Here is a 488,107-nt window from a genome sequence, read left to right as displayed (position 1 = left end):
GATTAAAAAAAAAAAAAAAGAAGAAAGAAAAAAAAAAAAAACCAAAACCTGTTTCATATTTGGTATAATACAGGAAGTCGGAGAAAAGCTATTGTACAGCAAATTTTAACCACCAACACACATTAATATCTAGTGTAGCATTATGGGAAACTAAATGTATGTCTGGACTTATTTTTAATGCTTCCAAAAATCTTTACTATTGGAACATAGATGTGGGGTGGAAGGTATGCTCATACTCTCACTGTGGTAAGGATGCCATCGAGTATGACCCATAATTACTGTAAAAAATGCCAACTAAAGAGTGCAGCTGCAAAGTTCTATTGCATAAGGAAGCTTTCTTGTTTAAACTTTAAATAAGCAAGTTTATTAAAATATTCTAAGACACTTACCTTACCCTAGTTACTGCCAAGCTCTAGTAAAAGCCACAGTCTGTCACTAGTATACTTTTTGTGTTAATTTTATAAAAATTTGGTGTGAGCTTTGATGGATCATTTACAGTTTATTAACAAGATGATCATCTTCATACAGTTAGAAGGATTCTTTTTTTTTTGTTGTTGTTTTTTGACCTTACATGCTCACAGAATAAAAAAGGATCCATATTCATAGAGAACAAACACCCTTTTTTCCCCTGTCTGCAAACAGGTGTGCTAAGTTTACACACACAAAGAAATGCTCTCGTTACTCTTAACTGGAAACTGTGTGTACATGTGTATGTATGTATATATATATCCAAAAGGATGGATTGGTGTGGCTGTGAGGGTATTTATGGAACAGGGCCCCTGTGCTGCTGCTGGCCCCGAGGCTGAGGCAGAGATCAGGGCTCTGGCAAGCTCTGAGCATTGGGCTCAGCTTCTCACCTGCAGAGCTGATAAAAACGTTTTGTCACCTGCCCCAGCCAACATTTCAGCCCTTTGGCCTCTCAAATCAGGCAGAGCTGCTCACACCTGGCTGCTCCTCCTGCATGCCCAGCTCCCTCTGGGGCAGGGGAGCAGTCCAGAGCAGGAACAAGCCCTGGGGATTTGCATTTCTCCTTTGCTGACCCTGAGGTACGAGAAGGGCCGCAGGCTCTCTGCTGCTCTGGACAGCAAACACAGCAGGTTTAGCCATGCTGGGACAGCTCCCATTCATCTGTGGCTGTGGTGGTGTTGTTCTTCTGCTCCCTCCCTTCTCTCACCCTCCAGATGAACGTTTTATAAAAGCTAAACCTGTGGTATAACTCTTCTCTCTATATAAATATATATATATACATACACTCATACATATACAAATACTAACCCACAGACAAAATATTTTCTGAACAGTTGAATAGCAACAAGTCAACAGATAGAAAAAAAATTGAGTCAATCTGGTTTCGTGGTGTTTTTTTTGTTTGTTTTTTTTTTTTTTTTTTTCTTTTTTTTCTGCTCACCCCAAGGTGGGTGGGGGTTTGGATGTCATGGTCTGTTAACATTCAGAGTAAATTTTGAGTAAACCTTGTGTCCTGCAGGAGGAATCCAGGGCCAAAGGGCAGAGGGGTGGAGGCTGTCGAACACCAAGGTACAGTTGGACAGATTGAGTGAGGTTGCAAACTAAACTGGAGCAACTGAGGCCGAGGAGTGAAGAACAGTCCTTGTAAACTGCAATCTTCAGGGCTGATGGGTTTTTTTCCTTTCTTCTCGTTGCCATGGCAACTCGGTAGGACAGCTTCAAATGGCAGAATTCTTACAGACCTAAAGGAGGAGATGGGGGTGAGTATTGCCATGCAAATCACAGGATCTTTATGTGTTTGGGGTTTTTTTTTTTTCCCCCCAGTCAAATCACTGGTTGGGTGCATGAACATTGCCAGTAGCTAAATATTGATTATTTGGGTCTAGGAACAATTAAAGTGAGTGCAGAAATCTCCAATTTCCAAGAGGAAAGCCCAAAATGTCATGGGGGGCAGTCAGAGACCTTTGTGGTGCAATTCTGGAAGATGTGGTGAGAGGATAAATCCTGAGCCAGGGCCTGATTCCCCACCTTGGGCACCTCCATCAGTTCCATTTGTGCCCAAGGAAATGCCAGCCCCTCCCTCCCTGCACACCCTGACAAGCAAAGAGCAAACAAACAAAATTCTTTTAAAAATTAACACTCTAATAGAGCTTTAGAGTTTGTGAATAAAGGGAATAAAAGGCCTGGTGCATCATATTAATGTTGCTACAGAAATAGAAGAGTTTTATGTGGCATTTCTATTAAATAAAGTGAATGTGGGGCTTGAATTCTGTTTTAGATGGACACCCTGATAATACCAAGGCAGTAAAGGAATTCAGAAAGGAGAGTTCAGGAGCAAATCTAACATCAGCTATAGCTCACACTCAGCCTATAAAACCAAGGGAAAGACTCAGTCAGCAAATGTTTTTCTAATGTTTATTGCATCTGTACACTTCAAAGATTGTAATATTGCAATATTGATAGTTTTGTCACCACCACAGAAATGTAATGGTCAATGTTAGATGCTGGTTTGCGCCCTTTAAAAAATTTTAATGATCTGTTTGCCTTTTAGGGCAAATCAAATTTAATTTAATTATTGATAAGGCTGTTTTGTTTTATCTGTTTCTTTCTTGTTATCCTTTGAACTGATGTCAATATTGAATTCTGCAGCAAGCAGGCACCTGGATGCCAACAGCTGCCTGGCCCCTTCCCTGCAGTGCTTCACTTCTGGTAAACAAAGGTAAATAAAGCAAATTAAGCGTAAGAAATCCATAGAGGTGCTGATGGATGGGGCTCACTGAAAGGAGAAGTTTAACTGAGATTTCCAAATAGGACAAAATCTGGAATTGCTTGGGCACATGGATTTTTATCCTGCTGCTGAAAGAAAAGGTCTGGCCACAAAATGAGGATCCAGACTCACATATAGGAGATTTATGGTCATGACTGCCAAAGTCTGGATATATTTGGATTAGGGATGCCAGCTAGAACTAAATTCTCATAAACAACCTGATCTCCTGGGTGGTGAAAAGAAAGAATTTGAGACTCTGGTCTCACAGACAACCTGAAAAATAGCATTTCCAGATCCCAATGAAGCTCAGTGTCATTAAAGGGGATTTGTTTAATCCTGGCTCAAAGGAGCTGACACTGGTCTGGGACTGATGAAACTGCTCTGAATCCTTGGGAGATCCTTGGGGGTCTTCCTGCTCAGGACAGGCACTTGGACATGATGAATGAGCAGCAGCTGTGGTGCTGAGTTTCTGTGCAATGCACTGGCTGAGACGTCACCAGAGAAATCTGTCAGCACAAAATTTATAAATTCCCCACCAACTGGAGCAGCCACTGAGCTGCTCCACCAACAGCCTGTAAACAAAGGGCAGGGTTTGGTGATTTATGTGCACACCTGAAGAAAAGCTTGTATATTTTACATTATATTGACAGGCATAATGAATGTGTGTGAGCCTTTCATACACATTGTGGGATGTACAGAAACCAGTTAATCTTTAATTATGACTCTTTCTCCGTTGCTGTTTTTGTATCTATTGAAGGCCAGTTTGTCTCTCACAAGGAATTTTGGACCCTCCCTGTTACCCCAGCTGCCTCTGCAGGCACCACCCCATTCCTGGCTCCTTTCACCTCAAAGCTCTACAAGCTCTGCTCAGATTTTCTTTCACTGAAATTTCTTCTCAACTCCATCCTTTCTTGCCTTTGATCCATTCAATCACATGCCTGAAAATGAAGTTCCCTTGGCTCCTGGGACTATCTCCTCCTGTAATTTTACCATGATTTCTCTAATCACTTTCCCAGCCTCTCCTTTGGTCTCGTTCCTCCAGTTTATTCCTTTAGGAAACCTTTTTCCCCCCCACTTTGGTTTCTTCCCCTTCTCAGTGCCACCATCCTTTCCTGCTCAGCAATGACATTGTTGCTGACAGTTCAGAGCTCTTACTCTCTTCTCCCACTTTTCCATTTAGTCTAAAATGTCAGCCTCTAGCTCTGATAACTTTTGGATGTTTTCCTGGCAGCTCTGCACAGCTACAACTCAGCTCTTAAACCTTCCCCCTGAAGCACTCCCTCCTTTGATTGCTCAGGACAACACCATCATCCTGCCTCTTGTTCAGGCCTGAAAGCACAAACAAACCAGAGGAGGTTTTTGTCATGGAATCTCCTTTCTAGCTCTGTATATTTAGGTTATGTCAATCTAGAGGATTCTCTCTCACAGGTTGTCCCAAAGGGCTTTTTGTAGCCATTCAAAGAGCCAAATCCCCTACCCAGGCTCTCACTTAGCAGGTTTGCAGCATCTTTTGTGAGCCCGTGACAAATTGAGCTGCTGTGTGCTCATCCCCTGCCAGCCTTGTGCTCTACCGAGCGTTTTCCTGCTCTGCCACTTTGACAAAACCTCTGTGGCTGTGCCTCCTTCACTGCCCCTTTCCCCCTGCGCATCCCTGGATTTTCCCTGCAGGAATTCCCTGGTTTTCCCCTCATCCACAGCCTGTGGTGACAACTTCCCCTGAGGTGTGTTCAGAGAAACCTGGGCCCCTTCCACAGGAAGCTGTGTCCCAACATCTCCTGACACTTCCACAAACTCTTGGCACTGGCAGAGGGTACCAAGACTACTCTGAATTCAGCTGAGCCTCGTGTTAAAAGAATTATCCCAAACACAGCCCTTAATGGTGATTGAGTAGAAAGAAGGGCTTTTTCCATCTCATTTTCTATGTCATGAACTGTGCACTTAGACCTACACCCCCACAAAGTATAATAATTTTTATTGAATAATAATTATTTGTTATTGAGTAGAAAAGTAGAAAATTTTGCACAGGTGGATTATTTAAAGGAATAGTTTTTTGCCTCTGGAAATCAGATTCAACACTCAAAATCATGGTCTGTAAAATTTCAGTAGACAACTTTTGGTAAGTAAGAATATGCAAGATCAAATCTATCTTGGGTCTTTCTGTTGCACACAAAATTGATTGGAAATTGTTCTGTCCTAGAGAGCATCAGTCTTTTATTTTCTGTGGTTAATAACAAGTGTCAGTTACAAATTTAATTTCTACAAAGAGTCTGATAAGGTCATGTAAGGTGTTAATTGGCCAAACATCCTGGCCAGTAACTCCCTTAACACAAAATCTACAGGAATCAAGGATAACCAAAGTATTGCCTGGAAAATTTAATGTTTATCCTCAACCAAGGATAACCAAAGTATTGCCTGGAAAACTCAATGTTTATCCTCAACCAAGGAAAACCAAACTATTGCCTGGAAAACTCAATGTTTATTCCCAATCAAGGAAAACCAAACTATTGCCTGGAAAACTCAATGTTTATTCCCAATCAAGGAAAACCAAACTATTGCCTGGAAAACTCAACCTGAAAGTGAGGAAATCCACTGAAACCAACACAACTGCTCTGTTATAAACTCACTGGGGAGATCTGAGCCTCTGGTCCATGTTTAAAATCTCTCTGTTCTCCCAGTTGGATTTCCAGTGTTCATTGTTGTTTCCTGTGTAGGAATTGTAGTTTTCTTGTTGGCTTTTCTTTTTATTTATTGTCCCCGTAAAGAAGGAACAAATGAAAGTTCCATAAATGCTCACACAGAGCCAAATTTTAGAGTCTACTTCATATTTGAGCCCCAGCTCACCTGGTGACTTTTCCACTCACTTTGATGGGATTGCATTGGTTTTTAGGTTTTTTTTTTTGAACCCATTATTATGTATTTTATAGCACAGACAATTTATAGTTTGCAGCTGGCAATAGCTCATAAAATATATTAGTATTTAAGGAATACTGTGAGCATAAAATGTGCAAATAATGCGTGCAGGGAGCACATTTGCTGATCAATGAGAACTATTTCTTTTAAGAACTTAATTCCCTGGTAAGCCTGTGCCTGGCAGGTTTAGATCTGCACACTAATGATAATTAGGCCTAGTAATTATTTTATTTTCTTTCTATCAGCTCTGCCTCCATATCTGGCCTCAGCACTCAGGAATTATTGCCCACCCTGTGTTGTTTCAGATGTGATTTGACAGAAATTACCTACAATGAGTGATTTACTGCCAAAGCACTCAAGCCACAAAGGTGAGGATGGAAATTTTTTCTCTTATTTTGTCCCTTCCACCTTTTCCTGTGGGTATCCAGGGATTCACAGCAGCACTAAGTGAGCACAGCTGTAGGGAATGTATTCCTCCAGAAATCTCTCTCATTTCAGTCTCTAATGTGATCTTCACCAATTTTATCTCACAGTTCTCCTCTGCTCTTCTACCTCTGATACTTGAGAGACATTCAGCCTTGTTCCTTCTGAGATAACAGTGAGATAGCAGAGAATTCACAGAATGACTAGGCTGGGAGAGACCTTAAAAAGATCCATAGCAGTGAGAAAGGCAGGGTTACTGCCATGTGTTTCTGAATTATTGCGTTTCTGTCAATGGGCTCAGATAGGAAAGCACAGCACCTTCTCAGCAGCAGCTGGTGGCTGTTGGCATCAGGAAGAAGAGGAGGTCTGGAAGTGAAGATTTTCTTCTGCTGGACAAATCCTGTGAGAGTCTGTCTGGAGCTAATGTACTAATAGCATCAATAAAAATAATTTTACTTTGGGGATATAGGTCTAAGTGCACAGTTCAGGGTAGGGAGACTCATGGCATAGAAAATTAGATGGAAAAACCCTTATTTCTCCTCAGCCAAGGTCTGCTGGCTGTATTTGAAGTTGATGATGGTGGTCAACTCCACAGGAAAGCCCTGCATTAGAGTTTCAAAAGCTGGTTTGGTTTGAAAAGGTGCAATTTACCTAATTTAGCCCAAGTTCCTAATGCTGGCTTCTTCAAAGGCTGCAGAGACATCTCCCTGCCTCTGTCACACTGGGCTAACTCAGGGTTTACTCCTCATGTTCAGCCACACAACAGAGGAAAATGGAGGGAAAAAAAAAATACCCAGAATTTAAGACAAAGATTTAATGATCTGCATTCCAGGGAAGAAGCAACTGGTGGGATGTAAATTCATTCCCTGAGGTTCCGGCTGCCAAGAGCTCACATTCCAGCAGAACCCTTCCCTCCAGCCAGCAGTGGGGTCTGCAGAACTTCTGATCTCAGAAATGCTCTGGTGCCCCCCGGCTTTCCCTGCTGCAGCCAGAGCTCTCTCTGAACATATTTACATTCCATTAGTGACTGAATCCCTTGCTTCTTTTAAAGACACAGGTCTAAACAGAGTAATTAACAGCCTTTGAAAGATGTGCTCTTTATGAGACCAAGCTCACCCTCTATTTCACAGACTCTGCTTCTACACTGCAGTTAAAACCTCATAAAAATTAAAGGCGTTTAAGTTTCTTGCTGACCCTCTGTACAGGAATGAGCTTTACCCAAAATGCATTCATCCTTTAATTCCCATTAAAGTAGGAGAGTTAACACAGCTGGAGTTTGGAGTTCAGCTCATGCATGCTCCATTTCTTTCAATTACCCTTTCATCAGAAATATTACATTAATCTGGCATAATTAAAAGTCTACATTACATCATGGACTTTATTGAAACCTCAGTAATGCTAAAGAGGTAACAAAAATGATAGAAGAGATCAGCACTGTGCTTCTGATTAGGCAGCTAATCAACATCCAGGTACTTCTTTCCTGGATTTACCATCTAGGAAAGGTCATTAATTAGAGGCACAGTTATTAGTTTAGCCTGGATGTAGAATTTTGAAAAATATAAATTATTTTCATGTGCATCACTGGTTGATCTGTCACTGGGAAGTTTCAACTGCAGAAGTTTCACAGTGTGCCTATAAATTATTATAAATTTCCCCCAAAATCTCATTGAATTTGAAGGACTGTTCCCAAACAGATACCCTGTGTTTTCATTCCTGCAATTAAGAAATTTGGGGTTAATATCAGCCAGAACAAACTGCTGATCTCACTGGCCACAACACCCTGGGGAAAAGTTCATAAAGACTCCAAAAGCAAATTAGTTTATCCTGAAAATCTGCAGCTCATAGCATCACACACAATTGGTTTCTCATTTAAGTGAGAAATTATTTGACATTATCCTGTTAAGGATGGGAGAAGCACTGTGTGAAATGAGAGGCTCATAATTGCCCTCAGAGCTTTGGGGGGCTCTCCTAAATCAGTGCCAGGGTTGGACTGCAGGAGCTGAAACTCTGCCAGGGGCTCTGCAATCAGCCCAGCGTGGCAGGGAGGGGCAAATGTGCCAGCCCCAGCTCCCAGCGGGCACAGGGGACACATTCCCCCTGCTGAGGTCCTTGCACCTGTGGGACACCAGCATTAGCAGCTCCCACACTGCTAATTTATTGTATTCATTATGATAGATTCATTCTTATTATATTAATTTATATAATCTATATCTATAAATATATATTTATATATACATAGATAGTAATATTAATATATAATATAACTATATTATAACTGTATATAATATAACTGTATATAATATAATATAATATAATATAATATAATATAATATAATATAATATATAATAATATATAATATATAATGATATATAATGGACTAGAATATATAATTAATATATAATGTATATTAATTATATAATATATAATTATATAAATATATATAAATAAATAAATATATATATATATATATATATATATAGATAGATAGATATAGATATAGATATAGATTTTTTTTTTTTTTTTTTTTTTTTTTTTATTAGGAGACTGCAGTGGCAGACCCAAAGCAGGGCTGGAGGAAGCCAAAGTGCTCTTTCTTCTGACCCTGGCAAGGGCACTGCTGAATTCTTGTCTGTGCCTGCCCTCCTCCCCATCAGGTACTCACACACACTCCCTGTGTAATGAGCTGCTCCTAAGTGAATAAAAGAAACATTTTCTGAAAGAAATGTTGGTCAGATGAAGCAAAATTCCAACTTTCCTTGCTTAGAAATTCAGAGCCATGTGCTTCCCTAGGTTTATCAAATAAAAACCATCTTCTAATACAATTCCTGTTCTCCAGGGAGGTGAAGAATCTCACTGGGAGATGGGGAGTTTTAAGGTAGAAAAGCCAAGATGTACTCCATTATTATTTTTTTAAAAATTGATGTGAATTTCAGTTGGATACTTTGTCAAAGCAGTGTTGCCTTCATTGGAGCAATAGGGAATAAATGCTTCCTTCATTTTTCAGTTCTGTCAAAACTAAACAATTGCAGAGGTGGCTGCCTGCAGCCTGCAAGGATATTTCCCCATGCTCTAATCTGATAAATGGAATGGAATGGTTGAAACTATTCAACAAGTGAAATGAATAAGTACAGTTTGGAAATAGCAGCACTGAACAAGTCTGCTGATATTTTTTTTTCATAGGGATGCTGAAAATGAAATGCATCAGCTGTAGCAGGGAGCCAACCCTTTAAAGGGCTGGAAGCTGCTCAGGCACTCAGATCTCATCTCCCACAGCAGCACAGCACAGGTTGCCAGCAGTTTTAAATAAGCAGAACATGAACAATCCAGGCACATTCAGATCTGTAGGTACAAACTCAACCCAGCTTGAAATCCTAAATTAATCATCTGAAGAAATTCTTGTTGAGTAAGAATAAAAACTAGAGTGAAGGATTATGCTTAGAAGCCACAGAAAAGGAAAAAAAACCAAACTAGAAAATCAGCCAGGTGTTGGTATCAACCTGCTCATTTCAAATCTTTTGAAGAACTGCTCCTAAAAGAGGTGCTTACCTAACCACCAACTAATGACCTATCCCAATTAATTATATTGATAAAGTGAGGTTTTAAGTCCTCATCTAAAATACTCCAAACATTAATTGTCGTTAAAGGGCTTTGAAAGGGTCCACTGGGTATTGCAGAAGCAAAGGCAGCAGCATCAAACCTTCAGGCACCACAAATCTCCTCCTAATCTTTAATATCCTGCCCAAATCTGAACACAAAGCTGTTTACATTGAGTTATTTGGATGCTATAAAGGGAAAAAATAGGAAAGGAATAGGAAAAACAGTTATGGGGAAAATAGCCAAGGACAGACATGGTGAAAAGAAACAAACATCTCACAATGTGTAGTGACCATCAATGGCAGAAAAAAATACTGCAGCTGGTCATGTATTCGGTGCCAGTTTTTAATCATAGGCCACTCCAGAGCAATCCTGACCATAACCATCTGAAATTCAATATTTATGTGGCTTTAAGAAGCTGTTCAGAGAAGAAATACAAAATATTATGTACCAACAATTACTGCGAAGTACGGCTGAGAAAATGAAAACATAAAAAGGTTCCCTTGAATTCCCAGCACTAAATGGGCTCTCAAACCAATCTCTCTGAATGTCCATGCCCTGCCTCAGAGTGACCAGCAGCAATAACACTGCAGCTCTTGGGGAAGGAGCTGCATTTGCTCCCTTCTGCATTCCAAACACACATCTCCTAAACGGCCCCCTCTGCTCACCCCTGCGCTCCTGCAACGCCTGCGGATGGCTCCAAATGTGTGGAAAATGCCATTTCCCACCTAACTGACTCCATCAAATGCAGTGTTATTAAGCACATTTCAATATGCTGATGGGTAATTTGGGGGCATTTCTATTTGTCTTGTCTGGTGTACAAACATCCTGTCCCCAATTATGGACATCCATATGGATTTCTGGGCCATTTCAAGCCCCATTAATTTTAGGTGGGCTCCCAAACTGCACAATATGCTGCAGGACTGGAAAAAACCTGCAGTGAAATCAGAAGAATGGGCACAGCTCTGTGTTAAAACTGAGATACAAATCAAGGCTGGCTCAAATTGAAGCAACCCCTTAACCCCAAACCATCCTTTCCTTTGAAATCAAACCAGATCTTTAAGGGCACAAATAAAAATGGTGTTTTTCTCATACAGGCACTTGAGAGAGCATCTATTTCAGTGATATTTAGCTGCAAAAATAATAACATTAATGTGGACCAAAGCATCTGTCAAAAAGGCAGTGAGTGATAGTGGATATTGCTGCTGTTGTTTGGTTTAGGATGTGAGATTTACATCACTGGAACTCACTAAATATCAGCAATTTCCAATTACTTGGAGGGCAAATTTTAAGTGATATTTTAGGTACCTACATGGCTGTGCTCTAGCACAAGAATGCAACTCAAATTAGAGCAGTGCAAAAAAAAAAAAAACCCCAAATAACCACCTCAATAAAGCACCTTTCACAGCAAAACTCTCCAATTTTAATAGTTTTTGCAATTTTAGCCAAAATAGGGATATTTGATTTCTCAGAAATGGGAAAATGTATCTTGGAAACTTCCTTAGTATTTTTCATTAAACTGATCTTTTTTTTTAACTTATTTAAAAATAAACTGCTCTGAAAAGAAGAAAATTGCTGTAGAAGATTAAAAGGTGCTAAGACAACCTAAAATATAAAAAGAAAACAACCAAACCCAACCAACCAAACAAAGAAACAAACAAGAAGTGTTGGTTTTAGCAAATTCACCTACTGGGAACCCTTCCTCTGGAACTGGATGGAACAGGGATGAACGTCTTCCTTTTTTTCTTGGGAAAACCCAAAAATTCTACAGGGAAAACCCAATTGTTGAGCCCTGAAGGAAAAAAAAAGCAACCTGGCTGTTTAAAACTCAGCCAAGAAATTCAAAATAAAGGCAGAAAAGTGGGAATGTGCAGGTAACAAATCTGCAGAGGGAAGGGAAAGAGCAGTGACCTTAAAGGTCTGTTCCATTTGAAACCTGCTCTGATTTGTCTTATTCTGGTGCCTTTCAGGAATGCTCTGTTTCCCTTTTCAGCCATTTGATGTTGCTGCACAAATAACACGGGGTAAACAAGAGATACAGGGGCTGCTGTGGCTTTGAAAAATGAGCTGGGTGAGAGATAACACTGCAGGATTAACTCTGCCTGTCCAGCTGCATGGAAATTCAAACTCACCAGTTCCATATAATTGAAATTTTTACTTTTTTGGGTTTTTTTTTTTGTTTGTTTGGTTTTTTTTTTGCAGTGGTTTAATAATAAACACATCATTTTCAAGGGATAAAAAAAAAAACCACCTGTATTTTCTCTATTGGCCCTGCATGTTTATTTGTCAAATCAGAAAAAAGCCAATATAGTGAGGGACAGCCAACACCAAATAGGAAAAGTTTGTGGAAATTACTAGGCAATTAAATTCAGGGGTATCTCTAAGGCTTTTTTGTAACATCTGTGCCAGTCTCTGTTTTTCAAACACACCTGAGGCCTTTCACCCTGACTTTAACAAATTAATTGCAATGTAGACACCTCTAGTTTATTTAATTTCTTTAAGGCAGCGTTTCCCCCCTTGTCTGGCACGTCACTTTCTGTTCAGAATAATGGAGCTCTTCACTTATTTCAGCTCAAGTCAACTTGCAGCTTTGTAATCCACTGGCCAGGTGAACAAAATAAAAGCTTCTCATTCATGGTTGATAGTCAAAAAAGATAAAACATTGGGTTTTTTCAACATGAGGTTCAAATCCCAGTCTTTTTATAACAAGGAAATCTAAGTAAAATATTAGTGACACAACTATTGTGCCTTTTATTCCCTTCATTCCACACATTTGAATCTAACGTGGCCTTTTATGTTGGTAGAATATAAAAGAAGATATGAAATGCAATTACCATTCTATGATTATGCAATTAAGTGAAATAGTTATTATAAAATCAAAAGCCCAGAATTCAAATACCCCTTTAAATACTAATAATAATATAAATAGTTTGTAATAGATCTGAAGCTTAGTTCTGCCAGCCAGAGTGGTTCTTCCTCAGTGTCCCACAGGGCCTGGGCAGATTTTGTGCACAAATATGCACAAATTTGCTTCTGGCTTGTTTTGCTGTGCCATCCCTCACCCTTGTGGGATGTTGTAGCTGCTCTCTCCCTGAGGACATTGAGGAGCCTTCCAGGGGGAGCCTGTTTGCAGTTCTGGTGGTGGTGAGGATCCCTTTTAGCTGAGTTCTGAGCAGGGCTGGGTTGGCTGTGTCCCCTGGAAGCACTGCAGCACTCAGGGACGATCTCAGAGCAGCCCCACTCATGCTCAGACAGATTTCCTCTTTCCCCACTCCCTCCCTCCCTCCCTCCCTCCAGGACCTGATTGCTGCAGCTCCCTCCCTGACCAGGAACCCAGGATGGTTTTTTCATGGTTTTTTTCCCCCCTCAATCTGAACTACTAAAAATCTGAATTTTGGCTGAACATTTGGTCCTGTCTTGTCTCCAGCAGTGGCAAGGAAAAGCTGACAGAGGACAAAATGCCACCACATGAAGTCTCACCTTAAACACAGAGTCTGCTTTAATGACAAGTGACAATATTCTTTCCAATATTTGTCACCATTATCTGTTGTAACTTTGGAAACTCCTCTGCCTGTCCACTCTCCACCATTCCAGCTTGACCTCAGTAAAATTAGGTTAAATACAAAGCATGCAGAGATGCTCCTTTTCCCAATCAACTTTGTTTTCATCATCTTTTAATCCCACCACATTGTTTTGTTGTGCAAATCTGCCCACATATTTTGGCATCTCATATTTTCTATTTCTGGCTGCCAGGAACTCCTAATTTTTTCTTGTTGCAGCTCTATCTACCTTCCCAGGGGCTTCTGGGCAAGTGTGCAGTCTGTATCCCATTATCCCTCAATATAGTGAGCACAGTAGGATGTCTCCAGAATGGGAGGAACTGCTGGGTTTTGCATCCATTTCAGTTTTAATCAGGCTCTTCACTTGTGTGCTCAGACACTTCAGAAATCTGCCACATCTGACTTCTTTCATGATTTACTGAGGAGGCACATATTCTAAGTATAGCTAATAATTGCACCATTTAAATGATAATACCAAGATGTTTTCTACAGGAGAGAAATTCATGCAGGGCTCTTTCACCAGGAGCAGCTCTTTCAGGGGGCTATCTATCCTCACACCAGATGTCAAATACAAAAAGAAATACTTTGGCATGAGTTACAAAGTTCATTTGACTGAAGGATTTACCTCCCAGGAACAAGAGCCTCATAAAATACAAACACTGGGAGCAAAGTCAGCCACGTAAGGGCTTTTGCTAAAATTAAACCCATAACTTGCCACTAGAAATGGGACGTTTCATCTGTTCAATAAGCACTAAAGTTCTCTTTGTTTTTATGGCATCATAATCTTTGATTACTCTGATAAATATTTGGACTATACAAAACATTGCAATGGAGCTAATCACAGTTATAAAAAATCTGTGTGTGGAAATGAGTTGGGAACGGGGCGATAGCAGCACATTTCAGAGGAGTTCAAACACAGAACCACATTATTTTAACTGGCTCCCAGCCCCATTCCTTTCTGTCTCTGTGCAGTGCACACCTGAGGAAAATGCTCAGGGGGGTTGTGGTGTTTGCTGGCTTTGCACAGACAGGGTTGGGAACAGTTCCAGAGGTGGAATGACAGCCATGGAATAGCCTTGGGATGCCCTTGGGGTGTATTCCACCCACAGCTGAGCTGGACAAGACCTGCAGCCAAGAAGAGCAACTCAAAAAGTGCTTTCCAAAACTTAAAACTGGCTTTATAATTCAACCTAAGGAAAATGATTGGGCTTCTTCGTGGGGGCTGTAAAGAATCAACATGAACGTGGCAACTTCCCAAAGTACAAAGCTTTTCTCTACCCCTTTGTATTCTGAGCAGATGAATTAATGTAAATAAAGTTCAAGTGCAAATCACATCAGATAAGAAAGTAATTCCAGTGGTGAAAGTCACGCCTAGTGTAGCAGCAGCAACATTTATGAAGTGGCAACAAGAATATATTTGAATCAATGGGCTGCACATTTATATCCCTGCTGCAATGGTGTCACACCCTGTCAAATATTTTTAACATATTGCCCCTAACAGCTGAAGTTTGCATTTGGTTCCAGGAGACTGAGCCCAGCCCAGCTGAACCAGAGCCAAAACAGATCCTTTAGATGCCACTGATGGAGACTAAGAACAGGAATTTGCACTTAGCATTTATATAGTCCTTTTCATCTTCAAAGAGCACCACAAACATCAGCTGGTAGCAGCTCACAACGACCTTCACGCCAAGCTTTTGGGATAAAAGGAGAAGAAACCAGGGCAGGATGTGTGTTCAGGCACACACCAAGCCTCAGGTGTGGAGGGGATCTCTGCCTCGACCTCCCCCCTGCCCCAGGGCACATTTTATCTCATGGGGAATCCCAGGCCTTTCACCATGGCTCAGGTTTTAAGTCACTTTACAATGTATTCTGTTAACAGAAGATGAAGGTAACAGTCCTTAAATAACAGATTTACTGTCATAGTTGTAGGACACAGCTATTCCTTTGAAACAGATAGGAATTCAGAACTAACACTGCCCCAAAAAGTTTGCTGGCAGCTGTCACAGGACTACCCAGGGACATGTCCTGTTTAAATTCTGGATTCCATGGCTTTGAATTCCTACTTTTGGGTCATTCCGGGATTTTTTTTCCCAGAGTTCCAATTCAAGTTAGGAATTTTGTAAATCTCATTTGGAAAGCTTTCTCAGAAACAGCAGAAATTCCTTTTAGCTGTCAGTTTTCTCTGCCCTCCAAGCCAGCCTGGCCATTTGATTACCAGCTCTGGGTGGTTCTAAGCCCAGAATCTCAAATAAGTTCCTCGTGTTCCAGTCACTTGCACATTTTATGTGGAGGAACAGATTGAAGCAGACAGGCCTCGTTTTCCTGGTGACCCAGAACAGCCATTGTTACAGGAACACCTTTAATCTCCTCTTTCTGGGCTTGAATTGAATTCAAATGGGGAGACATGAAAGCAAGCATTGCACAAATCTGCTACTACAGCTGGTACTTCTCACTTTATCATATGTTAGCTCTGATTCCCTTTGATTCCTCTTAAAATTATTGCTTCTATTTCTTAATTTGACAATCAGACATCCATTTATATGTTTTTTTGACTATGAAAAAGCCCCACACCCCCCACCTTTCTCACAGCTAATCCCTCATGGGAAAAGAACCCAAAAATTCCAGCATTATGATATCAATGTGTGAACTTCACTCCTCCCTTGGAGGGTTTTCTGATGCAGAGCGTCAATGAGCAGGAAAACAACACTTCATGACTTAGAGCTCAGCAAAAGACTTACAAAATAAACTGAGGAGTGAAAGGAGGATTAGGGTCAGGCTGATGTGGAGAGCATCACTTGCACTGCAGTCCATTTTGGATTTCTTGCAGGTACACACTTGTAACCTCAGTTCTGTGGTGTTGGTCAGAGGAGGTTTCCCAGAATCTGTCACTGAGATGGGGATGTTGTAATTGGCCTTTTTCAGGTTCTGCAGCAGGATGACCTGGGCATGGGTATCTGCAAAGATAAGGGGACAATTAACCAAATGTTGGTGAAGGAGTCTGCAAGCAACATCAGACATGGCAGTTAGTCATGGAAATCAGGAAGAAAATGAGAATACTCTAAGAAAAATAACAAAATAATTGAATTGGAGGGAAGAGGCAGTACGGAAATTCTTTCATGGGCTGAAATCTAATTACAAACTTATTCCAAACCCCACCAAAAGAACAACTTGTAAGAACCCCTTTTATTTAAACACATGATTTGGTCTGTAAATTATTGGCAGAAGTTGCCTGTGCAAGCTAATATACTATTGAAATGCATTTGGGGGCAAGTCACCCCAAAAATGACAAGAAGAGATAAAAAATTTACTTGCCAAAGGAAAAAAATCACCCTTCTTACTGGGAAGTACAGGGAAAACTGCTGAAGCACTTCCTCAATTTCCCAGGGAAGGGAAGGGAAGGGAAGGGAAGGGAAGGGAAGGGAAGGGAAGGGAAGGGAAGGGAAGGGAAGGGAAGGGAAGGGAAGGGAAGGGAAGGGAAGGGAAGGGAAGGGAAGGGAAGGGAAGGGATCTGCTCCACCTGGGGAACTGAGGCCACAGCAGCTCTTGGCACCAGTGAGGGTGATAATTCTGTCAGGGTGTGACACTGGGGTGGTTTGATGTTTGGAGAATAGCCAAAAAACCAGCTCTTCCCCTTTGTCCTGCAGCCAGTACAGCCATCACATCCATCCCTAGATGTTTCTAAGGCTGTGACATGAACTAAAAGACTGGAGAGTGGCAGAAAAGAAAACATTCCAGGAAAGAAACAGGAATAACCTACATTAAGAAGAAATATTGTACTTTGTGCCCACAATTTGACACACAAACCTTCTGCAATCTCATGATCCTCTTACCAATTGTGCGAGGTCCCAGTGCATTGGGAGATTTTATTTGTGAAGGGTTTAAATACTTAAAATTAGGAAGTTTTTCAATTACATTGCTAAAGCCCATGCAAAACTTCCATGCTGTCCTACAGCAAAGCCTTGTACAAAACAATTGTGTGCCATGAGATGCAGTAATCTTCACAAAATTATCCGTTATTAATAGCCCCTGATTGATGCAAAATAGAGACAAGAAAATTCAGCCAATACAAGAGATTAATGAAAAACCGAGAGAGCAAAGTTCAGCCAACACAAGAAGAAGTTTCAGGTTTCAGAACTGGTGTCCCACAGGTCCAGCAGCCCCAGCACAGGGTAAAGCAGCAGCTTCTTTAGGTAGATCCATCCTGCACAACTTTCATGCAAAACCCCTCCTAAATTCCCCCAGTGCCTCAGGGGGAGTGCCCTGGGAGGAGTGGGAAGAATAAATACACAAAAAACCAATACAAACAAATACAATAAATACACAAAAATCCAAGTTCCAGCCTTACTGTTAAGCCTGTTGATTCTCCACAACTTTTCTGGGCCGGATTGCTTGCTGAGCTCAAATTTGAATGGATCTGTGTTGGGATGAAGGTCTTTGTCTGATGCTCCTAGAACCACTACCCTGAGATCTTTTGCATCATCACAAACTTTTGCCAGCGTTGGATAAAGGGATGGGACATTGTCATTGACATCCTCCAGGGTGATGTGCAAAGTTCCTGTGCCCGTAGCAGGAGGGTTACCTAGAGGAAAAAAAACAAACATCTGTTTATTAAATCACATTTCCATAAACTCTTGCTCCTATTTGCACCTGCAGGCTTGCAAAGGGAAATAATTTTTTATTGTTCTTACCTCTTTTATATGGAAATTATTGCTTAAAAAACCTGATGAGTCACCCTTGTAAATTCATTGCTGATTTTCAGAATGAAGCCTGTCTGATTCTCTACAGTATGGAAATTTATTCTAAGGAAACCTCTGGGAGAGGAATATTTTGAAGTTAAAATGAGAGTAGGACATGAATAGATATCTGGAACAGAATCTGTTCATCAGCACATACTGAGAGAAACATACTGGGAACCATCTCCCAGACAGCACAGTGTTCAAAGAATGAAGAATAAGACGAGTGAGAGGAAAAGGAGGCAGGAATCAGGTTCTGAGCTGGGCGCCCAGAAGCAGAGCAGGACCAGATCATCCCTGCCAGCCCTGAGGGCCCCGTGCAGCTCTGTCAGCAGCACTGAAACCTGCCAGAGGCAGCTCTGGGAAACGAGGTGGGTTATTTACCCTGGGCCAGCAGTGCTCTCAAACCTCCCAGAGCGGTTTGCCAGCCTGACCCGAGAGCCAGCTGCAGGGGCGAGCCTGGTGTTCACTCAGCACTGCAGGGCTCAGCGCCAGGGCTGTGGGTGACAAACCAGCCCTGGTGGCACTGGGGGAGCTGGGGAGGCAGGGTTGGCCTGCTGGGAGCAGCAGCTCAGTCCTAGGGCTGAGCCAGGAGCTGACAGGTGGCAATAACCTGCAGAGGAGAGCCTGGCTGAGCCACTCACACGCTGCCTGCGGCTCCTTTGGCACCCCATGAAAATCACCTCCGAGAGTTCTGAGGGCACATTTTGTCCTTTACTGTGACTGGCACTGAAATGTTGCACTCATGGGTTGTTTATTCCTTTTTTTTATTTCTGGTTTAGCACAGGGGGATGTGATCCCTGCACTTCCCTGAGCAGAACAGTCTTACAAGTTGTGAGTTCTACAGAACTCTACTCACAAGGTAAAAATGCAGCTGTATCTCCTTCTTTATAAGGATTTATTAGGATAAACTGTTAAATTAAGAAATTACTCCTATATAATTTATATTTTTAACCTAATAACTAACTACTTGTGACTCATAATGTGGACTTTTTAATTTAAACTATTTAAACCTATGAGGAAGAAGGTGAAGAAGAAGGTAAAGAAAAGGATGTCTCTACTTTAAAACTTCTATTTTGTTTTATAACTATTATTATATTCTAAAGCTTTAAACTCAAAGTTTTCTACTATGGGATATTACACACTTCCATTCAAACTACACACTCATAACAGTTCTATTATTTAATTGTGGAATTTCTTTATGGTTTCAGGTCGAATGCAGTGGTGGGGTCAGTGTCCATCAGTACAGAAACTCTGAAATTCTCAGTGACCGGGGTTCCCACATAAACCCTTGCCAGATGGGCTCAGGGGGCTGCAGCTCACCTGCCAGAGCATTTCCAGCTCAGCCCTGCAAGAGGGGCCCTTCAGCACCACCCACAGCAGCCCAATAACCCAGGCTTCCAAAAGGAAACTTATCTACAACATAATGAAATAAACTGAATTACTGCTGTGCTGGGAGAGCATCCCAGGGCAGAAGCAAGTACCCCGTGGTGTGGATCTGATGAACTGCTGCCTGCAGCAGAATGCAATTAGTCCTTTCAATAACAAATGTTACTAATGGTGACACTTCATCTGTTTCCTGCGAGCAGAAATGCATCACAAAGGCTGAACGTTCATCCTTCTCCAGCCCTGCCCTCCCTTCCCATCTCACACTTTGTCATCAGAAGGGTTAGGCTTGAGTTCTTTTTAATGAAAAAGAAACTATTTTTCACTTTTTATTGGACTAATTGAATTTACAGAAAGACTCCCATCCGTTTTTTGTTCTTGATATATTATTAAGTAAAGTCATATGGCAGAATGGATGAAAAGACATTCTGGTATTTGAAATATGATCATAAAAGCCAGCCTTTCATGCACTTAATTAAACTGCTGTCTTTAATTTTGAATGCATTATTTCCACACTGAACTGATAATGTCTTATGCACTGCCCTTCTTATCTTTCTCTGAAGTCAGTGATATTAAAATCTGCCTTTTGAAATGAAGAAGCCAACAGCTTTATGGATGTCCTGCTATTTTGTCACACACAGATATGGCTGTGTTCTCCCTGCTGTTCAAATGTTTCACTCTTTGTATGGTTCAGGGGCTGGGCAAATATTACACACAAAAAAAATGGAGTGAAAGGAAATTGCTTCTGTCCATTTCAATGACTTATTCTCTGCTTGGTTTATTTATAATGATTTAAACAAAAAATCTTTCATTGATTTATGAAGACCTCCAAAAGAAAAGCAAGCAAATGTCAGGGTCATAAACTGGAGCTTGTTAACACATGTCATAAAAATGTAACACGAAATGAATCAAACAAAAATGGCCACAACTCATCCATTGGGAATATGTGACTTTCATAAATTTGATGGCATTATGCTGTTGAAATAATTCAAAATCCCATGATCCCCAGACGCCTTTGATTTTGAAAGGAAAGTTACCCATAGAATATTTTAATTCTGAAGTAAAACTGTTAATTTGCATTGTCAAACCTTGTGGCTGAGAGCAGAATTAATGAGCAGAGCAAGACCTAAAGGGTCCAACAGTCCTGGGGAGAAGCTTTTTCAGTGAGCTGTGATCCCAATTGCCACTGAGCAGAACTGGCCATCCCTCCTGAGGATGAACATTTAAATATTCGGGTGCCCTTAGAGCCCTTAGGGACAGAGAGAATTCCAAACTCCCAGAAGTGGCACATCTGGGATGTACCCTGGTCATCACAGGAGTGAAACAGCATCGCTTCTTTGGGTAAAAGCTGCTAAACAGAGGCTGAAGGATGGAGAATTTCACAGTAAAACAAAGTGGAAACTTGGTGGTGAACTGAGTCTCCAATGCAAGGGGCTGTTACCAGGAAATGTGGATTTTAAACTGGATTTTAGTGCTGCCAGCATAAATGACCATGTTGCTACCACCAGTTGAAAAAATTAGTTTGAAAATAAATGCTATAGAAAAAGATACTTTGTGTCCTCTTAATGCTTGACTCTCAATGAAAAGCTGCACAGAATAATATCAGAACAAATAAAGTCCCACAAATGACATGCTGCTTCTCATGCTTTCTAGGGATGCTGCTCTGAGGATCTAAACACAAATCTCTGTCTCATCCCTCACACTGGGGTTTTCTTCCCCTCCATATGCTGTTTTTCTGCTCAGAGAATCTGTGTGTGCTCGGAGCTTTGGCAGGGACCCCGTGCAGGGAGCCCCGTGCTCAGCGTGAGCTCCACTCATGGCTCAGCCACAGCAAACGGAACCAGGAGAGGGGAGGACACCAAAACCTGGGAGTGCTGCTCACACAACTCCTCTCCTCAAAGCCAGGTGCTGACTTTTTGTCCCTAATTCCCCATGAATTCAAATTTCCTACGCATTTTTTCCATCTATATTAACATACAGATGCTTTGTGAAAGATATAAAAGAAATATATAAAATAAATATATAATTAAAAATATATAATAAATATATTATTAAATATTTTATAAAATATATAAAGTGAAATATAAAATATATAAAATGCAAATTGTATATTATACATTTCTATATAATACATAAAAATATATTGTATATAGTAAATATATAAAATATATATAATATATAATTACATAATAACATAATTATATAATTGTATAATTATATAATATAATTATATAATATATAATATATAATATATAATATATAATATAGTATAATATATATAAGTAAAATAATTGAAAATAAATATAATTATAGAATGAATATATAAGTAAATATGCATATATTTATATATAATATATAAAATATATAAAGATATATATAATTATAATATGTAATACATATAAAATATATAAAATATATATAATTTATATAGTAAATATAGAATATATTTATAGAAAATAAAATATAAAATATATATAAAATATATATATATAATGTATAGAAAAAATATACAATATGTTGTGTGTATATATATATAATATATTCATAAAATATATATAAAATAAAAAAATATCTGTGTGTGACACAACAGCAGGACATCCATAAATGCTGTTGGCTTCTTCCAAAGTTCCAACCCTTCATTCATCCCCTCAAATAAAACATGCAGCTCCTGTTTTTGAGTAATTACATTGCAGAAGAGCCCAGCTCTTTCAGCATATCCAATTGCTACTGACATATGCCATCCATCTTAAATACTTTTTTCAACATTCTCATTTCTTTTTCCAATCATGAGTCCATGATGACAAATTAAAACAATATTTTGTGTGCAATTCATATTTTACTGAAATGTAAAATGGCAAGAAAAGGATGAGTCTTCAATTTATTTTCTCTTCTCAATTAATACAGCAATTAAGATAAGGGGTATAAAACTGGCTTAATTGGGTTGCCATGGTAACTAATTGCCTGATTTCTTCAAAAATAGCGTGGTTTAGGTGGAATCAATCTATGGTAATTTAATTATGTGCATCATGGAGAGAGGAGACAGGTCAGATACCTGTCAGGAAAAGTTCTAATTGCACAGGGCCTCACATCTCTTTGTTACTCAGCTTTTCCTGGTGCTGTGTGTTCCTGCTCGTCACACAGAGCACAGCATAAAAAGTTTTCTTTCCAGTGATTAGCAGTGCCAAGACCTGCACAATAAATGGGATTCAGGTTTGCTTGGGAACACTGGAAACCCAGGAAAAAGTGGGAACTAGACCCTGATTCAGCATTCCTTCATTTTGCTCAGAAGGAGCGAGGCAGCGCCACAGCTCACGAGTGCAGCTGCCCACAGCCACAGAAGCAAGGTGCAAGTTGATTTTTGCTTAAACTGCCAGTGTAGCTCAAGGCAAACCCTGAACTCACAACTAAAATGACTTTTAATGATATTTATTTCTTTGTTTAATGCAGCTGAAGTTCTATTCCCAGATTTTGCCGCAGGAGCTCCGTGCTGATAGGAATGGCAAGGAAGGAAGGTGGAATGCTCACACTGGATCAGACTCACTGGGAGAATATTTCTCTTTAGGTGGGATCCCGCTGGGGTGGCATCCAAGCACCCCCAAAAAAGTGGAATCCAACTTCACTTTGCATTCAACCCAACCAGCAAAATTAGTGGGTCATTATTTGTCACCAGGTGACAGCCTTGGACAACACAGGTGGGTTTTCTATGGGTCAAGCAACCAAAAATACCCAAAGATTTTGTTTTTTAGAGAGATAGCAAAGGGCTACACAATGGGATATTAATTGCACAAAAAAAGAGTGATTCTTGCATGAATAAGGTAAATCTGGTGATAAATTTTTCATACCTCTAAAAGGAAATGGTGTTTTATCTTTTAAAGATTTCACACATTTTTCAGGTATTTTTTCAGGTATTTTTTCAGGTATTTTTTCAGGTATTTTTTAGCTTCAACTCCAGCCATGGTTTCCTCCTCCCTTATTTTTTCCAGATTGTGACTCAAACTCTCAGAATACAGGAGAAAAAAATGACCTTTCCTGCAGAGTTTCTAGCATGGCTGAATGAGAAAAACATGCTGGTGCAGGTCTGTTCCACACAGGTTTCTCAAATCCAAATGGTTTCTCCTCTCATGGAATGAGCAAAATCCCTTTTGGCAGAAAAGCTCCCAACAACGCTGTGATGCTGCATTGGGTTCAGGGATTAGAGGCCAAATGAAATGATCACCGTTGTTGGCACTTTTGTTAATGTTTCCCAAGTTTGCATAAACCCGACTTTGCCCCATTATCAGCTCATTCTCAGAGATTAAACACAGTTCATGACACTTTAATGTGTTCACTCTGCTGCATGGTATTTCCTACCAGTGTTTAATTTCTTCTTTAATAGGCCAGAGACTCTGTGGTCACACAGGTCTTTAATAAAAAGTTTTCAAATTCTAAAGACACTAAGTTGACCTTTTACTGAAATCAAATGTACAGAGAAAATTAGGATATTTCTTCCAAAAAGTCCTTTTTTAAGTGTAATGCATCCCCATAAAAGGTCAAAATTTATTACCTATAAATTAACACTATTTCCATCAAATTTGCTGCTACACATTGTTTCAAGTGTGTTTGGGAAGATACAGGAACTGTTTGGATCAGGAATAACATGATTCATACTTTACCACCTTTGGCTGCAGTTAATTTGATAATGCTGAGAAATAATATCTAAAGGTATTAAAGGTCAAAAAGAATCTCATAAAGATCTAACTTATTCCCTGCAGTGGAGTGACTGCATTTTCTATGCCCCTTGCATTGCTCCTGTCCTACTGGTAAAGTGACATCCCAAAAAAAGATAAAGATGTAACAAGTTTATATAAAGAAACACCAAGCACAAAGCCCCAGGTTTTACTTGCGACAGAAATATCCAACACTTTACAGATTAAAAAAATGCCCTGGCACTTGGTCCCTGCACTGAAGTGCAATAACCAGGAGTAAGATGGAACTGGTGACAGAATCTCCACTGGCACCAGGAAAAGGGGATGGGAAAAGGAAAAAGGATCACTGTGGGGTTTGTTTGCAGCTCTCTGCACTCCTCCCCCAGGACAGCACTCAAATGTAAGGTTATTTTATAAAGGGGCGAGCATGGAACACAATGGGACAGCAGAACCTTTTCTGTGAGCATGTAAATGCTATGAACTCCAATTAATATTTGTATTTATGTCTTAGAATATGGCTTGTGCACTTGAGCAATGGCTAAGGCACAAGGTTTTGTATGATTTTAGAGTTATTCACTATAAATTCTGGTAAAGATGATCCCAGATCTTGCAGTGCCTGCTCTGCTGGGAGCTGCTCTGGGTGCCAGTTCCCAGCGCTGGGCAGTGCCCTGGGCATTACCTGAGCTCTCTGTATTTCCAGGACAGGGTAGGAAAGCCTGTGGCAGCTCAGACTTCCTCAGTGCCTGTGCCATCTCAGATTTGACTCAGAGATGAGCTGAGAGGCCAAAGGAAATAAAAACTTCCACTGAATGCTTTGGAAAAAAGAATTCCTGCTAAAGTATTTCTTTTATTCCTCTCCTTCCTTTTCACCACAAATCAGTTAGCCCAAGCAAATGACTTGCTCTATTGGAAATGCCTCTAAATTTTGACTTTATTACCCTATTTCATTTGGCAGTTCTTAATCCTGCTTTTGGCTGCCCTCTCACTGAGAAGTCCCAGGCATTTTCACTGGCATTAGACAGGTTCCACTTATTAACCTGAAGAGAGAGGTCTGCAGTCTGTGGACAATGCTGCTCTAAAGAGGTGCAGATAGTTCTGTTCAATCTGATTTTTTCCCCCTTTTCAGTTAACAGAACCTTCTTTTAGAGTCCTGAAGTAATTCTGTATGCATTTCATATCATTTTCCCACAATTTGGTTTCTCATCTAATGCAATATTTCAAGTTGGACGTTAGCTCTGATGGCTGCAGAGATAAAGTGGGTCTCCCAGCAGTGCTAGATCACAGTGTCAGCCTGGAAACAAATTTGGGAACACTTCCCAGGGATGCTGTCAGTCCCAGCTGTCCCTGCAGGGACAGGGCAGAGCCCCAGCCTGTTGAGATCAACTCCAAAACCTCCTTGGCTGCTTTGGCCAGAGTTATTCATCCAGGCCAGCAGGAAATTTTCCCACTTCCCAGCCCATCTCTAAGTTGAATTTGCTCCCCAAGCTGCCTGGAAATTAATGCAGAGGTGATGCAGGCCACAAGGTTAATATCAGCTAATTAAGTTCTGCTGTTTATTCCCATTCCCACGTGTGGCAGGGCTGCTGATGGCAGGAAAAGATCATTATTAACCCTTAGCATGACAGTCCTGGGTGCACACGTGTGGTTTGTAATCATTGCATTCACAGGAGTCAATAATGCTGCAGAAGATGAACTCCTGCACTGCCAGAGTCACAAATAAACACAATTACAGGGGCTGCAATCAGGTGCTGCCTCAGAATCCCAAGTGAACAGGTTTCCTTCGCTCTGCTGTCCAGCACAGCTTCCCCTGCTCTCATTTTTCCAGAATGGAAAAAAAAAAAAAATCTGAGAATTAAAAGCAGTGAAGCTCTGGGTTTAGAATAAACGAGCAAGGCCTAAGTTGCAGCATAAAGGTGACCCCAAAATCCACATTACTCAGGCTGGTTCCCACAGCCAAGAACACTCATCTCCTTTCTCCATCTATTCTCTGTGACAATATCTGACTTCACCTTTAAAACACAACTTTGTCCTTTGGGTAACCTCTCAGTGATATCCCAAATTTTTACTTTCATTGTGAGATGACATTTCCCAGAGCACCTGATTTTGAGATGCATTAAAAAAGAAAAAAAAATCCAATAGCAAGCAAAAGACAGAAATATGTTTAGTGCTACATTTTCCCCCAGAAATTTCCTAAGGAAAATATGTATATTAATATAGAAGTAAATCATCTCCTCAGCAGATTTTTTTTCTGGTATACTTAAGGCGATATTTTCTTTCTCCTGTCAGGCCCTGCAAATGTTCCCTGAGTCATGTGCTTGCAAAAATGTAGAATTACTCTCTTAAAAAGAGCATTTTACAATTCATCACCAGGGCTAAACCAGCTGCAGCTGTGAAAAAGTGTTAGCATATTAGCTGTTATATTACAGGCAAATCTTTTATTTATTTTGTGCCTTTAGCTCAGGAGATTTGGAATGTTCAGGATTTTCCTTTTATTTCTCTGCTCCAGACTCACTCTCTGAATTTTCCTTAGATAGCTTAATTTGGATTCTATTTGACAGGAGGAACTTTAGTACACACCATATGCAAAAATTGTTGCTTTTTAACAAGGAGTTTAGTTGTGTTTTTATCGTCACTGTCATTGTATTGAATAGATTATAATCCAGCATATCAAGGATGAGTTGTTATTGGTATTTAAGTGCCTCAGGCACGCTGACTGCTCAAATATTGTGAAGAAATTAACTCTGATTAGGATGATTTATTACATTTCCAAGAACGTTTCTAGACTAATTACACCTAGCATTAAGACATCAGTGTAGGAATAAATCTGTAAGGTACAAAGCTAAATTAAAGCTGTTATAAATTTGTAGATTTCAAGTTAATTCATCTTTGCAAGTTTCAAGTTAATTCCTCTTTCTTCTGGTTTCCAAAATGGTCTCTAATAAATTTAGGTGGCCATGCAGAGAAGTGCTGCAGCATTGGTAATTTTACACCTGTGATGCCTTGGGAAGGCTGAGCTGGAACAGAGGCTGGGCAGAGCTAAAGAATAAAGCAGGGATTTATTAAAAGGATCTCCTCAATGGATCCACCTTGGGCAGCACAAGAGCCCAGCCAGGGCTGCACCCAAGGTGAACCAAAATGGTCCCAAAATGAACCCAAGATGAACCAAAATGGTCCCAAAATGAACCCAAGGTGAACCAAAATGGTCCCAAAATGAACCCAAGATGAACCCAAATGGTCCCAAAATGCCCGAGCGCTCCTGGGGTCTCTCCCTGGGATCAGTTCTGCTCCATTTGCATCTTGCAGTTCATTGTCCCATTCCAGCTTTAGCCCCTGCAGTCCCATCCTTGTTTTTCTCTCTCAGCCCACGGTGTTTGTGCTCCTGGGGCTGAGATTTGGATCATTTGTCCTTGGTGCCCAGCTGGAGCAGGAATTGTTTTGTCTCCCTGCTCTGTGCACAGAGCTCAGCATCCCCTGATGTGAACCCAGACCCACACACTGAAGCAGCACAGAATGTGGAAAATAGAAAAGCCAAACCTGAGGCATCATGTGCAGCTTTCAGAACAGAGCATCTCAAGCAGGGAATTCAGGGTTTTGCCCCAGGGGTCACTCACCACTGTCGATGGCCAGGAACAGAGCAGTGTAGACGTTGTTGTGCACGAAGGGAGATTCCCTGTCCAGCACTGCCGTGGTGCCAACGGTGCCGTTGGTGGGGTTGATTTCCAGCCACCCTGCTGGGTCCTTGTACACTGAATACCTGAACAAAAGGGCAGAGTTGTTAGCAAATTATGGATCTGAACATCAAACAAATGCAAAGGAATCTGTCGGGGCACTCAGTGGCTTTCACGGGGGATCTCTTCATGTTGCAAAAACACAATTTAAGCTTGTGCCTTGCCTTAGAGACAGTTCAGTGCTGTTAGAGGTTTGAGTCATTCCTTTGGATATATATATATATATATGTGTGTGTGTCCCAAAGTTTAGCAGAGAAATCAATATTTAGGATATGATATAGGACCTTTTTCCTACTGCTGTGTTGTACAGCCAGAACCCTTCCAACAGCCTCTGCACCCACACTGACCTCATGAATCTTGTCACACACCTCCTTTTTCCAGACTCCAAATTCCAGTTGGACTAGAAGCTGTATTTTCAATTTACATTTGAGTGGTTTTAATTTTTTTTTCTTACCATTAGTTATTTTGGGTGAGCTGGAATTGTTCTAAATTGCGGGGAATAGTGGCAAAAGGAGTCAGACAATGAATTCACCAGGTCTGGGGGAGGTAGTGACACCCAGCCCTGTTTGCACACTCTTGTTCTGCACTGTGGGATCTGGAGCTTCCTCCTCCTGCTGATTAAATTCAGCCACATCCACGGTGCCTCAGTCAGAGTTTGGGAATGCTGTCTTCAAGATGCCTCGATATGAAATTCCTTGGTGTGCTTTTCCCCCTTTCATCAGCACAAATATTCACCCCCCAAAACTGGAGATGTTTAGAGAGATTGTGGATTTTACACACCAGGAACTTCCCTGAGATTGACTGAAGCAATAAATAAAAGAATGTTCATGATTAGGGCCTAATTCTATACAAAGTTAAATATATTAAGTAAAGAACAACCCAGAGCTGAATTAACTGACACCAATTCCCCCTCCAATTAAAAGTGTTTATAGTTTAAACCAAAACTCCAATCATATAATCAATACCTGGGATAATAACCTGTTTATCTTTTTTGTAGTGAATTGTTATAGGTCATAAACCACCATACAACCTTTTATAGGCATTTTAAATTACCAGTAATTGACATGGAACCTGTTATTATTTAATGGGTCTGTGCCAAGGCAGTACCTCACTGTGGCATTCACCTGAAAGTGAATTCACCTGAAATTCCTGTGTGATAATGTTGCAAAAAAAAATTAAAAATTATCATTACAAATACGAGGGAATAAGCAAAAACAAGACATTATTGAGGGGGTAAAAAAAAAGGTAAAATGAAATAAAGTTACAGCCTCTAACAAAGTGCTGACAGACAGCCCTGCCAATGCTGCTGCTTTTTACCACAACTTTGCTTCAGGCTTGAAAAATGAAATTTCTTGGGGGCTGCTGAGCCTGACTGTGGTGCACAGGAATATTCAGGCAGAGCGAGCATCAAAACTTCAGCATATGCAGCCAGGAAAAATTACACATCTTTATGAGCTCTTATGATGTCAAAATAAGTTAAAGAGCAGATCTGGCAACCAGAAACTTTTGGAATTTATGCAGAAAAAGAGATAAATAGAGAAAATAGTTGGGTTATTAATGCTGGCAAAAAGGTAACTCAGAGTTTCAGCAGTGGCTTCCCCAGGAGCAGAAATTATCCCCTAGGGAATATGTGGGAAAGAATCAAAGGAAAGCATTAGTGCACAGTGAGATGTTCCATCAGCCCAACACGTCCTTCCTCCTAATAGCCATTTAAACATTAATCAATACCTCAGCTTTATCTCCCACAAAAATCAGTGCCTGGAAGAGAAACAATGCAGATCATTTCATTTCACTTCTTTGTTTCTTCTTTTATTGTTGTTTTTATAACTTTGCCACAAAGGTATGCGCAAAAATATGGAACAAGGGCAGCCTAAACAATCCCTAGTCTATTGTAAAACTGCAAATTCTCAATTAACCCCGAAACCATTTCAGAAGATTCAACACTTCTAAAGTAATGAGAATGTAAAATGGATTGTATTATCTTCCCTGATTGCTCTACAAAGCACTGTTGGCTGTGCAAATAAAAACCTGGATTGTATAACCTGTGATTTGGCACAGGATATTGTAAAAGTAGCACTTTGTCTTTCCCACCACATTTTTACTTATTGTAAGAGCATATTGCAGTACATTTGATTGGTTTTTGTTCCATTTGTTGAGGGCTCTGCTAGCAAAGGTTTAGAATGGACCCATCATAAAAACCATGATAAAAATAGAAGTTTCCAATGCAAAGATTCACTTCCCACTTTTGACTTTGGTGGGATCTGATTGCACAGCAGCTTTTATAATCAGACCATTTTTTAGGTGGTTAAACATGAACTTTTCTGGATGTACCTGCTGCATCTTCACTCCTGAGCACAGGGATGTATCAGATATGCAGAGAGTTGTGCTCTCTGCTGTGCCAATTACTCTTTAGTTTGGTTTTATTCTGCTTTGCAGCACTGCAATTTAGTGCTGCTCGTGGAGTTTATTTCATTGTGTTTTTTTAAAAAAAATTTAAACTGTGCCAACAGCTCCCAGCTCCCAAGGGCTTGTGTGACAAGAGGGAAGGGAAGGTGGGTGTAGCATGTGCTGACTGTGATCTCCTGGTTGGGTTCATGTCCTGGTGCTGTCTCAGGCAGGTATTGCAAAGGGAGCAGCAAAAGCAGCTCCCTCAGACTGGAAATTGTCTGTCCCAATGTTCCAGTGCACACCTGAAACACAGAGCTCCAAAGAGACACAGAGAGGCTATGGATGCACAGCAGAGCACAAATCAGAATTTGCAGTTGGTGCAAAACTAAAATAGAGAAGCAGATATATGGAAATTATTTAAAATTTATGAACAGCTTTGCATCAAGGCTGGTTGAAAAATCATGAGGCACTAACCCTGGGAAAAGTTCAGAGTTTTTTGGGAGAGACTGATGCAGCAATTACAGCACAAATACCCACACCCAGGGAAGCACTGGTGCTTCTCAGAGAAAGATAAAAAACCATCCCAAAATATAAGTGCAACATTAAAAACCTGGATGAAAACTCTATTGTGCTCTATATAGGGATGACATAATGCAGAGTTTTAGAGATCAGCCTGCTTCCCATGGAGCTCCCTCTTCTCTACTGTGCTCTCATTACCTTTTGCCTGCACTAATTAGGGCAGCATATGGCACCAGGAGGAGCAGAAAGGGAACCTTATTGCAGCACAGCAATTCTCCAGCTGAACCACACTCCACACTCATTACTGGGGACACACTGCAATTTTTCTGCTTTTTTGGCCATGAGATAACAAAGGTGTTCCTCCTCCCAGGCTGGGTTAAAAGCTTTGGGGAGGGCAAAACCCATATATATATGTGTGTATATATATATATATATATATATATATATATATGCTGGGAATGTACATCTATATATGTGTATATATTTTTTATATAAATTAATATATAATATATTTTTATATATTATACACATATATATATGCTGGGAATGTACATCTATATATGTGTATATATTTTTATATAAATTAATATATGATATGTTTTTATATATTATACATATATATATGCTGGGAATGTACATCTATATATGTGTATATATTTTTATATAAATTAATATATGATATATTTTTATATATTATACATATATATATGTATATTCCCAGCCTTGCACAGCTGGGTCTCGAATCCCTATCCTATGTGAAATGAACAATAAAAGCAATTCTCTAATGTATATTAGAGTAATGTCACTATACTGACATTTGATTTTGTAAAGATCATTTTGATACAGCTTCCAGGATTGTGTTGTTTTGGGTTTGTTTGTTTTTTTTTTTTTTGTTGTTGTTTGGGTTTTTTGTTGTTTTATTTTTGTTTGGTTTTTTGTTTTGTTTTTTTTCTTTTTTTTGTTTGTTTTTGTTTGGTTTTTTTTTTTAATTTTAAAACATTTGTGGCATTAAAGCCATTGGAACAATGCTGTTGGAGCAGTTGTGGGCTTTCATTTTCCAAGGCCAGGCTGGATGGGGTCTGGAGCATCCTGGTCCAGTGGTGACATCCCTGCCAGCGGCAGGGGGCTGGAATGAGATGATCTTTATGAGATGATCTTTAAGGGCTCTTCCAACCCAAACCTTTCTGTTATTCTGTGATTCACTTTTTAAATTTTTTTTTTTCCAGATACTGATAAACAATGTGGATTGATCAGATGCATTAATTCCGAGGTGTAGGTGAATACAGGGGTTTGGATTCCATTTTGTACTCAGATATAAAACCACTGCCTGAGAGATTCTGGCCCTGGAGGAGGTTCCTGAGGGAAGGGTTTGCAGGCTGTGCCTCTCTGCAGGCAGGGTTTGCTCCTGTCTGCATCTGCAGAAAACCAAGCACCCATCTCCCCCATCTCAGCTAAAAGATTCCTCATCTCAGCTTTGTTTTGTTTGTCACATCAGGGGTTTAACAGGCTGGCTTTCATCACACCCTCAATCTCCAATGATACCATCAAAACAGGATGAAAAATCAGATGAAATTCAGTTTGTAGTCCCCCGCCACTGAGAAATGTCAAATGAGAAAATGGTTGACTAATTAGCTATTTGTGTGGAGAAATAATGGTGTAAACCCCTTGGTAAACGTGAAGAAAGGAACAGGAGAGTCATTGCAACTCGAATAATAAAATAAATCCAATCTCAAAACCTACAACAATTAATCAAATCAAAATAATAAAACTGTATGAATGAGGTGGTTAAATAAAATATTCTGGAAATGAAAATATTTTTCATTATTATTGTACAGTCTTTCAAACTTTGTGCTGAAACCTAATTTTCTCTTTTTCTTTCCTTTGGGGCAAAAAACCCTCTAGAAGCTGAGGTGTGGAAAAAAAAAAGAGTAAAAAATCCACAAACTCATTTATGTGTGTTTTAATCAGAAGTGATTAGGGCTATGGTTAAATGAAGCCAGAGGCCATAACTATCAGAATTATTCCTAAAGCTAGGGAATAATACACCATATCTGGGACTAACACACTGGTATAATCAGGTTGCTACTGTTAGAATAATTGTCAACACATGCAAATCAGTAAAAGTTTTCTCATTGTAGCAATTGTGCCTCAAAAGCTAATCAGCATCAGATGAGCTTCAGGGCCTTTTACAAACTACCCAGAGAAGGATTTTGGCAGCAAAACTCTATCAAAGTTTCTGCACACGCCTGCTCTTTGTGCCTGTGCTCCCACTGCAAATCCATTGGATGCTCAAGAACTGCCCTGGTAGCTCTTGAAAAACTGGGAAATTTTTGAAAGAGCCCAGCAGACCCAGCAGTGAAATGGCAGTATTGAACACAGCTGGGAAACAGCACATTTTCCAGCTTCTCCAGTTCTCTTTTTCCCTAAGGGAGGGGCAGAAAGGAGGTTGGAAGTGGCTCAGGAGGGGAAGTTTTAATCTGTCAGGATCAATAGAGCTCTGCTGGACTGTGGCTGCTCCCAGGCAAGGATTGCTCTGGCAGCTTCCAGGGAGCCCCAGCTGTGCCCTGGCTGATACCAAAGTCCCACAGGAACCCCTGGCCTAGAAACAGCTCCCAAAACAGCTCCCAAAAGGGCAGGGCAGGGCAGAGCAGCACTGTTCACATCCTCATCCTGCAGCCAAATATGATCCAAACCCACCCAAATATGCACCCAAACAGCTCCCAGCCCTGGCCACCATTGACCCTGGGGCTCATCTCTTCAAGAATATGGATCCAAATATGGATCCAAATATGGATCCAAACACACCCAAATATGCACCCAAACAGCTCCCAGCCCTGGCCACCATTGACCCTGGGGCTCATCTCTTCAAGAATATGGATCCAAATATGGATCCAAATATGGATCCAAACACACCCAAATATGCACCCAAACAGCTCCCAGCCCTGGCCACCATTGACCCTGGGGCTCATCTCTTCAAGAATATGGATCCAAATATGGATCCAAATATGGATCCAAACACACCCAAATATGCACCCAAACAGCTCCCAGCCCTGGCCACCATTGACCCTGGGGCTCATCTCTTCAAGAATATGGATCCAAATATGGATCCAAATATGGATCCAAACCCACCCAAATGTGCACCCAAACAGCTCCCAGCCCTGGCCACCATTGACTCTGGGGCTCATCTCTTCAAGAATATGGATCCAAATATGGATCCAAACCCACCCAAATGTGCACCCAAACAGCTCCCAGCCCCATTACACCCATGAAGTACATACAAGCTAGGAAAAAACCCCAAAATCTCAATTTAAAACTTATTATTAGTCAGGACTAAATGTGCTTTTTCTTCACATTATCAGGTGGGAATATAATTTTTCCTTGGATATTATGTACTCACATTATTAACCATGGTACTGAACCTCTCACCTCCCCTTTCCTTTTCTTGTTATTGATGTTACAAGGCTGGAAAGTGTTTTTTTATTGATGGGTATTAATTTTATTTTCTGCTTGATATCCACTGCATTCAGTGCACACAAATACAGTGCCCTGGGAATTGAATGTATTTAATCTCATAAGATTCTGCTATGTCCAAGTGACTTCATGCTGTTTGACCCTGGTTGGACACCCAGGAGTTAAACTTCTCTCACCCTTTTCCCTTGTCTTTTGGGATCTGAATGTTTTGCCAGCTTCAATGCAGGCCCAGAGCATCATTGTGAGGTGAATTCTAACATTTCAATTTGACAGACAAAAAACTGGAAGCCTCAAAACCTGCAAAACTAAAAGAATCTGGGGTTTTTTCCCCCTCTGAAATGACAGAAGCTTTCATGAAAAGGCTCACCTGGCTGCACAAAGAAGGACTTGTTCAAAAGCACAGTTATACAAAGATTAAAGCCATTAGGGGCTTTTCCTTCTTTTTCTTTTTCCTTGCACTTCAAAACCAAAATTCTGCAGCAGTTTCCATGAGTTTGCTGACTTAACACCCCTGACATGGACATGTGCAAAACTGAGACAGTGCTGTTTTCTTTCTGGGCTAAAATGTTTTTTAAACACCGGTTAATAGCTTAGAAGCTTCCAGGGCCAGAATCTGCATACCTCGCTCCCCTACTATAGAAAATTTTGTTATTTTAGTCCTGAAACATTATCAGATGAAAGCTGGGGCTGCATTTGTGTAAAATCCTACCAAGGAGCCAGGGCTGAATCTCCAGAGAGGCTGGGCCTTAGGAAATGAGAATTCTTGTGGAAATTTCCCATGGGCAAGAGGAAACATTTCTCTGCCAGACCCATTAAAACAGGGAATTTGTGTAAAAATTCAGGGTTTGGAGAACACAGTGAAATCTGGGTGAGGAGGGTTGGTATCTCCAAGGTGATGTGGAGCTGAGCACGACCCAGAGGAGCTGCCCAAGGGATGCCATGGATGACAATTATCTGGCTCTGTGTAAAGCAGGCCTGCATGTCTCTGTAGGCATATTTACCTAGAGTATAATGGTCAGAAAATCAGGAAGAAGTCAGTCCCTAATGCAGTAATTCACATTTGAACCAAGACTGAATCTGCAGGCTTACTGCTGCTTAACAAAGTGCATAATTTCACTCTTACTCAGAAACTATTTTGCAGAAATTGGCATCCTTATTACAAAGTTAATAGAAAAAAATTCCAATTGAACTCTACAAGGCGTTTTTCCTATTACAGTAACATTGCAGAGCTCCATTTAGTAAAAATGAGTGCTTAACCCTTCTGACAATTTCTTCACTGAACTTCAATTCCACTCCAAGAATAACCAGCAGTGAGCCTGAAAGGAGATGGGGCCTTTGTACCTTGAAATGCACAGGCTGGGGCTGCCTTGCCACTGGGCAAGGCTGTGAACACAGGACAGGAGTTCTGTGTGTTGGGAAAGCTCCTACTCCCACATGGAAAACAACTCCCAGATCCAGCAGGAATAGGAATACAACAGGAATTCTGTGTATTTGGGAAAGCTCCTGCTCCCACATGGAAAACAACTCCCAGATTCAGCAGGAATAGGAATACAACAGGGATTCTGTGTATTGGGAAAGATCCTGCTCCCACATGGAAAACAACTCCCAGATTCAGCAGGAATAGGAATACAACAGGGATTCTGTGTATTGGGAAAGATCCTACTTCCACATGGAAAACAACTCCCAGATTCAATAGGAATACAACACGAATTCTGTGTATTGTGAAGGATCCTGCTTCCACATGGAAAACAAGTCCCAGATTCAGCAGGAATAGGAATACAACAGGAATTCTGTGTATTTGGGAAAGCTTCTGTTCCCACATGGAAACCTATTCCCAGATTCAGTAGGAATACCACAGAAATTCTGTGTATTGTGAAGGATCCTGCTCCCACATGGAAACCTATTCCCAGATTCAGTAGGAATACAACAGGAATTCTGTGTATTTGGGAAAGCTCCTGCTCCCACATGGAAAACAACTCTGAGATTCAGTAGGAATACCACAGTAATTCTGTGTATTGTGAAGGATCCTGCTCCCACATGGAAAACAACTCCCAGATTCAGCAGGAATAGGAATAAAACAGAAATTCTGTGTATTTGGGAAAGCTTCTGTTCCCACGTGGAAACCTATTCCCAGATTCAGCAGGAATAGGAATACAACAGGAATTCTGTGTATTTGGGAAAGGTCCTGCTCCCACATGGAAACCTATTCCCAGATTCAGGAGGAATACAACAGGAATTCTGTGTATTTGGGAAAGATCCTACTCCCAGATGGAAAACAACTCCCAGATTCAGCAGGAATAGGAATACAACAGGAATTCTGTGCATTTGGGAAAGCTTCTGCTCCCACATGGAAAACAACTCCCAGATTCAGTAGGAATACAACAGGAATTCTGTGCATTTGGGAAAGCTTCTGCTCCCACATGGAAAACAACTGCCAGATTCAGTGGGAGTTTTGCCACTGAATTGGAAGTGCCCATGATTTATCCTATCCTTAGTCTGGAGATGGTAAATTAATAAAACATGGCCAGAATGTGCCAGACAACATCTGCTCAGTGCCATCCAAGATCTGTACTTGCTTTAAAGACACAAGAGCTGAATTGCTTAATTAGACACTTTCCCTCCATGGCACCAATCTTCCCAGAAATCTTTGATTTCAGTGCTTGGTTTTGCAGCTTTTGCCATCATGTAAAACACCACTGGTCCCTGGAGCTCCAATCCCACTTCTAAGCAGCCCAAATAAATTTCTATCAAAGCACCACTGAAAGCTGTAACTACACACAGATGATCAAACCCAGCTGAGTGAGACTCCAGAATTCAATAGCTTTAAAATATTAAGAGAAATTCATACCACCCTTTTCCCCATCAACACAACTCAAACTCACACTGTCCTCAAACTTGATAGCTAACTTATTATAATCAAGATACTCTTTACTTCTTCCAGAGACAAAATCCTGCCTTTTCTGAGGCTAGAAGAGAGCAGTAATGACAAAGTGAGTTATTGTCTGGATCTGCCTTCCACTGCAAGCATAACTTGTGACTGATAGATCCTATTGTTACATTTCTCAAGAAGATCTGCAATATTGTTTAGGCAGTGACATGAAAAATGTGCCCTATAATTTCACAGTTCACAGCCATTCATTCTGAGTGCTGACACGGTTGAAATCATAATGTGGCATAATATTGTTATGCAGGATAAAGACAGAGGGTCTAATTAAACTCCCCTTAAATGCTACATTCATCCTTATTAATCAAGAATTCAGGATTCTAAAGGTAATATCAAGGCAAGTTGAAATAGGTGACTGGGGCTTATTTGACTTCATGGAAACACAGATTTTTCAATGCTATCATCCACAGCTTTAATATCAACATATTAAGTATGATTTATGCCAACAGAGTGGAGCAGTGGAAAATTTTAAGAACAGGATCTTTTGACAAGTATTGTCAGGAGTGATGAAGTTTAGCTTCAGGTAGCTGGGTTCTGGGCAAAACTATGAATCATGGATTGAGAATTCCTGGGCCCCCTGCTTTAGATAGCCTTTAATAATTTAATTCAGACACTTTTGCTATTTCAGAGACCAATAAAGGAGAGAGAGGCTGGTTTTTTTTTTTCCTCCCCTCAGGAAAGAGACACAGTTTTTCAGAACTCAGTCTCACTCAGTCTGGGTGAAAATTTTCCCCCTGCTCTGGAGAGGACAAGGAAATAATGCTATGCCAACCTGTTTATGTACATTAACCTTTCCCCAGACCTTGGGAACTGCTAGGAAGAGCCAAGAGTCCAGAGAAGATAAGACATGAGCATAGACAAGGCAAGCAGGGAGGCTCCCTCCCCTCCCAGCAAGGCAAAAACCGCTGGAACAAAGCTCAGCCCCAGCTGGGGAGCTGGGACTGGCCTCAAGCACTGAAATTTAATATCCACAACAGCAGAAAGAACAGGTCAAACATCTGCCCCAACAGAGAATATCAGTGAAAAGAGGGCAAAAAGAAGCACCAGGGGAGCCTTGGGGGTGTCCCTGAGCATGAGAGGCTCTGGAAGCAGTGGGGGATCAGTGGTGCCAGGGACCCTGCCCTGCCTGCTTGGTGCTGAATTAAAGCAGCCAGGGAACGCCTGTGAGCAGCACAGGGACTGCCAGGGCTGGGGAGGCAGCTGTCAACATCTGCTCACAGCTGGGGAAAGCACTCTGCACTCTGTTATGGGAGCTGGCAGAGGGGCACTGGCTCTCCTGGATGGGCAGCATCAGGTGCTGTGCACAGATTTTAGAGTCAGCTTTGGCAGATGTTTCAATTCTCTCAGCACTGGAGTTTAATTCCAGCCATTTGTTCTCTTCTGTCCCACCTCTGTAGCTCCCACCTGAGATTTTTTTTTTAATTTTCTTTGTTTTTATTTGTTTTTTTTAATCAGCTGCTTCCTGCACATTAGCTCAGTGTTGGTGATAAATCCAGGTACAAACCACCTTCTGCACAGGGAAAATGGGGCTGATTTGGCTCCGTTTTCCCCCTTCCAGAGTTACATCAGTGTGGTTCTGGGTGTGAGAGGAGAATAAAGGAGGCACAGTACAGCTCCAGAAACAATTTTGCTGCTTTCCCTAATGCTGAAGGCCTAAAGAGTTTGCTGTATGGGGAAAGAGGAGTCATTTACTTTGCTCAATAAACAAAAAGTGGAAGTCAGTTTGGTCGAACTGCCAAAAAACAAAAATCAAAATGCAAGTTTTACTATTTTTTTCCTTCAGATATCAATTCTATGATGGTAAAATACAAACATCACAATAATGACCCACTCAGATAGTATGAACACCTTCAAGGAGCAGTGTCAGTAAAAAGTGTGCTGTGCAAAATGCTCTTGAGCCAGTGGCCACTGAGGACCTGCAGTTACAGCAGAGGGTGAGGGAAGTGCCCAAGTCCATCCTTCCAGAGCTGATTAAATCTCCTCTTTCCTGGCATTGTTTGCTGGACACCTCAATACCCACAGCTCCCCAGAGCTGGTGTTTCTGTGTTTCAGAGTTCACAAAGACAGAAGTGAAAAAACCTTTCATTGCTTCAAGCAGATTCTGTCTCTCCCTGCCTTTCCATCTAACTTAAAAAAGAGAAAGGAAGAGAAAAAACCCAGCGTACACTGCTCAATACACAGCAACTTCAGATCCAGAGATGCACTACAAATTCCCAGTGGCTGGGTTCAGGCAGGCCATCAATAAAACTGCAGAGCCAACTTGAGATGCTCCTGGGTATAACTTACAGTGAAAAACTCTGCTGCTGCATGCTGAGAGCATGGCTCAGCCATTCATTTGTAACAATGGAGCTATTCTCCTGTCTGCACAAGGAAAACAAATCTCCTGTTGTTAGGAATCAAAGACAAGTCCTTCAGACTCTAGGAGACATATTTAACCATGACTAAGTGTGCTGCTTCCTAAGCATTCACTCTTTAAGTCTTCCTATCCCTCTCTCATTATGTAGTACTTCTGGAAGTGATTGGAGTGTATCCCAAAAAAGCGAATTTATTGACCTTCACCAGCAACAAAAGTGCTTTAAAAAGGCTTGATGTGCAACAAAGTATGCAAAATTGATCCCTTAAGTGGTTGTGAGCAATGTGATGTGAAGCCTCATCCTTGTTCACAGGGGGTTCAGGATTTCTGGAAAAATCCTGGCAAGAGACATGAAAAAGGCTTTTTGAATTGTCTTTGTGATTCATGGCTTATGCATTCTCTGTGTGGAAGGGTGGGGATAGGCAGGCAAGGAAAGGAACAGAATAAACCTCACTTTTTCCAGAGAATTCTCCTTCGTTTTCTCAACCATTTGAGATTTGGGAGAAATTTACTGAGCTATGAATTCATTTCAGTGTAGTTTCAGCACTATTTCATAGCATTTCAGGCAGCCATTTTATTTTATTTATACATTTTTTGGCCAAAGATCATGGCTACCATCACTTAGGGGTTGCAACATTTCCACTGATTTCCACCACAGACACCAAAGTCAGGATGATCTTATCTAAAACAAAACAGCAGAAACTCCTGTTCAAAGGCGTTGGCCAGCCCATCACCCAGAGGCTCTTGGTGAGGGGACAAACCATGCACAGAATCATCCAGGCTGCAAGAGACCCTTGAGATCCAACTCAGAAACTGCATCCAGACACTCTTGGACACTTCCAGACCGGCCTCCACCACCTCCCTGAGCAGATTGTTCTGGTACCTGACCACTCTTGCAGGGAATTTTTTCATTTTTCAGTGTCTAATCTGAAAAACTCCGGGAAAATGAATGCTCTCTCTCTCCTCTCATCCTTTCACTGGAGACTTTACAAAAGAGACTCACTACAACCTCCTTCAAGGCAGCAAAACCCACAACCACTCTTAATTCAGCTGGGTTCAGCCTCCTCCTTCCCCTGCTCTGATGCTCCAGCATGAAACCTCATTAATGCTTCGTTTGCAGCACAGAAAAATGCAATTTCTATCAAGAAAAACAGAGTCTGTCCCCTCCCAGACAGAGCAGTAGCTGTTATTTGGAAATGCTGACAATAATAAATGACTTTGCTCCTATTTCCAGACGTGGAAACAATGTCCCTGTGCTTCCAGGAGCCACCTGTACCATGTGGGGTAGCTTGCTATAAACATTATACATAAATATTACACATAAATCTGTACCTTATTTGCATACAGAGCTTCAGATATCCCTGCAGTCTTTCATGTGCCCATGAAACTCAGATCAGTTTGGGTTCTAAGTTCTCCAGCTTCAAATGCTGCATTTTAATTCTACTTAATGAATTAGATATGCTTTAGAGCTGTAATAAACTTTTCTTATGAAGATATTTCTGAAGCATTGAGTCACATTGCTCACTGAGAATAAACAATATGTTTACATAAATAATTTAAAATCCAAGAGCACAGTAGGTAATAAAAATATATTGCCATGATAAGCCACGAAACCAGAAAACAATACTGCTCTAATTAAAAATTACAAATACACTGCAGTAAACAACTTATTTGCACGTAGTTAAAAGTTTAACTGTTGAATATTCTGCACTTGTTGAATCCTAAAAAGGGAAAAAATACTGAAACCAATCTCTTCACACAGTCAAATATTGAGAACCATAACTGTGTTTAATTAAGATCTACTGTTAATAACGGGTTTCAGAGTGAGGTTCTTCTTTTAATTTCCCAAGGTAGAAAATGTTATTAAATTTGGCCTTTAACTTCTCATTGACATGTACACTTAAAACTTCTGATTAAAATTTCAGAGGTTGGGAAGAAGTACCCAAAATTAAACTCTCAAATCTGGCACAAAAATAACAATGGTCCCTGATTAAGAAATCAAATTTCAGAAACTTCATTACTGTTCTATTAATAAATTGTTGGGTTATAATTAAAATGGGGCCTGCTGGATTTCTTTCATTTTTTTAATAGAAAAGATGGAAACTGGAGAGAGATTTAAATGCTTAAAAAAAGAAGGGAAAAAAAGGGAAAAAGAAAGGTCAATGGATGTGAGAAATGTGACCCAGCTTGAACAGGTTCTTTTTCTTTCTGGCAGCAAGGAGAGTGGAACAAACACAGGTTTCCACCTCTTAATTGCAGGATGAAGCTCCCACCTCTGCCTGGAGTTCCTCTGGAATTTTAGTGCCAATGGAAAGGGAATTTTAGTGCCAATGCACTTTCTGCCACTGGTGTGCAGACCAATGGCCACAGCCCCAGCTCTGGCTTTTGGAGTCTTATTTTTCTCACTGAAACACATTTTTTGCCAGCTTGTTTCAGCTTTGTAATGAAATTCTTCCTCAGCCTGCAAAAACACTTGAAGCTGAAGAATAAGAAGGAAAATTGCTTCAAAAGTACAGCTGTCTTCAGGAAATTTTACAAAGTGAGCCACATTTTTCAGAGATAAGTAATTCGATTCTGATTCAGATCTGCATTGTTCAAAGAATAAATTCAATCTAGTTGCAGACAATGGCAAAAATGCTTTCTCTACTCTTTTTTGTTGGTCTTGAAATGCATTTATCATGTTATATCTAGTAGAGTAACTAAATTTCCTGATTACAAATAATCAGCAGCTCCTTTCTACAAGTCCTATACAGAAAATTAACTAAAAATATCCCTGCAATTGGATATATTTCAGTTGTAACAGGCTGAAAAAAAGAGCCCAAAGCCCACCAACATCACTAATTCCCTGCTGGTCTGCCCATTTTGAAGAGATTTATGCTTTGTTGGGGGTGATGTACACGGTTCACACAGCACAAATCTGACATTCATTGCTTCTTGCAGACAGAACATTGCTCACTCATGATTATTAATGATCAATTAGTCCACAGACTCATTTAGGAGCCTGTGCTGACCCTGCTTGGCTTTTATTTTACCATAGCAAGGACTGATGGCACCATTATTGGAATTGGATTCCACAAATTATTGGAATTATTATTATTATATTATTATCCATTATTATTGGATTCCACAAATTTGGAATCAGGGCTCTATAAAAGTCCTGCATATTGTCCCAGACTCTAAACACACACCTGTCTGTGGGAATGGGAGATAAACATTTCAGCCAGATCCCAAGCAGTGAGTGGTTCTGGCTTTTATACATGGAATTTCACCTTGTCCTTAATTGCAGATGCTGTTCTCATCCCACAGTCTGCCTTTTTCACTGCTGGCACCCAGGTGTTTCAACACCTGTCAGCATTAAAACATCTTTTAAAAATGCTGTTTTATGCTTTCCTGTTATTTTAGCAGTAGGACTGACAGGTATTCAAATTAGCCTTTCCCTGATCCATTCTGCCATTTCCCAGATTTCCATTACATTTGCATCATTTTCCTCTAACTTATACAACCATTTCCCTTTCCATAGTTCCTTTATATGATCATTCCTCATTCCCAGCCCAGACTAGCTTAATTCTGCTCTTCTTTTCTGCACATAACAGGAAAAAAAATCTTGCTTTTGGTTGTAAGCCTTCCATGTTCGCTATGCAGATATAGTAAAACTTCTGGGAAGTTTTACTTCTCTTTATCTTATGATAAAGAGAAGTAAAATTCTCTTTATCTCATGAGTTGGTCAAGATTTGGGGGTTCCTTGGCACCAGGTGTAGTGCACTGTAAAATATGTTTATGTTTCTTAACTGTTTACACCACCCTTAAAGCAAATTGAAGAGTATTCACTGACTCACTGGGTGCCCTTTAAATTCAGGGTCAATGAAGTTTGGAGAAATTCAGCAAAATCAGGAGGTCAAGGGGAAAATTTTGGGTAATAGCTCCTGGATTGTTGCCTTTGCTAATGAAATCCTTACATTTTCATGGCTTTTCTCTCTTAGCATCACACAGTCAGGTGTTCTGTTAATGAATGTTACGTATGAAAATACATAAATTATGGAGAGCATCAATAAATTCATTTCTTAAACTCAGTGCAAAACACAAAGGAAATAAATACTTGCACAAGCCAGGTCCTGAGCAAAGCTGCTGAGGGTCTGACAAACAACAGAAATTCCATCCATAGACAGAAATTTTTGTGTGTGAAATAAGGGGTCTTTGGAACAAAAGCTAAACTTAAGATTAAGAAATTAATCTATAAAGAAATCTATTTATAAAACAAGGGAAATGATGTGCTAAGAATCATCCTGCAGATAAACTGATATTTCTGTGGTAGAAGTTGAAGGAAAAAAAACTGAACTATTAATGTTATTAACAACATTATCTTTGATGCAGAGAACTGAAACTTTTAATTATCTGCCTTGCCTTAAATTCACCTCCTCATCATTCAAATCCGAGTCCTTTGCAGTGACATTTTCACCAAGACTTGCTGCTGACAGAGAACATCTCCAAGATCAGCAGCTTCCCTTATTGTGGGACAGTACACGTGTCAAACCTTCTTTAAGGATTGCACAATCACTGCTAAATAACCCTGTGACAGCAGAGAGAGCTCTGCCTATGGTCTGGATTGACAGAGCCATTGTTCAGCTGCAGCTTTGAAGTCGTTCTCACAAGGAGTTTATCCCCTTTTATATACACTGAGACCTGGGGGAAATGATACTTACAAGGAGAAATGAAAAATTAAACACAGCTGTAGGTTTTAGTGGTAGTGCCTAACCTGTAATTCTCAAATGCTGACAAAAGCTGTCTGGAAAGCCAATTTAGTTTTAGAGAACAAAGTGCTTGTTTTTTTTCATTTTTCAGAGAATCTGAAGCCAAAGGAACAAACCAGGTGGATCAAAATGTAAGATGATGATACCATCGAACACCCAGGTTTGCCCCTTGTGACATGGCACAAGTGTGGGATTATAATATTACAGCACAGAAATAATAATTTATTTTCATTTATCTGGGCAGGGCCAAGTCTTGGTTTCCTTTAGCTTCAGTCTTTCACTGAAATATTTTCTCAGCTCTTGAAAGTACATGGACAGTCATTATTTTACTGAGGGACTTTATAAATGATCATAAACTGATTTAAATCCTGTGTAAAACAGATGCATCACTTCTATAGATATTTAAACTTTCATATATCTTCCCTGGCTCTCATGAAGGAAGAGGAATAAACAAGCAGGTTAAAAGTAATTTTGAAAGTATGTTAAGCCAAGTCTATTCCTTGTGGCACTTGATTGTTCTACTGTAGGAACTTCATGGTGTGGAAAATTATTGTTTCAATAATTTGTGTTTTCAACAAACTGAATCTCTAATTGCAGGACGAAATATAAATTGTAACGTCTTACTAAGTTAAACAGAATTCTGCACTGGCAGGCAAATTCTTGGGCACATTCCCAGTTAGTTGAGGACGAAAATGAGGGGGCACTGTGGTATTCACATTTTCTAGAAGAATCCCTTCACTCAGGATTTTGCTCCTGGGAAGCTGAGAAGCCTCAGAGACAAAGGAAAACAATAATTATCTCATTTGCTTCTCCTGTGTTTTGCTGCTTTGGAATGTGTTTGGAGACTGTTTACCCACAGGTGATTGTTCCATTGGGTTCTGCTGTGAGTTGTTTTCACTCTTTGACCAATCAGGGCCAAGCTGTGCCAGGACTCTGGAGAGAATCGCGTGTTTTCATTATTGTCTTTTTAGCCTTCTGTAAGTATCCTTCCTGTATTCTTTAGCATGGCATTCTTTAACATAATATAGCATCATAAAATAATAAATTAGCCTTCTGGGCACATAGGGTCAGGTTGATCATTCCTTGCTGCCCACCAAATACAAGAGGGCGCTGCTCTCACCTGATGGTCTGGTGCTGCAGCGTGTCGGGGTCGGTGGCGTTCACCGTGAGCACCACGCTGCCCACGGGGATGTTCTCCTGCTTGGTCACTGCCATGGGGTTGGGGTGGAACACGGGGCCCTCGTTGACGTCCTCCACGGTGATCTGCACCGTGGCTGTGGAGCTGGGCCCGTAGGTGATGTCTGGGATCAGCGGGTCTTCGTTCTCCACTTTGATCAGCAGCGTGTGGAAGGCTGAAATCTCATAGTCTAGAGGCTGCAAAGAAGAAGAAGATCAGAGGGCAGAGGTCAAAGATAATGCTTAATGCTTTTTCCTTTAGCCCACAGCAAAACTGCAGGCAGCAGAATTAGCCAGAAAGGGACAAGGACACTCCCTGCACCTGGAGCTTGGTGGGAGTTCAGGATCAGACACACTCAGTTCTGAAGGGCATTGAAGATGATAAACATAATGGGCTTCAAAACCCATGGAGACATCCCCCTGTCCAAGAGCTCACATTTTGCTGCATCCCTCATAGACACAGCTCAGTGCTCATGTATACGTGTTTATTTAGATGCAGCATGTATTTAACAAGCAAATGAGTCACACTCATGACAATAACACAAGCTGCTTTCTCAACTCTTGTCTTGAAATCAAAGGCAAATACATGCACTTGCCTTAAGAGTTGACAATGCCTCTTCTGAAGCCAAAAAGAGGGCATTCTGGCACAGGCAGCAAACAGGGCTATTTTCTTCTTCTTTTTTTTTATTTGTTACATTTGAAACATAGGATTGTTTCATACTAAGACAGGCAATAAATTTTCCTATGAGATATTAGAAACTTGGGACTAATCCACTTCAGAACTGTGGATTCAGTCTGAATCCATGTCCCTTTCTTCCCTGCTACTTGCATGTGTTCTCTGAGTGAGAGCAAAACGGGGGTCTTGAATTCTAATTGTACCTCTAGCAACAAATTTTTGTTGTCAAATCTCACCATTAATTGTGATGCTTACTGCAACCCTGGCTGTTATGTGAGCACAACAGTTAGGGACAGGCAGTCCTTGTGACTAAAAACAAGGTTACTGTGACAGAAGAAGGGGTTACACACACATGGTTTGGACAAGGGCTGGCAGCCAACTTTATATCTTCCAATAACCCATCCCTGCTGTGCCTTGCTTTATGCAGTGAACCCAGGGGATGCACCTGACAGCAAAAATACAGGGCAGGAGGGGATTGCTCTTACCTTGACAACAGAGAGCATTCCCTCATTAGTCTGGGGGTTGGTGTGGATCTCAAAGCTCTGCCCTGGGTTCCCATTGATGATGGAGTAGACAGCTCTCCATGCCCCCGTGGCGGGGTCGTCCCGGTCACCCACAGTTAAATTCACTATTACACCTGTGACCCCCTCCTTCACTGTGGCCTGGAACTGGGAAAAAAACCACACAGGAAATCGTTACTATTTCCACTTAATGACCACACAAAATATCCAAGGCAGCATTAATTATTCACCCCAGCAGGAGGAAGATGGAATCCTCGACCGAAACTTTAAATAATGCATTCTCACTTATGAAATATGAGGTGGCACATTTCAGCTGCTCTCCAGTAATAGATGGCAGATAAGCAGAGATGTGATGGGAATGGAGCTTGGAAAGGTTCTGATCAAAAGAAGACAGTTCAGCTGATATCACTGGAAAGTGAAGCATGAAGAGACCTGCAGTGCTGCACAGCTGCATGTATTCCCAGAAAGGGAACTGAGGGAAGAGGAACCTGCCTTGTTCAGACCACTTCTGCCTCCAAATCCACTTTTATTCACAAATAAATCCAGTTTTGCATTTCGTACTCTTTTTTTCATGAATTATCCCACACCCATTCATTTTTCACTGCACTGTTATCAAGACACAAAACAGGTCTCACAAAAACCATTCCCAGAGCATTTTTTTGAGGCCTTGCTCTAAGACACTCAGAAATAATTGGACCTCATGCTACCACTTTGTCTGCATAACTAAAAGTCAGTGCTGCTCTCTTCTGTGCAGTGGAAGGATTTTTTTATGACCTTGTGAAATGCGTTGCTGGACGATTCAACCCTGTAAGAAAATTCTAGTTTATTCTCCATCATTCTTATTTATGCAGGAAAAAAAGCATTAAGCAAACCGTTGGAAAAGCTTGCAAGGGTCAGACTTAATAACACTCCTCACCTTTCAAGTGCTTGAGGCTGACGTGCTAAAAGCACTGCATGTAAGAGTGATAAGATAATACCTGCTTTGGAGGTGGATAAACCAGGCTGATAACAGACCTAATCCTGAGAAGTGCTGAACATCAGCACTGCCATTACAGATCATTAGGAAATCTTAGCATTTCTAGGGATTAAGCCTTCAAAAGTCCAAAATTACAAACTTTAATGACACAAATAGGTTTGGCTGTACGTGTGCTCCTTAAAAGCTGCATCGTTGGTGACAATGCATCACTCAAGGGCAAGAGTCACCCAAGTAGCTTCAAGACCTGAATAAACTAAATGTCTTTTCCTCTGTCTTACAGAACACCAGAAGTCACAACATTGCAGAAGAGTTTGGGAAAATACTGAATACAGAAAATGGTGTTTTATTAATATATAGATTTCCCAATCTGGACAAATAGTAGTTAAAGTGGATTTCCTCATATGAAAATAAAGAAAAGATGACTATGTCTTCCCCTGTGTTGTTATCTTTTTTCTTCTTCTTTTTCCAATAGATTTGATTTGTCTTCCCAAACCCTTTTTCAATTTTTCTGTATAACTTGAGTGCATGCATTCAGTTCAAGCTTTCCAACCTGCTTTCATAAAAGGATGACATTATTAACTGGCTATTTCTATCTTCCTTGGTGTATCTAACAAAGCATTTAAAGATTCTTTTGATTTTGATGGTTAATATGTAACAGGTTGTGATTGAGCTTTGTTTCAGACAGTTCATTAAGCTCATTTTCAGTTTAATTAATTCTAAATGATAATACAACAATATTTTCACTTGCTTTGAAATGAATTAAAAGGAAAACTCTATTAAGAATCTTGGAAATAACAGAAGAATGATTACCAAGATTGTGTTCCTTCCAGCTCAGCAAAACGTTTTCACTGTCAAGCAGACTTGGGTACCTCTTACTCTGATTGAAAATAGCCAATTAGCCTGATTGATATTTTTATATTATTTCATATTTTCCCAACTTGACTATGCATAATATGAGACATCAGAACCATAAGGGTCATGATTTTTCCCCGCAAGTGTTCGGCACCCAACAATTTCCCTTCAGCTGCATAAAAAGGTGACCAGGCTTCAAGGAGCCTAATACTAAAGAATCTAACCCTTAGATTTGACCAGGCATCTGCTCCTAATTCATATTGATCCTTGGGAAAAATCTTTTCCTTAATCCTCCAGTCTGATTCAATTAAGAGTTCAGTACTACCTAGCTCACCTTGGGAACTGTTAGGGTAAAATACTGAAAGATATGGCTGTTTGATTCAGATACAATATTGTGAAACCTGTGCAAGAAATTGATTATTTTTACCCCACCAGTGCCAGACTGTGATGGAAAAGGTTGGCATGGTCTGCCAGCTGGTTTAAAACTTATGGAATTTCAGGCTAAGGATGTCTCAATCAAGGATATCTCAACTGGGATTGGCTTTCTTCTGCATCCCCATTTTCCCCTTGTTTAGGAAGAGCTCTCAGGAACTTCAGCTGCAGAGGGAAAGGGCACAAGGACCTGCTGGGGCACAGCACTGCTGAGTTCTGACTCCTGCAGGTCAGGAAATGCCAAATTCCACAGGGAAAGGCTGGGCCAACCAAACAATTCCAGCTGCAGTGGTGCCCTCACCCCCAGTGTCCTTCACATTTGGGAAACAACCACATAAACACAGATATTTGGAGCTGTCTGGAACATTAGACTAAAATCTGTCCAAGATGGATGGAAAAGCAGAATGATCAGACCACAGAAGTTGTCACAGAGGTCTACTCTAAATTTATAATGTGAAAAGTGTAATAAATCACAGATTTGTGATTGCAAAAGACACATATCTACTGTGAAATCCCGTGGCCTAGAAAAATACAGTGTATTTTATCTAGAAGGTGAACTCTTTTGTCTGTTCAGTCACCTTTATTTAAGGAATAAACCTCCCAACATTTAGAAAAATCTGTTATACCGTATCCCTTTCAAAAATAAAAGTAAAAAAGGGAATTTAAAAACTAAGAAAGGGCAAAAATAGGAATTACATTTGGAAACAGAAAAAATAACCACAGGTTTCTCATATTTCACAGTGAAAGGTTTATATTCTCAAAGCTTAACTGGGAAAGTCTGAACAAGTGCTCTGAAATAAAACCCCACAGTGGCTAACACAAATAATTGGATCACAAGTTAATTGATTTTACTCATTTTAAATATCTGCACATCCCCTAAGCACCACTATAAATTAAGAATAAAGGAGATGAGTTCAGTACTTTATTTAAACTGCTATCATTTGGACCCATTTGAACACTAATAACTTGGAAGGAGAATACCCTGGGCCAGAGTGGGTTTGCTGGAAGGAGCTGTGTGAATTTGCTGCTTCTGAGTGTCTGAAATGTGAGGTTAACCTGCTCTGTGATGCGCCATGCTGCCATTTATTGTGCTTATCATCCATACAGCCCAGAGATTTTAGCAATTCTGTCATTTTTAAAGTTTTAGAAATAAAAGGGAGAAAAAAAGATGCAGCTCTTCTATTTCTGTATCCAAAATCTTGTGGCAAAATACACAGAAAATGGACTGATAGAAACTTAGAAGGAAACACTGAGTGAACAGCAGTTAATGGGGAACTGGAAGATTTTGAGGAAATAAAGTGATGGATGTAGAGGAAGAGAGCGAGGCCTGTGAGGGTGCATAAATAGACTGGAAAATGTAACAAATCAGCAACATTTGCCACCACGATGGACTGATGGGGAGCAGATAAGGACACTGGGGTTCTTGTGAGGGGTCACCAGCCTGGCTCCACAGGTCCTGGAGGGTGACAAGGAGCAGCTTTTATTTCTGACAGCACAGGATCAGTGCAGGGATGGCAGGGAGAGCAGGAATGTTCAAACCAGCTGTGCCTGAGCAGAGGAGCCTCAGTCCTCACACTGCTCCTCCCTTGCCCAGACCTTGCAAGCTGAATTTAGTGGTTGTTTCCTGATGGGGCCAGGAGGTGACGCTGAGCCAAATCCCCCTCCCCAGTGAGCTGGTGGGACAGGGCACTGGCAGCTCTTAGGGACAGAAAACTCCTCTGGATGGTCCCGAGACAAAGCAGCCTTGTCAGGGTCTCACCCCAGGCAAAGATCACTTTGCAAAATGTGGATTCTCACCTGAGAATGCAGGCACTGACCCCAGCCCAGCCCCAGCCACTGCTGGAAGTGGTACCCAGCCCATGTGAAAATCGGATTCTTATCAGACAGCCTCGTTTAAAGCTTCTGTAGTGAATGAGATTCTGTTTACTGACTTAGAGCAGATGAAGAGATGAACTGCAGTGCATCAGAGTCACCTGAATGTCTCCTGTCCAGCAGCATCCTGAGCACAAACAGCACCTTTAAAAGCCACCTCAGAGCAGGGCACTGGCACCCAAATGAAAGAGCTGCCACAAGCAGCAAACACAAACAAGAGAAACGTGCCTGGGGTCGGTGATCAGCACCCAATGGCTCATTTAGATTCTGCACGCTGTGATTCCCAATCAGGAATAAACAAATTAAAACTCTGTGTCAGTTTGCATTTATCAGGGTGATATTCCAGTGGAAGGTGTTCTGTGCTGCTATCACGTGTTTGTTTCCTCTCCTATCTATCATAAAAGATGGGAAATAATGGGATGCATTCATTCATATGTCTGTGTTAGAAATTCCACAGAGAAATTGTATTCTTGCAATTATCTCCCTCCACTGAAGCCCACTGCCTTTGTGATCATATTTTGTCTGTCTAATTTCTTGAGAATGTGATGACAAGTTACAGAATCTCTTGCAACCTGCTTGCTCTTTTTGCCTTTTCCTTTGCATGCTGCCATTCAGTACAAATGCACCTGAGCTCCCAGGATTTATTTGCCAAGGAAACAAAGCATTTTCCATAACTCTGTACCTGGAACACCTCCAAGTACAAATGAATTTTCAGAGTGGTCACAAAGGTCTTCATTCTGGATTAATCAGGAATGAGAGTCCCATAAATGTCAGAAATGAGCATTTCAGGTGGAATTCAGTGGGACACAAAGCCCAGCTTGCCAGAGAAGGACAACCCAAGTCACTGGCACTGGAGGTAAGGGTAGTACAAGGAGGAAATTGTATTTTTGCAGTGACCAAAGTGGAGCTGCTGATCCTGCACCCACCTTCCTCCCATCCTTAGGCCTCAGGGTGCTGCCCTGCTGAGCTGGGCCCCTCAAGGGCTCCAAAACTGCACCTGAGCAAAATCAATTTATGCCAAACCCTCCACTGCAGTGACGGAGTGGAAAATGGTGTGGTCAAAGCAAACCTGGTGTTACATCTCCCTAATCTCTTCTGCAGATTTTAAAGGTATTTTACTCCTAAGACCGTGCACAGCCTTTGCTATGAGGACACAGACAGAAGCTCTATTTCACTACAAAAATATCTGCATTGAAGTAATGGATTAGGTTGATGTAAGCTGCACACCAAGCAACAGATGACACACTTGGAAAGCCATTTAGATGAAAGACACCATATAAATATAAAGCATTATCATGGTATGACAAGGATTTGATGGTGTAAACGAGATGCAAAGCAGAAATTATAGCTGTGAGTCACCTAAACAGGCTTTATTATTGCCATTGTCTTACTGCCATAATGCTGGCTCGTAGGCACTGCATTATTTCTTGACTGAAAGTGTTTCTTTCAGCTTATTCTATATTTTTTCTGAGTACATAATATTCTTCCACCTCCCCGGTAAAAGTACAAAAAGAATTCAATCGTACTTTAGAAAAAGAAAACCAAAAAAAAAAAAAACAAAAAACCCTTTCAAATATGTGAAATTGACCATAATAATTTTGGACACATTTTCAGTTTTTACTTTTGGATCATTTTTCACAGCCTCTGCATTTTAAATGCTTTGTGATCTTTCAAGGCACACACCAGTTGCTTTAAAAAGTAAAAGCAGGACTCAGTAATGAAGGGCTGGATGAATATTTTTGTCTGCAAAATCTTTGTCTGCAAGTCTGCAACAAGAGCAACCAAACTGAGAGATCAATTAGGTAAAGGGAAGGCTGAGGATTCAATTCTGCTCTCTGGAACATGGCTACAACATCTGCAAGCTCTGAACTTGGGCCTTTTTATAGAAAAACACAAAGATGCTCAAAAACACTGATATTCATCATGAATGAGAAAAAGAAAGAAAAAAAAAAAAAGGAAGTTTCAGCATGGCTCCATTTTGTTTTGCTGCTCACCAGTCTGCTTGGAAAGGCACTCAAAGAAACTAAGAAAAAAGAACTTCTTAATTAGGCTCCAGGAAAAAGTCCCTCTGGAGCAGTTTTCCACCAGGTTAAAGCCAAATTATTTCTGGGACTGAGACCACTTCAGGTGTTAGAATGAAAAAAAAATGGGGTAAAATGGATGGAGGGAAGGGAAAGGGGAAAAAGGGGAAAAAGGGGAAAAAGGGGAAAAAGGGGAAAAAGGGGAAAAAGGGAAAGGGGAAAAAGGGAAAGGGGAAAAAGGGGAAAAAGGGGAAAAAGGGGAAAAAGGGGAAAAAGGGAAAGGGGAAAAAGGGAAAGGGGAAAAAGGGAAAAGGAACTGCTGGGTTTTGCAGGAGCTGCCTGTAAGGTTGCCAGTGTGAAGGGTCCTCCTGTCCCTCTTGCAGACACAACAAATCTTTGAAAACTTTAGAAGATCTACAGACCAAGATCCTCATAAGAGCCACCAATTAATTTCCAGAACTTTCTCCCTACTTCTTCCCCACAGCAGCACTGAAAGCCCACCCCGAGCTGGTGCTGATTTCAATCCTCTCATTTATGTGCTTGCACAGGACTAAAAAGCCATTTGGGGGCTGTAAGTAAGTGATGGTGAAGGTTACTTGAAAACAGGTGCTTTTTGGAGTTATTTTGAGGATTTTGTTTACACAAGATTACACTCTTCCTCAGCCCAGCTCGCGGCCTCACTGAGCAAAGGCAAAAAGATAATTCTAACATGTATTAATCATATGGTGAATGCCTGCTTCAAAGCCTGCTACCTCCAGGTGTACATCAAATATCTGAGGATGCAGAAGGAAGACAAAGATGCTCTCTATTTTTTTTTTTCCCCGAATATATAAATAATTTAGAAATTATTCATTCTTTTTCACTTTTCCACCTATAAACGCAAGGCTCACTCAGTGGTTTCTGGAATAAATCAAGTACCCACCCATAACTGGACACCTCTAGAATGATGGTTGTATCAGAGAAAAACAAAAACTCCTTCTCCAGGTGGACAGAGCCCAGTGAAAGGCCACTGTACTTATTACATTTAAGGAACTTTTGAGAAAAACCTCAAATAATGATGTTATTCTCGGAGCTATAAAAAATTCCTTCACCACAGGCAGAACAAACCTTATGTTTAAAACAACAGCATGAGAGAAAATGATGCTGTGAGCAGGGCTGGAGGAGCAGCCACTCCTATTCACCTGCCCAGGGAGCAGGCAGAGCTCTGCCTTTCACATTCATGAGGCTCCTTGTGCTGAATGCAGCTCCTCTCGTTTCCTCCTCTGTGCACTTCCCATCCAGGCCAGAGCTCTGCATTCTCTCCAAGATGCTGGATGTCTCCTTTGGTTGGAATGAACTTTAAACAGAATACACCTCTCTGGATTTTTCTTTCTTTTTTTCACCCACCTGATTGGAGGAGCATGAAGATTTTACAGGATTTTTCCCCCCACTTATCCCAGTGATGGTGACAAGGGAAGGAGCTCTTGTTCAATGGTCCTTTTTCATATTTAGCAGAGATTTTTCATACCCAAACCAACTTTGCTGCTGCTGCTGAAGATGAACATCTGAGCATAAATGATGGAACTCACTGATCCTGCCCTACTAAGAGGAAAATCTGGAAGCCGCCTGTGACTCATTTCCTGCCACTCCCAGTTAGAGGTGGGATTCATTTGCTCCAAGGACCTTTAAGGAACAAATTCCTTCCGGTGCTTCCCTGAATGTCACATTTCTGGGGCCTGGACACAGGATGTGTTCAGAAAACACATCTTCTTTCACATGTCACATTTCTGGGGCCTGGACACAGAATGTGTTCAGAAAACACATCTTCTTTCACTGTCCTTTGTGGTTACCTATGCCACAAAGGACCCTGAGCAGCAGGAGAGGTGAATTCACTCCTCTCTGAGTATTAAACTGGTAGAAAAAAAGGAGAATTTTATGACAATACATGGTTTTTTGCTTAAAATTAGCATTAATGTATGGAGAGACCAGTTGATTTGCTAGAAATTTTGGGAAATTGAGGGAAGTGAAGGAGAAATCTCTCTAAGGGCTTTAGTCTGCTCCCAGGTATAAATAAATGCAATGGGCAGAGAGCTGGGCAGTGACAAGACCTTCAGCAGGTGAAACCTATTGATGATTTTTAAATTATTATCATATTTACCTCTAGGAAGCAGACAAGGTATAAAAACTGTATTTTAGTGCTAAAAAGCACTAAACAAATAGAAATTTAAAAAACCCAAACAACAACATAAAAAGAAAGGAATGCTTCATTCTAAACAGGTGAAAGAGCAAAAAATATTCCAGATAAAATTCTAGAGGCACCTTGTTCATCTACTTTGGTACCTTGATAAAGGTAACAGAGCCATATTCTCATTAGTTTAAGACTCCTGGTTTTGCAGAGAGGCAGAAGTTGCAATGAAAATGAGATTTTCTCTGTGTCAGAATCCTTGGCCTGGTTGAGAACAAGCAGCATATGCAGCCAGATGAGAAATCCTGCCTCTTCTGCCCCAGGAGGGCCCTGATTCCAGAGGATGGAATCTTTCCTTGTGCCAGTTCACAGCTGATCGAGGCCCAGGCTGCCAAGAGCAGATGTTCTGACCGTGGTTCAAGCTCTCCATGGGGCCTTGGGTGGGCAGTGCTGAGCAGCCCCAGTCCAAGCATTCAAAGCAACTTGTGTCTCCAGAATATTTCAGCTACAAATCTCAGCAATTCCCCAAACTTCTGGCATTTTAGGTTGTGCCAGCTGATGGGGATGAGATGCCCTAGATTTACAAGCCCCTCCAGCTGAGAGCTGTCTGAAGTTATCCCAGTTTGAAAACTCTATTTTGGAAGCAGATAAGAACTCTGCAAGGTTTCCCACTGTTCCAGTGGAAGCAGGAGGTACAGATGGAAGTTTACAGGCAGCATAATCTGCAGTGATACAGAATCTGCCTGAATTTTAAAAATGAAATCTCGAGCCAGCATTTTGTTTTCTGTGAAAAGCTGAGTGGGGAAAGGAGAATTTGGGCTGAATGCTCCATATTTCAATCCATCTGAACACAATAAGTCTTCCAAGTCTGCTGACAAAGTGATGAATGAACTCTACTGCACATAGTTTCTTCTACTGGATATACAAGATTTTTTTTTTTCCTCAAATTATCCAGTCTACATCCAGTTGGCTCAACATTCATTGAGCAAAACATTACTGCTCTATCAAAAAGCTGTGATACAAGAATAATCATTTAGAGATCAGAGACAGAAGTGAACTTTCATGATTAATGATCCCTTTCCTTTTCTGTTTCCCTCTCATAGCAGAAAAATCTTTATTATACCCTGAACATCCAGGTGAGCACTGAACTCTCATTACCCAGGACGGGAAAGACAAAGACCTGGGGCCTCTAACCCTGTTAGCACAGAAAAATTCTGTTTCCAAGGTCAATAATAAAGACAAATAGCTCTAAATGCAGCGTATTTGACTAATGGCCACGGGTGATGGGAGCCTGCCCATCCAGCACTGGGAGAGGAGCATCCCAAAGGCAGGGGCAGGGCCCTTCTCTGGCAGCTGGGGTGAACCTGCTTTGGAAACTCTGAGCTTTAAACATATATTGCAGCAACAGATGCATGGCTTGGCACTGCACAGCTGTGAAAAGGTCAGGAAAACTCAGCCATGCTAAGTGGATTTATTGCTTTCTGCTTTAAGGCTTCTGATGGCCTCCCTCTCCCACCACCCAGCTCCTTTTGCCAGCGCTCATTTCATCCTTCCTTGAAAGAAAAATATTTGTGCTAAAGGAAAATGAAACATTCCTCTTGCAAGGGCCCGTTGTGTGCTTATTTCTTATCTAGAATGTCACAGAGGGAACATTCAGGGCCCTTTCATTTTCTCACCGGTAATTTATGTTTTCCTACCCAAACACTCTCTGTACACACATCCTTCTGGAGCACAAACACCACTGCAGCCTCAGCTGGATGTGCTTTGTGCCAATGGTTAAGCATTTGCTCCTTTCTGTTAATAAGGAAGATCAAAATGAGCTAAAGGTATTTTTTTCTGTCCTGATACTGAATTTTCTCTGAGCTGCTTAGGGATTGGGGATGAGTGGCAGGACTGCCCAGCTGATGTGTCTGAGCACGGAGAATGAGCAGGGAGGTGAAAACAGCCCGAGGTTGGGCCAGAGAGCAGTGGTGCACACCCAAACTCACAAACACAACACAAACACAGGGAACAGCCTGTCACAACTGCCCTGTGAGGGCTCCAGGGCCCCCCAGTACCTAAAGGGGATTTTTGTGTAGGGATGAAGTGATAGGACAAGGGGGAATGGCTTTAAGAGTTGGATGGGATATTGGGAAGGGATTGTTCCCTGGCACAGGGTGCCCAGGGCAGCTGTGGATCCCTGGAATGTCCAAGGCCAGGTTGGACACTGGGGCTGGGAGCAGCCTGGGACAGTGAAGGTGTCCCTGCCATGGCAGGGGTGGGATGAGGTGAGTTTAAGGTCCCTTCCTGTTGCAGGAAGGTAGAAAAATTATAAAGAAAGGCCTCATAAAATCAGGCCTGCTCTGCTAAATCAGTGCTGGCCTTGTCAAGCTGGCTCTTTGCAAGTTCCCATGTGAAAGCAATGCTGGTGTGAGCAGTTCATCAACATAACAATCTATTCCTGGGTAAAAAACTGCTTCCACCTGTATAAACATTAAATCTATCCCATGAGAACCAGTGCAAAAAAATATGTAAACAGATGAAGAGTAGAGAGATTTGAGGGACAAGTAAAATATCTTTTACTAACCAATAAAGCAATTGGCAAGAAAGCTCCTGACCAACTGGAGTCCCACAAGAGGTCTGTAAAACTGCATAAAAGGAGTTTTGTGAATAAAGAAGGGGCTTTTTCCACCATGAGGAAAATGGAGTCTGTGTGATTTATTCCAATACCCTCCCACCCAAACCATGCTGTGATCCTATGAGCAGCAAAGGGGCTGTCCCAGGGGCACATGCTGGTTCTGGTTCCTGTGAGAGCCATCCCTGGAAGGAGAAGCATCACCCTGAGCGCAGCTGTGCCCCGTGGTGGGGCTGGGGGACAGCACCAGGCACCTCCACAGCCCCTGGCCACCAGAGCTGACACTGCTGGGACGCCCAGATTTTGTGCAATTCCCTTGTGCTGATCCCAGCTGACACTCTGAGATACCTGGAAATCCTTCAGAGGCAGCTTAGGAACCCTCTGATTCCAAGCACACCAAATGTCTCATGCAAATAAAGGCAATTCCCAGGAAACACGGGTGGCACCAGTGAGATAAATAAGAATTTGGTATCACCTTCAGTTTCTATCAAAAAGCTTTTCCACAGGGTTGAATGTTTACTAAATCAGGATTTGTATGAAGAGCATGAGTTCATTAAGAGCCTGTGCTGTTCCTCATTTAGGACTGGATCTCCTCCTGTAGAATCCTCCATGGGATGTGCTCCTGCATCTGCATTGCCATTGCCACACTGGGCTCTTCCCAAGGACAGCCAGAGCAGGAGGAATTAATTGGATCCTGACACACATTTCTAGATACAGATTTTTCACCTGAGCTTGCCAGTTCTAGGGGAAATCATTTTAAGGGACAATAAATACCACTTTATTTCTGTACACAGCAGTGTGATATACTGTAAGCAGCCACCCTTCCTCCCCTTGGAAGGCAGGAAAATGCTGTGCTTGCAGGTGCCTCAGAAACATCTCCTATTTCTTGCCTCTGAGTAAGCTCATAATTAGAGTAGAAACACGAGGAGCAATTTCAATGGAGCTGTAAAACTCCAACAGAAGGAAAAAAAAATCTATTTGAGGTTAGAACAAAATCTTTTTTTAATCTGGCTAATGCTGCTTTTGTGCTGATGCTAATCATTATATTTATGACTAACTGTGGGACATTCCAAAGCATTGACACCTGACTTCACTTACCAGAAAAGCAATCACTTGCAGATATTCAACTTGGTGATTAATGTGTAGATACCTAATTTTTAGTGGATTAAACCATGTTGTATCAATTTGGTGGTCTTTAGGATTTATAATCAAACCCTGGTGACATCTGATTAATGCCAGCTCAGGCTCCCTGAACCTTACAATATTCTTGCTCCTTTGGAGCTCAGATCACAGCAGGCTGATTACCCCCTGATTATCCTGAGTAACTGGGGTCAGAGGTTCCCTGGCACCACAGAGCACATTTAATTCAATCAATTCAGTGAGTGAAGCAGTTGGGGAAAAAAAAAATAAAAATTCCAATTGCTGTAATACAGCATTAGAAAAATTGCCCAGGACTTCTGTGCTCCAAATGAAGAGCATTTTTGCTTAATTTCTAATTTAGTATTCTGCTGGGGTTTGCACCTTCGATTACTTGTGATATTTTCACTCAAAGTCAGGGGCACTGAGCTTGGAGGGAGGAAGGAAAACCAGAGGGAGAAAAGTTGCCTGTGTTAAGCTGGATAATGACCTCTGTGCCAGGCTCCCACAGGCTGGCACAGCTCAGCTCTGCCTTTCCTGGTCAGCCCTCTCCACAGGTCACTCACAAACTCCTCCTGGTTCTCACTGCCTGGCCCTTTTGCCACTGCCAGATTTTGGTCTTTCCCTTCTGGTGGATTTTCACTGTTGAGCTGAGAATCACTTCATTTTCCTGGCAAGCAGGGAGACTTTGATCAGCTGTGGCAGAGCACAGGGGTGATTTCAGACAGCCCAGTGCCCTCCTGGCTGCTCACAGGACTTGGGGAGCTCATTAAAGACTCCACTCTGGACCTCAGCCTCCTTCAGCACCAGGGGCTGTGGCTGGCATGAAACACAAAAATCTCCTCTTGTTCACCCCGAAACCTCGAGGCATTCACACACCGGTGTCCAGCACTCAGTCTGGCTCCTGAGAGGGAGCTTTGCATCCTGCATGAGGCTCCTGAGCCTGCTGCCACACAAAGATTCCTTAGTGTGCATCCTGAGTCTGCCTCTGCCCTGGGGCGGGTGACGGTCACAGCTCCAGGCACCGCTCAGAGGGGCAGGGAAGGATCTAACAAGGGTGAGGGACATCACAGACAGGACATTTGGACCTACTGTGGAGCTTCAGGCCAAGCAACACACAAAAATGTGTTCTCAAAGACATAAACATGACCCCAAATGATCCCAAGGGCAAATGGTCAGCGTGGGCATCCCCTTTGTCCTGGCAAAACACCCCAGGAGTTACAGTTCCCCACAGCAGCCTGGCCACAAACTCTGGGATGGAACCAAACCGAACCAAACCAAACCAAACCAAACCATTCCATGGCCCACAGGAGCCAGGAAATGGTGAGAGAAACAGCAGGAAAAGGGGTAGGAGCTGAGAAAGGTGAGTACAACACTTTTACATCTGCCCTATTATCACTATTGAAAATTTTTCTATTGAATTTTTTTCTAAGTTGAAGAATGTTTGTTCATTTGTTTCAGTAATTCAGTGAGGATTAATAATGATTCTTGGATTTGGATGAACTTAGATTAGTTTTCAATTTTATGAACATTGAATTCTTGGCTTTATGTATAAGGTGGGCTTCCCTTTGCCCACCAACAAGGTTTGAATGTAAAAATACAACATCAGGGTTAGCCATTACCTGCAATGCTTCATCAGAGATTAAAGCAACTTTCTGGAGTAGAATTCTTTAATAAAGGAAATGAAGTCTTAGACCTCTGTTTTCTCTGCAAGCAGGAGAAAGTTGCAATTTAATTTTCCTCTTGCCCACAGAGAAGATCCATTTTCTGTGTGTTTCTTTGGGGTTCCTTGGAATGAAGAATGCTATATGGTTATAAAACATTCTCTTAATGAAGTTCACTCTCAACTATGCCTGGAATTGATGAATTTCCTCCTGAACCCCTGGGCACGTTTGCCCACAGGACAAGCCCTGGCACAGCTGTCAGCATTCCTTACCTTAAGAGAAGCCCAGAACAGGAGCTGCAGGACAGAAGTTTGGTGTTTTAGAGAGGATCACAGTGTCCCTAAATGGGACATAAAGCTGGAACCTTTAGACAGTGCCTATAGAGCCCTACACAGTGCCTGCAGGCTCTCCTTTGGGTGTGAAATATTCCCAGCCTGTCCTACAACAAAATCCAAAACAAATAAAAAGACAACACCCAGATGACTTAATCAATTCTCCACATCAAACACAAGACCACAGGTAGAGAGGAAGAAACACAGCAGCAAAACCCCATCACATCAAAGCCCTCAAAAATCCATACACCATTCTCCTCCTGTGCTGAGGATGAAAGAAGACGACACCACAGACAGCAGATGTTGGTTTTATCACTTATTCTGTGCTGGAAGAAGAATTGTGGACAATAAAAGGGATTTGATGTTGTGCAAACAGCAAAACTCAGTGGAGAAGTGCAGGGAGTTGCTGCTCATGCAGGGCAGAGGCAGGAACTGTTCACTGGGTCACAGCCCCTGGTTCCTGCCCACAGCAGGAAGGAAAGCAGCCCTGGGACACACAGAGGTCTGAAGCACATGGCCTGGGATAATTCTGGGTGCCAAAGGGGCTGCTGTGCATAAAAGGATTGTCTGGGTGTCACCTGCACAGGGACAAGGCCAAGAACTGCTGGGCTTCACTGGGAAATCCTCAGATTTCATATCCCTCAGATATGAAGAAAAACCTGCAGGGAAGCTCAAGGGCTGTGGAGGATTGCTGGCACATCACAGGCACTGTAACCTCAAAGCTCTTAAAGGAAAAATAAGAGAAAATTGGAAATTACATAAATAGGAGGGAGGAATTTGAAGATATCTTGAGAACCCTTCCCTGAAACTTCCATGAGAAACCCAAATCCAAGAATCTCTGCAGAACAAAACACATATCCCTGATTTTCTAACATTTTAAGGCTCATGATGCTCATGAACACCCAGGAAGTTCATTGGATTGCCATGATTTGGGTTTTTTTTCTGTGCCAAAACCAAGTGACAAGAAAGAATTTCCTGACTGAGATTCCAGTCTGAAACTCCCCTTCATCCAAGACTTCCCCATCATCCAAGACTCTTCCCTATGCTGGGTTTGGTGCTGGCAGCTGGAGATACAGGGTGGAACAGCAAAATAACACTTGCCCTCCTTCCTGCAGATAAAAATTTTGCCTGTGGCTTTCCTAGCTGGTCGTGTCCTCTTTTGGCAACAAAATGTAAGGAAAAGGGAGAGGAAAATAACTCTGATCTCAGCCTGGGGAAGGATCCAAAGGAGACAAGAGTGGCAAAACTAGATATCAAAATTTAGTTGTTTTGAGGCTGCAGTGTGGCCACTGTAGCACAATTGCTGCTCAAATTAGAACTCCTCCATTTTATTAGTGAATTAAAACCCTTCCCTTGCAGACCTGCAGGAGCAAACTGCTCCTGCCATGCAGACGAGATTTCTGAAGGAAATCATGCTTTTAACGAATCTCAGCCATTACTTCATCATTTTCCTGAATTGTCTGGCAAAAAGGAATTTAAAGGCCTGCGTTTAAATTCTGGAGCAGCTATGAAATGAAGAAAACAGATTGATTTGCATTCTGTTCCACTCCTCTCTTTGCCAAAGTGATTTTTATTAAAAAAAACCCCTAAAAATTAAAAAGACTTAAACCCCACAATCTGAGCCTGAGAATTCAGTTTTCACTGTTTTTTTTTTTTAATTTCCTTACAATATAAAGCTTTAGAAATAGGGTTTACAGAAGAAATGCTGCCAGAACCCCTAGAATGTGTCATCCACTCATTCCTCACATGGAATTAAAGCAAAATGCCAGCCTTGCATTGCCCACAAACCCTGCCAACAAATAAGGATTGTGACAGGCTGAGAGCACTGTCTGGGGTTTTTATGCTCATTTTTTTCCATGGCAACATCTCTGTTTCACATGCATGGTTTCATTCCCTCCAATCTCTGCATTGTCTTGTTTGGTTTATGCCTTCCAGGAGCACCTGCCACGTCTCCACTCTGCTGCAAGGCACAGAAATCACGTTTGAAGTGGCTGGGGCCAGTTGACACTTGTTCCTCAGCCATAAATTTCACTCCAATCACACCCAACCTTCTCACCTCTCCCACTTCCTATTATTTGTCCCTTCCTTGGTTTCCTCCAACATCCAGCTGAGTGTCCTGGATTGCCAAGAAAATTGTGTTCTGCTTGCCACTGTCTTCTGTTCAGTGAGTGGTTTTCCTTATCTCTTCCACACCCAATCCTCTCTCAGGGGAGCCATCTGCTGATAACAGCTACTGAATGTCCCTGCATGGCTGATAAGAACTACAGCATCCCACTGGGAGATGTGAGCCCAGAGGGAGGAGCCAAGCATTCCTACCTGGTTATAATCTGGGGATTCTGGAACACCAGCACAGCTCTGCCCAGAGGGAGGAGCCAAGCATTCCTGCCTGGATATAATCTGAGATTCTGGAACACCAGCACAGCTCTGCCCAGAGGGAGGAGCCAAGCATTCCTGCCTGGATAGAATCTGGAGATTCTGGAACACCAGCACGGCTTCTGCACTGGATTGCCCAGAGGAACAGCAGCTGCCTCTTGCCCTGGATGTTCAGAGGCAGAGACTGCACCTTTCTCCAGGATCCCTGCTCCAGCAGAACCACCCCTGACACTGCAGGAGGGCTGAGCCACATTTCCAATGGTTCTGCTGCCCACACCCTGACCCACAGGGTGTCAGGTTGGGTTCTGACTCTGTCAGTGTTGTTTTGGTTCACTGCATTGTTTATTTTATCTTCTTATTTTCTTCCCTAATAAAGAACTGTTCTTCCTGCTCCCATTTTCTTAAATGAGAGCCTCCCCCCCATAATTTCAAATTTATAACAATTTGGAGGAAGGGGGTTTACATTTTCCATTTCAGGGGAGGCTCCTGCCTTCCTTAGCAGACACCCGTCTGTCCAAACCAAGACTCTGAGAAATTGCATCTCCTCCACTGGCACTGCAAGTGCCAGCCCAAAAGAACAAACACAGCCGCCCTGTGCCACCTTGTCCTGTTGGGGACAGTGTCCTTGGAGGCCACCTGCACAGACAGCAAGGGACTTTTCCACTCAGATCCAGGGTGCCCCAGGGCCTGGGTTTTGAGAACAGCCTTGAAGAGATGGGATTTAAATTGTATTGAGGGCATTAGCCTAAAGTGAATGAAGAGGAGAGTATGCTTCTCGTTTCTCTCCCCAGAGTGATAAATGTGAGAGTCGAATATTTCTTTTTCTTTTTTTTTTTTTTCTAAGGCGAAGAAAATGGGAAACCAACATGGATTTCAGGCACATGAGAAATAGCTTATGAATTTAGATGATAGTTCAGCAGAAATAAATTGTACATCTGTTCATTCATTTTAATAAAGCAGGGAAATGACACGCTGCTGGAGCCTTTGGAGAATGCTGAGATTTTTAAATGATGATCCTATAATAATAGCATTAACATTTGTAATGCTGTCCATACTTTAGGAATTTAAGAAAAATACATTGATGGGATAAGTGAGCTTCAACCTATAGTCTGGACTCCAGGCATTAAAAAGTGAATAAGGTGCTTCCTGAATACTCCCAAATTAGTTCAGCAAAGGCTCTACAATGGCCTTCCCATGTAACACAGAAAATCATCTCAGTGTGTGTTGATAAAGCTTATTATTTCTGAATAAATAATTTAAATGGGCAACAAGTAGCTGAATTTCTGCTGACTAGAACCCCAGTCTTCATTTATAGGCAGCTCAAGTGGAGTGTTTATTTGAAAGTAATCCATGGAAGAAGCCAATAGGATGTTTTTCCTGGCTGTATGGATGCATGTGAAGATGTCCCTTCTTCTGCTGAATTCAGGCAGGAATAGAACCTTTCCCTTGCGTCTCCCATAGCACAGAAGTTAGAAATGAAAAAAGCTTCATTGCTTCCTTGTTTCTATGCTGCCATTATTTACAAAGCCAATGAGAAAATTTAAGAGATAAACCAGTGAGACTGCAGGGGATGGTGCATTTTAAAAGCTATGTTTTGATTTTCCAAACTGATCTCCATGGGAAATAATAAATTAGGAGTTCAATAATAACTGCCGTGTTCCCTTTAAAAGCTCAATTATTAAGATCATTAAAATTTTCTTTTAATTGATTGCATTAGAGCAATTGCTGCTGGAGTAAGGAGATTCTAAAACTGATTAGTCCTCACATATTGCTCTTTGATCAGCTGGGATAACCCTCACCCAAGGCAAGGGAAACAGGCAAGTCTGAAATCCTTGAGAAGTGGAGAAATTCACCTAAAATTACATCTGAGAACCCAAGATCTTTTAATAATATCCTGACACTGTTCCCTACTGGCACCAAAGGAGCTCAGGCTGAACTCTTGGATCTTTGCAAAGCAGAGATTTCCCAGAGGTGCTGCTGGGAGCCAGCAGAGCTGGCAGAAACCCCTCAGTGCTGCCATCCCTGATTGATCCAGCAGCACCTGAGAGTGGCCCTGTGCTCCCTGTGCTCCCCGCAGCTCCAGCAGGCAGCCAAAAACAACCGCAGCAGGCAGCCCAGGTAAACAAGGCTCTTTGTGATTTGGTTCTCTCCTGAGTACAGGGGGATTGAAGGAAAGAAATACCCCTGGGACACAGAGGACCTCTGGGTGAACACTGCCCAGCCACAGAACCCTCACAGATTTATTGACTGGAACTGCATTTTAAGCATTTGCCTGGAGGAAAGGAAACAGCTCCCAGGCATGTCAGGCAGCCCTGGTACAGGGCAGGGCAAAGCTGTTTGTGCCAGGAATATCAGGCAGTGCCTGTGTCACAGGAAAAGGACATTAAAGAGTTCAACATCTGCAGGCAAAGTTGAATTTATTTACTTATGGCTTCAATTATTATTTAAGAAGGAAAATTTGAAAAGGTCAGAACTGCTAAATCAGAAAGCCTGCCCTTCATTTGTCTCCAAACATACACAGGTTTCTTAGCTTGCTTCAGCACTGGATCAATTAATCAGAAACAATGTTCTTTGTTTTCAAATGCCAGTTGTGTTATTTCTAAATATGGAAATATTTTGTGTTATTTCCAAATTCACCTGTTGATCTTAGAGCTCTTTCCCAACCTGAATGATTCTGTGGCTCTGTGAAACAGAGAAATAAATCCAAGTTTCATTTTTGTTTTAACCCATGTTAGAAAATGCAGCTTTAGAAAAACAAAATATCAGGTCTTCAGTGTAGGTAGGCAGACACCTGTGGCCTGTGTTCTATTCATATATATGCACAGAAATCCAGATTTACTTCCCAGTCTAAAACTGCACTCCCATCTCCATCTGGATGGGAGCCACAGCTTGGATGCAGGCAGTTAAGAATATCAATACTACAGATAAATCTTCTTCCCTGATATTATTTCAGACAACTGTTGGTTTAGATTTAAGCTTATTTAGCAGGATTGATCTTCCTTATGTTTCTTTCAAAACTTCCTCACATAATTAGTTTGATTTTTTAAACTTTATATATTTTTTTTCAGCTGAGAGATTGCTTTCAACCCTTTAAACTTCTTGAGGACAGCAGTGCTCTGCTCACCATCAGTCTTCTAAATGAAACAAAATCATTGATCTAAGAACCTCTGACAGTACCAGTTAATGTATGGGCACTGCCAGCCTCGGTGGCTGGAGATGGGCAGAACAAATGAGCTGGGGAGGAGGAAATAAAGCTTCAAAGGAACAAACGAGGGGATGTGTGCAAGCCAACAGCCACGGGGCTGGATTTATAGAAGGCAGGCAAAGGGTGTGCACAGACTGGGCAAATATTCAGCTTAAGGCACTGAAAACAAAGAGGTGGCTCCCAGGGGAAGCAGGGGATGAGGGCATGAGGAAGAGTTCACTGGGGGGTGGGATCAAGGGATGGGAAAAGGAAGGTCTTCCAGAAGTGAGAAAAAAAGGGGAAAATCATGGGGACAGGATGGGGATCATGAGAGGACAAAGGTCGGAACCCGGTTTTGGTGGTATAGTACAAAAAAAAGTTTTCTATGCAGAAAGAGAGGGGAGAAGTGGTGAAAATAAGAGCAGAGAGAAAGGGGAGTCACCGAGCAAAAAGCAGTCAGGGATCCATCTCTGGAGAGTCTGGGAGCTCTGAGGCAGCAGCTGGAAACAGGAGCAGAGGGGCTGAAGGAATGTCAGGTGATCAGGCTTGAGCACTTTGGGAGAAAGGGAAATTTAAAGCTAATTATTAAAATTCAAAGAAGGCTCCTGGCAGAATTCTAACTAAAGAATAGGCTCAGAAGGGAGAAAATCCAAGAGTTTGCTCTTTTGTTAGTTGGAATGGGGAAGTTTGTTTTGTCTTAAAAAAAGGGAATGATGCAACAGGCAGAAGGAACATTGAAGGATAAATTTTAGCACTGGGCAAATTAAATATCAAGGAGAGGACACAAGTGATTAGCACAGGGAAGTGAAAAAAAAATCTCTCTATAAAAGCTGCATCAAGAGGAGAACAGGAGTTAGAATAAAAACTCCAAAGGACTGGCTGTAGAGCATTAGTGTTGGAGGGAAAGATAGGGTGAGGAAAACAACTGCGATGAATGGACTTTTCCTAATTTGGTCAAAGTCTAGGATGGGAAAGGGAAGAAAACATCAATTCTCTGTGTAGAGCTGGGCTTACACTTTTTTGTGACATATGGACTGAGAACACAGGGGAACACATTTGTAAAAACAAATAAATATTAAGTGACTGTTGGACAGACGGCTGGAGAAAGGGCTCCCCTTTCAGCAAATAAGCATCTGGAACTCTAAGGCAAACAAGTCCTGGAAACAAGCCAAAGTGGGAACTAAAGGATATGAATAAATTCCACTTCTGAACCATTTTCCTCAAAAGAGACCATAACTGCAAGGAGTCCTGTAAGAACCCCTTAATCTGTTTTTCGTTACATGTAACTACACCATTTTCATTCCACTAAGTTCAAGACACAACCAGGCCTGTATAATTTTATTTCTTCCCAAATGAATATCTTTCACAGGCATTTGCTAAAAATTTTATTTGAATAAACCTACAACTCCTTTTAGCATGGTGACTTTACCCATTGTCTATTTTAATGCTTCAGGGCAGAAAGCAAAAAGATATTTTGTCTAAATAATCCTGACACTTTGATTCGTGTGCACAGATGGTTGGCAAATTTCGGAGTAGCCAAATCAGTTTTAGTGTTGCTGAGAAAAATCTTAAAATCTCACTTGTCAGTGAAGGAATTGATAAACTGATCACAAAACTCATTTCACTCTAGTGGAATGACCCAAGCAGCCACATAAACTATTATTTTTGAATGAATAGACTTCAGCTTTACAAATTCCCTCTGCTCAAATAAACTGCAGCTATGATACCAGCTCACACATATTCTGTAATTGGTATTAAATAGGGTTTTGTCTGCTGCAAATTGAATATGTTAAGATCTATAGTGTGTTATCATGTTTAATCCTGCTTTAAAACAGAACTCCCACAGATGCTGCAGGCATATTAACAGTGTGGGTTTCTGAACTCGTGGGATTACAGTGATATTTGCAACACATCTAACAATTCCTCTATTTGTTACTTCTCCAATCAGCTGCACTGTGTCAGACAAAGAGGTTTAGAATTCTTGGTATTTCTGTTGAGATTCTGCATTCCTCAGGTGAGGAACTGAAATAATTTATACATGGAGTAAAAAGTCCTTCAAGGCCAAAAAGGTAATACCTGGTCATCTGTTCCTCACTGCCTGACCCACAATTTACATTCTGAATTACTTTAGACAGAAAGAGGGAAGATTAGATTGGATATTAGGGAGAAATTGTTCCCTATGAGGGTGGGGAGGCCCTGGCACAAGCTGAGGGTGCCCCTGGATCCCTGGAAGTGTCCGAGGCCAGGTTGGACAGGGCTTGGAGCAGCCTGGGATGGTGGAAGGGGTCCCTGCCACAGTGATACCTTGGGAAGGCTGAGCTGGAGCAGAGGCTGGGCAGAGCTAAAGAGTAAAGCAGGGATTTATTAAAAGGATCTCCTCAATGGATGCACCTTGGGCAGTACAAGAGCCTAGCCAGGGCTGCACCCAAGGTGAACCAAAATGGTCCCAAAACGAACCCAAGATGGACCAAAATGGTCCCAAAGTGAACCCAAGATGAACCAAAATGGTCCCAAAATGAACCCAGGATGAACCAAAATGGTCCCAAAGTGAACCCAAGATGAACCAAATGGTCCCAAAATGAACCCAAGATGAACCAAAATGGTCCCAAAATGCCCGAGCGCTCCCGGGGTCTCTCCCTGGGATCAGTTCTGCTCCATTTGCATCTTGCAGTTCATTGTCCCATTCCAGCTTTAGCCCCTGCAGTCCCATCCTTGTTTTTCTCTCTCCAGCCCACGGGGTTTGTGCTCCTGGGCTGAGATTTGGATCATTTGTCCTTGGTGCCCAGCTGGAGCAGGAATTGTTTTGTGTCCCTGCTCTGTGCACAGAGCTCAGCATCCCCTGATGTGAACCCAGACCCACACACTGAAGCAGCACAGAATGTGGAAAATAGAAAAGCCAAAACCTGAGGCATCAATGGCAAAAGGAATGAGATGATTTTAAGGTCCCTTGCAACCCAAATCATTCTGGGATTCTATGAACAAGACAATGATGATTTAGGAGCCACTCTGCAATGAGCACCACATGTAGAAATCACTGTTTCCACACCAAGGTTTTTTTCAGCTGGATGTCACACAGTCAAACGAGGTCTCCCAAAAGAGACTCCCAAAGTTAATTTCAGAAAGGAGATTGATGCATCATTTTATATCTTGATCTGAAGGAAACTGTGTGAATCTTCTTGGAAGTCTCTGTGTCACCTGCCAGCACTCAGTGTTGGAGCTGGAATTCCTTGGACAGTTTGTGAAGTTCAATATGCCATGAATGCTCTGGGAGAAGAGTGAAATCAAAGGGCATTCCCATGGACTGCTTCACCAGTACATTTAGAGCAGTTATATTATATATCATAATATTATATATTACAATATTATATTTATATAATAATATTATGCATTACAGGGAAAATACTCAAAATTTAAAATGTCCAATTGAAATCTGTAGAAAACAGTCCTAATTTGATTTGAAGACAACTGCAAAATTCCAGCTGGAGGGGTTTCTTTGGGATTTTTTTTTTTGTTTTTTTTTTTTTTTTTGTTTGTTTTTTGTTTAATTGGAAAAGCACATACCCACTCCTGGCAATGATTGCTAATAATTATTTTTATACAGCTTCCCTGAATAAGTGATCCAAAACTAGACCTGGAGACATTACATTATCTTTGTTTAGCTTGTGCTTCCCTCAAGAGCCTTTGTCTGAGCCTTCCTTCCTTTTTAATTTCTAATTTCTACTCTCCAGCTCCTCACCCAAATGTGTTTGTGCTACAGGTACTCCAAACTCTCACTGCTACTGCTTACTTTGTAATCCTGACCTTAAAATCTGTTGTAAAGTTCACACTTCATGGACCACGTTGAGGAAGCACATTAACCTTCATTTCTTGGGGAAGAGAGCAGTAAATTGTGGGGTTTTATGGCTTTTCTGCTGCTTGCAGGGTTTGGGTATTTGCTGCTTGCAGAAGCAGATGGAAGAAGCCTTTGGAGGATAAGGCAGCAGAGGATTTTTGGGTTTGTGGTGAGAATTTGCCAGCTGCAGAGAGAATTGCTGTTACTGCCATGGAGCTGCTGCTGACTTCCCAAGCACAACCCCAGGCTTGCAGAAGGCAAAGGAGTTGGCATCAGGGTGGCTCAGATCAGCTGAGGACAGCAAATCAGGGCAGCTAAACAAAGGGCAGGGAAGGAACAGTGACAAAAAGGGGGGACAAAAAGGGAAAAGGACTGGCAAAAATGCAAGTTTGCTGTGTGAGCCTACTTGGAGAGCAGGAGTGCTGGGAGGAAAATCAGATGTGGAGGAGCAGCACAGTGCCTTTGTGTTCCTCCCCAAATTCCCACTGTTTGAATGACCATTTCTATTCACGGACCCTTTCCTGCATTGTACAAGTGTTTCTCAGCTGCTCCCAGGTTATAAAGCAGGCACTCTGTTGTTTTATGCACCACTAAAATGTGTTTATCTGGAGATTAAATAGACAACTTCATGTATTTCCTGACCTTGGTGGAGAGAAACAAAGCAATGAGCTCGCCCCTCACGAGCAGAGATAAATGTGGGAATCTGCTGCCTCCTGCCAGGCAGCACATCCAGCCCTAATTATGTGATAAGTGCATGGACTCCGTGTTAAACATATTTTGCAAAAGTTCTTGAACAAAGTGCTTACACTGGTTATGCAGATAGCTTGCTGAAAGCCACATGAATACAGATTATTATGCACACAGTGTGAATCTGGATGAGTCCAGGAACCACTGGTCTTCCAAACAATGTTATTTCATTTGGTTTGGTTTCTTGCTGAAGAGGTCTCTGTCTCACTCAATGCACAGAATAATCGTGTTTGTTTTCCTTTCTCTGAAATTATTCTACTCTTGAAAGCGCTACAGCAGAGTATTTGTTGTTAAGGTTGTTGGTAATTCAATCCTGAGTGGTGCTGAGCATTTCTGATCACATGAGAATCCTCAAGCCAGCTAATTCTGATAAAAACTGACACACAATATTCAAGAAGAAGTAAAAAAAAAACAAACAAAAAGCGTAATTTCATTATCCAGATAGCCAGACTGTTTAAATAAGTCTTCCAGATGTCCTTGGTTTGGGAGCACCACAACACAACTGAGAAATATTAATAAACCTTCTTCTTGATCATGGGCATTTTTCCAGGTTATTTGAAAGTTTTTAGAAGAGAGACAGATATTTGGAATCCTAATTCCACTGCGAGTCCAAGCAATCTCTGCTCCTAAACCCAGATTTTTGAACTCCTGTGGGCACCAGATGTCTTCACAGCTACTTTATTAAGTCCAGTAATATTTTTAAAATTATTTTTGACATCTAAAATTATTTAAGGGAAAAAAAAAAGAAGGGGTGTCTACATGACTGTTATTTAGATTTTAGATTCCTAAACTGCTTATGTGATTTTGAAACCTCTTCTATAAGTCATGACAGCTCAGAAAACTCTGGATGCCATGAACTGTACCATGGGTGAGACCATTTATTAACCATGAAGCAATGGTATAGTCACTGAAAATTAAATTTCATTTTGAAATTAAATTTCATTTTGCAGTGACAACAGAATGCTCACAGTCTTCATTTAGAAAACAAAACATTTGCTGCTATTTAGATGTTTGCTTCCTTTCATAAATTCTGCCTCTCACACATAAAAAATATGCCAGGTAAAATCTTTCATTTGCTTTCAAGGAGACTTTTGGGCACTTGGAGCTATGTCAAGTGTGTTAGTGAACTGCTGCAAGAGGATGAAGTGGAAATAAAGCTGAGTGAAAAGGTCAGTGCAAATATTTATCCAATGCAGAGGCTTCTGAAGGTTAAGATATGCTCCAGGAGCCTTTCCAGCTGTATCTACAACTCTACAAAAAGCAAGGGTGGCCCAAGAGCTCCTCTCTGGTGATCCCCAGCCATCCTGAAGCTGCTCTTTGTGCCAAAGTTTACTGACAGCTGGAGAGGCTTTGCCCTGCTCTGTTGAGTTCCTGCATGAATTCTGATTTCTCTGCATGTAAATTGTCTCACAGCCCAAAAAATGGGAGCCAAATGGAAATTCCAATATGCATTCTGCTCATGTGATTTTGCTGCAATGGTTTTATCCAGGCCACAAAACTCTTCCTGCTGACAAATCAGCGCTGGGGGAGTTTGATCCAATTTGAGCAGGCTGCTGGAATTTCAGATTGGTTCAGGCTATAATGAAACTCTGATTCTTAACTCTCAGCCTGGCAGGGGTTTGTCATCTGCTCAGATCTGGTGCTGCTGCTCCAGCCCCTCAGCCCTGCCAAAATGCAGCAGGTGAGAGCAGTTTGTGGGGTGGGAAGAACCCAACGTGGTTTTATTGTCCCCAGCTCCCTGAGCCTCCCTGGCAGCTCCTGCTGCTTTTCTCTCTGTTCTGCCTGGTTTGCTCTGTGATTTCCACCCCAGCAGGGACGGGGAGAGGGCTGCAGCCCTGGCCTCGCTGCCCAGCTGGGTTTTAGCACCTCTCTGGCTCTGTTTTCCACACACTTGTGGCTCTCTGTCACGGACATATTTTATGAAAAATTATTTTGCTGGGATCTTTCCTCCTGAGAAGCTGAGAGGCCTCAGAAATGAAATGCAAACAATGGTTATCTGCTGCTGTGGAATGCAACAGGTGCATCTGGGATTGGTCTCATGTGGTTGTTTCTAATTAATGGCCAATCACAGCCCAGCTGTCTCAGACTCTCTGGTCAGCCACAAGATTTTATGATCATTCCATTCCTTTCTATTCCTTTCAAGCCTTCTGATGAAATCCTTTCTTCTATTCTTTTAGTATAGTTCTAATATACCATTTTCTGTTAATAAAATATAATATATCATAAAATAATAAATCAGCCTTCTGAAACATGGAGTCAAGATTCTCATCTATTCCCTCATCCTGGGACCCCTGCAAACACCACCACAGTTCTCACTCAATAGCTCTCCCAGTCAGATGTAAAGAAAAATAAAGAAAAAACCCTGTGGAAGGGGGTTGGAAGAGGAATCATCTACCATTAACATGATTGTGTCTAAAGGTGTGGTCCAGCTCAGTGCACAGAAAGGAAAAAAATCCATTAAGAGTCCCAAAGGGCAAAATTTTCCCTGCAAGACAAGGTAAGAAGGAGTCAGTCCACAGGAGAGTAGAGGTGAGATTGGTTGGCTTCAAACATGCAAAGTCAATGGGCAGATCTGCTCTGGGTTGCTAAGGTCTCTGTTTACCACAGGAAAAAAAAAAAGTATCATGTCCAAGAGAGACATTTTTGTAAAAGAATGGAGAGGTGATCCAGGAGGAACCTTCCAATTGCTTTAACTCCCTATTTGTTCCTCAGCACAGTTTAACCAATACCAAGAGCTAAAGCAGGGACTCAGCAGCCTGAGCTGCACGAGCAGTCTCTCCAGATGGAGCTGTGCACGTCTCAGATCCTCTGAGAGCCACGAGCAGAGGGAGGTGCAGATTCTCCTCCAGGGCTGCCTTCCCCAGTGGGTGCCACAGCTGAGCCAGGAGACAGCGCTGCAGGCCACCATCCGTCATGGGCACGAGGTCCTACCACTCACAGCCCTCCACAGGAACTGATGAATCATTTATTAGAGCTCCCATTAGTCATTTATTACTCTTTTATAAACCATTTATCAGCTGCTATTCAAAATGGGAGCAAATCATATTTCTCACTCAAGACTCCCAGCACTGGTGTATCTCAGGTCTCACCATGATGGGGTTTTGTCAAATTACACAAATTTTATTCTGTTCGCAGGAGGCAAGATCTTTATTTTACTGGAAAATTATTTTCTAAGAACAGGTATATTTAAAAAAATTATACCAGGCAAAATATTTTCCCTAATCTTGCTCTCCCTGGTGTGACAGAATTATTTCTGTGTTACATTTCTTTGTCCCAGAAATGGGTGGAATTGAAGGCGATGCTGGAAGTGGCAGAAAGAGGAATTGTGTGAGGAATGCCTGTTCCCTGGCCAAATGAATTCTCTGTTTGTTATGTGCCAGTGGGATCACTGTGACAAATCCCACTTTTCCAGGTTTGGCTAGGGATGGGCTGCAGCCCCAAATCTGTGGAGGAGGAGAAATGTGGGAACTGGGGGCACTGCAGGAAAATCATCCCCTTCAGCCACAGCACTGCACTCCCCTATCCAGTGCCTGGCAGGATTTACCAAGGAAGGACAATATATCTGATATATTGGGAAAACAACACATGAAAGAGCAGCAATGGAAGTTTTAAAAATTCAGGTCAGAGATAAAGGCAAACAGAGTCAGAGGAATCTCATTTTTGAGCACATGCTCTGCAGGCAGGAATGGAGTAAATAGGATTTGTTGGGCTATTCTTTTGGAGAAGGAAGAAAGACAGAAAGGGGTCAAGTCCATATCTTTCTTGTGTTAGAACTCATTTTTTCCCTCTCCAGGTCTTAGGCAGAGCCAGGCCTCCAGGAACAGACACAAGAGGAGAATTTGCCAGCTTGTGTCTTTCAGCAGATGCCACATTGTTAATTTTTCATCACAACCACAGTGGCTTCAACTCTGGACCAAAATCCCCCTTTTTTGCAGGACACAACACTGCAGTGATCTGTCAGCCACTCTTACAGTTACACAAGAAAAGAATTCTCATTTTTGTTAATGTTCTAGGTATAAAGACTCAGCACCCTCAGTGCTCACTCAGTCCAGCTCATTTCCACCCACTGGGAATATCCTGCAGGATGCAAGCCAGGTGTCAGATTTTCCAGAACAATCTGTGCCTGCTCCTTGCTTTGCTTCATTCCTTATTTTCTCATAAGCAATCCCTTACAGCTGAACAAAATTTGATCTTAAGGCCTTTCCCTGCCTGAAAGGAAACTCCAAAATCCTTTGTGACACAAAATAATAATTCATAAAATTAATTTTAAAACTTTTTCCCATAATAGAATTAAGGTTGTAAATTTTACAAAGCAGCCACTAACTTTACAAGTATATCTATTTTCAATCTCTGTAATTTAAATCTGGCACAATATCCCAGCCACTGTGACCTTTTAAAAGGCAGACATTGCTGCCTCACCTGGGATTTTTGGAGGAACTCTTAAAATATTGCTCTATTTGGCATTGAAGATGAAATTATTAAAACCCCTGGAGGGAGCAGGGTACTGTTTGCACACCTGAATGGATTTTTACCCTGCTCAGAGCCCATCATTAGCAGAAGTGCGGATGTGAGACAGAACAAGGCAGAGATTTTGGAATTGTGTGGAGTGACAGGGCAATAAGCAAATAATGAAGTGGGCTGAAGCAAAGTCTTATTTATTGAGCCATCAAAGCTCCTGACACACACCTGTGAGAGTCTGTCCGAAATATCCCTCATCTGCCTCACAATCGTCATTGGGGACCACTGAAGAGAAGACCCCCCTGTCTAGAATCTCTGCTCTGTCACATCCCACAAGGCCCTGAGGCCTGAGAGCGTTGCCAAGCCATTGTTTTCACAGGTGTTGTTTGCTGTACACTGAGCCCAATGAGAAGAAGAAGGGGGCACCGTGCCCTTTGTGCAACAACAGCCCTGGGAGCTGTCCCAGCTCTCGGCCTGGCTGGGCTTCTCCTGAGTGTCAGGTGGTCCCCACAGCAGACCCTCACCTGCTTTACAACCACTGTGACAGACAGACTGAGATGTGAGGAGCCTCTCCATCAAGGACTGGGACTGAAACCCCCATGTGAAAAGGCCCCTCTGCTCCTTCCAAGGAGTGAGACATGGAACCCCCATGTGAAAAGGCCCCTCTGCTCCTTCCAAGGAGTGAGACATGGAGCCCCCATGTGAAAAGACCCCTCTGCTCCCCCCAAGGACTGGGACTGAAACCTCTGTGTGAAAAGGCCCCTCTGCTCCTTCCAAGGAGTGAGACATGGAACCCCCACGTGAAAAGGCCCCTCTGCTCCCCCCAAGGACTGAGACATGGAACCCCCATGTGAAAAGGCCCCTCTGCTCCTCCCAAGGACTGAGACATGAAACCCGCATGTGAAAAGGCCCCTCTGCTCCTTCCAAGGAGTGAGACATGGAACCCCCATGTGAAAAGGCCCCTCTGCTCCCCCAAGGACTGGGACTGAACCCCAGCCCGGGGCAGGTGTGTGGGGGAGGCAAAGCTGACCAAAGCGAGATGTTTGCCTGCAGGGTGTGACCGCTGGACCAAGAACACAATGGCTCTCGTTTACTGCTGAGAGCATGGACTACCTGTTACATCTATTCCTTACTGTATCTGTTTCCCCCCTCACAATTTCCAATAGAGTTATCATAATAAAAACCTCTGAGTTAGCCAGAGACTTTGAGATCTCCCCAATGTAACAGGCGGATCCTCGACTGGACTGGACCAAAGGACTTTGTCTCTACGTTTGGTAGCTCTATCCCCCTCTTTCTCTCTCCCTCTTTTCTCTCTCTTTGTCTATCTTTTCCTCTCCCTTAATCCCTCTATCACATTTTGCTGTGGTCATTCAATAAAGGTGCATTTGTTTTGATTATTACTGCAAACCCCCTTGTACCATGTCAGGTTTTTTTGCACCCTGAGATCAAATCCACGACCCATCACGAAGCCCGTTCATAAGGGTGGATCATGACAGCACCCCAAGCCTCCAGGGCTTCAGCTCTGCAGGCAGAGGAATTGCTGTGCTGGACCCCAGCCAGGATGCTCAGCTGCTCCTGGGGTACCTGGCACACCTTGGGTGAATTTTCCTGGCCTGGGAGGGGGATGCAGGGAGGGGAAAAGAGAGAACAGGGAGAGCAGAGTCACTGGGCAAGCGCTGCCTCTGCCAGGAGAGAGACTCTGCACAAGAGCAGGTAGGATAGGACAAGTGGGAATGGGCTTTAGCTAAAAAAATGTGGATTTAAATTGGATATTTGAAAGAAATTCATCCCTGTGAGGGTGATAAGGAACAGGTTGCTCAGAGAAGCTGTGGCTGCCCCATCCCCGGAAGTGTCTAAGGCCAGAAATAATTTAATTTATTATTTACAATTCAATTTATTTATTTAATAAAATAAATAAAAGAAGCTACACTTTGTAATCAAAGCTTCAGATTTACTGAATTTGAGCTTTCTCCTTCAGAAGTTACCTTGAAAAATATTGTCTTTTTCTTTCAGCTCTAATTCCAATCAATAGTATTGCAACCTGTGGTATGCAACTGGTATTAAATTGCAATAACTAAGCACTTCCAGCAGAAAATCAAATAAAGTGGCATTAAATCAACTGATAGACACCTCCCTGCTCTTATTTTAACAGAGAATCTGCTCCTGCAGGGGGCTGGCACCATACATGAAAGGCTGATTTTTCCTGCCTTCTTCGTGGAATATGAGCATCACTTAGCAAGGCAGAGGGAAGATTTCTGAGGTCATTAGCATCTCTAAATAGTGAAAGGTTCAAACTCACAGCAAACCATAAAAAAGGAAGAGAGGTGTCACTATGGAAAAGAGAAAAAAATGCAAGAAAAATATCTAAGAGCAGACTTTTCAAAGAAAACAAGACAATGCTGTCTCTTCACACCTATTTCCATGCTAAAACCCACAAACTTTCCAGGGTACAAAGTAACTTTTACTATCACTGACAGAACTGAATTTATGAGCATTTCTGAATTTCCACAGAAATTGAGACTAACAATACATTTATGGCTAAGCAGGCACATGAATTTTTGTGTCCAAATTACCAAATTTAGTCAAACAGGACTATAATTATAGAAACACTTCAAAGGAATTCAATCTAGAAATATTTCTTCCAGAGAAGAATTCTCCAACTTTGGAAATTCAAGTAGGTAGGACTCTGACTGACATGACTTGCAATCAATACTGATTGATCCAATAAATTCTTATTTCTAAATGCACCAAGCTGTCCTTGTACATTGTTATTTTCCAGAGGGTTAAAAAAAATACAGCATTTCAAGGATATTTTAAGTATTGGTTGTCAGGAAATGGCTTTCAGAGCATTAAAAGCCTGATCTAAAAGGTAATTCTAAAGGAATGAATAGTTTGATCATTGTCACTTAATTGTCACCCATGTACTTGAAGGGTTTGGAGCAGTCTGTCCATGATAATTTTCAGGTGACTGAAACAATACTGCCAAAGCGTTTTACTGATGTAGTTATAGAGATATTCCCTTGGCACAATTGTCATTGTTTCTACTTTCTTCTTATTTTTCCCTTTTTTTAAAACCCTTCTCTGTCATGTTTGAATAATTTCATTTACTTTGCGTTTATAAAAGAAATAATTCTTCAAATCAAATAACAGTAATTTGTTTCAGTATAATCCATTGGCAAATCACTAATATTAGGCTAGGAAACAAATTTTAAAAAGGTAAAAATATAATTCAGGTTAAATAAAAAAAAACTCTACAGCAATAGGTTTCCATTTCCTTCTCCACAATTATCTTAAAATCAGGTTTACTTCTCATATTTTGGGAATTTCTCCTTAAAAGTTTGCAGAGCCCCAGGAAACTCTAGCAGCAAAATCCAACCTGGCTGTAATTAGGTAAAATTTTTAAAACTCTCTCATTCTCTCCAGATACCAAAATAAATCAGACTCAGAGTAAATGTAGGGGGTGGAAGAGAACAGCGTGAGCAGGGCAGGAAGTCTGGTGGATTCAGGCAGGGAATTCCCTCCCCTTGGTTTTGGGGTTTATCAGAACTTCCAGCTGAATTCAATTTACAGAGCAGAAACCTTTCCTTGCAAATTCCACCCGTAGGCTAAATTTGAAGCATTTAGGGCTGGAGCTTTAATTCCAGACCCCCAAACTCTGGCTGGCTCACAGGGGAAGTGCTGTAGACAGGAAGAAAATGTTGTTTTCACCCACGGTCCTGACCATCCAAAGCCTTAAGCTAGTTTTGCTATTTCCCCCCACAGGAGCAAAAGGAGAAAGGTACCACCAGAAAATTGATTTTACAGGTTTGTACCCTGCCTAGCCAATCTCTACATGACATCATTTTTTTTTTTAACATTATGGTTGCACTGTGGTTTGGAGCTGGTGCACACACGTTCATTAACGTGAAAAAAAAAAGAAAAGAGCAGCTCCAGTAAAGTCTGTCAGACTGAGCAAAAAACATTCTGTACTGTCTTCTTTCCTCCAAGAACATCTTTATATTTAGAAATGAGCTGATCAGGATTGCTTGCACCATTTTGGAGAGAACAGATGGCCAGTTCTTACCTCCTTCTTGGTGAATTCTGGCGCGTGGTCATTTTTGTCGTCAATGAGAATGGTGGCAGTGGCTGTGCCTGTCAGTCCCACATCCATCCCACCCATGTCCTTGGCTTCTATCACCAGCTCATACTTTGGGCTTTCCATGGTCTGAAAAAAAAAATAAAATAGAAAAGGAAAGGTTAAGGGAAAAAAAAAAAACATAGAGACAACATACTATTTTTAATTAATATTAAAATAATAATTTTTTTAAATCACAAGACTTTATTTGGCCTAATAAAACATAGCAGAGAAACAGGTCTGTTATCACAGTTTTACTGAAACACAAGCACAGCTTTCTATGAGATCAGCTGCTACTCTGGAAGCCTCATTTGCAATCCAGCATGAAGGTGAGTATTGGTAAACAGTACATAATTTATCCTGTTATTTAGGAAGATTAGGAAAGAGGTAAGAAATTAAAATATACTTGCTCTTTAAGAGTAAGCTCTACCTTCAGTGCACCAATATTTAGCAGCTTTCTTCATCAGTGTTATGATGGGTACATAATTAAATACTAATGTCACAATCTACATATAAATTCACTTTATTAAATCCCATTCATTCTGGGTATTAGCATTTAGACTGGTAATCTAAGTTTGCTCCACTGCAAGAAACAAAAAAACAGTTTCCAAAACAGGCAGAGACTTCCAGTTATTGCCCAAAGCCAATGCTCAGGGTGATATTAATGGTTTATATTGCTGATATCTGATTGCCACAGGTGCTTATGCCATGGCTACTTCTCTGGCTGCCCACCTCTGCAGAACCAGACAGCACAGGCCCACAGCAAAATCCAAATTAATTTTCTCTCATAAAAGACAGCCTTAATGTGGGAAAAAACCCCCCATTTGTGGTCAGTTCTGGAATGGGAATGTGGCAGCCTTTGGAATTCCCATCTGTCCCATCAGGGATGGGAGCTGGAGCAGGGCTCAGCAGGAGCTGTCAAAGCTGATGTTCTGATGTTCCCAGCACCAGGCCCTGCTCCCCTGGCACTCCTAGGGAATTCTGACATGGGTTTCAGTGACTCTTCACTAAAATGAGTTTTCTGGGGCTGCCTCAGGTGGAAGCACCTGCCCAAAGCCCACGCGAGCACAGAGGCCACAGCTGGGCAAGGGCTGCAGGAACCTCTGGAGCCACACAGTGAGAGCCTCACATTGCCCAGGAATGTTTGTCCAAACCCTCCTGGACAATAAACCTGCATCCCATGGGGAAAACTGCAACAAAGCCGCTGCTTTTGGAACCTCTTGGAGCCGTGTCTGCAAGAGCCCAGGGTTCCCAGCTTTGACATTCCCTCATCCATGTCCTTTGTCCAGAATTTTTCCAGGGAATTGGACACAGCCCAGCAAAGCAACCTCAGCCTCTTGGGTCACCCAGGCTCCTTTACATCCAAGGGATTTGGAAGATTTTCCCAAATTGTGAATTTTGCACCTCTTGGAGTTGTGTCTGCAAGAGCCCAGGGCTCCCAGATTTGACATTCCCTCATCCATGTCCTTTATCCAACAGTTTTTCAGGGAATTATCAGGAATTGGACACATCCCAGCAAAGCAACCTCAGCCTCCTGGGTCACCCAGGCTGGTCTGTAGCCAAGGGATTTGGAGCTTTCCCCAAACTGTGAATTTTGAATTTTATGTTTTTCTGGGCACATCCCATCATTTTTATTTTGGAGCACATGTGAGAAGGAGATCCCAGCTCCTCAGTAGGCAGATTTTGAAGCATTTTTAGGCCAACAGAGAAGCAACCACCTCTGTTGCTCTTCAGATCAGCTATTATGAAACAATAAATTTACATGTTAAATCAACAAGTCGAACCAGAAGATAAATTTTGTTCTAAAAACATAGATGGTGCTAGGAAATCAGGTGCCACTGCCACACAGGGTATCCTAAGAAATGTATTTCCTGTGGTCTAACAACATTATTCCATGAAATTCATCTCAGAAGGTGGCAAAGCAAGACCAGGAGTTTGATTTATAACATCATAAAAACAAATGCAAAGAAGTATTACTGACATGTCTGCAACACAAACTCACACCATAGAGGGGAACTGAATTTATAGTTTTCATATATTTGTTTCCTAAAGTGCATTAAAACCTGAATGAGACTTCTCTCCCCTCTCCTGGCTGTGACTTTTTCATTATTTTGATTAGAAAGTCATTATTATTGTATGGAAGACATGCAAAGCCATTTATCACTTCATGTTTATAAGCCTCTTTGCTAAGAAAGCCCATTTTAAGTCACAAATTGGCCTTTTTTCCTTTGAAAACCATCCCATTTTCTAGTGAAACAAGCCCATTTATGCTAGAAATTGCATCTACTGCAGCAGGAAATGTCTGTGACAGGAGTCCGATGTTTAAGCTCACGCAAAACGTGAAAAACATTGAATTTTGAGTAGTATTTCATATAATTAGGAATACTTCACACTTCCCTGCTATGCAGCACTTCCTACAACTCGTTCTGACACCAAATATTTGCCTTGTTAGAGGAAGCAGCTGCTAACAGATGCAAACCCTGAGCAGAGCTTGTTCCCATCACGGGCTCTCTTTGCACTCTCTTGTAAAGGACCTTGCAGAATCCTCCTGCCTCCAGCCCAGAGGGGCCAGGCAGCAGCAGGGACTGTTTGGAGCAGTGGGATTCACCAAAATCCTGGATTTCTGCAGGCAGACAGGGATCCCTGTGCTGCCAGCAGCCCCGTTCTGCAGGGATGCTGCTGCAGGGATGTGCTGGGGGGTCAGGGCTGCTCTGGAAGATCTCAGGGCACCTCCTCAGCATCTCCCTCTTCTCAGGGCTCAGAGCTTTGACCCCAGTGTGTTCCCCCTCCTTTTCCTCCTATCTTGTGAGGAATTAGTGCTGCTGGAAGGAGGAAGTAGGGGATTGTGACCGTGCTCACAGGGGTCTGAGGGTGAGGGCAGAGACGAGGATCTGGCTCCATGTTTCAGAAGGATTGATTTATCATTTTATGATATATATTATATTAAAACTACATTAAAAGAATAGAAGAAAGGATTTCATCAGAAGGCTGGCTAAGAATAGAAAAAGAAAGAATAATAACAAAGGCTTGTGTGTCAGACAGAGAGTCTGAGCCAGCTGGGCTGTGATTGGCCATTAATTAGAAACAACCACATGACACCAATCCCAGCTGCACCTGTTGCATTCCACAGCAGCAGATAACCATTGGTTATATTTTGTTCATGAGGCCTCTCAGCTTCTCAAGAGGAAAAATCCTAAAGAAAGGATTTTTCATAAAGATGTCTGTGACAGGGGAGAACATCCTTCCTTCCCCATCTCCATCCCTGCCCAGCTGAAGGGATGCAGCACCCAAAATTTGATCATTTTGGGACCCCATAGAGACTCAGACACGTCCCACCAAGTCATTGATTGTCACTAAACCCAATCCTGCTCCTCAGTGACCTAAGCACAGCCTTGCAGAAGCAATGCAGTCAGTGGACAGTGAGATGTCAGGAACAGAAATAAGCCCAGCTCCCACCAAGTGGGATCTCCAAAGGAGAATGGATTATTGTAATAAATGACCATCAAGACACTGCTGGTGTGGTTTGTTATTTATCAGCTGTGACTCTGTGGGGTGTGACACTGTTGAGAGCTTTTGTACAATTACAGCAGGAGAGCCATTCCTTTCCCCATCAATTTTCCCTGCAGCCATTCAGCCGGGGCAGGGGTGGCGCTGCCAGCTTGTGGAGCTGAGCTGTGTCCTGAGTGCTTCCCTCCAAAGGTGCCCTCCCTGCCATCCCCATCAGATCCCACAGACACAGCTGGCTCAGCAGCACAGGGCAGGCAGAGCCCAGCAAAGGCATTTTCTGAGTTCAGCTTCCTGACAAAAGCAGCAGGAGCTGCCCCCAGCACAGGGAAATGAGCAGCGCAGTGCAGGCACTCACAGGTGGAATGATCCAGGGAGAGCTGCTGGGTGATGCTGAATGAAAGCACATGCTGACAGGTTTCTGCTGGGTTTTAATCTCTCAATATTACAGATACAATGAAAAGGGAGTGAAGAGAAGCAAGCCCTGGCTGGGAGTATTTCACACCAGCAGCAGGAACGGTGCAAGCCTTGGTCTGGGCTGTAGGGCATCCAAATTCAGCTGGCACTGGCAGCACCACCAGTGCAGCAGGACTCAAAATGTAAGGTGGGAAGCAGTGGAAGCCCTTGGGTGGCTACAGGGAAGGTTTAGGGCCCCTGAGGCTGCGATTCCCTGCAGGGGCAGCCAGCAGCAGGACTGCAAGCGCTTTCCCCAGGAAGCCCCTGTTCAATGTTCCTCCAGTGCCCCCTGCAAGGCACCCTTGGATTGCATATTTTGGGCAGTGCCCAGCACCAAGCCTTCCTTTAGTGCTTCAGTCCTCCTCAAAATAAAAAAAAAATATTAGAGAGAATAGAAATCCCCAAATTCCCAGAAATTGCTGAAATCAAAACAAATTCTGTTTGTGAAGCAAACAACACACAGAACATTCAAAATGCTTAAAAGTGTTTTAAGGATCCTTTCAATGCTAATTATCAGAAGAGAGTTTTCTGACTATTCCATGGATATTTGTATTTCTGTAATGATGGAACAGTGCCTCAACTCTTCTATTTATAATTCTGTTTATAAACTATGTATTCATGCATAATTCTGTATCAGGAGTGTGCTGTAATATCATATTTGGTACTAATGACTTTATAATATAATGCTAACCAGAAAGAAAAAATTTTCGGATTGAAATAATTTCAGTTGGTGCTAAATAAATGCTTGTGTTCATTTAAGATGATAATTGCATATAATACATACTGAATATGTCCTATTAAGACATAATCAATGTTCTTGTTGAGTAACAATATCAACATTGAATCTAACATTATCCCAGAGTATGCTTGTCAGGATTTTGACAAATGTAAAATTAAAAAAAAATGAAGCAAAGTGACTATTAGCAGCTCTAACAGACATAATGCTTTGATAATTATAATATCAGCATTTATTTTAAATGCCAGTTGCTGCTGCTTAAAAAGGGTGATATACACAGAGGCTTTGCATTTAGAGCTTGAATTACAGTTTGATGAATAGAAAAACCCAAACTCTTTTGTAACATTAATCCTCTTTAGCTCACCAATTTCCAATTTTTTCATATCATAAAGGAAAGTCTACAGTTTAATCACTGTAATAATGTACTTCTGTTATGAACAAAATCAATATCTATTTACTACCTGTGGGAGATGTGGAGTCCATGGGTATATCTGGAAGCAAAAGGAAGACTAAATTTTCTCCTTCAGCAGTAACCATTAAAAAGGGAAAGAAGTTGCTCCAAAGTGTTGGAACCACATTGGTTTCCTGGCCAGAGTCATTTGTTATTCATCATGATGAAATCTGTGACTATTTAATATATAGGATCAAGACTTTAATTCCTCATAACTTACAAATTTATTTTAAATTACACATAAATTTACACATTTAATTCTTCATAATTCTGGCCTAAGCACAGGGCTTGTGTACATGGATGAGTTTGTTACATTTTACATGAAAATACAGGAATTTTATGGGCATACTTTCAACAGCTGGGTAAAATGATAAGTTTTGACTGATGTACAAATTCAGATTTGGACACTGAACTAATAGCACCTTGTAGGAGGCTGTACACACGTGCATCTTGGCTGTTATATATATATTAAAATAAATATTAATATAAATATTAACACTACTTAAGGGAGTTTCCTGACATGGATGATGGTATTTATAAGAATTTCTCCTCAGGCAGAGATCACCAACCTTTAGGACAAGCTTAGGCTGAAGCTCAGATTTAGTCTGAGATATTTCCCCTTAAATCATTCTTGTTAGTTAGACTACTGCTAAAAGTAAGGTCAGGGAAGAGACCAAATATTCTAAATAAAAATAAGAGACCCAACACCACTGAGGTTGGTGCCTCTGCACTGGCACAGACATTTCCCTTCATCACAGAGGGATGTGGATCTGCAGCAGCTGCTCACTGGATGCTCATGCTTTGGGAAGAAGGTCATTTTCCATGGCAGCTGTTCTGGAAATATAAAATACTGTAATAATTTCTAATAGCTTTGCAGAATAAGAATCACAGTGTTCCAAGGAAAATACTTGCTGTCAAATATACTGAAATCACTCTTTTCTTTTTAAAACACAAGCTATATTTCTGCTTTCCTCTTGGACCAATGTGTGTAATTTCTCTTTTTTTTTCTTTTTTTTTTCTTTTTCAGGCAAAAATTTCAGCTGTTCCTCATAATTAAACAGTGCTGCAGAAATCTTTCACTCCAGAGTGAAAGCATCAATTATTATGTAACTTCTTGAGCTGATTTTAGACCATTTAATCACCCTTATTATTGCATGCTCAGAGGTGCCAGGAATACAGAGACAGCGCTCACTCACCCAAACCCTCTGTCAGCAGCAGGAGGGGCTGGAGAGAGGCTCTGCTCCCCAGGAATGGGCTTGGTTTGAGAAAACACAGTTCCATGATGGTTTGTAAGCAATTACAGACAATCACAGACCTGCTGTGTGCAAACATTCCCTAACCTGGGTGGTGTCACTGCCTGTGCCCCTCCGGGGGCTGTGAGGAGCACACTGAGCCATCCTTGCTGGGACAGGGCTCCTCTGGGCTCTGGATCAGGACATTCCAGAGCTCAGGGTCCAGGACATTCCAGAGCTCAGATTCAGGACAATTCCAGAGCTCAGGGTCCAGGACAATCCAGAGCTCAGAGTCCAGGACAATTCCAGAGCTCAGAATTCAGCACAATCCAGAGCTCAGGGTCCAGGACATTCCAGAGCTCAGGGTCCAGGACATTCCAGAGCTCAGAATTCAGGACAATTCCAGAGCTCAGAATTCAGCACAATCCAGAGCTCAGGGTCCAGGGCAATTCCAGAGCTCAGGGTCCAGGACAATTCCAGAGCTCAGGGTCCAGGACAATCCAGAGCTCAGGGTCCAGGACAATCCAGAGCTCAGAGTCCAGGGCAATTCCAGAGCTCAGAAATCAGGACAATTCCAGAGCTCAGGGTCCAGCACAATCCAGAGCTCAGAGTCCAGGACAATTCCAGAGCTCAGAGTTCAGCACAATCCAGAGTTCAGAGTCCAGGATAATCCAGAGCTCAGAAATCAGGACAATTCCAGAGTTCAGAGTCCAGCACAATCCAGAGCTCAGAGTCCAGGGCAATCCAGAGCTCAGGGTCCAGGACAATCCAGAGCTCAGGGTCCAGGACAATCCAGAGCTCAGAGTCCAGGACAATTCCAGAGCTCAGAATTCAGCACATTCCAGAGCTCAGGGTCCAGGACATTCCAGAGCTCAGGGTCCAGGACATTCCAGAGCTCAGAATTCAGGACAATTCCAGAGCTCAGAGTTCAGCACAATCCAGAGTTCAGAGTCCAGGATAATCCAGAGCTCAGAAATCAGGACAATTCCAGAGTTCAGAGTCCAGCACAATCCAGAGCTCAGAGTCCAGGACAATTCCAGAGCTCAGAATTCAGGACAATCCAGAGCTCACCATACCTGACCATTCCAGAGCTCAAAATTAATGGCAATTCCAGAACTCAGAATTCAGGACAATTCCAGAGCTCAGAATTCATGGAAATTTCAGAGCCCAGACTTCATGTCAGTTCCAGAGTTCAGAATCCATGGCAATCCAGAGCTCAGAATTCATGACAATCCAGACCTCACAATTTATGGAAATCCAGAGCTTGGAATGCATGACGGCTCCAGAGCTCATCATTCAGGACAATCCCAGAGCTCAGAGTTCAGGACAATCCAGAGCTCACAATTCATGGAAATTTCAGAGCCCAGACTTCATATCAGTTCCAGAGTTCAGAATCCATGGCAATCCAGAGCTCAGGATTCACAACCCACCTTGCAGGAGCTCCTCTGCCCTCCCTGCAGCCAGAGGATTCTTTTGGGAGAGGAACCATGGAAATCATGGCACAGCTTCCCATGTGCTCCATCAGAATCCCCCTTTCACAGAGCCTCCAACCCTCCCTGTCCATGCAGCACTGAATATTCTGGTGCTTTCAATGGCCCCTGGCGCTGCTCCTACTCCTTACAGACTCCAAACCTACCACTGTTTATACTCCAATTTTTGGTGCTGGGTAGAAAACACTGTATGCCATCCCCATTAATGAACTGTACCCAAAAAACCCCAAGGATGGACTTGGTTACATCATTTCCCTGGTGCTTAATTATATATATAATATATAATTATATTTTATATTAATTATATTTGGAAAATAGAAAAATATTTTCCAAATCTTCATACTGAACAATGCAACAATGCTAGAAAGTAAAAAAAAAATTTCCAAGGGTTTCTCCATTAAAATCAGAATATATGGTTGGAGACATTAAGAGTCTGACTGCCAGGTGTAAGAGGCACCATTCTCTCCTGTCCTCATTATTATACTTCTAAAAAATGTTACAACTACTACACAATCTGCAAAGTTAGGCCTAATTATATTTACAATGGTAACAACTGGGACAGAGCATATGAAAAGAGCTCAGAATAAATAAATAAATGTCTGCAGCAGGGCACCTGCCTGGATGAGGGAAGGTAAGAAGCAATTCAGCTTTTTCTACAGGATTTTCAATCTGGTTGTCTCCACCAGCAAAATCTCAAGTGAGCTGTCAGGAGCACTCAAGATAAGAATTCCCTTCTGTATTACAAATATTTACTTCAACAAAGGTTTTTTCTTCCTCCAAATCACTGTGTTGCTGTAGTAGATGTTCATTGTGAAAAAACAATGTATTTCCACAAAAAGTGGTCTCCTGCAATACCCAATCAGCTCTATTTGCAGTGTTAATTATATATTTCATTTTAACACTTGCAATTTGCAATTCAAATAATCCACAGGCCAAAAGGTATTTGCTGAAAAAAAAATGGTCAAATAATTTTCAGCTATTAACATATTAGAGTTGAACAATCTGTTTGCAGACAATTTGTGAGGAGAAAGGAGGGCAAAGTTGTTCTAATAAATTATTAGTTGCAAATTATTGAATCATTCCTAGTCCCTACTGTAGGTAGGAATGAGTCTATTTAAATCCAAAACCATGAAAGGAGAGACAAGTTTCTCCTACACAGTAACCTCAAATGGCTTTTAGTAGAGACAGCTTTTCAAATCTCTCTGTTTAAAAATCCCAGTGCCAAGAGAATTCCCTGAGTGTGTGGAGGGTGTAAAGGTCAGGTCAAATGGATCAGGACAGAGATGAGCAGCAGAGTTCTGCTGCAGCTCAGAGAGAGGAGAAATCAGGAGCAGCCTCAAAAGCATTCAAGCCTGAAAAGATTCTCGGGCTGGAATGAATCAGCACAGCTCCACTGACTTCAAATGGACTTCCCAGGTTTATTTGCACTTTTATTAAGCTTTAACTTGCCCAGTTTGTGAATGAAAAACTGGCAGGTTCCCATTCAAACCAAACCAGAGCTCAGGGTTAGAGGCTGCTTCCAAAGCATCTTGGCACCAAAACCATGAGAACCACAGGTCCCAGAACACACACCCTGGAAAAAAAGCCCCCAGATTCCCCAAAACAGGAGGATGAAGGTAACCCTTCCTGCCTTGTTGCAGGTGTAATCACATAAAAATTAGGGCAATTTGTATTTTTAATTTTCCTGATAAAGAACTGCTGTTCCTACTCCCCTATCTTTGCCTGAGGGTGCCCTAATTTCAAAATTAGGATAATTCAGAGGGAGGGGGTTCACATTTTCCATTGCAGGGGAGGCTCCTGCCTTCCTTAGCAGACACCTGCCTGTCCAAACCAAAACACACCCACACAACCAGGATGAACCATCTGAAAGGACCTTTTGCAGAGGTCCCCCAAGGAGGTTCTCCCTCCTCAGCCCCAACCAGCGCCTCTCCATCCACCACAGCTCAGCATCATTCCTGGAGGATGTGGACCAGGCTGTTTGTTTGCTGAAACAAACAATCCTGTGGCAGGATCTTTGCACAGCAGCTGAAGATAAAAGTTTTCCACGGGTTTCAATTTATAATCATCCAACTCAGTATTTTCTGCCTAGGCAATAAAAGATAATAAGTTTTGTGGTACCTGACTAATGCCAAATTTTTAGATGATGTGTTATCAGATGAATCAAAATGCAGCTTGCTGGGTTAACATCAGAAATCACATTCTCTCACAAATTAGGCCCACTTAGATTATATTTCCCTCCCTAAACATTCCAATTCCCCCAACAGAAAGCAACGTGATAAAGGTCAGGATGGAAATTGTGTTTCTGCTGTGTAATCTGCTTTGCAAATTTCTATCAGTGGTCAAAATGCCCAGAAAACTCAATTACTGACTTGCTACGACAACCACACATCAGCAGGCCCTGGGAGACAGAGGTTATTTCTAAAATTAGTACCCAAATGCAAGAAACATGGTCTATGATTCCAGATGTACAGCCTTTGCTTGATGTTTATATTGTTAAATATTAATGGAAGCACTGTCTATTTTTTCAGGCAAATTATCAGGGACATAATAGTTTAGTTAAATAGGTGCATTGTCAGTTGGAGCTGGAGGGGAAAAAAAGCCTCTGTGTCTGTTTGAATACCACATTTCAACGTGGTGTTCTAATCAAAATAGTCATCAAGTGTTACTTTTAATCACTATTATCATTTTTCCTTGAACTTTCATTTTTTATGTAAATCTTATTTTAGAGTTTAGTGTTCTATTGCCAGCAATAATTCCAGGTAGCTTTTGAAAGAGAGGACCCTGCTGAGAGTGTAATGAATCAGTAAATGGTACCAGCTTTGCTCGTGGACAAAAACAATTCTGGTGGCTGCATTTACACTCTCATTGGGTTGTACCTGCGGAATATAAATTGGCCTAATTCTAAATCATCCAAGGGAAAATGATGCAAAATGGATTTCAATTACACTATTTCTGTTTTACCAAAAAGCTTATCACACTATGGGGTGAAAAATCAACCCCTCCGTAGGATTTATGTTCTGATGAAAGATATAACAATGGAATTTTACATTTAAAATTTCTCCAGTCAATTTCATTCTTTTCTTTCTTACTCCTACGTATCTTATCACTTCCTTTCATGATAAAAAAATTAAATGCCTTTTTTGCAAGTCTTGCATTTTCTGCTTCAGTTAAAAAGTTCTCATTTTGCAAGACTTTTACAAACCCTACTTTTATTTTCTAAGAGCATCTGCCAACCAAACATCTCCCCACCATCATCCTTAAGTCAGGCTTTGTCTTCTTGCTACCAAACCAACATTTGTAGGTTATTCTCACTTTCAGACTGAGCCTGTCACTGCCTCATGCAGATTTTGCACTGCAGTACAGCTGCTTTTGTGAAACAATAATTTACGTGACAGAAAATATAGGATGGGTTGCTCAAATAAGAAGAAATAATGCTTCAGCACAAACTCTGCTTCCCTGCTGCGCTCATGCTACTCAATGTCAGAAATTTCTGGAGGCCTGGTGCTCTATAAAGTAGTTTTACATACAACTTTCCTTTAGGAGAACTCCCAAGGCACACTGGGAAGGAAAACAAACTCTTGGTAATGTGCAGAATTAAGGAAGAAATAAAGATAAGAGTAAATGACTGAGAGAAATCTACTGGTTTTGTATTAAAGGAGGACAAACTGCAATTAAGTGAAAAACATGTGGCACCATGAGGCAGGAATGCAGGAGGTGGGATGCAGGAGGATGTGGGGGTGAGCAGAGGTCAGGGAACTACAATGGACAGAGCTCAGAAAGAGTTGTGCAAACTCCAGAATTTCCAGGCAGCTCTTGCAGACTAAAAGCAGCAAAGCCAACAAAGGGGAGAATGGGATGGGAGGCACTGGGAGCAGGAGGAGAAGGCAGGAAAGAATACCTGAGTCCTTTGAAGAGAGACAGAGGATGGCAGAGACATCCCAACGGTACTGAAAGAGCTTTTCAAAGGCAGGAAGAGCTGGGCTGTGGATCTGAGCAGCATTTCCATCCCCAGCCCAGCCCTGTGCCCAGGGGCAGCTCTCAGAGCCTCGGCCCTGGTGCGTTCCCCTTGCTCTGAAGGGATCTGACTCTGAAGGTGAAGGGTTTGGATTTTGCTGCTTGTCCAGGCTGTGCTCCCTGGGGATGTGGGATGCTCTGAAATGGCACAGTTTGGGTGCCTCAGCTCTGCCAAACCCACGTCCAGCTGCTCTGGAGAGAGAACTGTGCAGTCACAGAATGACCAGGTTGGAAGAGACCTTCAGGATCATCGACAACCCCTCAACCAAACCCTGGCACCCAGAGCCGCATCCAGGCTTTGTTAAACACACCCAGGGATGGGGACTCCACCACCTCCCTGGGCAGCCATTCCAGAGCTTTATCACCCTTTGTGTAAAAAAATTTTTCCTGCTATCCAACCTGTATTTCCCTTGGTGCAGCTCGAGGCTGTGTGCTCTGGTTGTGTCAGTGCTGCTGGAGACAGAGCCCAGCCCCAGCTGAGCACAGGCCCCTTTCAGGAGCTGTGCAGAGTGATGGGGGCAGCCCTGAGTCTCCTTTTCTCCAGGCTGAGCACCCCCAGCTCCCTCAGGGGTTCCCCACAGGGTTTGTGTTCCCAGCCCCTCTGGATGTGCTCAGTGTCCCCAGGTCCTTCCCAAGCTGAGGGGCCCGAGCTGGGCACAGCTCTCCAGGTGTGACCCCAGCAGGGCCAGGTACAGGGGCAGAGTGACCTCCCTGCCCCTCTGGCCGCACCATTCCTGACCAGGCCAGGAGCCCTGGGCCTCCTTGGCCCCCAGGGCACTCTGCTGGCCATCAGCACCCCCAGGTCCCTTTCTGCCTGGGCACTGTCCAGCCACTCTGCCCCCAGCCTGCAGGGGGTTGTTGTGGCCAAAGTGCAGGACGCAGAACTTGGACTTATTAAACTTCACCTTGTTGGACTCTGCTCATCTAACTCAGTCCCTGAGTGGCCGGAGGGATCCACACACCCCCGACTTCCCAGTGTGGCATGAGTGTGGCTTACTTGGCACACACAGAACTGCAGCACGGGCAAGTTCTGCCCACACTCAGAATGGATTGGTGAGCCAGCTTGGCCACAAGCAGGGCAAGAGCTCTTAAGCCATGAAGGACCTGGGTCAAACACACACAGACAAATGTGATTTTGTATTGCTGCTAAAGATCTGCAATTAAAGCAAATAAATGACTGAGGCACCTTTTCAATTCTTTGCAGGTTGGCATTTCCTGTGTCTGGAATGTGCACTGTGCAACCTGAAATTTGTGTTTCAGGGCACCCTCCAACACCCGTTGGTCCAACAGGACATTTGGTGCTGACCTCAAGCAGCTCAGGATCTAATTCCTGACATTTCTGCAGTGTGTGACATTCTGCAATGCCCTGCAACCTTTACTGAGCCCAAAAAACTTTTATTGACATAATTAATTTATATGCACAAATCTCTTGCTGAAACCAGCACTGAGCTGCAGGATCAGGTTCATGTGCTGGAACTGCTCCAAAACATTTCTGTAAAAAAGGGAATCAGAGCAGGCCCAGCAACCACAGATCTAATGGGATTTAAATATAATTAATATTGAATACCAAAAATTATGGTGTGTAATCATAATGACAATTCAAGCTTAACAAGTGCAGCACAGTAATGAATGAATTAAAAGCAATACACTTTCTCACTCTCAATGGAAGTGTTTGAAACTATGTTTTAATACAAATCCACTGTTTGAACTGAGATTAACAAATATTAGTCCCATTATAAATTTTAATATTAGTTGCATAAACTTTATTGAGAGTGAAAGAAAAGGAAGAAAGAAATTTCAATTTCACAAGAAAACTGGAAAATTGAATTTTCTTTAAAGCCTATCTTAAAAGTCACTTTAAGTTAAAGAGATTTCCAGAGGCAGGAAATGCTGAGTTAACACTACAACAAATTGGAAGGGAGGCTACAAGTGAAGCAATTAGCTTAATAAATAAATGGAGAAGATGCTTCTAAAATTACTGCCTTTGTCAAATGTTCAGCATCTTAAGCCTGGTAAGATGCTGTTTATCAAAGCAGGAATGCAATAGCTGGTGAAAATGTGAAATAAAATTGATATTATTAGCTAGACAATGTTTCAGAGCAGCAATGTGGTACATAACTGAAAATAAAACAGAATAAATAGAAATCAGCCCTAGGTTTCTTCTCTGGGATTCAAAGGCTGGCCACAGATAACCGAGGAGGAATTCAGTTACCTTCCAGTGCTCTCCCTCTCCCCAAGCTTGGCCTTCTCCTTACCTACCCTTGTTTCAAAAATATTATTTGCCTAAAAATGTGGGTTTTTCTTGTGAAGGAGGACCTACAAAAGAATGTCAAAACCTGATGAGTTTGGACTCCACAGATTTCCCTGGACCTGAGGTTTTGACTTGGTTCTAGGCCAGGGTAGGTAAAATGGATTTATAATATCCATGGAATTTATCAGACTTTTTTTTTTTCCCAAGTGATTCCAATTCCAGGTGGTGAAGAACAGCATCAAACAGCACCCATTTGAGAGGTCATTCAGATCATTCATCATCTTGAGTATTCCACTGAACCTTCCCTGCACAGAGGTAACCAACACCTCCTTATTTGGGCCATTATGGAAATTTTCCCTTACAACACACTTAGGAGAGGAGCACTTGAAAGGAAAATGTCACAGCACCAGGAAAGGAAAATATGCAGCTTTTAAAGTGCCTCCAAACAGTGGCAAATTACAAAGCATTTTTTGATGATTCCTGGCAGATTGAAGGATCACGTTGAATTTAATCAATATTTTTGAGTCATGGTTCCACAGAAGCCAAGCCTTTTCACCAGAATTTTACACAACTGAGACATTCCTCCATCAATATTGAGACCAGACAATTGATCCCTCTGTTGGACAGAATATAACATCTCCAAAACAAGCCCTACATTAAAAAAGCATCACATCCTACCCTTAAAGTTTATTTACAGATGCTCTGTTTACCAAAGGTCAAAATGCTTGTTCCTGACAGCACCAGAACCTCTCTCTGCAGGGATCAACGGAAATATTATGGGGTCTTTGACTGGCATGGAATCAGTCCCAAAACCTGCTGATAACGAAGGCATCTCTGATTATAATTCTGTGTTCAAAAGGCCCTGTTGGGATGTGCAGTGGGCACTGGGCCAGGAGGGCTCAGCTCCACTTGGATAAATCCATCACTTTGTATGTGCTGTTGGTACCCAGTGACTTGGGAATTCCCATGCTGCCCTTCCAGTCACTCCTTTCCCCACACAGACAAGAACCAGGAAATCAATCTGGTTATAGAACGAGGTCTCTTGGTTACAGGTGGAAAAGGGAGAAAAGGCACCCAGAAATCCACACTTACAGAGAAGGGTACTGAACAACCCCCATGGCAGCATTCATGTCAATGAACATGTTTAGGAAATAACACTTTTAGTTAATTGACTTTAAAAAACCAAAGCTTTCATCCTCTCAAGTGCCTTTTTTAGCAGGACCTCTTCCCCCCAGCCCTGCACAGCAGCAAGGACCCAGCTAAGGGACACACTCTTTAAACCTGACAGTGCCACTCTTGCTGTGCCAGCCAGCAGTTCAGTGTGCAGCAGGACAGCCAGAAGTAATGAAATGTGTCCTTACATGCAGATCCCGATGTCTTCCACAAACACCCATTAGCTGGATGCAGCAGCACCCCGGGGGCGGGTTAATTGATGCAGTGATCAATGGCATGGCTGGAGGTCCTGCTGAAAATCACTTCATCTACACTTTGAGAGTGCTCCTGTTCCTAATCTGGGGCTCTAAGCACTTCCTCCCTTTTAGTGATGAATGAAAAGATCAAGGCTCCCTTCCTGTCTTGATTTTATTTCCTGTTTTTATAACAACCTGCACAATTCCCTTGATGGCTGAGGATGTGTCTGTCCCTCGTGTCCCTCTCTCAGTCTCCACTTTGCCAGGCTGGCTCCAAACCTGGGGTTTTTTTTGTGTTCCCCACAAAACCAACATCACAGGCACAGAAAACAGCCCGTGTCCTGCTTGTTTCTGCTGGCCTGGCTTCTGTGTCTCCGTGGTTTTCTTGCTGCAATATTTTCATCTCCACTGAGTGTTCCAGTGAAATCAAGAGTTTAATTACCTCGGGAGGCAGCAGGGCTGTCAGGGTTGTGGATGAGGTCAGCTGCTGACTGCTTGTCACTGAGGGACTCTAATTGGAGCATTTGCCTGACAATTTTCAAGGCAATAAGCTTTGTAATAAGATATTTGCATTTCTAGTTTGGGTTAGGTGTATCTTTGCTTATTAGGGCTTCTGAGGAAACAGCATTCACATGCTGATTTTCCTGAGATTGACTTTAAGCCCTCTAAGCCTCCAGAAATTTTTTTTTCTATCACTTAATTGCTATTTTGTGTTTGGTTCAACAGGGCTCTCTGGTGCTCACACAAAGTTTGAGGCACAACTGTTCAGATGCAGTTTTTACAGCTGAGCCTCACTTGGGAAAACAATAAAAAAAATAAGATCAAAGTTCTTAAGCCCCTTGCCCTAAATTTCTCAATGGCCAAGAGACACACAGCTATTCCCTGGAGAGGCAATAAAAATATTCTAATATTAAAGAGATCACCACACACACTTAGAAAATATTCTGTGTGTGTCAACCCCTGAAGGCCTGAGGGAAGACCTCTGTTATTCATGCTATTGCAAGCTCTGTGTACCTTCCAATTCTTTATATAGAAAGCTTAATGGCCATGGATTATTTGCCTCATTGGTTATGGTGCTTGGAAATAAAACAATGGGAAATATTCATTATTATGCTCCCTTGTATTGAACTTCCACTTGGCTGAAGTATTAAAACAAGCTGCAAGGAAAATTAAACCTCAGGGAAAAAATGGCAGGTTTATTTATGAACATGAGAGACAAACTAACAGCTCTATTCCTCTTGGTTTGCAGGGGTTACTCTGGAAGAGCTCTCTGCTCTGGGCTTGCTCTGCCTGTCCAACAGGGTTTTGTTCACTGCTATTACTAGGTGGCAGCCTAAGAACAGGAACTGGGGGCATATGGGAGGAGAAATTACAAAAAAACCCCAAAACCTAGCAACAACAAAGCCACCAAATGACTACAAAGAATAATAAAAAAAGGAACTCATTGTCATATTCATTACTTCAAGAACAATCATTTGTGTTGTCAAATTTGAAAGTCTTAATAACTAGAAAATCCAAAACAGACTGGCTAAAGAGAAATCTCAGAAAAATATATTAATGGAGCAAAGGTTTTGGCTGAGGCCGACTGAAGTGAAAATTTATCTATAATTTCTTCATCAGTTATTATAGATTATGGCAGATAATTTTTGAGAAACATCTGCAATATATTTCAGCAAGGCCAATATCAAAATGTCATCTCAAATGGTACAGAAATATTCATTTATATCACTTAATTGTGACTAAAGATCAGAGATTTATCAGTTGATTATAGTTTGCTGTGTGGAATCAATAGCACCAAACTGGCAGAATGATCCCTAAAAGCTTTAAATTATGCTTAGCTGAGAAGTTAAATACAGGCTTTAAATGAATGTATGTGAAAAGTGTACATTGGATATCTCTGAATATTGACAATTTATTAGCTGAATATTCACTAATTACCTTTTTTGACATCCTAATGGCCAGTGCTTTCTGCTGTCAATAAACTGGGGCTGTAATCCCAAAATGCTGCTGTAGGATTTCGTTCAACACCGAACTAAATCCACATCACTCAGTAAAAGTGGTGAATTATCCCCTGAAGCTGGGATTCCTCAAGCCCTGCTTGGTGCATTTGGTGACTGTCTCATTAATAACAGGGCAAAAAACACTTCAGGGATTTCTGGTGGCAAGAACTGATGATCAAATCATTCTTTTAGACTGAAGGGTGGCATGGAAGTGCCATCTGAGGTCCAGGAAGAGCAAGAGGGATTTTGTCTTGCTTGCTTCTTCCTGAAGATAAGGTGACTTTTTTCCCAGCACTTTTTACATTTCATCTCTAAAGTGAATTAATATTTTTAAAGGCCAAGCTTGTGGTTTCATTTTTCACTTTGACAGGTTCTGAAATGCAGATAGATTTGATATCATATGGAATAGTTCTCTTGTTTTAGTCTAGTCATCTTTTGTTCTAATGCCACAGAACAAACCAGTGACTTTTCAAATGACCCTGTAAAAACACAAGATCAGAAAACAAAGCTGTTCCTGTCCAGCTGGGAAATCACCTTCTCATCTTGAGGAAGCTGCTTTTTTGTTCTTATTTTTTTTTCCCCTTTTCCAGCAGTTTCTTTTTAATCTATCCTAGCAAGGGGTTTAACAACAAAGGATCTCTTTGAAAAATCCTGTTGAGATTTATAATGGTGAAAATTCCTGACACCGAGGTTCAAAGGTGACACGACAACAAACTGCTTGTCTCACCTGTGCCCTTTCATTTTCCTACTTGGAAATTATTTTGGTGGGGGGTTGCAATGCTGAAAGGAAGCACCACAGAGATTTAAATAGTTACAATATGTAAATGATGTAGATAAAGCTACAATATAAGTGAAGAGAGGGAACCATGGACTGTAGGAATAACCGATGTCCTTATCCACATCAGGTCACAGGAGATGGAAAACATTTTCTAGAGAATACATTTGCCATTTGGGGAGAGTATTGTTTTATTTGCCATGGAAAAAAACTCCTTGCTTTCACTTTGGGAAAGAACTGTCAATTTTAGGAACAGTTTTGCCTCCCAAGTGCCCGGATCACCGTGGTGTGCCCAGGGGAAGGACTGATGAAATCAACCCTGTTGAGGTACTGAACTTGCACTTGTTTTTGTAGAGCTGCAGGTGAAGACTCTTTTCCAAAAATGGAAAAATTTATTTATTAGAAAGTGGTCTGTATAATGCATGCAGAAGTGCAAAGGAGGTGTCAGCAGGGTTTATCTAACACATGCATTACAGCATTAGCATAAGTGTGCTGACTATGCAGAAGATATAATTTCTTGGTCTAGAAACTTGCTCTAAATGCTGCAATCTTGATTTTAAATTAGCTATTAAATTATAATATGTGGTTTACTAAACAGTAATTAAAATCTAATTTTTATTAATGCTGTGAATATTAATCCATCCCAGGTTCATTTGTCTCATATAATTCTTCTAAAGCAATGCATTTCTGCTCTTCTAAAATATTTTTTGTGTAACATTTCCTCCAAGAGGGACTGGAAAAGGTCCCTGTATGCATCCAACAGTTCTCAGTGTGATTTATTTTTGAGAAACTAACACCATATGGGCTCTCACAGCATCCACTGTAATGGTATTGGGCACTGGCTTATTTTTCTGTGCTGTTTTGTAGACTCTGAGGACATGAGGTGAATGCAAAACCTGCCTGGAAGGTATCAAAGTGATGGAGTATTAGTCAGGAGAAGGGAAAACTTCTCCAAGTGATGATTGACTAGGGATGTGTTTTCCTGCAGACATTCTACATGGCATAATGAAGCCATAATACAAGCATGCATTATTCTGTGTCTTCATTAGAAATTTAAACAAGCACTAAGAGCACCAAGCATGGACCCCAACGTGCACAGCAGAGCTCAGGGGGTGATTTATTATCATCTTAAACAGAAGCAGAATTGGACTTGACGTGGCAAACTTTGATTCACCTGCATCAAGACAAGTGCATGTCACTAATTCCAGCAGGAAGTAACAGCCAGAATACAAATTAGGATTGGGCCAGTATTTTCCAACTGCTTCAATTTGTTCTAAAACAACAGGCAAGTCATGACAAGATGGAAATTAATTTTAAAAATTCAAAGAAAATTTCCAGCCAGTGTCTGATATATCAATTGCAAAGTGATTCAGTTGCATTGTACAGCTTAAAGGCTGAAATTTTATATTACTTGATTAAACAGAAAACAGAAATCAGACGGTACAAGACACAACACTGAAAAATTTATGTAGCAGCAGGAGAAAAATGAAGCACAAAGTATTCAAATGTTTCCCCAGGTCACAGAGCAAATTTGTGTCAGCAAATGATTCTAGAATCCTCACTCCCAGGACAAAGCTGTAATTGCAAATCTGTGCATCTTGGAGCAGTGTCTGATTCCTAATACAAAACAGCTTTTTATTTAGCAAAGATATTCAGTCCTTTGCCCTGCCCTGTGCAGGGAACAATCTGATGCATGGACAGATTTCTGTTTGGGAATAGGAGGACGAGAGGAAAACAGCTTTTTAAAGAAATGCCATGCATTTACTGCATGAACACAGAGCTCAAACACCAACCTGCAACTCCCCTCAGCCACGGGCACTTTTGGAGCTGCTGCTGAGCTTTGAGCCTGGAGCACAGAGCTGCACCCAGAGAATGTCAGGAATGGTGTTAGTATGGGTGATAGGACATGTTGGGAGCGTGTGTTCACTTTCACAAGCCTCTTCACATTGTCTTATTTAGCTGAATTCTCCCTCTGGTCAAGGTATTCAGCTCAAGTTGTAGGAGCAAAAGCCTGCCCTTCCTATTTCAACATGGCCAGAAAACAAGCTTGTTCTTCTCCTGTCCAATTTCCAACACCTTTGCAGATCTAGCTCAAATTTCTGACCACACTCCAGGACTTACAGCTTGAACCACCACTCTCAAAGTGAAGTGATGCACAGATGGCAAAGCCCAGAATCTCTCAGTGTGTGTCTGCAGCTGGACAGCACTGGCCCAGGAAAGGCAATAAACAAACAGGACTGCCCTGCCCTGCCCACGGGCTGCCTGTGCAGCTCACCTCACTCAGCTGGGCAGAGCCAGCCACTGCCAGCAGGGCAGAGCCCTCACCCTTCTGCATTTGCCTTTTGCTCCTCTGGCAGAGCCCTTGTGCAGTGAGGGGCTGCTTGCCTTGGGTCAGCAGCAGTGATCTCATACCTTGGCACTGGCAGGAAATGAGCAGTTCCCAACACATGAACAATTTCTGACTGGAACTGATGGAAATTCTGCCTGGGCTGACTTTTGTGGCGGGCCAGATGCTGTTTGTGCAGAGCTTTGGATTGAATCTGGTTTTAAAGTTCTTGCTCTTTGATTCTGTCAACCACCACTGAATAATGGGTGACAGGCACCCTGATTTCACACAATGGGTTGGGTTGGAAGGGATCCTAAAGGTTATCCATTTCCAGCTCCTCTGGGCAAGAATCCTTCCACTGGACCAGACTGCTCCAAGAACCTGCCCTTGAACACTTCCACAACTTCTCTGGGCAATAAAGAAGTTTTACCTCCCTTCGTCTTGGGAGGAAAAAATCCCATTTGTACAAAAGTCAAGCATTAAGAATTAAATAGGTTCACAAAATATGCTGAAATATAAGTGAAAATATCAAACTTCGGTGCTTTGTGTTTTACAAATGGTATTTTCTTTCAGATTGATGTGTCTGAATTTCAAAACCCTGCTACCTTATTTCAATCTCCTGCTCCTATTTTCTTGCCTTCTACTCAAGCTCAGTAATATCTGTCACTGCCTCCTCTGATAACAAATGCCTCTGATTTAGTTTCCCTTAATTTATTCACTTTTTAAAAGGGCACAATAAACAATAATGGCCATTGAAAGACCAAAACTGAGGATAATGAAAAATCCAGTCACCAGCAGTGCAAACTGCAGTCTATTATTAACCTAATGATGTGAGACTGTTTAAATATGATAAAGCTCTTGTTAGGAGTTAAAGCTAAGACTAAATAAATATGAAGCCTGCCTCATTTAGATCATTTGGCCTGTCATTTCATTTAAGTTAAGTGAGAAATAAATTAAATATTTTATGATCTCTGCTGTCAGGAATTCCTTAATGTTACATATGACCATGCCCTCCTCTCTCTGCAAACACAAGTCTGAAGCTGCACTCCTCAGATGAGCCCATATTTATCATTAAGGGCAAAGGGATAAGTTCAATTTCAGTAACATCTGCACACAGGGGAAACATCTTGGTTGGCAGCACAGCACAGACAGCCAGAATGATGAATTTTTTATGTTCCACCTACATTACAAACCCTTTGCAGAAGAACTGAGCATCAAACTGCCCCTGAACTGCTTTGGCTGGTGCAGCCTCCAGGGCAGAGCCTCACCCTGATGATTGGTCCTGGGCTGGATATTGCTCCTGTCTCTGCTGCTGCTATTTTTGGAAGTGTTTTTGTGCTCTGACATCCACTGATGGCTCTGATTCACCAGCACACCCAAGGCACATCCAGCAGCAGCAAACCCAGCACTGCCAGTGATGCCAGGGTGGAACAGGGAGCGGAGGGAGGGGTGCTGGATGTGTCCTGTAATGAGCAGGACTAATTACAGCTAATTAATGCCACCTCACCCAGGTGCTGGGGCAGCTCCCCTGGCTCCAGCCCAGCAGCAACCTGAATGGTGCTGCAGCTCCATCTCCACTGCCCCTCCCCAGCTGCCTTTTTGTCCAGAATGTAGCCAGCAACCCACAGACATTCTACTCTTTTATTTATTCATTTATTTATTTATTTACACTCTGCCTTGTCTTTCTAAATAGATTTGACTCACGAGGCTTTACAGCAGGTAATTGGACATGTTGTTTTTAATGGACAAAAATGTACTCCAGGAAAGTCAAAGCAGCACAGATAAGACTCCTCCACCCCCTCTGCACACACAACCTCAGGGCAGGAGTTCATCTCCCAGCTCTGGTGGATAATGCAGACTTGTCTCAGGCTGTCCTGACTTACTGAACTTGCCAGAAAAAGTAAATTTCAGGTTACAATTTTCCATTATTTACCCCCCACAGCTCCCACTCTGCCCCTGCTGGACCCCTGTGACTCAGTCAGGAGGTGCCTCCTGCCATCCCTGGTGGCTCAGTGTCTGCACACCAGCTGCAGCTGCTCTGGGCACTCTCTCCTGTCAGTCATTCCCTCAGTTTAATTAGGTTATTAACTTTAAATAATAAGATTATATTGCTTTATAAACTTAGAGTGTATTGGTAAAATATTGGTATAATCTGCTGCAATGTAGAAAGGTTTTATCCAGAAAAGGAAAATGAGTAGAAAAATGAAGATATTTTTTAGGAGTTGATATTTGCCCACTCTACCAGCAGATACTCATCTACTGTGGTCAGATGAGCTTCTGTTCTGGGTTATTATTTATTATCCCTTTGCTTTTAAATGGTTGTGTGTCTAAATCCCTTGAATATAAAATATGAATAGAAGCATTTGTTGCTACAAGGATGAACTGATTGAATGCCCAGGGCATCCAGAACTTGTGAGAAATTATAACAACTCCAGGAAGAGAAGGATGGTTAAAGAAAAAGCTGCCTTTTCTCTCTGCCTATTTGTAAGAAGTTAATAAAACCTAATTCTTTATTTTCCCTGAGTTCTCTTTAAAGAATAGAGGTTATAGCTCAGTGCAAAGATGAAAAATGTGGCAAAAGAAGATAGAAGACAAAAATTTAAAAGATGAAGCAGATATTGCAGAATGGTTGGAGCAATGGTGCAGATGCACCAGAGAGTTCTCCCAGCCACCAAAAGCACAGGACAGGCCCTGGCTCCCCTCTGCAGTTTGACTGCTCCATTTCTGTGCTGCCAAGCAGCTGCTCTGCACATCATCCCCAGCATCTCTGAGGACACACCATGAACCTCCCCTGGTGCTGCAAAGGGCTGACTTCCTGACCGAGACAATTGTGTGAGACTGAAAGCAATCACAAATCAATTATTGTGGTGGAAAACAATCCAAATCTGAAGGCTGCCATGCAGAAAAGAGTGTGTGGGGGAGATCACAGGGGGGACAAAGACTTCAAACTGGTGCATTAACTTCCTGAACTTCCTATCACTTACTCTTATGTCCCTCTCTATTTAAATGATTTCCTGTTGAATTGCTCAGCAGTGCCTCCCCATTACACTCTGAATATGTATAGACACAGCAGGTGGTTTAAAAATAGCTGCAAGTGTCTTGGAAAAAAAAAAAAATCCCTGGAACATATTAGGTTGGTTAGGGAGAATTTTAATGACACCTACAGCAATTTACAGTTGACAAATTTTTATGTTTCTGCCGCGCAGGAAAACCCAAAATGAATTATCTTGTTTATCACTGGGAAAAGGGCAGTAATGGAACGCGCTAATTTGGGAAGCAAAATCAAATTGCAGCCAAGGCAGTGTTCAAACAGGTGCCATCCCAATCACATTTGTTCCACCTTGGACTAATGCTCTGCAATATCAAAGGCAGAGAGGTGTCCCATGTTCACCCAAAGAGATGTGAGCAAGCTCTGCACTGCTCTGCTGCTGCAGAAGGCTTCAGTCTGCCTGCATTACATCTCAGGAGCCTTTGCAAATTACATGGTGAAGGAATCTTTTCCATGGGATGTTAAGGAATAGCTGCATCACCAAATAAAAAGCTGCACATTGCCCAAAATACAGGCTCAAACTGGATCCCTTCAAATATATGTGTGGTAATGACAGTGACCTCTTCCTAAAATGCATTTTATGGCAGAAACTGGGAAACAAAACACAGAAAATTGAAACAAACAAAAACCCTGAGCATTCTCAAAAGAGAGTTTCTATTCTCACAGCAGCATTGATGCTCTTTTGGAAGATGCACCTTTGATGCCAACATTTGCTATCAGTCATGACTCAAATAAATTTCCACACACTCTACAATTTCACTTCTCCAAGGCCTTTGATTAGGATCTCCCAGGTTTAATTCCAAGGAATTGCAGTCTGAAAGTGTCTGCTGAGGAGGTGATGTGTCACTCTGTGGAGACACAGTTATTGCTTTGGATCTGCAGTCCCTCCTGTGGCCACCCACCATCACTTCTAATTATCACTTCAAATCATACAAAGCACATCCCCTGCTATGCACAGAAGGCAGGTGGGTGAGAGGAAATCTATTACAAAAACAGCCCTCCAGGGAAGGAGAATTACACTGGGCTATTTTTCTTGGTTTTCAGAAAGTAGTCCTGTTAGTTACAGCCATTCTCCTGGAACAGCTTAAAAAGCTTTGGGGTCACCCCCAGGACAGGAAGAACCTCCCAGCAAGAGATGGTGGCTACAGCACAGGAAAAAGGTGGTGTGTGTTTCAAAGTAGTAAAAAAATGGAGAAAAACAGCAATTACTCCAGGATGACATGATAAAATGCCTCCAGGACAAACCAGTTGTATTTCTGTGAAGAAATCCTGAAAATATGCTGAGAGTATAATGGCTCACAAAGCATTTTCTGAAATGAGGATCTTGGTATCCAGAGAATAGAGCAGAGTTCTGCTTGGCACAAGGGTGAGCATGTTTGTTAAAGCTGAGCTGGGAAATTAGGGAACACAAGGTAACTCTGGTTAGGAAAGAAGGAGAGGACTCTGTGTCAGTATATGCTCTTGCCCGTTCTAATCCAATTTTTAACTCTCATTCAGCATAAACAGCAAACTCTTCCTACTCCACAGCCCCAGCCACACGAGGTAAAACTCAGGGAAGGTGTTTCAGCATTCTCTTTCAAAATCCTCTTCAGTTCTTTCAAAATCCTCTTCAGTTTTCCCCTCAGCCTGTTCTTCCAGAGTGCTGCAACTACGGCCCACCCTGCTGGGAAAGCCCAGGGTTTCACCTCTACCTGTATTTCCCAAAGACTTTGCTTTTCCCATGACTAAAATAAGTTCTTAAAAAGAGGATTAAGACGTTTTTATCTCATGTTCACACAGGCATGTGATATATTGGGGTCCTGGTCCAAGACTGAAGCTGTCATTTGTAATAAAAATGTCCCAAATGGGGAGGAATCACCTGAGACAGGGTCCAGGTAAGACATGGCAACAACAGCTGCAATAAAAGCACCTTGAGATTTGCCTCTGTGAGGTGATGGAGATTTAAGCTGCACAGGATGATTTTCGGTAGTGGTCAGTCAGGAGGCAGTGCCTTCTGAAGGGCTCTGCCATGGCTCAGCTGGAGTCACCAGCTTGGCCAAAGAAGCTCTGCTGCTGCTTTTGAGCTGTTCAGAACTCACATTGGATCCTGCACATCTGGCTGGGATGGAGCAGCCAAGCCCCCTGCAGCAGGGTGTCTGCAAAGCTTCTCAATTTAACAACGATGAACATGACACACGGAACTGAGATGGTTTAAATCTCACAGTGCTCTTATTTAATTTATATATATTTTTTTACATATTTTTTACTCATCACAGAAGTGCTAGACTGTTGGGGTTTTTTTGTTGCCTGAAATGTTATTGTAGCACAATAAAAAGAAACTGCTTGGATCTTTTATGTAATCAAAGCTGTTCCCCCACATCACCCAAAAGGGTAAGACACCCATTTCTCAGTAAAGACATAGGAGGACATACAAAGAACTCTCTCAGCTGTAGACATGATAACAGTGAGGTCAGGAGGATGCTATATTTTCACCAGACAGTTACAAAACCAGGCTTTTAATGTACAAGTTTTATACAAAAGAGAAAAGGGAGACAGATGGTAAGCAGGAAAGAATGAACAAATACAGCATTCTACTTTTTATGGGTCAGGGATGGGAAGAGCCTAAGAAAATAAGGCTATTTCAATGTTTCTTTGAAAATCCTAGTGCCAGTTCCTCCACTCTCTTTTAAGGATAGCATTAAAATGCCAAGACTCCATGGGTGGGAAGCAAAAAAAAAAAAAAAGAAAAAAGAAAGATGTGTGTGTCATTTCAGAGAATTTCTACTGGACCCTAAGGGGGAAAACCACCAAAGAAAAAGGGGGAAAACCACCAAACAAAATCCAGGAGACTACTCTGGCAAAAAACCTGAACCCATCAGAGTGAAGGAGGATGGGGCTGGCCATGGCTCAGAGGAGCAGGTGCTCTCTGCACACCAGCAATGCTCAGGGCTGGGAGAGGCAGACCCAAATCACCAATCTCTGAACTGTGTGTCCCGTCAGAATACAAACTGTGGGGGCTGCAGCAAGGCTGGGAGGGTGTGCTGGGTGGGTACTTCAAGATTTTGCATTTTCTTAAGGTAAAAATCCAGCTTTAGAGAGCGAAATGGATTCATAAAAAGCTTTGGTGAAAAAAACCCCAACATTCACTCCCTGAGCACTGTGCACTCTCAGTAGGGATCCATTTTGCTCTCCCTCCAGCATCTTTCACTGCCTTCTCCACGTGTAACAAACTGGCACAGACCTCCAGGGGTTCCTTTTTTCTCCATAACCACTCAGGCTTGGCTGGAGATCTGCTCCCTGCTCTTTCTGTGTGTCCTGTTGCTTCCTGCATGTGAGGCTCAGCTTGCTGCCCTCCTCCTGTGAGCTCTGCTCCCAGATTTACACACCTGGCTGCTCTCCCCAGAGCAGGAAAAACCCTCCTGTAACTGCTCCCTTCCTTGTGCAGGAAACAAGACAAGACAATCACCATCCCTTTAGCTGCCATCCTATGTGGTGACAAACCATGCTGTGCCCACCCAAAAATGAGCAAACACTGCAAAAACACCTCCTGTCCCAATGGGCTGCTACAAAGAACCTTAAAGCACTGGAAGAAGGAACTAAGAATGAGAGAAAAGAGAAGATAATCAGCAATGGAGTGAAAAGTATGTGACAGCTGATCAGCAGCTGAGAAGCCACCAGTGACCTCTCTGAATCCTGCTCAAATACAACCCAGGCTGCTGACCTTGTTTTTTCTCATCATTAAATATTTTTTCTACTTTCCCTGTTGGATCTCCAGCACAAGACACAATCCTAGCTGTCCTTACAACCAGTCAGAAATGGCCTCAAGTTGTGTCTAGGGAGGTTTAGTTTGGATATTAGCAAGAGTTTCTTCACCAAAAGGGTGGTCAAGCATCGCAACAGGCTGTCCAGGGAAATGTCCTGGAAGTGTTCACCAGCCCTGAAAATAGTCAAAAAACCTGTGGATGTGGCACTTGAGGACATGGGTTAGTGGTGGCCTCGGTACTGCTGCGTTATTGATTGGACTCCATGACCTTGGAGGTCTTTTCCTACTTAATGACTCCATGAGCATTAAAAACACTTTCAGTCAGGATCTTTGAGGACCATCATTTTTAACTGGAAAGAAGCAGTTTCAATGAAATATACATCATTAAAAATTTTCAGCACCTAAACAGACTGAGGTTCAAGTTCTTATAGAGGAAACAATCTTTCCAGGTGGATATTTTGACCATGCCACAGCTGCCTTTCATTTTTTAACAGTCTCCACTTGTTGATCTCTCCAAGATCTCTCCTTGTGCTGATCCAGATCATCATTGAAAACCAGGCAGGAGATGCAATGCGTGCTCTGTCCCAGGCTACTGAAACTTTTTCCTAAAATTTTTAAATTAAAAATTCTTTCTTTATTTTTTTTTTCCCTAACTAAACTTCTGTCTTCAAAGCTTCCAAGTAAGGTTCAAAAGGTTTAAAAGCTGTTGTAGGAACCCCCGCATTCTGATGAGGTTCTTTAACCTTCCCACCCGGTAACACACGAGAGCCCAACACAAATCACACACCAAGACACTCTGCTGCCAGATGGAACCCATTTGTTGGGTGCTTGCAAGACAAGGACCCTCATCTCATTTGAGCATTGCCTCTCATTAGTGACAGGTCATTCAGTCACAAGATGTTTCTCACACCCAACACAAACCGGGGGTGGCAGCACGTTCTGTGCCCTCTCCCCATGGCAGGAGCTGCTCAGGGGGGCTCTCGTTGATTTGCAATCTTGATCTGATTTGTGCAGAGCAGAGCAGCCCCTGTTCCAGCAGGCTGCACAATCCTCCCTGAGCTGCTCTCGTTCCTGAAAGGCACAGGATTGTGCCAGGCTCCGGAAAGGGAGAGCGCAGATTCTGTTTGATGTGCCGTCTTACGTCTCTTTTTAGTGCATTTAAAAATTCCCTTTCATTATGCTCATAAAAGCTGCATCCATCACGCTGCTGAGCCCAACAGCTGTGCTGCATATAGATCCTGAAACCCACAGGCAAAACCCTTTTATGGGACACCTCATGGGATCAGAGACAGAGGCTCCAAATGTTTCAACTAAGCCGTAGCTGGGATGACAAATAAATATTTGAGACACACAGACATGTACTTAGGCTTCCCACTCTTGATTCCTAAATAAAGCCTATAAAATATGTAGCTATGCCTGGAATCAAATGCCTTGTGCCACACACACTCTGAAACTTATTACCTGGGTTTTACAGCAATGCTATCATCCATTTAAGCAGACAACTTATCCTAAGATTGTATCAGTGATAAAGAATATTAGATTTAATATTTATTACCCCTCCTGACCCACATCTTAAGCAACCACAACTGTTGATTTCTACTGCACAAGGGATTATCCGTGTGGGATTTCTAATCAAGTTAAAGCAGAAGCTGTCTAAAATTGCCCAAAAATCTTTCTCTTGGGGGTTTTCAAACCAAATTTTCCACTTATGAAGTCTGACTTTCTGAATGGTGGCCTCACTTGTGAAAGTGCAACTTTTACTGTCAGAAAAATGGAAAATATATATATGCTCCAAAGAATTGAGCTCTTCATTGCAGTTGACTTATTGCATTGCCCAAGTACAAAGCTGAACTGTAAAAGTGTAAAACAATGCAAAAAGTCACTAATTTCTTTCTATATTAATCACAACATGAATATGGACATCTGTAAGGTGTTTAAGAAGAGAAAATGAACATTCACAGGGTCTAATTTAGAAAAATGTGTAAGTATATTCATGCTCAGCTTTACTTGCATATTTTACTCATCTTTTAATAGCAATTCAAGTAAATTTTATCAATTCAAATTTCCTAGCTGATTTTTGCCTAGACATTCAATATTTCCATGCTTCATCCTTCACCTCCCCCATGCATGAAGCTGGTGCAATAATAAGAATTCCTTTTGAGACATTGGAAGGGATGCTCACACCTGGGAAATGCTGAATCAAAGCGGGGGAGGCACAAAGAGCAGAATAATTTGGCAGGCGCCACCATTGCTGAGAGGCAGTTGTGCTTTCAGCCTGGCTGCTCTTTTTGTCCTTTGCTGTTAGTTTTAGTGGTTGTTTCTTTCCTAATGGATTGCTGCAGCAAAGGACTAGAAATGAGTAATAAGAGTAATTTGCTGTTTCCATTGCAAGACAACACGAGTTATATTTTCGGTGCTGGACAGAGAATATTGCAGGGAGAGCAGAGCCATCAGCAAATCGCAGGGAAGGTTAAAGGGAAATGCCAGGGCTGCAAGGGGCTCACTCAGTCACACACAGACAGGCAGCAAAGTTCAGAGCCTGCCGAGGCTGAGGGCAGGGAAATGGGGACTCCAGGCTGTGCCATCGCAGGGCTGGGGCACCAGGGAGGGCACAGCTGGAGCAGGGGGACAACATCTGCACATCCATGGGTAAATCCCCAGGGAGGGGCTGAGCAGGAGAGGCTGCTGGGGATAGATCCTGAACTCAATGCGTTTCCAGAGCACTGGGGGGTGGTGAGAGTGGCTCTGTCCTGATCACAGTAACCAAAACTGTCCCATTTCCCTTCTCAGACAGATCCCAGGGCAGGATTTTTAACTGGGCAGGTTCAGCTCTCAAGTCACCCCTGGAGACAAAGGGCCTGCCTGGCACCCCTGGGTGACCCAGGCACTCTGGGAATGCTCAAAGCCAGCAGGGCAGCTCGGGACTGGCACTGCTGGGTACAGCTGGCACCAGTGGGGGCACCACGAGGCTTTTGGGGGGAAAATCAGCTGGATTGGGAATGGAACTGAGAATGAATGGAACTTTTCCTTCCAGAAACTGCATCTTTTTAGCACCACCATCCTCAGGTACCCAGGATTTAAACTGCTGTGTGGTCCCTGTTGGGAGTTTCTTGTTTTCCTCTCCTCCTTCTACCCCCCCATTCATGGCCTGTAAATGTGTTATTTCTCACATTTCAGCCCAATAACACAGCCCAGACTCATTTCTGGCGTTACCCACTCTACTCTCCTCATTTTTAACCTCAGTTCTTGGGGTTTAAAAACCTTTAAAAGCAGTAGCAAAGAGAAGCTGTGCATTTGTTGAGCTCACACTTAGGAAAGAGCTACTTCACAAACCAAATTTTATAGTGTAGTTGTAATTAATTATGTCACAGTTATTCTAATTCTGCATAAAATTTTGCCTGCTGCAACTAAACACCTTTAAAATATACAGCTGAAGACACAAATATTCCTAATAAAAGGAATATGCACAACATGAGCTCAGTTGAAATAACTTTACAATGGTAATAAATTAAAATCAGTATCAATGAATAAGAAATAACATTCCTAGGTAAAACTCAAAGGCTCAGATTCAGACACAGGGATCAGTTTAAAGCAAATTAACATTGTCTAATATGAGGAAATGTGTGCTTCCTACTAATGACTGACTATAATTGAAATAATTTCACTCTGGGCCAGCTCTGGGAATGGTCGTGCAAGGAGGACAAGCAGCACCTTCTGAGCAGCATTTGTGCTTTTAGGTCATGCAAGTTGTTCCAAATACATCAACACTGTTTCTAGACTGCTGCACTAGACAGTAAAAAACTGGGATAAGTTTATGTTCAGCATAAAATCTGTCTTGATTTTCATACACTGTGACACATCTCAGATTTCATTCTTGCATTAAAATTTGTACAAAACAGGTGGAAGAAAATCTGTAAAAGATGGGCAGTAAAGCCCCTACATGGGACAGACATAGAACTTGTAAATATTTTACTGAGCAGCTCAAATTGAGGTTTGGTTGAAGTAACATTGAAAGTCAGACCCTCAGATCAGCTGGTTTTATACATTTTTTATACATTTATACATTTCCTAAAGGCCAGGACAAGGTAAAACAAGTACCAGGAAGCAAAACAAGTGCTATGATCATGCTGTTGAAGGAGTAAAGTAGATTTTTGCTGTTCACAGGCCAGATTTGGATTTCATTACACTGCTGTAAATCCAATTTAAATGGTGCCAAAAGACTCCAAAGGCCTGCAAGTGCACGTGAAAACAGGAATTGTGTACAGCATCCCCCAGGTGGAGCAGGTTGGCAAGGGCCCTGTCCGGTCCGGCTGTCTGTCTCTGCCCCGACACGGGTAGGGTGGTTCTTGGGTGGCATGAGTTCCAAAGGACGAGTCTGGACTCTTCAGCTTTTCGGTCTTCAGATTGTTTATTGTTTCTTATCTACAAAATTTTCTGTCTGCCCAACAGAGGTCTGATCTGCAAGGCAGCCAAGGGCACTCTGACCACCCACGGGGCGGTCATGTCTTTTTGTACTAAAATCTACGTACATGATATTTACCTTTATTTTCCAATACTTTTCACCCATGTTGGCAAGTGCACCTTCACCATAAACCAGTCCCCAAATGCCAACATCATCACCACAGGAGATGGAGGACAGGAAGAAGAAAGAAGAAGGACGAGACCCGCCCTGATCCCTCCATCTTGTCTCCATAACCCCCCTGTACCAAAAACTTTAAAGTTTATATTTCACCCTCTAAATGTGTCCCTTTTACACCCTTCACTCTAAAGTGATTCTCATGTCCTCAAACTGCTGTCACTTCTGTGGATGGATCAAAATCAAGCCACCAAACACTCCTGGCAACATTCCAGGGTTTCCGAGACCCCCAAGGGTTCTCCTGGCATCTCTGGACATCGGGAGCGATGTGCTGAGTTCCCACAGGGCCCTGCATGAGCACTGGCATCAGCTGTGCTGCCACGCTCAGCTTTACCAAGACTTCATGACCAAATTTTAAAGAAGGACACTCATTTTACAGCCATTTTACTCTCCTTCAGCACATGCCTGACCCTGTTCAGTGCTGGTCACTCAGAAAAACCATCAGGGCATTCCTGTGCTGAAAATGCCACACCTAGTCGACACATCTGCAATCTTTCACTAAAATAAGCTCCATACCAATCACCAATATTTAATTTTTTTTTAAATTTATTTTCTTAGCCCTGTAGAGCCAAGTGCAGCTACCAGGGAGTGTGATGTGATCTCCCAAATGCTCTTTTACTACATCAAAGGTCCAAGATGAAGGAAGGTTCAGAGACCCAGGTATCTCTTTCAGTTATAACTTTTCAAAGTTCTGAGGATTGAATATAAATTTTCCATGTCTATAGCACTTTGATCTACAGGGAAAAAAAAATAATCATGACTGTAAGGCAAGCAATTATATTTATTTGTCAATTATAAAATTAGATTTAGGAGTCACTAGGGAATATCAATTCTGAATGCCCCATAAAGCTCTGCTAATAACTATAGATACCCATGATTTTGACCTTTCTATTATTTAGACTTAGATTTCCTTCCATTTATATGGCTTGATAAAAATTAATGACGCTTCACCATTTAACTGAATTTTCTCATGCTCGGAATAGCTTCTGAAAATGATTTTGTCTGTGTTTTGTTTGTTGTGCAGACCAAAGCTGAGAGGAAATCACATGGCCCACTTCAAATCAGGCCAGGCAGGAGAGGTTTTGGGAGGTAAAGAAGTATCTGGGACAGACAAAGAATCCCCTCTTTTCCCACAGTTAAATAAAATCCCTTCAATAAACACACCCATCTAACATTTTCTAAGAGATTTATGTGAAAAGCCTCATGAGAATTTACAAGCTTGTAAAGTATTTCTCCCCAACTTGCCTCTTTTTTTAATCTTGAAAAATAAAATTCTCCAAACACAGCACACAGTCTCAGATGGCAAAAGGAAGGGATTAAAAATAGTAGCGGAGTATTTTAATGAAATGGGAACTGTTTCCCCCACTCGAGTGCAGGGAATGAGCATTTCTGACACCCTAATTAGCAGAATGCAATCAGAAAAGCAGCAGTTTCCACAGGGTGGGATATTTACTTCTGCCTCATTTTAATTATTTTCTACAAATGGGGCAAAATTTTACTCATAACAAGGATTTTGGGGTTTTTACCTAGGTCAGGGGTGTAAAAACAAGTTTATCCACCACCTTTAGAAATGCTCACATCTTGAACTTTGGCAAAACTTTCAGTATAATTGGCTCCAGGGTGAGTTGCCTTGAAATGTGTTTTACCTTAAGCCACTCTGAAACGTTTTACATATTAATGAATCCTAAAGATTTGGTAAATTTAAAGGAAATTCTCTGAAGCTCTCATGTAACTGCTGTATGAGCACACCTGATTTTCCAGTATTTTCAACACTCAAAAGCACATTTGCAGCAATCAGAATTATTCCTTTTGTTAGTAACATGACTTTTTGAACCTGAGCAGCAAGGACAACGAGCAGAATAAGTGTACAGCACAAACAAACATAATAGAGCTAATAGAATGATATAAAAAAGGATCTCAAATAAGAGGGATCATTACTATTGTGCAAAATTTAAGGTCACTCAACCACAATGACGCAATTCTGAGAAAAAATATTAACCCTAAGTCCAGGAAAAAAAAAATAAATAAAATAACCCCTTTTGAGAGCCAAATTACATCTCAAGCTAAGATTCAGAGACTGAGATGCAGCCCAAAATAAGAATTTCCCTGTGCAGAGCAGGCCTTTGGTGTGTGCTGCAAAGCAAAGGGCATTTACTGCCTCCCAGGTGAGAGCATCCTCGGGGCTGGGGCAGCTCCTGACGGTGCTGAGGACACAGAATTGACCCTGACCATGGTGAGGGGACAGAATGGACCCTGAATGCCTGAGGGGACAGAACTGATCCTGAATGCCTGATGGGACAGAATAGACCCTGACCATGGTGAGGGGACAGAACTGATCCTGAATGCCTGAGGGGACAGAACTGATCCTGAATGCCTGATGGGACAGAATTGACCCTGACCATGGTGAGGGGACAGAATTGATCCTGAATGCCTGAGGGGACAGAATTGACCCTGACCATGGTGAGGGGACAGAATTGACCCTGAATGCCTGAGGGGCGGCCAGCGCTGCACAGGTGGGGCCCAGAGGGAGAGGCAAACCCGGGCACAACCAGGCACACCCCGGCACACTCGGGCACATTCAGACACAAACAGGCATGCTCAGACACACTCAGGCACATTCAGGCACACTCAGGCACACTCGAGCACACTCGGACACACCGGGGGACACCCAGACACACCCAGGCACAACCAGGCACACTCAGGCACACTCAGACACACTCAGACACACTCAGACACACTCAGACACACCCGGACACACCCAGGCACACTCGGACACACCCGGGCACGCTCGGGCACACTCGGGCACACTCGGGCACACTCAGACACGCCCGGGCACACACAGACACACCCGGACACACCCAGGCACACTCGGACACACCCGGGCACGCTCGGGCACGCTCAGGCACACCTGGGCACGCTCAGGCACACTCGGGCACACTCAGACACACCCGGGCACACTTGGGCACACTCAGACACACCCAGACACACCCGGACACAACCAGGCACACTCAGGCACGCCCGGACACACCCGGGCACACTCAGACACACTCAGGCACACCCGGACACACTCAGGCATGCCCGGAGACACCCGGGCACACTCAGGCACACTCAGGCACGCCCGGACACACCCGGGCACACTCAGACACACTCAGGCACACTCGGGCACACTCAGACACACCCGGGCACACTCAGGCACACCCGAACACACTCAGACACACCCGGGCACACTCAGACACACCCGCATACACCCGGGCACACTCAGGCACCCTCGGGCACGCTCAGGCACACTCGGGCACACTCAGACACGCCCGGGCACACTCAGACACGCCCGGAAACACCCAGGCACACTCGGACACACCCGGGCACGCTCGGGCACGCTCAGGCAAACCTGGGAACGCTCAGGCACACTTGGGCACACTCAGACACACCCAGACACACCCGGACACACTCAGACACACCCGGACACAACTAGGCACACTCAGCCATTCCCGAACACACCCGGGCACACTCAGACACACTCAGGCACACCCGGACACACTCAGGCATGCCCGGAGACACCCGGGCACACTCAGGCACACTCAGGCACGCCCGGACACACCCGGGCACACTCAGACACACTCAGGCACACTCAGACACACTCAGACACACTCAGGCACACTGGGGCACACTAAGGCACACCCTGAAACACTCGGGCACACGCAGGCACGCCCGGACACACCCGGGCACGCTCGGGCACACTCAGGCACGCTCTGGCACACTTGGACACACTCAGGCACACTCAGGCACTCCCGAAGACACCCGGGCACACTCAGGCACACTCAGACACACCCGGACACACCCGGGAACACTCAGACACACTCAGACACACCCGGGCACACTCAGACACACCCGGACACACCCGGGAACACTCAGACACACTCAGGCACGCTCGGGCACACCCGGGCACACTCAGGCACACTCAGGCACGCCTGGACACACCCGGGCACACTCAGACACACTCAGACACACCCGGGCACACTCAGACACACCCGGACACACCCGGGAACACTCAGACACACTCAGGCACGCTCGGGCACACCCGGGCACACTCAGACACACTCAAGCACACCCGGACACACTCAGACACACCCGGGCACACTCAGACACACCCGGGCACACTCGGGCACACTCAGACACACTCAGGCACACTCAGACACACCCGGACACACCCGGGCACACACGGACACACCCGGGCACACTCAGACACACCTGGGCACACTCAGGCACGCCCGCACACACCCGGGCACGCTCGGGCACGCTCAGACACACTCAGGCACGCCCGCACACACCCGGGCACACTCGGGCACGCTCAGGCACACTCAGACACACTCGGGCACACTCAGGCACGCCCGGACACACCCGGGCACGCTCCGGCACGCTCGGGCACACTCGGGCACACTCAGACACACCCGGGCACACTCAGACACACTCAGACACACCCGCACACACCCGGGCACACTCGGGCACGCTCAGGCACACTCAGACACACTCAGGCACGCCCGGACACACCCGAGCACACTCAGACACACTCAGGCACACTCGGGCACACTCAGACTCACCCGGACACACTCAGGCACGCCCAGAAACACCCGGGCACACTCAGACACACTCAGGCACGCCCGCACACACCCGGGCACACTCGGGCACGCTCAGGCACACTCAGACACACTCAGGCACGCCCGGACACACCCGAGCACACTCAGACACACTCAGGCACACTCGGGCACACTCAGGCACGCCCGGACACACCCGGGCACACTCAGACACACTCAGGCACACTCGGGCACACCCGGGCACACTCGGGCACGCTCAGGCACACTCAGACACACTCGGGCACACTCAGGCACGCCCGGACACACCCGGGCACGCTCCGGCACGCTCGGGCACACTCGGGCACACTCAGACACACCCGGGCACACTCAGACACACTCAGGCACACTCAGACACACCCGCACACACCCGGGCACACTCGGGCACGCTCAGGCACACTCAGACACACTCGGGCACACTCGGGCACGCCCGGACACACCCGGGCACACTCAGACACACTCAGGCACACTCGGGCACACTCAGGCACGCCCGGACACACCCGGGCACACTCAGGCACACTCGGGCACACTCAGGCACACTCGGGCACACTCAGGCACGCCCGGACACACCTGGGCACGCTCCGGCACGCTCGGGCACACTCGGGCACACTCAGACACACCCGGGCACACTCAGACACACTCAGGCACACTCAGACACACCCGCACACACCCGGGCACACTCGGGCACGCTCAGGCACACTCAGACACACTCAGGCACGCCCGGACACACCCGGCCACACTCAGACACACTCAGGCACACTCGGGCACACCCGGGCACACTCAGGCACACTCAGGCACGCCCGAACACACCCGGGCACACTCGGGCACACTCAGGCACGCCCGGACACACCCGGGCACACTCAGACACACTCAGGCACACTGGGGCACACTAAGGCACACCCTGAAACACTCGGGCACACGCAGGCACGCCCGGACACACCCGGGCACGCTCGGGCACACTCAGGCACGCTCTGGCACACCCGGCCACACTCAGACACACTCAGGCACACTCGGGCACACTCAGACTCACCCGGACACACTCAGGCACGCCCGGACAAACCCGGGCACACTCAGACACACTCAGGCACTCCCGCACACACCCGGGCACACTCGGGCACACTCAGACTCACCCGGACACACTCAGGCACGCCCGGACACACCCGGGCACACTCAGACACACTCAGGCACGCCCGCACACACCCGGGCACACTCGGGCACGCTCAGGCACACTCAGACACACTCAGGCACGCCCGGACACACCCGAGCACACTCAGACACACTCAGGCACACTCGGGCACACTCAGGCACGCCCGGACACACCCGGGCACACTCAGACACACTCAGGCACACTCGGGCACACCCGGGCACACTCAGGCACACTCAGGCACGCCCGAACACACCCGGGCACACTCAGACACACTCAGGCACACTCAGACACACCCGCACACACCCGGGCACACTCGGGCACGCTCAGGCACACTCAGACACACTCAGGCACGCCCCGACACACCCGCCCACACTCAGACACACTCAGGCACACTCGGGCACACTCAGACTCATCCGGACACACTCAGGCACGCCCGGACACACCCGGGCACACTCAGGCACGCCCGCACACACCCGGGCACACTCGGGCACGCTCAGGCACACCCAGACACACTCAGGCACGCCCGGACACACCCGAGCACACTCAGACACACTCAGGCACACCCGGGCACACTCAGACTCACCCGGACACACTCAGGCACGCCCGGAAACACCCGGGCACACTCAGGCACACTCAGGCACGCCCGAACACACCCGGGCACACTCGGGCACACTCAGGCACGCCCGGACACACCCGGGCACACTCAGACACACTCAGGCACACTCAGACACACTCAGGCACACTGGGGCACACTAAGGCACACCCTGAAACACTCGGGCACACGCAGGCACGCCCGGACACACCCGGGCACGCTCGGGCACACTCAGGCACGCTCTGGCACACTCAGGCACACTCAGACACACTCAGGCACGCCCGGACACACTCGGGCACACTCAGGCACACTCGGGCACACTCAGGCACGCCCGGACACACCCGGACACACTCAGGCACACTCGGGCACACTCAGACACACCCGGGCACACTCAGGCACACCCGAACACACTCAGACACACCCAGGCACACTCGGGCACACTCAGACACACTCAGACTCACCCGGACACGCTCAGGCACACTCCGACACACTCAGACACGCTCAGACACACTCAGGCACGCCCAGACACACCCAGGCACGCTCAGACACACTCAGGCACACTCGGGCACACTCAGACACAGCCGGACACACTCAGGCACACCCGCACACACCCGGGCACGCTCGGGCACGCTCAGACACACTCAGGCACGCCTGGACACGCTCAGGCACACTCCGACACACTCAGACACGCTCAGACACACTCAGGCACGCCCGGACACACCCAGGCACACTCAGACACACTCGGGCACACTCAGACACACTCAGACTCACCCGGACACGCTCAGGCACACTCCGACACGCTCAGACACACTCAGGCATGCCCGGACACACCCAGGCACGCTCAGACACACTCAGGCACACTCAGACACAGCCGGACACACTCAGGCACGCCCGCACACACTCAGGCACACTCCGACACACTCAGGCACGCTCGGGCACACTCAGGCACACCCGGGCACACTCACCCACACTCAGGCACGCCCGGACACACCCGGGCACAACCAGGCACACTCAGACACACCCGGACACACCCGGGCACACTCAGACACACTCAGGCACACTCGGGCACACCCGGGCACACTCAGGCACGCTCAGGCACACCCGGGCACACTCAGACACACTCAGGCACACTCGGGCACACTCAGGCACACCCGGGCACACTCACCCACACTCAGGCACGCCCGGACACACCCGGGCACAACCAGGCACACTCAGACACACCCGGACACACCCGGGCACACTCAGACACACTCAGGCACACTCGGGCACACCCGGGCACACTCAGGCACGCTCAGGCACACCCGGACACACCCGGGCACACTCAGACACACTCAGGCACACTCGAGCACACTCAGGCACACTCGAGCACACCCGGACACACCCGGGCACACTCAGACACACTCAGGCACACTCGAGCACACTCAGACACACCCGGGCACACTCAGGCACACCCGGGCACACTCACCCACACTCAGGCACGCCCGGACACACCCGGGCACAGCCAGGCACACTCAGACACACCCGGACACACCCGGGCACACTCAGGCACGCTCAGGCACACCCGGGCACACTCAGACACGCCCCGCCACACTCGGGCACACTCCGACACACTCGGGCACACCCGGACACACCCGGGCACACTCAGGCACACCCGGGCACACTCAGACACACTCAGGCACGCCCGAACACACCCTGGCACACTCGGGCACACTCAGACACACCTGGGCACGCTCAGGCACACTCGGAGACACTCAGACACACCCGGGCACACTCAGACACACTCAGGCACACTCGGGCACACTCAGACACACCCGGATACACTCAGGCCCGCCCGGACACACCCGGGCACACTCGGACACACCCGGACACACTCGGGCACACCAGGGCACACTCGGGCACACCCGGGCACTCTCGGGCACACTCGGGCACACCCGGACACACCCGGGCACACGCGGACACACCCGGGCACACTCAGACACATCCGGGCACACCCGGACAGACTCGGGCACACCCGGGCACACTCAGACACACTCAGGCACACCTAGGCACACTCATGCACGCTCAGGAGCACCTAGGCACACCCGGACACACTTAGGCACACTTGGACACACCCAGGCACACTCGGGCACACTCAGACACACCCGGACACACCCGGGCACACTCAGGCACACTTGGGCACACCCGGCCACATCTGGGCACACTCAGGCACACTCAGGCACATCCACTCAGTCACACACCCACACTTGCGCACACTCACACTCAGACTCGCACTCGCACTCGCTCCTGACCGCCCTCTTTAACGCTCTGCTCTGTCTCCTGTATTTTTCCCAGGTAAATTCTCTCTTTCCCAGTCCTTTTCTATTTGCAGCTGCTGGCTCCGGTGAAAGGAACAGGGGGTGAGCTCCGTCCTGGGCACTGGGGCAGCTCCACACCTGTGAGAGCCTCTCACGGTGCAGATCAGCAGCTGATGAGCTGGGAATACACCTCCCTGTGGTTAAAGGGGATGGAATAAAGGGGATTGCTGAGTTCCTCCTCCCATTAGCTCATTTAAAATTTTTCATATCCTTTGTATTTGTAATACAGGTCTTTGAGGAACATTTTCATATAAATTATATTTTAAAGGTATTACTTCCCCTCCACTGGTACGTGGAATATTGATGTGATCATTCCATCGCCATTTCCTTTCCAGCAGGCAGCTGAGATTAAGCCAACACAATTGGATCTGACATTCTGGCTGTGTGAAATGAGATTCCCACCTCTTCCTTCCACCAAGCCTGTGGAAAACTGTCTCAATTCAAAGGTGTTGAGCAGCCCCACCTCTCAGCAAAGTCAGTCCTTTTCAATCCCTGACTCTGATTATTTAAGTGATTAAAAATGGACAAAATAATCCCATTTTACCCATCTGGAGTGGAAATTTTCCCTCCAGTCTCTAACGCTCTGCATTCTATTGTCCCACGGGCTCACCCAGGTCAGGTAAATATCCACTGTATCCATCAGCTTTCACCTGGATTGGGTAAATTTCATCTTTGCTGGAAAAACAACCACTACAGAGAAAAACAACCACTACAGAGAAAAACAACCACTACAGAGAAAAACAACCACTACAGAGGGCTTTTCTTGGGCCACAGATTTGCTGGAGAATTTTACTTTTGGTTTCCTGGCAGGCTTGGACACACCTCCAGGGGCGATCAGGCTACCAGCCCAAGCTTACAACAACAAACAACAAAGGAATATTCAATGCAAATAAATAAATTCAGTACATTTAACACACACCAAAAAAACCCCAAAAAACAACCATTTTTCTTTTTTTTTCCAATAAGAGCATCAGGGATTTTCCACCAGACTAATCTCTTAAACTGTGAAAGGCAAAGGAAATCCTGGCAGGGTGCCTTGGAACCAGAACCTCTTTGAGGAGAGGGAAATAACCCTGACCATGCAGCAATATTCCCCCAGCACTGGATGGGGCCTGGCACAGATGCCAGAAGGTTTCTGCCTCCACTGAATCTCTCAAGGTGCACCACAGGCTTTTGGAAGCTTGAAATATTATTTATCTGCTGGTTTTCTTTATGTGAGTCAAGCAAGTCCTGATTTCAGGCCCTGGCTTTACCAGACTTTTACTTTGCAGTGATATCACCATCAATTTCTTTGCTGGTTTGATGGTCAGAAAAGGAGGTGCAGAAAGAAATCCTTAATGCAGGCCTCCAAAATATTTACATGAAAATTTATCCATAAATTAAAATAAGCAATAATTTATAAAAGTATAATTAAAAGAAATAATAATTCATGCACGTATACAATTATTATTAAATAATTGATATATTATCAAGATAGAATAATATTAGAAGTATTATATAGAAGTATTTATATGTATATATATTATATATTAGAAGTATTATATTATATCTAATATTCTATAGAGTAATATTAGAAGTATTATATATAAGATTATTATAAATAATCGATATATTATCAATATAGAATAATATTAGAAGTATTACATAGAAGTATTTATATGTATATATTATATATATATTAGAAGTATTATATTATATCTAATATTCTACAGAGTAATATTAGAAGTATTATATATAAGATTATTATAAATAATTGATATATTATCAATGTAGAATAATATTAGAAGTATTATATAGAAGTATTTATATGTATATATTATATATATATTAGAAGTATTATATTATATCTAATATTCTATAGAGTAATATTAGAAGTATTATATATAAGATTCTTATAAATAATCGATATATTATCAATATAGAATAATATTAGAAGTATTATATTGTTATTATAGAATTTAATATTTCATGCCTATATATCATTTATGCCTAAATAATAATTTATGCCTAAAATTTAATATTTCGTGCCTATATATCATTTATGCCTAAATTTATGTCTTTACAACTCATACTTCAGAAAACCTTGTACCTTGGTTGAGTTCAAAGGCTGGACCTGAACCCAAAGGAGTTTTTAAGTGTCCATTTCGAGCGAGCAGATGTGAGCAGGAGTTGTGAGTCCATGAACAAATGTGGAAACAGGATTTTTGAGCTAAGTGCCTGGAGCAATTTCTGAAGCAATTTTCCACAGTAGAGAAGAAGCTCGGATGACTCATAAACTCTAAAACAATGTGGCTAAAACCACATTTCAAACCCTTTCTTGTTTCTATTCTTCTGCTCTGCTATATCTGTTGATTTGCATTTTTTTCTGAAGAGCTCAATTTATATTTAAAAAAAAAAAAACCAAACTTCCAGAGTCTGCTGCTATCTAGAGAGATGGAGGGAAGTTTGTGCTAACTTTAAATAGCACCTTATTATGTGAACATCTGGACCTTCAGAAAGGAACTGTTCCTCACAAAAGTCATCAGGGCTCTTCAGAAATATCAGGGATGGTTTTCACCTGTTTCCTTTCCCATTTACAGCCTCACCCCACAGCTCTCACAGGCTGCTCTTTGCTCAGCCATTTTTACTGCAGGAACTCACTTGAATGGGTGATTTAAAATCAGGAAAGGTCTGGGTTGGAAGGGACCATCTCATTCCATGCCATGCCAGGGCAGGGACACCTTCCACTGCTCCAAACCCTGCCCAACCTGGCCTTGAAAACTCCTAAATATAAAAAATAAAAGACTTTGAACCCCAACATTTATTTTTTTCTGTCTGGGACGCTGTTGATAAATGGCTTTTTTGGGGGGGTTTTCTGTGAGGTTTTTTTTTTTTTTTTGTTCAAGCACATACATTGAAGATGTTGGCTTTTTTTCTGTTCTCCTCCAAAATATACCCATGAACATTCCTTGAGACAGGAATTCCATCGTTTAACCTTTGCTGGAAAAGATTCCTGGATATTTCCCTTCACCCAGTTCTATTCTGTTATCCATAAATACAATTCCCACGAGTGAAATAGCCAAAGTTCCAACTTCACAGATTATACATTTGTGCCCCATTGTCTTTTAAAATTTTCCCTGTCCTTGTTCTTCACCTCTGACTCCTTTTCCCACTTTTGCTCCTATATATTCCAGAGAAATAGAATTCCAGAGAAATTCTAGTGAAAAGCTGAGGAATGCTTGACTATTTCAGTAACATATTTGTAGCTCCTCAGGTTAAAGAAAGAAGAAAAATAAAGAAACACTTTCTCATATTGAAAACTTTTTGAAAACACACCATTTACTTAAATAAATCTTGTTTCTTTAGAAAGAAGAAATTTGTCAAGAAGGTGGGAGCCACTGAAAAGGTATTATTGATCAGACAAGGACTTAGAAGAAAAAGGAATGCAGAACCAGGTGAGGAATCAGCTTTAAGACAAATAGTTCCAAACCAATGGTTTTTTTTTTTTTTTCTCTGTCATCATCCATCCAGTTATTACCTCAGGACAGAAATTCCTGCCACTCTGGCTACCAGTGTTGTGTTGTCAAACACAGCAGGATTAGCAGAGGAGTAAATCCAGCAGCACAGCAGCCCCTGCTCCTCCCAGGGAGACAATTTCCCACAGCAAAGGTGGTTGCTCCAGAGATGGATCACCCAGCAAAATGTGCATGAGTGGAGAGGCCATTGGGGGTTTGCCCTACTGCAGGAAAGGGCTGAACAAAGAGATAAATCTCAGTGGTGCTTTCCCTGGGCAGCTCCACCGAAATCAGGACCTTGGGAAAGCAGCAGTGGATGGATCTGCGTTAGCCTGGCACCCTGGGGAGTGTCCAACAATGAGAACATGGGGCAGGGGCAGCAGCTGGGCGTGCTCTCCTTCATGCACATTTTATCTAAGACCCAGTGGATGCTGACAGCAGCAGGAGGAGCATCCATGGTTGTTTTATAAGGAGATAAAACCAAAGCCTTGGGTTCTGCTACTGGATGAGTCTCTCTGCAGGTGAAGCCTTGTCTGTAACGTGCTAAGGATGTTGTTATTCTTTTCTGCTCTGGCAGAGACTGGTATTAAATAACCAAATCAGAACCACAGGAATAAATTCTCGTGCTTTTCTGACGTACACTCAAAGCCAAAACACAGAAATTTCTAGAATTATTTCCAATGGAATTCAAGTGACTGAAATTTTGAATTCACATAATTGTGCCTCTCCAGATGTTTTCACAACAGCTAAAATCCACGCAGCAGTATAGCAGAGAGAGGAAATGACCATGCAAAACCAAATTTGTCCTGGGCTCTTTGTAGTTCCTGCCCTTCCTGTGCTGTTTTTTTCTTTTTTTCAGTAGCTGATGAATGCAGTCACCCCTCGTGTCTGCAAGGAGAGGGAAACTTCTCACACCATTCCCACCATGGAAAGGTTTGAGCACAGTCTGCTCTGTCAGAGCTCAGTGCCATTTGTGGTGGACTGTGGCACCCAAGAGCCAAACATCGTTTTTCTCCTGGAGTATACAAGTGCACAGCTTGCTCAAAAACCTAAATTAAGTACTCTGAACCCCTTCACCAGTTCTTGAGCATTTCTTATTTGCTACTCATTTTCTTCTCTACTCATTATTTATGCCAGAATTCTAACAAGAGATTCACCTCTTAGCTTTAACCCTCCATTTGCAGCAGATTCCTTTTTGCCTACAGGCTTTAAATCAGCTGTTGCATCTCTGAGTGGTTACTGGCAGGCCCATGTACAAATAAGAAATATATTTATATGGAAAATGCTATAACACTTTCCCAGTGTTCTCCAATATTTATAACTGAGTGGAAGACATGTTTTAAATGATATCAAATATTCCAGAATGTTTTCTGCAGAGCATTGTATGGTTTATTTGGAAGATACTGTCTAGTATTTTCTGAGATGGGCTGCACAGGGAATAGGAAAGTGTTCAGGAAGTTGCCATTCTCACTCCTGTTTATTGAAACTAAGAATGCTCTGTTTGATCCATTACACTTATCAGTAATAGTCTGAATTACACTACATAATTTATCTTCCCTGGATAGGATTGAAAAAGACAGGTTTTACTCAAACCAAAGTGCACAGCATCTTCTGCTTATCCATTTCCTCAAAATGTCATCTAAATTTTTAATTTATATTCCAAAATCTCTGTCAGTTTTCGGTCCTCCATCTTCATAAACCAAAAATTACATACTGCTTTCTATCATTTCTGGGATGAAAAAAGAAAACCTTATCTTGCTTTATCTATTGGAAATGCACATCCTCAGTTTAATTTAAACCCATCTCTTCATGTAGGAGTAGCTCACCAAGTCACTGAGATCAAATCAGAGTCCCTTTGGCCTCCCAAAAATAACATTGACATGTCAGATCATGCAATCAAATCCTGCTTGCCTCATGTGGAGGCTGATAAACTAAATATGATAAATAAACTTCAGGGGACCAGTAAGAAGCTGATACACCAATGCTACTGTACAGCACCTGGCAAGGCAGGAGCTTCTGTTAAAGCTTTTGGAGCTCAGGTATTCAGTGCTCTGCTCCTCTCACCCAAAAGGAGACAAGATCTGCTTTAAAAATGAAAATAGATTCTCATTTACACAATATAAATAATGATTTTTTTTTAATGCTGCTTCCTTCCTCAAATCAAGCTGTGAGACTCCACTGGCAGCTGCTTTAGTAAAAGCTTGTTTTGACTCCATCTACACCTTTCCATGTGTTGGGATGGACTTTTTATGCTGAGATATGACATTCCCAGCAAAACCATATGAAATTCCTCGTCTCATTTTCCAATTAAAGGCAAGCCAGTTATAAAATATCTTTGAAAGGACTCTCAAGAAAGAAAAAAAAAATCCAAAGAACCAGCCACCAATGTATTTATATTTACATATAGATTTATATATATGTTCACAATACTTCAAAGATCCCTTTTAGACAATAAATTTGAAATCCTCCCTACATCCAGTGCACCCAAAGAACTGAAGTTTTGAAGAATTCCCCTTACCTAAAGACAATTCAGAAAAACTCAGCCCTTAACAAATTAGGTAAGATGGTAAATCCCCTGAAGGCTTGAGGGTATTGCTAATGGAATTTTCTCCCATGTAAGAAACAAATTCCTTCCCATGTTGGCTGGGGAAGAAAGGTCAGAAAACACTGGAAAACCCCTGTGGTTTGGGGTTTTTACTGGGTTTTTTGGGGGTAGGGGGTGCACTGGAAATTTTGCTGCAGTATTGTTTAATGCAAACTTTAGGCTAATAAATAAGCTGCCAGGCATTATATAGGAAAAAAAGGAAAAACTTATATTGTTTAAACTCTGTACAGAAGTGACAGGAAGCTGAGGGCTGGGAAGGGATTGCCCTGAGCAGATGGGGAAGGGAAGGACTGACAAGAAAAGAATTCCCATCCTCTGCTCAGCCCCATGGCTCCATCCCAATGCAGGCACAGTCACAAACTCACAACAGCTTCGAAAACTTTTTCATCAAACTTAGACCTTTTTATGTCTCACAGAAAAAAAAAGAAAAAAAAAAAAAAACAACAAAAACCCACCCAAACCAGACACCTAAAACCCAATCCATTTTAAAGTGCTGGACTTTGCTAAGTGAACCCCCCTGATTTCTCCTTGGCAGCTCTCAGGAGCATCTCCTCACTGCTCACCCTGCTAAAAGCAAAGCTTTTACCCATTGCTGGCCCAGAGTGCCACCCTCCAGCTCAGTCTGCAGAACCTGGTGATTATTTCTCTTTTAAGGCAGGAACATGATGTCTTAATGTTATAATTAGGCCATGGTGAGAAGTCAAGAGTCCAGCAAAAAGCTCTGCTATCTCCAATTCCCCCCAGCAGCTGCCTTGGACCTGCTGCAACTTCCGAGGTGAAAATCAATGGCAACAACTTTCTGGTTACCCAGGAAAGCCTGAATCACACCATTAGTACCACCAGCACAGATTTTCCTGCCTTCCCCTCGTTTTCTCAAGCAGTTAATCCCATTAGTGGAAATCTCAGAGCTTCCAGATGTTAGAAGTGCATTTTTGACAAATTCTCCTGAAAATTCTCCCTCGTTTCAGCACTTTCCATCTCTCTCGTGGTTCACTGGAAAGGCAGAAATCCCCTGGGAAAACTCTGATCTCCCTTCAGTTTCTCTCTTCCATGAGTTATGCATTTTATCAAAGCCACATTAAAGTGCACAGAGACAATTCAGACATTTCCAAGACAAGAGAAATTAGAGTAAGGGAAGATAATGCAGCCAACACGATTTCTGTCACTTCTGCCTCAGACAGCCCTGCATGATAACACGACCCAGGGCATCATTTTTCCCTCAAGTCACCCTTTCTGCCAAAGATTTTCGTGCAGGCAGCAAGGTGCCAGTGCTGAGGCAAATGTCAGAGCAGCAACTGCTTCACTCCTGGAATTTTTCTAATTAAATCACATATTATTTTTTAATTATTCTGGAGATCCTTTTCCTCTCTAACATGCAACTTCCCCTGAATTTCTGCCTGGATAGCCATTGCAAGCTGCATTCCTGAGCTGTGGGGAGCTCCACTGTCTGCTGTGGGCCGAAGCAGGTATTAAAAAGGATTTTGACAAACCAGAAATTATTCAGGAGAGAGAGATTAAGCCAAACCCCTGCATTTGACCTCTCACTGTTTCAGCACAAGGAGCCACCACCTGTGGTGGCCATGGAATGGCTACTGTTGTCCTCTGTGAGATTTAGATGAAGATATTAAGAGGAGTTCCCATTAGAAGAGGGCTGAAAACTAAAAATTGAAGTATATTGCAAGAAAATTTAATTAGGATCTTTTAGTTCATCAGAGGGCTGTGGAATGAGTGTGAATGAACTTACAGGGCTACAGAGACTCGTAGCTCCCAGAGGAAGATGACTCTACAACTTTCCTTCAACATTTTATAATGAAAATTCAGCTGAAAAAAAAAAAAGTGTGATAAACCTAAATTGAACTGAAGCAGCATAACTAATTTTTACAGTCTAGTTACTGCTACTATCAAATATTCATTTCTCTCAACAAGCAGGTAACTATGGCAACAAACACACCATATCTGTATGAAAAGGTGCCAAGAAACAAAAAAAAAAGTGAGAATCTTTACATTTATCTCAGGTTTTTTAACCTTCTTTAGAATTACCATCACAGCTATCAACTATTTAAAATATCTGCAAAGATTAATTTAGAATATTATGAAGACACTGAACAACACAATGGGAAGGATCCCATTCCTCTCTGAAAACTGCAATCAAAAGTGATTTCCAATTAAAATACTTTCTGACAAGAAGAAGAAAATTAATTTAAATTTTAGCTCTAGGACGAAAGGAGAACGAGCAACGTCATGTTTCATTTTCTTCAGCCTGTCACTTCAATTCTCTTTTGAGGAGGACTTATTTTCAGATGATATAATTACAATCCTGAAATGGCAGATTTAAATATACAAGACAGATGTTTATTAAGTTGAAATACATTTGGAATAAAATTTACTATTTCTCTTTGCTGTGGAATCAAAGGCCAGATTCAGGACCTTTTTTTCTCTTGCAGTCCCTTAAAGCTGGAATATTTCCATGATTTTTGGAATTGGAATGGAATTATTTCCCATTTATTAATTATTGCCCATTCCCATTAATTATTTTCCATTACTTCCTATCCTATTTGCATGATTTTTGGAATTGGAATGGAATTATTTCCCATTTCAAGGGCTGGAAGTCTCTCTTCCATGGCACTACCCCACACCTCACCTGCAGTGTGAGCGTTGCCGGGCCTAAATCTACTTTTATTGTTTATGCAGGGCAACATCCCAATATAAATACTATAAAGAAAAATTAATTGGCAAAAATATTCAACTTTTATGCTGAAACCATCTCATCTAGGGTAGGATTCTTAATGAGCAGTGTCAGGCAAAGTATTCTGAAGATATCAGATGTTGTTTGCCAAAGAAGAAAAGTCACCATTCATAAATGCTGCACCCTGTACAATCAGCCTGCAAGGGAGAATTCATATTTCAGTATTTTAGATGCAGGCACCTGTTTGGGGATGGTGGGATAATATGGCACAAACTTAAAACGTTTACAAATTACTTTTCTGAGTGAGCAATATCTTCCCTTAAAAGTGATTTATCTCTGGTCTCCAAGGAGGCAGCTCTTACTTGTTCTGCAGGGAGAATGATGCTTTATGGATTTCCTCTCAAGGAAATAAAGTTGGCTTTGAGGGGGGAAAAAAAAGAAAAAAAAAAGGAATAAAGAAAATAAAAGCCCTAGCATGAGACAGATCAAGTTAAAGATGTCACAAGCAAATGATGCCTCAGGTTTTAGCTTTTATATTTTTCAGATTCTGAGCTTTTATACTTTTCAGATTCTGAGCTGTGTGGGTCTGGGTTCACATCAGGGGATGCTGAGCTCTGTGCACAGAGCAGGGAGACAAAACAATTCCTGCTCCAGCTGGGCACCAAGGACAAATGATCCAAATCTCAGCCCAAGAGCACAAACACCGTGGGCTGAGAGAGAAAAACAAGGATGGGACTGCAGGGGCTAAAGCTGGAATGGGACAATGAACTGCAAGATGCAAATGGAGCAGAACTGATCCCAGGGAGGGACCCCGGGAGCGCTCGGGCATTTTGGGACCATTTTGGTTCATCTTGGGTTCATTTTGGGACCATTTTGGGTCATCCTGGGTTCATTTTGGGACCATTTTGGTCCATCTTGGGTTCATTTTGGGACCATTTTGGTTCATCTTGGGTGCAGCCCTGGCTGGGCTCTTGTGCTGCCCAAGGTGGATCCATTGAGGAGATCCTTTTAATAAATCCCTGCTTTATTCTTTAGCTCTGCCCAGCCTCTGCTCTGGCTCAGCCTTCCCAAGGCACCACAAACTGTAAAAAGTCATCAAACTCATCAAGCAGAGCTGGGGCACAAGGAGCAGCACTGGGATCACTGACAGGGGGTGCAGGGATCCCCCAGAAAGGGGAAATTCATCACCTGGGGAGCTCCCAGCTGCATCAAACAGCACAGAATGGACAGAAAGAGCCAGGCTGGGCCAAAGAGAACTTTTTGTCTACACTAATCCACCACATCATTGAATGTCTTCATTTATGCCTTAGGTTTGGAGCTTCTGAAGGGCTTCGATGTAGACAATATGGGCTAAATGGACAACATTTACATGTGAAAACAGACTCAGAGGCAGCCACTGTCTCACTAGGACAGTTGTATTTTAATTAAGACTTCAATTTTTGAGATTTGTTTAATATACAAAAATTTAAAACACTCAGGCAAAAAGTTCCCTGAATGTTTTACAAATGGAACACCAATGGATCCTCCAGTCCAGAAGAGAAGCAGAGGAGAACTTGATTAACGTGACTCATTATATTTATTCACATTCTGCCTCCTCAAATCACCTTTTAATTGATACACTGAGTATAGAAACAGAAAACTAAAAATTAATGTCCTCCATGTAGACTAAGAGGGATTTGTTTTAATAATGAATAGAGTTTTGTAAAACTCTACAGTATAGACTAAAAACTAAAAGTTGGGCACACACACACAATTAATTAATGTTGTTGTAATTAAATACTCCAGCACTAAAGAGAGCTAAATTTGGGTAGAAATTGGAGAGAAAGAAATTTCCCAATTGATGGTATTAAGATACAATCTCCTGCAAACCATCATATTTTAAATGATTTTTGCTATGTGCACTCTAAAAATAGAAAGTCATAAGAAAACGGGAAAGATAAAAGAAAGTGAAAATAAAATGACAAAGATGTGTCTGTTTTCTGATGACATTTGGGGAATCGAAAATGAAACCCCATTGGTGCTAGAATTATCCCAAAATAACACACTGGGAAATTGGAATTATTCTAGCAGAACTAAAAATAACCACCTACATATTTGAAAATACTCTTTCAATGTTAAAATAAAATAAAAAAATCAGATCTAGCACCTCTGGGATAACTCTTGTTGAGTCCCAAGTACCCCGAGCTGCAGCTCCACCAAACTAAGCAATTATTCCTATAGTAACTTTGAAGTGATTCCATTTATTTTCAGTGCTAACTCTACTTGATTCGTGCTGGTTGTAAACTGACCACTTCCAGATGTTCTCCTTTCTGCCCTCTTCAGCACTGAGCATTCTGAAAGTATTGATACTTGTGTTAAAAAGCCAGATTTTGAAGATAAAATATCCAAAAGTTTTGTTTCCAAGCATTAACTGTGCTCTACACTGCTTCTCGAGCAGGAAGCTCATCTTGTCCAGCCAGAAAAAACTGTTTGGAAATGGGAAACTTCCAAAAAAAAAATGGGATTAATCCATAGTGATGCATGGACTCTACCTTTTGGAGTCATGTTCCTTGGCCCCAAGCAAGGGCTGATAAAACACTGCCAGTGAGAATCTGTCAGATTTCTCTCACCTTTTGGCACCTTAGTCTACATGGATAACATTAATTTTTGGTTTTCTGTTTATGTACTCACCCACCTCTCCCTGAACTGAAACCACTGCCCCAAATATCTACCAAATGTGGGGTCTGTCCTCAACCTGGGATTTCTAAGTTTCACCATCTTCAGTCACAGATGAACATTGAAGATCATTGTGCTCTTAGTTCTAGCAGAATATGTGCCAGCATTTAGCAATTAACCAGTTAGCAATTAACCAGTTAGCAATTAACCAGTTAGCAATTAACCAGCTCCTCTGCAAAACCTGCAACTGGAGGCTTTTTTTATTCTAAGTCCACCACTTCTTTTCCCTTCTTAGACAGCCATTTGTCACAGTGGGATTTTCACCTCTCACCATCCATAAAGCTAATATTCCTCTCTTTTTCTTTTTTAATAAAGAAACTCTCACAAAAAAAAAAAAAAAAAGACATTTCCATTATCAGCTTCTATTCAAAATATGTGGGCAGCTGATATCATGTTTTGTGTCACTCTTTGTAAGTGCCTTGAGGATGATATTTTTTAAATCTCTCTGCAATACATCAGTGTCAGAGAAACTCAGGATGTTTGGATGAGTGACATTTCTAGAGGATCAGAAAAACTATCTGCCACGGGAGGCAGTGATACCCAAACTCCTAACCCAAAACAGCAGAGGGAGAAGATAAATATTGCTTAGCAAAGCTACAGAGAGCTGTGGGTTTGAAAAATCAGATTCACATCATCTTGTGGGAAATGTGGAGATTTTCCAGGAAGAAAACTGTGAGAGTTGAAATGATGGTTGGGGCCACCAATGAGTGCATAAAGCACTTGGGGAAGGAAGGGCCAGTAGCCCACCTAAGAAATAAATCCAACACTCTAATGAAGAACCAGGAATGCTCCTTCTTCCCTCCTTGGCAGAGTGAGACCCAGACAAAGCAATTAAAATATTCCTTTGTGAGATTATCTTGGGATTCTTGGAGAGGAAGGGAATGTCCTTGCAGAAGCTCTGCCTTTAAATGGCAATTTATCCCACGTGCAAGCTCCAGGTTAAAAGTGTGGCAAGGACATGCAGCCATTCTCCAGACTGTGCTGGGTGAACCCAGAAAGGAGCACCATAAAGGAGTGGGTGGGTGCTGGCCAGCAGAGCTGCAGGAGGATGCTCTGGGGGCTGGGATGACCACAGGGCTCTACCTGCAAAGGTGTTTCCAACAAACCAAAGCTCAGGGCTGCCACACACACAGAGGGGCCAAGGTGGGGTTTGGGGGCATCAGGAAAAGGTAAAAAACACAGAGTGCAGGCAGCAGCTTCTGCAGGGAGCTGTCCATCCCCAAAGACAGCAGAAAGTGTTTGCTCATCTTGGTTCCAGAAGTGGATTCTCACACTTTGTGTTCTGGATTTGGGAGAAAAGCCATCCAGAGATGTGTCTGCCTCAGGGTCTGGGTGCTGCACTCCCTGCCCAGGAGGAGACAGGAAAATTGTGCTGGAATGGCTCCCTGATGGAATATGCTCACCCCTCATGGATTTTTACAGAAAAGAAACTCTGGTCCCATTATTGTCAGATAATTTTCTCTCTTTTTTGTTTTTTAAGTCAGACAACCAAGCTATGTGTTAAATGAAATTAGAAATTATCTAACAACGTCATGAAAGATTTTAGAAATTCTGCCACTACAGCTTCAAACAGATCAGATTTGTGTTTTTAATGAACATACATATCCTCTCATGTTCTCTCAATAGGAGCTTTTCCTGTTTGTAACCTGAATCACACTGCTCATATTTTGACACATAACTTTGACTTTTATTTCTCCTTTGCACAGCTTCTTTCAAGATTCAAGAACAGGTTAATGAGCTATCTCATCAAAAACATAATAGGAATCAAACTAAGATTTACTGGTAAACTAAGATTTTTTTTTCTTACTGCAGGCATTTAAGACCAAACACTGAAAAATTCATCCTAAAATTAAATTTAAAAATGATTTTACATCTCACTAAGAAGCACTTTCAATCTCTGTCCATTTTCCCATAAGTAACATTATAATTGGCAGGTTTTTTTCCTCCCCATTTCTAATATTTCAGGTATAATGGGCTTTGGAGTGTCCTCTGAAAAGAGACCAAAGGCCCATGAGTTTTCCTCTGACTCAAGACCCTCTGCTGCTTATGTTTACAAGCATCAGAAACCAGAATGTAAGAAATGCATTAACCATAGGGAAATGGTGAAAACCTTGTTTATCTTGTATTTTAAGCAGAAAGAAATACGAGATATTGCTGTAACTATTACTAAAACCCCTTAAACCATAGAAACTGAGGTTCAGCTCTGGAATTTACCACACTGCAAAACAAGTGAAAGGTGTGCAAGTGGGAGTTCTGTCAGAGAAGACAAGACAAAATGATACAATTATTCCAACTTAGAGCTGATATGCTCCAAGGTATATGTTTTCCCACAATTGCTGTAAATATGAATATGTTAGAGGTTAATACAAGATCAAATGTGGAATGCATTTGCTGAAAAGATTAATATCTTTTCATTAAAAATGAGAGTGCACTGTTGGTTCAGCATTTGCATTTAGATCGAGTAGGTAATAACTTTATTGACTGCTAGGACACCTATCTCCAAAAGGGAAAACATGAATAGAAAGGGTGGTGTCCACATGCAGAAGTGGAGGAGATTTTTCTATTTTCCACTCCCAACCCCTTCAGAGAAGTTCAGCCCCTTGGACCCGAGCACTGTGGTTTACTCATGCCAGCAGAGCTGTAAAGAACATTTCTGCCCTGCTGCACACCAGCCTATGTCCACCAGAATATGGATCAGGGGCTGCTGCTGATTTGAAAATTGTACAGCCATGCATCCCTCCCAGCCAGGGGAGGCACTGGCTGGGTGCTGTACTCTGCTTTTTGCTGCGGAGTTTAAATCTGGTTTCAATCCCAGAGCCTTTGGTTTAGGGGGAGGTTCAACCAACTGTTGCAGAGTCAAAATAGGCTTGGGACCTCAGGACATCACTCAGTCCAAGCCCCTCCAAGGCAGGAATGTTGTTCCATTCAACAAGAAAAGTGTCCAGGAGTGGCCCATGGTGCTCCCTCCAGCCCAACACCTTTCCAGAAAGCCACTCTTTCAAGCCTGCAGATGTGTAGACATTTTATTCCCCAGGCAGGAATCCAGTCTGACATTTCTTCCTCCCAAACTACTCAGACATTTCCTCCTCCACATTTTACTCCCCTCTGTCCCCACCTCACACAGACAATTTTTTATGATAATTCAATTTCATGAGCCACACAGAACTACATAAGAGTTATTTATATAACATCAATATTAAATTGGCACCCAGATTTTTTTTTCAGAATAAAAACTTGGTGCAATTTGTCCAGGTGTGGTTGGGATGTCTCCAGAGGAGACTCCACGCCCTCCCTGGGCAGCTGCTCCAGGGCTCTGCCCCTTCCAGGGAAAATTATTCCTCATGTTGAGGTGGAACTTGTTCTTTTTATTTTTATGGCAATTGCTCCTTGTCCTGCAGCTGAACACCACCAAAAAGGGTCTGGGAGCATTCTCTTGGCACCCAGTTTGTCAGGATTGATGGGATCCCCTCTCAGCCTTCCCTTCTCCAGAGGAACCAGCCCAGCTCCTGCAGCCTCCCCTCACCAGGGAGATGCCGCAGACCCCAAACCATCTTTGTTTTTGTGGGCAGTTCACACAAACACGAGCACTGGGGGCTGATGTAACTCCAGGTTTCCCACAGTTCATGGCAAAAGCCTTTCAGCTCCATTTTCTCAAGTCATAATGAGAGAACAAAGCATTTATGATTGAAACCATGGCAGGGTGATGCACCAAGATTGGTTCAAATGCACACAGAACACAGCAGCTGCTTCCTGAGCTCGTGTCAGCCCACAGCAGAACACACATTTCACTCACCCCAGCCCTGCCCAGGGTCTCTCACAATCACAGAACACTTGAACTGGATTTCTTGAGGTGTTTGAAACCACCAGCACACGGATCAGCGTGCAGCAGACAGCTCAAACCATTTGTTAACTTGAACTCAAATTTAATTAAGCACAGCAGTTCCTATCAAAAGCAAAAGCAGGTTACTTCTCAAACTGTGAGAAGTAAATATTTCACTTAAGCAACTGTGGTGACAGCTTTCTTTTAGTACTTTAGTCATGAAGTTGATGCAAATCACAGTTGCTTTCCTATAGAGCAGAGGGGTCTGTAACACTGGGAAAACAGCATTGTGGGCAAGCACAAAACCCAGTTCCTGACCCATAAAGGAAATTTCTGAGTTCATTCTACAAGACCACAAGTGTTTTCTTCACTTATGCACAGGAGGAGCATTATTTTCCTCTCACTGCAGGGAAGTGTCACTTTGAACTGGAGTCTCTGTCCCTGAAATTTAGGACATTTCCTCAAGGTTTCCTTCCAACTCCTTCCCCTCCCCCTGTTTTTCTTGCTTTTTTCCTCTCTTTCTCTGTTGTGCTCTATTTTGTGTCATTTAGACCATATATTTTGATGGAGGGCATCCTTCTCCTCTGAATTTATGAATCAAAATGTATTCTCCAATGGATACCTGGAGGTATAATTTGCCCCCTAACACTCTTCAATCTTTATTACTGACACATTCAAGGATGCCTAACTCCCACAAGAAGAGAAAAAAAACAACCCACATTAATCTTCAAAAATGTGTCCTTACCTGCCTTCTGAAAATGAAAATGGATGTTCTTTGAGAAATTACCTGAGTTTTGCTTTAAACCCCCAGGACCATGCGCTTCTGGAAACAATTTTGAATCTAAAAAATTTATAAATGAAAAAATCTGCTGGTGTATAAATACAAATCCTTCTCCGTGCCTTTTCCTTGGAGGGAGGAAGCATTCCCTCAGCATCCTGCAGGATGGGGCCTGGGGGGCTCCTGCACACCCTTTTTGTGCAGAAGGACAGAAGGACTTTTATTAGGGGACACTCAAATATGGAAACAGCTCCAAAGCAACTCCATCACCCATCCCTGCCCCATCAAACATCCAGGCAGTTTCTAACAGGAAGAATTCCCATCTCTGAACTCCCTATTTAGCAAGAAACTTAATAAATGAAAAAGAAAATTTGAAGACTTGTAGGAATTTTTAAAAATTCCCCTCACATTGAGCTGGTCCTTCATAGCTAAGATGCACAGTTGGAGTTGACCAGAAACAAGTCAATTCCTTCTCCTTTTAAATAACGTTTTATTTTCCCCCTGATAATACTTTAAAAATAAAATTATTTTTTTCATTTTTGTCTCTTAATACTGTTAATATAGATCTTTACTAATGCAAACTAAGAATTGCCCATCTGTACGATTTGATTTAAAAACTGAGCTCTCTAGATGTCCAAATTTTATTTAATTTTAATCTAAATGCCTCAAAATGTAATTTTGATTCTTTGCTCTGGAACAAGAATTTCTAGGCTATGCCATAGCTCCATTTCTGAAAATGCTGAAGCATGGAGAAACAATTTGGACTATCCAGGGTGGGCAAAACCTGGCAGATGTTTTCCATGTCCCCATCTCAGTCTCCCCCACTGGGCTAAACCTCCAGTCTCCTGTTCCCTCTGATGCACAAATATGAAATAAATCTTAAAATGAAAAAAAAAACAACAAAAAAGACCAAAAGCACCCCTCAAACAATTTATATTCAGCTAATTTGTCTTAAATGCAGTGAAGAGTTTCCCAAAAGCATCAAGGACCAAGCAGGGGTGAATGTTATAGAGATGGAAAATAGGAGTAATTTTAGTCAGTGTTCTAACATGCTTTGAAAGAGTTCATATAAACCTCTGGTGCATAATCACATTAATGATGAAAAATAGTTTTCTCCATGTCCATCCTAGAGAATTTTTTACTTTAATTCAGCTCCTTAATTGGTGTCTAGGGCTGCTACAGTTTTAAAGAGCACACCTACAATCACAGCAGCTGTTGACCCTGCTAGAGGTTTCAGTAAAACCTAGGAGAAGCTGCAGGTTGAGCTGGAAACCATGGATAATCAGATTCACCAGGACCAGGAGATTTTGCTGTGTCTGGGCTGTGAAATTCCCCAGCACAATCTCACTTGTCTCCACCCCTATGCAGAGGCTGCGTGTACCTCCATGAGCCGCACCTGCAAACGCTGCTGGCTCAAATTCCAATCATCCCACAGCATCAGCTGAGCTGCTCTCAACATCCAATCTCTTTTCCAAGCAGTGGAAAAGCTGATGGGAGGGTTTGCTGCTTCCTCTGTGGGCCTACTACAGCACATTGTCCTCTGAGGTGCCAAGGAAAGCAAGATAAGGATTGCTGAGATAAAACCACTCCTGACTCCAATTCTCCTTCGAGAGGATTTTGTCCTCAGCCTCCAGCTTGTGGTTCACACCTTCTAGCAAGGCTTTCAGGGGAAAGAATTCTTCCTCCCAATTCTTCCTCCCATGTTCCTACAACACATTTCGTGTGAGATTGTGACAAGGGGCCAAAACATTTAGGATTTGCTCAGGCTCCCAATAAAAAGGCATTAATATCAGCAGTTATCTGCACATGGTGCTGCCTCCAGCCCAACACCTTTCCAGAAAGGCACTCTTTCAAGCCTGCAGATGTGTAGACACTTGATTCCCCAGGCAGGAATCCAGTCAGACATTTCTTCCTCCCAAACTACTCAGACATTTCCTCCTCCACATTTTACTCCCCTCTGTCCCCACCTCACACAGACAATTTTTTATAATAATTCAATTTCATGAGCCACACAGAACTACATATGAGTTATTTATATAACATCAATATTAAGTTGGTACCCAGATTTTTTTTTCAGAATAAAACCTTGAGGCTGCTTGTCTCTAAAAGCTGCAATTATGGTTAAAAATAGAAGTAATTCATTTGACCATGAATGGCAACTCCACAGACCTGAAAATGGAGGCCTGACCACCAGTTTCTGCTCAAGACATATGGGCAGGAAGGGGAAGAGGCTGAACCCACAAAGATGACTGTGGAAAAATGAACATCCTTTTTCCCAAAGCCTTTCCTCTGACAAGACAAAGTGAAACTGGATTTTAACTGCAGACAATACTTAATTTTAGTGTTCAAATTGTACACAGCAACACGTTTTGGTTCCTAAACCACTCAGATTTGGAACAATAAAAATTACTCTGGAATTTCAACAGATCCCAGCTTGTCATGTCACCTTCAAAGTAAAGGCATGGAATTGGTGATTATTAAAAATCATGAGGAATTCAGATCCTGCTCCCAGGTGCATGGAGACAGCATCATTATTTCACAAATCACCAGTGACCTTTGGAAGGCACTGGGAAAAGCAGCCACTTTCATTCCTTTCCATTGATTTTCTAATTTTGAGTAAATTGGTTTAATCTGGGGAATGGTTATCTATGAGGAATAAAAATACTTAAAACTGTCTTTAGAAAACAGTAAAAAGCTGAACTGTTTGAACTGAAACAATGAATTTGGAAGGGAAACTTGAGGGGAGAAAAGGTAGGGATTTTGTAAACTTTAATTTGGGCACCATTCTGTGGCCAGGCACCCAAATATGAATAAAATCAGAATCTCTTAAACTTAAAAACACAGACATTCAGACATTAGTTTCACTCCACTATGTTCCTGGTATCTGTGACTGATTTACCTGTGAAATATTTGCTGCTGGAAAAGCCTGTAGAAAGAAATTACCCACCTAGAAAGGGAAGTGCATTATCTGGTAACATGAAAAATAATGGGCTGAATATTGGGAACACTGGACAATCTTGAGTCCAATCAACTTAGAAGACAAGCTCAGTGACTCAGCACACACCTGAAACACCCTGCAAGAACAGAATTTGGATGTCTCCAGGAATCTAAGAGCACTCAGGGCTACTTCATGAACGGAAATTGTGATTTATAGAGTAACTCTTTCTGGTGCCAAGATTTTATACATTCTGGTACCTAAGCCTTTGGATTAACAGATTGCCTCTACTTTATTATCTTCTGAACATGAAATGATCATGCCTAAGCTTTCTTTGCCATCAATTTATGCTCTCATAATGTTAATGATCTGTTATAAGCATAGATTTTGGCACTGTGGCAATTCACCTTAAAGCCATCTGAGGATTACCTGTTCCTTCCCTACCCCTTTTTGCATTTTCTTTTTTTTGGCTATGGGGTACCAAGTGAATTAGTTCATTAAGTCCACTCATAAAAATATTCTAGGGAAGATATAGAGCACTAAACTAATACTCTCAGAATGAGCTATATGCACAGTTAGCTCTGGGTGGCAATTACTAACTCTAAGTTGAAGTCCACTTAATCCTGAGCTCTTTCTCACTACACAACACTAAATGTCTCGCACAGAAATCGTGATTCCACTAGATTTATAAACACTGATCAGAGCTTAGAAATTCTCAAGTCCGAGTAAGAAATAAACAAAATTCTTAAAAGACTCCATAAAAGCGAGCATCTGAATCCCCACACAACAACACCCAGAGCCTCTTCTCACACCCCAGAAGAAGATTAGAGGCACAACCATGAAGACTGGAAATAGGGAAGTTCTCACTCACCTCTCGGTCCAGCAGCGCAGGGGACACCACTGTGACGATGTCTCCCTTCTCAGGGTCGATGTAGAACATGTTTGGGGAGGGTTTGGTGGGGGTCTGCCTGAGGATGTTGTAGCGCAGCAGGGCGTTGTCCGTGCCGGCGTCGTCGGCGTCGAACGCCGCCATGCGCATCACCGTGGTTCCTGGGGAGAGGGCACACGCAGCGGCACTGAGCAACCACCCTCGCAAAACCTGAGGGTATTTAGCTTGCATTCTTGTTCATATTATCTTTACTTTTGTTTGTTTGTTTGTTTAACTAGGCTGGAAGAGACCTTCAAGATCATTGAGTCCAACCCAGCCCCAACACCTCAGCTAAACCCTGGCACCCAGTGCGCATCCAGCCTTTTTAGAAAGGTCATTCCAGTACTTTAGGCCTCTTTCCATGAAAAGCTTTTTCCTAATACCCAACCTATATTTCCCCTTGTGTGCTCTGGCTCTGTCAGTGCTGCCTGGAGAAAGAGACCAACCCCACCTGAGCACAGACACCTTTCAGGAGTTGTAGGGAGTGAGTACTTGTTACTCATCCAACAGAAGATTTATGTGCTCTTACACAAATTCCCTGTGTCTCTGGGCTTTGAAGCCATCCATAGTAATTGCATTTCACTAAATTAATTACAAGTGTATCACTTCCACTTTTAATTCTGCAGGCAGAAAATCCACAGGTGGCTACAATGAAAACAACAATACTGAAATAACAGGTCTCTATTTGCATGGTGAAGTGTTGCAGTTCAAAATGTGTTGGATGTCATTTCTGTCAATAAGAAATGTTGTAATTATTAAAGCCTGCATTGTTCCAATTTCAATTTGTACAAATTTATGAGCTTATTTTATGAACATCAATAAGCCCCCATCTCTATTGCCCCACTGTCCTTCCAGTGCTGAAGGTTTCTCTGCCAGGAAATTCCCTGAGCACAAAGTTCTGCTGCCGAGTGCAATAAGGGAAACGCAATTCCCTGCACAGATTCCTAAATGCTGTGCAGAGGAAAAACCTTGCTTTGTGTCTTGATCACAGTTAACAGAGCACTGAGCTGCTGCCAGTCCTGTGCTTAGGAAGGGAGCACATCCTGCATCCCTGGATCAAGGATTTTCCTCTCCCCAAGACAGGCAGCCCAGAGCAAAATTCTGTCAGCATTTTATCAGCTTTGTACAGTACACTGAGAAAAAAAGGAAAGGGCATAATGAGACACCTGGGCTGAACTGTGAGATGCTCACCCCTAGACCAAAGTGACTTCTTCATCAGTTCATCTATAATTGTAAATGTAAGCATTAGTTTAAAAAGCAATCTAACTAAATAATATATGATCACAGCAAGATTAAATATTTCTGGTAATATTGAGCTGAAGACAGAATGAGATTCTACCAAATACCAAAAAAACCATGATCAAATCAATAAATTCATTTCAATAGTGAATCAATGGTAAGTAACAGATTCATGTGAGATATTAGCAAACCATAAAGTAAGAAACCTAGGAAGGGATCCAGTCTTTGGCCCAAAAATCCCAGCTGTAACAATTTATCAGATTCTATGATCTACACCACTTCCATTGAAGTAACTTTGCAGAGACACCATTATCTCCTGTGTGAATCAGTATCAGAGTGAGCCAGAATTCTCTGTTACAGGTTAATTCCTCTGTGGCAACTCACCCTTTCTTTTCCCCACAGATTGGGCAAGTATTATTTTAAACTATCATGGTCAACACATTTTAAATACAACATTTCAATATATAATTTAAAGATATAAATTTAATATACACAATATATTATGTATAAAATATATCTAATATATATTATATGTATAAATTAAATATATAAAGTTAAATACAGCATTTTCATTTCTTCATAGATCTGTAAGACCATAGGATCACGTTTCAGTATTCACAGAGATTTCTGTGGCAAAATGACTACAAGAGGGTAAATCCTGATGCAGACAGGGCTGACACATTAGATTGCAAGTGCCTCAGTAACAGAAATATGTATCATTCATGTACAGTGAGTTTGTTTTCTTTCTGAAGGTCTTGGATTTAAAAAAATCAAATAAAAAGGAAATATTGTGGTAAAAATAAAAACAAGCCCAGTCTCAGTTATAGACTGATATAACAACTGCCTGCTCACTGTTAAACAAACTCAACTGCCTTGTTTAGATACATTTCTCCTTTTCTTTTTTTCCCCTTTTGTGGTAGTTCCCAGAGTACAGAGTGTTGCTTCTTCTTGTAGTGACCTTGAATATCAGCTCTCAAAGGTTTTATTTTATTGCTACTTCGGGCAGAGTTACCCCCTTGAGAAAAATAGCAGAGACCTGACAGCATGTTGGTTTTATTCAGCAGTGATTAAAGGTCAGACAGCTCAAAAAGAAGCTTACCACTGGATACCAGGCCATGTTTTCCAGTGTTACAAGATGATCCCAGCCCTGATATTTTCACCTACTTTGTGTGAGACTGATTGAGAAGAAAAGAGAGAAAAAGAACTGCTTTCTATTTTGAAGAATTAAGATTCACCCAATGCACTGTTTTTAGAAATTTAGCACATTTTTGAGATTTTTTTTATATCAATGTTAGATAACATGTTTCACAAGGGTCTCTAAATCACAAGGTTTCAGTGAAATAAATAAGGACTAAGGCAAATCTTCAAGGGATCTTTAAGAGTCCCCAAGTTCATGTGAAATTAAATGGATTTCAGTACACAGTGATTTCCTGAAGAATGCACTCAAGTACAGTAGAAAACATTTTGAAACAATACAAGGTTGCTATTATTATAAATCTATTAGATGAGTTGATGCTCAGCAGAGATTTAGAAACTTATTACAATATATATTCAACTAAAAATCCCATTGATACAGTTGTCCTACTGAAATATTTCTGATGATAAAACAGTGGAAGGCACATGTAAATTTTAAGATCTGATGTAAATCCCCTAATCTCTCATTATCTGGCATAGGACTGGCTTAACACAATGGCTGAGTCTGATTTGCCAGCTGCAGTTCTTTAACCTTTCAACTCACCAGACATTATCTTGTTCCCTGCAATCATTCCTTTGGTGCATACAGATAAGAATTCCAGCAACTCAGATGAGCAGAATTTTACATCCATTTTGCATAGAGATGCATTTTCCAGGAGGAAAGCTGGAGAGAATTAGATACATCTTTTTTCTATAATTCTTCTCTCCAAAGTTTTGTGGCATTGATTCATGGATTCCATCAAAGTGGCATTTAAATCTAATTTTAAAGTTATTCTATTCTCACAAGTTCTCATTATGTGTAAAAAATGCACATAAAATGTGGGGTTGTCTTTAGATGTTGTTATGTATTAGTAGAGGCTGCGTTTGGTTTTTGTTTGGGGATCAATACAGAAAACTTCACCCCCATGTGCTTCATATTTGTGGCTGATGCCTCAAAAATCACAAGAGCTTTAATCCAGCAGTTAAAACATTCACCTGGAACACTTTGGAAAAGCCCAATAGCTACAATTCCAGGGGGGAAATTCCCTACCCTAATCGAGGTGTCCACAGAGAGAACAAACAAACAAATGGCAAATTGGGATTGGACCACCAGAAAAAATAATGTTCATATAGAGATCCTGAAAGTGTAATGGCCCAAATGTGTGTTTTGAAAGGCTTTACCACAGGCATCCAGTCCAAAAGAGCTTCATTCAAGATGTACACTTCTTGAGTATTCCTCCCTCATCATAAACTTTTGTTCTTCATAAAAGATTCATTTCCCCAGGCCCATAAACTGACTACACCTAATTCAGTGTCATTTTACAAATACTTCCATTCCTGGCATCAATCAAATGCAGCTGCCTTTCAAACCACAAAACAACAGCTTGCTACATTATCATGTTAAACAACATATATAAACTGATCAGGCTGGGGAAGGGATGTCTGCAAAATCAGCAGCTTCTTCCTTGTGCCAATGACGCACAGAGATCTGTGGAGGAAACTCTCTCTCGGGAAAGCTGCGCTTGTGTCCTGGTGTGTCTCAATATTCAGGGTTTGTCTGTCACACTTTTTGGGCAGAATCACTCAGAAATCCCAGAACCACTCAGAACCTCCCATTGCACCTCCCAGAGTTCCTCCTTGCTCACACCCAGATCCCACTCCCAGGCCATTGCTCCAGAGGCTGCAGCTATCAATCTGTTGGTTCTTTGAAAATATTGGCAAAATCTCCCCTTAGGCACCAAGAAGTAAAATCTAACAGATACATGGTTTTGGAGTGGTTGGAACAGGGGGTTTCTTGGGAAAATTTCTTTGGTATTTTGTTAATAACCTCTTATAACCTATCCCACTCTCTTTTCTTTTCTTTCCTTCTCTTTCCTTTCTCTTCTTTTCTCTGCCAAGATGCCAAGAGAACATTACTACTGAACTTTTATTTATTTACTTATATTTTATAAGTTTAATAAACTTTTATATATTTATTTATTTATATGCAGCTGCTGGGTTTAAAAGGAGGACTGGAGAGGAATGGAAGTGCGGCTTATCTCGAGCCTGGTGAAATGTGAACCAATGTCTCAAGCCTACAGCCTTAAGAGAGAAGACTGAATCTACAGAGCTCAAAGACTTCACCATGGAGTTCTCCCAGCTGACTTTCATTCTTTCTGTGGCTCTCCACTGTATATTCAGTACATTAAATGTTTTTTACATGTGTTACAGAAAGGGAAGGGTTCGTTCTCCTAGTTAAATAACTGCCCTGAAAAGTTGTGTTTTCCACCTTCTCCACAAGTTCAGCTGTGTCTCTGTATGTGATAACAATCAGTTGCACAATGTTACATTTTCCAGAAGTACAGCTATTTTAACCCAAGAAGGAGGACAAGAGTAAATTTTAACCCAAGAGTAAAATATGGGAGGGAGAAGGAAGAAATCAAGAGGGTTACTTACATCTCTAGAGCCCAACTTTCAGAAACTGGAACAAAGCAGGAAGCCCTCCTGACAATGTTCTCATCATAACTAATTACATGTTTGATTATCATTTTGCGCTTTCAGACAAAAAGCCCCAGGGGAGCAAAACAAATATAAGAAAAAAGGTGTATTTGGGTTCCAGTCAAGGGCATTTGAATTGCAATTATATGTATCATTAAAAACTTGAAGGCCTTGCTCAAAAAAAAAGACATTTAGTGAGAATCATTGAGTTCAGGCTTTGAGCATATCTTATATTTTGTACAGGGCAATAATTTTCTACCACAGGGCTTGGCTTCCTCCCATTCTCTATTTAGATGTCTGGCAGTTTTTTTTAAACTCTAGATTAGATGGCATCACTGAGCAGTACCCTGGGAATGTCACTGCACTGCAGCCAACAGGACTGGAAGGGTGAACTGGTGAGCTGTCAGCTCTGGAATGAATAATAAACAAACTTCTCCCAGTACACAAAAGAAACTTCAGTAATATTAAGCAGAGATGAAGAACTGTCAAGAATTGTTACTATCTATGGAGAGCTAATGCAGTCAGAAGCATATAAATTGAGTAAGAAATAATGGGACATTCCCAGCTGAACGTTATGACAGAAGAGAGAAGATGTATGGGCAGGTCAACCTTTAGCAGTACTGGTATTTAACCTTTTTTCCCCGGGAACAGCACAGTTGTTTTGGCAGAATGAATTGTTCACTCCTGGGATGTTTGGAACATGACTTACACACAGTCCTGTCCCCAGCCACGCTGCAGCCACTGTCACACTGTGAGGAGCTCTCAGGCACTCTCTGCTCCAGGCCAGACACTGATCTATGGCATGTCAGTGAGGGAATTTGCATTAGCTGGAGTTATGTGACATGGATCTTACTTTGGTGTGTTTTGTCTGCAGTGCTGTGGATGTTTCCTTCTTTAGGGTAAAACTGTGTGGTGAAAACATGGAAAATTGTTAGCCTCACCAAGATTGCCAAATTGTGCTTTTTGTCTGTACAAACCAGGTTATAACATTTTGTGGTAGATATTCATACTGAAATTTACCTCTGTCTGTGCAGATACAAGAAATTGTGAAAAATGTAATTTATTCTTTCAGAATACCAGATCCCCTTCACAGATTTTGTGTTGCACAAAACTCATTATCCCCAAACAAGATAACATTTCAGACTCTGTGCATCTTCCCACACACAAAGGAAACAAAGATTAAAAAAATGCATGAAGACTTTTGTCTTATAGACTGCAGATAGCATGAAACAAGTATTTGCATGAGGAGTAAAATCAATGAAGTCTCATTTCCTATCTGATGCTGTCCAAAAGTTCATCCCCTGAAAGGATAAGATGATGTCTTTTGGAGAGATGACAAAAACAGAGCTACAATAGCTCAGCTTCCCCTCAACAGCGTCCCCAGTTCCACCCATCACTGCTCCCCCTTCAGCAAACAATCCTTCCTGCCCAGGGAAGGGAATCCTTCAGTCTTGCTCATTTACAGTCTCTCCAGATGGACTGGGAATTGCAAGTTTAGTAAAAAAGGACTTAGGACAATGGAGATGCAGCTGAAAAAAGCCAAAATTTTTCCTCCAGATATAAACAGGCTGCAGGTTTAATGAAATCACCAAAGATTTTTTTTCTTAACCAGGATTCTCCCTAAGCAAAAATGTCACACTCTCATGTGTGTTTCCCTTTTGACCAGCCAAGTTTATTAAGAAAAGTCATGAATTACTTCTTGGATCATGACCATAAGCTATAAAATGTCCCACTGTTCTAATATTCTAAGAGCCAATTCATAACATAATCTTATATGTCAGATCCCATAATTAATAAAGCAATATAACACATTCTCTGGAAGCAAATGGTTTAATGTAAATGATGATATGCACTGAGCATCTCACAGCAGGCAAACATGACAGAGCAGTGATTTATGAGTGCAGGGACATCTATTCAACATACAAAGAGCAAGATTTAGCCCCAGGCATGACAAACACAAAGGGCCCACGTTCTCTCTGGAGTTTGACTAGCACTAGAAATCAGCCAGGAAAATCACAGCAAGCAGAGACTAGATGAGACATTTAAACTTCATGAAAATCAATCCCGTCAAAACAAGGCAGGAAAATTCTCAAAAAAGATAGACAAGCTTCTTTGCTGAGAGGTCAGATGGAGAAATTTCCAGAATGCCTGTGTAACTCATCACCACAGGTGCCAGCTCTGCAGGAAGGCAGCCCAAATCCCAGGAGGAGTTTGGTCAATGCCAGCTGAGCTCCAGGCCACTGCTGCCCCAGGGCAGTGGGGGGTGCTGAGCTCTTCCCCCTGCTTTTATCAAACCAGCAGAGGTAAAAAGCCCAAAACTCAACATCCCTGCCCCAGGTACCCTGCTCAGCCACTGAGCCCTTTGGTCTGAGCTGCCTGATGGTGCCTCAGGTTTTGGCTTTTCTATTTCTCACATTCTGCGCTGCTTCAGTGTGTGGGTCTGGGTTCACATCAGGGGATGCTGAGCTCTGTGCACAGAGCAGGGACACAAAACAATTCCTGCTCCAGCTGGGCACCAAGGACAAATGATCCAAATCTCAGCCCAGGAGCACAAACACCGTGGGCTGAGAGAGAAAAACAAGGATGGGACTGCAGGGGCTAAAGCTGGAATGGGACAATGAACTGCAAGATGCAAATGGAGCAGAACTGATCCCAGGGAGAGACCCCGGGAGCGCTCGGGCATTTTGGGACCATTTTGGTTCATCCTGGGTTCATTTTGGGACCATTTTGGTCCATCTTGGGTTCATTTTGGGACCATTTTGGTCCATCTTGGGTGCATTTTGGGACCATTTTGGTCCATCTTGGGTGCATTTTGGGACCATTTTGGTTCATCTTGGGTGCATTTTGGGACCATTTTGGTCCATCTTGGGTTCATTTTGGGACCATTTTGGTCCATCTTGGGTTCATTTTGGGACCATTTTGGGTTGTGCTGCCCAAGGTGGATCCATTGAGGAGATCCTTTTAATAAGAAATCCCTGCTTTATTCTTTAGCTCCATCTAGTCTCCGTTCCAGGTCAGCCTTCACCAGGCATCACTGCCAGCTGAAGGTTTTTGTCAGAGATGCTCACAGCTCACATGATGCACCGTGCTGTTTTCCCAGGTCCCATGCAAAATTGGAATTGCCTGCAATCATTCAAATTTGATTTCAGGCATATGCAAGCTGTTTAAATGCAGATGCAAACTTTATAGTCAAGGGTAAGCAGGGAGCTTACTAAAAATATATATTCTGCACTTATTTCTGTTTTATAATCCAGATGTTTTCTTTTAGCTTTTCTTTACCTTTTCCTTAATAGTTTCCCATGTTTTACCCTTCCCTCTTTTTCTGGGGCTAGAGTTCTGGCCAGTCAATGCAAATTTAATAGACAGCAATTTTTAAAGTCATACAAATAAATATAGACTTATGTAATTTTCATATCCAGAAATATCCATGAGAAATTACCTCTTGAATGAGGTAGAAAGCTTCCCCTAAACTTAATGACAAAAAATAAATCAGGAAAAATTAGATTAATCATTTAAGTTTCTCCCCAAAAAAGAAACTAATATCCAGCTTCTCCCAGGCTCTAAACAGGGGCAGCATTCTTAATCAAGATAAATGTAGAAAAGAAAATAGAGCTTTCAGAGACTTCACTTAGGTTAGCAAAAAAAAAGATTGACAATTATTTGCATTCTGAACTTCTGGGAGGGAGCTGACCATCTTTCACTTCAAAGCCACTTTCACCTTGTCTCCCTCCAGGCCAGTCAAGCAGAATTCTGAGTATTTACAGGAATGGCAACAGAACCAAGAACAGATCCTTCTCTCAGCCCTTACCAAACAAAACACTGCTGGTCACTGGGAACCCAGCTCACATCCATCAAGGCAGGAAAGACTCTGAATTTGGAGATCAAACTGCAATTCCCAGTTCTTCAACAGCCCAGGTACATCTTATCCCACAACCCCTTCACAGCAGCAGTGTCCTGTGGAAGGAAGCTTGGGGCACTGGTAGGGAGGGAGCAGCAGTGTGTTTTAAATCAGGAGTACATTAAAATCTAACAATGCTTGATAATGAAAATGAGAAAAATATTTTTTCTTTCATTCCAACAACAAATGATTTGAAATTGGGAAAAAACCTCAAAATAAAACAATGTGATGTGTGGACACTAAGTGCCTATTTTTTAAAAAAACACTAAAAATTACAGTCAGTGAGAACTGGGTAATAAGAAGCCCAGGCTGCACTCTGTGTGTATATTCTGCATTAAGACTTGTTCCAGAGCAACAACAGAATGGAGAGATTTTTCTAAGGAGGGAACATTTTCATAGATTTCAATAACCTTTTGATCAGGGCCACACTCACAGATGGAAGATCTCATTCCATAAATTACCTACTTTTGTAAAGGAATTGATTGACTTCTTACAAATATAAGAAAGGCAGCAATTAAACTCCCCTGTCTCAGCGGGTTTTAATCAAAACCACGTCATTACTTCACAGAAATCATTTTGCACTATTCTTCTATGTCCAAGTAAGGTACCCTGGCATCCTTCCTGATTAAAAAGCAATGATATTACATTTTAAAAAGATCTATTAGTGCAAAGTCAATCTTCCCCATTTGGAAACACCTTTTGAGACAGTGGGCCAGAATTTCTGTTGATCTAATTCAGCCCAGCCCTACTAAAGCAAAGATTTATCTTAGGTGAGGCTGTGGAGTACAGGATTGACCTTGAAGGTCTGTATTAGGTACACACAGTATTAAATTGCCTCTATTCCCTTTTTATCTCCCTAATTTCTCACTTCAATATATGTGAAATGAAAGAGAAAACAAAAATATGATCTGTGCTGCCTTTTTTTTTTTTTTGTGCCTACATTGGACCCTTTCCCTTCTTGCTACCAGCAATTTACACAAGTATCCAATTTCTCATAGGGGTGTAGGATTATGAATACGCAGCACCACAGACTTCAGCAATTACTGCACCTGGGAAGTTCTCATTGTTACTCTTTGCCTGTTAACTAATATGAACTGGTATGCTTTAATCTCAAATTACAAAGTGGTGGAAATAGAAGTGAAACACCCAGCCCTGTTACCCAGAGGCTGCCACTGTGGCTCTCAGCACCTACATCAATCCAAAATGAACCCAGATGAGCTGAGGGTGCTTCAATATTACAAAAGCAGTGCTAATGAAAGGAGAATCAGAAGTCCTAATGAGGAGCAAATCATCTCACAAGGCTTCTCTCTTCCTCTGCAGGAACAGAGCACATACTTAGTTCTGATGTATTATTTCATCTTCATATTGATTTCATCACCAAGTCCCAGCCATTTGATCTATTAAACATCTGAGGGTTTTTATCTGAGGGATAAGTGTTTCCATCATACTACAGGACCTTTTTAGGTGAGTTTTGTTTTTCTTCACCCCCTTCTGCATCTTAATAAATTATTTGGTTGGGCTGGTAGTGTCTGCCCTGTTGAACTTATTTAAATTCACCCTGCCTGAGCAATATTTCATAATGGACTTCACTGCTGGACCCAATAAATAAACTGGGCAACTACTCCCTGTTCTTAATTCAGAGAACTGCTCCAAGTCCATTGCACTTTTCTGGATAAATCATATCTCAGATGCAGTAATTCCTATCAAAACTACAAACGGAAGTGGAAGATTTGATTTTAAGGTCTCAAAGTAAGTGTGGAACAAACCCTTAGTGAGGATCAAAAGGCATGTCTTGGAAAGATACCCTTAAAAAGGATTCATTCTTCCCCCATGCATCCCCCTGAACCCAGTTCAACAGCTTCCTACTGCAAAGGAGCCCACAGGGGGAAGGATAAACACCATCAGTTCTTCTGGAAACCTGCACTTCAAATTGGCCAGCCTTTAAATCAAGTCCACACAGCTCATTCCCTAAGAGCAATAACAGAAAATGGAATTGTTTTCTGCCTTTTCTCCTGTCTTGAGATTAAAGTATCTGCACGTAGAAATCTTTGCAGCCCTTCTTCAAATGATCTTTTTGGTTAAATTATATTTTAAAGGCACTGATAGCTGAATTTAATAAATGATTCAGATGCTGCAAGAGTGTGCTCTGTGATTTTCAAACAGGCCTTTGAAACTATCTTGTATAAATCACAGGTTTCAAAACTGTCCATGTTTGTAACAAGAACACAATTTGGGGTGTCTGATATATATTTTCAGTAGCGATCCTGAGATTCTTTCCTGAATTAAGTCATTGATTAAATCACTTAGTTCAGCAAGTGTGATGACTTTCACTCTGTTACAACCATTTTAGGCTCAGATATCCATTCAGTCTTTTTTACAGTCACTAAAGAGGGACTGGCAATCTTGGATGCAGCTCATCCCATTCTAACATAAAAATTTAGGAAAGGTGAGATAAAGCACCTTTGGAAGTAATTCCTTCTGGGTGAATTCTGACTCTGAGAGGGCACTTAAAAGATGTGATACACTCCCATTAATTCTGCACATTACTGCAGTGTGGAAAGCAGGGTTAGAATGAAACGTTTTCCTGTACTTTTGTTCTGGCATGTCCAGAACCCTTTCTCTCCCCATCTCACAACTGCTTAGGGTGAAGGGATCTTTGTTCTGCACAACTTTTCAGCCTCAACCCCTGCAAAGTGGAGCCCTGCAAGGATTACAAGCAGCCCAAGGTATCCCTGGTTTTATTCCATTAGAATTGATGCATCTTGTTAAGAAGGGACCTTAAGCAACAAATCAAGTTATTTTAACTCTGTGTGTAATTGATTTAGTACTGAAAGGGCTACATTATGTCCCTGCAAAGAAAATATGAGCATGGAAAAGCTTCTGTGTGTCATAAACCATCTAAATATTGACTATGAGACTCCTTAATGTAAAATTAATAATTAAGCACAGAACAGGTCATGATATATCACTGCCAGCAATTGGGTACTTCGAGATCATAAAGATTTGTGGAGCTGTGTGCAAATTTGGGGTCATTAAGTCACAGGCTTGCTCAAGTACATTTGTACTTTATAAATGCACATATTCCTTCTTGGGCAAAAAGAAAACAAGCATCAGTCAGTGGCAAATCATCCTAAGAAAGGAGACTCAGAGAGAAATTTCCAATTTTCAATTTTCTAGTTTTCCACTGGGTGTTTTTCCACAACTCCCATCCTGAACACACTTAAAATTCAAGTTTTCAGCTCAGGGCTTCAATGAAATCTCTTCTCTTGGGCAGAAGGTGGCTCTGGCCCCTGTGAGGGTCCATTCCAGCCATCCCCTTTCCCTCCTTTTTGGAGGAAATTGGGAGGCAAACAGGAGCAGACACAGATGCTCTTGCCTTGGGTTCCCTGCTGACATTTGCCCTCACAATTTCCAGTGTTGAAAATGTCAATACCAAAATACCACAAAGTTCAAAGGCAATGTGTAAACACCATTTGTCAAACACAGTCACAGAGTTTCCCTTCAGCCTCAGTTCTTTTGTAATTTTGAGTAGAGCCCTGAGTCAATGTATGGAAGAATGAAAATTCCAAATGATATCAACCTCCAGAGTACAAATCCCTGAGAGCTTGAGTGGATTTCTCCCATGCAAAACTTCAGCTAAATAATCAAGTAAGAAATATTTGACTTCAAACCCCTGTGATTTATTTGTTTGTTTTCCCAGTAACTTATATGAAATCCTACTTTCTAGGGATGTGAGCTGTAAATCTCCCCAGCAACCAGCAAGGTCAGGAATTGAGTCAGAGTTTTTGTCTCTGAGGTGTCTGCTCACATCCATCCCTGCCCCTGCCACACAATTCTTAATTAGATCATCAATAAATTATGGTATTTATATAAACAAAGGGTTGAGGATCACAGGATTCCCACCACATAAATTCCTTGACTTTTGTCAAGAAGCCCCATCACAAACTTAATAACTACTGAAGGAAAAAAAAAGAAAAATCCAAGCAAAAAGTTCCCCAAGCTTACCAAATCTGATCTCTTTTCCATATAATTTTGGTAAAGATACATATATATTATATATTTTAGTATGATATAAATAATTATTATATATAGAAAATAATTCTTATATCTCTTATAATTTTTTATGTCTGTTTATCTACAGTAAAACCCCTATGACAGCTATAAATGAGCCACAAAGATCTGTGTCTATGGATTATGTGTCAAACTGGGAAAATTGTACTTTAAATCACAGATCCATGACAGATCTGGAAAGCCTAAGAGGAAAGAGGCATTCCAGTGGCAGGTACCAATGTCAAGTGAAGTTATTCTGTATTTTTAGAGCATTACCAGAAGATACCAGGAAGATCCATTAAATAACTGCAACCTCTTTTGTTCTGAGAGCTCCCTTTGCTTTTATCCCAATGTGCTGCTTTAAAGAGAGGAGAGTTTGTGATTTCAGTCACTTTCACTGCACCTAAGAACTGAGCCAGGGATAGAAATCCCAGCAGATTTCTCCCAAGATTCCCTCACATTGCGTTTTCTGTGCCTCAACAGCCAGATCTGACAATGATCTCTTTGCACTGAATAGATCTGTTGGCACAGAACAACTACAAATTAAACAAAATGGGTAATTTGCTAAAGCAAATTAAAAAAGGCACATTTTTACAGGTCCCCCACTCCCACAGAATACCAGTATAGCTTAAAAATGTAAAGAAAAAATCCAGCTGTGTTTATCCATGCAAGCATTGACTTCTCGAACTACAAAACTGGTGGCAAGCTGGTTATGTTGTTAAAAGCACAGAAGCACAGGTGTCAATAAAACTGTGAAAAAAATTTGAGGTAGGGGTAGGATGTTCATGAAGAAATTAATCTTAAAGATGTCAGGCATGTGAGCTTTTCTGTATACAGTCTCTACATTTTTCAGATTTCCCTGGTTAGTAACTTTTTATGTGTATTAAAATATACATATAAACCCCAAAGAGAATATATTTAATAATGCATATTAAGACTTTCTAGAGAAGCATTTGTCTCTCCCTCTATCTAATACCAGAGATATCTTTTGTCCTTGAAGTCATCGCGGATTAGTACTAAGATTTACTTGAAACTTCTAGATGCATTCAGATCTAAAAACCTAGGAAAAATCTCAAATGGTTCATATATTTTTTTAATATCAAAATAAAACAAATTATTATTAAAACTATTAAAATAATTTCATTTTTATTTTTAACAAATAAACTTTGACTTGTGCCTTCTAAGCCTGACATTCCTTCAGTTCCCTCAGTACTGTGAAACCCTGTGATCTCCTGACCAGTATTTTATTTATTTGTCACAGATGACAAATATGTGACAAATATATATATATATATATATATATATATATATATATATATATATAAACTGGTTTTGCATGCAACATAACACAAATCTCTTGTTAGCTGAATAACTCAGCTGCACGTATCCTACAGGAACAGCTTAACTCTGGTGCCTGGAATGCAGCCTGGGCCAAAATTCCAAAATTCCCTGCCTTGGCTGGGAACCTGCTGGGTGCTGGGGCAGGAAAGGAGAGTTTGGCAAGAAGCTCTCTTCCCACCTGGCTTCTGCACTGAAGGAAATGGGAAGTGCTGCCATTCTCTGCTTAGATCCTGTCCATAAATCATTCTTTTGCAGAGTTAGGAGGCAGTAGAAGGTGCAGCAAAGCACCATTGGAGTTTCTATTCCAATTTAGCAACTTCAGCAGCTGTTGAGGGGATCATTCAGCAGCATCCCACTTGCAGAAGGACCTGGTTATGCTAATTTCTGAGGGGTTTTAGCACATTTACACACAGGGAATAAATTAATGAATGTTCTGTGGGGTGTCAGTTGTGGGGTCTCCTGTGTGTGCCACTGGAGCTCCACACGCAGACATTTCCTGCTGCTTCCAAAGAAAAACATCCCCATGCTCAGAAAATGTGATATCCTGAATCATGCAATGCATTTGAATGGGCTGCTACAGTTGGCTCCCAAAAATCTTCTTTTTAAATAAAGCTTTGCTCACTGATCTGCCAAGGTCTGGGCAGTTGATAAAAATGTCTGTGTGAGACATCGTGAGGGTGCTGCTCCACCAGGATTTGACTGGAAATGTTGCAAAGTGGCCCCAGCGTCCAGGAATTGGAAAGAAATTAACACAAAATGAACATTTCTCATCCTCTGCTTTTGTGCCTGTTCCTAAAGCAGTGAGATCTATGTACAAACCCACAAATTGCATTATAAATTACCCATGCTGCAGATGTTTATAAGCCATAATTAAAATCAACCCAGTGCCCCTCAATTAAACATTTATGACAGATTTATTCAAAAACTAGTTAACCATTTATAAGGCACTTACATGGAAACAGAGTATAAATGATGAGTTCCAATTTTCTGGGCAAACTTTATAAAAATTTTTCATTTTTCAGAAAGCATTTAATCTTCTGTTCCGGTTACTGCATGTGGAGACTGTGCAATACTGGAAATAATTTCTGACAAGTTTGGATGGGATGACAAGCTGGGATGACTCTGAATAATAGCTCAGGAGCATTACAGGCTTATAAAAGCAAATGAATGCTTTAAGAGCTGGCAGTACATTCTTAAAGCTGAAATCTATTGAAATGTACTGCTCTGAAGCAAAGAGAAATATTTTCATATATGTGTAATTATGAGTGCCTGTGTATTTTTCTTTGATGCAATTTTATTTTGTATTCATGCAATGGAGTTAATTTCTATATTATATACACATATACTTGGTATAATAGACAAAAAATTTATGGATATAGAAAATACTAATAAATACTGTAGATTTAAATGAAGTTATTTTAAATTTATTTCAGTGCAAATGTGTTTCAAATTTGGTGTCTTTTCATTGACACATTCCCCTGCTGAATTTTCCACATTGATTTGGCTTGGCTCAAATAATTCTGGAAGAGCCCCTTATGGAATAAGAAGCTCAGCATCATCTCTTAGCAGCCAATGTCCTTCCAGAAATCTGAACTCTTACCTGTTCAGTAATTAAATATATAAATGCTTTTTCAAAGTAATTAATGGAGACACAGTATTCATATTGTTCATGTTTTGCTGCACACATCAAAAGCAATTAATGTTAATAAAAAGTTACAAGTGTTGGCAACTACACCACAACTATTACAGAGGAGGGAAAAAACATCATCTCTGCTCCTGCTCTGAAATAGTTTCTTAAAAATCCCTGGGAACTGAAATGTGACACTACAATAAATACATCTGTAACTCAAAGAGGCATTGCTGCAGCTCTAATGTACAAAACTGCTTGTATTGATTCCTTCCCAGGCTTATTCAATTAGAACATTTGAAAAATATACAAAGTGTGAGGCAAATAGCTGTAAATATTTACAGAATGTAAGCTATTGATTTTTACGTTCAGAAAATATCGTAAGCAAAATTTTCATTTAATGTTTCAGTTCTCAAATACAGTAACAGAGAAGTAAGTACAGAAAACTAACCAGCACTGGAATTTAGAGACAAAAAAAATCTAATTTCCCCAATTTGTTTCATGTAGGCAAACATACAAAGCCTAAACAATAGAAAATGTAAAGATTCCTCTCCCTCTGTAAGAAAACAGCTTCATTTGCATAATCTCCTACAAGTCTAATTTTCCTTTATGATATTTTGGAATGTTTTCCTGATCAGTGAATTCCCTATGGCTGTATAAAAAGTTCTCCACTCAGTAATGAAACACTTTTTTAAATCACAAAATGAGAATTTGCAGTACAAATATCCCTGGCATCCTGCCGCAAGACAAAACTATTTAATTCCTTCCTTTAAACAGGATCCATATAATCAGGAACAGATTTATGCCTCTGGAATACAGCAAAGGAGAGCTTCCCTGAGAAGGGGGATACTCATGTTTATGACAAACCACCTTAAAATGTTGTTTAGAGCAGCTGAAGCTGTGGCTCCTTGGAGGGACAGGCAGCAAGAATTGGAATGGGAATCAAAGAAAAAAAACCAAACAACAAGGTGTGGGCAGGCAATTAGCTCCAAGCTGAGCAGCAGGGAGGGTGTGAAGCACATTCCTAGAAATTGCTGCTACCCAAATCCCAGAAAATCCTGCCCTAATTCACAGAATGACCAGGTTGGAAGAGACCTTCAAGACCATCGAGTCCAAGACAGCCCCAGCCCCTCAACCAAACCCTGGCACCCAGTGCCACATCCAGGCTTTGTTAAACACACCCAGGGATGGGGACTCCACCACCACCCCAGGCAGAACATTCCAGAACTTTATCACCCTTTCCATGAAAAGCTTTTCCCTAAAATTCAACCTATATTTCCCTTGGTGCAGCTTGAAACTCTGTCCTCTTGTTCTGTCAGCTGCTGCTTGGAGAAAGAAACAATTGTCCTGCTTCCCAAATCCCAGAAACTCTTGCCCTTATTTCCCTGTTTTCCAAATCCCAGAAACTCCTGCTCTAATTGTGCCATTTCCCAAATCCCAGAAACTCTTGCCCTAATTGTCCCATTTCCCAAATCCCAGAAACTCTTGCCCTAATTGTCCTGCTTCCCAAATCCCAGAAACTCCTGCTCTAATTGTGCCGTTTCCCAAATCCCAGAAACTCCTGCCCTAATTGTCCCATTTCCCAAATCCCAGAAACTCTTACCCTAATTGTCCCATTTCCCAAATCCCAGAAACTCTTACCCTAATTGTCCCATTTCCCAAATCCCAGAAACTCTTACCCTAATTGTCCCATTTCCCAAATCCCAGAAACTCTTACCCTAATTGTCCCATTTCCCAAATCCCAGAAACTCTTACCCTAATTGTGCCATTTCCCAAATCCCAGAAACTCTTACCCTAATTGTCCTGCTTCCCAAAGCTCCTTCCCACCTGGCTCCTGCCTGGTGCTGTGGGGTCCAGGTTTGGGATATTCCCAAAGGCACAGCATCCCTCCTGCTGTGGATCCCCTTGATGCTTCCCTCACCCACAAGCTGTCAGGGGAGGGGAAAGGTGCTGTGTGAAGAACCTGGAGTTGGGGCGAAATGAGTGACCCCTGATCCATCAAGAATCCTTGGGATGGCAGCAGCACAGGTAAGGATGAAGGCAAAAAAATCCACTGAGGTTCAGTGCTCCCCCAGCTGCAGCATCACCCAAAAAAGAGCAGGGCTGAAGGGAGGAAGGAGAGCTCTCCTGCTCATGGCCAAGCCCTCCTCTGCTACAGGCAGAAATGTGCCCCAGATGGGTGAAATTAAATGGAAATATGAGCAGGGAAACTCAGACAGTTTAGGAAAATTATCCCTGGTGATTCTGAAAGGCAAAATGTTTTATTTTTGCATAATTTTCAGAGGTTGTTTTCTCCCATGGAAAAGGAGCAAATGCAAAGGCTCGTGGTGGTGAGACCAAGGGCCACGCAGGGTCACAGCTTTATGAGCCACCACACTCTGGTGTTCTGCACAGCTGGTTAGTAGCACCTTATTGTACTGCTGGAGAGCTGCCTAACATGAAAAATGATTATTTTGCTGTTTACAGCTCATGCAGAGAGGGTAGGCAGAGGTTTCAGAAGGAAATACAGACATCAAAATAAATCAGCACAAGACCAACACAAAATGAAATTGTCATCATCTTCCCTGCCCTTGAATACACTGAAGGGATATTGCTTCAGCAGGTTTCAACCTTCTTCAAATATTAAGTAACCATGGAAATGTAAGGTCCTAAATTTAAATCCACATTAGTGAGCAAACTAGTTCCCAGGTACTGCCCACACAAATATTTCCAGGGCAGTGACACTTCTCCTGCAGTGTACAAGTCTTCCTCTGAATGGAGGATGACTTTCTGACATGGGATCAAGTTCTTTCAAAGATGGGCTAGATTTTATTACACATTTTATTGTACAGACATCCCTATTAATGCAGAAGAATTGTTAAATAAATGTTACTACTACTGACAGCAGTAATACTAACATGATGGGCAGATCATTATTTATTTAGTTTCCACATTTCCAATTTGTTCCATTTATTTCATAACTACACAAGCTTGAAAGACTTCTTAAAATGAATCACAGAAATGGGAGCATCAGAAAACCAATTAGATCAAGTCTCCATCATTATTCCTTTACTTTCTTGCTCTCTACAAGTTACACAATATGTAGGAACATTAATGTTCCCCTTTAAAGGCAATTCCAACAACCTTTTTTTCTAACATTGAGTCAAGATTTTCCTTCCAACTCTCTCCAGAATGAGAAGTGACCATTTATATATTTACAAATGCATTTATAAATAGCCTGAAACTAGCTAGAAATGTGGCAGTCCCACAGCACACAACAAATTGTGATTTATTCTCAGCTTCCACTTGAAACCAGGAGCAATGTTTCTTTTTCTCTGTACTGGTATTTCTTTTTCAGATCAATGATTTTCAGCTGCATTTTAATTACAAAACTGTAACACAATCTATTCTTCTTCTGTATGCATAACACAAAATGCTCCAAGAAGCGTGTATAAGAAATGAGGCTTGTTCTGAAATATCAAGAGAAAAGGCTGATTCAGCTTTCCTTTCAAAACCAGGAGGAATGGACTTGATTCTCAGTTCTATCACAGTTACACTGAAGGTCTTTCAGGAGTGAGCAAGGAGATGAAGATGCAATGTGTAACGGCACATTCCCAGCCTAAGGCATGAGCAAAGCCTCTCAAAAGGAGCTCCCCCACATCCAGATTTTCCCTCCTTGCCCTTGTGGTGTTCCACACCTTCCCTTGCCTGCAGACGCCACTAAACCCTCCCTTGCTCTGGCAGTGACAGTGGTGGCAATTCCAGGGAGCTTTGGGCTCCTCAGTTCACTGAACAGCTCTGAGCACAAGACCAGGTGACCTCTGAACATTAAGAGGCCTCTGTAGTACGTGCAGGAACTGAAATTCCCATTGAATTCCAAAGCAAACAAACCAATATTGCCTGCAGAAACCCAGCACTGGTTCTAACTGACCGAAAAATAAAACTTTGAGAAAAGAGGAAAGCTTTTGGGCACAACATCTCTTTACTTCTAGGGCACCTTTCAAAAGGGCTTGGTGCTCCAAAGGGAGTCTCTTCCAATTCTGTTGTACAAGTAAACAACATCATTTTTTCAGAAGATATTCACAATCTTAGGCCATCACAATCACAAGTGTGTACAAGTGGGGTTTATACCAAAACCTCTATGCAGACATGTCCTGCAGTTCACTGTAACCAGGCACGAAAGCTCCTCTGTGTTCCACCATCCCTGTGGTGGGACCTCAGCAGGAAAGCGATTCCTGCACGCTCCTGCTTCATGATGGATAATTGCATGTTTGTGCCACGGGGAAGATGGGCCTGGCAGCCCAAACCCAGACAGAGCAGGGACTTTGAGGCTCTCCCTGCCCAGCTCCTGATCCAGGCAATTCTCTCTCAACAAGAGTCCTCCAGCCATGCTGTGCTGGGAGGGAGCAGCTCCTGCTCTGCCCGCAGCAGCTTCTGCCGAATTCTGGGCTTCCTTTCCCCCTCACAGTGAAGGTTTGGGGATGCACGAGAGATCTCCCTGCACAAACCTCTCTGGTTTTTCTCTGGGCATCACCACTGATGCTAAAGTTTGATGTCAATCTATAAAAGGTGCTGAAAGAAATATTTGTCTGGCTGCTTCTCTTGGTATTCTGCCAGTTTGAAGAGAATTTAAGAGAATTTTTAAAGAGAATTTAACTGCATCTGCATGAAAGTTGTACAGAGTATAGGGCAGAAAGAAATATTTTATAAATTTCAGCCTTTTTTTTTGTTTGTCAGTTTAAAAAGAGGATCTGTACTGGGTGTTTGAGAGAGAAAATCTACATAATGCCCAATGTGAGAGATTTTTGAAGATGAAAATTGACTCCTGCTCCTGTTATGTTTCTTTCTTCGTCCTTGGCAAACCTGCCTGTATAATAAAGCACAGAGTTTGTCTGAGGCTGATTAACTAGCTTGTTTCCAGTAAAATTACTTTCCCTTGAGAGGAACATTAAGATTCCTTTAATGCAATCTTCAGCCATTACCATTGATTATGGCTTCATTAAATATGAAAATGAGGATTTACTCTTTGCAGCAGATATGGTTTTCTGTGAACGTGAGTGAAGACTTTCCTCTGTGCTCTGCTCGGAGTGAAGCGTGAACAAATATTTTATTTATGTACAGTTTTGAAAGGAGACATTGCCTGTGGCAAGAACACAGCTCACTGGAAAAGACTTTACCAACAGGATGAAGGTCTGGGGCACAAATCATTCCAGCCTGGGCAGCCTCTGAGGCACCAGGAAGTTAAAGGCAATAAACATTCATTAGTGAGATAAGCTGATGAATCACAGCAATCTTATTTGTGAATGAATCCATACATTTATTAAAAGGCCAATTGAAGACAGAAAGATATTTCAAGTGTAAAGCCAACTTGATAATAGGAATGGATCTCTGGCAGGTACAATGGCTTCATCTAAAATATACATAAAATAGCCATGATTTAAGGAAAAACAGCAGAGAAATTCCATATTCATGTGCCAATAGCACTTGAGCAGCACTAAAGACTTTTTTTTAATCATCTTTCTTGTTAAGTACTTTTTTGTAAATGTCTAACTTAATTCTGTCTTTGGAAGAAAAAGAGAAAAAAGAAAGCAACCTTAAAGAATCTCCTACTACTGAGAGCACATCAGAGATTTCTCTAATTAGTACAGTGTTCTATGATCAATATTCAGTCCAGGAAGCTTTGAAAAGTTAAATTCTGGGTAAAAAACAACTTCTGTGCCTTGCTATCTGGGTTACCCAGCACGAGATGAACAGGTCTTGTACTCCCCTGGTGCAATGGGATATTTTGAAGATCACATTCACATTCTACCTCTACACATTCTGCACAGCCTGTAAGTGGACAAATTCACCAAACACTTGCTGTAAAGGATATCCCCAGTTTCCCCATTTATCAAGGAGATTTTTTTTCAAGGGCTGATCTATAACCTCAGGGATCAATTCAGACAAAAGTGCATCAGATCAATAAAGTAAGGAAGAAAAAGCAAAGTGAGCAAGGAGCTAGAGAGGAATAGGAAGGTTTTACGTTTAAGAGGCTCTGTGTACACACCCTTACAAACAAGAGCTGTTCTCATGACTGATAATCTCACTCTTGGCCTCCCTCTAAACCAGTAAAAAGTGCATTTTTAGTTCTCATCTTCACATCAAAATGCCAGACCTTGGTTTCTCTCTTAGGGCCAAACACATTTCTATTGGTAGGAATTCAGCTGCTCTCAGCAGCTCTATTTTTATTGAGGAAATACAATAAAATGGGTTAGGAAATGTGCCTCCCTCTCAGAAAAATAACCCTTTGCATGATACAACACTGATATAATTGATATCCACCAATTCCTGGTGAGGGAGGTGTATTCACCCAGAAAAATTGCAAATGAAAGTTATGCCTCACTTTAAATGTCACAAACTTTGTCCTGGGTTTTCTCTAGAATTTATTACCACAGCCAGAGAGAGAATTTCACTTTACTCTCATGTAAAAAGTTAATATTTCACCTGCAGTACCTTATGGGATAAAGAAACTGTGCAAACTTGAAAGTCTGTAGCAAGTCAGTTTCTAAAAAAACTTAAGAGCTATAATTTCAATACCATGTAATAAAATGTACTTGAAATAAAGTGAAATCATTCTGTCAAAGAGAATACAGCTTGTCAATCAACAGCATCTTTTTGAAAACAGACTATAATAAACACAGCAAAAGGAGAGTCCCATCGAGAGGACTCTGAAATTAAAATGTTACAATGGCATCTTTTAAATTCCACTAAAGTCAGAGTAAAAGGGACCCTGAAGATCCCTAAATACCAATATCAGCAGGGAAAATGTAGTAACACATTCTCTAAGCCTTGGACCAGTCCAGCTCCGCTGTTTTCAAAGAAATTGCAATAATGGTGAAGAGTAAGAATCAAGCTCCAGTGCACTGTGTCAAAGGACTAAAACAGTGGACAAATAGAAGTAGAAAGCTTTCCTCCACCTCAAAACCTGCCTGGGAAGCCATTTGACATTGAAAGCATATGGACGCCCCCTAATTTTTTTTTCTTTAAATATTCCATTAGAAAGATAAATAGCATGGCAAAAATATAAAAAGCTGATTTTTCTTATGGCAAGATGATAATCTCTTAAAGCAGTCTTTGTTTTCTGCACAGCTTTGGAGCAGCACAGAGGAAGCCAAATAACCAAAGGTATTGATGGCATTTACTCCTGCATTTACTCCTCTGGGCACAGAACCCTAATGAAAAACCTTCAAGGTCTTTTAAAATTACCTTTAAAAGGTGCTGGCTAAACCTCAAATTAAAACAAAATTCAATGTAAAAGAGAAATGCCAAATAAGCAATCTGTCTGCTGACCTAGCCCAAATTCTGCTTTGATCTCTCACAGAAATCAGGCAGATCCAGAACGAGGGATGGGCTCACTGGGTCCATCCATGCAAGATTATCTTTCAGTATAACTCATTTCCTGTGAATGCAGTGTGAACTTGGCAAAACACACAAGCACATTCTTAATTTATAACAGCTTTAATGGAGCACTGAAAAGCAGCTGCTTAAGTATTTATTTGTTTATGATGCTTTTTAATACTTTTTGTTTATTATATCCTTTTACAACGTGCTCGTCTCTGCCATGAATCAACAATGATTAGCATTAAAAGCCATACAATATTTATCCCAGCAATGTGTTTCCTGCCTAAGGGGAGAAGCTAAAGAAAATAAGGATTTCAATTTTAAGAACAGACAGCACAACGTTTAAAGATACTTGGGCAAATATGTTTTTCTCCATAAAGGTACAATCCTGTAAACTTCCCTTCATAGTGAGTATGATCAGAGCAGCTCTTATCTGACAAATGAAGACAGAACAGAAGCAAAAAGGACAGTTTTGAACTAAATATAGCTTTGAAATGGGAACAGAGGGATCTTTGCAACTCTGCTAAACACCCATTGTGACCTAAAAAAAAAAAAAAATTATAATATTTTTCATTTTTGCATGGCTCCCCATTTTTAAAATATGCTCAGCCCACAAGAAGACAATAGTGGTGGTGGGCTGTAAATAAACATGTAGATAATGAAATTATTTATTTAAAATCCTTTAAACAGTCAACTGAAAAGGTCAATAAACACACTGAATGCATAAATAAATTATGTATAAGTATGAGAAAACTCTAGCATTTACTTTACCAAAAGAACCCAAGACCAAAATAAAATAAATGTACACACATTTTAAAGATCATAGAGTATTTCTTATCTCCACTTCTTCAGCTAAAGCAGAAGAAATACCAGCTCTGAACAAGTACATGTGAAGGGTATCATAACTTGCCATTAAGCTGAAAGGAACCATGAAGGTTTCAAAAAGATTTACTGATCAGCTGGAGACTTGAGAGATCAAGGTAATGATGAATTTTAAGTGAAAACAACAGAGTCAGAGTTGAACTTCATTTTCTCATTTGCACTTCAATAAAATTACATTTTCTGTAAGAATACTTTTCCTTAACAAAAAGCCCCCAAACTCTAGACACTCGATTCTTGATAAAATATTGAAATGTTCAGGACAACACCTCAGACATCTCCAACCTGTGTTTTGAAACAGCACTAAAGATTAGTACTGGAAAAATCACAGAGTCAGGGAATGGTCTGTGCTGGAAAGGACCTTAAAAATCATCCAGTTCCACCCCTGCCATGGGTAGGGACAGGAAAAAAGAGCATTTAACATGAAATCACCCTCAGAGTGCTCACTGTACATTACTTTTTCTAAATTAAAACGGCTTCAAATGTAGAAAACCCCCTCTTTTGGGAGGTTTAGTTTGACAGAAAGGGCTGTCAGGTTACGTAGTGAAAGATGAGGATCATGATCACCAAAGCTTCCAACATCAAAGGTAAAATTCAAGTGTTTCAGGCTTTCCATCCAGTTTTTTTCGAAGTGATTTTGGCAAGTTTCCTATAGAACACCTGTCTCTGATCGGCCAAGTCATGAGCAATTACCAGATCAATCAAGGGCAGTAAAACACAACAGGAAAATTTCAGGATCTCTCCTCAAAAACAGATTGTTCCTGTTCACATCTCCTGCCTCGTGCCTCACCTGAGCAGAGAAAGCCAAGTGAAGCCAACACTGATGGAAAGTCCATATTTTTCTCAGCTTTAATTAGGGGCAATTCCTGCAGAAGTGTCACTCAGGGTGATCTGTCCCTTTAAACCTCCGTGGTGAGTGCTTTGCTGCTGGTGTTCTCCTCCCTGGCACAAATCCCTCAAGATTATTCCCCCCCAAAAAAGAACCCAGAGAAAGGAAAATCATTTTGTATTACAGCAGCTTGAGAAGCCAATGGGAAAAAAGAGAACGAGTTATTGCAATGACTAATAGCACATTAAAAATATATTAAAAAGGTGTAGTGTAAAATGAGATAATAAAAAACAGGTTAGGAGAAATTCATCCCCAGTGAGTCATACTTTTAAAATATTTGCAGAAACAAATGGAATTACAATATAAAACCCCAATTATTTAGAATTGACTTGAGTATCTTTCTGCCTTACATATTTACCAAAGAACTATAGAGATGCTGAAAAAGCTTTTTAAAACATAAAGTAATGAGAAAAATAATTTTCTCACAATAAAATCTTTGGCAAACATAACTGCATAACCAAAAACTCACTTATTAGAACTTCCTAACTGCTCAAACTTGCTGCAGATGCACTGAAAGCTCACCCTGTGAGAGGTGCACAGAATCTCTTTGCTGCTAGGAAATTCCAGTTGGAAATTTGTACAGCAAGGTTGGTAAAGGGAACGTGTTGAATTCATGCTTTGTTTTTAACAGTTCACACCCTGTCCCACACTGACATTTTAACACAGGGCTTTGTGTTTCTTTTATTTCTACAGGAGCAAACATTTGGTGGCAGCTTTTGCAGTACTCCACACAACTGCAAGTTGGTTTGGGGTATTGCTGAATTTGGAGGTTTTTGCAGCACTCACAGTGCCAGACACAGCCTACAGCTGGGAATGAAACCTGCTTGGTTATTTCTTTATTGGTTGTTGCAAAAGGTCACAACATGAGGAACTGCTCCTTCACTTGTCGCAGAAATGGAAAAAGAGCCTTTTTTCCCCCGGTGTGTACTATGTGCGTTTTCATCTCAAAGGCTGCAAGTTTTTGCTGTGAAACCCATCCCAGAGCTCTAGGCTGGTTAAGAAATGAGTGGTTGAGTGGCTCAAATCACAGAGTCAACACTCAGAAAATCCCTGTATGACCATGAAGTCCACCCATCACCCAGCCCCACTCCCATGTTCACCACTAAACCCCATCCTCAGGTGCCACCTCCAAACACTGCCAGGGATGGTGACTCCCCCCTGGCTCAGCTGGGCCCCCTGTCCAAATCCCAACAGCCCTCACTGCCTTTTGCAGCCTTTCCCTCTGCTCTGACAGCCCCTCCTGTGTCCTCTTTAAAACACTCATCAACGGGGCAACACAGTCAGAATGCCCCCTTTGCCATCATCATCATCATCATCACCATCCATGGCCTCCTGCCACCAGCAATTAGCACACTACTGTCAAAATGACATTTCCCTATCACTCTTTATATACCCCATGTGATTGTCAGCTGGCTAAATGTGAGGAAGAATTTATAAGAATTTATTCTTGAATGCTTTGCATGCATGTAGTCATTTATGATACTGGCATATCAACTGGGTATATGTCATTAAAAAAGAAATTTACTAAATGGCAGGTGTGAATGGCTGTAATTTATTCATTCTTTCTGCAATTCAGCTGTCAAAATTGCAGCCTAAAATTATATTGTTAAAAATAATAATAAAAAATAGATCCAATAACAGAGAATTACTTTTTTTTCCCCACCTAAGGACTAGAGGCAGCAATCACATTCTGCCCTAAATCATTTATCCAATCTTAAAATTGTCGTTGAAATGACACTAAGAGAGCTCTAGGAAAACAGAAAGGGAAACATCACTGCTGAGACAAAGATTTTTTTTCCCTAGTGAACTCTGTAAATGAATGCTGATTCTGCACTGCACTGACAACAGTGAGGATAATCAGAGAGGGACCTCAATACCAAGGTGTGACCCCCAAATACCAAGGTGTGACCCCCAAATGCACACCCCCAGAGTCCTGCCATGGCAGTGCTACAGAAGCACAGCTCTCAATGTATTTTACTCTTTTTTGTGAGATCTATCTCTGGTTTTCCCCCAGAGGGTGTTTGGGCACTGAGCAGGCTCCCCAAGGAATGGCCATGGCTCTAACTAACCCTGAGGTCAAGAAACCTCTGGACAAAGCTCTCAGGCACAGGGTGGGGTTTTGGGGTGTCTGGATGACCCTGATGGGTGTCTCCCAACTCCGGGTATTCCATGATTCTGTGATGGTTTTGCACAGGGACTCCATCCCAGTTTAGTAAGGACTGAATTAATCTAATCAAATTATAGCCATGGCAAAACTGAACAACCTGATAACACAGCCCACAAAGGAGAACAGGAGTCCCTTTGCTGGTTCATCCACTGCCCTAAAAACTGTGAGGGTGAGATGAATGATCCTCAAGAGTAGATAACAACCAATTTTTATTCTGGCTGGAGTTTAGGCACATTATTTTTGTCATCATTCTGACCTGGATCACCACCCTAGTGCCAGGCAAGCCTGACCTTCACACCCCCCATCCTCTGTTAATGTGGTGCCCATGTCTGGACCAAGCACCCTGATTCCCCCCAATCCCTTACTGGATCACCTCCATCTCTGTCTCACCCAACACTGAAGTCAATCTTGGCAGGTGCAAGGCAACCTCAGAGAAAAGCTGAGCTCTTTTCCTACCACAGAATGAAATGGAGCCACTTCAGCACCTTGAAGGATCTGAGCCTTCTGGGGAAAATGAGAAAATTGCAGGAAAATAAATTGTTGGGATTTGAGGTTATAAAGCCTCCTTTCAAAAGCAATGAAAAGATGTCACTCAACAGCAGGACAAGGCTTTGGACCTGGCTGATAATTTATATATCAGTGAACTTTGTCTGTTTACAAATCCCAAGAGAAACAGACGCTAAACTCCATTAGCAATCCAGGAGCTTGAGATTTCATTTTGAGGAAAAAAACAACCAAACACACACAGAAAAAAGGGATGCACCCCCCAAACTTAAGGTCAAAACCTCTGGAGTCACGAGCAAGATTTAAATCCAGAAATCAGACAACTCACAGAACAGCACAGGAGTGATTTGTTAATGAAACCATGTCTTAATGAGGGTGTGGTGCATAGACAGATCTCCTAAATGAAAGAAAAAGTTCTCTTCCTGCTCCTGAAGTATCCTTCAGCTCTATTTTATTTTTTCTTGATCTATCACAATTACTTACAAAGGCAACAGAGGCTGTGCCAAAACCAGAAAAACATCTGTACAGGCAGTCAGGAAAATGATGTGGCAAAAGCCCCACAAACCTCCAGTACACGTAGAAAGAAGCACATAATGAGAGAGATTGCCAAAACCCCACAAAAACCAGCCAGCCCTGGGTTCTGCAGGAATACTCAGGTAAAGAAATGAAACTACATTTGGCCTCTATTCAAATAATGAAAGTGAAATTTGGTGTTTGGCTTGTGCTATTCTGGGTGAAAAAGTACCAGAAGCAAAGATTAATACAAGGGAGACAAAAAAGCAATTACTGTTTTATATAGAAACAGTCATTCTGCACTTACATTTTATCTTTATATATTCTATAAAGTTATATATGCATCTTCAACTCCAAAAGCTGATATTTTCACAATTATCTGCTGTTATTGCTGAAAGTTTTTAACTCCCATTCTCAATAACTGGAGATGGGCACTGTCCCTAAATGATGTCTGCTACTATTCCTGTAACTTGACTTAAATATGGATTTGTTCTCCAAATTTCTTCTTCAGCAGGGGAATTGTGGCCTACTGAAGACATTGCATGGAGGGCTTGCACTAAACCCACAGAGTAAAATAATTCCTTTTGTGCATTTGGGGTTCAAATCCAACCAATTCCCCAAAGAACACACAGGAGTTGTTTAGAGAAGGTCTCTGCTTCCATTAATAATCTATTAATATTAATCCATTAATATTGTCCAAAAGCTGACTGAGTCACAGATACCTGCTGATGACACCTGCACAGAACATGGCTTAGACCACTCAAAATGTCACTGAAATCCACAGGGAGAGGATTTAACCAGGCTTCAAATGAGAACTGAAACATCAGTGTTGTATGAGATGCATTTTTCTCTTGCTAAACCAACACAAAAAAGAGCCATTAATTTTTTTTTATTATTATTTGGCCACACTAATTTAAGGTATGTTAAATGCATGACTTGGATAGAATGCTGTTACAGTAAAACTGAAATAATTTAGCAGTAATTTCAGCATCTCAAATCGCACATCCCAAGCAGACCGTGGAAAATGATCATTGTACTATTAAAAATAAAACATGCTCCAAAATGGTTTAAGTACTATGGATGAAATACAGCTTTCAAAATAAACATATATCCAGAAAGAACATCCTTAAATCTTAAAAGCTGTTAAAAGCTCTGACATTACTTGTTACTAAAGGTGTTTCTCATGAGTCTAAATGATTTTGTGATTTATCTTTATTTTCCTCCTGTAGTTCCAAGTCCAACCTACAATTTCATGCCAAAATGCTAAGCAATTAAGAAATTATTACACCCTACTGCTTCTGAATTTCTCTATCCTTCAGAAAACTGCTAATTTAGCACCAAAATGGCACATTAGAGTGCTGGGCCCAGGGCTGTGGCTGTATCTTGATTTACAAAGTCCTGGAAGGGAAGTGCAGTGTGATGCTGTGACAGAGCTGCACAAATAATTCACTGTTCCCACTTGCAAAGAACATTTCCCTGGGACCACGAGGACAAAATATTTGAGGAATTGTGTTTCCCCTTTCCAGAAAACATCTGTGCCCTGTCCTTAGCAAGGAGGTCCCACAGCTGTGGCTGACAGGACAAACACCCATTGCAGGAGGGAGGGCTCCATGGCTGGGCTGCTGATGGCCCCTGGGGAAGGAGGGTTGAACTGGGAGAACATTCCAGATGGGGAATGGGCCATTTCTCCATCTCTTATCTGTCAAAAATGGAAAAGGAGTGGATCCGGTGTGACTTTGGAGACCATGTGGAAAAGGAATGGATTGCTCTGACTCTGGAGACCACGTGGAAAACCAGTGGATCTGGTGTGACCTTGGAGACCACATGGCCTCAAAGCAATGGATCTGGTGTGACCTTGGAGACCAAATGGAAAACCAATGGATCTGGCGTGATTTTGGAGACCACATGGAAAACCAATGGATCTGGCCTGACTTTGGAGACCACATGGAAAACCAATGGATCTGGCGTGACCTTGGAGACCACATGGAAAACCAATGGATCTGGTCTGACCTTGGAGACCAAATGGAAAACCAATGGATCTGGTCTGACTTTGGAGACCACATGGAAAACCAATGGATCTGGTGTGACCTTGGAGACCAAATGGAAAAGCAATGGATCTGGTCTGACTTTGGAGACCAAATGGAAAACCAATGGATCTGTCCTGACTTTGGAGACCACATGGAAAACCAATGGATCTGGCCTGACTTTGGAGACCACATGGAAAACCAATGGATCTGGCGTGATTTTGGAGACCACATGGCCTCAGAGCACAGACTTGGAGCACCTCCCTGGCTCTCCTGGAGGGAATGTGATCCTGTGTTTTCCAGGCCCCTGTGGCACTGGAGCTGTAGAGGGAATGATATTGTTTCTGGGAAAAAGAAATAACCAACTTGCTGTGATCATAATTTTTTTCTGTATGTTCTCCACTGCAGCTTTTGGCAATTGCCTGCTTGTTAGAATTACTTCTCAATTAATGAGTTTGCAGGGAACTACCAGCCAATATTTCATTTAATAGCTTCTCCTCTTAGTCCTTTTCCATTTTTTCCCTTACTCTCCAACAACTCGTTGGAGTCTTTGTTAGATGTTCAACCTGGTATGTATCGTTTTAGCTTTTATTTAATTGCTCTTGACTTTCAGTTGCCACAGTGCCCTTTTTCATGTAATAACAGGCAGCAAGGACTGCCAGCAAAGCTGTGAATATTCAAGGGTTACTGCAATTTTTTTCTCCTGTAAATCTACTCCTTATGATAAAAGGAGCAGCATACATCTGTTCTGCAATAGAGAACTCATTATCTTTTGGGGCTTCTATTAGCTACAAGCTGTGCAACATATTTTTTTTTAACAAAGGATGGTCATTTGCAAGTGAAGTAGGGAATCTGTTGGATACATTTAGCAAGAGATTTCCTTTGTAATTTCTACATTTGGAGCACAACGTTAAAAAGTTAAGAAATTTATGAAAAAAAACCCCACAAAAAAGTCACAGCTAAAAACTTCTAGAAGGTCCAAAATGTCTGCAGTCCAACAGCTGCCATGAAGACAAAAGGTTAAATGAGCCAGAAATAAAGAAAAATCAGACAGAAATAAAGAAAAATCAGAAAAACAATATATACAAATGCTTGTATAAGGCAAACCCTTAACCAGAGGTGTGTAAATGTATATCTTTTTTCCTTACTCTTTTAATTTCTCACTTATAGCTTAAGTGAGGCATTGGGACACATACAAAGTTTCAGCACTATTTAATACAGTGGGATGATGTCACTTTCAGTAGTTCTTGAATATCATTAGTAGGTGACTCTCAGCCTCTCGAGAGGACTATTTCAGAGATGCTTTAATTATTCCTAAACTATTCTTAACAGAAATTAGCACATCAAAGCAATGAGAAACCAATGAGAAAAAATTCCCTTTGTAGAAGTGCTCAAGTTCATGTATTGAGTCTGTGTGATTATAAAAGGTAACAATTCTGGAAAAGTGTTGCAGAAAGAGGACATAGTGATGAAATTATTATTTTTTTTCACTTCTAAAAATTCAGTTAAATGAATTTCCTTCAAAACTCGCAATGTTTTACAGACAGGCTGCTGGAATCTAGTTTTTCAGAATATGTACACACATACATATATAAATATTTATATGTATAAATAAAATTCTTATTTAGGAAGGCATACAAGGCAGGCTTGACTTAGTTTTCTCTGTACATGATCCTCTTATTGATTTGGCTCTTAAAGAGCCAAAATCAATCCCTGCTGCTATTCAGTAGCATCAGCTTTGAATTCAGCTCTTTGACAAGAGCTTTGTCCACACCACAGCGAAAGAACCTGGACACCTGACACTTTGATTTGGAAAATAATTCCAGGATGGATTATATAATACCTAGAAATGAGAACATTCAGTTGTAATCAGTCATTTGATAACTCCACTCCATGAAGGAGAGGTCCCAATAATTCCTGGCCTCCAATGCCACAGCTGAAAGTCTTGTTAACAGAGGTCCCAAGGCAAAGGAGTTCCAGATCATTGGGCATTTTATGTCACTTTAATGTTTAGGGAGGCAGCTGAAGAAATATATTGGCTTATACTCCTGTTCCAACATTCATCATAGACAGAATTTATAGGCCAAAAGAAGGACCAGGTTTGCTTTTTTAATAAATGCCTGCAATGTTATTTCCATGGTATAAAGTATAATGAAATTCAAATATTCATCCTATTAAACATTTCAACTTTAGTTTGAATCAAGCATTTTGAGATACATTTGCTGGCTTGCTCTGCCAAGCTGCCTGTCTGCAGAGAAGATTAACAAGGGACACAGGCTGGGAAGCAGATTCATTCCAGCACTTGTGGATTTTAAGATTAGATTGGTCATTTCTTTTTATGCAAAATGTAAACATATCTGCAATTACCTCTAAGAGAAAGCTGAGTACTTATAAGTTATGATTGATGTGGCAGCTACTGTGTAGAGACACACAGCAGTGCTCTTCCTCTTACTCAATATTCAAATCAGCCCATGGTAACTTTGTCACAAATCAGATTTACCAGCAGGGCTGGCAAACACTGCTTCACTCACTCACATCCTCTTGAAACAAACCCACAATCCATAAACCAGATTTTGTCCCTTTCCTGAGAAGGGGCACGTGTTTGACAGCCACTGTCAGCTCTGCAGTCAGCACTGCTCCAAGTCCAGCAATAAATAAATAAATGTTTATGAGAGAGGGGTGTGCTTGGATGTGCTTTGGCTCCTCTTTGGGACTGATGGATGAAAAATTACAGCAGTACTGGCAAAACAGTGATATCATGCAGGAAGATTCGCTGTTTTCTGCTATTAAATTCACTAACTGAAAGCTGAGCAATTTCAGCAAAGCCAACTCCAAAAAGATCCATGTTTTCAACTGCACTGTCACAGCTCTGGGTCACAAGGCTGGGGACATGACCCAGCTTCCTCGTGGCAGGAGAGAGCAGAAGTCACGACAAACACAAAGCACAACAAGGACAATTCCTACACTCTCAAGTAGTGATGGATAAAAACATAAAATAGGACCTGTGCTGCTCAGACTATGCAGTTTTCACCTACAATCTTTTGCTGGCACAGTGATAAATGCTCTGAGAACAACAATCATGGTTGGACTCTCAAATCCTACAAGCATTGCAAAACCATGTTTAAAAGTGCATTTTGAGCCTGAAATTGTGACCTCATGCAGAAAAGCTCATAGTGAGGGCTCTTCAAGGAAGGAATGTTCCCCGAGTTCCTTTTCAGTCCTTTCCCTTTTGCTTAGCAGCATTAAAGACTATCAAGACTTCCTCCAAAACTGGTAAATATGGAAACGTTTAATAAAGAAAATCTGCATCTTTTTAAGCACCTTGGACCTGGCAGTGTCTCTGTCTGGAGAATCCAGATGAAACATCCTTCTGGAGAACACTTGCATCTTCCCCTGCTGAAAAAGGAAATTCCCTGGCCCAGTGTCACCAGAGGAGTCTGCAGAGGCAGAGCAAGGCTTTTGCAATCCCATGTCTCCTGTCCACAGAATCAGGTATTTCCTCCATCCTCTATGACTACTCTGGGTTTTGGGTGGTTTTTTCTGTTCTTTTTTGAAAATTTAGTATCTTTTACCCCTCCTGTATTCCACACCCAGACTTTGCAAAATCTGAAGAAGAGCAGCCTTTTGGAAAGCAGATTTAAGAGGACATGCAGAGCTGATTAAGTGACAACTGTTAAGTTAGAGAACTTTAAGAATCTCAGCTTTGAATTTTATATGAGTGTAAAGGACAGCATTAGCAACATAATTTTTAAAGAAGAAAATATCCAGAAGTAGTGCCAATCTGCCTGCAGATTACCAATTAAATTTTTTTCACTCTGGCAGTGATAGTGCAAAGTTATCAAAGAACTTTTGAATTGAAGCTAGATAACCACCAACCCTAAACAAAATTATCTTTATTCTAAGATAGCAGAGCAGCATGCAGCCCATGCAAATCCATGCCACTTGGTATCTGTCTGTTTTCCAATTCCTACTGGACAAACACCCAGGATCCAGCAAATCCATAGGCTGGCTCCTTCTTCAGCCCTCTCCCACCTTTAGATCTTTGCTTATCTCTAGAATTTCACATTACCTCTTTAGATCTTTGCTTATCTCTTTGGAATCAGAAAAAATGAAATTTTCATGGGGAATCGTGGACCTACAAATGACACTGGGAGTTCAGGAGCTGTTACACTGCACTGCTTTCAATATTCTGGGTTACAGTTTTGGGTGAAAATGAACTGTTTAAAAGGTATCACATTAAAGGTCGTTGGAAGAAATGGGGACAGATCATTTTACAGTTAATTTTATAGAATAGTTTGCCTTGTTGTCCACAGAACTCCCAAATAACCAAGTTTACAAGGAGAAGCCTGTTACCCAATATAAATTAATTGTGCCATCAACTTGGTTCTTATCGAGTGTTTTTATTGAGACCTCTAAAGGATGGGTTTTATATAAAGATACTGTAGATAGAAAAGAGAGCTTGAGTCAGTGCCAGATACATTTCCAGTCTGCCATTAACTCATCTGTGGTAAATAACATAGGAAAAGATGTGTAAAAAGCAAAACCATGTGCTGAACCAAAAGCAAATAAATAACTTGTGCCACTGGCATTACTGGGACAAGAGCTGTGAATGGTAGGCAGTAAACTTAATTAAGGTTTGTCAGTATGACAAAAGTGGGTTTGTTGGGTTTTTTTTGTTTTTAATTCTACTCTCAGTCCCTGGCTTATTCACTTCCCATGCAAAAAATGAGATGTTTTCTACAGGACACAACTGCAGCACCTGGACAGCAAAGAAATGGAGCCACACACACACAAGGAATGGGACAGTGCCAGCAGGGACCAGAGAACCCTCACTGGGGCATTCCTGGCTTTTCTTTCGAGCTGGGATCATAAAAACCATTCAGGAAGGCTTTGTGAGATTAATTAACAGGAGCCAATAAACCTGAACAGGCTCTAACCTTTCTAATTTCATGGTGTATAAAACAGAAGTAACACAGACAATTATCTCATAGGGGGAAACTCAAGACCTACAGAAGGTTTAGTAATTCTGAAATATTTATGGAGGCAGACACAGTGAATGTTATGTCACTGAGATTAGGAAAAGAGCAGCTTTTTGTGCTCACATGGAAACTGAATCTCTACACTGAGTTATACATTCTGCTTTCCTTCCTGTTTACCATTTCTCTTTATTTCACCTTCCTTTACCCTACATAACAGGTGGCTATAATGTCAAAAACTTGTAAAAAAACTTGGCAATTTGTACTGCATTTGTCACTTTGGGATATTATATAAAGGTACTTTTATAGAAGAAAACCCTCCTGACTTTTATCTTTTCACCTCAGAACTGGGTGATTTTTATGGTATAAACATTCGTGCTTTTTACCTAGATTTGTGTTTAAAGTAAAAGTATGTTTGCTAAAACCAAGAAAATTAAAAGCATACACAAGTGAAGTGAAGATCAAGTGAAAACCAAATCTAATCTTAAAGTAAGACTTAGCTTGTTCAGTAGATACAACTACATAATATTTTTTTCTGGTGAAACTAAAAAAGAGTACTGAAAACCATAAGATCAATTATCTTAATGAAATATAAGAATTAAAAGAGATAAATAGGTGCAAAGAAATGTTCCCTTTAAAATTAAAAAAATATTTTATAACCTCACAAAGCTGTCATCCAAAACAGAATGGAAGATATTTGGTTCCCCCTTTTCCCTCTTTTAAGTTAAGAATATTCCTCAAATTTGATAAAACTTTGCAAAGATTCAGGGTGCCAAAAGTGCAGATTTGAGATCCTGGCTGTTGTGCACACAGGTCATGACTGAGCAGAGCTTCCAATACAGTAAAACAATAAATAAATGAGCAAACCAAACATGAATCAAGAGCAAACAGAGAGAACTTTGATCTCCCATTCCTTCATTTCACTCCTCTGTAGCCCAACATGATCATTACAAGATTAGGTATCCATGACTCCTAAATCCATCCATGAGTAATTCCTAATTCTATCCACGATTCAGCAGGACATGGTTTAAAAGTCTGAGTAACCAACCAAATGTTTGCCCTTCCTAAATAAATATATGCCAGACACCAAACCCAATTTCATGAAAAAAGTGGACTTGGCTTCAGAAGTTGCCTTTCAGCTGCCGACATCCAGCTGAGACCCCCAGTCATGCTGGTGCCATTGCTTTAGTGCTGAGTGAGCACTCCACAGCTCCCAGGGCGTCCCTGAGGAGGATTCTCCACCGATTTCTTCCACTGACTCTAGAGGGAAGTAGAGCACCGAGCTGTGATCCACATCCCGTGCATCACATGAATGCTCCCCTCTGCAGCTCCTTGCCAAGGTGGCTGCAGGGGTTTGTTGATGCACCACCCAGCATCCACCACGTTTTAAATTCTTGCCTTCTTTTTTTCTTTTGGGGGAGTGTGTTTTTTGGTTTTTTTTTTTTGTTGTTTTTTTTTTGGTTTTTTTTTTTTTTTTTTTGTGGATATTGATTATACTTGGCAATTGGGCACTCTTCTTTAAACATTTTTAAGGCTGAACTTTAGCCTTGAGCTTGATGGCAATGCTCCCAAAGTATTCCCCAGATGTATTTCACTTTGGAGCGAACAATATTTTTAAAGGATAAAATCACCCCCAAACTTCTCTAGGCAGACTTTATATCTCAATATTGCCTCTATTATTGTGATAATGTGTACCAATATGACCATTTGGGTTTTGAGAGCCATTTAAAAAAAAACATTAGTAACTCATAAAATATCACATTTAAAGTATTACATCTTCCTCCAGCAATTAGAGAGAATTATTAATTCCCTGTATATTTTTGCAAAATTCCACATGCTCTATTATAATAAATGCTATAAAGATAATACTGGGTTCAACATTATTCAGCATTTAACAATTAATTTACATAATGTAAATAGTAATGCAGCCTTGAGCACCGTGGGATGAGGAATTCTGAACACTGTGCATTTCATTACCTCTCATATTGCAGCCAGTTACTTCCTGCAGGACACCTGGGAGATCCTTGGAGGGGCTCATATTGTGTGTTAAAGTAACAAAATAAAACATTGACTTCTCAAAACTCAGGATGTTCTTCTAGAATTACCTAAGAATCTCTTAATGATCCCTTTTCTAGAGATTTTTATTTTCTTTGCTAAAGGATTTGGGACTGCTCTTCATTGGAGCTCTCCCAAGTGTGTTTTAGTTTATAAACCCAAGGGTTTATGATTTTCTTCACAGGATAATGACTAATAGGAAGAAACAATGATTTTATTTTCCTTTTCCCCTCTATGCTGAGCATTGATTTTCAGACACAAATAGGAAAGGTAATAATATACACTCTACATACAAATCTACATACATACATATATAATCTACATACAAAGGAGTCAATAACTTCTCACTAACAAATATACTCCGAGCCCTAGTGAGGCCAGATTCCTTTCTCTGCTTTCCATCAGACCTACACACACCCAATGCACTTTTGTCAACATCCCAAATGATAAATTAATTTGTTTCATCTACAAGAGGTAATTTTCATGGTTTTAATCATTTTAAAACTTGATACTGATATTATTTGTCTGACTCTGGAAGGAACATTCAGAATTGGGAACACAAGCCATTTTACCTGACTATGATAAACAATGAACATAAAATCTCAAGCACAGGGTGGAAATTTATGAATTAAGATGTGAATATGCATCTACACCCTCCAGGTACGTGATGAGCACATCCAAACATCATCATTCACCCTTGGAAGCCAACAGAAAATATCTCCATAGCAACTTGGAGTTGCCAACTGTGGCAGCCATTCTCAACCATGCACAAAAATTAATTGGCAAGCAAGGATTTATGTTCTTGATAATTAAAGCCAAAAGTAGGAGTAACAACTGCTGTGTCCTGTGTCAGTGTTCTCCAAAACTGGTTTGAAAAACTCAAGTGAGTTGTTTAAAAGTAAACATATGAAGATATAAGTGCTCAGCAAGCTGAAGGAAAAATTAGGAGTCCTCAGAACAGCTTTCATGGGACACAATCCCAACAAAAGGCATTGAATATGTATTTATATGAGCAAGAATACATTTCAAAAAGTGCCATCAACCAGCACATAGAAATATACATTTCTTGGCAGTTTACGGACAATAAAGTTCCTACTGTGTCACAGATCACAAGGTCACAACTCACATCAAAGCTGGGACTATCAAAGCCACTTCAGAGATCCAAGATGCTCTCCTGAAAAGATTTCTTACACATTTAAAGAAAAAAAAAATCCCCAAATCAGTACCCTTTAAGAAACAAATTAAGCAAAAATAAAGTTGCAAAACCCATCTTCTGGAGTTTGCAATTTAACACATGAGAACACACACAGCATATGTGATGCAGAAGAGGTCAACAGTGCTGGAAGGCAAAATTATTTCAATTCCTGCCTTATCCCTACTAAGCTTTGCCCTCGCAGCTCCGAGGCAAACTCTGAGACTGTTCCTCAATATGAGGCACGGCAGGAGCAGGGCAGGGTCAGAGAGGTGAGGAAATGCTGCTCTGGAAGGTGAGAGGCACCCCAGATTTGTTACAGCCACAGGGAAAGAAAAGATTCTGCACAGAGATCAGAGAGGAGCCACGGGACAGAGCGTGGGTGGAGCGGAACAAACACAGCCACCACCAGAGCCGCCAGCAGCCCTAAAAACACCTCAGTGTTTGCCTCTCCACACTTCTGGTGAGTGGACAACACGGTGGAGTGTTGATTTTTTTAGGTTTTTTTTTTCTTTTTATTGCCCCAGGAGAACAAAAACAACCAAAAAATCCCCCACAAAACACCAAAGAAAAAAAAAAACCAGGAAAATAACACTTTTTTCCCTGTGTTTTTTCAGTGGGGGAAAAAAAAATGCAGTTGGAATTTCTAACCAGGACTTTAATTTCTTGAAAGTATCTCCCCCTTTTCACTACAAAGCAAAGAGGAAAGGTGTTAATTCTTTAGCTACTTGATAAAAGCAAGTGCTGAATAATGGTGGGCCAAGGCTGCAGGAGATCTGTAAATACATAAATACAAATACGGATGAAACCTAAATGGATCCGCAGAGTAAATCCTGCATTTTGCAGGAAGTCATTTAGAAATAAACTTGCTGGTTCTGGTTTTCTCAGAAATTTGACCTAAATTAGAATTCTGGGAGAGTGAGGAAGCATTATTCTCAGTGGTACATCCCCAGCTGTCCTGGATCATAAGGAATGAAAGACAAAAGCTGGCAATTCATCTGCACACCTTTAAAACAAAAGTGAGGAGAAAGGAGGATTCCCAGCCCAAAAATCTTTGTGTCCCTTCTCTCCAAGCGTTGCCAGGAGTGAGGAGACAGCCTCAGCTGCACACTGACACATCCCCCTGGGAAAACTGTCAAGGAGAGCAGGATTGAGGGACATCCCATGGCAATCCCAGCCGCCACTCTGCTGCCAGGACTGTGCAGCAGCCACATCCCTCTGCCTCTTGATCTCTGAAGTCCCCTCACATCAGTCTGGGGAAAAAATGTGCTTCAGGGCAGGCTTGAGACAACAGAATAAACCCAACGAGTATCTGGGAGAAAAACTACAAAAAGTTTCACTGCAGCACAAGCCCTCAGTGCTTAGCATCAGGCCATTAAAATTCTTGGCACCAGCTCCCAGTCCTGGCTTGCCAATGGCCCACTTTTCATGCAGCCTATTTTTGTTTAGGGAAAAAACCTTCAGAACATCCTGAATATTAAACCTTTCTTCAAGCTATAATGATCAGGGAGATTAGCTCTGATCAGCAGTTTTAGGCCATATGTAAATTCAGTGTCCCTAGGCAGAGGAGCAAACCATGAAATGCCCTTTTCTCCCTTTGGCTGCCAGGAACAGATCCTCATTAGTATTGGTGCACACCACCTATTTAGCATTCAACAGGTTGTAATTCCTGGGCCTAAGAGGGACCAGCCTGCAGCTAAGGTACACCAGATTGGCAAGAGAAAATCTACAGTAACAAAGAAACCTTTGCTTCTTTTAGTTTCTCTTAATTAACACTTTTTTTAAAATGTTGTTACTCCTTTGGCTGCTGCAGCCCAGGCAAATTTAGAAGTATTTAAGCAGCATCACCACTACCCATCCTCACAGCTTATGCAAAGGCTAAAATCCATAAACTAAGGAAGATTTTTTTTTTTTTCCTCTACTCCAGCATACAGTGTTTAAACCCCTCAGGGCACACCAAAGTAATAGAAGGATGTACCAGCACTGAGTAAATATCACAACACTTTTTATGGAACAATATATTTAATATAGAGCCATGGTGGGCATGAACGAACTCCCTGCTACAGCCTGGGCGGGAGAGCCTCTCCCCCTGGATGAGGCCTGAGAAAACAATCTCTGCCTTTATCAGGAGATTTGATTTTGTTTCATTTAGGAGAGAGACATCTCCATTCAGCAGCAAAAACACTCTGAACAAAGGTTCTTTGAGAAATGCTTTCCAAATTGTGGTGCCTGGCAGGAGGTGGCACAATCAGCAGCTGGGGATGTGTCTGTGCTGGGGCTGCTCCGAGCACTGCATGGACTCCTCTGCTCACTCTGCTTTGAAGAGAATGTTAATAATGCTGTAACTGCTGCTCTAATCTATAGAGTGAGCCAGGAAAACATGCCGAATTTTGATGTCCTTCCCCTACACTTTCCAGTTGGAGCAGCTACTCATAAAGGAACTGACAGACAAAATGTAATCTGCAAAGCAGGAAGAGGGGGAAAACAGAAGGCTTGCCTGCCTGCTTGCTTCCAAAAGGATTTTTCAGCTTGAAGAAAAAAAAAAAATTAAAAAAAAAAAAAGAAAGAAAAAGGAGTTAAAACTTTATTCAATAGCAATGAAGCCTGAAGCTGATAATTTCAGCTTTCTGGGATACAGCTGTAGCAATGAGAAAATAAGAGCCCAGAGGATGGATAAACTATATTATCTTAACTAGCAAAGGCAAGCCTTCAAAAAATGAAAATTGGAAAAGAAAAGCTATACTATTAACTTCTTTTTTCCCTGGCTAAGAAAATACGATCAAGTTTTCAATTCTTTAGTTCTCTCCTGGTAAGCCTGGAGCACACACCAAGCCTGCTGCAAGTGTAACCTCCCCAAGTGAAGCTGCCAAATAAGCAAGATCAGAACAAGCCCAAGAGGCACGTCTATCTTTTGGTCTTATAATTATTTTGAGTACTGTAGGTTTTTTTCTAACAGAAGCTATGGTAGAGTTCAGCTTAAATTCAAGAAGGCAAAACTGTTTAAATTAAAAAAAAGCAAGAATTTGCAAAACAATGCTGGCCAGTGTGCCCAAACAGTAATGTCTGCAATTTCATGACCCATTACCCTGTCTGTTAGAACATGCTGATGTTTCTCCTGTGCCTCTGTTTTCCAGGGCCCTTCTCTGCCACAGCTGGGAACCCATCTCCTGTGTCAATTTTTGGCCAATCAGATCTGGGGACTGCTCATCCCATCTGCACAAAACGTTGACATAACAAGATCAGAAGTGCCCATGCTACGTTGATTGCATTTATTGCTAACTTTGCTTGCTAAACCTGCATCTGGTTTGATAACTTTGGACAACAGTGATGGTAGGTAGTGCAAAATCCATTCACTCACAGCCACACCAGAGATATTTCAGTGTTTCAGGTCCCTCCATTGACAGAATTACATTATTTTAGTGTTATTTCTTTTTGTTTTTTCCTGTTTATATGAATATTCTTTCAGTGTCTGGCCACTATTTACCAGAAATTCTCAGAGCAGTTTTAGGGTATGAGCTTTCTCTCCAACACAATTTATCTGAGTACACCTTCAGCTTGTCCATAGCTTTGCAGAATTTGTCAGACCAAAACCTCAAAGCACTTTTACTTTGCTGCTGGCACTGGAATGACTGTGTCTCAGTGGAATGCAGATCCCAGATCCCAAGCACCCAGATCCCATTTTCCTGCCTTAAGACAATGAATTTTTTCTGCCTTAAGACAATGCTTTGTGTTAGTGGAAGAACCCAAAGCAGGTTCAGCTGAAATACATCACTCATTTTACATTCATCCTGGCTTCATCCCTATAAACAGGAGGGGTGTGGATTTGTATGGGGCAGAGTTTTAAACTGAAGAAGGGCAGCTTTAGATGGGATAGTGGGAAGGGATTGTTCCCTCTGAGGGTGGGGAGGCCCTGGCACAAGTTGGAGAAGCTGTGGCTGCCCCTGGATCCCTGGAAGTGTCCAAGGCCAGGCTGGACAGGGCTTGGAGCAATCTGGGATAGTGGAAGATGACCCTGTACATGGCAGGGAATGGAATTTCACGATATTTGATTCAAAAAACTTTCCCAGAGATGGAATGGGATCAGCCCTAAGGTTCCCCAAACCATTCCATGATTCTGTGATTCCAGGGCTTGCCTCAACCCCAGCCCAACCCTGCAAAGTTTAAAATTCCTCTGACAGTGACACTTCCAAAGCCTGTGGGAGGAAGAACCTATTCTTGCATACAGGAGGAAACTCGATATTGTTTAATAGTTTGATTTGCTATTATGTGCTACTGCATAAGTTTTATTTTAATATCATGTAACTGCTGTGATTGCATTTTTATAATTGGTGCTCTGCCCCAGAGGAGAACTTTTTGAAGAGTGAAAAACGCTACCTAGGTGCTGACTCAGAGAATTTACAGAGTGCTTTGGGTAGCAGTACTTAAGCATGAAGCTTTCCAGCAAAGGTGCTGCAGGTGCTGAAGAATTCAAACTGCCAGATCAATGACGTTAATTAATGCTTCATGCAACAAAATGTAAAAGAAAATTAAGGTAGTGGATTAAATCCTGAAAGCAAATCCCATCCAGAGTCGAGCTGAGATGCTGACAACCTTCTGAAGTTTTGTATATTCTAAGAAATCCAGGCCCACATTAGGGCCACATTCTGAACCAAGGAGCTGGGGATGCAGCAGGGATGGGTTTTGCCCTCCCAAATAGGGATGGGTTGCCAATTTCATCTGCAAAGACTCAGATTTGTAGCACATGGGCTTTTAGCAACAGTGAGCCTGTATGAATTTCACTGACATTCCCACTGATTTCACAACATTCCAATCCCAGCTGACACAAGGAATTGTCATTTGAGGGAGATCTTGCACAGACGCTCTCTTTAACTTCAGTGTTTCAGATGCCTTCCAAACTTCTCAGATACACCACAGGGTTGATGGCAAGAAATGACAGATAAAAAACTTTCAAATAACACCTCTTTAAAAATTTAAAGCTCCTTTAAAGAAAGATACTGTATTTATAACTGCTAATGGTAAAAGAGAACAACTGTTCAAGAGACTCCTTTTTAATCAAACATCATGAAATTCAGATTGTAAAAACATACTGAGACTGGCAATATTTTCAAAGCCCAAAGGTTGTCACTATAGATGAGAGACTTCTGCTTAGAGCAACAAATAACACATCTTCATCTGAGAGAAGTGAAAAGGGTTTGATGAAATGAATGCACAGAGTTGGGGGAGTTTTGGTTGCTTTTTGCCTTTTTAAATTTGGTTTTGGGTGCTTTTTGCCCCCACCCAACTGGGGAAATAAATCTTTCTTACTTCTCTCTGTGAGATCAGCAAACACTGCCCTTTTAGAGCCTAAAGCAGCAAGGCCAAGAAATAGAGTTTCCATGTGTGCTTAATAAAATTACACCCTCGAGTAGACTGGAAGAAAATTCATCATATATTAATTGAGTGAGTAATCATATGGCCCTATGGACAAGACCTGCAGTGTATTGCTAATTATTTCATTAATTAAAGTAGCTTTGTCTTGAGGTGTGTCTCTCAATTTCAAAACCATGTTAAAAATAAATTTCCCAGCCAAGTTTCCTGACAATGCTTTTGATGATTAAAAGGAAATGATGTTAAAAGTAGACTGTGCTCTTTACCTTTATAATGGAAATCATATTTTGTTTTTCTCTCAGAGATTCCACAGAGGAAATGGAAGCATTTTCATCCAGCAATGTACATCTCCTTTCTTGGGGGTGTTATACGTGCTGCCATAAGGTTTGCATGGCAAATATTGCTATTTTATACAAAATCACATTTTTTATAATATTCCTGTCTCTTAAAACATTTATTAAATTCTTCTAGTACTCTTAAGATCATGTTTTACCACACTAATTTTAGAATAGAACATTCTGTATAAGCAAACTGTTAAAACACAGATTTGAAGCTGGGACAGAGCTGTCCAAGAAAACATCCACTATTGTCACCAGCATAACTCTCAGCACATAGTAATTTCCATTTTCAAACTACAAGTGGGTTTAAGTATAATAAGTAAGCATTGAGGAAAAATCAGTTAAAATTCTTTAACCAAGTTATTTTTGCCTTTTACTTTGGAATCAAAATATTTTTGCCTTCAGAACTTAGCCTTGTACAATTGAAACATGGACCTGAAGTTGTGCATTTTCCATCAAAAAAGATTCAATATATTCAATTTTCCTGCTCTGTGCTTAAATCATAGCAAGGATGAGCTATATTTGTGTCCCCAAAAATCATTGTCTTGAATATGTATCTGTTAATATTTTCTTCAAACCACATTTTAAAGACATTTCTGCTGGAGTTTCCAACATGTACCAGCAGAAGATGGATTGAAAGCAAGAGCTGTGAGATCTCACCTTCAACCTGTCTATCACATTCCCCAGGTGTGAATCGAGCTCAGCATCAGCTGACAGCACCTTTCCCCCTTTCCCTCCACAAGAAAGCCAATAATAAACGTCTCAACATTTCCAGAAAGTTCTTCAGGTACAAATGTGTCATTTTATAAAAGCTTCTCCTGCTTACTTTCAAGCATGTTAATGGTGCTCTCCAGGAGAGCTTGACATCCAAAAATAAATGTAATTTCCCACCTATTTTTGGTGAACAGCCATGGAAAAGTGCTACAGAGAAATAGTGCAACTGTGTGTGGAAATGAATAGTGGTGAGCAAAGGGGACATCTCCTGTAGTTAACAGATGTGATCTGAATGAAGAAGTCAAAGAGTGCCTTTTTCTAGAAGTTGTGCTCAGTATCTGAAAGTCAAGTGAACTATTTTGAATATTTCTATAAAAGAGCACAAACCTCTCATGCTGCAAAAATAGATTACTGTGGGGTCATTCTCACTAAGTTTTCCTTTCCTATTGCAATTGCTTTCACTCTTCCAAGGGTAGTGTGCAACTCCTTTTTAACTTCATGGGATTACAGATTGCAATTTAAACTCCCAATATTTAGTGGTGGGGAAGGAAGAAGAACTGTGAGGGGATGATATAAAGGGAGAAATGAGAAAAAAAATAAAGAAAAATGTGAACCTACAGCTAAAAAAAAAAAGAAAAGAAAAAATTATTTTAAGGCACTATCTATCAGATAATAGCTTTCAATTAAAATTGAATTAATCGGGTTAACTTGTAAGGGAATAAATAATCTGCCATTGTGCTGTGCTGAGTTTTCCACTCATATCTCCCACCACACAAGTAGGATGGATCTGTCTATTTGCAGTGCACACTGAGGCAAAGCCTGCCTGCACTGACAATTTATTGGCTTTTCTTTTTGCTTTGGCAGCGGGAGCAGTGGCCACAGCACAGCCCTGCAGTCAGAGGGGACCCTGTCCCTGTCACCACCCCGGTGACACAGCCTGGGATTTACACCCAGCTTGGTGGGAGCACAGGGTGGGTGGGATGGGGCTTCAACTGCAGCATCCCTGCCACCAGCCTCCAACCACATCATCAGTTTGTGGCACATCATTGCAGCTCCGGGGGATTTATCACCCTTTCCATGAGCTTTTAAAGGATCTGGATGAAATATGGAGGAGTGGATGCTGCCAGGCCCCTGACTCCTGCAGGGCTGCTGGCCTGCAGAGGGGATGGCATGGCAACATCCACAAAGGGTGATTTAGAAGTGTATGAGCACAAACTGAGGGTTTATACCACTAATAAAGCCTGCCCAGAGGGCTGCAGCATGCTCCCTCCCTGCAGGCTGCCACACAGCCCTGAGTTCTTTCAGAGAATGCTTTCCTGGGACTGCAGGAACTTTCAATTTATTGATTACATGGATCAGTTTAATCTCATGTGTCCAAAATGCTTGGAGCTTTAAAGCTCATCCCTGTCTCTCCTGAGAGAACAGAAGGAGATGCACAAAACAGGTGCAAAAGCCCAGGTGCAAAAGGCACTGTTAAGTAAATTAGTACATAAATTTCCTTTTGCAAACAATTACATCCCAAATTGCACAAATTCATTTGAGCCCTTGTGTTTCAGGACCCAGCAAGGACTCCAGCATTTTTTTAAAAAATTCATTTGTTCTTTGATTAAGAAACATGCTCATTTTTATTTCATGAGCCTGGGCTGTAATGCCAAAGGAGCCCAAACTCCAGCCATCACTGCTCTGTGCAGGGAGCTGGGAGCACCCCATGAATTGTCCAAGGCACAGAGACCACGAGGCTTTCACAGCCTTAGACATCAGACATTAATGCTGATCTGGCCATAAGGATGAATTTTGGTATAACTTGTGTGTAACTATGGAAAAAAAGAAGAAAGCTCATTTTAGCAGGAGGGGCAGTGAGCACACAAATCACAAAGGGAATGTTCTGTCTGGGACTGAAGAAGGTGACTCATTTCCAGTCCTCCCAAGCAGTTCAGTAACTCCACCTGTGCACCTGAGCTGGTCTGGAGCCTTCCCTGGCTTTAACCTCGTTCTGCTGGAAATCAGAACTAATTGAACCCTGGAGCCTCCTGCTCCCAGACACCCATCCCAGACCCAGGCTGAGGAAACTGCTAATTGCTACACATGAGATTATTTGCATTTCCTCCAAATGCACTGGTTTAACCACACTTGCATACCTGAGAACCTGTTAATTGCTTGCTTTAATGGGTTATTCCTTTCAATTTCCAGCAGGCAGATTACAGTGGGTGTGCAGCTTTGTCTGCCATCATGCAACAGATTATTGGTAAATGCAAATCTTTTCTTTCCATCATGCACCTACACAGTAACTAAAATATACCAGAATCCCCAATAAAAGATCAGATATTTGTGTCTATAGAAGCTCATCTCTCTGCAATATATGCACATCATACATATTTAAAAAATAGATCTATCCATACATACACACAATAACCATATTCATATACAGCTGTATTTTATTCCACACAGATCTGTGAAAAATTTCCTACTGGGATATACAAAGCAGCTGTGCATAATTAGCCTGGCTGCTGCTTGGCTTCTGCTTGGAAATTTAAATATTGACATTACAGATGTTTCTACCTAGTTCACATCCCTTACATTTACAGGCCAGATTACAAAGGGTTTTGAGGCAGCAAATGGAGTTTTGCTGAAATGCAGATGATTAATCCCAAGAAAGGAGGGCTGAAAGTTTGCCATCAGCAAGTTTTCAAGTTTGCCAAGACTGAACATTTCTGGAAGAAAAGGAACTTGGAAACTGCTCTGCTGAGTTATACCCAAAGCTGAGCATTCCATCTCCAGTAGGAAGGACTGGGGAAAAGCTGTGAAACAGGCTGGTTTAACAAATAAATATTTATTCTTTAGCTTCTTTGAGTCAGAGGCTTCCTCGTCCACAGTTTCATTCCAATTTATTATTTCATTTTCCACAAGAGCTCACAGTAGTGTTTCATAATTAAATATGTAACATTTGACACTTCAAATCTCCTCTAAATCTGAGTATTGCTGCGAGTGGCAGTGCTAGGAATCAAAAAACTTCAGGTTCAAACTTCAATTTTGAGATAGTTTTGAGGTGAATTTTCTGAGATATTTCTGTTTGCAGGTCAGATCTATAGATACTTCTAAGTTTGTACTGCAAAAACCCAACTCAATAAAATATCAACAAATAAACATTTATGGACAGCAGTGAAACTTCTGTGACAAAAAGACTCAAGTGTCACCCTAACCCTGGTGCAGGCAGAATGAGAAGACTGGAAACTCCAGATTCTACTTTTTCCTAAATAAAAAGATATTATATCCTTTACTATCCTTTTCTAATGGCTCTTTGTGACTTAAAAAAGATAATTAATCTTTCAGAAAAAAGACAGCTTGTAAAATCACCCTTGTAAAATTTCCCTCTGTGCCCTGAGATTTATAGGTCAAAAGAAAGAAGAAGACTTTGACACTTCACCCAGTTCAATACAATTTGATTAAATTTACAGCTTTGGCAACCTTCTTCTGCCACAGGCCAGCAAGGATAGCAGGGCACAAATAAAGAGAGTCTGGAAAACAGTACCAGAATATTTGAAAGGGATCAAAGCTGGCAACAGGTGTGTAAATTCAATAATGCCAAATTTATATTTGTCACTTTGCTAGGGCTTTTGTTTCCCTTTCGTGGACTCTTTTGACTCCATCTATCACATACAATCCCATTTTTATTAACCTAACAATAAGTTAATGCACAGTTTAAGTATTCAAAAAAAACCAACAAACAACCAATCAATGAACCTGGCAGGCTGTTCTAAATAAAAGGCACCATTTCAACACCAGTTTTCATTTACCTCAACCACTGCACAATTTTCCAGAGCTTCCAATGATACTCAGCCCCTTCCTCATGCTTTATCCAGCTCTACAAATTACTATTTTATGATACTGCAGAACCCTCTAGGCTATTCTTCTTAATTCCTTCTGTTTCCTCTCTAAATGTCTCCGAGTGTCCCTTTATTTCCAGCAATTATTTATAGACATCTGTCAGTCCAGGCTCCTTGGCTGGGATGCAATGGATCCAGGCTATTGTGTGCAGCACAGAAAACAAGTTACTTTCTTTAAATGCAATTCTCAAGCAATTTTGCTAAACCACTGCAGTTAAGATTTTACCCCACTGGGTTTGCAGCATATTGTAAGTCACATCATGTCAGATGTGTTTAAAATAATTTCTGTCAAGTGCCTCCAGCGAGAGAAATGAGGTGGCTGCCAAGTTCATTGAACCCTCCTCCACTTTCCAGCCTCTAAAGTGAGATATCCAAAGGTTTCTGCCCGCCTGTGGAATCCATGGCATTGGAGCCACCCTCATTAATGTGCTCAGGTGAGGCTGCTGCAAGAGACAGCTCCTCAACCCTTGAGCTGGCAGCTGGAAAAATCAGAGATCTACGGGGAATAAACTGGGTCATAACTCAGAAAACAAAAACATGAGAAATCAGCAGTGCAGCGAGCACAAAACCCATTACAGTCAGTCCAAAAATTGCCATCAGTGTCACTGAGCCAGGCTCTGCCATTATTTTCCTGGTACACATATGCTGACTACAACCTCATCCAGGAGTGGGAGCTGGTATAAATAAAAAACAACAAATCAAACTGGTTCTCCTGTCTTCAAACAGTTTCTACTGGTCTTCCAGTTCATTTATTTTTGATAAAAAGCCTCCAAGTTTGCAGTCCCTCCAGGAAAAGGCCTAATAGAAGTCTCAGCACATCTGTGGTCACTTTAAGCACACATTTGAGTGTACTTTGTTAGGATTTAACTCTGGGCTATTTTCAGAACCATAACAATTTTCCCTGAAAAGAGCTAATTTACTGTAACTAACTATATTATTAAATTTCCCTAGGAATGATATATCAAGAAATAAATCTGTAGCAATATCACCTAGCAGTCACATTTTTTTATCATTAATTATAAGGTCTGGCAAGCCCTAGCTTGAAATTCAGATGAATACTCATTGTAATGTAGTTTGTACTCTCAGTAATTATAGGCAGGTACTTGCCTCTCCAGGAGTGGGATGGCACAGAAATTGTAAGTGTCCAAATAACCAGGGGTGTTTACTGTGAGTTTAAAAATCACACACAAAAAAAAAATGTGAATGGCCTTAGTGACATAAAAAAAAATCTATTTAAACACCACCCAAACCATCCTCACTGGGACTGTGTTCAAAAGGCTCTTAAATTATTCATAGACAGATCAAATAAATACAAAAATCACACACTGTTTCCATGTTTTCTTGAGTTTTGGTGGATTTATATCTATCTCAGATAGAAGATTCTTAAAAGGGGCTTGGCACAACTTTTCACTGTAATTTCTGTGTTTATGTAATTTCTGTGTAATAGAAGTGACAATGTAGCTTTAAAGCAGAAACACTTTAAGTTAAAAAAAAGAAAGTTTAGAGTTTTAGAGTTCAAAATATAGAAAAAAAAATTAAGTAGTAACAAAGGTAAACAAGAAGTTTAAAATTCAGTACTGTAAATTTGTGTATCATAACATAATTAACTAAGAAAGCTTACACTATAACATGAGTCCATAAAATGAAATATTTAAGGATTGGATCAAAAATATAAATATCCTTATCAACAGTATTTTATTAAGCAATAAATCCTTGAAAGGTCTTATAACTAAGGGTCTTGTGACCTTCTGAACCATGCTGTGAAGATGTGAGCTGAACTCACCCTTCCTACCTATATAGAAGATAAGAAAAATAAACATCATCATCTAAAAACTCAGAGATCCCATCTCTAACTCATTCAAAATTCCTTCAAAATCCCCATTCAAAGCCTTCCTTTTGCAGCTTCAGCAATGAAATTCAGCACAATTGCAATCCAAAGGGAAGGACTCAGGAATGGCACTTGCCAACACATCAGGATTTCCCTCAAGCTGTGCATGCAACCTTTGATTTGGAACAGCTGAGGGGGGCCCTTCCAGCCCAGAATATTCTCTGATAACCTCTGTGATAAAATAGCAGAGCCTGATGAATAATTTGAAGATCTGTGCCAGAAGTTGGGAAGAACTATGGAAAAGAAGACCAGGAAGTGGTGGCTGAGTGGGTGCCATCTGCACAGAGAGCTGTGGCTGATTCCAGCCCACCCTGATCCCACAGGCTCCATTGTGCACAAAATAATTTTGCAAGCATTGGTGCTCTTGACACCAGGCAAATGAGGTTATGAAGTTTAATGTGATGAATACCCGGAGGGTAAGGGAGGGAAAGCTGAGAAAAATTATTCAAACTTTGGCCAACAGGAAAGACAATCAAAATGCTAAATGATACCTGAGTCAATACAAAGCGGCAATAGGAGAAAATGGATGAAACTATTACAGAAGAATTCACTGGAAGGTGGGCTGAGAAACATCCCTACTGAATCAGAAGTGTAAACTTCAATATAAGGAGTGGGGAAAAAAAAGGAAAACAAGGAGAGTTTATGGATAATAAAAATAGAGAATTGCCAGTTAAAAAATGTACTAGAGACCTACAAAAGAAAAGAGTGTTCCGCTGGCAGCCGTATTCTCAAACATGAAACATTTCTTGTTTGGCTGAAAAGATCATCAATATCTTCATTATATGTTTGTCACAAGTGAGGTAAATAAACATTTACCTCAAAAATTCAATCTGTTGAAGGAGCAGCTTGTAATGCATTTCATACCCACAGGTTTTTAGATATGAAGAACTCTATGTGAAAATGAAAAATTCAGCAGAAATCTTACATAATATGAGGGAAGAGTTTAACTCGGATGGTTATACCCACATTAAAACTTGGAACAGCATCTTACTCTTGTAGAATTTCCTCATCAGACAAAATCAACAGGAAACTTAATCAGAACATTTTCCTTGCTAACTTTAATTATCAATGTGTTTTTGTTTTGTTGCAATGGTTGTATCTGCATTTACAACATCTGTTTATCAGCATTGTTCAGTATTTCATTCTCCCCTACAACATTAGTCTATTCATAATGTGCTTTCCATTTATTTGTGTTATTTACCAGACTCATGCTAGATAAACAAATAAAAACAACCCTTCCAGTAACTAAACTTACAGGAAAAAAAAAGTGAAACTCCCACTCTGCACAGAAATTGCTCATGATATTTGGTTTGAACCTTAATCATATCCTAGGGGTTGTCTTCATTGATTCCAGAGATGAAGAAAAAACATGAACCAAAATCAAAGCTCCTATTTCCAACTAATTTCTGGGTATTTTCCTTTTACTTTCTTTTACTGCAGAGACTTGTTTTTCAAAAATCATTACCTGCTGTCCTTAAGTTGTGCTGCTCCTGCTTCTTTTCACAGAGGAAGAATCCAGTGAGCCACCAAATCAGTAAGAAAACTTGTACAGAGTGATAATAATGCATTTATCAACAGAGGATTTGCTCAAGCTCTGTCGTATTCACATTCTCTGAAAAATCCCTTTCCCCAGGATTCTTCTCCTGGGAAGCTGAGAAGCCTCAGAGGCAAAGAAAACAATTCTTATCTCATTTGCTTCTCCTGTGTTGTGCTCACATGTGGAATGTGTTTGGAGATTGTTTACCCACAGGTGATTGTTTCATTGGGTCCTGCTGTGAGTTGTTTTCACTCTTTGGCCAATCAGTGCCAAGTTGTGTCAGGACTCTGGAAAGAGTTTTCATTATTATCTTTTTAGCATTGTGTAAGCATCCTTTCTGTGTTTAGTACAGTATAGCATTCTTTAATATAATATAATATCAAAAAATAATGAATTAACCTTCAGAAAACATGGAGTCAGATTGATCGTTCCTGCCTGCCACAGGGATCCCTGCAAATACAATGATTTCCTGAGCTGTGGGTGCCTGGCACTCACCTGTGGCAGATCCCTCCATGACGTGCCCAACGTAGGGGCCCTCCTTGAACATGGGCCTGTTGTCGTTCTGGTCGATGACCAAGACGTCCAAGCGCACCGGCCCGTCCAAGGTCTTCCCGTTCATATCCACCACCTCCACCTCCAGCTGCGGGAGCAGAAAAAGGAATCAAGTCGTGAGTTCACTGTCACAGTGAGAAGAGGTGAGAAAAAAAGGGTTCTGATGAGCGTTGGTGTGGCCAGACCCTGCCAAAGACGCCACTTGCAGCCCAGTCTTCTGGACCAGGCTCAGAGCAGATTTCTCCTCGAAGCAAAAGAAGGGACAGGTGTACATTCAAACTGAGATACCCCCTGGCAGCTGGAAGATGCCATATTGCCCAAAGAATTAAAAGCTTTAAAAAACCCCAAAGCTTTCAAAAACCCCAAAAAACAAGACCCCTTGCAAATTTGATCCTACGCGTGTGAAGATTTGGTTAGAATTTGTTTCTTTGCTTTTATCAAGCACACCTCCAGTGGACAGATATAGAAATATCATGGTAGAATTGACATTAATGCTCACCCAAAAGCCTTTTTAAAAACAAACAGAAAACAAAACCATGAAAAACAAACAAACAAAAAGCAGGAATGCTGTAGCATTTAGGCATTTTTCAATGGTGATGGCATGAAGAGGCTGTTAGGCCATTTTCAGATTTCTCTGGGTCTTCTAATGAGGCGTGGAAGAATGAAAGAACATCTTCAGTCTCAATCAAGTGGGTGTATTCACAAGCTGAAAATTTGTTTGGACTTTCTTTACTTTCAAAAACTGGACAGCAAGATCCCATTGTACATCAACCCCCCAAACCACACGCAGTGCGAGGCCCCAATGAGTCACCAGGGCAAACCGTGCCAAAACTTCTTAAACTACTGAGAAATCAATTTAGATTGCAACTGTGTGCTATACCTGCAGTTCTCTCCCCTCAAAGAAATCAATAAAATACAGCAATAAACATGTCTGAGACACCACTATCATTCTCACCTGCCCTCCCCATCCCCTGACTCTAATGGAGTTAAGCCAGCCAGAAAATGAACCTGAGCTCAGATGTTAATATCACTCTCTCCCAGTCTTTCCCTGGGAAAACGGAGCCAGCAGAGGCTGGAAGTCTCTGAGCATTTTGTTTATACTGTTAATTTATTCTTCATTGCCCTGTCTTATACCTGTAAGTTATTTATAACTTAGTGATAAATCCTGCTGGGAAAGAAATAGGTCAGAATCCTAATTCCTTATTAAAATGGATGGCTTATTATCACCTTTCTCTGTTTTCTGTTATCCTTATAAATACCTTCCACTTTTTAAATTCAATGTGTTGGGTGTGAGTAGGAGTATTTGTTCTGGGTGAGACACCTACTCACAGGCACTGTTTGTAAATAGTGTCACAGTCCATTTTAACATCTACTCACTGCTAAGCCTCACTTGTCTGGGAATTGTTCTTGCAAACCTTTCCCAAGCCTTATTTTTTTATTATATGGATTAACATCCTAAAGGCAGACAAATATTCTGGTTGGAATGATTCCAGTAGCTTTGGCACAGCTGAAGATTTCTGGGAGAACCTCCCCTTCAGCTTTTGGGTTTGTTCAGCTCTGAGCTCCAAAGCCATTCAGGAATCTTTGCCATAGGATGTGATGGGACGGGGAAAGGAAAAGTGGTTCCATTCCTGAACTACGTTAAAGTCAGATACAGTTTTAGCTAAAGCTGGAAACTACTGAAAAAAATGAATCATAAAATAATTCAGCTTGGAAAGGACCTTTAAAGTTCATCAATTTCCAGCCCCTGCCATGGGCAGGGAAACCTTTCACTGGAGCAGGTTGCTCCAAGTCCCATCCAACCTGGCCTGGAAGGTTTTCCAGGGATGGAACATTCACCTCATCTCTAACAAACCATGTCAGTATTTTACCACCCTTATTTTAATTTCCTCTCTTTACATCTAGTTCAAATCTCTTTTTGTTCAAAACCATTTCTCTTTGTCCTATCAAACAAGCCCTGCTAAATGTTTATCCCCAGCCTTCCTGTAATTCCCTGAAAGGGGCTCTAAGGTCTTCCTGGGGCCTTTTCTTTTCTTTACATGCAAACCACAAAGGATAATCAATGCTTTAGGTGAAATTTTACACCTCACAGCACAAAACTCCGTGATCAGATTTGGGGCTGAGCACCCCAACTCTCTGAGCTTGTCCTTACAGAAATGTCCCAGCCATCTGCTCATTTTTGAGGCCTCCTCTGGACCCACATATCCACATCATCCCTGTGCTGAAGACTCCAGAGCTGGACACTTTATCACAGTAAAACTGACTCATCAAAACCATGTTAATTGCTTTGGGAAGTGAAAGAATAGCAAAATTTCCCTGTGAAATTCCAGGAAATTAATTTTCAAATTCAAGATAATTTGCTCCTAATCTATCTCTCAGTATCAAGTCACTGTGCTGTTCATTGGAAAGAACAAAGACTTTGCTAAATTTAAAAAACTGCTTCAGCTGCTTTATCAGAATTGTAAGTTATTTAAAACAAAGGCTGATCTAATGCCAGTTTTGGGGTTTTTTCCTCAGACTTGCACAGATTAAGGAAAAGAATAGGAGATTCTTATTAATGACTGAAATAGATTTACTTTATCTTTGCCAAGTCCACTGCATCTGAGAGCAACTGTCCAAAAAATTTGGCATGACAGGTCTGTAGGAACAGTTACATGATATCTTCTTCATTTTATTAAGATTGTTGAGGACTTTATTTTATTAATCTTTGTACAATAATTTTCAAGCCTGTCCTAAGTTAACTCACCAGCTCCTTTTAAACCCATTTTACAATGTTTTCAAAATAAAAACCTGTAGCACTGAAGTTATGGCCATCATTCTTTATATGATCAGTTTGTGAAAGAAGCTGTCTGATATTTTATCTAGCTTCCCCATGACAAAAACTAACAAAAACACCCAAAATTTAAACAAAACCAAACAATCCATAAAATCTGCTCACAAAATAACAGCAGAAGTGTATTGTTATTTCCAAAAACCCAACACATGCAAATGAGAAAGCATTCAAGTAAAAGACAATATTGGCACTTTGAACAGGCTGTAAATAAAACCAGGTGGGAAATGAGATTGTCCCAACTAACAGAACTGTGAGATTTCAGCCTTTCTATGCAGAAGGCAAGAAAGCCTCTCTGGTTTTAATGCAAAGCTTGACGGATGTAGGAAAAATACTGAATTAATTCTTTTGATAACAAGAAATTATAATGGCACATTTAGAAAGGGTTTAAGTTCCTACCTGGCTATAACAATGCAGCTCCAAGGACATGTGCTAAGCATGAAGACAGATTTGAACAAATTGAAAAAAACCCAACCTGCAGAGTTCTGCTGCTGTTTATTTTGTGAAAAACTGATGCTTTCCCACTTAAAATCATGGAATTATGTTCATGGGGGTGGAAACTAGATGGTCCTTTCCAACCCAAACCATGGCTCGATGATGATGATGATGATGAAGTCATGCTCATCATAATCTAACCTGTGATTTCCAGCAGCTCTTGAGACTAAATCCCAGTTTCATTTTTGACACAAGTGTACGTGCAAACCACAAAGGATAATCAAGGCTTTAGGAGAAACTTTACACCTCACAGCACAAAACTCCATGATCAGATGCAAAGCAGACTTTGGCTGGTGCCCCAACATGGCTCAGAAACACTGATCATTTGACCACTGAGCCAATTAGGGACAGCAATGGAACAGGGAAAAGCCTAAACCCCCAAACTGCAGGCAGGATAAAATATATTCTTATCTGGCAAACTCCTACTGAATCCTCTCCCTTCTGGAAATGGATTATTTCTAGGCTTCCCATGCAATTTCCCTCAGCATATGCAAAGCAAGGATCTTTCATCACCCCAAATATAATGATCTCATCAGAAGTTAAGCTTATTCAAAGTTGCTCATTTTAAGCTTTCTGCTTTATTTTAAACAGTCTTGAATCCTTTCTACTCTGCAGTCAGCAATAACATTTACATGAAAAGATAACCAGTCTCGTTCTTACCATTACTTCAAGTAATTTCAAAGGTTTCTCTTCACAGAAGGGTTGTTTTCATTCATTTATTGCTTTTGGTGAAATGATTCTGGAGAGCCACCTTCCTTCTCTGCATATAAATGTCTATTTTCACTTTGCAGCCAGCCAGCCAATGGCTCACATAAAATTATATCATAAATTTGGAGATTTCCATAAGTAAATCTGGAAAATCTTTTAGTGCTTAATTATCTTCAAAGCCTTAGACAGGTTATTTAGTCATTACCTGCCATCTAATTGTAATTTCCAATTTGTTGCCCACAGGAATGTTTCTCGTGGAAGTTTTCCATTTGTTTCCACAGATGGTTTTTCTACTTGTTCCTCACCCCAGCTTCACAGGAGCACTGCACCACCCAAATACTGCAACACCACCACCTGCCCCACCTCAGTGATTCTGATCACTGCTGATTTATTTATTGATCACATTAATTATTGACAATACTTGTTAGGTTTATTTATCATCAGTTTTTAAGCGTAGATTGACAGTAAGGACTTATGCATCTTTCATTCAGGCAATCTCCTGGTAAGAAAAGAAAATTTGGCCACCTCTAGGTCATAAAATGTAGTAAAAAAGTTCTCTTTATAGTGCAAGATTGTAGTAAAAATTTTATGCAATTACCTAACAAACACAACTCAGAGAAGACAATCATTTAGACAAAGAGAAACTAATTACAAGTAAATTTTCCTGATTTAAGAGTGTGAATAAAACATGAGCTGATAGTTATATTGCTCCATAAGAGATGGAGGGAGAGGATGCCAAACAAAAATAAACAGTTTTTCAGGGTTAAACAGAATTCTATCGACCACCACAGCAGAACTGTACAGATGATGGCAAAACCCAGCACCATCCATTACCTGCAATTAGAGAATTTCACCTAGCCAAAGTGGAAAGGGATTAATTAGCCATGGAAGTACTGCAGGAATATCTTCCACAGGCTTTATTGCTACTGCATCCATCTCAAAAATTAATTATTACACGGTTCCTATTTTCTGAGCACAACTATCTCTTAACTGTGTGCATTAATTAAACACAAATTTTTAAAAGCCCAAGACTTCTATCTTTCCAAAGTGACAAAGAGTGAATTCTTCAGCAAGAGTCACTTCATCTTTGATCACTTCAGAGGCAAAGGTTTGTAGATGCATTAATAGAAATTTTAAGGAAAGAAAGAGGAAGTTAATATTATAAACAGTAAAATATGTGCTTTTATCTCTGGCTTTTAAGGCAGTGGGCTTAATATTTTAATAATTAGTCACATCAGTGGACTCAAAGGTCAGGGTCCACATCATATTTTAATTTGTGAAGCATAACATAGCAAGTTCTGCCAAGTTTATACACTTTTGACTAAAAGGAACCTTTTGCCTTTCCAAAGCTCAAGTTGCACCTGAACCTGTCACCAAGAGGGTTTATCTGAGACTGTCAAATCAACATTCCCAAATTATTTCAACTATTTTTTCTTTAAACAAAACCAGCCCAAGTCAGAAAACTCTTAGAGCCTTAATTAAATATAATTAAATAACCGCTTCCTACCCATTTTCCACATGATTTTTTGTGCAGCAAATCTCTCCATTATTCACCTTTCCTTTGCAGGGCAAAGCACAAGAACATTTTCTTGGCCACTTTTCAATCAGCACAGGCCAGTTCCAAAAGCTCCTGGTACCTGCAGCTCCTGTTGCCTTGAGATAAGATCAGAAACTCTTTTTCCACTGGAAAACCTGTCACAGGCAATCCAGGAAAGTCACAATATTCCTAGGAAATGCCATCATTGGAATGTGCTCCTTGCTGAAAAATGAAGCTACAATGCCATGCATTTAATATTTTTTTGGTTTTAATGTATTAAATTGCTCCATAGCTGGAAACCAAGCAATTATGAATTCATTATCTAATTGAATGTATACACTGTGCCACCATTAGTGTCCCAGGAAATGCATTTTCTTCCCCAGCTGTGTCTCTGAATCACAATATTCTTTAAAAAAAGTGTTGTTTTATGTACAGCTTAAAGACTGGAATTTTTTCTCTGTTCTAAGTATAAAATGGCCCCTTTTCCATGAAAAAATCACAGAGGACGAATATAAAAACCCCAAAATTGTAGAGAATGATGGCATAAACTGCAGAAAAAATACATTATTACAGACTCATAAAAATCTTGTACCAAAATGAACTCTGCCTTTTCTTCACACTTAACCCAATTCCAAAAATTATTCTGATAATATTTGATATTTTGATAATATTTTGATATTTTCTCTCATTAAAATATAAAACAGTTTGGGATTTTATAGCAGAATTTTGTACATCAACTGAAAAAATAAACCCACAAAATGGATAAATTAATCTCACAGTTTTTACCACCTATTCCTGAGGTTGGTTTTAAGTTATACGAACAAAGGGGTCAGCAAGCAGTAATTGGTATTTTCAGGGGGTTTTTAGGTCAGTTTGGAGGAGACAAGATTTACTTGTGAGTTCTTGTGTCTATTACTTCTTAGTTTTAACATTTAAATTTTTGTAATAAACGATTCTTTGCAAAGATTCCTTTTGATATCCACAGAACATTTAAGGTTTTGTATAATATCAGGCACTAGTAACCAGCAGCTCTTCAAAGCTTCTGTCCATCTTGTGCCCCAGATGTGTCCCTGTGAACTCCAGTCCCTCTGACAAATGTCACTTTCTAGGACACAGCCAGGCTGCATGAGAGAAAACTGGGTTTAATGTCATGCAAAAAGTCACAGGGAACAAAGGAATTGTTCCCTAGGAGCAGAGAAAGGAAGATTCTGACATTATCCCAAAATTCCCTCTTCTGTGGGCAGCAGATGGGATGGCAGGAGCTGCTCCAGGGTCCTGCCACCCTCACAGAGCAAGTGGGTGCAGTTACAAACCTCCCAAACCCCACCAAATCCCCATTTTAGGATGGGCATAAGGCAGGTGTGAGGTGCTCAAACTGAACCATCCTGATTAACTATGATGGGACCAACAGCCCCAGAGTGTTTCAAAAGAGAATCAGTCACATAAATAAGATAAGCAAAGGGTGGGAGACAGAGATGAAATGACTTCACCAAAGCCACAGACCAGACAAAATTTAAATCAAGCTTGAATCTGGGTTTTTGATCTCTGCACACAAGACTGATAGAGATATTCCGTCTCTTGCTGAGCAAGTAATGTAAAATTAGATTTACAAAGATTATTAAGCTACCAACATGTGCACAGTATGATTTTTCAAAGTGCCTTATGAGACTGGATAATGTATCCTATTAAAATCAAAACACCTTTGAAAGATCTTTGAAAACCCAGTTGTCCTCTCAGTATATAATTTTCTCCCCAGTTACACACTATTCTACAACTTTAAAGACACAAAAGCACGAGTGAAAATAATTTTGTGCATCCTTACAAGAGGAAGCCTCAAAGAATCTCTCATATGGCTACAAAAATCAAATTAAAATAACTTCTGAAGCATCTATTCTGTTAAGTATTATCTAGGAGCTGAAATGAGAATGCGCACTCCAAAAATAACCTCAGTGAACAAATGAGGAGAACATCCCTCAAATCTGAGGAGCAGCACAGCTCTTCAAGCAGCCACGTGTACTTCACACAGACCAGAAGTATTAAGGATGATCATGTAAATTAAAATCTAATTAAAATCTTCCCATATCACAAGAGAGCACATGTTGATCCCCTCAAAAAGGGAGAGGGCGTGGGGGAGACAGAGGAGTTGGGGGAGACACCAAAGCAATCAATTCTAATCACCACAAAAATATTCAAGAAATCAAAAAAGAGACAAATTGGGGCTGAAATAAAGGATTAAGACATAAGCTGGGCCAGAATTTTTAGACTCTATGCTGCACCACAAAAGCAATAAAGACACTTAGAAAAGAAAAGCTGAAAAAAATAGCTTTGCACTTTTAAATAGCTGCTGGCATTATTTGACACTGCTCACCATCCTGGCTGCTCAAAAATAACTCCAAAAGTGGAGGAAGTGGCAAGAGTTGAACAGATTTCACCTCGTGGAAGGATGCAAGAAGCAACAGGGTCAGAGAGAGCCTGTAGTTAATCAGACCAAGAACTAAAATGCAAGATCCCAAATGCATCAGCGCCAAGGAAATAACTTCTTTAGGCATAAGGAATAAAGGTCAGTGCAAATGCCAGGGATATATCACACACACAGAGATTTGGCTTTGTTATTATTGCTTAAACTATCTGGTCCTGCAAACGAGGAGGAAAAGGTCTCTGAAGCCAAGGATCAGCCAGGCTGATGCCAGGCTAGAACAGAGGGAACAGCTCGGGTGTCCCTGGGTTTAAGGAACAAAAGCACCTACAAAAGCACTCGGACAGAGGAGTTTCCAGGCTGCACTGGAGGCCTGCAGGTCACTGCTGCCTTGCAGCCTGAGTTTCCAGTTTCACATTCCTGGGGTGACATCCTGGAGCTCCTCCTCTCCACCCCATCAGTGCTCCAGGGGACAGCTGCAGCCAGGGCTCCTTCAGAGCCCACCCAAGAGAAAAACAAGAGTGCTTGGCATGCAAGTGTCAATGAGGAAAACCCTTCAGAGACAAGTGTTTTCCTGGTGGAGTTGCTGAAAATTTTGCTTTTCCTGTAAAGAAAATTGCTCTGCTATTCAAAATTTGAAATGCTATCACCATATTTTATACACTGCATTTGTACAGATGCAATTCCACAGCATTCCTAAATTCACCTTTTGGAAGGTTGGTCTCCAGAAGGCAGGAAAAGAGAACCAGGTGAGATTTATTTGTCTCTGCTCACAGGGTTGAGATGACCATGCTGCAAGGGCCATGTCTTACAAAACCCATTAAAATTTCAGAGCTGCAAAGCTCCCATCACAGAAGGATTGGATTGTGGCACAAGGTGTCTGCCATGCCCCCTCCCAGCACACAGGATGGGGTGATAAACTCCTTAGTGTTCTGTTTGTGTATCTACACAGTCCCTTGCTCATTGATGTATTTAATTTTATTCATTTATTATTTATTTTTATTCTGCTGCTAAATCTCCTTCTAAAACTCCTTTCCTAAGCCTTGGCATCCTCTCCTTTACTCAGAGCACCCACTTTACCAACTGGAATCTGCCTGTCTGACCACGTTCCTGCCATGGAACAGCCCTCTCCTTCCTCCTCAAACCCTGTCTAGTAAACATTTGGCACTTTGCTGCCTGTTTGTGAGCCAGAGCTGACACATTTCCATGCTGATGATAAAAGGTGTGGGAAGCATCATCACAACTCCCTCCCTGCTGGGTTTGGTTCCACTCGTCAGTAAAAGTGAGTTTATTGATCTCCCTCAATAGCATCAGGGCTTGGAAGCTGTTTTATTAAGAATTTTGACATGTGTGGGGGTAAATATTTCAAATATAGCCCAGAAGTACTCAGAGTCAGAGCTTGGCTTTCCCTGCCCTGCTGCACTCCACACCCTCACAGCTGTGACCATGTGCAAGCACTGGAGTAACAAAACTCTCCTTATCCTGCCCTGTCATCCCAAACCAAAGGAGTTTTTTGCTGATTTTGTCTACAGTCAGCTTTATTGAATTTCCAATTATGCCCAGTTGTTTGGTTTTTTTTCCAAAAGGGTGTTTGTGGCTGATATTTTTATAATTCAGACAGCTGATCTTCCTGGTAAGAGCAGCTAGACAGATCAGCGCATCCCAGATCACACACAATGAGCAGTTTCTGTTTCATTCCAGCAGTGTAGTGGTTTTTTCCTATTAAATCTATATTTCATTCACAGAAAAAAAAGAAATTATCTTGAACAGTTCCCACATTATTATAGCAGAAAAGTAGTTTGCAGACATGGATGTAGTGGAAAGATATTCCCAGGGCAGCCTGATCCAAAATAAAATGTCATTTCAAATTACCTCTTCTCTCTCTCTTAACTGAGCCTTTGTCACTGTTAACATGTTGGACCATCTCTCTACATTAATTGTGAATAAAGGAGGATTTAGTCAATGAGTCTCAAATTAGGTGAATTAACACAGTAAAAGTCTTTTTTCTGAGTAGTCAAATAGCTCTAATGTGATTCCTGAAGGATCAGCAAGCATCTGCTGTGTAGTGACACATGGAAAGACAGAATTTATTTCGTGTTCTTTTATTTTCCTTGCTTACATTTCATCCAGGAACTTTCTGAAATGCTTCACTGGTCTTCAGCTCTCGTGACAAAATTACCTGTTAAAACTATTAATCTTAAGGTGCAATTTGCAGTTCTAGCATGCCTCACTGGATTTATTTATTTATTTTAAATATCTCAGTCAACCATAATTTACTTCATTTGACAAGTTAGGAAGGCACTTCCTCAGTAAATTTTATGCTCCACCACCACTTTCCCTTAATTCTGAGATCTTACAAGATGTTTTACAACATACAACAACAATTCCTGTGCTGCACTTTTATAAAACCGGATCTCAAACCAAATCCACAGACTTCTGCCTTGCTGATTTGTCACTAACTTTCAGGACTTCATCCTGCCACATTTCCACACCCATTTTGTTTCTGGAGAGAAAGATTTCTCCTTTTCTGTCCTTTTCTGTCCTTCATGCTTTTCCTAAAGTTCAAATTATGACAACCTTATCTGAGCAATTTTCAGAATTCCAAGACCCACAATGTCACCTTTTGTCTTTTTTTACCCTTCTCAAACCCTTTTCACTATCCACAAATACTAACAGACATGATTTTCAGTCCAAAAATGCAATCAAAGCCTTTTTTTTACAATGATTACGTTGTAGATTTCTATTTTTTCACTGATTGCATCAAGCTGCATCAGTTGTATCAACTGAAAAAAAAATCCTATGTGGAATAGTGTATTTGGCAAAGGGAGAATTGGGCAAGTCTGTTATTCCAGCAAAATGTAAAGCCTGGATATATTCAGTCAAAAAATTAATTAAATGCTCTAAGCACCAAAAAATTGCAAGTGAAAAAAGCCTTTTTGAATTATAGCAATCAGCAAGACCCTTTTTCATGCACCCACAAACCAAATGATGATAAAAGGAGTAAATTTTAAATTCCAGAACTCATCCCAGAGAGTGTTGCAGGAAGATTTCCTTCTCCTATTGCAAAACTGTCACTCAAAAAGCCAAGAAAGGGATCTTTGGGACCCACAAAGATAATCACCAACAGAGTACCCGGGGTCAATTAAAGGCAAAATAGAAATAAAAGTATGTACAAAGGAAAAGGAACCAAATACAGGCAACTAATTTCAAACACAGAGAATTGCTGTGGCAAGACTGGAGAATTAAATAAACAAATATGCAAAGGAGGAGGAGTCTTGCAGTGTTTTGAGCTGTTAAAATCTACCAGGGTGCAGCAATTTTTTAAAATTTGAAATGTCCTAGAAGAGGAAGCCCTTGAAGAGACTTTTGAAGCTGATTCTCCAAAGCAACACAGGGATTTCTTGCACAGAGCAGACTATTCAACTTTCATGTATTTATTCCCAAAGTGGCATTGAAGCCACAAGGTGGTGGAAAATCATCCTGTGCTATTTTACTCCATCACACTCCCCTTGAGGAGTGCACTCCCCTATGTCAGTTAAGGGACTGCACATCCCAGCACAGATCTTTTCTAAAAATAATAGATGGGTGTTAAAACCTGAATTTTTTTATGCATTAGGGAGCTATTTTAGCAGTACAGCATGATTTGCTAGAAATGTATTTAATAATTAAGTTTGAAGTGTCATTATTTCTGCCAATGTAATTGCAACAGTCCATTTGAGTACAGACAGTATCTTATTTAGACACTTTAGACAGTGTCTAAAAAAAGGAAAACAAGATTTATTCACCAAATTCTGCTCTGTGACTAGGTGTAGTCCTGTCTCTATCCCATTATTCCTGTCACTTTCTTGTTTTTAATTTGCCTGACACAGCAAACAGAATGATCGGATTTTACTGTTCAGTAAACAACAATTAATGGAAAATTGCATGAGAGTTCCTCACTCAGTTCTGCTACATCACCAAAACAGGTTCTCCTTTGGCCTGGCAAGGTGACTTCTCATCAATATATTGCTGGTTCAAACATAAGATAATTTCTTTGATTTGGAGTAACCTATTTATAAATCTGTCACTGTTAAGTAACTTGCTGGGTCAATGCAGAACACACAGAGAAACTCAGTCCAATCAATCCCAAGAGTTTGATTTTGGAGTTGAAATCAGTAGCAATCCATCAACCCCATGGAGCCTATCAAAAAGAGCCTATTCTGATTTTAATTGAGGTCTTTTGTAAAACCAAGAGTTTGCTATTATTGCACCAAATAAATCCCCTGGCATGAAATAACAAAAGCTCCTAAACCCATGTTTGGAAGGGACATGGAAGATTCCATGATTCTATAAGGAAAGCAAAACCAACTGCAAAAAGAAACCAACTTAAAATTATTAGGTCTACTTAGGAAGGCAGAAAGATCTCACAATCTTCTCTCAAAACTAAAGAATTATTCTAAAACTTCTGTGTTTGTTTCATTTTAGGCCAAAGAAGGAAAAGGGCACAAAAGGAAACGCAGTAAAACTTGGAGTGGGATGATCACTTGTCAGGACCCAGGACGTTGCTCTGGAGGGCTTGAGACCCTGGCAGGGGGCTCAGAGACCTTGGCACAGAGTCACAAACACCTGTGCCTTTGATTCTAGCCCATGGAAACAATTCCCAGCTTTGTGTGAGGAGTTACAAGCCACAAGGATTTGAGTAGGATGATGGTTAACTTGTCACAGGATGAAAAAGTAGAATTTTGGGGATTTAGAATGGGGGTTCAAGAGGCAAGATGGAGGAATCTGGGTGTGTCCTGTCCTTCTTCTCCTTCTTCTTGTCCTTCATCTTCTGCTGTGATGGTGACACTTCTGGATTGGTTTAGAGACAGACTGTCTAACACAGGTGATGGGTATTGGGAAGTTATTGTAAATAAAGTAGAGGTAGTTCTAGTATAGTATAAAAAGCCAACAGCACCCCAAGGGCAGGGACTGTGCCCCAACCCGACCTGCTGGACAGATCTCAGCAGGTCAGAGAAAGAATGGAACAGATAAGAGAAAATAAACAACCTTGAAAAGCAGAGACCATGAACTTCAACTTCTTCTTTGGTCATGGGGCTGGGAAAAAAGAGACTTTCTGATACCTCGGGGTCATCTGAACCACAGAAACCTGAGAATCACTTTTCTGGAGGATAAATGTTTTGCTCACATGGTTGTGTGTCCCCTCCTTGCCAAGGCAGGGCTGCTGGCTCACAGGGGTGTTCAATGGATGGCACTCAGCGCTCTGCCAGCAGCTCTCACCATCCCATGGAGCAGCCCATGACAGACACTGCTCTGGGCTTACTCAGCTGCCCTGATTTTACTACAGACACCACTTAGGAAGAATTGTTTTTTATCAGGAGATAAATGAGCTCCATGCTGAACAATTCAGAGAAATTGGAAGTTTTAACCACAGAAAAATACGCTCGTAAGAAATGTATTTGAAGTGATCAGACCTTCATCTCTCACTAAGAGGTCAAAAAATAAGCATGAATATGGATTGTCTCTTCAGCAAGGAAACAAAATTGTATAACAGGAACATTTTCCTGCAGAAAAATAAAAGACATTCAGAGAAGGATTCAGTGAGTGTTCAGTAGAATGTTGGGGAAAAAACCTTTTAAAAATGCATGATACTAAACATAACATTCATAGCTCATCAAATCCTGACATGTTCTGGAATATGATAGCACCAAACTATGTCACTTAACTGGGTTTGACAGCAGGTAAATTATATCATGTAAGAGTTTAACTGAAATGAAATTGTTCACTAAAAAAAATTTTGATCTATACAGGATTTTCAATGTTAGAAAAATGTTCTATCACTAATGAAACAACAGACAAGAAAAGTGACATTAAGTTTATTTTTCTGCTTCATGTTCTGCTTTACCCAGCAGAAGATCATAGAGAGCAGAACTGAATAAATGTATGGAAACATCTTTTTTTAAAACCTTTTTCTCTGAACAGGTTCCTTTTCAGAACCACATTTAGATTTCAGAATTACCCATCAAAGGCTGCCATTGAGCACATTTCAGCCTTTAGCTTTTGAGCCCAGCCCTGAGTGGCTACGCTGACTGATCCCTTCAGTCGCATGGCACTCTCTGACCTGCCTTATAAACATTTCTAGGGCTGGAATAAGGAATTTCCAGGTCAAAGCTTCATGACAGCACATGCTGGAGTGTTTCTCCTGTCCAATAGCATGACTGCTATTTTAATTCCATAAATATCCAAATTTCTAAACTCATACCTTTAGATGCACAAACAGCCACTTCTACCATCACAGCAAACCTGGGGTTTGCTGCACAAATAAATCTTTGACTTGCTGCTTTTTCAAGGTTCATATCATACAGCAAATTTCTGCTTTTTCATGGTATTTGATATTTGTATAAAATATTTATTCATTAATAGATGTAGTTGGATGATTTAACATACAGAACCCAGTAACCTGGAGACAAGCTCACATCGAAACCTACAGTGCAAAATCATATTTGCAGTTGCCAATAGCTGTGAACACCCAAATCTAACCCAAAAGTGGTTGATTTTATTGATAGAACTGTCTTAAATATTCAGGGTTTCCTGGAAGAATGCAAACTGTTTTTCTGTGATCTTGCTTTTACACTTGTTGCAGTTTTATAACCTGATCACAGGAAATAGGATTAGGGATTAACATGAGGCTTGGTCAACCTGCAGGTTTGGAGCTGGGTATTTAATAAAGTCCTTCCCACAGAGAGAAATTTGTACATTTGGAAGTTGTTTTTTTTTACCATCATACAACAAATATGGCTGGTTTAATTCTTGTCATAATGAAACCTTAATTTGTATAAGTTAACCTCTAAAGATCCAGAAAATTGCATCAAAAAATGAAAAAACAGGTAAATTCTGTAATTGCCAAGGTAATAAACTATATAACAGCCTAAGAAACATTCCTCTAATGATCATTCAAGCTTCATATCCCCTGTTCTTTGCCTGCCAAGAAACTTCACTTTTCTGTTACCAAGGGAGGTTTCTGTGCATTCATGTTCCCTCAAGTAAATTTTACTCCAAATTTGTATATTATTAATGGCAACATTTCTCAGACTTATTTCTTGTTCCTTCCACCAACAACCACCAGAGCTCATTTACCTTATGCAGAATGCAATTAGTAGGTATCGTATTTATTTGACAGATTTCTCATTTTCTCAATTCTGTGTGATTTGACAGGGACTATTACAGACCTGTAACTAGTCTTTCAGAATGACTTTCACAAGGTTAGTTCACTTATTAATTGACCCTTGGTAATGGTAATTTAAGAAGCATATTAATCTCATCTGTCAGTTCCAACACACACTAGATGTATAAAATAATTTGTCTTTTGCAAGGAGCCTTGCAACAGAAATGAAGTGTCTAAATTTTTAATTAATATACATTTTCTTTCAACGAATGAGATTGGACTGGAAGGAGAATCCTTTTCAGTGGTTTTCCTTATTCTCCTTTAGAACTCCTGTTTTTTATCATTGTGAAGATAAACACAATTTCACCAGTCAATAGAGCCTATGATCTAAATAATCTTCTACAAAGGACATTCTGGTATTTTTAACAGATTCCTGAAACTTAAAAATGTGCAAACATTTGGCACTTCAACAGGAATGTCTTATTACATACTCAGATTAAAGGTTTCTGGAATTAAGGAGACTTAATACACGAAGAACATTAAACAAAAGATTACTACTCAGGAATTGAAAAACTTCAACCAGTAGCCAGATGCTTGAAGTTGCTGTAATCTTACCAAACCTGGTTTTCTGATGCACCACAGCTTGAGCAGAGCCTGCAGTTTATGTCTGAGAAAGAAGCACTCGACATTCTCAATCCTAAGTAAGGGCCTTATGTACCTTTTCCCTCTTCATTCCTTTGATTAATTGAATTATGGGGACAGCTGACAGCAAGGAAACTGTGTAAAGAACCCCTTGTGCCCTTAGTGTGTGACCTGCACTTCATGGAGCGCTGGGGAAATGCAGCTCCTCCCCTAAAACTGCAGAGGGCACAAACTTCCCCTGATCAACCTGCAGAGCTCTCACTAAGGACAGCTCAGGTCTGAGCTGGGGCAGAAACCCTGGGGAATCCACAGCTCTGGCCAATAGTTCATTAAGAAGTCACTTTTCATGAAATGAAACAAATATTATAGAAGATAGAAGCAATAATAGTCTGATCTCATAGTCACTGAAGCTAATCCCATTGCAATATTTAAGGTACTAACAACTTTAACCATTAAAAACTAGAGGCAGCTAGACCAAAACCACAGCTTTGACTTCACAAAGTTTCACAGGCACGTGAATATCCATTTCCTCACAGCCATGACAGATTTTCACATGACAAATTTTGTTGGCAAGTATTTCAGATACTTTAAAAAAACCATAACCATTCTGTTTATTGGCTGTATCATCATAATGTCACCATCACTGTTATTCTACAGCATAAACAGGTATTCAAGCAATTCTTTAAAAAAACAAATTACTCACTCCACAGAATACGGTGTCTCTTTCAGAATCATTAGTGTCAATCATGTGAGTGCAAGTTTTAAGTGCTGATAAAATTCAAGCTACTTAAACAAGTGATCATGATATGGAACCACTTCAGCACTTCCTACAGCCCATGAGTAAACCCAGTGTTAAAAACTCAGCTCCAAAACTCCATCTTTAATTTTAACAATACAGTAAAAACCAACAGCAAAAAACAATGCCTATTTCTTCACTCAGTTTCCTAATTTTTACCCTCCTAAGCTTATAAAACAATGATTTCTTATGAAGATCAGAGATGTTAGGGCACATACCTCAGGAAAGGATCTGGACCCTTGTATGTGGCTGTTAGGAGGCAGGGAAATCACACCAGCCTGCCAAACTGGTAAAAAAATTGGCTCTTGATTCCTAGAATTCAGTGGCATCATGCATTGATTTCTGCCAGCTGAACATTTGCATTTCATTGGAGGGTCTGAATTTGAAATTATTCTGCAGACTTGCAAGTGTCAAAGAACTTTGTAGAGACAGAAGGAGCGTTTTGCTGCGTCCCAGTGCAGGCTCCTCCCAGTGTGGAGCAAGGCAGCAAAGGCCAGAGGTGATGTGGGTCATGTTTTATGCTTCATCACCCTCAGTGGCAAACCAGACTGTAACCAGAAACAATCCTACTGCTGAAAGAGCTATTGACAGCTGGGGAATCCCAGCTGTTACAGGCTGTTTTCAACAGCAAGTGCAGAAGCTCATCATATTGTCAAATAAAATAAATCCTGAAAGCTTTCTTTTATAACCTCTCAGTCCCTAACTTCCATCCAGTACCTTCACCTGAGTTACTGTAGATCCATCTAGCAAAAAAATGAAAAATGGGGAAGTGGAAAGAAAGAAGGACTTGGACATTCAGTGAAATAATTTTCATGCATTGCAAGGTTTCTGACTAACAAACCCCCATATTTTACTGCTTGTTCATTTTTATAACCCTGTTTTGCCTTATTTTCTGATGATCACTTGTCTTGTATATTTGACAGGAAACCTACATGCCCAAACAACTTTCTTGACTTCCTATTAGGGAGAGCAACACAAATATTCACACACACACATAAAAAGAACATAAACAGCAATACATTAAGTGTTTACTTTCTGCTTTGGATAAAGTATAACCCTTTTAGTACCAGAAGAAAAATCTTTCTCTTGAAAACAGGCTGCTTTTGAAACTCAGAGGAGATGAATAGATGACAGCCTTTTGAAAAGGCTGAATTACTGCACAGATGGTCATCACCTTAGCAGCTCCTGCATAATTGTCAAAAAACTTCACGCATGGTTTTGCAGACCTAAGGGAATTTTAATGCATTTTATGGAACCCTTCAATAATAAGGAAGGACTCCATGCTTGCCAGCTAGTGTGCATCTTTGATAAGAGAACAAACAATTCCTGCCAGTGGTGTGACCTGTGGATTCAAGCACAGAGAGGTGGATGGGCCAACAGGAGACGCCCAGAGGCAGTGAGGGGGAGCTGAGCCCTGCACTCTGCTCTTCCTCCCCTCTGATGATGAGCTCGAGGAGGAGAGGTGAGCTCCTGAGCACGGCTGGCAGTTTGCTTCTATCCAAACAAGATCAGATCCTCACCTCCACGCCTAGTGCACCATCTGAGCCAAAACACCCTCAGAGGAGGCTACAGCAGGATCCATTTCCAAAGCTCCCTCTCAATGTAAACCAAGAGCTAAAGAAGAGACACCTCAGGTGGGTTTCAACCCCACCTGCTCAGCCACTCTGCAGCCCCTGCCCCTCAGAGCTTCAAGCAGCTCCTCCCAGCTGCCTCTCAGACGTTTGCATCCTGTCTGAGATTCCAGCTTTGCAGGAAACCTCACACATAAAGCTGTTTGTCCTTCATGAAGATGAAACCCGAATTGAAAATAGGCCCTTATGTAGAGAAGGTTTAATTTATGCCTCCCTGTGCAAGCTGGAATGAAAGCAGCCCACAGAAGAATTTAAACACTGAGCTTTATCTCTGGGCAAGTCAGAATTCAGGCTTTTAGTGTTCATTTTGCCTTCCTGTTTTTCAAACTCTCCAGCAGAAAAGAATAATAATGGAACAACTTTTCATATAAAACGTGCATTATGAATAGCCATTAGCTGACAAAAAAAAAAAAAAGTTAGAGGAAAAGCAGGTAACACACCATGTAAATCTTTGATGAGAATGGAAGCTTCAGGAAGATGTAAAAGTCAGAGCCTAATATACTGAGATTAAATGGAATTCTCAATTATGCTGTTGGAAAATGAAGTGGGTATAAATTTGATTTGTCTGCAGCTGCAATCCTGTAGGTTGCTTGGTAATGGACACTGAGAAAGAAGTCTAAAATCAGTGAAATCTCTTCCACAGGTTGCAGGATAAGACTGTGTCAAGATTCTGCTGTAATGAGGAGTTTAAGAGCAGTTTTCTCTATTATTGGCATGGAATGCCATGTATATGTGCAGAGATTAAAAATGAATAGGACAGAGGGAGGAATAGGCAGGGAGAAGGGGGACAAATTTGTAAAACCCAGCCACAAGTTTCTAATGAGCCAAGCCAATTTTGTAAACTAAGCTTTGAAATGTAAATTGCCCTCATTCCTTCAGTAAACTGTCAGCATGGAATTTAAAAATGTAAAAGACATCATTTTTAAAGACTACTGACTAAAACCTCTGCTCCCTATTTTCACATTATTTCACCTTATTGCTCTTATAATTTCTATTACGGTAACAGTGGGAATAAATCAGGATCCTTACTGAGATGAGTAGCATGGAAAATAAACTACGTGGTTAGAGACAGGCCCTGCTCCAATATGCTCAAAATCTGAATTTAAAAATACCCTTGTGACTACCAAAAAGGCATGACAGTGTTTTTATTTCAAATTAGGATACAATCTCTGGGCCTAACTTTGGACTAACCCCGCAGAATCCGCCTATGGACACTGTGCCATGAACTAAGCTGGGAAGAGTGAATGATAAAGTTTTGATTCTGTCAATGAAGACCTGTGAAAAACTCATTGATAGGTATTTTAGATCTTGATAGGTCCTCACTTAGCTGTTTCTTCATCCCTGCAGGAAGGTCTGAAGGCAATAGGAGAAAGAGTCTTAGGGGTGATCAGTTGCTGAAAGAGAACTTGGAGCTCACATCACTCTACCACGGCTTCAGAGAGTCAAAGCCAGCATAACATAATCTCATGATCACCTAGAAAGAGCCTGTGGGATTCACTGACTTGGCATCAAGGAAGCATAACAATAATTAAAGGATGGGAAGAAAGCAGCACCAGAAGGCCCCACTCAGCTCCTTCCCTAAATTACGATCATTCTGGTGGTGTTCTCATTCTTTCTGTACTTCCTTTTCCCTTTGGCAGAGAGGTGTTGAAACAGCAAAGCACAAAGTGGCATTGTTCTCCAGTTCATTAATAAAAATGGCATGGTTCCATTCATGCTCCATTTGAAGAAATAAGCCAACAATTTTTCACCATATCCTGGCCACTGCGTCCAGTGAAAGTTTCTGAGTCTTTGTCACTCAGAAACACTTTGTCAGCTCTTGTCACTTCTGCTCTTTTTATTCCTCTGACAATCTTGATGGATTTTGACCTATTGATAGGATTTTGCAAATTCAGAGAATTTGTTAAAGGTGATAATAGTAGCATTTTAGCTACTATTATCACCTTTAACAAATTCTCTGAATTTGCAAAATTCAACAACAATGTTGTAAGTCTTTCCAAAACTAAGAGAAATTAATAGCTGAGACAACAAGCTGCCAACTGCAGTCACTGAAAGCAGTGAGGAATCTGGCTTGGGCTGCAGGACAGCCTGGATTTTACCTTGTGGGTGCCATCTGAAAATGCTCTGTTTGCCATATTTTGCTTGTACCATATGGAATGTAAATATAAAAACTTCCCTCCTACTCCAGAGCACTCAGCCTTGACTGCAGCCACACCTCACATCTTCTCACAAACAGATGGCAAGGCTCTTAATATTTCATGGCACTGCCCCTCACAGCTACAGGCTTTGCACAAATAAACAAAACACACGTTAGACAGCACTTTGCATCTTGCAGTGAAATACATCAGGGGAACATTTAGCACAAGTTTAGGACATGGAACAGAACAGCAGAAAATTAGGATTTTTATTAAAAAAATACAACAGACATTCCCTGTCTCCATTAATTCTGTGAGTTTTAGTAAAGAATGACCTTGGTGAATACACTTTTAATATTATAAATGTATTACTGAATGGTAATTACTGCTGTAAGAACTATAATGTGTAATGCACTCTTGTTAACATTTGGTAGTTGACCCTTTGATTTTTTAGTGCTCCCTCTTCACTGGGGTTATTTAATTACAAATGGATCCTGTTATCTTGTATTAACCACGATATCAAGTATTATTGTCCACTTAATGAAGAGTTATTATTTACAAAATATTAATAGATAGTATTTAAAATGAACTAGTTGAATATTCAAAGTATATATTCATGCTCAGCAAACTCAGCTCAAGCAACACTGAAGGTCTATCCAAACAATCACAAGTAATTGGATAGTAAAAGTGTAAATCACTGCCTGATTCTGGTAAATTCTCTCTTTTGGTTGACTTGAAAGAAACTAAATAATTTTCTGGTCAAAAATTGTTTACTGTATTTTAAAGATTTTGACATGAATTGTGGAAATGAAACTCAAAATGAACAACCACATTGATATCTTTTAAAATTAACCATCCATGGGTTCATGTCTCAGCTAAGAGTCACATGGACAATAATCCAAAGACCAGAAAAGCCAAGAAAAGTCCTCCTTATTCATTTTGTATTATTTTTCTAAATTATTTGCTAGCCTAAACTCCATGAAGACATGGGAATATGCCTAGGGATGTGTTTTATTTGCATGGTTTTGCCACAGGAACAAGCAGTAACTGGAGCCAGGCAGGGTTCTCTAGGTACAAATCTGAGACTGTTGTCTCCTGATCCCATGGCATTTTGGGCACACAAAAGTCAATAGATCTGAGCAGACATTTCACATAATTTCGTGTATCCTTCTGTTCCATTAAAAAATCCCTGTGGAAAGACACTTTCTATTACTTATATTTAATTTCCTGAAGCCTTTTACATAGGCTTGGTGTATATTTATATGAAATGAACACCACTGATGATTCAAACAGTAAGGAACCCTTACTGTTAATGAAACCCTTACAATGAAATCTGGATCCAGGATGGAAATTTCTGCACAACACTGGGTTATTTTATCTTTTTCAGTGCTTTTTACCCCCCAACACTGCTTTTCCCTTATTAGCCAAAGAGCAAAAGCAGGAGTCTATGAAAAACCCCTTGCCAGAAAGTGCTCAACTTTCTTTAAATTTCTTTAGTATCAGCAGCACTCAAAGCTATTGTTCCAACCTGACACATAAGTACATTTTCCTTTCAGAGTGAAAGAAAGTAGGTCTCTCTAAAACAAGCTGTGAGTAATTACTTCTCAAGGTTCTATTCATAAAACACATCTGTTTTATAGTCAGGTCACATTTATCCCACATGGTTTTGTGTGCACTTCAAGTTGATTTAGTCTATTCAACGAGAGGGAAAAGTTTTGGGGTTTTTTGGTTTTTTTTTTTTTTTTTTTTGTTTTTTGGGTTTTTTTTTTGCCAGTATTTTTCAGGGTGGGCCAAGTGAAATTAGCCATCAGAAAGGCTTTGTTTCCCCTGTGAGCTCCCTGCTAATGGCAGCACTGTGCTTCTGTGGCTCATCTCAGGATCACCAGCTCCTGAGCTCTTGTTGCTAAGAAACAGCACTCAGATTTGAAATATATATTATGAAAAGGTGCTGCTTTTCTTTCTGAAATAAATATGTTGCTAGATTGACAGCCAGGGAAACAGGCTGGGGGATGTATTGTTTCTTTCAGTGTTCCACAATACCAGCCATGTGCCCTGGTAAAAGCATTTTAAACTGTGAAACACCCCTTCAGCTGCTGGCATTGTGCTAAACCAGCTCAGCAGTGCGTTGTACAAATTAAATTCAGCCTTTATTGTAAAAGATATTTCTTCCCATTGAGCTAGAACCTGAAACTTGGAGTCTTCATTATTTAACTAAACATGGAGTTGGTCCATGTCCATGACATAAACACGAGTGTGCCTCTCATTGCTGTGTCTGAGTGTGACCAGACACATCCTCATGGGCTTTTCCTCACTGGAGGAAATTATTTCAATAGGACCATGATTTTGCTCCTAAAGACAAAGGATTTAAAGTTTCACACCTTCCTCTCTCCTCCAGCTTTTATCCTTTATCATTCAAGAAAATGTGCAAAATAACCCCAGATGACCATTAGAGGAAAAGGTGTTAAAGCAAAGTTTGTTAAAAGGCATTTTTTTTGTCCTAAGTATATATTATTAAATAATTTAGTACAAAAATCCATAACATCTGAAAAGTGCTTCTCCTGACCTAAGATTTTAAGGTTATTTTGTGTTTCCTGCTTTGATATGGTTATTCTTTGCTAGCACATTAACTGTAGTCATAAACAACAAAAATTAGGAAGATACAATTAATCTCAAAAAGACACAAAAGATGAATTTCTTTTTAACAATGCACTAAATTACCAAGAACAATTGAGAATTAAGACTGCCACCTCTTCAGTTCCCTCTAAAAATTTTTCAAGGGCATTCATCCTCTTACAAATTATTAAATCTCTTGTCCCTTTTATAACAAAATTTAGGAGTTCAACAACCACAATTTACCACATCATGGTTGTTCCTGAGGCAACAGCATTTATAAAAGCCTTTTCCAATGGAAAGTTATTCAGCTCGTTACCTCTAATTAATTAGGGCTGAACTGCTGCCCTGATGAGCCAGTGATGATTTGGTAATTCAGAGGACATAACTGGAGATCCCAATAAGGTCTGCAGAAGAGTTGAAAAACCTTTAGTTGTTCAAATCAGAAACACCCCCTGGCACTGTAGGATACAACATTTCTGTGATCTTCTGACTTCAAATAATGGGAGTTTGAACTAATTAATGGTCTGAAGAATAATAATAGTAGCAGAAAATAGAGCAAGAATGGGCTGCCATGAGCAAATTTTGAGAGAAATAAACAAATTTTTGATGCAGAGTCATTCCTGAGTCCTTTCCCATAAAATTTTGGTCCTGATTCTGTCTTACACTGGTGACCTTCTAAAGCAGATTTGAGATAAGAAGTGAAATAGAAGCAATCATCAACATAATTAAGAATTACTTTAGGAATCCTTAACAGTAACCCTGTCACATGCAGGGTTTCATTTTAAGTTGTGGTGTATATCAAAACCCTTGCTATCCTTGCTGATGTGATACACAACCACAAAAAAAAGGTGCAATTTCTTATTTAATTTCCATTTCAAAATATGTATATGTTTATGCAACTATATACATATGTATGTATATTTTTTCAATGCAAGGATGTGGCAGTGATCAGCAACAAAATAAAAAAGGAACTGTTCAAAAGAAAATCAAGCAAAAAATCACTCAAAGTGCCAAACTTCAAATGCTTTCAAATTAGTTGATGAGATTACAAAAAGTGAAAAAGCAGAACTCACAAGAAATTCTCTCACTGTTTTCTGCTTCAAAATACAAAGACAAAATTAGGACATAAAATGAGTCCTAACAAAAGAATTGAGTCTAGATCCTGTAAATACAGCTTTTATCATTTTCCATTAGACAAAAAATTTGAAATGTTGCTGTAAGAATAAATTACTTGTCTCAGCTTTTTATCTCTATCCATTTTATAAGAATACACTGTTTTTTCATGTCAGTGATTTAATCCACACCTTGAACTTTGATTCACTTTGCCAAAGGTAAAACCACCCTTCCAAAAACACGTGGAAGTCTCTTTAGTCACTCTTTATTTATGCTTTTACCAAATTCCTTCCAGGGAAAGATCTCCAGTGTGCAGCTCCTACAAAGGCTCAGCGTGTTAATGAGGTTACTTAATGAGCTTAGAACCCTCAGCTTTGGTCCACAGGATCAGCCTGGCTGAGACAGACCTTAGCACACACACAAAATAAGTGATTCATATCACACTATGGTTTATTTGCAAGATGAAAGAAAAAATTATAGATTAAGACAGAAAGAGAGCTCACCAGGACTTCCAAACAAGAGCTCAACAACAACAGCAACAAAAAATCCCCAAGCTGAAAGAATAAGCTGATTTCTGTCAAAGTCTATGTTCTTACAAGCTGCAGAGTTATAACCTGGGATTTCAGCAGTGCTTGAAACGTTGGGATGTCAGTCTCCAACTGCCTCAAAGGCTGCAGGCAAAACAAAAATGTGATGCCTTAGTCTGGGACTTGCCAGTGCAGAATTCCACTCCAAAGGTGAAACACACATGTGCTGTTGTAGGGGATAAAAAAGCAAAACAGTGCAGAGAGAGGAGCTCTTCTGTGAAAGATTTGGGAATTTTGAAACTGTTTTTTGACAGATTAAAGCCAAAAGAGAATTTCAATTCTATGAAAGGTAACTACAACAAATTATTAAGGAAATAACTTAGATTGCTTTAGGACAAAATAAAGAAGGAATTTTTCTTGAAATTTGTAAGAATGAGCTGAACTGGATCTTCAGAGACTTTTGATCCTTGTCTCCTATACATTAAATGGACTGGACTTAATTTAAACAACCTTAAGAATTTCCTGGATGAAATCATTCTTCAGACAGTGCATTTTAAAAGTCTGGGTTTTCGTTTAAACTTGGTTTTAAGAAGTCACCAATACATCTTCTCTGGCCAAAGAATATATATTCTTTTTGGAATATTTGATGTTCTGCAGACAATCCATTCACACTGACATCAATTCTGTCTGTGGGACGAAAGTCCCAGGTCAATTTCCCTGGACACCTTCTATTAATGAAATTAGGGTGTTAATTCAGATTAAATTGAAGGTCAGGACACTCAGAAAACAGCTGCAAAAACTACCTCCTCCTTTGAAGAGGGAAATGCACTTCCATCTACAAATGACATTGAAATTTAGTTCCCCAAGGGTGAAAAACTGGGCCCTTAGAAAAACTGGAATTTTTTTGGTTTTGGGCTTTTCTTTGGTTGTTTTGAGGGGTTTTTGAGGGAGAGGGGGTGTTGGGCATGGTAGAGGGTTGGGTTTTCTTTATAATTTTTGCAAATATTTAACCAAAAAGAAAAAAGACTCTTCAGGTAATTTACTGTCCATTCCTACCTCACAACTCTCTGAGGACAATTTATTTTAACCTGTTTGGATCAAAACTAAGGCTCTTTTATTGCAGAGAGTATTTTTTTTAATAAATTTGAACACACAGAAGTAGAAGAGAGTAGAGTTCAGAAGAAAACCAATGCCAGGTTTGGCATTGCTACCTAAAACCAACATAATGTATACTATAGAAAATTCTTTCATCTCTTCTTAATTGCTTCTCCTTTGAGAAAAACAGACAGCAAAAAAAAAAGGCAAATTCAGTTCAAGGATTAATATTTGTCATACTAATATCTTATAAAGGACTTGGAAGGGGTTGGATCAAAATAAAAGAAGGAGTCCAAATCCATTTCAAAAAGACAATTTTGTTTTCATGCTGCTGTACATTTCTTGTGAGTGGGTAATAATAATATACAAGATTGCAAGGAGAGGTTTGCTGTAGCTGAGGCTACAACTAAATGAGAATTGCAAAAGCCAACAAATAAGAGCAAAAGGACAATTTCCCAAGGCACAAATAAAAGCAAAAGGACAATTTCCCAAGCACAGGATGCTGCTGGCTGGCACAGCAGGAGCCACTGTGTGTCAATGAGACCATTACTCTCTCGCAATCTGAGACATAAATGATCCATGGGAGAACTCATTGCCTCTCCACCCAATTAAAAAACAAGTTACTAAAACAGAGAAATGTGGCATTCACATTCTCTGAAAAAATCCCTTCACCCAGGATTTTCCTCCTGGGAAGCTGAGAAGCCTCAGAGAAAAGGAAAACAATTCTTATCTCATTTGCTTCTCCCGTGTTGCGCTCATGTGGAATGTGTTTGGAGATTGTTTACCCACAGGTGATTGTTCCATTGGATTCTGCTGGGAGTTGTTTTCACTCTTTGGCCAATCAGGGCCAGTCTGGAAAGAGTCACAAGTTTTCATTATTAGCTTTTAGCATTCAGTAAGTATCCTTTCTGTATTCTTTAGTTAGTATAGTATAATATTCTTTAATATAATACAGTATCATAAAGCAATAAATTTGCCTTCTGAGACCATGGAGTCAAATTCATCATTCCTGCCTGCCACGGGGGTCCCTGCAAATATAATAGGGAAATAAATATATAGGGAAACCAAACCAAACCAAACTCCAAAGTTAAACATGGCAACTAAACAAATACAATACAGAAATACAACAGAGAAACAAAACCAAACCAAATTCCAAAGTTAAACCTGGTGGATTTTGGTGTTACATTCTCTCAAAAAGGAAGTTAGAGCTGGTGGAGCTGAAAAGCCTCAGGACTTCACGGAGTCCCAAAACAGAGAAATAAAACCAAACCAAATTCCAAAGTTAAATATGGTGGGTTTTGGTGTTACATTCCCTGGAAAAAGGAAGGTAGAGCCGGTGGAGCTGAAAAGCCTCAGGACTTCATGGAGTCCCAAAATGTGGCAAAACGGAAACTTTTAGTGCCTGGTGGAAGCAGATGGCAAAACATGGGAACTTCTCAGCAACCTCCTCTTCTTGGCTCAGTGGGATGTGAGCCAAGAAATTGCCTCATTCTCTTGAAGTTCACTGGAGATCTTCCCATCCGGGATTTATTGGCAGCTTGGATATTACTGCGAGCGTGTTGTAAACCACCTGGTTTAATCTTAACATCAAAGAGCTGGGGATTTAATTTATGAAAGTTTTGAAAGTTTTTCTGAGCCCCTAGCAGCTAAGTATATTTCATATCCCATCTGCTTTCATTCTTGTTTCCTCCTCACAAGAAGCTATTCTGGTAACAATCACACTTGGGCAGAAGTTAAAGCCAGAAAAATGCAATAAATGAATATTCTGAAAAATACTGAAATGAGGAGCATGTTCATATCTATTTCACTGTAAAAGAGAATTACACTCATAAAAATTTTTCTGAGAAAAGTTATTATAGATTTTTTTCCTTAACCATGAAAAATACAAGTTTCAAGTAGTTTTGAGGGTGAGAGAAAAGAGGAAAAATAAGTACCTATTAATACAGCAGAATTCCACTGCAAGGATTATCAAGCATTTCCACTTCTTCATCAATAAAAGCACAATGGCTTAGTTCACAGTGTTATATATTTTGGTGGTCCATTACTCCATCTTTTTGACAGCCACTTCCATTCACAATGTACAGAGGCATGTTAATATTCTCCAGTGTTGTAATGAACATTAAATATCAAGCATTTTCCTTTCTCTAACAAGAGATATTCTATTTCCAACACCACTCAAAATCTCTGAATGCCTTTCTTCCTATTCAGACTCCTTGGTATTTCTTGAAAATGGCTTGTTAAAGGCATGTTTTTCTGTAATGACTTAGTATTTAAGTCAAAGTTGAACTAAATTTTGGAGTAGGGAAAAGAAGTCGAGAGCATACATCATATTGCCTTAGCACAAAGCTGGATCAGCCCTTTGTGCCTTTATTATCTTAGTTATTTACCCCTATCAGGTATATAAACAAAACCATTAATAATTTTTTTTCCCTGAAAAACTGAATGAGGTTGTGCAGTACAATCCACCTCAGTATCAGTTCAAACCTGCAGATTTACAAGCACCACCAGATTCCAGAAATCATCACTGTCCTTTTCCTTGGGTCTCTCACAAACTCCATTTCAGCACTTTCTGGTGTGTTCCATGCCCCTGATGTAAGATATTTGCAGCAATAATTTTACTGCCACTGACAGAATTTCCTTTTATTAGATGCACCCATGACCTAGTAAAACATCTTTCTTTAAATAAAGAAAAACCCAGACCTGCTGGTTGTGATAAATTAAACAAAAAAGGTTTGAATACAAATCTACTCCCCATCCACAGTGTTTTCACCTTAGTCTTTACTCACTTTTTGGGTCAGTTTTTAATGTTAAGCAGCAGAAGGACTTTTCATCTTTAGGACAACTGGCAAATACATTTGGTTTGGGGTTTCCCACCCCCCCACCTCCCATTTCTTATCTTAGATTATTGCCCTCCTCAGTGATAGTGTCCAATGGAACAGGAGTGTGTCTCACTGGGGTTTTCTGAAAATGACAATTCCTGATAAAGTGCTAATTGTTTTTCACAGGGATAGAAGCTTACATTAGCAAAAGTATTAATAAATAATATTTCTTTTAGGCAGCTCCAGAGCCAAATTTCCTCTTTTTGGAATAAAGTCCCTCTGCTGTTACTGAAGTGTTCTGCCTTTTCCAGCCTATTGAGCTTTACGGAGCAAAGGGCTGAGGCAATTGCTGGCCCACAGGAGAAAATCAGTAATTTTATTGCATCACTTTCCCCACATAAGGAGCCATTTCAAACAGGGCAATTTTTGTTCATAAATACGTTTAGAACACCTTTTCCTTGTCTTGTATGAACCAAGGTTGTACATGGAGCCACAGTTCTTGGAAAGAAGCAGTTCACATCATTGCATTTTTTTTTTTTAATATTTGGGCAGTTTCAAAAAAGTACATGAAGGAAAATATGAGAGAAAACCAAGAAAATCAGCCTGGTGTTGGGCTGATGGACACGAGTATGGTTGGGCTGCTTAAATTGAGAGAAAACTGGGAAAATGCAATGACTATTTCTGAACTGGCAGCAAGATATCCAGGAGGACAAGTCAAGCAGAAAAGTTTTGATATAAAACTTCATCAAGAGAGAGGTTGGGATGGAGATGGAGCTGCCAGTGAATAAATGATTGGAATATATAGAACATGATGTGTAACAGGAGCAAACAAAGGGTGCAGAGAAAGAAGAAAGCAAAGAGAGCCCAGGGAAAATCCCACAGACAGGAGATTCATCAGAGATGCCCACAGAACAGCCAGAGATTGGACACAATTAGAAAAAGGTGGATTTACAAAATATGAGGAAATCGAAGTTTCCTTACCCAAGTTATGATGGACAACACCAAAAATACCATCATTCTCTTAAGATGAAATAGAATGTAATTCTGTTTTCCCAGCACTCTCCACCCCTTCCTTACCAAGGTGGGTAGAAACATCACATGTGAGATTTATATTGATACAAAGAACCCAGCTAAACTTGGCTAAGCCTTTTAAAACAAACACATTTCTTCAGGCCTCCTCAGAACAATAACTTTCAGTGATGTCAAAACAATTACAGCCCGTTTCCAAAGTGCCAATACAAGGCACAGTAATTGAAAGGACCATTTTAACAACAATAATAAGGATATGAAACATGTACCCATAGTTTATAATAACACGATGTGCTCTATACCATTAACTTTTAATTAACTCCAATTTTGCCACAATTAAACTCAATTAGAGCAGAATGTCTGACACTACAATTAGCTGTATATAAACACCCCAGTTGGTGTCACATTGAATTAATGTCTCCTGGTGGTGGCCTCTCTTTCCAAGGATAATGGATTTACCACCATCAGACTGTTAATTGGACCTGGCACCTCGTGTGTTGTGTGTATCTCAGACAGAACACCAGATCTCTGCTTCCTGAACAACTGTGCTTGTCACAGCCACACAGATTCCAAAAGCAACCAGCCAAATTCTTTACTGCACTCTGCATTCTGTAAACATTCCCATATAGAAATGCTCCTAAACAATTGTGCATCCCTTTTTTTATTTTTAAATACCAAATGTTACGTTCAGTTTTCTCTTCAATTGCTTGTCAACAATGAAAATTATTAGTTAAAAATGCCATCACACATGTAGAAGAAGAAATCACATCTATTAGCCAGCACACACTTAATGGAATAAACTGTTGCTTTTTAGCAAAGTTCAGTTTGAATCATCTATTTTTTCTGTCCTTTTACATGTTAAAAGTTCCACTGTGGCTCATTAACAATCCTGAAATTATTATGGTTTGGCCTAACCCATCACAGTCTCAATGGGAAGCAGTTAGACAATGGACGGTCCTAGTTTAATTTTGGATGCTGATGTAATTATGCAGCTCCAAAGACAGATATTAAAACACCTCCCATGAGTTCACTGCCACCTCACCACTGCTGAGCCATGTGTGTGACACCACTTCTCATTACTCATAGAGTAAATCAACATTTACTACTCCTAAGTGCAATGGTGCCCTGCCTTAAACAGCAAATCTGTGAGACTGAGAGTGAGAGCACAGAGAAAGAAAGAAACCTGATCCTAACACCTTTAGGAAATGGTTATTTGAATCCTCTGGATTCCCTAACTGTTAGAAAAAAGTTACAATCAAATCTGATTCAACAGACAGGTAAAATTCAAATACTGGCTTCCCAAGGAAAAATGAATATTTAGTTCCCTACATATTTAACTCTAAAAAAATCTGTAGGAAAAAAATGCACAAAGTCCTATAAAAATACAGAAAGTTGAGTGACAATCTACCACATCTTTTAAAGAGTTAAATCTTGTACCAAGAGATCCTAAGTACCTAACACTGAAACCAATGCGCAGTAGAGCTCCATAAATGCTGATTGGTTGTTTGTGGGTATGTTTGAAAATTATACATTTAATCTCCAAATTCTATCAAACTTCTGCTTCCTTTCCATTTGTCCCAACGGCTCCACTCCAGCCCTCCTCAGAAGAGAGAAAAGAGCTTGTGCAGAAGCGGGGAAATTCTCTGTGCTACTCACACATGGCAAGTTTTGAGCTTTGAAAAGGAAAACATTCTCATTAATAAACAGCTTTAATAAGTCTAATTTAAAATGATGCTTTATTAACTTCACACACATGTCCTGGTGTTCTCTGTGAACAGATAAGAGAGAATTGACCCGGTGGAAATGACTTTCCATAATTACATGCTTCTCCAAAGTTTGGGGATTTAGAGCAGAATGCATAATTGGTTCAAATCACACCTTTTACAGTGGCCATAAAATACTGTAATTTATGGTGCTGAATAGCAAAAATTAAGCCCAAGTAGCTCCTAGCAGCACATTTGCTTCTCACTTAACCAAGATGATAATATCAGCAGGAGCAAAGGATCCTCCAGCAGAGCTGCAGTTTGAGTCAGTGCTGGTGCTGTGTGAGGAGCAGCAGATATTAAATCATTTCAAATACTTCTGTGAGGTTGGAATGTGCTCTGCATGGCCATGGGGTGAGGGGAGCAAAATACAGGAACTTTGCAGGGCCTGCTGGGGTCTAAAAGTCCTGTTCTGGGGCTATGTCCAATAACATGGGACAAGCTCACAGCCAGATTGAGAAATTGGATTATGGAGATAGAATAAATCATGAAAATATGTGAGGAAAGAAATTTTACACCAAGAGGAAGGAAAGGAAAGGGAAAGGAAAGGGAAAGGGAAAGGGAAAGGGAAAGGGAAAGGAAAAGGAAAAGGAAAAGGAAAAGGAAAAGGAAAAGGAAAAGGAAAAGGAAAAGGAAAAGGAAAAGGAAAAGGAAAAGGAAAAGGAAAAGGAAAAGGAAAAGGAAAAGGAAGGAATTTTCACTGGCGTCAGGGAAGCTTCTGGCCCAAATGCAAAAGCTTCTGGCCCAAATGCCTGACATATGTCCTGAGTCTGTTATGGCAAAATATTTATCAATAACCTGTAAATAGTAACTGCAATTTAATATACAGTGCCCATATTGTCATTTTAAATACTTTGAGCTGAACTTATTGGGAAAAACAATCGTTATATGTTACTGATGGCATTTGGAGGTAATTATGTTCCCTGAATCTCATCATCAGTATTTTCAAAAATCAATGGAATTCCCTTTTTATGCTGAAGAACTGAAAAAAATATTACATCTTTTCTGTTTAGTAATTGCTAATAATGTAAGAGATTGATTTACAAACAGAAAAAAAAAAAGAAAATGTTATTGAAAACTGTTTTTATTCATAATACAAACCTGGTCAAATCCTGTAAGCTGACTGCTACACTTTGAGCAAATTACTTGAAGCCTAAGAGATACAATTTTTCCTTTAATTGTAATTTGAATTCAGAATTCAACTAATCAATTCACTAATCCCACTGACAGGAATTTAGGAGACAACTTGCCTTCCATATATCAGCCTAGCTAGATGAGCCAGGAATTGACATGGGAAATTATTTATATGCTTGCATCTACAAGTTCAAAGCACGTGGCAGAGGTATTGAGCACAGCACTGATCAAAGCTCCCAGGGAAGAAAAGAAATTAAATGCATATCCTCAAACACCTGCATCCCTTTAAAGCAAATCTCTAATAAATACATTGCACATATCAATTGCACACAGGCTGAACAGGAGCTGGAGATCACTATCATTGGATGACTCAGTACCTGGAAATTAATAGTGACTGCTAATTTTGCAATTTAGACCTGGCAGGCTGCAGGGTGTCTTTCAAACTGAGGCACTGTTGAGATGTTAAAGGGCACAAAAGAGTTGGAGTCTCCCAATTATGCAGTGCCACATCTGTGTGCCACCAAGCTGGGGGACAAGTGATGCCTTGTGAGGGCTGAGCTGGAGCAGAGGCTGGACAGAACTAAAGAATAAAGCAGGGATTATTAAAAGGATCTCCTCAATGGATCCACCTTGGGCAGCACAAGAGCCCAGCCAGGGCTGCACCCAAGATGAACCAAAATGGTCCCAAAATGAACCCAAGATGAACCAAAATGGTCCCAAAATGAACCCAGGATGAACCAAAATGGTCCCAAAATGAACCCAGGATGAACCAAAATGGTCCCAAAATGCCCGAGCGCTCCCGGGGTCTCTCCCTGGGATCAGTTCTGCTCCATTTGCATCTTGCAGTTCATTGTCCCATTCCAGCTTTAGCCCCTGCAGTCCCATCCTTGTTTTTCTCTCTCAGCCCACGGGGTTTGTGCTCCTGGGCTGAGATTTGGATCATTTGTCCTTGGTGCCCAGCTGGAGCAGGAATTGTTTTGTCTCCCTGCTCTGTGCCCAGAGCTCAGCATCCCCTGATGTGAAGCTCAGAACTGAACACTAAAGCAGCACAGAATGTGAGAAATAGAAAAGCCAAACCTGAGGCATCAGAAGGTAGTGAGATGTCTGGAGAACCAGGTCTCCTGAGGCCAAAACCACCACAGGCTGTGCTTTGGCTGAGTTTGTGGACAGCAATTCCACAATTCCTTCAGGCCATTGCCACTCACACTCAGCACGGCCGTGAGCATCCCAAAATTCCAACTTAGGAACACTTCAGGCCCAATAAGTACCAAAATCTCTAGTTGTCCACCAAATTTCTCTTGGAAGCTCTAGATTTTTGGTTGGACAAAGACTGCAACTCTGTGTGAGGGAAAAGCTCCAGTTTCTGGGAATGAGAATCCCTGAGGGAAATCAGGCCCTCCCTGAGGGAGAGAACATTCCACTGATCACAGGCAAAGTAGAAGTTCATGAGAACTGGAAAGAGAGTAAGGCACTCTGCCACAGCAAATGTCCTCTATAGAGGGGAAAATAGAAAATACAATAAAATTTCAGAGCATTTGGGCAATACATGTTATTTTTAGAACAATTTCTTTACCTCCTTTTTTGTCCTCTCCACTATGTTTCCTTAGCAGCAATGAAAAAAATGGAAGTTTTTTACAGGTTGTTTTAGACAACAAGAAAAATTGGTAGTTTAAAACTGTCATGATTTTCCTCTCTCTCAGTAATTTCTAAATAGTAAATCTAATCCTGTAATTTTACATTATTACTCTATTAAATCTTCTGAATGTAACAGAAATGTGACTGTAGTACATTGCTTTATTTGTTCCCATCCACAAATATAATCTGTATATGAAAACAGATCACCTGTGTTTTATGGATATATAATGCATTTAAGAAATATATATAATAACAGAGCCTTAAATAGATAATAGGTATTTTCAATTCCTTACATTCAGATATCTGAATTGCCAGTATGTAAAATAAATATTAAGAATAATGTCAAGAGCAGAGGTTGTGAAGAATTCTGCAAAGATGAACTGTCTCTGCTTTGCAAATGTAAACTGCAGATGCAGCTGGAGAGCAGGGTACAGCACATCACACTTGTTAATAACAAAACTAGAAGAAATAATTTGTATTTCTCCAGGTTTCCCATGCACAGAACCATTTCAGATGGAGGTTTTCTGGCTCCACACCACCTGCCCCAATATTTCCCCTCCTTTGCCATTCTGAAGCCTTCAGTGCCAACTGGACTCTGATGTTCTTTTATGTTTTAGTGTTGAACTAGACAAGAGTTTGAAACAGAGCATTTCCCAGCCCTGGCAGACAAAACAAAGTTTGGAAAAAAATGTTTTGAACATTGCAAAAATCAGAGGCAAAAAATGTCCTTACGGGGTAACCTCAAAGGGTCAAGATTCCAGTGTCTGTCCTTGAAACCTTCCAGTCTCACACCTGCACAAGAGGTTTTGCCAGCAGCTCCTGGGACCTGTTCTATTCTCTACAGAAAAAGTGCAAAACCCCTGAAAACAAAAAGATCCACCACATGAGTCGAAACATATGGTGCTCTACATGAACTCATATCAGCAAATTATCTCTTGAAGGTTCCTAAACTAAAGTCATGTCTCCTGTTAATGAGCTACTAGAGGAGGAAAAATAAACCAAGACACTTACATAAGTGTAGCTTAATTTTAAGGAATTTGTCTAATTAAGAAATAATTAGTTATGACCTGAGTAAACAAGGATAAATACAGCAAGGCTTTTATCATTTATATGCAAATAAAATCATGGCAAAGTAAAATTTCCATAATATTAGAAGTCTCCTCATGAGTGTTCTCTAAATATTTATAACCAAATTCCTTCAACCTCTCTCATTTGTTTGCTCTTCTGCAGTGAAATAGATCTAAAGAAAGAAAAATATGAAGACAGAAGAATCACCTGTTTCCATTAATGTTTCCATCAAAAACAACCAATAAAGGAAAGAAGAGGAATTCCCACTGCTCTGCTTGCAATGTGCAGTGTTGCAAACTTACATTTTTGTGAGTTTCATCACAGTTAGTGATTTTTCTGAACTTCCACCTATCAAGTCCTGTCCTATTTTCATTTTAAAGAATTAAATAACTGACAAAAAGAACTCCAGAGTTCAGATGTTGTGGATCAAAAATTCCCCCCCCCCTCCCCCCAGAAACCAGGTTAAAGGATGCACTTAGGGTTTATGAAATCATACATTTGTGTTTGTGCAGTGACATCTATTTTGGACATATTTGGAGGTACTTAGTCAAAGAATAGCAAAAAAAGCAGCTGGAACACACAGATGTGCAGCAGAGTGATGTGCAGCTATATTTTCTTAAAATGGACAAGTGTATAAGTGAATCTCTTATTGCTTGCTTGGTGAATGTATCAGTCAGAACTATATTAAAAAAATCATTTTATTTCTTGCAAACACCTGTTCACCTGTGACACCAGGGGAAAATGGGTTTTATTTCTGCTCCTGCAGCATCTGTGGGCTGAGCTGCAGCTGCAGGGCCCAGTGGTGCCCCCAAGGCTCGGAGCTGCATCAATTCCAGCGGAGTGGTAACAGCTGAGAGAGACAACCTGCAAGGAGTTCTGGTTTCATTTCCACAGATCAAACTATGGAATGTCACTGTCACCCACCCACATCTGCCTCACCCCTGGGCTGGCATGAAGGTGACTCCCTGCAGTGGACTTAAAATACAGCAGTCCAAAATTTGGAGGGCACCTGGCCAGTTGGATCCTAGACTCCAATCTTCTGTTATTTTTAATTTCTTTTTCCAGCACATAGTAATTTTTGTATAATTTCAATAATAGAGATCCCCATGGTCCACAGTGTCATTTTTCCCCAAAATATCTTAGGACATGTTATAAATATTTAACAATGAACAGGCTGTGTTTGGGGACCTGTGAAAGTGCTGAATTATGTAAGGACTCCTAAAGCTTGGTATAAAAGACACCAAAAGATTGGATTTTGAAGATAACTGCACATTCAACTGGGCAAAGATATTTAAAATTTCTCACTTGTAGCCTAATTCCCTCTAATGATGTTACAGTAATTCACTCAGTCCACAACTGCTTGAAGCATCCTTATTTCTTAATTATATACAAATTCTTTTCTCAAGTTTTATAAGAATATGGTATTAAAATTAAAAACCTGCTTAGTGCTTTTGCCCCATACACATGCAGATAGAGTTTTAAAATAATGACCCATTATCCTACAATAATTCTACAGAGATCAAGCATTAAACTCTCAGTTCTGAAGCCACAGAACTAATTATTATATCAGGTGTTCTATGCTCACTTTTGAGCAGACCTCAATTCCAGGGCTGACAGAACTAGGTATCAGAATTACTTGAATAAACTGAATGCCAGCAATTTCCAGATAATCATACACTTCTTCAATTAATACCCATAGGCTGATGGAGGAAATAGACAGACTGAAAGCTCTTAACATGGAAACAAAGCACAATTTTCCACTGAAATTTCCTTAGCATCAGATATTTACAGACTGCACTATTTCACCAGAAAATTGCAGAAAAGTTTAAGTCCTGTAGTAAGCAATGTGAAGTCAAAGATTTCTGGAACAGAGGCTTCTGAAGGGATTTGTTTATGGGTAATACAGCTGATCAGAATGGATAAAGCAGCACAACTTTTGCAAAGACAGTGGAAAGGTTCCACACAAAACCCAAATAAATTTGTGCTCAGCTGATGGTTGTGTGCTCCCCTTGCAAAATGATCTATAAAGAGCAGAAAACGGGTCAGGGTGTGAACAAGGAAATGCAGAGTGCAGGAAAAGTGGAAGTGAATGATGTAAAACATCAAGAAAGACGGGGAGTAAAATGTTGTGAAGTTAAAAATGCAAGGGAAGAAGAGTAAGAAGGTGGAAAATGAAAAGAAGACGGCAGGAAAGGATAAGACAGGTAATGTGCTTTTCTTCAGGTTGCTGCACACAGGGAATTATTGACAAAAATATAATGAATTCATTATATCAGTTAAAAAAGTAAAAACGAAAAGGAAAAAATAAACTTATTGCAGACCACACCTGTCTTGTTTAGAAACAGAAGCTATAGATAGTCATGGACTCACATTTCCAGCTTCATAGCCATAGAAATCAAGGTCTTTGCAGCAATCAGAACATTAAGATTCTGAATTTTGAATAAATATCTGAATAAGACAGAATTGTTTCTGTGTTGTGAGGAACAAGAGATGTGGAGGTTTGAGCAGCCAAACTTCAAAAATGTCTGTGTTACATTCTGAAGGTTACTGATGGGTGACAAAAAACTTATTATTACGTTAGCAAGCAAGGCCAGACCTTCAAGACTTTGTCTTGAGCCACAGGACAGGTGCTCTGTGCCAAAATTCCCACTGCAGCACTTCTGCACTCTCTAGCAAAGGATCAGGGAACTCAGAATTTGTGCAGTTTTCCAGAAAAGAAACCAATAAAAATTTACACCTAATAAGAGATGAAAAAAGACCCTCCTTGCCATTCATAAAGACAGGAATAATAATTTCTATTTAACCCATGGTTGGTTGTGTGTCAGGCTGTGTTCATGAGCAGATAAAGATTTCCTACCCAAGTAGGAAAAACATCAACCAGAAAGAATGGATATTTCCATATTTCCACTGAACTCCTAAGATTCCTTCCTTTCCTGCAGGAAAACACAAGTTCTGAGGAAAGGGCAAAGGGTCTTCCTGGATATTGTTGTACCCAGAACATGAGGCCTCAGCAAGGAATTTTGAGAGCTATTTTAATACTAACAGGGAAAAGAAACAAATAAACCAATCATGCTAAACAGAAAAGAAGCATTATGATTACTTTTAAATGCCTTAAAATGCAATTAATATATAATAACAAAAACAGCAAAGTATCATGATGACTTTTAAATGCCTTGAAATGCAATTAATATATAATAACAAAAGTGATTTCATAGATAATTAACATAATATGACAAGAAATGTTATTAGTCTCCTTGTGTTTTACTGAACACATCATTATTCTTTCTGGGAGTGTTCTATTAGAAAATAATTTCAAAAAAAAAATCAACAAAACAACAGACAAAAACCTATAAAACTTAACCATCATGCAAATAAATTTAATGTCATTTGTTACCATCTCAATAAACTCACATTTTCCCAAAGTTCCTACTGCATATCCACTCTCCCACTCCTCAATAAGGAAATACTCATTTTTCCTGGTCTTTGGAGAGTGTGTTATTTCTAGGATGGAAATCCAAGCCCAGTGCCTTGACAGTTATAGGTTATAAACAAAGCTTTGCTGGTTTCTCCTTTTTACAGAATTCCTCTCCATCCCTGCTGGGAATGACGCGCCAGGGCTGTTGAACAGCAGCGATGGCAGAGCCAGGCCAGCAGTGAGAGCTCAGAATGAAGCAAATGCCCTCCAACAAAAGCAACTGTTGACTTTTGCAGGCTTTCCCCAGAAATAAAATGAGGATGTTGCTGCCTTCTGAAAGGAATCACAGCTCCCTGCTGGTATCTCATAACATTAGGAGGTATTGATTTACATACAGTATTTATTGAACAGAATATTGCCAGTAAAAATGAACAAGATATGGTAAATTACAGAGTTCATATAGAATATTTTGTTCCCCCAAGACAAAATAAGTAACAATGACATGAATTTTAGCTTCACTTCTTGTCAGATTTTCTCTTTATGCCATAAACCAACTTTGGGAGAGAAATATTTCCAGTAGCTGGAAATCCCATTTCCATCCTAGCTGCACAAGCAATTCTTTAAATCATAGTTTTAAGAAATGTGGCTCCACTTAAAAATTATGTGCTCAAATATTTGATTTATGCCCACAGTTCTGGTGATCACCTTGGCTCTGACCTTGGTAAACAATCAATGCCAGAAAGTTTCCCACTAATTCAGGAGTCTGCCCATATGGATCTCACTGAAGGATCCAGGGTTTGCTTCTGCTGGGTTTGTTTCTGCCTCCAGGTTTTTTTTTTATTTTGAAGGGTTCTTTCTGAATTTACCTGGAGCCCCAACATGTCACTCATTGATGAGTATAAAACAAAAACTCAGCGATATGAAGGAAAAAACATTTCTCTCCTGCACTCCCTACATACAACATGCAACACAGACTACAGAGATCTTTTCCCCTGACAGAATTTTCAACTGTATTTCAGTTGATCTGCCTGCAGCTTATGTATATAAATAATTCTCTATCTGATTAATAATTATATTATATACTTCCACAAGAACTCTTTTTTTCTTTTTACAGTAAAATTTTCTTTCATTTCCCCTTGCTAAATAGTCAGGATTCCTCCCTGAAACTTTGAACTCTGCCATTACTCCATGATTTTTTGATGTAATTTGAAACTACCAGTATTTTAACAGGTTTGATCTGTGTATTAATGATTCTTTAATTAAATCAAGCACATTTTACTGCAATTTACATCTGTACAAGACCAAACTTCTTGCCATGAAAGACTGAGCGCCTTCCTTTTGTTTGGGATATTAGTAGGAGAAGACTGGGGTCTGACATTTCCCATCAGCTGGTTTCAGCTCAGAACAGAGCAGATCAGTTCCACTCCAGACAAATCTGCCTGTGCAGATAACCAGGCTTAAAACACATTTTTACATTTTTCTTGAAGTTAGAAGCAAACGTGTGATTTTCCCTTTTGAAATAGCAGCATGTTTCTGTGTGCTGTCCATAGATCTCCAGCCAGCATCAGCAGAGATTCAGCATCAGGGGATGATAAATCATCCCAAAAAGGATGTGGCTGCACTAAAATGGACTTACACAGATGAGAAATTCCTGCTCCTGCCCAGATAAATTACAGCCATTCACTTCCAGGGTTTTGCTACAGCAACACTTCCCTTATCTGCAAAAATGCATTAAAGCACTCACAAATCTTTCCCACAAAATGCTCCTCAGCACCTGACCAAGCTGGTTTTCCTCATCATTTTTTTGTGAAGCATTTCCATTGTTTGTTCCTTATTAAACAGGGAAATTGAGCCCATTAGGGCAGCAGCCTCACCCTCAACTGTGAGCCAGTCCCAGGTGCCTGAAGTGAGGCAGTTCACAGCCCAGAGCTGCTGATGGGTCTGGAATCTTCAGCCTCCTCTCAGCCTACATGTCAGCCAACATTTAGAAACAATTCTTCATAGAACTGCACACTCCCACTTTGCTTTTCAGCCCTGTTAACATAAGTTTTCTAAATATCTCAGTCTGTCACTACCAGTTGCAAGGCATCCTTTCACAGAAGTGTCATCTGCCATTATGAGAAAAGCTGAGGGCTGATTTCACACCTCTGATTGTCAAGGATTTTTTTTAAAGCAAATAAAGCTCTTTACTTAAAAAATAATTAAAACTAACTCTTCATTAGCAGTTCAAATTGCCTAGGTAAATTTGGTCACAGCTCTAATTTGCACACAGTTTTATCAAGCTGCTTCATTTCATGCTTGCAGAGATCACCTTCTGATTATTTCGTTTCCACAGACATTTGTTGCCTTTCAACGATGGCAGCACCCTTTCAAATCTTGAGTCCCAGCTGGAACACCCCAATGGCACTTTGCCACTGATGCTTTAGGGGCTGCAGGACAGGATTTCACTGCTGCAGGGATCCCAGGCAGGGGGAAGCGATGGGAAATGAGCCGCTGCAACTGGAGGCTCTGTCTTGGACCCAAGGAGTGCCTAAACCCAAATCTCATGCACAAACAGGAAAAAAATAATGGAACATTTTTGCCAGTTCTTCTGGACCCACCTAACTTGGAGTAAAGAACAGAACTCTTGTAACTTGGAAACTTTTTGTCATCTTGGCAGTGGCAATCTACCTCTACAACTCTTCCTGCTTTTCTTTGCATTCTGCCTACAAATGCATTACCCAGGTAAATGTGAGGTTTTAAAAATGAACCCAGGGGTTTTAAATAGCAATTTTCCCCATAATCAGTGGTTTTCAGACTTCTATTTTCACTGGCCTTCTGTTTGACCCTTTGTTTCCTAATTCATTGGGGTTTTATCAACACTGAGCACAAGTAGCCTTCCAGCTTCACTGCAATCCTTTTGCTGTTATCACATCTCTTTACAGAAGCACTTGATTTTTTTTTTTCTTTTGCTCAAGGAAAGAACTGAAAAGTCACTAATATTTCTGCTCTGCTGGAATCAGAAAAGACTATGGGTCTGAAGTGGACTCTGAATTTCTATAAATTATGGGCAGGTTTTAGATGGTCTGCACCTCACTGATTTGGGTTAGAAAATTAATTTGGGCTAGAAAATCCCCACCAATCTCCTTCATATGTTTTCCCACATCTGCATTTTCCAATAGCAAATAAACTATTAATACTAAAAAATAAAGTATTTGTCATTGTCTGAAATTTCTGACTTAGTCTGATTTATTCAAATCTCAAGAGAAAACCAAATGTGCTTGAGAGCATATTTATACAATGCAGCACCTTTTGCTCCCACTAAAGAGGGGCTCTGGGCTCCCTCTTATCTCACCAGCCCAGAAGCAATTCCACAAGGTGCCCAGAGCCTGCTCAAGCCCCTCTTCAGAGCATCATTTAGCAGCTTTGGCAGCAAGCTCCAGCACCCCAAAGTAAAACCGTTGCATGTAAATCCATGGGTCTACTCTGACCTGCAGAATTCCTCTCAGGATGCTCCTTCACAAACCTCTCCAGGAGGAAAAGGAGTTGCTACACAATTTTCTAACACAGTCTGCCTTTGCTGGGCATAACATCATCCCTGAATCCTCCTGCTCCTCTTCACAAGCAGCTTTCACTTCAAACTGAAGCTGGCTGACATTTCTTGGGCTTTAAGAGCACAAACCACAAAGTTTCATAGGAAATGAACTCATAAACCAAGTGGATTAATAGGGTTATTTCAGAGGGTGAGGGTGGTGTCATTAATACGAGCTGCCTTACATTCCTCTTGCCAGTTTGAGTTCCTTTGCTAAAAATCAAATTTTTACTCATCTGAAAACACAAATTCCGCACAAATGAGCTCCACTGAAAAGACTGCCAGGCCCTGACCCTCAGACAGATGTTTTCACTCTATTTTAAAATATTTTCTAACTCTTACTAGAAATAAAATACTTAAACCATAGAAAGAAGGGATTAACACAAACAATGAACAAAGCTGTCTGTGTAGAGTTTGATACTCTCTAATTTAATCATGTCCTCTAGTCATGAATCCAGAGAAGAACTCCTACAAGTTTTTCAGCATTCCTCCAGGAGAAAGAGGGCAGCAAACCCAAATTTTCAAACATTCACAGATAAAAAAAATAATTTTAACAGATTGAATATTCTTAGCTAATTTAAAACATTCTGAGGTAGTAAAATCTGCAAAATTCTGTGAAATACTGTGATCACAAAAGCTCAGTTTTGTGGCCTATTCGCATTTTTTCAATTCTTACCCCTGGAGCACATATGCACTAAGTGCAGGAAATAAATCAGTGCTCAGGCAGAGCACCCCTGGGCGTAGCTGAAGGACCCAAACAGATTTTATTTTTTCATTCCTCCCCCACCTCTGATTACACACTTGATATTCTGATGGTTTGCAAAGAATTGGTATTTATTCACAATGATCTCTTTACTTGTTTGCATTTTGTTTTGAATTTTTCCTTTCAGAACCACAGTGCTGGGCAGGGGGAAGCTCAAACAAAACCAGAAAACACTTCTTTGAGAGAAATTCAAGGATATTTTACATTATCCTTACAGTGTACCAAGGAAATCAGGGAGAAAATGCTGTTGTCTTCCTGACTCCATGACACATCTCTATGGGAAAATAATGGGTTGGATTTGAGACAGAGTGATCAGGTTGAGGGTTCTCCTTCAGAACACTCCAAGCCCATTTTTTGCTGCGGGATGGGGGTGAGCTGCTGAGCAGAGTGCAGGATAACAGCTCAGGAAGCACCAAAGCCTCTCGGGCTGTACATTCACACTGCTCATTGCTCACCTGCTCCATGACATTTTTTGTGCATAACTTACATTGCTTCAAAGAGCCTCCTCTAGAGAAATGGGTTTGTCTTAATTTAAGTGTGTCTTTTGCCAGATCAGATATGAGGGCCATTTGTGGTTTGCTGCTTTAAGTTGAAAAGTCTACTATGATTTTCCAGGAGAAAAAATATTCAAGGTTTATACTCAACGCATTAAGGTGGAAATCCACTGATAAAATAAGAAACAGCTGGCAAATGAAGACAAGGAACGACGTTAAAAAGAGAAACTGCAATGTTTTTCTTGCAAGGAGGACGTCAGCAACTCCCATAAATCCTGTGCAAGTGCTTAACACACATTTCACTGCAGCCCCAGATAGGAGGGAGATGTTTACGTGTTGAAAACCAGCATATGGTAAATTTTAGCAGTGCTGGTTGAGCAGTAGGACCCATCACCAAACTGGGAAGCTCTCCCAGAGGAGGGAGGAAACAGCACTGGAGGTAAAAATGGTGATTATTACACTGCAGGAGATGAAAATGAGGGTCAGGGATGGCAGTCAGGACTGTCCCCAAGCCCGTGTCCCACAGGGGGAGGGCACCCTGTGCTCCCTCTGCCAGACAGGGAGACAGACACAAAGGGCAGCATGCACTGCACAGCCACTGAGCACTCGGAATTCTGCTGCTCCTCTGGAGCAACACAGGCCACAGACAAGTTCTGTGAGTGCACGTTCCCAGAGCTGGATGGAAAACATGAATTGACAGGGCCTCTGTTTATTTTATGCATTTTGGGACAAGGTGGGGCAGTTGTTTTGTGGGTTTTGGAGATCATTTGTTGGGTATTCAATAGAGAGAAATGTTTTTATTGATAAGGAAAAGAATCTTTTGTAAGATCTTTCTAGTTGATGTACATTTCATATGTAACACTTTCATATCATCAGAATCTTCTTTATCTCTGTTAAAGACACCCACTACTAAAAACGGAGTTCAATGGTAGTTTCAATTGACCATTTGACAATAAAAACTAATAATTCTGTAGTACCATAGTGACAGCTTCTCCAAAAGATCTTCCTTTGTCCAAACAAAATTTTCTATTCAGAAATCAAATGCATACACAACATTCAGCCAGCATTTCCACTGAAGATAAATGACAAAAAGTCCGTGCAGAAAGCAGACAAATTTCAATTGCGTGAAAAACAAACACATTTACCATTTCCAACGGTTCTTGAAATTTCCTATCACAGTGGCTGCAATTGAGTCTTCAATTTACCTGCAGATCTTTCAGGAGCAAATGCACATTCAGAAGACTCATGCTATCAACACAGAGCAGAGATGTTATCTCTGAGTACTCACCTCGTAATTGGCAATCGCTTCTCGATCGAGGGTTCGGGTCACCGAGACGTCCCCGTTCATCTCATTGATTCTAAAAATTCCTTTTGGGTCTTGATCCACTCCCTTCCCAGAGAGGCGAAACTTCACTCCCTCTGTCCCTTCACTTCTGATGACCTGCATGGCAGGAAAAAAGAGATGGGCCACATTGTAAAATCTTTTAAACTCATCCTGCAACCACATAAGTCATTTCAGTCTTTCAACTAATGCTGAGCTGTGTTCCCTGCCAATAAAATGTAACGATAAAATATGATTTCAATCATTCACGAGACACTGTGCAATTTTTGTGTTAAACACTGGGAAAGCTACTCATGTTCTTGGCCAGTTCCTATCTTATCTTTGGTGTCTTCAATTTCACTACTTAAAGTTTCTGTTATTCCATCACTGAATTCACTCTATGCCTAGAATTTGACATTTCACTTAATGCTATTTCTTCTTTTTAGTTAAATTGATAGAACAGCTACAAACTTGCAAAAAAAAAAGCATTTTGTATTGATTGCCAAGATGCACTCTTATTTCACAACAGCCTTTACCATACCAGAGAACTATCACACAATATTTTATTAGTCATTGTGAAGTCATTACACACTACTTTCAGGTTGGAGTTTTTTTCCCCCTCATTTCTCTTTCAAACCCTTCCTTTTCCAGGATTTTAAATCAAGGGGAAAATCTCTGCATGAAAATATCAGAATATCCTGCCCAAAATACTCCTGAATTAGCTGGAATTAGTCCACTTCCCAAATTCCTACTTATGTATATACACTCACCCATAAGTGTATGGCAATTCCTTGTTAATATCACCTTATTTTGCCATGAGAACAAAATCCCTAAAAATCCAATTTCATGGCAGCCTCCCATTAGTGACAGTAATATTTACCAACCTGCAGAGCCACACAATGTCAGTTATAAGCTACACACTTTGCAAATTTGTATTTGTACACAAGAATCTGAGGGATTATAAATTAATCTTGCCCTTTAAGGCTGACAATCTTGCCAAGCCACTTCTTCCCTCTGCTGTTCTTCATTCTTTTGTTTCTAGCAGCTTCATATTGCTGATTTCCGCAGAAACATTAAGTCAAAAATTTATATTCTGGTCTGAATTACAGCTCAGGAAGAGGAAGGGAGAAAGTGGCCTTAGAAATCTGGACCTTCTCCAATTTTGAGATAATAAATATGCAGGTTGTTTAATAATGTCCCTGAGGAAATAAATGTTTGCTGCCCTATTGCTGTGGGTTGGGCAATGCTGGTTTGCAGATTACTGGGCAGTGAGATTTTGACTTAACTCCATAATCATTATTCCTTTATTTTAATTGAGAAAAAATTGCCACGAGTTATGAAATAGGAAATCAGCATTTTCACAGATAAAGGTTTGCTTTCCAAACCCTTTGGGGAAGGGAGACATTTCAAAGTAAAAACCTGTTTCACCTCTTTTTTTCTCCCTCCTTCCAACACTCAGAAACACTAATGGTTGAAGTTTTCTTCCTGTGTATTTTTGAGTAAGTCATGACAAAACACAGAGGCAGACAACACTGCAGGTGACAAAGGGGCAAAGACACTTTGAGACTTCTGGTTTGGTGATGAAACTGAAACTTATTGGCTCCTACTGAAAAGTTACCTGCTGTTCAGGTCATTTTTGGACCAATTTCTGGTATTTTTACATCAAGCCTAAAAATATGAGTTTTTCTTAACATAAAGCTATGCTTGAGATTTTGCAATGTCATGACCATTTCTCACTTTTGTAGGGAAAAGATGAATTGATTCTTTTCTGCCCTGATGTCTGTGAGTTCTTATGAGGCAAGTGCACCTTCTCATATAAGAACAGTGTCTTGAAAGGCCTGAAATCAGCCCCAAGCCAGGACAAAAGTCTAACTCAGAGGTGTTTATACCACAACCATTTCCACCAGAGCCACCAAACATTACCTGTTTATGACAAATTTAATATGCAGTATAAACACAACGCCGCAGTTGTAACAGTCCGCATTAAGAAAGAAAAACAAATATTGAGCTCTGAAAGGGAATTAAAAAAAAAAACCCAGATATTATATATAATATGGAATTTTTTATATATATTATATATATATATATAAAATTTTTATATATATTATTATATTATATATAATATGGAAATTTTCCATATATAATATGGAAATTTTCACCACATTTGATAGAAAAGCAAGAATGCAATAATAATAATAATAATAATAATAATAATAATAATAATAATAGTAGTAGTAGTAGTAGTAGTAGTAGTAGTAGTAATAGTGGTCCCTGCAACCCCAGCAGTGGGAAAATTTCTTTGCAACATCAAATCTGGCAAAGATCTTCACCTTGATTTGATGGTGAGGCATCCCAATGCGGTGCCTGACAGGTCTGTGCTCCTTGGAGCTGGCACATCCCACATCTCATCCCAACTCCAGCTGCAAACCCTTCTTCACCATCTAATGCATGTGAGGAAGTGTGACCAGAGAGCAGAGGTTTTCTAAACGACTGGATGAGCTCTCTCAGCTTTTTGAAGACTTCAGGGATCTGTCACGTTCACAGCGCAACCCTTTGCAGAGCTTTGCCTTTTATCAATTTATCTTGTATCAATTTACTGCACAGCCCCTTCAGGCTGGTTTTGTGACACAGAGCCCAGCCCAGCTCGGGGCACCACGGCAGCGTTTGCCCAGGAGCTGTGGGCGGCTCACAAAAAGTCATTTTCAGAAGGTTCTTCCTTAAAAAAGCTTAATTAGCCACAAGAGGGAGCCGCGAACTCCCAGGAATGTCAGCGAGAACATTACCAGCTCCTAATTAAGATGCTTATATAATGGCTGCATAGTTCAAAGAAAGTGCATTTCCCAGTTCACACGGAGCTCAGTACAATGAAAAGTTTAATAAAAATCAGGCTTAATTTGCCATATGGTTTGGTGCCTCAGCAAGAGCAAGGAAGAAAACAGGATTGTCTGACATCTCTGGCAAGGCTGAGATTTGGAGCACTGGCACAAACACAGCCCTGTCCACAGGAAAGTTTCCTAGCTCACAATGCATTTGCAGAACAATGCTTTCCCAATATCCTGGTGGAGATCAAACAAGGCCAGACTATTTCTGCTGCAATGTTTACTTTGGGATTTCATTTTTACTTTTCGAAAATACATAAATGAAATCCCACAGTCACTGCTACCTGGAGCCCAGTCACCAGCAGATATTTCCATAATTTTTTCACAGCTCCAGGAACTTCAGTGCAGGTTCTAATACTGAAAACGTCTGCACCATATGGCAGTGGCTACATGTTGCAGATAAAGGCTTTGCATTCTTAGGAAATGGTTTTTAAGGCAGCACAGGACCCCACCAGCCACCCACTGGGAATATGGCTGAGGCAGGAATACTTGATCCAGCAGGAATACTTCATCCAATTTCTCCCTATTTCACTCTCCCTTGTTCTGAGCTCACAGGTCATTCTGTGGGCAGATGGCTCAGAATAGACACCAGCTGAGCATCCCACCCCAACCGGGGCTGGGGGAGGCTGTTCCCTCACCCAGGACACAAGGACAGCGCTGGACGGACACTCAGCCACTGCTCACTTCCCCATCTCGAGGGCACTTCCGAGAATAACTGGGAATTGAAGTGATCCATCCCACAGGCACAGCACCCACGAGAGCCCAGCAAAGGGCTCTGTGCTCTGCTCAGCTGGAAGACGCTTCCAAGCACCCAGGGCATCGGGGAGTGCCAGGAGCTGCTTGCTGCTGAGCCATGGCCAGAACGTATTTCCCCAGTGCTATTTTTGGGCTGACATTATGGATCCCTCAGAGCCAAACTCATCTCAGCAACGTGATCCCCCTGTTGTTACGGGTTTATCACAAAAGTAAATCAGAGTGCTCTCAAGAGGAGAAGAGGAAGAAGAGAAATAGAAGCACAAAAACCCCACGGCGCCCTGAGAGAGAGAATTCACAGTTCTGCAGTGCCAGCAAATCTGTCCTAAGCAGCACCATCCTCAGTCACCAGTTTTGCTCTTTAAGAAGTGTTTGCCTCAACCACTCCCGTAATTTCTTAGTTCTTGATGCCAGGTGAACTATAGGTGCATCAAAATAGTTTCACTTTTTAATTAGAAAATTATTCCCACCCCCAGAGAGGAATATTTGGTTCATGTCCCAGTTCTTTTCATATCAGAGCATTACAGTGTCTCCTTTGTATTTTTTTTTGTTTTGTTTGGGTTATTTTTTGGTGGGTTGGGTTTTTTTAGGGTGATTTTTTTTTTGGTTTGGTTTTTTTTTTGTTTGTTTGTTTGTCTGTTTGGTTTTTGTTTAGTTTTGTTTGGTGGTTTTTTTTTGTAGGGTTGTTTGTTCTGGGATTTCCTGCTTCCCCTAGCCTCTTAGGAAGCAAATTTATTCATGGAATATTTAAAGGTGAACTATTTTTTCCCTCAAATCACTTTGCTCCACAAGAGCAAAACAATGGTTTAGGCCCATTGTTGAGATACTGTTTAATAAACAGACTCTTCCTGTCCTGCCATACTGAAAATTACTCTTTACAGTCAGAGGCTCCATCTGCTCCACGCTGACTCAAATACTCTTTCAACCAAAACAAATGCAAAATATTCCCATCGTTATTCGAATGCATTAACCAACAGAAACTTCTTCATTACTGTAAGTTAAACATACAAAACCTGTGGCTAGAAAGGAATTTATATACTTTGCTGACTTTAATAATTTATTATGTAAAAATTAGTACCTCTGGCTTCTTTAAAGAAATGTCAGATGAAGTGGAGGCAATTTGTGCTCTTTGATGAAGGCAGATATTGGCCAACCTGACCCTGGCTTTCTCTCTGATTAGAACTTTCTCCAGACCCACTCCCTGTGCAGGTGACAGGCAAGGAGATCCAGTGGATTCATTCCCAAAAAATTAAGAGGAATTCTAAAGCTTCTCTAAGTGATTGTGTCCTTTGCTGTTGATAATTAGGGATAAACCCAGTACAGGATTTTTCAGGCCCCACTTTTTCTTGTTTGCATAATGGACCATTAACTTCACTCTGTTATCAATCAAAGCACATCTGGGCAGGTGCTCCTTCAGGATGTCATCCAAAACACCCAAAACAAGTTGATGGAGACAAGAATGAACAATATTTGTGAAATTCAAGTAAAACTTCGGCAATTAAAGGTGTTTATGGAAAACAACAACCCAGGAGATATCACAGTCCTAAATTTCAAACCGTTTCCAGGCTTTCAGTCTCCAGTTTATGGAAGAGGCAAGGTTTTCAATGGTTTTTTTCTTGGAGATGTGTCTATCTCCAAGAGCTTTCCTGAGAAGCTGGAACCAGCCAGTCAATCTCCCACTCAGATCCTGATATCTGTGCTTGCAGCTGCAGGGGCCCTCCAGGATCCACAGGCACAGGATGGAAAGGGAATGTACAACACAGCCCAACCTCTGGGACAGCCAAGGCGAGGGAACACAAGACTGAGGTGAGGAGTTTGGGTTCTGGGGGAAGCAGAGCTGGAAAAACCACTTTAGTGCCTCAGACATCCTTTCTGTGCCATCAGCTCCTGCCATTTTGCTTGGTGTAGTTGACAGTCCAAATACCAAAGCACATCTACTGATCTCCCAGAGAAAAGAGGTGTCCATGGACAACAGCCTGGATTTAACCCAGCAGAGAGAGCCATACTTCACTTACTTTAAACTTTAAGGACCTATTTTCTACTTCAGACCCTGGGTGAAACACATTACCACAAAATATCTGAATTTTGTACTTTAAAATACAGATATGCCTGAAACATTGCACAATGCTTCTCCATCAAAGAGGTTACTTAGAACTTGAAATACAAGGTAATTAATCTTTTAAGAAAGTTTGGATTCTGTGTTTACTTCTGTGGATTATTTGTTTTTTATTCTTCATTTCATACACATTTAAACCTCAGTGGCACTGGGCAAAAGTCTTATTACAAGATTAGCAATTATTTCTTAGTCACATTGTTTTGCACTTGTTCTCTTGAAAATTACAGAGAAAAAAAAGGAACGTGTATTATTACAATAGTGCATCTGTAAACTGAAGTGTTTTCATATCTGCAAAAATTTCTGAAATACTCAGCATGGGGTATACTAATACCTTGAACATGAAAACTTTTATACCAACTTTCAGAGAAGGAACGTGAGAATAAAAAAAGTCAGGCATTGAAATAAATTAATTATGAAAATAAAAAAAAAAACCCACTGATATTCTCAAGAGGGTCCTTTTTAGCATTTTAACTTTGAGCTTTGTCATGCAAAACATTTCAGGAAGTGTCAGATTTAGGAACAAGCCTGGGAGAATTAAAGTGGTTTTAGCATATTTTTGATGCATTTTTGTAAGATTGGTTAGGGGCTGCAAATGGTACCAATGTTCCTCGCCTGAAGGCATTCAGACAAAACTGTGAATGCTCTGATCCAGCACCACACTGAGGACTTCATGCACATGAAGGAAATAGAACTCACACTGCTCAAAAAATGGGTGAAACGTTGAAGGATTTTTTTGGACTGGGGCTCTACTTCCTATAAAATGTACTATACCAACCATTCTTTTGTTACATCAGTGCAAACACAATGTTTTACTAAGTAGAAACAACTGCAAATCTGAAATTTGACAAGGTTCATAAATTCAATAGGCAAATGTTTCAACAGAGTACCTTAATGTATGAAAATGACACAATATATTAAAAACCAGTGAAGTTGTTTCACCACCAGGGCTCCATTTCCCAGATCTTTTTAGAATAATCAAAACAAATAGGATATTTGATATTCAACCAAAAAATATCTTCTCACCATAATGGCTTTTTATCATAATTACGCATAAATGTTTGCAAAATTCAGATCAACTTTGTAGTGGCATGCACAGGTGTTCAAGTGAAGCAAAATGAATTTATACATGTGGGAGCCCTGGGCACTGGTGGATCCCTTCAGCCCCAGGTTCATTATTGTAGTTGTACACAGATGCAAGGATTCTCCCTGAAGAACCCTTTCCAGCAGTTGCAGGGATTTAAATTTGAGGATTTAACCAATATAAATAGCTAACAATGAGCATTTGCTCCGAGATCGAAGCAAAGTAATTCAATAAACACATCAAGATGTGCATTAGCTTTTGTAGCAGGTAATTCCTCAGCTTCCTTTTACTCCTAATTTATAAAGAGCAAGAAGATTCATTACAAATAATTTCCCCTCTCCCTGTTCCTAGCAGTCTGTTTCACAACTATATCTGCAGACTCAGGATTCTGTAGCCAGCGCCACCTCCCTACAGCACAGAGGTCACAAACACAGCTTTTTGTGGCCTCAAAGGAAAGGATTTGGAAATGCTCCTTGTCACAGGAGGCCTGGCTCTTTCACTGGCTGGCCTGGCCTTTCAGGAGCCATTTCAGCACCATATTTGATTTGCTGTTGAAGTGACTTGCAAACCCTGTCACTTGGAGGAACTGGAGCACCACTCTGTGCTGAGTGACAGCCAGACGGAGCAGCTCCAAGCTGGGCTCTGTTAGGGAAAACCTGACTGTGATTGACAAAATTAAAAGAAGAGCTCAAAAGATCCCCTTAAAAACAAACAAACAAACCAAGGGATTATTTGGATTGAAAGAGGAGCTTTCCTGAAAGCTTTTCACAGATCTAAAAAGGCAGAAATTGAGACGAGACATTGGCACATTTGATGATTTGGAATTGCAGCAATTTCAGGACTTAGGACAAAATACACAACGTGCAATCACCACAGGTGTAGCTAAATCTGGAAGAAATGAGAGAAAAGAGGAGAACAGACCCAACTTACAGCACCTCTTCCCAGGTATTTCACAACGCTGTTTATTCTGGATAGGATCAAAATCTTAATTCATTACTGAGAGCCTCTTGTGCAGCACCCAGACAGGCACAGGGCACTGATCTGGCCCTGGGCTGGGGCACCAGGGCAGCATTTGAGCTGGAATAATCTGCTGATGAGGGCTGGGGAGTACAAAACCCTGCCTTGCCTGGGGAACACAAAACCCTGGCTGCTTGCTCTCCCTGCAGCCACTTGTGCTGCCCCTGGGACTCAGCTACAAATGTTATCTTCAGATCCATGCGTGCAGCAGAGAAAGGAATCAAGGCCTGGATTAAGTGGGACCCTCCAGCTGGGCAGAGTAATTGGAATTGCAGAATAAAACACTGAAGTTGCAGAGCCGACCTGAGGAGCTGAATGGGAGTAGTAAAGTGAGAAAATGGAGCTGATGAGAATGTTTCACCTAAAATGCTCTTGAAAGTTAAGACTCAGCTGAAGCTGAAGAAATTTCTTGGAAGATTTTGACTAATTTTATTTTTGCTTTAGCTAGCGACCTGATGAGTCTTGAATGTAAAAATATTTTGCAATTAAAATGAACTTAGAGGAATAAGTACCCTATCAAAAGTACTTATTTTTTATAATTGAAGACATTAAAAAAGAAATATCATTATGAAGGGTATTTTTTTTCTAAATTTGGTTCGATTACATGAAGTCTGTCTAATACTTGTGGATACTTTAAGAACCTGCTTAGCACCCAATTCCCACTTGTAGCAAACAACCCACAGATCTAATTATAGATTTTCCTCAGTCACTAGTTCCCTAGGAAACAAATCCATGGCTCATGTCTTGTTCATGGAAGGTCATAGGAGGAAGATAAATATTTTTCTGTGTATAGAAACTTATCTAGAGGTCACAGGTCTGCATCTCAGCAGATGCTGGTGCTTCTGCCAAGGGCACATGGCAGCTGTGTTTGACAGTTATCTGGGATATTTAAAATTCTCAAACATTTCAGTATGATGAAGCACTGAATACGTCTATTAATAACTTTTTTTTTAAATTTTAATTAAGATTTTAATGTTGGTTGTCTACACTCATTTCAATTTTTATCAGTGGATACACCTCACTTTTCATCTAAAACCATCAGAGGTAAATTCAAAATAGGTGTGAATAGTGACAACTCCTTAAAAACTAGGCAGAAATGTAACTCAAAGTTATGGATGGTAAATGTAATTTGTGTTTTCTTCATATTGGCCCTTAAATTATCAATGTCATCACAAACCTGATCAAAAATTTTACCTACATGCTTGAAAAAGCTTTTGTTAGCAATGTGACTGTGTTTGAAGAGCTAGCACGGACTACATGGCAGAAACCTCTGATAATGTTACTCAAAACAAAGTTTTAATCACATCTTGATAAATTTGACTGCTTCTAATTTGAAACAAAAGCAGTCTATAATGACTAAATGTTAGCATCGATGTCTTTTTTTTAATCTAAAAACCAGATAATTTTCTTAATATTATATTAATCTACTGTATTAGTAAAAATCCTAATCATACTAGCAGTGAAAAGAGATTCAAAAAACAAATGAAGTATCTACCAGAGTGACTTCTGCTTGGTTGTAGTAAAGGCAAGCACTCAGTTCACAAAGTGGAATCATTACTTGAGTAGTCAGAAGAAAATGAAGGGTGGATCTCTGATCCTGATATTTTCACTGCAGGTTTTGCCATTTCTTCAATGGCACTTTTATCTCAAAATGGTAATTTGAATAAAAGCAGCCTGGACCCCCAGATCCAACATGCCAAACATGCAGTAATTGGAGGGGTTTGGAGAGACCCAAAACCCAGAACACCACAGCTCCTTCCCAGGTACTCCACAAAAGTACAGGGGGTCTTTGGAGTGAACTTTTAAAACTACTGATGCATTTCTAAAAACACAGGAATGGGTGAAGTGTAAACACAAAGTGCTGGCAGGCACCATGAGATCAGGATGGCTCCTGCCACTGCTGCACACCAAGGATTTGTTTTATGTACCCTCTGCAAACAGCTCTGCCCCTGCTTGTGCCTTTGTAAGAGATCTCTCCAACAAAATTGTAGACAATAACAAAATTACTCCTGTTTACTCACATCAAGATAACTCTGTATACCTAATTCTGGACTTGCAAAACTATTTAATTCAATTTTGCAACAACACCAATTACCCAACCTGAATTTATGCAGAAAAGAGCTGCTCTAGGTTAGTGTGATAATTCATGCAAATTTTATAATTTCCTTCCTCAAAAAACTGGAAGCTGAGCCATAAAATTTAAATGCAGAGAGCGTCTACATTTTGTGACTCAGCAAGCCAAAAGTTGTTGCCGTTCCAAGTGAGGGTGTCTTTGTTTTAGTCTCATCTCCTACTGACACAGATATTTGTATCAATATTTCTGCATAAACATTTGCATTTGTGTGCAAAGGTTGGCATCTATACCTGGAAAAACTGTGGGAAAAGGCCAAATTTGGAACAGGAAAAACTTAAACTGCCCTTTCTACATAGTGAAACTTTCACAGTCCTTAGCAAGTGTTATCTTAAGTGAACCAGTTGCCACTGATTTTCTCTGCTGGCAAACAAATGTCAACCTGATTTAATCTACCTACTCATTTAGAATAAAAAACTCCACATAAAGCTAAAAATCTCCTACAGAAATAATCTGAAACGTTGAGGGGATTACAAGGGTATTGGAAAGAGCTGCACAGCTGCTGGCTTTGAGCTCCAACAGATTATTTTAAGAGTATAAGTAAGATTTACTGGTATCTCTGAGAATAAATAACAAATAATCCACAGAATGCTGAGTGATCAATTACACTGTGTTTAAAGTTTGAAGTAATCTCTTTTAAGAAGCCTTATTTCAGAATTCAGCCAAATCAGTGTCTTGTTGGCCGTCAAAGAAGAAATGCCTTTCAGTCAGGTGACACAAAAATATTCTTCAAAATATTTTCCTGGTTTTCAAAGTGCATTGATAAGTACAGATCTTTTCCTGAACTTTCACTAAACAACAAATAAAATTGCTGTGCAATAAAGTGGAGCAATGATTCTCCACATCGTTCCAATGGTAGCATTGCCCACTCTTGTGGAAGGTTCCAGCAAAAAAAATTAAAGCCAGAAATGCAAGTTTTGTTAAACCTTCAGTAAAGAGGCTCTTAAAAGACTACACATAATAACCTTTGGATGTTTTAACCAATAATTATTAAATATGGGCTTAAAATACAAATGCTCTTTTAAAATATGAACCACTTCCAAAGTCTAGGATGACCTTTATGGGAAGCTCTAGGCTGAAAGTGTTAACCTAACAATCTGTACTGCATTCTTGGTAGAAAATAACTTTCTAGGCTGCCTAAAGTGTGGTACTGTTATCTTACACATCACCAGCAAAATAAATAAATAAATAAATAAATAAATCGGTAAATAAATAAATTTTGTAAATGCAGTTTCAAAGAAATCAATTTTGGTCAATTAGCTCTGTTTTTATCCCATATGCAGCTGTGTTTTTCAATGTTCTGCGAAACTCAGTCCATCAAAATCTAACTTAAGACTTTTCCTAACAAATATCCTTTAAAAAACATTATTTCATGACATCTAAGACTGCAAGAAAGAAATGTTCCATATTGAGTCCAAAATGTAATAGTTGGTGGCTTCTATCAGCAACTATTAAAAATTTAAATATTAATGTTGAAGAGCCCATATAACACACAAAGAACATAAATTCTGTTCTTGAATTAAAGGAATAAAATTTACTTTTTAAAGGAAGGAACTAGAGGGAAAATACACACAAGGTTCTATAAGAAAATGTTTGATTTTGCCCAATGGTGGCCTGAGGCCAAGAAAAAATTGTAGGCAACAGAAATAATGGATTCTCTTTTTTTTAACACTGCATTTTATAAACTTGCAAGTTAATATCAGCCTCTGAATTTATCATTTATCATTACTTAAATCTTAATTACAGTTTTTATACAATTAAAACCAAAAAAATTGCTGAGATTTTGAATCCACTTGTGGCTAAACACAAGATGTTTTTCCACTGCCTCTAGCAGCTTTATCTTTCCTAACTCTGACAAAATTAGATGCTTTCCAGTCACATACAATTGCTTTGCCATAACACTGTTCAAAGTCAAAAAATACTATTTAAAGCTAATAGTAAGATTTTGTGAAAGTTTGAGCTGTTAAATTACTAAAGTGTTGCATACATAGGATTGGTGGATAATGGCTATGGCGTTCTTTATCTTGCAGAATGTAAATGTAGCTAATAGTGTGGAAAAAAAATCATTTTAATACTTAGCTGAGATTGAAGAAAATAAAGGAATAGAGAAAGACATTCAAGAAGTATAATTCACACTGAATAAACCAGAGCAAAAAAGAAAAAGGGGGATATTTTTATAAAGTATTCTAAATGTTGGAAAGAAATTCCCTCTTTTGTAACAACAAGATTTTTATTTAAATGAGCTCAGGAGTCATGGAGGTTCTGTTCCATCTACCAGAACAAGCTTAAGCAATTTGAACCTGACTAAAAAAGAACAGTTTAATGCTGTTCAATGGGAATGAAACTGACATCATCTACTCCTGCTATTCTTAGGGGTTTGTTGGCCTCCAAGAGAAAAAGCCCCATTGATGTGTGCTCTGGAACAGGGGCTGGGAGGTGGATCCACCCCAGGAGTGATCCTGATGCCAGAGCATCCTTGCAGTGGTGTCTCCTTGGTGTCTCCCTGAATTCAGAGTTCTTTACCCCATGGTGTTAATAAACATGTCACCTATCCTATGATGACAGAGTTAAAACAGGAGTCAAACAGAAACACAGGCCTGCAGTGCCATTTTAAACTGGCAACATGCAAATATCCAACCAGTCCCTGCTGCCCTTCAGTGTGCACAGAGAGGATCCAGCTGGGCTGTGCACCAATATTGGAGCCACAGCCACTCTGGGCCTTGGCTTCAGCACCCAGCCAACACTGGGGCTTGGATTGCCAGCCCCACCAGGCACTGACACCCTGCCAATGAGGGGAAAAGAGAAGGCACACCCAAAAAGCACCACTGGATTTCATTCCATGCTGTTTACGCTTCATGCTAACCACTCCTTACTGATAGTGGCATTATTAAGTGATAATCTATAATCCCCCACGGCCGTATTTGACTTCAATTCCATCAGTGTGAATCCAAAATTCACCTGGCTTTCACAGATACTGCCTCAGCTCAGTGCCAACAAACAGCCCAGGCCATTCTCACCAGCTCACACAGGCTCAGATCATTATTGCAAGGACACCCTTCCCTTTTGGCCTCTCCATCTTATGACAGTACACAGAATATCTCAATGCTTGAGAAAAATTACCAACCAGGTCATTATTGCAGTTCCCTTACTCAAAACAAATGGAAGCATTAACAGCTATTCCTGGTGTAATTAATTGCTGTCTCCCTATATTTAACTGCAGCTCTAATAAGAGTAAAACATCCACAGATAACAAATATTACATTACATACACTACTGAACCTGTTTTACTACAAATCTACTACATATTTTCATGCAAAAAGGACTTCTCTGAAATATTAGCGAGTCCCATATGGAAATAGAAAGATATGGAGAATAATAATGTACTGACAGCTATAAAGAAAGTACAAGAGCACACCCATCCTCACAAAGAATTCAGCAATAAACTTAAAATAATGACTTTCTCTCTTTTAATTTAAGGGAAATGCAGGTAAAACTGCAGCAATAATTAATGAGGCAAAAAGAGCCTTTAGATTAATGAAGCAAGTTACTTTCCCCAGGATCAGGTACTGTTGTTTAATTTTTACCAGAAGTTAAAGCTGCAGGCATATGATCACAATTCTCAAATAGAAGTAAAAAAGTATTTAATGGAATTAGTAACTTTTTTGAAATGTAAATCAGTCAACAACCCATTGTGGAGGTACAAAAATAATTTAGCAACGTCTACCAAGTTTATTAATAATTAAAATCACCTTAATATGTATGTTTCTATGGTTACCCTTAATGTGTTTAGAATACAGAAAGATCTTAAAACAGTCCCAGGACTTCCCAGCTAATATGAAGAGCAGAGATGGCTTTGAAATTGATCTTTAGAAAGAATAGTCAAGTCATTTCAACTGCAAATCATTCATTTCAATTTCAGCCAGAGAAATCAATGGGCAAGAAAACAGATCTCTCATCAATTAGGACTGCTTCTCTACATCTATCACTTTGACCTATCCTGGGGATTTTCAATTGACAGCACAGTATATCAGCATTAAATTAAACCTACAGAAAAAATAAATATTGGAGAAATTTATCTTAGACAATTTAGTTGCTAAATTTAACCCTTCTGCAGTATCTTGGAGAGGAAGCCTGAAACCACCCAATTAAAAACCTCAAGCTCAAATTATCCCACCCTCCAGGACAATTCCTGAATGTTGGACAGCTCAGGACAATCAAGGGATGTGCCAGCCCAGCATCCCAGGGGGGACAGCAGCAAGGAACCAAACTAAAACCCAGTAGTAGACATTATAAAATCTCCTTCACAGGAGAACTGGAGATGCACAAATTATCAGAAATGCCAGAAGAAGTAACTTTAATTCCATTTTAACTGCAGATTACACACACCATTGTGACAAAGGAAATGAGACACCTAAATTCTGGGCAAATGTGGGCCTTGGTAACTTAAATCTCAGTGCTTTCAGAAATAGCTTTTTGTTTCTACCATTGCCTACATGCTTTTGAAATGCAGAATGACTCTTTAAATAATAAAGCAATATTTGAAGACAAATAATGAGTCAGACATTCCTCGCCCCTTCTCTCTGCTTTCCAGACACATTTGAATGATAGAAATTGTATTTAGAAGAACAAGAGCTTAACCTAGACATGGTTTGTGGAATTACAGAACTGCAAAGTAACTATTTGTGCAGCCACCCTGAAACGTTCCTGCAGTGTGTTTTCTTTACAAAGAGCAGTGCAAATAATTCAAAGATGAACCAAAAATTACAGAGGAATGGTTGGGGGTCATTCCTGGGCACATCTGCCCGTGGATTCTCCCTGCAGTGGTGCTCAATGTCCCCCTGTGCCAGCACCAGAAACCCTCAGGCACAGCAGCGAGGACACCCTTTCCTTTTGGCCTCCACACCTTGTGACAACACACAGAATATCACAGCGCTTGACAAAAATGATCAACCAGTTCTAACCTTCAGCACTGTTAAGTCACTCTGCAGCACTCTAATCCTTCCACTCCTTGTCACTCTCATGACTCATTTTGGATGATCTGCAAACTCTGTCACTGCAACATCTCCTTTTCCAGATAATTTCTGTTGTGTTAAACACAAATCACTGTATAAATCCTTGAAATATCTATTGGCAAAACCTTCCCTATGGAAATCTCTTTCCACACTGATGTTTCAATCATTTTTAGCAGAAGGAAGCATTTTCTCTCAGTAGAGAAACCCAGGTTTATTGATCAGATTTATCTACACCTTCAGCTTCTCCACAGATCTCAATACATTTAGGAAATATGAATTGCCTTAAAAAGATCCATGTTGGCTGCTCACTTCATGATCTTCCAAAGTTCATCTGTTCCAGTGACTGCTGCATCTTGGCTCTGACTGCCTGGTGCAGGAATGGGATTCAGTGGGCTCTAATTCCTACTGTTTCTCAAGGATTTTTAGGGAGCTTTTTAAACAGAATGGGAAGGATGTGACCCCACATTCCAGAGTGAGTGGAGCCAAGGTGCAGCAGTCCCTGTGTGCCTCAGTCAGGAGTTAATTCCCAGTTTGAGTTCCACAAACCGGCTCTTTCCTCTTTTATAATATTTTTTTCTCTTTTGCTTTGAATCCATTTCTTTTGACACTTCATTTTGAGATACTCCATCATATTCCTGTCCTCTTCCTCCACCAAGAATATCTGCAGTGTGGCACAGCCTCCCTTCTTTCTAAAATAATTGAAATATTTACTGGTAGTTTATAGTTTTCTCTTCCACTTTGACAGGAATTTCACTTTTTTGAGGGAGGTTGGGGATTTTGAAGAATCCTCTTGCAGTCTTTTTGACCCTCCAGTAGAAGTAAAACTGGTTGCATGAACTGTTTGTCAGGTATTTGATTGTCACCCAGATCTATGAAACTCAAAATCTCCTGACTGTAAATTCATGACTGAAACAAATGGCAGGCCCTGTTCGTAAATAATGTGCAATGAGATAATTTCTCTCTCTCTTCAACATAATAATTTCTTTGAAAGCTACTGCAGGAGGGTCCCCATGGTTCATTACACAAGCAACAGGGAGTCCCTCCTTGAGAGAATCAAGGACAAAAAATGACAGCAGAGCTGTATTTTGCCTCTAGTCTTTGATTTAGAAAGCTGATAGGAAGTTTTCTGTCTAATTCTAAAAATCTAATTAACTCTGGTGTCCAATAAGAATTTTAGAAAGTAGTTATTTTGAAAAGCCTGTGAAGAAGAATTTCTTTTTTGTTCTTGGCTCTGCTGCACTGGACTGGGTTGTAGCTGTCTCCACCTCCATAAATTATAAGCACCCATGCATACACATCAGTCATCATCAGGGAACATGAGCTTCATTTGTTCCCAGAATTAAAAGGCTGTTCAGGATGGGAGTTTTCAAGATGAAAAATGTGCTCAAAGCCTGTTTTGTAGTGCATGGGAAAAGGAGCTGCTGGGTGCAAACAGCAGCAGCATGTCCTGAGCTCACAGCAGCTGACTCTGAATAACATCTGTATCTCCTGAGATGGAGTTTAGAACCACCAATCTTTGTGGAATCTTGGGGAAATAAATACCATCCATTTTCTGTTATTTCCAAAAGCAACTTTCTTACAGTACTTACAAAGAACATCCTTCATCAGTCATGCCCAAAAGGAAACAATATGAAGTTTATAAGATTTCTCATTAACAGATAATTACACTTTTTTAGTTTCCAAAGCATTATTGTATCATTGTTGTGTTGGAATTTTTTTTTTAAGAAAAAAGAATATGATTTATTAACAATTAGGATTCTCCTAAGAAAATTACTTAATGCAGTAATGATAGGATAGGAGTTTGAAAAAATAATCCATGCATAATAAATTCTATTAATTCAAGCTAATTTTTGTTTTCCAGTGACCCTTAACAAACTCAGGTTTGCCCAACAGCACAGTTATACTATATATATTTGATTATGTTATATTTGATTATGTTTTCCTATTTACACACTTTCAAGATGCTCTGCATTGCCCATTTTCCTGTATGAAATTCATACAGATCCTTACAGCTTTGCTTTCACACAATTAGCAAGTTGCCCACTGCAGACTTTGGCTTTTCCATGAGTCTGATTTAACCATTCTTCCAACCCTACAAGAGCTTCTTCAGGAACATTTAGGGCTTCTTTGTCAGGTAGAAAAGGATCTATTGAGGAAAGGCTGTTTCGCTAAAGATCTGATTTCTTAGTCCAATTTCCTGAAAAAAAAAAATTTGACTGATCCAACTGAAGTCTTTTGGCTAATTTTGACCAAATTTGATTAAAAAACATCCAATATGCAAAGTTCCTAGAAGTTCCACAAAAACTGGAGCAATGCAGAGTGAAAAGACCTTTTGGCACTGGCAGAGACAGAAAGGAAGGAAGAATTTCCATTTTCCACATGTATATTCATTGCCTGATCAGGTCAGCTGCAGCTCCAGGATTTGCTCCCTCTTATCCCAGTCTGAAATATCAGGAGGCAGAAAAAAACCCCAGTGGTGCTGAGGGGATTATTGAGGCTCATTGTGCAAAAAGGGCTCTCATCGATAAGAGCACCTGGGTTTGTTGCAGGGAACTTTTATTTATAGGAAACCAGCTTTCATCACTTCTATTATCATGAAATACTTGTAATATATTATAAATCAGGCTTGAACATGAATTATATTAAATTAATATAGCCCCTGAATTCAAGTTGCAGCCAAGCTCAGCTACATCTACAATGCTTTTTTTTTTTTCAATTCTAATAAGTAAAAAAATATAATAAGACACATGTTATTGGATTATAGGGATCACTACTACTTTCAATTTCTGGACTTCATTGTTGAACAGATTCCTATTATCAAATCCATTCTCAAGCTCAATTGGAAATGTAAGCTTAATAGTTTTGTCCATGCTTTGTAGAAATGAAAACCTTCTGAAGCTGTTTGAACCTTGATGAAAATCCTATTTTCCAAGTGCACTTTAAAAATTTTCCCTAAAAACACATTGAATAAAGTATAACTTGATATGTACACCATCGGCTTAACCCACACTTCCTCCAAAGGTCCTTTTTTTCTTCCCTCTGCAATCTCCCAGGAGGGTTGGCCCTATCAAAATTCCTTTCCCACTTTGATGGGAGAATTTCTGTCAGCTTCAGTGTGCTCAGGGTCAGGCAGGGGTACAGGAGAGTGAAATGTTTTAGTGTGTGCTTACAAGGCACTGCTGAGGGATGAGCTCAAGCTTACAAAGACAGCTTAAACTGCAGCTCAAGCTAAATATTCCTAAAATAACACTCTGGCAAAACTGTGCAAATGTTTTAACAGCCACTGCAACTCTGAAACAGAATGTGTATAAATATTTATCCCATGTTTTCCACCTGTTCTTCAGGAACATGAGGCAGATGGAAACATGGCAGGAAAAGAAAGTGTGGAAGAGCAGCAGTGCAAGGGACATTTTTGGATGGGAAAGCAGACTTTCCAATGACAGGGAGAGGAACTCACAGCAGCAATTTATAGATTAAAATGGGAGGAAAACACCTACAAAGTCAAGAGCACTGACCAAAAACAGAGTTGATGGAAATCTGGATATGTTGTGCAAGCCTTTAGTAATTTATTGCCGTGCACCTCTGAAATGTGTGTATGCATTTTATATATTTTTTTTTAATATATATAAATACATCATGGAGGGTCTGAGTGTTTAAACCAAAAATATGTACATTCCAATAATCACCATGACTTCATATCAGCCTGAGAAAATTTAAAGAACATCATGGCCAAACCAAAAATCCACATTCTTGCTAAGTTAAACACAGAACTTTGGAAAGCAGATTAATCCCAAAAATTACAGTTCTCCGAATTCTTCACTTGCCTTTGTTTAAGCAAAGTTTCAAAGGAAGAAAGTGATTTTTCTCTTTGTGAGTCATTCTAGAGAAAGTAGAGTGGCCAAACTGAATTCTTCTTTTCCAAACACAAGCAAAAGGAAATTGCTTCATATGTGGGATTTCTTGTAATTGAAAGGTTTAGGTCAACAGCAGAACACTGATTAAAATGAAATAATTTACATTTTTATATATTTGACCACGAAGAAAAATTGGCCAATAGAGAAGAATGACATTAACTTCAAAATTAGGTGTTGCAGAAACCTTTTCCAGCCTCAGCATTCCAAGACTCTGCCCTATAGACCATACCACACTTATTCCATTTCTGAATTCAGCCAACAAGGTTGCACAGTAAGTGACAAAGATGATACACCAGAAAGGTTAAAAAAATGTGCCTTTAGAGGGCAGCTGGAAAAGAGCACCAGATGTTTTGGAAATGAGAAGGGAAAATGTTTCCTGAATTAAAACACAGCTGTCATTATGGATAATAGCATCATACTCCTTTATTCACCCCATTGATCAGTTGCTGTACGTCACCCTAAAATGCAAAGGGGAAAAAAACCAAAACAAAACAGGAATCATCCATGTATGATAAAAGCAAGGGCAAAAGACAAAAAGGTTAAAATTCTCTTCAATTAATCACTGAAGAGAATCAGCAGTTAGGGAGAAGGAAGAGAATTGCTGTTGTTCCCTGAGTGACAGCTATTTACTCCACCTTACAGATGAGCCATATATAATACATATAATTTTTCCTTCTGGAAATGCTCTGCCAACCATCTTTACTTAATACCATTTTAACAAGCCACAGCTGGTAATATCAAATTTGTCACCAGACCAGGCTGCAAAATGCCTTTATTAAAGTCTTTCATTAATGAAAGCACCAAGGTTGACAGTATGACAGTATCTAGTTTGTAAATTGGCAGGGATAAGTTAATTTTGTTCCTCAAATGTCATTCATTTGGATATTGCTTTATATTGTATTATAAACTTGCTAACAATTGACTGCATAACAAGAAACCAGAGGAATTATTTAGAAGGGAACAGGAAAACAATCAAGCAGTATGAATCAGTTCACAGCTATCAAATAAATATCTTAATTGATTTAAAGGAAGCTCTGTGGCTGTGTTCTCTCCCCTGACTTTGATATTATGCAGTTTTTATGTTTTTACTGGTAACATATTAACACATCACTCTACTAAATAAAGCTGGGTAAGTCTGTTGAATCTCTCATCCCACTTAAGATAAAGTGTTACTCTGAATAGATTTGTAGGAAGAAACTTCATAAATTAAGGGGGCTAAGCAAACAGAAATCCTGGATCCAAATATCCTGTTTTACCAATCCAAGATTACAGAACCAGGCTCTGCATCTTGTTCAGTTTAAAATTTGGCCCTACTAAGAATGCAGAGACCCAGTTTTTGCTCAAAACTGTACATTCAATAAGAAAACAGATTCTAGGAACTGGACAGATTGAGTGGGTATTCCAAACAACTGAACTCAAACAAGACAGAAAGACAAGGTGGAAAAACAACAACTTCTCATCAGTCAGATCAGGATATAGGATCATTTTGGAAGACTTTAAAGATGAAAGTTAACCAAAAAAATCAGTCTGGTTCCATGAAAACCACAGAGAATGGGGTTAGGGAATGATAATTCTCATTCCCCATCCCTATTCATTAGATGAAATAGCTGTTATGTCTGAAAATAATCCAAACATTTTAAACTTGAGCCTACAATTAAGTTACTGTGCCAATGACAAATTACTTGCCAGGGTTTTATTTCATCTTACTTACTTTCCATAGGCAATTTACTGGCAGGGACAGACTTTTTTCTCACCTCTACCTTAATTTGCAACACAGTTTAAAATTATCAGCATCTGAAATCAAAGTTAACACAAGCAGTGTGGCTGTTAAACTGCAGCATACTCTGCTGAGCAGCTTTAGAGCAGAAAATCTCTTCTGTTTGCTGCCTTCCTTCAGGTCATTACCATGATTTATTATGAAGCAGGAAATTAGGTACTGGATATATCAATATTGTTCAGAAAATTCGATTCCATCATTGCCATATAACTGCTTTATCTCCAACAATCTTGTAACCATAGTAACTAGATTAGAAAGTATTCCCCAAATGTTTTTAAATTCTTTTATTCTTATTAGCGACACCAAACACTGAAAAAATAATGGTAAATTATTGTTTTCCAGTTTTCCAAGGCATTTGCAGCTTGGGTAAGTCTTCTGAAAGTCTTAAGCAAACAGGTGTATTTTAGCAAATTTTTCCAATAAAATTCTATTAGCTGAAAGAAAACAAATGTGTTCTGTTGGAGTTGTTTATGTGAATGTCAGTATTCTTTAAAAAGGGAGGGCTGAAGAGACACCTCTCAGACAAAGAGACAAATCTGAAGTGCTGTTTTCACTTAATAGTTTGTTAGGACATCAAATACATATCCTTTAATGAGAATTAATGTGCTGTAGCTTAATAATTCATGGACTTGCAATGAAAGCCCTTTCATTTAATGGAGTACTGCTCCTTCCACTGCTGAGGTAGGTTGGTGTTTTTCCCTGAAGGGCAGGGGTGTGCCATTCCTCCATGAATTTAATCAGATGTTAAACCCTGACACCTCCAACCGTTCAGGCCCAGCTCAGCAGGGTTTTACACATTTTCAGGAGCACCAGAGTAGCAGGAAAACTGGAGGTGTCTGCTCTGTCAGGATCAGAAGCAGCTGTATTATGCAACTGTGATCACTTATTTATCAAATATTGTCTTCCCTCCTCAGTACTGCTGGTGGAAATTAATTCTTCCTCTCTGGGTAGCAGAAACTTTTCTTTTAATCTTATGCCAAAATTTATATCCATTAGTTATTACACCAGTGTATTCCTTTCACTTAAATCATCTGGATTTACAGAAAATGCTAGTGCTAGGCAGAGCAAATGGAGCCCATATATATTTCTGCCCAGTCTTACCATACCTGAACTAGAACTTGATTTTTTCTCTAAATCCAATCTTTGTTTCTTGATGGATTTCAAAGAGCTTTATTTATTGCCTAAGTGCTATTCATAAATAATACCCTTTTCCACCTGTTCACTTTTCTGCCTTGTTTGCTTCTTTTTTCTATATCCTCATCTGTGGATATGCCTTTCCCACATGGAATTGTAGACATACTTTAGCAGAATGCTCTCCTTTTATGCCATCAGACTTGTTCAAGGAATCAGAATTCCTTGTGTCTCTGTAATTCCATCTCCTCCCTGAAAAAGTTCCCCACCCACTTCTTCAGCAGTCACCAAAATATTCTTGTCTTCTGAACAAGCCAAAATCAAAATATTCTTGTCTTCTGGACAAGCCAAAATTCTTGCTAATGACCATTTCTTGTTTTCTGACCATGGTCTGGCACAGCACTACCACTGCATTTGATGTGGTGATGATTTGAAAACAAACAATGGGATACCAAAAAATTAATCCTTAAAAATCCAGTAAATGTTTCCTGTAGACCCTATGTCTACTTCCATTATGAGAAATATATTCCTTTGCTTCCACATCATTTTTACTAACTGAAACAAAGATTCAGGCCCATAACTGGGATTCAGACCTTTCCCAGCTAAGCAGCTGATAAGCAGTCACACAGATCCCTCTCGTGGTGTTGGAAAGGTTCTGAGGTTTCTGCACATCCTTGTCTTCTCTGTGGGCACACACCATTATCCTCCAGGTCTGGACACCCCTCCTTGCCAGGTTCTTTCCTCCTCCACTTCTCTTTAGACTCCCTCTCATTTTCTCCTTAATTTTCCAGTGGTACCAAAAAGCTTCTTAATTCAGCTCTTGTTTCACTGCTGCTCCTCTCTTGTGTTTCTCATGTCTTCCCCTAACCTACAAACCTTCCCTCTGGATTCTCTTCCCAGGCTGAGAGATCATGATCATCTCTTTTGACACTTCATTTTTTTTGCCTGAAGTTTGACATTTTTTTACAGCTGCTTCTTTAGTCCATGGCAATTCTCTTCTGTGAAGCATGCAATTTATCATATATAAATAGTATAGCCACTCAAAAATACCAGCTTGCAGCAGCTTTTTACAGCCAGTTTTCTTCAGCTTCCTCCTTTCTTCGAGCGTTTTTCTACTGCTGCTCTAGCAGACAAGATGCATTTGCTCTTTGCCTTAAATTCCCATTTCAGAAGAGGAAAAAAAAAACACTTCCTCATAGATCTTAAAGATTTTTATCCTGTTTGCAGGCCTGGACCACTTCTAGTCTTGAGCTTTTGTTGGGGTCAGTCCTGTCATGTAACTGCAGCTAACAGCCAGATCAGGGGCAGGAAGTATAGAAAGATTCTGATCCAAAATACCTGATCCAACTCCATACCCTTCCCAAAAGACAAAACAGACAAATAACAGCAAAAAAAAATCTTAGGGGGAAAAAAATAAAGTTTTGGTTTTGATTTATTCAACAATTTCCTGCAAAGACTCCTGTGTACCTCTCTCTGTGTTCTGCCCTTCACTGAGCATAAAATGTCCTGCCAGTTTTCACCAGGCCACTCACGGCTTCCAGATTTTACCTGCCAGCAATTGCAATATTCATTCCTATGCAGGACAACTCCTTTAAACTGAAGAATAGAATCCTTGATTCACCATTTGTCCACCCATAACATGAAGAGCAATTCCTGTGAGCCTGGATAAACACAGTCTCACTTTGCAGGTGTCCTTCTCTTCTGAAGTGTGGAAAAAGAGCTGGGACTTGTAGAGCATCTCCACAATTCCCTTTGTGCTCCTTGGGGTCAACATTAGTGAGGATTAAACTTCAAAAAGCACCATCCTCAGTAAAAGTGTGTCATTGTTTTGCACATGCACAGAAACACCACTCCAAGTCTTAGAAAACATTTCCGTGGTGTAGAGGAGGATAACCTGCCAGTGGAAGTACAAAATAATCCTGCATCCCACTGCTTTGTATTTCATTTGACTTCATGTGGACAAATAAACCGGAAAAGCAGCATATGGAGAGAGACTAAAAATTGAATATCATATCCCAGTGCTCTGTCAGCAAGAGCTAAACAAAACACATCAATAACAGTCAAGAGTTGTAGCCTGGGCCATCTGGTCACAAAGGTTGTATTGAAATGTTTTAATCTCAGGGTTCTCCCTCAGGCACAAAGGCACAATATGTAAAACCTTAAATCCTGCTAAAAGGTGAGATTTCTCCACCTACCAACACAGCATGCCTAGGATAGTTATTTAATTAAGAGCTACCCTAGTGAAGGGTGTGGAAATGGCAAGGCAATAATCCAATTCCTGAGTGGGGATGCTGGAAAGCCAGGAACAGCACAGAGAACAGGCTTGACACATGTACTTCCTTGTTAACCTAAATACTAATTGAAATTTTTGTAATTAATTTGAACAAAACACTCTTTTCACTTGTCCAGTGCAGTATCTCCTTCCTGATATGCATATATCAAAAATTCATGAAGGAAGTCCTCTAAAATTCCTATTTTTTTTTCTCTATGGTGCATTTCCTAACTGTGAAATAAAACTCAATTAATTGTCCTCCCCCTGCTCTGCTCTTTCCACACATCTGCCCAGCTCCCCACTAAGTGCTAATCAGCATTTCACCTGTTGGTTGCTGCAATCACTTCCAAACAACCTTGTGCAATTCCAGCCAGCACAGCATGGGGTGGAGAGCAAGAGGAAATCAGAACAAATTAATAAACCACACTGGTAATTTGCTAAAGCAGGGGAAAGTAAGGGAAATTAAGAAAGAAAGGGAAAATAACACCCTGGAAACCTGACTTCCATGTGAACACCCAGACAGGATCACGTGGTGGCACCACAAAGAACAAGTCAGAAATCTGAAATTATCCTTATCATTTATTCCATGCAGTCAGGAAGGCTTCACGTTCCTTCTCATTTTTGAAACTCTGTTATAACATGCAAATCACTCATTCTCTGGATGTTTTGCCTCCTCCCCAAAACACCATAGAAACCACACTAATCTGCAAGGTCCTTCTGCAGGGATTACAGCAGAGCAGAGATGGCAAAGGGTTTTTTCCTGAGGTTCAGGACAAACCAACGCCCAGCAGGAGCTGTGATCCATCAGCCCTTGTGGTGCCCCGAGAGGCTTCTGAAGATGAGCCCCAAAATATTTTGGAAGAGGAAATAAACACGTTCCTCACACAGAAGTGGGCAACAAAGTGAATTTTTAAAAATTCATGAAGCTGTGGAAAGTGTTGGATATGGAAAAGCTATGGAAAGCTATGGATATTGACAATAAATATCTGAATTTAAGGGAGTGAGATGAACAGCTTTTTCTCCAGCTTGTGCAGGATCTGAAGCAGGTACAGGAACCAGTACTCTGAATTACTAAAGACATTCATTGTGGGTACCAAGACCTCACAGCCTATCTTGTGAAGATCTGTGACAAGTCAGAAAGACCTGAAATAACTGCTTTTCTTTTCAGCATTGATTTTGACTGAATTTCTTCCCTACAATCAGTAGGTCTGAGAGTCCAAACCTTTGTATTTATGCTTTGTTTAGCATTCAGTTGCAAATTACCAGAGCTGACCTAGAATATGTCATTCCATTCTCTTAAATACCTCTAAAACTTTTGTCTCCCCAGACACATGCATAATCTCTCTTTCTGTTTGCAATATTCTCCAGCCAAATTAATCATCTGGATACCTAAATTGGAGCTATGCTGAAAAAAAAACCCATAAAAGATTGTAAAAATTATGACATCTCCAAGTATTTCAAGGTGCTGATCATTTGAAATTCCTATAATTTCAATATTAGCTGAGGACAGATTTCTCAGGGCCTTTGAAAAGCAGCCTGCCAGATGCTCTCACATTTCTGTCTTTGTACATCCTCTAAGGCACTTGTGATACCCAAGAAGCACTTCAGGAGCAGGGACAAATCAGGATGACAAAATGCCAGGAAAAAATTGCAGCACAAACAGGGCCTGGTTTGTCTCCTTGTGCCTGAGGAGCCCAGAATTCCCATCTTAAACTCCCCATAAGAAATTCTTAATGAAGGAACTTCTACAGAGAGACTCAGGCGGCCTGAGATCAAAAAATTCACTGTTCACAAGCAGAAGGGATGGAAGAGGGTAGGAAGAAATCTGGAATATTACTACCAATGTGATAGGCACTGCAAAACTATAAGAGTGATAGATCAATTACTTAATATCAACATTTGATCCAGTTTTGTTGACTTACCTTGCCAACTAATCTGGGGAATGGAGGTCTTTGATTTTCAGGAATTAGTATTGGAGTTGCCAAAATAGCCCTTTTTTGTCTTGGAATTCCAAGGTTGCCTTCTAGTTTTAAGATTTCCTGAAAAAGAAAAAGACTAATTAGTAAAACTTAAAGTTATTCAATTGTTGTTCCCTTTCCCTGCACCTTTAGGTAAAATTCCCATGAACCACCAGATTCTAAGTTTAGTATTATATATTTTCCAGCAATTAGTGATAACATATCAAAGCATGTGTTTCATCTTTCAGGTTACTGCACTTTTTTCATTGGCAGTGGACAGCCTATATTGATTTTGTACTCATGTAAACAGGTTATAAACCTAAGGTGTGTCTACAATCCTAAACTGATAGCTGATTAAATCACAAGCCTTTAGCAAGGCCTGATTTACCTCAAACACTTGCACAAGACCAGTAAAAAGCCACATTTCAAATGTTTTTAGAGAATTGTCTCTAAAGATATATATGATAATATCTCTGAAGACATGGATGAGGATGGATATCATCTACACTCAGTCACTTCTCAGCCCAGGCTTTCAATCAAGCACAACAAAGTGAATTTGCAAACACAGTCCACAGGTAATGAACACTCAATAAACACCAAAAACTTATAACTTCAAATCAGACACCAAAGCCCAGGTGTAACTTCAGATATGAGCTAGTAGGTTGTTGGTGTTGGATGTTTTGCTGTGCTGGGGTTTGCTTTCTCTTAGAGAAAGCTTCATGCTATGCTCTCAGAAAGAATAAAAATCAAAGTTGTATGTACACAGAACTCCTTTTTCTGCAGCATTTTCTGGAGCCTTTCTTTCTGTCTGAGCTTCAGGCAGTTCAGCACATCATGAGCTACAGTGAACTCTCCACAGTGGCCTCTGGCCCTGGAAAACTCTGCCCACCACACCTTTGCTTTCTCTTCCGTTCTGTCTCTGATCTGCTCAGTGCCCTCCCTGCAGGAGCTGCAGCTTCCCAGAGACCACTGTCCTTCCTCTGCTTCCTCCCACAGCCTCTTCAACGCTCTTCTCCAAGCACAGTTACTACCAGGGTCAAAAAAAGCCTCTCCCCATCTCCCAAAGCTCTCCCTTGATCTTTTTTTGGAAGAGAAAAACAACAACAACAACAACAACAACAACAACAACAAACAAAAAAAAAAAAAAAAAAAAAAAAAACAAAAAAAAAAAACCAAAACAAAAAACCAAAAAAAAAACCCACAAAACAAACAAACACCCACAAACAAATGAAACAAAACAACCAAAACCTAACAACAACAAAATGTCCAGATTTGTAGTGCATTGGGAACTGTGGAACTGAAAAATATTTCAATCACTTCTTTTCATTTGGGTTGCCATGGCAGTTTTATTAAAAAATCACTGTTTGAATTAAATGTCTCATTCCAGTAAGGCAGTTATATCCTACAGATAGCACTTTGCTCTCTTAATGCACAAACTCCAAACCCCAAAGTTTTCAGCCAGTTCTGGAATCCATGTTGTTGTTTCAACAACTGATTCTTACACAATCAAAGCTCCATCCCTAGGCTGTGTTTTTATAAAATGTCAAGGATAAATGAGTTTTTTTGGTGGCACAATCTGGATCCATCAGCCAAGTTCTCCACAGCTGCTCCTGCCTCCGTCTGTGGCAATGCCGCCAACCCAACGAGCCTCTCACCACCCAACTCTGCTCTACCTCTGCTGGCTTTAGCATCATTCCTCAAATTTGACAACAAACAGGAGCAAGGGAAACTCAAGTTTTCACCAGTTTGCTTTAGTCATGATAAGGTCAAAGAGCAGTGGGAAGCACACAGAGAATCCCTTCTCACAATGTTGCCAATTTTCATAACATTTTGAGGCTCCCCCTGGTAGAGTTCCCAGCTCTCCCAAAGGCTTTGCCATTCCTCTCTAATCTTTCAGTCTGAAGGCCACTCAGGTCCCTGCTTTTGTCTTTCAACTCCTCTCCCAAGAGTTTTCCTTAATAAAAATTCATGAGAAAGTTCAAGATAAAAACAGTTGAAGTGTCAATGACAAGAGCTGAATCCTGTCCAAAGGCAAATGCACAGAGCAGCAAAGCTTTCAAAACCACTCACACTGTAAACACAGAGGGGCTGGCACATGCCTGAGATGATCCTGAGGAGCAGGAGTGGCTCCCAGCATGGCCACAAGGAAACCCCAGCTCTTCAGCTCAGCAGCGGCAACATTTATCTGATCGCACTTTCCGTCCTGCCCCTACTCTCGCGGTTTCCTTCAGCCCAGGGAGAAGTAGGGATTTCACCTGGGAGTCTTTGCAAATGAACAAGACACTCAGATTTGCTTATCTTTGTGTCATGGAAAGGTTTGGGTTGAAAGGGACTTTTAAAAGCCATTTGCTTCCACCTGCAGTAAGCAGGGACATCTTCCACCAGATCACCTTTCTCACAGTCCCATCCAACAAGACTTTGAATGTGTCACATTTCTTTCTGTGACAGTTTGAGTAGGAAAAGCAATTTCCAGATTGTTCAACATCTAGGGCTCACAATTTTGGTAGCCATAGATACATAAGCAGTTAGACCCATCACTTGCCCATGACAGGTTATCCTTACGCTTCCCAAAGATTCTCAAATGGAAGAAAACCTCAAATTATATTCAGGGAGTCATTAATATAAAGAAGTGAATTTCTAAAGGAAAGCAGTAGGATGGTAAGACTTAAGGCTTTAAGTCCAGATTTCTAAGCAGAACTTCAGGACAACAACAAAAAAAAGAGAATTATTGCCTTTCGTTTCTAACACAATTATTCTGCTTCATGGAGAAGGAGGTTCTGCAGATTAGGCACAGAAATGTAAGCACTTCCCTGAGTGTGTTTCACACACTTCAAATCTCACTGTGTTTTTCTAAATAGCGATTTCTTCATGATTTCTTTCCTATCATCCCCTGGTGTCTAACAGCAATGACTGATTAAATGAGTGGCCAAAAGCACCTCTAGGGAATGCAGGTAAGCAGAGGAGAAGAAAAGGTCAAGAATACTTCACCAATTGAATAATTGACTGGTGTTTGTGGTTATCATGATTTCCACATTTGTAAAGAACTGAGGAAAAGGAAAAACATTTTGCTTAGTGCCAAGCAGCTGCAACTGCAGGTTTGATCCTCAGTGAGTGTAAAAGAAGGAATCTGCCAAGGAACTGACATTACATGTGCACTTAACACCTGGCTCAACAGCTGATAACTCTCATTCATGGGTGGATATGTTGGATATATAATAATTCTTACTGCATTCACCTATTTAATTTCTTGGAGAAGCAACTCACAAGGGATATAAAATCACTCCACATAGAGTTGGTAATTTTGCTCCAAAAGTTCTTAAAATACCGGGCTGGCAATGCCACAGGAGTGATCTTTTGGACCTTGCCATGAGTGAATCCACACAGGAGTTCTCCATCACCTTTGCTGGAGCCAGCTGATCAAAACCACAGAGGCTCCAACAACTCCAAGTGAGGATTTTTGGCCTGTCCCAGGTGGGTGTGTCCCACCAGCACCCACAGAGATGATGGCTGGGGTCCCATCTGCTTCTCCCATCGGTGCTGCCTTGAAATACAGGAACATAAAAGTGTCTGTCCACAGACACTCACCCACAGGCAAAATTTAAAACAGGTATAATATAATGAATTCTTGCCTACCTAAAAATAAAGTGCACCAAAATAAAAAAAATTCGATCTTTTTGATTGTTTTTGGTGGGTTTTTTTAAACAAAAATGGTAGGAGAGAAATCCTATCAGGTTTGTTATTTTTACTGCTTAACTACAATTCCATATCTGTGATCATTGTATTTCACATGATCAGTGGGTTATGATCAGAATCCAGCTATTACTTCACTGCCACCATTTCATAACCAACTTTTACACCTTCTTTTTGAGTTTCTTAATTTGCCCATGGAATCAGCTCAGCCATAGTTTAGCTGATTCACTAAATCAATAAAGTTTGGTTATAAAGTTTGGTTATAAAGTTTGGCAATAAAGTTTGATTTCCTGTTCCCAATAAAAAAGCACCAAACACAGCCTCCTCGTTTTTCCAGCATTTTGGCTAAACTTGAATTGAGAGATGCCAGCCTGACCAAACTGCAACACCATGCAAGCTGGAATTTCCCTGCATCCTTCAAGAACTCTCCTCTTTGTTCTGTTTTTTCCTTCTTTTTACCAGGCCTTCTTGCAGGTCTTGAATATTTGAATGAATGGCCTGGTCACTCTCCAGCAGCACGAACCATTACTCTTGGCAAAGAAAATTTCATTAGAACTTGTCATGGGAATAGGGTGGCTGAATTCTGGGATCGATTTGTCACAATAAGGGTTGGAAACACTGCTGGAGTGGCAATCTGTAATCCACTGTGGTGACCAGAAAAGTGCTTCAGTTTCTTGTCATTTAGTTGGTCTTATATACTAAGGTTGATGGTATAAAATGGGGTCAGCCCTAAATACAAAAAAAAAAATTAATTGGATGCTTGTTGCAAGCAAAGTTCGTCTGCAATAGGGAATGGGGTGTGGTAATCTGAGGTATATTGGTTTTCCTACAAAATAACATCACAAAAATGCGGAAAAACTAGAACTCTTTGCAGGTGAACTTTAAAAATAATTTCTATATAATTCTCAGTTGAAATTTTAAATCATGCTGTAATACATAATTCCTTTATGTGTGTTATTTCTATCATCAGAAAATTCTTATCATCAGCAGTATTGAAGTTAATTATTTCTAAAATATATGCCTAAACCAGAAAAATATTTTCACATGTTGGTAGTAATATAAAAAAATCTCAGAAATGTGCTGGAACTTTAAATTAATGAATAAGTATTTAAACAAATAATGAACTCAATGAATAAATTTAAGAAACTTAAAGGTCAATGGCATTCACACAAACATCTGCTCAAACGCATTCTGTCCTCAATGCCCGTAAATGTCACCCCAAAAATCACTTTGTGTGCTTGGGAAGAACAAACCCAGTAAAATACAGCTGGCTAAGGGAAATTGGGTATTTCAGAGAAAAAAAAAACTTCCAAGCTGGTGATGCATGGCCAGATACAATAGCTAATGGAAATTGCTGATGAACTTGATTTAATTACTCTGGGTGTTCCTTCTCCTATAATTGTCCCATAAGTGGAGAGGCAGAGCCTCACAGTGCCCATTTCTGATCCATCCATTAACTGCAGAGACACTCAGAGATCTCAGCTTTGCTCCTGGGCCCTCCATCTGCCTGGGCCAGGCGGATTTTAATAGGATGGGGGCCCCTGTGATCTTTAGAGGAGTCAAAAAACAGAGGTAAAAAAAATTATTCTGGTTCAAACCATTTGGTCATGTGTAAATCAGAACCATTTTAATGACAATATATTCTAGAGTGTTTTTGATACATAGGTGACAAAACTATGGTGAAGACGCATCTGAATTTTTACTTTGTGAAATAATTAATTCCATTATTGCCCTGGACTTCTGCAGTATCTTTTTTGATGGAAAAGTCCTGTAGCTATTGAAATATAGGTTTCATTTATCTACACACCTGCCTTATTCTGTGACAGGGAAAAGTTTTTCTAAGATGAAAACAAAGTACCACTAACTTTGCTTTAGCCATGGGATTTACCTGCACTGAGAATAATGCACTCTTCTTTTAAATTAACATTTCAGGCTTTTTTTTTGGTCATCATTTAGAGAATGTTATTCTCATTTTGAAGCATATGTGAATCACCCCCTCTTACAGGAAAGCTCATATTGGTTCAACACTGCTCATTAAATATAATGAGGTGTCCCTTATACACAAACAACCAAATATGCTCTGACTGCCTCATCTGTCAAACACAACTGAAATGCAAGCTTGAGGAGAAAGACAATGGCTGACCTTATGCCTCTATCTTCACCAGGATACATTAGCAACACATCACTTACCATGGGTAAAAATACCCTTTTCTCCATCCCTGCTGTGCTTACACTTGTAGCAAAGCAAATAAAACCAGACTGCTTTTAACAGCACGCCAGGAGAAATGAAAAATTCCTAAAGATGTCCTAAAACCTTCAGCACCTCAAATAAATGTAACTGAAGTAAGGAAAGTAATTTTTGATGCCATTGCCTAGGTACAAAAGCCTTAAGAAAAGTGTGCTGTAATAAAAATTTACATTAAAAATGAGGTGTTTTGGTTTGGTTTTTCTTTCACTTAATGAAATCATCTGCTTTTGGGTGAGATACCAAATTGCTTCTGAAAATAGAAACACAGTGGAGATCCGAAGCAATTAAAATCTTTCAAAAATCTGATTCTTTTGAGACTTAACCAAAGCCATGTGCAAAATACATTGCACAGCATGGACACAAGGCCTTAACTTCTTACTCTCAATATTCCTGCTCTCAATATTCCACTGAGTGGACTCATTTCTCTTCTTATATTGGAAAAACTGAAAATTCAAGAGTACTTTTAACATTCAAAAAGGAGAAAGAACACATAGAACACAAATCCCAGTTCTAGGGCTGATAAATGAGTTGAAGATGAGATTTTGGTGGGGCAATAACCTACATGAAGCCACAAAATCTGTGGATCAGTAGCACACCAATGACAACTCCAAATGTGGGATAACACAAGCAGCCATGAACAAGCAGTTCCACATTTCCCTCCTGGGATATAAGGACAATTTCTAATAAATAAAGTTTATTTCTTATGTGAAATAAATGTTATTCATAGCAGAAGTTGTTTCACCTTGGAAAACCAGCTCTCAATGTCTTGCTGCAGGGCAGCCAGCTGTGAGAGTGTGCAGAAAATTAATACATTTTAAACCTTTATCCTGGGCTCAAGTGCTATGGAATCCACTGCATTATAACAGTGCTGCACAAAAGCAATTCCATGATACCCTAAAGAAAAGGAGTGCATGTTGAAGGCATGTGTGCTGTTAAATGATGCAGCAGCTGCAGTCCCAGACCCCTGCCTGAATGGACACACAAGCCACATTTCTTGCCCTGTATTTTGGCCCCTTGAGCTGTGCAGGCGCATCAGCTGGGCACCTCCAGGTGAATCCTGCTCTGTGCACAGCATTAATCACATGGAGGACACCCAGCTGTGGATCAATTTCCTTTTACCTTATGTTGGAAAACAAAAAAAAAAAACCCACATTTGTTAAGAGTGTGAGAAGTGTGTTTCTAGCTAGCTGGAGCAATCCAGGTGAGTTTAACTGGGAGGGATTTTGAATAATCGCCATTAGAACTGGTACTCTCTTGCATGTGTTATATTGCAGCCATGTGCCTGCACAACTTCCTCCCTCCTTTCCTGCTCTACTAACTCCTAGCAAAAATAACTTTGCAGAGCAGGGCTGTGTTGTGTTCAGATCACAATAAAAACTCTGGGTGTATTCCCTAAGGCCTGACAATGCATGCAGGGTGCTCCCCGGAGCTGCATTCCTGAGCTCTCCCGTGCAGGAGCTGCCAGGCTGACAAATGAAGCCATGGTCTGTGATGAAGACAAAATGCCCACTTAGATCCAGGCTCCAGCAAAGCTCCTCAGTCACCAGGCTGGATTTCAAGTCTGGTTGAAAGAAGAAATGTTAGTGCATTAATCCACTTCACTGCTCGGTCCAGCTACTCGGAACAAATTAATTAACGGGCATTAACCGAGTCTAGAAAGCTGAAATCATAGTGAATTAATCCACTTCACAATTTGGGCTCTAGTTTTACTCTTCAACACAAGTTAACAGGCAATAACTGCCCAACAGCAGCAGCTTAACTCTGTTGTGTGGCACAATAAAGAGACAGTGCTGTAGTGCCTTGTGGACAGCTTTTCATTATCACCTGAGTGCTGCTGGGCTTCCTGCTGCACTCTGGCCGCATTTTTCAAAGGTGAGAATACAAGACCTAAACATGCCCTGTGTTATTTGTTCCCAGCACAGTGACCCAATTAAATTCACAGGACAATGCCTCTTAGTTCTACGCCTTTCATTAGTCTGGACAGTCTCAAAGACCCACACAGTATTACTAAAGAAGAGAGCACCCAGTTGAAGTTCTGACTTGGATAAAAGGTGTCTAAAATTCACATGCAATGAACCAAGTTTTAAAAAGTATTAATTCCAAGACACATTAAAAAAAACAAACCCAGGCATTCATTCAAATTTGACTTCAAGATTGGATAAATTCTGCTGAATTTATAGAATATGCTGGCTAGAAATTGCAACATTGGTTTGGTTTTGCTGTATCTGTTTTGGGGTGGGAAATCAAAGCACAGCTTTTTTTTGCAGAAGGTTCCCAAAAGAAAAGTGAAACATGCAAGATGGAGACCCAGACACAGGCCTGGACATCTTTGTGGATTCTCACATTTCTCCTTAATCACATGCTGGCAATTAAGTCTGCTTCAGGAAATTCAAAGAGTGTACCTGTCAGGAATCAGAGGCAAATTAATTGCTGTACTGGAACAGATCAATGATTCATGAGCTGTAACATCAAGCTGCTAACAATATTAATTGCCACATACTTCAGGGAGAAGAGCCTAAAATGGCAGGAGTCATAGTTTACAATGGTTTGAAGATTTTTTTCTGGATTATAACTGCAGAAACTAAAGCCAAGTACACTTTACAATACATGAAATGTGACATGAGAGTTCCCAACTGTAAATCATCCCAAGTCATATGTTTGAATGTGAGCATCTTGCCTTAACAACCTGCAGCCAGAGGAGCACAGAAATATTTATATTCCTTAGTTCACACCTGCTGACCTTTAACTAAGCCTCTCCATGGTATGAGAACAGTCTCCACCTACACAAGCACCAAGTAAACAGGTTTTATTAAAGTTTCCTGGCCAAAAGAAGGCAGATCCAGACTCACTCCCTGCGTGTCATTTGCCTGGCAACTCCAGTGTTACTTGTTTATGGCATTGGCCATAGGCTTCCCACTCTGTGTTTCTGAGCAGTGGGAAGCAGAGTCCAAGATTATTTAAAGGAAATGATGCTCTCAAAGCTGTCAGAGCAGGGCTGGAGCACTCCAGTGCTCCTTGTTAACTCCTTTCAGAGACTGAGCAGGGCCAGCCAGCCCAGCAGCCACAGGGGACAGAGCAGACACAGGTTCTCTGTTGTTCTAATAATTGCTCCCACACACCTTCCGGTGAATGCTGTTATTTTAGCACTCCACAGATCTGAAAACCCTGCTCAGGTCTTGAGTTCTAATCCCGTGTGTTTCTGGGAAAGAAATTATATATTCAAATGCATTCAAAAGCCTGGGCTCTGACCAAAGGAGATTATCCACCCCTTTATTTCCACTTTACCTTTTTGTTCATATTTCATATTTGTTCAGTTCTGTCAGATAAGTTCTATTTTTATCTATATGCATTTTCTTGCTCCCAAAGTAACTGAAGTCATTAAAGGCAGACCTGTGATGTCTGCTGTTTCTACTGACACACTGGAATTTAAACAGGACAATTCCAGAACTAAAACCCTGGGTTCTCATAGCTTGAGCTAAATCAGCAATATTTCTCTACCCCTCATAATTACCCATCATGTCAGCCCCAGAAGAGCCTTGAATGGACTGGATTTAAGTGTTTTTATGAATTTGTAAGAATGATTCTCCACTTCTCATTGCACATGCCAAGTACAAACTCCTGCCTCCAAGCATGACCAAAGACCCTGTGTGTGTCAGAGCAGGCACAGCATGCTGCTGCAAAGTGCAGACTTTCCAAGGAATGTGAGGAAATTAATTCAACTCTGCATTATTCAACTTTGTTCACACCATTCCCTTTGGTATCCCAGCTCCAAAATGAAACCTTCAGCACTCACTGTGCTCGAGGGTCTGGCTGCTCCTGCCTGATGGTTGCACTGTGCAGTGAAGTGCAGCATGACTTTCCTAGCCTAAAATAGCTTTATTTTGCTGGAGCCATCTAATAGAGACAAGTTAATAAATTGCAGCCTTCCTAATTTGGTACATTTTTGGTCCTGTTTCAGTTTACAAACTGTCCATTAGCAGACCCTGAAATCTGCGAACAAATACATTATCTACCATTATACGCAAGTTTTTCAGATGAGTAATTTTTGATCTTCAGATTGCTCAGGCAGTTGCTTGGAAACATTTGTCTGTATTAGTTACACAAGTCATGTGGCATTATTTGTCTTTTCAGATTGGATGGCTTCTGTAAATAAGCAACAGAGCATGAAATGCAAATTTCATGATATAAAATTCAGAACTTGCTTTTGGCAAGGATTTGATTTATTACATTTAGAGCACAAGATGAAAACAAAAAGGTTATCTCTGTGATCTGAATGACTTGATGGGAAGTGATGCCTGTGCCACTTGGAGGAGTAATGACATAAATTACAAAACCAAAAAAAAATGTAAAAGATGGAATGAGGTTTGGAATAGCTGTGCTGTGGAGAATGAATGCAATGGAAATACTTCTGTTGATTAGTACTTTCCAGGGAATAATACTTTTCTAGATTAAAACATAGGTGGGTAGGTCAGAAAATTCATGGGAGCTCAAGTAAACTATTATTTTTCTTCTTTTAGAATTTTGAGCAAGAAAAGAAATAGAAGCAAGTGGTTTTGTTCATGTTGATGGTAACAGCCTGGTATCATTCAATAAGGTTGAAAAAAGCATTCATTGGTATTTCACTGTACATTATATAAAATGCAACAGAATCACTTTTCTACTGATTCTATCAGTGTGAGGGAATTGGAAACTCACACATTTTCGCTTTTAACTTTGTAAAAGAACCGCTTGTATTTGCCTAAGTGTTTCTGCACTGATAGTAATGATTTTTTCCTCTCTATTGGATGCAACAATTTATAAAAGGAAATCATTGGTTCAAAACTAAATATGGAATTTTACCAGCAGAGACTGGGCCTTTCAGTTGAAGAGAACCAAATATGGTCAAACAATGTTGCTGAGCACACTCAGACTGTGATCCAGGCTACTTCTACCAACTATAAATCCCACGTTCAAAATGCAGCCAAAGTCCAAGAGACTGAAACTAACAAACCCTGAAGGAGCAAATGTTGCTAAAACAATGAAGAAAAAGTTAGAAAATAACAGGGTTTTTTTTCCCCCCAATAAAAATTTAAACCCAGAGTGCAAGGACAGTAAAAATCATTTGCAAAGAAGAAAATATCTCTGAGTTTTTGTCTGAATTCTAGTGCCACAAGCAAATATAAAAGTGTTGGGTCTGATTTTTAATGACACTTGTGATAGTTGACAGAAACATATCCCACTGCTAATTAGGTAAAGTCTCTAACTAACTTTCCTGCTACTCCCAGGCTTTCCCTGGTCCTTTTCAGGCTGGCATCTCTGCCAGGAACGAGTGCCAGGGTCCCAGACGACAGCCAGTGCCTGGCAGCTGCAGCCTGACTTCAGAGCAAAATATTTGTGCCACCCATGATTTAAAACAGGGCTCCGTTTTGAGAGGCCTGTGAGTAACCCATGATTAAGGTCAAATCCCTCTGCTGGCAGAGACAGCCCTGAGTGTGTGTGAAATATGGGTGTGCAGTCCTTGGTTACTGTTTAATGCTCTGTCCCATAAATCCCAGCAAAGGAGCTCCACAGAGCCAGCCGGGAGTGGTGTCACACTCTGGGCTCCTCTCAGCGGGCAGGCAGATGCCAAGGGGTTATTGATGAACTGTTCAAACACTAAATATGAACTTGTTTAGGAAACAAAGGTATCAGTTTGTGTTTTAACAAAACCAAATGCTTCAATAATCCCAAATTTCTCCACTGCTTTCCACGTTTGTATAAAAAAGTCACATATTTCTTAAATGCCAAAGAATCACCTTTTTGTCTCCATCCTTTCTCCAGCACACATCTCAGTCAGATCATGCTCATCCCTTCTCAGCTGCATGTTGTTCCCCTCATAACTGCATACAGAAACTTCCTTTAAGGAATATGAGCTTATAAATCACCACCCTTTGCCTGTGCTTTAAATCAGGCATAAAAAAACCCAAAAGAACCAGCATCCAGGGCTAAGATTAAAAGTTGGATTCATATTAAAGAATGGTGCCTTTTTAGCATTGAAACTGAAGCTGTAGATTATTCTGTGCTGATTAAGTACTACAGTGGGCAAAGGACTTTCTCATAATGAACACTGCTGTAAAACAATTTATCTACAAGAAAGGAAACAAGTTTGCATAATCCATTTATGGTTGATTCAGCTTTAGAGGAATTTGTTATATAAATATATCTCACCCTGGGGAATTGTTTTGCCAAAATAACTAATGAAAGTGTTTGAACAACTTAACACTGATAATTAATAGGATTTTTCAGTATCACAATGGAAAATGACACCTTCCCATGTACATTAACCATCACATCAGTGACAGACAAAAACTTGGCAAACTCCAACAGCCAAACACATCAGAAAGTGGAAAATGAATTAATGAACTGACTTAGCTGATGCAAAATTGCTAAGCTGGTGACATGTTTTAACTGAGCCTCAAAAGGTGTTTAACAATACTCCCTTAAAAAACATTCCATAGCTCAGTAATTACCAATTTTAAAAAATCTTAATTAATAGTTCAATTGTTCAAGTGACATCACCAATATTCTGCTATCATGCTGGAATGTTTGAGTAAACACTATCAAGTCCCATTAGGTTGTTATCCACTTTGCTGGCACTCTCAAGCAATGTTTTAAGTTTAGGTGTCAATATTTAATCACCAAGAAGGATCACAAGCTCATCAATAATGCCTTGCCAACTGTAATTCCCTAGAGACTTAAAACTTACAATGAACTTCACCTGCTTTTGTGGTCACATAATTATTTTTATTATGCTTTGTGGCAATGTTGGCTGCCAAAAAAGGTTGTCCTAAAATCCCAGTGTGACAAAAATCAATTTTCAGATGCAAATGAGGGTGCCATAGGTGACATTTTTCATACCCAATAAATTGCCTGTCTGTGGCTTTGAACTAATGGACACATAAACAAGAGAGATTGGTGCCAAGGTATTGCATTATAATCTTAGTGAAGTTTTATGAGACTCATGCCACAGGCTGCAAAGGGAAAATAAAACAGAGGGAGGGGGCATGAACAATTTGAGGAAACCTGTAAGAATAGATTTATTTTTTATACAGTATTTTCCTTATTTTTTTTTTTCCTGAGCTCTCATTTTCCACCCAGCTACTTCTGCCCTCCTCTCCTCCCTCCTTCTTTTATTTTTAATTTTAGGGCTCTTCATGACCCCTTCTGTCTGTCACAACTTTTATCTCATTATGATCCTACACTTCTCTTCTGCTCTGTCCCTTACCCATCTTCCCAATTTCTCTCCTAGAAAATTTATGCAAACAAAATTTCTTCCTGTCATTCATTTTTAATTCTGACAGCTCTGTGTCCATCTACCTCCACCTCCTTGAGGTGATATTTAAGCTTTCTTAAAAAATACAAGAAATACACTGAAACTCTCATTATCTTTAGAAACAACAAAGACTTAAGTGAACTCTCTGCTCGTGTCAGGCACGGCTGCACTTCAGTGAGGAAATCTGCATTTGCACCAAACAAATAGTTGGGATTTCATAGGCTTCTCTGAAGCTTATCCTGAATAATCACAAAATTCTTGAGCCTGCAAATTTAGGTTGGAAGTCCTGTGAGATATTTACCCTTGCAATACAAATAGAAACAAGATAAACCCAATATTTTTATGCTGTGTTGATAGCATTGTTTCCAACTGCAGTTGAAATGAAAGATATGGTTGCATAATAGCTTCTCAAGCCTCTTCAAAATATGTAAGTAAAGTTCAAATCTTAAGCTTTTGAAACTTTAATCCTGGAATAAAGAACAATCTTTTTGTTATTTCACATTTCTCTCCTGTTGGGAAAACATGAGTGATACTGAAATGGCAAAGAAATGAATCCTTCATCAGACTTATCGCCATGCAAGGACTGAATAATAATTTTGGGGAACGATCTGAAAAACATCCATTTCAACCTCTCATCCTCTCATCTTCAATAAACAACATTTTTGCTGCTGATTCTCCTTAGCTGTTTTGAGTTTTGTTTGGAGTAGAAGAGAGGAAAATGAACTTTTTCTGCTGCACATCTATTTCCCTCCTCCTGCAAAATCAGAGCCCTCTGAAGCCAGGAAACCACTGCTCCTTGTCTTTGCCCATCAGCATCACGTTCAGAAGTGCTGGGACAATGCTCCCAGGCACAGAGGGGGATTGTTGGGGTGTCCTGTGCAGGGCCAGGAGCTGGACTTTGATGATCCCAGTGGGTCCCTTCCAATTTAGGATATTCCGTGACCATCAGCAGGACAGCAAGGCAGAGCTGGTGTCTCAAACTGTGCAGGCACAGCTCTTTAAATACAGCTTTAAACTTGTGTTTGTGCCCCTGCTCTGATTGGCCAAACGGCATCAGTGCATTCCCCAGAGCCAAGAGTTTGTTCCCATTGCCAGAGCAACCCTGGGCAAGGCTGGAATCCAGGGCAGAGTGCCACAGCCTTCCCCACCCTGCTCTTCTGAGAAGAGGACCCATGGTGGAAAGGGTGGAACACCCTGTTCCCTGCCTTTTATGGTCACCACAGACATCTGCTGCCCAAGGCAGGGAATATCCACAGCTCCTCTCTCCTCCTCACTCCATTGCTGCATGGCTTGTTAGTCGTGCAAACATTCAGAGAGTCTTTAATTCCAAAAGTCCACAGGTGACTTCAGTGGCCAAATTCCCTTTTCAGATTAATTATCTCTGTCACTGCTGGCAGTGCAGGAAGTGCCTGATAGAAAATTCCCAGGTGGTGGAGAATTACCTTCTAGTAAATTTACACCACAGAGCAGTACTACAGTCTGCTCCTCCTCCAAAACACCAAAGGTATTTCTGAGTTGTTCACACCACAGGTTGGTTTCAATGTAAAACTCAGTTTTACAGTTTTACTGTACTTCTGGAAGCAGCTTCAAGTTGTATGGGCTAAAGAAATCTACCCTAGGCTACAAAATAGGATTTTATTTCTGAGTGAGATTTGCCCAGCTCATATCTCTGAGCAGCAGGACATACCAGCCAAAATACCAATTCAATCACATTCACCAATTTGGCCATGTAAAGCAGCACCAAAACTGAACTTGGAATAACTTCTTAGATGCCAGGTATATTAATTGAAAGTATATCAGGGGCAAAAGGTGTACAAAGAAGTTCAGGGAAATAAATGTTCTGAGAGCTGGTTCTACAGTCCTAATCTCTATTGCCACTGTTCAAACCTATTAATTTATACAAAAAGTTAATTTAAAAATAGATTATATAAAGTAGTATAGTTTTATGAGTACTCAACATAGAGCTCGAGGACTCAGTGTACATTCATTTAAATTGTATTCCACCTGTAAATATTAAAAAAACTGGGATAAATTGATGTAGAGCTGCTTAAAGGTTCTATAAATAGCCCTGTACTATGTCACTTTTCCAGGTGTCTGCTTTGTTGACAGTCACTTTATACCAGTTTCCCTGTAGTGAACATGAAACAGCCACCTAAAGAAAACCTCTCGTAATTAGAACAAGGCAGCTACTAAACCTATCCCATGGCTTATCTCTGTATTTGTAGCTGGAGTTCATTAACTTGTCAGCACTGATTCCTTTTGAATAGGAAAGTGAAATGAAAAAATGACGTGCAAATCAATATCAACTGTTAAGCCGTGTTCTCGTTTAGCGCAGTGTCAGATATGAAATATTGAGAATCAAAATGAAAATTTCTGCTGGAAAAACATGCTTAGTGTGCCATTTTTATAAGACAATTATTACAGTGAATTAAGGTACTTGTCATCCCATGGTGAAAGTTAGAGCATGGTGAAAGTTAAAATCTTCTAAACTTTTTTTTTGTTGTTTTTTTCAGCTATTTTAAACAACATTAAGCTTGATAAATAGAAGAAGCATTTAAGAATGTATAATTCATGCTTATTAGCTGAGATAAAATCTATGTAGCACATTCACATATATCTAGAGAGAGAGAGAGATGTCTGCCTAAATGAGTCTCACAGAACTCAGCATTCCATCACAGTTCCACTGATATTTTTGAAAAATACACTTCACACATATAAATCTGTTATCAGAAGATTACAAATTAGTCTCCTTGGACTAGATAACAATGATGCTAATGGGGTGCCAAAGTGTGGATTTTTTTGGTTGTTTGTTTTGGGGTTTTTTTGTTAAGGTTGGGATTAAATGTGTGAGATGGTGTTTTTATTTGGATTTCTTCCTTAGCGGACACCTTTCAAACCAAGACAAAACCCCACCTGTAATGTGCTTGTTGAGTAACTCCATCTTCTGCAGGGATCAGACACAGAGAGGTATCAAAGTGAAGATTGTCAGTAGTAACACTTCTTCCTTTTGCCCAGCTTGGGTTTCCTTCTAGAAGCTTTTTGCTGTTTTTCCTGCATGTATTTCCTAAAGCCACAGTTTTTGAAGCAGAAATGCCAGTGCAGGAGGTTCTTGCCCTCCCTTCATTCTCCTAAGCACACACCCTCACTGGAAACCAGAGTCTTATCTTCCCACTGTCTAGACTCAAGGTTAATTCACGTTATTTTCTCATTTTATAGTTTTTAAAGAATGAGTTTTAATCAAGCCACTTATCTAATTCACAATTATTCAGAAACATATTTCCCATTAATAAAATGATCGTAAGTGCAGCCTAATGCACTGAGTGCCAACAAAAAGAAAAGACACAATAATTACCAGCACTGACAAAGAATTCGGAAAGCCATTAAATAAAAATAATAATTTCTCTCCCCCAGTCCTCCAACTACAACTCTCCCATATTTTTATACCACTGGAAGCTACAGTAATTATGTTCCTCAAGTAAGCCATCTACTTTTCTGTTTAGTAGACAAAAATTAAAGGAACCCTTTCCCTTTTGTACTTCTAATGTATTCCCCATGTTTTTCCTCTAATTGAATTAAATATGACATGTTAAAGAAGGAAACATTTCCATTTGGGATACAGATGATTGAACTTTTCTGGCAGATGTTAAATTTAATAGACATCATAGGGCTGAACAGAATCTCCTTTATGTTATTTACAAATTTGAGATATAATTTTAAAGTAATTACAGCCAGTACACAAAATCTGGGATTAAAAGCCACTGAATAAATGTGAAACTTCTGAGATCCTCTGAAGAGCTGCTTGATCAAAAAAACATTAATTTTGCAGGGATTCAGGCAGAAGCGACATTAAAAATAACTGAAGAGGGTATTTTTTCTGTTTCACAGACACAAAATATAACTGGCAGACTGTGAGTACCCACTAACATTATGCACAATTAATATTACATAGATCAGCTTGATGCTGATAGTATCCAATAGAAAGGACCATACCATATGATAGTCCCACTAATGCCTTCAGCTTTCCTGGCAATTAAACAACATGGAAGCACTAACAATTAACATCAAGGTCACCCCCAGATAAATTTTGATTTGGACACTCCTCACAGCAGATTGAGGAGTGGATTCAAAGCTCATTAAAGCTGGTGGAATGACTCCTGTTGACTTAATGGGGATTGCATTTGGTGCATGCTTGCTGTGTTTTCCTATGACAGATTAATTACACGGTTTTGTGAATAATCAGGCCTAACATCAGCCCTGTAACTTAAAGCTGCAAGCCTTGCTCACACACTCGTGTAGCTTTGTGAGTGATGAGTTTGAGTGTTATAGATGTGAGCCAAATTCAGAGCCAGATCTGCCCCAGTTTTGACTTTAAATCTTTAAACTAAAGTTTTAACATCCCCTCTCCTTACCTCTGCCTGAATTCCTGATTTGAGGGTCAATTTTGAGGGTCAAGTCTGGCTTTAATGACCAAACCAGCTTCAAAAGGGTGGTTGTTGGGAGTGGAGGGAAAGAGAGAAAACAATGGTAGGGCAACAAAATACAGCAGCACAGAGAGAATGAAGCTGTCTGCAAATAAAGTCTGAAAGGTTCTCAGGCTGCCCTGCACATCCACACGAGGGATGAGGCCTGAGAGCTGCCAGCTTTGCCCTTGACCTGCTGCTGAAACAATTCACCTCCACTGAAAACTAAAAGTGGGACAAACAAATAAAAATTTTTAGCACCAAATTACAGTTGGTATTGAAGCACAGTGGAAAGAACAGCCAACTGTATCAATTTTAAGTCATGCAGGAACATGACTTTGCTGAAAAATTGTCAAATATTGTTCCTCATTTTTATCCCAAGCTACACATATATATTCCTATATCTCTATTATGCTTCTCAACACAAAACTACAATGTTAGCACTGAACAGAACATGTGTTAAAGTCTCTCCTCGACATTCCACGCTGACATAGCAGTCGTGTTTCCACAGACATAGCTGGAACTACAACACACATGAGCAATTCCAATGAACCTCTCAGTTTGGAGGTTCAGCTTTGATATAATCAATGACAGAACTGAATTAGTCCATGACTGTTGACTGAGGTAGTACCAAAACAAATCATGAAATCCCAAACCAGAAATTCAATCTAAGTTTTTTTTTTTTTATTTCTAGCAGGCCATTCTGCTGCAAAGGACTGGCAGGATTCATGCAAACACAGAATATTAGTGTAATAATCACCTTAGCCTACAGCACGAGTTGAGAGTTTGCAGCAAGGGCAGCAATAAGAACAGATTTACTGTGAATATTCTTGTTGCAGATGCTGCCAGGCTGGAGTAAATCCCTGAGTAACCTGGGCCCTCCCACCAGGGGTTTTGTCACCAGCACATCTTTCAGCAGTCAGAAGTGTCTTTTCAAGCAGAAATAGCTGAATTTTTACTTCATCTTCAGGGAAAAGGAAAAACTCACAGGTATGAGAATATTCTCTCTGTGCAGAGAAGAAACTGCAATGCATAGTATTTGTCAGCCAATCAGGAATTTTGTATTTATTGGATTTTTTTTGTCCCTGAGTTCAACAATATCCAAATCAAAACGATCTGGCTCTGGAGAGCACTTGAGGCCCCTGTTGCAGGGAGGTGACGTGCTGCCTTATCACCACCCTGCTGGGCCTGAAGGGAGCCCTCTGCATTTTGATACAGCCTTTCAAGCTGCACTAGTAGTGCAAACATGAACTCATTTCTTGCTGGAATTCTTTTTTTGGTTGGTCAAAAATTCAGGTAATACCAATGCACCCTAATATCAGTGCAGGTATAAAGCCTTCATCATCTCCCAGTTCTTCATGGGATCACACCATCGAAACCCCTGGACAAAAAATTTCTGTGCCAATATCTGAAAATGAAAGTTTGGTTTGGTCTTCCAGATTTTAAAAAAACACAGCTTATACTATCACCTTTCCCCTGGTGATTAGAGGATAAAACTTTCTACAGTGCAACAGTGTTCAATACTGTAATAAAAGCCCAGCAAACATTTAGTAATTTAACACACTGCATCAGATGGGTTCTAGAAGAACTAAAGAAAGATAAATTGGATTTTTATGGTTTTTAATAGCTCATAGATTATCATCAATAGGTCTGCAAGCTGTAAATCTTCATCTGATGGATATATTTTGCACACTTGTTCTAGTAGTTCTGAAAAGATTTTGTCCATCAGGAGAGTATGAAAATGCTGAAGTCTGTGATGCTCCTTATTAGCAGAGCCCTTAAAGCTCCATAAAATCTGATCATTTATACATTCACAGGAGAGACGTCTGATCTGAAATCCACACACAAAAATAAGACTCCAAGCTTTCATTTATAAATACACAGGTCATGTCACACATTTGACCCTTTTTGAGACGAACCAAACCAAACCAGTCCATCCACACCGCCTTGACATTACCTGGCCACATCAAATATTCTGCAACACCATTGGTACCATCAGAGAGATTTTAGATTTGCACTTTCTTCCTGTGCAATCACAACCCCAAGTGCCCTCTCAGTGAGAAACTGTATAAACCAAGTAGCAAAACTATTTTTTTTTTCTCAGACAGATGAACTGCTTAATGCAAAGGTTATTCAGTTGGATTTGGTGTTGAAATAAGTGAGGGGATGGATGATTAATAACTCCAAGATGACTGCAAGCATTAGCAGAGTTGTTTATTATGAAGACACCAAATTGCTCTAAGCTTTAACTCTTACATTCTTCAAGTAGCCAAGTTATTCTAGGTATTAAAAAAAAAACTAGCTGTAAAGTAAGATGAAAGAAAATAACCATAAAAGCCTCAAAACTGTAATGATCAACAAATAAGGAATTTTAGGTCCAAAAGAAGCAATCTGTTCTTGCAATGGCAGAATCAATTCTTGGGGGAGGACAAACGTAGATTTTTATCCTGTGATGCCCCATTAAATGTTTAAGATGTGTAAGATGTGTGCTGAGATGGGTGTTACTGTAATAACCATAATAAATGTTCCTTTAGGATTGTGAAAATCAGCATGGAAACATTGGGACAATCATTAGAGATCCTTATTGATGTGTCCAATGAGAGAAATTGCTAAACTCTTCCTCAGGGAATCATCTTTTCATGTCAATAATTTCTCTGATGATGGCTCTCAAATCCATGCTGCCTCTGGAAGATGAGGGAGAAGCAGATAGTGGGAAAACACCAGCAAGATTTTGTGTCTCTGACCCAAGGAAAAAAACCCAAAAAAGCTTGAGCTTAGTTTTGGGCACAACTCAGTTTGAGCTCCTCTTGGAACTGTCTCTGTTCCTTAATAAATCAGAGAGCTCCCGGGTGGGTCTGGGGTAGTTGTGGTGCACCAACTGCATCGTTCCTGGTGCTGGATGACAGAACAACCGTGGAATAAATGGACAATTTTTCTTCTCTACCCTCAGTTGCACACATTCTCCTGGTTTCTGTAACATCTCTTTTTCATGATGGATTTGAGGACATTAAGGCTGTCATGGCAATTCTGATACCATATCAAAATTGCCAGCTCCTTTTCCCTAATCCCTCGTTTAAGAAGACTCTGTTCCTACCCTGATGTGAAAACTATTATGAAATAAGTATCAAAAATAAAGATATCTATGCAAATGCCTCTTTTTAGAGATGTTTGTATTAAGACAGGCACACACACATTCTGTCCCCATGTACTTAACAGTTGCACTTTGAGGATCTTACAGGATGAAAGCCACTTTAGAAATGAAAGATATTACGTATCCTAAGAGAAATCTACTTATCCTTTATGATCTCGCCTAATGTTCTACTAAATCATGCTTAGCCTCTTGCTTTCTTACTTATATCCTCATTTACTACATGAATTTTAAATTTAAACCTTTCACAAAAGGTTTCTTTAAATGTTCCCCACACTTTTGGCACGAGTTTCCACAGAATTCCATCAATCTCTGAAGATTAAGGCATAGGGTTGGCACAGTTTTGTCTGTTCCAGAATACTTCCAGGCCACACTCACAATGAAAAATACTGGAAAAAATAATTATATGCTAATGCATGATGGTTTATCACTGATCCACAACATTTAGTGGATTCTTTCTTTTTATGGATAAAGGACAGTTAATGTAGAAATCATAAAGAGAAGCTAATTAAATTCAAAACATCTACAGATAATTAATCCATCATTCAAACTCTCATAAAATGTTTTAATCACAAGAAGTAAATAGGTATTTTCTTAGCACTATGTGCCAGAATAAATTTTAGTTCAAATACAAGACTTTAGCAAACCTTGAGCAAGTGCTCTCATTAGGGTTTGTGGAAGCTTTGCCATGAGTTCTTATGGATGAAGGATAAGACCTCAGTGTGTTTTAAAAGAAAACAGAGTAAAATTGGTGCAATTCTAGAACTGCATCTGGTTCAGTTTCCACCAAAACCTGAAGTTTCCACCAGAAGCACATCAAGCCATAGTGAAATGGTACCTGTTGCAGCAGGGAGAACCAACTGAGCAGCCTAAATGCAGCTCAGGGCTGAAAGGAAATCTGTTCAGTAACTGGTTTTTAATAAAATACATTCATTGCAAAGAATTTTGCCTGTCATTTCACGTTAGTCTCTAAATAATTTGAAATCGTTAACAAAGTCTCTGTTTGTCTCAAAAATAATCTAATTTCACCTTTGAATCACTGCTAAACACATTCAGTTCTTAGCCCTCCTTGCTACTGAGGAGCACAAAGTGCCTTTTCCTGGATAACTACACCCTGGCTCACATGGAATCTGAATGTAGATTACTCACAGAGAGGCACTGAACACTCAGGGAAGTTAACACCTTCTTGTTTCACAGGCAATTATTCATGTTTCCAGTCTATAAGACCATTTTTCTCTCCTTAAATAACCAAGTACTTCTCATTTACATGCAGAAGTTGCACACTGAGGGAAAGAGGAGGAAAGCGAGCCCACACATTTGATCTAGGCACTTACACACACAGTGAATAAACTTATGAGTCACACTTTGTCCAAAAAAGGAACATTAAATTAATGAAAACCACCAGTGGCTCCTGTTCTTTATAGCATTTACTCTGGTATTCAACACAATATGTAATTGTTGCTATGGCAACTGCCACATCTCTTGGCACCATAATAATTCTCAGATAAATGGATCTTTGTCAGAGCAAACTCCAAAGCCAGTGTATATGAAACCTGCATTTCCTTGGTTCTGGGGAAGGGGAAATTCAGTGCAGGCCTGAGGAAGCACAAGCCTGGCACCGGAGGTGAGGGGAGGCTGCAGAAATGTGGGTGTCCCTCAAAGCAGAGCTGCTCTGTGGGACACCCAAAAACTGCCCAGCAAAGGGGCAGGGGAGCCACAGCACTGCCAGGCACAGCTCCTGCTCCCAGGGCTTCAGCTGAAACCCTCTGGAATCTGATCATTTCAGCAGCTTCTGGATCAGGCTGAGGCATAAAAAGGGAAAATAGGTGACTGGAATTTCTGTGGAAAAGAGAGGTTGAGGAGATTTCTGATATAAAAGGAGCTCTTTGTTGTTTCTGTGACAGCAAGTGGTCTGCACAGAGGATTTTTATAAAAATATCGTTTAAAAGGCAGCTAAATGACACTAGAGAATGACCCATTGATGAGAACAAGCTCTTGCTTTCATTGACATTAATTGAGATGTATTTTGTGCAATCCTAAAAGTAGCATTGCAGACTTTAAAAGAAAAAAAAATATCTATTCAGTGGTGATTATAGCACGGCAAAGTCATTTACAAAAATGCCACCAATACACAGGTATTAAATTCTAAGATCACTTTTACCTCAGCTTTTGATGCATGAATTCCAAGTCAATATGTGTTTGCAGTGTGATAACAAAAGTAACAGGAGTGATAACAACTTAATAACTTAATGGCTAGGAGAATGTTAATATGTTAAACTTTCTGCCAAACTGAACACAACAGTGAGAAAATGACTTTTTTTTGTTGTTTGATCTTTAAGAAAATCCTTCTTTATATGCCTGGAGGACACTTTCATATCTGAAGGCAAGGGATCTCCTCAGCTTTTCTGGAAATGGTGTTCTGTACACAGTTTTGATCAGTATAATAACTCAAATGTATCATAGGTATTGATGCACCCCCCGTGACTTATTCTATTTTGTGCCTCTAAAATTAAATGCAAAATATGGTATTTTATTTATGCAGTGCATCCCTTTCTGCTGCAACTGCTATATGCAAAATCTAATAACATGGAACTCTTGGAGCCTGTTTGTCAATATCTCATATGAGAGTCCATCTCCATACCTCTGCACAGTCATTTTCAGCCTATTTGGAATTCTGTTCCGAACAGAAAAATGCTAATATACGTTAATGGGAACGATTGCCTGCTATATCAGAGAGGCTGATTCTTGATCTTATTTTCCAAATAACTTATTGAATTGCCAGATGACTAAATTCAACTATTCACACTTCCTTGCCTGAATATTTTCTGCTGTGAGAGAATCCTGATTCATAATAAGATTATTGATCCGTTATCATCTTTCTAAGGCAGAAAGCCATACATGTAGGATTTAAGGCTCTAGGCACTTTTTATCTCATATCCATAATATTTGCAATCTCTATCCTGTGGGGATAAGCAGAGAGCAAGACACAAACAAGAAATGCTAAGGTTTAAATCCAAGGAGCTTAGTTTCATTATTTCTGTTTGATACTTTAGGAAACATGCACAGGCAGAAAGCAACTTGCACAAAAGGCAGAGGCTTGGTAGGAATGAGAATTTGGGTCTGCAGGGAAGTTTCCAGCCAGGCTGCTGAGGCTCTGTGACTGCTGTAACAAACACAGCTGAGTGCTGGCATTGGGAAAAGCAGTGATTTGACAAAGGGGAAAAAAGCAGCAGCTTCTGCCCAGCCCCTGGCTGGTACAAAGTGCACTGGACAAAGTAGCAGCACTGGGGCAACTTCATTTCCTTCAGTCTGAGCTGCTGCTGGAGATGGCTTTACACTTGGTCTACAACATGCTGTCTCTGGGTGTGCTCCTCACCCTTATCTCTTCTTTTCTTTCTCCTGTTCCTTTTCTATCCAGTGCCTGAAATGTGTCCTGAGGGTTTGACAGTTTCTATTTAATCATTTCATCCTTCTGTATGGAAGACTGCTGAGCATCATGCAGTGAAGTTACTACCAGCCTGGAATTTCTGAATATCTGCCTGCCCTCTTATCTGCTCTGGTGCCAGACTCTTGATATCTCACTCCCCTCCACCCCTCACCCTGTGTCTGTAATGGTGTAGCAAATAAAAGTTCTAAATAACTCCCTGTGCTGTGGGGAAGGAAAAAAAAAATAAACGCTGCCAACACAGAGAGGCAGAGACAGATTGTGTCCCAAGGTTTCCTTTTAGCTCTCAGTACACTGAGGGGATGTTCATTAAAACCAGCACTAGATTTCAGAGGGGGACCAGGACCAGCAGATACCATTTTATTTAGCCTTGGAGGACAAAGTTCAAGTCTCAGCTTGCCACCTTTTGCAACTCAGCATTTATTATGAGGCTTTAGAAAAGCCTGGCAACACTTTCTGCCTTCCACAAAACCTGTCTCTTTCAATAAATACATAAATCCTCTAATGTCTGGACACATGTTCAGATAAGACGAAATTTCCAACTTTCAGTTGTCCTACTTTCTCCATAAAACAAAGCACGGATCAAGCATTGGACAAGACACAAGTTAAAAAAATGAAGAGAATGCTGCCAGTCATTGGCTCAGCCATTTTCTCCTCAACTAGGGTTTAGGAGTGATTTATTTTTCCATTAGGGATTTGAGGCTTAGCAATTCTCTGAATTATTCAGAATGAATCCAAAGTTCATTTGGGGAATTCTGGGACAATCAAAACATTTCCAGGTCTCTTTTTTCTTAATATCCCCAAGCACTCCAGTCCTGACTGTGTGAGAGGGCATCAAGCAAACACTGTCAGAGCAGGGCACAGGCAGGGCAAGGCACATCCCAACACTGCTCCATGGGGCATGTGATAGATGAGTTATTGGATGGTTGGCTCTCACAATTAAAAGGCAAATATCATGTATGTATGTTAAGAGAAGTTTTACAGTTTTTTAGTTGTGTTTTATTCCCCTTGTGTTGTTATCAGGGAGTGGCCCGGGTTTGGGACAATTGGGAGGGTTGGCTCATTACTATGGCAGCACCTGACCTCCAGAAAAGATTCAAGGAAGTGATTTCTACCACTGGACAGAGAGGAAGGAGTCAATGGCCAGAATTTTGGGAAGGGCTAAAGGGTTAAAAGGTGAAACCTCCATTGTGTGGGTGAGCACATGGTGGGGAAAATCGCCTGCTCCTGGGGTCGTAATTTTTTCTCTATTCAGTCTTCTGTTGTGTTTTTGATAAGGTTTTAATAAACCTTTCTAATTTTTTTGGAAGTGAGCAGCATTCCTGACAAGAATGTTCCATTGCTCACCAGCACTGCTCCATGGGGAATGCCTGTAGAATTCCTCTTTTTCACTGACCACTGATTGCCTCAGGCTCCAAGGGTGTACAGGCACATAACTATTAAAGAGTTAACTGTTCCACCTGCCACAGGCTCTTCTGTGCACTCACATTCAAAAGTCTCTCAGAAATGAAGGAAGATTTTTTGGGAATATTCCTCTCTGTCAAGACAGACAGAGACTGGTACATCTATCCAAAATCACTGGAGGGAGGAGGCACATCCAGCAGGCTGCAGAAACCAATTCCAGCTGGAGTGTGATCTGGAATCCAATGTGGAATCTGATGGAGGGATTTCTGCATGTATGAATATCTGTAGCAGAGGTTGATGGGGTTTGGGGTATGTTAGACGTGCAGACATCAGGGAAAGCAGCAACGCAGTGTCTGCCCCTGCAGGAGATTGTGTGACCATGGCCAAGCTGGCTCATGGCTGAGGAACCACCTCTGCCCATATTGCAGCCATGGCCACCCCTGGATGGAAAGCTGCAGGCTCTGCAGGTCTATTGTGCTTCTGGCAGAAGAGGAGGAAAACAGGCCCTTCAGATGCAAATAACAGGTTAAATACTAAGTGATATTCCAGCAGCCACTGATTATACTCTGGCCGTGAAGTTAATTTAGTTAATCACATAGGATGGATCAGTGAGCCAGCTGGAATCATCCCCCACCTTTCCAGGCAAGAACTGCACCCCTTCACCAGCAGAATACCAAAAGCTTTTCTGCACACTCCAGATTGCACCCCTAAATAATTTCCATATTCATCCAAAGTATGGTCGGTAGCAATCAGAAAGTTTTAGGAGCTACTCTCTGTTCCTAGGCTCCGAGTGCCAGTCAGCACATCAGAAATCATTGTGAGAGCCATTCCCAAACACGTTGGGAATCTGCAATTAGCAACATTAACAATGGGATTTCACAGATGTAGGTTACATGCTTTCAGAAAGGAAATGGCAGTTGCTGGCAGTGGAGAAATACTTAAGAACTACTTATCCCCTAATTAGACAAGGTACAGTTCTCCAAGTACTGAATGCTAAGCTCTGCTCCAGAATGTGCTCATCTTAACCCCACAAAATTATGCTGAATTACTGAGGTTCCATCTGAGCATTTCTTAGCCAAGGCTCCTTGCATAAACAGATGGAGCAGTTCTGCTGTTTCCGTGCTGACACATTTAAACTGCAAAAGTACAGGATTAAGTTCAAATTTATCATAAAATCACTTTAGATAGGACGCTGCAGTCTTTATATCCTTCTCAAGTATGACAAACAGAAAGACAACACTGTCTGTGTGGTGTTCAAAACAGGCAAATAGATAAAAAAGGTTGGGAAGAAATATTGATTTAACAGCTACAGAGGACTGGGTGAGGGCAGAGCAGGACAGTCAGCCCCAGAGATTTTTATATTCCCTTGAAAGGGGGTGATTCTCACTAGATGGATTTCCCAGGACACATTAAGGCATCGTGTAACTCACAATGGCATTGCAGACACTAAATCCCACCTGAAATGGGTAATCAGCTGCTTATAGGCTGAATATCAAAATCCAGAAAGAGGTGATGAATGCACGTTGAGATGTTGCTGTGATATTGTCACCTGTGAGGAAAGGTTGGCAAGTGGCAGAAGTTGCCTGATTTAGACTGGTTTTCTCTCTCTGAAACAACACAAAATGGTTGGAACAGAATCCAGGAGTGGGGCCAAAGCAGCCCTGACTTTCAAATGGAGTCTGAAGAGAAATTTCAACACTAGGCATCAATTAATATTCCTGGAACATTCTGAGGGGAGACTCCCCAAAACCCAAACAGGACATAAAGACAAAAGGTTGCTGGCACAGCTTGTCATAGTCTGTGCAAAAACGCATCCTGTAACTCCTGCTCACGAGACAAGATCTCCCCTAGATTGTAACTTCCATAGAATATCTGACAAGATCTCCCCTAGACTGTGACTTCCATAGAATATCTGACAAGATCTCCCCTAGATTGTAACTTCCATAGAATATCTGACAAGATCTTCCCTAGATTGCAACTTCCATAGAATATCTGACAAGATCTCCCCTAGACTGTGACTTCCATAGAATATCTGATAAGATTTCCCCTAGATTGCAACTTCATAGAATATCTGACAAGATCTCCCCTAGATTGCAACTTCCATAGAATATCTCTCCTCATAGATATGGAAGGGCTGCTTCTCTAAGAAAACCAGAATAAATCTTCAGAATGTGATTCTCAGAGAGTCAGATCTTCACACATAAACCAATCCCTTGAAGTTTAACTCCAGACCTCCTGTCAGAGACGTCTCTACCTCCTCAGTGGTTTTAGTAACTTCTAACCAGAGAATGATCATCCCCATTTTGAAACTGCTCCTAAGGTTTCAAAATAAAACCATTTGAACATTCTTGTGAATGCACCAGAAGGAGCAAGGCTTGCTAGTCTGAGGCACAGGACAGCCAAGTGCCCAGCTTGCTCCTCAAGTGTAGCTTTCCTACTCTGAACTTGGCTCTCTGTAGTCCTAAACTCACAGCTCCTCCATGTAAGAGACTCCCTCGAGTATGACAGTGTTAAAATTTAATTTTGTGAAGAAACGGCATATTTAAATAAAATTAAATTCCATTTCAGTGTTCTGATCAGCTTTCTGCAGTTACACATTCTGGTTCTTTCTCTCCTGCTGGCAATCCATATTCACATGGTGTGCTGCTTAAAGTGCAGAGCAAAACCTTTCCTCAGCCACCGACTTCCAGAAGGTTGCTCAACCTTTCTCCTCAAGATAATTTGTTTTTATAATGGAAGACTTAAGTTATACTAATATATTGTTGGGAATGTGAATGCTGGCAATTGAGTGTCTAAATACCAAATCAAGACAGCAGATCAGTCATTTTTATCAAAGTTTCTTTATACTTCTGTGAAATTATAGGTTTGGAAAGGTACCAGGCTTAATTACCTAGCGAGCCACTGCCTTGCCTGCCTCTCTCCTAAATGCCAGGACACAGAAGTGAAAGCTATCTCACATCTCCTTTTGTTACTTGTAGAGGTGTAAAGTAAATAATTCAATTTATAATTATTCAATTCAATTTCTGAAGTGCTTTATACCCCTAAGGATGAGGTTTGTTTTACACTGAAATTCAGGAGAGGGAAAGAAAGGACAAAATATTCAATGGACAGAGCAGAACAAAAATCAACAGGGTACAGAGACAGAGTGTAAATGTGTGTCACTGTTTGTGTGCAGATGTTTAAGCAGTTTACCACCTAACAATGTCAGATAAGCAGACCAATATGAAAATTTAAATTACACAGAATTCATTCCCACGTACTTAGACTTGGAGCAAAACATGAAGGTTCTGTAAATTCTAAATTACACATTTAAACTATGATTTTCCATTTTTAGTTGTGGCCAAACTGTGATTACCTGGCATAACACACATTGGAAAAAGCAGTCAATTTTCATACTTGGACTCTTTCATTTGAATAAAGTCTTTATGAATGTTTAGCATCCACACCTGAAGATGTAATACATCTTCCACAACCCAGGAAATCTGCATCACAAATTAAACCAAGAGCTAAAATGTTACAGCAATATCTGCTTTGAAGACTGATTTTGATCTCTGCTAACAGATTAAAATTGCCTACAATCCTAGATGACACATGTAAATATTTAGCAGCAGTATCTCCTCATCTCCTTGGCCGTTTTTTTTTTTTTTTAATCTTTGGTATTTCTCTTACCTTTAATGCACCACGTTTTTCATTTGCTTCAAGAATAAAGATTTCTGCCATATCCTCGGCGTGCTCCGACCGCGCGTGCACAAACAGGGCTTTGCCAACTTCTGATACATTCTTGAGTGCAACCAAATTCCCATCGAGTTCCACTCTAAAGTCTGGGTTAGAAACTTCAAAGTTCAATTTGTTGTTCCCCTGGCAGTCATCAAATTTCACTGGAGGTGAAAGAAAACAAAAAGAAAAAACATATTGTAAGTATCCACTTTGGAACACAAGCTTCAGATATCTTTATGTTATTGGCTTGTCTACAGATTTGGGAAGAAATGTCTTTCAAAGGAAAAAAACTGTCAAAGAAATTCTATTTTTTTTTTTTGATTCTTCTTCATAAAGAAATGTAAGAATGAAAGAAAGAAAGGTGAAGAGGCTTTGACCAGTCTAACGGGTGGCAGATAAATAAAACACTTTGGACATGAGCCTTTTGCGATCGCTCCAATCAAATGCACATCCCAGTTCCACAAACTCAGCAGGGGCAGTAGAGACCTCATTGTGCTCCTCATCACAGCCCAGCACCTCCAAAGGCTCTTCTGTGGCAAAGTGCTTTCAGATACCCAGTAGATCTTTAGGCTCAGCACTGGTTGTTTACTGAATATTCAGCCCCAGGCTACTGCAAAAGTTTTATAAAACTGAAAAACTGAACTCTAACATTTCCTACTGCCAGGATCGTCACACAGTCCATGAGCTGCTCTGTATCTAAGGATTGGGAGAATTTTAATTGAACAGTAGCTGTCAATAATCCTGTTTCACTTTACATGGAAAGTTTAAAATATTTAGGAAAGCTGGCATAAAGAGGAAAATGTTCCTAAAGCACAAAGATTTGAGACTTTGTCTCAAATTTCTTCTCTGAGTAATTTTGCACAAAAAACTGGATAAAATATTAGTGATTTAACTACCAGCTATATCAGTAAGAGATCTTCACCACAAACTTGCAATTGCTAAATGAACTTTTCAGGTTTTGACATCTCTGAACAATATATTTGCATGTGAAAGGTTTTTCTGCAGACAACCTGTTTTGTATTCCCTACCTTCTCCCAGAGTTACTGCTGCTGCAGACTTTTCATTTACCTGTATGCTCTCACTATTTCTATTTTACATTTCACTTCCCCTGGATCTTTAAAAACTGCATTACAATTTCAGAAAAAACTACAGACAGTGATACCAGCTACATAAAACCAACAACAATGGAGTTTTACTACAAAATAAAACACTTGACATAATTGTTTCAATTCACTGCATACACTTCTTGTACTGGGGCATTTTTTTTAAAGGAAGAGAAACGATCCCAGAGTCTCTTGTGGCCAATCCCTAAACTCTTCCTGACTGTGAAATTTCTATAACTGGTCCTAAAGCACAGGAACAGTCTCATGGTGGGTGGCCACTCAACACTCCTGGCAAGTAACACAGAAATCCTTTTCATCAAATTTATCAATTTTTCATCAAAATATTTCTCTCCAGGCAGAACAACATGAAGACAGGGCTGCCAGAGGACCTCATGGAGATCCTTCCTTTCTGGGCATTCCCTGGGATTCAATCCCAAAGCAGAACACCACAGGGAAAAAGAATCATCACCGATTCCAGAATTTACAACTTCATTTTATGATGAATATTGATGAGATGGGTTGGATTAACAATTAAACAACGCCAAAATCTCAAGCATTCAAACAGAATAAGGCACAAAAAGAGATGAGAGGCACAATTTACCAAAGCAAGAGTGGAGGGTTGGCCTTGGGCTGCTCCCAGCCTCCCACCCAGCCACCCTCTCACTCCCCCAGCTCAGCAGAACTGAGGAGAAGGATGGAAAAGATAAAGACAGGGAGGTCACTCACTAATTACCATCACTGGCCAAACAGAAACGACTTGGGGGAAATGAATTTAATTGCCAATTAGAAGAGACGTGGATGCTGAGAACAAGACAAAATTAAAACCACCCCATGAAGCCGTGACCCTGCGAATTCACACCAGACAATTCCCTTCCCGAGGAGAGCCCAGACTCCCTGACAGACACCACGGGCTCTGGCAGAAAAACTCCCCCAGCAGCTGAAGGATCTCCTGCTGCACAAGGCTTCAGCTCAATTACATGTTTTTAACTAAAAACTGCTCCCATTTCCTCCCCTTTACTGTAGGGCAAGAGAACTATCCTTGGATTCACAGCGGGACAGAAAACCAGAATTTCATCAGCTCATTTGGTGTTGCATTGAATTTTGCTGAAAGCAAGAGGGATTATAAATAAAAAAGAAACAAAACCTCTTTTCCCTCAGACACTGCAGTCTCTCCAGACAAACCTATCTCAGGCTGTCAGGTGGCACATCCTGCCTGCAAAGTCTTGTACTGAAGGAGAACCAGGAGGGAAAACCACTGAATTTGGGAGCAGCAGCAGCTTAAAGCAATTTCAGAGTGCTCAGAGTGTGCTGGTGCCCACACTCCCAGGCTGGGAACTGCTTCCAGGAAGGGTCTTGTGCCCACAGCAGGGTTTTGAGGGGGGTCCCTGAGCAAAGCCTGCCTGGTGGAAAACCACCCTTTGCAGCTGATGTTGGGTTTATGGCAGGTGTTTTAATAGACTCACTTCAATTTCCTAAAGCTAGCAACAAAAAAAAACCGTAATATTTTTCTGTCACTACAAATGTGGGAAGTTGAAATTCTCTGTACAAACCACTGTATAAATACTGCTTGGATTGCAGCCTTTGTGAATTATAAGTCTCTTATATTTTAATCCCCCCAAAAACCACACAACACAACTAAATAATTTTAAAAGAACCAATGAAACAAGGTCTAGGAACTTGTTGTATTGGTAGCATCTCTTCCCACTTCAGAGGGTTTGGAACTGCATGACCCTACATGGCTTCCAACTCAAGTCAATCTGTGATTCTCTGAATAAATATATGCTTTTCATAATCAAAAACTGCTGCTGATTAACTATTAATAGCTTACAACTGGAAAAATCTAGCATTGGCCTCTGAGAAATTATATCAGGAATAAAAAGTTTAAAAAAAATTAAAAGCCAAAGACAACTATAATAAAATAATCCCTTAAAATCCAATGTCATGGTTCAGAGTTGTAGCATCACCCAGCCAAACACTCCAAGTGCCTTTCAAGAAAAGGACAAACTTTTTTTAAACACAAAGGGTTTTGTTTCTAAAGCAGGGAGGAGCTGCCTGGGGGTGCTCTGCTCCCACCTCTCTGCTCAGTGCTCACAAGCCCTGGGATCCCTGCATCGCTGCCATCTGCATGCTCTGGGGAAATTCAAGGGCCACATGCAGGTTTGGCACATGGAATCAGGAGAAGCACTTGAATCTATTCTATATTCCCTTGGAAGTATGAATTTGACACTTTTAAACCTTTTATACTTTGCTGTCTATTCATCTTCACAAAACCCTGCAACTTTTTCCAAAAAGGGCTGAGGCAGAGTTGTTTGAAAGTGGGAAACTGGGGTTTTTTTACCATATCTCATCCAAAAGCACTGATGCTTTCAATTCCCAGTCCTACCACAGAAATGAGAGTATTTGGTGAGGTTAATAGCAAGGAGAAGGAAAGAAATTCAAAAGGCTCTGAGAAGTACTGATAATGTAGGAGAGAAATTAGAAGTGGGAGGAGATGAAGTGATCGTAGGGCTAGAGAACACTGGAGATTATTTGGCCTCAGGGCCAACAGGGATGAAACTGAAACCAATTGCTGAGAGAGCTGAGGGGAACTGGAGCCTTAGATAAACTCCCTAGTCAAATGTGGACCTTATCAGGATGGTGCTGTCTGCTGGACTGGGCTGAGCAGGAAACATCACCTGAGACTGAATTGCATTCCCAGCCATCCCCACGATGCTCCTCACTGGAATGTTTGCTTCTTAAACTCTTGTGGCTTCTGGGGAAGAGCCAAATATCCCAAATTTACAGTACTTGAGCTGCACTTGGCAAGCTCCAGGAGCAGCTACACAGCCCACGGAGCTGAGCCTGGCACTGGCCACACTGACCTTCCCTGCCAGGCACTCAGGAGAGCTCTGAGGACTTTCAGCTCCATCAGTTTCCTCAGATTTCCCATCCATGGCATTGCATCTATCTCTTAACCAAACCTGTACATTGTAAATGCCCATTAAATACAAGGGAAATTGGATTTTTAGTTCTTATTCTCTGGTGAAAAACTCTTGCTCTGTACATAAAGTCAGTGTAGAAATCCCTCTGTAAAAACTCTTAAAGTGTGATTAATTAATTACTCCTTTTGTCCCCCAAGTACCAACCAGTGCAACAAGAAATGAGACAGAAGTTGTGGATATCAGCTGTGGAAAGTGTCAGCCTGAGCTGCAAAGGTGCTCTCTGAATATCCAACACTTGGCTGCTTGGCAGCCCTGCTAACATATGGTCTGTGTGATGATGTTTGTGATGTTCCTGCATTTGTCACAGAAATGAGGTGTGAGGAAAGCCCTGAGACGGATAATTGACATTTTTCCCACTACCCACGTGCATTATAACAGGTTGGGTGAGTGGCAGCCTGATGAGAGGGGCCACAGACACCCCCCAAAAGTTCCCCTGTTCTCCTGCACACTCACCCTGCGTTAGAGCTTAAGGAGTTTAACTGGATTTTAAACTCCTCAGAGCAAAGGCCACCTGCTCACCCTGTGTCTGTACAGCACTTGCAACAAAATGATTTGTGTTTGGTGCTGAGGGCGCTACAAAAGTGCAAAAAATGAATAATAGCAACAGATCAGCTCTAGCCCCAAACTGAAACGTTGGTAAGGCTGCACCAGGCATGACAAGTGAATGTCTCACTGACAAGATTCAATGGGCAATTAAAACAGTGATCTCATATTTATATGAGGGTGGAGTTCTTCATTTATTGACGCATCTATGACTCTTTTGATGTTCCTAGTCATGCTCCAGCTGCCAAATGAACATCTTTATTGTGCCTAATATGCCACATGCTATGAGACAGGCTCCAAAACTCCATGCAAGCAAAATGTAAACACTGCCAAGCAGCTCCCAGTGAAAAACATGAGTGTCATTCATCGCCCTCTGTTCATTTCTCAGCCTCCTGTGTCAGACTTTTACTCCTTTTGTAAAATTCACATGTGAGTTGTACAGAATATCTCTTTCCAGCAACCAATATTCATGTTAACAATACCTACATGGATCCCAAGGATTTAATCATTGACTTTGAGCTTATGATCACCAAAAGACCTGACGGAAAAACTTGTGCAGGATCCCAAGTCCATTAGTGCAATGATGGGAAAACTTGTAACTGGAAATATTAACCTTTATAGATCTCAGCAAGGAAACTCATGTTCCTGGGATTCCTCCTCTCAGTGCATTCCATTTTCCCTGTTATGATATATTACAAATGTGAAGTTTCTACACCACTGTGATATTTATGATAATGACCCAGAGATGTTTGAAAGGATACCATTTTAAAACATTGAAAGGTTAGCAGTTGCATTTCTTATAAACTCAAGTGAAAGAAAACAAGCTGAAATAGGTTTGTATTCAAAAGCATATGTTGGTCTGATATATTCCACTTCCAAAGTAATTTTTTTTTTCCGAGTTTAATTCTCAGCAGTTTAATTTGTTTTGAACAGAAATACTGAATCCATAATTTTCTCTCTGGTGAAATCTCCACAGAGGTATTCTGAATAAATAAATACACATATTTATCTATAGGCACACCAAAACTAACTCTGTATGTCTCTATGTACAGGTATTCATATTTTTCTGTTAGCTCATCATAACAAGCAACAAAATGACTCCTGAATGAGGAAATTTCACATTGAAAACAAGACCTAATTGCTCTATCAATAAATATTAGGATGCTTTTTGTAAATATTACCTAGCCTTGCTCAAATCCGTGGGAATTACAACATCAAAGCAACATTATCCTCTGCATTTTTTTTCCTTCTCCTTTCTATCAAACAACTTTAGATCCTATTGAAGCCACAAGTCAGAAGGTGTATCTGTGAGAGGTCTGGAGGTGCAAGAAAAGCACATTACAGCTGCACAAAGGCAACTTAACTTGCCAGGCCAGCAGGGATCCCCCAGCTCTGCTCAAAACAGGGAAGTCAGAGAGGCTGAGCCTCACTAACCACGGAGAAAAGTGATGGCTGAGGCAAATGGAAATGCTTCTGGGTGCTGTGGTTGTGTTTGAAAATTCATAAAGCACCGTGACCTGGAGAGGCTCCTGTGAGCAGTGAGCCAGGAAAGGGAGAGGGGCTGGGGAGGGGAAGGGGCTCCCAGCCCTGGGACAGCTCTCAGCACCCCCAGCTGCACAAACACCAAGTACAATGAGGCTCAAAGGGCTGAGTCATCCTGCCAGCGCGGGGAGGGCAAAATCCACCTGGAGCCAGCACATCTGGACAACCTGAATCCATCCCAGAACAAGAGAGGAAGCTGCCACAACAGCTACCAGCACAGGAGCTGGGAAACAAAACAAATCCTGCTTTCAAGCCAACAAAAAGGTCCACTAGGAGAAACAGCTTCTTTCCCTGCCTTTGAGGTGCCTTCAAACCACCTCTTGGGCATGAGTTCTGGCAGTGAGCCCACAGCCTGTGTGGTTCTGCTGGTTTGCTGCAAAAATACCTAAGCAGTAGATGGAAAAAGTGTTGCCCCATAAAAATTTGAGGGCAGAATTATATCCAGACAAGACACTGTCAACAATTAAGTCAGACAGGTTGCTCCTGAAGTTATGATATTATCATTATTTTATATCTAAAAGTGCTGCAGAAATAATGATTTCACAGATTAGAAATCTACTAGTGTGACTGAAGTATTTGCACAAAAAAACTTATTGAACATTTAATAAAATGAACAAAATGAATTTTATGAAAACCCTTTCTCAAGGTTTTTATACAGCTTAATGCTACCCTAACTCTGCAGTAGAATTGCTACAGAATTATTTTTTTTTACAAATCCAACAAGCAACAGTGGGTTATTATCTTGCACTGCATCTTTATGATTTTCTTGCATTTATATAATTTCTTTATGTGTCCCTGAAGTAAATTACAGTGATGACTTATTTAGTCTCCAGAGAGTCAGAAATTGAGGGAACATGAACAACAGTGAAATGTTCGTCACAACATAACAATCATTGCTTAAGACAAATACACATTTATATTTGGCTTCTTTGGAAGAACAAGTACTAAGCAACAAACTGTATCCCTGAGCACACTTTCCAAGTCTGAAAAAACAAACTGATTAGCTAAACTGGCAAACATCCCTGTGTGGTTTATGTGTGATGATTAGATTTGTGCAGAGCCCTGTTATGATACAAAAACCAGGCCAGCAGTTCATCCACTGGGCACAGGGTGTTCATTCCTGCCCTTTGGAGAACGCCCTTTCCACTGGAGAAATGGTGCCTATTGATAGGCACAGCTTTCTCTGTGCTGTCAGAATTCATTGCACCTATCACAGATAGGAGATAAGCTCCCCTAGATGATGGAAGACAAGGGATTTCACCCAGGAGCCAGCTGCAGCCAAGGGAAGGTGTGATGTTCTACAAAAGAGCCACACTGCTCTCTCTCCTGCATGTCCTCTACCACCTACAGTTGTAGCAGAGCTGGAAATTGCTAAAAAACCTGAAATTCTGCAGCACAGATCACCTGAGCAATAAGTGATACCTGACTGAAGGTTCCCTCTTGGGTGATGGGTTTGATGTGTGCTTCCAGAGCCAGGGACTCCATCCACACCAAAAACCCAGCTCAGCCATGCCCTGCTCTGCCCCTCTCCTCACCTTCTGCCCTACCCAACGCTGGGCTCTGGCATCTTCCACGTCTCACTGAGCTCTGCCTCTGCTCCTGGCACATCACAACACCATTCAGCTTGATCTGAGTGTCACACCTGGTACCCTGAACTGGAAGTGACCAACCCTAAAACCAGAGGCCTCACAAATTGTATCATCCCAGGTCTGGAGCAAAACGTCCTTGCCCTGCAGCACTGGGGTTGCTGTGTGGGATTCCAGCACAGAGCACAGTGAGCAAGATAGCTCCACCAGCACCAAACTCAAGGGTTCCTGACTTTTTCCATGCCGCTGCTACTTGACTTTTCCCACCACGCTCCCTCTTTCCTTTCTGCTAGAAAGGAAGATCTCTCAGCAGCATCTCGTGCTCTTCAACAAATTTATTCTGCCAACAGGGCTCCATCAGCTGTCTGTGACTGCTTGAAATGACAGGAAAACACAACCACTACAATCAAAACTGAAGGCATCCCCTCCTCCTCCTCCAGCAGACTTCATCAGCTCACATTACATGATATCTTCACACATCATTTTGCTGCCCATTGTCTTATTTAGGGCAAAAATTTAATCAGGTGGAAGGAGCTGTAATGAGTTGTTCTCGGTTGGAAGTTATCTTGACTTATTCATTACAACACAGAGGTGTTATTGACTGATCTCCTGGGTCAGTGGCTGCATTATAAGGCACGAAAATACTGTAGCTGCTGTTCTAAACCCTAGAGAAAAATTACTGTTTCAACAAAAATATTATGTCAGGGAGTGTGTCTGAAGAAAAAAAAAATAAAACCTTCAGAAGCTATATCACAGTCATTGATCTTCTGAGCACCACGCAGAGCTCAGTTTAACCAGAGCTGTTTTCTCTCTGTAAATGCAGGGGACATGAACTGACACCCCATTTGTGGAGCTCCAGTCTCAAAGGAGCTGTCACATCTGGGGAGGAAAGTGACATTTCCCTGTTAATGCTGCATCGATTGTGAGCAGAACAAATAACCCCAGAGCCAGCAATGATATGTAGAAAAGATACTTTTAAACTTCGTAGGTGCCTGTGAAAGGGTTTCCCATTGCAATGCAAATGATCAATAATTTTCCATTTTAGCAGATTTACACAACATTGTGCTAAGATCCCCCGGAGAACATAAGATGAAATTAACTTTAGATTCCTACAATGTCTTCACTGGCTGGGCCTGAGACACAAGCAGACGGAATCAAAGACATTCAGATGCATTCAATGTGCTCACGGCTCTGCAGATCGCTGTGAGAAGTTTGTCAATATGAAATTAATCGTGCCTATAGAGGAGGGAGAAGGGACAGAAGTCTGAGTTTGTACAAGAATTCCCAGTGGGATGCAATGGATTATTTCCTTTTAATGCTGCCTGAATAAAGCTTGGAGAGGCAGTGGGCTACTGACCATGAATTTCCTTGTCTTCTGCACAGGTGCACATCTGATCTTTGTGCAGTCATCTTAAGTGCTAACTAACCCAAATTTCTTGATATTTGTAATTTATTGAAAACTAATCAGTGGAGATTGAATTCAGGGGAAAAAAAAAAAACCAAAAACAAAAACAGTGTCCCAGGAGTTTTAACTGTATAAAAAAAGGCTGCCAGCAGATGTCAAAAAGTAACAACAAGCAATCACTCACAGGAAACACCTATAGTAAAACCAGCCCAGAAAATACCTTATTTACACCAGTATATGTTTCAAATGCCTCCAAAGCCACAAATTTATTTAGCAAAGGTTTTTCATTAACTAGACAATTAGTCAAAGGTCATGGGGATATTTTCCCTCAAGTTGACAATTAAAACTGTTTATCTTCAAGGTCAGTTTGTTATAATTACAGTGATCTGCCACTTCTTAATGTGATCTGTCAAAAATTTTTCAATTTTTTTTTTTTATTTTTTGAAGGCATTAGGTTCTGCCAGCACACAACTATCTTTCTATGAGTGTTAAATTAATCTAAGAAAAATTATGATATTTTCTTGGATGTACAGAAGATTCACTGAGTTACACACACATTTCCAGTTGCCTGAGGTTGGGCCATTAGTAGGAAAGGTAAATAAATAATAGAAGTGAAATATGGAGCCTCACTGGAGGAATGGAAACTTTGTCTGCTCCTACAGTGGCAAGTTCAAATAATCTGGTGATTTGAGGCTGGAAGAAGAAATTACTATTGTAAAAAATATCTTTTGTTCTATACCAAATCCATGGCAGCTACTCACAGCCTTATACACTTGCTTTTATCAGAGACAGGGAGAAAAAAAATATTGCTTGAGATATCTCTCCTGCCGTGGCAGTAACTTGGAGACAAGAAGTCAAAGGGCAGGAGCTTTTCATTAAATAAGGCACCACTACAAAGTGCTTTTTTGCACATTACCCACAGTTGCTGTGCAAGGCAATATTGCCTCCACCTCCTCAGTCTTGGTTCTTGGTTTCACCTTCTGTGCAGAACGACAACTAATCTGTAACTCAGCTCACTGCTTCCTCACCTCAACTCTCCAACAGAACCCAAACTCCTGGTCCGTACACACCAGGAAATGTTAAAAACCCCAAATACATGCACATCTACAAAGAGCTGCCCTTCTTCTGTAATGACAGTAATTATGAAATTATAACAATGTTTCTTTAAAAGACGTCCCCAAGAATAAGGCCTTCAACTTGTGCCCTGTGAAATAATTTCCAAACAGCACTCAGGGGTAGGAGTTTGTTTCAGAAATAGAGGATGACGCATCATTTACGATACATAAAAGGAAATGAGAGTGAGTAATAAATCCACTGTGCAATATTTTCCTTTCAAAATGGATACTGTAGGTTGCTGGCCTATTTTCCCAGCTGCTGAATGAGTAATGCCATGCCTGAAAATCTGCTCAAACCATTTATTCTGTAGATTGTTCAGCTTTCTGTAGATTGTTCAGTGAAAACGTTGAACAAAGGCACTCCCAATTCCAGGGGAAATCTTTTGGTTTCTCACCTTCTCCATCAATGAACCTGACAGAGGAATAACAATTCCTCTTAGTGGTTTTGCCAAGTTCTCTCACAAGAGTTCCCTCAAACTCTCATGTAGAAAGTTGATTTCTCCAGACTGATCTGATAAATGTGCAAATAACTGACCTATACTCCTTTTCAGTTTAAAAATAAGGTTAATAAAATTAAGCCCTTGGACACAGTTTACTAACAACTTTTCAGAAGGTCTTGCATTTAGTTTTGCAAACTGAGTTGGTAGTTAAGTTTTTGTTTTACTCAAGTAACCATTCAATTCCAACACACAGATAATTCTATAAGCCACAAAAAAATCAATCTGCTAAAATACAAAATTTCTGAGAACAAGGAAAGCCACTTCTCAGAACTGTGCTGGATTTTAAACTTGTTAAACTTATTGTCATCTCTTTCAAACAATATCAGTGCTTGACTAACTGTTACAGAACCAAATAACCTTGGTTTGAATTTTGACTCTCACACTAAGATTAGACAAGTTGCACTGCTGAGAACAATGTAATTAAAATTGCACCATGTAATCTTGCTCTGCACAGTCATTCCCAGAACAGTTTCTATTCACATCAAACACAGGCTTTTATACTTTAAAGAAAGACAGGCCTTGGTATCTTCCACAAAAGAACTGACCTGAGGGAAAGTATATTCTGTCAGTCAGGATCATTTATAAATAACCTTAAATTTGTTTACACAGATAAACCAAGGGAAGAACATCAGGCTGCTGAAGTTTGTGCCTCTTTTAATAACTAAGGAACAATGGGAAAAAAAAAAAAAAGGAAGAGAAAACACAAACAGCTCAATAGTGATTATTTGATGATCCTCGTTGTGTTGTTATTCACGTTTGCTGCTGAAATGGGTGGAATTGCTCCACACTTAAACAAATACTGCACATGAAGCAAATGACAATGAAAAGTTGTATCAATAGCTTCACACAATCTGTATTTCAGATACAAGCTCTGCTGCTTTGGGCCATTTGCTGCTGGCTGGTTGTCACAGGTGGATGTCCCACCCTCCTCTGGCACCACGTAGGTAACGCTGCCAACCTCGAGTCTGCACCATTGGAACCAGCAGCTGAGATTGGGATCAATCAGTGCTTGATTCCAAGCCTTTTGGAACGTGGATCAGGCCCATAACTGACAGTTTCCACAGAAAAGTTGTGACCAGAATAAAATTGAATTAATAAAATTGTGTCTTGTATTAAACTCCACAGGCAACAAAAGAGTGCAGTGCAAAACCATCTGAGAATTTTATTACCAGATACACTCTTAGATTTAATAAATTACAGTTATCCCTAAAGTTACATGAATTCCAGCTGCCATCATAGTTGTCAACTCATCTAAACTTGTGTCAAAGTCAAATAAAGGAAAAAAACCCTTGATTTATCATTTTCCCTCATTTCTCCTTAGGCTTTGTATAGGTCCCACTAATGACAAATGCTCTGATGGCTGCACTGAGAATTACTCATAAAGATTTCCTACACTCTCACCTCACTTTGCAGCATTAGAATGCAGAAACCTCAGCACATCTGTTTGAATAAGTGCCTCTTTTCCTCCACATTAGAATAACTATAATGATTATAATGCTTATGAAGTTTAAAGAGGTGAGATAATAATCAGTCAATCTTTACTTTGCTTCTGGTTATAAAGCCATTACAAAAAGAAAAGAATGCAAAAAAACCCCAAACCACTAAATCTGTGCTTTTTTCCAGCTCACATCCCCTCCCAGAGCATTAGTCTCTTGTGAAAAATAAAGCTCTGTCCTTGTGTACACTGATATCCCTCATTTGTGTTCCACTTTGTTAATGGCTACAATAGTGACAAACAGAGAATTCATCTGGTAAATGTGAGTTGCCAAAAGTTTTCAAGTGACACAATGTTATATATTTATACACATGGCTGCTTAGCAACTTTATAGTAGTTCCACCCAGGAACTGAGGCATAAATAAGTAATTATGCTATAGCAGAGAGTGCATGAGACATTTATAAATGTAGGAACAGAAAGGTTATCAGAATTCATCACCTAGCAACAAATATAATATCATCAGCTCTCCTGTCTAGCAGGCATCTACCAAGAAATGCATTATAAACTCTGCTGCCTTGCAAGTTAACTTGGGAGTTTGAAGTTGAAATGAACTCTACAGCTAATTAAACTCAGCTCAGTGCTTCTGTAGGCTGCTTGTTTGTGTTTCAACACATGCTTTATTCTGGAATAAACAGTTGCCATTCACTCATCCACAGATGGGTCACACTCAAACACTGACAGAAGCCAAGAAAATGAGAATACAGAGACACCCTGCACTTTCTCATGGCTCCCAAGAAATCGAGACTGGCTGGTTAATGCCTGTAAATACAATGCACAGGAGCAATTCTGGGAACGTGCTGAGATCCCTCAGACTCAGAACATGATCAAAGTGTAATGTCAACATGGTTCCCACAATGCAATTTTGGGATGATTCCAATACAAAAGACTGGTTTTACAACTCCACACTTGTCTTAAACATTTCAAAGTGATGGATGTAATTATTCACCAGATTCACTTAATAATAGACTAGATCTTGCATCAATGAATATTAACTTAAAATAAAATTAGATTTGAAGTACCAAACGCTCTGTGTATTCAGCCTGATAGACAACCTTCATTCCTTCCCTCCATCCTCTTTCCCCTCAGTGTTTTACATAAATACTCTGTTATAACAAAGCCTGGAAACTGATGGGACTCATTATTGCACGGGCAATGGCTGCTATTGTACTGCAGTGTAGAGGGATAGAGGTGCACTGGTGCCACCACACTTCATTTTACTTTGTTCATCCCATATAATTTTTGGAAAGCAAATCCTGATCATCACCTCCAAGCCCTTTTATTTCACAAAACTCTTCATTAAAATTTCCTTCCAAAGCTGAACAAAACCAGATTTCATTACAACCCTGAAAGATGTCTGTCAATGCTTTGAAGTTCTGCCAGAGACAAGTCTGGATTGGGAATATTCTACACCAGGGAAGCTTTCACAGAAGAGCAAATTGCAGACAGAGAAATGGATCATGAACTGCAAAGACAGCACAGCCCCTCTATCCATTTCCTAGACATGGAACAGTTATCTCAGATGAATCCCAACTCCAAGAGATGAGAACACTTCCTCACAGAAGGAGCTGGAGCCCAGCAGCCCTGGCTTAGTGCAGGTAGATTACCTGGCTGACCATGACAAGCAATCAAGAAATAAAATACAGGCCCTTTCCATCTCCCCACATCTGCTCCTGCCTTTGCAGACCAACCCTCCCTGGTTTGTACACTCAGTCTCTGGGCTCCTCCTCCTGACTCACATCTCAGGAGCATCTCACATCCCAAACAAGCACGGGGAGGAACGTGCTCAGCTCTTGGGGAAGTGTTTCTCTCACTGTGATTCCCATGCCTGCCTCCCACCCCCTCTCCTGCTGACACAACCTTTCCCTACAACATTCCCATACAGGAACTGGCAATGAGTTGTGCTGCTCAACTTAGCTGCCTTTGCAGACTCGTTTCCCAATTATTCATTCCTCCTCCAGCTTTCCAAACCACCAAAGGAGTAAACATTATTTTACTACTGCATTCACTTGCTATTCGAGGAGGAGACTCTGCATTTCTCCTCCTTTTCCTTTTGAAGTGTCTAGAACACCCTCCTTCATAGGCATGGAAAATAAACCAACTTTTATCCCTGTTAACATGTTGGGAGCTCCAGATCAATTCCTCATTTGAGGTCACACAGCAGGCACTCCCACAGAACCATGGAATAGCTGAGGTTGGAAATTACTTTGGAGATCAAGTCCAACTTCCAGCCCAGTACCACCACCACGCTCAGCATTAAGACATGTCCTCAGTTTTTTTCCAGGGATGGTGCCTCCACACTTCCCTGAGCAGTCTGTTCCAATGTTTTAAAGCATTTCTGTGAAGGAATTGTTCCAGAGCTCAGGATGGCTCTCTCCAGTGCAGGCTCTGCAGGGCACTGCTCCCCTATAAAAAAGTTGGAATCACCAGCCAGGGTGGAGGTGCATATATTCCAGAAAAACAGCATTTGGACATATGCATCAAGACTTGCCTTCTTCCAGGAAGAAACCTGGGAGTGCCAGAACAGTCAATCAGCACACACAAAATAAATAGAAAGTTACCACCTGAGAGCACCAATTGACAACAGACAGTGTCACGAAACCTGCCACTCTCAGGAACAGAAAAGCTTTTCATAGGCCAAGAATGTTAAATTAATTTCATTGTCTCCATCTACAGAAGCCTTCAGGTTTTTATTTCCAATGAAATGGGGTTTGGCTACAAGTATTGAAAAGTTCATTTGTTCAAAATGCATCCTGTGACCTGCAGGGACCAGGGACAGCCATGGAAACTCCCTGAGGAAGTTCATCTCAAGGGCAAGCACATGTACAAAGTGTTGAAAATGTCAGACAGCGATGAGCAAATTGATAGTTGGGGTTAAATAAGGATGTTTAAAGTACCAACACAAGCATGCAAATGTGGAATGTGGGCAATAATATTTTGAAATACAAATTTGTGCATTTAATTGTTATTAGGAATGGGGAAAAAAATCCACCAAAGAAGATTCAAATACCAGATCTCTATTCCCATTCCCAGATGTTTCCAAACATGGACCAGCCTCTTAACAGGCAGACACCAGTTCTTACCAGGTAACACAAGTGACTCAACATAGAATAACATCAGCAGGAAAAATCAAGAACCGAAAATTAGATTCTGCACAAAGTTACAAGATTATGGATAGGAGACAAATGGAAAGGAAACGCAGATATTCCAAAGGGAAGTGTTACTGGTCATGTGATTCTTAGGCCACAGGACAGCAGGAGGGTTCATTACTGGTGAGAGTGTTTGATGCTACGTGATGGAAAAAACTGCACCCAAAATGAGTGTTCCAATTTCTGAGCTGGTGGAGAAAGAGAACACTAGCACTAGACTTTGGTGAAAGGATCATGTGGGATTTATTTAATTCTGTCTTCTTCAGTTATTCCAAGCTTGACTTTTTATTCTAGGTCAAACAAAAATAATTAATATTATGAGATTTTTAAAAATATTTTTAATTGAAGCATGGGGGGGAAAATACCAAAAAAAGGCCCACAGATTTCCAAATTTAAAAAAATGTCTGGGCAAAAAGCAGTTGTTCTCACACTTGCACGAGGTGAATTATGAGGCATTATTCCAATAAACTGATGTGGACTGCTCAAGATTTACGTCAGAAACAGAATTTCATTATGGAAAAAAAAATTAATACATCTACAAAATAATCATAGCTTATTAAAAAACCATCACCTTCCAACTAGTAAAAATATTTAGTGTGTTTATCTTGTTTCAAGCAAAGTCAAAACAAACCAGATAAACAATTTTTCTATTTTAACTACCTATTGTAACTTTTTTTTACACAGAAGAAATATCCATTCTATGTGGAAATAAATACTGTGCTGTGTAAATTAATTTCTTGTTTATTAAAATAATATCACATTTTCACAGGCACAGAAGGGAATTAGGAATTTCTCTTTTCAGATTTTACCTCCTCTATAAATCTTAAAACTTTATACATAGTTAATTAAAAACAGTTGCAGTGTATAACTCATCATTACATATATCAGCTAACATTTCTCATTAAGGCTACAGATTTTGGAATTGCAGCTGCTGCCTGGTAAATAAGTCCTTTTTATATATATCCTTCATAAAACAACCTCTGTTGCACATTCCTATTGTTTTGTTATTTTTTCCCCTGGTAGATATGTACTTTTCTGCTATTGCTTTAAAACTGCATTTACCTGAGAAGCAGGAGTTTAAATCCAGCACTTTATGAAAGCTCAAAAAAAAAGACACTTCTTAGCAAACATCAGAGCAGAGCAAATAATTCACAACAATCATTTATTTATTGGATTTGCCATTTATTTTTCTATTCACCACAGATTGCTAAATTCTTTTATGTAAATTATTCATGAATTTCTGCCAATGCTTCTGCCATTTAAATTACTGTGAAAATGGAGTTGCAATTATTCTGATTTCAACATTGGCTCTGTCAGGTTTTTGGAGCACTGGTTCTGCTCCATGATTGGTTGCAACTTGCCAATTTGGAATATGTTTCAAGCATTACACTTGAGTACACTGTTCAAAATTTACTTTGTCAGTTCTATACTTGCAATTTGTGCTCTGAATATAATGTTTTCTGACATTTCCATACTGACAAAAGCTCAAGTGTAGACACAGCTATATCTTGCTTCAATGGACATTTCAGTGGCATTATTTCAGTCATTTTCAGTGCCAAACCCATTACCAAAACACATAAGACTGACAGAGGAGGTTTTTGACATTAACTGCCTCTGTGTTTTCTGCTGTTCATAAAGGTGCCTGAGTCAGGAGGGCTCTCGATGACAATCCCAGCTGGCTGCTGCTCAGGCCATCCATAAAGTGTGTAGCTAGCACTCGAGGGGGGAGCACAAGAGATCCCACCCCAAGACCCCAAAAGAAAGGGAAAGGAATGGCAAGGAGCAATCCTTCCACATGCAGGAGGGGCACACCTTGGCTCATTGGTTGATTCCTTCCACCCAGGAGGGAGAACTCTGCCAGGGAGGTGTTAATCACCTCAGCTAAAACATCCTGGCATCCCAAGAGGCCAGCTCCAGCCAGGAGTCCCCACCTTCCCCAGCACCTGGGGGAAGGCCTCACACTTCCCCTCCAAACCTCTGCCAAAAAATAAGAGCTGGGAATCGGGGACTTGGAGTATCAAAACACAGCCAGAGCTCCCCTCTTGTCAGATGAGGCTGAGAGGTTCCCGTTCTTCAGTTTAAAGGCAATGTGCAAAGTGATTCACCTCAGTGTTAGCATTACTGCAGAACATCCCATTTTCACCTCAGAATCTCCAAAGCTTCTGTGCTGGGGATCTGCATTTGCACCTTTGCTATTAAAACTTGGCTTTGTGCCCAGTGCCTCTCCTGACAACAAACAAATGGCCTGAGGTTACACACAGATCAGGAGTGACAGAAAATACTCCAAGTTTCAAAGTGGTAACTCACCATCCTCTCAAACTTTCAACAGTTTACTTCTTCCCATCACTTTTCAGAAGATAAACCTTGCAAGGGGATGGTTATAATTGAATCTCCCAGTGTTAGCAGCAATGCATTTTACATGAGAGAGCCTGATCTTGCTTCGCAGGGCTGAAGAGTGTTTGCAAGCCAGTAAAGCCCCATCAGTTGCTGTAATACATCCCTCTCTCCTCAAAACACTAAGCTCCAGCAGTGATGGAGGAGGCACTGAGTCGAAAAGATCCGAATTTGAAAGTCTCATCATGTGAAATGAGGATAGATTATGTACAACACTCAGCCTGCTCATTTCAGGAGTGAAGTTTACCTAAGAAATGCACCTTTTTATCACTACAGACAAAATGCAGTCAAAGAAATAATAACATAATCTAAAATTAAATCAAATGTAATCTAAAAAGTCAACCTACATTACATTAATAATTGTAGCTGGGATTTGGAAACAAAGCAATTTTTAAGAGGATGTATTTTGTATAAGTTTTTCTTTGAAGTCCCTGGGCAGCACATCAAAGAGGGAATGTAGCATGCTTATTCTCTAGGGATGGTTCTTAAAAAATCACAAAAACTCTGTTGGGGACACACTTTGTCACTGCTCTCAGCAGAACAGATACAGAGAAGAAGGTTCTGTGTGTCGCTTCCAATGGAGATTTGAGCTGACTATCCCATTTTTGGTACAAAGAGCAGCAAATTTGGGAATTGGTCACCTCCCTGCACAAAGTCAGGAATCACCCAGTGAGCCACCTCACTGGGACCACCACCAAAGTGAAGAATCTCAAGTTCTGCTCCCAATTTTTGGTGGAAAGCACTCTTGAGCCAAGACCTCTGAAGGAAGAAATGTGCACCTCGTGTGATTTCTTTCAATCGCATCAAGATTTTATTTTTTATTTCTCAACAAGTGTTTCAATACCATTCCAACAGTATTTGGAGGAATGGTAACCTGAATGCTTTTGCAGCCCAGATATTTGTTAGAGGAAGAGAAGTAAATCAGTTAAATTAAAAAAAAAAAATCTAGATGGGGCACTGCAAAATTTTGTGCGAGCCACTTATGCCGCAGAAAATTGATTTTCCCGCAGGTTCTGCAGCTATGCACTCCCTTTTGAAGTAGAGAAGCTAGATATATTTCTCTACATATATTTCTCTGAGCTAGAGCCCAGAACGGTTTTATATTTTGCTGAACATTTTCCAGCTGATTAATGTTGTGTTTACCAAACTATAAATATAGGATGATGCCTCCTTGAAGAAGTGATTTAACTTTTCTCCTTTCGTTTTGTAAATTGTTTTTGCTGTGTGTTTTTAAATGAATGGTGTAAACATAAAACTGAAACTGGATCTCTACATTACATTTTATGGAGAGATTTTCTTTTTTAATAATGAGCAGTAGCAAAATACCAGTACCCATCCTGTGCACAAACACAACTCAGATCTTTAAAATACAGCATGTGCTGAAGTTTCATACGACCTCAGTAAGTTATTCAATAAAACAGAAAATTATTTCATTTTTAATGAGTTGATATTTTAAGAGGGTTTTCAAGTAGAGTTTGACAGTTGGTGGCTTCTTCATGTCCTTTCTAGGAAACCTCTCTGATGCCATAAACACAGCCTGCCTTTTTGATTACTTTTTTTGGCTTCAGAGAAATTTGGGACATAGAGTTCTTTGTCTCGCTTCATCTGTTCACTGGAATATTTCTGCTTTTACTTTCTCCCATGAAGGGGACACTCATTTCTGCCTGCTGTAAGTTTGTACCCACTGACAGAACTGGCTCAAGCTCAGATCCTGGTGACAAAGGGGCTTTGCACTGATCTCAGAGGGTTCTGATTAAGCTGCAACTGGAAATATTATTGTTGAGATGTGACTGTACAGACATTCCTCACTCACAGGGTGGGCAGGCCCTGGCACAGGGACAGTCCCTGGATCCCTGGCAGTGCCCAAGGCCAGGCTGGACTGGGCTTGGAGCAGCCTGGGATAGAGGGAGGGGTCCCTGCCCATGGCAGGGGTGAGACAAGAGCTTTCAGGTCCCTTCCAGCCCAAACCAGTCTGTGATTCTGTGACACTCCACTCTTCACAAAAAGACGGTTTTTTTCTCACCTCCCTTCATTTTCACAATAATATATTGGCAGTATCTAGAAGTGCTGGAGCGAGTAGAGATGTTTAAGTGCCACCTACAGCAGATGACATTTCCCCCCTGCCACACTGGGGTTCAACAACACTGAGAATGCCATTCCCTTAATTGCCCCCATTATCCTGGTGTTAGGAAATGTCTTGGGTAATGATTTCACCAATCCAACCAGGGGTTCTTTCCAAAACTCCTTAGGTAACAACTCATTTCCCATCTCTCATTTTGACATTTCTTACAGAGCCCAGTACTTTTCCCCCCATGCTAAGCACTCCTGATTTTGTGTAGTGTACAGATTATAAACAATGCTAAAATTAATTTGTGTCTCATGCATTCAGCTTCACCCTGACTTAATCATTCTGCTGTGTGTTTACTTAGATAAATGCCTGACAATGTTATTGACACTTCAAAGAAAATAAGCCATTTTCTTTATGCACGTACAACAGCACTGCTCAGATTCACCAAAAAAAAGAAAAAAAAAAGAAGCAGAGGGGGATAAGATCAAAAATAATCCTGGCTTAATCCAAATTCCATTTCCCCAAATTTGCAAGCATTGTAGTGCAAATATTTCTCTAAATTATGCTATTCTGTCCTCTAAACAGCAAGAAGCCATGAACAACAATCTGATTAGTCAGGGCCCCTTCTGAATGGCATTAAATTATTTGTTTTTCTCCCACCTCTCAATTCTCTCATTTGAGAGCTCTGTTCATTTCAGCCTTTGAATAAACTCTGTTCCAAATACACTGACAGCTCCTGACACTTATTGGGGAAAACAAATTGTTTCCATCAGAAATAAAGAATCTAGCTAGTAGTAAATAATACTTTTTTTCACTAAATGAATTGATTTTTCTGCATCAATACGTTTAGGTCTCAGGTTTAACAGGGTAAAGGAAATCTTCATGTTTCTATAACACTGTTAAAGCAATGCTTCCTTACCTTATTTAAGGCTCTGTACTACAACTGGGGAAAAAACCCAGATTAAAGAATCTTATTTTCTTTTCTTTTCAGAATACAAACATTTGACAGAAGCACATTATGTTTAATTTAAAAATTTGGAATAAAAGAATGCTTTGTTTTCCTCTTTTTTTGATTGCTCACATTCATTTCACTCTCCTCTTCCCTCCAGTTCATGTCCAAAAGCTCTTAGGAGCTCTAAATTGAGCTTTAGTAAACTTATTATTTTATAAACTTATTTCAGAGACCTGCTGTTGAGAGTCTGCTAAATTTGTAAACCAAATGTTTTGTCATTAGAATGCTTTGCTGTCTTTACAGTAATGTTTCTACTTCAACATTTTTCCTTTCTTGTTTCACAGCTTTGAATTCTTGTCCAGATCTAAAAGAAAGTAGTTTGCTTTTGGGTTTCTTTTTGTTTTTTTTTTTTTTTTTTTGGTTTTGTCTGTTTCATTGGGTTTTTTTTATGAAATTTGAAAATTTCTGTTGGACACAGATATTTTTTATTTTTTTTCAGAGCAGGTTCAGTTTGTGTAATGGTCCCTCAGAGCACAGTGATGCTACAACAGGGTAAAATAGGAAGAATAAGTATTGATGAGTGCAGAAAAAGCAGCAAAACTGAGTGTTAAAAGACAAAGCAACTTCTTAGCCTTTAAATCTGGCATCCATGATAGAAACAACAGAGCTGGAAAAGCCAACTCTGTAATACAACTTAGGCTGACAGGTAAAGAAAACAAATGGTTATTTTGCTAATGCTGATGTATAGGTAAATTCTTCTGGTTGTTAACAAATTTAGCCACTAAATTGTACAGCTGCTGGGTGCCCTAAAATATGAGGGGCATTGATCATTTCAGTGCTTGATGTGATATTGAAATTTTAGCAATAAGATGGGGAACTCAACATCAGAGTTTGTGATATTTGGCTTTGCCGTTTCACCTTTGGCTCAGTGGGGCCTGGTGGGCTGGTCCTGAATTGTGCCTCTCTCTGCAGTGTCCCAGGGAGAGTGATTTGAACTGGAACATCCCAAAAATGGTACCCAGGCCCACAGGACAGCTGCAAAGGGTGAGATCTGGGTTTATGCCTCACCTTTGGTGCAGAGCCCACAGTGAAGGATCTCAATCAGATTTCAGTGTCACTCACTGACTTTGGGGACTCAGGTTGCAACATCAGAGGTGCATTTCTCTTGGGTGGACCCAGAAAATTGGTGAAACTGGGATTTCTGTCTCATTACCAAGGTTGGTTCATTCAAAACAAATGGCTGAAGCACTTCCAGTCCTATCTCCTATTTTTCCATCACCATGTACTTAAAATTCTACATATGTACCACCTTCACATGAAGGAACCTCATTTGGTGTTTGCTTAAAAAAAAATTTGCAATTTAAAAATGAAAAGACAGGGTTGTAAGCAGCCATCCCAACCTGACAAAACATCCCACCCACACTGGGCATTGCTTGCAGCAAGGCATTGCACAACATCAGCCTCTGGAGCCAGAGAACACTGCAGGAACAGGTCATTAATATGGGCTGTGCTGGTCATGTGCTGTTCTCTTTATTTGGCAGAGAACTCTTTTTGAAAAGACATTCTCAATATTAAAAAAGTATGATTTTACAGTATGCTATTTAAAACTTTGTTGGAAATTGTAGGTGGAACTCCCAGTAGTGGGGCAGTCTTTTAATAAAGATATGTAAACCACTTAATTCTGAATATCAATATTCACAGTAAGTTTCTGAAATTATTTTCCATCTTTCTGTCCTTGGATAGTCTTGAAATCTCTTCTGCCAAGACATTCAGAAGTACAATTTTCAAAGTTTACACTGGTTATTCTATGTTCTGCCATTAGTTATGTGATCTCATATAAATTTGCAGAAAAAAATTTTTCAGTAGAGATGCTACAAAATGTGGAGTGTGTCTGCAACTCTCTCCTTTATAATAAATCTTAACAACTTAGGATCCACGTGAAACTTTTCCCCAGTGCTTATCAAATATTTAAGGAATTTTGAGCGTGGAGTTTGTGATGTTCCCACAAATCTGTGGCCAGGACGAGTGGCAGGCACACCTCACCTGCCTGGCTGCTCCATGACTGCAGCCCAGCCACCACTGAGAGCAGCCAGGAGCGCTGCTCCGTGCCCTGATTGCCAACTGTGACAGCCACCAGCCCGAGCATCCTCACAAATCACAGCTCCTCTGGCTCTCCCTGGCAACACTTGAGCCACCTGATAAGATCCTGATGGGTGTCAGTGGCCCTGGAGCAGTTGTGCAGGTGCTCTCCCCAGCAGCAGGGACAGGTGCGTATTTGCACACCTAATGGATCATGCATTTATTTACCCACCATAATTACCTGTGTCCCTTTGAGAGCTGCACACGCTTCAGAGCACATGAAACTCTGAAAAACCTGGGTCTGTTTGTTTTTAACAAAGAGAAGCTTTTTTCTGTCCTAGCTGAATGGCAGAACGAGGACCTCAGATAAGGCTGGAAGATATTTATCTCCCAACAATGCTGCTGTGGGTGTTAATTTGGGGAGTAAAAAACACACAAGCTCACTGCATCTGTGTAACTCTTTCAACAGGTGATCAAGTATCATTACAACCTAAAACACAAACCCAATTCAGATGTTAAAGATTCATACAAACCTGCCTAATTAATAATAACTAAAGAAAAAAAACCCTGTGTTAATTTCTAAGAGAAATTCTATCAGAGATTCTGAGCAACTGCAGCAAAACAAAAAACCCCGGGCTCTGAGCTGTCAATTAGTTATTCTGTTCTTCCCTGTGAGCTTTTCCATAGGTTATGCATTAAAGAAGTGTAAATGATGTCTGCCTGACTGTATTTTCTATCCACCTGACAGCTGCTTTCAACACAGCGTTGTTAATGTGAACTTGCATTCAATAAAGGCTCTTTCTGCAGTATTGTCAGCAGCTCATTGTAGCCCCTCTTTAGGCAGCACCTTTCTTTCCTTGCTGACTGCTCTTCACAGAGAGCTCAGGCTTTATCAGCAGAGCTTGCTTTGTCAGGTGTTCCTGGTGCCTGTGGGCTGACCATGGAATCCTGGTGGATGGAGATGATCCTCCCCCAAAGCAACACAACTTTGGTCTCAGCAGTGGGGATGATTCCAGCAGAATTCCAAACCAGCTCACCACACATGGTGTAGGAATAAATACCACAGTGTAAAAGCCTTATTTGTCATGGAGCATTCAGCACAACTCCTACTGCTCCATGCAGTCACCAGTCAGCATCCACAGCATCCCTCTGCCAAGAAGGGGCAATCCTTGAGGAGGGGGAAGGAAATTTCTCATCAAGCCTCCAGTGGGACTGAAACAGCAGCACTTCAATGTTCAGAACTGGATCACCCTGCTCTGTGGCTTTTCCACTGGCCATCCTCCAAGGAATGGTGGGAAGGCCCCTTTCCCCCTCCTGCCCTCTGAGACATGGAAGGAGGTCACTGCCTGGGGAGCTGCTCCTGCCATGCTTGGTTTGATTGTAATTTATTAAAATGTTATGGGAAGGGAAGGGGAGGGATGGCTTGGCAATGCCAGGGAATGGAAAACAAAGGAGACCTTTGAGGTATCATCATTTTCCAGTGAGGCATAGGGGACACGCAGCTTTATCCAGCACTGCATAATATATCCTGAGTTCATCACAAACTGTGGAAAAAGTACAAGCTCAGAAACAAGATATTTTATGTGTTAATAACACATTTTGCATGTTATAGCATCATTTCACTCATTCTGCTACAATCAAGGTCACACATAAGTGAAATTCTTGAGTAACACCAAGGCCACTTTTCCCTTGAAGTACTATCACAACTGAACAATAAATTATTTAATGACATTTTCAAAAATGTCTAAAAAGACTGCAACTTTCCTTCTGCTCTGAATAACTGTTTAAAGAGACAGGAGAACAGAACTTTGGGAGCCAGTTTAGGCAAAACAGAAAGAAACTTCAGGATTATGGAAACAGAAAATAACTCAAATGTGTAGACCAGGAGCTGATAAGGAATCATATTATCAGGCTGGAGCACTCACAAATCCCCCTCAGTCCCAAGAGCCAGTTTTGGCCCTTACACACTTTTTGTCATGGTCTGTCAAATTTTGATTCCCTAAAGCAAGGAAATAACCTCAGGGTCAGATCCTCCTGCCCTTTGCAAGGTAAATCATTCTCTTAACATCAAGAACATGAGGGTTGGGATTCCCAGCTTTTCTCTTCCTATTGCTGAAAAAAAAAATACAACTAGGAGAAAATAAATCACTCCATTTGACTTTTTTAATCTTGGAAGAAGAACAATTCTGTCTTTGGGGAGAGGTGTGTTATAAAGTAGAGCAAGAAAACAAAATCAAATATTTGAATAGGTAATTTCATTCTGTCCCAAGCAATAATTCCATAAAATACATTGGGACAGAACAGCATAAAAGTCAACATTCAGCAAAAGGTAGCACAAATATCTATAAATAAGCAACTACTAACAGCTCCCTTTATGAACATTATTATTCTTGCTACAGATATTTAAGATGAAAGTGACCAGGAGATGCTGCCAAATGAAGGGAGAGGTAGTGGGGGAGATCATAAATGCACTGGGTTTTGTTTTGTTGTAGAGCAAAGTGCTGATCAGTTTTGCCTCAGTGATGCTGAGTGGTGTTGGTGCTGCTGGGAGACAGAGGAGCAATGGCAAGAGAACACCTGGAGGAGCTGCACTGCCCCCACTTCCCCACCCACCATTTTCCATTGATGTAAGATCTTTACATTTCTCAGGTTAAAGAGGAAAAACAAACCACAAAGGGAAAACCCGACAAAAATCCCCTGTGTTTTCCATCAATGCTTCTCCCCATGAATGCTTCATTTCATCATGAAAAAGTGTTTTTCTCCAGCCAGACTTTCCTTTCTCATTAGGCCTTGAAATTATGTTACATCCCAATACATATATATATATTTTAAAGGTCCTTTTTTTCAGTGCAAGGAATTTGCAATGATTAGAAGGCTGATCTGCTTGTGTGATCAACCACAAGAAAAGCAGCAACACACAATGCCATTCCCTAGCTCAGTCTAAAAAGCAGATACAGATATGTTTATGGAGTTCTTCTCCACTTTTACTCCTTATAGAAACCTCTAAATTACTACCAACAATTCAATTTCATTCCACTGTAAATTTCTTTTCAAATACTTTGGGGTTTTTTCTATCTGTTTGTTTTCCCATTTCTAGAACAACTAGAAATATAAAAAACTTAGCAGATTTACAAATACATTAGAATCCAGAGGGGAAAAAAAAATCATTTACAGTACATCTTGATGTTAAGGAGCAGAAAAATTAGTTTTCTATGTAGCTGAGTGTGGAGTTGTGATGGTCTTCTACTCCTGGGTACTAAATAGTGCCAAGGACAAAGTTTTGAGGTACTTCTGAGACTTCCATTATGGATTCCAAAACAGCTATTCCAAACAAACTCATTAAACCCCCTTAGATTCTGGCAGAAAGCACACAACACTCAGGTCTATAAAATCTCCAGAGTAGAACCAAACTAAAAGAAAATTAGGCAAGTAATTTAAAGGGAAAAGTCTGATTAAACTCTCCATCTTTTAAAGAATTCCAACACCTTCAGCTGAACTTAGGCAGAACTGTAGTATCTGTGGGCTTCTGAAGAAAGACCTCCAATAGCCAGGATTTAAAAATAAAAAGGAGTACATTTCATAAAAATAGAGATGCAGCATGGCCACACTGAGCCACTGCACCAGATCTGCAACTTAGTCCCCAAGTGGGCAGAAAATCTGCAAAACCTAACACAGGAATGACTTGAAATGCCTGAGAACCACTAATGAATCCCATCCTGCTCCAAACAAACAAACAAACAAACAGAAAAGGAGCTGGCATTGCTGTGGTAGTGCTTGAATGCAGCCATTATTCCATTCAGTATTTGCTAAGTAGATTCCCAGGGCTGCAATCCTGAAACAGACAGTGCTCAGCAGAAAGAGAATTGAAGGTATTTTATGAAAATGAGCTTGCTCCAGTGGCCAGTCTTTAAAGCCTCCTACATCTGTATTAGACAAAACAGAGGTAGGGCTCAGTGGTTTAGAGCTATTTAAATTCAAACCAAGACATGCCTGAATGGCAGCACTTGCTGAGGCAAAGTATTTCTTCTGAAAGGCAGCCTATGGGGCAGTTAATGTTAAAAATCCTGGGAATTGTTTACACATTTGCCACATTCTTGAGGACTTCTTAAAACGGAAGTCAAAATATAGGTACAAGAAAAATTGTACACTCCCACCCTCCAAAACTATGATGAAAATACTCACAAAGAAAATTCACATTTTCTGCCCTGAGCATCCTACATGGTCCTAAATCAAGGACATAGTACAAACCTCGATTAAGAGCTTTTTCAGTAAAGAAATTATTTTACATCCACAGGAATCAAAAGGCAAAATCTATATTATACATCAGGAAAAATTCTTACCCTTTTTTGTCAAGCCTAACACGTAATGTACACAGAGATGCTAGTGTGGCAGTTGACAGGGCATTCCCCAAAAAGGCAGCTAAAGAACAGATCCAATGATGCCTGACACCATCCTTATCCTGAAGTTTTCCATAGCAGCTGTACCACTTAAGCACACAGATTTGAGACAGCAAAAGAATCACAAAAGCTTTAAAGTCCTTCCTTGTTTTGTGGTCATTTGCTCAAACCCCTTTGATGTTACCATGGCTTTTACCTGGACCTTTCCTGCAAAATGAGCTGCACACCAGGGACAGCTCCCAAGGCAGCCCTGGGATGTCCCTGCTGAGCTCTCACCAGGAGCAGCTCTGGCTTTACTCACTGCCCTTCCCTGGGCACTTGGGTTATCCAGAGGGAGAAAGTTCCTTGGCAAAGGTAGGAGGGTGCAGGAGATGCAGAGGCTGGAGGCAGAGTCCTGTGGGGCTCTGTGGGATAATGGGAGCTGCACAAGAGCTGCTGCAGGGGTGGGGTGGGTGCAATGGCCACTGCTTCCTCCAGGGAACCCCTTGCTGCCAGCCTGCAGGGAGCAGGGCCTGGCTCCTCCACACTGCCCAGGCACCCGGCCACAGAGCTCATGAAGAGCTTCCCTTAATGCTTCATGCAACTAGACAGGGCATTCCCCAGTCTAGATAAAGGCAGAAAAAAACCCCCAAAAAAAACACCAAAAAAACCCAAAAAACCCCAAAAACAACAACAACAACAAGAAACCCACAAAAAAACCCCAACAAACAAAAAAATCCCACCCCAACATCTGCTTTTTTTACTCTCAGAAATGGTTACAACATCAGAAGATACATAAGAGGAACCCACCACTGCAAGCAGATCAAGAACAAATTAGGACAATGGTTTCCTGCAGTAAAGCTGAATCTCCAGCATCCACAGCCTGTCTACCACAGGCTCTCCATGGCTGAGGATGCCCCAGGACCTGCAGCCCCTGCTGCATCCCTGAAGGAAGAGCAGCAGCAGTGAGGAGCAGCAGTGAATGCAGCTGTTCAGCAGTTGGCCTTTTTATCACCAGCCAGGGAACACTAAAAACACCACAGCAGAGATCAGAGCATGGAGATCTTTACTATAACACAAACAAGCTGCCCTGGCAGCATTAATCAGGCTATACAAGGATAGAGAGCTCATTAGACTAACAATTCCTCTCTGAGGCTCCATGATTAAAGCAGAATGAAAATAACATACAGCCCAAGACACACCAGAGAATACTGAGTACAATGTAGGTGTCAGCACTGCTAAAACTATATTTTGTAGCAGCCATAACAGCAGCTATTGAGCCACTCTGTAACTCTGGGCAGTTGTCTGAATACAAATATAAGGCTCAGAAGCCCCCAAAGTCTTTCCCATGCGGTTTGAAGGAAAATGTGCAAACCTTACATGTGTTATCAGCAAGGCCATATTCAAACTGATTTCCTGCCATTGCACCAAACCCAGCCTTGCCCTCACACTGTAGCAAACACTACTTTCTAGAAGTAAAGTGACATTTTCTGGTGCTTACCCCTAGAAAATAGAGCTCCAAGCAACATTTGCTCCTTTTTCATCCAGCTGTCCAAGCCACATTTCCCAAAAGAGCTCCTTTGTCTAAGAACTCTTAGTTTGTGATTTTTGAGAATTAAATAGCAAAGCAAATGTCAGCTTGCAAGGTGCTCTCAGTTACCATCTCCTGTTTGGTAGGTGTTAAAATGCACATCAATTACTAAAAACTTCACAAAACTGTTGACTTTATCTTCAATTCAGTAACTAGGGGTTTTTTTTGCTAAATCTCCCATAACTATTAAGAAAAGAATGATGGTAGAATATTCTGTTCAGAGGGAGACTATTAGCTTGGCATTATCTCTATTTTATATATATATATGTATATATTATGTATGTATACATATATATATGTATACATACATAATATATACATATCTATAATACAGATAGATATATGTATATATTATATATACATATATATAATACAGATATATATAATATATACATTATATATATAATATATATAATGTATATATTATATACATCGTGCCATATATTATCTGCCAATATATGGCACGATGTATTGTTCTGGTTTACTTTGCAGTGGGGGACAAAAGAAAAAAATGAAATAAAAATATAAATCTGTTCCTGGTCTATATTTTTTGTGGTTGATCCCATTTTCCTAATTGGTTCCTGTGCTCTGGCAAAGCCTGTCCAGGTGACAGAGCAGCCAGAGGGAGGTGAAAACCACAGTGGCCTTCAAGCTCCACAAGAACCTTCAGACACAGTGCAGGGATGTTCTTCCAATCTCATCAAACCCAGGATTCATGCAGATTTTCCCTGTGCCTCTCCATACCATACTGGGTGTGAGTCTCACCCCATGGCCACGGCTTTTCTTCTTTTCCAGCTTTCTCCTGGTACATCTCTCTGACCTCTTCCAGAAATGTTTGTTCCAAAGTCTCATTTCCCCACAGTTGGAGCTGCTCTCATCCTGCACCACTTTTCCTCTCTCCTGCATTAGATGCTTTTACCCCCGCCCCAAACCTTTGCTAAAAATTTCTTTCTCTCAACTCCTTTTAAAGTTTTCTCTCCTGCTGTTACTAGCCAAATGACAGACTTTCAAATTTCATTCACCGCCGAATATCTTTAAATTGCAATAACCTGCAATTTCTATTGTGCTGCCTTTCCCTTGTCCCATTTAATTCCAGAATGTGTTCTGGCATACAGACAATGCATTAGGGAGGTGGAAATGGAAGTGGGGACAGCAAATGGCAAATAGAAAGTCTGGAATTTTCTGTTTGCATTGAAATGTGTGTATGTGAGACACAGTTAATGGCTACTGCAATATTGTCTTCTTCAGCTTACACAATACCAGTGAAAAAATAAATATATGAACACGATTTTTTAAACATACATAAACCACTGAAACACTATGACAATAAAAGTCACTTTCAGTATTTTTAGAAAGTGGAAGAAGTTTTAAAAATTTGACATCTTTTCCTGACTTTTTTATGACACTGGAAGTACACCATTTGACAAGGAGAGGAAATTAAATTAGCCCTGAAGTCTTGTACAAGTTATGCCTTTTTAAAGTATTTTTCTCTCACTGGCTTTGATCGTATAATCCTAGCAAAAAATAAATGTGCATTTGGTTTTGGGGTTGGTTTTTTTTAATGCAAGTTTTGTGCTTTAAATTATTTTCAGGCTCAGTTTGAAATGCTGAAAAAACAGGTTCCTAGACAGAATTGTCTGTTTAAAAGTCTCATAATAGGCCTGCAATTTTTGAAAAGCCCTGGCTCTTTTCTGCTCTTACATATAATTTATCCTCGGCTCAAAAGAGATGGATTATCAGAATGCAATGGATTCCATGGCATTAACATGTCATGTACAGCATTTCATGTAAGTGCAACCTGCCTGGAAACGAGAATGAGGGTGGCAGGTTCTGGCTGTGACTGCTCTGCAGCCCTTGGGCAGGGAAGTTCTTGTTTGTCAAAATGTGCACAGCAGGAGAAGCTCAGAGAATCAAAGCCAAGAGCAGCTAAGATTTGCAGTAGATGGAGCAAAAAGAGCATGTGGCTCTCTGGAAAAACAGACTTTTCAGGAAAATTTAAATTGCCCATGTTTTGTTGTTCCCTTATATCTGAGTATTTCCTCAGAAGTCTTCAGGATTTTGATGGAAACCTAAAGTGCACTCAAATGGGAACTGACCAGGAAGGAATTCAGTCTTACTGGATCTCATCAGCTAAACATCCAGCATATCACAAGGTCTTCTTTCTACATAATTCTTGAAATTTGTGTGCTTCTGCAGGGTATGAAATACAAGAAACTCCCAATGAGAAACCTGGAAGAACATCTGGGATATATCCAGTTGAAATAAATCAGTGTGAATTTAACTCAATTCACCTTACTGGCATATGAGGAGGATTACATAGGATTTCAGAAGAAATCCTATCTCTTTTTTCCCTAAAAAAGGACATATCATATTAGTTAATCCTCTTTAGATTAACCTGACCAAACCAATGCATATGAAAAGAAAACCATCACTAACTGCTTTAATTCATCTTGGTCATACATTCAGTGCCTGGAATGGGTTCTCAGCTGAAATTCAATGGACTTAAAACAGTTTCCCCTGCAAAGAATGTGTGGACATTGCCAGTGACATCAATTGAAATGTCCCTGATGATGTCAATGGAAATTCAAAGTGTTTTTCTGAAGAGGGACACAGTACATGTAGATATATAATTATTCCAGAGTTTGCTAAGTACAGCTGAGAAGAACCTGGCCTGAACCTGAGTTTGAATATGTGCAGTACAATAGAGCACACCTGAAAAGCATTTAATGATTCTTTCTGGACTGTGTTTTTACCGTGTCCTATTAAGCAACCAAAAAACAACAAAATCCTGCTACAAATCCTCCACTTTAACTCTTACACGTGGAACTGAAGATGGACTCCAAAATATTTATGGAAATACAACCTCCTTAATGCTATGATTGAATGGGAAAATGCAAAGGAAATCTATTTTGGTATATAGATCTGGAACTAAAAATCATTTGTGTTTTAAAATAATGTCAGAGAGGTATGCTGGGATATTGATTTTTTTAAGCAGAAGTCTCTGTTTAATTCAACAGGGAAGTTCTGCTGGAAACAAAAGGCTTCTGCATGCCTGCTGTATTTAGTGCCAGCTGATGTATCTCAGAACAACACTGATTATTATAGACACATCCTGATTCATTTCAGCTGAAAATTTGGCTTTTAGAAGCTGATGGAAAGCATTTGTCTGCTCCCCAGAAGGATGAGAACAGAAGCAATGGCATTATTTGGATGTCAGCAGGCAAGACATCGCTGTAGAAGAACATTTGCTTCTAAACCAAATTATCAGGGAGTAAAAGCTGCCTTTTCCAAAAGCTTTACATGAAGCTGCCACTGGGGCTGCTTGCTCACACGTTGATTTTATCTGACGTGGCTTTAGGAGTCTGCCTGTGGTCAGAACAGCCCAGGAACCTGTGTTCTGTTCCCTGGTTTTCAGCTTCATCTGCTGCCAATGGAGTGATGCAAAAATTATGGCTCGAGCACCTTAACAGAACTTAACTGAAGTAGAATAAAGCAGGAGGTTTAATTTATATCTGCTTGGGTAAGAAAGCATTTATTATCAGGATATGTGCATGTTAAAGTGCTCTGTTTGGTTTCAGGGCAGAAGAATGTGTGCACTGCAGGAAATCATGGGGCTGCTGTGTGTGCCACACCCTGGAGTTAAATCCCACCTGGATATTCTGCTGGCACTGGGCAGAGCAGGAATTGCTTCAGCTCAGGGGCTTGCAGGTTCATCTGACCACACACTGCACTCAAGGAAAACAATGAGCATGAGGGACACCCCACTTTGCTTCAGAAGACAAAATCGAGTACTATTTGCAAAGGGTGAAATTGAATTTCTTTTCAGTTCTCCAATACTGGTCAGTTTTTTTATTTTATTTTCTTCTGGTTTTCTCCCCATGGAACTGCTCAGAAGAACCAGTTCAGGGAAACCACCTGACCCATAAGTACAGGGGGTAGAATTATGTGGCCATAGGGGTTCTCTGTGGGTGTGTAAGTTTTGAGTTCTCTCCAGAGTATGTTAATTACTGAAACCAGAAATATTTGTTGGCCTCTCCAAGTAATGGACGACACTAATCTGGGTAAAAAAACCCATGATGGTATTTTCAAAATCACACCAACATTCTTAGTCAAGGCTTGTACCATAATTCACTTTAAAACAGAAATTCTGTACATTTAAACTAAGGTACAAAGAAAACACAAATATAAAATTAATTATATTAGAAAATATTAGGATTAATTTCCTTCTTCTCCAGTAACATCTCTCAACTGTCCTAGCAGCTCAAGTAATTTTTAAATGCATTCTGTGATATTACAAGTCACAGTTTGAAAGACATAGCAAAGCTTTCTGTAGACTAAATGGTTTTACAGTACATGATATAATGATTATAACTGATTGGGACTCAATTAAGGAGTGTTACTGATTGATTATTGATTCACTATTGGGAGGTTTCACATCTCTGGTTCTTATTTTAATGTGAAATTACACCCTTGAACAAGGTTATCTGCACTACATATCTCAGATACAAAACTCTATTTTAATTAAACACAATTAGTCAATATAATATTATATTAGAATTATTCAACAGCAACACAGCCCTGCTTCTTTTATATTCTGATTCAAAGAGATGATGCAGATCTCTATTGAGATAACAGATTTTCTGTGCTTCTGAATCAGAGAGAGATAAAAATGAAAAGGAAAAACACAAGGAACAAGATTCATGGTTTGCTATTCCATTGGACTTTGTCAGTCTATTGCCATGACTTTGCTGAATCCAGCACCTCCACTGCCTTCAGGGGCATTTACCCACATGCACCATTTGAAACAGGGTGAGGAAAAGCCTCAGCCATTGACAAGTGGGACTTGGACTTTGAATTAATCTGGGAAGGGATCAGAGCTGCTTCTCCTCTCGCCTGGAGCATGAAGGAAGTGTGCTCTGTGCTCTGGTACCTCTCCCTTATCCTCATGGACATCACAAATATTGATCTCTGAGCAGAGCCCCACAAACACAAATGCTCTCACAGTGAGGTAAAAATGATCCTGCTCTTCTTGAACCTCTCCACTAAACGCAGGATCCCTCGCCATTCATCCAGCTAAATAAAGGATAACACAATTAAGATAATTATCCCCTGTGCATTCATGGTGTATTTGTTGCACGACATGCCTCCTTAGTCACTCTGAAATTACTTTATTTATTGAGAACAACAATTATAGCACCAAAACAAATTATAGCCGAGAAATGTTCTTTCCACCTGGCTGAGGGAAAAATGATGCTGGGAGCCAGAAGGGCTCTGTTATTTATTCTGTGCTATGCCTAACAAAATTTTCAGAGTCAAGCAAAAGGACCACAAACCACCTGGTTTGGAGGTGGTGTTAGAGAGGAGAGAATAAGAAATTTATTCAGAGCTTCCTTACACTCTGACATTCCTGCAAGTATAAGTAAAACTATTTCCCCTTGTTTCTGCACATGCAAAAAGTATAATTGTAAAATATTCTTTTAAATAAATTACGAAATAAAAACCTCCTCCTTTTCACTAGAAAATTCCTCACAAATGGAACCAGGAGAAAAATGATCACAAGCTGTTTTGACCAAATAATTCCCCAGCATAAAGTGAAATAGATACATTCATGGAATTGAAAATTTGGTGGAATATAAACTTGTCCCAAAAGCAGCAAGGAAGGTGTCCTACACTCACTGCAGTGAAGTGCCAGATTTGGACTTGATCCTGTACAAGGCAACCAAGCATCATTTGCCCAATTTAATAGAACACCCAAACCCTTGTGTTTTTACAGCTCACTAATGATCCTTCTGAAGTCAGAGGATCTGTGCATGCAGCGAGTATTTAACAGCGAGTGAGGCACTCGAGCACATCTTTAACATTAAATACAATCTAAAAAGTCCTGCTCATTAGCCTGGGTGTTCTGGTGACTTAAATGATGGATTAAGCACTCATTCCAAGCTAAGGATCCAGCCTTCCAATTTTATCATCTCATTCTCTTCCACGCACTCATTTCTGCAAACAGAGGTGAGTCTCTGCTCAGTTTAGTTTGTTGGGCATCCTGTCATCCTTACCTGGCTTTCCAATTCGTAATTCCCTTAATTAAAAAACAGTATTTCTGCTGTGGGGTGTTCCACAATGAAGCTATTTCTCCATTTTATTTATTCCATCACAAACCCTACACACTTTGCAATTTTCTGCTGGATTTCATCAGCTATTCATGACAATAAACAACATTAACTAGGTCAGCTTTATATACTGCTTTATATAAGATCCTGCTTTCTTTAGCATCAGGTTGGCCACCAAATTATTTCAAGAAACACTTTGGCAAAAAAGTTGGGTCCTGTATCAGATGAACACCTGACAGAAATGAAAACAATACCAACCTTGTGTCAGGGGGTCACTAATAAACTTTTCCTTAATTATATATTCTAAAATCACAATTGAGAATTTTTTTTTTCTCTCTCATATCTTTTGAAAACAAAACCCACATTTTGATAAAAAGATATCGCCTTCCCTCTTCCTCAACTCCTTCCGTGTCTTTGATCTTTGAAGAACCCTGAAATAATGACTTGTCTGGAAATTCTTCTTCCCCAAGAATGAAGTGTAAATTCATTTTTCTGACTGTGTTATATTCAATAGCACAAACAGAAGTCAAGAATAGATGTAACTTCTGTACATGTTGTTTTTGAAATTTGAACACGTTAGACCCAAAATATGCATCTTAATCCAAGATGAAAGAGCAACAGCTACCAAGAGAAAGACAACGATTTACAGAGCAATTACTTGACAACGGTACCTGAAATGTTTCAGTGGGGGCCTGACTGAAAAGCCTCTGAAGTCAAAGGGAATTCCTTCCATTATTCCTAACAGAATTTAGGCGAGGCCTTTGTTTCCTGAAGAATGTTTATTCATCAGGTAGTGATGAATAAATGCAAATCAAATTCTCTCATAACAAGCTGCTCGGTGGTTACAGGAAAGTGTCCAGAATGGAACCAGCACAGGGGGAGAACACTCTGTGATGGTGTTCACAGGGGTCTGAGGGTGAGGGAAGAAAGGAGGATCTGACTCCGTGTTTCAGAAGGCTGATTTATTATTTTATGATATATATTATATTAAAACTATGCTAAAAGAATAGAAGAAAGGATCTCATCAGAAGGCTGGCTAAGAATAGAAAAGGAAAGAATGATAACAAAGGCTTGTGTCTGGGACAGAGAGTCCGAGCCAGCTGGGCTGTGATTGGCCATTAATTAGAAACAACCACATGAGACCAATCCCAGCTGCACCTGTTGCATTCCACAGCAGCAGATAACCATTGTTTGCATTTTGTTCCTGAGGCCTCTCAGCTTCTCAGGAGAAAAAATCCTAAGGAAAGGATTTTTCAGAAAATATCATGGCTGCAAACACAGCCCAGCCTGGCACAGGGACAGGGGAGAGGTGTTTGGGACTCCTGCAGTGACATCACTCTTTGGCACTGATGCCTTTTATAGCCCTGATGGCATCTGGAATATTGCACTGCCCTGCAGAAAGGCATTGATGAAGCACTGGAGTGAAGTACAAATAATCAGAGGGTGAGAAATATTGATCTGAGGTAATGACAGAGAGAGCCAGACTTATCCAGCTGGGCTAAGGGAAAACAAAAGGTGGGACCTGAGAGCTCTATACAAACACACGAAAAGGGCAGCTTTCAGGAGAAAAAGGAATTATTTAGGGTCTTTCACAGAAGAATCAGCAGCAGTAATGGAAAATAGGGGAGGGGGCACTCTCATCTCATTTCTTATAAAAGCAGATCTAGTCCTCTTCGAATAACAGAAGTTGGTGCACTAAGAAATCAGGGGAAAGCTTGGTAGTAACTCACAAATTAGTGACCCAGAACCTATTGGGCACCCACAGAGCTGTCCTGTGGCTTATTCCATGTTTGCAAAATCCACTTGACTCTGTAATTTGGCTGCAAACCCTTCCAGGCAGGGCACAGAGCAGTGGAGTCTTTATCTGAACTGATGTTCTGGTTATAAATAATACACTAAGCTGGTTAACAACAGACTAAGCTTGTTAGAAAGCTTTAGGCTGGTGCAGTTTGGGCTGTAAATAACTGCAAACTCCAACCCAGCAGAGCTGAAACATCAGGGATGTTGTAAGGAGAAAGTCTAATTTGGGGAGGTTTTGAAATCTATATGAACATCTGTTTTATTACTGTCCTGGCAATCTGTAAACCCTCCAACTCAGAAAATTCCCTTGCAGCAAGAACATTAGTGAAAGAAAATCAACAAAAAGAATTCCCCAAATTGCCTTCTTCAAGAAAACCAACATCTTTCTTCATATTTCTGAACTATGAGTGGAATTTAGGCTATGAAATCAAGGCAATATAATACACTAGGAACTAAATTTTCCAGCGCTCGTTCATAGCACTTGATACAATATCTAAGGTATATATTTTAAAGTACAGCAAAAGCAAAAGGTCATATGAACTGAATATAAAAAATACTAATACAATAAATAACACCAGAATCACAGTGCAGGAAATGGCTCTTTTCCCATTGCACTCCAAAACTCCATTATGAGGATGTGAATATTCTTATTTCTGCCTTGTTTTTAGCTCTGTGTGGTGACAGATGGGCTTTCGACCTGAGTTCTGGGACTTGCATTAGGCAAGGGACTTGTCAGATGGAATATTTATACTTTTTCTAGTTTCTAAAATATTGCAGAACTTGTTTCTTTTCAAACAAGAAGAAATAAAGTGTAGGCTCTCATAGCTCGAGGATGTGGGGTTTTAAAGACATACTTATAAAAATTCAGATTCCTTGAATTTGAAATTCAGTGTTCTGGATGTCACAGGACCTAGTCATAGGCCCCCTTCCAGAAACCACAGAACTATTAAGATTTCAAATTCAATATCAACAAGAAAACAGCATCCATGTAAACCACTGGATGTCTTTTACATCCAGTGTCCAAAGACAGTGATATTCAAATAAATCCAAAATGGAACTGTGAGTTTTTAGTTTGAGTTGAGTGAGAACAAGTAAAACCAAGCTTTCCAGCTCTGGGTGAGACATGAACCATTCCTGTCTGAGGTTCATCCTCTTGTTTAATCTGATGATGCAAAAAAAAAAAAAAAAAAAAAAAAAAAAAAATCAGACCAAACCAGAAACTTCAGTCAATATAAAGATTTTTCCTTTGAGGTGACTAATCCCAATTTAAAAGAAAACAAATAACAATTCCATATCCCCTTCATATGCTGCCCAAATCCTTGCAGGCCTCCTGGGGCACATGACTGTACTCAGAGCTCTACAGGCACACACCATGGTTGTTTGTGTCCTCAATAAAGTAAAGCAAAATAGAAAACACAAAGACCTACAAGTCCTCTCTGTCCCCTTCAACATCATCCTTTCTATTTCCACAAGGCCCAAGTAAATAGCTGGACTTCCCTGGCACAATTCATCTCACTAACCCTTATTTACATCATAAAACCCAGCTCATGTTTTTAGTGGGATAATTAAATACAGAAAGGAGAAAACAAAATATCCTTCCAGTCCAGGCAGTCAAGGTGTTTTCTGCAACCTGAGCATGGTCCTTGGCCAGGACACAAAATAAAAAGCCCAAGTGAGCAGAGATTATGTCCAACCTCAGCTCAGCTGAGGGCTGGGCTCAGACCTGGTGTGCTCCACACAAGGAGCTGGGCTTTTACCTGTGGTACATAAACCCTACACACTTCATCTTGAAGGCTTATTTTCTTGAAGCATGAGGTTTAGTCCTAAAAAAAGGACTGTGCTTAATTGCACTACAATGGACGGATTTGAAGCAAAGCTCTGAATAATGGAACTTTATCCCCCTGCAAACAAGAGAGCTGACACAATGTATTCAATATTATAAATCCTGCTGTGCTGCCAAACTTATAATAAGGCATTCTTAGAGGAAAGTCTAATGATAGAGGAAAAAATACACTTTTTTTTCCTTACATGAGATCATAAATTTTCTCAGAATCACATTTAAACAGTAAGGTACTACCTGCAGGAAAACAAATTACCATAAAGCTGTTATGTTGGTTTAAGGTGGGGCTTTTTGTCGTATCCTGATACAGATTAGGGTTTTTTTCCCCTGAATATTGCATTAAAGGTTGGGTATTAGAGCAGAGCTTTTAACACAAGTAGTTTGAAATGTGTGGAAAACAGCTTTGGTGAAAGATTCCTCTCAGTCTCCTGCCTGTTTGTTTATTTTCAAATAAATTCGTATCTGCTTAACTCTGAAGTCTACAAATACATAATGATACTCTGTTGTACAAATGTGAAGGTTAAGCTGTATCTGCCAGGAATAAACCCAGTGCATTAAGAGATCATGTAGAAAAAATTCAGTTTCCTATTTCCCTTTCTAAATAGGAGAGTGTGTTTTGGTTTCTTGGTGGGGAGAAGAAAGCCTTTGTTTTCTTTTTATAAGTATAAAGCCTTTGGACACCAATCCAATTCTTAATAGCGGAACAACTAGCAAGAAGAAAGTGCTCCAAGGCATCAGAAAAAGAGCCTTTTCCTCATTATTTTACCTTGTGGAACCCAATGTCCCCTCTTCTCACCATCCAGGAGGAGATAAACACAACGATTTGCAGCATGTTCACAAATATTCCTAGGGATTACTAAATCCCTCACCTTCAGTTTGCCATTTAATTACACAACAAAAAGTGTTTATTGACTAATGTACTTCTCTGTTATGAGCAATTAATTGATGTGACTCTTCCAGCTAGGGCTCAGCACGCTCGAGCAGATCCCTGAGGCACAGACACAATTCATGTCTCAGGTAGACCCACGTGGAGGTTAAACTGATTTTGGTGTATCTTATGCTACTGTTGTTAGTCCATAGAATTGCACAACCAATTCTGTTTGCAGATAGAACCGAATTCATGAGAGCATGAGGCTTCCAAAACGTGTGTTGTACAGAAATCCCCCAATCAGCACTAAAAGCTACCCAGCAGATTTCTCGTGCCACAGCAGGAATCAGATACTGCACACCAAGAAAAAGAACATTGGGCAGGCTCACCACCAGTCCTGTTCTGGGAAAAAAGGTGAGCACTCAGTGCTCCTCTGAGCTCTAATAAGCAAATTATCCTCTGCTGTAATGACACTAATGAATTAAATCACGGTTTGGTAATTAATTGCTCCCTTCTAGATCTGAGGGATAAATCACATTTCATCCAACCCTCCCAGTGCCACAGGCAGTCCCACCCAGGCTTGCAGAGCTCAGCAGGCTGAAGGTGCAGAGCTGAACACGACTGGGGTTCTTGTTTCACGTTGTGGAATTTGTGTTTTTCACAGGGCTGCTCCAATTGCAGGGCACTCAGGATGGGGCCCATGGGACTTACAGAGCAGAGCCTGACACTGACAGAAAATCTTGTTTCTTGACAGAAAATCTTGTTTCACTTAGTGACCTTCCAAACAAGATGTGGGACAGATCAAATTTGAGGTAATAGCAGTGAAAACAAGAACTTGCATTCTTTGAGTGCATTCTGTCACGGATCACTGTGCAAGACATCAGGTTAGGAGGAATTCAGCAAATTGCCATTAGCCAATCCTGAAGAATCACCTTATTCTTGACTACAAAGAATTTAACTGGACTTCTGCAATATTTTCCAAGAGAACAGGATTAGAATCCTAAAAACATGAGTAGAGATGGAAGCCTGTGTAGGAATTATCCAAGAGCTCTAAAATGAGAGAAATGCAGTCAGTGCAATGCCACCACACCCTGACAAGTAAGGGACATTCCTCACAAAAAATATGTTTTGGTAGGGAAGGATTTGTGTGAAATGAGTTCACCACAAAAGAAAGGAAACAATAATTCAAGAATGACTGATTCTGTCCTAAGCCTTTTTATGGGCAGAAGTAAAAATACAGGAAAAAAAGCATAAAATATTTTAAGAAAACTTTCTTATTCTGATTATTTTGAGGGAGCGAACCCCAAACCAGTATTACAATCACAAAATAAAATTCTTAAGAATTATTTAATAATAATAATAATAACAATTATTATTATTATTATTATTATTATTATTATTATTATTATTATTATATTATTATTATTATTATTATTATTATTATTATATAATTCTTAAGAATTATTAAAAGAAGAAACATGATTCTGAATAATGCATTAGATCAAATTGGAATAGTTATAAATAGTTTGTATTTCAGGGTCATATGTTTCACTTATACCATTTTAATAAGATCAGGGGGTTGAGCTTTTTTTTTCTACCAAAAGAAAGGACAGCTTCTCCATGAGAAAAAAAAATAATAAGGTACTAAATATCACAAATTTGTGGGCTTTTTGCAATAATCACACTACTAATGATGTGTTAGTTCCATGACACATTGGACTATTAACTTAATCTAAAATTATATTGTTTAAAACACTTGGATAAACAAAAGCTATAATCAAGACACAACTCTATGCCATGGTATTGTTCCAAACCAGCAAGTCAAACATTTAACTCCTAAATGCAAAAACTTTGTTATCAATCAAATTGAGTATTAAAGGAAGCAGCAGCATCAGGAGGATCAAAGGATTTATTGCAATCATAACCAGATTGATAAACTGTTTGTTCTGCTTCCACAAAGCATTCATGTCTGATACATTTAACTCTCACATTTTAGATAAACACAGAGATAAGGAACAGAGACCTCATTTTGTATAAAAATACCTTTTACCTTAATCTCACTTCAGGAGCTGATGCAGGAGACAAAAGAGCACAGATCTATAGTGTATTCCTTTAGAGCAGGTTTTAATTTGGAGATGTGGAATTGAATGCCTGTGGACAGACACTTGGGAAGCCTTTCCACAGGAAGATAAGGAAATCGGCTGCACTTCACAAAGGGGCTTGTGAGCAGCTGTCGGGAACTTTTGAAGCACTGATGTGATAAAGGTGAAGGCCCCTGTGGAGCAGATCTCAGCCACCTTCCCTGTGCTAATCTTGTTATAAAGGATTGCTCTAATAAAAAAAGACTAAATAAAAAGCCAGACTGACGAAACCCTGCTTTCTAAAGTTCAAAACAGGCTTCTTTGTTATTAAAGTCCAATGAGAAACACAGAATCCTTCAGTAATATAATCAAGAAGAAAGCCTTCAATAATGAAATGATGCTGTGGGGAAGGGTTGTAAGCACGTCTGTCTCAAAGAAATCAATCCCACAAAAATCTACTCCTTTATGGACCTGAAGCAGAAGAGTCTTCTAGCACCTAAAACTTTTCTTCCTGTAGCTTTCCAGCTTTGCCTTGGCTTTTTCATTTCTGGTGGACAAGAGAAGTTGGAAGGTTGTAGGAAGCAGCATCAGAAAAACTTACTGAAGTATAAAAAAAGCTACTGCTTCAGAACTAAAATCAAGCCCCACCAAATCTGGTTTCTTTCACATTAGCCACTTTCAAAAGAACATCTGATTACATTTTAAAATTCTGCTGCTCCATCGCAGCAGTTTTGAAACATTTATAAGCTCAGGCTGTGTGTGTTCTAATCCCAGCGGCGGGTGTAACAACGGCCTGAGGATCCGAGGTTGTCAGGAACAACAAATTGCCAACAAGAAACACATCCTGTAAAACACTGCCTGGGTAGTTCATTTAAATTTGAATCTGTATCTCTGTTGTTGGCACATAGCATTAGTCATGACTTAAACCATTAGTAACAGAATGCTCTCTCCCCTATCTAGCACCCGGTGCAAAAACAAATGCCACTGCCATATCAGCAGAGAGCAGGCTTTTTATCAGTTTCTTTTAAAACGCTACTTATTTGTAAAAATAAACCGAAATCACAAAAAGCAAGTGGAGTGTGCAGCAATCCTCAAGTGGTTATCTAGCTCAGAGAACAAGGACAGGAATCAGAGCAGTGAAGGTGCTGCTGTGCCTGTTGCAGTGGTTTTCATGCTGGCACACCTGGCATGGTGCAGGAGCATCAGCACATGATAAACTACAAAGTGTTCTCTAATGGGGTGGTTTGCATTAAAAAAGGGAAAACCACAGAGGCTTGCTGGGTGTGGGCCACAGCAGGCAGGTTTTACTGTCTTGGAGCAGCATGATTTATGGTGCTCCAGCACACACCAGTTTATATCTGCTCCAGCAGCTGTGTTTAACAACCTTCATTTCCCTTTTGCCAAGAAGAAAGCACCCACCAGCCAGAAATGCAGCCAGCAGGGGACTACTGTGCTATACCTACACAAAACTCAGGCAAATCAGCTTAAAACACGGGGAGAATATACTCTCCTAGGGAGACTCAAAAAACCAACCTAAATGGACAGAAATGCAGAGTTTTCCACTCAATTCTGTTTATTAGGGACTCAGTCAGCTCAAGGTCCCTCTAGAGATGATGGCTGTGGCTCCCAGGAAGGCTGAAATCATTCCCTGACAGTACCCATATTTTCTCCATTGATATCACAATCACAGTGTTCTGGTGTATCTCAATTTGGTATCCCAAATAAATTCTGAACTTCTTTTATTGATTTTTTTATTTCCCCAGTACCAATGGCTAAAGTCTCACTCACGCTGTCAGGTGCAGAGAGAAAATTAGGAGCACATGGGAAGCTTGTGTCTCAATGAGGAAACATCCAGCACCTTTCCAAAAAATATACACTCTCCTAATTTATCACAATTTTAGTGCCCATGACACAATAATTTACAAAATAATCCAATATAATCTCTGGCAAGGCAGCCTACCCCAAACAATGATCCTAAAAGAGCATTAATACAAAGCCATGGCAAAGCTACAAGATGGATGAGTTGGATTTAAATGACAAAACCACAATGACACATTTTTAATGGCAAACCCACAACTTGCAGTTTTATCAGGGGCTGAACTCACTCTGCATTTTTACATCTTTCACCCTTTTAAGCAAGTACTCCAGTTTGGTCCAAGCCCAACAGATTTGAGGTTCATAACAATTCTCCACTCAGAAAGCGATGGCAGCCTACATTTGTTGATGTCACAGAGATAAACTCTTCAAAGCAAACTTTTCGTTCTTCCATCCAAAGGAAAAGATGAATTTTATGGAGTTTGAGTCATGATTTCCTCCTCTCACTTTGTCTTTTCCCGATCTTGGAACACATTTCACCCAACCCAATTACTCCATCTCTGCCCTACAGAAGTGCCAAACCTGCTGCTTTGACAGGGTAACCTTGCAGCTTGTCAGGGCTTTGCCACTGCTGAAGGAAATTTAGGGGAGGCAGATGAACTCTGAGATGTGCTCAGATAAACTCCCTGTGCCTCCCTCCTGCTCAGCTCCTGGTTTAGTTCCAGTTTTTCTTTTGAACCTGGCCTGAACCTTGCAAACACAAAGTGCTCACAGCCTGAGTGCAACCACAAACGTGGCTCTGACAACAAACACTTTCTCTGCTCTTTTCTCAAGGTCTCCAGTGGTCACACTTTTGTCTTTTCAGCTTTCAATAAACACCCTTGATTTAGCCTAATGAAGTCAGAAAAGGTAATAATATGCCATGGAGGTATATTAGACGAAAAGGTAATAATATGGAAAACCAGGAGGCATAATGCATAAACAGATCATTCATGAGGGCAGGATTTTGCCAGTTGTTTGGAGCTGTTTGGTTATTCAATGGAGATCCATGAAGTTTTATCCATGTTCGAATATTTACAAGCAAAACAAGTTAAAATAGAGTGGGAATTAATATAGCAAAACTTTGATTATTTGGGCTTTAGAGACAGCAGAGATTGGAAGCTGAAAAGATTTTATAAATAAAATTAAGAGTTGATTAAGACTAAAAACTATCTCCTAAAGTCTGTTGAATGATAACAAGCAAAAGGGTGTTGGTAAACAAATAACAAATTTGATCACAACAGACCTGTTAATTTGGAATGGACTCAAATTCACAGCCAAATGCATACATATTCTCAGGCTGAATTTTCTTTTAAGTGTCCTGAGATTTTTATTAATTGCTCTGCAAGCAGTGTATGTTTCCCCTAAGGTTTTTCATGTACTTCTTACTCTGTTTATTAGAGAATAATTACCAGCTGCCTCTTACTAGCTTACATTGGTAGCTTTGAAGAAACACACTTTCATATACTATCAAAATGAAAACTGCAACTGTGTCCTCCAAAAGCAGCTGTTATAATTGCTTCAGAAACCCTGATCAATTTTAAATATGTAGCTCTGCTTTGAACTAATAAGAGTCAGTCTAAGCAGAAATATTAAAAGTGTGGTTCAGATCTACAGCAAAGGTGATGGACAGAGAAAACAGAAAAAGCTGCAAGAAAGAAAATCTACTCCAAGAAAATGGGATTAAAGAATGAATCTTAAAATAAACATAAAGAAATAAGATATTAAGCTCTAATCCAACACAACTGAGCTGAAAAACACCCTGTACTATGTTCACAATCATCTCTTTTGTCAAAAACTCACTGTGGTGACTGTTTAATATGCACAGTGTATATTCAAACTCTTTTTGCAAATAAAAAAGTAAATCTGTGAATATAATTGCCTTCAGTATTGGAAACAGCAATTAAGGAGAAAAACAAGGTAGGAATGAGTGTTAAAACAACAAAAAAAAAAATCTGAAACTTAGGAGTTTGATTCCCAGTTTTACAATTTCTCCAGATTAATTCTGTGGCCCCCCCATTAAATATTTTCTGGAGACCCATCTGCAGAGGGCTGCATGCACCCCACAGTGCTCAGTGAGCCCTGCTGCTCTCTGTGTCTCAGGGCAAGCTGATGCCCTTGTTCCAGAGAGCTGACTCCTGCCTGTGTCACTCTGAAATGCAGGACACTTCCCTTCTCTGTCTCACAAGTTTCCCAACTTTGCTCACCCTTAAGAATCTCTCAAGCCTTTTAATAACTGCACTTTATCCAGGCACTGGCCTTGGAACAATTTTGCCATGCATTCTCAAGAGTTATTTCCCAAGCATAAGAAATTCTGCACTCCAAAGCTGCTGGGCTGTCCCTGCTGTCCCAGCAGCTGATCAGGATTTGATCCAGTGGCCTGGTTGGATTTTGGCATTTGTTTGTGATACATAGCCATTGGAATGCTTGGATATGACAGAACATTTATCTTCATCATCCTCCTCCTCCTCCAGAAGAATCCTTTTTCAATTACTGCACATTGCAGCTTTTCTTCCTTCTATGGCAAAATAGGATTCTGACCCCTGACAGTTTCCCCCAGAATTGTCCATTCCCATCTCTCCTGTGCCATGAAGGTCAGATTCCCACGTCTCTGCCACATTCTCTCATTTGCTTGGACTCACTCTATAGCCCTCAGCCATCACTGGGTTTATCTCTTTCTCAAATTGCTGAGAGAGTACCCCAGAACATGTTAGCTGCTCTAATATTCCAGGCAACACTGTTCCCCCAATTCCTCTTTTCCCTTCAGAAAGCAAAGCAATGATCATGCTGTTGGCATCCCCTTCCTTTCCAGGTCAGATGAGTGCCTGGTCTAGCAGCAGCTGCACTGCTTTTGGAATTTATGTTGTCTTGTAATCCAAAACCCTCAGAGGTCCATAACCAGCACACATTGTTTTACCTGCATGTTCAACCCATCCCTTCTCTCCAGTGGCTTGTGCTGGGCTGATTTCTGCCCTGTGATACACAGGCAGGATGCTCTGTGTTCCTAATACAGAATCTTTATCACCCAAATTCCTCCAGGAGGCACCAATTCCAGCCTGGTTTCTCAGTGCTCCCAGGGTCTCACACTCTCTGCTCTCCTGCTGCCTCTCAGGCAGGTCTCTCCTGTGGCTGGTGTCCACCTTCCTCCTCAGCAGTCCAGCTGAAAGTCCAAAGCACTCGTCACACCCAAACTCAACACCTGCTAGAAAACTACAAACAGGAAATGATGTGCCAAGAAAACCCACGTGTGGGAGCAGGGGAGGTGCTGCTGGTCCAGTCAGAAGCATCTTTTCCAAAAGCAATTCCATGACACACAAAGCTTCTAGATTAGCACATGTTGCAGTGTTTCCTTTCATCCCTTCCACTCCACACCCCAGGTGAGTAAGGATGAGCAGGAATGGGCTCCCTGGACAAACTACCCCTCAAAGTATGGCTTGGAATAAACAGCCAGAATTCTGGTATTCACCCCCAACTATTTGGTTGCAAAAGGTGCCTTTGAGTGGACTGTGCAATGTCAGATTGCCTCACTTGAATTGCAGAGGAATTATACATGACCTTTATCCTTCTGCTCAGTGTTCTCTGTCCTGGAGCTTTTTAATACAATTTAGCACCATTACTTAGAATGATTTCACAGCAACACAGTGGCAACATTTTTTCCTGCAACATTCTAAAATGCTTCTAAGATATAAATTAATTTCATGGACACTAGTTCTGCTGAGTTCTCAAAAGAAAACATAACTAAGAAAGTTGAACTGACAAATAGGATGGAGCTGTGCAATTACAGAACATTCTTACAAGGGAAAAAAGATGAGTTTTCATGTAAACTTAACTTTGGCATTTTACATTTTCATTGGAAGAATTTACTCTTCACTTAATAGAGAATTTTCTATTTTAGAATCCTACATTATTGAAAGAGAACTCAAGACACATTTTTGGGCCAGATATCATGTCACATATGAAGAAAATAAACTGGTTTTGCCTGAGCCTTCATCCTATAAAAATACTGAAGCTCACACTGCCCAATAAAGCAAACACAGAGAATATACTGATTTATTTATTTAAACAAAGTCCTCTACCCCTACCAAATCAAACCAAATTTTCACACAAATAAAAACATTTCCTAACAATGAGTAATTCTGTGTTACTGAATTTCAGTTGTCCTCCTACACACCTTGAACTGTGAGCTGCACAAAATTTGTTTTTACAGCAAGAAAATGGGCATTCTTCTTCCTGCTGCATATAAAAATACCTGTTTTCCTTTCTGAGTTGAAAACTGCCTTGCTTGTTTTGGTTGAGATTTTTTTTTCCAAGATGAAATTGAAAGTCAATAAAATTACAGACAACAACTGCTTGATGCTGTTTCCAACAACTGAGGAAAAATGTCTCAGATATGAGAGATTAAGAAAACAAAAAAGTTTTCTCGCAAATGCAAAATGCTTGGGCAACCTTCACTGTACATGCCTTTTTTGCCACCTATATTAAGTCCATTAAGGTACATTAACTTCAATAATAGCAAACTCTAATCATAAATCATTTAGGAATATTTTACAGAATTGTTTTTCCAGCAAAACTTTAAATGCTGATGTTTGGTTGGTGGGTTTTTTTTTAAGGTTAATACTATTCAAAAGCTCCAGAGGGGCACAATCTGAAGTTTATAAATGTAGAATTTAGCATTCTCATAAGTGCAATAAACATCCCAATACCTGAGGAAGACAGAGGAAAGTAATTTACTCTTCTAGAGAGGAAAGTAATTCTTGAAAGGTTTGCAGTAAAATAAAATTTCCTGAGATACAAGAATAATTTCTGTAACTCGCTAACTTTTAATGAGGATAAATGATGAAATAATTAAGTTGGTGCACAAGAGATTGTATTGATAGGAAAAAGCTCTCTGGATTAGAAACACATCTTTGAGCTTCTACTAAGTCTAATTTTTCTCCCTCCAAATATCCAGCACTCTCTACATCATCCTTTAGAATAGAACTCAGTTTTAGCCTGACAGATAATTACGATGATTCTTCAAAATAAAAGAAAAATGGATAAAAACATTCTTGGTGGCTTTGAAATTTCGTTACATGTTCCATGTCAGCAGTTCTTCCCTGTGTGCTTTGAAATAAAGTGCCAATTTAGACAGAAAAACCTTACAAAATCTTTGCCTTCAGTTCTGCTGACCTCAAGTTTGTATCTCCCTGCTCTGAGGTGCCCAGAGCTACCACAGATGGCAAACACCTCACAGAGGTCAGAAAACAAACGGATGCTTTGAAACTTGATTCGTTTTCCTAAGCTTTGAAAGGAAATGAAAGCAAGAAATGCTGAACATTCCACTCATCAGTTTGCAAACACGCACCAAATGGAGGTTTTGGTTTAAAAAGCCAAAACAGCAAGAGCAGTTTATCTTGTATGAGATTTCTAAGAGAAAAGAGAGTGATAGTTATAGACCCTGAATTGAAAAAGAGCCCTCAGATACAACCAATGCAGTCAGACACAGAGGGCAACTCTCACTCACAGGGATTCCAAACTGAACACTGGCTCAGATACTGCCAAATTTACAGAGAGTAACAACAGAGAATCCTCCAGGAAAAAGATTGACTTTTGAGAATTACAGAACAGACTCATGAATGGGCAAAGGGCACTTAAACTTTGTCCACTTGTAATGACTGACCAAGAGGTTTGGTCAGCAAATTCAGCTATTGACAGAGCAAGAATTACACAGTGTTTCACTGTAATTCACTGCTTCTATACTGCAGCTAGTTCAGACTGAGCAGCCTTAACCTTACAAACACAGATCAGCTTTTAAAAATTGGTACAAGCTTTTAAACTTATTAATACATGGGTCAGGGCCTGCTGGGCACACACTGCAGCCCAGGAAAGTTCAGTTGGCCAAGGCTACTCATAAGCGAAATATCCTTGCCAGGCAGGGACAACAGCCTTGCTCATCTCCAGCAGCTCTGACTGCTCAGAGCATCAATATTGCTGATCCTCACATGAGGAGCCTGCCACAAACATGCCTGGCACATGCTGGCATTGCCATATGTGCTCAAATCCACTGCCAGGCACACAAACAATAGCTCTGACCTGAAATGTTGCTAATCCCAGTGGTCAGTTTGGGCTCAGCTGCTAGCAGCTACCATGGGACCCATAGAATCACCCCGAGGTGATTAAACAATGCTGAGAGGCTTCATTGGGATGTTAAAAGTAAGAGTTTGCTCAGGAGTTTTGGGAGGTTTGAGGGCTGTAAATATGAAAAGGGCTCTAGAGAATAAATTTCAAAGGAGCTCTTCTCCAGACACACCAAGCTGGAAGAGAGGCTGGGAGCCTTTGGAATGGAGCAGCCCAAGGAAGGGGCTCAATTTCAAAGGAAGGGATTCAACATCTCCTGCTGACTACAGCGGCAAAGCAGTGCTTTTAATTAGCATTGGCTGGAGGGAGGAACACAGAATATTCTAAACATGACTTTGGTCTAAGTCTTCAAACACTGAGTGATTTATATCCAGCAATGTATTTCACACAACATTGTCCATTACTCGTAAATTAATGTTTTCTGCTGCAGAGCCTGGTGGGTTTTTGTTAATAGACACCAACAAGAATGGTAATTAAAGGAGGCACTGATGGGTACTCATTACAAACAAAATGCTCCCTTTGATCCTCCAGGTTCAGGGCCTTCTGAAAAACCTTTATCTCAAGAGGAGATAAACACAATGTTTGAGAACCTTTTGACTTCTCTGCTATCAGCCTTGAAACTTTTTTTAGCTGTTTTTTTAATGTTTCCCTATGCAATTAGTAGCACCAATGTAGAAGGTGATTGACAAGCTACCAGCAGCTGTTTATACAGCGGGAAAACCAGAAAATTATAACAGGGTGAGATGTTTATTTAACTCCCTGTGCAAACACAACACATCTCCCATTCCCTGTGCTGCCTCAGAGCCCCTTGCAAGCGGTGTGGCAGGGAGAGACCTGCTGAGCTCAGGATGCAAATTCTCCTCCCTGCTGGCTCTGCAGAGAGCATTCCAGCACACATACACTCCGAGAATGGGAAATTCCTCCACCAGTGCCAAGGCCTGGGCACCTGCTCCTGGTTGGAACCACCACGGAGTCCAACCCAGCTCTGAGTTGCACTGCGATCAAAACTCCAAACTGGTGTTTGGAGAACAGCTGTATCCAACTTGTAAAATCTTATATTCCTCCCACCAAAGTAAAGCTGGTCACAGTTATGTCATCTCTAGGCTGAGAAGCAAAGCCTTCTTCTCTTAAATAGAGCTTTTTAAAGCTCAAAATTATTTTAGTTCTATTTTTCTGTGCCCATTCTATTAGGAAAGAGCTAAATAGAAGAACGTTTCCTCTTTTTTTCTGCAGACAAAAGAAAAATTTAAAAACCAAATTTTCTAAGTGGATAAACTTGTAGAAAATGTTTTGGAAAAACAGCCTTAGGAATTAAATCCTATTTCTCCAGCAAGTATCTGGAACATGACTGGAATTGACTCAGCACCTGCAGGTACTTAATAACTTGCAAATGTGAGTTTAATCAACCCCAGAACACACTTGTAAAGAAAGAAGAGCTCTGATTCCACATCTCTGCAATGGACAGATGAATATCTGGGTACAGATCACCAAAAGTACTTTAACACCTTTCAGGGATCTCTGCTAAAATAACAACTCAAATAAGTCACTCCTCACAATAACTACTCAATCTGAGCTTCTGAGGAGTAAATGGAAATCTTAGCTCCAAGCAAATGCCTCTCACTTTTTAATGCTCTGACCATGATGAGGGTAGACAAAGACCCTGCTTATCTTCCTCTGCAGTTCTGCTCATTTTTGCTATTGAACAACAGCTTTTGGTCATTGTGATTTTGATCCAACTCATCAAAATGCAGCAGGATATAATGTTCCAAAATGTTATCATGTATTCGATCCATCTCTGTGTTTTATGGTTTCAAGAAGAGCATGACTGAATACAGGAGAAAAAAAAGAGAAGAATGTGCCTATCAGAACAGCAACAGCAGACAAAGGCAAAATATATTATTTCCACTCCATTTCTCCCACTGTTTAATAGCTTGACTTTTGCATACCAGCATTCCACAGGTTTAATACAAAGACAGCTCCAGCATAATGTGTTTTCCTTTAAAAGGTCATCATTATATTAGCAGTATTTGATGCATTGTGACCAGAGCACACATTTTTAGAGATTGCAGTCTAATATTTTCCTTTAATTTATTGGCATCAAGAAATTCTATTTAATTTCTGCTTTCAGAAGAACATCTGCAAGTGATTGGCATAACTCAAGGGACCTTTGCAGCTGCAACTTTCTCCAAGAGCAGAGCAAAAAGCCATGTTTGTCAATATGCCTGAGTAGGATTAAAAAAGAACAAAAAGGAATAAAAAATAAAAAGCCCCAAACTACAAAACAGCTAATTATTGGAAGTAAATGTTTCATGATCTGTGTATGGCACCCAGAGCTGAATAGATCATTAGCTAAACTTCCAGTCAGCATTTCACACAAGCATATGTTTTCCTCCTAAGTTTGCCAGCAGCCTCAGTGACTTAACTAGAAGTAGTTATGCACATTGTGCAATAAGCAGGGCCAAGGAAAAGCAGGGCTTTTTTAGGATCTTAACTCCTTTATCGTATGCACTTCCAACAGGCTTAAGCACTTTTTTCCAGCTCCTAAATTTTCCCTCCCTATTGAATGCTCAAGGTAAAGCTGCTCCATCTGGTAACGGCTGCCAAGAGCTGCACCCAAACCCTCAATGCCATTTAGTGCAACTCCTTCTCTTTTCCATTTGTGCTTCCTTGTGGCAGCCTAATTACACTCCCAGCCTTGCTTCCAGGGCTCAAGGATCATGCACAGGGAGCAGTTTGCAGGCAGCCACTCTGGTTTTGAGAGTGACAGAATGGAAATTTGGCTGTGGGCAGCCCAGGTGCCATTGAGCAGTCCTGGGCACTCTCCCTTTAGCACCACAATAAAAGTGGCTGCAGGGCATTGATGAGCACCACGGGCACTTGGTGAATTCCTGTTTCCTCTCCTCACTGTGTACACACTGTGCTGGGTGAATGCTGCCTGTAAATTAGCTGGCAGCCCAAGATCAATACACAGTGCAACCAGCTAAACAAAAGCAATTCCAAGTAGAAAACACAGCAAAGATCCTGGGGAGCCCATAAAGGAATCAGTCAGCAGGGGCTGACAGTGACTCCAGCCAGTCCAGATCTGACCCACAGCTACTCTGGAGTGAGGGGCTCAAAGGGACCCTCTGGGTGTAAAGATCCCTTCAGCATTAGGTTTCCTGCTTGGCAGCAGCAGCCTGTGCACAACAAAGTGCCCCCAAACAACCCTGAGAAATTTCATTCCCCCAAACTCCAAACCCTCCCCTGCCTTATTCATGTTTATCTTCCAAGAACATATTGAATTGTTTTAATATTGTCAACATTTTATGATGTACTGAATAAAGCCAGGAAAACTTACTAATCTCCATTTATTTCCAGCAGTGGTCTACTTAGATTCTCACTAACTGAAAATAGATGTAGGAAGATATTCCCTGCCTCAGGGGTCATATTACTTCTGGCAGTTAGAACATTTACCAGCTACAGGATGCTGCTGTATGTGGTGTAAATAGGATGCACCTTCAATAATGGACCTCCCCTCTCTATCACCCCTCAAACAGGCTGTTTTGAGACAGGTTCTGCATCTCATTTAATTTTAGAACAAGAGAGACATGCTGATTGCTGAAACCTTCTGGTCAGAGCTGTTTGTTTGCTTATTTCTGGTCTGTAGGTGGGCTGGTGCTGGAGAGTTTGAGCTCAAGGAAGCAGGTGGGTGGCAGGGACCTCGCTTTCCCACTGCACCAATTTCCAAAGACAGAAATAAACATAAAAGAAATAAGCACAGCTCACAAAAGGTGTTGAAGCACATCAAATGAGTTCAAAAGCCTCCTGGAGGTAGAGTCTTCCTGAACAGAGAAGTTGCAGTAGTAAAGCAATATTAATTAAACATATGTCATAGTATCTGCTGGAAGACACTTAAACAGGCCCTGGCTTGTCCTGGAATCCTCCAAATGCAGACATGGATAAAGACTGGGTAAGAAGTTACAAACTTTTGAATTTCTTCTTAGAAAAGAATTTTAAAATAAAGAAATAAAAATTGTTTTAGTGGTATAGCACATCAGACATATGGTAAGAGAGAAGAACTTTCCCCACAGCTTTATTACACTGTGGATTGCACGCCTCCAAAGAAATACGATTCCTCTAAATAAAATCAGGAGAGCTGACACAAGGTGCTGAATTTCATCCTAAAAAGCCTAGTGTCTTCCTCACTGATCCCCTTTTCATAAGCTTCGTTACAGCATTAATTATTTCAATTATTGGTTCTGACCAAACCTTGTATGGATTTTGATCTAAACTCACATTCCACTGCTCTCCAGCCCTCCTGGGGCTGCTGGCTGCTCACAGGTACAGCTGGGCAGGGACTTGAAAAGCACCAGGATGATTCCAAACCACAGAGCAGAGCTAAGGGAACTAAATACATTGTACATGAAATGAGTAAATAAGTCCCAAGAAATGGAATTAAGATGAGCATTAATCAGGAGAGGGTTGAGCATGGCCCATGCATGGCCCAGTTCATAAGAATCATGCTAATTGCCTTTCAGAGACCACTTTTTCCTATTAAGATTATCCTCAGGAGACCCCCAAGACTTTGGGGGCAGGGGGGAACACCAAAAAAAGTGGTCACATTTATAATGTTTAGAAACACACAGGAATTGGTTTTTATTTATCTTATGCAGCAAAAGCTCCGTTATCTTCCTCTCCTGGTATTTAATTCCATTTTTTTCCTAGCAAAACAAATAATGAGAAAGACCAATTAAGCTCAGGGCAGCCTTCTGGGTAAGGAGAGATAAATAATTAATACCTCAAGACCAACTGCAGTGAGCAGCACGTGCCATTCCTCTTGTGCACAAGTGTTGGTGCAGATTATGTGGCAGTTTCTGACTTATTGCTGTGGCTGAGCCAGGTATAAATTATGACAGGCCCACATGGATTACAGATGATTTGAAGGAAATCAAAGGCATTAACTTTAATATGGTGCTTTGTCTCTCTTAAATGCCACTCGTACTTTCTGTAACAGCAACCACTAAAAATCAATGGCCAGAGACCCCTGCGTGCTCCAGAGCTTTTAACCCCTGGAATTTCAGCCAAAGGACCAGAGCCTCAGACCCAGCTTCCACACTCCTCTGTCACACACAGCATCTGCAGGAGCTCCAGCAACAAAATTTGCAATAAAAAAAAGTCAATATTTTTCTACTTTCAAAGTTTGTTCTAAAAGTGTCCTCCTGAAAGCTCCAGCCAGGGTTCCCAGTGCCCTGCATATTGTGAGAGCTACAAGACAGACATGGAGGTGCTGGAGTGTGGCCAAAGGGAAGCAGAGCTGGGAAGGGTCTGGAGGCTAAATGTGAGGAGGAGCAGCTGAGGATGGTTTTGTTTTAGCTCAGGGGAGGCCTTGTTGCTCTCTACAGCTCCCTGAAAGGAGGTTGTAGCCAGGTAGGATCAATCTCAAAACTAACAAGCGATGGGAAAAGAGTAAATGGCCTCAAATTGTACCAGGGGAGGTTTAGATTGGCTACTAGTAAAAAATTCTTCACTGAAAGGTTTATTAAGCATTAAAACAGGATTCCCAGGGCAGTGGCTGGGTCCCCATCCTTGGAGGTGACACTTGGGTTTAGTGCTGGGGGGATGGTTGGGCTCCACGATCTTAGGGGGCTTCTCACACCCAACAATCCATCGTTCTGGAGGCAGGACCACATGCACAGCACAGCTAACATGTAAGACTTGAAAGAGATGGAAAATTGAATCAAAATGCTGATTATACTTTCAATAACACAGCAATAGCTCAAGCCAAGCCTCAGCCAGCTCTCAGGGAAGTCAATGAGAGCTGTTTCACTGAAATCAAACGATGTGTGATTAGGTCCTCATAGAATTATGTGTAATATCATATTCAAAATCGTGGAGAGCTTCAGGTTGACATCTAAAAGCCCATTTTCCATCTGGAATTCTGTAATGAAGCCGCTGCAAAAGAAGAATCAATCCATAATTCAGTATAGTGGAAAGATTGTTATAAAGGGTTATTGAATATAGCTCCACAATTGTGGATAAAAAGAATGAAATCCCCATTGTTTCAATCATGCTGTACTGACTTCTACCAAACACATTGTTTCAAGAAAGAAATAGCTGTTCCAGATTTCAAAGTGGAAAAAAAAAACAGTAAAAGCAATAACAGCAGGGTTTTTTACAAAAAGGGGGTAGAGCAGAGGGAAAAAAATGTTCCTAAATCTCAAGATAAATTTTAGTTTTGTACACTAATAACAACTTATAATTTAGTTTTTTGCGAAGTGCGCCAGGACAAGGCAGGAAAGTGTTTCTTAACTTAGTTTGCTGATTTTCCTTTCAGGCTAGCACTGTTATTGATAATATCCATCACAATTCTTTGTCTTCCCAACAGGCTGGCAGAAATATCTGAGTAAGTGCTGACTCACACACCTCAACACCTCCCTGTCAAAGTTAATCTGAAATTGATTTTACTTTCCAGAGGTAAAACAGAACTGCATGAAGTCAGCTACAAATGGCATTTGCAGATCAGTGTTCAGCATTTTTTCTAATTCCTGTAAGATTTCATGACTACACCTCAACAGTTTTCAACCAAATCTTGCAACCTTCAGATCAAAATTGTCAATTATATTTCTATATTTTTGGGAGGAATATTAATGTGTATTTCCCCATTTTGTTCCAGTTCTTGTAATCCTTCTAAGTAGGTATTTTTTTAGCACAGAATTGGAAGGGAAGTACACAGAACATTATTTGTGTTCATTACATCAGACTTTGCAGCGTTCAGGTTTCCATCACTTTTTTTTCAGCATGGCAGAAAAGGAGATTTGTAATCAGGACAATTTATTAGAAGGATATGCTGCTAATCAAAAGTTCTTCTTTAAAGATAATTTGTTCATCCTTGTTTCATTCCCTTCTTTCAAGGGAAGGTTTCTCTACTTTTTCTCATCTAAAGTCTCCAAAAGAAATGAATCAGTCCCCTCCAAACCTGAGGAAGCACATGCTCTCTAAATCCACAGAGACCCCCCGGAAATCAACCACCAGCAGTGAGTTCTGATCTAAACTTTGCTCTGAAAAATGAGTGGAATTCCAGCCATTCCTGTCTCCCCCCCAGCAGGGCAGGCCCAGGTAGCATCACCTTTGCTTTGATAACCCTGAGCAAACCAGCAAATCAACCCCAGCATGGCCTGTCCATGGTCTGTCCATGAGCAGGAGCAGCTGATGCACCAAGGATGTGCTCAGTATCCTTAAAGGAAATCCACGCTGCTGTTCTCATTTCAGAGCAACATCCGAGGTATTAATTCCTCTGTAATTTCCATTGTATTTTATCATTAATAGTGATCACTTTGGGGCATCCCAGAGAGGAAAGGCAGTCTAGGGAAATCAATTTACTGACACCATTAGGGCTCTGCAAATAATTTTTTTTTTTTTGGTTCAACTGCCAAGCAGAAGGTGTTGAGGAGTTCCACCAGAATCAAATTCAAAAGAAAAAAATCTTTTTTCTTACCAAAATATAAACAAAGTAAAGAACTGTACATTGCAAGAGAAAGAATTCTTGACAAACAAATGTTGAATTTCTGACAAATGTAGGAAAGACAAATAAGGTTCTAGAATAACAAATCAATACACTGGATGGGGAAGAGCTCATGTTCTTCATGCAACCAGGAGCTCCAGAATCCCACCGGGATGTGGAAGGCTCCAGTTCACCTGCACTGCTTGCTCTAAGCTGCTGAAGCATGCACACAGAAACTTTCCTACACCAGCAAGCTGTGCCAGCCCCCTTTTGCTGGAATAATTTCAGCTTTTCATACAATAATCCAACTGGTTATTGTATAAAAAAAAAAAAAAAAAACAAAAAAACATAAGAATGGTACTCTAGCACGACTTTAGAATCCAGAAAAAAAAGCACTTTTTCCTCTGCTGAAAGCTAAGTTAAAATGTTCCTACATACTTTGTAATCACTACATCCAAAGATTCTTGTGCACACATCACGAGCAAGTTCAAGTTCCAGTTCCAGCTCTCTGAATAGCTATTAAAATCCCTAGAAAAATACTTATTTTGAAATCACTGATGCTTCTCATGGTTTTATCTATTCATTGATTGATTTAAAGCATTAAAAATATAAACACTCAGGTGAGTAGGGATTGAAACAACCACTCTAATTTGTGGAACTGGGGAAACTACTGGGCTGTGGAGTCACTCATTTAATCAATGTGTAATTCATCCATCTAAAGTAAAACTCTTTCAACAGAAAGTAGCAACAAGAAGGATAAAGCACAAGATTGTGTGCTCAGCTAAGTGTTCAATCTGCTGGGATTATGGCAGGTGTAGGTTCAAGTAAAAACTCTGCTCCTCAGGAAAGCCCCAACAAGAAAACACAGTAAAAACTCAAAAGATTGGCACAAAGACTCACAGACTGTCTCAGGGAGGGGAGAGGACAGGAAGCGAAGGTTGTTGTATTTGCCTGAAAGTTGCTTTGAGGGCTCTGTTCTGTGTTTATGTTTGTTTTGGTGGGGTTTGGTTGATTTTGGTGGTGTTTTTAACCCATCAAGGCAGGAGGTCCCATTCCCACCTCTCAGCACTACCCAACCACACGGTTCAGTCCTGCCTGGTGCTGCCTCAGCGTGTGCCACCCCCTGGCACATCCACACCTTCCCAGCTCCAGAGACCTGCTGTGCCCAGATGCACAACCTGTGGAATGCCTGGGAACCTCACAGTGTCCTCCTGCCCCAAACAGGCTCTTAGGTGACCCTTGCAGGCGCTGTTCTGGAGAGAAGCACTCAGGATGGAGTCTGGAACACTGCACCTTGAGTGAAGCCTGTGCTCTCCCACCACTCCTGAACGGGCAAAGCTCTGTGAAACTCAGCAGCTGCTCTCCCAGAGGACAAACAAAGCTGAGGCTGCCTCTGGGTTCTCTAAACCCCAAGCTTTAGCAGGGAGACTTGGTATAGACCTGGCTTTAGAACCCTGTACAAATAGTAAAGCTTGACAGGGAACAATTTTACCACCTTTACCCATAACCTATCATTCTCAATCTGGCCACATTAAATCCAGTCTTTAATCTAATTTAGCAAATATTTATTTCTTTATTAAACTATTAAATCTGCCAGCTCTCCTGAGGGCAGTGCCAGCTGCTCTCGCCAGCCATGCTCAGCATCCTGAGGCTCTCACCCACTCACTGCCAGCAGCAGGTGCAGCACCAGCCCCTGCACCTATTTCCAGAGCTCAGCCCTATCCAGATCTGTTCTATTTAAGAAGTCATTAGGAGAATATTCAAAAGACCAGTCTAGACTTGTTTGATCAGTTACCTAAAATCCAGTAGCCCTTGAGACAGGAAGGATGAGAGTTTTGGCACAGGCTTGTGCAGAAAAACCCAATTTCAGCAGGAGCAGCACTCACCGGTGGAAATTGAACTCCTTGCTGTATTTATGGTTCTGAGCATAATCAGCCCAAATCATCTTTTTCAGCACAGAAAACTCCTGTGCTGGGAGCTCTCCCACCTTTCCCCTTGCATAGGGAGCAGCCTCCTCACAGCTCAGCCTGAGCCTTTCCCAAAGGACATTCTGAGCAAGAAAATCTGGTGTTGAAACTGAGACAATCTGGGCCTCTGCTGCAAAGCTCTGGAGAGTGGGAAGGACCTGAAATTAATGTGCTGTTTAAATTCCTTCTAAATCAGGATGAAAAGCACAGCTACAGCACCAGAAAGAGTTAAGTCCAACATGTCCAGCTCTCATTCATCATTCCAGTAATTTCATTTCAATTAATTACCAGTGCTAACTCCAGTCAGTATCAGACAGTTCTGGGAAGTGATGCTGACTTATAAAAACAGCAGTAAGTAGTCAATGCCCAATGTTTTCAGAAGCATTACAATTAATAGATTTATTTTGGAAGTGTTAGAGCCTCTATATTTCAGCTTCTTTGAAATTCATTGGAGAAGCTATTAAAGGCAGCGTCTCAAAGAATAAAGTGCCAGAAGTAATAATATAATTTTAAATAAAATTTCTTATTTTGATTTACATCTAATTGACAGAGGCTGCTATTCTATTATGTCAAAAGCCTTCTGTCTACCTGCATGAGATCTGACTGATTTCTCAGAAGAAATACCAAATCTTACAGAACATTTGGAGAGTTGCATTTTCTTATTAATCGGAAGAATGAACTCATCAACTCTGTTATTAAAGATAATTTTAGACCCTTTCCTCTGTCACAAATGTAACTTTTAAAAATTTAAATGAAATGAGCTCCCTGGTTGCAAATTACTCTGTGTAACTCCCACAATACTGCTTCCATTGCTCTAGAAAAATATTATAAAATCACTATTTCCTATATGTTTTATGATGCACTTGAGTGGTTCCTCCATAAATACAAAGCAGGCTGAATAAAAATTCCAGCTAGGAGAGCCTTGATTAAAAACACTAAAAAAATCCCCAAAAACCAGAGCAATAGCAACTGGACAGCCAAACACCAAATCATTGGCAGCTGAGCTTGAGGTTCTTTATGCAGCCCAAATGAACCCCTGGAAAACTCTTGACTACAATATTGAATAACTGCCTTCCTACCCCCATAATTTTTGTGTGCATCCAGCATCACCTTTGAACACAGATATAGCATGGTGTGAAACATGACTTCAAAAGTTAAGGAAGAGGAGATTTTAGCAACTGATGCTTCAGCTGTCAGCAAACAGCAAAAGGAAAATATGTCAGGTCACATGAAAGCAACTTGTAACCTTGGCACTCAGACAACTTCAAATTTTCCTTTTATCATGGGACATTTCAAATATCCTTGTATTTACAGCTTCAAGTCCATTTCATAAAAAAGCAAAGGTGACATTTATTAACTATGCCTATTAAATTAAATTAACAACAAGAGAAGACCTGGAGCACGCTATTCATCATCTTTGGGTGATGACAGAACTAGAAAATACTGTGAGCTGCCACACCACAACTCAGGGACTATTTCAGCCAGAATTAAGCAAAAATGCATTTGGATTTGTGACCATTTCTGGTGTTTCTATACCTTGGAGCCAGTCCTGCTGCCCCTTTCAGCACTGCTGAAAACAATTTTTGGGTAAAGTTTTTGCTTTTATATATATGGGCTGGGATTGAAATAACAAAATAGAAGCTTTCAAGGTGAATTTCAGTTCAGAATATCAATAAAGATTGTTACTGGTCCATAAAAACATAGGATGTAAGATTGCTCCTAAAAATCACATTTATTTAGACCTTGCTGAATACAGCTGGACCCAAATATATGTTGAAATTAAGCATATGCAAATTGGTTTGAAAAAGTGATAAATTAAGAGTTGCTTTGACATTCCCATCCAACACAGGCACGGTCTGTCCTGATCCATTCCTTCTCTTCCCCACCTCATTCTGCTCTGACCTTCAGCAGGAAAAATGAGCCCTTGGTGCAACTCACCACAAGGACTGGCACAAACACCTCAGCAAAGAAGAGATGCACAGGGGATGAGTGGGCCCCTGGAGTTTCCTGAATTGGCTTTTCTGGGGAAAGAAATCTGGATTTTATCCATCAGCATTTCCCATGGGGTTTGGGCAGCATCCTTTACCCCAAGCTCACAGCAGCACTGATTTCCCCAAGACATGAGAAGGTTCCTTGGCCAAAAATGCAGCATTTCTACACAAGGATCAGGAGATGGTTCACACCAATATCACACATCTGTGCTGTCCACAGAAGCACATTGCTATGCTTTTCCCAAAAGTTAAAGTATCATAACTACACTGTTTTCATAATTTCTTGAATTCTGCCTCCCACTGTATTCTTTTAAGCTGAAGTTGTGTTTTTGTATAGGTTGGTGTTAATGTTTTATAAAGGTCAAATTATAGTTGTCTCCCTACTGTTTTATTGTAAGTGTTGAGAGCTGGCACTGTAATTAAAATTCCAGCTAAATAAAGACTGCAGGGGTCCTACTTGTAACCAGGCAATTTGGGTTTTTAGCAGACCAGAGCACATTTTGTGTTTCCTCTGTTTCACTGCCACACAAAGGAAGGTAAACAAAACCCACGTGCCTTAATACATTTACATAAACAGTGCTTCCTATCAGTGTGGTTAGTAGAGAATAATATCTTTAATTACAGAATACAATAATAACAAAATGAAAAATGCACTCATTTCCTACAACCTTGCTTTACCCTATTTCAGGGAAAATCCAAGGCAGGACAATCCAGTTCATACATAAATCCAGATCCAGCCAGAGCACTCACAGCACGGTTGATAAGGGAGAAAAGATTCACAATCTGCTCTTCAGTAAAACAAACCTGACTCCCTGGCAGCAGAATGGTCCTGTGCATCAAGGAGATTATCACTTACTTCAGTCTAACCTGCTTTTAGGTTCTGGTACCTGCCAGCAAGTGTTTGAAAGTGTCAGAGATTTACCAGTGCTGGCTGCAACTTCAGGGAGGAATTTCTCTTCTGCTATTGACTACCTGTAAAGCTGCTCCAGCAGTGCCTCCCTTTTGCTGCCTTATTAAAGGCCCCTCAGTTCTGCTTCAGTTCTCTCCACAGCTGAGAGACAAAGGCTGCTCTGGGTTTTTTTATTGCTTTCCTTTTTTTAAAGAAAGTAAACAAATCAAAGTGAGTATTGTAAGTGGAATTCTTGTCTAAAAAGCAACATCCCAGATCACTACAGGAATGTTTCAGGCCTTCCCAAGGTTCCTAGTTTTATTTTAATTTGTTTTAAAGGAATTCCTTGGTAAAGGAATTTCAAATTTTGTCGAAGATAATCCCTTACAGGCAGGGATTCTTATTTGAGCAAATCCTACCCTTTCCCCGGGCTGATATTTTTTCAGGGATTTGAAAAACACAAGGCAAACATTTTAGTTAATATTCACATCACAGAATATGACATGCACTTACTCCCCTATCTACAGGTTCACTTGTCTGCCCCAGGAGCAGCAGGTACAAGGCATACAAATATGCACAAAGTCACTCCAGACAGACCAGACTTTTCAGAATCAATCCATTAAAAGTTACTTTCTCTTTCCCTTCTCTAGAGGAAAAAATTTCAGGTGGATAGGCTGAAGAGAGGCATAAAACAAAATCAGAGCGTTAGCCTCCAGCTAGAAAAATCCCCCAATCTAAGAAATTTCTGAAAGACTTCCTGAGTTTACAGCCAGTGGTACTTATTCTCAAGGCAAGACTGAGAAATGACATGGCACAGGAAAGCTGTATGCAAAGGAGATGTGTCCATTAAAGCAGGCAGACTGCTCTGTCTGAAAAGGACTGATTTAAATAAGCAAAGGGAAAGAAAACTGCAAGTTGAGGCATGATCATAATTACATTAGAAAAGTTATAATTTGATTTGGATTAACAGAGAGAAATCCTAAAAGCTCGGAATTAATTGTGAACTACATCTACAATTATTTTCAAGAATACTTGCATGCTTTAAGATATCATTAACTTAAATGAGATTCTATGTTTAAAGGAAGATTTAACCTCACATACTCCCATTAATTCTCGCTAAATGTCCACACTGCACTTTGAAATGTAATGGAAAAGGTTAGCTAGCCATGATTCTTTTGAATGGTGCTTTGCTAAGATCCTCAAATTAAAAGTCCTGTCAGAAAGGCAGTCTTTGAAAATACCAAGAAATGTTCTACAGAAATGCATTAATGTCTCAGTGTGGGGTGATTTGCATCTCTTTGTCACACATGGACAAAGTTTGCTCCTGACAAAGCTGGGCTGGTGCTGGATCCTCTCCAGAGTGACCCCAGCTCTGACCAATAACCAGAAATTCCCCTCCCTACCTCCCATTTCCTCAGCAAGATGACCCTGCTAAAACATTGCCAGCCATGAGCAATCAGTGTCAGATTATTTGCTGATGGAGTTGGACTAAGCTAAGCCACTTACACTTTCCTGAAAGAGATTTTGGCCTTCCAACACATTTCTACACCTGCAGAGAAGGAGCTGCCTCGTGGCCTGCGTGGGTAATCGGTTCAGGAGTAATAGCTTGGTTAATTTGATTTTTTTTTTTTTTGTTTTGTTCTGAAATTGCCAACTGGAAATGAGCAGAGAAGTCTTCTACTGAAGCACCTGGGGACATTATTAATACAAAGTTTGCACTGCACTGAGCAAGAGACCCAACCTGCTAATGCTGAGCAGTTGGCCATTGATTTAGATTATTAGGAGAACAGCTGGCATGTTTCAGCCAACCAAAGCCCACACGTATTTCAAAAAAGTATTAGCTGAGAAACATTATGGGTTTTGGAAAGTCTCCAGAAACAAATTAAATCTCAAACCAAGTAATCTGCTACTTTTATCTTCCTAAATCCAGACCAAGCTGCTAACAGAGCATTCACTGTCACTGCAAAGATCCTCACCCACTTTTCATGTGGGTTTACTTGTTTTGGTTTGTTTTTTAAACAAGATTGTGTGGCTTTTCTCAACAAAACAGACAAGAAACTTTGGGTTTAGATCCTCATTTCCTCCACCCTGGAATTAAAATGCAAGGAGGAGGTTTCACCAACACGTATGCCTTTCCCTCTGTTATTCCGCAAGAGCTGACTGCACCCCTGAGGGGTTTTGATTCAGCCCTGACGATGTTTTTCAGAGACTAAATAATTCTTTTACTCTGCTCAGTGTAATGTCTTACCTTTGCAAATACTAGTTTAATATAATGTATATGCATAAAAATCAAACAGTCTATTTTTGACTCCTTCCCCCTCGGGTCCTGGTGGCTTTTAGGAGGGAATTGTCTGACCACCTGGCACTCAACAACTATCCTCTCCTATTTTCTTCTGCTTCAATCATGTGTGAAAGCAGTTAAACAGATGATGTGATGTTGTTGTGCTGCGACACCAATCTGCATGTATCTATTCAGAGGCACATTTGAGATATTCTGTATTATTTAATTATAATATGTGTTCCCAGAAAATGTTCTCCCTCCAAGAGGGAGGAGTAGGAGTTCAACATCAAACTTGTAGGAGTTCAGCATCAAACTTCAATTAAAAGGCAATGCATCAGGTATTTAGGTGCAAAAGGATCTTCCTCACTCTGCCTCCACAAGCATGTAGTAAAGTTCCCAACCTCCCACTTTAGAACTTCCACAGCTTTGCAACCGTTTCGCACAGAGGCCCAGGTATTTCCTGGAACTCTACTTACATGAGTTTGGCTTTCTATGACCATTTTAATAGGAATAGTGTGCTTAAGATGTGTTGCTTCAAATCCTGACCAATATTTCTGCCCACATGGAATAAGAGTTCCAGGTGCCTGATCTTAACCATGTACCCAAGTGTCAGATTGAAGCTCTAGTATTCAAATTCTATCCATGCATATGAGCTCATTAAGATAGATATTTTAGGTTATAACAAGCACTCCCCTGCCTGGGTAGGAAAGTTGAGATGCCTTTCCACTGAACCTGTTGCCTCATGCCAAGGAATGGGAACCAAGTCATTTTTCAACGTCTTCTGAAGCATGCTCTTAACACAGTGAGCGATTTACGTGAATTGAAAGAAAATTGAAGATGTTTGTAAAACTCAAAATGCATTAAAAACGTCTTCATTTTGAAAAGCCACAACACTGTTTCAGCAAGGACACACTGAATAGGTGGAAAATCCACAGTTATCTCCCTATTACCCAGAAGCCCAGACAGTTTTCCCTGCAAGAAATTGCTAAGCATAAAATCTTACCTTGCTTGAACATGTTCTTTTGCAAGCTACAACTACCATGTGCAATCCCAATTACCCAAACCCTGCAATATTCAGCATGAAGAGGTAACAGTCACATCCAACCCCGTGTCACAGCCCTGAAGAGGCTTTGGCAGACCACAGAGGACTGAATGAGGTTGGCTCTGCACAGGGTGTGGAGAGAGGGAAGAAGGGGAGATGAACGAAGGGGGTGTGCTAACTCCAGGATCAGAATGAGCAGGAGAGGAGCAGCACCACTTTTGGTAGTATGGAACAGGCACAGGAAGAGGCCATCTGTGCAGTCAACTGGCATGGAATCAGTGGGAAGGGTGGATGTGATAAATCACAGCTCTCACATGGCATCAGCTCAGAATCAACAGGAAATATTTGGATGTGGGCACGACCAGGGCCATGATCCGTGTGCACACAAGCTGTAGGAGGAGGAATGGTCTCCTCTGATCTTTTCACAGGCTTTATTTGGTTTGAACAAAGTAAATCTTGTTGGACGTCACAGCTTTGCCAGACAATTGAAAACTTGCTTTTAAGCATTAATAAGCAAACTAAGATATATCATATGAGTAAGCAATGATTTTGATATGGTTGAATAGAAAAACTCTTTGTTAAAATCCACAGAACAAAAAGTACCCAAATGCAGACAGACAAAACCTTGATCTTGAAGCAGCCCAGGCAATCTATCACATAAGAGACACAAGAGGTCAGCCATTAATTAACATCCAAATTAGAGCTTTTCAAGTAAGGGTCAAAACTTCCTTTGTTTTGACATTTAAAGCACTGGCAATGCCTTCCCCAGTTTAGCATGCACAATGCATCACCTCGTGCTTTATGTTAATTGCCTCCATTATTCAAGTGCACTATTTGATTCATTGTCAATTAAAAATACCCCCAAAAGCCAAGCCCGATGTGTGTTAAGTATAAATGTGATTAATGTAACACAATTACATTCCCACGTTTGCCGAGTCTGATTAGGAGCTTTCCCTGAGCCCAGCGTGACAGAGCCCTGTCACTGCCAGTGACCTGCCAGCCTTGGCAGGGACAGGCATTTCCTGGCCACGAGTGCTTCTGACAGGTGTAAAACCTGTCATTAAATGCTGTCAATTAGCACTTCATCAAGAATGTGGAAATCTTGATGATCTTCACCATTGGATTGCAAAGACGGTCCTAGGTGTAAAGTTTAAAAAAAAAGCTTTAAGGAAGGAAAAAACCAGTGACACAACTGTCTGTTAGAATAATAATTATGTGGATGTAATTACTATTTCCAGAAAGTGACTCTATGGACCTTTTCCTACTACATCAAAGGGACATCTGGTTCTGCACACAGAGGAAAAAATTAGGCAGACCAAAAGTAAAAGAGCAATGCCTTATTTTGTTTATGGTTATAGAAAACACAAGTTATAAGGAGATCTGAAGGGGTCTGAGGGGAAAAAAATAATGACCAAACAGGGACAAAGAAATGGTCAAAGTCTGGAGTTACTACTAAATGAGATGCAAGGGCAAATAAATAAATAAGAATTTAAAAGCCAGTTCAGCCAGAGCACAATGTCAGAAAAACTAATAGTAACTGAATACCAGTGAAACTAGTAGGAAGGACAATATGCACACACAGCTGGACTTGTTATGGCCAGCTTATAAGCAGGCTTTAATAAAAATTGCTACAAATCACAACAAGAAATAAGAGAAAATTCTGTACCCTCAGTTTGGTCTACTCTTCATTCTTCCCATCAGTAAATGTAAAATATAATTAACACTGCCATAGGTAGAAGTAATAAATACAGAAGAACCAGCTACAACCTATATTTAATTACAAGGGAAATGCTAGCAACGAAATGTACAGTAGGTTCTTGTTTAAATTGAAAAAGAAAAAAAAGAAAAAGACTGTATTATTGCACTTCAGAAAAGAATTAAGGAGCTCCTTGGCTTATTGAGGACTACAAAAACAATCACTGCTATAGGCCTGGTTTACATATTTGCTCTATTAATTTACACAGCCCTGGTAAGCCTCACATTGCAATGCAACTGCTAAATTACACTGCTCTTGATAATGGGCATAAAAAGATGCAAGAGCATGCAAAGTGTATTCAAACAGACAATTAAAATTATCAATTCTGTTGACAGCTAAAATGAAGGAACTGTGCTGAGGTTTAATGGTGCTGCATGAAGGACACCCTGTTTGTGGGTGATTGAATTAACCAGGATCACGCATCCACAGTCTGCCTCCGTCCAACACTGCACATTAGGCCAATTTACTGTCTGCTTATTAAAATAATTTAATTCCACAGATTGTTCCCAGGCATTTCTGAGTCTCTTCCTGCTCCTCCCTCCTCCTTTCACTAATGATGGCATCTTAATTATTGTGCTCGTTTTACGCCACCGCACATGGCTGGGTCACCACAGAGCAGTCCAGTCAGTTTGGCTGAACCAAACATCCTTGGGGTGATCCTCTCCAAATCTGCAGGAGATCTGGCCAGACACACTACAGCCTCAAAGTTCTGAAGCAGAAAAAGCATTCAACAAAGTTTTTTGTATTCAATTTAGCACTAGTTTATCTATATTGTTTCTTTTAATAGGTCTTAAAATCTGCTTGCTTATTAAATCTATTATATTCTGAGAATTTCAACTTCTAGCCATGTAGGAATAATGTGTTTGACAAGTCCAAAATAAGAACTCCAGAGAAAATGAAATTTCATAAAGAAATAAGAAACTTGAAGCCTCTTTTCCAAGCTGAACAACAATCTCACATCTCTGACTAGTATTACTACTTGTGATCTAAAGTTCCTGTGAAAAAGCAGCTCAGACTGAGCAACATATCAAAATGCTGAGACTAAAAATATTATCCTAGAGGTTTATTTTAGTACCTCCAAAGGCTGAATGACTTAAGCTTAAGAGATTGATTTCAATAGACTTTGGCAACTAATTCTGACATTTCGTTTTGAGAAGTTAATGCTATTTTAAAGTGAATGTGCACAGATTACACCTTCATCTGAAGTGAAAATCCATCAGTGCGTAGTAGTGATATCTGGATGGAACTGAGTTGGGAAATGTGTGCATTTGGTGAGTAATATTGGTTTGCATTTCTTGGTTCCACCAAGCTATGGGATGCATCCCCCTGTAGGATTCAGATATTGCACATAGGATATTGCCCATTGCTGGACACCCAGAAAAACTCCTGGTTCAGCACCAGCAGCCAAGCACAACAAAGAAATCATTAGTATTAAATATCACATGTAAAAATGCAGGTGTGATGGGAAGTTATGAAAATGGCAGCACCTAAATCCTTTTTTAAGTCTTTAAAGACATTGGCCACTGGATAAGGCACCACTTTTGTGTGACAGGGCTGAAATCCCAAAGCCCCAGAATGGAATGAGCAATTTGTAACCCTGAAGTATTGGAATGAACTGACACCAGGACTGAAAAACTTAAATCTCCTCCAGTTTAATGCTTTGGGTGTACAGTTCCAGGTTGTGTTTTATAATGTGACACCTGCTCTATGGAAATATAGTGAATATTCTAATTGTGTGACACTTTGCTATCATTGATGATCCAAAACTTCTTCCAGACTCTGAATTTCATGTCAAGACTTGGACTTGTATCAGCTATGAGTACTTTCAAAATACTAACTTCTAAATCTCAGTTGCAGAGATAATTTAATAGAGATGTTGATGTGCAAGTCCTGATTTCAGGCTCATAGGTAAGGCTATAAAAAAAATTCAGAGTAAATTTAATTTTTAAGAAATGGCTGATTCTAGGTTTTCACAATATTCACATAGCCCTAAATGATTATATATTGTGTTTTGCCATTTCTAATATATGAAACAAAGTCAAGTCTGTAGAGACATGGGATTAATACAGGGGAACTCAGACTGAATCGTGGCAATATCCAAAATCTTAGGTACAAAACAAAAAAAGCTTTCTGATAAATGGCAGGAATGAAATGAATCCATAAACAATTCTGATTTTTGCACAATAGTAATATATGAAAACAACATACGGTTCAGAATCAGCCGGTCCTCTCTGAATTCAAATGGCTTGTCTATATAAAAAACCTTCTGCTGGAATCCAGGGACACATTCTAAATCTTCTGCACATGCAAGCAGCAGAACCTGAGGGAAAAAAAAAAACAGAAATAGACTTTTAACATCCACTCCTTCATCCATCATGTTGGCTTCTGGGAACTATAGCGGGTTTAGGCTCAGTGCTCATAAAACAAAACATTGGGGTCCATACTCATAAAACAAAATATCCATCACATCACACTTCCCCTTCAAATCTTGCTAAACAATTTTATGTAAGGTTTTTGCTTCTATATATATGGGCTGGCATTGAAATTACAAAATAGAAGCTTTCAAGGTGAATTTCAGTTCAGAATATCAATAAAGATTGTTACTGGTCCATAAAAACATAGGATGTAAGATTGCTCCTAAAAATCACATTTATTTAGGCCTAGCTGAATACAGCTGGGCCTAAATATATGCTGAAATTAAGCATATGCAAATAAATTTGAAAAAGTGATAAATTAAGAGCTGCAAATCTGTCTCCAAGTTGATCACCAAGTTGCAGAAGAAATTCTGTATTCATGGGTAAAATCTCACATACAGAAGTTCCATTTCTAGAATAAATTCTTTGCTATCAAGTATGAACTGTTTCTTTTCTTTCTCTCTCAGCCACAGTTTGTCTATTCTCCCTACAATCAAAAGCTTGTTTACACCATGGGAGGACTGAAAAAGAAAAGTGTGCATCATAGAGGAGGTGGATTTGAAGGTTATAGTTGAATACAGTTTGTGTCACTGTCAGTACATGGTCACCCAAGCTCTGTGTCACCACAGGAAGATCAAAGGAGGAAGCTTACAAGCAAATAAAATTGCTTGGGAATAGGTACAGTTCTAATCTCGGACTCTGAAGCATTTTATTCCTGAATAGAGAAAACAACCTGAAGGGCTATTTTTCTTGGCAGCTGTTAAATGAGAGCATGGCAGTAAGAATGGTCAAGAAAGAAGCAGCAAGCAAAAAGAAATTACTAAAAAAGTTTAAAAGGCTAAAGAGAGAGGCAAAAAGAGGCAAGGTTAAGAGCAGGAAAAGCCAAATCATATTTTCCAACCCATATGTGTGTAAGTGTATTTTCAGAAGTACTTTCTGCTTTAGAACATCTAAAGGTGTTTTACAAAGCCTGACTTTCAGGTGGTGCACTGACCACTCTGATCTCAAAATTGTTATGGGCAATCTGCTGCTTGTCAGGCAGCCCCAGCACAATCAGCTAGGGAGGGCACGTGTGGCAACCAAGAGCAAAACAAACACAGGGGTTCTGAAAGGCATTTGCTCCTAAATTCAAGTGGCTCTGCACAGTGGGTCTATTTACTCAAGACATCCTCAACACAAAATTACAGTTTTGGAAATAAAGTTCTTCAGGGTTAAAGTGAAGACAATTTCTCCCCAATACCACACCAGTGAATGCTGAGGGTTCTTTTCTCCTTCACCAGCTCAGGTGACAACGGCACTCTCACTTCTCCCAAAGCACCAGCAGCACCTCTCAGTCCCACCTCCACTCCTTTATCATCCCAGCCTGCTGATCCTGATCCTAAAGAGATGTCCTGCGATATTTTAACAGCTGCATGTTTCCCTCCTCGCCACCACTCACAATCCATTTGATAAATCACAGTGACACATGATCTGCCCTCTCCCTTCTTGCATTTCCCACTCATTTAAAGTTCAGTGTGATCCCATTTACAAAATCCAAAGGCAGCAATGCCCCTCCTGGTCTGCATTAGTTGTTCTTATGGAATCAACTGCTGGATCATTTGTTTCATGTCAGACCATTGCTATAAAAGCTTGGCCAGAAGTGCCAGCAGGCTGCAAGGAACAGCCAGAATATTTCATGTTAATTCATCTGGTGGAAGGCAAACACAACAGATGGACACCTTTGCCTTCCATCCTGTCCTGCTCCACGTTGGTCCCTTGGAAGGATTAACCAAGAAAGAAGATAAAGATTTAAAGCAATACACCAAGAGAAGTGTAATACACTTGGCTTGTATTAGTTTCAGTATCATCACACTATTCCTGCCTTTCTTAAAAAGGTTTAAAACCACAACCCCCAATCCCTCATTCTCTTAATGACATTGATATATTGATTTTATTGGAGATTTTGGGGTTGAGAATTGGATGCGTCCCCTTCAGTCTTCCAGCAGGAGATATCTGCAAATGTGCACTGAGGTATTCAGAGCCTGCCCTGAAAATTGTGCATAAAGCTTGATTGCTGATTGTTAAAAAACCTGCCTTATATGCATTTCAATGGGCATATGTACAGGAAGAAAGGCACACATGCATCTTCTGCACACATTTGCTGCGTGCACAGGTGCAGGTTTAAAGTACCTGTCTTTCTGACTCAGTGTTCCTGGATGAATATGCATAAAAATGCAATCACAGCAGGAGAAAACCTCTTCCCATCTCAAGATGCAAGCAAAGTTATATAATGAATCCCCACCAGAAAAAAGTCCAAGCCATATATCCTGAAATTTATCTACAAACAGCTCTTCTCCTAAAGGATTAACACAGCAAGTAAAAGGCAAATCATGTTCTGATCTCCCAGCTACTCAAGCCTTAAAGCTGGAACTCTTGTCTTACAGAGCTATAAATAAAAAGCCTCTTTGGACATCATCTATAGCAGTACTTAGAGATGGGAATATGTCAACTTTATCAGATTTGTGACAGTCTAAGTTGACTTTGAAATCTGGGCAATCTAAATGGGTCATGAGTTAACTTCTGTAAGCCTGGTACAGAAGGCTCACATAATAGAGATGCAGCAAATAGAAAATGACCTTTACTCCCTTTGAAATAATTACAAGACTAAAGCTTGGCCTCGCTGTGAAATGGAACAATTTATTCCACTTGTGCAATTCCAGGCACTTTCTTCTTCTCTGCATGTCAGACAAAATGCTAAATCTGTCATCACATGGACAGTTTTTAATTAATTGTATTTAAAAAAGAAAATTATTCTTTTAATTTATTTTTCTATGAAGAATCTTCTGTTGAACTAAATGTCTATCTCATTAAAATAATTTCTGTAAAGGTTCTTCACACTGGGGACAGCAGTCTTTTAAAATATCTTGAAAAATTAAGTCAGGCAGATATATGTTCAAGGCAAAGAGGCTTGTTCAAAACAGAATACATTCTGAATTTAAACACCATGCAAATTTCACATTTTTGGATATAATAAAAGGTTTTATGGACTGATAGGTGCCTATATAAAGACTTCAGCTAAATACACTATAAATAATATTTAAATGTCATACGTAGAACTCTGAATAAACAAATATTGTTCACCCAGCTAGTCAAGTGCTGGGTAATTAGTACAATTTGCTCATGAAAATCTAAAAGAGTAGAAATCTGAAAAGCAAAGCAAAGTTGTGACTACTCAGACCTACAGATCCTATGTTCATCAACAAGCAAAATCAAAGTTTTTCATAACCTCCCACTTTTCAGAAATGTACAGAGCACAGACTCAGTTTTAATATTATGACAATTTTTCTCTCAGAATTTATTGCCAGTTGGTGTAAGGAAATGTCACAGTTCAGATAACTCTGGTGCTAGTTGGGCCACTGTGCTGGAACTGTACTCCTGGTGAGATATCAAGCCTAAGAAACACCTTTTTTTTAGTTAATAAGCCAGCACGCACATGCTGGTGACCTTTACTGACCTCAGCATTTGCACTGAAAGCTGCTCACACAGAATATGGCTGGAAAGCAAAAAGGAGAGCAATTTAATGCTGTACTGCAGAGGAAATGAATAAACTCCCTGATGCTAAAGCACCTTTGGGTATCATGACACCTCAAAATAACAGGGTCCTTCTACCTCCTCTTCTGGTGATTGAAAGTCATCTCAGAAAGGTCTTTCTAAAGAATTTCAGATTCTTTATGTTCCTTTCAACTTGCACAGTTCCAGTTTGGCCACATGCTCGCTCTGCAAATGAATTTTCTCACCTTTTGCTGTGTATACCCTCATATCTTCATTAGCCCTACCTTGAGGAGATCACCTAGCACAGAAACACAAGCTGCAGAATATTAATTGCATTTCACACAAATTCTTATGGTGTGAAATTCATCCTCGTGTAAGGCTTTACTTAATTGGAAACGTAAATGGCGCAGACACCTATGAAAGCCACCTGCCCAGACAGGAATTCTGCACACAGTAAAGGTGAACAAATCTCTTTTCAGAGGAAAATATTCTGTAGGACCACATTCTACCTTTGGCTTCAGGAGAGTATTCTGAAATAAAAACAAATCAACATAGAGCATAAGAAGGAGGAGCTAAAATTGCAGTCATGCTCATTTTTACTAAGAGCAATAATTTCAAGAGTTCAAAAATTTTGAGTCACTTCCTGAGAAATGAGTTTTTAGTTCTGGTTGTTTTGTTTGGCATTTCTGGTAGGGTTGGGGGTTTTTTATCTTTTGAAGTATGGTTTGGGGGCTTCTTTTTTATTTGACTCATTTACTTGGAAGTGGGTATTGAAAATTTATGCTTCTGAGCTTTTCTGTGGAAACATGAGAAACAGAAATTTGCTTTTTGCATATGAAAACTTCAGATTTTCATAAGAAATATGGTGATCCTTAGAGCTGAGAACGAAGAGAAAAAAGTAATCAGAATAATGAGAACTGCCAACACTGAATTAAATTGCTCATGACAAAATATTTTTATCATGCAGATTGAGAATTTTGAATCTTAAAACCTTTTCCATGTTCAGGTGCTGCAGCACCAGACCCACGAAAGTGGATAATGAGGAGGCCATCAGAGAAGGAAACAAGTGATAAACAGCACATAGTCATAGGGAGATGATGAAATTTGAAGTCTTCTGTCAGATTTAAATGAGGGAGTTTGTCAAATGAAATTAACAGAGGGATACTTAAAATAAAGAGAGTGCAGCTCTAAGTAAGGTTCTGATTCTGCATTACACAGACTCCAATTAGAGTGTCAGCAGGTCCTAAGGCAATTATTTCATCAAATCACACACACAGACTGGACATGAAGTTCTCTGTGTCTTCTGTGTTTTTTAATAACAACTAGAACAAAAAAAAAAAAAAACCCTGAATAAATTATCCTCTGATTGGCATAATTAACAAAGGCATTTTAACTTTACAGAAAGGTATGTTGAATTATTTATCTCTGATTGTGATTAAATTAATTAAATGCAGTTCTTTCAAATTAATTTGATTTCTAGAATATTATTATTTGGGGCATTTTTAATGCAATATTTTCATTTTGGGAGGAAGTTTTCACTGTTTCAGGCTTTAACAGCTCTTCTATCAGGAAAGAAGTTAAAGAAAAGAAGACTGTTCCCTATCTCTACAGCTCTACCTCTATATCTGATAGAGAGCTCCAGTCATTTTTGTAAGAAATGCTATTAAGATTTGGCACTAAGATTCTTCAAGGATGATAAATATCCTCTTAAAGGGCCTACCTATCCATTTACTGCACAGCTCTGTCCTAAAAGGGAAAGTCACACTCGGAGTACTGAAGAGTGGGCTATGAAAATGCAAATTAGAATGACTTTATTGGCTTAAATGAATTCAGTTCTCCTGTCACCGAAGCTGTGTGACTGCAGTAGGCATCCATTAACTGGAAACAAAATGTGACAAACTCTTTTGTGAGACTATCTACCACAGGAGCTTCCCTTTTATGGGCACTTTCCTTACGTACCTATGTTTATTGTAAGGATTTTATTGCATATTCAGTAAAAGGTGTGCATCTTTCTTGGCACTGGGAATCTCATTAAGTTGTTCAAGGAGCGATTTGCCAGCGGTGGTGTCAGAACAGGGAGTATCAAACAGCCAATCGCCTTCTGAAGTTGAGGAGCTCTGCAAGAGGCACCATCATTTTCTTCAGAAATGATTTCTTCATTTATTACTGCTCCCAGGGGCTGTTCAGAGATCAAAGTGACCACAGAGCCCAAACTGAGCAGGGTGAAGAAGGATAACATGGGCGGTGCCTGCACCTGGACAGGACAGCCATCCTCATTTCAAGGCAGAGTTGGGACAATCCTCTCTCCCCAATCACTTTCCCTGCTCTCCCATTCCCATCTGCTCCCTGAGCCCAGTCACCACAAAGTTCTGGGAATCTCATGTCCACAGGATGATGTGGCTGGAAAAACAAGGCCTGGTGTGAGACCCCCACAGTCTGCACCCCAATCTGGGGCAGCTGCCATGAAACTGCACCCTAAAATAAGATTTTTTATTAATTTTTACTAACATATTTTTCATATCTCAGAACTTGAGCTAGCTTAGATTCCCCTTGACTTGGGAAACCAGGAAAAACTTGGGAATTTCAGGGAAACCTTGTAGATATTCCAAACCCATCTGGACACATTCCTGTGTCACCTGAACCAGGTAACCCATCTTGGCAGGAAGGGCTGATCTGGATGATCTCCAGAAGTCTCTTCCAACTCCAACAATCCTGTGATTCTGTGAAAGTCTTACACAGGAACCACCTCTGGTGTCACAAGCAGGCACAGTGATCTGCTGGCCAGATCACTTGATCCCAATCAGAAATAATTCCTGCATTTCACAATTCCTGACCTTTATTCTGATGGTCATTTCATATCTTCCAGAATAAATTTGTTCACAGTCAATTTATAGCCATTTATTCCTGCACAAGTCTTGTCTCATAACTAAATTAACCTTTGTCCCCTCTAAATCTTCCATTTATTGAGCTAGACAAACCAAACTCTTTCCATCTCCTCCATCTCTATGTATGGATACATCCTGTGACCATCTCAGTAACATTCCTTTGTGCCTTCTTAAGCTCCACCTGTGCAAAATACATAAAGAATTGCAGATAAATGTTCTCCACAGTCTGGATATTACCTTAAGCACAAAACATGTTGCCTAACGCTTCCTAAAATTCCTTTTGAAGTCTTGTCAGGATGGTGGCTCAGAGTCATTCTAAAATTAACCAGCACACAAAGAGCTGTGAAATTTGACATCAGTGGAGGAGTGACCACCATTTACCTACAACAAGGTTAAGCAGCTTCTGCAAACAGAGCCAGGATTAATCTTTATGAAATATAAACACAGATGCAAAGCCTCATGCATTGTTAAATCCTGCCCTTTCTGACCAGATGGGGACCAGCTCTGCCCATGGACAGAAGAGATCTTCCAGCCCCTTCCCTCTCCATACAGATTCCTAGCTGAGGTTCAGCCCACGGATCCAACAGAGCTCCCAGCTCAGAATTATCTGTACCCACAAGTGCAGGATCAACTCCCAGCCATGCAGATGTATCCGAACATTGTTCAGATTTTGTAATCCAGGGAATGGCTCTCATCCCGCTTCATTAAGTATTTTGATGATTAATAACAGAGACCAAGAGCAGTTACATGTGCACAAAATAAGTAATATCTTAAATTACTCAAGTATTTAACAAGTAAATAACTACCCATCATGATTAATAGCACTATTTAACACACTAGACTCGAGCAAAAGGACAGGTTGGGCTCCAAGGTTATTTTTTGTTTATTTTTAGGCATTATGAAGAAGTAATCATGTTTTGTTGAAACCCATACACCACTGGAATGAGATTACAACTGGTTAGCCTATTTAGAGAAGCTGCATAATAAATTCATTTTACAGGGTACAGAGTAATGCAAATGAGCCATTCCTGTACCAGTGAAAGAGGCATAAAGAAGAAACATTGAAAGTCAGAGTTCTGGACTGGTTGTGCTGCAAGGTGTGGAATTGCTGAAACCTAAACTGCCTTACAACAATAACCTTTTTGATCTGCTCACACCAAACATTTTAGTTATTTATTGCATAATGAAATAAACAGGTTGATCCTCTTTTCCAGCAGTAATGACTTCATGAAGCATTTAGATGAATGAAAATATGGATCTCTGGTTTTCTAAAAAGGAAATAAATTAAAAATTGTTTAAACTTATTTAAAACCCTTCACATGGAGTTGCATGGGGCAAAGTCATTATTCCACATAGGAAAACATTGATGTGGCAAAAGCTGTTAGAGAAAAAATTAAAATCATATTTCTTACAGCAGATAGTGGGTTTTGGATAGGATGGCTGGAAACTCTAAGGAACATGATACATGTTTAATTTCCCCGCAGTGTGATAGTTATCAAAAAGAAAAACCAACCTTCCACCTATAATTTTCCCCATATTCCACAAAGTTAGAGTCTAAAGCAATTATTACTGCAGCACAAAGTGAACTCGGTGTAACACTGAACATCTGTCTTTTGCACTGCTAAGCTAAAACCGAAAATGAGCTTGCTGAAAATAATCTTTGAAGGTATAACATGGATTTAAGGATTAAACACAAACACACTTGTATCACCTTCAAACATTACAAAAACAGAAACAACCCCCCAGAACTCATAAAAGTATAAGGACAAGTGAAAATATCTGGTTTTCAACTTCAAAAAAAGATTTGCTGAATGTTTTCTGACCTTCTCCTGAGCACTCACAAATGAAAGATTTTTTAAAAATTAATACTTTCAAGTAAGATCCCTTGATTCCAGCAAGGTTATTGGAGAAAAAACAAGTCTAACATCCAAAGACTCTAAATAAGAACTGCTAAATTTCTACAAGGAGCCCAACACAAACCTCTCTACCAGTTTTGACAAGATTTTATTTGACATCAACAGGAAGAGGACCATCTAGTCTGTAAAACAAGCACAGAAAACTTTTCCATGAAGGTATCTGCATATCACAAGGTTACTTTTTCTTTACAGCAAATAATACAGAGCAATAATAGTAAGATAGCATTAGAACAAATAGATTGGCTTCCTATGGGTTTCTATTTAAAAACCAAGCTCAGAGGTGAACTCTTAGTAAGGACAGGGCTGCAAATCACCTTAATCTTTTTTAGTGGGTCAAGACATTCTCTGTCTTCTCATCTGTTTCTCATTTGCACAAAAATCATGTGAGCTGAGCTAAGAAGTCTTCTTCAGTGCTGGTTTTTAAGTGATTTTACTTTCTTTTCCTGAAGAGCAGTAACTGTACCCTAGTGGTAGTTCAGTAGTAACCATACATGGATTTAATTCATTTTGACCAAAGTTTTTGCATCACTGCTCATTTTATAAGTCCAGACCTTATGTATTTACCTACAACAAGTAGTAATTTTCAGGCTCATGGAGTCATCTTGAAATAAATATAAAAGGATTAAAAAAAAAACAAAACCAATGTATTTTTGGCTATGTCAGCTGCTCATTGAAGAATGCTTTTAATGAATTGCAAGAACACAGTCAAAAAATTAAAAAGAATTTGTAGTAACTCTTCAGAGTGAGAGCAACCCCCAGGGGAAAGACAGCAAGTAGATCAGTATTTCTGAGCTCATCACAATCAAGCAAAATGTCTAAAACTTACAGGCTCCCTCGTGTTAACAGTGACATTACATCAAGAATGACCTTTCCAAAGAAATAAAACCCATTAATGCTAGGAACAGATAACTATTAAAGATCAACACTTAGTAGCCAAAGCAGGGGGGGGAAAAATTCAGTCTGGTGAGTTAATTAGAACATAAATAATGTGAAAGCAAGACCTTGGTCCATAACCCTCTCTCTTATAATTGCTTGCAATTTAAAAGCTGAATGAAATCTTTTATGCAAAAGATACAACTATTGACCTCACATGTATTAGGTAGTCAAAGAAAACCCTGACATGCTGAGAATGAGATCTCAGGAGTATTGGAGAAAGCCTCAGTAACACCCTGTTAAATACTTATTTCTTATTTCTTTACAGAAGAACTTTTTTCAACTATCAAGGAATGGTGTCTCTGGGAAATATTGGATATTAATTGCTAAAAATGTCAAGGGGTTGCTTTTTGGGTTTTTTTTGTTTATTGAAAAAACAATAATCATAGAAAATGATCTGTACCCATGAGAACAACGTTTTCCTCAGGTGGAGGAACAGCTGCCAGTCCTGAGGCACAAGAACAGATGTTGTGTCCCACAAATTCCACCAAGGAACCTCCACAATAAACTATCATTTGCTTTTGGAAGCCATTGTTTAAATCAAGTCCAATGGTCAGGAAGCCACTGTAACCTCCCCACTAAACCTTGTGGATGGCGCTTCCAGTACTTTTAATTGTTCTATAATTATCTGTATTTACCAGATAAATCAGCTGTTCCACGTGACATCCAACAGGCAGCAGACATAAACAATAAGCATAAAACGCATGAGAAGTTGGGAGAAATGTCAATTTCTGCCCTGGAACCTGCTTTAATAACAATAGTACTGAGAATTCCTAGAGCAGGATATATGACATTCGATCGTGGAATGTCCCATCATTACTACATGGAACAGAGGTTAATGTAATATTTTGCAAGTTTATAAAATCAGATTGTTTGGCTCATCTTGACAAAGCTAAACTCTTTGGGTTGTACATAAAAATAGGAAAATTTAAAGAAAAAATTTGAGTATCCAATAATTTCAAGGCCCTTTTCCTTGTATATAGCAATTTAAATTTAGTGGAGCACTTCAATCATTTTTTCTTGTATGTGCTTCAGCCTGAAAGTGATTGGGGTTCTGTGCTTGCACAGTATAAAGCAATTTAAAATTATTCATCTGCTTCAATTTTTGTAGGTACTTTTATTTGAAAATGATTGGGGTGCTGATCATGCTCAGCATTGAACAATTTTAAATTATTTAAATGCCTTTTTTAAATCAATGCCTAATGTTTGGGCCTGAATTCTAGGAGGCTATAGCACATTATCAGGCAGTTTAAATTATACAAGAATATTATATTTTGCACAATCTTTCATCTCCTAAATAAGAATCAGTTTCCAAGGGTGAAAGCATAAAGCATTACTCTTCAAAATAAATCGGCATTATGCAAAACCAGAAACCTAATTTTTTCTTTTAAAAATATTGTAAGAGACCCTTTTTTCCATAATCAAATTCCCGTGCCTTCCTACATCCAATGAAGCAGGAGCATTTCAGAAGTTACAAATATTCCTAGTTCCCTAAACTGATATAAACCATTTCAAAGGAGGAGAACAAAGTTTTAATGAAGTCTGAGTCCCGGAAAAAATGAGAAGGATTTATTCCCACAACATTTGTCTTATCAGAGGTTTTATCAACCAAGCATTCAAGTCCTCTATTATGAAAATACAGAAGTTCAAGCACTTCTAGTGCCAAGTGCTAAGTATGTCAAAATTCAGGTTGGATTTCAAGGACATCATTCCTGATTTAACAGGACTGATTCACAAAAATCTGTTGGATTTTGGGTTTTAACTGATTATTTATTGTTCTCACTAATAAAGGACACACTTTGCTTTTAAGCATTTTTCTGTAAAAGGAGAGGAAATTGAGGTGTAAGGTTTGCAAATGGTGCTGGAGATGTACAGCTGGGGAGCTGAGAACTGCACGTGCCAGGTCACATTTTTAGTGAATCCAGCACTTTTTTCATGCCTGCTCTCCTTCATCAATGCTATGCCAAGGTGTTCACATTTACTACAAAAATCCAGTCCAAGAATTTTGTACTTCCCACCAAGATATTCAACAAATATCAATGTGGACTACACCTCCACTTTAAATTGGGATATCCTGGAAAGAAAAACTTATTGACTAACTTCCTCCAAGGTCTTATCTCCATATTTCACCTTTTGCTTTTCAACACAAATGACACAGAAGAAATAGGACAATTTCTCGCCAAGAAAAAAAATCCCATGTTCCTCTGCACGTTTGAAAAGATAGGAGCTACCCCTCAAAGGTATTGGCATGCCTTACTAATCACAAGCTTTTAATTCAGCCTCTCCAATTTCAATTAGTGAGTAAACACTGACATCCTCAATTGCACTGCACAGAGCTCCCCTTTATCCAGTTAATCATGTTCACTGCAGCTATTCCCCAGGCTGAGGTTTCAGAGTTCCCAGATTCTGTAAATCCTCAGCATTACATCTTTTGATTCAGGAGCAAAAATACTGACACATCTTATCATTGAGGAACATGTGTCCTGGCTCAGGAAGGAGTGTGTTCTCTTCTCTTCTCTCCCAATAGTCAGCTGCCATGCTCCCATGTACAGAATTAAGTTGCAAAGCATCACTAAACTCATCTGGAATATTTTGCTTAAGTTAAACCTCATATTATAGTAATTAAAGTAGCTGTGAGAAACCGTAATTAGACTAAGTGTCCAACAAATATTAATCAGTAAAGTAATATTCTATTATTAAGAAGAAGCTATTCGCAGTAGGAGTTTCTCTTGTGAGAAACTAGATTAGGAACTGAGCCAAAATCAAACCAGAAGGCAGAGCAAATTGGGTCATTTGGAGCCTCATTTTAATGTATAAATGTTTCACCTATATTTCACTCATTTGTAGTGCCATTTTAGTGCAGAAGGCATAAGCAGGCTCCAGCTTTCACTCCTACACCTGTTGGTCATTCCCAATGCTCCCAGTCACTGTGACCAGGATTTCCCTTCCTCAATCCTAATCCATGCCAAGAGACAAACTCAGATTGCCTCACCACAGGCAAACCATTTAACTTCCCCATGTTCCCCCATCTGTAAATGAAAATAATGCAATTAACACACAAAGCAGGGAGGCTCTGTGATTTGCTACACTAAATTTATCAAACTTAAAGAAAGACACACTTTCTCTAGAGGACAGCAGGAAGGAATATCTACAAAATGTAAGAATTAAAAAGTTGAAACTCCAAATTATTTTCTTTTTTAATTAGGCTAAGTAGGTGTATTTATAGGTATATATTTAGGGCAAACATACAGGTGCTGTGTCCTTTTCAGCACCATGGAAAATTATAACAAGCTTTCAGTTCTGTGATTTCCAGCTCTGGTAGAAAGTTGTTTATTACTGAAGAAGCAACAAGAGAACAAAGCACACCACCTGTGGCTTCCAGCACGCTCACATTTTCTAAATGGTGAACTGCAACCCATCAATTAAAACTCGTTCTCTAAGTTCACACATCCTACAATGTTGTCTTTTCCCTTTTGCACTCATTAGTGCCTTAACAACAGCAAAGGCTTTATTAGCAACTAACAAAAAAATCAGGTTTAATACACAAGACTGAAGAATAAAGCCCTTGAAAGATGTTTATGCTGTGACAGTGGCTTTCAAATCCACACAGGAGATAATTTTACAATCCTAATTCAAAGTAGAGATCTGCATTGTAAGAGACAAAGGAAATTTTGAAAAGCAAAGCCAAAGTGAAAATGAGATCATCTTAACCTCTGCCAACAATTAAATTACAATACCTTATTGCATCCATTGGCCACAGAAATAAATACCAAGTAGCAAGAGGAGCAAATATTATATGGAGCAGATGGAGAATGGGAAATTTTTGATCAGATGTCTGAGAAACCACTCATTTTTTACCTTCTATTTAAAAAAAAATAGTGAAATCCAGAAAAGCAGACACAATGGATGGGGTAACAGTTATCCACTGGCAGAAAAGTTCCTGAAAAGCAAGAGTTTGCTGCTATAATTTATTCTCATGTAGTGAGATAAGAAGGCACTTGCAGGTTGGCTCTGTTTTTTTCTAATCAACTGATAAAAAACTAGAGGAAAAACTCAGTGAAAATCAATTAGCCCGAGGGGGAAGAACCACGACAGAGATGACCTGAAGGAGAAATGAGGGAGAGGACATGGAAAAATTGTCCTGTTTGCTCTGAAAGCTCACAGGAGTTCTCACAAAAAGTGTTCTGTGGTTCTGCATTCAGCCCCCACCAGCTCACACACTTCTCAGACTGTGCTTTTCTATCCTATGTGAGTGCTCCAGTGTTTCTTGGCATCCAATTTGTTTCACTAACATAGTTCATATTGTTTCCATGCTTACCAAGAACTGTTAAAAGCAGGCATGTAAGAAGAAATAATTGCTCTTTTTTCACAGCTTGCTCTAGCCAGCTTAGAGGATGGAGAATTCCATCAAGCAACAAGGGCAAAATCCATCCTAACCCCTAAGGAAACTCTCATGTGTGACAGAGCCAGAATCCCATCCCATTTATTTTTATTTAATCTCCATGCCTTTTCACTTAGCAATTTTCTTTTTGTCATTAGCTACCCCTCTGTCCTAGATTTGGGTTCTCTCTTTTTTTGCCTTTCATTTCTGCTCCCTTATCCTCCATCCCAGAGGCTGCCAGGATTATGGGACTGCTGGAAGGGGCTCGTGTCCCTGAATTCCCTCCACAGCCCTGACAGACAGGAGCATCCACCTCACTCCAAGGAGTGTCCAGCTGCCAGCTCTAAAGATGCAGGTGGTCTGTGTGCTCCCAGGTAGTATTTTCAGGGCATTTTTCATCCCCTTGCACACACAATCATATTTAATTCCAGTTTCCCCTGGAAATTGCACTGCAGCTGCCAGATCAGACCAACACACTTCATAACCTTCACCTCCACAACAATATTAACTCCTGCTGATGCACCCTAAACACATTAAGAGCTAAAAATTATTAGCTTGGTTAACTCATTAACAGCCACTGACTTCTGAGCTGAAAGGATGCAAGAAATCATTATGTGAGTAGGGCTGTGCTCAGCCAAGATATCAGGGGAATGTTTTGTCAGGGAGAACATTTCTCCTGAATAATTGATATGCACCTTTCTGCCTGTGAAGGGCTCAGGGAACAAACAAAGTCCATATCTTTGAGGTAGGTCACTATTAGAGCACTGCAGTGAGGGACCAGAAGAACATCTGAGACTAGCAAAGAGTAAATGGGGAACAGAAATCACATTAAACTGTTTTTTCCCCTGGGATCCAAGCATGAAGAAAAATAGGACTTCACAAAGAATAAATTAAACAAAATTTTTCCATTCTGTTAATATTAATCATATTTGTTGTCATCTGTTGGGCATAACTTAAAATAATATTCTAAGAATTGAAATGTGGTTTTCCCCCCTCCCCTGGGCAATATCTGTTTCATGGAAGTAACTCTGGAACCACAAAAACCAACAAAACATTTTTTAAATTTAGAAGTGTGTGGGAAAAAAAGCCATCCCGGAAGTGTTGAATCACTTTGTTTTACCATTTTTGAAGAAAATGAGCAGTTAAGATTCCCAAATCAGCGTGCTTCATTTTTTGTTTAAGAGCCAAATTACATAAATTCATTCACGTTAGCTGAAACATTACTCTTCAGCTGCTGTGGAATGTCCTGGAAGCCAGGAGTTTCATCTCTCTTGTTGTGTGTGACAGGATCTCCACCTGAGTGGCCCCTCTGGATTGTTCCTGGACCCTGTTCCTGCCCTGCAGCCAAACAGGTCTGTGGATGAGGCACCCTGAGGCCATCAACCCTCACCCCAAATAATTTTTAAACTGCCACAAAAGAGAGACTTCTTGTTTAATCTTTCAAAACTGAAGAGTCTCAACTAGAGATGACACAAGCTAAAATACATTCCCACTTCTGATTTCTAAATAGGGGAGAAAAGGCAAAATTCTCTAGAAGAAATCAGAAAGGACACTTTTGTTTCCTGTGTGGCTCCACATCACTAGCTCATTGAAGCATGAATTTCTAGTTAATTTTGTGTTTGTCATCATTGTAGTGGCAAATAACCCCTGAGTTAATTCAGCACAGTATTCTATAGATACACCAAGGTGGCACAAGCAACAAGACACAACATTACTGAGGTGTCCAAGGACAGGCTGGACAACCCTATGAGGAAGGAGGAAGAAACTTTAGCACAAAGAAAGATGCATAAATGCAACAGATTTGTTTAGTGCCCAAACTCCCCGAGGCAGGCAGACAAAGCCACTGTGCATCTCCATCTCCAGCTGTGGAGATGCTTTTCCAGCCCCCAAACGAGGTGTGAAACTGGTACTGTTTTTTCTTACAGAGTAGTTTGAAACAAACAGAGGAATAAATATTGGGGGAGAAACAGTAATCTTAAAGAGCAAAGACAAGGATTTCTAAGTCAGGACCACATTTTGAAGTCTATAAATGATCAACAGCTGCCTACATAACTTCGTAAAGTGTTACAAGCCAGACCTGTGGTCTTTGTCTAGTTTTAATGTCCTGAATGACATGAGGGTTTTTTAATGGACACTACTGAAATCTACCCCTTTAATTTTTTTTATTAGAACTATTTGATCTATAGTTTAAAGAAGAATAAAGCTATAAGAGCATCTCAAATTTACCTGACCCAGTTTCTACAAAGCTACACGGTAAGCTACGCTTTCATTATGCTGAGTGAATGCTCACCGAAGTGGGTTCTGGCAAACAGGAATAACTCATGAACTCTAAAGGCATTGAAAGATGCTTTCCCTCTCCATTATCTTCCTTAGTTTGTATTCCCCATTATATTTGGGCCCCCTGTTGTGACATAAAGAATGGTGAATCTCTCTTGAGCATAAATTAACACGAAGCTTCTGCAGCAGTTTCTTGCTTCCCCCATTCTCGCCACAACACACCTGCTTTAAGCCTGCAGTAATTGTTTTGCTGTTACCTGCTCCTAGAAGAAAAGAAGCTTGATAGCAATGAATTGAACTTGGCCTTTGTCCCCTTTCATTGTATCTACCTACAGCAGACAGCAGCAAAATGCAGCTCAATTAAACACAGCCCTCTTGTCATCACAGAAACAGAAGCTCTTCTCACAGCAGAAGCAGGAAAGTTTTGCCATGACACCCCTTGTTGCATTTGACAAGTTTATTCAAAAGCAAATATTTCAGTGGGGAGGTCTGTCATTCTAAGCCTGTCCTTTATGCCAGAGCAGCTAATGCAATTTTAGCAACCTGAATAGGAGGGCTCTCGCTTCCAGATGTTCTATTGTGCCTTGCAGACAACAGCTGACACCAAAAGACAGGTATTATGAGTACTTTTTCCATCGTTAGCTTGCTCCCAGCACAGGGTTTACAGCTGCTTTGTTGATTCCTGTAATTCTGATAGGCACAGTAGGAGCCAGTGTAATGTTATCCCTCTAAGGCTCTGCCATTATAGCAGCAGAGAGAGGGCAAATGTACTGAGCAAGGTGGCAAACTTAAACAGCCTTTCAATAGCTTTGTAACAACTTAAGAGATGGAAAACAGGCTGATCCAGTGAATAAAGGCTTGAAGAAATTGTAGAAATTGTCCTGTTTGTGCTTCCAGGACTCAAAGCTCAAACTGCAGTGTCACAGGAGGGCTGCACTCCCCTGCCTGGAGCCAGGCAGGGACAGCCCTGCAGGGGACACCAGGGCAGGGCAAGGACCAGAGCAGCCAGGCCAGTCTGGACACTGCAGCTGGCTGAGGAAAACACGTGAGAGAGGCAGCCTTAACTTCAGCCTCAGAAGCCATTCCAGCCATTCCAAAATCAGTTCAGACCTAAGTCCTGTCACGTCAATAAAAAGTCCATTAAATTAACCATGGCAAAAGTTGTATTTACTAGGCTGTGAAAGATAACTGTTTGTTGCTCAGATTCTGGTTTCTACCTTTCCTTCATATGTTCCATTGGCCAGAGGACAAGAAAATGTGGGTAGAGAAAGCAGTGGGCATCAACTCCAGTTTCAAAACAGCTCCAATACAGAAGGTGTAAACTGTTAACACAATTCTTTGTACTAGAATTATGTAGTAGTTTCTAAAAGAAAAAAAATTAAATCTCCTCTTTCAGATCTTGCTCTTACGATATTTCAGACACTTCTACTTATTTTATTTTTAATTCCAGCATATTTCCTGCTCACTGCCATACAACAAAGCTAAGAGTAAAAGAAAATACACACAAAGATGCAATTAAAAAACCAGGCCTCAGCTTTTGCTGTCAGATCTTGCACCACTGGCTAACAAATAAACTGGTTTGATTTCATTAATTATGTACCAGTGTTTATAATCAGCAGAACAGGCTTTTCCATGCGGCCTCTTCAAGTATTAAAGAAATAAACCTCACCATGAAGCTGTTGAACTTTTTAATCCCATTGGGAAATAGCAACTAAATGCAAATAAAAAGGCAAGGATGGAAAAAAAGAATAGTTTTAACAGAGTGATATTTGCACTTGTCTTTGGTTCTTAATATCAATCTACATTATCTGAAGATGCTGTTTATTGTCCAACAGCAACATGTTTCTCTCCCCACCTGTGATTTGTGGTGGATAAGCTACATCTGTTTGCCATGAGCTTCTGCTAGGAAATAAAGTGCTTTCCTTATAGAATTTCATTCTCCATATCCAGACATGAGCAATCACTACATTATCACCTCACAAATGTTTTCTAGTTGCCAAAACCGTATGGAAAACAATCTGTTCTACTCATTTTCTCCTTCAGCATAGAGGATGTGTTATAAAGATCAAAAGCTGATCCAACTGGATCAGGAGTCAGTGATATTAAGTGACATCACCACAGCCTATCCAATCTATTTCCTAAGTGCAGAGATGCATTCAGACACCACGCATGGCTCACACTCAGCGAGACTGAAAGAGATGATAAGTGTCTCAGCTTACACAGAGAACAATTATTATTCTCCAGGGGAAAAAAAAAAAATCTTATTTTGAAGTACTGTAAGCGATCCTCTTTTCTCTGAAAGAAAAAAGTAATTGCTCCTGATTTGCTTGTTATCAAAGCATGATGATACATCCTCTTCTTCTGTACCAATTCATGTAACAGACACACATAGCTGTTCAGATATGCCACTTCTCATCCATATGCTATTTTCTTTGCCCAGTGTTTTGGGGGGGAAAAGCTCCAGCACAAAGGAAAGCAGGCAAAAATTCAAATCTGTGCAGAACTGCTAAATAGCAATAGAGATGTTCTTCCAGAGACTTTAATGCAGACTGCACCCTCCCTTGTTAAACATACTAACTAATGGGAGCAAATTAGCCACCTGGTCTGTATTCAAATTCCTTTTCCAACAGCAATTCTTTTGTAATTCTTCCCCCTGTTAATCTAGTGTTGAAATAAGAGAAAAATCTCTACAGCCTTAGAATACAAATTGCTATTAGATAGTAATGTGGTGCTCCATCTATATGAATTATATTGTTTTTCTAACTGCAGAAGGAGAGGAGAAGTGGATTGTAATGGAGGCACTGTCCTCTAGCTCAGCAAAGCCAGTCAAACCTCCAGCATTTGTTTTCAATGTCTTTCAGAGTGGCTGGCAGAGTTCTGAGTGACATCCATGAGGTTTGGCTCGGGTCCTTCACAACTTTCAGGAAATGTGTCTAACATTTCTGCTGCCTTCTCTGCCTGTCTGATCCCCAGCTCCTTCATTTACCCCATAATTTGGAGGGACAGATTTATCAGTCACAGCTCCTGGCACCACACTGCCTCGTGCTTCCCAATCCCAGTCAAGCAAGACCTAAGAAATCCTCGAGGCCACGTCTGGATTTCCTCCCTCTCTCCAGCACAGAGCACACAGCCCCTGCTACAATAAATCATCCCCTGAAACGGGAAGTGACAGAGTAAAAACACTTTGAATAGTAGCATATTTACACCAGATGCGAACACAGGTCACCAGAAAGATGCTCAGGGTAAAACAGATGGAGAATCAATGAGGCAGAGAGCTATAGGAAAGCACTTCTGGATGGCAGGAGCAGCAAAGGAGGCTGTGACTTGACTCTAGGAAAGGAGAGAGACTGAGGAAAACCAGGGAGAAAGCTGCCAGGGTCCCTATGATCTTCTTTTTTTCTACACTGCCACAAGTTACTTTTGAACTGAAAGATCTTAAGAAATGCTCCAAAACTTATGGAAATCAATTAAAATCTGTCCAGAAATCATAATGAGGTTGGGATCAGATAAGCAACAAAATATTTCCTTATAATAAAAAGAGATCACATTTCTCAGATCGTGAAGTGAGAGTAATAAGTATCCAAACATCTGCCAGTGTTGCCAGGGGAGAGCAACACATACATAACAGGGGCTGTTCAATTTTACATCAATGCATAATCAAAGGGAGGATTTATGGTATCTCCTGCATAGAAACAAAAAAGAATAAATTGATAGAAAAGATAAAATATTGTAGGACCTGACCAAAAAAAACAGAAAAAAGGCACAGTATCTTAATATAAGTCATAAATGATGTGGTGAAAAGACTATCACATATATATTTTATAATATTCTTATGAATATTCCTTTCCTATAGAAAACTTGTTTCTATATTTCTTATTTCTTGTTATCTTAGGTTTCACCTCAGCAAGTCAGAGCCCAGAGCAAAAAAAACTGTATTATCATGTTCTTTCTCTGAGACTTTGAAAACTTCATTGACTGACATTGGTTTGTGTCCTTCCTTTTTCTCTTTGCAGTTCTCTTTTAGTTACCTACTCCCTAAATCAACAGTAGGTGCTTCAAAACACCTTTTTCATCATGGAACAGGTTTTCATATTTTTGGTGCAATTTTCCAAGGGCCAGGGAGGATGTAAAGCATGAGAACTAGATCACCCAATTGATCTTTTTATGTCTAGAATATATTTGCACAGTGGAGAGACACACCACTGATCCAGGCCATGTTAGTCCTTGAAATTATCTTCTTTTTCATGTCTCTCATTTCAAAGCCACACAAACCATATCTGATTTGACCCAATGTCTACTGGAAGTCTCTCCTTGGATCATGTCACAGATAAGAATTCTTCCCCTTGCCAGCATATTTACATCCAGCAATTTCCTTTTTAAAAGTTCCCTACCCTCTCTGCTGTCCCAGTCCCCTCAGTTCGTAGTCATAGCCTTAAAAATGGGATTTGAGAGAAAGCCTCTATCTATTTCCATGATAGTAATCAATCCAAAACAAATCCAGAACAATTAAGGAATAAAGCAAAGGTGTCACATATATGCTTGCTACTATATTCAGTGTTGAAAAAAACCCAAGACTCTCACTGAGTTTTTGACTTTTAAATGACTTGGCTCAGTGAGGTCCCACAGTGTGAGGACAGGCTGACAGAAATGGAGAATAATCATTTGCAAGAACAGTCTTTAAAACAAGGTACTGCACTCTGTTGAATAATGAACCACCAGCAGCTCCACAGGCAGTATTTTTCACCTCTATAAAGAACAAATTTACAGGATTTTTCATTTAGAAGGCTTAATTTAAAAAAAAAAAGAGGGGGGAAAAGAAGACTCCACTTCAGCTCTTCAGCTCTAAGAATTTTCTTCTCTACTATTACACCATTGTACTAAGACCTTTTGAGACTAGTTTTATAAAAATGCCCTACATCAATATAGTTTGATGATAACTTTCTTACTCCTTTCCTCACTGCCTTAAGAACATCCCCTGGGTGGACACAGGAGATGTTTGGAAGACAGAAGGATTAGGAAGATATCCTGCTGCCCAAAATTTTTTTTGCCACTCAGAGCACACACTCCCACTCCCAGAGATGCCGGCCTGCTGACCCAGTGTGGAGTGAGCAAACAGCAACCATCAAGTAGGTCCATCCTTTTTACAGCCCTGTGCTTCTTCCCAGGACACTTCAGCCAGGTTTGTTCACAAATCCACAATTTCTCCTGTTGGCCACTTGCACAGATCAGGGGATTTCCCTTTCCCACTTTGCTTTCAGAGCCCATTTCAATACAAATTCTACCTGTGTGGCAAACAAAAGCCACGTGTCCCAGGGAGGAGCTGCCTCTGCCAGCTGAGATCTCGGTCCCACACCTGTGATCCCATTGGAGTGCCTGAGTCTTTTGTGAAAGAAGCCAGGAAATGTGGATGAAAAAGTGGATCAGACTGGTAACTTTACTCCTGAGGCAGCTTTCCCAGCCTTTCAGAAGAGAATCCCATCCAACAGTGCTGCTGTACTTTGGATTCATGACCACAAGAAGAAGCCATAATAGCAAGCAGGGAATTGGGTTCTCCTAAAGAGGAACTCCTTGAAGGGCTGTGATAAATGAGAAGGATACAGCAAGAGAAGCTAGACTTGGAAGTCCTGCTGCTTTTGCAAACTCTGTGGTAAATCACTGGAGTGCTTCAGACTGTATTTTTAATTTCCCTCCCCTGAAGTCTCCACCATAGGGGGCTCTTCAATAGACTGAAGCCCTACATGACATATGAAGCTTGTGGCTTCCAGACTGCTTTGGCTCCTTCAAAGCATTTTATTGATACTCTCCCTGGGACTATTTCCAAGGAAACAATTATAAATCTTCGTAGAATTCTACCATTCCTAAGGTGACATAGATTTGTAAAGTCAAAAAGAAACACAGCGATCACTCAGGTCCAAACTACTACACTGGAAATGCCAAATCTTTCCCTCAGTAATTCTTCCTTTTAGTTCAATGACTTTAGTTCTGTGCACCAAGGACAAGAGGATGCTCTATCTCACTGAAATAGCCTGCTTAGGGACTTTGCTTCAGCAAGGGATGTAAAAGTATTAAGTCAGAATTCTCATGTGATGGAAACCCTGAATATGGAGCAGTGCCTGTGTCTCAGGGTACTGAAACTCCCAAAACTGCTCAAATATTAACACCTTTCCACTTCCTGGAAATGAGATTTACCAACCTCAGCCCAGAGAGGTTTTCTTGGTGTGGGGCATCAGGAGGTGGCCCACAATAGCTCAAAAGGGGTCCCTGTGATGACTGAATCACATTGTGTATTTTAACAAGAATAATCTCAATTTTAATCTGTACCATATTTAGTCATATCAACAGAGGAAGTCATAAACAGAGCCCTTAACAGATATTTATCATTATTTCTTTTTTTACACAGCATGCATGAAGATATGCATGCCTAAAAACTTTTACCCTCTCTGCAGATGAGAAAATAGAAATTGAGTTCTGGTAGCAGAAACAGTTTGGGAGAGAGCCAGAGATACACAAATGGGATAATTTTTGCTGAAACACAGAGCTGACCAGTTAGTTTTCAACACAGGAGCTTTTTATTAAAGAAGGCAGTTTTACCAAGAATAAAACAGTTCAAGGGCATCTATTTCTGTTTAAACCTGATTTCAGTGATGCTGAAAGAATTAATATCCTGATCTGCATAATATTGAGTTACATAATGTTAAAGAATTTAATTTCAAAACACAGTGGTTCAGTAATGAGAAAATACAGCATTTAGACAATTCCAGTGGGCTGTTTGTTTGTTTTGGCATTTGAGGTCTACAGTAATTTTTACTGGGGAAATATTCAAATGTTTCCTTGAAGTGTTTTTCTTTCCTTCAGAATATCAATTCCACTTCCCAGCCAGTGCTAATCCACTGCACTTAATTGAAATTTTGCTTCTCTCTATCTCAGAAGTCCCAACCCAGATGCTCTAGACTTGTCTTTTTCCTCAGGGTGTCATCTATAATTATAACCCTGGGAAGGAACATGCATCACACCTCTGTTAATGCAGCAAGCAGGGGGAAGATTCCTCAGCTTGGAGCATCCTGGCCAGCAGAACGGACCTTGGTTAAAAGCCTCACAGGGACTTTCTACATGTGCACACTTGTGTTTGTTACATGCTTCTTGGGCATATTTATTTCTGATTTTCAAAAGCAGACACACCATTTCTCTAAAGACACTGGGTTTTCTTTTTTTATAATCAGCTGTAAATGAGTTATGCTAATAAACCTTCATAGAATCACACAATTGTTTGGGTTGCAAGGACCTGAAAGCTCATCCAGTCCCACCCCTGCCATGGCAGGGACACCTTCACTGTCCCAGGCTGCTCCAAGTGCTGTCCAACCTGGCCTGGACACTTCCAGGGATCCAGGGGCAGCCAAAACTTCTCTGGGCACCTGTGGCAGGGTTTCCCCACCCTCCCAAGGGAGAATTCCCCCTGAAATCTAATCTGCATCTACCCTCCTTCAGCTTCAGGCTATTTCTCCTTGTCCTATTATTACCTGCCCTTGTGTTAACACATTTCTACAGCTAGGGCTTATTCCCCAAAAGTACTAAGGTTTTCACCACTGTCTACATTGGTTTTGACTTAATGTGATTCCATGGGTTAAAAAAGATGCAGAAAGGCCTGGTTTTAATAGGCAATACTTGCATGCATGCAGTGCATTCCTACAGGGCTGGGTCTGACCCAGGAGAGAGCAGTTCTGCTGATACAGCTGAGCTGGCACAACTTTAGTTGTGAGAAAATGCATTAAATGAAAACAGAATTAGGCCAAGAATGACCACTTGTGGAAAAGCCCACTTGCCAGTGCTAAGGTGGGAGCCAAGATGTAGCATTTACATTTTCTGAAAAATTTTTTTTGCCTGGGGTTTTTCTCCTGAGAAGCTGAGAAGCCTCAGAGAAATGGAAAACAATTCTTATCTCATTTACTTCTCCTCTGTTTTGCTCAATTTCAAAATGTGTTTAGAAATTATTTACCCATAAATGATTGTTTCATTAAACTCTGTTGTGAGTTGTTTTCACTCTTTGGCCAATCAGAACTAAGCTGTGTTGAGACTCTTGGAAGAATCATGAGTTTTCATTATTAACTTTTTAGCATTTAGGAAGTATTCTTTCTGTATTCTTTAGTATAGTATAGTATACTTTAATACAATATAATATAAATTAACATTCTAAAATAAAGTAAAATTCATCATTCCTACCTTCATTGAAACATTTCCCAATAAATACAATACCCAGGCAGTGGCTCTGGGAAGGGAATGCAAGGCCACAATGGGAAATGTCAATGACTGCTCTGCAATCAAGTGAGAAGCAGCACAGGCACACCCAGAGCTCTCAGAGGCACCAGAGCTGCTCCAGCCCTCTGGAAAGTGCAGGCTCACCTCCTCCCCCAGCAGAGCCCACCTGAGCTCTGACACAAATACCCAGCACATCAGAAGGGATGCATGGGAACATCTTCTGCACAGCACTCCAGTAATGTGATACAAACGATGGCACCTGGGTGCCACATATGAAAACCATCATGATTTCCCTCAACCCTTAATTGCCATGCAGCATCTAATGCACCTTACTCTGATATTCCTGGCAGGAGACAACAATATTAGCTATGAAATTTGTAGGCTTCTGCCAAATTCACAAATACTGGCAGCGAAACCTAAGGAAGGGGCAGATAGGGCTGGGAAAATGAGGAGTAATTTAATGCAAATGTTCTGTACAGCTCCCTAGGCTCCATGATTAGGGATGCCAAAAAAATCTAAGTGCTCCTTCTTTAATATTATGGAGAACTGATTATTACTCACTGTATACAAGGTTTTCTAAAATGATTGTATTTTTCATAAGTAAGTCTCTCATTATTTCCTTCACTAAAATGTATTTTGCTTTGTGCTCAATAATTTCCCCCCCAAAGTGAAAGCTAATTCCTGAGTTGTGATTTTAACCATGATTTCCTTTTACTTAACTTATTTTACTCCCTGGTGTAGTAGATAATGGTATATGTTGAAAAAAATAGAAAGAAGGTAAAAAAAGAGAAGAAAAGAAAAATACTTTTGCCAAGGCAGGTAGGCATAACTAACTTACATTGAGGGCTAGATTGTTTCAAACCCATACCATCTAATTTTCTGAGGAAAAAGAATGTTTAAAAATCCAATTCAGAGATTGCTTTTGAAGGTGAAAGTCGTTCTGTGTACAAGGTGAGTGGAAGTTTTATTTTTTGCCCACAGTTTCAGATGAGGAAGATCATGTTTGTACAGGTCACTTCGATTCATGGAGCTGCATGCACCTTACAGTCACTTTTACATTACAGAAATAGCCCTGATTAATTGCTGAAAATTTCTGGATTAACAGCTGTGCTCTCATACACAGCTGAATTGTTCATTAGAGAATTTAACCTCGCTGCAATATGTCTAAAGAAGAATAAAATATATTGAGAAAAAACTGTACCAAGATAAGAAGAGTTTGCAGTCACCTGTGAAAACCAAAGCAGACTTTTACTTACACTATTTCATTTTTTCCTTCAAGTGGGGCTGAAGGAAAGGTTTGTTTCTTGAATCAACATAGAAAAAACTGCCAGTGAAAATTCATCATGTCTGATTTATAAGCATCCTATTCCCACAGGGCAAAGACTTAAGTGGAAGCATCCAAGAGCTTATTCTCCACAGAAATAATAATCTGCTATCTTCAAAAATTAATGTTTTCATGGGAATACAGCCTGAACTTCATCAAGGTCTTTGCTTTGGCATAACTTTGATATTCAAGCTGTGTTCCTGAACCAGAGCTCAGTCTTGCACAGTGGTTAAGGGATTCCACTGTACAGATAAGCCATTGTGGTGGAACTCTGCAGAGAGGCAGAGTGAAACCCTGTGGATCCTTCCTGCAAAGCACCACTTTGGAATCTCAGCACTGAACTAACACAAGCATCTATTTGGCATTCCATGATCCAGCAGCTATCCACAAGTTAACATCCCAAAATGTGACCTCCAGATTGTTAGTCTTCTGATCCATGGAAAGTGACATGTGTCTTTAATTTGACTATTCAGACCAGTTTTAAGATGGTATATAAAGAAAATATCAAATATATAAGTGAAAAGTGCTTGATCTTCTTCACTGACCCTTAAAATAGCCAGGAAAAGGAGGTCAGAGCCACAGACAGCCAAAGCCTAACTAAGATGGGATGCATGTAATGAACTAAGATGGGATGCATGTAATGGACTAAGATGGGATGTATGCAATGAACTAAGATGGGATGCATGTAATGGACTAAGATGAGATGCATGTAATGAACTAAGATGGGATGCATGCAATGAACTAAGATGGATGTATGTAATGAAGTACCCAAAGAAGGGGCAGTTGTGAGAATCTGGCTCTCTCTCTACATAGATGAATATACTTAGTCTGACTTAACTGCTCCCTTAATTGATAAAAGCCACCTTCTTTTATTCAAGGAAATCCACTGCCTTAGTTCTTACTAGAGCCACAAAACTATCTTCAGCTACTTTTAAAAGGTATATATCTTTATCCTTCTTTATTTACTGAAAACAGTCATAATGAAACCAAAGAATTTGCTAAAATGTTTTATTTCCAACAACAACATAGTCAAGGTAGAGCCACTGCTGGAAAGCTGATGGAAAGGGTTCATTAATAACTAAAGTGTAAGTCAATGGGAGATGCAACTTTCTTTTGGTTGAGAAAGAGATAATTTAAAGTTGCCCACATTCCTTAGAATCAATCTGAATTCTTTAAGAGATGCATAGCAAATTAGTCTATAATCAAATGTTCTCTAATAAGATTAGAACTTTTTAAAGTCAATCCACAGGCAATGGGAGGTTTGTTTATTACCCAGTCTAAAACTGAATGTGAAGTTAAGGAGATGGTATTCACCACACTAAGACAGTATCTCTTATTGGAATTCAAAGTGCAATTAATTAAACTCTTACTCAGAGTGATTTATCCTACCCCTGTCTCCACTGGTGTTCCAAATGCCTGCTGTGAACATCAGGTGCATTACTCTGCTTTACAGATTAGTCTGATTTGAGAACTGGGTACTAAACACTGAATTCAAGATTTACTAGAATTCTCCAAAATTTCATAATTACTAGTATATCCAGCCAAAGACATTAGTATCTGCAGATATGCCCAAACTCAATACTATTGAGTACAGAACCCAAGGATAAAGACAATCGCCCAGCTACAGAAAGAAGCGCCTGAAATCACATGAAATCACACGAATTTGAATGCCCAGAGAGTAACACAGCCTAACACATACAAGTGCAGTTTCCCAGCTGGAAAGGCTCTGCAGAAGTTGCTGATGTTATGGCTTCAAACCATCCCTTAAATCTGTCTTTATATCTCTCTTCCATGCCCACAGTAAACTGCAGTTTCTTACACTTGGATGCTCATCAGGTCAATAAAAGGAGAAAAATAAGAAAGGGCAAGATGATATTTTGACAAACATCTGGCAGCTAAAGGTGCTAAGCTGCAATGCAGAAGATAACATTGAAAAGATTAAAGCAGATAAAAATAAATGAAAACAACATAAAAAAATAAGAGCCAACCTTTTTCTATGACACCTACTTTGGAGCAGAGAAACACCAAAAGGATAAAAAAATGATTAAAAATATGTACTCAATAGACCCAGAATGCCCCACTTCATTCTGCTGGCTTTATAAACATGAATCGTTCTGACTCATGAACCAGAAGAACACAAAACTTTCCTGCTTAGAGGTAAAGATGTTTAGAAAGTTGTTTTACATTTCATTTTTGCTTCATCAACTTCCCACCCCTCAGGGGATTCAGTCTGAATTGCATGAGTATGGAAAACGGGTTAGCCAGACTGCAAAGTCAAGGCTGCACATAAATGCATGCTCTTCAGCCATTTTTGACTGGTGTCTGGATTATCTCATTCAAGAGAAGGATATTCAGGTAACAGAGCACAAATGTTGCCAAGATTAACAACCTCCTGCAAAACTGTCAGTATGTCTAAACAGACCTACTCCCCCATGGATAAAAATCTCAGGTTTAGTCAATTTTTATGTCTGGACCATATAAAGTAATGATGTTGTTTTGCATCTTTTTTTTCCAAGCATTTGGAAAGGAAAACCAGATCTTTACAGGAACTGATCAAAAGGGAACATCAATTTCTGAACCAACCTAAGCAGTCAAAACACATGGTCATTGCTCTCTGCCAAAAACATAACATCCAGATTTGTGTCCATTTGGAACCCATCATAATGCAATCATTAATCAGTCTGATTTAGGATAATGTTTGCAACAACTGATTACCACTGCACACAACCATTTATCCTGTAAATCTGAAAACCTTTCCCCTGCCATCTGAAACAATGCAAACTAATTCTCCCAGTGTGCTGGGGCTGGGCAGAAATGCCAGTGACTCATGTCAAAAGGATGGAGCCTTGCTTAAAATAAATAGCACATACTTCCAGTAAACCCAAAGGCTAAAAGGCACTGCTCTACTGGAGACACTCATGGTAGATATCTGTACCCAGTGACACTGTGACCTGTGACTTTAAACATCACTGCTCCCAGGTTACGTGCTGGCAGGATGCAGTTCTACTGCTCTCATTACCAGATCAAGTTTATGTCTGTCAAAGTTGGATATAAGAGAAACAATTTCATGCCACACAATAGCAGGAACTCTGGAAATAGCTGTCACACATATTACAGAGTTAGAATTGCTCTTGCTGAGTGTCACTTGAAATAGGAGCTGATCAGACTTTATAATAGGTTGGTTCCAGACAGATTTTTGTTGATCTTTCACAATGTATACTAATGAACTGCTGTTGTTCAAGTTCAGACATCACTGGGAGACTTCAATCTGGATATGGCCCATTTAACATGGGAGCAGGTATCCCTGGTGAACCCAAAGGGAACTGGAAATGGGAGAGAAGGGGAAGCAAGCAGCTTGATGAGGAGCATGAGCATATTTTTGCTGGTGAAGGTGCCAGTGCCAAATAAAAGCAGATTCCAGCCACAGGGAGCTTGCAGCATAGCTCTGTCTTTTGGGGAAGGGTTTTAGTTTGGTGGGGGAAAGCTTTTTTTGGTTGTTAGAGGATCATGCAGTGTTCCTTACAGAGAAATTCTCAGTGAAACTTTTTATATGTAGATGGTGGAACCAAACTCCAAAATGCCTGTATCCCTAAAACAGCAACAAAATCATTGGAGATCCTTCTCTTTTGGTGTCCACAAAGCACCCCAGAGGAAAACTCCCAATACAGCTGGCAATGAGCAATTACTTTGGAAAACTCCCTGAGAAGGGGTTCTTATTGCTCAGCATCACATTTAGCATGATGGGGGCTCAGGGAAATATTAAGACACAGTCAGAGTGTAATTAAATAATTATTTTAAAGGCTAAAGGACCTTCATTCCTCTTTCTCAGGAAAAGAACACCTTCTACCAAAAAATAAACAACAACCCAGTGCAAAAAGGGAAGAGAAAGACAGTGAAAAGCACAGAGCTAACAAGAAAACAGATTAAAATGGTGATAGGAAAAATTTTATCTCCCAGTTTAGAGACATGTTTGGAAACTAGTATCCTTATGTGCTAGGAAAAGTAATAATAAAGCCTTTCCTTAGACTCTGAATTAACACTAATTTACTGGCAAGGAAATGCAATCATTTTTTATAAGGAAAAAATAAACTGCTAATCAACAGAGCAATGTGTGTAAGCGTGTGTTGTCTTGACAAAAATTCACACATTAGTAGCTGTACTGCAGAAGTAATGAAAAAAAATCAAAGTGATATATCCATACAAAAATACAAGAGGATCCTGATATTTAGTACAGAATATACACATTTTGCATTTCAGTAATTAATTATCAGTAATAAAAGATGAGAATCAGCTATATAGCAGTCTGATTACGTTCTTAATCAAACTAGGAGATATTAAAAAAAGTTGCTGGAATACCTTTGAAGCAGTATCAGGAATAAGAAATAGCATAAGCACTTTGGTATTAGTCTGGCTAATTAAAGACAAAAAAACCCAAACCTGTAGTTAGTTGAGAAAGAGCCTTTATTCAAGGCCATTCTAACACCAAGCAGAATTAATTTCTCTTTATACAGACCTTTATAAAAGGTTCAATTCTGTCCCCAAGCTCTTCCCAAGCAATGAAAACGTGGATGCAAAGGGGGCAAGGGCAGGGTAATGACAGAATCACAACCAAGAGCTGTTCCCTCTCAGCATCCTCTGCAAGTCTCTAAAAGCTCAGAAGGCTTAAGTGGTTTTGTATTAAGAAAACAGTAAATTAAATATAAAGCTGTAATTTAAATAAGCTCAAATAAAACCAGGTTGAGGCCATATAACCTGCACCTTCTCCATGGATTCACACTGGTCATTAACTCCACCAGCATTAAAACACCTGTGGCAGCAGATTTTGCCTAAGCTATTTTCAGAGCTGGTGCAGTCAAAAGAGCATTTCAAATCATTCTTTCATATCACATTTCCTTGCTCAGTGACACAGGTAAAAAGAAACCATCTGTCTGTGTGGTTTTTGTGTAAACTCATTTGCATGCTATTAATAAAACTAATATTATTTAGACATTTATACCAAAGCATTTCTGATTCTTCTAGCTCAAAATACTCCAATTTGTAGATTGGAAGGCACTTTCAAACCTAAGTGAACTTGAGGTCAACTAAATTGGGGAGGGGGAGAAAAAGCAAACTGAACAAACCTGTTCTTTATGAACTGACAGGTGACTTGGCTCATGACAAGATTGTATCAAAAGCCACTTGCATTTTAATCTGAATACAAGAATCACTCAAGGCAACAAAAAAACACTAATGAAAAAAGATATTTTACAAGAACCTGTTTCATTCTAATCATGTTTCTAATTTTGGCAATATCACGCATTAAGAGGCAATTAAAGCAGCTCTAATGTTGTGGGGACTTTTGTTTTGTCTTTGCAATGACACAATTTGCTTCAGAAGCAAATCCAATAAGCTATCTGAAATCATCTTTGAAATTGTGTTTGTGACAGTTACTTAAAGCTACAGAAACATAACGGCTTCACTGACATCATTCTTTTCTGAAATGTGAAGGGAACCTTGATTTTCTGCAGGGGCACAGGGAGGTTGATGTTATCCTCTGATTAATTCAGAGGGTAGGACTCACCTGGGCTTGTTGGATGTGCTGCTTCAGACACTAGAAAGCAACTCCCCAAAACCCTGTAGTATCCCTTTTTTCATTATAACTATGCTACAATTATGGGGCCAACTCACATTTAGCTACAATTAGAATTTTCATTATAATTTAGCCACAAATGTGAAGCCAACTCACTGTCTGAGCCATGTATACCTACACCACACAGCAAACATTTTCTTGCCATAAAACCTCTCAGGGATCTGCACCCAGACAAGTCACAGAAGTATCAGCCTGTGCTTGCATCTGGGGCGCTGCAGAGTAAGGACAAGTTCCCAGCCCTGCAGGAGCCATAACATTTCACATGGAATGGTAATAAATGGTGTGCATGAAGCAGTGTCAGGGTAATTAGTCTGTGGTAAGTGTCTTGCCAGAGAGGTGATAATTTGGCAAACCACTGTGCTATAAATGTTTTTTTTTTTTTTAAATTACTGTTCTACTGAGAAAATTGATCAGGTCAGAGACATGGCCAAAAATGTTCCAGCTTAGGAAATAAAGTCATGGTGCTTTTAAGGCCATGTTTAAATTGCTGTAAAGTGAAAAACCTAGTAAAGAAGAAAGATCAGTCTGCTGGTAGTAGAGGAGCCTGCTGTAAGCTGGAACAGCAGCTGTGCTATGATGATAAACAGAGAACATCTCTGTGGCTGCTTAATCTGACAAATTAAGAGAGAAAATCTTTAGTGGCCACACCAGTGTGAGTCAGCCTGGCTGCTTTATCAGCAGCTCTGGGTCTCCTCTTCTATCAGCTATTTCCAGTGCAGAGCTCAGTGAACTGATTGACCAGGATCCAGTCCACTGCCTGCCCCACCACCACTGCAAGGGCCTGGAGAGATTAACTGGCTGTGATGCCTTAAATTTTAGCTTCCATATTTTTCAGATTCTGTGCTGCCTAGGTGTGTAGGTCTGAGCCTCATATTAAATGTTGGTAAATTCTCTTCACAGAGTAGGTAGACAAAAAAAATTCCTGCTCCAGCTTGAGACCAAGGACTTTACAAGATCGTAAACAACATGGACTGAAGAGAGAAAAACAAGAATGGGACTTCATAATCTAAAGCTGTAATTGGACAATGAACTGCAAGATGCAAATAAAGCAGAACTGATCAAAGGGAGAGACCCCGTGACCGGGTGTCCATTTTGGGACCATTTTGGTTCATCTTGGGTTCATTTTGGGACCATTTTGGTTCATCTTGTGTTCGTTTTGGGACCATTTTGGTTCACCTTGGGTGCAGCCCTGGCTGGGCTCTTGTGCTGCCCGAGGTGGATCCATTGAGGAGATCCTTTTAAGAAATCCCTGCTTTATTCTTTAGCTCTGTCCAGCCTGTGTTCTGGGTCAGCCTCTGCAGGCACCAGGTGGATGAAATGAGCATGGGCAGGTTCTGCACTCATCAGACACAGCAGATTCCTGACAGGGCTCCCAGATCAGGGCACTGCAGGAAAGCCAGGAGCGAGAGCTGCCCAGTCCCAGCCCCAAACTGCTGAGCTGCAGTCAGGCTCAGTACAAAGCATCATTTAGAGTCTATTAAAGAACCTTTTATAATCACATTTACCACCAATATACTTCTTTAGCCTTCATAGATAGTCCAAATACTTAAAAATTTCACGCATTAAGGAATCATATTTCAGGTGAAACAAGGTTAAAAACTGGTGCCAAAAAGAATGAGAAGGAACAATTTCCCTTTTATGGAGAGTAGATAACACTTAGAGGCAATCAATCTAATGCTCCTGAGCTACTCCTGCTCCAGGAACTGTGGCTGGGACAGAGATTGTCCTTGTGTACATCAGGCTGATGGGCTCAAATCAGCCTCATGATAAATAAACTAATCGCTTCTGATATCTTTTTGTTCTTTTTTTTTCATTTATGGTCATTCCACTTTTTTTTTCCACTGCCTGGAATTAGATGTATTTTAAGTATTTTCTGACTTTCTCATGAGGACATTTTCCAAAAAAGCTATTTGTTGTCCTCTCCTTTTTTTTTTTTTTCTCCACACCAAAAATGATAGATTTGTTCAAATTTCTTTAAAATGTCTGAAAAATAAATAAAGGAGTCCTTGGGCAACTGAGATTTGAATGTTTGTAAAAGAAGGTTGTGTAAGCATCTGGGCTGTGAAAAAAAAAAGAAATCTGAGAGAGGGAAGAGTTGATAGACAACATTTCCACAGATATTTACATACCATAAGCCAAGATATCCCATCTTCCCATCCCTTGGTCTCCCACATTTATTTAAACATAGATCTACTATTCAAGTCAGCCAGGACTATTTGGATTATAAATGTTTTGAATTAGAAGCTGTCTTAGACTGTGTCAAGGCACAGAAGAAGGATGAAAATGGACATCTGAGGTAGAGCTGAAGGAGAATCTCTCTAAACAAAAATAAATTATAATAACTTTATAAAGAAATAAGTCTTGATTGTGCTTGATTTCCTTTTCCTGAATGTTGGAATGACCTATATATATATAAAAATTATATCTATATATAAAATATATAGATATAAATGTGTCCAGTAGAGGGACATTCTGCCTCTGTCCCAGATCCTGGAGATGACATTCAGCATCTGGAGCAGCTCAGGAGAGCAGGCCCTGCTGGCTCCCAGCTGCAGAGCATTCTGTCTTCATTAGCATGTGATCCTCTCCACTTAGTCAGAGGGGACCCTGTTAGTGCACATAGCAATGATCATTCCAGCTAATTAATTTTAGCTAAGATGCTCAAGCTGATAATTTCTAGACTTGTGCATCCGTGACTTGGGATGTGCTACCCCCAGAAGAGATTTATTTATTCTGAGAAGGCTTGTACCAAAGAGAAAATCCCATTAGTTTGTTTCCTCCCCTTCCACTAGCACTGATAAAAGTCTTGGGGCGTTCAGGAATTATTGTGCCACTCATCCCTACACCCACAGCCGAGTTATTTTCTCCTGGTTGGTGCCCTGCAAGGCAGCTGCTCCCCTCTCCTTCCCACTCCTGTCAACAGCCTGCAGCCACCCTGCACACACAGGGGTTTGTTTTTCAGCTCAAGATCAGTCTGCTTAGACAGAAGAATTTTAGAATCCATTCATTATTTTGTGTTTTACTTATCCATGTGAAATGTTTCAATCAGGAAATTAAGTTTTGATGGAAGATAAAGAAATGGTTCTCATTCACTCAGATATGTACTACTGTTCAATGTATTTTTCCATTGTTCCTACAAGGGAAGCAGGGGCAGAAATGAGTAATTTGTAATATTAAAGTTTAATATAAATTCCATATCTACATAACTGAATATTGATGAATGGTGGGCAGTTCATTACCAGCAAGAAGCACACTTTCCAATACTGCAAACTCAATTCAATCATTTTTTGTTGGAAAGCAAGGAGAGTAACTGCTTCTACACCAAATACATTCTGACAGTGTTCTTGAGCTCTTGAAGCACTTCTTGCTACAAGCTCTGGCTCTACGAGGCTCCCTCTGACCACACCTCTCCACCCTGGAGAATCTCCATCTTCTCTAGGATTCTTTGCATGCCCCTGTGGAGCATCTCACCTCCCAAAAGCCTTTCCTATCCTTCTTATATTTTATTGTGGACTTGGAAGATTTGGGGATTCATTTACTTTTTACTTCCATGGAAAAAGGGTTCTACTATGTTGACTTAGAAAATCCATTTCTTTAATATTGTTGTTCTTATTAAAGCCCCATTCCAGTATTCCAGAACCTTGTTCAGCTTCTCCTCATCTCAAGCTCAAGCACTTGGAGGCAGCAAATCAAAGCACACAAGATGCTCCCATTTCCTAGACTAAGAACTAAATTAAATGACATTCAAAACTGCTCAGAATCAGTGAATTCAGTAGAAAACTCACTTTTTTTAGTACATATCTCACCTTATCCATTTGATCAAAATATTGCTGGAGTAATGCATGTGAAAATAACACATAAGAAGGAATACACTGGCCTGGAAAAGGAAAGTTCTGATCTATAACTGTATCTTGGACTTTTGTGTTCAAAAACACACAAGGAGCCAGCAGTTTTCAGCTTTAATAAACACCCTCACGACCAAATAACTTCCTGACCATGACAAGAAAAATCCACAACTTCAAATTTATCACAGCTTTATCCAGAAATCATCCTGTGGTAGAAAATAGTCAATTTTTACATTGCTGAGGAGCATTTATAGGCTTTATCTGTGATTGCATTTGTAATCTGGGTAATTGTGCATGCACAACTGGCCAGCTGCATGCAGAATCACCCAATTTGCACATGTTGCCATAATTGCCACTTGAATTATGACATTTTACAGTTGTGTGCATGCAAATATGAGCAGAACAAGACTCATTTGATAAACAAAGCACTTTGCACTGGTTTTCAGTCCTTCCTAATCAGTCAGAGTACTTGAGGCCGTTTCTGCTGACACTTGAAAGAGTAGCTGAATCCTGAATTTAGTACTGAGGAAGCTTCTCTGACCTTATGTAAGCAAGGAAAACAGAGCAATGCAACATGGCTGGAACTGCAAGGCAAATCACTTGGCACAAAAAGGAGCAGCAAATCTCCACCATGTATCCCTCAGTGACACCCTGGGTGCCAAATCTTTATTGACAGTTAAAATAAGTATCTTTGTGGCTTTGTGGTTCTACGAAATTTCACCCACTGTCTCCAAATAGAACAAATACTGAAGGTCAAGTAACAAAGCAGCGCCCAGAAATTCCACAGAAGTGAAGTTGTTCTGCCTTGCTCTGCTTTGGAGGATCTCAGTTATGCTGAGACTAAACCAGCAGAGCTGGATTTCCCACTTCAGCAAAGTTTGTTGCTCCAGAGAAAGAGATGAAGGCTGAGGATCAGCACCTGGAGACTGCCAGTGAGGTGCAGACTGGGTGAGTTACAACTCCCCTAAGGTCACCTTTTAAAAGGCCAGGAAAATGAGCTCTATGATATACTGTACCTGAAACAGGAAATATTGGAATTCAAAAAGGTTAAATTAATTTTAAAAAAAATTTAAAAAATGAAAAGCTGCCCAAATTTTCCTTCTTCACAGCTCATCTTACATTCATCTGTGCAGTGTGATGAGGCTGAGGAGGTCTATTTCCTCAAATATAAAAGTACAACTGGACAGAGGCACAGCAGAGATTACATCATCTTCAATAAAGTCCCAGTTTCATTTCCATTAAATAAACCTTCCTGCTCAGAGAAAAGTGAGCCTTCCTGTTTACACTGAGAGACAAACAGAGAGAAAAGCTTTCAGCATAAAAATATGTTCAGCCTTGGGAGTACAAAGTGAGGATTTAAAAAATGTATTCTCAAGTATCACTACAGGCTGGGCAAGAAATGTTCTGAACTTTATTCCAACCTGAGCAATTGTCTCTGGAATGTGTTGTTTAATAAAGCCCGAAATGCCTAACATATATTCACATCTTTCTTTTCTCCACACACACTAAATCCCTGCAGAATCTGGAAGTCTTCTCAATTTATGAATTTATTCTCACTGAAGCTGGGAAGAAAGTTTGACACTTTGTTTAAAAGAGAGTGAAGAAAGGAAAACAGGGACACAGATCCCCGTGGCCTGCTGAGACTGACAGAGGGAGTCTGGAGCAGCTGTGACACATTTCACTGCTGCCACCAGTAACAGCCCATAAAGTCAGGTTGACAACTCAATAGCCTCAAAAGGGGCCATTCCCTAAAAAAAGCTCTTCAGTCTGTGACAGGGGACACCAGGACTGCCTCCAGTCTCAGCTCTCACTTGGTTACAGCTCTCCTAAATCACTCCCATCACATTAAAGCCACTTAGCACTGCAATTACCACAGAAACCCTCCCTCCGTGCTGCACCCAGCAGAACGCAGGGGTGGATAATGGATGCTCATTGTTGAGCCGGGGAGGTCCGGTGAGTGAAAGCTGGAATTGCTGTTTCACATCTACTAATGCCAATTGTCAGCACATTAAGGAAAGAAGGATGAAACTTTGGGTTCCTCGCTACCCACGAACATAATCAGCACCTTACACTTCTTTTCTACACTCGGCAAGCAATTAATATCCAGAGAGAGTTAAGCATGTATAAAGGTATCACACAGGACATGAATTCTAAAATAATAATTTTTGAGCTACATAGCCTGGTTCTCATGTGAGACCTAATTCTATTTTTATTCTTTATGTATTACACACAGGTAGTTGAAGAACAAAGTTTCAGGCTCAGGCAGTCATCTGCCAAAAAATATGGGACAGTGAGCCAGTATGCAGTTCTAATCAAAAATTGTTTCTTCTTCAAAACTTCCCACAGGAAAACTAATTAAACAAAGATTCCACACCCTTCCAATCATCTCATCCAAACTGGAGTTTCTTCCTGTCTATTGAATTTCTCAGGTTTTGTTTAGCCTTGTTCCAAATACAAGTTTTTTCCTACTGAGTCATGGCAGACTGAAACATTTCGTTAGTGTTACTAACAACCACCTCAACAAATAATCTTTGCAGTTTGGTAAAGCTAAGGGCCAGTAAGGACACAATTTCAGCCCACAATAGGGTTGGGTGAGTGTTTCTGAAGGTTGTAGCTGTACTCTCCACTTTTTTATTAAAGTGAGCTGGAGATCAGGAAACTTGTTAAATTCCTTCAGGCAAAGGTAAAACCAAAAGACAAAACCCTCTTCCATCACCTTCTACCTCTCAAGAACAAAGTCAGCATTCACAGAAGTCAGGCCCCTGGAGTTTTATTTTTGAGCCACTCACTTGTGGGGGGACAGTAGATTTCAATTTCTCTCTTTACAGGGATTGGAGATTAAAGAAATATTTCACACCCCATTGAAATATTACAGCCTGCATTCTGTCTGCCAAAGCATTGCTGACACTTTAAAGGTCAAATACTTTCTACTTATATTCTTCTCTGGACCAAAGCAAAGTTTTCAGTGTTTCACACTGGCTTTACAAATGTTCTTTGTTAATAAGAGTACAAGAGCAGGAAATCACACTTTATTTTTACACACCCCCTCCATCTTCCACATGCTAGCAGTTTTCAGAACCATTTCTCCCTCTTTCTTCCAAGTGTTTCAGTGGACTCAAACTGGCTGCATCAAAAGCGTGTTTCTTAAGGAGCATTAAGGAGGCCCTATTAAAAATACTTCAAGCAGTGTAACAAAATAGAAAACAGTTTCCAGAAAAACAGCAGAACTCAAAGTCACTCAAGTTAAGGGCAAAATGTTGATGGAAGCCAACTGAGAGATTGACTCCGGGCTGTTTCTTTTTAAGTATACAAATTTTGGTTCAAAATTGCAGGCTGCATTCTAGATGTGCTTGCAGACAAGGAATAGGGAGCAAGGTCTCTTGAGGTAACAGGGTGAGCTTGTTGAAAACCCTCCTGCCATATCCCAGCACATCATGGAGGGTGTGAGGCACGTCATATACAGAATTTCCCCCCTTTTTATATTCAAACATATCTAGGGAGGAAGGGAGAACAAACCCTGTAAATTCCTGGATGCCATCCTTGCCTCTCCATAACGGGTAGAGGCCTCTGCACATTTTCAAATATTCCAAATTGTGGGAAACAAACAAAAAAAACTATCACTTCAGTTGAGGAACAACATTTAGATGGGGACAGATTTTAATTTCCTTGTTTTTTAAGGCCCCCACAGCAAGACATTTCCCCCAGTGCACACTGCATATTTCTAAAACCTCCACCTCCTCTGGTGATGTGCATCAGCCCAAGCTAAAGTCAGCAGGATGCCAGGATTCCTTCCTCTATGAAATCTCACCATTTTGGATTAAAAAGGGAACTACAAAAAAGTGGTTTTCTACTCTTCAGGAAGTCTTCATTGAAAGCCATAAAATGTACACATGCACTGCTGAATTATCTATGAGCTTAAAAGGATTTCATATGAATATTTCCTATTTTTAGAGAAACACTACAAAGCCTAGATGTGCAAGTTTTCTACTGCCAGTTTCCATGCTTTGGCTTTCACTGTTAAAACTTACTGCGCTGCTATAAATTTAACACCCACTGGAATAAAACCCTAAATTAAATATCAGGCATTTTTACCAATGTCATTTAAAAATTCACTAATCATTTCCTAAAATGAAGGCTTTATCCACTATAGAATAGGAATCACTTCTGATTATTCTGTACAATTGGTGTCCACCAAGTTTTACACACCATGAGGAGGGAACATACATGTATCTGTCACTTACAATTTATAACAATGTCCCAAAAGCAAGTCCATCAATTTATTTTTAATGGACTCCTAAAAGAATTTTTAAGTACATCCCTTAGACTTATTGTAGTTCACCAACACTTTCTCCCAATACATGATGGATAGTTTCCATTTTAAAATATGACATTTGTTGTAATGCAGTTTAAATTACTTTTCTTCATGGAGCATGTGTTATTCAGAGTTACCATTATGCACTAAGAAATTGTACATTATGTTGCTGCTTTATCTCCTTTTATGGCACATGTTACAGTTGCATCTATTCAGGTACAATTACCCTGGGGGAAAATGATTTAACATTTGTATTAAGAACAGTTATGTTCAGCAAATTTATTTCAGCTTTTGGTTAATTACTAAAGAGTACTGAGGATAGTCCAAAACAGCAAGAGCATGCAGATTTTAAATTAAGTAAATAAAACACATTCACCCCAAGATATGTACTTGCAGCACAGCTGATTTATGATACTGTATCTAAAGTTGTAGTAACTTCTGCTTATTCCATAAATTCCTTGTAACAGGGGCTAAAGATATTTTTCTCAACTGAATTAGCTTTTAAGTATTAGATCATTTTCTGTCTGAGCTGTCTCGAGTTTCACTGAGAGGAGTTTCACAAGATGAACTTCATTGAGAAACTAAGTAATCGTGGTATATACTTGTAGCAATGGATGAATTAAGAGTGCAAATTTCTCAGATTCTGAGCATTATTTTATAATATAAAACTCCAAATAGAATAATTAATACCTTTTCAAAATTATACTGTTTCTCTCTTCTGCTTCCAAAGAAAATGCAAAACATTTTCCCTATCAGTTTTCACATCTATGGATACAAACAATAACAGTTATGCTGTAAATTAGAATCTGTTTTGTTCACATTGCCAGCAAGATGGTGAAACGATATTTTTATATATACAGAGTGTAACCTGTTGGACAAGTACAAAGACATTTTAATCAGGCTATAATAGGTATTCTTTTTCTGTTCATTAAGATAAAGAAATGTTTGGCAGGCAAATGTTTCATTAGGTTGTAATTTGCTTTGATATGCAAATTAAGATGTAATTAGTTTTGCATTTCTGAAGAGGTAGAGTCTATGTGCTACACATTTTTATGTGTAGAGTAGTGGCAGCTCAAGTAGATCCCTTCCTTCATCTCCAAAACCAACCTCACTCCATCCTCTCTGTAAATATCCTTAAAACCAAGAGCCACCCACACCTTTCTCTCAGACGAGTTCTTAAAAATTTACTTCAAAAAAGAAATTACCTCAGAGGATGCCTGCTCAAGTTACTTTATTTTTGGTTTGGTTTCAGCTCTAGTCTGCAATATTGGAAATTGTGAAGCAGAATGAGGAGGTGCTGTAAATAAACACAACTACAGCATCCTAGGACAGTTAGAGCAACTTAGAGCAGCTGGAAACCCAACAGTGAGAGCAGAGCTTGAGGTTAAGCAGGGCTGCAAATCTGAAATTAGACAGTTAAGCTCAAGACACAGAGGTATCTGGGGTTATTAAAAAGCAGTGAAGGAGAGCATGATTAATTCTAATTCTTCTTTTTAACAAGGCAAGTAGGAAGCACAAAAATAGATTTGAAATTTAAAATAAACTATTTGGCTCAGTCCACTACAATAGATCAGTAGGAATTAGTGGAGTAAATTATTAAACAAGTCATGACATCACAGGTTTTGGGACACATGAAAATTCATGAGCCACCTACCTATGGTTAGGACCTGCCAGTGTTGTATCTTTTGAAAGTCATTATGTTAGAAGAAAATAACTTTTTCTCTTCATTTAGACAGAAACCTGGAACAGTGGTAGCTATTGAAAAGCTAAAATATTTTTAGTTAAAGGTCCCAGGTATCTTCTAATGTGATCCAAACAGCAACTGATGTCAATCAGTTTCATCAATACTGTTAAGGACTTCCTGATTTTAAGAAGAAAACACACATTTTTTGGTGTTTTAAGGAAGTCTCAATAGGAAAAATTCCACAAAAATTGTGAAGGAACTGTCTCCAAAGCTATTTGGATAGGAATCCCCCTTCTCACTTTTTTTTTTCATTTCTTCATCAGTTCATGAGTCTCATCACTTCAGTGTCTCAATACATTCATTTCAACAATGAATAACAAGACAGAACTACAAGTTTGCTATAATGCCAGGAGGAACATCCCACAAACCCTCACAATTTCATGTAAGTATTTTAAAGTACACATTATTAGGTGGATTTATTTTCATTCCAAGCCAGGCTGAAAGCTGTCTAAAATAATCCACCCAACAGAGAAACCAGGACTTTTAACCAGGTTCCACCCTGAAAGTGAGAGAATGACTGCTTTTCTCCTCAGAAAGGTTTAACACAACTGGAGACCACTGTGGAATTATTATATAATTCTGTACTCTCATTCCAACACCCCAAGCCAGTGTGAAGCTTGCCAGTGTTGTCCTACTGAATATCTAAGTTCCACTCCATTTTGCTTCAGCATGAGTTGCCTCTGCAGGACTAAAAACTCTGGGTTTTTACAGGTAATAACACACTTGCTGTTTCTGAATTGGATTAAATCCACATGTTAAGGACAGCAGGAGCACTAAAAGGTTGAACCTGTACATCAGATGAACTCTATCATGCTGCCAGGTGGCAGACACGCATTTGTGATTTTTTCATTCAGTTTTAACCTTGTCCTTCTTCATACAGGCTGACTGGACAGTACCATGCATGCAATGTAATTTTTGAGGACTAAAATTACAGTATAGTTTTCAGTATGACCACCAGTGTGGCATTAGCATTTATTTAAATCAATTTTATCCACTGCTTTTATTTTGTGATCTGATAAAACAGCGAAATTTGGAGATCACCAAAAGAGCCAAAGCTGGACAGGAAGCATCCAGAAAATCCAGACAGTGAGAAACCCTCCCAGAGGCCAGGCTTCTGCTCAGTTTGGCTGAACTGTTCATCTTTCAAGAGATAAGGAGGAAGTAGGAAATTATTTGGTAATGAAACAGCAGGTCTGAATTTGAAAGAGGTGAAGAGGGACAATAAAAAGTGATATTAGTCCATAAAACTGAGGAACTCTTGTTATTTTTAGGTGATAATTTTGGCTTAACACACTCAGAGCAAGCACAAACATGAGGGAGCAACACCACGAGCTGGAGATGAGGATGTGCTCAGCCCATGGTGACAGCAGTCACTGCTCTGAGATTGAACTGACATTTCCCAATTTCTTGCATTCACTTCCTCCCTAAAAAGCAGCACCTGCCAGAAATCTGCCCAGTGTACTCACACACTTCCAAATGACAGCTTCAAAACAGGTAACAGATGCCACTGGAGAGTAACAAGAACTCTATATAGAATCAGTGCAATGAGGCTTTCAAATGCATTAGTGGCACTTACAGATCATCTAGAGCTTTTGGGGTTTAAGATAAATCATTCTTCAGAGCACGTGCATCTTTTATCCCACAAGCCTGAAGTGCTGAGATCTATCACACTGAGAACTTACTATGCTTATAAACAGAAGCACAACATTCAAAAAACAAGAGTTTACAGGGATCTTTTATTCTGACGCTCCATATTGAATGTAGCAAAACATTCAGTTCCCCTCTGGTTTTATTTTCACTGCCTGAAATAGGAAGATGACATAAATTTAATGAAATTGCATATGTTCTAGCAAGACACAACCCAAGAGAAGAGGGCTGAAAATGAAAAGCTTCAAGTTTTGACAATGGAAATAATGAGGAGACATCCACAAGAGATAAGGAATGAATGATACTGATCTACAAAGATTTACAAGTGTGATTTGTCGTGTTCTGAGCAGGTCTGATTTTATGCCTGTCAAACTCAATAGAAATACTCCCCTGAACTCTATTGTGTTTAGGTGCAAGCCCTTAATCTGTAATCTTAACAAGATCTGCAGGCTGGAATTTCAAGCTAGAAATTCTGGACTTGAAATGGGATCACAGTTTAAGTGAGTTGCTCTCCAACTTTCCAAGATATAGATTGGCCAGACTATCAATGCAGTCTTTAGAAAGACATTGAATATTGATTTAAAGATAAGTTGTATTTCAGTCACAAGACTGAGACAGAAATTCCCATTTCAGATCTACAGAGACACCACTGAGGTCACCAGCTGAACTATGGAACCAGGTTTCATTCTCACCTGGAAACTCCTTCAGGCTGTGACTGAAATAAAAATGTTGATTGAACTTCTTCGTTTGTTTGCTCCAAAAAAAAAAAAAAAAAAGAAGAAAAAGGAATCAAATCAGCATTGCTGTGAGGTGTTTGGTGCTGTCACTGCTGCTGCAAAGGAGCACAGCTGAATCTCATTTGCAAGGGAAGAGCTGGGTGAGAGCAGTGGGCCAGCACTCGCTGCAATGACAACTGAAATGCTGTGCTCAAAGCAAACAGCACCAAACCCCAGCACAGCCACAGCTCACAGGCTCTGCCAGCAGTCTGGAATAAAAATAAAATTGTTTCTTCTGTCGCCCTTTCCCTTTGATAAGCTTTCAAGCACATTGCAAACATGAATTAATCAGTTCTTGGATCACTCATGGCATGGAAAGATGGCTTCACAGACAGGGGAAACAGGATAAAAGAGTCCTGACTGCTGTGCTGGTGGAGCCATCAGCTGCCGATGTACCTGCACCTTACCCCAGTTTGCCATGGAAGAACTTGGGACAGTCCACCAGAAATTAAGGTACAACATATTAAAGGATGCTATTTAACAGCTCATCCCACATCAGCCTACATGGTGTATTTATTATCAGCCCAACTCTGCTGCAGCAGAAACATTTAGGACCTTTATTACAGGCTCACACAGCTGCACAGGAAGGCCAGTGACACATCCTTTGTGCAATGTCACCCTCAGGCTTTGCTCAAATTTATTACAAAGCGCTGTATAGAAATTCTCACTCTTTGGTCACTAGCTTTAGAGTTTTATTATTGCTTCAAAACACCCACACAACTGAATGGCTTCAAACTAACTCCAGTAAAGCAAGAGATCTCCTTAGCTTTGTGGTGAATTCTTAGTTTCATAGCTCTAACACAGCAGCAATAATGTGACTTTTTGCTGTTTAACCTTAGCAAACATATTTTAGCTTTAATACACCTGTCAAGCCCATGATTTTTTTTCAAACACAATCATTATAATACAAATTTGCAAAAGACTCTGTCAGACATTTAACTGATAATGATTTAACTTCCCTTTTATGAGTTTTTGTAACAGAAGCAGTGCTGCAGACAGATGTAGACAAGGTCTTGAAGTGCAATTCAAACAACCACGATTAGTGATGAGAAACTGCACAATTTGAGTTACAGATGTGACCCACTTCACCAGCACAGCAATCTTAACTGCTGTCAGGAGACTAGAAAAAATACCTTTGCAATAGTGGATTTCAGCAGCCCCACAGAAAATATTCTTTTTGATGTATTATTACTAAATTACTTTTGAATATCTGCACTAAAGCATGAATTTATATATTTTTTTTAAGTTATGGATTTTCAGTTGAAATGAGAATATTAATTGATTTTGTTGTTGGTAATGGATAGCAGAAAGAGTAAAGCTTCACTTCATATATTAAGCAGAAAAAGCCTATCTGAAAAAGAGTCTGTAAATTTACATCATGCTCTAGTCTACTTCAAACTTGTAGCACAATATAATTCTAAAGGAAAATAGATCCCAATGAGGTTCCAAGTTTTTAATCAGCTCGTCTAACTATGGGCAGATGGGATTCTTTTGCATCCCTTCAGCTCTTCAAATGAAGGTTCAACATCTTCATAAAAAAAACTTAAACAAGAGAACAACTTGATATCATGATAAAAATATGGAATTCCCAAGGTAATTTAATTTTGTTTCAATGCAATTGCTCTCAGAAACTCCTTTATTTACACATCTCTTACACCTCACCATCAGTGTCCCACCACTCTACTTTAGAAAGTTTTTCAGCTGCTGGCTTGGGCAAAAGAAAGTCACTACAAGCCCCTCCATTCTTTTCTGGGTGCTACAAAAATAGGTTTATACATCTCATTGACTCAAAAGTTTTAACTCCATGCACCTGAAAAAATGAAATTTTAACTGCACTCATCTTGACAAAGTGGAAAAATACATACATGCAACAGTCACATGATCCTAGTAGTTGCTATGCTTGCTGCTCACACTGTATTAATATATAATAAAAAGAATGTTCTGCCTTATTGATCTTCAGACCACAGCTAAGAGCTCTAATGCTTGAAGCATACCAAAGATGTTTTGTTCTTTTCCTCATTCTCTCCCTTTTCCTTGGTTACATTATGCTAACCTCTGCAAAGTGGCTTTTATTACTTGATATGTTGTTGGTCTTTTCACCTTGAAATTGTTGACAGGAGAATAGAATGCTCTGCGTTGTATTTTTAATCTCTATTCAAATATACATCTTGCTGGTTTTCACCCTGTCAAGTTAATCCCTTGGAAGTATCATAAAACAGCAGTGAGGTATAAAACTGTGGAAGTGCTCAGTGTGGGACAGAGCTCAAACGTGCCAGGCATCAGCACAGGAGCCTTGTCTCTCCCTCAGAATGGGCAAAGAATTCCTTTGGGCTTTTTGTTTGTCATCTTAAACTGAAAGCTGTCTTGGTGATAAGGTGACTTGAAATAGAAAGCCTTGCATACAGAGCAGCCTCCTTTTGTGCTTTCCAGGATCAAGTGGAGTTTTTTTGTTTGCTTGCTTTTATTGTACTTTTCTTCACTCACTTCAGAGCTCCTGCTCTCTAGGATTTTAATTATAAGCTGCATAGAGCCTAATATTCCTTTTTCTGCCTCTCACTCGTGTTCTGAAATGTTCATAACCACCTTATTACAAGAGAGAGGACAAAAAAGCCTTTGAAAGAGCTGGCACATGGAGCAGATTATATCACAGGGCAGTGATCAGCTGCTCTGTTCCCAGCAGCACACGCTCAGGAGATCAAAGGCAGAGCTCAGATTGTGATTCCTCCATGGATCCATAGGCAGAGCAGAGGAAGGTCACTCTTTCATGAGGCGTGCACAGGATACCACCACACTCTCATCCATTCAAATCACACACAGAATTTGCTGTGAGGATTTCCTCACTGCAGAGCAAGGAGATTCTTCTCAGATCTGTGAGGGGCATTGTGCTTTTTGATGTACAGGGTTTGAAGGGCAATGGAGCAACTCCTGTCAAAGAAAATGAATTGCTTTGGTTTCCACAGCCACCCTCACCCTTCTGTAAAATACAGGGAACTTTCTTAGATGTTACAAAGCCACATTTATCAACGTTTCATAAAGTATAAGTCAGGAAACAAAGAAAGATACTTTAGTTTCTTGTTTAAGATTGTTCATCACTGGTGCCACATTATTTATCTTTGTTTATGTTATTTCAAGTAAGATGCAATCTATGCCAAAAATACAACATGTAACTTCGAAATAGTAAGCATGGAAAGGGAGTCTTGAAATTTTAATGAACTTTCCCCCTTGGAGATGCTGCTTAAGTTGGGTTCTCAAGAAAAAGGGAGCTATTCACAAATTTCTGTCCCACATAATGGGCTTGGCAGTGAACCAGACTGAACAGCCTTGTGACAAAAGTAACAAAACCAAAAAAAACCAACCCCAAACAAGTCCTAATCTAGAAATTTCAGAATTCTTGTTGTGTAGTCTCAGCTGTGACCTGAGGCTTCATGACAGTGAGAGTCCTCCATCACCTGGACTCAAATTCCACTTCAGCACTTTCCTATTCACTGATATGAAAGCTTCAGCAAGAGCAGTTTTAACAGAATAATAGTTTCTATGTTCTTTGAATCAAGACCAAGATTTTGTAATGGTTGAAGCAATCCTGCAGCTATTGTCTCCATTTGAAGCTGATGTTTTAAAAAAAAGACAAAAGTTGAACTCTTCAAACAGATTCTCTCCTTGATTTTCACTACAGGCTGTCACTCTGTTCCCCTCTTCAAGGAAGAGCAGTAGGATAAAATTGAAGTTGAATTAATAGCAGGTATTATGTGCTAATGCAATCACACTGATATTAACCGGACACTGAGCATTGGAATATATTTTATGTTAGGTTTTAATCTATTCCTGTGGCACATTTTAATGCTTCATTCTCTCATTTACTGGCATATTATTTTCATGAATTCACATTCAGTAAAACACTGAACTCTAGAGAGAACTACATCCTAAGGGTTAAAGTGTCTACTAGGGTACAAGCATTTAAATCCTTCTACAGGAGATAATTAGCTGGGCTTCTGGAATAAAAGCATGCTAGGGTTCCTACTGACACAGGGATTGGCTCACAATGACAAAAATGATGGACCAAGTTTGGCTCAAATGGGCTGCAATTCCTCAGCCAACCAAGCAATATTAGCATTTTTCTATGATATCTAAATTAAAGGAAGAAATGTTTTGGACTGCATGTTTTGAATGAACCCACAGGGAAGGTCATGGGGATGCTCCATCTGTGCTATATTCATCTAAGCAACCACTCACATCTATCATATACCATGCAATTACAATTGCTATTAGCTTTTCATTTCCTTTTGAATGATCTACAGCTGTTAAAATGCAGCCCTTTGGAGGGAATATGCTGATTTGATTAAGGTTTTGTCAGAAAAACGTTCCTTAGCTCTACATCTTAGGAAGGTACAAATCGGAATTTCCAGGCAGCCAACAGATCAAAACTTAGAGCAGTTCAGCTCAATATCTTCAAATTTTCTTTGCCTGCTGGCTATTCAAGAGTGTCTATATTGATTGCTTAAGAAAAAAAGTTTTAAAAAATCTTCGGGGCTTGGGATCATAACAGAATGCCAAAGTAAAACCAATAAATTCTCAAATACTTTCCCGAGAAAATTATTTCCTATGAAACCTCATGTTAAAAGTACTTTGACCTAAGCTTTAAAATTTACAATCAAATGCTCTTTGCTGAATCTTGTGAGAAGTTACACTTCCCACTGCTAGCAATTATGAGAAAAACATAAAATATGTTTGTTTCATTTAAACCCTAAGGTTAAATCTGCATCAGGAACACAGAAAGTGAAGATCAGGACTCCCTTTAAGCCAGACATCACTTCTGTTGAGTAAATAAAATTTTCATTGCTGTCTTAGTTATAACTGTGTTCCCATTCCCAGACAGATAAAAATATTTATGGTTTTACAAAATGTGTTGTACTGCCAGCTCTGTTTATTGCTATATCAAGCATGGATGATGCATTAAGATTGTACAGTATGAACACCTACAGAAATATAAAAAGACAAATTCAGGCAATACAGCAAATTGCAGTCAGAATGCAATTTTGAATAACCAATCCTCTCCTCCAGATGATATTTTAGTTACCAAAGCTTGAATCTTACTTTGAAATTCTAGTGATCAGTCAAAAATCCCTTCATTAATTGTCCATTAGAATTATTAATTCTTATTTGTCACAACAGAGATATTGTGAAAGAACCCTTGAATTCCTGATGGCCCAGAATGAATGATCTAAGGAACATTTTCTGATTTAAATATGCCCTAGTGAGCAAAGCAAACACTGTGTGCACGGCACTAGGGCAAACTGGGAATGAAATGTTCACCATTTTCCCTCTGTTTCACACAGATCTTCCTTCCTCAAACCTTCAGAGCAGTGTAAGTTGATCTGGATTTTGGCATCCCGAGAGTGAAAGAACAAACCTTGCTTTCTGCAGGGCTGCAGTTGCAAACCCTGCTCCAGACAGGTAAAAAAAGAGGAGCAGAACAAGGAAGAAGAAATCAGTGCCTGTGAAATGAGGTGCCACAGCACATGTCCCTGCCTTGCCTCTCAGAGGGAGAGCTGAGCGAGCCACCAGCAGCCCTGCAGAGAGCAGACCAAGCTCCTGAGAGTGCCCAGGAGCCCCATTCTCCTCTCCCTCAGCTCAGAGGCCACAGTCATGCCTTTGTGGAGTCTCCTTGCCCCTAGCAGCCCTCCAGCATGGTAGAAAATCACCTCCTTATCCTCCAGGGTGACTCCACTGCTGGCACTAAGGTGGGGTCACACCTCAAGTGCGAAAAACAGCAAAGAAACTCTCAAAATATGGACACAGTACTTTCAAAAGTTGTCTTTGTTCATCCTTTCATTAAAGGTGTTTCTCACTCTCTGAATTATTCTCTACACAGTGATGCATCTTTTAGCATAGAGTAGCAATGGTCATCAATTTTTGTGGCTCTATAAAACAAGATTTGCCTGTCCCCCAGATGAATTTGTACTGTAGTGTAGGAAGAAGGCTCTCTGCAATGAACATGGTCACCTGTATTGCAAAAGGCAGCTCAAAAAATGAGCCATGAATTGGCATTCAGATGTACAGGAGAAAGCATTGCCAAAATGAGAATAGACAAAACTGCATCTATGCTAATACATGACACAAAAAATTATTTTAAAATAAAATACACAGAGTTTGACCATTTCTTACTGAAAGAAAGAAATAATAAACATTTCTCTATAATTATAGGGAAGGACACAAATACAGGTATTTACAGCTTTTAGTCAGTTGCATGTCTAGGGAAATTTACTGTAATATAAAATTAGCCTGGTGTATTTCTTCCTTCACCCTAAAGCTTAGAGCATCTTTTGTCACATTCCATGTGTGTTCAAGGCACACACTGTCAACTTCAAATGACCAAATAAATTTAACCAAAAAATAAGTCCATTGTCAGAATGTGCTCTTCCAGCCACAGTACACTTGAAGATTTTGCTTAACTGCTGAATGAGTACAAAGAATAGAGACATCAACAACACACCATGAAAAAGGAAATTAGGAAGCCCAGCTGAAGAGGAACCACAATGCATAGATGAGTTTTAAAAGTGCACTGATGCAAGAGAAATTCATAGGACTAAATAGCATAGCACTCATGGAAAGTACATATTCCAACTCCTATGACATCAGTACAAATCATCCCTAACTCTGGAAGGCAAGGGGACCTGAAGAAGGGAAGAACAGGAAGAAAACTTGAGACAGATGACAGCAAGAAAACTCAAAGCTTGTCTCAGCTCCAAATGCACCAGCTGAACAAAGGCAGGTAATGACAACAAAAAGGGGTGCAAACAGAAGTTTCATGTCAGCACGTATCACTTCAATTCCTTTTTCCAAATCAACTGTTTGACAAGCTTTGAAATAAGCTGGGTAACTACAAACATGAGTATCAATGAAAATGTAACCAGAGAAAAAACATCCCTACATTACAGTTTTCAAGAGGCATCTGAACACTTCCAACCTATTCATACTCTGAAAAGAAAGGATTGTCAGTGCATGTTTTGATTTTTCAGAAGAATCACAGTGATATGTTCGCACATTGCATTGCATTTTAAATTACTGAGCAACATAAGCATGTAGAATCCTGATTGCTCTAAACTGAGTACAGGCACAGGCAAGCCAGAGAGATATTTCTCTGAAATTCACCTTTACTATTTTTACTATGGCTAAGCCCAGAAAGCTGCTCTTGCTCTCATTTCCCACCAAGAAATATTAACACCCTGAATTACAGTCACCAGAACAAATAAAACCCAGTTAAATTAAAATGAATAAGTCAGCAAAAGTGACTCTGCGTGTCTGTGAAACTCCAGTATCTGTCATCACAGATGAGTCAGCAGATCAATGCTCTCACTGCAGAGCCCTGGGATTTCACAGCTTAGCTCATACTGAGACTTTACAGGAACAGTTTCACATCCTCAATTACAAACAGGTACAAGGAGAAGGTGAGAGACAGGACACGACAGCAAAGTTGCTGGTAGGAGTTGTTTATGAGAGCTATAAACTACATGGGGAAACATTGCCCTTCTACAGCAGCAGAAGGTGATTTTCAAGCAAGACAATGGAGATGATATCATAAGTCACAGGGTGGTAGTCACATATCCATGAATCATGTCACACAACATGCCCTGGTGTCCCATTTTCCCTGTTGGAGTGGCAGGGATAACCTTCCAAGGATGACTACACCTGTAAGAGACTCAGTACATCACCTAAGCAGCAAACCCTTCACTCTGTGTGCAGTTGGTTAAGGTGTGATAATTGCTGAACACACACCTCAATAATGTGCCCAAACCACAGCACAGATGGTGACAAGGGCCAGATCAAGAGTAATTCCTAACTTGTTGAAAATGTGAATTGCATCCAGACTAATTGCATTTGGGAACAGCAATCAGAATAGTCTGTCACATCCCAGAAGTGGATCCCATGTAGAATTTGATGACAAGGGTGGTGCAGTTGCTGCTGCACCCTGGCTTTTCAGTTCAAGTGAAATGCTCGTGGTTCGAAGAGAAACCAGCTTAAGGTTCACTCCTCAAGTGTAAAATGAAGAATTTCTGGCTACTGTCTAGCCAGCACCAGAATGGCTCTTCACCCCCTTTTGGCACATTCCCTCTGGCTTTGCATGCCAGCTCTCTGCTCAATGGCACAGGGATTTCCAGAAGGCTCCTAAAGTACCAGTGTCCTGCATCCATTTGCTATGGGCACAAAACTGCCTGAGCCCAAAAACCAGCTGTCTTGGGGGAGTCAGCAGCACATGGGAAGATATCAGGCTATAAAACCTGTCCCTCTTCTCACAAGCTCTTTCCTCCTTGATCACAGGAAACAAAAGGCTTGTTTGAGAGCTAAAGGCACCTTTTTCATTTCTCAAATCTGTTCCATTTGCAACACCTTCGGTTCATATTTAACCAAAAATTCACTCCTGTTAGACTGTAGACATCTGTTCTGAGGTGTTCAGTGTGTACCAAGGGCACAGGCATCACCAGCCTTTCCAAAAGCACGTTCTTAATTGCACACCTAATGACTGGTAAACGTACAGAATTGATGCATAAACAAGCAGCTGCTTCATCTATCTGGAGCCTATTACATTGTAGCAATCAGAGAAGTCATCTGTTCTGCCAATCCCTATGCTGAAAGCACAGAACTACAATGCAAGCCAATAGTACCACCAGTGTTCACGTGCAAGGAACACCAGAGGAGGTTATGAATGGAAGGATTTTGGCCATATTTCAGTAAGGGCTGCTCAAGCAGAACCATTCTGTCTCATAAGCTTAATCCAAGGGGCTTTTCCTTCAAGCAAAAATGCAAATTTTGCTTTTAATTGAAGATTGGCAGAGAGAAGTCTCTAGGGGAAGGAATCATGTACAATCAATAATTAATAAAAATTCACACTGAAGAGAAGAATTAATAGTCACCAACTCTCGGGTGAATGCCCCACTACGAAGCCAAAATGGCTCTAACTCTTAACCTTACCACAGCAGTCGAATCCTCTGCAAAATTGCACAGTCTCCTGTCTCTTAAAGAGGGCCCAGATTAGGACAGCATCAGTCTGGGGTCCAGGTGTGATGAAGTGTGTGCACAGAGGGAATGAAGCTCCAGTGTCTGAGAGCAAATGCTTATCTCTATATTTAAAAGTAATTTGCTAAGCAGTAGTGAATGCCACAGCTAGGTGTTGATAATTCAGATATAATCTACCTCAGGCAATAGCAAGGCTGAGAAATTACCTTCTCCATGCCAGTCAGCCCCAATTATGCTTTGTACAAAAATGCTTTCTCACCTGTATATCTAAAATACAGATACATTCTTTTTTGCAGTATTCACTATAAAACCAGAGAGGAGGCTTAAATCAAGTCCTGATGCCAAGGCACATTTTGAAACAGAGCCTCAAAGTCAGAAAAGATGCAAATATAAGTAGTTTGATTAAATGTTCAAGGAGTAACTTTAGAAGGACAAGAGAGAGAAAAGGCTCATTTGTTTCCATATTATATGAAGAGAGGAAATTCATAATCCATGGGCAAGAGACTACATATCACACAGAGAAAAGAACTGTACTTGGACAGGCTAAAGGACACCAGTCTTTCCATAGAAAAGACCCATTTGTCATATCTAATCCAATTTTTGTTTCTGAAAAAGACAGTCAAGGGGGCACTGTAGAGGTGTTTTGGCACAATGATGGATATCTCCTGACAGCAGCTGGTCAGCCTGGAAGATGTGGCCTCCTGGAGCACAAGGATTCAGCTTTCCCACCAGCTGCACATGCTTCCTTCTCATATGCAAGAGTTTTGAATTAGCATAAATAAGCCAATCTGTTGTTAAACTGACAGAGTCAAGTGTCTCTTTTTACTCAAGTTTCAGAGGAAAAACTGGCAGGTTGGAAGCAATAAGGACATCCTGGGGCTCCTGTTGGGGAACAGTCACAGCTGGTCAGGGTGTGTGACATGGTGAATAAAGAGCATGGCTGGGATCAAACTCTAAGTTATACATCTTTCTTCATGCATGAAGTGGCTGTTCATCATGTAAGCATCAATCCTTAGCAATAAATATTAAAGATTTGTGTACATGAATACTGCCCAAATCCCAAAAGCCTCATTCCAGCAAAATCTCATTGACTTTTTGGTCAGCTTTTAACTGAACACTAAAAGAAAAGCCCTTATGTGCTTTCTGAGATGAATGTGCAGCCAGTCTGGAATGAAGCGTGTATGAACATTTCATTAACAAATTTTCACTCGATTCATAAATATGCATAAATATTTGGGGCTCATTCTTTGTCATTTAAAACCTGACCTAAAGTCCTCTGAAGTCAGTATTGAGATTTCCATTAACTTCTCTGGAAGCTGAACATGTCACCTAAGCTTGGGAAGATAATGAAAATGAAAATAAATTATATGCACTGAATATTTTTAAGGTATGATAAAGTTAACAGGGAAGAAACATTATTCTGTCAGCTCTAATCTTTATCCTCATCTGGGTACATTTTTTTCCTTGGTAAATCTGTACTGTTAGTAATAATCTGTATTTATTTATTTTTTTATTCAAATCCACTGGTTCCATTACATGTTACAAGGTCACAAAGGAAAGGAGCTGCTTGCTGCAAGGTCCTGCACGTTTGGTTGATGTGCTCCTCTTGCTGTGTCAATCAAGAAGTTACACTGAATAAATTCAGCTCTCTTGGAAAAACAGCTTAAGAGCACTTAAAGGCTAAGGGTAGTAAGTAAACAGTCTGCTAATCCTCCAAATGCAAATAAAGGCTCAACATCCAAACAGCCTTTTTCTCCAGGCAATTATATGGCAAATGCACGCACAGGCCTTTGAAGTGCCAGCTCTTATGACATTTTATTTGCATAACAAATCTCTCAATAAACTTCTCTATGCACAGACTACAGTAAAGCACGATGTATGGCTGTGTGATTTGTGCCCTAGCACCCCAGCCATTCTTAGATTTACCCATCTTTTAGTCCACTCAGCATTTAATTATTTCAACTCTACCCGATTTTCATGGAACTTTAGAGTAGCCTCCATAGGACTTGCCCACAGCTGGAACACCTCTGCTCCAAACTGGTGAGCTCTGAAATCTGTCACATTTTACAAGCACTTAGACAAAATATTCCCATTGCAACCATCTGAAACTGCAGCAGAGAAACCAGTCAATTATTTCAGTTATAAGGAATTATTAAAATTACTGATCCTGGTAGGTTTTGGGCATATATATATACAAGTTTATTGCCCAGTGTATCAGAAGATACAAGTCATGCCACTTCCAAAGTTGTAAGTGGTATTACCAAGGAGTTATACTCAGCTAAACCAAGCTTGCTTTAATGAGTTCTTCCAGGAGGAAGGTGAGCTTTAATTAAATGAGCAGAAAAGCCTTTCCAAAGAGTCTCTGGTACTTTCAATTATTTCAAAGTTCATATATGACAAGTTTTCCTATTGAAACTTTTCTTTGAATAACAAAACCAGAAGTTAGTTTACAACGGTTGATGATTCATGAGATTGCAGCTAAATAGAAATGCCACAGCTGGTTTAGTTCAGTGTAACCTCAACTCTTTCATAACCACCATGAACAAAACATTATGCACACCACACTGAAGACAACAGAGAGACCACCAGCAATTTTAGTAGCCTTTTTATCAACTGTTTACCAAATTAACTCACACTGTGTGTATGCTGAGTGATCTCATTGCTCAGGGTCAGAAACTGCCACAGAGCAAGGTTTGATATGGTCTGTCAGTCCCTGCTGTGAAAGATGCTGGATGTTTCCCTGATGAAATACACATTTCATAGTATTTCTATGCTCTTTAAAGATGTTAAAATATCTTAATTTTAAATTGTTACATGGTTTTTTCACCATACCTCAAATCTGCATAGCAGATACTCTTTGGGGAGGAATGAGGAAACTTCCTTTAATTAGTTACATTCTAGAGCCTGAGTAAATTGTAGCTAAAGAAGCTCCTATAATTTCATAGCTGTAGTGCTTTTTCACTTCAGTTATGTTAATGTTCTATTCAGATGTAGGAACAATACTTGCATTTTACAGGAGAAGCTGAAATTTCACTTTCATGCTAAAGGAGAAGACTTTTTTCCCCTAGACAACCAGGTTACCTGCACAGAGAAGAGCAGGCTGAAAATAACAGCATCAAGAGACAAAGCAAGGAAAGAAAAAGGGCATAACCAGCTTTATTCTCTCTGAAAACAGAAGATTAAAATAGAAAAAGAGAAAGCAGCAGAGACAGCTTTCAACTTCTGATTGTCTTTCTACAAAGAGCATAAACTTCTATAAACTGCTGGGACCAGCACCACAGCTCTACAAGCAGCAAGGAATTCAGCAGGTTCCCTCTTTTATCCCAACTTTCCCTTCCAGCATGAGTGCCCATGACAGGGAAGGGACAATCTGCCCAGCATTTCATTCTGAGGATATGGGAAGCCAGCAAAGAGGAAAGTCTTGACCTTCCCAGAGCAGGCAGCAAGATGGGAAGGGAACTCAGATCCTCCCTCACTTTGTTTCCTGATGTCACCACTGGGAGCTGGCTCCTAGAGCTCACTGCAAAAGCAGAGAAATTCAACATCTCCTGCTGCTCCCTTGCCCTACAGACTTTAATTTTATATTTACCAAATTTAACATGGCACACTTGTATTTATGGATTCCCAGAGAAAGGTTTACAATTTAAAACTGCACAGGATTGCTGCAAGAAGGAATCTAAAAGTGTCTTCAAGTGAATGGCACAAATTTAAGAACTGAAAGTTAACAAAACCTGACAGACATTCCTAAGTTGTTGAAAAGTTTGGCAATTGGTATATGAAGTTTTAAGATGAAATGAATTATGATTTCTAGAAAGAATTAAGTTATTAAAGGAGTGTTCTTAGATAATGGAATGAGCTACAAACTGTTTGAACATGGTAGTCTGACTGCTCCTGCTTCAGCACTGAAAAAGAAAACTCCTCAAAAAACCAGATCAAAGGCTGTGTCTGTCAATGCTTTCAACAATCACGTCAGTCTGAGAATGGCCACTGATCTTCCTCTGTCCTTAAGTCTCCCTTTCCCTCATTAAAAGAATTCTCTACTGTATTAAAACATTTTTCAGAGGACAAAAGTACAGAGAACATGCAGCAAGTGATCAGCGTCATGCACAGAGACAGTGAAGAAGACAGGACAGAAACTAAGCTTGTTACAATGACAAGTTTCACAAATTTTAATTAAAAAAGGCAAGGACTAATCTTGCACTTTGCTGATTCCCGCTGGTCACATCTGTTGGAATCAATATCAAAATTCATGTAAAAACCAAGAATTGTAGCAGATAGTTAAGACAATTCTCATGTGGATGTTCCCATCCTAAAAATGAGCATTTGGAATCATTTGAAGGGCTGGAATAATTTCTACTTGTCTCATATCCAAGCCACAAACCTAATGAAGGTGTAGTTTCCCATTTAGAAGCGCCATAGCTGGGTATTTTCAGGACACTCCATTTGTAGAAACTTTTTGGTATAAAACACTGTAAAAAGTTTACTAATTTGAGAGCCACTATTACCCTGTCATCCAACCCAGCAACAGCAGCAGCCCAGATATTTTGTTTTACTTTTAAGGTTATAGAACAGAGGCAGCAAGTTCTTGTACAGAGCTACAATAGTGCCTTGCTAGAGCTTAACATGATTTACAAGAGATCTCAGTATCACTTTTCACATCTTGATATGTGGGAATGTGAAATAACAAAACACCACAGGCAGTCATTCCTAACTCCTAGGACAAACATTCTACATCAACAGCAATTTAATGAAACTGCTGATTAAACATCTCAAAACTCTTACAATAGGGAACAAAGCTCTGACAATAGGCAACACTGCCTGGATTTTTAAAATATTTTTTAATTCAGACTTCAGTTTTTAAACCAGGTGGTGCTTATATTAGCAACACCTTGCTCCATCTCAGCCAAGCAAGCAGAACAGAAAACAGCAACCCATCCTCCCCAGCTGCTGTGCCCTCCCTACTTTTCCATCCATGACAAGCAGAATTACACCAGCTTGACTGCCATGGACTGCAGCATGCACTGACATTCACACCTGGTACCCAGAGTTCAATTAGTCATTCATAGATGCTGAATTTGTGGCAGCGAGGTCAAAAGCCAACTTTTAGCAGGTATTAGTAGATTTCGAATGAGAACTGAGCAAAGATGCCAAGAAACCATTGAGATAAATTGTCAAATGAGCAGTTAGTCAGGGGGAAAAGCCCATGAAAGTTCTTGCTGGTGAGAGCACAGCAGAGCCCAGTATTCCTGGAGGGAGCATCAGAGGCAGGCCTGGAGAAGGATTTGCAAAGCATGTGGTTTGTCAGTGTTTGTTAATAGATGTCTCACTGTCACAGGAGAGCCAGGCAAGCCCCAGGCTCTGCCCTGAGATTGTGCCCTGCACTCAGCACAAGAATTCCCAGTTCCTCAGGCACCCCCAGCCTGTCCTGGGCAATAGCAGTCACCACTTCTGCCAGGGTAAGTGGGTGATATAAAAGCAGAGAGAGCATGGCATTCATCTCTGGATTGTAAGGAGGAATTGGAATGAACCCTTGACCCAGAGCTGCCTCTGGATCTTTATTCTTTCAAGCATTAGACCCTTTTTGTTGTATAAATGTTTTTTTTTATTGAATACGTGCCCTCCTCCCCCCACTCATCTTTGCTATGTTCTAACCTCTTTAACACCAGTTCCTGAACATCCAGACAACTTTTGTCCAAGTGTACCTCTGGCTTGGCACTAGGAATTATAAGAGGAAGAGGATGCACTCTATAGTGGGACAAGTTTTGAAAAGCATCTTTCCTCAAGAACCTCTTCTAACAAAATAATCAAGAGGAGATAGACCAAAGATTGAAACACCCTGAGCACTTGAAGAGGCAGGTATCAAAACCTGTGGGTAACAAGACTGTGACAGAGAGCTCTGCCAGCACTGCAGAACACTCCAAAGGCTCAATAAATCAGAGTGCAAGCTGTATAAGCACTGGTATTTTTCATCCAGCAGCTGGTTGTGCAATAGAAGAGACACCACCATCATCACTATTGAAGTTTGAAGTCCAGTTTAATTTGTTTCTGCAGATCATGAGGACATGGCCTAATTAGCTGTTTTCAGAAGGATGAAGTGACTGGAAAAGCATGGATAACCAGAACCACCCCTTTACTTGGCAGCTTTACTGTTGGCTTAGCTACAAATGCTGTGTGTGGCTGTGTCTCACCATTATTGTGCACCTGAATACTCTGTTATCATCATCATCATCATCATCCTCTCCAAGAACAAGCTGCATTGCAGCAGCCTGTGATGCTTGCTTAACCCCTGCACTAAGAGGGCAAAAGGTGCTGCATCAAAACGGTCAGAGAGTCAACCTTTCTCTTTTTGGGAAAAAAAATATCTCACTTAACAGAGAGAAAACAAGGACATCACCAAATCTTTCAGGTCTATTGAATGAACTTACAACCTTCTCAATGCTCACCCAAGAACACCTACCACAACCAACTGAGAATTATCATACATTGCCCTCTTCCTTCAATGCTTTCTTTTTTTCCCCTTGTTTGCATGCATCCTCTGAGATAATTTTGCATCCCATGCCAAAGCTCAGCACCTGCCAACACTCACATCCCAAGGGTCTCATGGCTTTAGCTCAGCCCATTATTGCCCAGGTGCCAGGATTTGTCCCCTTCCTGCTGCTAGAACAGACCCTTCCCTAGAGGAACACAGACCCACAGAGAAGGAAGATGGAAAAAGCTTTTTGGACTAATAGTGCATGCAAAATCATGCATTTTGTATGGTGAGAAACAAACATTTGAATATCAACATTTAATTAGTCTAAATTAAGAGTATTCTGAGAAAATGAGACCCTTTCACAAGGCAGGTTCTAAAGCATAGTGTTGCTCCTTTCTTCACTGAGGAAAGGGTATTGGGTACATAATTGCACCGTGGATGGTGATCATTTTTTTTAACTCCTTTCTGCATAGATCCAGTAACTCAGCACCAGAAGCTGCTGCTGATGGCACTGATAAAAACACTGAAGCTGATGGCCCAAGCTGAATTACAAACAACATGCTGCTAAAAATTCAAGTCTCTACAAGCTCACCCATAACTTGTGGATTTCAGCAGCTCTTTCCCAGGAAAAACCATCAGAGCACTGAAAGATTCCATGGGCATTTCTGTAGAATTATCCTTTAAAAGACAGACTTCTGATTTATCAGCAAAACACTCCAGCAAAGACCAGTTGTTTCCACTTTCCTTGCTCACAAAGCATATTGTTGGTTCTGAATAAGATCTTTGGATCTAATTGTTAATAAATAACTGGCAGCTTGTAGAAGACAAGCTGTGGGATTTGACATTATTTTGCCACTTGAGTTATTCATCCCATGTCTCAGTTGGCCAGTGTTCATTGGAGTGGTAAGTTAATGCAGGCTGACAGCATTAAAGCAGCCTTGCCTGCAGTATATCAGCCAGAGATGCATCCTGTGTCATAAAACAGAATAAAGTGCCAGGCATCTAAGTGCCATGGTATAGCATGCAAATAGAAAAAAAAAAAAAAAAAAAACAAAACAAAACACTTACAGGTCCCATTTTTGCACCAGATTTAAACTGTTATTTCAAAATATCTTCTCTTTTTTATCTCTGCCATAAGGAGTGGCACAGGGTCAAAAAATCCCCACATTGCAAAAGTTTACTAAGTGAAATCATTAAAATGGACACGGTATTTGTGTAATGATTGCAAGGAGAAAAAAGTTAAATTATGCCCACTCTCCTCATACAGTTCAGAGGCCTGAAAACCAATTAGCAAAACTCTTATTTCTTTCCTATTCATGAACCCTTCCAGTGAGCTATTTGCCCAGTTCTCACAAAAAGGGAAACAAAACAAAGAGTGTAGAGAGTTCTGTTAACATTCTCATCCAGCATATCCAGCCTCTTGGGTCTTTCACTACAGACTAATCCCTCCTCTTTCACAACTTGCATGCAGATGGGGACACTCTAAAGTCCCCAGTGAAGGAGTTTAGAGGTCTCTTACAGCCCAGTCTTCCCATTTGATGCTCACAGGGGCTTGAAAAATAAATGAGACAGCAGCTTAGATTATTCACATTACAGAACTTGTCAAAATCAGGCACACAGCTTCACGGTACTGGCAGAAGAAAGAAGCAGATTCCTAATTTAGATGCTTTCATTTGCTTACTAAAGGCTGAATTACCATTGGAAAGCCTAGGTATCTAACTTGGGCTCTTAAATCTGCATAGGATGAATACATTTCCTTCTCCAACCTCACTCTCAAAGCTGCCTTTTATTCATTAATTGGTGAGTGTCAGAAGGGAGCAAAACAGGAAACACCATTAGGAAATCTGCCTGTGAATTCATACCAGTGTCACGAGCACATTCAAGAGATTCAGGTGCAGAGTCAATACCTTGAATGTTTCATGCTAAGCTTGCTCAGATTGATCTAATGCCTTGACAAGTTCTCTGGGGTTTACATCAGTGTTTGTTATTTACACATACCGTGGAAGGATTCCCCAGGTCAGGGCCAGTACACAGACAAATTCAGAAGCAAAAATCTCATGCCCCAGGCATCCAGCCTAGGACACAACAAATAATTCAGAGGAGTGGAAGATAGTCCCAATTGCTGTTGCTTGCCAATAACTCCAGAGTGAAGTTACTGATTCCTTACAACAGAGAAGAATTTTAAAGGACAGTTAAATGAGGATAATAAAGCGATCTTGCAAATGCCTGCAGGTAGCTCCTCCCAGGTCGGAGTGGCAGCACAGGAGAAAGAAATTGAATCTGTTCTCATCACAGATAGAGGAGAGAGCTGACATTTCAATAAGTAGGAGCAGATATCATAAAGGAACAAAAAAAGAGCCCAATACCCAATGAAAATCTTTCCACTTCCTCCAAATAAGAAATACAAGAACTGCTCTAAAAAGATAAGCAATATACTGCATCTCTGATACAGAACACCCAGATTCTGCTGTAATGCAAGAAAACAAGCAAATGCTGGAATTATAAATATCTCCACACCTGACTTTGTGACATTAAAACTTTCTTTTAACAAAGCCATGAAATCTCTTAGAATACAGGCACAATTCAAGCCCAGCTCACTCGCTACAGCCAAATTCATGAAGTTTAGAATTGCTTTAATAGTGAGATGAAAAGGTCTCCTCCTCTGTTACACTTGTACACTGAAATAACTTTTTTTCAGAAAATAAATATCATGGCAAGTATCATGTAGAATGCCCTCCACAATAGCAGTCCTCTTACTGGTGCAAAGATGCAGCAAAATAGAAAACCTGTATTAACTTGCTGATACAGAAAGCCACATTCAAAGCCCATCTACTGTAAGTTTCATGATGACACAAGTTACAAACAGCACTTGGGAAATTATTGAAGTTGCACTCAATATGTTTTGCCATCAAAAACCAGAATGAATTACAGGGAATGAAAGACATAAGGAGAAATACTCACAATTTAAGAAAAATTTCCACCTATTTATAAGATATCAAACCCCTACTTTCATTTGTGGTTGTACCAGGGAGTTATTTCCCTTGCAATGTACAGATTTTATTCTGCTCATTTTTAAAGGGTACAGTAAGACCACAAACCAATTCAGTTTGTAACATAAATACATCCATAAGGAGCCAGGAGAACATTTGGCAAGAAGGACATTACAAATAACAAGATCACCACAGACTCACAGAATACCTGAGGTTGGAAGAGGGCTCTGGAGGTCAATTAGTCCAACCTCCTACTCAAAACTTCAAAGTCAGACCACATCCTTCAGGGCCACCTCCAGTTGAGTTCTGAAGTCTCAAAATATCTTTCTCTAATAGAGAGGCACTGAAATATCTTCACCAGAGATCTCCCAAAGGAAGTGAATTAACATCTTACAAGGGGCAGTTTTGTGTACTTTGGTTAAAATAAATTCTGGATGTGATTACCCTTGGCATACGTGCTCTACACCAAATAAATCTCAGCCATCTTAGCCAGTTTGAGATGAAATAACCTAAGGTAAAGCACCTGCTGCCTTTTATACTCTTATTGGCTCCAAGGGACTGAAAAGGTCCCATTAACCTTCAGATTCATAGCTCCAGGACCTAGGAACCCCAGAGATGCCCATGGTCTCCATTTCCTACACAGGAACCATTGGACACAAACCCCAGGAGCAAAAATAAAAAGTCCTCATGGTGTGTAAATGCTTAGAGGCAACAGGATCTATGCAAAGCTCTTGGATTAGCTCCAGTAACATACCCAGGCACATTTGGGAATTAACACAGGGCAGAGATCATTTTTAACAGGCATTCTGCATGCAGGGAAAGACAATTTAATAGAACAGATAAAAAGAGCACAATAGCTGGCCAGTGCTAGGGCAGTCCCAAGCACATCTGACAGCAGCTTGTGTCACCTCAGGAGGACGTAGGACAAAGTTCCTTCTATTTGAGATCCTGAACACTTCATTTTGACCTACTCCCCTCATCCAGGCAATGCATCTTTCCAAGTGACAGACAATGATGATAAGGTAACGAGTTTGTATCCTCTTATTTTCTTGTCCAACGCCAAGAGCATTCACCCACACTCTGCTTCGTTCTCTGTCCAAAGATGACACAAATCCACACTTTGCTCTTTCTCAGGAGAGCCTCATTTGCCACAGCGAGCAGGCCCAGTGCCTGCACAACCCACAGTGGAACATTTCAGCAAAGTGCCCAGGGGAGTCTCAAACCACAGGAAACTCCACAGAAGCTGAGAAAGCTTTCAGGAGCCCACAGATCCCAGGGCCAGGAGCATCAGTGGCCCAAACCCCCCATCCACATAAGGACCAGGAGCACCAACCAGCCCAAGAGTCCATAGCAAAGCAGCTGATGCACAAATGGGGTGCACTTAAGGACAGGGTCTGGGGCTGGACTTGGCTGTGCTGGGTAAAGGTTTGGACTTGACCTTAAAGGCCTTTCCAACCTAAAGGTTCTCAGACTCCAATTTGTTGATGCAGAACGAAAACTCCCCTGTTGCAGCTGTAACCTGGTGACAATTTGTTGCATTTGCTGCTTGAAAGAGCATCATGTTCCAGACAGCACCAGCTCAGGTCTGGTTCCAAGGGAATATCCTGTGTACACAACCAAGCCAAGATCCTGTAAGCAGTTAGAAATGACTACAGCTACCCTATGCATGCACAAAAAAACCCTTCTATTTCATAGACAAGTCAAAAACTGCAGGATCTAGGTCACAGTTTTTGGTGCACTTCCAAGCTTTTCAAATAAGATTACATTTTAAATTATTATGCAATTAATGGAGATTAATTGGATTTAGTAAAAAATGAAATGTCATCATTTTATTTTTTAGGTAACACTTATGGTGAAATCCTGACATTACTGAGGCCAAGGGAGTTTTACAAACAGCCCCCTGGGAGCCCAAATGTCATCCTTAATGAGTTATAATACAAAATTACTGATATTTAGCATCCTCAAGCACGAGGCTATGATTATAAATTATTTACTCTTGAACACCCGTACTGCATAATGGGTTTAAAATCAACTTATAGGTAAAGGACCTGAATCATCCAGTAAAATTCTCATTTCACTGTAACAGAAAATTGGGAATTTTTCTAGTTACACATGCACAGAATGAAGTAAAAATCATGCCTACACAGTCAGAGGTCTACTTGTTCTGCCACACAGATTACAGACTCATGGTAGGCACAGATCAAGGTGCTGGATAGGTGACTTTTAATCACTGCTGGAAATAGGCAAACATCAAAAGAAACTCAATGCCCCAAGACAGAAATAAACTTCATTGGGCTTACATTCTTAAAGAGTCCTCCTGTATCCTTACTAAGAAGTGAAAAGGAAAAACAGACATCCAGCATCAGAGTTAACCATTTGCACTCGTCAGGGACCATCATACAGATTGAAAAAAATTTATTCAAGTTTCAAATATCGACATCATTCCACCCTTAAAGTGATATTATTCTGTACAGGTAGTTTACACGTGACTGGATAAAAGGATTGCTAGAATACTGGTGCCCTAAATAGAATTCACATCCCAGAGGAGCCTGGAAAGAACCATCAAAGGAGAAGGAAAGTATGCTAGTGGCACATGTACAGCTTTTGATGCTCTGCAATATTCTGAGATCCTATTCTGCTTCTCTATAAATCCCACCAATGACTCCAGGATGACCAGAACCTGCTACAAGCAACACTAAAGTCAGATTACTTGGCAAACCTCTCTGCTTCTTATAGTGGCAAGATTTAAAAGGAACAGTTCATAGAGACATAGCACAGGAAATACTGCTTGATTGTGCACATTCAGTCCTCCCATAAACCACATTCCCATCGTTGGGTGTGTCTGAAATGGGTATTGCTCATCCGTGGCATGGCAGAAAACCAAGCTGAGTTCCCAGGGTCAAGGGGAGGCTCAGTAGGTGCAGCACCATCTTCTCAAAGAGCAATCACATCTGATGGATGCCCAGATGGGACAGAGGGAGAAACTCTACAATGTGACCCTGCAGTGTGGGCCCCGGGGAGGGATCACAGGTGCAGCTCCAGCTGCAGCAGCCCAACGGCACCTCTGCTCTGCCTGCTCTCTGCTCCATGTCTCAATGCAGGCACCTCTGCTCTGCCTGCTCTCTGCTCCATGCCACAATGCAGGCACCTCTGCTCTGCCTGCTCCATGTCTCAATGCAGGCACCTCTGCTCTGCCTGCTCCATGCCACAATGCAGGCACCTCTGCTCTGCCTGCTCCCTGCTCCATGCCACAATGCAGGCACCTCTGCTCTGCCTGCTCCATGCCACAATGCAGGCACCTCTGCTCTGCCTGCTCCATGCCACAATGCAGGCACCTCTGCTCTGCCTGCTCCATGTCTCAATGCAGGCACCTCTGCTCTGCCTGCTCCATGCCACAATGCAGGCACCTCTGCTCTGCCTGCTCTCTGCTCCATGTCTCAATGCAGGCACCTCTGCTCTGCCTGCTCCATGCCACAATGCAGGCACCTCTGCTCTGCCTGCTCCATGTCTCAATGCAGCCACCTCTGCTCTGCCTGCTCTCTGCTCCATGTCTCAATGCAGCCACCTCTGCTCTGCCTGCTCTCTGCTCCATGTCTCAATGCAGCCACCTCTGCTCTGCCTGCTCTCTGCTCCATGTCTCAATGCAGCCACCTCTGCTCTGCCTGCTCTCTGCTCCATGTCTCAATGCAGCCACCTCTGCTCTGCCTGCTCCCTGCTCCTTGTCTCAATGCAGCCCCCACACTTCCCGAGGGTGCCAAGACACAGCCAGACAGGAAAAGCTGCGAGTGAACTGCTGTCACCTCATTTTCACTTTGCTTTGTTTGAGGGGTTGTTTTATTTTCCTTTTGGTGTTCAAGCACCAGGAATAGAGCTCTATGTAAATCACCACAGTCAAAGCACTGGGTAACTTTCCTCAGAGGAAGAGGGATTGGAAAAAAAGAAACTATATGAACACAATTATAACAGATCATAAATTTTAATGGGATGCACTTCACTACGAAGACAATGTAGTTAAGGGCTATCAGTCATTTTAGGATCTCTCCTAAAGTTTTTTCCTTCATTTCAATAGAAAACAAAATCTTTTTAGAAACACAGCTGTTTTCCTAGTCAACATTTTATGCAGACCTGTTCTATTTGCTCAGGTTTAGAACAATATCTTAATTTTCACTCACTCTTTCTCCTGAACAGATCTATTGCATAGTACATCTACTCCAAAACTTCCAGAAAAATTAACTATAACAGCTATGGATAAAATCATGTTTTGTTTATATTTCAGGTACTAAACAGCTGCTACTAGATATTGGTACCAGATGTTTTAGAATTATATGCAACATTATGCTCAATCTTAACTTTTACAAAATTGCAAGCTAATAAAAGATGACACTTCTGTAGTCAAATGATTTATTAAAGGAAAAATCATTAAGCTCCTCTTAAGCTTCACACCCCACTACCCCAAATAACTCGTCATTATATACACCAGTGAACAGATGCAAATGTCTGTAGCATTTTGAGGTTTCAGTACTATCCCATACACCAAGTCTGTATCCAGATGCCTTGAACAGCCCTGTGCACATCTGTCCACCTGAACCTGAATGTGTGAGGACTGTTCATTTCGTGCTTGAACTACCTGCAGGATGACACAAATCTGGCTTTCACACAGTTCACACAAAGAGCAGCTTTTTCTGCCAAACAAATGAGCTCTTACACAGCCTAGGTAAGAATTTACACATTGAAAACACCTGGAATATAAACCCTGGGATCGCTGAGCAACAGAACATGAAAAAATTTGGCGTGTTATATTCAATTTAATTTACACCTCACTTTGCAAATAAACTTTAAAAATTGGCACATTTGCTGTGTGATTTTAAGGGGTGTAGGGGTGACTTTTTAAACAAACTCTTACAACCTGATGGTAATCAAAGTCCAGCTGTTGTTTTGTACAAGCGCCCCAGCTGAAGGCACAGAGCAGCAACAGCCCAGGTAGCCAACAACCTTTCCCATCCCCAGTCACAATAAACATCAGCAACATCAAACTGGAGCCACAGTAATTATAGACCTGAACACTGTCATGGGTTCCTCTGTGCTAACAGAGCCAGGCACAAATATAATAAACCTAAATAGCTCTTTTCAATCTTCTAACAGGAAAATACACACATTAAGTGCTCTGCAGAGTACTTTAAAAGTTTGTGTAAACCTGTGTCTAGGCAAGCAAAGAAAACATTCCACCTAATTTTCCCCTCACATGTAGCAGCAGCAGGTCCTCACCAAGCAGAGGAAAATGCCACAACTTGGAGCCTGTAACAGATCCCATTAGAGTGGAAGACATGGGGACAAGGTCCTTGAACTGTGTTCTAAATCAGGAGCAGGTTCACTTAAGTCAGGAAAATCCCCCCTGGGACAACAGAGGGGAAGAGAAATACAAGTGTAGAGTGGCTTTAGTTAAGTTTTAGTGGCTAAACAGCCTATCCTGGAGCAGGAACATATGCATGTGTTACTTCATCAACTTATTCTACCATGGAGAACAAAAATAATCTTAATACAAGAAAGAAAAAGAAAATAGTAAGGGAGATGAGACAGAAATGATTGTTTATAACTTTAGATAGCAAATCCCCAGTTAATGTACACTAGTCTGGCTCCACTGAGGCCACAGTAGCCACACAATTCACACAGCTGAGCATCTGGCTCTAAATATTTAACTGTTAGGAATTCTAGTGTGCAACCTTGCATAGCAGAGCTTCTCTGACTAATCACACCAGAGGTAACCACATCTTAAGTGTGTAGTTCTAAATTGAGTAATATTACCGTTAATAACAGTGCCTAATTAAGACATCTATAATGTTTTTAATGAGAAAAATTGAAAGTCCTTCTGGAATTTTTCCAGTCAAATTAATTCTGAGGACTTTAGACGTTATTACAAGCAATGTTACAGGAATGAAAATTAGGTCTAAATTAGGACACGTCACTGTACTTAAAAGCAGGAGGAAAAAAAGGAAACACATTCCATTTTCTGCTCTACACACCATTCTCTGCTATAACATCACACCACAGGGGAAAATAAAAACACCATTTTGTGGTTTGCTCTAAGTTGCCCTGCATATAGTTATACCTGATATATCTCTAAGATCTGCTCATATTTTGACACTTACTTTAAGGCTCTTTTTAAATATCACATCAGTATTCTCTTGTGAGCAAGTATTTCCACAATCTTAAAAGGGACGATTCCTATTGGGTTGATAGAGGCCCAAATCCTTGTGGATATAATGCATATGAATTATGCTTGTCCAAAGAAATCCTTCTGTGAAGCTGCATGTTTAGGCAGGGAAGCACTTGTGGTTAAAAACTATCAGATCCAGCCTGCCAAAACCACACAGGAAGGAAGGATCCACATGGTCCTGAATGAAGCTCTTGAGGATAACAACCAGATATTTCAAAAATCCATCAAACCTGGCAAATTTTTATTTGAATTTCTTCTAATAGATCAGTCCTTCAAACTACTCCATGCACACTTCTGGTCTGCAGCTGCTGTTGCTTTATCTCTGCTCCCATTGTAAGAATTTAGCAAGCATAAACCCATGAGTGTAGTGCACAGCTGGACCAGGTTACTTTGAAGTACAGATACTCAGTCCTTGCTCTTCAAAACAGCTGATGTGAGCACCTGCTTTCATACCACTGATGTGAGTTTGTGCTCAAAATACACACAGGTTCAAAACCTGAGAGCAAGAGTCAGACTGGGCTCTGACTGGATTTTATAGGAATATCCCAGACTCAGAGCAACTTGAGCTGAATATCTAAAGTTCAGAAGCTTCAATCTTAAGGCATGAACACAATTTAAAATATAATGAGTTACAAACCAAGTATTAGCTTTAGGAATAAAAAAAAAATGTCATTGTAACTCAACAAGACACAGGTTTTTGCCTGCCCTACATTGTGTGTATTATCCTGCATCTATTCATACATATTTTCACATATATATGGAGACACACACCATGGATATACTTAACATTCTCCTCACAGTGGTACTTCATGCCTTCACATTTTTCCACTCCCTGCCATGAAATGCTTCCCTCAGATCATTCTGATTCAAAAAAACAACTTTGAGTTCTGCAATTCATTATGTCTTAATAAAGACAAACACAACAGTGTCTGTTTCAGGCTGGTCTGTTAATTAGGTGGCTTGTCCTTGAGACAGAGATTGCACAAAAGGCTTTTTTTTTTTTTAATGCATTGTACTAACACTGAGGATGTTGTCAGGCTTAGATAATACTTTGAATGGGTTTGCAGCTTACAATGATTAAAGTTATGATAATAGCAAGGACATTCAGGCATATACAAGTTCCCTAATAGCTCAGGGAGGTTTATCCTCTTTCAAATCATAGTGTTGTTTACCTCATCCCAGCTAAATTGAATTTAAGGACTCATCAGAGAAAGAAAACCTGATTTCTATCTTCTGTTAATACCACAGTATATTAAATGCAGAAAACAAACAAAATGTTTATCTGTTATTAATACTTGACAGATAAACCTCTCGGACTTTAGAAACAACATCACAATTACTGCTCTCGAGTATAATGTCAAAATGATGAAAAACTTTAAAAAGCGAGCATTTCTTTTCAAGATCTTGTCACTCAAATGCTGCATTACACCTAAAAAAGTCTAAGAAAAAATTGCTAGGATAGAACTTATATATATGTGAATGTCATAATGCAATTTTGTATTTAACTTGTAGCACTCATACTGGCTATCATTATTTTCTTACCAAGTGTTCCACTTAGAGGAATCTGATCAATTATTATTCAAACAACTCACTCTTAGCTATTAGTTTTAACCTCTAGTTTGAATTGTGTTATAAAGAAAAAAAAAAAACCATTTGTAGCAGTCAGCTGCCAGTTGTTTTGTGCAGGACTTCAAGCAAGCACTTCACTGGGGACACGAAGGATTGTCACATTTTATTTTTGTGCTGCACAGATGTTACACATAGAAAGGAAATCACCAGCTTGGCCACGTGGGGAAGTTTGGGCAGGTCTCACTGCTTCCCTCCTCAGACCAGCTCAGAGTAAAGCCACAAACACTGGAAAGAGTGACAAATGTGGCACTTCCAGCCACCTGAGGAGCAGCCAGGGCCTGCACCAATATCTCACAAAGAGCTGCTGACTGCTCTGAAGCAGGTAGATGAACACATTATCCCATGAAGGGGAAACCTGTAGTAATTTGTTCTTTGGTGCAGAAGGAGAGGATCATTCCTAGCAGAGCACCTCCACTCCTGTCTTTGATCACAGCAAACTGCAGACAGCACACTGAGACAATGGGAACCTAATTCTTTCAGCAAGTTTAAACAGAAACACAGATACAGCAACTGTCACGTGTTCCAGACATTGCTTCTCTAAGAACACCAACAATTTCATGTCTTAATTCCCCAGTGCCTTTGCCTATCAGGATGACAAAGGATGAAGCTGAAATGAAGCCTGATGACTTCTGTGAGTCATTGCAAGATGGGGTTTATCCAGCAATGGCAAAGAGCAGCTGAGAGTAACCCATTATCCATCTGCCAGGACTCACATGGATCCTTATATAAAATATGTTTTCCAGTGCCTGATTGCCATGATTTAGAGGGTAGAGGGGACAAGGTACAATAAATGCAAGAGGAATAAAAACTTATTGTGAGATAAATATTTTCTACTTTTATTCTCAGATTTGTAAGACCACAATCTGCTTTAAATGCTCGCAAGTAACTTAAGTTGCCAAGCAAAGAAAATGACAGAGTACTTCTGGAAAATAAAAGAAACCTTGGGAAAGAGGATAATATCCTTAAACTCCATTGATTCTAACCTTCTTTTTCTTTAAGTAAAGCATTGATGCTGATGATGTATTTCAGATTATTGAACAAGAATAAAATGACAACAGCCAAGCCTCCCCTTTAGGTGAAGTCGTTCTGTGAACCACAATTCCCCAAGTGCTCTGAAAATGCATCTTCACAGGCACAAGAAGCCTGCAACATATCTAAGATGAGGACTAAATTCTGGCAGTACTGCGCAAATAGAGGGATGGATTGCTCATTAAGATACAAATTAATTACTATAATTAAAGTAATTAGTTCAAATAAACAGATTGAGTACAAGACTCTTTTCCAAGATCCCCCACAAGCCATGTTCCTCTGGGTTCTCACTACCAGGGTCAACATGTACTGATGGGTGATTTGGGAATCCTGAGCTGTGACTGCAAACAAAGCCTAATTGATAAAGTCTTCCTATAAGACTTTTCAAAAGCTCCTCCTTTGATTTGCACTTGATTTTTTTGCTCTTAAGTGATCCTATCATCAAAATGCTGTGAGAAATCAGCAAAATAAAATCAGAAATACAGTAGCATGCAGAAAGCGAGGTCCCTTCATTATGTCCTGTTAATCATGGCCCCCAGTGATGCAACTCTGCCTTGAAAGACACATCCAGGTGTCTGTAACTCTAATAAACAGCTGTAAAATGCAACTGAGAAGAGTCACTTGGAGCACAGGCCATCTGTCTGTCCCCACATTTACATTACCCTCCACTGCATGGCTCTGTGCAATTCCCATGCAGCTCTGCACTTGCAAGGGGCAGGTTAACCCAAATCCCAGGAGGCAGCAAGTGTCCAACATCTCCTAAAACTCAGCTCACCTGCTCAGAGCTAGGATTTCAGTTATAATCTAACAAAAGCTCACTGCTCAACTTCTCACCCTTCTAAATGCTGGCATCTTTTGACTACGAATTTAGTCTTCACAGTTTTGTATGTATCAGTTTCTGCCGCTCTGCAGCCAATATGTCAAAATCCCTGCCTGGTCTCCAGCAGTCCATAAAAAATCTTACAGTAAATCCTGCAGCTGGAGATTTACTGCTGGTACCTTGCTGGGTGCACTAGACAGCAAAAAAAAAAAAAAATACATGGCTAATGTAAGAAAGCATTAACTTAGTTCCACAGAACATTTAGAGATTTTTTTTATTATTATTTTCTGTGTTCTCTTGGTTCATAAAACAATTGAAAACTTTGGAAGTTTCATGAAAAGCAGTTATTCTTCTCCATCAGAAAAAACAGTTCTAGGGCAAAGATATACTCAGAAACTCCAAAAACCCTGAAGACCTGACTGAAGGACAGTCTGTCAGGCAGCAACCGACCCCTTTAAAGAAAACTGAGTTACTGTTATTATAAGTATTATGTTATAATACCTTTTTTTCTTTAGCACACCAGAGATTTCTCACTGTTATGTTTCCAAGTCTCTACCAGAGGCATGCTCATCAGAGCTTAGGAATCTCTGGACAGGAAAAGCTCAGAGAGGACACAGTCCTGGGTCCCCAGACTGAAGCTGCAATTCTGAGATCTTGACACAGGTCAGTTCACAGACAGATGGATTAAGGTTCTTCATTGCTAACATACTTTCTCTGTTACAAGCATAATGCAGCATTGAACATGTCAGGGACTACTCTTGGTGGCAAAAAAAAAAAAAAAAACAAAAACCAAGTTAATGCTTTCCAAAGAGCAGTTACCCACCACCAGACCACTGTGACATTTCAGGAGTCAAGAGGAGTTATTATTAGCTGTGTCTAAGAATACTGCAAGTTCCCACCCATGGAATCTGTGTGCAATCCCCCATTGAGCTGGCAGCCTTTGCCTGTATCACTGCCACATGATTTGAACCAGGCAAGTCTCAAAAAAAAACTGCCACAGCACTGTGCAGCCAGCTTGAAAATACCCTCACTGCTCTAGGGAGATGAGTGATCCCTTTGGAATTGGTTTCTGGAACAGCAAACTAATGAATCACTAACAGCTCTAAAGTAGACAGAATGTATTGCAACACAGCATGTAGTGCTGCAGAGCTGAAGGAAATCTGTTTACAGTACTTCAACAGACACTTGAAATCAAGATGCTCAACAAGGATGAGGCTGTTAAGAGAGAATTGAGGCTCCGAGTGCTGCAGCTCCAAGTGAAGTTATCCCCAGCAGGACCAGCAGCCATTCCTTGGTGCCAGGGGTGGGCTGTGACCCAAGAACAGCAAAGGCACAGCCCAAGGGAGGGCACCCACATGGAAGCAGGGCAGGGGATGGAGCAAGGACCAGCCCTGCTCTGCTGGGTCTGCTGGAGCCTGTCCTTCAGTGCTAACAGAGATCAGACATCGCTTCTGTCTCTCAAACACGCTCAGTGCCAACCTGCCCCAGCCACAGCAGCCTGGAAACCTTGTCCTATGATTTATGGGATGTTTGCTAATGGGACAGGGTTGACACCAAACTTTGCATTCAAGCCAAAGGTCAGCCTGATGCATATGGGTGGTGGGATGGGAAAAGGCACTGCTTTGCAGTTCAGATTCTTAGTGAAGCAGCTGTCTGAAAAAAGAAGCTAAACCACAGAAATAATATCAAAGTCCACACAGAGTTTGCTGGGCTAGGGGAAAACCAAAGCTCAAAAAACCCACTTCAAACTAAGGACACTCAAAGTCACAACTTTGAGTACACTCACTGGCCTGTTTTATCCCAGCAAAGCTGGGCTGTTACACAAATGTGATGCTTTGGCCAAAAGGCCAGAAGTGTAGGCCCAAAAGTATGCAGGAAAGAGCACAACTTTGAAAGGAACAGTTAGAGCTTTGTCTGGAAAAGACAAATTTCAATTTCAATTCACTAGTGCTGCTTATCCAGTGACTGGTTACATATTTTACAGCAGAGAATTACTAAAGGCAGAATATCAGTTTATCCCTTCCTTTTCTACCCCTCTTTTTAAATCCATAAATTGTTCAAAACCCTCCCAGTCCAGCAGCCTTGTCTCAGCATAAAACCTTGCCAGTAGCACTGAACAAAACCAGAGAGAGCTTTCATTACAGGTGCTAAGGAAGCTGATCAGATATTTTATCCATTCACATAAAAATATGGAAAAAGAGGCAATTTGAAAAAAAAATTGATTATTACTTAAGCGGATTCCTCAAGACTTGTTGTCAATGAAATTCATGTAAACACAGCCACAGGAGGTGACTACACAATGAACCAAGAAATAAGAAAGTGGGATAAGGGAAAAATGTTTCTCTCTGCTGCACAAGACTTGACCAGCATATGACAGGCAGCATGGTAGTACAAATAAATTAAAGATGGACTATCATTAATAGCTAAGAAGCTTCACACCAAAAAACCATCCAAATTCCACTGCAGTTACTGGAAAGTAGTTTTAGAAATATCAAAAATAGCTGTAGCACTGCCAGATCAGAGCCCTACCCAGCTGCTGCATAGTCTTCCCTCCCTTCCCCAAAGAGGTTCAAGATGAAAGTTTAACCTGGTCACCTCATTTAAAACCTACCCCTGACCCAGGACCTGGCACACAATTCTGCACACCCTGTACATCTCCTGTGGGCTGGGACAGATGGACTGCATGTCCCTCCTCTGCTTGTAAAGCAAAGGAATGCAATCACAAATCAACCGCAGTTTTACAAGGAACAGAAGGGAGGATCTTCAGTTCCCATCATATTTGGAGTATTATTCAGAGCTGCACATGCTCCCCAGGAGCAGGGATGCCATAGGGAGTGTCACAGGGCTGATGTGCCCCCACCACAGTTCTGTTTCCATGCCCTGCCCCTGCAGGAGGGATCCAGTGAGACTGAGCCCTGACACCACAGAGCACCCATGGAGCTCTTCCCTTTTCAAAGCAGCTCACAGCACTGATATGAGGTGGCTGCATCCAAGCTATGGCTGCAGCTGGCTGAGGATTTGGCAGGAACTTCCCACAGGTGCCCCAGCCTTAGTTCTGTGTCAGTGCTACTGATTTAAAAGTGGCACTTCCAGGGAAACTTTACACTTGGAATACAGACACCTGCCCACCAGGCAAGTCAGTCAAGACCAGAGTGCCAATTACACAAACATAGCATGCCAGACAGTAAAGATCTTTGGCTGCAGCAGACATCAGGCCAATCCCTGGTCTGGGGAAATCAAAGTTGACCTGTACCTCTACATCAATACCAGGCTAACTCACACACAGTGGAACAGGAGGAACAACAGTGGAGCTCAGGCCTGGAGGCCTCTGTGCTGCCCAGGCTCCCAGGGCAGGAATCAGAATGCTGGTCTGCTTGCAGTCATTACACATGTACAAGGAAAAACTGCAAAGTAACTATTTTTTCCTATTTTTGTTTTCTATTCAATGTTTTGAAAGGTCAAATGTATTTGCACTCTGCTGTGTTGCCTTTATCAGTGCTTAAACTCAAGCACTGCCAGATGAATCACGAGTCGTACAAACGCCCCAGAAATACAATGTCAGAAGCAGATCCATTGTACATGAATTGTATGCTCAGTTGTCAGGGGAGGATTGTTTCTATTTGAAGCATGGAAGGACCTGCAGAAAACTAACAGCTAGTTTGCAAATGTGCCTGAAGCCAGGTTCTCTTCCTTTTAATCTCTTGCTCTTTAGCTAGCCTCCAAGAGTTGTCAGAAAAATAAGAGAAAAGGGATAAATCTGTGAAATTATATTAGCAAAAGCGGTAGGAGAGAGGAAGTCACATAATATCTGACAAAACTTTGGAGCATTTCTCTTTCCTAGGAGTTGCCCCTTTTCAGCAAGACATCACCCAGCTGTTCCTGGTAGCTGCCCTGCTTCATATTTATTGCTAGAAAACCATAACAGAGTTGTACTTCTCCTCCGAGGTTCTCTGACCCTTTCCCACCTTCCCATTTTCTTTGGGACACACTCACATCCATCAGGAAACAGTTAAAATCCTGCTGGTGTCACACAGGGAGCATGTGCTAAGTCACCTTCCTGATCCACATAAGCCAGGTTCAGACAATTAAAGAAGTGACATGCAAACAGCTCCAAAAGAAATTGCAAATGCTGTCCTGCAATGAAGGCTGCTTTGGCCTCACAATTTGTACCCAGTTGTCTTCTGTTCTCTCCACTCCCATTCCTTCCCCATCCAATTAGTCAATTAGAGGAAAGGATATCCACATTTATTTCATCTGTGTGATAACAAGCTTGCCAAAGAATCAGTAGAATGGATTTAATGAGTACAACAAAGTCAAAGCAGTAGGGATAAATGTTGTCCATCGAGATAATAAAGTCCCACCAGAAATATAAAATGTAAAAGAGAGGAGAGTTCTGTGGCAGCTAATGAATGCTGGAAATGGATAAAGAGTTTTACAAAGGATTAAATTTCCTGCCTCTCATAAACCAGCATGTTGATATACACAAATGTGCATAAAACAGTATCACCATTTCCTGGTGCCAGAAATTTCAGATGTAGATATGAGCAAGAGCTCTGGATATGGGTGTCAGCCTAAGCTCTGAGGCAAGACTGTGCAAATGAAGATGTGGAAATCAGGCAAAATCAGACTGTGCTCCATTCCTGTAGGCATCTGTTCACTGTATCATAAATACAAAAGGCTGCTTTCCAAATCCAATCAGCTGCAAAGTGACAGAACATTGAATACCATTTCGTTTTTCTTTTTCCCCTTGTTTTTGCTTTCCTTTCCATTTTTATGCTTTAAGGTGTGCTCTTCTTTCTTGTACTCCTCAATAAATTCAGCAGCTATGTCAGCATGTTTATTAACAAATTACTACCCCAGCACTTCTGACTCCAGGAGATCACCAACCTGACACCATTACTGGGGAGGATAAATGAAATTCTCTTTTCCACATGAGCAGAAAGAACTAAGGAAGAAAGGAATAGGGTGATAGGAACATACCAGGAAAAGCACAAGTAGCAACACTACAACATTTAGAGTTCCCTACCACATGAGCCAAGGGTTGGAACTTAGCACTGCACTAACTCTGGGGAATCTCCAGTGAAAATATGACCCATGTGAAATGTTAAAGGAAAGCAACTCCTTTAGTGTGTCTGGTTTTCTTCATAGTGCAAGAAAACCTCCATCCTCTTTTATCACCAAAAGAAAAACACCTATAAGCACCACGAACAGGGACGGACTTTCCAGCAGAGCCTGCTGAACCCCATCTAAGTTAAACCACAGTAGTAAAAGTTATTCACAGTAGTAAAAATTATTCACCCTTTCCCCCAACACCAGGAGTTCTGGAGGAAAGTTTGAGTAAAAAAACTAAAAGCACTCAGACTATCTGAATTATTTTAACCAGATGGAGGAGAAAAGAGAAAAAAGCAATTTGAACAAGGAAATTACAGGAATGCTGATGCTTCCAGTCAGCCTGGAGGTAAGGCAGAGAGAACCATTCATGCTGTGCACGATGGCTTTTTATTCCTACGTATCCCAGCTAGACTCCACAAACACACAGCATGCAGAAATCAGAAGTCAAGAACAAGTTGGAGAAACAATTCAGTTAAGGTTCAACATGAGTTATTGCAGCCAAGCAAGTCAGTTTGTTTTACACAAACTCCTTCACCCACCCCATAATCAATGTTTAGCTCCCATGCACAGCAAGAAACAGGTTCTGTGCTTGTGTGCCTTTGACTCCTGAAGGAGGAAAAGCTTTGAAAATTCTATTATTGGGAAGCAAGTGCAAGACTAAATCCTCATTTCAGAGAGACAAACTCACAGGAAGAAGCAGCTGTTCCAAAAAATAAGACTTTGTGGATTTGTATGGACTGTTGAAAGCCAGAGTTTCATGTTTTGGGCATGTGACAAATGGTGCATCCTTGTGTCCTAGTGCTCCCAGGAATTCAAACATTTGGGTACATCTCTCTAACAGTGACACTTTAGGTTGGCAACATCCCACTTCCAGCAGCTAAACCTGGGGGGAAACAGCCACAACCAGCAGCTCACCTCCTGCCAGAGCAGCCCAAGATTTTGGCAGTTCTACCTCCTCCAAACCAAGGAAAGGAAGGAAGACAGGAACCTCTGTCAGTGAGCAGATGGCAGGAGAAATATTCTGAGACTGTCTCCTGTTGCAGTGGCAAGATGCACAACCTCTGCCCTACCCAAGTAGAGTTGGTTGTGCATTATCTGACTCCATTTTCTACCCCAACTGCCTGCGGTCTGAAATGCCTTGAGTGTAAATAGAACTGCCAGCCTCATCCTCCTCCTCTGCTCCACCTGATCATTGTGCCAGTAGCCATCACAAGCACCAGCTATGAGCAAGCATTCTCCATTTCCTTATGCCTAAAGAGCTCTGTGCAGCTATGATTATATTTTATCTTATTAGTCTCCTCTCTATGCAAGTATAGAGATAGGCAGTTCCTTGGCAAATCATAACTAATTACAATCTTGAAAGTTGAGCTGCATTATTAAAATACTGCTGGAAACACCACCTTCTGATTGGCCTAAATACTGAATTTATTCTGGGCTCCCTCCAATAAGAATTAATCTTTCTGGAGGGGAATGAAGTGCCACCACTGAATCAACACCAGCAGCCCAAGTGACAGCAGGCGACATCATTACTCACCTAAGATAACAGACCTCAGGTCATTGAGACAGGCAGATGTTGGAGGCTGTCTCCCATTTCAGAATAATGGTCTTGTCGTAACTGAGCAGTTATTTTAGGGAAGCGAGGATAAATTCATTACCATTTGTAGGGTGCTCAGCTACCACAGCAATAGAAGCTGTGTAAGCGTCCTGGTACATGCACAGCAGGAATGCACATGGCACTGACACCACCCCATCCTTCACCCAGATAACAAAAGGAGGGCAATGCAATCAATCCACATCCTCAGGAGACTTGCTCCTGTGTTGGTGGGAGCAGCAGTGCTTTGCTATTGCAAACATACAAAACTGAAGTTGAGAGAGGTGCAAGACCAGAATTTCCACCAGACACAAAATGTCGTGATTTATCCCCAGCATCCTTATCTTACTTCCTGGTAACACATGATATGTGAACTTATCAGCTGCTCTTTTTCCAGATTACAATAATCAATACCCTCACCACAAAAAGTACCACATTTCTGCATTGATAGCCAAACTGCAGAGATCAACAATTAGGGAAAACCATTGGTGACATTTAACACTGGATATTGCATTCCTGTTTATCATTTTTAAATGAGACATTGTTGCTTAAAACATTAGAAGAAAACAGTTATTTCAAAACTAGATGGCTTATCCATTCCCAAAAAGTAGGGAATGTGGGTGCAAGTGTGCTCCCTTTATTCCAGGCTTTCCTGACCATCCCTGCAGCTTTGTTCCCTAAATAATGGCTCTTGCAATGATATTGCCACATTCTACACAGAATCAGGTCCAGAAGCCCAAGTGCAGGACAGAGAATGGATTGAGAGTGCTCAAGGTCAGGCTGGACAGGGCTTGGAGCAACTTGGTCTAGTGGAAGGTGTCCCTGCTCATGGCAGAATTGTTGGAATGAGATGCTCTTTAAGGTCCCTGCCAACTCAAACCATTTTATGATCCATTATGAAGGAAAGATTATCAAATATGCACCTAGTTTAGTGTTCAGGTCAGAGCTGTCTATTAGTAAATTGACAGGAATATCAATATCCATAAATCAAGATTTATAAAGTTCAGAGTCCACTTAGTTCAATCTGATCATGAATTATGAAAACAAACATTTTAGAAAACAATAAATTCCCTTGCCTGGCACAAAATACAACCTTCAGGTAGCAAGCTAAAAAATACACTCAGAAACCAAGACAATTTCATGTATTGTTCTATTTTCATATCATTCTCATTTGTCTTTACCCACAGGTATTTCATTTTGCATTTCACCTGGATAATAACCAGGACTACCTGGCAATTGCAAGACCAGTTATTTTGGCAGAAGGTCAAGCTGAACACCTTTTAATTTGGCTGGTTATTTAACTGTACGGATCAACTCAAACCCGCAGCTGAGATATCCATTCTTGCTGAAAGCACAGTTGGAGCTGCTCAGCTTCCTCTGACAGAGCTCTGAAACAATGGGTTTGATGGGGAAGGAAATGCCCATCCAATTCTAATGCCTAATTCCATCTCCTTTCACTCAGGGAGCAAAGTACCAGATGCTCTGGATTTCCTGCTTTGTCAACTCCAGAGCAGTGCTATGTTCAGTTCTCACATTTTGTTATAGCTGTTTGTTGTCTGATAAAATGCAGTTCCTCAGGGACAGCACAGGGCTGTCTCAAGAGAAGTGTATAAATACACCTTATTTGGCAGCAGAGGAACTCAAAGCAAGAAGGTTTGTCTATGGAAAAATGCCAGATCCTGGGGAACAGATTTCTGGGGTTTTCTCTGCTCCCAAGCAGTTACCCACTGCTGAAAATGCAATTATACACAAGAGCACTGTAACAGGCTAAGGAAGGGGAAACCTTACATCATAATCCTCTGCCTCTATCCCTTTATGCTGTCTCTACAAGCTGTGGATCATACTCCTCTCTCAGGCAGCTGAGATATCTCCCTTTATACAGTGACCCCATGGACAACTGCCAGCTTTTGTTTTACACTTACAGGTTCAAAATTCCCTGTGTTTGACTCCAGGACTCTTCACTGACAACTTGTACAGAAGCCCAACTCCAAGTTATGCCAAGAAGATGAAAAGAAGGAGATTGAGTGTCTATAAAGTAGATGAGCCAATTATCAGCATGATAAGTGCTTTGTAACACGTTTGAGGTTTTTTGCTCCATAGCAGTTTGAACAAAACTCAATGTGTCAATGCTTTTATGGATTGATTTGAAGCATTATAAGCAGCTATCCCATGCTCTTTCTACGTGTGCCACAGCTGTCTTCCTGCCCATGTGGCAGCCAGCCATTAATGCAGGGACTCAGGAGTCCCCCAGCTGTGTCCAGCCAAGTTTGTCAGCCTTGCCTTGGAGCAGGAAAGGAGCTCTCACACCCAGTCCCGGGAAGGGAGAGGGGTAACAAACACACAAACGGTAACAGCTGAGGTAACCTGAGCTTGCAGGTACAGATATTTGCAAGTGAGCATCTCCTGTCCTAAATTCCAGTTTAGGTATAAATATTTCTTTTCATACAGCCACATTAACAGTGCTGTGACACCTTAATGGCCTTAGAACCTGAGGTCTTCAGTATTTTGAGTCCTTGTTACACACAAATTCCACAAGGTCCATCTGCCATGATTACTCAAAATCCTAAAAAGACTGCTAACTTTTAGAAACCCACTTGCTGTCTGTACTGTTAACACAGCCTTCATACACACAAGAATTATTTGCTCTTCATTACATACCAGGCTGCAAAGTCCCTGGGAATTAAATATTAACTTTTAGAAATATATACATTGCCATTACTAGTAAGAATTAAGCATTAGTTGTTCACAGCAAGAGAATTAAATAATTTAGACTGAAATAAATAGCTATTATTAGTGGTTTGCTAGGGGTTTTTTTATTTATTTAGACTCAAATGGAGTCTAAGGAATGCAAATGGAGTCTAGGGAATGCTAGGTAATAAAATCTTATTAATTTCAGGAATCTGTGTATGGGTGTCCAATTTTGAGACATTTCAAAAGCTTGAAGATGGATGTTCAGTTTCCTAAGAACAAGGCCCATAAAGATACCAAATTAGACATCCATACACCAACATTCAGAGATAGCAGAAGTTATTTAAACACCTTAATCAGCTTTTCCAAGTGGTTAGAGATACTGAAAACTGCTGTGTGCTGAAAAGATTCACCCCACTCTTAATACCTCATATTTATTTTAGTCTGTTCATAGAACTGTTCTAACCAGCTTCATCGAACCAAATCTTAAAATCCTTATTTTTTTCATCTAGCCAAGAAAATTAATGGTGCAAAACAGTAGAATATTGGATAAGATAGGAGCAGAATGAGTTCCCTTCATATGAAACAGTAAGGCTTTCAAAGAATTAGATTCTTCCATTTGACAGACAATACAGTCCACATCAGACACAAAAAAAAAAAAAAATTAAAAAGCAGTAGTGGGAAAATTTCCAAGACCTCCAAGTAATGAAACAGTGGCTAATAAAGCATGTCTTATTTTTCTCTCCTCTTTGGTGTTTAATATCCTCCTGATTTGTGTACACTAACATTGTGCTAGCTGCAGGACACATGAAGTGACAGAAAAACACAGCCTCCCATCTGGGCTGGTCCCTTCCATCTGGTGATTAGGGCAGGGCACAGTGCAACCATATGGCCATGATCAAGAACCCACTAATATCATCCAGAGTTGACTGGGAAATGCAATAGCCCACTTAGTCTCCTAAGGATGATAAATGCCTCTCATTCTGTTTCTCCTCCCCAGTGGACATTGTAGATTTGTCTTTTTGCCTGCACAGATGAACCTCTAGTTAGAATCACAGAATATGTGGAATTGGAAGGGACTTACAAGGATCATCAAGTCCAACTCCTGGCCCTGCACAGGACCATCCTCCAGAGTCACTCCATGTGCCCAAGAGCATTGCCCAAACTCTTCTTGAGCTCTCTCAGGCTCAGTGGTGCAACCACTGCCCTGGGGAGACTATTTTATCCTCTATGCAAAAAACTTTTCCTAATATCAACCCCAAACCTCTCATGACACACCTTCAGGCCATTCCCTGGGGTCCTGCACTGGTCACACAGACCAGAGATCAGTGCCTGCTCCTCCTCTTCTCCTCACAAGGAAATTGTGACTGCAGTGAGGTCTCCCTCAGTCTCTCTCCAGGCTGAACAAGCCAAGTGCCTTAAGACACTCCTCACACCACTTTCCTGCAAGACCCTTCACAATCTTTATTGCCCTGCTTTGGACATCTCTAAGAGTTTAATAATACCTTTGTTATATTGCGGTGACCAAAACTGCCCTCAGCGCTCGAGCTGAGGCCACCCCAGTGGGGAGAAGAGCAGGACAATCCCCTCCCTTCTCAGCTGGCAAAGCTGTGTGCCTGAGGCCCCCAGGACACAGCTGTCCCTGCTGGCTGGAGTACCAGTGATACACACAAAAACAGTGAATTTTGCCCCTGTAACTGTCAATGAAACAATTAAAAAAACCTGCTAATCTGACCTTTGTACTCAAAGTCCTGAATGAAGCCTCCATCCTACTGAAATGTTTGTTTCTTCACAGGCCTCCAGCCAGGTAATAATTAGTGTTGGCTTCATGCTTCTCGTAAGGCTGATTAATCACTTTATTGCACTACACTTATTAAGAAACTCATCCCCCTCACAGACAGCCAGGACACAGGTGGAATCAATTGGCCCTCCAATCCAAGCACCATCAGCACTGGCCAATAAAGAAACCACCCTTTGGTAAACAAATCCATAACACATTCTACCTGTTCACAACAAGTGCAGCCAGTTAAGGTAATAATGGTTTATCATTCTTTTCTCTGATCTCTTGACAGCCTTCCCCAGGACAATCCTGAGAAAGTTGTGCCTGCTGCTCTCTGTGGCCAGAGAGCTGCTGCCACAGGTTTGTGCTGTCCTAGGAACTCTGAAACCTGAGGCCAAAGTCCTGACATGCAGCACACTGGTGCAACCCAGCCGCTGAAGATTGGAGATGCAGCTCCAGCAGTGATGCAGCAAGAGTGGAGCACAGAGGGCTCTGTTATCGGCCTTGCTTTTACATATTAATAGAATGGGAAGAGCCTGCTTATCTGGCAGCAAACAGGAAGAAAAGCAAGGCAGAACTTCACAACTCCTTGAAGGGGCACCACAGTTGCCATCTAAGTGGTTCTAATAGAACCTGCTGCACTGAGACAGCTTTTAGGAATACCCATTTCTTAGCTGCCAAGTCACTAAAAGCCGAGTCAATAACTCCCAATGGGTCACAGCACAAATATTACATGTGCTGAGAAAACCTTTTTGAAGTTTTGATTCTCAGAAACAGAAAGCAGGGACCCAACATATCACCTAAACTAACAGTTTAGATTGAAGGATTGAGTCTCAGGGGGTACACAAAGTGGGGTTTAATTGCCATAACTGCAGAAGCATTTCCATGTTTTCACTTGTCTGCTATAACAAACCCCCCTTGCTTAGCAGTAAGGGCTGTGGTCAGGTCCTGTGTAAGGATATTTTTAGAGGTTAGAGCTGCAGCCAAAAGCCATTGTAATTCACCAGTGCCAACCTTCCCTCCAAGGTAATATTTGAGAAATAGGACAGCACAACTGCTGGAATGGCTCTGTGTTTTGGGAGACACCATCTTGTGAATGAGATATGCAACTGGAAGATGGTTTTTGACTTCATAGCCAAAAATGATGGCCTGAAACTGTGGGGAGCAAGCATCAGCCTGCTCACAAAGCGCTCATCAGTAGAAATAATTATACAGAGTAATTGACAACTGAGTTTCTGTAACATTTTTAAAGCATTTTTACAACTCTGATATAATAAAAGAACCACAGGACTTCTCTAGGACTCTCAAATAACAAAACCAACATGATAGAACAGGGAGATACTTGGTCAGAATTTAAGCATAATCTGCAATGTTTTATCAACACACTTCTGTGAGCAAGACTTGTCTTTTTTCCTGAAGCTGTTAAATTTCTCTTGCTTTCAATACCTGGGTGCTGCCTTTCAAGCTGTGCATGGAGCCCTCTTCTGGAGAAATTTGAACAAATAAAAGCTTAAGAATGCAGCAGTGTGAGCTCAGCATTAGGGGAAAGAGTTTGAGGACTAATTTTCTCTATTCACTCTAATGACAAGCTTGTAAAATCTACACATTTTTCCAATTTACTTGGTTGCAACCCAGTGAAACGTGACAGTTATTGTTAAAATTATAAAAAATATGGGAGCTTTTCCTCACCCTGTAAGCTTTACTTACAAATTTTGAGTCATCTCTCTGCATGAAATGCATAACATAAAAAAGGAAGCCTGTCAACAACTTTTGTCTTAAAACAAATACTTGTATATAGATTTAGAAAATACCCTTTGGGGGAAATGTAAAAGACACAGAATTTTAATTCTATCAGATCAGAGTATGCATTTACTGCTTACTGTACCCTGTATAGTGAACTGCATAAGCTACCAGAGTACATTTAGTTTTTATTGTCAGCTTCAGATCAATAAAGCTGTATATTATACTCATGCTTTGGAGTTTTAAAGGCAAGTCTGAATTAAAGGATTACTTGAAACATCTCTCTCATTTATTCCAGCTAATGCTCAGTTTTCTTTTTGGTGAAAACAGAACAGTTGGTAGTAGTGTAGACTAAATCTTTGCAAAAGGAAAAATTAATTTATTGCTCACCTGTTTATCTCAGTTTTTGCATACATACTTAATGAGCTGCTTTGATATGAAAAAGTGCTTCTCCATTTTCATCCTTTTAATGCCTCAAAAGGCAAAGTTTTTGTACTTTAAAAACACAATTGAATTAGAGGCAGACCAAGAAAACACAAAACCCAAGTTACTAATTTTAGAAATGGGCTTTCCATTAAAAATAAACCTTTTACAGTCCATGTTCCTATTGACATAAAAGAATTTCCTCAAACTTTTTTCTCTACACTGCAAACTTTGCTATCATTACTTTGAAACTAAGTTATCGCTATCTTCTGCCTCCACAGAAAGATTACTAGATTGCACCTGCTTAGAAAGAATCCTATCAAACTTGGTCCTTTCTGGTTCCGCTAGCATGGCGTTATATGAGACATTCTTGCTGCTCCTAAGGGAGAAAAAAAGAGAACGTGCAGAACAAGATCCCTAAATGTGTTACAACCACTACACAAGCAGATGGCTGCATTTGTTTAATATGTTGTTTCTCACATTCTTCTGTTTACTTTTCCTGTCACATGAAAGTTGTGTATGTGGGGTGTCAAAGAGAAAAGCCAAACAGTGTTTCAGTAAATCCCATCTCTTTCCCTAGCATGGCACCCGCTCCAATTCATGCTTTAACCTGCCAATACTCAACAGCCTAGACCTGCAGACAGAATTACATACACTTCCATATTACACTCTGATTCATTCCCCAATTCATTAACTCTTAGACATGATCTGGAAAGTAAACTTGGACATGCACTAGCTCACATGGTGGAGAGAGACATGGCCAGATAGAGCTGTACATGCTGAGAAAGGAGGCAGAGTGCAATTTGAGCAATTAAGCTGGAAGTAAGGGTAAAGTACCACAAGCTCAGCCCTGCAGTACAGCAGAACTCATCTCAGCCCAGCCTGGGGAGAAACTCTGAAGTATCCCTGAAAGTCATCAATAAAGAACAGAGGGTGTTTTCAGAATCAGGTGCAGATTTTAAGTAATCATTATTGTTTAAAAAATGCCAGCTATGTTTCACAGGCCCTTGAAGTCCATCCTCTTGTATCACATAAATTCTGCTTTCCTACAAGCAACCACTAAAGAAAATCCAAACTCAAGCTGATTAATTCAGTGGTATGTTGGAGAAGCTGTACCAAAAAAAAAAAAAAAAGACTCAAAACAGAGAGAAAGCCAAGCCAAGCAGATGGGAGGTCTCAAAGCCAAGATGAGAGCACCAGTCCAGTACATCCACAGGTTACCCTTCCACTGCCTGTGCCCTCTCTCCCCAGCCCCTCTGCTCCCTGAGCATTGCCTCCCCCTGCCAGCCCAGGCTGGCTCTCAGCCCACTTGTGGTAAGTTCTCGTCCCCAGGAGCCCTCTGGGTTCCCCCCGCCCACAGGACAGTGCTCAGCCCTCCCTGGGCAGCAGCTGAGCCAGTCCTGGCAGAGCCAGAGGCTGCCCTGGGAGCAGCAGGGAGGGAGCTCAGCCCTGGCTGGCAGAGTGGCCCAGCCAGGAACTCTCCATGTGGCACCAGCACACGCTGCTCGGCACCAAACCCATGGCCCAAGGCAGCTGCTTTCATTTGTTCCACTCCTCGGAGCCGGGCTGGTATCCCGAACCCACCCAAATGCCTTTGTGCTTGCTCACTCCCAATCCAGCCACGGAGCCTCCTGCTGTCCCACAGCTCCAACCACCCACATCCCTGCCCTGACTCCTGACCAGGTTAAACCAGGACCTGAGTGCCCTAACCTTGATCCACAGCATGTGGATCACAGCATGTGGATCACAGCATGTGGATCACAGCATGTGGATCACAGCATGTGGATCACCCTACTGCCTCCTCCTCCTCCTCACACACCGTGCAGCTGCTCTAGCAATAAAGCTCTCCCAGGGGTGATCCCTCACCGTTTTTCTCCTTATTGCCCTGTTTGGGATTAGCAGACCAAATATCTGCTGGAGATTGCAGTTACACGAACATGGGGGGTCAAGCTCAGTGTCCCAAGCACTTGTTTGACACTAAACCCCACCAACCCTCCAAGGGTTAACAAACCCACTCGATTCGAAAAGGAATTAACTTTCATCCCTGCTCGGTGCAGAAGATCTCAGCCCACTGACACTGAACGCAAGTTTACGGAGCCCCTGAGACAAAAGGAGGGGGAATGCACTGAAGCTGGACAACAACAAAGGATTTCCAGCCCTGCTCTGAGCTGCCCAAAAGTGAGCCCTGTGACAGCAGCGAGAGGAAAAGAGAGTGACCAGCTGAGAAGTGAAAGCCCAGCGAGTCCCTGTGCTTTGACAGGCAGCAGCAGCGGGGCTCCGGCGGCTCCGTGTTTTTAAGGCTGGGTGTTTTTTCCTCTGCTCTCTGGCAGAGGGGGATCTATTACATTTAATAAGAGAAAGGCTACACAGCAAGTCACTAACGGAGTGTTACACATCTATCAGGAGAGTACGGCAAAGGGAGCCTTTTGCAAGGTCTGATTTTATTTTTCCTCCATATTCCCCCCCCTCTAATTCTTTTATTTAAAAAAAAAATAAAAAAGCAATAAATAACGTGAGCTGCCTGTAACAGTCTATAAACCTACCACCCAGCACAAGGCACAGAGAAAAGAGGCAAATCAAAGTTGCAGCATTTGATACGACAGAAAATATTGCCGCTGCAGCTGCAACCGAGACACTTGAAAGATTCCCCCTGCCACCCTTCCTGAAGGGAAACAAAAAAATGCTATATATCACACAGCAAATTGGTTGTAATTGTAAATCAGGGAACTATGAGATCCTGCATTCCTAGCAACTGGCTTAGAGCAGAGATCCTGCATCTTTAAACAGTAATTCAAGCAATGTATAATTACTCAGAAATCAGAGCTGAATTACAAATACTTTCAAATCCAAATGCACAAAAGCAGAAAGATGAAAGAAAGCAAGGAAAAAACCACACATTTCTTACCTGGGACAGCAGAAAAGACAGAGTAAGTTGAGTTTTGTGCTGCATTTTGCCAGACTAGAAGGTACCAGAGGCTTTTTCATTCATGCACTCGGCTGCACTGAGCATATTTTCACTGTGAAACAGCCTTTGAGAAGAGACTCTGCCTTGAGAGCCAGCCAACTTCCCAAATAGATCAGCAGCATCATCACTAAAGCATTGGATAGAGTCTGATGACCAGAACCAATGGCTTTACAAGGATGATTTCTTCACAAAGCATCCCCATTTTGCATCACACATATTGAGCAAGCACCTCTACAAACACAGCACCTTCAGAAAGCATTTTTGCTTTGGTGTATTTCTGTTTAGTTTCCACCTAACATCATGCTTTACATATCTCAATAGTATTTTCCCTTTTACAGAATGGAATCGAACAGAGATAAATAAGAGCAACTCTGAGCACCACTGCAAAGAGATTCTCTTTATTAAAATGTTAATAAGGTAAACTTATTTTTAATAATTAAAAAAAATGACCTCTGCAGTTTTGGGTACTTCCAAGCCTTAGAAGGAGAACACAGAGAGATTTTTCAGTGCAGCAGAAATATAGGTTATATTTTGTGTTTTCCCCTCAATCTCACAAATCACAACCAAGACAGATCCATTCTAGCCTGCAGAAAAAATGCATCGTAAGGCAATAGATTTTATTAACTGCTCAGGTAATGGCAGAATTGGCTTTTAATTAAACAAACTAGAATCCAGGACAGAGTCTCAAAGGTGCATGTCCTTCAATTAGAAAAACTTTTCCTGTTTGAAAGAGGGAACCTGCTTTCTCTGGATTGGTTATGTTGCAGCCCAGCAAGCAACACAGGCAGATGGACCAAAGATTAGGAGTGAATTCCCCTGAGTGCATTTCCAACTCCACCTCCCTTGCCACTCCCCAGTATCACCACACTCCAGTCCTTTTCTGAGTTGCCTCCTGGCAGTCACCAAGGTTACTTAGCAGTACCCTTCCCCCATTTCTAGAAGGATCAAAAGTCTCCTCAGCTCTCATCAGTGATGTTTTTCCCACACTTGCTCATCCAGCAGAACCAGCTGCCATCACTTTCTGCTCTGCCCCACCACGGGTGGCTGCTGTGCTGGTGGAGATGAGAGGAAACATGGGGAGGGAAAGGCAGGTAGCAGATAGAAGGGATAAAGGAGCCGCCAGCCACTTTGAGCTCCCCAGCATCAGCAGGAGCTCCCAGCTGTGAATAATGTTGTTTGATGCAACCACTGCTAGTCTACTGCTCAGAGCTTACATCTTCCTTTACATACCACTGGACCAAAACTGAGGGAAAACACTGTCTTCCAAGTCTAAACCCTCACAGGCAGCAATAACTCTGTCCCAGTACCTCCATTACACATGAGTTTAAATTAACACTCAAGTTGGAATACAATCCAAACAAAACCTAGCAGGAACTACCAGCAGAAATAATAATGCTCTATCTACATAACCACAAAAGGTTCACTACTTAGACATAAAAAGGAAAAAAAGCAGGTAGGTTGCTTTCTTTTTCTTTTTTAGGCATAGGCAGAAAGCCAGTTTAGCAGGGTAAAAAAGAAAAACCTTAGAGCTCTATGACTAGAAATACATGACTGGCCACCTCCCACTTCTCTTTCAGGGAGTCAGTTTGCCACCAAGTATAATCCCCAGCCTCAAGAGGAGCACCTAGGAAATTATAAACCAGGCTGGGTGTGGTTTATAGAGCAAATCCCACAGAAAACAGCACCAGCCATTCCACAGTGTGCACAGCCTTTGTATGGGGGCACTGGGATTTGGACATTCTTAACCCCACCACAGGTGCCAAACAGCTGAGTGAGTTACCAGACCCACCAGAAGTAGGTGGTGGCTGAAAGAAACAAAGGCATATCTGCATCCTGTTTTACAGGAAAGAGACTCATTTGAAAAAAAAAAAATAGAAGTCAAGTCATAGGGTAGATGATTCACTGCAGGATAATGTGACATGAGATTTGAGCCAACATGAGCAGTTATTTTCTGTACAAGGCACAACCAGGCTATGGGGCCATCCCAGCACAGGGGCAGAGAGGGGAACAAGGAGGGTGAGGTGTTCCCAATGGTCCAGCAGGAGCATGGCCAGCAGGGGCAGAGAGGGGAACAAGGAGGGTGAGGTTTTCCCAATGGTCCTGCAGGAGCATGGCCATCCCTACAGCCATGGCACCCCTCCACATCCTAGCACAGGGCAGGACTTGCTTCCCCAAAGGACTCTCCCAGCCAAAAGAAGCCATATAACACAGCCCTTTACCTCCAGAATGAGCCAAGACCCTCTAGCAACAATTAAAGAGAAAATCATTTAATAAAAACCAAATTCACCAACCTTTTACCTCCAGTTCCACAGAGCTTCTTCCTCCTGTTGCAGCCTGTCCCTCCTGCTTTGGCCTCTACTCACAGCTGCTCTTACTTATCCCCTAAAAGGCAACTATTGATTCCTGGAAGGGTGATAACCATTCCTACAGGAGTAATTAAGCATTCCTGGAGGAATAATTAACCATTCCTGGGGAGTTAACCCTTCACAAACCACTGCCAAGGCCTAGCACAATATGGCGCCCAAGCGTGAGGGCAGCAGGGCCCAAGCGTGAGGGCAGCAGGGCCCAAGCGTGAGGGCGGCTGTGCCCAAGCGTGAGGGTGGCTGTGCCCACCGGCAGCGCTCACCCTCACCCTCAGGGCCCAGCCACGCTGGGAAATGGCTTTTTGGCACTGCTTACCTGAGGGAATTCCAGCACACACAGCCCTGGCTGCTGGGGACCCCAGCAGAGAGGAGGGCAGCTGCTGCAATCGGGTGTTTGACCCCGTGCAGGTGGGCCCCCAGCCTAGCTGTGTCTTCTGGGGTTAGGCGCAGAGTCTTCTCTGCTAATTAGCTGATTAATGAAGAGCCAGAAGGTTATTAATTAGAAATTAATAGCTGGTGCCTCTGTCTCAGCTAGGTAATGGGAGGAGGTTGAAACTCTACAGAGCTTTACTGAGGAGCTGGACAGGAGGCAAGAGTGCAGGTGATGGAGGGTGGGCTCTCTCTAAACCCCAGCTTGGGGCAACATGGCTTCACAAATGAAATAAAACTGAGGTGCCATGGAGCAACAGTAATAGAAATAACAGCCTCAGGTTTAAAGCATAGTTAATGAGAGGGTCCAGACCTCCCCTTTTACAGTGAGCTGTGCTTCTTGCCAACACAAAATGTGTAGTAAGCTCAGGCAGTGAGTGAGAGGGTCCTGGCTTGTGACAAAGAAAGCTCCTGCCAAGACCTTTTCTGATTCAAAACCATGCTAACTGATGGGTGTAATATGGTCTGTAGTCTTCAGACACAAAATGCCATCTTCTTCACTTATAAAATGTGGAGCAACTTGACACGTCAGCTCAGTCCCTCTCCCTGACATTCTCTGGCCACAGGGGCCAATGCTGAGCTAATGTGAACAGTAGTAATTGCCTGCAACACACAAGGAGTTTTCAGAGACAGACCCATTAGCAGATGAGGGAGTGACTGCATGCTGCCAGAAATGCCTTTTGACCTTCAGAAGATTTGCCCTATTTTGTAAAAGCTGAGTATCAGCTGCTATGAATGTATCAGAACAAGGGAATTTTAATTTCTCTTTAAAGTGGGTCACATGAGAAACCTGGATGTGAGAGAGAGGGACTAATTTCCCCTGCCATGGTACTGGCAGTCTACACTCCTGGCTGCTTCACCAGGTTGCATTTTCTTTAAGCCTGGGAAAAGGTTTTAGCCCTGGGCAACAACTGAGGGTGTGACAGTAGGACAAGAAGCTGTAGTAAATGTACCTGGATTGAGCTGGACTCCATAGAGGAGTGAAATCTCATCTTCCTGCCTGAGGTTCTCCAGCAGGAATAAGTGAGGCCACTGGCTGCAATAATGTTTTATTCTGGGGGACAGATACTCAGAATTTCCAGTCTTAGTGCAGCTGAAGTTTCTTTGGGAAATATTTACAAAACTAGAAAAAGGGGGGTTGCAGTTTGAATTTCAGCCCACAGCTTTTCATTTTGTACCCAACCCAAGGCCTCTATAATACCACAAACTCCTACAAGACTTTCTTACATGAAGGACCTACTGGCAACAGAAAGTTTTGTTCAGCTTTCTCTAAAACCTGTGGGACTTCTGGATGCTTTGTCTACTGTTTCCCTACATCCCAGCCCAAGCTCTGGGATAGTAGAAGGGTTTTGTTTTCATACTTGCTAACAGGCAAGTCACAGGCAACACAACAAACTGATAATTGAGTGGAAAGAAGTAGGGTGTGTTCCATTGTCAGAACAAGACTAAAAATGGTTAGTCAAACAGGAATTTTACATTGTAGAAAAATCCTTAAGGGACCATCACACCCTTTTCTGTACAAGTAATAATAATAATAATCAAAGTAATCCCTGTTCTTGTGAACACAATTTTTCAGTTCCTATAGGAATAAAACCTATTGTTGTTTGGGTTTTCCATGTTTTTGGATCCCTGAGCCCTTTAAGCATAAACAAAATTTGTGTTAAACTTCTAAAACCAAATTTTTGTAAATCATTCTAGAGTAACACTTTGCAGCAGTGTACATCTAAATTTCTAACCTTTACTTGAACCAGAAGCAAACTGTTCCTAATTCAAACTCAATCTGAACCAAGATAGGAAAGGAGTGAGATGAGTCTTAGGTATGGGGTGGGTTGGGTTGTCCACAGCATCTTCTCTGTGGAAAAAAGTTTGGTTTTATTTCCTTTCTCTCTCTGGGCCCCTTTGTGGAAGAAGCTCTTGCTCCTCAGCTGACTTCTAGCATCTAAGAGTTTCCTGGAATAATGCAGGTTTTATCCCATGCCTGCTATGAATTTGTACTTTTCAGCTGAATCACAGCAACTGATCTTGTCCTGTGAGCTTGCACCAACTGCAAAACTCCCAGGTTTAGTGACAGTCTACAGCAATTCAGCCACCTGTAATCCTACACCTCTATCCATGTTGAAGTCTGCCTCTTTATTTACCCTCTTTTCAGTAATCCAAAGGCACTGGAATGGGCTGAAGTCACTGTTCCTGGAGGTGCTCTAAAACAGACTGGATGTGGCACTTGGTGCCATTGTTTAGTTGATAAGGTGCTTTTGGGTCACAGGTTGGACTTGATGATCTCAAAGATCTTTTCCAACCTAATTAATTCTTTGATCTCACAGGCCATCAGCATGGGTGTCCTCCCCACAGCATGTGGGTATAAAAAAATGTTCTTGCAGTGTTCCAGAAGGAAAACTCGGGCGCACAACACAAAGGGACCCCATTAAGATCATAAAGATGGTCAAACCCAGAGCTGTAAATTGCTAAATGCCTCAGGCACTGGCTCTTTTGTGTACTGAAAGAACCTATGGCCTTCCTGAGGGACCCTCAGCTGTTGTGCAAACCCCAGACTGAGCCACAGCTTCATTCAGCATCTCCTCCTTGGCTGGGCTATCTGTTCCCATTCCTCACATGTGCCTCTCCCTCCCTGTTCTAACAGCGCTGCTCCTTTGCCCTCCCTCCTACTCATGATTGTATCTGGCCTGAATACAGGTGTTCTGGAAGCAATTACAGCTTCGTGCAAGGAGAATATGATGCATGGCAGCTCATTAGTTGTTTGCCATTATTATGGGAATGACTCCTTGTTTCCCTTCTGACCTCACCTATTGTCTAGGAAATGAATGGATACAGGAGTGAGAAAATTTGTTTTGGCAATGGGATCTGTATTTTCCAAGACTCGGTAATATTGAATTCTGCCCAGAAATACAAATCAGAATAATTAACCAAACAAATGCACAAAAGACCTTATCATTGCCTATTTTGGTAGCTCAAAGTCATTATTTAAAATTCACTGTGCAAGTTTATTAGAAAAGTTACTCTTTTATACATTAAAAAAAATAAAATAACATTTCCACAGGAAATGGGAGAAAAAGCAAGTTATCACTGTCAAAAGTTCTTCTAAGACATATCCAAACTCAAGATATTTATCTTGAGTAATGGGAAAGTTAATACTGCAGGAATAAATTAACCACAGAATTTTAATGGCTTTATTGTGTGACAGTTTCTAAAGCCCAACCAAATATCAGCTAGGAAATTCAAATGTGAGAGATATGCTCTTAAATCTCACAGTTATGGATTTTTTTTTAAATCCCTTCTTATGATAGAAGGGTCATTTAAAATATTCTACCATGAATATACAGCTTACTTATGGGTAGAACATTTCACCATTCTTACCCAGGCACAAGCCAGCTTAATCTTTCATCTTTTCACAGAGGAACAGCAGATACATAAGTATATTTTAGGGGGAATAAAATAGTTGAGAGAGAGAGGGAGAATGTGTCAGTCTTTGAATATCTCTGTGCACAGGGCTTGAGCTGACACATCAGCCCAGAGCTGTTAAACCTCCTGACTTTGGGCATAGCTGCTTGCACTGGAGGTGTTAAGAGACTGGGGCACTACTCTCTTTCATGTCATTTTCAGCTGCTTTTCTTTTTGCCCTGGCTACTGCAGCTCTGTATTTCACATGAATGATCATAAAAATATGTTTGCAAATCCCCTCCATCAGAGCTGTGATTGTATTTGCCCTGGGCAAGGCAGCAACTGCGTGGCCTTGGGTTAGAAACTGGTCAGGTACCAGAGGGCTGCCCCAGCAGGAGGACAAGAGCCCTGAGCAAATCCTCCCCCAGAAAATGAAAAGCCACTTCTGAGCAACCTGGGCTAGGGTGTCCCACCTTAAGGTCCCCAAGCCTTTCTGTGATTCCCTGATTTTCCAGCCTGACTGTGGAGAGCAGGCTGGGCAGCCCCAGCTCTGTGACAGGGCCAGGCTGAGGTGAGCTCAGGGATACCCTTGTCCCACTGAACTCGAATTGCCATCAATTGCAGCAGCATCAAGGTTTCACCCTCCATCCTTAAACTCCTTCTTCTCCATTTACATTCACAACCTTTTCTCTATGCAACAGTCATGGCTTTTAGGCAGATAAATATCTTACATGCTTCTCAAGGGTGTCATACGCTATTTAGTATTTTCCCTCTGGTATCAGCACCTGTTAAGCATGGAAATAAAGTCATTAGTCTCACATGTTTGGCTTCAAAAATTGATTTTAGGATACATCTCCTTATCATTGGTAGATTTGCCAACTCAAAACAGTGATATTCTCTTCGATGATAGATTTTCTCGGTCTTGAAAAGTAGGAATTGCATTGGGGAATTTTCTGGATGTCCCTTTCTCATGGAATTTTCTATACCTATCAAACCTTTTATGGCAAAGTTCTCTGATATTCCATAGCCTTAGAGGAAATTTGTTTCTGCAGATGTAGACATGACTTAAGGAAAAAAGAAAGTCCTTGTGATGCAGAGGTGGAAAAATTAACATTTGAAAATTGAATGTTCTTTTAATAACCAGAAAGCTGTTTTGTTTGGGTGTTTTAGGTCTGAAAATAACCTGGAATTATAATCAGGATAATCAGATTGGATAAAACACAGCACTCAACCTGAATCCAGGGATCCTTTCTGCCCTCCTGCATCCAGAAGGCTGCATGGGGCTTGATGCATCTTCAAGTTTTGGCTCCTTAAGGAAGAATCTTTCTCAAACAAATCACTCTGTATACACCAAAAACATCATATTCTTACACTGCTTCTTTACATGCCTTTGAAATACTGTATATTATGCATGAATTCTTGGTTCATCATGTATCTTGAGATCTCTTTGTATTTCATTGTTTGTCTTCAATTTTGTATCTTGCTTATGTAAAATTCATTAAGCCTTTGTAAATATGGAGAAAAAACCTGTTCCTTTTGCTGTCTCCCTTGGGATGCTAGAAGGTTACCTTGCCTCATGCTCATCTGTAATCTCTCTCTTGGGTTTAGCTTTTAATGTGTGCAGTACTCCAAGAAAGAGGCAGTCTAGGATGTTTTAGTAGGCTTAGCCTCAACGTGAAACAAACAGCTCCTTTTCAATTGATGGAACTGGATCTTCTAACACTAGAAAACAAATATTCATGTATTACCTTGCCTTGATCAGGTTGTGACCACAAAATTACCTGATTTTGGCTGACTGGGTCTCTCAGAAAGGAGCAAACAGCTTGCAGTGGGTCATTCTGGGGCTCTGAGGCATCACTTAACCCTTGTTCTGAGGTCCCTTGTCAGCTGCTCAATGATAGAGTGTGGGTTGGAAATTTGCTTTCTTTTAATCAGGAATGAAGGTGGGATGGAATGCTGTGAGAATGACCCACAGCCAGGTACTAAACCTATTTTTTTTTCCTACTTTAAGTCAAAATAGGGCTTTGGTAGATCTAAGATGTTCTACTGGCCATGCTTGGTAAAAAACTAGTGCTGCATAGTCTCGTGCCTGCCCTGCAGCAGATCTTTGGTCTCCTGGGAGCTGCAATCCACTGACATTTATTAAAGCAGCTTTGGGCACGTTCAACTTTAAGCTGAGCCCAGCACTGACAAGCCAGTAGATCAAAGAAGCCACATTCAGCTCCACAATACCTTTTTTCCCTCAGCTAACAACAGCAGATCAGGAAATCCCCAGAGCTGCAAATAGTTGGAAGCTGGAAAAGCACTCAGGGGAAAGATCATGAGAATGGCCTGTTCCTGCTCCTCCTTAGGCATCTGTTTATGGCCACTGTTGCTGTGGGTCTCTCAGGCACCAGGGTAAATGCATTCCTAAAAGATGACAAAAGAATTCCTGAGAAGGCAAAGGGGCAGACCAGAAGGAAGGGAGGTGGGGGCTGCTGGTGCAGTGGTACCTGTGCAGGAGCAGTGACGGTGGCAAAGGCTGGCATCTCAGGGCTCAGCACGCGCAGGCAGCAGTCCCTCCCCATGGAGGAGCAGGAGGTGTGCATGCTGCCCCATCTCACTCTGCTGGTGGCCACCATTTCACCCTTTTCCTTCTTTTTAATCAGGAAAAGCATCCCTGCCATCAGTGCAGCAGATGCAGGCAGCTGATGCCCGGGGGAACAGAGGGTCTGTGCAGCTGCAGGGCAGGGACTGTGCCATGCCAAGGGGAGGCTGTGTTCCTGTCAGGATGCTGTTAGCTCAGGCAGTGCAGGTGAGATGGATGGAGCCAGTACAGCTGTTCTTGTGTCAGACACTGAACAGAGCTCAGCAAGGAAAAGGAAAATCCAAAGAAATAAGAATTATTCTGTAGTGCTAGAAGTATTCTATAGAAATAGAGATAATTTCTAAGTAGCTATTTTTGTCCTCATTTGGAGAATAAAAGAAATGTTTTCTTCTGAGAGCTGTTTAAATCTGGGGAAGCCAAACCTGTTTTCTGAAATATTCCTCACAGTGATCAATGCCTGGTTCCAAAAAACGGGCAACATGAGCTCCTAAAGCCCATGTGCCACACCCTGTGTAGCAGCACTGGCCAGCTGCAGCCCTGGGGAAATCTGTGCATCACAGTCTGGGGATGCAGCAAAGATAATAAGATGCTGAGATGTGCCAGTTTCCCACTTTTCAGCAGGTTTTAAAGAGATCCAATAGCACCAAGGCAACAAGAGCTCTTAGAAAGCTCTGGTGAAAGCTCTCAAATGCTGATCCTGGAGGGACCTGGGTGGGTGGCACATGGGAACAGCACTCCTGAGGTCCAGCTGCTCTGGGTGCAGTGGGACTGAGCTGTTTGTCACATCTGTGCCACCCTTCCCTGCAGCCCAGCACATCCAGGGTGCTGCAAGGACATTCCATAATAAAACATCAGCTCAAGGCATTGGCTCCCTGCCTGGCACCCAGAGAGATGTGAACTTCTTGTGCTGTGGAAAAGGAAAAATTGGGTTCTTTAAGCTTTTTTCATCTTCTTTTTGTAATTCTTCCCACTAAGTAAAGAGGGATTAAAATAAAACTTCAGACCAGAATGCACAAACTAAAATACTGCTTTATTTTAGGAAGGGGGATTTTGGGAATGCTGACTCAGCCACTGGAATCATCACTTCCCTGATTGCCCTCAGTTTGAGACCAAAATTTAAGTATTTGAGTAAGATACAACAAAATGAAGGGTGCAGATGAGTTTGTTAACCAGTGGGTAGGGGGTGCACCTGAGAGAAAAAAGCTGGTTCAGTGGAAGCAATAATTAATAATAATTATTAATAATTAACTCTTTCAGTCTATTGAACGCTGAAATCCAGAGATATAAAGCAATAGCAATCAAATGTTATTAAACATGCCAAGTGTCTTAAGAGATAATCATATACAATCAAGCTTCAATAGGGAGAAATAAAATTTACTTATGATTAGATCCAAGTCAAAACAGTCAAAACAGATGCAAAAGGAGCGAGTAAACTCAGCAGAAAAAAACTCCTCAAGATATCCACTTATATGGAAATTTAATGGAGTTCACTAAATAAGTAAGTTGACTAGAAAGTGATAAAAGCTGGTCTCTGAAGGAAGCAGTCAGGTTGTATGTTCTTTGGGAAATGTCATTATTTATCTATCTAACACCATTTCAAAGCTTGTAGTTAAAATATTGCCAGGGAGCCATCAGCCTGAAAGTAGAAAATAATTGTTGAAGAACTTCCTGAGAAACAGCTTTTAAGCCTGGAAAGCTGAGAAGAGATGGGTTTAATCACAAATCAAGTTAAGGAAGAAAATAATGAAACAGAATTCCAATGTAGACAGAATGCTGTTTCAACATTTAAAAACAGTTGCAAAGAAGAGCTGCAGACAACGTTTCAACTTTATTCAAAAGATGCCAGCACATAAATTAGGAGCCTTAGTCTACCATGACAGGATATTGGATCACTAGCACAGAAAAAGAAAACACCAGTAATATTTTCAGCTTAATAAAGAGGTTGAATAGAGAGGGATCTGTTGATCAGTAACTTCCAGGCAGCTTTAGGTAGGTGTCTTTGTACAGGTGTGCAGCCAGCTGACATAGGAGATGTTGATCCATGTTTTTTGAAGCTTTCAGCTGAAACAGAAGAGAAAATGGAGCGGAATCCTGGCTTCTCATAACCTCTTTTTCCAACTGTGTAAGAAAATAAAGCGTATTTCTCCCTAAAATCTCTGCCTCACTGCGAACTCTTTTGCACAGTGTCATTACTTGGATGATGATGCAAAACCAGAAGAGAGGCAAAGTGTAATATTGTAATCCTTCAGCCAAAGCCTTCAGTTCTGACCTAATATTGCTGGAATATTGGACAGATTTCAAATATTGGGGTTTGGGGAATCAATTTTCCAGTGGAGTGCCAGAGTAACCTGCCAGCTCCAGTACCATCAGTGTGTGAGCTGATGTGACAATATCCAAAATCACCATCTCCTGCTGCCATCCCTCCCCAGCACCCTCCAATCCTGCAGCACAAGCCAGCTTTGCACTGCCTGCTGCTGCTGCTGCTGCTTTATGCAAAACCCTTGCAGACCATAAACCTCATAACAAGAACAGACAAAACTGATTTGTACACTGAGGAAAAGGCCCTGGAGGTCTGGCTGTGCCTGCTGGTGACACTTGCCCTACCTGGAAACTGTGTTTCTATTGATTAATCACAGAGGAGCAAGGAGGCAGAGTGCTAATACATCCTGAGGGCATTGATTAAAGGAATCAATGCTGTCACATATTTATGCCAGATTTTCTCCCTTGGCACACCTCTTACTTTATGGCTCTGTGGTTACACAAGAGCCTGGTGAGACTCTGCTTCTGCCAACACCCACTGCTGAGCAGGATTTTACCTGAGTCCATGTGGTTTCACGGCTTTTAGCAGCAGCAAGTTCAGTCGAGCTCAGCTCCCTGCTCCCCCAGTTTGTAACGAATTTATTCCAAACCATTTCTGCCCCACCAAGAAATACATTAACCTCAATCAGCAAGGAAGACTCTGCTAGAGACGACAGGTTGTCTTGTTCTTTCCTCTTTGCCACAAAACAAGCAGCACAAGAGCACATCCAGGCTGATACATTTTTCAGGCCTTTTACAATATGTACGCAGCTGGTTCGGCTGACAGAACTATCCAAGGATTATAAAGCATCCAAACATCACATCTTTATCTCCATCCTGGGATAGCAGGCAAAAATATTTTTATTCCCCAGCAGAGAACTGGAGCATTTGTCTCCAGGTATGTTCTCTGCAGGCATTCTCTCTTACTGTGAATTTTCTTTAGGCAATTCATAACTGTGGCATAAATGGCCAGTTCATAGCATTGACCATTACTCACATGAGGAATGCAGATGCAGATGACCTGGTTTCACAGAATATTTTGTTTCTTTTTCCACAGAAACTAAAAGGTCTCCTAGATTTTGTACCTATGGACATAACTCTTCATCAGGTGAGTTCAGGTAAGAGATGAGGTTTGCTGGAGATTTTGGTAGGAACTGCACCAACTGCTTTGGTGCACCTGATGCTTTGAATTTCTTGAGGAGATTCCCTTGATAACCAGATGAACTGAACCAGACAGACAATGTACAATAGCACCATCTGGTGACTCCCAATAATCTCACTGTTGCCCCAATTGCCAAAGACAGGATCCACGAAAAAAAAGAAAGAAAAATAAGGACATACTCATTTGTAAAAAGGAGAAGGATTCAGTAAGAAATAATTTTAGTTTACAGAGCCAGTCATCTCCATATGTGTGCAATTTTCATACTGCATGAAGTGGTAACAGCAAAAAGAGCTGGTTCATGGAGGATTCGGGGAATCTGGTTTTAGCTAACAACTGTGTGATTTTCCATCCCTAGTCAAGTAAATTCTACCATTTAAAAAAATATTCAAAAGTCAACCCAAGCCCCAGGAAAACCATACTTGGTAAGTATTTAATAACCAAGCATTTTGCACCTGTGGGATCAAATGGGATCATCTTTCTGCTTTCATTGTGACCTGTTTGGGCTGTAGATTTTGTCCTGCAGATGAACTGGGAATGTTGTTCTGGGGGTTCTCTGGGAGACTGCTGCAATCATGAGTCCTGGTGGAATAAATACAAAAATATTTTCTTTCTAAAAATCAGCAAGGAAGATATCCTTAAAGAATTTAACAGAGTTCCCAAATTCTTTAGCTTCATTTATTCCTTGCTGGCATAGGCCAATCTCTGAGCTGAGTTTTGTAAAGACCCAGCTCATTTCTCTGCTATGAATGTGATGTGATTAGAGACAAAAAGATGATGGTTGGGTAAATCTATCCCCTGAAACAGAAAACACAGACAGGTTTCTGTAAGAGCACAGGAGAAGCATGGAAAAGTCCAGAAGCTTCCTTACATGGTTGTGTGGTTGGTTGTCACTTAGAAACGAATTGCAGGAGAAATATTTAAGAAAAAGGTTCAACTTGCTGTGACTAGAGCTGTGTTTATTTTTTCTAAAAAAAAAAAATCTGGAATAGTTGAGCACAATAAGATTGTCTGCAGAGTTAAAGCCAAAGGAGAAGGCTTGGGAATTTAAGTAGCAGTCCCAGACCTGATGAGAAGTCACTGGAGAGTGAAACCAGTAATTACAAGGTCATTGTACATCTCAGGGGTCTAAATGATACCCTTAATGCATTTTTGCGCTGCACATGGATCCCAAAAGATTTCATTACTCCATTCATGTCAGCTGGGACGTGTGCTGGTGCTGTGCCATGAATTCTTCTCTGAGAGCACCACGTGATCTCACATTGGCTTGAAACAGCCTGTTCAGGTGCTCTTTTTTATATTCAGTTTTGTTGAAGGATGCATATGAAGGGACAATCTTGCTGCAGATTTTTCATTTAGGTATGTCTCAAAACTGTGAAGAAACCATTTTGAGCTGTCTTCTGTGGCTAAGAATAAATTATTGTCCTTTTGATTTATTATATATGTACCTGGTATTGCAATGACCTGCAGCCAGCAGGAGCTCAGACTTTGACTGTAATACAACATGCATTAGTTTTCTCTATTCATGAAGAGTGAGCACTCTGCTCCTCTGCTATATGTATATTCATATGCATATTTTTTTAGTGAGGCTAGAAATTGGAAATATGCAGAGAATGGGATAGGAAGCTATTGACTGAATGCCAAACATCTTTCCAAATCAAAATAAAGAACTAATAATCCTCGTTGTGCCTGTCAGCTGTAGCCAGGTTAATGGTATGATGATAAAAATAAGCAAGCTGTTTCACAAACTGGCTGTAGCACACTATGGAACTCATAATGCCCCACTTGTGGTTGGCCTTTCCTGCTGATTTTTTTCCATTTTTTTGGGGCAGCAGAGATTTTTCTCTGTTGTTTACTCTGTGAAATAGGAATTCCAGAGATTGGCTGTGGCTTAGTGCACTCTGTACAGCTGATAGATATATATGTGTGTGTGTGTGTGAAAGAAGCTTTGCACATCATTACATCCTCCAAGGGCTTGAGCCATCCAAATCCTTTGGGCTGTGCCAGTTCCCTCTTTTCCAGGGAAAAGCAGACAGCAAATGCTCATGCAGATGCAAGAGATTTCTCAAGGAGACACTGCTTTGTTTTTATTCCATAGTGTCATCCTCTGGTGAGCTCTTGACTTCTTGTCTGGGATCCATGAAACATCATTTTGACTACAGAGAGCCATTTCAGGATGATTTATAGCACCAAAACCATCAGCACCAGCAGAGGAATTTATTCTGGCTCCCATTTCCTATCTGGTCCCATGTGTGCTGCTATCCCTCACATTCCTCTGCTCAACACACAGGGGGATGAGGAGGTGGCTGGAAAAGTGTATGATTTATTTGTTCAGCTGAGAGTGAGGTCTGACACAGATGATTTGCAGTGTTCCCCACATCTTCCTGCTGGGAATGTGTGCAGACAGGGAAGGGGCATTATTTAGTTCTCTGTGCCAAGCAGCAAGATTTGAGCAGAAAGCACAGCAAATCTCTGTGAATATGAAGCACCAGCCCCTCACTTCCTCTCCCAAGACATTCCCAGTTAGTGCTGGGATGTTGGAACAGGCATTCACAGCCAGCACATGGCTGCTCCTCACATGCTGGGTACAAACAGGACTGGCAGTGCTGCAGTGGCTGCTCCTGCTGCCATTTTAATCCCTTTTTTCTGCTGGAAGGCTTTTGAAAAGCCCCTCCTGACTCAGCTTGCATCTTTAGATACTTAAATATTTTAACAGGCACTGGATACTGCCCCCAAGAGAGTTTTGTTCCCTCCACTTGTGGGCCTCAATGTATTTCCTGTCATTTTTAAGTGGAATATTGATGTCCTTGGAAATCCTAACCAGGCTTATGACTGGAAGGGGACAATGCCTTGTTCTGATGATTCATGGAAGGTATTAACACGTACAATCAAAAATAGGGCCCTCAACTAATATATGTTCCAGTTCATTCTAGTTCTTCAAATTTCAAATAATTTTTGCTAGGTATTTCTTAAAAAACAGAAATTTAAATTTGGGGGTGGAGGCAAGAAAGGGAAGAAGCAGAAATCAGTTTATTCTTGGTATAGTTTTCTTGTCATACCCTAAATCCTTAAAAATGAGGATTTCTCTGTGTCCAGATAGACTCCTGTCTCATACTGAGTTTCTCAGGCTTATAAGCTATTCACTGAAAGTCAAAAGTTTATTGAAGGGGAGCTGCAATGTAAAGTTGTTTCCTCTGAAGTATTATTAACATTTGACAGACACTGATAGATGTTACTAAAACATCTTGGAAAGGCAGAGGAATAATTCAGCCAACAGTTCCACTGATTTTGCTTTTTGATATATCCCCTCATAAAAAAAAAATCTTTTTGATGGATATTTTTTTCCAGATAGAATACTGTGTCTGAAAAGGGGAAGCAAAATATTTCCTGCAGTATTTTTGCATTGATGAAAAGCTTGCAAGAAGGAAAAAAATCACAGCACTAGGATACAATGAAATAATTACTATGGAATAATTAATACCTAAGACAAAATAGAGAAGAAATAATGGCTGGGTTCTGCCTGAAATACCCAGCACTGACTTATGGGTTCCTTTGCGTATATGAACAGGAAAATTTGAGAGTTGATTTTTGAGGAAATCCCCAACTGGTTTTAAATTGTTCCTTATAAAAGCTATTAAGTAAAAAAAAAAAAATTGATCTCTCTTTTTCCTTTGTGTAGCATCTTTTCCTGGCTCTCAGTTCTGCTGATGACTTTGGGCAGCTAGAGTTTTTCTATGAGACTGTTCCAAAACTCCTTTTGCATGAGCATTTCCCTCAGCTTCAATCCCTGCTCTCTTTCTCTTGAATTATTCAGCAGCACAGATAACTTATTGGCATGAATCTGTCACCTTTGTCAGGAGTTTATCTACCTCTTTTCTCAGATAATCCCCTCTGACTAGCTAATCTTTCCTTTTGACTTACATCCCATGAACCTTTGAACCCTTATTTTTTTTTGTTGTTGTTGCTACAGCCCTAACCACTTCAATCTCTGCTGAGTATCTTGCATTTATTTCAAGGACCAAAACTGTTCATAAAATGTTAATGGTGTCTATCTTATTTCCCCATCATGCTAAAATAACTGTGGTGTTCTGTGGGCTTGTCTACCCCAACAAACCAGTGCACAGCAAAGCGAGGGATGAATTTACAGCTCCTCACTCCTCTCTCAGACATTTTAAGGGCGCTCTGAGTAGAGGATGAGTTCTTACACTATTAAACGTGGAGTAAGCCACCGTGAACTTAAATGTTCATGGGGCTTTACAAAATAGGAACTAGGGCAGAGAAAAATCCATAACAGCTCCTACCTCCTGTAGTGGAGAACTCCTGTATTCCTAAGCAGCTTCTTCCCTGTCTCTAAGAAGGATTTTCTTGTGGTTACAGTAGCGTGGAGGAGAATTGTGGCCAGGTGCATCTCCTGGTGGGTAGACATCAAGCACTCAATATAAAATGGTTAAAAATTTCCTTTCAAATTAGTGCTTCTTTAAATTGGAAGCTTGGCTTGCAGAGAACTAATGTGCATATTAATTAATTCATTCTTCCTCTTCCTTTGAAAAAGCTTTTCTTGTGAGGGCAGAAGAGGAAAAGACATGCAGGAATATTTTCATTGTTTTTTGTTGTTACCCAAAACACTGAGGTTTTTAGCTGCAGCTCAAAATTTCCCATGAGAATTGTGTCAAAATTTAAATATTTTTCATTTGCAGCTGTATTTTTAATTAAAAGGTCACATTTTCCAAACAGCTCAAGCTTTACCATCTCTCTGCCTCAGTTCTCTTTCTGTCATTTGGGATTATCATTCTTTTCTATTTTTTTTTTTTTGTCTCCAGTCTATTTAGATTACGAAATACCTCTTACTGTGTGTTGATCCAGTGCCAGGCAGAATGGGATCCTGAGCTTGGCTGGGATACAAAGTTGCTACTCTAATGCAAATCAATACTAATAAATGAGCATCAACCACCTTTCCTTTTCACCTTTTACATTTCACATGTTTCAGTCAATATGCTCTTGAAATTATTACTGGACTTTCTCTACTCTTATGTATCTATTTATCATCTAAAATCATCTTTAAGCCCTCACCATGATCGATGTCTCCTAAAAGTACAGCCTTATAATTATTTTCTGTCCCCTGCTGCATCACCTCATACTTCCCATCTAGAAAGTGTATCACCCATTTACTTGCACATAAGCCTAATTAATTTTGTCAAATTATTTTTAATTTGTTGGCTTTGTTCCATCACATTTGTTGCCCTTCTTCCCTGATGCTAATAAATCCATTCTCTTCTCAAAACACACCTGCTGCCAAGTTTACACATGTAATATGAAAAGCAGTCCCTAAATCATCCTTGATGGGACCAATCCCACTGCCTCAGCCACCCTTTGGAAACACAGCCAGTGACTTATTCCTCGTCACTCAGCAGCTTTTTCTGCAGCCAAATGAACAGCTTTCCCCACTTACCAGGTACACTAACTTTGCAGATTAACTTTTTGTGCGGTGTGGTTTTTAAGTTTGCATCGTTTATATCATCTGCCTCACCTCTGTCTGCTGATTTGCTCTGGTGCTCAGCAACGTCACTCACGGGGATGCAGGGGGGAGAGGGGCCCCAGGGATGTCCTGTGGACAGCCCCCAATTCCACCTGCAAAGGGGAAGGACAGCACTGCACCTAGAGAAAACAAACAGAAAAAAAATCCTGAGTAGGGATGCCAAATATTTAGGGAGAGGTTTGCTTTCCCTGGTTGCCAGAGAGGGAGGGAGAGGGAGGGTTAAAAGTGCTGTGATGAATTAAATGAAAGAAAGCAAGACATGACACAAACCGTGCTCTGAAGCTGTGCAGACTTTCAAATGGAGTATTTTAAAGGTAATTTGAGAGGAATTTCATCGTTGCACATTTGTCAAGATGCCACAGCAGGTTGACCTTCCCATGCTGCTGAAGAGATCTGCACTCGAAGGGCCTGATATCTCATGAGCTCATCCAATATCTCAGGTAGCTCTTGAGATTGACAGGCCTTTTTTGCAGCCATAAAACTAAGCTTGAGCATCTTTATTCTTTGGTGCTATCAGGTCTGGCCTTCTGAGCTTCTTCCAGCAGAAATAGAGAGTTTTCACCAGGGAAAATGGGAACAAAGATAGGTAGTAATCTTTCTAAAAGAGAGAATCAATTAATAAAGTCTCCTGGATTTGCTCCAGGTCCAGCTTTGCAGAAGTGTCTTTGGAAGCACTGCCATCTATGAGCAGTCAGGACTCCCCAGGCAGCACAAGATCATTCAGTGTGTGAATTATAGACTTTGGCCTTGAGAGTATAAATGATGGTGGGGAACAGGAGGGCAGATACAGAGTTGTAATCATTCCAGCTTCCAAGTTAACTCAGCACTCCATTGCTTCACTACAGCGCAGGAAATCAGCAAAGAGATCTGATTCCTCCTTGATGGAAGTTCCTTGACATGCCCTGGCTGTTAAAACAGACTTCCTGTAGCTCCTTCATGCTGATTCAACAACAAACATTTGAACAGCTCCCTCAGCACACAGACCTCAGGAAAGCCAAGGGATTTATATCAGAAACTCATGCTTAGAAAGAGGTGAGTCCAAGATGACTAAATGTCCCAACACAGCAGGAAAATTCACTTATCTGATCAGTCCATCAACCTTTATTAATAAACTGATATGGTGCTAATGTAGAAGGAAACTTTTGGTCTGAATTTAGTGACTGATAACTTTTTAATGGCAAACATTAAAATGCAACTAGCTGGGTGTAGCTGTTCCTGCCTGGAACAAGGTAGAAGCCATTCCAACAGCAGTCGGAAAATTTCTAAAAGTTAATACACCATAAACACCTGCAAGATCAGAGTAAAATGAGCATGTGCAGTAAATACAACTCACAAACAACATAAATATTTTGATAGATCAATAGACAATGGGACAGGATTACCAGTCACCCCTAGAAAAGGACTGATATGTGCATGGATATAGATACAGTACATAGATATATTTAAGAATGTATTAAAAGTACCATTTAGTTCCTACAAATCTGGAAGTGTAGTCAACTATGAGGGGTAATTGTAGTCTGCTGACCTGTAGCCCCTGCAGCTACTCACAGAAGCACAGAGCTGATTATTTCTTAGAAATGCTCTCTGGGGTTGTAAAATGTATTTTGCTTAATACAGCCATGGTGAAGCTTGGGGTCATGGGGAGAGTGAACAGTGGGCTTTGTAATGAGCCTTGGAAAGAGAAGGGCTCTCAGAGCTCCATCTCTGTGTGTCCTGGAACACAGATCAGAATTTTCTCTCAGTGTGTTTCTGCCCTGCTCTCAAACTGAAGCCCGCACGCAGACACCGGTGCGCACACACACACACACAAACCAGCACACTCTAAAAATCCCTTTAAACACTGGCTCCCCCTCTTAATAATCCCTCCCCTTTGTGAAGAGTCTCATATTGGGATAATCTCATTATGGGGTATCTCCTTGACAGGTTAATCTTCTCAGTTACCTCCTGAAGATTTTGTCATCTTTTAATCTGGAATACAATCGGATAACATCTACAGATCGATATCTTCTTTGTAGTCATGTTCCAAAGGCTATGAGAGCTGCTCCTCCATGCAGCTCAAATGCCTCATTAAAGACTTCTCACACTGTAAAACCCTTTCCAGAGATATCATGCCTTCATTTGCAATACACTCAGTATAATGTTCCTTAATTCACTCGAGTGTTTTAATGTCTGTCACAGTGACTGTTCCTTCCTTAAAGTCAATATATTTCCTTAAAATAAACTTAACAGCTCCTACACATTTTCAACAAGTAGTATATTAATTTGAACAAGCTTTAAGTGAATCATATCAGAACATTTCTTATGATGCTCTGTCATATTTACTGCACACTTCAGAATGAATATGGTATCTTCTCATTTGTTAACTTTATGTCTCTGGTGGCAGTAAATTAAAATGATCTGTTGAACTCTGATTTTCTCTTTTTGCCTACACTTCCTAGCATAATTACTTTTCATCATTTTATTGACTTTCTTTTCCTCTAGTAGAATGTTTCACATATATAAAGCTGTTCGAGATCACATTAAGAAAAGATTGTGAGATTACCTGTTGAACATTCTTGGCTTTGTGCATATTTTTAATCAACAAGATTTCTCATACATTCACAGAATTTTTTTCTTCTTTTCCAAATGGCATGATAAGGGAATTATATGGGCCAGGAGGTTCATAACCATTCCCATTCCCAAATGCTGATTTCTCTATTGATGAATTCTACTTACTGAAAAACAGTGAATAAATGAACTAGACATTTCCTTCTATGGCAAATATCATAATGACAGAAAGAAAGAATAGACAAGGCTAGAAAGACAAACAGAATAAACTTTCCAAAGATACACAAAGAATTAAGACTAGCAGTGAATGAGTTTTTCACTCAGAAAGGAGAAAAAAAAACCAAATAATGATTTGTCATTTCACTCTTTGGTAAGCTTCAGTGATTAAGAGTCTGAAAATATACCTGGTCTCAATTTACACAGCAAGGTGTTTATTAGTTTGTCAGATCTCACATAGGCAGAAACTAATTTGCTCATAGGGTATTCTGTAATTATACCACTGAGTAGTTGTTTTAAGGGATCCTGTTTTAATTTCTTCCTCTTTGATATAGTCATTTAATTACAACACAGCACAATTGATTAATTGCAAGTACAATATTTTTTTCTGAGAATCCACCTACAAAGTACAGTAGGATATTAGAGAGTGCATGGCAAAGGGCTGCAGGATTTTGTTTATGAGGCCAAAAGAGCATATACAGAGTACAGAGCTGGTTTTTAGGTAGAAATACAGCACATACTGCACAGAAGAGGTAATTCCATGTTAAGTTCCCCACTTCCACCTCTATTTAATACATGATGGGGGTGGGAGTCTGCAGTGTCTCTGCCCATTTGTCAGAGCTCTCCTAATGGCCCTGATCCACAACTCAGTGAATTCCATGAAAAGATTTCTATTGACTTTGGAAGCCTTTGGACTTGGCTGGTTACGAGCTCATCTTTCTTTCTGATCTGCGAGCTACCTGTAGCCTTTGAGGGCAGTTCAGAGTGGTGATAATTGAATCAGCATGAGCTCCTCACCTCTGCTCCCTGCCTGGGTGAGGCCGGCCTTGCCCAGAGAGCTGGAGGCAATCAGAACCTGTCAGATGATGCCCAGATTGCCTTGTTACCTTTTTCTCAATAATTTTCCTGGTAAACACAGAGGTTAGAGACAGGCTAATAGCCAGTGAGACAGCTGGTGTCAGCAGAAAGCTGGTTCAGTGAGGGTCTTAATAGTCAGCAAAGCACAGGAGAGACAACAGGATACAGGCTTTGCAACACAAAGACAGAACCTTCTGGGGTTTTGGGAGCCCTCAGGAATCCACTCAGCCCTGTGCTAGGTCAGTAACAAGAGCAGGCTGGCCTGTGGGCAGCCTTGCACTGAAGTTCAGGATTTCTGGGCATCTCAGCTGGTGGTGGATCCTGAATTGCACTCCAGGCTCTCAGGAGACCATTCCATCAGCCCAACCTCTTTTGGAGGAGGTGGATCACATTCAGAGTGGTTGGACTGCACCTGTGGGACTCCAGGGCACGGTCATGGGCATACTGAGAGGCAGATACAGCTCTGTGTCCTCTCCTCCTGGGCACCTAGGGAGGGAGGAGGCTGTGGAGTGGCAGTCTTCATCTCAAACACCTGAATTTCGCCAGAGCCCCTTTCAGGTCTCAGTATCCCTTTGAGGATCTCAGCCTTCAAGCACTACTTTCTCAAGGCATTTACTGCAATGATCAGTAAAACCACATAGGAATGTTCTTTACCTCACCATGAAAAGGTTGAGCTTTAAATCTAATGAAATTTAATTACAGCATTAACATTGCACAGATACTGATTTCAATTCAGAACACTGGAGTCATAGGGAGCATCTCAGAATTAACTCTGTCCTAACTTACCCTGCTTTATGTGGTGGATTTTCTTTGCAGACAAGAGGGAAAAATTCTAGCACTAAATTCACAGAGAAGATGCTGCTTTGATATATGCCTGAACAGTGCACCCAGCAGGGTTCAAACAGCCTGACATTCAAAATTAATGCTACAAATATGACCCTAAAACCATCTGGACTTCTACAGTAGTGGGCCATTAACTTTTATAGTGTCAACCTATTCCCTCTTACATCAGTTTAATTAGTGCACAACACAAGATATAAGAGTAAATATCACATGGACAAGCACAATACTCATTGTTGACTTCAAAGAAATAAACTTTTTGATAAGCTGCAAAACATTAAAGAAGCCACCTACACATTGCCCACACATACCCATGGCAACAAACATACATCTACACTGAGCAGAAAAAAGCTGAACCTATCCAAGTTTTAATATTCATCATCTGAGGCCAGTGTGATTGCATTTGCATGTCTTTGCTGCCTTTTTTTCCCCCCTAGGACAAAATGAGGGGGGGAAAAAGTCTAGAAATGAAACAGAAAGTGCTTTGAAGCTTCTGAATGGTTTTGATCATACGTCCAAAACGAATCAACAGTTACTTAGTGCAAGCGTGTGCCTGTTACAGGACATTGCTTATGCCCTCTGAAAATAAATCAAGATGGACATTAATCAATATGTGAATGTGCACAGAAAAGCAACTGGTGGCACTGCAGCCCTGCCTGTTACCGTCTAGGACAAGTGCTCTGCCACCAAATGGACAAAAAGTGTGATAAATTCAATGCAATTAAGATCCTTTTTCTCTCTCTTGAAAGAGGAAGGTCTTTGCTATTCATACATATATTATTTTTCAGTGGTAAACCAAAACATCTGGTAAATGGTCACTCTAAATTGCTATAAAACATAGCCTGCATTCCTTTCCATACATGTGTATTGACATTCTTTTCCTGGCATGGGCTCAGATTTACTTCTTGGATGCAGTAAGTTTTATATTTCCTTCTGCTTTTGTCATCCTATTTGCCTGGCACCTACCCAACACTCTGCACCTTCTCTTCAAATTGTTTTTACAGCAGCAGAAAGGGGCTCGACTTCCAAGAAGCCCAACCCTCCCTGCGAAACACCAAATGATTTCTGCTCAGTGAGATGAGAACATCCAATATCCTGCAGATCCTGTCAGTGTGAATGGGTCTCAGGGTAACATCCAAAGGGTTATGAGCTTTTGTTGTTGTGTGGTTTTTCTCTTGTAATAGGTTGTGAAATGGGTCCTGACATTGTTTCAGCTGTGACATTGTAGCTTGAATTGGAACTGCTGGCCTATGAGATTCTCCATTAACGTCAGCTCCACAGCCTCCCCTTCCTGCTGTCCCCTGCACAATTTTATGAGCTCACCCACCCTGTTTGAGAAAAGACACAATGTGCAGATGTGGCAATAAAAGTGATTAGCAGTGTGGAGAGGCTCCTGCTTAAAGGGAGACAGGATGAAAGCAAAGCACATAATGTGGAGGCAAGAGAAACCCTCTGGAAGGGACAGAGGGAGACAAAGTCAGAGGAGAGGGAAAACTGCATCTGCTTCTGATATTTGCCCTCTCACTTAATGAAGTCACAATCAATTGATTTGAAAAGCAGCAAATTAAAAGCTGATAGAAAATAAAAGCAAGTGCAGCGTGATCTATAGCAGCACTAACCAAAATGAAATATCACTAAGGACAAAAGCTAAATTCAACCCAAAACCAGATTAGATATGCAAACAATGTGAAAGTGGATAGTTACACTGCAGAGAAACACAATTGATTTTATTCATATCAAGTAAAAATTACTGTGATATAGGTCATAAGTCAACTGCCACTAATAAGGTTTAGAAGAATTTTCCCTAGGATCATTTTCCTCTGGACTAAGCAGACTAAAGAGCCAATAACTTCTGTGTTCTTCCAGCAATTACAGCCAGGCTTTTCAGTGCAGATATATGGTTATGTCGGAGGGTGGAACAAAGTTTGCATATATACTCTATATCCAAGACAATGTCTGGAAACAAATAGGTCTGTGCACACTGGAACCAATGAAGCTCCATGCAACTGTCTTAAATCACAGCTGCTGTATGAATTCCCTTTTAATACCACTTTTTTCATCAAGTACAAAAGGATTTTTAATGTCTGTTTCTCTAAAGAGCTAAACATTGCAGGGAAAATATTCCTGGCCACTGGTAACCCTCATCTCAATGGGAATATTAACTGTCTGCTCCCCCTGTTTACCTGTAGAAAACTTACAGGATCTTAAAAGCCATCAGATTAGCCAATGGGTATAAAATGGGAATAAAAATATTTAAAAGAAACCAATAGCTCAAGATGCACACAGAGCACGCTGTGGTTGCATAAGCACTACCATGAGAAATCAGGACAGAAACATTTATATGGGAAGTGCACTCCAGCCCAGCCGCTTGCCTCCCCCACACTCCCCCAAAAATCATTCAGGAACAGCAGATTGCAAAGAGCAATCACACCAGCCACAGGTTGGCAATCACATCTTCTCCAAACAGCAATCATGGCTCATACTGATGGACAACAACATGTGAGAAACTGTCATTTTGATATTTAAAATCTGTGGTGTGTAAAACACTGTCAGTCTCAGCTGGTGGGATCCGAGTTACTGGCAAAGAAGCTACAGAAATAACAGGACCTGAAATGGACCCCACAAGTCAAAATGTTTATTTTTCCACAACTTCTCAGCATTATTTGTCTATGCAGCAGGTTGTACAACTCATTTATTTACCTGACACCTTATTTCAGTGAATAACATTCGCTCATAGGACTTGAAAATTGTATTTTTTCTCGCAACCTCTTCTTACCAAATATTGAGGACAAAATTTTTAATCTCGCCCTAGGGTCTTAGAGCTGAAAGCAAAGTTGTCTAAGGCCACTTGTGTGGAAAAAAAGGGCTGTTTTAGCAGCATTCCCCCTGTCCTGTCCCTTCACACAACCCTGCTGTAATGCTAGTAGTGTGGCCAGTGGTGCTGGAGAAGGAATAAGGGCTTGACCCAGTCAAACTTTATGGTTTCCCAGCTGACAGTGAGAAATTATTTCCTGTGTTCCCAGTGCCAAAGAATGACTTAACTGGGAAAATTGGATTTTATTTTCTTTTTCTTTTTTTTTTTTTTTTTTTTTAAGACAGACAGAAGGAGAGAGTCCTGATGGTTTTATGAGGAGAACAGAACAGCAAAAATCATAATGGGTTGTCCAGCACAAAATGTCCACGGGATGAATGAGGCCCTTAAAACATCATGGCTGGGGCTGATATACTGCCAGGCTTTTGAGCAGTTTCAAGACTTTGCTTTCAATTTGAACTTTAAATCAATCGCCCCCTTGATTTCAAAATTGAATTTCAGAGCATGGGGGACAATGTACCCTTTTGACTTCAGAGAGGTTTTTTTTAAGTGCATGCATAACTTGAGAGACCAAAGGCTCTCCCCTCCAATGACACATCCAGCAGGGTTTCCTTCTGGAAAATGAGGTGCAATGCTGACAATGAGAAACCATAAATTGAATGTGTTCTACTGTACAATACTCGAAAGAAAGAAACCTGGTGATTATACAGAGAATGGGAAAGAAAGTCCCAGAAATTATTATGAAACAAAACAAAAATGTTACAGTATGGGTGGTGGCAACACCAACAGATGCAGAACATTGTTGCAACAGACCAAATTCTATTCTCTTCATCTTCTGAGAGAAGTGTGTGAGCCCTGACCTGCTATATCTAGTGATGGAGGAGTTACAGTCATTTCGTGGATTGACAAAAGCCTGATTCAGCAACTTGCAGATTTAGAAGGGGCTAATGGAAATACCATGCACTGAGGAAAAGGTGTGACACCTCCTTATTCCAGCTGGAGTTTCTCCATTAATCTCCACAGCCTTTGGAACAGGAACTAAGAGTGCTTCTGCACAGTCCTCTCTAAAACAGGTACAGCCCCATCTATCAGGGGACGTTGCTTGCCATATTTCATTGTAAAGACTTTAGTTATTTTTGAAGCCAAAAGTGAGGGGTTTATCTCATAACCAGCACTGAGGAGGTGCCTTGGTTTGAACAGACAGGTGTCTGCTAAGGAAGGCAGGAGCCTCCCCTGAAACAGAAAATATAAAACCCCTCCCTCCGAATCATTGTGATTTTGAAACTAAGGGGCTCTCAGGTAAAGATGGGAATAGAAATAACAGTTCTTTAATAGGTAAATTAAAAATACAAATGCAATAGTACAAAAAAACTACTACAGTCAGAATAGGAGCTGTCCCCCTGTGTGTCAGGGGGTGGCACAGCCCCATCCCATGGGGGCTCAGCCCTCCTGCAGTGCCAGCTGTGGCTCTGCTGGAGCAGGGATCCTGCACAAGGGGGGAGGTTTCCTCTGCAGCTCCAGGGCTGCTGGAGATGGGCCTGGGCTCCCTCTGGGAATGCAGTGGGCAAAGGCTGCTGTGGAGTTCCAAACTTCAGATTACATCCAGGTAGGAATTCTTGACTCCTCCCCTGGGTGGAGCATCTCCCCATGGGATGATGGATTGGATCAGCCCTGCAGGGACACTCAGTGGCCATGGACAGCAGAGATCTCCTGCAGGGAGGATTGGTTGTGGAAGAGATAAAGAAAAACTGCCCAATGGACAGAGACAACTGCCCCAGCTCTGACAGATGGAAATGGAACACACACCCCCAGCCACATCTTGCATCTCCAGCCTAAGACAGGAGGACTCAGAGAACCTGCACCTTTTATCTAATTTTGGTGATTTTTTTTTTATTTTAATGATGATGCAACCCAGCTGATGGGAGCCTCAGCTCTGCTTTCAGTGCAGCAGAACCCCTGTGACCCAGGACAGGAGCCTGTTCCCTCTGCTCCTCCCTTGTGCCACACGTCACCAGCTGTGGGCAGTGCCAAGGAAAACCAGCCTCTGGCTTCTCTGCCAGAACAAGCACATCTGAGAGATGTGCCAGTCATGCTGCAAAGCCACAGCTGAAACTTCTGCAAAGGTGCCAGCTACAGCAGTTGTTGCTTTTGTTTCCACATTATTGCCACTAAGTCAGTCGGTGTCCTTCATCTGCCACAAACTTGAGCTGATTTGGCTCTCCTTTAGAGAAATTAGAAAGAATTCAAACTGTGCTTTCATGTTAAAATAAAAAAGCCTGTCTGGGTGGCTTTACAAGCCTTTTCTGGTGCTTTCTGTTTTATTTCTTGGAGATCTACTGACACAGCCCCATCCTGAGCAGAGCTGGTTTGTAGCAATTCATGAGTTTCAGGCAAACGTTCAGCCTCTCAATGATGAAGAGCTTTGCTGCTATTGGAGGGAAAGCTGATCTGGAGTGCAGACCCATCTGTTCCTTAATAACATTTAGAGGCAATATTCCATTTCTACCTGGAAGGCAAGCCTCAAGACAGAAAATAATCATTTTTTATGAGATATTTAGATAACTATCAGAGACTCCTGCTTCTTACAATCAGCGGAATCTGCTACTGCTATTCCTCATGCTTTAGTGGTTTGGACTTGTGACAGAAAATTCATCTTTGGGAGTATACATCTGTGAGTGCCACAGCATATAAGATTGATCAACTTCTGTTATTGCTTTGCTGTGTTCAGTTCTTTTTCTGGATGTATATCTAGCCAGAGAGATAGGCAGTCAATTTTCTCCTTTTTTTTTTTTTTTAGACCACTGATTACTTCCTGCTCTTAAGGCAAAAAAGACTATGATAATTTACCAAGGACATTGGTAAACTTTTACTGGGGAAAATGGTGGAGTGTCTGCAAGCATCCATTGGAGGTCTCCTAGGAAAAAAGTGGGCTGCCAACTCTGCAGATTTTTTTTTTGCATAGTAAATCCAAATTCTCAGGTTCTAAATAAATATGAAGCTCATTCCACTGAATGACAGGGATGGAAAAATAATCACTGCTAGAAAGGGAAAAGATAAAATTCTGTCGCTCTATGGTGCCTTTTAGGAGAGGATTTTACTCATGTTAATGAGGCCCTGTAACATAATAGCAATATTGAATTTCTTATGGAGGATGGATTCAGGATTTCCAGAGATGTGTGGCAGAAAGTCAGAGTGCTGAGGGCAAAAGTGGAGCTTGGGTAGCAGTTCGGCAGCCCAGACTTGTGGTCTTTTAAACCAGCCATTAAATCACCATGATTTAAGGGAAGGAAAAGAGCAGCTCCCTGAGGCTCCATGGCAGTGCTGTGCATTCCAGCCTCCCCTCTGCTCTGGCAAAAGGAGTGGGGAAGAGACCATGGCTGTTCAACCTCACTCTAATTAATCTTCTGAAGGGGCTGAGAAGTCCTACCTGGTTTAGGATCTCTGCTCTGCAGCACATCAGGAGCAGGCAGCACCATGCAGGACAGGCACCAGAATTAGCACTGGGAATTACCACCAGACAGCCACCAGCATTAACAATGGGAATTACCACCAATCACCAGAATTAATACTGGGAATTACCACCAGACAGCCACCAGCATTAACAATGGGAATTACCACCAATCACCAGAATTAATACTGGGAATTACCACCAGACAGCCACCAGCATTAACAATGGGAATTACCACCAATCACCAGAATTAACACTGGGAATTGCCACCAGACAGTCTCCAGAATTAACACACAGTGGAAAGAAGTGCTGGGCTGGCTGGGACAAGGTTTTGTGAGGTCCTTCTGGCACAAACCAGTGCCAAAGGGGATGGAGGCTGCAGATCCCAGCACTTCCAAAAGCTCCAGTCCTTTGCACTCCTCCGAGCTGGGCTGATTTGTTTCCAGCAACATCTTCATTTCAGGATGGTATATTAAGAGTTTATTTGATTTTCCCTTTCCCAAAGCACAGTTAGCTGAGGGACACTGCAAAGTGTAATTGCTCGTGCCAATATCTCTTTAGCCTGCAGATTTCACTCACACAGCTCATTCCTCCTCCCCAGCTGACAGTGCCAGGATGCTCTTGCTGCACTCTACAAACAGTGTGAGCCTAATTATGGAATTTTTTTCAGACTGGATCTTAGCGAGTTTAAGTGAAAAACAAAATATTTGGTTTCTACAAATTAATGAAGACAACAGAGCACACATCCGTTGTACGTCAATTAGCAACATATGGTGAAAGGCTTGCAAAATAATCAAATGATCTAACAATAAAGAAATGATAATAATGTAGCAATTTCTCCCTCTTAGTAGCTAAATATGTTACATGATGCTTCTTTCACAGATTTTCCAAGCAGATTGTGGAACACCTGCAAGCACGTAAGTACTGCTTTATCAGGACAAGCAGCAGAGAGATTTTCTATATAAACCACTGTAGTTTGATTTCTCTTGGACAGTTAGAACTGTATTTAGGGAAAAAATAGAGATGTCAGCTTCAGGGGGTTTGGTATGGGTTTTTTTATTTAATTAGGTTTTGGGGGTTTGGGGTTTAATAAGGTTTTATCAAGAAATGATAGAGGAGACAGTAGAATGTTTCCTTATAAACTTAAAACTTTCCACCTACTTTTTTTTTTTTTGTGCACCAACCAAACACAAAGCATCGAAGGAAAATGGGAAGGAGCTGGGATGTACTTCCCTGTTGCAGCCCCTCTGCTCTTGCAAGCAAGCTCTGCTTCCCAGGAAATGTGCACCTCTTTCAAGTTCTCACTTCTGAACCTGGCTCCTGAGCCCAAAAGAGGCAAACTTTTTCACTAACACTTCTGAAAATCTGGCCATTTATTTAAATGGGAAAAATAAATTAGGACCTGTATTGAGATCTGGCTTAAAAGCCTTGCATAGCTTTGTTAGATGAAACCTTTATGAGGCTCACACTACGAGCTATCTGCAGAAAAAAATCTCCCTATTACTACAGATAGCTGTGCTCCTTGGAGATAATATATGTACATCCTCAGATCCTGATTTTCTGAGGTTATAAATCCACCACTCCGAAGCACAGCAGCAAATCCAGTACTTGAAAACACACTGTGTTTTACTGTTGATGATGATGAAAAATTGTATTCACTGTCCTCAGCAGCAGAACTGCTGCTTGATCCAGTTAGCCCACATGCCTCAATTGTAAAGTGAGTTTATTTGCCTGCAGAAAAACCTGCAGGAGGATGCCAAGGGACTGAGCAGAAGGACAGATGGGGATTACTGGGCCATGGAGATCAGGAGGAAGAGAAGTGGAGTAGAAAAGAAGGATGGGCGTGCAAATGGCCATCTTTAGCTGTATTTTTGTGACAGCTCATGACACGGGGATAAATAGGGGGGAGGAGTCACCAGGTAGTGCACGAAACCACAAAGCATGAATATAATAATGGAAGTTTTACATCTAAACTTTTCAAGGTCTTAAAAGGAAAGAAAAAGGTCGCAGGGAGGGGCAGCACTGCCATAAATAAAGCTAAAGGTGTCTCTTGCCCCCAGCCCCAGAACTGCACATCTCACCATGCCTCTCCTCTCCAGCCATGCCCTCAGCTGTCAGATCAGGGCCCTCATCTGTCCTTGAGCTGGATCCCACTTGGCAGGGGCAAGACAGGAGCTTAGAGGAACCCAGGGTATTCCCAAAAGGAGGCAAGGAAAGCAGAAGAGGAAGTGTAGTGCAAGAAAACAATAGAAAAACTCAGCATCCTGGAAAAGAATCAGATTATAAAAAAAATAAAGTGATAAACCAACTGTTCTTCTTTGGGGTCAGTCATAAGAAGCTGTGGGATGAAGCTGAGGTAACCTGGAATGGAAAATACCAACTTCAGTTATGATTTCTACAAAATGGAAATTATCTATTAAATGGGCATTATCTCCTCTTCTTTCATATTCATGGACAGATTCCAAGGTGAGGCAGAGCAAGTGATGATCCAGCCACTGAAGTACAACATGGTTCAGACCTTAAATTCCAAAGGAGACAGGAAATGTGGAACCAGAGGAATGGCCCAGCAAGAAGAGGTGGAGGAGAAGAAGGGGTGGTGCCACAAAGCCTCTGACCTGGTCTCCAGGGGTGGCCACCACCAGGCAGCTCCACATGGGCAGCAAAGTTCAACATCTGGGAGCAGAAGGGACTTCAGGATCAATGGCAACATGAGCAGGGTCACTGTGGCACCAGTGAGCTGCTTGTGGCGCACAGAAATCCATCACAGAACTGCTCCTGAGTTGAGAGAAAGCCAGCCAGCCAGCCCTGCTGCTCAAGGTCAAGTCCAGATGGGGAATATAATGCTGTCCTTGACCACACAGCAGAAGGAAAAATTCCTTTGGTGCCTTGTCACAGAGTTCAACCATTTCCAATCAGTAATCGTGGTGCAAAATCATGCCTGGTTTGTGTTGTGAGGAGTGAGCCCAAGTGGATTTTTTTGGCCTATGCATTGAAAACTAAGCTGAAAACAGCTCGTTTATATAGGCCACTGATTACTTATTTAATTATAACTTCCACTCTCCCCATACATTGATAAAGGGATCTTTAACTGGTACCAATAGCATAAAGCAAATCTTCTGGATTCTTTCAGCTCGTACAAGAGATTAAACGTTCCTCTTTAAGCATTGTGATTTCTCTCTTCTTTCTTGTAGAGTCAGAAATAAAAATTTAGTTTCCTCTTTGTTGTACCATGAAATCTCCCTTTTCTAATGAGTGTATGAACCAGTCATTTTGCTCTTAATAGGCCACTTACTGAATTTGATGGAGGAGATAATTAAATGTGACAGATATTCGTATGCATCTATCTTAAAACTAGCACTCAAAGATTATAAAAGCCATAACATTCTCTTAATGAAATATGGCTGAACATGAGGAAAACACATTTCAATGTGTCTGAAAACAACTGCAAAATTTAGAGATAAACACTGTTAACACTTGATAAGCCTGCACGGTTTTGATGTGTACCACAGACATAACAGCAGCAAACAAATACCCTTTTTGAAGTAGATGAAAGCTGGAGATAAATTTGTTTGACTTCCAAACAAGAGGGAATGAGTATGAAAGTCCAAGAGAATATACACAATATAACTACTGAAGCAAGAAAGAGGCTTTTTATAACTTGTAAAGAAAATGCCAAGGAAAATTCATTTAAATAAAGCTTTTCAGAACTTCAGCACTGAATTTCAGTGGCCATTAGTCAAGCCCTGTATTCCTGGGTGGTGTTAAAAGCCTGGACTATGGTAAACTATATTGGGAAACCAACTGGATCGATAACTCCAGGGATTTTCTCCATTCAATCTCAGCCCTGCTCTGTTCACCTAGCTGGGTTCCTGGCACTTAAATTTAGTCCATTTAGCTAAGGGACAAGAAGATGTCATGGAAGGTGGAGAAATAATTGTAACAGCATTTAGAAACCAGGAAAATGGGATGATTCTTAGGGCTTGTGGCACGACAGATGCAGCCAGGAAACCACTGGTGTGCAGCTGGGACCCAAAGCCAGTGCAGTGGGAAGGAGCAGCAGGGCAGGGCAGAGCTCCTCACTTGGCAGAGCTCCATTTGTGCAGTAGCTGCTCTGGGAAGGTTTAAGCAGTTAAAGCTTTGTGACAGGTGAAAGATACCAGAAAAGAGTAATTTGAAAAAAGAGAAGGTCAGTGAAGGGGATGTGAAGAGGAAGGCTACAGTGTGGCAGCAGGAAGGGAGACACTTGGTCACCTCACTGCCACTCTCAGACATGGAAAACATGGCCCTCAAGCTATGGATCCACATCAGGGTGATGCTGTGAGATCATTCAAGCCCCCAGTCCAAGGCTGATAATGGGTTTCCACTTTAAAATTTCTATTCTTTGAAAGGTACATGCTTGCCCTCCTGTGGGGAAGGATCTGGTTCATGTATTGCTAAGATTGTTGTTCTGTCCAGCTGCATTTCATGTTGTTGTGGTTTGACAGCCTGAGTTTGGAAACCATGCAAGGATCCAAATGATCTGACAGGGAATAACCTCCTCTTCCTGCTTAGGCACAATTCTCTCTCAGATACCTGCAGAATCACTACCCACCCCTTAAATTTATTTACAAGGGATCCCTTGTTTACATAGTATTTAGACCTAAAAGTATCAGGGAGAAATAAAATGTCATTTCAGGGCTATAAAACCTCTTTCTAGCACAGATAAACTCTCCTGTTCCTCCCCTGCCTGTCAGGATATTGCTCCTTTTAGGAACCTTTCTTGGGCTAAATGATTTGATGAGCAGCTTCCAGTGGAGAAATGTACTCATCCCACAGTTTGGTATCAAGAGCCAGACATGAGGTTTCAAGGCAGTGCTGGAGCTGTGTCATACAAGTGGTTGGGCCATGGCCTCTGAGATGATTAGTGCCATTAGAACCCAAAACTTGGCCTCCTAAACAGAAAGAGGCTTTTTGGAGCTTGTGCCTGGTGGTTGCAGGCTTTATTCCAGGAACAGAGTTCACAGAGTTGAGTGAGATGCCTGAATTCCCTCTGGGCTGAAGGGAGAGGATTAAGTGCCTCAGAATGAGATTCAAAGTGGGCAGTGAGTAAATCAGGGAACACTTAAGCCTGCCTTAGGAAATACTAAAGAGAGGGGTGTATTTGAAATCCTCCACAGATCCACGGTTTAGCACTGAGCCACATCCATGAGATAGGAGGTGCTGTGAAAATGGGATTCAGAGCCCTGACCCTATTCCAGAACCAATTTGTCAACTTTGAGTAAAAGACTTCTTGCTGTTAATGCCAAGGTTAGAAGGCAGATGGGGCAGGAAGTGGAGGCTGTAACCAGTCTACTTTTAGAGCAGCAAAAACCTGTGCCTGAGTTCCTCCATGAGTTCGAGAGGCAAAACCACATCCTTTCCTTTCCAGAAGGACACACATAAATCTCAGGAAACACTTTCTCAATTTGGAGTAAAAGAGCAGCAGGCTGGAGATGGGGAAGGGACACCAGGTGAGGGGTGGGAGACAAAAAGAGCATCACAATCCCTTCCCCACAGACCTGCTAAGCGAGGAGCCTGCGCTGCCTGCAAGGACACAGAGCTCTGTGCTTCACTCACCTCTGTCATGTAAGAGGAATACAGCAGGTGTAAAGGCAAGAGGAAACTGTTCTTTGATCATGAACAAAATTTATTTCAGGCCACATGAGAGGAGAGAGGCCATGGGGCAAGAGAGAAGGTGGTGGAGAGGAGCCAGCCATGGCAGCTGCAGGCAAATGCGCTCTCGTTACCAAGCTCTCATCTCACACTGGGAAAGCCTTTGGATGAAACACTTAAAAGAGCAGCCTCTAGCTATTAGCTGAAGATTTTATTAATTTCCATGTATGTGCCCTTGCAGAAGGTTGAATTTCTTCCCATCTCCTTCAGCCCCAGCGTCCTCCAGCCCCTTTCCTACGTCTCGTGTTGGCAGCACTTTCCAGCGTGTGTCTCTAGGGAATATAATCCACACACTTCTCCTCCTTGTGTCTGTTTCATTAATAGGAAAATTCAGCAGGACCCGTGGCAGGCATGATTTTTAGCCTCCCTCCTCCTCTTGTGTCTGCTTTTATTCAGACAAATCAGCAGCACTTCAAAGCTCCCCACTTTCCCAGCATCCAGCACCCCTTATCCCACCTGCTTCTGAGACACTGGGATAAATCAGATCCCCTGCATTCCTCACATTACTCAATCTGTTGCTTTTGGGGACTTGCTTTCAAACAAAATACCAGGATAGTTTGGCATGGGCTATTTTTAGCAAAGTTTAGTTGCATTTTCTGTTTCTCACTCAACAAAATGGTTTTTCCACCCTGATTAGCGCTGAACCTCACGCAGAGGCTGTGCCAGTAATGGGGAAGCTTTGGGGTCAGCTGTGACAAAGACATATATTTTATAAGCATCATAATTATTTCTCCTTGGTAGCAACCCAAATTACCCTGAATAGCAAACCTGACTGAACAACCAATGGTTTGCTGTGATGGCTTAAATAAAATATCTCCCGTTTCTTCCATGATATTTTTTTTTTATTTGCTTTCGTCCAGTCACACTGGACTTGTCCAGGTTTGAGCAGTAAATTACCAGACCTGCCGTTTGTTTTGCCATTTCCCTCAGAAGTCTGGGATGAAAATTACCTAATTCCCCACCCATGGATGCATTAAGTTTTTTTCTTTAAAGGAATCTTAAAAATGGAAACAAACAGTAATGGGCAAGAATAAGGCTTCTTGGTGTTGTTGAGTGAAGGGATTTTTTTCCTTTCAACATGCTGATATGAGGAGGTTAATGTGTCATTATAAAAGAAACGTGGCACTTTGCTGTTCTCTCATGGAATACATTACTTAAATTCTCTCTATGAATTTACATCTTTTTCCTGAGATGTAGTTTGGCACTTAGTAGGAAATGAATCTTAAATATTTTGAAAGTGCAATTTAACATCTCAGCAAAACCCTGAATTGTGAATTGTGCTTTATAGGAATTTTAAAGGCTAACTGAAGTTGACTTTAAAAAGAATAGGGAATTACATTTTTAGATGGTGCTTCAGCTGCAGATGATTCTCCCATAGGTTTTAGATACCTTATTTATCCAGTTGTTAACTTGGGATATCCTTTTTATATTTTTTAAGGTGATTTTTATTTTGAATGACTTTTCAGTCTTTGTGTAAATATCATATATACATATATATATATATATATATATGTAAAAAAGTTATATGCAACCAAAAAATTGCTTTTTAATGAAACACTTATTTCCATTTCTCTGGGGTTTTTTTTTGGTGTTTCTAGGATTATGTCTATTTTTGCTTTTTTCTTTTCTTGAAACAAGACTGCCCAAATTAAGCACACCCCATTTACAAGGTTACTGAGAGTTTCGTTCTCATCTTTCATAGTCTCACCCCTGGGTTGGTCTGTGTTTGCTGACTCAGGAAGTTTTCCTTTCCAGGATGGCTACACCTGTATTTATTTCTTCTAATCAGGCTGAGTCAAACATATGCTCCCTTCTGCTGGAGCTCTCTCCTCTCTAAAATTGTTTTGGCTGAGGCTTTATTAGGTTGTTAGATCTATGCTGCTTGCCCTCTTGCTCAAATCTGCTTTTGGGCTTTTGTTTTTTATGCTTGTCTCCCATCAGTCCTTTTAAAATGAGTAACTGTCAGAGCTATGAGATTTATTTTTATTCTTGCCATCAGTTTCTGCTAACAGAACGACCTATTCCACTGCATGCTCCTGTGCCTGGCTTTCTTTTCTTTCCCTTCACGAAAAATAAGTGCTCACAAAGAAGTTTGGACATTTGGCACTGGGAGCAAGAGGCAAGTTGGGGATCCAAGAGTCCCCAGAACAGAAGAGGAGACACGTCCAAAAGGATTGAATTTCAGCTGCAGGCTGATCTGTGAGGCTATTCTGCAGCTAAAGAAACAAAAGAAAACCTGGGGGTGGAGGGAAATGAAAGCAGTGGAGAGGGCAAGAGAAGTCTTTGTGTTTGGAATAGAGTTTTAAGCTTAATTTAAATCATAATTGGAAGCAGGATGCAGTGGGGAGAATCAGACAATGAGAATACAGCAAAACAAAAGACTGACCAGGCTGAGTGTGAAGAGATGTGAACAAGTTCTTTTAAAAATCAAAGGCAGAGCTGGTGTAAGCTTGAAAAATCCTCTTCTTTACATTCTGGTAGTTTAAAAAATTCTGTTCAAATCAGAACAAAACCAATGAGCATATGACAATTTCCATCTGAAGAAATAATTCTGAAAAATCAGAAAGCTGTGTTATTTTGGTGTTTCAGGGCAGCAGGGAGCAGCCAGGCTGTGGGGAGCAATCTGGGCTGGCAGATGAGGGGTAGACCCCAAAATCTGACATGGCTGGGCTGAGTCAATGCAAATCTGTTTGTACTTATCTGCAGGTGCATATTTTTTAGATAAAAGTTACATCCCCATCGTGCAAAAGGTAATATTGTATGGAGAGAGAAGACAGCAGTAGGTATTAAAATAGACATTTTCTTTTCAACATGCAGCATTCCTCTAAGTTTTCTCTTGGATTTTTTCATTTTTTTAATGAAAATTTGGACCCAGATATTTTCAGAAAAAAATTAAGCAGCCAGTGGAAACACAGGGAACACATGTGATGTACGTCTGTGGAGACTTGTGACAACTTGTTGTGTTCCCAAGGACTGGGGTCTTTACACTTACCAACAGATAAACTCTGATGGTCACCTGATATTTTCTTTTAAGCCCCTAGCCAATTGTATTTTTTATTTTTATTTATCTCCTTCTGGTACAAATAATGAAGATAAAATTGATAAAGAGCGTGCACAACAGCACAAAGAATCTATTCTCTAAAGTGACTCTAAATGTGTGGTACGGAGAAAATCACCTACAATGATCTAATGAACCTAAAATCTGTCAATGTATTAAACTGTGCACAGCAGAAAACTCAACACCCAGCACCTGTTTGTGTGACCTCTTATGTAAAAGTATCGCTGTTAATGGACAGCATTCCCAAATGGGAAACATTGTTAGCAATGCAGGAAATTCCATTCTGAAACTGGTCACGTTATATTGTACAATATATAACAATAGCAGCAACCAGAAGAGCCATTTTATCCCATGTTTTGACAGAGGTTTAATTCACAGCTGATTTATAACATGACCATGAAGACCTGAAAGTCCATGCACTGAGTATCAGCCTGGGGAGAACTTCACTTTTAATACTTTACATTAAATATAGTTTATTGTTGGCCCATTCTAAAGGGATGGAGCAGCAAGGACAAAATAAAACAAAAGTTGGTGTCTTTTGGCAGTTTTGTGGCAGTTCTGAGCATCTTCTGAGCAGGAAGCACAAATTATATCTACTGACAAGCTGAACTATTGTAAAATATAAATGAAGTGAGGAAAGTTTTGGTCCTGGCGTTGCCTTTCTTTGGTTTTCAAGGATTTTTTTTTTTAAGGATTTACAGTTTAAACCCTATGAGTAGTGCTTATGCCT

At 40.7% G+C, this 488,107-nt stretch overlaps 1 protein-coding gene and 1 long non-coding RNA gene across 3 annotated transcripts; one reads left to right on the top strand and one right to left on the bottom strand.

The window, feature by feature from the left end:
• Nucleotides 1-977: 977 nt before the first annotated feature.
• Nucleotides 978-450,217, bottom strand: CDH13 (cadherin 13). 2 transcript variants are annotated; one of them, XM_036390362.2, is made up of 14 exons: nucleotides 450,080-450,217; nucleotides 362,016-362,127; nucleotides 292,810-293,018; nucleotides 263,419-263,535; nucleotides 237,381-237,533; nucleotides 192,663-192,807; nucleotides 140,019-140,197; nucleotides 79,272-79,412; nucleotides 46,515-46,697; nucleotides 45,298-45,551; nucleotides 27,638-27,780; nucleotides 17,568-17,801; nucleotides 15,961-16,176; nucleotides 978-1,709 (listed from the first exon to the last, which is right to left on the bottom strand). In XM_036390362.2, the coding sequence occupies exons 1-14, from the start codon at nucleotides 450,122-450,124 to the stop codon at nucleotides 1,702-1,704; spliced, it is 2,139 nt and encodes a 712-aa protein (XP_036246255.1). In that variant the 5' UTR covers nucleotides 450,125-450,217; the 3' UTR covers nucleotides 978-1,701. The 2 variants fall into 2 exon arrangements, with proteins under 2 accessions (XP_036246255.1, XP_036246254.1); XM_036390361.1 differs by lacking the exon at nucleotides 978-1,709 and having other exon boundaries at nucleotides 15,938-16,176.
• LOC118691241 (uncharacterized) lies at nucleotides 1,652-8,791 on the top strand. Its single transcript, XR_004980983.2, has 4 exons — nucleotides 1,652-1,727; nucleotides 2,617-2,686; nucleotides 5,890-6,012; nucleotides 8,609-8,791. It is a non-coding gene; the product is annotated as an uncharacterized LOC118691241 (long non-coding RNA).
• Nucleotides 450,218-488,107: the final 37,890 nt, after the last annotated feature.

The sequence above is a fragment of the Molothrus ater genome, chromosome 12 (assembly GCF_012460135.2).
Source record: "Molothrus ater isolate BHLD 08-10-18 breed brown headed cowbird chromosome 12, BPBGC_Mater_1.1, whole genome shotgun sequence".
Lineage (NCBI taxonomy): Eukaryota > Metazoa > Chordata > Aves > Passeriformes > Icteridae > Molothrus > Molothrus ater.
The sequence above is the reverse complement of the archived record's forward strand: the minus strand, read 5'-3'. Positions and strand labels throughout refer to the sequence as shown.

Excerpts from the sequence above, each read along its gene's own strand:
- CDH13 (XM_036390361.1), bottom strand. The coding sequence starts at position 450,124 with ATGCAGCACAAAACTCAACTTACTCTGTCTTTTCTGCTGTCCCAG. Across the intron at positions 362,128-450,079 it reads TGTCTTTTCTGCTGTCCCAG|GTTCTGCTGCTTGCATGTGC; the intron begins GTAAGAAATGTG and ends TTTTTCCCTCAG. Across the intron at positions 237,534-263,418 it reads TCCCCAGATTAGTTGGCAAG|GTCATCAGAAGTGAAGGGAC; the intron begins GTAAGTCAACAA and ends CCTGCCATGCAG.